We start from the raw sequence: 576,716 nt of genomic DNA, 5'->3' as shown, positions 1-576,716 counted from the left end.
ACTCCTAATCACTGAGCCATCTCTCCAGCTTTGTTATTTTTCTTACTCTTAAAGAAAAATATTGAGAGCAGTATCACCTGACTCATTGTTTATTGCAGTTCACAGAAGTTCGAAGGCACCTTCCCTGTAAGTAACACATGTAGCAGCCTCAATGGCAGATAGCTGCATCCCAGCACTTGGAATGCTGAGGTGGATCGATCACACATTTGAGTCTAGGCTGCACTATATTCCTCTTTTTCAAGGGGTGAGGAGCAGGGAAGTGTAGCACAAATCTTAAAAGGTCTTACTAATAAAAACAAACCCAGAGCCAGATATTTGGGTGAATGATGGAAGGTCAGAGAGACAGAACAGGCCACAGCTAACCTCACCTCTCCAACTTCTCAGTCAATCCTGTTTCCTCAGACTGGAAGCCTCTGAGTCCTCTTCCAAATGAATCTCAGCTGAACTGCTGCTCAAAAACCTAAAAGCTTAAAAAGCTTCTAGTTCCTTAATATACCTTTCTGCTTCCTGCCATTACTTCCTGGGATTAAAGGCATGTGTCTTTCCCAAGCATGACATGAGATCTCAAGTGCTGGGATTAAAGGTGTGTGTCACCACGCCTGGTTGTTTCCAGTGTGGCTTTGAACTCACAGAGATCCAGACGGATCTCTGCCTTCGGAATGCTATGATTAAAGGTGTGTGTGCCACCATTTTCTGGCCTCTGTATCTAGTGGCTGTTCTGTTCTCTGACCCCAGTTAAGTTCATTAGGGTGCGCAATACATTGGGGGACACAATATCACCACGGGGAAGTAACACTAGGAAAATCTGTTGGAAAGATAGCTTTCTTATTATTTAACATATTTATTAAAGAACACCTAGACATCAAAGCTCCCTCAGCTGAGGCAGTATGAATGTGTTCTCAGTGCAACCTATCGCTTCTGGCCAGTGACAATAATAAATTACCTTCTGCTCTTTAAGTAGCCAGCCTCTGTGTCCACAGCAAGACCATGAGTGGTGGAAACCCACTATGGGTTGGCTCTGTGGGCCAAGTATGAGCTCTCAAACTTCAAAACCCCACAACAATCGTAAGCACAGACCTTCAATGAACGCTTATTCTAGTCACAACACTTTCTCCATTGTCACGAGTTAAGGTTAAAGGAGACAGAAGAACCCGTCACTTTTTACCTCAGTGTCCCAATGCCTCTGCATTGTTTTTCATCTTAAAAGAAGCAATCGTAAATGTAAATGGTTTTCTGGAAGAAAATGGTTGGCTAGTCTAATTTTGCTTCTCTGCGAAATCTCACTACAATGTGAACAAGGAGATTTTCTTTGGAAGGCATGAAGCCACATGAAAGAGAATACAAGAGTGCCTGACCTCTGGAAACTGCAAAGCAGACTGGCAGCCGACGGAGCTATACACTCAATAAGTGGTGCAAAGGAGAGCCTGATCAATGAGGAAGCTAAATACGGCGGATTAGGGAGAGCTGTTTCGGCAGGCTGCATCTCCCTATCTCCACTCACATTGCACAGCACCGGACAATTAGCCCTCCCACTTCCTTGGTCTAATGGTTTATTCTCATGAGTAAGTGCGGCAATGGGCCTCGGGCCTGCAGGGCAGAAGACACTATTGAAGATGTGCGCATTGTTTATCACCCGGAGCACAGGAACAGTGACGTCTATTCTGCGCTGAAAGCTCTTATCCTTCCCTCATCTCGCTCCCAGAATGCCAGCGGCTCGTTTGTTCGAAACATATCAGCCCAGGAAGAAGGACGTTTAAACGCTGAGCTCAGAAGAGTGTCAAAGTGAACGAGCCCCCGTGTGCTCAGAGCAGTCAAGGCAACCGCAGTCCATGCGGTTTCAATCCCTTAGTCTTTGGTTTTTGACCATCCACTTCATCTATTTATTAATTTTTATAATTTATTCTTCTCTCATACATTATTACATCCTGACTGAACTTTCCTCTACCTCCTCTCCTCCCCACCGCTTCCCCTCTTCCTCTCTCCCCCAGATCCACTCCTCCTCGTGTTTCTCTTCAGAAAAGGGCTGGTCTCCCAGTGATATTAACCAAGCATGGTGTTATCAACCTGCAATAAGATCTCGCACCTCCTTCTTGTGGTGTCCTTGACCCCTCTGGCTCCTACAATCCTTCCTCCCTCTCTTCCGCAGATCAATCTCTTATTCTTAATCATAAACACAGAAGAAAACACGGCAGATATTTGAGGAGGAATCAGCATGGAAAACAGAAACCAAATCAGTAGCTAGAACAAAGCATTTTGGAGGAAATAAAAACTATATAAAAAGCCGGGCAGTGGTAGTGCATGCCTTTAATCTCAGCACTTGCGAGGCAGAGGCAGGTGGGTCTCCATGACTTCAAGGCCACGCTGGTCTACAGAGTTCTGGGACAGCCAGGGTTACACAAAGAAACCTTGTCTTGAAAAACAAATAAACAAACAAACAATATATATATATATATATATATATATATATATATATATATCTTCAACAGGCTGTTGTTATTGTCCTCAGACAAATCAGAAAGCAGACACTACACAAAAAGGAAAATTTAGATAACAGAAAGAATTCTTGAAAGTTTAAAGGAAAAAAAAACTGGAGTTAAAAACTCAACAGAGGAATTGGAAGGTAAAGTTCAAAAAAGGTCTAAAAGTACAGTTAAAAAAAAAAAGGATGAAGGAAAACGGAAGGGACGATTTGAGGGAAATAAGTGGAAAAGACACACAGGCCCACCGTTTGAGCGGGCACTCCAGCAGGAACACACAGAAAACTGTGGGAAAATCATCAGTGAGCAAGTCAACCAAAGCTCCGCAAGTGGAAAAGAGGAGTTGCCAGACGGGAGGGAGCCACCAAGTGCCCCCAGAAAACAACTTCAAGGACATCACTGAGGTGGCAAAACACGGAGGGTCCATGGAAATCCCAAAGGGAAAAAACAGTTACATAGGAATCAGAACGCCTTCAGATTTCTCAACTGCAGAAAGACAGAGGAGATAGAAGTCCTAAAGAAAACTCCAGATTCAGTCAGACTATCAAATGTATGAGATGAGAGAATAGAGACATTGTAGACTAGATGTGGTGGCACTTCCTGTGGTCAGTCCCAGCACGCACAAGGGTGTGTCTGAAGGATTGCGAGTTGAGGCCAGCTGGGCCTACACAGTGAGTTTAAGACAAGCCTAGACCACATTGTTGAGACACGCCCACACACACACACACACACACACACACACACACACACACACACACACAAAGAAAAAAGTATAATAAAACAAAACAAGCAGCAGTAGTTGCCGATGAGGCTATCCTTCCGCCAAAATGAAAAATAAATAGATAAATAAATAAATGAATAAATAAATAAGAATGAGGAAACATGGTTTATTGAGCAGTTTGTTTCTGCTTTCAAACCTGTGTGGGAAGAAGGCTGACTCTACAGGATACATGAATCACATGCCCAGTGACTGTGTTCAGCCACCAGCAAGAGATTCAAAACTAGTGGATCAATGACAGCCTGGGTGGTGTGGGATTACAAGACTCATGAGGTACTCAGTCCAGCTTTCATTTCTCCTACAGCATGCTAGCTCACCCACACCCTCCCTCCCTTCCTCCCTTCTTCTATCACTCCCTCTCTCTCTTTCTCTCCCTCCCTCCTCTCCTCTCTCCCCCTTTCCTCCCTCCCTCCTCTCCTCTCTCCCCCTTTCCTCCCTCCCTCGTTTCTCACTAGATCTCTCTTCTTCTTCTTCTTCTTCTTCTTCTTCTTCTTCTTCTTCTTCTTCTTCTTCTTCTTCTTCCTATCTTTCAATGAACATCTTTTAAAGTTGCCGCCAGAACCACCTGCTTGTTCAGAAGGTAAAGGCACTTACTAAGTCTGATGACCTGAATTTGATCCCTGAGACCCATGTGGTAGAAAGAGTGAACACTCTCACAAGTTGTCCCGACTTTCACACACAAGCAACACATATGAAGAAATAGATTAGTCCACGTTGTTGTTTCCAGGGCTCGGGATGTACCTTAGTGGCAGAGTGCTAGCCCAGCGTGTGTGAGACCCTAGACCCAGTCTCTAGCATTGAAAATGAAACATAACAACGAAGAAGTCTCCAACAACAAGCTTCCCCATGAAAAGGACAGTTATGTCAAAAAAGCCAGACAATATGCCATGTGTGGAAACCCTGTGCACTGTGGAGTTAAAAATGACATGTTCAAATTCTAGCTTTGGCACACAGTGGTACCCTCACTCCAGAATAAGGAATACAAAGAGCACTGCATCCACCTCGAGGATGGATGTATTAATTGTGATAACAAACATCAGAGCCTCGGGTTAGTGAGTCACGGATTGAACTTTCAATAATTGGTACATACACCGAGAACAAATAAAAACAACATCTACCTGAGGAGAGACAGCAGTTAGATTACTTCCAAACTTCACAAATATAACCTAAAATATTGCTATGGCCTCTGGAGAAGACAGGACTGGCCCCTGTTCCTTAGCCCATCATAAAGCTGCACATTTTACCCTTGAAGAGACACTAATTTGAGCAAGGAAATGTGAGTTGTATTGACTCGTATTCCTTCTGTGTGAAAGCTTAAAGAGGCCATGTAAATTTTCATTTAGCTTTGGAAGTACTGGTGAGCCCATATTTTTGAATTAGCTGCTTTTGATCTTACTCTATTTATTTATTTATTTATTGACAAGGTCTTATTTGTTTGTTTATTTATTTATTTATTTATGGACAAGGTCTTGTTTGTTTGTTTGTTTGTTTGTTTATGGGCAAGGTCTTGTTTGTTTGTTTGTTTGTTTGTTTGTTTGTTTGTTTATGGGCAAGGTCTCACGAGGCAGCCCTGCCCTGGAACTCATAGACCAGGTTGGACTCAAACTCCCAGAGATCTGCCTGCCTCTCCCTCCCAGGTGCCGTAATTAAAGGCACAGGTATCTCAATGCCAGAACTCTCTTCTTTCTTTCTTTCTTTCTTTCTTTTTTTTTTCTTCCCAATTGTGGTTGCTTTTGCTATACAGCAGCTCTACAAATGGGCTCGCTTTGTGGCTATCGACAACTTGAAGTGTGGCTACCAAGATGAATAAATCGAAATCTTAATTTAACTTAAAACTAAAGCAACATTTGGGTAAATATATAACTCATTCTGTTTTATCATGTAAGAACTACCATTTTGCTATGGTGCAAGTCTGATTTCTCATAATATTCATAAACACGTGCTCAATGTAGCCAGTGTCAACGGGCTAATTCCGTTTGATGTTTTTTCTATGTACTTAGGTTGTACTATGATATATTTATTTGACTATTGTGCCAGTTAGTTTTTGGTCAGTTTGACAATGTCATCTAAGGAGAAGGAACCTCACTTGAGAAGATGCCTCAGTCAGATTGGCCTGGAGGCCAGCCCGTGGGAGCGTATTTTTAGTTAATGATGGCTATGGGAGCCTATTGTAAGTGATGCCAGCCCTGGGCAGCTGGTCCTGGCTTGCACAAAACAATCAAGCTGAGCAGTTCACAGGGAGCAAGTCAGAAAGCAGCACTCCTTCATGGCCTCTGCTCCAGTTCCTGCATTTCCACCCTGAATTCCCTCACCAAAGGGTAAGATGAAACAAACTTTCCTTCCCAAGTCGCTTTTGGTCACGGTCTTTATCACAGCAATAGAAATCAAAGTAGGACAACTATTTTGGTCAAACAGCGTGAGTTGGAATGGCACCTATTTAAACTTCAACTGAAGATTGATTCCCTCTGCCCATCTCCGCTAAGCTTCGGTCTACTGTTAACGGTCCGCTCTGTTCCTATTCCTGTCTCCCCTTTCTTGCTGTCCTATGGCTGTCTTCTCTTTGGGGAGAGGGAGGCTCAAAAAGGCTCACGAGACTCCTTAGAGACACCAAGACTCTGGAAGACCACCCCCCAGTAGCATGGCTGCCTGCCAGCTGCACAGGGGATGATGTAGCTTTTGTAAATCATCACCCATGCTGTGGTGGACTTCCCAGGGTTGCAGGTGCCCAGCTCATCCATGTGCCTGTAACTGAGCACGCTCACACGTCTCTATAGAACTCCAATAACAGCACTGCTTCACCAAAGTAGACTTGAATGGAAGAGTTCTTTGGGTCTGTCATTGTCTTCCGTACCTGGAGTGACTAGAAACAGTCCACCCAGGAAGAGTCACAGAATACCTGCCTTCCCCTGAGTCACTTAAACACTTGTTGGGAGTTTCGTTGTATTTCCTCATATTTTACACTATATTTCTTCGTGCAGTTTTCTTAGTGGCTCCTCTGGCTAATATGATACACAGGTACAATTATCACCATCTAACAGAGATACCACTTGGAGTGAAATATAAAAGAGGAATGAGGAAATGGAACAGGAGAGGAGAGGGGAGATGAAGGGAGATGGTCGGAGGAGGGGTCAGTTTTAGACAGAGAACATAACAGAAAGTATTTATGATGGAAATATTGCCAGGAAATTATGAGAAAAGTCCTCGCGAGAGCATTTTATGAACAATAAGTGGTTTCCAACTAAGCCACCAAAAGCTTGTCCACGGGTGGGTCTGATATGGGACACAAGATTTGGCTCTGTGTTTCTTATTTAATAAGACTGTTCATCTACAGGTAGGGAGATGGTGCAGAGGGTCAAGTGATGACTGCCCAAGCGTGAGGGCCCGAGTTCAGGTCTCCAGTACCTATGTAAAAGCCAGGCGTGGTGGCATGCATCTGTAACCCAGTCCTGGGGATCGAACCCGGGTCCTTATGTTTCTGCAACCAGCACTTGACGGACTGAGTCATCTCAACCTCATGTTTTTGTTTGTTTTGCTTTCTGACTTTAAAAATAGTTACCATCCAGAGAACAATGGAATACTTCAGTGGGACAGTGCTCACTTAGCATATTTATCCTGTTTATAAACCATATTCTATGAAAAGCCTTACTGATAGACACTACGTAATTTTTAAAGAGAGTTGAAGAGATGTCTCAGGGGTAATAATTACTTGCTGCTCTTCTAGATGACTCAAGTTTAGTCCCAAGCACCCAGGTCAGGAGTCCCACAACCACCTGTAATCCACTTACCTTCTTCGGGCCTCCATGGGCACCCACAGACATGTTACATACACTCACATGGACACACAAAAAAAATAAGAATAAATCTTTGTCAAAAGCATTTGAAAAGTAGAGAACTGTTAACGAAATGGCACTTAGTGCTCTTGTATTCTTCCTCAGTGCTCACGATACAGTTGTAAAGGAGTCGAGTACTATTAACTCCAACTCAGTCCTGTCCTGAAATGGAATAGGTGTATGCTAAATAGTAATCAAAGACAGTGTTGGTATTTCTCACAGATACTACATATTAACACCTCAATCACTTAAATCTGAAACTCCAAAAGAAATGACAACTAACCTGTGACTTAACCAAAAAGGTAACAATTTACATCAAAACTGAAATTATTGATAATGCAAGCTAATAATAACATCACACATTTTAACATGAGTTGAATTACAGAAGCCTTGAGTTATGATCAAATATGGTTATATAATCTGACTGAAAAAAATGTATACAAAACTGGAAGAACACTTTGTTAATATTGTTAGATATAATTGCTTTTGAAATAATGCCAAACATCCTCTGAAGTTCATGTTGGTAACAGTATGTTGGCTGCTAGTTAGTAAACTGACTTAATTTGTATTAATGTCATTTCTAAACTAATATGCTTTTGCTACAAGCTCTTATTAGTCCTTCTAAAAATGAATGACATTTGTCAACATGGATGCAAATGGTAACGGGATTTTTCTTTTTTTAATTTCACACAGCTAATTGGAAAGTTTTAAAGTGTGTGTTGGGGGGGCTTGGGATAAAGCTTAGTTGGTAGAGCACATAAGGGTTAGAGGTACAAGGTCCTTCTCTGCCACATAGGAGTTCAAAGTTAGCCTAGGACACTTGAGAGCTTGTCCCGATAAATAAACAAATAAGTAAATAGCAAAATTAATAAGAGTGGAAGTACTTGGGCATTAAATCCACCTTTAATGAAATATACATATCATGTATTTCCAATTAAAATCTGTTCGAAATGAGATGAGCTATAAGAGCGAGACTTCGGATGCTTATTATAAAAGTATAGAATATTTCAACAAAAATGTTATTTCACAGTTATGTGAAATTGTACCATTTTAAATATATGGGTAAAATGTGTTACTAATTTCACTTGTTTTTTATCTTTCAATGTGACTGACAGAAAATGCTATTATGGGAATCATTTTGTTTCTGCTGGACAAAACCCTGACTTTAGTGTTATCCTGTTAGTTAGCAACTGTCTTCTGCTCTGTTTAAGTTTCCAGTATCCTTTGCTGAACAAAGAACCTCAATACTAATATAGATAGATTGTAAGATTTTTCACTCACCATTTGTGATGTGTGGCTTAAACTTCACAAAGATATTCATTATTTTTTTCAACTGGCTCTGAGTCTTTCCTTCTCTCATTCACGTTTTTCATTCATTTGGATTCCATCTTCATGTAGGAGATGGGTAATGAGTTAGTTGTCCCAATATCATATATCAAACAAAACATTTCTTACTACTTTGTTTATTTACCATATATCAAGCTCAATTACACAGATCTGGACTTTCCATTTTATTCCATTGCCTGTTTCTACATAATATTCCCTTATAACTAATAGTTCCAATTATTCCTCTATTTTATGCTGACATAAACATAACCACCAAAATATCCTACCCAACGAGTTTTATACTCTCCTCTTCATCTGCTACATGGGTCTGGCTTTTTAGGTAGCATAACACCTTTTCCTAAGAGTGTTATTCTTAGTGCTGTGGATATCGCTCTGTATAAATAAAATGCTGATTGGCCAGTAGCCAGGCAGCCATGGCCATACAGTTTGTAAGCAATATAAGTCTCTGTGTGTTTACTCAGTTGGGTCTGAGTGGCTGTGGGACTGGCGGGTGTGAGATTTGTCCTGACTGTGGGCCAGGCAGGATTGGAGAAAACTTCAGCTACACCGTGATAGACTGCCATATGCTTTGCTCACATCTGATGCATTCTGTGGGAGTGAGCAAACCTCTGCTGGGCACCTACTGCCACTTCTACCTCCCATGTCAGAGTGTTCTGCCTTCTGGTAGGAAGTGTCAACTGAAGACAAAAGGCACAGTTTAAGAGCCATCCACTCTGGGAGACTGAGGCATTACGATTGCTTCCAGTTGTGGATGACGTGGTTTGTTCCAGGCTAGCCTGAGCTACGCAGTGAGATCCTCCCCTTCCCTCCTCACCAGCCCCCACCCAAAAAAATAAGAACCACAGCTAAGACAGCTCTGTGCATTAAGGGAACCAGGATTAGGCTCTTCAAGGAGAAGTGTTCAGGTCCAGTTTCCTTCCTCTTTGCTTTACTCCACTCATGAGCCAGTCTCCTGTGGGCGGCAGGTCTACCGGCACCTGCGGGGAAGGGCCTGTCTCTCCTGGGGACCGTCCTTGGCTTTTTCCACTGAATTCTGTTACCTGTCCGCCAAGCAGCCCCACACTGCTCCCCTTCATTCCTTATGCAAAGTTGCCTTCTGCTGCCTGCTGCTGAGGAACCCCAACACACTCTTCTTCCTCCTGTCATGTCACGTGACACAACTACTCTGTGTTTATTTTGGTCTGGCTTTGACTGAGCACTTACGGTAAATCTAAAATTAGAAGTGTTTAAAAATGTCGTTTTCCCCTTACGTTTGGTAAGGTATAATAGGTAAGGCTGAGAATTGGGACTGGAAAGAACATTTAGAAAAAACAACAACAAAAAGCTGGCACTGGCTGTCAACTCCAGGAGGAATGGAAAGAACTTGGGGTAGGAAAATTGTAGCGAATGGTCAAAGCTTTAAGGATTCCTCACTTTTTTTGGACAGGAGAATGATGGACTCAAAGCCAGACAGAGCAGAAAGCCCCCTGAGAGCCTGCAGCCAGGCTGAGGGAGTGGAGGTTGAGTCTGGAGCCGCACAAAGCATTAACAAGACTAGTTTGCTTTATTATTTTTATTTATTTGTTTGTTTGTTTGTTTGTTTGTTTTACATAGGGTTTCTCTACATATCCCTGGCTGTCCTGGAACTCACTATGTAGACCAGGCTGGCCTCAAATTCACAGAGATCCACTTGCTAGGATCAAAGGCGGGGCGCACCCAGCTCTGGTTTTCAATTTTTTTTTAAAGTTAATAAACTGGGCGTGGTGGTGCATGTCTTTAATCCCCATACCCAGGAGGCAGAGGCTTGAGGATCTCTGTGAGTTCAAGGCCAGCCTGGTCTACATAGTGAGTTCCTACTATATAGACCAGTTAGGGCTATATAGTGAAGCTCTGTTTTAAAAAGAGAAAGTAAAAAACATGAATAAATTATTACTTAGGTAACTTTTATTTGGAGTTGGAGTGTCGGAGCCTGCTGACAGTCAGCTGGGTAGCTGGGTAGAGGCGTGCGGATTGTAGAGACAATGAAGAAGACAGAAAAGAGTCAAGAGGTCTGCCGGTCAATGCCGGACAGCCCCAAGTTTATTTCACAGCCAGCTTGTATACAGTTTTGAAGGACAGCGGTAGAACAATGCACAGCACAGGCATTCAACCACTATCTATCCTGCCTTGCATCAAGGAGCAGGCAGTTTCATTTTCTATCTCAATGTACCTCCGGTTGGCATCAGTAGCCTGTGTCTAGCTAGATAGTATGTTCCTTCCTGTGGGCTAATCAGGACTTTCTCACAGCCCTGGAGCAAGCAAACTTGAACTCTATTGACTCAGAATAGACTTCAGATTCACACTGGGAAACTGAGTCAGTTGTTGGCTCCCGAATTGGAGTTAGGAGACACTAAAGTAGTGAGTAGGGATGAAAGCACAGGGAATTACCAGCTTGGAGAGCCAAGGTTATCGTTGTCTTGTGTATTAAAAATACACAGACAAACAAAACCTCAAGTGCTATGAATAGGTGGCCAAATGAAGAACTGAATAGATTAAAGTTTGAAGAAGTTTGAGCTCACAAGGACTTCAGAAATGCTACAGATCTGCAAGCCCTATGAGAAAGACTCCTATACATTCAGTTAAACTCAATTTTCCCTTAAATACAAACTCTGCTCTGCATTGTACTTGGGAAAGATAAAATACATAGTAGTCTCTCTACTCCTTCAGAACACGCCCATTCTACCCATAAATGGGGGACATCTGAGCATTAATAACGCTAACATAAGATCAAAGATACCATATGGCAAAAAAAATAGGTAAAACAGCTGGATTTGACAGCAGACACCTGCAGTACTTGGGAGGGTAAGGCAGGAGGAATGCCATGAATTCAAGGCTAGTTCGGGCTGAAAAGTGAGTGCCAGGTCTGCCTAGGTCTCAAAGTGAGGTTGTCTCAAAAAAATAGAAAAGAAAAGAAAATGAAAGTAGGCAAAACAAGTGTAAGAGAAACCTTAGAAAAGCCAAGTCTTAATGAGTGAGAGTCACCAGCTCTGATGACGGAGCACTGAAAATAGGCCTTGAGGGGCTGGTGCACTTCCCAGACTCAGATACATCACTGACAACAAATAGCATCAAGCACAGCAGGAAGGGGAATGATGGAAGCACAGGGCATGCTCAGGAAGACGGTGAGATCCTACTAATAGTGTCTGGTGCTGGTGGGATGGCTGGGGTCAAGGCGCTTGCTGCCAAGCCTGATGACCCGAGTTCAATCCCCAGGACCCACGTGCAAGGAAATAACTGATTCCAAAAACATATACCCTGACCTCTACACTAAATAAACACGTGTAATAAAAAAATATTTTTGAAAAGAGACCTTGAATGCCAGAGATGATGGTCAATATAAACAGATCTAGAATCACTGGAAAGACGATCCCTCTGGCCGTGTCTGTGAGGAAATATCTAGATTGAGTTCATTAAGATGGAGAGACCCACTGGAAATGTGAGCAGTACCATGTCATGGACTGGGATTTGAAAAAGAATAAAAGAAAGAAAGAAAGAAAGAAAGAAAGAAAGAAAGAAAGAAAGAAAGAAAGAAAGGAAGGAAGGAAGAAAGAAAGAAAGAAAAAGGCACCTGAGCACCAGCATTCATCTCCCTCTGCTTCCTTGTAGTCAGACATTTCTCTCCCACCTGCTTATTTCCAAATAATTACTCTGAAATTTATTTTAATTGTAAATGATCAGCCAATAGCTCAGGCTTGTTGCTAGCTAACTCTTACACTAAATTAACCCATAATTTTATATATGTTTAGTCACATGGTTTGGTTCCCTTTCTCAGTACAACATTCTCATCTTGCTTCTCTGCATTTGCCAGCGACTCTCTGACTCCACCCTTCTCCTTCCCGTCATCCTTAATTTGGTCACCCCATGTATATTTCCTGCCTGGCCACTGGCCAATAAGTGTTTTATTAACCCAATTCAAGTGACAAATCTTTACAGTATACAAGAGGATTATTCCACAGCACTTCCTGGTTGAGGATGCGAAGTAACCAGCTGCCCCAAGCTCCTGCCACTGTGACTTTACACCATGATGAACCACACCCCCTGTCTTAGGGTTTCTATTACTGTGATAAAACACCATGATCAAAAGTAACTTGAGACACAAATAGTTTCTTTCATTTTATAGTACATCATCCAGGGAAGTCAGGCCAGGAACTCAAGACAGGAACCTGAAGGTAGGAGCTGATGCAGGGGCCATGGACAAGTGCTGCTTACTCGCTTGTTCCTTATGGCTTGCTCAGCCTGTTTTTTTTACATGCCCCAGGGCCATCTGTCCAGGCGTGTCCCTACCCACAATGGGCTGGGACCTCTCATATCAATCACCAATTAATTAAAAAGATGCCTCATAGGCTTGCCTACAGACCTTTTATAAATTAGGAGGCATTTTCTAAATTAAGACGGACTCTTTCCAAATGTCTAGGCTTGTGTCAAGTTGACAAAATCAAGCAGGACACTGAACTGTGAGTCGGAACAAATCCTTCCTTCCTTAAATCGCCTGTCAAGTATTTGTCCTCAAAACAAGGAAAGAAACTAATATACCCGGCTAATAGGAATCTGTGGTTAATTCTAAGTTTTGGAGGTCACCTAAGGTTTCTGAATGACAGTCACGTAGTTCAAAACCGTTTGGGGGAAATGCGTTTGCCAGTTTTGTATGACATTGCCACACAAAACAGCGAGGAGCAGCAGCCTGGGTTCCCTTAGGATCTGACAGGAGATTCAGAATCTCAGGCCCACTCCACACCCACCGTCCCTGACCTAGGAGTGAGCATGAGCTCCAGAAGATGCTCTTGTGTAGGATGCTGTGGAAGAGAAACACCTGACCTGAGGAGATGCATGACAGGACTAAGAAAGGTACACGGAGATCGTACTGTGGAGTAATGGAGACTTGAAAGGCCAGAAAGCGTGGTCACAAAAGACCCGGGACTCAGGCTTCTGTCACACTGCTTTTCCTGATCCCGCTCTCTAAGTCCATCTAAGTCATTGTTTCTTCCTGTCTCTCCTCTTCATCAGCAAGCACTGATTCTCTCTGCTGCCCCACCAGCAGGTGAGAAACATTCTGAAGGAGGTGGGTCCCAGCCTGGGTGGCCTCCGTGGGCTGGAATAAAGAAGTCACTGCGGGGACAGGGGGAGAAGGAATAAAGGGGAAAGCACCTGCTCTTGGGTATCAAGAGCTTCCCTCTGAGGTGAACAGGAATCACACAGGTGTGTGTGTGTGTGTGTGTGTGTGTGTGTGTGTGTGTGTGTGTGTGTCTGTGTGTGTGTGCAAACGTCTCTTCATCAGCGTTGAATCTTCAGCTTCAAGAAAATCCAGAACTCTCGGAAAGGGGGAAAGTAAACAGCTGAGTGCTGTGACTCATTTACACTTCAAATATACTTTGAATTGGTTATTCCTCAATTAATCAAATAGCTGGTGCATCCCTAAAGTAGTATAAAGTGACACACTGTGTGAAATCAATTTTTCTTTCCAAAATCATTAAATCCAGTAGCATGTGACTCTATCCCTGCTAATTCTGGTACCCATCCTTTCATCCTCCATTAACTTTGGCACGCCTAACAGGCTGTCAGGAATAATTTCCCAGGACGTAAATAATTCAGAAATTAAAAATTAATAAATAATAACAGAGAACTACTGGGAAATAGGCTGGGTCAATTAGTGCGCTCCACATTCTGTTTCTTCGCAGCAGGGGGGACAGCACATTCGTTACTTGAATCTTTCCTCCGATTCTGAGCTCTGATTTACAGCTCTTCATTATTGGATCCAGTCAGACGCAATTACCTCCATCACTATCTCAGTTGCTAACTTCAAAGAAATGAGCGTGTTCTCGTCTGCTTTTTTTCTCCTTGCAGCAGGCTCAGCTTGACATCCCTGGAATTTCTTCCACACAGACTAATTAATAAGTCTTCCACTTATCATATTCACTTCTCTTCTTTGATGTGCTACCTTAGTCAATCATCCCATTTAATTAGAATTGCAATGATAACTTTACTTATCTTGTGGCTAGATGTAAATTAAAATAACAGGATTTTAATTCTCTCTTGGATGAGGTTATGACATTTCGGAAGAAAAAGTTTCAACACAAACATGATATTATGTACTTCTTAATGTGGGGGTGGAGGAGCATCCTGCAAAATTATTTGCCCTTTGTAACAAAACAGTATGACTGTTGGGCAAGCAACAGTGGAAATAAATGCATTAGCATCTTCTCCAGCATCGTCTCACAAGTCTTTCCCATGAAAACAACTACCTTGCTTTCCATTAAAAAAAAAAAAAAAAAAAAAAAACAATTAGGCAAAGACACAGGTCTAGTTTTTCCCAAAAGCAATGTCTGTTTCCAGGAGAAACGTAACCTCAGAAAACCAAGGCTCTGATCCATCAACACCTTTCTCCCTTGCTTACCATTTCTGTGACTCCGCTGTTTTCCAACTTGATAAATTCTATGGTGCTTCCTTTAGATGCTTCAAAACCGCCACAAGGAAATGAAACAGAAATATCTGTAACAAGATATGATCATGGAGTGTGAAGCTGGGCAGTCAGAGGGACCAGAAAGCAATAATCCTTTTCTAGAAAACAAGGCTAAGGCCAGAATTCATAGAGCACCTACTATGTGCCAGCCTCAGTCTATGCCGCACCTCTCATTCCTACAGGATGTCCACAATATAATAGTCCCATGTAACAGATATGGAGACAATCTGTGAGGTTAACGTGCTTTCCCAAGGACACAGAGGCAGTACATGAAGAGGTCAAAATCAAAAGAAACAGCATGAGAAAAACACAGTCAAAGCCACTGAGCACACACGTTGACGCCTTCCATGGTCTGCTTCCAACTCTCGGCTAAATTCCTGCTCTCTCTAGGATGTTAAGCCAGCTGAAAGAAATCCCCTGGCGTTAACCCACTGCCAGGGTTTAGTACATGCCTCTTATGCCTTTTTAATAATACACATTTGCTTAATATATTTCCAATGGTTTAGAGACCTGGGTAAAAATTTGGCATTGTGTCATGGTTTTGAAATAGTCACGTGATTCCAACTAGCACACTTCCATTTCCTTTACATAACAAGTAGAGCGAAAAAACCATAAACAGTAGTCTGTGCGTATATACACATACACGCTTTGAAACATGAACATACAGTTTTCTCATGTTTTCTTAAACTGTTTTCCTCCAGGAATGAAAATTTTAGCCGCGTTGTCGTCTGTTATTTTTTTTTAAGTTACTAACAATAGGAACATGATGGTGAGCTTCCCGTAACTCTTCTATCCTTGTTCTTCCAGCCACCCCACCCCCACCCCCACTCTCCGAGACCGTGTCCAGCCAGACAACAAACAGAGGTTACAGCGACCAACAGAAACCTTATTTCATTAGCAAGAGATGAAACCATTGCACCAACACTGTTTTGAAGCTAACCTTTGGGGGATTTAATGCAGTTGTTCTCTGACAATAGAACTTGGTTCATTTGCTACTTAAGACATGATTATTTAAATTAAAGCTAATTGGTTTCCTTACTCCCCTTTAGGGCTTTAGGCTCAGAAACATTTCTATTAGGAAAATCTAATTTGTTCTCAAATTCCTATTTCTAAAACTTAGGATGTTAAATGCTGTGGTATTTTAACCCTTTGGAGGGAAAATGATCCCTAAATTCTGGTACATGCTAACAAAGCTGATTGCATTGAAGACATAGTAACATTTTCAGAGAAGGGCTTGAGAGGGGTCAAGAGCGAAGCCCGCAGTGGAAATACAATGACCAATGGTCTCTATGAGGGTTCAAAGATTGGACCTCTTCTTGATAATTCAGTTTTTGTTTTTTGTTTTTTGTTTTTTGTTTTTGAGACAGATATTCTCTGTGTAAAGGCCCTGGCTGTCCTGGAACTCGCTCTGTTGACCAGGCTGGCCTGGAATTGACAGAGATCCGCCTGGCTTTGCCTCCTAAGTACTGGGATTAAAGGCGTGCGCCGCCGCCGCTGCCGCCCCTGCCACCACCACCACCCGGCTATTTAAGTTCTTTTAATGAGAACCAGATAGAAAATGTGACAAGGGCTGATTGACAGGTTAGGCTCAATAATGCGGAGCGGTTGGAATGCTGCAAATTCAGACCCGAATTATTTTAGGGCATCTTCAGCCCCCTTAATGGCCATTTATTGCCCTTCTCTGTAACTGACCTATCATCTTTGTGACCACTGGGCAAACCCTCTGGAATGTACAAACAGACCCCCAGGATCCACCACCCAAAGGGCTAAAAATACTGTCAGGTAGCACGGGAGGCCCCTAAGTCTTTCCGACCTGCTGTAACCTGCCTGCCCAAGGCACCATGCAATGTATTAAAGAGTGTCTTATGGGTTTCTTAGTTCTGTTGCTATCAAAAGCTCTTGTAACTGCTGGTTCAATGGAATGTGAACATTTGCAGAACTCTAAATCCACGTTCTTGGGCCATGGGCACTCATATCCGGCTCCACGCCCAACCATCTCTTCTCCTCATATCCGGCTCCACGCCCAACCATCTCTTCTCCTTATGTCCGGCTCCACACCAAACCATCTCTTCTTCCTTTGAGGTGGAGGGCTGTTTCTTTCATCGCCATGCTCAATGTAAGTCTTTAAATGAAGACATGTCAAAGCAAGATCATCAAACTAATGACCTATTTTAAATGTTTATACCCAATATATTCATGTTTTCAATGCATAAAATGTAATGCGGTATTAGAATCGGTTACCCACAAACAACCACAGTTAATAAAATGCACAGTTCTGTGGTATGCTACAGATGCTGGGCCTGTAACGGTGCAAAAGGAAAAAGGTTCTCTAGGTTTTCAGACCTTCCAATCTCCCTATCTCAATGAAGATAAACACGGTCCTACTTAGAAATGACATAAAAAAAATTATATCTGAGCCTTGTTTCAAATAAAAGGCTCAGGTTTAAATGTTCCCTCCCACCTTGCCTTAATTGACTCCATCACAACCCAGTCATTCATTTAAAAATTAGCATAGGCCAGATTGACATCCTATGCCTTTTACTCTACCAGAGACAGGTAGAGTGTCATGAGTTAGAGGCTAACTTGATCTACATACATCTGTTCAGAGGAAGTCTATGTAGCAATGAGAATAAAAAATAAGCTAGGTAGTGGTGACACATGATTTTAATCCCAGCACTTGGAAGGCAGAGGCAGGCGGATCTCTGAGTTCAAGGCCAGCCTGGTCTATGGAGGGAGTTCCAGGATATCCAGGGCTACACAGAGAAACCCTGTCTGGAAAAACCAAGTAATAATAATAGTAATAATAATAATGAATCTTACAAGCATTAGGTTGAGCAAAAGAATTTAGGTGTCATCTATATAAAGTACAGAAATAAGAGAAATCACAACTGAGTTAGAGTCAGTATTGTGTTGTCTTTGGAGGAAGAGGCAGAGAATACATTTGGAGTGTTGATCATATTGTCTTGATGTGTGTGTTATATTTGAGAACTTTTATGTTATCAAGTCACATACTTATTACTCATTATAAACATTTAAAATTACTGCTTCTAAAGAATCTTAGAAAACAAGGCTGGAGAGATGGCTTAGCAGTTTAGAGCATTTGCTGCTCTTCCAGAGGACTGGGTTCAGTTCCCAGCATCCACGTGGTGGCTCACAACATCCCTGACTCCCATTCTAGGGAATTTGATGCCACCTGCTGGCCTTGTGGGAACCAAATCTGCAGACCGTACAGACATACATGCAGACCAAACACCCATACCCTTAAAATAAAATGGACCTAAAAAGGTTTTTTAAATCTTTGTATAAATTATTAGAAGTTATAAAGGAATTTAACAAGATGACTGAAAGTAAATATACAATCAATTACAATTCTAAATACAAGCAAAAAACTAGAATTAATAATGTAAAGGTACCATTTGAAATAAAGTTATTAATTATAGAGAGTTAATTAAATGTGGAATGGATAAAACAAAGACATTATGACCAATGAAACAGAATAGAAAGCCAGATCACAGACCAGTAGATGTAGGTAGCTTTGGTTGAAGACAGAGATTACATATTATATTGGCTGCAGTAAAAATACAGTAATTGAACTTGGAGACAGTTATACATGTTATCTTAATTAAGGTTTCTATTGCTGTGAAGAGACACCATGACCACGGAAACTCTTATAAAAGAAAAACATTTGATTGTGGTGGCTTACATTTTCAGAGGTTTAGTCCATTATCATCATGGTGTGACATGGTGGCATGCAGGCAGACATGTTGTTGGAGAAGTAGCCAAGTATTCTACATCTTCGCTTGCAGGCAATAGGAAGTGGTCTGTCTCATTGGGCATGCCTTGAGCATACATGAGACCTCAAAGCCCGCCTCCAAAGTAATGTACTTCCTCCAACAAGGCCACACTTACTCCAACAAAACCACACCTCCTAATAGTGCTACTCCCTTTGGGGGCCATTTTTCTTCAAACCACCTCAGGTGGAAAAAAATGATACCCCTAGTCACTCTATATAGAAATAACTCTAAATGAATCTGTGAATATGCTTTATTTTATTTTAAAGCGAGAGCTCAGGATGGCCTCAAATTCATGCTCCTCCTGCCTCAGGCTGCCAAATGCTATAATATAATTGTAGGCATGTGGCTCCATACTTGGCTTCCATGAGGCATTACATTATTGAAGATACAGGTCAAATACATGCTTATTGCTACACTATGAACAACAGCCAAGATATGAAAACAGCGTGAATTCCTCTCAACAGATGACTGGAGAAAGAAAATGTGATTGATACAGACACACACACACACACACACACACACACACACACACACACACGTTTTATTCAACTGTAATGAAGAATAAAGCTACAGTATTTGCAGGGACAAAATGGAACTGGAGATTATATTAAGCAACATAAGCCAGACTCAGAAAGACAAATATCGTAAGTTTTCTCTCACATGGCGTTAAAGGGAGGGGGCAGGAAAAGGTTATAAGGGGAAAAGAAAATATTGCATGTTTCCTTTCATATGCAGAATCTAGATGTAGGTGTGTGTGTGTGTGTGTGTGTGTGTGTGTGTGTGTGTGTGTGTGATGAAAGCATAAGGGGTAGGAAGGGGGCCAGCAAGAAGAGGGAGAGCAGGCGGGGTGGTGGTGGAGCACACCTTTAATCCCAGCACTTGGGAGGCAAAGACAGGCGGATCTCTGGTTTCGAGGCCAGCCTGGTCTACAGAGTGAGTTCAAGGACAGCCAGGGATACACAGAGAAACCCTGCCTCAAAAAAACAAAAAAACAAAAAACAAAAAAGAGGTGGGAGAGGAAGAAGGAGGGCAGTTAGAACAAAAATTAGCCAGGCACAGTGACATACATATGAAATAGCAGAACGGACCTATTATTTTGTATGCTAGCAAAAAATAATTTTTAAAAAAGGTATAAACAAAATTATCCAGAGATACATAGTCAACCAGTATTTCTAAATCATGTGAAATGGAGTGGGTTTTTAGTTTAAGGTAATTTGTCATACACAAACTGATGTCAAAACCAAAAATGAAGAGATGGTGACGAAGACGTAGGTGAGTTTTTGTTTGTTTGTTTTGTTTTGTTTTGTTTTCTTTGAGACAGGGTTTCCCTGTGTAGCCCTGGATTTCCTGGAACTCTGCTGTATAGACCAGGCTGCCTTTTGCTTCCTGAGTACTGGGATCAAAGGCACGTGACACCACTGCCCAGCATAGGTGACTATTTTAAAGAGGTTATGAATTTTTTTAAAAAAATAAGACACAAACTGCACAAATTCCAAGTGTTGAATTTGATTCCATTAAAATGAACTCTTATCAAAAGCCCTTAAAAATGACATTTAAAAAATGTTAAACCTCCAATGTCCACAGTCCAAACCAGAAAAGTATTTTAGATTCACCTTTTAGTTTTACGAAAATTATAAAAATAATATTCAGAGAAATTAGTGCCAAGACGAACAGAGACCTAAGCAAAGGGGATTAATAAAAGCAAATGAGGGTCTCTTGAGGATCTTACCAAGACTCCTGGATTTTCAAGCAAGACTAATCAATAAAAATGCAAATGCAGATTGAAAGAGAAGAAAACTCACACAGTAGGGTTAAGTATAACCTGGGGAAATCACAACAGCGAGACCATTTTCTACTGGGATGGAGGGGCGTGCATAGAACTGTATTAACAACGTGCACTGTATAATGTTGTAAGAGCGCCCATCTCCCACGGAACTCTGCCCCGCAAAGTCTCTCCAGAAATAAAGAGATAGGATCTCAGGAAATGTATTCATTCAATCATTCATTCAAAAACTATGCTTGTCTTTCTACTCCAGCCTTTATCTGATGCCTGCCACAGGGAAAGAAGGGGACTCCGGAGTTGGAAGAACCGAGACCACAGGCCAGAGAGCTATTTCAGAGCCAGGGGAAGGACTTAATCAGAACGGTTTACTAGTGTCTTGACAAAGATGGCAGTGATGTGGGACTCTTCTTTAATGCCCAAGGAAAGTGTTCATTGCCTTTGACAATATGATGAAAACTAAGGACGCATAATGTAAATGTTCACACAGACAATTGGAGGTTGCTGGCCCGCTCTGGTCCGCATCTTCATCTCGCAGACCAAACTTTGCCACCCAAGTAAAGCCTCACCCAAGTAAGAAGTAGCTGTCTGCGCTCAGTAATAAATTAACCACCCTTTACAGCGCACTTGCTCTTTGTGAGCCTTCTGTGTTAATTGCTGTAACTTCAGGATGCCTTTGATCATAGCACTGCAAGGGTGCGTAGTAACGTTCTCCTTTTAGAGACTTAGGGACTCGCCCAAAACGAGATAGCTAGTAATTAGCAAATGCTCGTTTCAAAGTCTGTAAGGTTTGCGCTCTGCCTAAATGACCTAAGGGTTGAAAACAAGAGGGGCCAGGTCACCTTATGGGCTGTCAGTAGAAATTTAAACCCAGGTCTAACCACCCTAGCGCCCGTGGTTTTTGTTTTTTTTTTTTTAGTGGCGTGGAGAGGGCTCCTCTGTCATTGACTTTTGCTCCCACAGCTGCGCTCCACCGGGTTTTTCGCGTGACGTTCCTGCGCGTGGCTCGAGAACGTGTCGCCTACGGAAGCCTCACTACAAACCCGAAGCTCCGCGAGTTCCCGTCTACGCAGGTCCGGGCGTCCGCTTCCGTACAACATGGCGGCGCACAATCGGACACGCCTCTTCCCACGCCCAACCCCCCCCCCCCGCCTCTGACATACTTCCTGTCCTGCGCAGTCCTACTTGACCCTTGAACTCGCCCGCCCTTTCCTTTTCCTCTTCCGGGGACGGTGCTTAGAGGTATGGTGGCTTGTTTCTGCTCTGCGTTTGCCCTGTTTACGATCCGCAGCCATCCGGGGAGCTGGGCGGGCGGGACGCCTTAGGGGACAGTGCTGCAGCTGGCGTGAGGGTGAGGGGCGAGGAGGGGAGTGTGGCGGCCGGGTCCTCGGCTCGTCGCTTCGGGAAGCCCCCGGTCTCTGCAGCGCTGCCGGAGCGGAGGGTAGCCCGGCGGCTCGGGTCGTGGTGGTAAAGCGCGCAGCGACCGCGACGGGGGAGCCCTCGGGTGGGGACCGCAGCCTCCGGTTGCCCCGCTGTGGACGTCTGTCTGTCCTGATGGCGAATAGCGAGCGAGACGTGATAGCAGGGATGGTGGCGGAGTGTGCCTTGGTGATGGAGACACGGATCAGATGGTGGCGGCTTAGGTTGTTGTTACACCGGTCACCGGTGTGGGTTCAGGTGCCCGGCAGCTGGGGTCCCTTTAAATAAGGTGGGTAAGGTCTGGAAGGCAGGTTAGCGTGGCTGCGCTTGGCTGGCCTGTGCTTCTGTTACTTGGGAGTAGCTCACTTGAAAGCCAAGTTGCATGGGCCGTGTGTGTGTGTGTGTGTGTGTGTGAAGCTCGTGTGTAGATCGCTTGTCCAGCAAGTTCAGGATCTGGGTTCCAAACGCATTGCCGCTGCCGGTTGGAGGGTTGTTTACATGCTGTGAACGGCACGAAAACGGGGCCTGTTAATAGATCTACGTCTCGGGGATGCCGCTTTGGACAACATCTAGGTCCTAAACGGATACCTTACCAGGTGCCAGCCAGCGCCATGGGGGATGAGACAGTTTATGTCTTCATCCTGTTGGTAGCTGTATAAACTAGGGGGAAATACTGTCCTAGAAGAGGCCAGCTGTTGGCATTGCTGAGGATTCACCTCGACGGCCTCACCTGTTCTCAGTTTTTAAATGGGTGTTTCTCCGGCTTTCCTGGTGAGTATTTTGTCTAGACGCCAAACAAAACAGGCTCCTTGAGGAATGAGCCTATGGTCAGGATTTAACCAGTTCCATACTTGACTACCAGTAGTCTACTACCAGTTATCTCTAAATGCAAATAGTTTTTAAATGTGGAATTCTTTAGAATGCATAAATGTATGCAAGTATGTAAGATGCATTATGTGATGATGCTGTGAAATGTGATTTATGTTTACAGTGAAAAGATGATTTTTTTTTTTTTAAATTTTAATTTTAGGCACTCAGAATGGTCCAGCGTTTGACATACCGTCGTAGGCTTTCCTACAACACAGCCTCTAACAAGACTAGGCTGTAAGTATTTTCTTTCAAATTTAAAATTTAAAACATTGCCACCTCCTGACACTGAGCTGCTCACACCCTCCCTTCCTAGGTCTCGAACCCCTGGCAACAGGATTGTTTACCTTTATACCAAGAAGGTTGGAAAAGCACCTAAATCGGCATGTGGTGTGTGCCCAGGCAGGCTTCGAGGGGTGAGTACCCTTTGAGAGTTGAATGTGCCGATGGGGAATTGACTGAAGGCAGCTGACTACTAAGATAGGCGATTGGGAATTGTTAAATATCCGGGATCCACATCTGCCAAGAACATAGATCATTTTCTTAAATACCCAGTGTGAGAAATGGCTGAAATCCGGAAAGCAGAAGGCTTTTCCTTCTGTAGCCTGGTTTCCCATTTGCAGTTCTACTAGGAAATGCCTGTTTTTACTTAAGCTTCGCGAGGTGATTGCAGTCTGTTCGTTATACAGGTTCGTGCTGTGAGACCGAAAGTCCTTATGAGGTTGTCTAAGACCAAGAAGCATGTCAGCAGGGCCTATGGTGGGTCCATGTGTGCCAAGTGTGTCCGTGACAGGTGAGTGAGGTGCCAGACACTGTTTCTTTTGTGCTGTGTGCCAGCGTTAACAAGTCTTCCCTTGACAGCTAATGGGTAGGTGTTGTACAAATCACTGATACTCGTATCATGTCTGGATTTGGGGGGTATCTTTCACATAGCTTTGGTTTTGAGAGAAAAGACAGGAAAGAAACGGTGAATTAGTATTTGGTAGTGGGCTGCTGGGGAGGAGACTGTTTAGAAGGTATAGGAACCTTAGTCTTAGGATATAGGAACAGGTAAATTTGAAGCAGAGCTGAGAATCATTTAGTTAACCAGAAACGGACTCCAGCAGAGTAAGTGGTGAAGTCGTTTGTGTAACAAGATGAGGGGTTTTACAGGGAAGAGGAAATGTGCTTGCCTTACCCCCTAAGGCCAACTTGGAGGGGGTTTGGCAGGGAGGGGCTAAATCTTTTGGATGTTACAGAGAATTGTCAGGGTGGTGTAGTGATAATTGCAGAGCAACGGCTAACATTCACATGCACCTGGATGAGTTTTCTGGGTTGGTTTTTGGTGAAGAAACCAGCACTTAGGTTTAAGTTGAGATGACTAGAAAGGGTCAGTGCCTAGAGTATCTGTGGGAAGGACAGAGAGAGTTGGTGAGCAGGGGATTTGGAGGTGGATGCAGTTTGGACTCTGGTTTATTTGGGTAGTTTTTACAAAATGCTCTAGCCAAGTGTTTAGATAAATTTTTTTTTTTTACAATCTACCTGCCCTGTTTTTGGAAGTAGTTCATTAGGAAGTAAGGCCTAGTACATTAATACAAACACAGGGCAAATATTCTGTGAAACAGGTGAACAGAACTTTATATAAGGTTTAAAAGATAAAATTCATGTAGTTGAAGAAACTGGGGTGGCATTTGAGGCTGAGCCTGAATGATACAAACAGAAAGGATAGTCCAGACTCTGAGAAGTAATGGGGCGGGGGTGAGGGGACTAGAGGAATTGTATGGTGGGTATAGTTGATTCATGGCCTACAGAATCTAGGTTTGGGCCCATCTGCTAAAATGGTGTCCTTGACTCTTTCTTTGCCCCTGAGATCTAGTTTTTAGCAGCTAGCTGGTTTTTAAGGAAAACATGTCCTGGATCCAGGTGTAGGAAATATATTTCCAAGAAGTTGTCTTAACTGATAGTCCTGTCATCTTTGGGTATTCATTGTCTTTGTGAGGTTTCCATTGCTTGATAACACCATGACCAAAGGCAACTTGGGGAGGGTTTATTTCATCTTACACTTCAGGTAGCAGTCCCATCGCAGAGGGAAATCGGGGCAGGGGCTGAAGCAGAGGCCATGGAAGAGTGCTGTTTACTGGCTTGTCTCTGTGACTTCTCAGCCTGCCACCTCATAGCACTGCCCCAAACATTTTCTTGATTGAGGTTCCCTCTTCCCATAGGAGTAGCTTGTGTTCGAGTTGACAAAAACTAGCCAGCACAACCTATTTTATTTAGTTATCATGAAGCAGGCAAGACTGCTTAGAATTGGAGAATTGCCATCCGTAAATGTTGGTTCATGTACTCTCACAAGCTGTGGATGTTGGTACATTTTTCAGGCTCTTGTTTCACTCCATCTTATAATGATAACTTTCCTGTGTTAAATGATAATTGAAGTTTGTTTTTCTTCCTAGGATCAAGCGGGCTTTCCTTATTGAGGAGCAGAAAATTGTTGTGAAGGTGTTGAAGGCACAAGCACAGAGTCAGAAAGCGAAATAAATATGCAGCTTTTTTAAATAATAAAGGTCAAGGCTTGGTCTGTGGTTCTGTTACCTGTGATTTGTTTAGTAGTTAAGGACTAATAGATAATGGGTTGCTTTCTCGTAGGGAAGCAATAGCTGGATGTCATGGTTACTAGAATCTTGGGTAGTTACTCTGATTGGGAGTGGCTTGAGAATGGTCCCTGTCTTAATGCCACTTAAGCCATTTCATAATATCTCCCTTACACCACCAAACCAGAGACTCTAGCTTCAGGCTATGGAATGACATCTTTTAAAACTATTTAAATCCTCTTTTTTAAAGGGACTTGGAACACCCACTTCTATGAAAACCCTGAATGATACTCAGATTTCGGGTTTTTGTTGGATTTATAGTTCAGGTTGGGACATTAAAATATGGGCTTTATTTTGGGTTGTTAATGCTGGTTTGAACAAGTTTTCTGAGGCTCTTTAATGCTGAGAGAGCTAGCATGGGTCCAAGAGCCATATAAATCCCATTTATATTTCCTGATGTATTTCTTTTGTGTCGCCTCTTGACCCAGATTTAGCCATTACCTCATTAGCTAGTGCTGAAACATGTCTACAGAGGTTTTTGAGCAGTTGCTGTTGAGGAGTTACTTAGTTCCCAGCACCCTCCTGGTAACTCCTAACTGCATCTGGGGTTCCAGTGACTGTCACCCTCTTCTGGCTTCCATTGGCATTGCATGCATTTGCTGCAATTAGAAACAACACTCTTGCAAATGCCTTTAATCCTAGCACATGGGAGGCAGAGGCAGGTGGATCTGAGTTTGAGGACTGCCAGGGCTGTGCAAGGAAACCCTATCTGAACCAACCCCCTCCCTCAAAAAAAAATTCATGGATTTTTATTGATTATTTTGTTTTTCAGTTGAAATATGTAACTTCCCTCCAGCTCCTTCTCAAATTGATAACCTGTAAATAAAAGATACTTTTGGTTGTTAAAGGCAGGGCTGGAAAGATGGCTCAGCAATTAAGAGCACTTGTTACTCTTGCAGAGGACCTGGGTTCTGTTTCAGTTATCTACATGGTGTCCATATATGTAGGTAAACACTCCTACACAAAAATCTTGAGACATAGTCTAGCTGTATAGCTCAGGCTAACTTGAACTTGGGGTTCCTGTGTGAACAGGACCCCTTAAAACCTCCCCAGTACTGAGAGTCTAGGTGTGTACCCTTGTGTTTGGCTAGGTAAAGTTAATTGGCAGTTTGCAAAATGCTAATAGGATCCCAGAAAGTGGCTAAGCTGGCATTTGAACATTGAGTTTAAGTAAGGTGCCAACACTTGTTGAAAACTCCCACTGTTTGCCCTGCAGCCTTCATGCTCACCTCAAATGATGGGAACATAGATACTGTTGCTGGAGTATTGGAAGGTGGTATCTTAAATGTACCAGGCGGTGGTGGCGCATGCCTTTAATCCCAGCATGCAGTAAGCAGAGCCAGGCGGATCTCTGCGTTCGAGGCCAGCCTGGTCTACAGAGTGAGATCCAGGATAGGCATCAAAACTACAGAAAAAAAAACAAAAAAATGTGGTCAACTGGATACACATTACCTTTGTTCCAGCACTCAGGAGAGAATTGTGAGTTAGGACAGCCGGAGTTACATTACAAGACCTGTCTCAAACTGGGTTTGGGGGAAGGCTGGATCTGGGTGCCTTGATGAATGATAGCAGAGGGATTATTACTCCCACTGTCCTGGACAACTGAGATCCATCAGATGCCCCAAGTACCACTTCTGAGAGTTAACTAGCTAGGACAGCACAGTTATCTTACGTCATAATAACATTTTTCATGGTTTGAGAATTGGCTCAGAAAATAATCTGAGAAGCCTTGGCACCTGTAAAAGAATATGATGTCTGTAGCCCCAGTTGTGGAAGTGGGAGGGCGTGTATAACTAGTAGAGAGATTGGCCGGCCAGCGTAGCCAAAACAGGCTCCACATTTAGTAAGTGACCGGACAGCAATGGAGGATGACAGTATTGAAAGTACACACAAGGTAATTCAAATGGGAATCTAATCGCAGAGCCTTGGCCTCAGCTTAACTCCTCTTGACAGGTTAGTGAGTTGTACCGCACAAAGCGCTTTGTAGTCCTGTGGTGTTGGCATTAGAAACCTAACAGCACTTTGTAATGTTTAAATTGATAATTTGTTAATAGATCTACAGGCTAGTTTTTGAAGATCGAGGCCCAGAGTTCATAAACACCAGAAGGGAAAGCTCCAGTTTGCCAACTCTTTTTTTTTTAATTTTTTTTTAATTTTTTTTTTATTTTAAGATTTATTTATTATGTATACAGTGTTCTGTCTGCATGTGTCCCTACAGGCCAGAAGAGGGCACCAGATCTCATTATAGATGGTTGTGAGCCACCATGTGGGTGCTGGGAATTGAACTCAGGACCTCTGGAAGAACAGCCAGTGTTCTTAACCTCTGAGCCATCTCTCCAGCCCCAGTTTGCCAACTCTTACAAGTTCTTGCTGTCCAGGGATGTAGTGGGTAGCCATTCCAGCTTTGTTCTGGAAGTTCCAACCCCCATTGAGACTTCGGCAACTGTCACGCCTACAAGGCGGGGCCAAGGGAGGCGCCTGGGGACCCGAGATCCGGATCGGCGAACGCTCGCTTGGTTCCAGGACGCTGGATGGTGGAGGTAGACAGAGGAGAGCTCCAGAGAACACCGCTGGACTGCGATACACCTTCCCCAGACCCCGCGACCTACCTATCCCTTAATTTGTAAGTTACGCCATTAAATAAATCTCCTTTTAACTACGTGGAGTGGCCTAAATAATTTCACCAATATCTGGCGTAACTTACAAATTAAGGGATAGGTAGGTCGCGGGGTCTGGGGAAGGTGTATCGCAGTCCAGCGGTGTTCTCTGGAGCTCTCCTCTGTCTACCTCCACCATCCAGCGTCCTGGAACCAAGCGAGCGTTCGCCGATCCGGATCTCGGGTCCCCAGGCGCCTCCCTTGGCCCCGCCTTGTAGGCGTGACAGTTGCCGAAGTCTCAATGGGGGTTGGAACTTCCAGAACAAAGCTGGAATGGCTACCCACTACACAGGCCCAACTAGTCCATGTTAGGTTGAGAAACTTGACCAAACACAGGCTTTTCTAAAATGCATTTTATTTTTAATGATAAATGGATGGGGGTATGTACATGTATGTTTAGTGCCCTCAGAGGCCAGACGCATCGGCGCTACACAGGTGATGGGTGCTGGGAATCAACTGAGCAGTACCAATTCTGAACCTAGTGGATCCTGTCAACATTTCAGCCAAATAAATGGGTTAACAGCTTTGAGAATGCTGCTTACTGTATTAAAACTCATACTTTACAAGCGATTCACGTAAGCTTTTCTAAATTAAACGTATTTATACTTATCTTCAAAATCTTTGTAGACAATTTGGAAAGTATAGAAACATCTTTTTTTTTTTTTTTTTTTTTTTCAAGACAAGGTTTCTCTGTGTAACAGTCCTGACTGTCCTGGAACTCACTTTGTAGACCAGGCTAGCCTCAAACTCACTGAGATCCACCTGCCTCTGCCTCCCAAGTGCTGAGATTAAAGATGCGCCACTATGCCCCCAGCTCTGGGAAAAACAACATATTCTTTCACTACTTAGAATATTAATAGTGGATATTTTCCCTTTTTCTATTCTGTTTGTAAGGCAAAACGATAATGAAAAATTAAAAGCATAGTACTGTGTACATTTCCAGTTCTTTTCCACACACAACCCCCTGAGATAACTTTTTGAAATGCATGTTAGTGTCTTGGTATGGCCATAATTTAAATACTGCTTTCTTGAAAATTCAAGCTAGTTCCAGTTTTCTCTTTTAAAATCTGAATTTTCATACATATTTGGCTTTCCCACTTGAAATACCGAAATGATACTGTGGTGTAAATGTGGTCCCAGCTGTCCAATCACCCAAGAGGATTCTGTAACTGCTGTTTCAACTATCCAAGTCACCCAAGAGGATTCTGTAACTGCTGTTTCAATTTTCTCCGGGGTGGGGGGGTGGGGAATCAAGTTTTTATTGAATCCAGTTTTGTGTGTGACAAAGTCGTCTTGACAGGCCCCTAAAAGGACATGTGAATGTAGTCAGTGGTTTTCTTTTTTAAAGTCTAGTATTTCTCCTTCCATTGAATCGCTTATAAATTCCATCAGAAGGTTGAGGGGGTCTTTTACCCTTAAAAGCAGAAAAATCTCCATATGTTTAAGCAAATCAAGTTTGTTTTCAGCAGCTAAATATTAATAACATACCATTTTTCAGCCTAATGATTAGCTTGAAAACAACTACCTGCAAACTGCGTTTTCCAACTGAAGTCACGGTCTCTGGGTTAAGATGGTGCTTAGTTCCAAATGTTGGTTTTTCTCTAGTGTACGTTACTTAGTCATTATATAATTATTGGCATCACCGCTACCTCTTCTTGGCTTGGGAAAGCAGTTGTGTGCATCTCTGCAGCACTGAAATGGCAGTGTGAGTATGTAGACCTAGACAACGGCACCCTCCACAGCCCTTTTCCCTGGAGAGCTGCGTGGTGAGCATGGCACCCCCCACAGTTTACACAGGACGCACTGGGATGCTCTGTTTATTTGGTACTTATTTGATAAAGAGGTGCACTTTTAGAAGTTGTAATTAGTTATTAATAACTTGATTCTGTAAATCTCTAGGTTTAATTTTTTATGTTTTTTTTTGGGGGGGGGTTGTTTTGTTGAGACAGGATGTCACTATGTAGCTCTGGCTATCATCAAACTCAATATGTAGACCAGGCTGGCCTCAAAGTCACAGAGGTCCTCCTGCATCTGCCTCCCAAGTGCTGGAATTAAAGGTGTGCACCACCACACCTGGCTAGTTTTGAAAAATCCTAAATCATTTGTTGAATCCAGTTCTGTATGTGTACATGTAGGAGACAATATAAATCTCAGAGTTCTCTTTAAACAATGAAAATTGTTTATTCAGTGTAGTGAATGTGTTGTAAATCAGGAATAGAAAAGTTCACCTTGTCTTCATGAGTTTTATTTCTTATTTGGTTTGGGCTACTGGAACAAGTTACCGTATACTGGGCAATTTAAACAACAAACACTTACTTCTCAAAGTAAGGCTAAGAAGTCCAGGGTGGTGGTAGATCAGCATCTAGCAACGCCTTCTTCCTGGTTGGTTACTACTGGCCATCTTTTTGCCTTATCCATTTCTAAAGTCACAGGCTCATCTCATCATGAATGACCCATTTTCTCCCCAGTGCCCCAGATCCTATGACCATCCCTTTGGAAGTCTATTGAACATACACATGTTGAGGACGCAGATACTTCAGCCTAGAATGCTTCCCGAGTTAAGATTTACAATCCTGAATAAAAAAATGTTTCTGCTCTTCTCAAATCCCAGCTGCCAATCATTAGCAGGCTTTCTTATGTTAGTCTGGTAAACATGAAGGATTGTACAAAGATTCCCTCCTATGTAACTGACTTCAGTGTGCTCTTATTCATTCATCTAGCTGGTGCTTCAAATATGCTAAGTGCTGTAAGGTAAATACTAGTACGGTAGCTAGTAAACCCTGTTAAGTGTGTGGATCTCTCTCTCTCTCTCTCTCTCTCTCTCTCTCACACACACACACACACACACACACACACACACACACAGAGAGAGAGAGAGAGAGAGAGAGAGAGAGAGAGAGAGAGAGAGAGAGAGAGAGAAATGAAGGGAAAGCCCTGATTAAGAAAGTTTGGGCTGGAAAGATGGTTCAGTGATTAAGAACACTGGCTGCTCTTCCAGAGGTTCTGAGTTCAATTCCCAGCAACCACATGGTGGCTCACAACCATCTGTAATGAGATCTGGCACACAGGCAGAACACTGTATACATAATAAATAAATAAATCTTTTTTTTAAAAAAGGAGTTTAATGGACAGTTAAACCAGGCTTTTCTGAGGGAATGATACATAGGCTCTAGGCAAGGATAAGTGGTCCCTAGCTAACTAGTAAGCAGAACATCCCAGACAAAGGAACTGACCTAGGCAAATACCAGGAGCCAAGAAACAGCTTGCATAAAGATAGTTAATTCAGTGCAATGCTATCCTTTCTGTGTTTACAACCCTCGAGCCTGAAATGTGTGAACATTGCCAGTTACTAAGAGGGAGCATGCCTGTCACCATATAGATTTTAATAAAGGGCCACATCTGTAATGTAGTTTTTTCCATCCCAAAGAAGATCAATGAAAGAAAGGCTTTCTATACTGCCTATTTCAGCGAGGACAAAAACTCTTTTGCTACGTTAGGGAATATTTAAATTACAAAAAGCCCTAGGTAATTTACACAGTGGCCTACTATACTGTTAAGGAGGGAAAGGATCAAATGTATTGACTGAAGTCCCCTGACACTCATCCGGCTTCTGTATTCCTTGGCCTGCACAAACAGCCCGAGGGCTCTGCTCTCTTAACTCGCTTTAGGCTTGGAAATAAGCTTACAGCTTGACATGCCCAAAGAACAAATGGTCTTGAGGAAAATTCAGATATTTCCTTCACCTGAGTGTTAGTCGTACAAAAACTAGGGCATATGGTGTCTGTCATACTTTTCAGCTCTTCCGCCGTAGAGTGAAAGTAGCCGTAGACAATGCACAAATGAGTGGGCATAGCTGTATTCCAGTACATCTTTATTAGCAAAAAACGTGTCCGATTTGGCCCAGAAGTCACAGTTTGTGAACTCCATACTCTCTGTGATCCAACTTCTAGGCACAGCTACTATCTGACTACGACTGCATGATTAATTTCAGCAAATTGTTGCCCTCTTAGAGCTCATCGGCCCGTGGACAGTAGGACAATGAAAGGACTTCTTGCTCTCAGCCTGCTTAACTTTTCCGTAGTCTGTTAGAGTACCACATCACTAACGCAGGTGTGTAGTGCAATGGCCAGTCCTTCCTTTTGCCTGCATACTCTCACAACGTTTTTGAAAAGTGTTTCGACCCTGGCAGATGTTTAGATTGCCCTCTAAAACTTCTCATTAGGATTTTAAATCGTGGGCTGGGGAGATGGCTCAGTGGTTAAGAGCAATGGCTGCTCTTCCAGAGGACTCGGGTTCGATTCCCAGCACCTACATGGCAGCTCACAGCTGTCTGTGACTCCAGTTCCAGGGGATCCTCACACAGACATACATGCAGGCAATGCACATTGTAGTGGTCTGAAAGAAAACGGCCCCCAAAGGGAGTGGCACTATCAGGAGGTGTGGCTTTGTTGGAGAAAGTGTGTCATTGGGAGGGTGGGCTCTGAGGTCTCTTTTGCTCAAGCTTCCTTCACTGACTGTTGTTAGTTGACTTCTGTTGCCTGCAAGATGTAGCACTCTCAGCTCCAGCACCACATCTGCCTGCCTATCCCCCATCATGATGATAATGAACTGAACCTCTGGAACTTAGTGAGCCACTCCAATTAAATGTTTTCTTTATGAGTTGCCATGGTCATGATGTATCTTCACAGCAATGAAAACCCTAAGACACACTTAAAAATCTAAAAAAAAAAAAAAAAACCCAAAAAACTGGACAGTGGTGGCACATGCCTTTAATCTCAGCACTTGGGAGGCAGAGGCAAGTGATCTCTGTGAGTTCATGACCAGCCTGGTCTACAGAGTGAGATCCAGGACAGGCTACAAAGCTACACAGAGAAATCCTGTTTCGAAACCCCTCTCCCCCCACCTGCCAAAAAAAAAAATCTTAAAAAAAAGAATTTTAATTCTTTGCACAGAATGTCATTTCCAGCAGAGTAAATGTTTGAATAATTTTAAAGTAAATCATTCCACCAACCTTTTAATGGATTGAATAAGGCTACATAGTATCTAATTTTTTTGTTTGTTTGTTTGTTTGTTTTTTCCAGCCAGGGTTTCTCTGTGTAGCCCTGGCTGTCCTGGAACTCACACTGTCAGGCTGACCTCACACTCACAGAGATCTACTTCCTGGCCACAGTGGCTGTTTTTAAAAGACAGAAATGGACAGCTGTGTGTTATTCCCTTTTCCAGACACACCACTGCGGTATTCCCCCCATAGAATGTTAGCTGGCATGACTGCATGTTGGAAGTCCCTTCCTCATCAGCAATTTTCACAGATGTGGGCATAAGAGCCACAGTCTGTCCGCCCTGCTCCCATGGACAGAGAAAGGGATCACTGCTTCCAAACTGGATTCTCTTTGTTTCGATCTCAAAGAACTCCTCAGAATGACCCATTTCTTTGCCATGTGAGATGGTACAATGGTGGGGATATTAAATGAAAATGATCATAATCCCTCCACCATTCTACATCTCCTCTGAGTTTAGAGGATCCTCATTGTGGGCCAGGATAGCCTGCCGGAGCGCCTGATGCTTCTCTTCTGCGTCGGACAGGGAGAGACAAGCTAGCAACTTTTTCTTCCGCTGCAATCATTCAGAAACTACAAACGCTTGTGGATGTGAAGGATCAGCAACACAGACAAAACCCTCCTTGGCAGGGACTTCATTCTGTTGAGGATTGACAATGAAAAGTGGGGTGAATAAAGTGCGTGCCACAACCACAACGGAGATGTGCATGGAGAAAGATAAAGCGGCCAAAGGACACGGAACAAAAGGTGCGAATCCAGAGCTGCCCTGAGTGGGTCAAGCTGCTGGGTGGGAGTGAGGAGCCACAGTTCTAGAGAGCGTGGGAGCAGGGTGGTGCCACAGGGCTGACGTGGGGAGAGAAAGCAGTAAAGACGAGCTTACGGAGCTCCTAGGGTGCTGGACTGTATTGGTCCTTAGGGTTCCCTGTTAGGATCTATGTGGCCATCAGTTCTGGTCAAGAGAACCTCTCCTCTGGTCCCCATGCTTTAGAGGACATGGCTCTAGTTTTCTCCTGGAGACAGTTTATCCTATAATCAGAGTCCAGGATACCCCAGGTTGCTGTGTATTCCCTGTCTAGACATGACCCCAGAAATTCCTGCCCTGGGCTCTCCCCAAACCCATTTATGGTGTATCCCTCTTCTCTGGAGTGTTACTCAAGAGAGGATCTTGTTGATGTACTCACCTGAAGTCTGCCTGTGGGCATTTGAGGGAGGTAGGAAGGAGTATGGGTGTGTGCTGAACTACCCACACATCTGCAAATGAGGCCCTTCAAGGTAGAAACAGCCAGAGGTCTGGGAAAATCCAGGCTAGACAGGGAACAAGCTGTATCTGTAATGCCCATGTTTGAAAAATGAAATCTAAAGAGTTCTAGGAATCTAATGTCAGACCCACCTTCAACACCTATTCCAAGTGGCAAGCTAGAACATGTCTTTCGGAACCATTCATTGGCATGATTTCTATGATTTCTGTAAATGTGTGACATAAAGTGTTGTCCTGTATTTCCTTGCTCTGGGTCCTGCAGATGTCAAGGCAGTTCTGGGTTTCTGGCTCCTCAGTGGATGGAAAGCCATGGGAGCTGCCTAGCCTGAAAGCAGCTGTGCTCATCCTGGATGCAAAAGTATTCATGGACGGCCCTCAGACTGTGCGTCGTCTCCAGTCAATTCACCGCGGGCCATCAGATGGCTTTGTGGCTTCCTTTCTTCTGTAAAATGGAAGAAAAGTGGAACAGTTGTAAAAGATGGGACGGGAAGAAGAATTAACATGCTGTCTTCTTGGGGGAAATCAGTTTTCAGAAACCCTTTGTGGAATTTAAAACCGATCATCCTCCATGGTCCCTTGGGCTATCTTTGGGTAACCTTGCAAAGAAAGTGGGTAACCCACCTGAAGAGCTCAGCTGGGATGGAGAGAGTGTTTAGTGGAAGCTCAGAGGCCTGGAATACAGTGTTGGCTCAGCCACGGTTTCTGTCTCCTTGGGTAAGCCGCTTGTCCTGGGAGTTTGGAGTAGTGACTTCCACAGGCTCCCATTTGTGCCTCCATTGATACATGTTACTGACCTGGTGGTGAACTGCGCATCTGCTGTGCTTCAAGCACCATAAGGGGCTCAAGTGTTGACACGATGGCACCAGTGCCCCCTGGGAGTTCAGGTCTAGCTCGTGGTAGATTTGCTTAGCCAATGGTTCCAGCCAGGGGAGCACCTGCGCCACATCAGGGAAATTTGCTGGACACTTATGGAATGTACAGGTCAGTCCTGCTAACCAAATTGTCCCGAGTCCATGACTTTTCAGCATCCAATTAGCTTTTTATGTGTGTTGTTTATTATCCAGGCCTTGGTAGACTCCATGTAAATAAAGGCACACAAAGCATTTTCAGAATGGTTTTAATAAATACCTAAATTTCTAAGAATGCAACCACTATGTAAAACTAGGGAAGATTATATTTTTCTTCTAAACATTAATCTGGAGAAATCTAACATGTGGGGAAAAGGTAATAGTCCATAAAACTTTGATCTCTTGCCAGGTAATCTGAGATTCTCAGAAGTAAAAAAAAATAAATAAATAAAAATGTAAGTGTGTGGGTAAACTTGCTGATTTACATTTTAAAAAATTCTTTGGTGCTAGATATTGTTTGCACAAAATCTGATTAATGATAAATTTGTTTGTAGCGTAATACAAAAGTCTATCATGTTTTGCCAAGAGCATCGTGACTCCTGAGTTCCTTGCTTTTTTACAAGTTTGTGAACCTCTACGGTTGGCGGTTGGAAAACATCAAAGGGTTTTAAGCCCATTAAGACTTAGAAAGCTCCTTTGATGACTTGAAGTACTCACGTTCATTCACTCAGCAAACACTGTGCGCTGTGTGTGCTCAGCACTGTGTTGACACTACTGCTGAGGAGGACTTCGGAAGGCACCCGTGTCTCCTAGGTCCCAGGTCCCTATAGAGAGAGCTCTGTGTCCACGCACTCGGGTACGGGGCACGGTGCGGAGCGTGCATGGGAAGGTGCCGGTCTCTCCTAGGTCCCAGGTCCCTATAATGCTCTGCGTCCATACACTTGGGTACGGGCATGGTGCAGTACGTATAGCACAGGCTCCCTTTGCTTGCTCATATGGCCTTGAGAAGTCACTTCAAGTTTGTGTTTTTTGAAAATCCTAAATTAAAATACATTTTTTTCCAAGGTTGTCGTAAGAATAGACATACCTGCCACTTAGTTGGCAATTAATACATGTTACTTCTGGTTCCCTTTCCATCTCTCTTTAAAAACCTAAACTCAGAACACACCCACCTTTAAACATGTGTGAGTTATGAGCCAATGTGTTTCCTTAAGGACTATTTCTATTTGTAGTTTATAATTCCCAGTGGTGGGGAGGAAGCCTAGACTCCGCTGGAGGAAAGAAGAGCAGGTGAGACCGGGAAACCAATCTGTTCAAAGCTGGGCACCGCCTGTTCATAGAGACCCGGGCCACAGAAAGAGTGGACGAGCATGCAGGAACATGCCTGCTTCAGTGTAAACATCAGGGGTGTGAGGTGGCCCGGTGGTTAGAGCACCCACACAGTCAGTGTGACACTAACAGTGTCTGTAATTCCAGTTTCAGGGGATAGGATGCCCTTTTCCAGACTCCATGGTACATGTACACATATAGGCAAAACACTCAAATGAAAAGAAATGGAGCCGGGCGGTGGTGGCACATGACTTTAATCCCAGCACTTGGGAGGCAGAAGCAGGCAGATGTCTGTCAGTTCGAGGCCAATCTGGGCTACAGAGCGAGTTCCAGGACAGGCTCCAAAGCTACACAGAGAAACCTTGTCTCGAAAAACCAAAAAAAAAAAAAAAAAAAAAAAAAGGAAATAAATAAATCTTTAAAAACAGAAATCAGGGTTCCAAGTTCAGGAGGCCCACCACCTGAACTCCCCTTTGCCATTTCATAAATCTGAGCTTGACCATGTCGTCCAGTTTTACACTTGGGATACTGACTTTAGGAAATTTCTGGGGAGACTATTCCTTAAGGGATGGTTGAACAAATAGCCCGACCCAAACAAGATACATCTATATCATCCCATCTAAGCCTCAGGGAGGAGGGGATGGAAACAAGACAGCGTGAAAGAAAGCAGGGAGGGAGGGAGGGAGGGAGGGAGGAAGGGAGGGAGGGAGGGAAAGAGTCAGAAGATGGGGAGAGGGGCTGTGAAAAGCTGTCTGTGTGGCATAATACAGCCATTGCAATCCTGATGCCACAGCAGGTGAGCCGCCTTCCTGCACAAGCCTGGGCCGCCACTAGTCCTGGAGGGCCTTATGGAGGCCTTTCCCTCCCTGCTGAACTATCAGCTATTGGTGGATTCTGGAGGAGGGAGTCCTTGCCTTCAACCATGTATTCACAGGTGAGCCCACCAGGCACCCTTGGACAGTTCCTAACCCATGGTCCACCCTGGTTAAATAAACTCCGTGGTCACAACACAAAACAAACGACGCAAATGTGAAAAGGGGACTTGTAGGGAAGAGCAACTGACTGGTGGGAGGGAGAGCAGAGAAGCTCCAGTGTGAGGGTAGCCAGAATGTATTACATACACATGATGTTGTCAAAGAACAAATTTAATAAACATCATACTTCAAAGAAAATCAGACTCCAAGATGGGTGTGCTGGCACACCCTTTTAATCCTAGCACTCGGGAGGCAGAGATAGGCAGATCTCTGAGTTCAAGGTGAGCCAGGGCTACACAGAGAAACCCTGTCTCGAAAAATCAAAAAACTAAAATAAAAAAAGAACAAAAAATCAGGGGGCTGGAGAGAGATGGCTCAGTGGTAAGAGCACTGGCTGCTCTTCCAGAGGACCTGGGTTCAATTCCCAGCACCCACATGACAGCTCATAACTGTCTGTAACTCTGATTCCAGGGGATCTGAAACATTCAGAGCAATGCTCATAAAATAAAGTTAAATAATTAAAAAAAATCAGACTCCTAAGCTCAAGTAAAGACCCCTCTCAGTCAGAATCTCTAAAAATTGGACCCCAAACCTACATTTAAACACATTCTCATCAACCTACATCTTGGACTGTCATTTCACAAAGATGGGAGTAAGTATAACTGTTTGATGGATAAGATTTTCATCACTCATAGATGATTCTGAATAAATCTCTTAGCTTCTCTCTGTCTCGGCCACCTGACCTATAAATATGGAGAAGCTAATGTGGATTTCGGTGAAATGGCTTCTGCTGTCCATGCCTGAATCTGTGTGGTCAGTACTCTGTGTCTCAGCCACCTGACCTATAAACATGGAGAAGCTAATGCTGATTTCGGTGAAATGGCTTCTGCTCTCCATGCCTGAATCTGTGTGGTCAGTTCTCTCTGAATGATGAAAGGAAAGTGACTGTGTTGGAAATAAGCAAAAAGTCAACTGATGCCATCCAAAATGTTTTGTGTCTTTGTGAGGAATTGTGGGCGTGCGCACATACACACACACACACACACACACACACACACACACACACACACACAGAGAGAGGTTGAAGTGCCAAGCTGCATTTGATTAGTTCTGGGCAGAAGTGCATTACGGCATCTGAAAACCACAACTGGAGGCATCTATTCTGATGGACCTAATGTTCTGCGTCTTTCCTTTCAACTGAACTTGAGGGAAAGTACTTTGATATAATGTACATCTGGAAATATTTTACAGCATTCTTAAAAAGTTAGATATTTCATTTAATATATATAAAACATACTTTTTCTTTTCAATGCTCCTGAGTAAAGCCAAATCAGTGCCTTAAAGGGTCCTTCATCATTTCAGCCTGAATATTTTTGTTTTGTTTCTTTCTGTGTTGTTAAAGAGACCTCAGTGTGTTTGGAAGGGCTGGCTGACAGCCCTGGAGACAGGGTCTTTGCTCGAGGCTTCTGGCCATCCGCAGCATCAGCAGCTGCTCAGATGTACTCCAAATTCTTACCTCTGGGAAGATCATTTCTGGAGGTGAGAAGGCGCTTTGATTTCCCAGCATCTCTGAAAGGTGTTGATGAGAATAGCAGGGTTATGCCCACCGCCCATTTGCAAGGACTCTTTAGTTCTGAGGCCACTGCCATATTTCACATGTGCATTGAAATTGCAATCTGGGTGTTAGTTCAAATTCTTTGCAAAGATTAAAGTCTGTTCATTTAGATGCTATTCCTAACCTTGGGGTAAAGTATGCCTTGGAAAGACAGTGCTCAGTCAAAAGAATCCATTCCTGGTGGTCACGTTGAAAGAGAGAGAATAGAGAGAGGGACAGACGATGGGAGATGGTGTTCATTGTTCAGGTTTCTATCCTGGAGTTTAATGACTTTTGAAAAACACTTACTAATGTGTGTCTGTGCATGTCTGTGTATGTGTGCAGGCCTGTGAGCACATGCATGCCACAGCAGACACATGGATGTCGGAAGGCAACTTGTGGGAGTCGGCTCTCTCCTTCCACCATGTGGGTTCCTGCGTATTAATTAAAAGGTGTATTGTATTAAAAGATTCATAGAATTAGTCTTTGTAAAAATATTCAGTTGGCCAAAATTGGCCAAACCCATTTTTTAAAATTTTATATTTTATAAAATTTTATAAGTATATATGATTTTCAAGGCAACTAGATATATAAAAAAATCCTTGGTTTGATATTTTATTCATCTGAAAATGATGCTTTCAGGAGATTTTTCTTTCATCTTTAAAGGAGTAAACCATTTGCATTTTAAAGATATGCTTGAGTGCCCCCAGGAAGCAGCCTTTTCTATTTATGTTACATTTAATTGCACTTATTTGATCATAGCATCGAGGCAAGTTTTTAAAAAATAAGTTTGCCTTCTTATTATGCTAATCTCAAGGTACCAAAAATACATTTTGGCCAGAGTTGAACGATGCATAACAGTCCTAGAAAAGAGAAAGCCTGCCCCACTGTGGCTACAGAAAGGAATTACAAGTGGGACGTTCAAACAGTTATTTGAATTACACCAGCTTTGCAGGAAAGATTTTAATTCAAATGTATGTAGTTATTTTTCTACCAAAATGGTTATGTGTTTGTGTTTATGTATGCATATATTTAAATCTAGACTCTGAATTCTATGTAGCAATACAACCCTCTTTTGACACTCCCTCCCAGCAGCCAAGTGACACTGAAAACAAGCTCAGCCGTGTACTCCAGCAGTTCCCTTTCTCTGTTGAGCACTTCAGAACTCGAATGTTCATGAGGCACAAAGGAAGGCCTCAGCCGCGTTCGGCCATGTCAGTACCAGCCTTTTGACCATGCTTATAGGTTAGAAACTGTGCATCTGAAGAGTAAGTTAACATCTACTCCAGAGACTGATTGGATGCCTTAGATAAGACGACACAGCAGTTCCTATGCACAGTGGACGTAAATATTGGTTGCCTAATAACTGATTTTTCTGCTCTTTCTTTTTCTAAGCCGGGTGTCTGTGGTAGCACACGTCTGGAATCTCAGCTACTTGGGAGGATAAGGCAGATAGATCAAAAGTTCAAGGTCAGTCCTGGTAACTGTCATTAGTTTGCCTCAAAAATTAAAGTGGGAGAGCCTGGAAAGGTGGCTCTGTGGATAAGAGCCCTGCTTTTCCAGAGGACCTGGGCTCAGTTCTTAGCACCCACATGGCAGCTCACAACTGTCTCTAACTCCCATTCCAAGGGACCCAAGGGACACACATAAAGACAGGCAAAAGACACATACATATAAAATAATATTTAAAAACAATTTAAAGATGGCCCAGTGGGTAAAGACACGTGGCACACATGCACATGCTTGCTCACACATATAAATATAAAATTAAAAATAGTAATAAGGATTTTTAAAGGACTGGGGATGTAATCTCAGAGGATGTAATTCTCTAGCATGTGTATAATCTTCCCTGGCCATGTTCAATTCTCAGTACTGAAAAAAAAATCTTTTTCCAAGATAAATTTCCTCTGTTGGGCTGTGCCTCACACTCTGGCCATTGCCCTGGCAATTCACAGTTATTTAATCCCCTTCTGGAGCATTAATCTAATTTATCTTATCAATAAAAAATTGGGAGTCAGATATCAGGGCAAAACCCAGAAAGATCAGAGAGGCAGGGGAGCAGCCACAGCTGCTTCCTACCTCTTCCATTCCTCCAACCAGAAGGGAGGGCCTAGATCCTGTCTCCGCTCCACCTTATTACTTCCTGTCTCCTCTCTGTGCAGACCTCCAGACCTCTATGGTTAACTAGTGGCTACTCTGCCCTGCTGTGGGATGGTCTGTATGTCAAGTGTGTTGCTGATTGGTCAGTAAATAAATCACTGATTGGCCATTGGCTAGGCAGGAAGTATAGGCGGGACAAGGAGAAGAATTCTGGGAAGTGGAAGGCTGAGAGAGAGACACTGCCAGCCGCCACCATGACAAACCGCATGGGAAGATCCCGGTAAGCCATGAGCCATGTGGCAAGGTATAGATTAATGGAAATGGATTAATTTAAGATATAAGAACAGTTAGCAAGAAGCCTGCCACGGCCATACAGTTTGTAACTAATATAAGTCTCTGTGTTTACTTGATCGGGTCTGAGTGGCTGTGGGACTGGCGGGTGAGAGAGATCTGTCTTGACTGTGGGTCAGGCAGGAAAACTCTAGCTACACTGTCCTTTGACTCCAAGCAAGCTTTATTTGTCAGAACACAAACAAAATATCACACAACGTGCTTCCTTCCCTCTGGCATCTTTAGTCTTTTAATTTTTTTCTGTGATCTTCCTTCATTTTATAGAAACATGTCCAAGTTTTCCATCCTTAAACATCCTCTCTGCTACCACTTCAACTCTCTTTATGCATATATACATACATAATACATATACACATACATAATACATATACACATACATGATACATATATACATACACGATACATATATACATACATAATACATATATAATACATACATATACACATAATACATATATACTCACATAATACATATATACACACAATACATATATACATACATAATACACACATAATACATATATACTCACATAATACATATATACACACAATACATATATACACACATAATACACATATACATATAATACATATATACATACACAATATATACATACATAATACATATATACATACATAATACATATATATATATACATATGTCTCCAAGTGTGATAAGTGAACAGATCCATTATTAATTCACTACGTTTTGTTTCTCTTTTTGAGGCAGGGTCGTATTTTGTAGCTCAGGCTGACTTTGAACTTTTGATGACCCTGTCTTAGCCTTGCAAGTGCTGGGATTACAGATATATGCCATCCACATCTATCTCACTATCGTAATTTTTTTTCTCTCTTTTGGAGACAGAGTTTCTCTGTGTAGCCCAGGCTGTCCTGGAACTCTGTAGACCAGGCTGGCCTCAAACTCAAAGCTCTGCCTGTCTCCACCTCTCAAGCACTGGGATTAAAGGTTTGTACCACCACACCTGGCTCACTATCATTATTTTTCAAGTTCCCATCCACCTTTTCCCATTCTTCAATCTGGCTTCTGTCACTGTGCTACTGAAATGAATGGATTCATTTACCAAATATTTCTGGGCACGGGGTGCCTATGAAGGATTCAGATCTGTTTGCTCACCGTTATAACACTGTGTACTTGACATGCGCAATGGCTAGTGGTCACCAAGGGCCATTTGTCCAATGCAGTGGCTTCTTTCTGTTTTCCTTTATCTGGCATGTGGAAACTCTCTCCTGCCGCTTCTCTGTGTCTGCACCTTTGATCTTCTGTATTTCCTTTGTAGTATCCTCCTCATCATGTGGGCGAGTCCCTGGGCATCCGTCTGCAGCTCTCTTCCTTCTCTTTTAACTTGAGTCTGTGAACTTCCTATAATTATACTCTACGTTGGCTAGATGGGTGTTGGCATTTTTTTTTTCTGGGAAAAGGGTTTATAGGTTTTTTTTTTTTCTTAACCAGCTTCACAAGGAGGTCTATGACCCTTCAAAAACATCAAAACAAGCAAAACAAATGACCCTTCTTAAAAAAAAAAAAAAGCTGATGTGGTGGCACACATCTTTAATCCCAGCACCCAAGAGGCAGAGACAGGCAGATCCCTGAGTTCAAGGCCAGCCTGGTCTACAGACTTCCAGGCCAGCCAGGGCTACATAGAGAAGCTCTGTTTCAAAAAGCCAAGCAAGCAATCAAGCAACCAACCAACCAAACAAACAAACAAACACCATAAAAATAATTTAAAAACCCAATAAACAAACAAACAAGTCCCACCCTCACTGGCTCCACACCACACTCAGATACATCAACTATATTTGAATTTCTTCCTGTGCTGGTACAACAGCTACTTTGGCTGGCCACAAACTCATGATCCTCCTGCTTCAGCCCCCTGAGTGCCCAGAGTATAGGCCTATGCAACTGCCCCTGGCTGCCAAGCAGTTTGGTGAGGGTGAGAGTCATGTGCTGGTTACCTTGAAGCCACTGGCTCACAGGGGACAGCTTGTGCCCATTACTTACTCCACAAATCTGTGGGGGATGCATGGAAGAGTAAATGGTAAAGAGCACACTGCTGAACCCCTGATGACCCCAGCTCTGTAGGGGTAGGGAGGAACGCGTGTGAGGTCAGACCACTGTCTGCAGAGCATGCTCACAATGTCCACAAAGCAAGTATCAACATAGGAAAAGAAGATGTAAGATAGGAAAGAAAGAGAGTAATGACTACAAAGCACTCCAGTGTAAAGATGGTGTCTCGATGGATATTATGAAATGTGTTCAGTCTCCTAGAAACAGAAATATGGGCGGATCCAGAGGCAGGAGATGATGTCCCTGGACTGGTGATGGCAGAGACACCGAGCAAGGAACAAACCAAAGGCAGATCAAGGGAGCACAATCATCACATGACACATTGACTGGTCCCAAGCTACAGGAGAGGCTCTGACTGATTCATTCAACACATCGTCCTACTGTGGGCCAACCTGTGAAAAGTTCTGAGAAATCAGTGATAAAGCGGACATTGTCCTTGAACTTACGGCACTGAGTTTTTGATCATAATAAATATCCACTCTCTCTTGGGTATAAGCAGACCTCTACTCTACTACACTATAACCCACCTATTCCTTACAGAATACAGCGTTTACTCTCTGGTAGATGTGCTAGTGTTAAGACCAGAAAGAAACTGCTGTTTTATAACAAGTAGCTATTTAAAAATTTTAATTATAAAATCAACACATATAAATTACATACAAATTAGGCAATACTTGCAATTTTGGAAAAAAGCACAATCTATAATTTCATCACACATGCATTTTTTTTATGTTCTTTTAGACCAACGGTTCTCAACCTTCCTAATGCTGTGACCCTTTAATATAGTTCCTCATGTTGTGGTGACCCCCAACCATAAAATTATTTTTTGTTCCTACTTCATGATTGTAATTTTGCTACTATTATGAATCATAATGTAAATGTTTGATATGCAGGATATCATACGTGACCCTGTAAGAGGTTTGAAACCATTGCTTTAGATGTTTTTCCCCCAATGCACAGTGCCTGGAAAATTCACAAAATGAATGAGTCAATTCTCTACATACTCCCTCCCCCATTTTCATTTCAAACCTATTGTGAATATCTATCAATTCCAGGAAAAATAGACTTCTCTGGCATCACATGTAGAGGTTCCATAGTATTTCACTGTATTGATGCTTCACAATACATTTAGTCCATCCATTTTCTTTATTTTTTTAAATTGTGTTGGATAATTTTTTCCTTAAAATTTTTTTTTTTAGATTTATTTTATTTTATGTTTGAGTGCTTTGCCAGCATGTATGTCTCTGCAGTACTTGCATGCCTGGTGCCCAAGAAAGCCTCCATGTGGGTGCTGGAAATCAAACCTGGGTTCTTTGCAAGAACAACCCGTTCTCTTAATCTCTCTTAATCTCTCTCTCTCTCTCTCTCTCTCTCTCTCTCTCTCTCTCTCTCTCTCTCTCTCTCTCTCTCTTTTTCCCTCTGGTTTTTTGAGACAGGGTGTCTCTGTAGATCAGGCTGGCCTCGAACTCACAGAGATTTACCTGCCTCCACCTCCTGAGTGCTGGGATTAAAGGCATGCGCCACCACCGCCTGGCTTTAATCCATCTATTTTCAATCAAGTATTGTTAAAGTTTTAGAAATAAAGATCAAGTGGAAGTTTATTTCCTAGTTTAAAAAAATAATGTCTCTTAAAACGATTGATGCTTCTGTGGCCCACACTGATTAAGAACTTTGCAGTAAGCTGGTGCAAGCACTAGGCTCAAACCCAGCACCTGATAAAAATGTTGAAGAAAAGCAAAAATAATTCTGCAGTGAAAAGGATCTGGGCAATGTGGCTCCAGCTTTGTGGGTTACTGAAATACGAGCAGGCTACCGCTTGCCTTGGCATCCATATGTACGTTTTTTGAACAATACTTAATTTTCACAGCAGTATCATGCTTTCCCTAGAAATGCAATTCTCCTTTATAAAACTCAAATATGCCCCCACCCCCACCCCAAGAGGGAAAAATTCCTTCCGTCCATTTTTGGATGATAATCATCCTTTTCTTTCTTTGCTATCTAATAAGTAGTGAAAGGCTAAATGTTATTAGTAAATTTTATTTTACATGTTGTAGACGAGTAGGAGGCAGAAAGAGAAAAAACTACTGCATAAAATATTCACATTAAAGTAAGGAACAATAAGCCAGGTGGTAGTGGCACACACCTTTAACCTCAGCACTAGGGAGGCAGAGGCAGGTGATCTTTGTGAGTTCCAGGGCAGCCTGGTCTACAGAATGAGTTTCAGGACAGCCAGAGGTACCCAGAGAAACCATGTCTCGAAAAACCAAAAAACTGATAAAAATAAAATAAGAAAGAATAGTTGTAACTGTTGTGGTCTAATTTCTCTGACTGGTTAAAGATCACTGCTAGTATTTATAACTACATCTGCCAGTCCTCATTTCATATTCCTGTTGCTCATAGCAAAACTAATAGCAGCTAGTTTTAGTTCCCTGACTTCTGCTGTGGCCCCAATCTTAAAATCTAAGCGGTCTGAGCCACTAACATTTCTGTCTCTATTGACTTGTCTTGTTCCTTAAGCTTTTTATCACAGGATGTAGGAATCAGGAGGCCCCTCAGGGAGCTTCTGTATTCCAGATAGTTTTTCTCCTGGCTATTTTATAATAGCAATCGGGTTTTCCCTTGATTGATCAGGATTACTGCCTCTAGCCAGTAAAATACTCTTATTTACATTTGATTCCCTGGCAGGAGGACACCTGAAGAAGCCAGGTGACAGTATTTTTCATTCCAGTTTTAGGATTCATACCGCCAAAGCCAGCGCCCTGCTAAGTGAGAAACCAGAATAATATCAAGATTTTTGGCCTGATTGATTTTTTACCATTTACCAACACACAGGTGACTGAGAGAACTACAAATCGTTTAAAATAATATTTTGTTCTGCCACAGTTTATGGCAGAAATGGACTGGATTTAAAAAAAAAAAAGATAATATACTACATTGGCAATTATTGACAACTGTTACTATTGTTAGCACCGCTATACCGCATGAAGAAAGCCCTGGGGGGAACCTTCAATATTAAAAAGAAGCACGTTTCTAAACTTTCCCATCCATCCGGCAGCCGTGTGAACCTAGAGCTTCCAGCAGCCAATCAGCTCCCAAGTGTGTCGTCAGTAAGTGGGCGGGGCAGTGGGATGAGACTCTCTCCACTTCTCTAGCTTGGCCACGTCGGACGCCTTGCAGGTCCTGGAAGATGCGTAATAACTCACCTATCTTTCATCAAGGAAAAGAGCGTCTGACCTCCACTCAAGCTTAATTACATTCTTCATTTTATTATCTCGAATATATACATTAGCAGCTCAACGTGGTTTCTTTCTTTCTTCAGTGAGTGGATTGTCTACTTCTGACCTTTACGGACCTGCGTTCCTCGGCTAACGCACGCGCGAGAGCTAGGGAGGGCGGGCGTGTTTCCGGGCGGCGCGGGAGGCTGGAGGTCGGAGCGCCGTCCCTGCTGCTGCCGACATGGAGACGCTGTACCGAGTCCCATTCTTAGTGCTCGAGTGCCCCAACCTGAAGCTGAAGAAGCCGCCCTGGGTGCACATGCCGTCGGCCATGACGGTGTACGCGCTGGTGGTGGTGTCTTACTTCCTCATTACCGGAGGTAACTCGGCCGTGATGGGTCGGAGGCGCGTGGCCGCCGAGCCCGGCTCCGGGAGGGCCATGCTGAGCCCGTGTCCGGCTGCAGGCTGAGCCGAGCTCGGTTCACGCCCTGCCCCGGAGAGAAGTGGTCTCATTCTCTTTGCCTGCCCTCCCCGTCGAGGCTCCCATCCCGAGAGCCGAGTTGAATGTATTTGTCAAGCCCAGCTTGTTCTTTTTGTGACTTGCTGCAAGTCGGGTGTCTTGGGCACATCATATTCGAGTCACTGTATTTCCGTGGTTGGTCAAGAGGGTGTGGGACTTTTAAACTTCTCCTTGTGGTCCCTGGAACCTTGGAAGAGATCTGACAACCCTTGAGTTTGTTAGCTCAAACCCCAGGCTAGGTCTTGGGATTGCTTTGTTTCCAGTCACAAGAATGAGAAAGAAATTTTATCGAAACCACGTTTTTTGAGAAATACATGAGGTTGGAGTTGAGGCTTGCAGAAAGGTGGTGTGTTTTAGAGGGCAGAAGTTTGGGCTCCATGAAAGCACCGCTTTTCGGTCATCTGTCACCCAGTCCCCTCTTAAGTGTAAAATGCAAAGGGGTGTGGCCTCGCCTATTGGTGAGTTGGCAGTCTATCTTTATCTGTCTTTAGAGAACCTTTGGAGTATCAGTTTCAGGATTTCCTCAGGATTGTGCTTTTGGAGTTTAGGAAGTAGTGTACTTAACTCAGAAAATTAAAAAGCTCTTAAGTTAGCAGGAGTGGTTCCACTTTTTTGGGGTGGTGGTGACCGTATGATTGTCTTTGAAGAGGTACAAGACAGTCTTTAACTGTAGAGTTTATGCCCTGCCTAGCTTACATTAACAGAAACACTAAATGCCACTTTAATAGTTTTTTTGTTTGTTTCTTAAAAAAGACATCTGATGTGTCATTAGCCTTGAGTTTTGCTCAGCACATTAAGCTGAATAAATGAAACAAAATGCATTTGGCTTTTAAAAAAATTAGTCTTAATTCTTGCCAGTCTGTTTCCTAGCTCTTCTTTCCTTTGGAGAGTGAGTTTTTCCTGGAAGCCTCAGCTTTCTATTGGACCTCATTTCTGGTGTTTATAAGTGGGGTTGGGGGGGAATTCTCTGCTCTAAGCACTGGGTCAAAGTGGAAAGGACACCGGTAGTGGTCAAGGCCACATCTTGTACATTTACTGTTTGACCCTGGAAAGGACAGTCTTCTAAAAACTGTGACTGTACCTTTATACATAAACAGTGTTGCCGAGAATGGCAAGCGTTAACTGAGTTTCTGTTGACTCGGCACTAGGGTATCAGCAAACAAAATATAATTACTCTGCCCTCCTTAGAATGTGGTTGAGACGTGTTAAATACCACACAGTTGCTTCCTGCTCCATAGAGTGTTATTGAAGATAAGAGTTGGAAGCACCATTTCCATTCCATGTGCTTCCTGAAGAAATGACCTGTAAGCCTGAGTTTGAGTGGTTAGGAGAGGTGTACTAGGAAAGAAAAAAAAGAAGTATGGACAAAATGTGGGACCAGGAGACCTGTAAGGTGTTTTTTTTTTTCCTACTTATGTCAGGGTTTCTAAATCCTCCTTTGTGATCCATTTTGCCTGAGAAATTTTTACACAACCCTGGTTGTGTAAAATAGGTATATAAGATAGATATACATACCAAACTTCTACTGATAGTAACACATAAACTTACTTTACAGCAGTAGTGTGATAGACATACAATTGCACTGTTTCTTAAAACTGAAAGCAAATTCATATACTAAGGAAATGGGCAGCCGGACAGTGGTGGTGGTGGTGGTGGTGGTAGTGTACACATTTAATCCCAGCACTCAGGAGGCAGAGCCAGGCCGATCTCTGTGAGTTTGAGGCCAGCATGGTCTACAGAGGGAGATCCAGGATAGGTACCAAAACTACACAGAGAAACCCTGTCTCCAAAAAAAAAAAAAAATCAAAAGAACCAAAACCAAAACAAAAAAATGGATGTACTTATTTATTTTCACATAAAGATTTGAATCTTAGTTGAGTATTTGATACTGCAGAATATAGAGCATCCTCAGTGTCCTTCAGAGCTTAATATTTTATAATTGCCAATGCTGAGAACATGTAGTGTGAAATGGAAAACATGTTTAGGACCACCTCAGAATATGTTGGAAATTCTGCCCTAATTTGAAGTTAAAATTCATTCAACAATTTTTAAAGAAACTCAACAGCAATTTAAAAAACCAATACACTGTACAGTCCAATAATACTAATTTCATACTTAACATCATGCTTTTAGGAAAGCTAACTGTGTATGTATAATAATGTATAGTAAAAAACAACCATCATTCATAGGCTATAGTAGTCTGGAAACTGAGCTCAGATGTTTCAGGCAGTGTTTTTTGTCATTGTGTAGTGTGGAATGTGCTCAGTGTAAGGTGCATGTGCTGTGTTCAGAACCAAGGCTGTAGATAGAGCACGAACGTAATTTAGAGTTAAGTTTCCAGCTTGCATGTTCACACACCTTTTACTAGTGGCATTTTTTTTTCAATCCCCACGGCTAGTTGTGTCAGACCCATGTTAGAATCCGCAGTTTAAGAACCTGTGGCCTAGGTTACAATGCTAGGTTGGATAGCAGTGGTTTTAATTAGTCTTTTATCTGTCCAGTTTTATTTTGTTTGCCGTTTAGAAAGGGGGTTATAAACTAGACCAGGTGTTTCTGGGAAGACAGTGACTGAGTGATTGTGGGACCAGGAGGGTTGATGTAGGGAAAGAGAGCTTGAAAAGACAGGGTGGAGAAGAGATATCCAAAGGATGATGCTCCAGAGAAGGCCAGTGGGGATAGGGTCAAGGAGGAGGGACCCCTCTCCTGTAGCCCAGTGAGAGGGCGAGTAAATGCAGGTACAGTGCCTGGCTTTGTAGATTTGGCAGGAAGAAGGTAAGGGAATTTTTTGATTCTTCTGTCAGGAAGGAGACAGGCTTGCTATTGCGTAAGAAAAGCTGGAGTCAGGCTGTGTAAGAAGGGTGGGGAGGTGAGAGTGTCCCCACAGTGGAAGTTGAGAATGTCGCTGGGCATTAATGGTCAAATTGTGAGATGCTGGGGTTCACATTGATGATCGCTGACTGCCTCAGGAGGCTGCGGGAGGAAGAACAGCACATTTGAGGCAGCCTGGGCTACAGAGTAAATGCCATGGCAGCTTCTGCTATAGAGAATTCCTCTCAACTAGCCAAAAAGAAAGCGAGAAAATTTCTGTAGGCCTCTCTCAATTTACAGAAATAAATTCACGGATATGTGGCTTTATCTTGTGTGCCAAAGTAGATCCTTAGTATTAAATGTTCCTTACTTTGGAGTCATTTTAGAGTATTAGCGTGTGATACTTAGTTTCCTTCCTGAAATTGGCATCTCTATGAGATAATATTTGTTTAGATGTCATTCTAAAGTGGTTTATCCAAACATTAGAAGGTTAGCTGGATCTGGTTTGATTATAATAATACAATTAAAGCATCCCTATTTATGTGTAAATAAGTCCTATTTAAATGTAATTAGAGGCAGTGAAAACTGGAGTTCTGTTTTTCAAACTGGGAGATCTTATCTGTACTGTTGTCTCTTTAGGAATAATCTATGATGTTATTGTTGAACCTCCAAGTGTTGGCTCAATGACTGATGAACATGGACATCAGAGGCCAGTAGCTTTCTTGGCTTACAGGTAAAAGATAGCATTTGAACAACTTGATGATGGGAGAGAAGGTTGCTGGGGCATGCCTAATGATTCAGTGGGAGAAAAATGAGTGGTGGTACATGCTTATAACTCCAACAGGAGGGTCTCTGGTTATAGGCAGCCTGGGCTCCATCGTAACCTTAAGGTCAGCTTAAGCCAGAGAGACTCTGGCTCTCAGAAAAGTAACTAAAAATGAAGTACAGTAAAAATGAAGTACAGTAAAAATGCTCTTAACCATCTCTCTAGCCTCCCTCCCTCCCTTCCTTCTTTCCTTCCTTCCTTCCTTTCTCTTTCTTTCTTTTAACAATATTATCTTTTCAGTGAAATCATTTAGTTAGTGAATAATATGATGTATCTTCTTTATAATACTTGTTGATAACCATCTCCTTGATAGAAATTTGCTTTCTCTAAGAATTCAACATAACTATATTTCTTAAAAAAAACCAGATGTGGGCTGTTGAGGTGGCTCAGCAGGTAAAGACACTTGATGTCAATCTTAAACATGAGTTCAGTCCCCAGGACCCATATGCTGGAAGGAGAGAACTGACTTCAACAAGTTGTCCTATGACATCCTCATGCATGCTATAGCATGTGCACCCCTAAACATATACATACATGAAACAGTAAAAATTAATAAAAATTTTGAAAGGAAAAATCAAACATAAGCATAGATACAAATTTTCATGTAATGGTTTACAGATTGCTAGAGATGTTGTTGGGGTCATAGGGCCTTAGTTAAGAACACATGCTTTACAAATACTTACCTTTGAAATGAGAAGTTTATTCATTATTATGACTTCAAGAAACACAGCTAGTACAAATTTATTTGCAGTTGATAGAATATTATTTGTTTATAGGTAGGGTCTTACTTTGTAGTCCTGGCTGGCCTTGAATTCACAGAGACCCACCAGCCTCTGCCTAACTTAATTTCAGCTCTTAAGAGGTAGAGGCTGGCCGGGCGGTGGTGGCGCACGCCTTTAATCCCAGCACTCGGGAGGCAGAGCCAGGCGGATCTCTGAGTTCGAGGCCAGCCTGGTCTCCAAAGCGAGTTCCAGGAAAGGCGCAAAGCTACACAGACAAACCCTGTCTCGAAACCTCCCCCCCCCAAAAAAAAAAAAAAAAAGGTAGAGGCTGAGTCAGGCACTGGTGGTGCTCACCTTTAATCCCAGCACTTTGTGGGGCAGAGGTAGGCACCTCTCTTGAGTTCGAGGCCAGCCTGGTCTACATAGTGAGCTCCGAGACAGCCAGAGCTACATAGTGAGACCCTGTCTTGAAAAACTAAAGAAGAAAAAAGTGTGATAGAAATTTAAATAGCATAACTTTGGAAAATTAAAGTTCATATATGCATAAGATGTTTAACTTTTTTTTTAAAGATTTATTTATTTATTATGTATACAGTGTTCTACCTATATGTATGCCTGCAGTCAGAAGAGGGCACCAGATCTCATTACAGATGGTTGTGACTACCATGTGGTTGCTGGGAATTCAACTCAGGACCTCTAGAAGAGCAGCCAGTGTTCTTAACCCCTGAACCATTTCTTTAGCCTCTGATAGTTGACATTTTAAAACTCTTTTAAGTAAGCTACATGATGACCAAGTTTTATTTTTTTGTTTGTTTTTTGTGGTGCTTGCCCTAAGCCTTAAGTGTGCTTGTGCTAGGCAAGTTCTGCCATGGAGCTACATTCTCAGCCAAGACAGGTTTTTATCTGTTTTGTTCATTGTGTATCCTAGAACCTAGAATAATATTTGATGTATGATATACTGCTCAGTAAATAACTGTTGAGTGAATGAGCAGATGAATATCCAAAGGTATAATAAATAGCTGTAAAGGTAAGAATGAAGTGTTAGCACAAACTGTTTTAGCATAAAGCAGAAACAGAATTTCAACCTAAAGGGAGAAACATTAATTTTGTAGTAACATTCATTTGCTGTGCTGTGGTTTTCTTTTTCAGAGTAAATGGACAGTATATTATGGAAGGACTTGCGTCTAGCTTCCTGTTTACAATGGGAGGTTTAGGTTTCATAATCCTGGACCGATCCAATGCACCAAATATCCCCAAACTCAATAGGTTTCTTCTTCTCTTCATTGGCTTTGTCTGTGTCCTGCTGAGTTTCTTCATGGCTAGAGTATTCATGAGAATGAAACTGCCGTAAGTAAAATACTTGGTATAATAAACAATTTCACTTTTGTTATGAATTGCTATAATAATTACTTGGATAACATAAATTCATAGATTTAATTTAACACTCAGTTAAATGTGAAAAATGTTCAAGAACTAAAGAAATTTGTAACTTGCCTCAGGTTATAGCTATAGTTGGAACAAAATTGAGATCAGTAGGTCTTCCTGGCTGTCCATGCCATGCACGTTCAGGAAAGTCTGCTTCTGTTTTTTCAGCTGCACTGACTGGCGGTAGGAGCTAGTTTTTCTGTAATGTGCCTTTGGTTACTGGGTCCGATTCCAGTAGGATTAGTGACAGTAAAGAGGATTTTCAAGCCACGGGCTGCTGCTGCTGCTCTTTCATTATTGGTATAAGTTGTTCATTCCTAACCTGAAAAGCTAAATGCTTGACAGCCAGCATGATAGCACAGTGGAAAATGCCACACTGTTGAAACCTTTGTTTCATGTACAGAATTATTTTAAAAAATCGTATGAAGTTAACCTTTGGCTGCATGGACAAGACACATAAAGCATAAATGATGGGTTGCCAGGGCATTGTGCATGTTAGGCAGTGTCTTAGTTACTGTGCTGTGATGAAACATCGTGACCACAAGCAGCTTGGGAGGAGAGGGTTCATTTCACTTAAGTACTCCAGTCCGTTGAGGGAAACTAAGGCAGAAACTCAAACCGGGAAGGAACCTGGAGGCAGGAGCTGATGCAGAGGCCATGGAGGGGGCTGCTTACTGGCGTGCTCCTCATGGCTTGTTCAGCCTGCTTTTTTATAGAGTCCAAGACCACCAGCCTAGGGATGGCACCCCCTCCCCCCATGAGCTGGGCCCCCCTCCTTGGATCATTAATAACTAATTGGCTTGCCCCACCCGATCTGGAGGCGTCGTCTCAACTGAGGCTCCCTCCTTTCAGATAGCTCACTCCAGCCTGTGTCAGGTTGACAGAAAACTAGCCAGGTCAGTCAGGTCCTCTACCACTGAGCTACACCCCCAGTTCCTATACATGAATGTTGTGTTTAGACTTCATTCCATCCCTAAGATATCTCATTATCTATGCAGATATTAAACAGTCTGAAATGTCGGTTGGGGAGATGGCTCAACAGGTATAGGGTGTGCCGCCTAAGCATGAGGACCCGAGTTCGTATCCTGAATCTCCATGTAAAGAGCTGGGACGTGGATACATGTCTGTAATTCTGGTGCTAGGGAGGCAGAGACTGGCTGACATCTGGAGCTCACTGGCCAGCCAGCCTTTCTGTATACGTGCACACACAAATGTGCATACACAAGTGCTGCACACACACCAAACAAAAGAAAAAAATAACCCAACACTTCTGGTCCCAGGCATTTGGATACGGACTTCAGTCTGCATAAAGAAACCCCATTAAGCCTTACCCAGGAAGGAAGCACTGTTCCTTAAGATAGGAGAAAGGATTGCATTTTTTAATGTAGTATTTCAAGATTTTTTTTTCCTTTTATAGAAGATAAATTCTTTTCTCACATAATATATCCTGATAACAGTTATTTCTTCCTCTACTCACCTCCCCTTCTATCCAGATCCCCTCCCTGCCTGTCTCTCATTAGAAAAGAACAGGCTTCTAAGAGATAACACTAAAATTAAAATAAGATAAAACTATCACAGTGATGTTGTACAGGTCTGGCCAACAGAAGGAAAAGAGCCCAAACAAAGGCATAAGAATCAGGGACCCACTCTTTCACACACTCAGGAGTCCCATAAAAACACTAAACTAGAAGCCATAATGATTATTGTAACTCAGAAAATTTAAAATATTTTTAGAGAAAGGCAAATTGGTTTTATAGAAATAAATAATTCCAATTGAGGTTGTTAATTTGAAATCTAGAAAAGTTTGCTAATTAAACAAGTAGTTCGGGTTTAATTTGAAGTTAGAATTTTTTGTATATTCTGATTTTACCTCTGGCAAGCCAAACACGAAGGTCAATTCAACAATTTATTTTTCTGGAGAACTGTATTAAGCATGTGTATTAGTTCCTGTTGTATTGCTGTGATAAAATGTCGTGACCAAGGTAGCTTACGGCTCCAGAGTTAAGGGTCCATGATGCTGGAGTGTGGTGGCTGGAGCAGGAAGCTGAGGGCTCGGATCTTGAACTACAAGCACAGAAAGAGACCTGGAAATGGCATGGGTCTCCAGACTCTCAGAGCTTGTCCTCAGTGACAAGGCCACATGTCCAAATAGTGCCGTCTTTTGGGGACCAAAGTGTTCAAGTGCCCAAGACTGGAGGACATTTGTCACCTAAACCCTCACAGCATCGTGTATCAGTCATACTAATTTCTAGTGTTTGTACTTTACAATTTCACTTGGCCTGTGGCTTAGTCTGTCCTCTGCCTAGGACATGCCCATGGTAGTGGGGTGCTTGTTCTGGAGCCATATTTCCAGCTTAGTCCTGGCACGATGGAAGGTCTCACAAGAGTCTTTGCCAGCTAAGTATTTGTGTGACTGCAGTCTCTGCAGGCTTCTGTCTGTTACTCTTGTCAGAGGGAGCACTTCTGACCCCTGCCACCTTGTGAGCCCTGGGTACTGGAGCTTCTTTTTGTTCTGTCTCTGCCCCTGTTAGAAGTGATTCGTCCTGGCCTGGTAGAGTCTGCTAGTATGGGAGAGACGGGCATTTCCTATAGCATTGAGACATTTTTCTTTCTAAGCCGTGCTGTGTTGGGGTCCACCTGTAATTCTAGTACTTGAGAGGTAGAGGTAGACCACTAGGAGTTCAAGGCCAGCCTCAGCTAAAGCAGGTTTGAGGACTGCCTGGGCTACCTGGGACTCTGTTTCAGAATACAGCAACAACAGAAATTCTCAAAATTTTTTCTAAAGTGTTAAATTTGATTGTCACTTTAAACACACTCAGCAAATATGTATTTTTTTCATTTCTGAGGTATGATCTCAGTGTGTTAACCAAGTTGTTTTTAAGCTCATGAATTTAAGTGATCCTCCTGCCTCAGGCTTCTGAGTTACCCAGAGTGCTGGCACCTGCTACCATGTTCAGTTTGAACCTATTACTAGCAGGACAGTGTAAGCATGGAGTATTGCCTTTGTGCCGCAGGGTGATTTTCTATTTGTATTTATACACAGTACTACTTTTTAGTTTTTCCTTTATGGCTTCAGGGAAGGTGTGACTTCTCTTTGTTATCAGTGTGTTCCTATTTTAATTTCAACCTGTCTTTCCTCTTTTAGCTTAGCTGGTTATTCTGTAATTTGAGGAGTTAGATAACCTCTTTTAATAAAAGTTTTATTTTAATGGAGACATAGTATTTGCACATATTACAGAGTACAGTGACATACACATACAGACATGTATGCTGAGGAATATTAGGAGTTATCCGGTTGCGCCTCTGTACTTACTAGCCATATTCTCCACCCCTTCCTCGCCCACACCATTTGGATTGCCTTTAGGTTGGTCCTGGTCTAAAGAAAGCCAGTGGGTCTGTGGCCAGCCTTTCAGGTCTCTGAGGTCCGTTTCATTTGCTTCCACAATTGGAGCTGAATTAGCATCCAGTTGTGGGCTTACCACTGACTGGCTCTCTTGGACTTTGGATCAGTTCAGTGAACTTGTTTCAGATCCCAGATCTACTCAGGAAAGTTAGTAATATACCCTAGAGACTGTCAGATGAAGGGAGAACGTGTTTTATGTGCCACCAAGTATATATAATGTGCTTTGTTGTTGGGAACAACCTGAAACCTCTGTTTCAAGTTGGAGTTTGGCTAGAGTGTCAAAAAGAGATGAACAAACCATTACTGCTTCTAAAAGAGAAGTGGGATTTTCTTGGACTCTGGGGAAGGTGGTGGGATAGGCATGAGACACTGTTCAGTGCTGCTTCTGTTCTGTTCTGTTCTGGCCTGGTGCTTTGGTCCGGTTAACTGCCCCCTAAAGTCGTAGACTCTGAGCTATAAAATGAGGCTAGGGCTGGCAGGATGGCTCAGCAGGTAAAGCTCCCCTGCTGAGTGACAAACTCAACTCCATCCTTGAAACTCTCTTGGTAGAAGGAAATAGCTCACCCCTTTGAGTTTCCTCTGACCTCCACGTGTGTGCCATGGCATACATGCACACACATGTATGCACACACATGACACACAAATACTTTTTAAAATGTAAAAATGAGAAACCATTTATTTTGGACCTCAAAGCCTCATATGACTAGGCAGATGCTCTCCACTGAGCTTTCCCAAGCCCAACACCCTTTCAGGGCAATTGCAAGGATTAAATACAGTAGTGTCATACTCTTGAGAAACTTCGTCAGTGCTAACCCAGCCCAGTGCCCACCTTAATATATACAGAAGGGGCGTAGTGACTGATGAAGAGAAAAACGGTACTTCATGGTGGCTTCTGTCTGGATTATTAGTTTTTAAAATAAAGTGTGTGTGTGTGTGTGTGTGTGTGTGTGTGTGTGTGTGTGTGTGCGCATAGGGGGCATGTGAAATGGCACATGTATAGGTGAAAGGACACTGTGTGTATGTGTGTGTGTGTGTGCATAGGGGGCATGTGACATGGCACATGTATAGGTCAGAGGACTGTGTGTGTGTGTGTGTGTGTGTGTGTGTGTGTGTGTGTATGGCATGGCACATGTACAGGTCGGAGGACAGTTTGTGGAATTAGTTTCCTCCTCCTACCTTGTTGGTCCTGGGATTGAACCCAGGTCGTTTGACTGGGCAGCAAGCAACCTTACCTGCTGGACCATTTTGCTGGCCCCAATTGTGTTTAGAATTCTTGGTTTACTTTGGTTGTATTTATCTGTAGAATTCTCACTAGCCTAATATAATGACTAAGGAGTACCGAATTATCTGGTCTGTAAGAAAAAGCCAGATGTAGGAGTGGCCACAGTAAATGCGTTGTAAGGTATTAACTTTGATCCTCTACCAAAATGTATATGATAGTGGTTGATTTGGTTTTCTAACATGGTATCTCTAGAGTATTTTATATTTCTTAATGTTCTCTTTTTTAAAAAATTAAAAATATATTATTATTTTGTGTGTATGGATGTTTTACTTACATATGTGTCTGCACCACTGTGTGCTTGGTGCCCATGGAGGCCAGAGGACGATATTCTATTCCCTAAAACTGGAGTTCCATGGTGATTGTGAGCCACGATGTAGGTGCTGAGAATCGAACCCAGGTCCTCTAGAAGAGCAGTCAATGCTCTCAACTGCCAAGCCATTTCTCCACAACGCCCCACTCCCCAGTGTTTCTTCAGGTTTATAGCACGCAAGCCTAGGTCCCACACTGTCTTCAGGCAGGAACACCACGCTATTTAACTGTCATCAGATGGGGCTTTGACATGCACAGTCACATCACACAACAGATCACTGGAACCTGACTCTAAAGAGCCCCTAGTGTGATCGGGCACTGAGTGCCTTCCCGTGTGGTCCTGATGTGAACACTTGCTGGAAATCATCCAGAGCCTTTTCTGTGCTATGAAAATGACTTTCTTGTTTTGTTTTTATGATAGTAAATTTCTGTGGGGTCTTCTGAGTCAGTGTGGATATATACTCGGGGCTCTTTTTTTTTTCAGAGCTGAGGACCAAACCCAGGGCCTTGCGCTTGCTAGGCAAGCACTCTACCACTGAGCTAAATCCCCAACCCCGAAGTTTTGTTGTTGTTGTTTTTGTTGTTGTTTTGGGAGGGGGGGGCAGGTTTTGAGACAGGGTTTCTGTGTAGTTTTGGTGCCTGTCCTGGATCTTGCTCTGTAGCCCAGGCTGGCCTCGAACTCACAGAGATCCACCTGTCTCTGCCTCGCGAGTGCTGGGATTAAAGTCGTGTGCCACCACTGCCCGGCAGTCAGGGCTCTTTTTTGTGTACTCAGTCTGAGCACATGCAGGGAGGGCAGCTTGAATAAGATGAGAGTTCTCAGTAGAATGGCTGGGCAGATACTGCAGAGGAAAGAGTGAAGTTTGGATAGGTTGCATTGGCTGCACACTGATCTAGAGTCATCATGGGTCTAGCAGCTGGAAAGGAGGAAAAGCAAACCCTTAAGTGTTGGTTGTGAGATCTAATTCCTACTTTACAGACGAAAAAAACTCAACTTGCTTGATGCTAGTAGGAATACCCTGTGCTGCATGAAAACTTTGCGAGAGAATCCTCAGGCCTCCTGCAGTAATTCCACTTTGTAGTTGAGGAAACTGAGTGAGGTTTGGCCAGGCTTACTCAGTTTCCTGAGTAAGGGGTGCCTTGCAGAGGGGCTAGGCTGGAGGCCTCAGTAAGGACAGGGTGTATTCAGTCATTTGGTGGTATGGGTAGTAGTATAGCATTTATTAGTTTTGTTCTGATCTTGCAATCCCTTCTTGGTACTAGACTCGGGTGCTTATTGCCAGAGGGAAGGGTTGGAACCTGAGTACCATATTCATTCAGTTCTTAAAGGGGCTTCAACTTGGCTTACAGCTTCAGTGAAAGGAACTGTCATCCAAGCAGCTTGAAATTTGCTATCATCCATGGGCACAGCTGAAGTCTGTAACTGCTTTCTGGACACTTCCTACAGGGGCAAGACGCCTCTGCAGTTTGGGGGCTCAGAGACTCAGCTCCAGGAATGATATTTCTGGTTCTCTAGTACCTTCTCTAGTAATGATGAGGGGCTTTGCAGTCCATGCCAGTTTCCATAAAAAGGTTTTGGGTTTTTTGTTGTTGTTGTTGTTACAATTTTGAGGGTTCAAAAATTGATTCTAATTGTTAGCTTTAGCTTTTATGTAGTCTTTTCATTTTCCTGCCTTTTAGTGTCTAATTATTGTAAGTGTTTTGTTGTTTTTTCTCTTTGGGGGCCCCACCCAGCTCCCAAATAAATACATGGAGTCTTATTCTTACTTATGAATGCCCGGCCTTAGCTTGGCTTGTTTCTAGCCAGCTTTTCTTGACTTAAATTATCCCGTCTACCTTTTGCCTCTGGGCACCTTTCTGTATTCTATATATCTTTCTTTTCTTCTTACTCCATGGCTGGTTGTGTGGCTGAGTGGCTGGCCCCTGATGTCGTCTTCTCCTCTCTCGAGCCTAGATTTCTCCTCCTGTTTATTCTCTGCATACTAGCCCCACCTATTTCTCTCTCTGATTGGCTGTTCAACTCTTTATTTGACCAATCAGGTGTTTTCTAACGTTCTACAACAAAATTTATGTTAGTTTGCATATTGCTTTGTGATGTTTTACTTTTAGAGGGAAGAGTAACAGGAAGTCCACTTATTTATTGGCATAAACCAAGGGTGATGATGAGTAGCAGCATTGAGACTTTGGGATTGTCATTTGATTCATAGTGAGTGGGCACTTTTGAATTGTTGCTTCCTGTTCAGTTTCTGTGTTTATTTCTACAGGGGCTACCTGATGGGCTAGTGCCTTGTGAGAAGTCATGAGTCCTGGATTGGCTCCTGCTGATGCAGCATTAAAGGCGGAGCCACTCCCTTGTGCAGTGTGGAAAAGAATGAAGAGCAGAGGAAAAGCAGCGTTGAGTGACATCCTAGCAGGCTTCTGAAAGCTAGGACTGGAATTCATGGCATCAGAGACAAATTCATTACAGTATTTTGTCTGATGACCTATTCTGATGTACCAACTATGTCTAGTGACATTTTCTTCTTAGTTTTTTATTTGCTAAGAAAATATGCTCCATTTCTAAAACTTTGGTATTGAATAAAGTGATTATTTTTTACAACCCCCTTATTATTTTTTGGACATGATATTTCTGATTCACAGAAATTAATGCAAATCGAGAAGTATATCGTGAGAGCCGAGATACTTGGACAACTGGCCAGTTCCTCCAGCGGTGCTTTGCCTTTAAATGGTGTGTGTGGTACTCTGCCATTTCAGACACATATGGGAGACTGTTTCCTGGACAATATGATGTATGAAAGGAGCAGAAATAAATGATTTTTTCTAATTAACATTTTATGGTGTGTGGTTTTTGTCATTTTGGTTTTGATACAGGATCTCACTATGTAGCCCTGTCTGGCCTGGAATTTGCTGTGTAGATCAGTCTGCCTCTGCTTCCTGAGTGCTGAGATCAAAGGTGTGTGCCACCAGAACCAGCTTAATTGAATTAACTTTTTTATCTGTAAGTCAGTAAGTTCCATCTTGTGGTATTCCTTAGTCAAGCCCAAGATCTCCAACCTTGTTAGGTATCAGTTCCAAAGGGTACCCTTATCTCTACCAAATGGGCAGGCCCACAGATGTGTCCAAAATTGAGTAGGCCAGTTCAACCTGGACTATAGGAAGATTTCTGGCAGTTAGATAAAAGCCATCATTCCTCAGGAAGTTGTGAAACCTGTTCCCATGTGCCAAAAGGAGTCGCTTCTCTTATCTCTGGCAGAAAGACATGGATCCATTAACATATACCTATGACTGCATATCGAAGCCCATGCCAGCCTCCAGCTCCCTTAGTCCCTGTTCACAAGTACTTGTTATACATTTCAAAGCCCCTACCCTAATCTCCTGCTCCTACATATGCTCCCGTCCCCTGCTGTTTTCCCCTTTCTCCATTTCTCTGTCTCTTGCTGTGCACTCTAGTCTATTGTCTGCACTGTTCCCTCCCACTGTCCCACTTCCCCAGCCCGCATGTTCAGTCTGTCTGTCTGGACTCCTTCAGTTGCCCTTGGGTGTTTTCTCATAGTCACAGTAAAAACCTTAACCATACCATGAAGGGGTCATGTTGGCAATTCTTTACTGCGCCTTCTTGAATAGGAGAATTAGTGCTTCCTGAGCAAACAGTTCCACATTCCTATAGATCTGCAAGCACAGCTGTGTGCTCTCATCAGAGCTGTGGCTGGTAGATGACAGTTGTCTCGCGTTGGTTTTCAGTAACATGTTTTGAACACTCCTAGACCATGCTTGTGTAGTTTTTCCGGCCAGGTCTTTCAGGTCTTCAGCAGGCCATGACCCTTCTCTCAGATTAATTCATTCTACTCAGAAAATCTCTAAGTTTACAGTAAGATTCTTCCCTCAATGGAGTCTCATGCCTTCTAGTTCCAAGGGTGAGCATTCGCCGATCATTAATGAAGATACATTCATTCATTTCGAAAGCGCTGAGCACAGGATGAATAAGATGAACAAAGGTTGCACCCTCTAGAGCTGGCATTCAGTCATCAACAGATCGAAATGTTAGAAGCTGTCGGGTACTCGGGTACAACAGCAAAATGAACCACGTGTACCAGTGATGGGCACAGAGCAAAGGGGTGCCTGTGCCCATTGATATTGGTCAGAGTTCAAGGCCTGATTCAGCATGAATACCCTTTCTTATTGACTCTTGGACCGTCTTTTAAAACCGTGAGTTAGGTGGGCAAAAGTGACAGCAATACAGCCAGGTCTCCCTTTTTTCTATTGATGGGGTAGTAACAGTTCCTACTGTATAACACTAGGTGGTGCTACACTGATGGTAGATTTCTAGTTCAAAACCATTTTGGGGTAATTTTTTTTTTTAAGATTTATTTATTTTATGTGCATTGATGTTTTGCCTGCATGTATGTCTGTATGAGGGTGTTGGATTCTCTGGAACTAGAGTTACAGACAGTTGTGAGCTGCTATATGGGATCTGGGACTCAAAGGTGGGTCCTCTGGAAGAGCAGCCAGTGCTCTTAACTGTTGAGCCATCTCTCCAGCCCTGGGCAATCATTTCTTTAGCCAGTACAGTAAAATATTTAATCAGTGAAATATTAACATTTAAATCAATAATATTTTGAAGCATATAATTAATTATATAAAATATTTTGTTGGTAAAAAGTACGATGTTTATGTGAAGGAAAACTGATCCATACTAGGTATAAAGTATTTTAGGGGGCATGAGTCAACATCACAGTGTGTGGGAAAACTGCTAAGCATTATTTACAAGGTAGGTGAGTGTAGAATGAGTTTGCCTACCGGACTGGCGACAAACTTATCTTTGATTTATCATGTGGCTCTCCTGGGAGGGGATGCTGAAAAGTATAAAAAGGTTTTGTGGCCGGGCGGTGGTGGTGCACGCCTTTAATCCCAGCACTCAGGAGGCAGAGGCAGGCGGATCTTTGTGAGTTCGAGGCCAGTCTGGTCTACAGAGTGAGATCCAGGACAGGCACCAAAACTACACAGAGAAACCTTGTCTCCAAAAAAAAAAAAAAAAAGGTTTTGTGGAATTAACTTGTCGGAAAGGAAAAGGAAGGGGGTGGAATTAGGCAGGAAAAGCTGGCAGGTGATGCCAAGCCATCACGGACTGGCAGGCCATAGCTCCAGAGCGAAGCTCGCCTGTCAGGGCAGTATGGCAGGTGGAAGTGGCTGGACACTGGTCGTTGGAGGTCACCCCAAGAGCAGCATTTGACTCGGAAGTTTGGGTAAACCTGGTGGAGCCGACAGCTGGGTGTGTCATCTTGCCCCGCACTACAGTGAATCCTTTCTTCAAGGGAGAGGTGAGTGACACGTGGAGGTTTATGAATGATTTGTCTTAGTTCTCTCCTGTTGATTGGTAAAAGTACTTAAAGGAAAGGAAGTTATTCTGGCTCGGTTCAAGGGTACGCTGTGGTGGGAGGTCAGGCCAACGGAAGCCGGAAGCAGTGGGTCACTTCGAAGGTACAAAGCCGAGAGGTGAGGATCTGATGCGGCTGCTCAGCCAGCTTTCCTCTTCTTCTGTGGTCCAGGCCCCACCCCACAGAGTCACACCCCACAGGGGGCAGTTTTCCAACCTCAGTTACCTAACCAAGATAATCTCACCTAGACACACCCAGGTGATCCCATCAAATTAACGGTTGAGATGAACCATTTCAGATTTATAAAGATGTCCTAGCTGTAGGATTATGAATGAGAGCCAGATGTGGCAGAGCCAGATGGGGCATGTGCTTATCTCAGCATTCTGGACACAGAGACAGAAGTATTGAAGCAAGTTCAAGGTCAGCCTGGGCTCCATAGCAAGACCCTGTCTCAAAACAGTAGAAAACTTGAAAACAATAGAAGTGGGGGAGGGGACCTGAAAAAGAAGATTGAGCTGTGATCACTGTTAATGTTTATGTGTGTTATAAAATGTGAAGTAACGCAGGTGTCTAACTGTTCACGACGGAAGGGCAAAGTTGGAAGAATTTTGTTTGAATTGGAATGGTGCTCCTCTAGGCGGCACTGTAGCTGTTTCTGCTATATGCTGTAATCTTTCGGGTGCAGATCAGCCTGAACATAGAAATAAGACATACATGTACACATTTATTGAGTCAAAAAAGCAAGTGCCAGATAATGAATTACAGGAGATGAACGAGAAACATGGAGCTCCTGCCCCGGTAGACCTTCAGTCCAGAGCTTGCACAGGCTGAGATGTCTTACGACCAGAGCAAAGCCTGCTCTTTAGATCTCCAGAGTGTCTTCCTCCAAGTTTGGAGTATTAAAACACTTGCCAAAAGTGACTTCCTTTTCTCATGTACTCGGTCTCTTCATTACAGTACTCTGAGTTATTAGTCAGTGGACCTGTATTTCAGCTCTTCCAATGGCCAGCGTGCAACCTTTAGCAAAATACTTAGACTCTCTGAGCCTCATTTTCTCTTAGGAAACGGAAGAACATCATAGGGCGCTCTAAGAATAAAGGGAAGTAGTGCCCACTTCCTGGTTGCATTAGATGCTCTTTAAATCCTGGTTCTGAGCTTCCTTGGGGTTAGGCTTCCCCTCATTGCCATCTTTTTATTTAATCTGTATTTGTACGTTCTCCTCTGGGGGTGGGAGTGGTGGAAATGTGCACACGAAGGCATATGCGATAAATATGATTGACTACAGAATGTCTGCTCTTATTTTTACGTCCACTTAACAACGTTTTTTGAGATTTATGCAGGGTGGAAAGTTTCTAAGCAGTGTGACACCACTTGACTGAAGGCCAAGGAGCTGCCTGGTGTAATGGATGACGGCCCCTCTTCACAGAGTCTGTCTTTGGAGCTCCCTGTCAAGGATGAACCTTCACACATGCCAGTGAGTGCCTGTGTTGGCCACCGGTCCACCTCAGAACATTGTCTCCTCGTAGCAGAGGGTGAGCGCCAGTCTAAACAACACTCAGGGTATGACCACGTAAGTGCACTGGAGAAGCTGTAATTCACTGTTTTATTTTAACTGGGATGATTATTGTTTCCAAACATGACTGTAACAATAGCTCTTACCCACATGTTTTATACAGAGCAACCATCCTGATTTCCCTAGCCAGTGAAATGCCCTCGCCCTGTGACTGTTTTGATTAGAAGATGGCAGAAGTGTCACCATGCCAGTCCTGGGTAGTTTAATAGGCCTGGCAGCTTCTGCTTCCTGCCTCTTAGAAGGCTCCTTCTTGGGATGTGCCCTCTGAAAACCCAGCTTCAAGATCATAAGAATCCCAAACCACACGAGAAGCCATATGTAGCCGCTCCTGTCAACACCAGCTGAACTTGGAACTGACCACTCCATCAGCTGCTGGTCCCGGGTGCCCACACCCAGCTGTCTTCCAACTGTAGCTGTGTGAGAATACCCAAGGGAGGACTGCCTAGTGGAGCCCGGCTGGTTTGCAGGACTTGGGAGCTAGGGATAAACTTGTTTTCAGCCACTTCTAGGTTTAGGGGTGGCTTTTGCATAGTGAGAGATAACAGATGGAATTATTACTTTGGCTTTGGGAACAAGAGGTGCCTGGAAAGTGGCAGGATTTTGAGATAGAGATGGAAAACACAGGAAAGTTTTTCAGAAGACCATTAGGGACATGGAAAGACCTTGAGGGAACTCAAGCTCTGAAGACAGGGAGGAACATGACCCTGGAGGCTGGAAGTAGGGCCCTTGTGTAAGGGTGGATGCTTTGCTGACTCTGTCTACCTTTGCTAACATCAAAAACAGCTCAGAATGAACTCACTGTCCAGTAGAGGAGATCTGGCAGAAAGCATGGAGGTCGGCTTTCTTCTAGATGGATTTGGTGGAATTTGAGAAGAGAGATGAGCTAAAGAAGGGGCTGCCCTCTGGGCATAGTGGTGTACACCTTTAATCCCAGCACTTGAGAGGCAGAGGCAGGTAGGTCTCTGTGAGTTCAAAGCCAGCCTGGTCTCCACAGGACAGCCAGAGCTATATAAAGAGACCATCTTGGAAACAAACAAACAAACAAACAAACAAACAAATGAGTTGCTCAGTTCCTGAATGGAGAGGACATAGTCCAGAACAATCTTGTCCGGCAAGTGAATTCATGCTATTCTTCAAATGAGCTTATGTGAGAAAATTTCCTCAGTCTTGAAAAAAAGACTTTGTTGTTCAGTTTCATTGCTAACTGTTGGTAAGCCACCATTTCTGCGTCCAGCTCATGTTGGTTCATGAGTACTAGTTTACTAGTCTTTTCCCGCTTTCAAAGACCTTCACTCTATGTCGTCTCCTTTCTCCTCCCCATCCTGGCGTAGTGAGAGAACCACTGTTGGTACACAGTACTGAGAACAGCACAGCCGTCCCTCCGTTCCCTCCAGCCGCAGGATTCCAGCTGCTGCCTGCTTGGCACTTTCAGTAGGTCCGTCCGTCCGTCCCCCCCTCCCCCATGGTGAAGTATCTGACTCACTGTGAGGAAGGGGCATGTTAAACCAGAGACACAAGCATTAGCCATATTGGAAACACCACTGGATCCTTCCTGTACCTCCTTGTCCAAACTTCTCATCAGCCTTTGCTTTAGGGAGATATCTATTATTATTGTTGTTATTATTATTATTTATTATTATTGGCTGTTTGAAACAGGGTTTCTCTGTGCAATAGCCCTGGCTGTCCTAGAACTCTCTTAGTAGACCAGGCTGGCCTCGAACTCACAGAGATCCGCCTGCCTTTGCCTCCCTCTCCCGGGTACTGGGATTAAAGGCATGTGCAATAGCTAGCAATTTTCAACTGGAATCTTCAATAGGTGGATACTTTCTTTCATCCTATGAAATTTCAGATTCGTTATCTGTATCACAGTCGATATTTTCCAGGCTTTTTTAGGACGCTGGTGTGTGACTTCTGTTCAGCAGAAAATAGTGCTGGAGTCTTTTTTCTAGCCTTTCTTTTTTTTAACCAGGTCTAGTATCTTCTGCTTCCTGCCTGTTGATAAATTGATCGTCTGCATTCTTTGGGCTGGGAATGTGTAAGCATTGTAGTAAGTCTGCTCACGTGTGAAATCAGCATCTTGGCTCAGATGATCTCTACATCTCCGTTCCTATCTGATAGTCCTCTTCATCTTTCCTGCTCTTCTGATGCATCTGTTTTCTCAGATGCTGCAGCTCAGTCCCATTTGACCAGCAGATGGAGCTCTTGACATCCGAATAGGACTTGAGTCCTCTGGGAGCATCAATGGTTTGTTAATTCGAAGAGACGTTTACTGATTGCTTACTTTTCACATTAGACTTTGGCCTAGGCATGATCCTTCCGTGCGTTCATATTTATGTAATTATGTTCTCAGGCCCACGTCAATGATTGATTTTATGTGTGGGAAGGATTTCAGTGACACATTCACCACACAAGAGAAATGTCTCCGTGGTGAATGAAACAGACAGTGATAGAAAGAACTATAGCCCAGTGTTAATTGTCAGTCTGATTTAGTGGCCCTTGCCTTCCAGGATAGCCTAGGAGATGAAGCTCATTCTTCTGATCTGTAGCATTTAGGAACTGGAAAATACATCTTATTACTATTATGATCATAAACAGTACACAGGAGCCATGGAAATCCAAAACATTTTAAAATCACATGTAAATTTATAATACGTACAGATGTTATCTTAAATGGACACTAATGACCCACTCCACAGGTATCTTATATAATGCTTCCAAACAGGGATTTAATGATTCTCAAACTTCATTTTCTCTGCTTTTCCCAATATTCCCTGTGGCTCTCTGGTATTGGTTATTAGTCTTCACAGATAGCCACATTTCAGTTATAAGGTGTGGGCTATGTTTCTGTTTAGGATTTCTAACAAGTACCCCAAGAGCTGCACTGGAGCCTCTGACACCATCTCACGGTGTTTCAACAATCAAATGAAAACCAGGTCAAAGCCCGAAAGTTCCCCTCAAAGCTAGGGCAGGACTAACAGCCAGTCCTTGTTCCTCCACTTGGACACATGGTGTTTCCCGTGGCGTCTGGGTCTCTTCACTGGGTGTCCAGAGGTAGAAAGTACCCGTGCGGTTTGTTTCCACACATCCATCATGTCTGGACCTGGGGCTTCATGTCACGTTGAACACTGCACCCAGTCGGTATTTTGAAAAGAAGACAAAGACTGAATATCTTCAAAGAGAGGCTTGCCTTTTCTTCCCCCCCCCCCCCAGGGTCCTCTGTGGAAATGTCACATACCCTTGTAACTAAAGTAACACCTGAGTAAGCCAGTTCCCTCAAGAAGGCTGATTGTTTCCCTCATCCAGACTCGTGCTGGCCCTCTTCCTTGCTTCTGCAGCACAGGGTGAACAGAGAGCAAAGTCACCGTCTTCCTTTGCGTGGTGGGACTTTCAACACAGTAAATGCCCAGTTCTTCTCTTTCAAAGGCTTTATCGCGGGAAAGCTTTGATCTCTGTCTTAGTTCGGATTTCTATTGCTGAGATGAAACACAAGGATCGCAGAAACTTGGGGAGGAAAGGGTTTATTTGGCTCACACTTCCACATCACTGTTTATCATCAAAGGAAGTCAGGGCCGGAACTCAAACAGGGCAGGAACCCGGAGGCAGCAGCTGATGCAGAGGCCGTGGAGGAATGCTGCTTACTGGCTTGCTCCTCATGGCTTGCTCATCCTGCTTTCTTCTCTCTCTCTCTCTCTCTCTCTCTCTCTCTCTCTCTCTCTTTCCTTCCCTTCTTCCCTCCCTTTCCCTCCCTCCCTCCCTCCCTTCCTTCCTTCCTTTTTTTCCCTTTTTTTTTGGGGGGGGGTTGAAACAGGGTTTCTCTGATGTAGCTCTGGCTGTCGTGGAACTCCTTCTGTAGACCCGGCTGGCCTTGAACTCACAGAGATCCACATGCTTCTGCCTCCCCAGTGCTGGGTTTAAGGGCATGCACTACCACCACCCTGCTCAGTCTGCTTTCTTACAGAGCCCAGGACCACCAGCCCAGGGATGACACCACTCATAATGACCGTGCTTCTCAACCTTCCTAATGCTGCAACTCTTTAACACAGTTCCTCATGTCGTGGTGACCCCCAACCATAAAACTATTTTGTTGCTATTTCATAACTATAATTTTGCTACTGCTATGAATCATAATGTAAACATCTGTGTTTTCTGAAGGACTTCGGTGACCCTTGTGAAAAGGTCGTTCAACTCCCCAAAGGGGTTGCAACCCACAAGTTGAGAACCACTGCATAATGGGCTGGGCCTTCCCACATCAATTACTAATTAAGGAAACGCCATATAGGCTTGTCTACAGCCCAGCCTTACGGGGGAATCTTCTTGATTGAGGCTTCCACCTCTCGGGTGACTTTAACTTGTGTCAAGTTGACATGAGACTAGCCAGTACAATGACAAGGCAGGACTGGTAATAGAACAGCTAGAGTTTACTGAGAGCAAGTTGTGCCCTAGACATTGCTCCGGGCCCTTCTCATGTGTCAATCACAGTACTCCCCGGAATTGTTCTGCAATGGTCTCTTAGCCCCCTCCACAGCTGAGGAAAGGAGGCTCAGACAGGCTTCGAGATAGTAGGGTCTACACTGCAGCCACAGTCTACATCCAGAGTCTCTGCTCTTAACCAATGGCGGTGGCCTTCCCTATGCACAAAGGACTAGGAATCTTTCAGTACTGAGTCTTATTTTTATGTATTGTTTTTTTTTTTTCTTTTTGAGATTGGACCTGTTTATGTAGCCCTGGCTGGCCTGGAACTTGCTGTGTAGACCAGAGAGATTCACTTGGCTCTGCCTCCCCAGTGCTGAGATTAAAGGCATGTGCTGCCATGCCAGCTTCAGTACTGATTTTTAAAAAGTCAACTGGGGTGGAGATCTCAGTGTCTGATTCTGTTTTTTATTTAAGTTTTTGCAACATTTCTCATAGCTTACTTTTAGCTACATCTGCACATTTACACACTGTACCTCTTACTGTATTTTATCATTTTGGTCTTACTCATCTTTGCTTCTAAAACTACATACAATGCTTAGTGTGTAATATGATGCACTATCTCCTATATCTTAATGTTTGGGCTTTTAACTAGAATAGCTAGTGCTAAAAGCTACAAAATTAACGTAGTATATGCCCATCGATCTTCTCAGCACAACTTATATTTAACAATGGCCTTTATTTCACTGAAGTTTAGAAAAGTGTTTTCGTACAATTTTCTCCTGAAAGCATGTCTGTTTCATTCTACCTAAGTTGAGTATAGAAGATTACATTTACCTACTTGGCTTCCTTTACAATATGTAGCATCTACATTATCTTTAACAAGTTGAGGTACAAATAAAACAGTATGTTCATGAAGGTGGATCAGGTCTTCCTTCAACCATAAACTTAAAAATGAGGACCTCCTTATTAAATACTGAGAGTCTTGCAGATAATCACATTTAGATGATAGATCAAGATTCTAAAGAGATGTTTGGGAACACCCAGCTCCAATGCAGGTGGCGTGGGTGTGAGTTCAGGGGATATGTTTACTTCTCCTGCAGATGGTCCAGGTGAACAGGACATAGACAGGCTGGATCTGCTTGGACTCAAGGGAAAAATCCTCTCCTGCCAAGGTTCCCACACTTGTAGGATAGGTAGTCAGAAGACCCACTTGGAAGGTGATTTCCAGAAAGGAGGAGTACCTCAAACTCTTAGACGTTGATAGCATCACCTAATTCTCGGTATTTGAGCTCGACTCACCAACGATATTTCATTTGGCTGGTTAAGATTTTGCACCTCTGGTTAAAATCCTTCAGATAAAATGCATAGGATAAAATCCCAAGTCCTTGGGGTGATCCCAAGGGGCCTATGTGGCCCTTCTTGCCCCTCTGTGCCTCCTTTAGTGACCTCACCTCCTAGTCCACTGGTTTATGTCGTTCAGCCAACACCCCTCTGGTCATAACGCTCGCACGCACAGTCTGGGGGCCTTGCTTTCTCTTCTCTTTACCTGGATGGCTCACTCCCTTTCTTCTTTCAAACATTTGTTCGGAAAAGTAGTGTCTCCACGAGGCCTTCCTTTGCCTCCCTTTGAGAATCAAGACTCTTCCATTTCTCTCCATAGCGCTTGGCATGCTTTACTATGCTGCAAAATTGACTCATTTATTGTGTTTATCTGGATTAGAACTTGAACCACATGGAATGAAAGGTGCAGCCCGGTGTGGGGGAACACAGGGCGTGCTCAATAAACATTCAGTGCATGGCCACATCAAACTCCTCAAGCACTGGTTAGTTGTTGAGTAGCCCAGGCGGGGTGGCATCGTTTCTACTTTGTAGTTTGGTGGCTGTCTTACTCACAGTTACCCCCCATTTAATGCTGGCAGTTGAACCTGGGACCCCGCATGCTAGGAAGGTGCTCCGCCAGTTTACTCATAAACTCTTGAAGGGACTCTGAGTATCTGCCTCCTCGATTTGATCTGCACCCCTCATTCCTCCAGTGCTCTCATGTGTTTCCACTGTCTCCTTTATTTAGATGGGTGCAATCAGTAGACAGGCCATGGCTATGTAAGCCCTATAATAAACCAAGCCCTACGATAAACCATAGCGCGTACATTGCTAGGAAAGGGCTTGCTTCTTTCTCCATCCAAAATGCTGTGTCCTGTAAGATTTTATTTGACAGTAAACACATTTCCAACGAAGTGACCATCATTGATGTCACTTGAGTCCGTGAACATTCAGTGACTTGACAGGCACTGTGATTTTTGTCACTGTTTGCATTTTGTCCTATTTTGTAACCTGGGTAACTTCTAAAACACGGTCAGGCTCTGGAACTGCACCCTGTTGGCAAATTAATAAGTTGGTCTGTTACTGTTTCATGGATATTGGCAGAAACCCTGAGACTTCTGGGTCAAAGACAAAGGACTTTGTTACAGTGGAGTGAGCTGCGTGGGTTATTTAGAAACAAGCCCCTCCTCGCCCGCAGGTTGGGATAGATGCTGTGCACACAGGTGGCTGGTTCACAGCTGCAGAACACTGAGTTCAGTGATGTGCTGTTTTATAGTGCGTGGAAGGGTAGGCAGGCAAACCCTGCCCTTTGTCTGCAAGGGGATGTTATCTCATTCTTCAGTGTGGTGGGCTGCAAACACAACCCCGAGAAATGGCCTGAGGAAAGAGCAGCCATGGCTTCACATGTCCAGAAAGAAAGCACAGGGATGCTCAGAGCCCACAGCTGATGTCTTTCCCTATTATACTCAGATAAGTAGCCTTGGCACTAGTCCATTCTTTGAAACCAGCCCAGACAGGCTCAAGTCCCTGTTGTATCCCTGTCTAGTGTGGGAATTTAAACAAATCACTTAAATTCCTGCTTGTTATCTCTTTTATAATGGTGACACCTAACCCACTGATTGGTGTGGGATAATGAGTATGGAGGGGCTGAGGTTATCCAGAGTTCTGATGTGCCCATCACCCTGACTTGCCCTGTTTACGGGACAGTTTACTCAAACACTCATGTGGCTCCCTTCAGGAAATGAGGGATACTTTGTAGCACCCATGCATAGGTTCCCAGGGGACTAAGTTTATCTCTCCCAAAGAATTCTACTAATTGTGAGGTGCTCTTCCAGGTGCAGGTGATAGGACAGTAAAAACATAAATCTTTGTCTTCATGGAGATTATATTTGAGAAGGGATGTGTATCTCAAATCGGTACACAATGTATAGGTAGACAAACATGAAGAACAGTGAATCCGGCGAGGTTATGGTGATGGGAGGCACACACAGGGCAAGCTTTTGACAAACACTGTATGCTGTTGGGGTTTGTCTGAGCCCAAGGGGTGGCCATCCATGTCTTAGCTTAGAAGGAGCTACCTCGATGAGAGGCTTGGCATGAGTGATAATGTATTTCGTAAGAAATGAAGGAACAAGCCGGGTGGTGGTGGCGCACGCCTTTAATCCCAGCACTCGGGAGGCAGAAGCAGGCGGATCTCTGTGAGTTCGAGGCCAGCCTGGTCTACAGAACGAGATCCAGGACAGGCACCAAAACAACACAGAGAAACCCTGTCTCGGAAAAACCAAAACCAACCAACCAACCAACCAAACAAATAAATAAATATGTTTTAAAAAAAAGAAAGAAATGAAGGAACATTCATGTCAGGTTGTGATTTGATGTCACACCTAGGAGGAGTACTTTTAAATCCTTCAAAGGATTCTTCTAGTTGAGGATATAAGAAGGGAAACTGAAAAGATGGGGTGATTCGCTTACTTCACCCCTGTCTGTGACTCTTGTTTACTACATGACATTTCTCAGGGATGATGCCTCTCATGGAGAGAGATTCAAAGAGACCGGAGAGTTTGAAAGTGTGTACTAGATGACCCATCGGGGCTTCCACTGACATGCTTTCCTTCCAAGAGAAATGGTCACAGCCATGTTCTGAATGCTGTAGCTTAGCTGCTCTGATCTGAATTCATCCATACAGGCTGTCTATGCCCAAGGCAGTTCTGCAGGGACTGAGGGGCAGCTTTTATCAAGATTATCGGAAACAGAACACATTCAGCTGTGAAAAATGATGCAACCATACATGTTTATAATGGCAGTTGGCAGCAGCAAGAGAGTCAGATATAGTGTTCAGGAAAGCTACAGACTCAGAGATGGGGGCAGTGGAGGCGACAGCAGAGATGCTAGGTGACCAGCCTACTATGACCATGCTCAGCAACTTCACGGGGCTGATGAGCTGGCTGTGAAGGACACTTCCTCCCTTCTCCTTGGTTTTTTCCTCCTTGATCATGGAGGCTGAAAGAGCCAAGAGTCCAGACTGGATGATGCTGGGCTACCCCTGACTGAACGAGTCCTCTGTAGTCAGGTCAGGTCAAGGACAAGAGTGGAGACTGTCATTCTTTCCATGTTCTTTGCTCTAGGCCAGGACAAACACTTGAACCGGGTTCAGGGAGGACTAGCCCGGAGAATCACAGTAACCCCCAGTGCCGAGAGGCAGCGGATCTGAGCGTTCCAGCAGACTTAGGTTTGGGATTTGATTCACAGCCCTGGAAGCTGCTCTGGAGCCTCTTTAAACAAAAAGCTTAAGGCTGCCTCTGAGATTGCTTTAGACGGGAGAGAGTGTCCAGCTCAGGTTCCTGGCACTGGCTTCTCCTGGCTGCACAGACCCTTTGTAATTGAACTCACAGGGGGGGAGGAGGGACCAGACTAGAGCTGTGTTGCCCAGTTCTAGTCTGGAGGAAAGTAAGACCGGCTTGTCTTATATGGGGAATAAACTGTAGAAACTGATGGATTCACTTGATATGTCTTCCAATCAGGCCCTGTTGAAAGACAGGGTGACCGAAGTCGGCATGCACACTTGGGAAGGGCAGCCACCTTTCCCGGCCTGTGGCTTCCTCAGCAGCACAGAGGGTCAAGTGTGGACTCTGAAGTCCCAGTGGTAACAATCCCAGCCAGGATCTACCACAGGGGAGAGTCCCTTAGGATGGATCAAATGTCACAAATATGAAACATTATATAAAGTTTATAAGAAAAAAGTCAAGTTTTCACCAGAGTCTTGGAACATTGCTCGTGCTCAAAGCACTCAATGGGCCGCTCTCGTTTTGAGTTGTGTTGGTGACCAGGGGCCCTGGAAGTAGCAGGAGCAGCTATGCACACGTTTTGGGAATTCTAGATTGCAATTTCAGAAAGCAGTGTACCATTCCTAAATCTCATTTCTTCTTGTCCATCTCCTTACTCTCTGTTCAGTGTTTTTATTACTTCCTGTCCATCACTGGGCTTGCAATATTGTTGAATAAATCTGCAAGTCTATCTACCCTTCTCGACTTTGATGTCTTCAAAAACAGACCCTGGGCCATGTAATATATGTGCACCCATCCCACTGTGCATGGGACCACATCATATTCTAAATGTTTGTTGAGTGCTGAATGACACGTAATTTAAATGTTTATGCTTACACTGACCCTAAGAGACAAACTATGAAGGAAGAAACTCACAATGCAGCCAGTTTCTTAATAATTTGATGAACTCTAAATAGAAACGATCAGTTCTTTTGGGAACAAAACAAAGAGACGAAAATCCAATCAAACTGCTATCTGATGTTGAGTATTAAGAAAGGGACACACTCCCATCTGCCTCTGTCAATTAGCTAACAGTGAGATCGGCACACAACTGGCGGAGAGCCAGGCTTTCCTGAGTTCATCCCCAGCTTCTGCAGGAGAAGATGTTGTCAGCACATGATGCTGAAAAGCTGGACAGAGGGACATCTTGGCAGGCGCTTCAGCAACCCTGCAAACCTGTGGGCCACCACGGAGATGACCTAACCCATAGCAAAGACAGACTTCAACACCAACATAGAGAGTTCTATTCTTTCAGGAACAAGACTACTATAACAGGATTATCTATTTATTTCTTGTATGCATTCACTTATTTAGCAGACCTGTACCGAATACTTACTCTTTACCAGGCACAGGCATGGGAAAAAGAACACAGCTCACGCTGATTAAAAGATACATTGAGCTGGGGAGATAGCTCAGCTGATGTAGTGCTTACACTGTAGGCTGGAGGACACGGAGCTCAGACTCTGGAGTCCAGGTAAAAATGGCAGGTGTGGTGCATACCTGTACCGGTGCAGGGGAGGTAGACAGAAGATCCCAGGGGTCCCCTGGCCAGCCAGGCTAGCCTCATTGCTGAGCTCCAGGCCAATGGGAGATTCTCTTTCAAAGGACACCGATGACATTCTCGAGGATGATATTTGGGGTTTCCCTGGGTCCTCCACATAGAATGTGCACCTGCACACACATGGGTACACAGAACAATTTGTTATTTTCGTGAAACTTAGGTTCTAGTGTAAAGACAAACAACAAAAGAATGAAACTTGAGTAGGTGTGGTATGTGCTATGGACTTAGACAGGAAAGGAAGATTTGACCTGGAGAAAGGGCCGGTTTCTGACAGGAGGTAGGATGTCCAGGACAGTCTTCCCGAAAAGGGAACTCCAGTGTCAGGGAATCAAGAAACAAGGGAGCTTGGCTCGGAGCTATTTGGGAGTGAAGCAGGAGGAGGAACAAAGGTGAAGTTTCTGGAATCAGTGTGGTCTAGTGAGTGCAAGCCAAGGAGCAGTGAGGAGGCCAGCATGGCTGGAGTTCTGTGAACAAGGTGGTGACGAGCAGGAGAGAGAATCCAGGCTCGATCACAGAGGCCTGGCAGGATGCAGCAATGACTGGTTTGTGTTTCAGCGTGAGGGGAGAGGCCTCGGAGGGTTTGGGCAGAACATCTCAACTCTAATAGCATGGACTTGACTGCCGTGGGGAGGACATCCTGCAGGAATGGTAGCGTGAGGCTAGCTGCATTAACAGACGTGAAAGCTGATAGGAGCTTGGACAAGGCGAGGGCTAGTGAGGCAAACCAGAAGTGGTCTCTATTAGAAAAGAATCAATAAAGGAGACTGAGGAACTTCAGAGGAAACCCAGGCAACGGTGATGTTCTGGAAGCCAAGGGAAGAAAGCAAGGAGGAGAGAGTGAGCCACCGGGTCACCTCCCCTGCCAGGTGGAGAACGTTGGGGCTGAGAGATCACGAGGGTTATAAGAGCTGCAGTCAAAGCGACCTTAAGGAGGGCAGTTCCAGAAGGATGGTGGAGGCTTGGGCGTGGATGTAATACACAGAATAGACTGGGAGGAGAGACCGGACCCACGGCTCTACAAAACGCTGTCAAGGACTTTTGCAAAAAGAGGGAGAGAAACAAGTATCAGCTTGAGGGAAAGCAAGAGTGAAAGAATGATTTCTAGATGGACAAACAAGCAACACACATGTGTGAGGGGACAGTTGGATGGCACAGGTGACAATAAGAATGCTGGCCCAGTGTCTTAAGGCAGGTGGCAGGAAAGCATGAATGTCCCGTCTGTCAATGGAGGGAGGAATAGGGGCAGAGTGCACAGTGGTGGGAGGTCTCAGAAGTTCCCTTGACTGCTCGCATTTCTTCAACAAAGCAGGAACCAAGTTCCTCCTGCTCGGAAGGCTGGATGAAGAGCTGAGGTTATAGATGAAAGGAGAAAACATTGCGGAGCCTTTTCCTGCTAAAAGCAAGAGTCTCCCGCTGGTCATGAAGTTTAGAAAGAGGAGGTGTAGGTAGAGATGGGGTAACAGCTGCTGAGGATATCTTAGTTGGCACCCAAATACCAGAACGAGGGTGGAGGGATGGCCAAGGGTTCTGCTAGCAAATCTTGGAAAATTTCCGGAAACTAAAGACATTTTTAGAAATAAATACAGAATCTTTGTTGTGATAAGCAAATAACTATTTAAATGTAAATAAATATAAGTAGTTGTGTTTACCAATAATTCGAACTTACAGTCTTTCAGAATGCCACTCATCAAAATCAACAAAATGGTTACCAAAACGGTGAAGCTGAAAGAAACGAAATTCAAAAATTTTGATCTGAAAAATCAAAATGAAGAATTCTTATCTAGTGGGCTGAGGGAAATGTCTGCTACTTTATAAGCCCTGAAAGCCCTCAGTAATCATGCAATAACAGTACTCAGACGCTCTCAGCACTCCAGGAACTGCTGGGAAATTGCCTCATTAACCTTCATATTACCCTTGTGGGGTCCACAAGATTTGATGAGATTTCCATTCCCTACAGTAGGCAAATGGAGACAGGCAGATTTGAGGAAAATTGTAGACATAGCTCAAATATAAATAAATCTTGTGTTGAATCCTGTGAGAGTCATCAGCTTGGGGTATAAGAATGAATTCAAGTCTATTAATCACCCCAGGATGAACCGGCCGTTTTTAACCTGTGTCGTAGATTTCAAGACCAGAAAGTCATGTTAGAAGAAATGGTGGGAGCGAAGGGAAAGGAAAATAAAACCTAAGAGTACTTTCTGTTGGGTTTTTTACAATGGTCTGCATGCAGGTGCTGGAGAGGCCAGGCCTCATTCCTGTAGTGAGGGCGAGAATCAGGAGAACAACACGCAGATGATGAACCAAAGCTGGAATTCTTTGGTGGCTAAAAGGAAAGAAAGGAGTGAAAATCAGACAAGACCAGAGGATCTTCTGTGAGGTACAGAAGGGAAGCAAGGAACTGGGCTATGCTGATTCCAGGAAAGCTTGAGCTCACTGGAAATCACGTGGTCTTGAATTGGAACAAGTTTGTCTTGGGCGGAAGAGGCTTGGAGAAGAATGATAACCTTCTAAAAACCCCACTCATAGTTTGACAGAGAAATGGCCATCCATTAAAAAGCAGCAGCTAACATTTGCTGAGAACTTACAATTTTCCGGGCACTCTTCTTAGCTCTTTACAATGTGGTCATGTACTGCCTATGAGGTAAGATCTGCCGCTCTTTGGTGCCAATTGGTGAATAAAGGCACGGAGGTAAAGTGGCCTGCTCAGAGTTGGTCTAGTGATGCAGACCAGCCGTTTATATAGAACCGAGAAGACACATAACAGTTGATGCACACTCTCTATTGAATCAATAAATGAATGAACCAGTTAGTAAACAGCCTGGCATGGTAAGATGCAGAGGGGAGACCTAGGCAATGCCCAAAGTGCTCGTTATGGTTTGCATATGAAACACTCAGCCCCAGGCTCATGTGTTTGAGCCTGTTGGGCAGTTATGGAATCTTTGTGACTATGGCTTAAGCAAAGAAGTGGCTGTGTGGGGCTGGGCCTTGATGGTGCTATCTGTTTCTGGTTCTAGCTGGTGCTCTCTCCTTCCTGGTCTACCAAGATGTGAGGAGCTGCCAGTGTGTGCTTCTGCCACTCGAGATGGAGCTGCCCAGCTCCCATGACTCTGGGACATGAGTAGACGGGGTCCCCTGAAACCAGCAGCCAGAGCATCCCTTCTCCACTGAGTTGTGCTGTCAGCTATTTGGTCACAGTGGTGAGGCAGTCACTGATGCCATGCTCAGGGATCTGATGCAATGCTCTGCCTTCTCCTTCATCTTCTTTCCCTCCTCCTGGACTCTCCCTGGCCGCATCTCCTCAGGGCCCTGACTCCTTAGAGGTGGGTGCTCTCCAATCACGACATCTTCAAGTTTGTACCTGGACCCACCAACCCTCAATATTTCTACTCTCTCTTTGCCCAAAGGATCAAAACTATTAATGATCTAGTCTTTAACTCCTTTACCACCCAAATCTGCATACAAGAACAATTCTTTTCTACAGGGGTCAGGATTCCTTCCTTCCTTCCTTCCTTTCTTTTTCTTTCTTTCTTTCTTTCTTTCTTTCTTTCTTTCTTTCTTTCTTTCTTTCTTTCTTTCTTTCTTTCTTTCTTTCTTTCTTTCTTTCTTTTTGCACCTAACATGGCAATTGAAGCCATATATCCAGGGGATCCTTCCTGAAAATTTTACCCAGCTGGCCCTCTCTATTACAGCCTTTGAGTGAGAAAAAGCGCTTTTGATGGTCTGTTTTGGTGTGTGTGTGTGTGTGTGTGTGTGTGTGTGTGTGTGTGTTTGTACTTCAGGTGCTGGGAGAGAATTCCAGGACTCATGCCTGCTAAGGCAAGTGCAGAGGCAATAACACTGAGGCACACCTCTAGCCCATGAAGAATGCTTTAATAAGTACTCTGTAGTTTTAAAACCTGGAAGTGGCTGGAGAGACAGCCCAGCAGTTAAGAGTGCTTAAAGTTTTATTCTGAGGACTGGAGTTTGGATCCTGGCACCCATGTTCACGTGTTTGGAAATGCCTATAATTGTGGCTCCAGAGGATCCGACATTGTCCTCTGGCCTCCAAGGGCACTTGCACACATATGTATGCATACCCTTACATATATAAATAATAAAAATAATCTTAAAAAAGAAAATATAGGCAGAGTGGAAATTCTGAGATTCTGTGGTAGAAATCTTGTCAAGATATCAGCCATACAAATGACTGACTATCCATAGATTTAGATAGAGATAGATCTTGGCTATTTTTTTTTTTTTTTGCATATCTATGAGACTAATAGCAAGGACTTACTTACATCCTCCTACTGTGGTCTAGTATGATTCTACTAAACACTTGATTATTATTATTATTATTATTATTATTATTATTATTATTATTTTGTCATTTAATGCCTCCAATGACCCTGACAGACAAGAAATCTGAGGCCAAGGAGTTTCTTGGACTAATACAATAAACAAGCGGAGAAGGAGAGATTCCAATGAGTTCTCCACAAATCCAAACCTGGAGCTTTTTGTCCTCCAGCCGGTAACCATTCACTTTCTTCTGGTGAGAAAGCTGGAAACACTCCCACCCGGCCCTCTCCGGGGGAGATTTCACAGCAGTGAAAGCCTCACTCACCCATTGCAGTAATTAGAACATTTATTTTCTGGAAAATGTGCAGCAAATTGAGTCCCATAGGCCCTGAGGCAAGATACATGTGAGTTCTGGAGGGCGGGAGGGAGAAACACTCCGGCCCCCTCAATACTTCTCTACGCTGACCTTCAGGCAAACCAGGGATCTTCCTGCCTCAGGCCTCTCCTCCACACACATACTCAGTGCTGAGATGAAAATGGGCATTAGCACACATCCCAACACCTCCCAGAACTCTGAATTTTAATTGTCAGAATGGGTTCAGTTTGTATATCAACTTTCCTTTCTCGTCATCACAACAGTAGCCTCCTGCCTTGTAAAGGTAGGTTTCATCCAAGAGTTATTTTGTCCCGGCAAACACCTTTCAAATTTCCATAGGTTAAGTCCTGAGGGACAAGAGACATTGATTTCCTCAGTCTTGTTGGATGCCCAGCACCTAACTCTGTGCCTGACACACAGTGGAAACTCAATAGCTGTTGAAAGAAAGAACAGGTAAAACGTCATCAAACACGAAAAACAACAAAAGGCTTTAAAACATTGGCTCTGGTGTACTTGGGAATTTTGAAAATGTAGATTTTTAGACTCTGTCACAGATCTTCAAAATTGATTGTTCATGTAAGGGGCTCGGGGTGGTACGCTGGCTAGTTTTATTTCAGCCTGAGTCACCTGAGAGGAGAGAGCCTCAACGGAGAAGAGGCCTCCACAAGATCTGGTGTAAGCAAGCCTGTAAGGCATTTTCTTAATTAGTGATCCATGGAGGAGGGCCCAGCCCATTGTGGGTGGGACTACCCCTGGGCTGGTGGTCTTGGGTACTATAAGAAAACAAGCTGAAGCCGGGTGGTGGTGGTATACATCTTTAATCCCAGCACTTTGGGAAGCAGAGGCAGGCAGATCTCTGTGAGTTCAAGTCCAGCCTGGTCTACAAAGTGAGTTCCAGGACAGGCTCCAAAGATACACAGAGAAACCCTGTTGGAAACCCCGGCCCCCCCCAAAAAAAGCAAGCAGAGCAAGCCAGTAAGCAAGCCAGTAAACATCTGTCTTCCATAATCTCGGCATCAGCTCCTGCCTTCAGGTTCCTGCCTTGTTTGAGTTCCTGTCTTGACTTCCTTCAGTGATGGACTATGATGTGGAAATGTAAGCCAAATAAGCCCTTTCCTTCCCAATTTTCTTTCATCATGATTTTATTACAGCAATGATAGCCCTGACTAGGACAGAAATTGGTACCAGGATAGTGGGGTATTGCTGTGACAGACCTGACCATGGTGTTTTTGGGAGGATTGTGGAAGGACTTTGGAACTTTGGGCTAGAAAAGTAGATGAAGGTTGAGAGCCCAGTGTGATATTCTGGAGGAACTTGGAAGATAAGGATGTTGAAAGCAGATGATGGAGGCCTGGCTTGTAAAGTTTCAGAGGGAAGCAAAAACTCTATCGGGCCATTTGTGTGAGGAATCCGTGGTGTCTGGTCAGCTGGAGCTGGAGAATCAGCTGTGATTAACAAGAGACCAGAACCACTAACTAAAATTGCTTTGCTGGGCTAATGGATGCTGGTCAGCTGGAGCTAAGAATCAGCTGTGATTAAGAAGAGACCAGCTTCTTTGAGGTGAAGTCTTCTGGGAAGTGTTACCTCCAGGTCAGCACACAGAAGCTGTGGTCCAGAGACGGCGGAGGTTGGACCTTGTGCTGGCAGCTGAAATCTGTAGTGTAAGAGTCGCCCAGGTGGTGCTGCTTTTGGAGGCATGAAGGGGTCCCGGAGAGCAGCTGAGGCTTGGCACTGTGTGTCAGGGCTGGAGTCCTTAAGAGAGCTCAGGGGAGGCTACTGGTGAGGGTGCAGCTAAGGCGTTGCAGAAGACCCCCACGTCTTTGAGATGGCAGTACCACAGGACCACCACCAAGGACAGCGGCCGGTGTGGCGTGGAGACGGCCTGAGCCTAGGAGACAATCTGTGTACAGTAGAGGGACGAGCCAGAGGAGGGGCCCCAGGAGACCATGGTGAGTGGATCCCTGACATTGGATACTGAATTACTTACAGTTTTGAGTTTGGTTTTGCTTTGATTTAATTGCGACTGTGCCCCTGCTTCTTCCTCTTGAAGTAAGAAAGTATTTCACTAATTTTTTATTTTATAGGAACCCATAGTTGAGAGATATTGTATTTTAAAAGACTTTGGATTTTATTTATTTATTATTTATTTGGATTTTATTATTTTTTAAAATTTGTAATTTTTTTATCAGATGGGTGTTTTGTCTACACTTACATCTGCATACCAGAAGAGGGCATTAGATCCCATGGGACTTCAGGTACAGATGGTTGTAAGTCACCATATGGGTGCTGGGGATTGAACCCAGGACCTTTGGAAGAGCAGCTAGTGCTTTTAACCACCGAGCCATCTCTTCAGCCCAAAGACTTTGGATTTTAAAAGAGACTGGATATTTGAAAGAGACTGATTTTTTTTTTTTCTTCTGAGACAGGTTTCTCTGTGTAACCTTGGCTATCCTAGAACTAGCTCTGTAGACCAGGCTGGCCTCAAAACTCACAGAGATCTGCCTGCCTCTACCTCCCAAGTGCTGGGATTAAAAGTGTGCACTACCATCTGGCAAGAAACTGAATTTTTAAGTTTGTGAATTTTTGAAGACTTTTAAACTTAGAATGTTTATGATGTGATGCTGATATTAATGTGTGATCTCGGGGATGAGTAAGAAAAGAAAGGTTGTGCCTTGGCAATGATGTGTTTGTGTGTCAAGTGGACAAGGGATCAGTTGTACTGGCTAGTTTTATGTTAACCTGACACAAACTAGAATCATCGGGGTGGAGGAGCCTCAACTGAGAAGAGGCCTTCGTGGATTAGTCTGTGAACAAGCCTGTAAGGCATTTTCCTAATTAGTGACTCATGGAGGAGGATCCAGCCTATTGTGGGTGGTGCCAGCCCTGGGCTGGTGGTTCTGAGTTCTATAAGAAAGCAGGCTGAAGGCCAGGCGGTGGTGGAGCACGCCTTTAATCCCAGCACTGGGGAGGCAGAGGCAGGCAGATCTCTGTGAGTTCCAGGCCAGCCTGGTCTACAGAGCGAGATCCAGGACAGGCTCCAAAACTACACAGAGAAACTGTCTCAAAAAACCAAACCAAACCAAAACCAAACAAAAAAGGCAGGCTGAGCAAGCCCTGGGAAACAAACTAGTCAGTGGCACCCTCCATGGCCTCTGCATCAGCCCCTAGGTTTCTGCCCTGTTCGAATTCCTGTCCTTTCTTCAGTGACGAACAGTGATGTGGAAACCTAAGCCAAATAAACCCTTTCCTCCCCAACCTGGCTCTTGGTCATAGTGTTTCATCACAGCAGTAGCATCCATAATGAGGATAGGAGGTTTTATTTGTAATATCAACGGAACTCGAAGGGCATGGGGTCCCAAGTTCTGTAGCTCACTGCCTTGTCAAAGGAAAACTTGGAGACAGGAATTGGTTAAGAGAAAAGAGTTTATTTTGCTGAAACTGGAGAGAGAGAAACTCCTGATTTCTCTGTAGTGCTATTGGAACTACAGACAATTCAGTACCGAGCCTGGGAAGAGTGCTCATGCAGATTTAGCTGAGAGGTACTCAGCACGGGATGGGGAGGGGACTGTGCGGCACTGCCAGTACCTCAGCTGTCAATCACAGCATGAGAGCGCTGTTTCAGAGCCAAAAGAACTCTAGACATTTCTAGTAGGAGGGAGATCTTGGAAATGAGACCCTGGGGGTTGGAATAAATATGCTTCAGTACATCCTCCCGGGGGTCGACGGTTTTTTATTGAGCAACTACTGAAGTATTTGAGTCGATGCCAAGCAATTATCCCTCCCCAGCCCTCTGTATAACGTTGTTTCTATTGTGTCCAGGCTAGCCTTAGGTTAATGCCTCTTTCTCTTACTCACTTATTTGTTTGTTCATCCACTCAACAAACACCTATTAAACATTTATGATGGACCCGTTGATCTATGTAGGGTTTTGGCTGTCTGAGGGAACGTTCCCTGTGATTATAGCTCTGGCTGGCTGGTCAGCTGTTTTCACTCAGCATGACAAGCAATTTATGGTGATGGTAGAGAACTGGAGAGGAAAGGGAAGCCGGAAGAGGTGAGACTTGGCCCCTCATCCATATTATGATATGAGTCTGCCCTTGGCAGTGTGCATACTCTGAGGGACTGTCCAGATTCCATTACTGGCCATAAGTGTGGTTGGATAAAGTATGGTGTACAATATATACTGGGACTTAGAACTTACAATTTTTTCATGTGTTTTTTTGGTGGGGGTGGGTGGCGGGGAGGTGTGGGCGGCAAGCAGTATTATATTGTGACAGTTTCTGTCTCCCCAGTTGTCACACATTAAAGGCTTATTCATCAGCTCTTGTACTGCTGGGAAGTGGTAGAAACTTCAAGCAGGATCGTCGAAGTGCATGCCTTTGGAGGCTGTTTTGGGAACAAGATCCCTTCATTGCTCCCCCCCCCCCCACTGTTTCCCAGCCACAACGAGATGAACAGCTCCCGGCCATCTTCTGTCCACCAAGGTTCTCTGCCTCCCTACAAGACCAAGGGCAACAGGGCCAAGGAACAGATGGAACCCCCACCGCACACACACAAAGCAGGGCCTCCTCTTTAGTCTGGTTCCCCTAATGTCACAGTGACCTGATGGTGGCCAACATCAGGAATATCCTAATTTCCAGTGCTTGCCTCCTGCTTATATGTGAAGCCTCATTTCCTCTTCAGAAGTCGTTTGCTCTTGCCACCCTACCCATGAGCCCGCCTTTGTGTGTGGACCCTTTTGTTGGATTGTGCCATTAGTAACCATTAGTAACCATAGTTGAGACACTACCTGATTATAGACTTGGCCCCCTGCAGCTTTGTGTGTGCAATAGTTATCCAGTTATCTTCATTATTAACTTGGTTGGATTGACATCCCCTAGGAGACACACCTTTGGGTGTGTCTGTAAGAGTTTCCAGAGAGGGTTAAGCCAGGAGGGAAGGCCTACCCTGATCATTTGTTTTCTGTCTTTCTGGGTCTGTGTCTACCTAACAACACTGTTGAGCATCAGTGGGGAAGAGAGCATGCAGCTGCTCTAGCCATTTCAAATGTTATCTTTGTTCTCCGTTTTTGTTTGCTCGTGTTTCTGTTGAGACAGGGTCTTTCAGCGTAGCTCTGGTATGCCATGTCCATTCAGGCTGGCCGTTAACTCGAAACAATCCTCCTGCTTCAGCCTCCTGAGTGCTGGAATTACAGGCGTACACTGCCACACCCAGTTATCCATTTTTTTTTTTAAAGGATGAGTTTAGTCCATGCTGTTGATTGTAAAGCAGGCTCTAGTGCACCTGTGTATGAGGCCACTAACGGGCCTGGTGAGACCCGTGATTGGGTAGCATTTGGTAAGAATGGAGGGTCAGGGGAGGCTCACACAGGGCAGGGTGCATGAGCCCGCCTACACTGGATGAGCCTTTGCTGGAGGACTGGCAAGCCAATACTGAGTTCCCATTAGGAAAAGAGGGTTGCCATCTATAGCGTAGTTTAAAGAAGTGACAGACTCCAGGGCTGGTGTAGTGAACTCCAGGAGGCATCATGAAACCTCATAGCTTTCTCCTAACCTGGGATTCCTGCTACATCCCTTAGCCTTTCCTCTCTTAAATGGGCTCCTTGGACACAGCAGATGTTGCTGTGTCTTCAGAGCTCTCAAACACTACATTTCCTATTATACAAAGAGATTCCAACTGTTCAAACTACTTTGTTTCTTTCCGGATGTTTCAACAGAGGATCTCAATGGTCTCTGGTCAGGCATCTCTCGCAGCCATGCAGTAACTCTCTAAGGCCTAACCATCTCCTAATTTTAAGTGTGTCAGGCTATAAAATGGTCATGTGATAGCTGTGTCATACACTATGTGCTTTTCTTCAACTTCTCACTTTGGATGAATTTTTATTTTATGTGTATTGGTGTTTTGCCTGTATGTATCTCTGTGTCTGGTACCCACAGAGGCCAGAAGAGGGTGTCAGATCCCCTGGGACTGGAGTTACAGACAGTTGAGAGCTGTCAGGTGGGAGATGGGAATCAAGTCCCGGTCCTCTGCAAGAACAAGTGCTGTTAACCGCTGAGCCATCTCTTCAACTCCAACATCTCACTTTATGATGACAAATTAGTGCTCATCAATTGGGGGATCACTATTTTTCCATTCTGATAGGTATCCTTCATGCATGAATGCATGTCTATTCACATTTTCAATCCATACTGTGGCCCAGTACACTATTTTTCCATTCTGATAGGTACCCTTCGTGCATGAATACATGTCTATTCACATTTTCAATCCATACTGTGGCCCAGTACAAGCTAGACACATAGTAAATGTTTCCACGGTTTACTAATTGTGGTATGGGAGTATCCCAACATAAATGGGGATAAAACACTTATCATGTGACTATAACAAAGCAATAGACCTGAAGTACTTAGAAAAATGCTCAGTAGAGTTCATACATACTCAAGATAGCTTCACTTTCTTGTTTTATTACTAAGAAGCCTGTCTTGGTCCCCAGTGTTAGCATCTACGAAGACTCATATATATTAAAGGGATCTCAGCTCAGGATGCATTCTTTTTTCAAAAACTTCTGTCTTCATTTGTTACTCTCTGGCAGGGCATATTAGAGCCACAGGCCACAGGTTCACTTCCTTTAGACTCAAGAAGGACTGAGACGGAGAGAAAGCGCTTTGCCCATGTGTGACTCTGGCAGCAGGCTGGATAAGAGGTAAACACTGACAAAACTTCACTTTGCCCTCCGCCTAAGGTGACGAAACTGACGGCTGGCAGGACATAACCTCTCTGGTGGTCAATGCTGCTTTTGTACGGGACAGAGTGTGAGCACACAACCAACTGTCCTGGACGTTGTCTCTCTCCTCCGGCTCTTGCTGTAGGAGAGGGGGGAAAGAAATCAGCATTTTCTGATTGTCTGTCATAGGCAAACACTGGATCACGTGCTGTTTGCCATGTTGTGTGGGAGACAAAACTGTGTCTCCTCTGCAGATATTAGCTCTAGGTACACGTGGGAAAGTTGAAGCTTGGCTCACGAAGGACAGACTAACGTAACAAGTACACACAAACATTAGGTAAGAGGCTAGCGAGATAGCTCAGAGGATAATATGTTTACCACACAATCCTGATGACTACAGTTCAGACCCGCAGAACCCACGTAAGAGCCAGGCAGGCACCGTGGCAGCCTGCACCCCAGCACTCAGGAGGCAGAAATGGGGTCCCTGGGGCAAACTAGCCACCTAGACTGGCTGATGGGCGATCTCTGGGTTCAACTGAGAGACCCTGCCTCAATATATTAAGTGGAAAGTGATCGATGAAGACACCCAATGTGAACGTGGGGCCTCCAAATGCCTGTGTGCACACATAGGTAAACACTCATGCACACATAGACATGCAAAAAGGTTCTAGGAACCATATAAAACATGAATATATATCCTAATAAGTAATTCCTGGGAGACAGCCATCTAACTACAATCAGACAAACACTCAAGCAAAGGCTCTTTATTTTCTGATTTGTAGTCCTTCAAATTGTGATTTCTTCTCATTAGAGGTAACCACTCCTCTGTCTTGTAGCAACCAATTCCTTTCTTCACTAAAGTTTATCAACCCCTATGGGGAGCCAAGGAAGTCCTGAGTGAACGTACATTGTTGACATGGGCATAGCCATATCAAGGACCCGTGGAAATAACAAAGCCTTTCCTCTGGTCCAAGTTTGACCAGTGTATGCAAAAACTCGACCTGCAGCTTCTTCCTCACAGATGATGGCAACCCGAACCCACCTAAAAGCCAGGCATGGTGGCAGCCTGTACTCCCAGGACTCAGGAGGCAGAGATGGAGTCCCTACTGAGACCTCCTAGCAAGCTTAGATCCTTTGTTCTCCTTGTGTTGTACATAGTAAACACATTGAGGTTTTGGGGGCGGGGGTGGGGGCTATGTAGTAGGTACACTCCATCAGAGTGTGTCTGTGTGTCTGTCCTGTCTTCCTTCCTTTTCCACACAAGTGAGGTTTCCAGGCCTAAGCCACGTGGAGAACCCCTAAATATAAATTTTTATATTTAGTTTGTTACTTCATGTAAATAGACTCATACTGCATCTGAACACACATGTGCATAGGCAGACACATTCACCGTATCTCTGAAAGCAGATTTATACATTCAAAGTAACAATCCTGATGATGGGCATTTGACAAGGTAGTTGTAAAATGTTTATAGAATATACAAAGGACAGAGAATGGGTGAGATGATATAGAAAATTAATAAAGTAAAATAACCTGTCCTGCTTGATATAAAACTTACTAGCCTTACTAAGACAGTGTGGTGTTGCCTTAGGGCTGTGCAAATAGCCCAGTGGAATGGAATAGAGTCCAAAGCAGACATGTTAATATTCATATTTGATATGACACTGCAGGGCTCCAGAGAGAAGAGGCCTTGTTATAAATGTTGCTTGGACGACTCATAGGGAAAAAAACCCCTAATATGCAGAAGTCAGTTTGAAATGTAATCCATATCTAAATGTGAAATGCTGTAAAGTTTTTAGGAAATACACTGGAAAGGCTGGGGCGTAGCTCAGGGGCAGTGCAGCTGGTCTGGCATGCACAAGGCTTTGGGTTTGATCTCAGGCACCAGAATACACAGATACACTCATGTGTATGTGTTCATGCATCTAGCTAGGTGTTATGTCCTTGCAGAGATTGGGTCCCAGAATGCATGCATGTGTGAACACACACACACACACACACACACACACACACACACACACACACGTAAGCCACAGCACCCTGGAAGCTCAGTGTGTTTGTTATATGCAGTCGAACAGGGAGATGGAGTTATAGCATACAGCTGAACAAGGAAGGGGGGTCATGGTATACAGATAAACAAGGAGGCGGGGTTATTATACACAGTTGAACAAGGAGGTGAGGTTATTGATGGACAAGGAGGCGGGGTTATTATATACAGATGAACAAGGAGGCGGGGTTATTATATACAGATGAACAAGGAGGCAGGGTTATTATATACAGATGAACAAGGAGGCGAGGTTATTATACACAGATGAACAAGGAGGCAGTGTTATTATATATAGATGAACAAGGAGGCAGGGTTATTGTATACAAATGAACAAGGAGGCAGGGTTATTGTATACAGATGAACAAGGAGGCAGGGTTATTGTATACAGATGAACAAGGAGGCAGGGTTATTATACACAGATGAAAAGGAGACATTGTTATTATATACAGATGGACAAGGAGGCGGGGTTATTATATACAGATGGACAAGGAGGCGGGGTTATTATATACAGATGAACAAGGAGGCGGGGTTATTATATACAGATGAACAAGGAGGCAGGGTTATTATAGACAGATGAAAAGGAGGCGGGGTTATTATACACAGATGAACAAGGAGGCAGGGTTATTATACACAGATGAAAAGGAGACAGTGTTATTATATACAGATGGACAAGGAGGCGGGGTTATTATATACAGATGAACAAGGAGGCAAGGTTATTATACACAGATGAAAAGAAGGCAGTGTTATTATATACAGATGGACAAGGAGGCGGGGTTATTATATACAGATGGACAAGGAGGCGGGGTTATTATATACAGATGAACAAGGAGGCGGGGTTATTATATACAGATGAACAAGGAGGCGGGGTTATTATAGACAGATGAAAAGGAGGCGGGGTTATTATAGACAGATGAACAAGGAGGCGGGGTTATTGTATACAGATGGACAAGGAGGCAGTGTTATTATATACAGATGGACAAGGAGGCGGGGTTATTGTATACAGATGAACAAGGAGATGAGGTTATTATACACAGATGGACAAGGAGGCGAGGTTATTATACACAGATGGACAAGGAGGCGGGGTTATTATATACAGATGAACAAGGAGGCGGGGTTATTATATACAGATAAACAAGGAGGCGGGGTTACTATACACAGATGAAAAGGAGGCGGGGTTATTGTATACAGATGAACAAGGAGGCAGGGTTATTATATACAGATGAACAAGGAGGCGGGGTTATATACAGATGGACAAGGAGGCGGGGTTATTATACACAGATGAAAAGGAGGCGGGGTTATTATACACAGATGAACAAGGAGGCAGGGTTATTTTACACAGATGAACAAGGAGGCGGGGTTACTATACACAGATGAACAAGGAGGCGGGGTTATTATATACAGATGGACAAGGAGGCGGGGTTATTATACACAGTTGAACAAGGAGGCGGGGTTATTACATACAGATGAACAAGGAGGCAGGTTTAGCTAATCTCAGTAGCAGCAGTCTTTGTAGGAGAGCCATCTTCAGGCCATAAACATCTGGGGGAAGAAAGCTTTGGTGGACACTTTTTGCACTATCAACATTTGCACATGGACCAGGGGAAGGCCTTGCCATTTCCCATGGGTCTGAGGCAGTGGGGTCCTTGACCTGACCATGCCCATGTCTGACAGTACACATTCAGTGAGGACTTCACTGGCCCCCTACATCTAGGTGTGTGTGTGTAGGTGGCCCTCTGTACCTACAGGTTCCACATCTGTGGATTCAACCAACCATAGATGGAACATAATTCAGAAAAGGTTGTGTCTGCTCTGTTTAAACTTTGTTCTTGACAGATTTCCTAAATCATGAAATATAACAACTAGCTACATAGTGACATGTAAATATACATTTACATTAAGTGTCACAAATAATCTTGAGATAGTTTTCACTGAGTAAGGGGACATACGTACTTTATGTAAAAATACAAGGGCCATGATTATCTTCCCATCTCGGAAGAACTCCCTTTGGATGTTGAGGGGTAACTTCACAATCTGAGGTTAAACACAAGAGAAAAATTATGGCTAAAACAAAATTTGTTTAATTCCAAAGTCTTTGCTCTTTTGACCCCAACGTGCTTTAACAGGACAGATGTCTCTGACCCACTGTGACATTCTTTGCAGCTTTATTATGTTTGTGAGAAAAACTAAAACAAGCCTATTTCTTAAAAGCAAGCACCCTCAGCATCATGACCACAAAATCCTATTTTCTGGCTGTGAAGTCACGAGGAACACGCATTCAGTTCTGCTTGCTGAAGCTCAGTGCAGATGTATACACACACACACACACACACACACACACACACACACACACACACACGTAGTGGGTAGCCATTCCAGCTTTGATCTGGAAGTTCCAACCCCCGTTGAGGCTTTGGTAACTGTCACGCCTACAAGGCAGGGCCGAGAGAGGACCCTGAAGACCTGAGATCTAGATGCACCGGCCCTCTTGGTTCCTGGACCCTGAACGCTGGAGGTAGACAGAGCAGAGTTCTCCAGAGAACACCATTGTACTGTGCCACACCTTCCCAGACTCTGTAAACTATCCCTTCACTTGTAAGTTACCCCACAAAATAATTCTCCCTTTTAACTACGTGGTATTGGTGAAATTATTTAGGCCACTCCACGTAGTTAAAAGGAGATTTATTTAATGGCGTAACTTACAAATTAAGGGATAGGTAGGTCGCGGGGTCTGGGGAAGGTGTATCACAGTCCAGCGGTGTTCTCTGGAGCTCTCCTCTGTCTACCTCCACCATCCAGCGTCCTGGAACCAAGAGAGCATTCGCCGATCCGGATCTCGGGTCCCCAGGCGCCTCCCTTGGCCCCGCCTTGTAGGCGTGACAGTTGCCGAAGTCTCAATGGGGGTTGGAACTTCCAGAACAAAGCTGGAATGGCTACCCACTACAACGTGGAGTGGCCTTAATAATTTCACCAACACACACACACACACACACACACACACACACACACACACACACACACACACGTGTCTTTGTCACAGCCCTGGAGCTTGCCACCATTGGAGGCAGGGCTCTGTGGCTCTGTGTGTGATTTGTTCTATTTCACATTTGATAATGTCCCAAAACTCGGGTGCAGTTGAGACAAGGAAAAAGTTCACAGAAGGTTGGGGAGAGGTTGTTAGTGTGTTAATTGAAGATCCACCAATTGATGTGAGCATCTATTCGAGCCTACAACCTTGGCAATGCCATTTTCTTTCCTAGGCCTCTATCTTTTTCTCTATCTCAGCAAGGGTTAGGACTAAATGTTGTGTGTGTGTGTGTGGTCAATTACTGCGGCAGTTTGAACATTTTGGAGCTCAGTGGCCCTCCTTTTCACATTTGGTGGTATTTGCAGAGCTCAACAACCATCTCTGGCCACTCCTGGGGGGCATCTTATAGAAGAGCTGCCGTGTTTGTAGAACTCTTTCCTTTCTAGTTGACTTGGCTTATATTGATCTGGAAAATACATACAGACTAGGGGACCATGGAGGTGACACCGGCGTCATGCAGGGAGCCCAGTTTGAGCCACTCTCTTTCGACTTCCATACACAGGAGAAATTGCAGAAGTCTTCCAGTGGGGATGCACAAGACCTGAGAAAAACAGACTCAGTGTCCCTTCCTGGCCATGGATACGCTTTACCTTCCGGTCAAATGGCAGTGGACGGCTCATTTGCTTTAACGATGAACTTGACTCTGGACAACAGAAACAGGCAGAGAGTGAATAAAGAACCTTTCCACCAGTTAAACTCTTTCAGTTCCACCCATTTTTCCATTCCCACACCCTAGTGTGCCTTAGGTTGTTGTGGTATGCTGGTCAAGGTCACATTCTGCCTGGAGCTGCTCACACACCTTAGCTTTGTCCAGAGAATGAACAAGGCACTGGAGCTGTACTTCTCTATCTAGATGACTCCAAGTTCAGGGCTCTGGGGTCTTCACGTTTCTCCCACTACTGCCAAAGGACTCCTTTTCAGCAGGACAAACTGGCCTTTGACATCAGAAAGTCAAGCATTGCGGTGTCCCAGTATTATCCCAAAGATCCCCTGGGAGATAGACAGAGAATCTGTCTTGACAGGAATGGATGAACACCCATTTTACAAGCCCCAATTCCAAAGATCCCAAGGTGATAGACGGAGAATCTATCTTGACAGGAATGGATGAACACCCATTTTACAAGCCCCATGTGATAGTAATCGTTAAGAATAAAAATGCCATGCTTCAGAGCACGTCCTGTTTTTACAACTGTTTCTTCCCATTTTCTCAAGCTATGCTTGTCAGATGCTGTGGGGCTTTTATGTATGAAGACCCTTATCTGAGGGGACTCAAAAGAGAGCTGCAGGTGGCTGGTTAGGCTGCAAACAGGCTGTCAGTTCTCAGGATTCCCAAGGCAGAGGGCTTCGCTTACACCCTACTCTGTCCTTAGGGGGCAGCACTTTAGATGGTTCTCACTCTGCTCCCTCCTGCTGTGTGAAGGGCAGTAGAGGAGAGGAGCAAGCTTTCTGGGAATGTGAGGATGCAAACCCAGCTGTGGCTGCAGAAAGACAGGAGTTGTTCTGAGGACCTCACCTTCCACCCCCAACCATATACAAATATAGAATACTTAATATGTAAACGATGTCACAGTAATCTTAGCCCACTAACACTTACTCAGCACCTGGTTCAGAATCGTATCTACAAGTTTTCACAAATGAATTTTTACATTGTAGATTTCTCAAAGCTTCCCTTTTTGGTTTCTGTCTATTCATGCTCATATTTGGGAAGAATTTTCAGATGGGGACATAGCTTAGTGTCAGAGCACTTGGCTGTCACACACAAGGCCCAGCTTCCAATCTCTAGCACTGCACACACACAAACACATTATTTGTTTACTCCTTTCTCTTTCTACCTCCTCTTTCCTTTCTTTTCTCTCCCCCAAAATCTCATTTTTTTTTTTTTTTTTTTTTTTTTTTACATAAGGGAATTTAATCAAGTATAAGATGTAGGCTTCAGATCCTATTTTATTTTCTCCAGGAGACTTTGAAGTTCTCCCAACATCATTAAGCAATAATACATCAATTATGAGCAGTTTAAAAGCTAGATAACCAGGTTCTATTTCCAAGTTTTTGCCAGCCACATTTTATGCTTGTTTACTTATTTATTTTGCAATTTGCTCTTTTAAAAGATTTACTTATTTTATGGGTCTAGGTATGTGTCTTTATGATGTGTGTGCATCACATGCATGCCTGGTGCCTGTGTGGGCGAGAGGACAGCATCAGATCCGCTGGAAACGGAGTTCCAGATGCTTGTGAGCTGCCATGTGGGTGCTGGGAATGAATCCCGGGTCCTCTGGAAGAGCAGCCAGGGCTCTTAACTGCTGAGCCATCTCTCCAGCCCCTCTCTCTCCGGCCTCCAAGTTTGTTCTTTTTATTAAGAATTCCGTACATGCGCACAATGTGCTTTGATCAAATCTCGCCCCCCTGCGCACCCCCCCCCCCCCCCGCTTCCTCCTCTCCAGTACCTCTCCTATGATCCCCTCACACCTTCCCATCCCAATTCATGTGTTTTGTTTTTTAAACTCTCCGAGTCCATTTTATGTTGCTCACATGTGCAAGGGTATAGGACCATCTCCTAGGGCCTGGGTATCCACTCACGGGCCCCGTCTATGTAGAAAACTGACTCCCCCTTCCCCAGAAGCCCATCATCTGCCAGAGTGCCTCAGCTAGGGATGGGACTCATCCTTGCTGGGGTTTTGGATGTCAGCTCTATTTTAAAATTTCCCAACTGGAGAGTCAAAGTCAGGTTTATATGCATAGGATATGAATTATTTGGGAAAAAACTTTCTAATATGCTTGGTATATTTATAGTTATGAAATTATGCCTCTGAGGAAATGCAGAGAGAAACTCAGAATAAAAATCAGCACACAATTTAAATATTTAAGACTTACATGAGAAGGCCAAAGAAATGCTAATAAAAAGCTGTGATTGCACTTTCTTGCAAAGTCAGTGGGGTGACCCAGATAAGGGGGTGGCGTGTGTGTGTGGGGGAATCTGGGGAGAGATTTTATTGAAAGGAGGCAATTTCGTAGGGACTTTCTTAGGTCCTCGTGCAGGCAACTCAGTCCATGGATCAAAAGTGCTCGGTCCTCTGCCCTTCAGCGTTGGTAGCGTTGGCATCTCGCTGGCCTGGTGCTTTGAGGAGGTGCTGGGTACGTACAGGAATGGGCAGACTCCACCTTCAGTTTCTTTCCTTAAAGACATCTCCCTTTGACTACTGCACATAGAAACAGGAAGCGAGCGGGGACTTTCAATTCTGCAGCTGATCTTACCACTTTCCATTTACTTATACTAAATGCTTTTGAGTCCGTTTGTGAACCAAGGAAGGTAACTGAGTGGTCTTGGCTCCCTCTTTATCAGTACCCCAAAAGCCAATCCTCAAACATAGAAAAGCTAAAGGCAAACAGGAGTCTTCCTTGTTAAAACTGCTGGAGATCAAGACCCTTGTCTCAGCCATCTGATGCAGAGCTGTGTCCTGCAAGCCTGCTGTGCAGGAAATCACTCCTCTAGTATCTCCGTCTGATATTGATAACCCTAAGATTGCTGCCAGAGTTCCCTAACTTAGGCCAAAGCTCAGCAAAGAGAAACAGATACTTTGGGGAGTTCAATTTAAAAAATGTTCTTTCAAGAATCCAAGTAGCATTAAGAAAAATATTATAATGCGTTTCTTATTCATTTCTTCACTCACATTCACCCAGTGAAAGGTGAGTGAGCATCTCTAGGAAATATTGCATTGACAAGGTAGAAAGCCCAATTCTTACTAGTTTAACAAATACACAATTTATTGGCTCATTTAACTGAAAAGTCCAGACAGAGGGTAGGTTTTAGGGTTGAGTTTTTTCAGGGGTTCAGCAATGCATTTTTTTGTAAAAGTATTGCCTTTAGCCTCTTGTTCTCTGTGGAAGCTGCAGCTACACACCCTCCTGTCACAGGAGCTCTCATTGTGCCTTGCTCTCTTGACGTGGACCAGGTGAGGTCAGTGGCCTGTGCACTATGACGCAAGGATTGGAAAGTGCTGAGTGGGGAGGGAAGGGATGAAGGGACCGGGTGGAGAGAGTCTGATGGTGAGATTGAGAGTCTAGTACTTTCAGAATGTGGGAAGGAGGAAGGCGTACTGGGTCAGCAGACGGCCAATGCCCTGTAAAATGTGTCTTCCACTGTGTGGGAGATAAAAATGTGACTCAGAGCACCTACTGTTTCTAAAGCCTCAAACAGAAAGTCTGGGATTTCCTGAGTGCCTGCACATCAGTACACTTCCCTCCAGGATTACCTAACTTTGATGCTGTAATCAAAGCCTCATGAAAGAGAGCATTGTTGTGCTCTTCGGGACTCCATGACCACAGCAACCTTGGAATGACGGCACTTACATAATGGGGAAAAAAGAGAACACAATAAATGCACCAAAGCATTGGGTAAGCAGAAAAAAACCCAAAGCATCCAGAATACTAATTCCTTTCACCGGAGTCTATTTGTTAACTTTATTCCTAACAAGCTTCTCATTCTGCACGTGGGAAAAGAAAATGAAATATTATGTCCCTACCTTCCTAGGATTCTCTTGTTTCAGGTTAGTTATTCCTGGTTTTGGGGGGCAAGGGGACATTCATTTGACTTGTCTCTTCCTTGGAAGCCATCACTGTGTTAGGCTGAATAATGGCTCCCCAGAGATAGCCTCATTTGGAGTCGGCCAAACTGTGAATATTACACTATAAGGCAAAGGTACTTTGCAGATGCGACTAAGTTAAGGATCTTGAGATTATCTTGGACTAACCACCTGGGTCTAGTGTAGTCATGGAAGTCCTTATAAAGTGAGGCAGGAAGGCCAGAGGAGGAACTGGAATGATGGACAGGGGAGCTGGAGCGATGGCCTTTGGAGATGGAGGGAGTGGACCATGAGCCAAACTCCTCAGGTGGTCTGTCAGTGCTGGAAAAGACCAGAAAACCAATCCTCCCCTCAGGCCTCCCCAAGTCAGCAGCCCGGGCAATTCCTTGCTTTTTAACCCCTTAGGACTCACTTCCGACTTCTGACCTCTGGAGTGTTTGGAGAATGGATTAGTGTTGGTGTAAGCTACCAAGTTTGTGGCTCTCTGTGACAGAAGCAAGGGAAGTAGCATCAACGACTGGGCCATTTCCAGGCCTGGGTTTTGTTCTGTGCGCTGCAGCTGCAGCAGAGAAATCTTCACGAAATGCAAATCTGTCTACTCAAAGCTTTGCACAAGTCCCTAACTTGTCCAAAGGCCATCACTAGTGGCCTACTTCTCTCTATAGAACTCTTCTTTTGTTGGGGAGGGGTGTTGAGACAGGTTTCTCTAAGTAGCCCTGGCTGTCCTGGAACTCGCTCTGTAGACCAAGCCGGTTTTGAACTCATGTAGATCCCCCTGCCTTTGCTCCCCGGGCGCTGGGGTTAAAGGTGTGCACCACCACACCTGGCTTCTCTGTAACTGACTCTGCACCCATTTTCCTTCGTCCTCTTCTTCCTTTGATTCACATTCAGGACCCTGGAGCAGTTTGCACCTGCTCTTCCATCTAGAAAGGGTGCCTACTCCTCTCTGGTGAATCCTCACTCTCCCGACATCTCCTGGACAATGAAGACTTCAGTACTGCCCCGGTGAAGTTACTTGTTCCCTTGTCGGAGTTCCTACAACATCTTGATGGTGTGTAGCACGTGTTGCCACCACCCTGTTCCCATCTGTTTCTTCTGGCAGGAGCTGAGACTCTGCAAGGGTCCAATCAGTTTTTGCTGAAGGCGTGGATGATCGTTTCATGTCACCCCATCTTGTCTCCAGGTTTCTCGTCAGCTGCACCCCCCCCCCCCCCCCCCCCGCTCTAACGTCATATGATGGGCTTTGAAATCATTTCTCAGGGTTGCCTTTCACCAAACAGGCCTCCATCTCAGTCTCACGTTTCCATCCAGAGAATATGATCCCGAGGTGACTCATGGGAGACTCAGGGAAATGGATGCCTAGTTTGAGCACAACCTTCATATGTTCGCATTTAAATGCAGCAGCAGCAGCAGCAGCAGCAGCAGGAACAGCGGTGGGCTCACTTGGTAGTAGCTTGGACAATGAAGATACAAGCATTTCAAAGCATGAGAAGTCAAAGCAAACATTAAGCTTTCACTGTTATTATTATTAACATCATTTTTTTTCAAGACAGGTTTCTCTGTAGCCCTGACTGTCCTGGAACTCACTTTGTAGAGCAGGCTGGCCTTGAACTCAGAGACCTGCCTGCCTCTGCCTCCAGAGTCCTGGCTTTAAAGGCGTGCACCACCACTGCCCTGTGAACTTAGAGCTTTTCAGTAATGATCTCAAAGTACTTTCCAAAGAAAGACCTGGACATGAGGAAGGAAAGTGTTTTGATCTGGCCCTGGGTACCTTGTTGATTGGTAGTTGACTCTAACTCCTTTTCTTTAATCTGGTCACAGAGGTTGTCTTTGGTATCACTCTTTTTTTTTTTTTTTTTCCTGGAGCTGAGGACTGAACCCAGGGCCTTGTGCTTGCTAGGCAAGCACTCTACCACTGAGTTAAATCCCCAACCCCTGGTATCACTCTTTTGTCTCAGCCTCCATTAGCTCCAACAGATCATCAAAATGGAAAACAGACTAAGAAAGAGATGAGTCTCAAGAGTAAGAAAGCAAAAGGAAAAATTCTGTGCTGGGATGTAGCAGATGGTTGAATCCCTGCCTTGCCCGCACAAAGTCCTGGGTTTGATACCTAGCACCATACGAAACTAGATGTGTGTGGGCATGTCTAATTCCAGGACTACGGGATGGAGGCAGGAAGGTCAGAAGTTCAAGGTCACCCATACCTGTAGAGGGAAGTTGAGGCAGGCCTGGACTAGAGAACTTGTCTAACAACGAAAGGGAGAATTATTAAATCAAAGATTGAATATTTTCATGATGGGCTTCCAAATCACACATGCAGGCACCTAGTTACACATCCAGGTTTGTGATTCCTAAACTTAGTCTTTGAGGAAAAAATTTATAAAAACTTTACTTGCTAATTTTACAGAAACAAATGACCCAGTGAACCTGGCCTGGTTCTAAGTCTCAAGCTTACTTCATGGTATACCTTGTGCAGGGCCCAGAATGACCACAGATGGCTCTTTCTGTCTTCCTCCTTTCCTCAGCCCTAGCCCCAGGGCAGGAACTCAAATGGGCTTCTATTACTGAAGGCCATGTCGGTGTCCATGATGCTCTTTAGATCATGATGTGGCTGTTAAAGACACTGCGAAGGCTTATGTGCTATCAAAGTTACAAGTTTGATTAAGTTTCGTGTCTCCAAGCAGCATGGCTGTGACAACAACATCAGTCTCACCTGTAGAAGCAGACGTGGTTTCATCAAAAACATTTCTTCGATCTTGTTGGCACTTAGGCATTGTTATCTACTTAGACAGGGCTCTGGGGGAAATCCCCGCAGGCTTCAGTGTGTCAGACACTTGGCAGTCAGTCCCTTTGAACTACTGAGTTCTCCAGGACTGCACATGTGGGCTTTGGGAGCCTGTTCCAATGAAATCAGATCCAGTGAGGAGGTATGGGGGGCATTGACATCCTCATGGCTACTCTCAACCAGACAGGGGGTGCGGGATTCAGGATGGAGAGTAGGGAGGTGGGGGTTGGGGTGTAGAGAAGTTCTGTACCTTCCCTCTCCTACGGTGGCTCAACTGCACAGTTAGGTAGACAGCCTTAGTGCTCTGGGGGTATTCACCCCACTCTGGCCCCCTTCCTTCCCAGCCTTACTTCTTCACCTCCTTACTTCTGTTTCCTGGGATTAAATCCAAAGCAAACCTTCTGCTCTAGGTCTTTGCCTCAGGATCTGCTTTTGGGTCAGCCTAGACTGTTTAAAACACATGGCTGCTCATTAAGGAAAATCAATACTTTTGCAACTTGATTATGGGACAGAGAGGAGAAAGGTTTCTGCTCTACCATCATTTGGAGTCTCACAGACTGTCTTAATCACCTGGATACTCTTGCTTCTTTTCTCCCTGACTGGCAGCCTCTCCCTCTCCAGGGACCGTTTCCATTGTCTGCCCTCCTAAGCATAGCCCAGAGACTCAAGATCAGACAGAACAGTTGTGGGACGATGTGACGCAAGCATTGCCGTTGGGGGGAAAAAGACGATTTTATTTCACTCTTGGATCGACTGGCAGAGCTTTCGAAAGACACATGGAAACAATTGAAAGAGAAAGACTTTATGTCTTTTTGGAGCAATGCATATTTATTCAAATTATAGTTGGATCCCATCATGATAGAGGAGTTTAGGAAAAAATCTTGGGTTTCATTTTCAAAGCTATAGATTTCTTATATTGTACAGTTTTGGACAAAAACAGAATGACCTAGTTTGAGGGTTCAGTGAGAATTTTGTATTCTTCACAGAACATTTTCCCTACTGAAAACACAGATTAATTCTTTTGTCCAAAAATCTCCACAGCAGTTCTTGTTAACAGTGGTGAGTTTTCACATTTTCATGTCAAGACAGACCTCAAGTACATCACCCACTACTAACACTTTCGGCTTTCTTTCAATCCACCAGCATGGTCTTGTCTTGTCTTTTTTTTTTTTTTTTTTTTTTTTTTTTTTTTTTTTTTTTTTTTGGTAAACTTTGAATATCCAAGAAGATTCATTAACTTGACCTGCCTTTCAATTTAGCTTTGCCAGAACCCCACTGGTTGAATAAAGAGATTAAATTAACCTTGAGTTGTCAGGCAGACTATGAACTTCAAAGGCTGGGAAGGTCTGTCTTCCCTGAAGGATAGAACTTTGGCTTTTGACTCAGGAAGGATGGGACTGAAGAACACGGACTCTCCAGTGGCTTCCTTCGACCTGAACAGCATGTAAGAAAACACCTAGCTCCACACTGCCCACAGATTTGCTCCAGTGAAGACTGATTTTAGCTGAACTCCTGAATGCTTCCGTGCAAATGGGGGATTCGCTGCCTCAACCCTTCGTAGCCTACACACAGGTCTGACGCTTTGAGGCAGAAATAGACTGTAGGAATATGCTATGGACTGAATAAAGCATCACTTCTAATTTTATGCTGAACCCCAGTCTCTAAAGCGATGGTGTTTGTGAGGACTCTAAGAGATAATGGGGTCTAGATAGAGTCAGGAATGTGGGGCCCCTGTGTAGGGATTAGTGTCCTCATAGAAGAACTTGCTATCACTGTTTGAGCACAGAGCAAGGACACAGCCATCAGTAAGCCAAGGGGAGGGCTTCCATCAGAACCAGATCTTGCTGGCACTCTGATCTTAGACTTCCAGCATCCAGAACTGTGAACCAACTAACTGCTGTTAACTCAGCTCCCAGACTGTGGTGTTTTGGCAGCCCAAGCCAATGTAGAAGCACCACTAGAGTAGGCAAAGGTCTCAAATATTCTCTTTACTTTTCCCTTGGAGCTTTTTTTTTTACTTATAATTCTCCTGACATCTATAGTTATTGGAATCAAGCATATAGGGACAACAGACCAGAATGAAAAAGTGTGGGTTGCTTTCCAAATTTTTATATGTTTGTCAGTTATGAACTATATTATCAATCTGTAAACCCTAAGGAAGTGGATTTTCCTCTGTATAATTTATACTTTAATAAACCTGAATAAAAGAAAGAATATCAATGATTGGTAGATAGTTTTCCACGAGAAAAGCCTCAAATTGTTGAATTCATTTAATTTAGGAAAGACAAATGTAGAAGTAGCTTAAAGTTTTAAATCCAAATGTCTATTTCTCAGCTCACCTTTATAGTTGTTTTGTATCTTTGTATTGGGTAAAAAGGAGAAAAGAAAAGGCCCAGCCTTGAGACATCTACTTGAATGTAGGTTGGTGTGCAATGGGTTTTGACATAGTTCTCTAGGGTGATCTGCCCAAGCCTAGTCTTTTTCAAAACCATCAGACTGACTTTTGCAGAAATATGCATTTATTCTTTTAAGCGTGCAGTAGGTACATACAAGAAAATAAGCACACACCCCTACATATACTCTTACCCATTTCCTAAGGGTCAATATAAATTCTTGTAAGTGATATAGACTAAACATATAAAAAAGAACAACTTTCCCCATGACTCATAATTTTAAGGTTTACTCTTCCCACAACAAAAAAAATCCCACCCACTTGGGATTTTTTTCTTTCACTAAGCCACTCCCCCTTACTGGCAGCTTCCTTTGACACACAATCCTCTTTCTCCAGTCTTTAACCCTGCATTTATCAAAATATCAAGCAAGTTATGTAGGGTGATGGTTAAGGATCTAGATATTTGAAATGAATGTCTAAAGGGAATCTAAGATGTTCAGGAATCCAGATGTGAAAGGATACTTATTTTCATTATTGCTTCTGTAAAAAAATACCATCTTCACTCACCAAATAATTCCTTATTTCCCATAGACCCAATGACTGACATGTACATGGATCTACTTTTGAGCTCTTTATCCCATTCCACTGGTGAACTGGTCTACCTCTGTGCTAGGGCAACCATCTGTTAGTGACTAGAGCTAAGTCCTGGTTTCTAGTCAGGTATTTTCCATCTTTTTATTTATGAAATGTTGAGTAAGAATCTTGCAGCATTAGTTACTTTTCCAATAACTGTAACAAAATATTCAACAAATGCTACTTACAGAGAAAAGGAAGTGCTTCTTTATTTTGGCTCATGGTTTATGGGAACACAGTCTGTCTTGGTGGTAAAGTCGTGGCTGTGAATTGTGAGGCAGCTGGTCACAGGATTCAGAGAGAGATGAATGCTGGAATTCAGTTGGCTCTCCCCTGTCTCTACTTTTAAATTCAATCTGAGAGCTCAGCTCATGGGATTGTTCTGCCCACTTTCAGGGTAGATCTTTCTTTCCAGTTAAACCTCTCTAGAAATACCCTTCTAGACATACCCACAAATGTGTCTCCTAAACATAGTCAAGTTGAGAATGAAGATTAAGAACCCAAATATATCACTTTAAATAATAACATTCCACACCTGGCCCCTAAAACCTCATATTCACTCATCTCATAAAGCAATTCACATTTAGCTCATCTCTCAAAACCTCCCAATCCTTAGTAGTTTCAACACCGTTCAAAAGCACAGAATCTGGAAATCTCTTCTGAGCTCCAAAGCAATATCTTAGCTATGAGTCCTTGTACAATAAAATCAATTAGTTACATCCTACTGATGTTCAGTAGTACAGAATACACATTCTAGTTCTCAAACTGAGTGATGTGGGGCCAGGAAGGAAATCAACAAATCTTACCTGTTAAATTTTACCTGCTGATCCAGTGACAGGGAAGCCCTAAGTGTCTCCTTAGCAATCTCAACTGTAGTAGAATATTATTTTAAGATGTGTTACAATTGTTTATACTGTGGACCATTTGTTTTAATGATGCAAAGATGTGTTGCATTATTTTATGTTGCATTTGTTTATCTCTGTGAAACTGTGGTACTTTACCTGTCTAAAACACCTGATGGCCTAATAAAGAGCTGAATGGACAATATCAAGGCAGGAAAAAAGACAGGTAGGGCTGGCAGGTGAGGAGAATAAATAGGAGAGATCTGGGAGGAAAAGAAAGAGCAAGAAAAAAAAAGAGAGAAGGACATCAGGGGCCAGCTACACAGCAAGCCATGGAGTAAGAAATAATGAAAGGTATATAGAAACAGAGAAAGGTAAAAGCCCAGAGGCCAGAGATAGATGGGGATAATTTAAAGTTAAGAAAAGCTGGCAAGAAACAAGCCAAGCTAAGGCCAGGCATTTAAAATTAATGATAAGCCTCTGCAGGGGGAGGGGCTTGGACATGCCTCTACTAAATGTACCTCCCCATGGGAGGCCTTACCTTATTGTAGGAGGGAATGGGGGGAGTGAGTTGGGAGGGGGAGGCTGGAGGGGCAGGAGGAGGGAAGAGGAGGATCTTTGGTATGTAAAACGAATACAAAAAATTTTTTCTTAATTAAAAAAAAATAAACCTCCATGTGTGTTTTATTTGGGAGCTGGGTGGTGGCCACCCCCCCCCTCAAAGAGTAAAAGAGCAAAACCAACTTTTAGTTCAATGGAACCATTGTTGCGCCCCTCTCCCCCCATGTACAAGAGTTATTACCTTGGGACTAAGACTTCTATATTAGTAGAGCCCAAAGTTAGAGGATGCAGATGTTTTTCTTGTGGATCATTGGGGTTAATAGTGAGAAGTGCCATTGTATTTTCACCTCTTGACTTTCACTCCCATGAATCCTGGCTGTGGGAGGAAATCAATATCATCACATACTGGTTACTGGCTTAGGTCATACACTTACATCCTAGAAGGTATTTCCCTGCTTTGAAAGTTGTTGCCCTCGAGCTGACACCATAAGGGAGTCTTCAAAAGTCCATTTCGCTGTACTTGCATGCTAGTTACTTCTAGATGACAGAGAACAAGGGAAGACCAGTGAATTCCAAGAGCACAGGCCTTTTCTATAGTTCACTTGCTGTGACCAAGTAACTTCTTAGCTATAAATAGTTCATGTAAGATATCATGTCAGTGGTATCCACAAATGGTAGTTTTAGTGGAAGAACCGCAGGCAGGAGAAGAAAGGTCATAGCCAGAGCAAGCGTCTCCTTTGAAAAAACAAAGTGCTACTCTTGGAACAGTTGGAGGAGTGAACTTCCTAAATCCACCTGCTCCTAGGGGTCTGTCTGGTGCTGTAAGGAACTGTCATGCAGTGGCTTAGCATTAAACTCTTAGCATTGCTAGCTATAGCCAGATTGACTTTAGTGAGTAGAAATCCATAATACTTAGTCCAGACATGGTCTCCAACCTTGTCATCACTGTGTTCATGAACCTATTGGGCAATGATAAGAGTGCCCAAATGATCCGTTTGGAACACTGGGAAACTGGTGTTTCTAGAAGAGCAATCTGTAGGATGGAAAGTCTTTAAAATACATTTTTAATTAAAATTATTTTATAATGTATTTTCTTCATGTTTTTCCCCTCTTCCAGCTCCTCTCAGATCTTTCTCACCTCTCTATCCATGGAACTTTATGCTCTTTTTCTTTCACAAAATAAACCAAAGAAACAAAACCAAAAACAACCCCTCCCCGCAAAACATTGAAAATCAAAATAAACAAGCAAAAGACTAATAAGGAAAACAAAAAGCCAAAACAAAGCAAAATGGAGCAAAAGGGTCTGAAAAAATACCACCAAGTTCATCTTGCGGTGGTCAACTACTCCAGGGCACGGATCTGCCCTGGGTTGTGATGAATACACCCACTGACACTCTATAGGAAGAAACTGATTTTCCCTTTACCAGTGGGTGTCAACTGCAGAGAGCATCTTGATTAGGGATGTGACCCTGTGTCTACTTCCCCCCTCAGTGGACCCTGTTTAGCTTGAAACTCTGCAGGTCTTGCACATGTAGCCACAATCTTTATGAGCTCATGTGTGTATCAGTCCCACATGTGTATTGTGTCTGGAAGACATTGTTTCCTTAGAGTTATCTAATGGTTTATTTTGATTTTCATTTAGAGTCACTCAGAATTCACATCCTTTTTAAGTGTATGTAGCATTTTTTTTTTTTAAACTGACCATCGACTGGGCCACTCAACATGGTTCAACAAATTTCAAAGAGTGATAGCATGCAGAGCATATTATAGTAGGTGAGAAATCAGTTGAATTTATAACATAAGACCCTGCTACAGAGGAAATATAAGTGACCACATAGTAAATTATAGTTTACACTTTTTTTTTTTGTTTTTTTGAGACAGAGTTTCTCTGTGTAGCTTTGGCACCTGTCCTGGAAATCACTCTGTAGCCCAGGCTGGCCTTGAACTCACAGAGATCCACCTGGTTCTGCCTCCCGAGTGCTGGGATTAAAGGTGTGCGCTACCACCACCCGGCCTATAGCTTACACTTAAGGAATAAATAACGTGAAGGTTTTGTGTTGACCATGACTTCCTTGGCTTGTGGGATACAAGTTGCTACAGTGCAGAAGAGCAGCTGGGAGTCCCCAAAGTCTTCCCTTCCCACATTCTTCCTTTACTCAGCCAACATGAAAAAATGAAAGGCAATGTCCCGTTCTAGGGCATGATGGCAGAGATGAGTATCCTCCTTAAAAATCCAAAGCATAATGTGTGTGTAGGCCAGAATCGGATGTCAAGTATCTTTTCCATCTGTGCTTCACCTTAGTGGGTTTTCTCAAAAATTTGTTTATTTTTATTTTATATGTATGTATGTATAAGTACTTGCATATATACATGTGTACCACATGCATAGAATACCTTTGGAGGCCAGAAGAGGGCATTAAATCCATAGAACTGGGGTTAGTTGTGAGCTGCCATGTGGATGCTGGGAACAAAAACTCGAGTCTCTCACTGAACCTGGAGCTCACCAATTCAGCTAGACTGGGTAGCCAGTGAGTCCTAGGATTTCTTCTGTGTCCACCTCCTTATCACAAGGATTATAGGTGTGCACTGGAACTAATTCTTTTTACATGGTCCTGGGATCTGACCTCAGGTCCTCATGGTTGTATGGCAAGCATTTTACCAACAGCCCTCTCCCGACTCTTGATCATAGACTTCTCTACAGTTTTGATCTGAAGCTCTGTTAGCCTTCATGCCCTTGGTTATAAATTAGGCTGAAGAGTCTGACCATCTGGGCATCTTGGAGAAAATCCTGGTGACCAGTGCACTGATGACCCCAAGCAGATACAGCAGGAAATGCCAAGAGACGCTCTTTGACAGAAGATGGCATTATGTTGGTGGCCTGGGGAAGACACGTGTGCCCAAGAGGACAGGAGATAAACTCCATGACGATCCAAAGACCTGCCATTTCTGGATCCTGGCTGCTGGCTGCCTTAGAGCCATTCTCAACGGGGTCTTGAAAGAGTGGCAGTGGAAATGTTTTCTGGAGGCCGAGCTCTGAGTGGCATACCTGGGCATCTATGTTGTGTGGAAGAAATGAAGGGAGTGCCTAAGTGGCTGAAAATGGTCTAGCTACTTATCCAGGAACTCGGAAGTACTAGAATAAAAGAGATATGGGTAAGGCATGTGAATGACTATATTGCATAAATATTCCATGTTAAGATTTTTTAAAAATCACATTTTAAATCATCCACTACAGAAGCAACACTGGGCATCCATGCAAGGAAATGATAATGGAGTCATGAGCAGAGGGTACACAGTGTTAGAGATGAAGGCAACACGTGGGCCGGCAGCCCAGGTTCCCTCTTAGGAAGATGAATTTCACAATGCCCTTAAGAATAACTGGTCTGATTGCAGCAGAATCCACTGGTGAGCATCTGATATAACATTGTTCCTTAAAGAGGCCAATCAGCCACCTGGGGGAAAGCTGACTACATAGGCCCTCTATATCCCATAAGGACCAGTGTTTTGTTCCATTAGGAATAGACATGGTTCATAAGTTTGCCTTAAAAAAAACAACAACAAAAAGGACCCTCAGCATAACAATCCAAGGGCTTCCATGTGCTCAACCAACTCATAGGCAAGGAGTCCCATAAAATCTTATCATCCAAAGAAAAGGCTCATATTCCCATGAAGACATCCCTCCCAGTTACCAGTAAACAGGCATAGAAAAATTACAGTCTCTTTATGGAGTAAGACACAAGCCAGCAAGTTTAATAACTATTGGGAAGGCAATGGAGAGATACAGGTCAACCAAAACTAACTTAGGAAACATGGAGTGCAGGTGATGATGAACTTGGGGAAGATGAGTTCATTTTCCACCTGCCAGGTGAGCAACTTGGTTGAGGTGGCATGGCCTGTGAGTAGCCAGGACTGAAGTTCTCAACTTTGAAAGCTGGGCTTTGGCTGCTGAGGCGGTTCTAGAAACATCCTCGTGCACATGTGTGTACACATGTTCCATTTCAGTTCCCACAGGATGGCAAGTGACCAGGTTTCTTGGCAACTGCGGTTCTGTGCTCTGTGATTCCCTTTGGAATGACGTAGATTTCACCACTCTAATCCATACTGCTCTCTGCATTTTATAGTATCATTTTTGTTTATATCATCTTTTATTTTATTAAAGTCCATATACTTTATATATTAGCCAATTTAGACTGTTTCTCATTAAAATACTTTAATGTACTAATTCTCTGAAGTGACGGAATTGACTTCACTCATTTCTCTAATTTCCCACTCATTTCTCTAATTCCAAACATTAAAACACGAGAAGTAAAGCATCCAGCTGAGTTTTGCATTTGAAAACTCAGTTTTAGTAGAATAAATACTTCAGAATGGCACGTAAGGAATTAACAGGCCAGAGGTTGAATTGATAATGTTGATATAGCTTATCACTTTGTTTATTGATATTACTAATCTATCTTTTAATGTACAAATTAGGCAGATTGAAAATTCGAATTCACAGGATGACTAAGAGGTGAGAGGCATCCGCTTGCTCTTTATCCATGGGTAGTTATCTGCTGTTTAACGTTCATCTTTCATGTCTTGAGTCTTTTGCTGAGCCGTGTTTGCTCTTCTGAGCACACACCATTTCTCCTCTTGCTGTGGTTTTCTCTGGACTCGGTGGCGCTCTGGTTGGGCAATTCCACGTGGACTTCCTTAGGCACCTGCAAGACAGGACCACAAAACTCCCGTGATGTCCACCTCTGCTATTACCCAACCTCTTTAGGATGATTTAACAGGACCCCCCACCCCAAGAAAATACCAGGCATTTGAAAGGTGATGTCAACATCAATTCTGAGATTCCAGGGCAAACTTTTATGCATGTGCAATAACTCGACTAGCTTCAGGGTGCAATTCCCTACTGCAAACTCTTGTTTTTTCAAGATCCTGGCCAGTCAGCGCCGAGTGATTCCATTTAAGCAGCTGTTATTTTGACCTAGATTTGATAAACTACTCCTGCCCTTTCAATAATAATGGGTCCCCATGACTGGTTTGTGCTGTGTGAAGAGACAGAGGGTGTCTTGTTGGAAATCATTTGCTCTCATTCAAACACCCCGATGTTTTTTTAACCATGAAAAGGACTTTGCTGACTGCACTGGGTGCACAGGCAGGCTCTGGGCACTGAATGTTCCCTTAGCATCTGAGCTAGAAACAAATAATAGATTATGCAACAAAACCTCTCAAGGTTTTGCTTTTCTGTTTCCAGGCCTGGGTGCTCTTTCTGTTCTTTCTCATGGGCAGCTCAGGAAGAAAATGGAAAAGCCCTCTCTGCTGGAAATGCACCAAGGGCAGAAACTAGGCCACCCAGTGCCAGTGATTCCCCGGGCTCCCGGCTGCTGCGGAAGCTTCCTCCTTAGCTCATTCAGAACCAGTTTTCAGTGTTTCATAACCTGGCTGCTAAGGCATATGTAGATGGTGAAGAGGATTGTGGGAACTGAAGAGCATTGTGAGAACCAGGTGATTGCAGGTGGCTTTCTGAGCCACCATGAGAAAGCGCAGACCATTTGTTAGTTTCTCCCCACATTTGACAGCTGTCTCTATAGGCCAGAAGAGAAAGGCCCTTGGTTTTTATATATTGATTCTGTATGAGAATAAACCAGTGAGAACGGTTATTTGGTTTCATTTCTTGCAAATGATACATCATAGGCTATGGGAACTTAATTGTGCACTCAAAATTGCAAAGATAATCCAACCTTAGCACAGGCTGCTTTTGTTCTATTGGTCACTGTATATTAAACAAAGCTATCCCATAACCCCCAACGCTTGAAGCTTTCCCCTAAAAGCAAAGTAGCTACCTCTTACCTTTGTACTGCAAACTGTATTCTCAGAGATCACATGGTCACTCTTGGTTTCTGTGACTTCTAAAGCTAAAAGAAGATAGAGAGTTTGACCAACATAATTGAAAAAAAATATTGTATAAGAATATCCTTAATAAGGAAGGACTAGAGAGGCAATGTAATGCACTTAACAAATATTACTATTAGAATTGTTGGCTTGCATTTTTTCAAAATTCTTTTATTACTGTTAGTTTATGTGTATTGGTGTCTTGCTTCCATGTATGTTTGTGCACCAAGTGTGTGCCCGGTGCCCTTAGAAGTCAGAGGGTGATGAATCTCTTGGAAGTGGAGTTACAGAAGGTTGTAAGCCACTGTCTGGGTGCTGGGAATCGAACCCTGGTCCTTTAATAGAACAGTTAGCACTCTTAACAGCTCAGCCATCTCTCCAGCTCTAGTTTATATTTTGACTTTTGTTTTTCACTGGTAATTTGTTCACGGCACTGAGCCTGTTTTATCCGTGTCTGGTTAACATAGTCAAATTCTTCTGGGCTGCTAATAGTATCATTCAGTTCAGTCTGAGCAGGCTCAGACCTGGTGAACAAGGCACATCAGTTTGTGAGGATATTCAACAGGTTTGGGCATCAGCATGTTCTCTGAGTTCAAGGAGAGACCCTACTAGGAACACCAGGCTGAGGTAGAAGTTTCCAAACATCAATGATCTATGATGTGTTGACTTGTGACTTCTCATTGTATTTTAACCCCAACAGTTGGGAACTGAGCAGAGAGGCTGAATACATATCTATATAATATGAATAAAACTAAACAACAATGAAAATGGGCTACTATTATGGTAGTCTATGATTTCAACACTGTTTTATAGTGCTTGCTTCCTCTCCAATGCAGTTGATATATAATTGAAGTAATTTACTTTCTGTTATGAATAATATGAATGAACAGTCCAGGCTGACCTTGAGCCCCTTGTCCTCACGTCTTGTCGCCTGAACATTAGCTAGGCTTGTGAACATACACTACCAAAGCAGGCTGACACTCATCATCCTAACGGTTCAATGCTGAAACTACACAGTGTTAGTGGAGGGAGGCCCAGTGCAGACACACAGCTGGAAAAGCCCTGCTTATTGTCTACAGGAAAGAGAAATGGTTGACAAAAGAAGGTGAGCGCGGAGCGCGATGGTAACCCCAGCATTCACAAGGCTGAGGCAGGAAGATCCTAATTCTAAGGCTAGCCTGGGCTACACAGCAAGCCCTTGTCTAAAAAGCAAACAAACAACAAACACCCTTCCCCAACTAACCAAACAAGCAACAGCAGCAATGTGCTAATTTACTGGAAACTAACATTTGGATTTGTGTGAATATAAACGGAAAATTTTGATTTAATTAAGAGTCTACAATAGATTATTTTTGCAGCTATCTGGTTCTAGTTTGAAGAGGAAGTTATCCATTTATTTTTTCCCTGATGAACAGGAGGCCAGGGAAGGGCACTGCAGAGCTTGAGAGAGAAGGGAGGCATCTTTAAGATGGTAACCAACCTGTTAAAATGCCATCAAGGTGGTCCACCATGAACTTTGCGTCTTCCTCTGTGAAGCACATGGGCGGTTTTATTTTGAGCACGTTCCTGTGAGGGCCATCGGCACTGAGAAGAACTCCTTTTTCCTTCATCCTAGTCAGTGCAGGAAATGAAGGGCCGTGAGCACGTGCAGGGAGGACGAAGAGCCGTGAGCACGTGCAGGGGCGGGGGATGAAGAGCCGTGAGCACGTGCAGGGGGATGAAGAACCGTGAGCACGTGCAGGGGGGGGATGAAGGGCCGTGAGCACGTGCAGTGGGGGGGATGAAGGGCCGTGAGCACGTGCAGGGGGGGGGGGATGAAGGGTCGTGAGCACGTGCAGGGGGGATGAAGGGCTGTGAGCACGTGCAGGGGGGGATGAAGGGCCGTGAGCACGTGCGGGGGGGGGGATGAAGGGCCGTGAGCACATGCAGGGGGGGGGATGAAGGGTCGTGAGCACGTGCAGGGGGGATGAAGGGCCGTGAGCACGTGCAGGGGGATGAAGGGCCGTGAGCACGTGCAGGGGGATGAAGGGCCGTGAGCACGTGCAGGGGGATGAAGGGCCGTGAGCACGTGCAGGGGGGGGATGAAGGGCCGTGAGCACGTGCAGGGGGGGGATGAAGGGCCGTGAGCACGTGCAGGGGGGGGATGAAGGGCCGTGAGCACGTGCAGGGGGGGGATGAAGGGCCGTGAGCACGTGCAGGGGGATGAAGGGCCGTGAGCACGTGCAGGGGGGGATGAAGGGCCGTGAGCACGTGCAGGGGCGGGGGATGAAGGGCCGTGAGCACGTGCAGGGGCGGGGGATGAAGGGCCGTGAGCACGTGCAGGGGCGGGGGATGAAGGGCCGTGAGCACGTGCAGGGAGGACGAAGGGCCGTGAGCACGTGCAGGGAGGACGAAGAGCCGTGAGCACGTGCAGTGGGGGATGAAGGGCCGTGAGCACGTGCAGGGGGGATGAAGGGCCGTGAGCACGTGCAGGGGGATGAAGGGCCGTGAGCACGTGCAGGGGGGATGAAGGGCCGTGAGCACGTGCAGGGGGATGAAGGGCCGTGAGCACGTGCAGGGGGGGGATGAAGGGCCGTGAGCACGTGCAGGGGCGGGGGATGAAGGGCCGTGAGCACGTGCAGGGGCGGGGGATGAAGGGCCGTGAGCACGTGCAGGGAGGACGAAGAGCCGTGAGCACGTGCAGTGGGGATGAAGGGCCGTGAGCACGTGCAGTGGGGGATGAAGGGCCGTGAGCACGTGCAGGGGGGATGAAGGGCCGTGAGCACGTGCAGGGGGGATGAAGGGCCGTGAGCACGTGCAGGGGGATGAAGGGCCGTGAGCACGTGCAGGGGGATGAAGGGCCGTGAGCACGTGCAGGGGGGGGGATGAAGGGCCGTGAGCGCGTGCAGGGGGATGAAGGGCCATGAGCGCGTGCAGGGGGGGATGAAGGGCCGTGAGCGCGTGCAGTGGGGGATGAAGGGCCATGAGCGCATGCAGTGGGGGGGATGAAGGGCCGTGAGCACGTGCAGTGGGGGGGATGAAGGGCCGTGAGCACGTGCAGGGGGGGGGATGAAGGGCCGTGAGCACGTGCAGGGGGGGGGATGAAGGGCCGTGAGCACACAGTGCATTCATGAATCTCCACTGTAAAAGGCCCAGGTTTAACTGAGTCTTAGGGTCTCCTTTTCCAGAGAGATGAAAGGAAGTAAATCAAGTGCTCAAGGGGCCAAGACAGCAAAGAGATGCGATGAATTTACTTGTAGATGATGTGCTGGGCTTCGGCTGTTGCAGGCGTCCTTTTCTCATGGTCCTTCACCAAATCAATGCCAATAAAAAGGCCAACACCCCTGAAGAAGAGGAAAAAGAGTCCATATGTACTCTCTGAGCCCCGCACTGTCACCAAGTGACTAATGCTGAGCTGAGTGTGACATCGTTTAAGTGGAAATGCAACTGACTTTAAACTCAAGACACCTCCAGTGTCACAGTTCATGTTCAAAACATGTTTTGTCATCAGAGATCTCTCACCTCTGTGTTGATATAGTGTACACCCTGATAAACTTCCCTGGGGATCAGAGAACAGAACAGCCACTGGATTAGACATAGAGGCCAGACAGTGGTGGCACACATGTCTTTAATCCTATCACTCGGGAGGCAGAGATTCGTCTGGATCTCTGAGTTCAAGGCCACACTGGGAACAGAGCCAAGCATGGTGACACATGCCTTTAATCCCAGCACTTGAGATATCATGTCTTTGCTTGGGAAGAACACACGCTTTTAATCCCAAGACGTGAGGGCAGGAAGCAGAAAGGTATATAAGGCGTGAAGACCAGGAACTAGGAGCTTTTTAGAGCAGTTCAACTGAGACCCTCAGGGGTGAGAACTCAAAGGCTTTCAGTCTGAGGATTCGTGGAAACAGGATCAGCTGAGGAGTTGGTGAGGTAAGGCTGGCTGTGGCTTGTTCTATTCCTCTGATCTCTCAGGAAAGCTTTATTAGGGTGCACAATATATCAACCACACACCTCACTTGATTTTATAAGAGAATCATACTTTAAACAATTTTGTGTTTATATGCATGCATGTATGTATGTGTAGGGAATGTAGGTGTGCATAGACACGTGTGTGCATGTGCCCATGGTGGGCAGAGGCCAACCTCAGTGGTGTTAGGCAGGGCCTAGCCCTCTTGACACAGGGCCTGAAACTTGCTGATTAGGATAGGCTGTGAGTGCTGTGATTACAGGTGAGCACCAACACATCTGGCTTTGTTTTGTAGGTTCTGGGGACTAATTTGGGTCCCTGAGCTTATACAGCAAACTCTTCACCTTCTGAGCAATCTCCCTGGTCCTCAAACAACACTTGCCACCATTTCACTTCTCAGGGTATTCACGATTGCAAGTTTTTATAATGATCTATGACAAACACCCAGCAATGGAGATAGCATTTTCCACCTTATTCACAGACCATTCAGAGTCATCTTATCTTCCTTCCTTTCATCTCTTGGGCTTAAAATTATCCTAACTTAAAAAAAAATCCTAATTTTACAGAAAAGAAAACCTATAAATATTAGGAAAGATATGTACCCAAATGTTACCAGGGTGGTTCCCAAGTCCCGGATTAGGACCAATCTTTGCTTTCTCTGTTTCTCAGTGTATCATATACTTTCATTCAACTTTTCAAGTTTACAAGATTGTTATGGAAAAACAAATGAGTGCATGATGGTCAGTCAACAGACCTGATGTCCCCTATCATTGGGTGTTTAGCCTTCTGTTCGTTCAGTAACTTAGTGAGGTAGTTCCCCACTTTGATAGCGTTTCCTTGAAGGTTTTCATTCTCAATTACATCCAGCACAGCCAACCCAACCGCACAGGACACCGGATTCCCTCCATACTACAAAGATGAGAAAACAACAATGGAATTAGTGGTATTGCTTCATTCATGAGAAATTTGGCATTCATTCAACATACGTCTGAAAAACAAAACCAATTTTAATGCCTTCAGCAGTCCCCACAAAGGTGTCTATTATTATTAAAGGCAAGAATGCTTACTGTATATGTAAAAATTTTAACTGAATTTTCTTTTGTAATACTAACCTCTCAGGCTTAGAAGACAGAATGATTTTATTCATTGGGATTGAGTGGAAATTCACTCGTGGTTATATTCTCCAGGATGTGTATCTAGTGTGAGAGATTATAAGGGATCCATTGGTTCATCCAAATAACAACAGAAAGTGTTAGATTGTGAATTAAAGATTCCAAAGTGTGGTTCTGTAAGGTGAATCAGTGTGTCTGTCTTTAAAGATCTGAAAGAAAACAGCTAAGCACTATTTCCTCTGAAAAACAAACTCTTTCTATGATTGGCTGCTTGCTTTGGCTATAACAGTTGGTGCTGTGCATACTACAGTGACTCTTCCAAGCCTAAAGCTTCTTACTTTGGAGGAATAAAGCCACAGAAATAAAGCTTTCCAAAGGTCAACACTGAGCATTTCTTATGAGGGTTGACTAACATTCACGGTAACAAATCATCTAAAGGATTTCAAAGTGTTCAGGAAATTTCAATATGACACAAAGATCACATTGTATGTTAATAAAGCACCGAAGATTAGCAGGATAGCGGTCTGTAACCAGAAACCTAACAAGAATGTTATCGGAAGAGGAAATGCACAAGGAAAGAATACAAGGGGAATAAAGTCTGGTTTGGATGAAGTTTGACAAGAATATTAGAGTGGTTTAGGGTAACATGGAGCACTTTTCTTTATTGTGTTGGAAAAAAGTCTAAGAATATGCAAGATTTTCCCCTCTTAGAATTAGAGCTGTGAACCCAAACTTACTGTGTTAAAATACTCCATGCCAGAGCTGCTGAAGGCTTCTGCAATTTCTTTGGTTGTCACCACACAGGACATGGGGTGACCATTGCCCATTGGTTTCCCCATGGTGACAATGTCTGGAACGAAGTCTTCACCATGCATTTGAAAGCTCCAGAAATGCTTCCCAATTCTGCCAAAGCCTACTTGAACTTCGTCAGCAATGAACACGCCCCCTGCTCTGCGAACATGTCTAAAAAGCAAAGATCTATGTTGATGCCCTCAGACCATCGAGTGTCCCCAGAACTGCCCAAGGAGACTATTGAAGACAGAGAAGTGTTAACCCAAAGCCTCTGTCTGTGTTAAAAATATTCTAGGACTCAAAACCTTGGAGAGACATTATAGGGTAATCACATGATTTCTAGATGAGATTTATCCCATACTACCTGGATGTATGCTACTTAAAGTAAGCTGTACTGCAACATTTCACTTGGAAAGAGATTTGGACAAGTGGCTCTTACCAGGGTTAATCTTCACGTGTTTACTAATTAGCAAGGTGTAAGGTATGGGCCAATGAGACAGGATGCCCTGCAGGAGCTTGAGTATATAGAGTTCTGGACAGTGGACCATGTTAAACTCTATACTTGCTGGATCTTGGTTATGATCAGGGGACATCTAGAGTCTCGAGGCTACAGGCAGTCAGCAGCAGCTTTTTGCCAGCTAATCTGGAAGTATGACCTTGTAGACTTTGCCACAGTGCCCTCAGCTTGACCAAGGATGCCCAAGTCAAGTACATACTCAGCCACTTTCTGGAAGTAGCCTGCTGGAGGAATAATTTGTCCACCACAACTCTGCATGGATTCAGCAATAAAGGCAGCAATCTATACAAGAGAAGATGGGATCAAAATCTAGACAAGATAGGCTCCCCTCCTACCCCCTAAAAGGGAGAGTTTCCTCCTAAACAATAGGTTTTTATTTTAAAGGTTTATTTTTATTAATGTGTATGGGTGTTTTGCATGCATGTATGTCCATGTACCATGTATGTGCAGTGCCCAAGGAGGCCAGAAGAGGGCATTGGATCCTCTGCAACTGAAGTTACAGATAGTTCTTAAGCTGCCATGTAGGTGCTGGGAACCAAACCTGGGACTTGCGAGAATAAGTGCTCTTAATGGCTGAGTCATCTCTCCAGCCCCAAGAACACACTATTGTAAAGAAGATTTATCTTTAGTTTTATGTATGTGCACCCCCGCCTCTGTGTATATGTGTATGTACATGTGTGCAGATGCTCAAGGAAATCCGAAGCCCTCTGGAGATGGAGTTATAAGTAGTTGTGAACCACCTGACATTGGTGCTGGGAACCACACTTGGGTCCTTGGGTCCTCTGCAAGAGAAGTATGTGTTCTTGATGGCTGAGTCATCTTTCCAGCCCTTCGAGTAGGTTTAAAATGGCTAGAAACAGACCCATGGGGAGTGCTACATAGACTGTTAGTTACAAATAAAAGCTATCTGTGGCAGAAGAGCATGGATCTAAATGAAGTCCTGGGATGCCAGGAAAGCCACCACCGGAAATGGAGGCCATGAGAGGAGGGCTTCATAATTAAGAGGCAATCTTTTTTTTTCTTTCTTTTTTTTTTTTTCGAGACAGGGTTTCTCTGTGTAGCTTTGGCACCTGTCCTGGAACTCTCTCTGTAGTCCAGGCTGGCCTTGAACTCACAGAGATCCACCTGCCTCTGCCTCCCGAGTGCTGGGATTAAAGGCGTGCACCACCACCGCCTGGCTTAAGAGGCAATCTTTTTGTTAGGTTATGCTGAGTAAAAGTAATGTTTTGATGTCTGGGATAGGAACTTTTGCAAACTGATCTAGGATCAAAAGGCATGAGCTTGGTGCCCATTCCCAAGTCAGTAAAATAGGATTGCTTGAGGCTAGAGCCCAGCACCAAGGGAGTGGGTTCACAGCCTCTGGCTCCACACCAGGGCTACATTGCTATACCTCTAGGTCTGGATTTGAACCAGCCTTTCCTTCAAAGCTGGGCATCTCAACAGAAACCAGAGGGGAAGTGTGTCAGAGGTCATGGGAGAAGTTCAAAGTGGCCATCACCGAAGGAAGAGGAGGAAGCTAAAGAAAGGCACGAGGAAAGAACTCCAGAGAACCAAGTCTGCCTCCAGACTGCTTATCAGCTGCCTGAACATGGGTTAGCCTGTACCTCAGAGTTATTCAGTATCTTAGCTATAAAATGAGGCTGCTGACTCCAGAGATCTCTGTTCTGACCTTCCATGACTTCCCAAGCACAGCTAACATTTAAAAGTATATGCCCCCTATTTATTTCTTCATAGCCTTGGTAACACGATGGCATCAAACCCCAAACTGTATAGTACTGATAATGTTAAAAACAAAACAAAACAAAACCAAAAACCCAAACCAAAGCACAACAAAAAACCAAAAATCACCTAGGCCCCCCATTAGCCGCAGAATTCATATCCTCTTGTTGAGGAAAAAAAAAAAACTTTTTTGAAAGCATTATTTAGCATCTGAAAGTACAGGAAGGAGACTCCTAAGCTCCTATAGTAGGTAGACCTTTGGGCCCATCTGCACAGAGGTGTTACAAGGACCTTGAAAGCAAAGCAGGGATGGGGATGAGAGTGTGGAAGTACGAGTGTGTGTGTGTGTGTGGGTGGGTGGGTGGAGAGGGGAGAGACACTCTAGAAACAAGAATGGCTCTCCTGTCATGAAGGCAAAAATATTTTAATTCACTAGAAAGGGCAAATCGATTCTATTTGTATCGTCATGTCTATGCCACAAACCAAGGGATGTCAAGTTGTGTTTAATCTGCACCCAAGTAGCCCCGCGGTGGGTGGAGAATAGAATGTGAATCTGTGGACAGCAGGGCAAAGTCTGAAAACATGAATGCTTTTCTTGCTCTTGAGAACTCCGGTGCTGTCTGGGAAGTCCGGGCCCAGGTGGAAAGGCCTTGTTTCTGCCTTGGCTTAGTGAGGAGCTGAGCCTCAGTTCTGTGGTTCCGGGAAGCCCACTAGCTCTGGGCAGTACCACAGCTCCCCCGAGGATCTGAAAGCTTGGACTGGTCCTGACACTGAAGCCCCTCTGCCTCTTTGCTTCCCCCATGATCTTCACAGTTGGAAGAGCCTGACCTTAGGAATGAGACCCTGTCTAGTACCTGAGAGATCAGAGTTAGGCCATCAGCACTGGAGAAGGAAGGGTAAGTGATTATATTTCTAAGATGAATAAAAATTTACCAGGACAGTGCACTGTTGAAACACAAACCAAGTGAAAATGTAACCAGCAAAGAACAGAAGGGAATTTTAGATTTAATCCTCTTTCTTCTTTGTAGAGAATTCCAACTATTATAACTATTTCCATAAAAGACTTTAAAAGCATTTCCCACAATGCCCACCTTCCTTCCGTTGCTATGAGCATCTTCAATGATTTTCTTCACTTCGTCTGCGTATGCTGTGGCTGCATCTTTGTGGTCCTCTCTGTATTTCCCTCTGTAAGTATCTGGACTTGGTGCCTAGAACATCAGATGGTACAATTTCTCATTATTTGCCTCTTGACCAAACTTGAAAACCAAGGAAACATCTATTTCCCCACCAGGGCATGTTGGAAGGTGGCCATGTTGACCCAAGCACCCCCCAGTGCCTCTTATCTTTCTGTACGTTTCTGAATGCTGTGAAGAATTGACATCTTTGAATTGTGAGCTGGAGCTTAGAAATCCCAGACCCTCTAAATCAAAACTTTATCCCTATTCACATAGAAAGCAAATTCAGATTGAGAAGTGCAATGACATCATATAAAAATAACAAGCAGTGGAGACTGAACTAATGACTGTATGTAAAAAAAACTCGGACTATTGATTATATCACATACCGTGATCTCGTAGGAAACTTGGATGCCTTAGCGCTTATTCTTTTTTTTTTTTTTTTTTTTTTTTTGGTTTTTCGAGACAGGGTTTCTCTGTGTAGCTTTGCACCTTTCCTGGAACTCACTTTGGAGACCAGGCTGGCCTCGAACTCACAGAGATCCGCCTGGCTCTGCCTCCCGAGTGCTGGGATTAAAGATGCGCCACCTTAAGGTCTTGAAATAAAGCAGTGAGAATTCTCAGAGAGTCTACTGACCCTTGATTAACAAACCATAGGAAATGAATTTCACTGTTTTGACAACTTGTCTGGCTTCTCTATTTGATGTACTAGACCTTTATAACAATTCACAGTATTTACATAATTACGATTTATATAAATTATTTTTTAAAATTTTATCATTCTTTTTTAAAAACTTTTTATTGATTCTTTGTGGATTTCACATCCTGCATCCTGATCCCATTCATTTCCCCGTCCCTTCATATCTACCCTTTGCCCTTGCAACCTCCCCCCCCCAAAATAAAATAAATTTTAAAGGAAAAATGAAAAAACAAAAGTAAACAAAGCAAAACAAAAAGTCTCGGTATGGATGTAGTGGGACACAAGGGTCACACAGTGAACCCTTCAGTCCACACATCTTTGCTTGTAAGTGTTCATTGCAATGAGTCATTGGTCTGGTTTGAGGCCTCTGGCTTCTGCTTTATGTAAATTATTTTTATGACAGTCATAGAAACTCATTTAGCTCTCTGAGTGTTGATCTAGTACTAGTAATCGGAAGAGTAAGCGAAGATGAGCAGGCACAAAAATGAAACGACAGCTGTTAAAAATCTGATGTGCCAATTCTACCACTAAACTTTTCTACCACGATTCTCACTGTGAGCCACATACTGCCGGTGTGTGGCCCCGAGTTCAGCACGTGACATAACTGCTCTGGACCTTCGTTTCTTTCCCCTGGTTCCGCTCTGCTTTGAGGGTTGGGCTGGATGACAGTAGACATTCTAGCCTCAGCATTCTCATCACAGGACTTGGGGATATTTACCACGTGCACAAATTCCTTCTTGTCATCTTTGCCCTTCTGAAACTTATAGGGACTGATCTCAATTAATGATGACAGGTGGCCATGGTAAGCACTGAAATGAAAAAGAAAAGCAATGGAAATTTTTCCAAGAAAGGTGTTTTTCTAGTATATGAAAACAGTGTTTATAATCACCCTGTGTTAGTCATCTGGGGAGAATTTCAATGCCGGTGCCACATTTAACTGTATAGCCAGATCTAGTCTGTCACGATAGTACTGGCCATTTGATATGTCCATTTCCCCGCATACATGAATGAAGTACATGAAAAGTCCAGTATGTGTCCTCATAGGCAATGGTTTTTATTACAGTAGGAAAAAATAAACATTTTTTGAATTATATTGCTAAATTAGATTCTCTAAACTTGAACGTTTTTATATCTTCATGCAGTCTTGAGATTTGAGTTTTCTACATTCTTTTTTGGTTTTGTTTTGGTTTTTTTTTTGAGACAAGGTTTCCCTGTGTAACAGTCCTGGCTGTTCTGGAACTCACTTTGTAGATCAGAGATCCACCTGCCTCTGCCTCCCAAGTGCTGGGATTAAAGGCATGCGCCACCATTGCCTGGTTGAGTTTTCTATGTTCTTAAACATTTTAAACATTCATTCATTTCTTGTGTGCGCATGTGCAGCGTGGCACAGCTTGCAGGAGTTGGGACTCTCCTTTTACCGGGTGGGTCCAGGGGACCAGACTCAGGGTGTCAGGCTTGCCAAGCAAGTGCCTGCTGAGCCACCTTACCAGCCTACATTTTTAAAACATAGACCTCGGCCTTGAACTCCTGGCCTCAAGTGATTCTTCTGTCTCAGTTGGGCCTACAGGCATGTGCCACCGTGCCTGGCTAATAAGTCTGAAATATATTTTGTTTTCCTTTTCTTCCTCCCCTTCCTTCTCCTCTTCTTCTTGTGTCCTTCTTTTAATTTTCCTGTTTTTACATCCTAACCAAAGCTTCCCCTCCCTTCCCTCTTCCCAGCTCCTCCCCTTACCTCCTCCCTCCACCCCATCCACTCCTTTCCCACTGTTTCTCTTCAGATACAGGTGGGTATCCCATGGATATCAGCCAGCCATGGTTTATCAAGCTGCAGTGAGACCAGTCACCCCCTCGTCCACTAAGGTTGGATGAGGTAATCTGGCAGGAGGAATGGGTCCCCAAATCAGGCCACAGAGTCAGAGACATCCCCCGCTCTCACTGCTAGGAGTGTCACAATTTTATATGGAAGCATTGACATGGTTTTCTGATTGGGATGCTATCTAAAGGATGCTCGATTGGAGACATCAGGCAAACACTAGATCTTCTGAGAGATGACTGAGTAGCTACAAAATTCTTTTCTTTCACTTAACACACACATGGCAATGGTATTTCTCTTTCTATTTCTTGCCCAGAAGTGTGATCCGCAGATGTGGAGAGAAAAAGTCTAAAAGCCCATCCACAGACAATTCCAAATAGAGATCCCCTGGCCTAGATTGTACAGGAAACTGCAAACCAGTAACAAAAGGATGAGAATCCTAACTGAAAAAAATGGTAAAGGATACGAAAAGGAAATCTCCAAGAGATGATAAAATCATAAAATTTATATGAGAAGATTTTCAAATCAACAATGCCAATTAAGATATGATATACCCATTAGATTAGCAACAACTAGAAAAAAGCAGAAAGCTGGTTAGTGTTGGGTTTGGTGACCTACAGAGAGGGGGACCTTTCTCGTGCTGTGTCTGGGGTTGCAACCACGTTGGAGACAAATATAGAAACATTCAGTCAAATTAACAGCACCTTCCTATACCTTGCTGGCCAGCCATCTTGTTTCTGGAATTTATCCCTAAGGAATTCTCAGAATGTCCTGTGGAGGACCAAGTAGAAGGATCTCCGCTTGTGCTGGGAGCAGATGTAGTCAGTGCCTATCATTGGGGGTGCTGCACAGTGAAAACAGCACCGTAACACCGTATGGCGGCAACTCCCCGCTTGGAGCCACGGACACTGGCAAGCATCACTGGTCTGATTTGAGATGTGTTGTAGTGTAAAACAAACGTTGGATTTTTGATACTCAGTGAGAAAAAAAGAATGTAATACATGTCAATATAGTTTATGGTGATTACATATTAAAATGACAACATGTTGGCTACCCCAAACTACAAGAACATTTAAAACCCCATACATAGCTTACTCTATGTTTCTATTGGTCAGAATTGAGTTAGAGGAATGGAACATATTTCAAGAATTCTGAGTGGGATGAAATATGAAAACAGTCCTACAGTAACTTTGGTAAAGTAGATGCATGTAAGATACCACATGTTTTATGTGATATAAAAAGTAAAAGGTGTGAAAGTGAATGCAGAGTTAGTTGGGAGGATGAAAGGGGTCACTAGAAGGGTGAGGTAGACAAGAGGGCAATGGTGGTGAATATGATTAGAAAACACAATGCACAGGTATGAAAATGTCATAATGAAATCCATTATTATACATAGTTAATATGGACTAGTAAAACATTTCAAATAGCATAAAATAGATACATTAAACATATTATCATTTCCCATAATAATATGTTTATTACATTGTTTTTATTATAGTAGGAAAAAAAATTTTTGCATTATATTGCTTAATTAGATTCTCATAAATTATATATATAAATTCTCATTTATATATATATACATATATATACAAAATACATTATTATAGTTGTCCATAGGTGATGGAGGATGAGAATTTTAAAAGAGAAATGCCCCACCCCAGGTATGTTTATGTTCTAATACATAGAATCTAAGAATATGCTTCATGGCAAAGGTGATTTTTCAGGTCTATTAAGGACCACTCAATGAGGGCATTATTCTGGATCATCTGAGTGGAGCCCACATAGTCACAAATGCCCTATAAGTAAAAGTAGGAGACAGGAGCATGATGAGCAAAGATGGAGGTGTGAGGCTAGAAGCAAAGGCTGAGTGAGGTGATGGGTGACTTTGAAGATGAAGGCTGGGACTGTGAGCCGTGAGACACAGATGTAAGTGGAAGAGCCACATTGCCCCCAGATGACCCTGATTTCAGCTCAGTGAGTTAGCTTAGCTTTCTGACTCACAGAAGTAACACAATAATTTTGTATTATTTGAACCCATATGCTTGCAGCAACAAATGCAGCAGCAATAGAAAATGGATAATCCCATCAAGGAGTCTACAGGATGATACGAAATGAGGTTCCATGTTTAGTTCCACTCTGGGTTTGTGGAGTGAGGGGGTAGACAAAGTCATTTAGAAAATGTTAGAAATAGGGCTGTCAAATTTTTTTGTTTAAAATGAGCAAATCCATGTTGGGGAGGTAATGCGACCATTAGTATTTGTGAACAAATGAAAAGTACTAAAGTTTTAAATCTGCTATAAATTGCTACCTTTAACATTAAGTACAGTGGTTAATCACAACAGTGAAGCAAATGTTTGGATTTAAGAAATTAATTATGGTTTTCTTTTTTCTTTTGGAAACGATTAAGTTATGCAGAGGCAGCAGTAGATGCAATTGTGTCAAATGTCAGCCCAGATTTACAAGTCCACAAGGCTGCAGCTGTCAAGACATGCAGGAAAGTCTCCTGCATTTTCAGGAGCTTAGAGAGAGTGAGTTAGCCTCTGGATTTAAGCTAGACTCGACACCTCATTGTGTCATTTCAAAACACTGTTCCATGGATCTGCCCTCTTCCATAAGGGCCTTAGTACAGATAAGTTCGGTATAGATTGGCACACTTCTGGCTCTGAAGGGGCTTCTCCCTTGGAGACCTTGTGCCTAAGACTTACTGGTCAAGAGTGATCACATCCTGGTGGCCTCGGAACTGCCGCGCCAGGCGTAAGGCTAAGTCATTGGCTTCGGATCTATTGAGATAAGACAGAGAAGGGACAAAGTGACAATCTCTTCTTAGAATGGCTCAGAGTTAGTTACAAAAATTGTAAGATGACATTCAGAAATGCATAATGTGGAATTGAGGTCCTCTTTCCCGGTCCATCTTGGTCACCTTAAATTCTCAATGTCACTTTTTAACACGTGTCACAGCCATTAAGGACTAAAACACATAGAAGAAACCCAGAAAAATTACAGCCAACCTTCCCACTTCACACAGCCGCATCAACGATGACTAGCTTTAAGGATACTGTAGCTTTAAGGATACTGAAAAGCCCCATTGTCGCCCTATCTCAGGAGGGATGGAAGACCCTCTAGCCTGGCTGCCAATCCATGTTGCATGGACTCAATACTTGATTAGTTTCCTTATCTTTAAGATGAACATCATACATTTTTCTACCTAGTTCAAGAGTCTAAATATACTGTTCTTATGTGGAGAGAAATTGCTCAAGGGATGCTTATGATCAGCTAAGTGTTTGCTTCTGTTTATTTTCACAATAATGCTGCAAGGCAAGTATTGCCATCTCCTTTTCTATGGGCGAGGCAACAGCCTTGGAGAGGCTAAGCAACCAGAACACGATTGACAGTGGATTGGACATATTGCCAGGATTTAGACAGGCACCTGTGTGATTTTGAGACTATTTTTTTTTTGCAGTAACTGTGCAGTATCACATGTGTTCTTGAAGGACAGTGCTGTTTAGAACCATCCCTCTTTGATAGTCTAGGATCCTCCTCTAGAGATGAAAGTTAAATATTATATTTATAAAAGGCAAGAATGATTTAGAACAACACGGGAGACTCTCAAATACCTCCTCAGTTCTTTATAAGACAAAATAATGATGCTCTCATTATAAAATACCTTGTGGAAAAATGAGTCACAGAAAATCATACAAGTAGACATTATAGCTTTCTAAATATCAAATTCAATGCATTTGTCACTTTTGAAAATAGGAACACTATATTCAGCTTTCCCCAAACACCACATCACACTTCCAGCTTCACACATCCTTGGGCATGTATGTGCAAGCCACACTTTCTAATGTCTCTATAGTTGTCCATAGAATAGATACATAGCCATTTGTGCTTACAGAATTTAAAAGTTGGAATGTATTGTTACTTGGATTTTCTTGTGTTTGTGTTGGGAAAATATGCTCATTTTTGTAGGAAAGCAAGTCGGTAGAAAATCTTATGAAATGATCACTTGTTTAGTAGGATAATTTATTGGCTGAAATCTGCATTTATGTATTGAAAGGATTATGTGAGCCCGATGTTTTTATTACACTTTACTTTGTGACAAGATGATGTCACTGGATCCTGTTAGGCTCAGAGTCTTTTTTTTTTTTCTTTTTGGAGCTGAGGATTGAACCCAGGGCCTTGCTCTTGCACAAGCGCTCTACCACTGAGCTAAATCCCCAACCTCAGGTTCAGAGTCTTAAACAACACAAAAAAGCTCCGCTCCTAATAAAGGTCACTTAGTGAGTGGCAAGAATTTCCGTAAATCTTTCTAAACATCTGTGTCATGCCACACATCAAACGGAAAAGGTACACAGGTGTAAAGGGGGAGTGAGGACGCCAGAAACCAGACACGTACCCCGAATTTGTGAAGTAGCAAACCGAGAGCGTCTGTGGCAGGGTGGCTGTAAGGCGCTTGGCGTACTCCACGATGTTGTCATGCAGGAAGCGAGAATTCGTATTTAGTATTTCCATCTGTTTCGCCGCGGCTTTGACCACTTCTGGGTGACAGTGTCCCACTAAAATGTAGGACATAAAGGAACAGTCAACAGTTCTAAGAGCTTGGGAGGAGAGGGGGATTTTGACGGGAAAGAAGAGGGGGTTGGGTTCCGTTCTCCCCTCATTTTGCTGAAGCTTTTCCCTTTCAGGGCGACTCAGCAGAGGGGTAGCTGTCACAAATTTTCCGAGATGAACTGGGCTCTAGTCCTTTCCTCCAATGCCCCGTGCACAGGATGCTTACCGTGAGCCACGTTGTTGATGCAGTCCAAGTACCTTTCGCCTTTCTCATCAAACATGTACTGCCCCTGGGCTCGCAGGATTTTGATGGGATCCGCAGCAAAGAAAACTTTGCACGAGGGCCTAGACGTAGGCAAAGCAGATACTTTGGTCTGGTCAGACAACGCAGCATTTTTCCTTCTCAATGGAGGTCAACCGTCAGTGGAAAATTACAGTTTTATAAGGAAAGGGGAAAACAGCCCAGGGGACCGCATTATTTTTTCATTTTATATTAGCTTGAAATCCCTCATCTTACTGCACTGTTGGTATCACTGCTTACATTCTCTGTTAAAATGCCCACAATTCAACAGCTCTTTTAAGTAAGAATCAATCAGCTTACTTAAAACTCATTTTTCTTAGGGAAATTTTATTCTATTAGAAAAAACAGTTGACATAGGGTTTCTGATATGTCAAAAACTGCTATATATTTTAATAAATATTATCTCATGTAATCCCTACACCTATTTCCCTCTTCTTTCTCCAAATAATTAGGAAATTAATAGCTAACTATAAATAACTTAAGAGTTAAATACTACAAAGAGGATTTTCATGTATTTTGAGTGGCACTTGTCCTGATTAAATAAATGGCTTCCCCATCTTAAATACTTAAATTCATTTGTTCTGGAATGCTTCTGTGAGCAAAATCAGAAGTCCCTGTTAGTTTTGGTTATTTCTGTGAACATTTATGGCACAACATATAACAAAACACAAATGTTACTGAGGTTTCTGATCTTGGCTCAATAGACATTTAAGACCTAAAACTTGTTTGTATTTTGGTGTTTTTGCATGTGGAAAAGAACTCTGCATATATTCTAGGGGGGTTGTGGAGACTTTGTAATACTTATTTATTAGGGTGATATGCAACTGTTTAGAAAGTGCATTGGTTATTGGGAATAGTGGGTAACCTCAAACTTTAAAGTGACTTGCGGCTGTGGTACAGGTTCCTGTAGGATTTTGTGCAACATTAGGGACAGGATTCAGCACTTGTGTCTGTTAGACAAGCATTCCACCAGAGAGGAATACCCCATCTCCTAGTTTATATAGGTGTTTTGGTGTTTTTGTTTTTGTTTTTGTTTGTTTTGAGACAGGGTTTCTCTGTATAGTCCTGGCTGTCCTGGAATTCACTCTGTAGACCAGGCTGGCCTGGAACTCAGAGATCCACCTGCCTCTGCCTCCCCATTGTTGCTGGGATTAAAGGCATGTGCCACTACTTCCAGGCTAGTTGATAGGAATCAGCTAAAAAAAAAAAAAAAGAAAGAAAAAGAAAAAGAAAAAGAAAAGAAAAAAGAATTCCCGAGGTTCAAACTGAACAATTACTTTGTATCTTCAAATTAAGAGGCCTACAGAAAACGGCCTTCCTGAGAGCTGCAGGCTACAGAGGACTCTGCCTTTTAAAGTTATGTCTCACCTTGGCTATCAGACTTTATGTAAAATTCTCCCTTATCTCATCAGTCCATACCGCATTCCTCCTTTCACAAACTTTGCCATTTCCTCCCAGAAACTGTTTCCAAAGGAATCTAGTTTTTAAAGGTGGCAATCAGTGATTGGGGAAGGAATTTGGGCCACTGTGAGAGGTCTTGGTCCCCTCAACCTTTTTAGAACCTTCCTGGTGAAAGCTAGGAGCTTCTGTACTAGAACCTGCTCAGCATTTCTGCCCGGAACACATTGCTTCTTTCCCTTATCCCTTGGTCTGGACCTTGGTGACTGCACCATCTACACATGCACTTTAGACAGCTGCTTCCTCTGTGTTAGGGCACAGTCATCTTTCATATGAAGTGTGTTTTGTCCTTTAAAAACAATAGCCGGGCGATGGTGGCACACGCCTTTAATCCCAGTACTCGGGAGGCAGAGCCAGGTGGGTCTTTGTGAGTTTGAGGTCAGTCTGGTCTACAGAGCGAGATCCAGAATAGGCACCAAAAACTACACAGAGAAACCTTGTCTCAAAAAAACCAACCAAACAAACAAAACAAAACCAAACCAAACAACAACAACAAAAAAACCCAACCCAGACACAGTATCCCTCATTCTCCTTTGCTCCTGGAATGTTACTAATATGCCTTGGATGGATGAGCAAGACACCTAACTAGGACCAGAGCTCAGACCAGTCTTTTATATACACTGCTATATTATTAACACATAACACGGACAAAACAAATGCCAGGAGAACACAGCATTTAGAAATCGACGTGAAGACACAGCTTAGGAGGAAGCTATAATGCGCCCACGAAATCCCTGCTTTTTATACAGGTGATTTAAGTTTTTCCACTAGCTGCTTAAACCCTCTATTGCCTCACCAAACACATGGAAAAAGTTCACTTTAAACAAAAGTTGTCAGACTGAGTTTGTTTTCAGAGCCATCATTCAAAGGATTTCTGGGTTCAGCTGCAGCGCTGATGAGCATGGAGGCGTGCTCACCGTCTCGCCCGCTGCACACATTTCCCACGGCTGTGTAACCTCTTCTAGGACAGTGAGCGGAGGAGCTATCACCTCGAGCAGCTTGCTCACCCACCTCGGGGAGCCACAGAAGGCGCCGGCTGGAGCTCTCAGGTGCCAGTCCTGTCGCGGCAGAGCCCGCGGGTGTGGCACTCTGTCTCTCCCACCCGGTTCCAGCTGTTTGCCCTCTGCCCCTTCCTGCCAGCCAGGGCTCCTTACCCGATGTGCTTCCCCCGCAGCGCCAGGGTGTCCTGCTTGCAATACAGCTCGCACATGGTGGTCGTACCCTTCCAGTCAGTGTGCCTCTTTCCCGAGCAGCCTGGGACACAAAGGATATTTTTTCCTCCGGAGGTCTCCTGCCCTGGGCGTCGGAGGTCACCGGTGGCATTAACCATCTAGGGTCATTCCCTATTTAAGTGTTGCCTGCCCTTGCCCTTCGCCAAGTCCCTCCCTCCTGCGCCCCTCCTCCACCTGGTGCCTGCTAGGCTAGTCAGCAGCCAGGCCACCTCCGCTCCCAGTCTGACTGGCTCCGGTCCCTTCCCTGCAGATGTCCACTGCCCCTCCCCATCTGGTAATTCCATTGAACTCACCTTTTGTTTTCCTAACTTTGCCTGGGTTCTGTCTTTCTTCCTCCTCTGCCTGTAAATTCCCTCCTTCCCACTATCTACTTACTTGCCTTTTAGTGCATTTCTATATTATCTTGTAAATCAAACCTGCCATTTACTGTGCACAAGTAATAGGTCACATACTCCCACATCACATGACTGGGGCTCAGCCTGTGTCTCAGGTGGGGAGTGGTCGGTCTATCTGGTATTCCAAACATCTACTCTTTTTTTTTTTTTTTTTTTTTTTTTTTTTTTTTTTTTTGGTTTTTCGAGACAGGGTTTCCCTGTGTAGCTTTGCGACTTTCCTGGAACTCATTTGGTAGCCCAGGCTGGCCTTGAACTCACAGAGATCCACCTGGCTCTGCCTCCCGAGTGCTGGGATTAAAGGCGTGTGCCACCACCGCCCGGCTCCAAACATCTGCTCTTAACAGTTCCATATAGACACCTCCAATCTCCCATGTGAAGCCAGGCCATTTCTTATTCCACATTCCCTCCATTCCCAGTAGTGAACATGGAACTCATTCTTGGTCCCCTGCCCTCCCCTCTCCCCCCAGGATGGCTTCTCATACTGATGGAATTTGAAGTTAAGTACCGAGATTGATTAAACCTTAATTAGTGATAACCACTGGGGCATAAATTACTTTTAGAACTAGAAGTCACCTTGTAGGTTCTGTTGATAAGAAGGAGAGTCGTTAGGGAGGGGTCAGCTTATTCAAGGTTGCACAGCTGCTTAGCCAGAGTCCAGGCTGTAGAATTCCAGTCAACTCTGTGTTTTGGAAGACCAGCAGAGAAAGCCTACTTTGCTTGTTTCAATTCACCTAATAACCATTTGGATGAAGATATGAATTTATATTAAGGTACTTCTAGGACATTCTATTTTCTAAGAGAAATGGAGAAGTGGAGTCCCACATCACAAAGAAAGGGCAAACACCAGGTATTTGGACGAAATCCCACATGTAATCGTGATCTAGTTCTGAAAGACGCTGTCTACTGTAGGGCATACCCTCACATCACTCAGACCAGCAGAAATCACGAATGGTCATGCCCTTTCTACAAACCCCATGTTCCTTGATAGTCTCTGTAACATGAATCTTAAAAGGTCTTATAATAAAAAACCCAGAGCCAGATATTGGGGTGAAAGCTGAAAGATCAGAGAAGCAGAACAGGCCAGCCACAAGTTTTTACCTCTATAAATCTTCAGTCTAAGGAGAGAGTTCCTGCTTCCTCATGCCTTGTATACCTTTCTGTGTCCTGCCATATTACTTCCTGTGTTTAAAGGCATGTGTCTTTCCCAGGCAAAGACATGAGATCTCAAGTGCTGGGATTAAAGGTGTGTGCCACCATGCCTAGCTCTATTCCCAGTGTGGCCTTGAACTCACAGAGATCCGTCTCCCAAATGATAGGATTAAGGGTGTGTGCCACCACTGCCTGACCTCTATGTCTAATTTAGTGGCTGGCTCTGTCCTCTGATCCCCAGGTAAGCTTTATTGGGGTACTCAATATGTCACCACAAGTCTCCATACCTTAAACTACATTCTTCACACTATCTCTTAGCGTTTTGGGGTCTACATCCATCTCATCCATAAGCGAGCTGGTCTTCTTCATATCTGGGGGTCATATTTCTTAGAATTGAAAAATGATCTCTCTTGGCTTTAAAGTAATGTAAATAAATCTTAAATGAAGTCATGACTTGGTGTCTGGGAAGGAGTGTCCCAAACCCCTTCCTTTCTGGTTACTTTGCATTCTTTCTCAGTGATCTGATGATTCCTTCGGGTGTTGATGTCAGGATGTGCCAAGTTCACGGCTCCCTGCCTGCCCTCTCCACCCTTTCTTCTCAGTCTTAGGCTCACCCTCTTCCTTTCCCGATGTCTCCACTTAGATGTCTCCTAGACACTTCAGTCTTACTAGTTCAAAATGAAAGCTTTGATCCACCTCACTAGAGGTTGTTTTGAAGCCGCAAATGATTGCTTTAGAAAGTCTTCCTTTGCTAGGCATTTATTGGCTCATTCACTAGCTAGCAAGTGCTCACCCTCTTCCAGGAATGATGTCCTAGAGGCAGGACAGTGAACTGGATGGAGTAGCCCTACCTCCTAGGGTTCACTACCCTCAGCAGCTCCCTCATCCCCAGAGGCTCTCTCACTCATTCACTAGTGCTGGCTCTGATCTGTTCAGTACACAAGCAGTCGCCACAGGTAGTTACAGACTGATGTGTGAGGTCAGTCAGACCTGAGATTTGCTGTGCCAACATACAACTCACATTCAAGTTCACCTCTTTTTTTTTCCTTTTTAATGTGGCTGTTAGCATGTTTAAATGATGAATATAAGCTTGACTTGGTTTCTATTAATCAACACTAGTGTTGAAGGACAGAGTGATAAAAAAATAACAAATTGTTTAACAATGTAATAGTTTAAATTGCTTCAATCATGATAAATGACCCCAAAGAAACAGACCAAGAAAGTGTAGGAGCACTAGAAAATTCCATTTCCCCCCAATCCCGTTCCCATATCAAATTATTTTCAAGTCCCATTAACTCCATTTCCGAGCACTCTGCCCACAGCACCTGCGGAAAGCGCATCTGCATTTCTGTCATTTCTTCCCAGGATCCCACTTCCGCCTCTGCATCGCGGTGGTGATGTCCCCTTTCTGACACTCCCAGCGACTGACCGCCAGTGTGCCTCTCCAGGCTCATCTTGGACCTTTCCACACGGGTTTTGATTACTCTTTGTCAGCTGAAGACTTAGCATTTGCTTCAAATTTCAGTTTCAATGTCACAGACAGCCTCAGAGAGGTCATTCTTGATTACCAACGCCAGCTCTCAACTAATTAAAAAACAAAACCAAGGGTGCCCTCTCCTCTTTCCCTTCCATGACCAGCCTCTTTCCTCTCGATAGGTGTTGTTTACCAGTGTACCCCACTAGCATCCTGCTTGCAACACAGTAGGCTTTGATAAATCTGTATTGACTGACTGACTGACTGGACACACATTTCAATATTTACAAAATAAAAGCTGTTGTGGGTCTCTACTTGTACATTGGCTGTTTCTTGATACTTAGGTTCATTATCTTTTATGAAGGGAAGCAACTGTTGCTTTAACAGACCATTTCTCCACTGTTTAACTTATTTCACAACGTGGAATATATAATATTAACTAAGTACAAAGGCCAGTCTTAAATCGAGAGCTACCACAGAATGCGCCCAAATCAAGGTATTTGAAAGAGAGCAGGCATCCAACCTCTAACGAAACTCTACCAAAAAGAGATTTTTTTTTTTTTTTTTTTTTTTTGGAGCATGTTTCCCACTGTGTTTGTCAGGAATGCCTGTGGTAGTGCTCTTGCCCTCTCGAGGCTGATGTTCCCTTTATTGGAGCTCTGACCATGTTGATAGACTGCCCCTATTTTTGGGTGAGTCCTGACCTGAAGGTCACAGATTTCTCAATAGTCTAGGCTTAGCTGAATCAATTGTACATGTGCATGACTAAAAGGAGGGATAGTTCACACAAGCCAGAGATGATCAAAATTCCATTCAGTAATCTGAGTGGCAGGCTTACATTTTCTTCTCTATAAAATTATGCAAAGGTGGGTGAACCACATGTGCAGAGCAGCAGATTCTCCTGCTTGTGACACGGGCCTCATGGTGGAATGTGGGCATCCAGTAGGTCCTTGCCATTTCCTTTGACCTGCCTGGCCCTAACCTCCCTATCTTGCACAAGGATGTGCCTTTTTGAAAACTGCCCATCATCTTCAACACATGGTGGGTGTGGTACTTTCCCAACATGACACACTTACCCAGAGGGTCTTTATTGCTCTGGGTAGCACATCGCAATTTGTGGGTTGCATGTCCAAGCTCTACCTGGTGTGCACATGGAGGTCACCTTGTGACTGTACTGCATACATACTCCCGCTTCAGATCAGGAGGCACTTGACAGATCAAAGCTGTGTGTCCCACCCTTGGGAGGACTGGAAAAGGAGATGTTCAACCATTGGTAGTATATATATCTAGTCCTCTCAGTGCTAGTTACTTTTTTTTTTTTTTTTGGTTCTGTGATCAAAATACATGATAGAAGCAATGGGAGACAGGTTTATTTTAGTTCAGGATTTCAGTCCATCATGGTGGGGAAAGCTGGCAGTGTTCATGGCGGATGGATTGTGTGGGAGAGGGCCTCCTAACTGCCAGACAGAATCAGGGCTTAGGATATAAGTTCCAAAGGCCTGCCCCTGGTGAACCATTTCTGGCAGCAATCCTTCCTTCCTAATGGCCCCACAGCCTTCAAAGCAACATCATTGGCTGGAAATAAGTGTTCCAAACCATGGTCTGTGATGGGTTCAATCTAGATTCAAAACAAACACTTTTTTCTCACTCCCTAAACTTCAGGAGCCTTCCAGACTTGGGTGTGGGCGGTGGGAGTCCTTGGAAAGGTTATATTTTAAATACCACAAGTGTACTGTGGTTCTTGATGGCGCAAGTTGCCTGCCTGGAAGCCACATATGAACTCCAGAAACAGGTTGCTGGGGCCTATACTTTTCTCCAGGTGAGTCTGGGATCTGGAGGACAGCAACTATTTCTAATACCAAAGGGGCACAGCAGTGAAGGTCCATTTGAGAATCGACAGAGGCCAGGACTCCTCTCTAATTGTCTAAAAGCAGAGCCACCAAAAGGAGCCCTGTCACCACACACCTCTCCAGGAGTTTCAGGACTAGAGAAGATTGGCTCTTGTCCCTGCTACTCAAAAGTCAGCACCAGGACAGGAGATTGCAGAGAGAGGCATCGACACCAGCCTTCTGTTCTATGTGCCTTCTGTTTTAAGGACTACCTATCACTTTCTCTACGGCCATTACCCATCCTTTTCACTTTCTGTCCTCTTTTCCTTTCTCCACTGTATATATACAAATGAAAATTTTATCTCTCTTGTTAAAATTTCTTCATCAGTTTAATTCACAGGCCCCAAGCTCTCAATCTAAATGGGCAGAGGGAAAAATTTTCATCTATGACAGTATCAACTTTCCAGAGCAAAAGCTCATAAACTAGGACCTATTTTTATAGGGCCTATGAGCTAAGAATGATTTTTATTTTCTTAGATGGGCAAAGAAATAAAAGCCCATAAAATTCAAATAAAGTTTTATTGGAAGCTAACCACGCTTAATGGCTTGTGTAGTGTCTCTGACTGCTCTTACTGCATGAAGTGGCATAGCCAAGAAGCTGCAGCCTGCTAAGCTGAGAATCTAAGGAAGTCTCCACGTCCGCTCCATCAGATCGCTCTTTCAGTCTCCCTAGCATTTTCTGCTGTCTCCGTTTCATTTCGTTGTTTTGCCTGTGCCCATTAGAACTAAGCTTCCAGAGGACAGAGCCCTTACAGCTTGTTGTATACCAAATCTCTGCACTCCAACCACCGTCATAGCCAGCTGCTTGGTGTAAATGAGTGGCTAACGCTAGCTGTTTGTTAAACACTTCCTGTGTGTCAATCACCTATGTCATCTTTCCATCCTGTCAATCACTTGGTGTTGGATCATGCCATTTGTTGTGTGCTTTCGTTGGCCTCTCCTCCATTCATATGTTGCAATTCTAACCCTCAATAACTCAGAATGTGACAGTGCAGATGCCTTTTGACTTAGGAGGGGCTTTCGTGCCAATCTGAAGTTGAGAATACTGTCAGTCAAAGATGGGTGTAGTGTCCTTAGTCTATCAACATCGTAGCCTAGCAACGCAGTGTGCTGTGGAGTGTGGGCTGGCCACCTACCTGATCTTGAGGCTGTCGGGAGGTTTCAGCTTACTGTTGCTGTCTTCTTTATGAGAGAAAATGAGCTCATATATTGCTAGCTTGGGAAAAAACAGCAATTCATCGTACAATTTCTATTCAGTGCATAGTAATTGGAGGCTGGTGTCAAGCTGAAAATTTTTACTTGGGGCCACAGTGGCTCAGGGCCTGTCTGTGTTTGGAGACAGAACCTTTAAAAGGGTCATTGGGAAGACTACTGATCTGATCTGTTTGGGATCCTTACAAATCTAGATGACTCAGATACAGGCACACAGGAAACACCAAGTAAATATGCAGGAAGATGGCCACCTTCAGGCCAGATTAGACAAAAATCAACATGACCACACCTCGATAATCTCAGATTTCAAGATGCCACAATGTTAAAGTTAATTTCTAGACGGGCGGTGGTGGCGCATGCCTTTAATCCCAGCACTCATGAGGCAGAGGCAGGCGGATCTCTGTGAGTTCAAGGCCAGCCTGGGCTACCAAGTGAGTTCCAGGAAAAGGCGCAAAGCTACACAGAGAAACCCTGTCTCGGAAAACCAAAAAAAAAAAAAAAAAAAAGTTAATTTCTATAATATAAGTCACCTAGCCCATAACACTTTGTCATGTTGGTCCAATAAACAAATATACCACTGTTAGTTTCTTTTTCAGATGAGAAAAGTGGAGTACAACCTACAGTTAATGCATAGAGAGCTAGAATTTGAACACTGGGAGTGGGTCTCTTGTTTCTTAAAACCACAACACCATGCCGTCTCTCTGTGGGTGAGTAGATAGGAGACTCCCTGGATAGACATGCTGTGTAGATACACAAACTTCCCTCCTCACTGGAGAATGTATAAGATTCCCAAGGGCACACTTAGATCACACCACCACTCTCCTCCTCTTCCTCCTCCTCCTCTTCCTCTTCCTTCTCCTCCTCTTACTGCATCAATAACTGATTGTAGCACAAGAGAGAGCAGGGTGCCATTATAAAATAGAGTACTGTGTACATATACCCAACAGCTGGGGCAGTTCCTTCCCAGCCCCCTAGCATCTGCCTAACCAAATGAAATCTCTGTCAGAATCTGCTGTAAGGTTTTGTTTTGTTTTTGTTTTTCGAGACAAGGTTTCTCTGTGTGGCCCTGGCTGTCTTGGGTCTCACTCTGTAGACCAGGCTGGCCTTGAACTCACAGAGATCCAACTGCCTCTGCCTCCTCAATGCTGGGATTAAAGGTACCACCACCTTAAGTTTTATTTGTTGTTGTTTTTTTTATTTAGCATAAAATGTATTGCTTCATTGTTAAGTTTTCATACATATATATGTGATTTATTTTGTTTTTATTATTCTGTTTCCTTGTTACCCTCCCCCATCTTCCTCTGCTCCCTTTCTTTCCTTTCCACAAATAGTCTCTCCTTCTGCTTTCATGCCATATATAATACTGTTCTTCATTTTGTGTGTGTGTGTGTGTGTGTGTGTGTGTGTGTGTGTGTGTGTGTGCACATTCAAGTGCATGTGGAGGTCAGAGGACAGCCTGCTGGAGTCATGTCTTTCTTTCTACCATGCATATCCTGGGACTCAATTCAAATCTTCAGGCTCGGTGGCAGACTCTTTACTCCTCAGCCATCTTGCCAGTCCTAATACTGTACTTGTTAATGCTTTCTCATTTTCCTTCATAATAAAACCCATGACCATACATGAGGGCTGTGAACCGCATACCTCCTCACCTTACCTCTTTCTCTTTTTGTGTTGTTTGCCTCAGTTCAGCCACACCAGCCAACAGCTGGGTTCTCAGCTGTGAAGGGCTCTTGGTACCTCAGTCCCTGTCCCCGTTTATCTCCACAACCTCAGGCATCAGCTTGAGTGAGGCTTGCTCATGGTGCCTTCACAAGGCAGTGGTACCCCCTGTCCTTCCTAAAAGGAAAAAGTACCTGGTCCCTATATTTAGCATTTTCATAGCATCCCACAATTTCCCTGGTAGCACTTTTCATGACTGGGGTTAGAGAGTAAATTACCTGCATCAGGGCTCCGTGGTAGGATGTTCTAGGCCATGAGTTTGATCTCCAGCATCTCTCTCTCCCCTCTTCTGTCTCTGTCTCTGTCTCTGTCTCTCTCTCTCACACACACACATACAGACACACACACACACACACACACACACACACACACCCCACTCACTCACACAATCTATCATTTGTTGTTTACAGCCAATTTTTTTTCCCTAGAACTGAAGTTCTGCAGGTCACGGACTGGGTCTGATCTTTTCTCATCGTATCTATGGCTCAAGTCCAAAGTCTGCCATACACCACATGCTTAGTAAATAAACCCTTTGAAAATCATCAAATTTAGGGATCAGGGCAGAATCAGTCACAGCTGCTGGTCACTGCCCCTCTCTATAATGTGGCTGTGGGGGACATTTCATGCTGGGAACTCTGACATACCTTTTCAGGATTCCCGTAAGCCATGTAGCTAGCATTAGCTCCATGTTCAGAGAAGGAACCAGAGGTTCAGAAAGTTGTGAGGTTTGGCACAGAGCAGGAGGCTGCTCTTAGGCAGAGCCAGGGCAAAATCCCAAGTCAACTTTGTTCTAAATTTCATGTCCTTCCAGTGTGGTGGGGTACCCACCAGAGAAGACCGTTCAGACATGGATTTAAACCAATAGAAAATATGTAACAGGCAGCCAGTGACTGCACTGGGTGTTCAGGGTCCCAGCGTAGCACGGCACCTTTCTCAGAATGAGCTTTTAAGCACCGAAAACATTTTCTGAGTTGACATACTTCAGTTAACAAGAACAGTTACCAGAAGCAGAACTACAATAGCCAAAAAGCAAAGTTAGTACATTTAGAGACTTTCCCATAACTATAGACTTTGATGGATTAGGTCTTTGTTTTCACTATGGCAGGTGATACTGTCTGCATGCTGAGATTTATAGCCTGAATGGTACTTCCATCATGGAGTTAGTCGTGCTAAGGTCTGGGGCCTACTGAGGTCTGGGGCCCTGTTATACCATCTGCCTGATTGCTTTGAGTGACTAGCTAGTTATATGTTAACTTGACACAAGCTATAGTCATCTAAGGGAAGGGAAACTCAATTGAGAAAATGCTTCCCTAAGATCAGGCTGTAGGCAAACCTGTAGGGCATTTTCTTAATTTGTGACTGATAGGGGACGGCCCATCCTATGTGGATGTGGATACCCCTGAGAGAGCTGGTGGTCTTAAGTTCTACAAAAAAGCAGGCTGAGCAAGCCACGAGGAACCAGGCACTAAGTAGCACCCTTCCATGGCCTCAGTTCCTGCCTCCAGGTTCCTGCTCAGTTTGGGTTCCTGCCCTGGCTTCCATCAGTGAACTGTGATTAAGGACATGTAAGCCACATAAACCCTTTCCTGCTCAAGGTGCTATTGGTCATGGTGTTTCATCACAGCAATAGAAACTCCAAGATAGAGAACTCCCTTTTCTTATTGCTTACTGTTTTTCCTTTCTCTTTTCACACTGCGCAGTGAGTCTGCTAACACATAGGACACAGGTCTTTGTAGGTGAGGATACGACATCAGCTTCTTTTCCTGGAGAAGTCTGTATCTGAATGTTGCAGCCATGTTGGGCATTCTCTTTTTCCTTCTGGTTTTGAACTGTTTCTTTTTCTTTTTAAGACAGGGTCTTACTATGTAGCTCAGCTGACTTAGGATTCAGTATGTGGTTCAGGCTAAGTTGGGACTTCCTATATGGTCCAGGCTGGCCTTGAACTCATGAACTTTCTGTCTAATAAATTCTCTTATTTGTGTGTCTTCCAGGTTTACCTAGAGCTTGTTTTTCATCCTTTTAGGTATAATGTAGAGGCTTTGGGGAATCTGATTCTTTTTTGTCTACAGTGGTAGTAACATTTGTCCAAAATATTGTATAAATCTCTTTTCTGTTATTAGAGCCAAATAGTAGAGGATGGATACTATCTTAGTTAGGGTTTCTATTGCAAGTACCTTGAAGGCAGTAACTGTGTGTCTTCAGTCTTACTCTGATGTACAACGTGTGCTCCATACCGAAGAGTTTTCTACTGAGGTAAAATAAAGAGTAGGGGTTGGCAAAGAGGTGGAAGAAATAGATAAAAACAGGAAACAAATCTCACCTTTTGAAATAGTTTATCTCAGGTGAATATTTAGATTTTGTTATCAATTTGAAAATAGTGACTGTCGACATTGCTATTTTAAAATGTATGTACATAATTCATTGAGTTTGGAACATTAAGGCTTCAGGAACCCTCTGGCAAGTCCTTCCTGCTAGCTTGGCTGGACAAATGTTTGTTTGTGGTTTATTCATTATAAAAGCTTTTAATTGAAATATAAATCTTCATTTTAACTACTGCCCAGATTTCTGGATTTTATCAAGAACACTTTTTTTGAACTATGTACATATTAGGCCATATTCTAATCTTGTTTTATTTGTACCTGGTAGTAGAAACATTTAAAAAATGTATTCCTTTAAAAACAGTGGATACCATTTATAAGATAAGATGTATATGTAGAGGAGATACATTTCAAGTGAGTTAGACTCAAGGTCACTAACTTTAGCAGAAGAACTTGAAGATGTCCCAACTCTAATCTTTATTATTTATTATGTGTACACTTAGAAACTTGGGCTCAAAGGCTTTCATGAATGCCCAGCTCTTCAAGGTATTCAGGGTCTGCCCTCTATTGGTGAGATGTCCACAAAAATGCACTTTTGGGCCGGACAGGAGCTAGCATAGTCAGTACAGTGCTGGCTGTGAAGGCATGCAGTTGGAGTTTGATCCTAGAACCTACATAAAAATGCCAGGCATGGCAGTGTGTGCCCAGAATCCCAGCACTGGGGAGGAGGAGTCCAGGGAATCCCTGGGCTCACCAGCCAGCCCCCCTAACCAGACTGGCAAGTTCCAACCAGTAAGAGCCCCTGTCTCAAAGATCAGTGTGGATGGTGAACAGGAGAATGACACCCAAGGTTGACTGCTAGCGTCTACATGTATGCATACACAGGTGCACACACACAAGCATGTACACACATGTATGTGTTCGCATGCACCCATCCAATGTACCATGCTTTAAAAAAATATTCCTAAGCCGGGAGGTGACGGTGCACGCCTTTAATCCCAGCACTCGGGAGGCAGAGCCAGGTGAATCTTTGTGAGTTCAAGGCCAGCCTGGGCTACCAAGTGAGTTCCAGGAAAGGTGCAAAGCTACACAGAGAAACCCTGTCTTGAAACAAACAAACAAACAAATAATAAATAAAAATAATAATGAAAAAAATTTATTCTTTCAAAATTATGTAGTAAATTGAAATAAATTTTATTGATTAGGCATAGTGTTTATGGTAAGTCCAAGTATACCCTTTTACAACTCAAAATTGGACTATGATGTTTCTAGTGTGAGATTTATAGTTAGCACAGAAGGGAACTGAGATAATACTAAGCTCAAATAGAACAATTATGAGGTGTTTTTAGTTTCATAGTTAAGAGAATATTGTATTAATTAATGTTTCTGAAAAAAAATCACCATAACCAAAATGGTACTATAGTGCAACTTAAGGAAGTACTTCTTTGGTCCGCTGTTTCAGGGCTCCGCCTATGGCTGCCTGGCCCCATGCTCTTGGGCAGAGGATCACTGTGGCAGGAGTGTGTGGTGGAAGGGGCTTCTTTTTTTCTTGGCTACAGACGAAAGAGTAAGGGGCACAGACAAGATATCCTCAGGGTGTGACCCCAGTGACCTAGATCCCATCTCCTACAGTTTCCAGAATTTCTCAAGATAATGCCACCAGCATGGGGAACAAACATTTAATACAGGAGCCTGTGGGGGACATTTCATGCGTATGTCTACTTTAAAAATCTCAAACATTAGATTGGGAATGTTAATTGAAGGGGGAATAAAGTTCACCCCATTTTCCTCATGTATCAAATACCTATTTTCATTTTTCATAAAGGTGTTTTCATCCTTTTCCTATGGTGTTGACCATAGGAAAAGAATAAAGAAGTATTCTTGTTAGTTATTAATGAGATGCTGGGTTTTTATTTTTTATTTTATTTTTTTGTGAGGAAGAGAAGGTTCTTGGAGCTCAAACCCAGGGTCTCATACTCTAAGCCTGCACTTCATCACTGAGCTGCATGTCCAGCCCAAGTCTCTAAAAATTTTGAGCTGCACAAATTTTCAGTTCATTATGGATAGATCAATTTATTCATTTCTGATTTATTAATTTAATCATAAATTTGGAAAACAAGGTAATAAACTCATTGAAAAATTAAAGTCTAGGTGAAATACCTAAAATTAATATAAAAAATATTTTAATTATATATTTGACTTTTTATATTTTATATGATCTTTTCACTTAAAATTTATGTGCAAAGTCTTAGAGAGGAAAAAACTTTTCATGTATTTCTTCCTATGTAGAAGAAACCCAAATTTTAATGTATTTCTCTCCATGAGGTAAATGGTTCAAGAGTGGGCTGAGACTCCCAGCTGGATTTTCATGTGGATATTTTCATCATTTAATAACTGTCCTGGTGACTACAATTTAAAGTGAGTTGCCTACTTATCTGTTCTGGTTAATTGGCATGCAAACCTCAATACCGTCTGAAGCAAATTCATGAATCAGCTATATAAAATTGCTCCTTAATTCAAGTGAGTATATAATTTCCTTTATTATGAATCTCCATCTTATTTTTTTTTGCAGCATGGGAGGTCAAATCTAAGGCTTCACAAATACCAGACAGTCACGCTACTACCACTGACTTATACTATACACCCTTAGCTGTCAAAGCCCAGCTTTGTGGAAAGACACATCATCAGCTAAGCCTTTTGCTTTTCAAGTGTTGGTGTAATTCCTAGATTGTTACTCCAAGCTTCATAGCTGTTAGCTAGGTCTCATGGTTTAGGGGGTCAGGAAATTAAACATCCCAAGGTGATTCTTGTAGTGTCCCTTAGTTACTTTTAAATTACTGTGACAAGAGCCCATGCCACCTTGACCAAGGTGACTTATAAAAGAAAGCATTTAATTTGGGGCTCATGGTTCCAGAGGGTCAGAGTCCATGATCATCATGGTGAGGAGCATGGCAGCAGGCAGGCAGGCAGGCATGGTGCTGGAGCAGTAGCTGAGAGATTATACCTCAGTCTACAAGCAGGAGGCAGGGAACTAACTGGGAATGGCTTGACCTTTTGAAACCCAAAGACTGGCCCAAGTAACACACCCCCTTCACCAAGGCCATACCTCCTGATCATTCCCAAACTGTTCCAAGTATTCAAATATATGACCTCTGGGGGCCATTCTCTACCAAAGTACCACACCTACATTCTACTCTTCTTTTTCCTTCTTGTTATTAAATTGTGGTTTCCCCCTCCTCAAAGATGTTCGTAATGCTAATCTTGGCTGTTAACTTGAATACTTCTAGCAACAACTAAAACCCAAGCAGCTGGGCATGCCTGAGAGGAATGTTCTTGATCATTTGAGATATCATAAGAGCATAGTAAATATAAAAAAATCACACCTTATGTAATGAGTTGTCTCCATTTTTTCTTTCTTACACACACACACACACACACACACACACACACACACACACACACACACCAAACAGGATCTCATTTAGTGAAGGCTGGCTCAGAACTCATTATGTACCTGAGGATTGCTTTGAACTCTTGATCTTCCTGCTTCCACCTCCAAAGATCTGGGATTGCAGGTGTACACTAGCAGGACTAGCTCTCTGTGCATAGTTTAGAATGCTGATTACAGGTTTCTATACCACAAGAGTGGTTCTTGCTGTCCCAAGACATAAAGGTCTGTGTCTATGTGTCTTCTCCCACAGAGTATTTACATATCTATATTTTTTCACTTAATATTTAAAAGTATATATTTTCATAGATATTCACATTTAAAAGTTGTGTGTGTGTGTGCGCGCGCGTGCGTGTACATGCGTGCGTGTGTGTACATGCGTGCGTGTGTGTACGTGCGTGCGTGTGTGTGTGTGTGTGTGTGTATGTGTGTGTAGGTGGAGTCTAAAATCTCTCATTAGGCCAGTACTCTATCCTTAAGCCACACCCACATCCTGGTCTATCTTTTAAAAAAAAAAGAATCTTAGTCTTTGCTGATATTACAATGTGCAGCATATCATCATGCTGGCACTATGAAACTGGGAGTTCTGAAAGCGTTCCAGCATGTGTGATTGCTGGAGTAAACTCCGGGGATTGGAGCTTGGCTCTAGCTGTGCAAACATTTGGGGTGAAATGCAGCAGGAGGCAGCCTTCCAGTGGTTCTCAGCACAGCTGTCTTTGATGGCTTTCCCCTGAATCTCTGGTCCCTAGGGGACCTCTCTTTCCCCTATCAGTCAGTGGCTTACCAGTTTTATACAATGAAGCTTGTCAAGTGTCTTGGGAGGTGGCGACATTACTTTTGAATTCAAGCTATCAGAAGCAAACTTGCTTGCTTATTAGGTTGTGTGTCACTGGTCGTGCTTAAGCTCATTTACACACTGTGCTCGGATACCCTTGGAGTAGTGATATACTCAGCGAGATGCAAGGACCAGCATTTAGCTTTTAATGATGGATGGTTCTCTTTCTCAACACGGAATAGGACGTTGGGTCATTGCAGAAACTCTAGGAAGGCTATGTTTTATTTTAAAGATAGCAATAGGAGCTGAGGCTGTAGCTCAGCTGGTAGAGGGCTTACCTAGAATGTGTGAAAGTCTTGGTTCAATTCCCCAGCACCTTACAAACCAGGTGTGGTAGTGCAGTTCCTGTAGCCCCAACACTGAGAGATGGTGGCAGCAGGATCAGAAATTTAAGGTCATCCTTGACTATATAGCAAGTTCAAGGCCAGCCTGGGATATCTGTGACCCTGTCTTAAGGGGAGAGGGAAAGAGAGGAGAGTGGAGAGCTTGTGCTGTGGCCCTCTTCTGCACTAAGCATGTATTGGAGCAAACTTATTGATATCTGTGTTACATGCCACCTTGAATAGGTAATTCTTCGTTCTCATTCTGAGCTCTTTTTATTTATTTTTTCCGAGACAGGGTTTCTCTGTGTAGCTTTGTGCCTCTCCAGAAACTCATTCTGTAGCCCAAGCTGGTCTCGAACTCACAGAGATCCACCTGGCTCTGCCTCCCGAGTGCTGGGATTAAAGCATGCGCCACCACCGCCCGGTTCGTTCTCATTCTGTAAATCTAAAAATTGGAACTCATCAAGGTCAGATACATTGTCTTAGTAAGTGGCTGAACAGAGATTCAAACTCAGCCCATTGGATTCCAGTGATTAGATTTGATATTACAGTCTGCTGGATGACAGGAAACTTTGCAAATACCATTTGAGAGCATTCTAGAAGTAATTTATAAATAATATGAAAAAGGGAAAGGAAAACTTAACTTAAAAGAAAATGATGAGAATTTAGAAATTTTCTTGCCTGAACATCTCATAGAGAATCCACATTAGCACAGCTGTCATTCCCGTTTTCAGACTTGGAAAGTTCTGGTTGTACTGTCTGCTACTGAATCACGTCACCCTGGGTTTGTTACTCCTCCTCTCTGGATTCTTTTCTCAAATAAAAATACTGCCACTCTGTTATTCACACCGTCCAGATATAATAAGGTCATAGACAAAACTGATAGAAAATTATTTTTAAAATAGGACTGTTAGGGAAACAAGTTGCTATTATTTCTCATTGTCACCTGTCATGGATGGAATTGCACAATCTCAGAACTGGAAGGAGTGTGTTTGTTACAGTTTGGAGCTGAAGTGTCTTCCCCAAGGTTCAGGTGCTGAAGGCCTGGTTTCTATAGCAGCGTGGTTCAGAAGTGTGGCTTTGGGGAGGTGAGGGGATCATATGGCCTCTGTTTCTGATGGTTGATGAATCTGCTTTAGCGAAGTCTTTGTGTCTATGAATGGATAGTTGTGTGAAAATGAGGAAATAAGGAGCAAGGCAGACAACCAGCTTTCTTTCCCTGGAGAATGTAGATGCAGTGTGAGTGTGAGCAGCTTCTACCTGAGGGAGCTGCGAAAGAATGGTCTGAGAGGATAAAACACTGATAAGGCAAGAAAATATCTGGAAGGGTTCTCAGTAAAGGAAATCTACCATCTTTGCCTTAGGACACTTCAAGTTACTAAGGTCATTAAAGACACAAACTAGAACAGACTAACACTTCTTCCAAGGGTAGGCCTTGAATCAAGTTCATCACCACCACTTAGGACCTACTGGGTCAGAAACTAAGCCATTTTCACAAGGTCTCCAGTGATTCTGATGGATGCCAAAATTTGAGCACTAGAGTCAGTCTAGAAGCAATGGGGAGAAGGGTGATTAGAATGCCCAGCCTGTGGTGTTTATGGGGTGGTAACCCCTCGCACACTGAACAGAGATAGACACTTGCACCAGAACCAATTTATTCTAAGCCTCAATGGCCTGCTCTAAGTCACTCAGCAACCACCCCATGCTCCTGATCCATGATGCCCTGGGCCTTCAAGGACAGAGCTTCTCTTTCTGGATTTGGAGTAAGATCTTTTCGTCACTGCAAACACTACTAAAGTAATGGGCGTGCAGGGATTTGGTTCTAAGAGAGTAAGGGCTGAGGACGCAGCCCAGTCGGTAGAGAATTCAACCTTCCTTTAACTGCAAACTTATACTTCTCTCTGGCTTCTTAGTAGGTGACAGTACACCAAGTTGGTGATATTACTCCCAGCTTGTACTTGGACTTAGAAATAGTCATAACACATCTTCCTTTAGTTTTAGGAGCTACATCCAGGCATGCTCTGAATTAGCCATGTGGATTAACTATCATGCACATTAACTTCATAGGATCCAGTGACTTTTGTTACTTTGAACCTTGTTATTCATTCATCGATTTGGGTTCATGTTTTCCCCTTCACTGTCCAGCAGAGGAGACAAACATGTAGTTACTAAAAACTTGACACGTGCTAAGTAGTGATAAGCACAAGACGCGGCCGGGGCGCAGGAGTAGCTCATCTTGGCAGGAAGGCACGTTTAGTAAGCTGATGCACATGTCTTGGAAGAACAGCATGTGTTCTTCAGCTGGATCATGGGCACGGGAATAGGGACTATTTCAGACTCAAAAGCAGTGGAAGATTTGTTGAGTAGTTTGCCATGGGAAAACTTTTGGGTAAGTGTTCCTGGCCTGCAGGACAGGATGTTATATAAAGCTCTTCACATGGGCTTCACAGCAAAGGGTCTGCATCAAGAGGGACGGCTCCTGGGGGGTTTAAAGCAAGGGATAGGGGGAGTACAGTTCAGGTTCCCTGCAGAGTTGTCTCCGTAAAGTTGTGTTAACACATGCTCTTGGGTTATACTGAGAAACAGTATCAAAACTACAGATCATTTATAACTTTTGTTTATTTAGCATGTGTATGTGCATGTCATGGTGTGTATGTGTGTGTGTGTGTGTGTGTGTGTGTGTGTGTGTGTGTGTGTGCGTGCGCGCGCGCCCGAAGGTCAGAGGACAACGTTTTGGAATTGGCTCTCTCTTTCCACCAGGGGTTGAACTCAGGTTGTCAGGCTTGGCGGCAAGTATCCTTATCTGTTGACCCATCTCCCTGGGCTCTGAAGTTGCAACGCTGTCGGGGTCCTCTAAAAGGCAATGTTCTTCATGAGAAATCTCACGTGGCACACCTTTTTAGTTAACTTTTTACTTTCTTTTGAAACATTGCCCTCAAGATGAGAGAGTATGAAGAGAAGGGAAAGGGATTATTAGTCGTAGGAGGTCTGTTAGGAAAGTACAGGAGAGGTTGGAGTATAGTCTAGACTGAGTCAGTGTGTGTATGGGAGGGGGTGGGGAGACGGAGAGAAGGGGTGGATCTGAGACTTAGGAGTTACGACGACATCGAAGTGCAGTGATGGGATGGATAAGCACTGTGTATTAGCAGAAAGGGGCGGGGGGGGGGGGCCGGCGGCTATGAGAAGTGGCTGTGTCCCAAGTGACTGAGGTGTAGGCAGGGGAAGGTAGCTGTTTCCTAGGATTTGTAATTCTGGAAGAAAAGCAGGGGTGAACGCGAATATAATGAGCACTTGTGGGGAGTCCAGGCAGGTGTGGCTACATGTCAGCTGGTCAGGAAGCCAGTGTGGAGTTAGGAAGCGCTGACTCCCTCTTCACCCTGGACATGAAGGAGCGCCTCCAGAGAGGACCATTTCTGGGCAAGGCAGCACCTGAAGAGATGCAGATTACAGTCCTGAGGGCTGATAGTGAGGGAGGGAGGAGGAGGAGGACCTAGCAGAGAGGACAGGAGCATGAGGACTTAGTGCTGAGAAGCGCAGCAACAAGAAAGGAGTTCGGGAAGGGCTTTGGCATTTGCTGATCACTGGTGCCTTGCGCGGGCGTCCAGTCGTCGGTCACGTGGTGCATCGGTGTGAAATGAAATTATGCACTGCACTCCGATGTGGTGAGGGAGAGGAAGAAGTGACCCAGTGTGAGGCGACTTATATCATACAAATAGGGAATTCCAGAACAAAGTGGCTTTGGAGTGGGAGCCGAGTTTGGAAGCATTATTACACGACCCAGAAAACATTAAAAAAAAAAATCACACTATGGTGTGGTGTGAATGGTAGGGTTGCAATAATGAAGAAAAGTAGAATAAAATTATTTGTCAACTGTTTCTAAATAAAAGAGAATAGGACAAAGTTCTCAGGAATATCATTAAAACTTTATAACAATACAATTCATTATCATTGTTTGGGTTAATATTGTAATAATTACACACTTTTTACATTATGAAAATAAGTCATAAATAGTGTAAAAATAATTCCGAAGATCAACTTCTCACAAACTAGGAACCCTGAAAACAATTTTTAAAAGTAAATTAGAAACAAATTAGAAAATGAACCCAAAGCAATTATCTCCAAATTGCAAATCAGAACCTTCACAGGCCTTTGAGTCAATAATGGCAGTTGGAAAAAAACGACAATTCAAATAAGAAATCAAACAGGAAAGTCCAATCTTTTAAATATTTACACTGCTGAGACAATCAGGTTTGCACCATATACACAGTGAAAAGATACAACACATTATTAGAATAACCAAGTACATGAGACTAGCCCATGGAACATTTAAAAAAAAATAAAAAAACCCACAAGGCAGTGTGTGCCGTTTTTTTTTTTTTTTCCATTTCCCTCTTACTATGCATTTATGTGAGTTTTTGGCAATATAAAAATAGCTGCACATAGAGATGAACTTTAAAATGTAAAAAATACAAATAAAAATATAATATTTCCCAAAGATAAATCAGATACATACATCTTTTTAAAATGTCCACCTTAATGAAACATTTACAACACTATGAAGAATATCCACGCAAATGCCAACAATACGTGAAACATTCTTTGTGAACCCGACTCATTAATATTTCTGTGATATGTGAGAATATGATTTATTTGGAGAAGAGTTGGTATTTTCTTTGTTGTCAAGAAATCAAGCATAACAAGGTCCATCCTCCTGTCTCCAAAACGTCCTACCCATAAGCAGAGTAGGCAGTCTATACATGTAAAATATATTTTGGTGAAAAAAGAAGCCATTAAAATGTTTGTTACCATAGAAGTTACAAAAACCCTAAATAAATTCATGAGCAATCTAAGTTAGAGGAGTGTCTCTGAGCGAGCAGATGTGCTAAGAGAATAGGAGGAGGGGCGGAGGGCCTTTATATCCTAACCCAGTTTGGCAGGTTTATAACTGGTCAGACCTGTCAATCACCAGTATCACAGCTGATCATTTTTAGTATTTTTGGAATGATAAGGCTACGGTGAACCTTATAAAATAGTAGGGATTTTTTTTTGGTAAAAATTATTAAATTCTATGTTTTTGGTAGCATTAAACATGAAAATAATCTGAATATCAAGAAAGGAAGGAAATGGAGGTTTTAGATGTCAGCATCCAAGTTTCTCATGACCTCTTTTGAGAAGATGTTGAACTACCAGACAAATGTAGTGGGAGAGGGATTAAAATGTTATTTTTTGTGTTAAATACTTGGTATTTTGGGCACTTATGAAATGTGCCTAATTTCCAAGGACAATTTCCCCATAGGTACAGAATGGTGATCTGACAATTTCCTTAAGCTAGCAGATACATACACAAGTACATGTATGTAAACTGCCCCACTAACACATCATATGCACAGAGTGGAAATCCCAAACCAAGAACTTCCTATTGGTGGGAGTGAGAGACATTCCAATATTCTCCATAAAATAACAGGATAAAGGAAAATCCTCCAAGGCTGCATTTGATAATGGAAAAGGAAAGCCAGGGGAGGGATTCAGGCACAGTTATGTACCAGGCACCCTGCATGGCATGTGCAGATTTCTCTAACACTGGTTGTGTCAAGCTTACAGTATGCAAGCTGGAAGGTGAGTGAACTCAAAAGAGAAGGCAAATGGAGACTGATAAAGGTATATGGTATATAAAATGAATACAGAATAAGGGGACCACATAACGCTGTTTTATACAAGGAAAGGCTGGTTATTGAAATACATTTACAACAGATTCATGAACTTCAAAATCAAATCACACACTAAAGCTTAGGAATGCCATTAAATAGAGAAATGAAATTGCCCACAGTAGAGGTCCACTATCCATAAAGATAAAAAGGCAGGCAATTCACCAGCAGCAAACAACGTTAATGGAGAACAATGTAAATTGACAACATAACAATGGCATCTTAGAGACATCTGTTGTCTCTACGGTAAAACCTGACCTTGACCTATTTCCAGTGGGTGTTCCATACCTATTTTTCTTAATTCTCCTAAAGAACTCTTTACAAAAAAGAATGCTATCTATAAATATATGTATCAACAATGATAATCCATTATTGATTCCTTTGGAAATTATTCAGTTTGATGACATAATGATAAAGATGTTTCAAATAGTCCAAAGTTTCAGGTTCACTCATGGTGGTTAACCTAGCAATCCACGGAGTGCAGAGGACTCTCGGGGTCCCGCTGTCTGTTCCAAGGAAGTACACGAAACAGAAGTTTACACGTTCCTTTACATGTGTCTTAGGAGCAACACCCCAGTGCACACACAGTCCAGGCAGTGTTCTTTCCAGGGGTATGTCCAGTGCTGCTTTCGCTGATGAGTTAGTCTCATTTTAATCTCTTTCAATTTTAAACAGTGATCCCTCTCTATACCTCTTTCTAATGGAGAAACAGAAAGGAAGGCAGGAGGAAATACAGTCATCATATTGTCTATAGTTGCTTTGTTTTGTTCTTGAAGATGATGTGTAATCTCGGGCTCATTTTTGTGCCCCAAATGATTTAAGACGAATTGTTTCATATATTGAGAAATACCTTACCCTAACCACATCATACAAGAACTTGTTAGAAGATACTCTCCACCAAAGGAAAAAAAAAGCTAAATTGGCTTAGGAGTGTGGAATGTTATTAGAAATGTTACCAGATAGTCTGATTTAACATTTAAATTCTAACCCCAGAAATGACATAAAGAAAAAAGATGACATCATTTTGTATGATTGAGCATTTGCTTACACGATATGAAAGACATCTTAAGATCTTCTTTGAAATTGTATCTTCTTTGTTGTGATCCTAAGCAGGAACTAATTTTCCCTGTGGGGGTGAAAATCCAAACCCCAAACTAGAAATGTTTCCACAAAAATGACATTTAATCACCGAGGGGAATGAAATTCTCTAAGGAGCTGCTAGGATCACTGCTCCCACGGATGGTGCTTTTCCCAGGCAACCCTTCCACTTAGAATAAGTCATTTCAAAACATGTCACAGACTCGGCAAAGAGTAAGTCTAAGTCTGCGTAGGTAGGTTTTGAGCAAGTTGGTAAAAACAAGACCTTTTTTCTGGCAACTGTATTTCAGGGCTTTCTGAGATCTCAAATTTGGTCTGTGTATAAGACAAACACTTAGAAATGTAAAAAACAAAACTTGAGAAATAAACTTCAATACAGAAAAAACTTACAAGAAGCAAGTTCATGCCATTAAATGTGATAAAATCCTAACTCTACAATAACTGACAGGTAAATTTTGTCAATGTAAATCAAAAAGTAGTGAAAAATGCTTAATCTTCATACTTTATAATGATTAAGTAAAAAATGAAGCCTCCCTATAATCTCCTCAATTATCTCAAACAAACAAACAAAAAGGAGATGTTAAAAGGTTATTTTTACTATTGGATTCAAATTACTAAGATTTGAAAACTTTTCTTAAAAAATGTTCTTTAAAAACTATGAGACCCAAACTGAAGCAAATATTTTCTGTCCCTGGACTAGGAAAAGAAAAAGTATGAGAAAGAATGGAAACTACATCGTGTTTCTGGAACTTGTAGCAAAAGATTTGGTATGGGTCAACCCCAGAAGGGAGGGAGAGAGGGATGCTTTCTGGCCACCTTTGGTTGAGTGAGCACAAGGAACTTCCCAGCATTTGCAGCACAGCTTATTATGTCTGATCCCTTCTTGGGACACAGTCTGTCTTCAGCAACCTGAGCTCTGATGGGATGTCCGCACCTTTCAATCTGCACAAATGGGGACTTCCATTCCAAGGCTCCGCCGTCTCCAGAACACTGCCGCATTACCTCTGACATTTCCCCAAAGCGCCCTGATCAACACCTGCGGGAAGTCAGTTCATCTAGAAAAACAATTTCTGCTGTTCTGGGTGTTCATGGTTATAAACCTCCTTCCAACTTGGTCACACGAAAGACAGTGCAGGACGTAGAACCGGTCCTCTTCCGGCGTCTTCACTGCCAAGCGCAGCCCAAGGAAAACTAGCGGTAGTAATCGGCTCCACCCTTTGGTGTTTCAACCAAGGCGGTCACAGGAGCCCGCTTTATTAGGAGCTGTGGATCTGCAGTCGGGACTGCAACTCCCTCAAAATATAAGACCAACTGTGTGGGTGCTCTCCATCAACTTATCTCTTTTTGGCGATTAGCCACGGTGTAACCCCCTTGGGACGACAAAGGGACAAAAGCTCAGATGTCATCAAAGAACTCGGGAGGCAGCATGCAAGCATCTGCGTTTACACAAGCAGGGCTGGCACACAGTCATGCTGTTTTTAGTCAGTTTCAGTAGGTGGTGTGGGCGTGAATGAATGAATGCTACTAGGAATGTGCGCTACACGTTCATCGCTTTGAGTCCGTATTTGGTCACAGTTTCATGTAAACTATTTCATGGCACTCTTTGTCCATGCAATTAACAGGCCCCGAATAAGAAAATAGCGAGAGCAATCGTTCCTTTATCACTGATGTCCATATAAATACACATGTTCACATAAAATAGAGACACTGGTCTATCTTTCCTTCCGTGAACTGCCTAACCTCTGATGTGAGAAAAGATGGACGTCTGCACTACTGTGAACAGGGGGAAGCAGTGCCAGCCAGGTGAGCAGATTCCACACTTGCAAAATCTGCAACTCAGTTTTTCAACTATAAATACAAAAGGTGGACCGTTATATACACAACTTCATGCTTGGAAGGTTAGATTCATCACTGCAGAAAAACAGACAACAGAAAGACACCCGCGGAGTTAGTGGTTCTTTGGTAACAATTCCAAGTTAGCAGTTATTTTACAAACACTGGGAGAACCCTGGAGTCTTTTCTTTTTCAAGTCAGCAAGCTAATTTGACCATTTGATGTTTCCCGTATCACATCCAGTTTACCAAAATTCTCATCTTAGTTCCAACCCACATTTCCCCATTGCCACTAAGAGCTTTATAAGTGATTGTCTTAGTCACTGCGCTGGGAAAGCAGAAAACGGTGGTTTTTATTACAGGTATGCTTTCACCACTACACACAATGTCTGCAGGCATTACAACATAACCTAATAATGGCCCAAGGGTCTAAGCTCAAAGGCAGCGGACCAACACCTTCCTGTATACAACTCATATGCAGTTCCTAGTCTCTTTTTTCCTATGACTAGCCCTGCCCAGGAAGCAGCCCGGCAAGGTAAACCTGCCCACTATCAGTTCTCATGCAGTGTGACAGTTCCACTTTGACAAAAATCAATCAATCAATCATCAATCAATCATCTCCTCCAAATCTTTGGTTCCTCATTGAGAAGAGCCATTGTCCTGAACGTCTTTCCAGAACTGCCATTAACTCTGAGACTAAGAAGCAATTTTCACTGTGTTGTTAGGTCATAGAGCAGATCATAGAGACTGCTTTTAGGACTTGGGTTTATTTTGTTTTTTGAGACAGGGCTTCACTGTGGAGCTCTGCCTGGCCTCAAACTCAAAGAGGTCTGCCTCCCTTCTGGGTGCTGGGACTAAAGGCATGTGCCACCATGTCTGGTGCTTCCTTTAGTTTTATTCAAAGAAAAATCAATGAGAAAAGTAAAATGCAGAGGAGAGTGAGCTAATGGATGCCTTCTGGCCCATCCTCCACAGGTAACTAGTCCAGAGTCCCCCTTCAATGATTTCATTAATAACACCTTTTTTTTTTCTTTTTCCAAGAAAAACTGAGTAAGAATGAACTTGTGAATACCCTAGTATGGAGGACCTATACGTAGTTAGTGGTGGATGGATAGACATTTTCTTCAACAGTCTAATTACTACTAAGGTGTCCACACTCCTGTGAACAATCCTGTATCTATGCTTCCCTAAGCAACCTAATGAAATTCATTAGACCATCAAAATAGCAGGGGAACTAGTGGGAAAGGAACTCAGTGGGAGTAGGGGAGAGACAGGAGAAGGTAATGGGTGGATGAACATGATCAAATACATTGTATACATGTATGAAAATGTCATAATGGACCCATTATGTGTAATTAGTATATGCTAATAAAACATTTACATTCCACAAACATGTTTACACTGGCTAGCCTAAATAAAATACGACTAACCAGAAGCCACCTATGGGCTTTATTTATAGCATATCAATAAAAAATTACTTGAATATTTGAGATATCTAAATTGGCTATCTAAAAAAATCTGAGAAAATTTCATTTTTCTAATTATTTCATTTATATTGGGGGAGGGGAGATGTTGATTGGAGTTCATATGTGCTGTGTGGAGATACTAAGCAATACCAAAGTGTTATAATTGGGTTATTTTTCTTTGTAGAAGGGGCTAGATTCACGAGATCCTTAATCTTATGTAGAATATAGTATCCGTTTCATAGAAAGCGGAATATTTATATGGACAATTCTGATTCTATCACACTATCTGTGTTCCTACCAGGTTTTCATTCCAGGGGCTAACAAGACAAACAGCTTTTCACTTGTTGGCATTATCTTTATGTCTTTATGAAGAGGAAGATGATTTAGAAGTACCCCAGACCAAAAGTGACCTTGAGTTCTTTGTGGTGTCACAGTGTGGGGGAAATGAACTGTTAGTTCTCTAGGAGCAGTGTGCTGATAACTAGCTTAAAAAAAATCATCATCTCATTGAATTACAAGGGGGAGGTTAGAGAGCCAATGGACATCCCTGCACAAGATGATGTTACAATGTCTGTGCATGGCAGAGAAGCTGGCAAGAAGCTGGTCTTTCCAGGTCAGGAAGAATCTGATGAGGGGGTCTGTATCCAGAGACCCTCTTGACCTCAGATGCAACTGAGCTAATTATCTGATAGGCTCAAAGGGGAGCCTGGGAAGCTAATAAATAAATGATGCTGTTATGAGAGAAGGCTTTTCTGTCCCTAGCTAAGTGGCTGAAGTTAGTTGAGAAAGCAAATTACTTAAGATTTCCTGATGGTTGAGTTGCTGACTTGAGAAACCACCAAGAACCAATGTCTCCTCATGTTTCCATACTCTGGCTTACATAGTTTGTTCTAATTTTGCCAATGAAGTGTGGCTGTCTACAATTACTGGATAAGCTACAAAGCACTGGAGATAAAATTTCAAAACTATCAAAGCAACCTGGATGCTTCCTTTATCATATTGCTATTTCTAGGCATTCCTCTGCCCTCTGGTAACCTGCACACTGGGCTTACAGCATTACTGTAATTACTCCCTGGGCAGTACAGAATGCACAGAGCTCCGTCTGCCTGCTGGAAACGCTGCCACAACTTCCTACTGTTTCTCCTTCCGAGCCCTGGTAGCTACCACCTTGCTGTTCTTGGAGGTTTCTTCACATTTCCAAATTTATATTACTCATGTGTAGGTTACTGTATGGAATTAACTGAAACAATATCCCTGTATGACAGGGTATGACATATATAGCCTTTGTGCACAGAAGGTTCTCTGGGTAGAGCCATCTGTACCGAATGCATTCACAGTGACTGTGGGCAGTCATGTGATGAGGGTTAAACAAACGGATATAAAAGATGCCAGTATAAACTCAAGCAGACACTACTAAATAAATCAAGATATTACTGATATATGTTATGTTTGTATTTTCTGCTTTCCCAGTTGTGTGACTAATACTGACAGGGTTCTACCATATATCTGATTTGTCAATGCAACTGATATATAGGGAAAATCATAATTCAAAATAATTTTTAAATAATAGAAGGAAAGAGTTCATTGACAGAGAGCCAAACAATCTTTTTTGTTTGTTTGTTTGTTTGTTTGTTTTTTTCAAGACAAAGTTTCTCTGTGTAGTTTTTGGTGCCTGTCCTGGATCTTGCTTTGTAGATCAGGCTGGCTTCGAACTCACAGAGATCCGCCTGGCTCTGTCTCCCAAGTGCTGGGATTAAAGGCATGTGCCACCACCGCCCAAGAGCCAAACAATCTTAACAGATATACTGTGCCTTTCCATCACAAACAATGACTTTGAAGTTCCAGATTATAATTTGTCAACAACCGTTTTTGCTCACTGGTTTGGGAAGAAATCAGTAAGAAACACATTCATCCAAAGACTGCCTAGAGCTTGCATATTTGCTTTCAAATACCCAAAGAGTTTTCAAGAATGTCAAATGTAAAAGGTCTGTTTTGCAGTGGAAAGGGCCTGGTCAAAATTAGGGTTTCTTTTCAGAAAAACAAACAAACAAACAAAAAGCCATAAGGCCTACCTACCTTTTGCCAGCAGCCAGGCATGGGTAATCCATCAGGTCCCTGGTTTTGAAGGGAAGAAAAAGAATTCCTCAGGCTCCTTATAAGTAATCAGATTTAGTTCACAAGCTCAGAGACTTCTAAAATTATTTCTATTAGGTGGCTTCAGTCATAGACGTCTTATACTAAGTGGTGGCTCATGATATTTTGCCTACTGTTAGTTAGAATGAAGGTAATTCAAATGTTTTCCAGACTGAGCACACATCTGAAAAATACATACGTGAATACAGAAAAAGCTATGTCTAATTTTGAAGATGGAATTTACAAAGCATAGTTGCCTAGTGCTCTGCTCACAGGCACATCTTTAGATAATACATCTGCACTGTACCTCTTAATATCATTAAAACATCTCACACTTATCTTTGCTAAATGAATCAGAGTTTCATTTCCTTGTGGTCACTATGGTTTGTGGCAATGGTAATCAATGGCAAAGCATTTCTATCTGAAGTTTATAGCTCTCCATATGCCGGTGTTTTCCACTTTCTTATACTGTAAGTAGATATTACAAAATATACTCATTGGAAACACGGCAGTCTATCTACATATCATAGTAAATGTCATCCATAGTGTTTACCACCACTTTTGTTTAAATCTTGAGTATTGGTTAACATTCTGAATGGAGGTTTCTAAATACTACAAAATATACTTTAAGATGTAAGCATCTTCAGATACAAATGAGACTGGAAGATGTGATACAGTCGAAGGCATGCATTTTCCTCCAATGAAGGGTTTATAAAATGTGACTTATCAACAGCAAGCAAACAAAAGACAGAGTACTCCATAAACTATAACAATTGACTGAATATTTTTCTATACACATAATCTCTTAAAAGACTCACAAAATCTACATTTACCTTTAAAGAATCATGCTTATAACTGAAGAATCATGTAAGGCCATGCAGACCAAGTGGAACATGATGATAAAAAGCTTTCTTTATACTCCACAAAATATAATCACACTACCTTTTTAATTGTAACAAAAAAAATCTAGCTTTGTAACATATTTGGGAGAAATTGGTGATGCCAGATTGGTACAAGGAAAAGGATCAGCCAGTAGAATTTTAGATTTTAGTTATAAGGAGGATTTTGAGTTCATGCCAATGGAGGAGGGAGTTCCGTCTACTTTAGGAAAGTGAGTTTTCAAAGGAGAGACCATGACGTCGAAAAGGTTATGTGACAGAACAGGGTTTGGGCTGCAGACAATGATCAGCTTTAGATGTGCAGGGCCATTGCTTTCTTTCCTATGGTCTCTTAATAACGTTGCTTCGAATTGGTTAACTCTTGACCATAGAAGCTTCGTTATGTAGGTTTGACCTTATTTATGGCCTGATAAGATTGTAATGGGAGAGAGAAAAATACCATTATTTCTTTTAGAGGAAAGGAAAAAAATAAGCAGGGTAAAAGCCCAAAGTTCTGGCCTACCAGTGTCTTTGCATCATGTATTCTCATCTACCTTACAGATAATCTCTGAAAATTTATTGGATAAATTTATATTCCAAGCAACATAGAGATGGACACGCCAGTAGTGAGGACAATGTTAGAAGATTAATTTGCATTTGTTGATGACACGTGCTTGCTCTCTCCCCTCTGCAGAGCCTGGGGAGGAGCCTGCTCATGCACATGCATGTAGTATGTTTATCATGTAAAGCTTGCTTCAGAAAGAAGCCCTTTACACTGATACAGACGAATACATAATAAAGGAATGGCATGCAGGATGGTAGGAAAGAGAAATACTGTACCAATTGGCAAGGGGCATCCAGCCCATCCAGGCCAGGCTGGCCTGGCTCCCCCTTTTCCCCCTTAACGCCACGGAATCCCTGTTTGTAAAGATTAACTCATAACGTTACTAATGGCAAGAATTCATCGAAAGCAAAAATTTGCTAAAGAAACAACTAGATGAAAAGCTGGGAGAGGAACAATTTAGAAGGATCAGTAACGTGCGGAGAAGTTTCACATTATCAGGACGAGGCCTTGTCAGGAGACCATAGCCTCCTCTTTGGAGGGGTATGGGATGGTGCTGGCTCTTCTCACATCCTATGGTCGGGCTCGAGTCAGCCAGCACTGTTGAGAGTGCAGAAATAGAGTGGAGCGAACGGTCAGCAACCCGATGTGAAGCACATCCGTGTATACTGGGTACAAACTTCTGAGCGCCTGTCTGCAGGTCCATGTGAAAAGACCCTCTTGGTAACCAGCTGTTCCTGGTCCCTCTGGCCTGCTCCTCTCCCTTGCACCCCTCACACAACATCTGGAGACAGTTGCACAAGTCAGACATACCAACGGGCAGGGTGCATCTAATCCAGGAGCGCCCTGTTCTCCTTTCTCCCCCTTGGGCCCCTTTTTGCCTTTCTTTCCCTTTTCCCCCTGTGAATACAAGGGTTTAAATAAAAGACAGATTTTATTTCGGGGGGGGGGCGGTGTAGAATAAAAAAATGATTCACAATGTGGCTTAGCTAAGAGTAGTCTGGAAGGGCATTTACCACTGTGTTCTGATGTAGAGAAGACATGATGCCATAAAAAAACAAACTGCCATGGTGACAATAGATTCAGGCAGCAGGATTCATTATTAATTATCAATCAATAAATCAATTAATTAATTAATGACATTCAGCAAGAAGAAAGGAGGAGACCAAAAGAGTTGATACATCGGAAAGGCAGATCAGTGCCGACCGCCACAATGCTGGAGTCAGTTGTGAATTGGGGATTTGTGCTGTGGACCTGGTATAAACGGCGGGTATCAGCGGTACCGAAGCCAGTCAGTAGCAGGTGGAGCTGGAGGTGGGTAATGGATACTCCACCCAATTGAGAACCTTTCAACTTGCCTTTTCCCATCCTGTTCTTTAACATGTGAAGGCTACACAGACTCAGGGAGAGGCAATGGCTTCTGTCTCTCCTGGGGATGTCCAATCATACTCTATTTTTCAGCTCTCAGTAAAAATATGTAGGTATTAAAATGTGCTTCTACTGTGTTTTGCTTTTTTCTCCCCAGCAAAAATAAAAGTGAATACTCGACTTATTGAGTTAAATAAAAGTTTCAGGTGCTAATACTCGGCAACCATGCCAACAGGAGAAACCGACATCTATAAACCTAGGCGGTCTTCTTCAATCTCTTGTTGACCTCATGCCTGTTGTTCACAATGGTAAATGAGTTTCCAGCTCACAGTGCTGCAGGTAGGAAAAGCAGTATGGGCTCATTAAAATGAGGTAGGCAGGATAATTATACAGTGGGAACGTAGCTGTGGAAATTAGTATTTGGGAATCAAGGTCAAGGTTGTGGGACGTCTGCACGGATCACAGGGATGGAGGAATTGCGGAAAGGAGGCAAAAGGAGGGGAAGGAAGGAATGCACCCCAGCTGTTTTGCATTAACATACACATCTGCAGACTTATAGACAGGGAGCTGGTGCTGTGCAGAATGCAGAAGATGACACAGAGATACATACGTAAATGAGAACATTCACTCTGCAGTCTGGATGGCAGTTACAATAAAATTGAACAGTCTTTGAAGCAAACAGCATGAATGTTCAGAGGGAAAAGACAGAACAATGTATAGCACAGACATGTATGAGACTCTCATTCAAATGAAAACATTCACGGTGACAGCAGGAACCGAAGCTCCTCGTTCATCTCCTGTGTGCCAAAAACACTGCGGCGTCGGAAGGCTCGGAATCAAAACCACGTGGGCGTCTTGAATACAGGGGAAAGAAATTCTGTGTAGTTCAGTTGTGCATGATTGAAGACAAAGATGTGGTAGGAGGGTGAAGAAAAAGCAGATTGACAGAAGTGGGTGATGGCACTCAGAAGTAAGCGCTCATTCATGGAGACTCAACACCCTCCCATACCAAGTAGCTTCCATGCCATGACATAAACTGAAACTTTTTTTTTTTCTTTTTTGGTGTGCTCTGCCCTCCATGTAGCCATGACTCATCTTTGAGTAGGTCTAACTGAGGCCAAGCATGTTGGTTGTTAAGTGGAATTCATTATTTGATTGGCCAATGGGTTTAAGATTAACTACTCAAATTCTGTGATAGGCAATTTTGTTGTTAAAATTTTAGTGAACAGCAAGCTTTATGGAAAAGGGACATTAAAAGAATAATATGGCCGGGTAGTGGTGGCGCACGCCTTTAATCCCAGCACTCGGGAGGCAGAGCCAGGCGGATCTCTGTGAGTTCGAGGCCAGCCTGGGCTACCAAGTGAGTTCCAGGAAAGGCGCAAAGCTACACAGAGAAACCCTGTCTCGAAAAACCAAAAAAAAAAAAAAAAAAAAAAAAGTCAATGTTATTAATCAATATCATGCTGTGAAATAAAGTGATTATCTGTGTACCACAAAGTTACCTATCTCTCATTGAGTGTATGAGCAGTTGAAATTGATAATTATTGTCAATTTTTAATATATCAAAGAAAAAGGCCGGGCGGTGGTGGCACACGCCTTTGATCCCAGGACTCGGGAGGCGGAGGCAGGCGGATCTCTGTGAGTTCTAGGCCAGCCTGGGCTACAGAGTGTGTTCCAGGAAAGGTGCAAAGCTACACAGGGAAACCTTGTCTTGAAAAACCAAAAAGAAAAAGATACACAAAGTGTTGTTCAACATCGAGAATCTAATTTTCCTGAATATACATCTTCTAATCATGGAAATATTTTCATATGGGAGATTAACATTTTTATGAGGGTGGGTTTGAAAGTTTGTGCTTCTATTAGCTACACTGATGGGAATTTCTCTTCTCTCCCACCCACTCCTCCTCCTTCTCTTTGCAATGTTGGGGAATGAACTCAGGGCCATGCGCATGCTGGATAAGGACTTTACCATTGAGCCAAATGAGTAATTTCTAACTTCTTTAAAGATCATAAAATTGAGTACCACATGTTATTTTTTTCTTGAGTAAGATTTTAGATTCATACAACTTACTGGGTCAATATAAAATAAGTGACCATGGCCTTCAAGACAGTTTGTCTTGTGTTGAATGCTCTTGCACAAAACTTATCTCAGACCACATAAAATTTGTAGTCAGGATTTACAGTGTGGAAACGAACGTTTTAGGATATACTTTTCCCTGTTTGTGAAGTGAGGAAATGATAGCACCCACCTCAGCATGGTGGTGTGAAGATGTCAAGGTTCATCTTGTGTAAAGCTCTTGGGGAAAGGAATGCACAGGTGCTCGGCATGTGTGATGCTGTTGATGGTGGTGCTTTGGGAAGACCACTGTGTGGGCTCTTACCCACGAGAGGCCGAGTAACTTAATTCTTAAGACATATCCAGCGGGCTTCATACCCCTTCTTTGGCATACCCCCTTTGGTCTTGCATCATAACAGGGAAGAGTTTCACTGTTCAAGAGAATTCACTGGGTTTTAAAAACAATGTATTGTTAACTCTATCAGGGCATGAATTAATCTAAGCAGGAGAACTGGTTTAAACTGGAATCATGAGATAGATGTTTGAATATTTTCATTATTGAATTTTTGTTGCCTTTTGTTTCACCCAATATAAAAACTTATTTGATTTACAAATGGATTAAAGACTCTAGCAAACTAGAGAGAAGACAAGACAGGACAGAACTAAAGAGAAATGGAAAAAGTGATGTTTAAAATTTACAATCCAAACTTTTCTTTTAGTCATAAAATCATGTTGCTTGATATTGGCCCCTATAGCCTGCGGAGTTGACTGATGGTCCAGAGGAATCCTCAATATCAAGCCATAACCAATGTCTTCACTGAAAAGCCTACAACTGTTGGCTTTCCAGCTAACAGAGCAGCCTCTGCACAGCGGGCATACTGTGGTCTCTCTCTCACAATGTTTCTCTTCTACCTCTGAATTTAAAAAATCAAAATGTACCATGCATCAGTCTCTCTCTTAGGAATGTCATGAAGATAAATGAGATCCCGGCCTTCGGGTGAGACCAGGCTTTGCCAACATACCCGTGAGGTTTGTGTGATGTGATTTTACTTTTGTGAAAAAATTTACAATCCTCCCCACCCCCGGACATGACCTTTTAAATAATTGGTGTCAGGAAGTTGAAAGACTGTAGCTTTGATATCTAGGGGCTGAAATCTTCCTCCTATGCTGGATGGTACCCTCATTTCTAGCTGTGTAGCCTTCAATAGTCCTCTCTGAAGACCCGATTCCTTAGATCAGCCGTCTGTATGTTTTTGGGACACAGGACAGAGACAGGAAAGGCGTATGATGGAATCGCACAGGTTCAGCAGCAGAGCAGACAGTGTTAGCAGAGACACACAAGGTGCATGCTGGGAGAAGTCACCTTTTCTCCCTTTTCTCCCAGGTCACCCTTCTCGCCTCGAGGACCAGGGAAGCCCTAGGGGATAAAAAGCAAACTCCAGTTATCTAATGGTGTAACTGTGGTAAAATCATATCAAAATCAACAAACACCACTAAGCACAGTTCATTGGTCTGAACTCACATATAATAACGGACACGTCAATCTTTAAACCCACAAAGAACAGTAGCACTTAGAAATAGTACTTTTTACCATTTTGATAAGCTATGCACAACAAGTTTCTTGCTTTATTTCTCCTAAAAAATGCAGGAGAAAGAGCACAAGAATATTAATTTGAATCCTGGCACACTTACTAACGTGTGTGGGTTTGGGCAAATCACTTACCTCTGCCCTTTAGTCCCTTGACTATAAAATAAGGTTAATGACTATCACACAGCTGTTGTGGATGTTAAATGAGATGGTGGATGCCAAGTGCCAGAATGATGCCTGCACATAACAGGTGCTCAATAAACAGCAACTACTGTAACTTCATTACTCACACAATATTGACAAGCTATGACAGTTCCTAGAGGCATTTACTTTTGACAGTCTATATTTTTATATAATATTTTAGCATAAGAGAAAATGTACATAGAGACTTAATGGAAAAAGAAAAAGAACATTATAATAGCTTTGACAAAACACCATTCCCCAAGGGCAGCACATGAGAGGCAGACTGATTTGATTCACAGTTATTTTTTTCTATAACTGGGTTATGTTGATGCTGAGTATCCTTAATTTAGGAAAAGATTTTGAAGTATCACTATCCAGTGTCAATTACTAATTTACATAAATTATTTTTCCTTTATCTCATGCAAATACTAGTGTTGCAAATACTAGTGTATTTTATATTGCTGTCTACATGCACAGTAATTATATATCTACTATATACATATATATGATGTGTGTGTGTGTGTGTTCATAACGCATACATAGACAAAATATTCTGTACTCTTAGTGTTCCCTGATGATGGAGACCATTGACTGTATCAATTACAATTGAAAGATGTTTGCTGTGCAGATTACTTACATCAAGACCAGGCTCTCCATCTTTGCCCTGCCAAAGAACCACAGTGGCTACATTAGTGTTACTAAGTTTCAATAGGTTCTTGTTTAAGGCTGCTCTGGCCATGCAACATTAGTATTAGAAAGACTATGCTAGAATTGTGAAAAAGCCTTCTTGATTAGTCATATTTCTTTAAATCAAGTGAGGGGACAGTTAGTTGAAGTTATGGGGCATGAGGTATTTAAACTCTTTACTGGGTTAAATAGGTAGTTTTGCTCAAATTCTATGCTTGCTGTCTGACTTAGCAGCTCAGTAATGAAGTGCAAAATAAAAACAAAAAAATGTTTAGTTGAGTTAAAAAATACACCAACACTAATGGAAGATGTAAATCAATGCTCCTTTAGTTTGAGAACTCAGCTTTTCAATTAATGGAGAACCTAAAAATTGTTTATCATTAAATATAGTTTGAATTTGACTAGACAATCACCTTGAATACAAGGAGTGTAAACATAACAACTTCAAAAGCTGCTTTACAGTGAACTTTGTAGAAGAGGAATTCCCAAGAGGGTTGGTTGAAGACCGTTTACACAAGATAATTTTACCCCTGCATGGTGGTAATGTTGGATCAGACTATGTTCCATCAAAAGTTCCCCAAAGCTACGCTCATTCCATTAGTACACTTTGACATCTATTTCAAAGCGAGTATCTTGTTGAGCACTGAAATGATTGTGAATGAAGTTTGTTTTCTGAGTTCATAAAAAGCCCGTGGAAAGCACAGGCAGGTTAAAAACCTAAATGCAACCCTTGCTTTGAGTCTTCCTCTACACAACTGACTGGAACCACAGTGCAGAGCATTTCTACAGAAACCTGGGACCTCAGTTCGGTTCTGCACAGTTCAGAATTTTAGAAGGCAGAACACTGCCAACCTTCTATGTTCTGAAGATCATCTGTCCTCTCAGGAATTTAGAAAGGTCATAAACACTGTCATCATGAATAGAAATTTAATTTGAATCATAATTTCCACTTGCAAAAGAATTTTTTTTGCTAATCTATGAGAATGGACAAGGAATGAAGGTTATTATAAATGAAATTTTCACATCCAATTGACACCAGTGATCCATCAAGGGACTGCCAGTTATGGATGTCCACTCAGATGGCATGGAAGGGTGCCATCTGTCAGGCAGAACTTTGCTTTCTAGTTGGTGCTGTTTGTCCCCTTGTCTCTGATCTTCAATCACATGACCTGCTTGGGTGTGTCTCTATGTACAGAGATCATTTGAGACTATGACCTTTCTGTAGTACAGAATTCTCTGTGTTGTGACTACTTATTGGATTGCCTTTGCTCCTATAATGAGATTAGTCTGCCCACTAGGGAAGGGTTAACCATGTCAGTAGCAGGTCACAGTAGCATGCTGATGGTGGCGGTCACGTGATAGTGAACTCACAGGCAGCCCATAGGGCCCTCTGGGTCCAGGCTCTCCCACAGCTCCTTTTTCTCCCTAAAGTGAAAAAGCAGAAAGTTCCAGTCATACATGAACCCTTACATTCCCATGTAGCTCACACAGAAAGCTGCCATTTAAGTGTTCTATCAGAACGCCAATGATTCATGCTCCTTTAAAATTGTAGTGACAGTCATCCACCATAGCAGATGTTACTAGATGGCCATTGATAGACAGGAAGAAGCCACCACCCTTAGCCATCCAGATGTGCTGAAGGATTCCTATGTGTAGAATGCTCTGCTTGGGTTCCTCTGGCACTGTGGAGAGCATTACTGTTTGTTTTAAAGTGGAGGTTCCTATCCCTTTCCAGACATGCTTAGGAGCAGAGCTGAATTTGAATTTGATATTTGGGGGATGAGACACAACATAAACTACAAAATCCATTTGTTTTAGACATGAATCCTTTACACATCCCCTACAAGTTAACTTTATACAATATTTTTATTATGCTTCTGTTTCTACTGCAACGTGTCATATAAGGCCAGGGTAGAATTCCCATCTGTGGTGTTCCGTTAGGGCTCAAAGGTTTTTGGATTTTAGAGGGATTCACAATTTGAATTTTTGGATTAGGGATATTTGGCCTGTATTGCCGCCACCTTCTCCTTCTCCTTCCTCTTCCTCTTCTCCTTCCTCTTCTCCTTCTCCTTCTCCTTCATGTAAGATTTCTTAAAAATCAAGTCTCTTCAGAGAGCCCTTCCTTGACACTCTCCCCATTTCCACAGCTGTACCTCAGCTGCACCTTCTGGTCCCTGCACTCCGTGAGACACACAGAGTTACTACTATTGTCTGTCTGTGGCTCTCACTAGAATGGGCACACTGGGGCCCCAGGGCTCCCAGCTTTGTTTCCATCAGCCATACTTTAGAAAAGTGCTCAGCGCATTAGTAAATATTAGTTGAACAAATTAATCACACGGGGTCATACATTGTTATACACATCTTGTCTTCTTTTTGAAAAAGAAGATTTAAAACCTTTATGCCTTCAGCAAGTGCTTGGTGGGTAGACACATATTATCTTTACTATTCTAACTGTCCATTAGCATAAATGATAATCCAGAATGCTTGTGAAGAATCAGGATTATTTTAGGTGGTCCATGGATAGAAATAACCTAATAAAGATATATTTTTCATTTTAAGGGTGTTTTTGGGCTGCTTCCTCCAGATTAAGGTGTGTGTTACCATGTAGCATGAAAATGTCAGGGGCTTCCGTGAGTACCTCCATAGAAAGTTCTATCTTCATTCTTTTATTGTGTCATCAGAGGGGCTTAAAGCTCAGTCCATATTTTGTGTGTATGGGTGGAAAGCCAGGAAATCTACCAGCAGAGGCATGGGATAGGCATTTACTTCTCTGTTCTCGAATTATATTTTTGTCTCTTTCTGGTGGTAAGGCTTCCAGAACGCTAGAACTTTCTCAACCCTTCTTTGCTTGGGTTATATCAGTCATAGATAAAAATAGTGATAAATAGTCTGTGAAATTGTCCTGAAGACTAAATGTGATAGTAATATATGACATTATACAGCGTTAAATAATTGATGTCTCAAGTGCTAGCTACTACACAAGTAGAGGTCATATTTTTAGTGGAAAGAGTTTTAAAGTATGCTAATTTAAAACTGATTTCTTTCGATAGGCTTGGCAGTGTTATTTATGAGTTTTAAAATGGTGTGTGCGCGAGTGTGCGTGTGTTCATGGGGTGTAGAGGCAGATTCACAGAAAGTAGACCAGGTCTAGTCTAAATATCACCATGGCACTTCCTACTTCTCCATCCCCACCTCCACAGAGAACCTTGGCTTGCTTTGTTTTTTAAAAGGAACACACTGTGGCTTATCTAAACAGTAAGCAGTTACTCCAACACTTGTCTGCAGGATTTCTCTTCTAGACTAGCCTGCCCCTCACAGCGGAGCACCATGAGAAGTGAATCCATTAGCCAGTGCGGGTCAGGGAGGCCTTGGGAACACTCAGCTACAAGTTCCTTGGAAGGTGGTTCCCCCTAAGATGATCTCCCTTGGGGTCGGGGAGCCTTGTCCTTGGTTCAAGTCTCCCTGAGTGACCCTTGGACTGACAGCTAGGATTCTGCCTGGGTAGAAGCAGAGCCTAGATTCCTCCTTGGGCTTTTGGTTATATGAAAGAAACATTCCTGTCTTGTTCAAGCCACATGGAATTCGGATCTTTGCCTCAGCACCAAAGCACCAACCCCAGCGGTTGCGTCTTGGGTACCCTCAGAAATGAAATATTAACCCAGGGATTTTAATGTATAGTTTTATCCCCCCCTGGATTAAGGAGTTCCAAAAGAACCTTTGATCCTTTCACACTTAAAACATTACAGAGTTCTAAGGCCAGAGGAAGAATTCAGTATTCAGAACAAAACCACTAGCACGCTTTCAGCTCGGGAGGAGAGACCTAACATCTAAGGGGCTTGAAGGAGAAAGTGTTTTGCTCGATGTAAGGAGTCGAAGGAGGGCTCTAGGAGCGGCTTCAAGGCCCTGTCCTTTACCCAGACGAAGAAATCAGTGGGAGGCAGGGAGCATGGGGGGCTGCACATGAGTGTGTCCCTCACCTATTGAGAAGGCTTGCATGTGAAGGGCTCCATCTTTTTTTTTTTTAGGCTGGCCGAATTTCATGCAGGCTCATTCATTTGCATATCAGTACCCAGGACTTGTTCTAGAGGGCCTGCCTTTGCTTTCAAAGCAGAAACATCTGCAGGAGCCTCCAGATGGCACCTCCGTTAGCTGTGAGATTCACACTCCAGTCTGGCACTCTGAGTGAGGGCACTCTCTGCATACTGACACACGATCCCGTTTGAGGAGACACAAGTGTGGCACTTCACACCGCATGCACCTGGCTTCAACTATGCATTCACAAATTCTTAGAGACTTCATTGGCTCTTCTGGTTAATTCTGCACCAGCACTGAGACCTGATACCCTTGAGACACTGTTGAGCTATCGGAAGTAACAGCTGATTTACCAAACAGCAAACCCTCTTGAGCCCCAGGGCACTTTGCCAACAGACTGCCTGAGCTTTGCTGCTCCAATTTTAGGATGGACTGAGTTTCTTCATCCAGTGCTTGAAAATGAATCTTTATCAGCAGCAGGATGCTCTTAGCTTTGAAGTATTTTTAATGAAGCTAATTATCGGAAGTTGTTGGTTTGATCTACAATAGTGGATTCAGAAAATACATTCTTAAGGACTCATCTCTTTCTGGAACTCTTCTTGGATAAGGCCAGTCTTCACTGGGGTCTAGCCCATGTAGTTGTATTGACTTTGGCCTTATTCTCTGGCTATTTTTTTTTGCATAGATTTCTTCTTTGCAATATAAACTCTTCTAGATTAATGAAGGTAGATGCTTTCTTATTCAACCCTAAAGGGGATGTCTCAATCAAACCCCTCCCCCTCAGAGCTCAGGGAACCCCATGGAAGAGGTGGCAGAAAGAGAGTAAGAGCCAGAGGGAATGGAGGACACTAAGAAAACAAGGTCCTGTGAATCAACATGTGCAAAGCTCATATGAACTCACAGAGACTATGGCAGCATGCACAGGGCCTGCACAAGGTCTTCTGCACATATATTATGGCTTCCAGATTCGTGTTTTTATGGGATACTTGAGTGTGCCAATGAGTGGGTCCCTGATTCCTGTGCCTTCTCTTGGGCTCTTTTCCTTCTGTTGGTGTGCCTTGTCCAACCTTGATTTTTTTGCTTTACCTTATATTTCATTTTGTTATATTTTAATATTATCTCTTAGAAGCCTGTTCTCTTCTAATGGGAGACAGGATGGGAGAGGATGTGGGGAGGAACTGGGTGAGTACAGGGAGCAGACGCCATAATCAGGACATATTATGTGAGAAAAGAATCTATTTTCAATAATAGAAAAAAAAACCCAGATGCTTCCTCTGCAGCATTATTTATATAGTGTGTATATACTTATGATCATTAATAAAAGTTTCTGTGATGATGATGAATCAATTATAATGGTATTATTAATGTAGCAGAGCAACCAGCAAAGGGTGTTTTCTTTAAGTAGGAGGAGAGTTTCTTTCACCCCAAAGGATTGCATTGTACACGGTTGCATTTGATAAGCATTTATTGCATGCATGAACTTACTTTACAGAACACAGGACTAGGGAATTAGAAGGCATGTCAGAGACATTACTACCTGGTCCTTTCTTTAAAAATCAAATTAGCCCAGACTGATGAAAACTCTCATTTTAAAAAGCCCACAAACTTACACGGTGAACCATGCCAACATCATGAAATGCTCACATTCAGCATACTTTCCTCATCTTGTACAGTGCCTGGTAGGGAAATTGATGACACAGTTCTACACACACACACACACACACACACACACACACACACACACACACACGTTTGCAGTTTTTCAAGGTGAAGAAAAGAAAAAGTAGGTGAAAAATGGAAAGGAAGAGGTTCCAGACACATGAGCAGCTGCTGAGGCTGCTGCACATTTTTTGTGTGTCAGATATTCATCTTCCCCCGAGTGTCTCTCTCTTTCTTTTCCTTCCAAGGATATGGAAGCATAGACTAGAACAGTGAGGTTCGTGAAAGGGTCCCGCTTTATAACTCACTGAAATCATTTCCTTATGGCTACAGGAAAACAGGTCATTCTTTAACTCACAAAAGAAAAATGAGAGCATGGGTAACTGAATGGAGAAGAACACGTAGGTTTTGTAATTTCCTTTGGAAAAACATTATAATTTACTCGGAATGAATACAGTAGCTTTGTATTAAGATTATCAACCAGAATATGTAGTTCTGGAAATTTTAGCCCCATTGACTTCAACTTTCTGGATGAAGGCCCAATGAAAATATCTTCCTTATGGGTTGAGAAGGAATAATGGGAGCTATTTATTTCAGCTATGGAAATGTATATATTGTTTTCATTAAGGCAGACTGATCCCATGTCATACTGTGTGGTTTTCTTCTCTTGGTCTTAGGACTCTGAACAGAACTCCGAATGGTGACATTTTCATTTAGTACTAGATAGCCCTCCATCTTTCCTGGACATTGAATAGTTTGAGATTGTCTCAAAGCCATGCTTTGTTTCCTACAGTGTTCAGCCTAAGTGTGATAACACAAAGAGAGACTTACTCTTTCTCCTTTGGGACCTGCAGGGCCATGGGGTCCTATAGGACCATCTGCACCCTAAAAAAGATAAAAATAAAATACCATGAGACGAGTGAGAGACAAGGACTGCAAGAAAAGTTCTGTTTTACTTGTCTGGGAGAATGATGTCTTAGGATAACTTATCTGATTTTAAAGCACTTTATTCTTGATGGTTTTTCATGCCAGTTATTTTTGAGAAATCCATGCAACAGGGAGGAAATATCTAACTGCATGCTTCAACAAAGAGTATACACAAAAGCCATATTTCACAGTTATTTATTCTTATCTGATGAAGTATCTTCATTTTGCTCTCATCATTCTTTTCCCAGATTTATTTTTATTTTATGTGTGTGTGTGAGTGCTTGCATGTATGTAGACATCATGTGTGTGCAGTTTCCATGGAGGCCAGAAGAGGGCACCAGATCCCTGGAAGTGGAGTTAGAGATGCTGGTGAGCCACCACATGGGTGGCTGAATCTGGGAACTGAATCTGGGTCCTCTGCAAGAGAAGCCAGTGCTCTTAACTGCTGAGCCATCTCTCCAGCCCCATGCCTCCATAATCTTAACCAGGAAAATATAACCATCCTTCCGTTCTACCATCTTTTCCCAGAGTCTTTTCTCCACAGCCTCTGACACCCATGGCCAAAGCCTCAAAACTTTGTTTTCAGCGATTTAAAACATATGAATGAGAAGTGTTTAACTTTCAAAACAACATTCTGCAGCTCCATTGGGACAGCAGGGGCTCCTGAGGTGGAGGGGTTGTTCTTCTAGGCTTTGCCCATAATTTGCACATCAGGCAGGTAAAATGATTTGACTGACAGAATTGGTTTCTGTGGCAGAGAAGATAATATCTGAAAGGATGTAAGAACTCTGGGGTCCGGCAGAGAATAATAACTGCCTGAAGGTTTTTAGAACTGAAAATCTGGATTCTTAAAAATGTAGCAAGGATTTCAAATATATTTGCTCGATTATCAGGAAGACAATGCCTAGCGTGGTGAAGAGTGCAAAATGGTATTTGCACACACAAGGATTATTTCAACCTGTCTAGCACATTCCCCTCATTGTCCCGGCAGGTTGGTGGATTCTGTTAGACTCTCTGGATAGGAAAGAATTCAGAGTTTCGAATTCATTCTCCTGTTGGTGAATTCTTAGTGTCTTAATCACTCTCTTATTGCTTCAACTCAAAGTTCACCTCCACAATGCTTCTAAATACTGAGTGACTATGGCTAAAATTTAAAAGTTGAGCTGCTAAAAACAAAAAAGTGGTAAAAATGATGGAGACCCATGCCTTGCTTCATGAATAGAGACTTGGAAGTTAATTTCTAAGGAAGATATTGCATTTCTAGGATGGACAAAAATAAATTCTTCATTTTTCACCATCTCAGGGCCTTTCCCATGGGAATGCAGGGAAGGTGTTATGAACTGTTTTAGGTCGCTGAGACACTGAAGGCAGCTGGACCCAGCACTCTTCTCATTCAGTAAATTATCCAGACTTGAACTTCTGAAGGTGTCCTGGCAGCTCGGGCCATACTTTCGAGTTGTGACCCATTCTCTGTCCCTCTTTCTCCCTTTCCAACGTCCTCATCCACTTCCCCTCTGATTCTCGCCCTAAGCGACCCCTCCTCATCTGGGAAGCCCACAAGGAACGAAGGGGTCTTCCCCGGTGGAGCACACAATCCACGGAGCGCACACACATCGGAGCAGGACGCGGGGCTGACTCACCCGGGATCCTGGCTTCCCGTCTAAGCCAGATGCTCCCTGTGTGATTGGGTTGGTCGGGATTGGCACACGAATGACAAGAACAGAGATTAGTAGGAGGCACTGGTGAGCAAATGCAACACTTCAAGCAACATCATACACAGTCACAGAATTCTGGGGTGAATACCACAGTGCTACAAATAGTTAGTTTAAAAAAAAATCACATGACAATACATGCCCCACAGGTGATGGCATTTTAGTGACATTTCTGCCAGGAAATTCTTCTCTAGAAGTCTGGTGAAGGAGGTCTTACAGTGGCCTACAGAGTACTTGCTGACAACACACAAGAAAGGGGTTTCTAGCTCTATGTCCACATCAAATTCATTTTCTAAAGAGAGAGAAAGTAAGGGAAATCTCCTAAGAAAGGGCTCCAGAGCTCTGGCTACACTTGTTAAAACGCTTTTATGAACAAAAAAGCTGTGCTTGATTTTATGTGGACATTATTTGTGTGTTGGACCTAAAATTCACATTAGTCACCACTAGAGGGACTTCTAGGAACAAGAAAAAAAATATGGGCTCAAGTTAAAATAAGTCCCAGTCTGTCCCCCGGTTCAGTTCAAATAATCTTTACACTGATGTTTGTATGAGAAATGACTTAAAACCTACTCGTCTCAGATTAATGCATGCTTTTCCTTAGTTTCGATTGAGGGCTACCCATGGAGGAATGATAAAATGGCACTTTCTGTGTCTGTAGCAAGAGTAACTATAACCCTTCTTGATTAGGCTCTTATAGAGCAAACTCCTGATACTTGTTACTTCAAAGACACACACTACGTCATGGAATATTTAAGAAGACATCGTGTTAGCACTTTCGATTCTCTTGGCCAGGCTGGAGAACTCTTTCTCAGCTTCATGCTTCAGGTGCAGTTAATAATAAAAAAATAAAAATAAAAATAAAAATGAAAGAAAAAAATCAATTCCAGCTGCCAGCAACGCCAACACATATTTTTTTTTTAATTTAAAAATTCTTTCAGTATGATCTTGTCATGATCAATGCTGTAAGTACAAAACAGAGCTTTAGGTAGCAACGATTATGAACAGTAGGTATTGCTGTTGCTTGTTTAGGAATAACTTTTGGCTAAATGGGCTGTAAAAATCCCCAGCAGCCGTAAATTTGACAGTAGGGGGAAGTTTAGAGAAACTAGACTAAACGTTTAGGAAATGCAAAGCTTCTTAAGCCTTTTTTTTAAAGTCACTATTATAACATTTGAAGATAAATGTTAAAATGATATTTATATTGATGATAAGATTCTTTATCTAACTGGGGTGTGGAACTAAGGGCTTACAAATGTTTTGTGTCTATGCTCCATTGATCCAATTGGCACAATTTAACTTGAACTATAACATAAAGCTCCCATGATTCACTCAGTAAGTAAATGTGTACGAAACAGCTGCGGTGTCTGACTTAGAAGCCATGGGCTTTTGAGTGGATGTTAGTCCTGAAAACACAATACCCATGGGGAAAATGAGATAGGGACCATCAACATTTTTTATCTCACATCTCTACTATACAACTATTTTCTGTTACAGGTTTTACGTCATATTTTACAAATGTAACCTACAATATTTTTACTGACCCTTATCTTCATTTACTGAATAAACAATGTATTAAAAGCCCCAAATTAAACCATTACACTCAATAATAATTTAAAAACCCTTTCAAGTTGTTGTGGGAAGAATATTGGCATAAAGCATATGAATGGGTGAAACCCCCTTTTTCATGATGAATGAAAATCTTTACAACTGCAGAATATGTCTTCCGTACTATCCACTATTCTCCCATGAACCTCATAACAGGGAAATCTCCAAAACGGACAACACAAAACATACAGAACACAATGCAGTCAACTAATATAAGGGGCCACAGCACTGACCTCAACGACGGCCAATTGCATACGTGCCACCAACAGAGCACTAGAGATTGTACAGACTCCGAGAGATCAAAACAACGGAGTACGGGGCTTACCCTGTATTAGACCATGAAAGTGCTTGGGAGAGATCATGAAACAATAAGCATCGCTTTTTAGAAGAGACAGTGGCAGAACTTGCCTGTCAGCCCCACAAGAGCAAGGTTGGCATGTATGTAATTGACGTGTGACGGGACATTTGTGGCACTGCTTGTTATGGGGTCACCCTGAGACACGAGATCAAGACATCAGGGAAAACAAAACTGGACTGTGCTCTGCTCTGACATAGTGTGTGTTCTAATGACAGGACTCTCGACTGTAAGACAGCCGCCGAGCAAACCGGCATGGTTACTTAGGGTAGAAAGAAAAATCTGAGATTTGCCCCCAAATGGAAAGTTTTCTTTACTTACTGGAAGACCAAGGGGTCCTCTGTCACCCTTTTGGCCTGGTTCACCCTTCAATCCTTTAACACCATTTAACCCTGGTTCACCCTAAATGCAAAAGCAAATGCCAATTTTGGTTGCTATCATGGGTGTTTCAACTGTGAGAGAAGAGACCCAGTCTCTGAAACACTTGCAGATTCCAGTTTTAGGTGACAGCAGAGTGAGGCTAGCTTGGTTGTGCATCAGTTAATAACCTAATTTAAAGCTTAACAAGCTAGAGATGACAAATAATATTCTAGAAAGCGCTGAAACTCAAGGAAAAAACGTGTTGAGTATCACCACAAGATGTACAGCTGACATCATGGATCCTGGAGTTCTACCTCAAGGAACTTAGTGTTACATTGTTTTGACTAAGCAAATCAGAGACAATCAGAGTGGTGGATACTGAAGGGATCAGTAGGAAACCCCACTCTGCTGGGATTGAAAACTGGAATATGCAGGGCAGTGTTATAGACAGACATTTTAAGCCTTTAAGCATTTTGCCCAGGAGAATGAACTGAAAACGTAGACACTGATGTTTGAAGTAATGCCATTCTGCAAGTCCTCATTCCCCGACATTGCCAAGTCGGGTTCCTGCATGGATTAATCAATATAGTTAACCACAAATTGACAGTCCCAGAGGAGACTATGAAGATCAGAGAACTTGAATATAGTTTCCCTGACTGTCTGCGCCATGTTAGAATGAAGGAAGAACAGTTTAACATGGGATGACATTACAAGAGCCCTGATAAGTGGCAAATCCTCCTGACTCAGTTCAGGAAAAATCCAGGGATATAGCATGCCGATTGCCCAGCAGTAATAGCACATTACAGATAGAGAGTTCGGACACATACACTTTTCAGCTTTTAAGTATGGGCATTCATTTGTCAAGAAAACATGGAAAGACTTGTGAAAGGAAGGTGACCTTACTGTATGGAGGGCATGTTCATATTGGCTGAAGGGACTTTTAACCTTTGAAGTACTATCCAATCTGTCTGATAGTGAAAACCAGTGTGCTGCTCATTTAGAGCAGAGCCTAGAGTCTCATAACTAAGCGAGCATAGGAATGGGTATAATTAACGGCTGCCTAAATGAGAATGCTCATGAGAAAATTATGGGAAACCCTGATATGGATGCACCCATGAAAGCATGCTATATAGTTGAACTTTCAGAGGGCCCACACACTGTCATAGCATAGTAGAATTTGTAGAACTTGAAAATGTGAGTCTGTAGTGTAGCCACGGTTGAAAACCCAAATCTGCTATAATTGACCAGGTCTAATCCTGAGGTACCAGTGCCATAGTTAACAATGCACTGAGGCCAAGGCCCAGTGGCCACTGTTCTAAACTTGAGATTCATGGCTTTGCATGTGAGCTCATTTCTAGTGTGTGGTTTTAAGATGATGAACAGGCAGGGCAGACTTAGCGGGCCCTGAAATTCTTTGGTGGGAAACCACATATTGATAAGAGTAGATGTTTCATATTTCAATCCAAAAGCAGTCAAATCAAGTGGCAAAAAGACCAAATTTCATATCTGCACCAAATTCTATTACCAATCTGGTCATCATCTCTTCCTGTAATTTACATTAAATAAGTGAACTGCTCTGGGTCTGTGTAGCTTATCAGTTGCAGAGTCAAGGAACTAACATAGGTCATCTGAGGTCTTTACAATTTTATAATTTGTTGATAGCAATGATGGAAATAACAACTGTTGTGGAAAAAGGACTTAATGTCATTTTCTGTATCAAAAGGATCTTGGGCCTCATCTAATTGAATGATTATGGTGTGTGTCAATCACCTCAGAATTAAAACAGTCTTGGAAGTCTTACTCTCAGTCATTATAGTAACTAATACACTATCCACTGGCTTAACCTGAAGGTAAGGCATTCTAAGAAGAACGAGGTGACCAATTCTTCCCCTTCTTGTGTTACCTGCCTGCCCCTGAAAAGGAAAGCCAAGGATTCTTGTGTCAAGCCAGTATTGCTGGCAACACTTTATAGCTGGGAGAGCCAAAGGGGGCCTTGCCAACCCCCAGGAGAGCGTGGCTGCTCTGGGCTTTCAGAAGCCTAGTGCTAATACTGCATTTGAAGATGCTCTCTGGGTCTCTGTAGAAGAAAAGAACAGGCAGAGACCGTCTTTCCAGTGTAAGCTCTACTGGTTCTGTCAAGGAGGACCTATTCTCCATTGCTCCTTTTTACACGTACATAAATTCTGTGACGTCACAGCTGATATACCTCATCCTATTCTAGATTATGACCCATGGGAAGGAAGACACTGAGATGCTAGAAAGCCAAAGCAGGTAGATGCAGTAGTAGTGTGTGGCAAGCAAGACCTTCAGTTGACAGCAAATACAGAGCTATTGCCACCATAAAAAGATAAAGCTCCTGACTTAGTCTGAGAATTTCATCAGACGACCCTTACGTGGCAGATTTTAATATGCCATGTATTTAAAAAAAACTTACATAATGACAAGGGTAAAAGCAAAATGCGGAATGATTTATTTCCAGGTGTTAGCACTTAAGCTCATTGTGAGTCGCGTTGTACTGTGAGAGTTAAACATCTGGGTGCTTAAAGGCTTAAAGACTATCAACATTACTTGACAAGTAAATAAGACAGGACAGACATGCTTCCGTCATGCTTGCCTGTGACCATCAAGGAAATAGAAATCAAATAATCAAGGGATTTGCTGGTACCTTTGGTCCAGGAAGTCCATGGGGTCCCTGAAAATGGAAAGCACAGCTTTAATTAAAAACTCACTGCTTCCTGTAGAAATGAGTATTATATCAAGTATAAAATGAGATGTAAGGCAAGAATCTTCTTGTCTGAGCTCTAGCCAGAGGCAGGTCAGTGGAATGTTATTTATTACCTACCAAATGTTCCTTCCAGCTCTTGGGTTGCTCTGTAATAGGAAATTCATTAAGAGCAATTCTGTCTGCTAAATGCCTGCGAGAGGAGAAAGCTGCTGGGGTTTTCATGGAAGAAAAGTTAGGCAAAAAGAGAGCCCCTGTTTTGTATTTACATTACAGGTACTTCTCAAATTACCATTTTATAACCTGGTGGAATATTTGAGATAACTCATGAATTTTTATGGAATAGAGGTAGAACGTAAAAGCCAGAAATTCAGGGGGAAAAAAATCTCTACAGTCTGGGTAGCAAGAAGAGGAGATCTTTGTCCTTCACTCTTCATAACCAAGGTGTTGAAGAATCCAAAGGCGGCAGGAAGATGGCATCCAAGCTTGGGAGTCTGGAAAGCCTAGTTTAAGATCAAAGAGTCCTAAGTGTTATGATTTGGATTGCATTTATTGTTACAGAAGTGAATAATAGTTGTTTATCAAAGAAAGGAGGTCATAATGAATGTATGAATCAGGATAAAAAGAAAGTTGTTTGGTGGAAAATACAAATATAGAAACTAATTATCAATTTAAATTAACTGAAGGTTATTCTGGATTGCTTTGAACTTTTAAAGAGATTCTAATAAGCTATTCAGGGAGATGCATATTTAAATATCCATCAGTGAAATAAAGCAGAGGGAAAAATCCGCTGACCATGTTCGCTGAGATATTTGTTACATATGTCTACATTAGAGTAATGTTTTCCTTCTTGATAAGTTGTGAATAAACATTTTCAGGAAATGGCTCTCATTATTGAGTATTTTTATCTCATGTTAATAATGGTTTCAAATTCCTTTAAGCTAATTAACTTTATCATTTGAACAGGATGTAGCATTTTCTAATTTAACCTTCTAACTTAAAGTGAAAGGAGTATAAAAAGCCAAAAACATGCCATTTGATTAATTCTTAATGGACTATTTGGTGTTACGAGAACAAGGTTAATGGAAGTTGTTTACCAAAGAAAGGAGGCAATTAGTGAGACCTGGGTGACCAGGCTACCCTGTGGCTGGGATCATTCCCACGATGCTCTCTCTAGAGTGCAGTTGGAATAGAGGGTGGCCACACGTGCCTTCCTCTTTGTTATTGATGTCTTCTGGTTTATGAAGACACCCGAGAGATGAGTGTAACCCTATATCCTTCCTGCCTTGTTCCTTGCTGTGTCAAAGGCCCTTGAAGCACTCTGCTGTCCCCATCCGAGCCTAAGCACAACTGTCGGCAGGCACTCCAGCAGTTAGAGAACCGCGCTTGCTTCAGGGCTGCCCTCCCCGCTCGCAGCTCTATGGAGTCAGGAATGCTGTCTCCATTGCTCACGGGGAGACAACCGCAGCAAGCATGGCCTGGCTCCATGAATCACCAGAAGAGCCATCGACACGGAAGGAGAAAGATCCAACACTCCATCATCTGTGGGAGCCAGCCTGAGTCTTTATCACACTGTTTTACACAGGTTCTCATTCGATAGTTCAGGGAGGGGTCTCAAGCTTCAAAGCTGCTTAGAAACCCTCTTCACTGGCTTGATAATCACCTTAACTAGCTACTAACAGCCTACAATGAGAGGGTAAGATGACTTGCCAGTGTTCATGGGCCCTTGGAGTAAAGCTTGCCCGATCTGCCTCTCCTCGGCTCTACGTCTTTCTAATGCTCGTGTTTAGGGGAATGAAAGGCAGCCCTGTGAAGTAGGCAGAACACCTCACTTTTTCTGTTCACTCCCCAGAGAGCAGTACAAAACAAACGCTGCCTGTGTTCATCTTTTCCCTAGTAGCACATGATAGATAAATGATTACATTTCAGGGAGAAGGAAACTTACCATGGGGCCAGGCGGGCCATGGGGACCTGGAGGGCCTGGGGGGCCTATGATCTGTATGTCCAAAAAATAAACATGGGTGTGGTTACTTCATTTAGATAAGGCAGTAGAGCAGGGGTCTTGTTCTAGGGCTCTGCTAATGGCATCAGCAGTCACAGAGGAAAGAGGACATGGTGAGGAGTGCCGTGCTTGATTCCCTGGCTTTAGCAATTCCTCTATGAGAATCAAATAACTTCAAACACTACAGTTGTTCTACAAAAACCCAGAGTAAATCAAAACTATATTAAAAGAAAAGGAAGCAACTGATTATCGAGACATTCTATAATGCTGCAACCACTATTAAACCCTCCGTTATTTCACTAAGCACAAACAGGACTCTGGAGAGAAAGAGAATGCAAGTTCTTATTTCACTAGGCTTTCCCTAGAAGCACTATGGGAAATCCACTGATTTTTCTCTCCAGAGCTCTGCACAATTGCTTCCAACTCAAACTTCTGAGATACGCTGTCTCTCATGGTACAAGACTAACATATATCATGTATAGTTTGATCCACCAAGTGGGTGACTGTATTTCTATTACAGATTAGCCATCTGGCACAGGCGGATCTAGGCAAATAATAATCCCGTGTGAAGAGTCAGCCCCATGAACTTACAGAAGGACCCTGAGGACCTGGCAACCCAGAGTCTCCTTTCTCTCCTTTCACTCCATTGGCACCCTACAAATAACCAGGAAGCAGATTTAGCAGGAATATTATTTCCGAGGTCTAACAGACAACTGAACTTTGACTGCCTGGAATTTTTATATTATGCACATAATACATAACAAGTTTTATCCCCATCTATTTTTAGTCCAAAGCAGTAAATTTACTAAAACCCCTAGGATTATGAGTGTTATATACAGCAAAATACAATGTAAATAGAAACTAGACTGAGCCTGATTTCACAGTATGAAATACACTGGATTACAAATGTTATTTTTTTACAGTGTGCTCACTTTAAATAGCAAAGGTGAAGCTTTAGTCCCGCTGACATTTATTTATAGTTGCTTCTTTAAAAACACGTAAAAGATCCAGGCCTGGTGGCACGGGCCTGAGATCTTGGCTACTTGGGAGACTGAGGCAGAGAGCAAACATTCAAGGCCAGCCTATGTTTCAGAGTGTGTTCAAGCCAGCCTACACAACTTTTTAACATAGAAAGTTAAAACAAAAGGATCTGAGATACAGCTCAGTGGTAGAGTGTGTGCCTGGCATGTATGGGCCCTAGGTGTAATCTCCAGTACCTGGTGTAGGGTAGGAGGGGGTGGGAGGAAGTTCCTCTACTTTTTTCTTATAATTTCTGTATTTTCCCTTCCAAAGTTTCTGAGAAACAGTAACTCAGGGGGAATAAGCACCACCCCAAAGTATAGACCACCCCAAAGTATAGACACATAGACTAATCTGTTCTACAATGGCTCTAAAGTTTTGTGATAATTTATTTCTTTATTGTGGCTTACTTTATGATAATTACTTGATTATACATATTAAATTCAAATGGCCAATTCTATTTTCTTTATTATCTTCTAAAGAAAACAATCCAGGAAAAATAAACCAAACACTTACTTTTAAATTGATTCGGCTATACTTTAAAATTTTAGTGTCTCACTTGGAAAAAAACTAAGCAACAATACTTCAAATTATTTCAAAAATAAAGACAGTTTGGAAACCACTGGCTGAGAGTACAGTTGAGATTATAATTCTTTCCTAGTCACTTATTTTAGTAAGAGCACATCATAAAGTGTGAACATACCGGGAGTCCAGGAAGGCCAATTCCTCCTTTTTCACCTGGCATACCTGGGTCCCCCATATCTCCCTTTGAGCCTTTGAGTCCCTACAAGTGATAGAGTTGGCATGTGAGAAGCACAGTGACAACCTGATAGGCACATCCTATGGCTAATGGGATTCCAGATAAATCTGCCAAGAGGTGGAGATGACTATGAGTTTTGTTTTCAGGTATTTTCTTTTTACAGCCTTCTGCATTGGATCAATAATATTTCCCCATGTAATAGGATTAAGTTCTATAGACCATTTAAATACAAAAACCATGAACACAGGGTTTGGCATTATTTCTCCTGGTTTCCTAAATCTGCTTGGCAACTAACTGCATCCTACCAGTCCAGAAGACAATGTAATGACCATAATTCTTAACAGTCCAGAAAATATTTGAACCAGGACTTAGCGTTGTAATAGCAAAGATCCAAGTCCACGCAGCCATTCCTTCCTCTTCATTGTGTGTATAAGATCTAGCTGTCATCAGTTTCCAGCACCAATGTTCAATCAATGCTTTAAAACACTCATCTTGTTCAGTGTTCCTGTTGGTTCTCATGACATTGCTACATGGTGAGCCAAATGCAATTACTATTCTTTTAGAATGAGAAAATAGATGTGTGGGTTTTGAATGCTAACAAATGTGAGTTATGGAACACTAACATTGAAATTAATTGATATTTTTAAGCATTTTCATCCTAGCAACCTTGTGGCAACATGAGCAGATGGTTATGGTTACCATGGTAGGGGATTCACAAGCTGCACAGACCTGTTCATCTTAGGGACAAGAACACATATTAATTTGTTAACTATCTTTATACTGAGTTCAGAATCACATACTGGGGGAGTGGGAAAGTACCAGCAAAGATAAATTTATTTTTCTGGTTAATCAGCAAGGTCAGTTGGTTTTAGGGGTCCCGTGACAGGGAAAAGCAACAAGGCCAATTCAACAGGCTGAGTAGGAGAACAGGACCTTGCAAAGACTATAGAAAAAACATCCAGCTACTGTATATATTGAATATTTAGGCACATTCAGTATGCTACTGTACAAGTCTAATTTGTTATCTTTAATTACTAACAATGGGGAAAGGTTATCATTAATGTGATCTCTGATTGACATGGAAAATTGACTAAATTATCTTTCTATAGTATTTGTTTAATGTGACATTATGTGACTGCAATATCCAACTCTGTTATTAAAAATAACTCTTCTCCTAAGTTAAGTATTTTTTTGGTCTAATACTTTCTCCTGAAGAGTATATGGTTGACTTAGTACATCAAAAATTCCACTGACTTCTTATTAATTAATTCAAGCTATGTCTTAAATATATTCAACTATATTTTTCTTTTATTCTGTGTGTGGGCCTGAATATGATGATGTGCACCACATGTGTGCGGGTACCTGTGGAGCCAGATGGGGGCATCTGACACCCTGGAATTGGAGTGACAGGTGGTTATGAGCTGCCTGGTGTGGATGTGGGGAACCAAACCCATGTCTTCTGCAAGAGCAATACATGCTTTCAACCAATAAGCCATCTTTCCATCCCTTGAGCCATTTCTTGAGAAAATAGTTGAAGTCCATATAACCTCCAAGATTTTGAAACTAATCCTTGTGGTTTGATTCCTAATGCTGTCTGCATTCTCTTAGTAAAATTCTTAAAAGGTGGGGGTTGCCAAGCCACAGCAGACATGCCAAGTCCAGCCTAGGGACTGTTTTTTATTTATGTTGAATTAAAAAAAAAAGTAAGACATGTTTAAAGAAAAGGATACACGAAAGAGACCATATGCACCCACACAATCTAAAGTATTTCCATCAGAATTTTAGAGAAATTTTATCAGTTTCTATGTTGAGGACACTCTGAAAGATACTGCTATCATGTGCAAGCTTACCGTGCTTCACTTTTTGTCTGAGTTTTCAAAATATTTAGAAAATCAGGGGAAATCATTATACACAAAAAAGAGACATTATCAAATGACTGTAGATAAGCAATGCTATTAATCATGAAAACCATGGCCACTGATTTTGATATTGAATTGCTTATATTCACTGAAAAAAACCAAACCCAAACCCCAAGCTATTCTTACTAATGTAATGATTTCAGAGTCTATTAGAATGTGTTGAGGTAGTATCAAGCACAAAACTAAGAAACATATAGCTTTACATTTCTACAACAAAATTTATATCTAATTTAAAACCAATTGCATTTTTAGATTTCAAGTGGAATGGAAAAAAGAGGATGCATCATCTATCAAAAGACATGACTTTCAGCTTTAAACCTGTCATAAAAGCAGTGATCGATAGTGGTGCTTTAAATAATGGTATGTATCTTTGAAAATTACCTGTTCTCCATCAACTCCGGGAATTCCTGGAGATCCTTGCTCACCCTGACAAAACAAAAAGCAAGAACTTGCCTGCATTTATGATTGCTATAGAAACCATGCTAGTTGGTAAAAGTACAGTTTGACTTTTAGCAAATACATTTTAACCCAAGAATATGCTGGTCCGGTACATATATCGAAGCTAAGTGAAGGGATGATCTTTCTTGAGAATTGTGTGTAATAATACCCATATGTAGCAAATACCCACTGTTTTTATTTTTCTTCCGTTGGTCATACACAATTTAATGGCTGACCACATCCTACAGCAACGCTTCTATGGCTTTGCTAATTCTCTTTTCCCATAAGGAAGGAATCAGTACAGACTGTCTAATTTTCAGTAACAATCAAAACATAATACTTGACTAAGAGAGACTAAAAGGCAAAGTTTGGTAAATGTATAGCAATATTCTAACTGGCACAATGTGAAACTTTCATAATGGCTGTGAGTGTGCCCTGCCCAGAAAAGCCCCATTGGAGGATCTAATAAATCAGGTATCTCAATCCACATGAGGTAACTTTCAGACCCATTCCATTTCCTATACTATGCTAGACATGAAATAAACGGACTTTTAATAGCATGATTTATTAGAATGTTTGACAAACTCAGAATACAGAGATTTATTTTTTAATGGAAGATGTTTAATTTAAAACAAATCTAAACAGCATGCTAGACATTATTTAAATAATACATGTTTAGTCATCTTTCAGATTTGAATGATAACTGAACAAAAATCCTTTGAAAGGTAAGGCGTGGTTTTATACCACCGAACTGTCTGTATGGATGCTGTTATAAGCCCCCATTTCTACCCTGTGCGAAGTGTGAAGACAGTCTGGGTGTGAGCAAGCCCCTCACAGAGAGGTTTTTCCAGGTGCAGTCCTGAGGCTGTGTTTTCTAGGAAGGGTTTTTGGCGATAGTATAAACCACAATGCTCCATCTGCTACAACTCCCTTTCCTGGTAAAAAACTGTAAGAGCTGAAGGCCACAGTCTGAAACCTGAGCTTTCCCAGTGTTTAAGGAAGGCAGGATCTTGTGGTTTCCAACCAATGAAATCAAAAAAGGCCTTTCCTCATTTTGGATTTCCGGTTCTTTGCGGCAGTAGCAAAGTTTATTTTGCCACAAACAATTTCTGTTGAGGTTGGATGCACCCGACTGAGCCCCAGCTTCATTCTGAGTCTGGATACCTGTCAACACTCTAGTCCAATCACCATAGCTTTGCTGAACTGTTACCTTTAGAAATGTGGACCAGGGAGGCTGAAAGAACAAGATTCATAGATCCTCCATCACTCAAATGTGGTTAGTAAGAGTTGTTTGATGTGTAAAAAATTAAAATCCCTCTTATTTGACACTGGAAGGAGAAATACCAAGTGAACAGACTACCGTCAGTCTGAGGCAGTGAGTCCAGAGCTGGGAATGTGTCCTATTCTGGCCTCGGGAGAAGCTGTGCTGTCTCACAGTGACAGACATACCCACCTCAATGATCCCAACTTTCTCAAGAAGGATCCTGGGAAGTATAAAGGCTTGTCATACAACACGGTATTAGTCACCGGGATGGGTGGGCTGAAGGGGTCAGTATGGTGACAGGATGGGGAAGTGGCGGGTAGTGAGGAGGGATTTGATGCCCCTCTGCCGCCACATGTTCAGATTTCCATATGGTTACCACCCCTCTGCCTTTCTTCAGTTTCAACTCAAACCCATCTTGGACTTCCAGACCTAGAGAGGCAGTCCTATGCATATCCAGCCCACACACTCCTTTTAAAAAAGATTTATTTTTATGTGTATTTTGCCTGCATGTATGTCTTTGCGCCATGGGTGTGCCTGGTGCTCTCAGAGGCCAGAAGAGAGCGTCAGATCCTCTGAGACTGGAGTTATAGATGGTTGCGAGCTACCTACCGTATGGGTGCTGGGAATGGAATCTGGGTTCTCTAGAAGAGCAGCCAATGCTCTTAACCGCTGAGCCATCACATCCTAGCCCTCATCTACATCCACATCAGAGCACTTACTCTATTAGTGGTCATGCCGTTTGGTGCCTGTCTCAGACCTGGGTTCTACGTTCGTAGTAAAACCTCTTACTGGTATCTCTGCAGATTCAAAACCATATCAGAGAGTGAAGGCTCATAATTACCTCCTGGGCAATAGAATTAACAAGTGATTATGAAAGAAGAGATGGCAGTTCAGTGAGAGCCTTTTTTAGCTGGGTAACCCTTTTTATTTCTTTAGATCAAAGCATGGATGCCTTTTCTAGGCCTCAGAGCTGTGGAGAAATCACAGAAACCTTTGAGCTTTGTGGGAAATGTATTTATTTAGCTTTGGAGAAAATTCTAGTTACGAAAGGAGATGAAGCAAGAAATCTCATCTGGATTGACACTACACAAAGGAGGAGAGAATCTCCAAAGTTCCTTCTACGTCTAGCCCAGATCATCAAACTGTTAAGAGGAGAGGGACCAGGAAGACTGGTCATCAGAGACAAGCACAGTGTATGACTGTTGCGTGTTTGGTGCGACGCTTTCAGGGACAAGACTATGTAGAAAACTAGTTAAGTTCCATATCATACATTAATATGTGGAACATGTTTATGTTACACAAAAAATATTTTGGTAATTAGGATCTATGCCCTGAATACAACTCAAAAAGACAATAACCTCACTAATATTTTATTTTATAGTCTTTTAATAGAGAAATAAATCTCTATACACTGGACATTTATTTTTAAGTATCCAGAGAGAGTACAAAAGCTGATGTGTGCACGAATGTGTGTATGTATGCTAGGCACAGCAAATAAACCAACTTAAGAAGCATAAATAAAAAATGAATTTCGAAACCACTTGAATCTCCTACAAGAATCCAATGACGAAAGTCGTATTTCAACACGTGTAGCTCAGTTCTGAACAGCCAGAATTCCTGGACATGTGTTAATTGCTCAAACATGGTTGGATGATGGGGCTTTAGTTTGGGGAGTAAAGCTACCACCACTAGCAAAGCTGATGTACAATCAAGGAAATTTTGTATTGTGCTGTTTGTGGGGAGTAGGCTTCATTCGATAAAGCACACGGCAGAAAGTCTGAACGTGTGATAAAGAGAAGGCATGTAAAACAGGTCTCGAGAATGGCTCCTGAACCTGTCAGTCACTTATGAATGCATTATAGGAAGGTTCTCCTTGTTCTCCCCTTACAAAAGAATTGAAAACAAAAAAAAGGGTCTTTCTTAGGGGCAAGAGTAAACTCCCTTCAATCCTCACTTGTTTGAATATTTACCTTTTCCCATAAGCCATGCTGAGCATCTCTTTGCATTTATAATTTCTATGAAGCTTGTACTTCCCTTGTTTAATACTCTGTACTTTTCTCAGTGTCCTTTCCTAAATTTGTCTCCCTCCATTTCTCTGCCCTCTTTCCTCATTTCCTTTCTTCCTTTAGCTGAGACTCCAATGCTGTTTCCTAGTCCTCTAAAACACTGTTTCTGGCCTCGCTTCTCTAAAGACATACACTCTCAACATGGCATCTCTGCACTGTAGAAGGTAAAGGGGAGCAAGGAAGGAAGGAAGGATAACCTTTGGCCCTTGTAGTCCTTGAGGTCCAGGAGGTCCAGGGGGGCCCTGAAGCAAGAGAAGACATGTTGTAAAACATACCAAGTAGACATGTTAAAATTTCAGGCTTTAGAACTAACAAGCACACCGCATGTTTCTATCATAATTAGATATTTCTAGATATTGATTTTCAATGGGACACTATTTCATCAGTTACATAATGATAAATCAAGAGAACTCTCAGTATGCTCTTCAAGTCACCATGCTACAGAAGCAGCTTTGGATTCGGTAAGACAGTTGACAATTGCTGCCTCCTCTTCTGCACACATCTTCTTGTGATGAATGACCTGACTGTTGTAACCCTTCCTTCTCAGCCATCTACTTCACAGGCTTTGATTTCTTCTCTCTCTCCTTCCTTCCTTCTTTCCTTTTATTTTTCTTCCTTCTCTTTCTCTCCTTTCTCCCTCCCTCCCTCTCTCCCTCCCCCTCCTCTCTCGAGATGGGGTCTCTCTATGCAGTCCTGGCTGTCCTGGAACTTGCTATGTAGACCAGGCTGGCTTCAAACTTACAGAGATCCACCTGTCTCTGCCTTGAGAGTCTTGGGCTTAAAGGTGTGCCACACAATGCTCTGGCAAGGCTTTGATTTCTAAGCCACAAAAGATAAAGCTATCTTATTAACCGGAGGCTAAAGTCTTTAAAAAAAAAAGTAATAACTTTTTCTGGACTTTCCCATAGAACAGATAGTAATTGAACGAGGTCAAATGTCTTAAAAGGTTAATAACATAAACATAAAGTAAACGCCCGATAAAAACCCACTGCTACATTAGTCCAGTCTTGCCCTGCATGCATCCATACTGAACTCAAAGCCACAGACCACAGAGATCATGCAAAAGGAGTTACCGTGACAGTTAAGGTGGTGATCCTCTGTTGGGAAATGGATCGACAGAGACAAGAGTTACCTATTCTGTGTCAAAACCAAGTGACAGACTTCCGAAAAAATCCACTTCTAAAGTATATCTTGTCAAGTCAGATGTCTTTTAAGTCACAGAGAGCTGCAGCAAACACACTAGCCTATCTCATTACCGCATACTTGTCAAGGGTTGGGAAAGATTTTTAGAATTTTATTTTAAAAATTATAAGAAAACAAAGCATAAAATTTTCCATTTGCCTGATTTTTAAAACTCACATAATTTAAAAAAAATTATATAGTTAAGTACCTGTATGCTAAAGGTTGGTCAGCCTAATTGTGAATTGTGAAATTTGCTATTGATAAAAAGCTCCATTCTAGATTTTGATTAGGGAAGAGTGAAATATCTTTCTTCTCTTACTCTGTAGTTCATTTTTTACATTATAATTGACCCCTGCTATGTGCTATAATCAAAGAAACTGACATTGAACTTATCTAGTTTGTTGACATGCTAAATATTTTAACAGAATATATTGTCTCAAAGCATGGGTTTCCACAACATGATTCCCTATTCTGTGATTACGTTTGTGCATCTAATAGTTTTATATCTTGTGCTAAGAGCTCTACATGGATTATTGAAACAATAGAAAGGAGTAATTTACCATTCAGGACTTTTGGTTATAAGAGGCATTGTCTGATTATACGTGAACTTGAGGGTATGGTTTTAATACCACTCCTCGGTGTACCATCACTCCATTCCAATCTCTGATTCAAACCTTTGTTGCCATTTTTATTATTGTTGTTGTTGTAAAAATTAATCTTAACATTATCTATTTCATTTTAAATATTTCAATAATTCTTTAGTGACATAGTTACTAACATCCTTTAGAAAACACTATGCGTATACATGTGTTAATGATCCAAGTTTGTATTGCATGATAAAAGCAGTCAGTGTGATTACAGCTTCAGATAATGCAATAAACAAGTCGGATGTTTCTGAGACAAAGGCAAAAAATCTCAATAAACTAAGAGCAAGTTCTTATACATACTCAGAATTTTATGCCATCAGACCTGGACAATACAAGGTAATGCTTACACTATTTTAAAGAGGTTTCCCTAGACACAACAACTGGATTTACAGCCATGAGAAAACTGTTCTCTTCCTAGGATGTAAATGAGTCATTTACTAAAACAAGGAAATTATAGAGTAAAAAGAACTTCTTCACCATTGTCCTTCAATCATGAGTTGCATTTTTAACTAGAAAGCAGAATTGCAAAATTTTATGAAGGTAAGCAGTTTTACAATTTGAATTCTCTCAGATTTTCTAACAAGGTCATATATATATAAATTCACATCCTTACATAAATAAACACTTCTTGTTTGTCCTTTTTCTTAAAAATGTTAATGCTAAAAACAGTTTTTTAAAAAAAATAATGAGTTGCATAATGAAAGAATACCATTAGTGGTAATTAAACCAACAGAAGAAGTTGAAATGATGTACTAATAACTGTTTGAGAGACCTCAAAATTGGGAAGGTTCCACTGTAGCTCAGAAGGGAGCAAGTGTCACCAAAGCCAGCTAAGTTCACCAGCACACCACCTTGACCTCCACCTGGAAGCAGCCACGTGCAGTTCCCAGAGTCATCCTACAATGTTGGCTCTTCAACACTGAAGCTAGATCATCCCAGCAGGGCTCCCTCATGAAGGCCAGTAACAGTTTGAAAACCAGAATGTTTGGAAGTGATGGGGAACGACATGAAATTCCAGTGAGACATGATATAGGATGGGAGGTGGGAGCTAACAGCAAATGTCAATCTTGTGCTTTATGATTCATTTTGAGATGTTTGTGTGAAAATCCTACTCAAGTTATAGGTTATTATTCTTCACTTTTCATAATGATGGGTGCTTATGCTCCTTTTTACTGAAGGAGGAGACCATAACAGAAAGCCATAACTCATCAAATTGCAGAGAGCAACTAACCATGATGGGGGCCCTGTCCCAACTGATACATGCACAACTCTTTCACCTCAAGACTTAGCAAACATCTGGGAAGAGGGAACAGAAAGATTCTAAGAGCCAGAGGAAGTCTTCTGTGAAACTGTTTCTTCTAGTTATGACAGGGAAGCTACATCTGTAAAATGTCAACAGCATGGCTGCCACAACAAGACCTGAGCAATTCCAATAGTTGACATCCCAATGTAGAAGGGAGAAATATCCCAGCACCCTCCCCTCCTAGATGAGGCAAGCAATTAATAACTTCCAAGAGAGAAAAAATTAGTATTCCCCAGGAATACACCCCTGCTGTGGAACAATCTTTGTATACTGTTAAATATGTATGACTCTCATTGATTAATAAAGAGCTGACTGGCCTATAGCTGAGCAGGAAGAGATTGGGTGGGAGAGCCAGGCTAGGAGGATGCTGGAAAGACGAAGGGCAGAGTCTCAGGAGTCTCAAGCAAGACACAGAGGAAGGAGGAGATAAGTATGCCGTACTGAGATTAGGTACCGAGCCATGTGGTAGAATATAGATAGAAATATGGGTCAAAGTTGTAAGAACTAGTTAGTAACAAGCTATTGGCCAAGCATTTATAATTAATATTAATTCTCTGTGTGGTTATTTGGGATCATTTCACTGTGGGGAAGTCAAGACTGGGAGGTCCGGAAGAATGCTGGACAGGGAGAAAAGATGGATCAGAGGAGTTGAGATAAATTCCTTTTTATGTTGTTTGTTATCAAAAAGAAAAATAATGAGCTGTGTTAGGTTTTTATTTTGCTCCATAACTTCAGCTCTAGTCAAAAGGATATAATCAGCAGTTTGGTTATATGATTTTAAATTTTGTTGCTCATTTAACTATAAATGAATGGATGAAAATTGTAAATACCATAACCAAATATCTTAGGTACATAATATGCATAGTACTTCAACTATTTTATCTCCCATACTGGATATTGGATAGAGAGGTTACAAACTACTTTTGATATTTTTTCATAATCTGAACTATTTTATAGAACAACATAGTTCTAATGTGATATTGCAACTGTAATATGTTCATATCCATGTAGTCACTCTAGAGTGTTAGATACAATGTTTTTTAAAGGATACAATAATGAAATAAGCATCATCCATCACTGGTTAGAGATTGAGGAGAAGAAATACCAGCTATTCTTCCTCTAATGCTTTTCTGACTTAATTGATTGATCTTGTTAAGGACATTTAATCCACCAGAGTACGATGTCAGCAGGAGGATGAACAAATGCCTTCAACTGAAAAATGACTTTAAGCTCTTTATAAACACACCATACGGTTGACCCAATGGGAATATATCATTAGGTTTGGAGACAGTATAAAATCATTGACTATGATGGATATTAACTGGATACTGTTTACAGTCATATAGAACTTGAGATGGAAAAAAAAGAAACTGGAAGTGTGTATCCTTTCATTTCAAGGAACAGCTACCAGATTTATTTTCCAAAAAGTACATTACTTTCAGGAACTCCAGTAAAGTGTTCATGAGTGCCTAAAAACAACCCTAAGGATAACACTGTATTTTATGAGCTCAAACAAAAACATCTACTCCATTTTGTAGACAAGGTCAGTGAAGCATAGATAGTGATTTCCCTAAAATGACCGTGCTCCTCACTGGTAGAGGGGAGAAGGAAACAGAAATGTCCACTTCAGTATAAGCATAGCCCATATGCTTGTTCATGCAAAAAATGTTTTAAAAACACTTAAAAACTTTGCAGAAAATGCCAGTAATATGGGAGCATTTCTTGGAAGAGTAGAGAGTGGGCACCCCTTGTGATAGTTTGGATGAGAAATGTCCCCTGTGCATTTGAATGCTTGGTCCCCAGCTGGTGGCACTGTTTGGGAAGGTCATAGAACCTTTAGGAGGTGGAGCCTTTCTGGAGGAAGTACGTGATTAGAGGTGGGCTTTGAGGGTTTATAGCCCATCCCATCCCTGCTCTCTCTCTGTTTCCTGTGTATGGACACAGTGTAAACAGCCATCCCCCTATTTTGCTTCCAGACCTTCACTGCCTTTCACATGTCTGTTCTACCGTGATGGACACTATCCCACTAAAAGGCCCCTCTAAGTTGGTTTTTTTTTGGTCAGGTAGTCTACACAACACAGAAAGTAACTGGAACACTGTTTACAGGCAGAGACAAGGCCCATAGGGCAACTGGAAGTAGTTTAAGGGAAATGTATAACATTGCCAATAAAGTTTAAGAGCTGTCCCTGTTTTACTGTGCAAGAATTTTGAAAACATTGTAGGTCCAAAAAAACCTGCCTGTTCCTTGTCTCTGACCCTCCATATATAATTATCAACTTGTAGGGGGAAAGGGAAACATTTAGAAAATTGGCTCAAGAATTTGACCATAACCCCAAGGTTACTGTTTATGTTTAAGCCGCTTGTAATGAGGAATGCTAAATCAGGCAGTTGGCTGAATATACTATCCAATCCACATTTGTCCAAATAGGAAACATAGAAATAAAAAAGGCTAGTAGTGGTAGTGAAGACCACATAAAAGTATAGGTCTACGAAAATTAGACCACAGTGGTGAAATCATGAGGACAGAAATATTAGAATAGGTATAAAATAGAGAGACTTTAAGTATCTGGTTTGTTTTTAAGCAAAGAAATGGTTTGTACATAAAAAGTACAGTCATTCATCCAACCACTAAATACTAACTGTTCATTGCACATTTACAGGCCCAGGCAATGTAAACATAAGGCATATTTTCTGTTACTAAGAAACTTACAATATGGTCATGGAAAAACTAAAACCAATTATGTGATTAGAGAGTAATCATATGTTACAGTATTGGCCCCTGACTTCTCATGTATGGACTTTGAGGAAGAACTCAGCTGGTGAGAGCAGTGAATTTATGGATCAGATTCCATGAACAAAAGAAAGGAAAAATAATGGGATGAGCCTAGGCAAAAGAGATTTGTAGGGATATGATAAAAATGACTATGTCATAGGAAATGAAAAAATATCTTGGCAGAAAAGATAGTACTGTAGAGACTTAACTGATGTCAGCTGGAGGAATTTGGTCTTGATCGAGTAGACAAGGACTCACGAAGAGATTTGAGCAAATTAGAACAATCAAAGTAATGACAGCTTATGAAAAATCAGCCTTAGAGACAAATACTGGTTACGTTAGAAGGTCCAGGTGACACCAGGGAGGCGGGATTGGCCATGGGACTGGGACAGGGTTAGACAAGAAATAAACAGGCTGTGGACCAATATTTGGGAATGGACAGAATGAGTAGTGCTGAGATGTGTTTTGAGAGAGCTCCTGGTGTGAGACTGTAAGAAGGACTAAGAACAGTTGTAAGAAGCTTCTAAACCTTCTGTCTCGAGCGAAAGGAAGGAACATGGGATCATCAATCGCTAGCAGTTAGTTGATCAGGTGAGTCCTCTAGCAGGTGGGAAAAGTACCCAGGAGAACTCGGGGTATTTGTGGAAGTCAGTAAGAAACACACGTGGCCGTGGAAGGGCTCTTCCAAACAGGTGGAGCTGTACACAGGCTAGACCCCAGAAATGGCCGAACTGTCAGGGAACCACTTGCTACAACCCAGAGAGGGCAACTCTTCTGCCTCAGGAAAGGTCAGAGACTTTAGGCTAGCAAAGAAGTTAGGATGGATGGAAGATGTGGAATACCAAAATAGAAGGGCTTCACTAGAGGGAAAGAATGGAGGAGACGAAAGCGGAAGGCCAGATGAAGCACGAAGATTTTCGGAAGGAAGGTGATTTGGTATAAATGTCACAGGAAAGTCCAGGGTGACGGTTATTACGGACTTTCCCTGCAGGTCACCACTGGGTGACGATAGATACTATAATGCGCATGTGTAAATGTGGAAAAGATGACTAAGAAGCAAGGGTGGTAGAGCAAACCACGTGCACTATTTCGTGAACTACTTTTCACTGAAAAGAAACAAACTGAAACAAAAACACATAGGTCAGTATGCACCAAGGACTGTCTGTGCAAAGTGTATGTCATATACTTAGCCATTTGCTATCAACAACCCAAAGAGGTAGATACTGCTAGCATCTTCATTTCAAATATGGAGAGATAGAGGCACACAGAAGTGAAAGACCTGGCCAGGTCACGTCTCTAGTTAAAGACGACAATTGAAGTCAGAACTCAAGCAGTTCCTGCTCAGCTTTGTAAAATTCCCTATTAGAGCAAGGAAGCAAAAATTTGCCTAAACTAACACCATGTTTATACTTGATAAGGTTTAGGAAAGTATAAGGGAAACAAAAAATCAGGAATTTTAAATGCTATAAATTAAAGCTTCCTGGGGCAGGAGACAGGAGGGCTCAGAAGAGAAGCGAAAAAATGTGCTTCATGTGAGTGGTGAAGAGAACTCATCCCACTGAGTGACAGGGACCCATTGTGGTGGTGTGAATCAGAATGTCCCCCAGGCTCGGGCATTTGCACACTTAGTCTCCAGCTGGTGATTCTGTGTGGGGAGGTGCTGCAGCCTTGCTGGAGGAAGGCCATCACTGGGGCAGGCTTTGAGAATTCATCACCTCACTCCACATCCAGTTAGCTCTCTACTTCATGTTTGCAGATGTGAGCGCTCAGCTTCCTGCTCCTGATGGCATGCCTTGATGCCATTGTGAACTCCAGCATTTTGAAACCATAAGCTAAAATAAACTCTTTCTTCCCTAAGTTGCTTTTGCTCCTGGTATTTTATCACAGCCACAGAAGACCAATACACATATCTGTGTGTGTCATTCTCCATGTGTCCTAGGGCAGAGAATGGTCACTTGCCTGTAAGGCCTCGTGGAGGTTGCCATTGTAGTCTATGATCTCAGTAGCTCCTGGATCTCCCTTTTGCCCAGGTGGACCCTGTGACAAAACACAGACCAAGGCAAAGTCATGAGTGTTAGATGACTAGTCTACAAGATGGCGGCCCAGGTAGAGTTGCTCGAGTCCTCCCTGACTGTTATTTCCTTACTATGACGCAAGTGCATTTCAGAGTAATAATTATGTTTAAATGTTTTCCATATTGTAAAGGAGATGGCCACTTCTAACTTTCTGTCTATCGTAGATGTGAAGCTGGCTCCAAACACACACGTTAATCTTTGTGTCTTGCAAAATACTATTGACTTCCTTTGTATTTATTAAGGCAACCCCTAACCTCTTTCTGCTCATCTGTGTATCATAGGTTGCTTCCTCATTCCCTAAGAAGAGAGAGCAATGATGAACAATATTCTGTAGGAAATACTCGGCGTCCCCAATAAGAATCTTATCCCATATGCCCCAACTTATCCAAAACTAGAGGAAATGGAAGACAAGAATATTATACACCCACAAATACACATCCCCCAATCAAGATTACATAGTCTAGACTTTTATCTTACTCATTATATCTGTTGCACAATTTCTATGACCTGTGTTCTAGTTTTTTGACTTTTCTAAAGTGTATAAACATATGGACTGTTATCTTAACAGCTATGGGCTTCATACTACTTTTTTTTTCCAGAATAAAGTTTATTATATGGTAAGAATCTCTACATGACCTGATCTTGGATAACAAAATAAAGAGCAAGGAGGAGGCTAACAGTGGGAATAATCCCAGTCTACCACTAATGGCTTTGATTGTATACTGTCCATTCAGATGCCTCTCACAGTCACACCAACATGACCTCAAATCTGAGTTTAGATGAGAGGAATGCTCACCCGTGGTCCCAGAGCTCCAGAGTCTCCTTTGTCTCCATGATCACCCTTTGCCCATGAAAAAAGAAAATAACAAATTAGCAGCAGGGCCGCCGATGTAGAAATCTGTCACATTTAACGAGTTACTTGTACCATACAGCAGCACTTTAAACCTGAACTGCAAACACATGAAGCAACCACCATCACCATTATAAAGGCCTCCTAAGGATGCCATCGATGGGTAGTTAACTGTCCTCCTCAGAAACAGGGGATCTTGGAAAAATCAGACAGTACTCTCTGGCTAGCATTGGCAAAAGCAAAGTGAGTGATTTCTATGGTACCCAAAGTAACTTTTATCTTCAGACTGAGCGGGATTGTTTTCCTCTGAAGGGACTTGAATAAAGGGAAAAGGGCCAAGCCACTGTGGCGTCTGTCCTCACAGAAGAGAAATAGAGAAAACTGGCACAGGAAGGAATGGAGAGTTCATGCTAGGGAGAATGGGAACGTACAGTCAGAGGCTAGATGTCCCTCTGATGACAATTAGCTACCTGTAGCTATTTTTAACACTCTACTGAAGTTGACAGCAGCCAGCTACACCAGGCTGGCCAGACTTCCTTTATCTCATCTCTCCCCTTCTCCTTCTCCTCTCTGACCTGCCCTTTCTGCCTCCTCCCCATTTCTATTTCAAAGCAATACGAAATCATCTCTGGAGTTTTATTTATGGTGTCATAACCCCACCTACAGAGACACCAAGAATAGACTATACTCTCCAAATGATCAGAAGTCTAAATTGCAAGTAGTAGAAAATACTTAAATTCGTGTATATTAAAAGGTTCTTTAAAATTAGAGCCCCCTCTATACAGAACTCAAAGCATCTTTCTGTCTTCCTACAAATTTACATAAACGGATAAGGACCAATGAAGACAAAGGCAAAGGGGGGCTGTAATGTTTTCCAGGCAGGTTATACTAGTAACACGGGCCATGATAATCAACTTCACCACGGAGAGGGAATTAATAGCCTCTGATCTCTAGTCCGTTTTGTACTTTTCCATGGTATTAGCTTATGACATTGTAAGTGACAGAATACACGCTGTTTCAGGGTCTCTTCGGTAGTTTCCACTGGGTAAGCCAGGCTAGCTGTGGGGAGTCTCTCACCCTTCCTCCTATCTTCTCGCAGGGGTGCAGGGATTACAGACGTTTCAGTTATTTTGTGGGTTCTGGGGATCCAAACTCAAACCGTCAGTTCTACTCACTGAGCCACGTTCTAGTCCTAGGGTGATGTTCTAACTCTCGGAATGGAGTTATGTAACAAACCAAAGTATGACATGAACATTTGTCAATAAAGATAGTTTATGCATTGTATGCTCTTACTTTTCATTTCCTGTCTCTTTTCCCAAAGAAGCTAATTTCAAGAAACAGGACACACACCATCTCTGAAAGAATAGTCTGAGGGTGGCTGGCAAATGACTCAGCAGGTAGAGGGACCTGCCACCAAGCCTGACAACTGAGTTCCATCTCTAGATCCCAAATGGTGGACAGAAAGAATCAACTCCCACAAATTATCCTCTGACCTCCACGTGTGTTCTGAAACACACACATGCATACACACACACACACACACACACACACACGAATGTATGCACACATACCCACATGCATACACCATAACACCACACACACACACACACACACTGTTATAAAAGGAATAATCTGACGGGTAAGAGCAGACAAAAACAAGGAAAACTAAGCCAGTGTCTTGTGATATCATCACAGGGACAAACCGAATGTAAGCCCTGAAGGAAAGGTTTCATCTACAGCAGGACTCTTTGTGGAAAAAGCAAAGGACACATATCTTGACGGCCTGAAGTCACATCAAAATGGTTATTGGTTACTGACCTTTGACCCCTTTGGGCCTCTAGCTCCTGATTCACCTTGTTTCCCCTATTGTGAGAGAGTATGCAGATGAGAAAAAGAACGACAGGGAAGATCAGAACAGAGGCTCAGGCTAAAGAGGATCACGGACACACTGTATCTTCACCGCCCCACCCAGTGCGATAGATACAGTGTCGGTTACTAGAACACAGAGGATACACATGGCAGCGGGAGCTCACTCTCCGGTCTCCACCAATCTCTATTCCATTATGACTCTGAGGACTGTTTTCCATCAGTGGCTGGAGAGAGCTCTGTAAGTGGCTCTTATGAGTCTCCACAGTGCTTCTGTGCTCAGATCTCTTTTTCATCAGAGATTACATCACCCCCGTCTCCAAGAGGGGCGGGTTAGTAGAATAGAGTATGACCACGTTAGTTTGCATAATGTTTAGGTAAATAGAGGTTGCACAGGCAAATAAATCCTTAGTTCTAATATTTTCAAGGTATTACACTCCATCAAGTTACCATGGAAACGAACAGGGCACTCGGCAATGAGGTTTTTCTCAGCCAGCTGTAACACACATTTAGCAATAATGTGTAACATGACAGCACCTCTCCCTTTACATTCAGATATGTTATTAAATTACTTCACTGGGCTGCACAGAGAAAATAAACAAGGAAAGTCAGACTGTAAAAATCGCTACCCATCAGTGTACAGTTCAATGAAGTGTTTGTGATTTGGGTCATTTTAGTATCTGTTGAAGAGTTAGTTGCATATTCCACAGCAAGAGGCATGCACTCCCTAACTAAAGAATGCTCTCTTCCAATGTAACAATAACTGACCTTTGGGCCTGGGGCTCCAGGATCCCCTCGTTCACCTCTCCCAGGAGGCCCTGCCTCTCCACGTTCACCCTGTAATAAATTACCAAACAGATAAATAGCAGCCTCCCCACGGCTGTTCCCTGGAGAGGAATATGGGAGTTCTATAAAACCGAGGTAAGCAGAGCACCATTACTCATTTACATGCTGGCCCTGTGTTAATGTCTGAACATGAATGATCCCATTTCATACACAAAACAACCTGAGATTGTTAATTGTTGGTGCCATCTTGGCTGGGTTAAGGAACATCTATGGAGCTGCTGAAGCATTCTGATTGTTCTCATCAGGGTGTTGTCAGAGGAGATTGCACATTGGTCAGTGGACTGAGAACGGAAGGTTTACCCTTAAAATATGTGGTTGTTGCCAACTTGGCTTGGGGATGGTTAGAACAAAAGGCAGAGGACAGGCAAGCTGTCTCTGTCCCTCTGGAGCACCTGCTCATGATACCACAGTTTCTGCCTTGATGTCAAGACTAGTGCCAGGCACTGCATCTAAGACCTTTAACTCTGCCCAGGAGTTGCAGACCAGCTTCCACGATTCTGAAACCTTCAGACCTGGACAGAGCCATGTTACTAGCATCCTTCTACTTGCAGATAGCTGGCTTCTGTGGGACATCTTTGCCTCTGTAATCACATGAGCCAAATCTCCTAATAAACCCCTTTCTTAGCCATGTATATACATGTACGTATATATGCATACATGTATATACATACATATTTACCTACCTAACCACTGACCCACCCACCCATTTGTTCATTGATGTTGGTTCTGTGTCTTTAGAATACCCTGAGTAATACATAAATATGTAATTTTGCCCTATAATCCCCATTTTATAAATACAGAAAGAGTTTAGTAAATGTCCATTAGGTAGCTATGTATATAAATGTAAAGACTTTTAAAGGGTATCAGTATGGCCCCTTCTACTACTACTACTTCTTCCTCTTTTCATTATTATGATTATGATTATTGAATGGACATTTATTCACATTATGTAGCAAATATTAAGGAATTCCAGCAAAATGTATAGCACAGTAGTGAAGTCCCATGCTTTATGCTCTGATATCCTGTTTTTTGGTTTTTTTTTGGTAGTCTGACTGAAATCGAATTTTTCTAGGCAGACGTAGCTCTGACAAAGGCATTGGGACAGGCTCTCCGGACACACCATCCCCACTACAGATATCTAGATGCCTTTAGTCTCTCGTCCTTAGGATATGTCTTCACTGCCCTCCGAGGAAGACACACCATTTTGTTTATTTTTCAGATCTGTTGATAGGGGTACAAACCCAGACCATCCATAAAAATGGTAAGAGCCATTGTTGGCTCAAAATAGATTTTCAAATTGGAAATCTCCCCTTAGGACACAACTGTTTTTGAGATAGGCAACCCAACTAACAATTAAGTATAGAGTATTGCTAAAACATGACTTTCTAGGCACATAGTTGTTTGTAGAAACGCCACACAGGTGCATCACAGCCCTCCCCTCTCCTAGAGGTACAGAGTAAAGCATTTGTCCTTCAGAGTCATGCTGAGGCCTTCACAACAGCAATTACTGCTTTGTGGCTCTATGTATGGCGCTCTCTCTCTCTCTCTCTCTCTCTCTCTCTCTCTCTCTGAAACTATGGAATATTTAGGGATGACTAGCTCTACCAGATGGGTCTCTTCTACCTTCCCCTGTCTAGAAAAACCTTCTAGAAGCAGTTCCCAAGGGCTTTGCCTGCTGGAACTCCTCTCCCCCTGTGGTAGTGGATATGCTCCTTCACCTGGCCACCTTTTCCTCTCTCCTGGCTTTAAGGCTTTACGTTCAATCAATCTAACAGCTCTCATATCAGCAGACAATTTATTTCCTCTCTGTCTCTGTCTTTCCCGCTCAGAAAGGTCTCTCTTGTGTGAATCTGTTCAGGCTAACACAGAATTTCTTTAATGGGCCTGATAGCTCATTGTGTGAAAATGGGATTTCTTTTGAAAACAAGTTTGCATAATCCTACGAGGAGTCCCAGTCCCCTTAGGCAATGAATAGTTTCCACTTGCTAGGATTAGAGTTCATTTCACTTGACCAAAGCAGAAAGGAGGACTAGTCTGTCTGAATAGACCATGACATATTTCTCTAACTATTGGAAATTACCCCTGGCCTATTTCTGGTGGACTCAGAACTCACCGAGGCAGAGTCTGCCGTGGTTTAAAAATAAGCGAATATAAGTTGCTGCCACTTTGTACCTTTGATTCATGAGTCTGTCATGAGCACAACTCCATCATCAGATTCCTATCTTTTTATGTCTTACTGGGTAGACAAAGGCAGACTTGACTCTGTCTGTAGCTCTGTATTCTTTTTGCATGGCAGCATATAGCTTTTGCTTTCAGGGTCCTCTTTAAGGTTGCCAAATAGAACACTAAGAGATGGTTTTCATTATAGAATACTTCTACAAATATCATTCAGGGTAGATCTTTTTGGAGTGAAGTATTTAGAAATCTCTGTGACATCCATGGGGATGGGATTAATGTCTAATTTACAAGTGTATCCTAAAACGGATGAGGAAGAGCAGGGGTTGGTGAGCTCCAGCCCTCCTCTCTCTCTGCTACCTTTCTATGTCGCCGGGAGGCCAGTGACATCACACTTACTGAGGAATCCGGAGGGCAAACTTGAACTACTACTATAAGTCACCCACCGGCTGATGTGCCTAGAGCTTCCTACGTGTAACTTCCGCCTACATGCCGTTAACAGGTGGATCAGGCTGCCTTGGTTCTAAGGCAGAAATATGTGGCCATCTGAACAGCAGAGTCCTCCCACCTTTCTTTCAGCAGGGATGACACAAATTTCTCAGGAAAGCAAGGGGAAATAAAGGTCTACTTACTTTTGTTCCTGGTAACCCTGGTAAGCCGGGTTCTCCTTGAGGACCAATGAAGCCTGGTTCTCCCTTAAAAAAGATGGGCACACGAGGCATTATTCATCTGACAGCACACTCAGTTCTTCCCACTGTGACTTTACTTCCTTGATTGTGAACAAGTGTTCTGGCTGAGATCAAACTACTTACTATAAGACGATCATCAGTGAAAACTGAGCGGAGCTCCAGAGACGCTTTAGAAAGTGACAAGGCTGTTGGACAAATGTCTTTATAATAATTTCTAAATTATTCTAAGGAGATCACAGTCCTGGATGCCTGCCTCACTGCAGTCTGTTCAGCGACTCAGAGGCAGAGGCACCTGCCATGCTCTGCTTGAATTCCTCTCTTTCAGAGACTATCAGCCAACAGTTTCCAGCAATTGCTTTCTAGGGTAAAGTGGTAGGCAACAATACATAACTGATACAATGAATATGGCCAGGGAAAAGATTTAATAATGTTTAGCATGAAAGGAAAAGTCCCTTTTCTTGCCATATCTCTCAAACATCATCTCTACTACCTGGAGGAAATTCATCCGTGTTATAATAAATGGTACCCAGGTCTTGGCATAGATCTTCTAAGCCTCAGATTCCTCTGGGCTACAGGAATGGTGAATGACATCTTTTGCTGCTTGTAACTAGTCCCTTCCAACTACACATGAATTGATACAAGCAGGAGACGCTAAGTGAGCCCCCTAGATAGTGTCAAAGTGTAAGGAACCAATCTGATGGCTAGAAGGCTGGAATTTTCCGTTATGTGTCTTAACCTATGGGAAGGGGAGAACGGCTGGAGTTTGAGTTCAATCACAGAGGGTGGTGATTTCATCAATCATCCAATGGAATCCCCATAGAAACCCCTAAATGACAGGGCCAGTGTAGACTTTCCAAGTCAGCAGACAGTTATGTGCCAGGAGGGTGGAGCACTCAGACCTACAGGACAGGGGCTGTTGTGGCCAGCATTCCTCTAGACATTCAGTGGGCCGTTCTTTTTCAGCCTTTGTTATAAACTATAACGGAAAGCACAGCCCTGCGTCTTCCTGAACTGTGACTCATTTGAGCCATTTCTTAAAATGGGTATTCCCCAAAAGGTCTAAATCCATAGCCACATCAGAAAAAGTGCAGATAATCCAAGTAGCCTGGGAATTTGCTACATGCAACTGAAATGAAGTTAATCTTTCAGGGTTGGTCCTGAAACCTGTTACATCTGAGGCTAACCAGGGCAGCGTCAGACAGGACTGAACTTCAGGCCAAATTCAGTGAGTGTCTGAATCAGAAAATTGGAGACCTGGTGTTAGAAAAGAAACTACATATTTGGTGGCAAAAAGAATACCTGAACCAGTGTTTACATTGTCTTGATATTCATAACGTTTTATTTTCTTTTTTAATTAGTCAAGGGAAACAAAACATTAAGAGTCTAACCATTTAAAATATAAAATACATAACCAAAATTTAAAGCATATCCCACAAGGGTCCTGTTTTCATATTTCCTGTTTTATTCATGCTCGGACTATTTCTGGAAAAATTATCAGTTCAGTTGATTTCCCTCTAAGTCAGCTGTTGCTGAACCTGTTTCCTGGTCCTTGGAATTAAGCAGGAAAGCATGGGGGCGGGGGGGGGGGGTGCTCCTCAAGGTGTGTTAAAATGTCTGCATCTATGTTTCAAACAAATGAAATTTTCAAACGTGCCATATAAAAGTTAGATGTTGGGTATTGAGAACAGAAGGATGTAGTCACCATAAAACATTTTGGGCGACACACTACTCAACGATCTACTCTGACGTAGGCACTCAGAGGGTAGAAAGGTGGGGGCTTGGGCCTTGGAACTGAGGTGAATGGTAAGGTTATTTCCTATGGTTCTCGTTCTACTTGGCACCACAGTCTACCACCTCCAGGAAGGAAAAACCTGGTAAATATGCCATACCTCTTAATATTTCAAAATAAAAATCTGAACTCAACACAGAGAAATCATTTGTGAGTAATTCCACCTTTAGCAAAATAATTTGATTTGTTATTTTATAAACAAAATACTATAAGGGACATATTTATTTATAAATAAAATATTTCTTCTAATAAAGTAATATTTAGCACGAATAGGTATCTTCTTCCCACTTTCAAGAGCAATTCTGGAATGAACATTAAAGTCATTGGCCAATACAGATACCCTGAAATAGTAATGTAGAGGTTGAATATTTGCTTGTCAACTTGAACTCTTTATACATTTTTAAGCAAAAATAAAATGATATCTTTAGCCCATCAAGTGTAAGCTTCATTAAAGCATACTAATAAAAAAAGAAAGGACCGAAATCTCAGAAACACATTCCTTATTTGAGTTAGTGTTTAGTTTATAAAAAAATCAAGCATGCAGTTGCATTATTCACAAATAAATAAGGCTCTGTTATCTCAGCAGCTAGATAAAGGAATTTTTTTCTTCCTTTTAAAGACACATTAAATTTCCTTTAATAGACGGTTCAGGGTAGAATTATTTAATTTTAAGAGATAAAATCAGAGCAGATTTGATTGTCTCGGTTATTTTAGTACTGTTACTCTTGTATGCTTTGAAAGGCTTTTAGTGTGATTAGTTGCTCATGATCACTCCAAGAAAGTAGCAGTCACATATGTACAACTTGACACACTTCATATTCCAATGTATTCAAAGCAAAACCCGGCATATCTAGCTATAGGATCGCAGGTTTGTGTCTACTTCTTCTGAGAGTGCTCGGTCCCTTTAGGGCCGTGGCTCCATCTTCCCCATCTCGTGGTGGGATGGGGTGGGGATACTTATTGGTCTCTTCTCTCTCAGACTTCAGAAACTACTGCTGATATAGACAGGACATGAAGATCCTTCTCTTTATTTCTTTTCTTTTTTTCCTTCCTCTCTCCTTCTCTCCCTCCTTCCCTTCCTTTCTTCCTTCCTGTCTTTCGAGATAGGGTATCACAGTATAGTCCCATCTGTCCTGGACTCACTTTGTAAACCAGGCTGTGCTTAAACTTAGAGATCCACCTACCTCTGCCTCCTGAGAGCTGGGATTAAAGGCGTGTGTCACCACCTTCTTAAGCTTTTTAAGCTTACTTATCTCCTGACCTTATCCTAGGGGTTCTGAAAGTGTTTTGGGAAACCCTGGTTCTCTCAGACTGTGGAAGAGGACTCAAAAGTTGGATGGCTTCACAATATGCAAAGACATTGCTTGCTCTTGCCCTTCAGCATCTGAGCATGAATGACTCATGATGTGGCTTCAGAGTCTGTATGGAGTCTAATGTTTAAGACACAGCCACTCATGGAGCTTGGAAGTTACATCAAAGAACACCAGCAACTCGATCTGATTAAGTTGTTAAAATAACCTTTCCTTGTCCAATTACCTAAATGAGATGTGTAAAATTCTTCACCCTGAACAACAAACTGATAAATGGGATGTAGAAGAGTAGATGAGAATCCAGCTGCAGTCTTTTAAGCCAGACATTAAAGAGATTTTAGGGGGAAAAAACCTTTACATACCAATGTTATCTTTCTTACATTTTTTCTGGTCTTATTTGTCAAAATTCAGTTTTATTTCATAGGACACTCAATTTAACTAACATTGAGCAAAATGTCTCCAGTTTAATTTTGAATAAGAGATGTTTTGGGTTGAAGTCAGTTTTCTCAACTCATCTGCTAGTACCTATCCACCCGCCAAAAGCAACCAACCCAAATATCTCACTGTAACAGCAACTTATATGGGAAATCTTCTGGATAAAAGCTAAAGAGCAAACAGACTACGGAGCCACATTAACCACAACAGTCCTGTCTACCAACCATGAAAGCAGCGACAACTGCCCTTCTGTATTATAAAAACACAAAGCAAAGCCGGGAAACTTCTAGGAACGAGGCTTTTCTGAAATCTAATGACTGCTGAAGATTTCATGAAGTCTTATGATTCCATAATAGAATCTTAACTGACTTTCTAAACACATCAGGGGAATATTTCAGACAGTCCCACTCTTCCTGATGAGTGGTCACTGGGACACCATTCATAAAAGTGAGAAGAACCAACAAATACTAAGCAGGAGATGTTAGTCCAATGAAGAGAGGAAGGAAAGAAGAAAGAAAGAGGCAGTTTCATTTTCACAGAAATGGCTTGCCAGATGTTTCCAGATAGTCTTCCAGAGCATCATTCCATCTGTTAGGCAAAATGGTAGCCAGAAAGTCCTAACTGATTAGTTCTTGCTTGCAGAAAAATATCTGGTTTTTCATTTATTACTATTTGTTTTATTTTTATAAGCTAGTGTCAATTAAGAAGTAAAATATATCATTTTCTTAACCTGTCTAAAAACACTCTCTAGACCAAGTCATGTTTCTGTGATATTTTTTGTTCCTGAGCAGATCTGATTTTCATTGTCCCCTAAAATAGAACAACAGTGTTTGAAAAATATGTGCTGATTAGCCTGGGTGCTAAAAACATGCCCCAAAATGTTGATTAATGTGTCTTGACACAGAATGCATTAGCCAGTCTTGCTTGGAGGCTAATTAGAATTCAAGTCAGCATGATACCTGCTTTTGAGAATTACAGCAATAACATTTGTTATACTAAGAACCATGAGGCAGCCAGTTTTGGTAATTTGGACTGATTTCTAAAATTATTGAGACAAAAAAAAGAAAATAAAAGAAAAAAATGAGAAGTAGAGTTTGCCTCTAAAATACTTATTACTCATAAGAATAAAATCTGAGTAGACACTAAAACATCTTAATTGCTCTGTTGAAAATGAACTAAATAGTGAATTTATTTAAAACCCAGAAAACCTATCTTTTGCATTTTTCTTTGTCTTAACAGAATTGCACCATGAAGGACATGCAGTGTAATTGTTGGAGGTTTCATTATGATTGCTAAAAATCTTTGATTTCTGTTGCATGAGTTTCCTAATTAGACTCAAGTTACCTATGTCTTCAGGTAGAGTCTGTGCAAGCAGGAAGTAGTTACAAGCAATAATAACACAGTGTGACCTGTCTACCAGGGGCATCGTATTTTCTTTCCTCTATGAATTAATTTTACATCCCTACATTTATCTCTGCCAGTTTTGAGATATGCCAATGTTTCTGAGGACTGAACTTCATTCATCTTCATCAGATTCTGAAGATACATTTGTTACTCACACAGCACCAGGCCAGCACTTAATCCTGAGAGTGCCAAGCGAATGTCTCTGCCTCCTGTGAAAACTGCCTTCAGGTCCAGGGGGTTTCATACAATGTGGGGTAGTTTGTTACCACCTTAGACCCTTCTGCCTCCTTATGTTCTTGATATGAATGTCAAATTTTCACTAATGTGGAAGCCAGAGTAAAACCATTAAGCTTCAAGGAAAGGTAAACCATTAAAATATAGTTGCTACTTAAATAGCTATTTATGATTTGATGTAGTATGTGCTGTAATATATCTCTCCTGCCTCCTTAAAACTTGACTTCTTAATTTGGTAAAATTAGCTACTTCTGTGAAAAATATCTTGAGTTAGGCAATAATGACTAGAAAGTTCAGAACAGTAGCAGGATACAAAATCAAGAAGGCTGCTGACTTTTTTTGCAAGTTATCTATAAATGCCAAACACCTAGAAGGAAATTAGGGAAACAATATCATTTCCAAGAGCCTAATAAGTCTAATCAAGGAAAATGAAAACTCATATAATGAAAACTTTAAGATACTGAAAAAGAAACAGAAGAAGATACCAGAAGATGGAAAGACCTTCCATGCTCATGGATTGATAGGATTAATATCATCCAAATGGCCATCCTACCAAAAGCAATCTACAGATTCAATGAAATGTACATCAAAATTCCAATGCAATTCTTTACAGGTACTGAAAAAAATCTTAAATTTCATATGGAAACATAAAAGAACCAGGATAGAAGAAAATAATTCTGAACAATTAAAATTTTCTGCTGTGGTATCACCGCACCAGATTTCAAGTTTTACTATAGAGTTACAGTAATAAAAACAGCATGGTATTGGATCAAAACAAACATATTGATTAATGGAATACAACTGAGGACCCACATATCAACTCAGACTCCTACAGTAACCTGCTTTTTGTTTTGATAAAGAGGCCAATAATATACATTGTAAAAGAGACAGCATCTTCATCAAATGGGCAAATACTGCCACTCAAACTGGATAGCTACATGTAGATGAAGGAGACTCACTTCTTATTTCTCAGTCTCATAAAACTAAACTCCAAATAGATCAAGAACTCCAGGATAAAGTGTGATACCCTGTATCTGATAGAGCAGAAAGTAGGAAATACATGTTAACTTATAGGCACAGGAAAGGGATTTCTGAACAGGATCCTGATGGTGCAGGCATTAAGACCAACAGCCGACATGGGACAGCATGAGACTAAAAAACAACTGTCCAGCAGGGGATACCACTATTTGGATGAGGCAGCCTATAGAATGAGGAAAAATCCTGACCACTATCCATCTATCAGATGATTAGTATCCAGAACATACAAAGAACTAAAACCAAACCAAACCCCTAAATATCCAGAAAACAATCAACCCAACTGAAAAATGGGGCATGGAACTATACAGAATTCTCAAAAGAAGGAATATAAATGGCTGAGACTTAGATTTAAAACTGTTCAACATCCTTAGCTATGTTATGGAAATACACATTAAAACTACTTTGAGATTTTATCTTACCCTAGTCAGAATGGCCAAGATAATAAGAAAATAAAGAATAAATACTGGCATGGATAGAGGGAATGGGAAACACTTATTCACTGCTGCTGGGAATGCAAACTGGTGCAGCTACTGTGGAAATAAGCTGAAAGTGAATTTACTGCATGATCCAACTATACCACTCTTAGGCATTTTTCCAAAGGACTCTATATTCCATTAGGGAGATACTTGCTCATCCATGTTCACTGCTGCTCCATTCACAATAACCAGGAATTGGAAACAGTCTAGATGTCCATCAACAGATGATGGATAACAAAAATGTGGTACATCTACACAGTGGAAAATTAACCAGCCATTAAGAAAAACAAAATTATGAAATTCTCAGGTAAATGGATGGAGCTGGAAACAATAATTCTAGGTGAAGTAACCCAGGCTTGGAAAAAACAAACATTGTTATGGGATGTGTCAAGTTGCCCTTTTGCTTTTCCTGTGAACAGTCAGGAAGAAGAATGTTCACATGACTTCTCTCATCCTTAAGTAATTGTGCACTCTTGCCTTTTGCTCCTGGAATACACTTAGGAAGTAGGGCAATCTTATTGCTTTTAAAGGTTTTATTCCTTCATGCCTTTAAAGGGGGATCCATCATTTTTATGTATGTAAAGCACAGCTAGATATATTTTCTACAGGTTAACATTATTTACATGAGGAAAGACTATATTGAACTGGTGCATAAGTAATGTTTTCAATATTCTGAGCTATCCCAAGAGAAACAGCAACAACAGCCATTTGCTATGTGCTGGGTGAGATTTCAAGAGCTATGAATACATTCATTCATTTCATTCTCTCAACAGAACTCTGTGCTATGGTCACTGCTGGTTCTCAAGAGAAAAATACAGAGAGATTTCAAAATCTTACCCTGAGTCACAGGACTAGTAAAGATATGATTTGGTTTGTTCTAGGGTGGTTAATCAATACTGCTTATTTATGAGGGAAATGGATCCATGAGAATGGGTCAACAATATATTTATATTTTTCAAAATAAGGGTCTAGACTAAGATTTTCAAAAATAACCTAGAATCTTACGTTTCTATCTGATATCAGAAAAGGTAGGCACAATGACTATTATCCATTAAGATACTTGAGGGACAAAAAGGACTCTGACATTTTTGAAAGCTTGTTCATAAAACTAACTTTCTAAGCTCAAATCTTACTCCAGAAGATCAATTTCTGCATGGTACATTGTACATAATTTAATTTTCCCAGCTGAACATCTTGACACTATATGAACCATGAATGCATGAAATAGGAATTCCAAATGCCTTCCACATGGCGAGAGGACTTTCAAATGCTGTAGGAAGCTTAAGAACAGCTTGAGATGAAGTCATGCCGGGGCTCAGTGACTTCCCTGATGTATGCCTACGGTATTAGCACTTTTCTCAGAGTGGGACCCTCAGGTGATAGATAGATGAGTCTGCTGTCTGTATTTAGACACTTGGTTCATTTCCTGAGGGCCGTGGAAGGCATGTGGGTGCTCATTAAGTTTCCAGCCATTCCCCGAGAGCAACAGGTGGTGGACCAAAGCTTGCCTGGTATGCAAAGACTGGTTTCCTCAGTGTCTTAGACACAACGGAGGGCATGTGCACACGCTCTGTGGGAGTGGCAGATAAGGAAGACATGGGTAGCAACAGGAAATATTTCCAAAGCGTAAACATACAGACCTAAGATCATGACTGATGTTTTCGTTACCACACGTCCTATAGCCACATGTAAGAGTTTCAGTTTTTAAATCCTGGTGAATAACTTAAACTATGAAGTGAGAATTAACTGTCCTGTAGTTTGCCACCTGAGCAGAAGTGAGGCAAATTAAACTGATAAGGAGCATCTCAAGCTAAAGTAGTGACATCACAACATTATACAACTTTAAGTCTATATTTATGAATATACAATGAATACTAACTACCTTCATGTGCTCCTAAATTGTCTTCCCCCCAGATTATTTGCTGATATTTAGCAATTATATTGTAAGGAACGCTTATCTTTCATCTGAATTAGAGTGAGAAGACAAATCTTAGTAAACAGAAAATAGAGCTCATGATGTATCTCCCACATCAGACGGTGACCCATGTGTGGTACTGACATGACCTAGAGAATCATCGCTGGTGAATTGTGAAGAGTTTTGTCACCTGACCATTTCTCAGTTCAGTCACTAGTCAGGACAGGAGGGCAGTATCAGAGCTACGCCACCTCCACAAAGTATTTCCAGTACTTCTCAGGCTGTGGGAACGTAAGCACTTACTAGAGGTGGCAACTTACAATTAACCCTCCCAACCTGAGAATTCATGACCTTCTGAACAGGTCATGCGTGACTGAAAAGGTCATGGGGAAAGGCCAACGGTCAGTGTAGACATATAACCATATGATAAGGATCACAAATACAGTAGCTATTGAAAGCATCTATATCTATGTGTGTGTGTTTATCTGTACTGTACTTTGGAAAAATAATGCTTTCATTCTTATTCTTTTGACCAAGAGAGTGTCTGAAGACCAGCAGAAGGGACAAGTGGATTTCAGAGCACCAAGGCTCTCCTGAGCTGAGCCTGCACCCTGACAAGCCAGAGTTCTTGCTGTAGGGACTTCCCTGTCCTTCCAATGTCCTTTGTCTCAAATGTCTTCTTTATGATTTGTAAATGACACCAGGTTCTAATTAACACCCAGCAACATGTCCTTAAATCATTTAAAAATTTATGACCTTGTCATTTATAAAAAGTTGTCATTTTTTTTTATGCATGGAAGTTACTAAAGAACTGCCATAAATTAACCTGTAATATGAACTTTCACATCGAGTTAGGATGTCCTTCTTGCTAAACTGCAAATGATAGGTAAGTGACTTTGACTCTTCAGCAGACATTTTTCAGGGTGCACTGTCTACCAAAGAGTCAAAGCATATAGTAAAAGCAATCTGAAATTTTTATAGTCATCTAGAAACAGCCAACAAAATACTAGAACCAGGATTTCTGAGTGCCAATCTAGAAGACATTTTTTCTTACTGTGTATTGATCACCTATCTAATGTTATAAACAACATAGGACTTTTAATCCTTGTAAAATCATACTGACTTCAATTAACGCATTTTGAAATGGCACACAGAAGTGAAGTATGAACATTCATTTTAGAATGGAAGATGTACTTGCATTGTTACCTTGTCACTTCTGGGATCTAGATGAAGTTTATTCTAAAGGAAGAACTAGAGCTAGGAAAATAGAACATAAGGTCTTGTCGCTGCCATGGGAAAAGTCTCAAAATTTTTTCAAAAAATTGTGGCTTACGAATCTGACTTCCGCTGGGCGGTGGTGGCGCACGCCTTTAATCCCAGCACTCGGGAGGCAGAGCCAGGAGGATCTCTGTGAGTTCGAGGCCAGCCTGGGCTACCAAGTGAGTTCCAGGAAAGGCGCAAAGCTACACAGAGAAACCCTGTCTCGAAAAACCAAAAAAAAAAAAAAAAGAATCTGACTTCCCATGGGAGACCTTGATTTGGGGGATGTGGGGATGTGGGATGGCTTGGGAGGGAGGGCTGGGGGATGGGAGGAGGGAGGAGGTGGGTTCTGTGGGTGGTATGTAGTATGAGTAGAAAATTACTTAATAAAGAAAAATGGAAAAAAAAGAATCTTTAAATCTTAAAACAATGTTTTAATCCTAAACCTTAAGCAATTATTTGAAAAGATGCATACAGAGTTTATGTGGGAGGTACATGTATTGGTTGAAAACATTTTAACAAGGTGGTTTCTGTTTTTCTGAGAGTGACTGGCAGAGATGGCAGCATGGCATCTTAGCGGGGTTGTTATCATGGTGAAGCAGATACATGGTTGCCCAAACGTCTGCTTTACCAGTGTGCAAAGATGAATTCTGGTCAAAATTTGATGGGACCCTAGGTTAAGTTAAAAGTTAAAGGCAAAGATTCTTTCTAGACTTTAGGACCTTGCATGATTTTACTTGAAATGCCATTTGCTTTTATCTAAGGGGCACGATAAAGCCAGCAGTGAAATAAACAATCTGGATGGCAATGGGCAACCTTAAACACCTGAGTGCAATTTCAATTAAAAAAAAAAAAACTAATCAATTGAGACACCTTTAGCATAGTTAAGGACCAGTATTCACGGTTTTCTCCATTTCCTCCCATTTGGGTGACTCATCACTACAGTTCTGTGAAGTTGGTCAGTGGAGTATTTACCTTGATCCCCGGGAGTCCAGGCAGTCCAGGCAGCCCTGGCTCACCCTACGTAGGAAAATCACAATGCATTATAGAGCGACATTTACTCATTCACAGCATCAGAGAACAACATGGCAAATGTCTCAGGGGCAGAGTTTCTGCAAACAGAAATATATACAAAAGACTGTGGAGGTGGAATGAGTCTGAGGAGATTACTCAGCTCGGACAACTCTCCATTCCGGGACTGGCCGACCACTTGGCAGATTTCTTAGACACTTCCCTTTTCCTGCAGTTCCCTGCCCCCTGGCATCTCTATCAGATGGCGTGAGAGGGGAGTACAGGAGGAAAGGCTGCATTTATGACTCCGTTGGCCAAGGCTTTGTTGGAGCTGCTTGCCTCAATAACGTGTCCTTTCCCAGGGCTCTCCCTGCTTAGATAATCAAGAGACTGTTGTATGAACAGATGGCCCCAGGAAAATACACACGGTAAGCATGATGCTCACTTAAAAGCATAGTAAGATTTCCTTTTCATTCCTGAAGGATGAGAAGACAAATAAATGGATAAGAATATACTTAGGTCCAGCCTGTATTCCTAACAATTGCTGGGTTAGGGTGACCCTGCTTAGCAGTGTTGGGCTAATGGTACCACGCAGCTGTTCCCGAACACAGGTCAGAGATTAAGTACGCCTTGAGTAGGCATTACTGGAGACAGGCTAAACCTTCTCATTTCCCCAGAACTGTCTATGTTATTTTAAGCACAAGAGGTTACATTGCTTAGAAATTCTCTTGAAGTCCACTACAAAAGAATAAAGGAATCGGGAAAAAATATGTTTGCCATGAAGTGTTGCCTATTATCTGTGGAAGTGTCACGGAGGGAAAAACAATCAGAGTTTTGTAATGGTCAGTCAGGGAGAGGACAACCATTTCCACAGAGGGAGAGGTGCCAGGAGGGTGGGGGGAGAGGCATGTTTTGTAGCCTACATGTTTCTATGATCTTTAATTTTTATTTTATTATCACTATGCATGTGTGCACGCCTACCACAGATCACGTGTGAAGGTTGTGGGTTTGGTTCTCTCCTTCCACATCTGTGTGGGTTCTGGGGATCCAGTTCAGGTTATACATCTTGCGGAGCAAAGCACTTTGCGTGTTGAGCCATTTTGCTGGCCCTTGAATAATCCTTAACTCAAGGAAAACCTACTTACAACTGGATCTTCCACCCCCACCATCTGCCCTTTCAGATGACAAAGAGCTAGAATTTCTTCTGGTATTATAATATTAAGCCTTTAGACATTTTATTAAGCTGAGTGATTAGACAAAGTGGGGAGGCAAAGGCTCCCTGGCTACTTGTTAAAGGTACTTCAGGAATGCAAAAGAAAAGACATTCTGTGCAGAAGTGTGCATTATAAATACTACTACAATGAAATTAAATTACAGAAGGAAGGAATTCTAACTTGCTTATTATTCGACCCTAAGACCAGTTGTCTAGGTATATTAAACTTCACGGAGTTACAACACCACACATTGCTTTTCTTTTTTGTTTTCTCTTTTACCCTTTATTCACTAACATTAAGAGAACCTACTAGAAAGGGCTTTCACACATATTTTACTGAAAGCAATCTTTCACTTAAGAATAGTATGAAGCTTTTGAAAACAGGAACTGCATAAGAGTGCCCAAGCAATAACACTTGGGATTGTTTTTAAATAAGCCTCCCCAACTCATGATGGTATCACATCTGAAGCATGTGTAGAAATAAATAGGTTATAATATTATTTTCCAGTAAGAATTCTCACCACCCCATTCTCTACCAACTTAAAAGAACCACATAGCTACTTTAATGAAATAATTGATATGCACATATATGCATGATTAACACATACAATGTTTTCTATGAGAAAAATGAGTAAAAACATTACAGGATAACATATAAGATAATGAAATATTAAGCTTGAGTAGCCTTTCTCTACATCATGTGTGTATATGTGCATACATGTAGTTGGTTGTAAATGTATATTTTAGTCAAATACTTCAGATATTCGTATTCTATAGTGTTAAATGTTTGTGACTCTTACCTTTCCAAGTTTGTATTTACTTCCTGCTCTTAGCAACATAATGAGAGATGGTAATGGCATTAATATTACCCTTATGGAACACTTCATGTTTTTAGTAAGAATTTTTTTTTCTGCAGAATTCTTTATCTTTATGTCATGGAAAGCTTACCTTCCAACTAAGAGAAAGGTTTTTAGTTAACTTGGCTATTCATGTCTATGCCATGGCTCAGGAGCCTCTTGGGAGCACAGTTGATGTGTTAGACATGAGTCATAATTAAGAGTCAGCTTGTTATTTTATCCAAAGAGTCCTTGTTCAAGAGTTTCAACTGTACACAGCTACATTATATTTCTGATTTTATTATTTTCCTTTTTTACTCTCCATTCTTAAATCTGAGAGAGTCTTATACTTGGGACCCTGTTAGGGTGTCCTGGATGTCCACAGAGCTCATTAGCAAGGGTCTCTTCTGATGGAGAATCAAATAATTTACTCCCTCATGTTAGACTGTATACTTTTAAGAGCTGGGGAAAGGTTAGAAAGGCAAGAACTATGTGGTGAAACACAATTCACACTTTACAGGTCTATAGTGTCTCTACAAGTAATCCTACTGCTGAAGCTACAAGAGAAAAAATGTGATGAAATGAATCCTCCACTACAATGTCACTCTAGATGAACACTGCGCATGATCCCAGATGGAAGGCTCATCACTAAGCTTGTGCTAAGTATTTTGTTCTTTTCTGGGAACACCCCTAAATTTGGGAACTAGTGTACTATTGAACACCACAGCACAGCTCTTTAATGGTGCCCAAAATGCCATGGATGATATGCAGGACTGACTGTATACCTGGGTCAGTTTGCCATTTTTGACTCTAAACAGCAAACACGGAAATACTGTTCTCAATATAAAGGGAATTATTATCAAAATCGGATGTTTGACCAAGGAAGTCATACAATTGTAGGAAGGCGGGATTGTGTCAGATGGTAGAATCTGAACTAAATATTGATAAAAAGGCTGCTGTTCATTTCAGGACATATATCAGCCTAGATGAAAGCTCCTTTCAATGTCATTTAAATGTATTTTTTTATAAAATGCAAAGAAAACCCAGTGTTTCTGCCTGCAAGCTGTAAATGTCCAGAATGAATCTAAGTTATCTTTATAAATAATTATAATAATGCAATATTATGCCAAGCAATTGAAGGTCAATTTGGTTCTTGTTTTGTGGAAACAGTGGCGCCTACACAAGATTACTGAGATTTGGCTTGGCTTGTGTTTTAGAGATGCTTTGCAGGTGCACATCCCTCTTTTGCCTGTTTATTTACTTATTTGTGTGTGTGTGTGTGTGTGTATGTGTGTGTGTGTGTGTGTGTCTGTGTAACTTGCAGGATTCATTTTCCATCTACCACGTGGGTTCTGGGATCAAACTCAGGTCGCCAGTGTTGGCAGCAAGCACCTTGACCCGCTGGCCTTTTCACCAGCACCCTCCCTTCCTCGGACTCAGACTCTTGTTACCTAAGGCAGGTGGGTTTCGAATGCCAGGTCTTCCAGCCGCAGCTTTCTGAGTGCTGGGTTAGAGTCACATTCCACCAAGTCTGGTCTTTCTTTGAGAAAATCACAAATTTAGAGGGCAATTTAAGAAAAATCTTTAATTTTTTAAAGACTAAGGGACCCAAAAATCACATCTGTGAAGACCAGTTGCTTTTTCAAAATAGAGCATGGATCACTATTATTTGTAATTCCACATTTCTTTTTAAAAGGTCAGAGAGGCTGCCTGCTATGATGCCCATGATAAAGCCTGAGAAGGGGAACTAAAAAATTAGTAGGTTAGAAAAAAAAATCACATATGCTGACAAGTTTGATTTTCTCAAAGAAAAAGTCAGCATGAGGGGAAAGGCTGGACATGTTTGTGGAAAGCTGTCACCACTGAAAGGAGCCACAGAAAGAACACTGTGGCACCTGAGGTTCTAAAAGGTGTTTGAAATATTTCACCCAAACACATTGAAGAGTAATCTAGATGATTGGCCGTATACATCTGCTACCAGCAAAGAGCTGCGAGGGATGTTGCTCTAGATTAACTGGGAAGAAGAGGAAGAGGGGGGTTACTACAACTCACTTATTTAAAATATTTTGTGTGGAGTCTTGAGTTAAACTTGGGACCTGAAGACCAAGAGACGGATCAGAACAGGAAGAGTTAAAGAGCTGTGCTGGGCTCTTGTCTCACCTGGAGCTGAGCTGATGAATCAATACTCTGAGACTCTCAGTTTCCAGAGAAAAATATTTGCCATTAAAGTAGAGAAACGTTAACATGAAAACCTTCTCAGAAGTTACTTCTATCCCAAGTGCTTAAATGAAAGCTCTCTCGATGATGTCAAGCGATGACGTCAAGAACAATGACAATACAGCAAACTCTCAATGTTAGGTTCAAATCCACTGCAATAGGATTTACTATCTTTCTCTCTCTGCTAATGAGGTATGTTCTATGTCCTAATTCATATCTGCCTATAACATCAGCTACCACTGGGCAAAGGAAAGACTATGGTTTTAAGGAATTTGTCCTATGGAATTCACATTTTCTTGTTAACTGCAATTTGTTATGTAAGGTTTGGCTAGACTGGGCATTGAAACCCAGGTGCTCAGCTGAGAAACTGACAACATTTGTTTCCTGCCTCAGACTCAGATGAAAAACAAGTACAAACATTCAGTGAAGAAGTACAAATGGTAAATTTAATGTACCCACAGATCAGTTAGTGAAAGTGGTATGGCTAGAGTCGCTAATTAAAATTTAGTTCTTTAAACGAATTCAGTTTCCATAAGGCAACATTCACAACACTGGTTAGAGTCACATACAAGTTAGCAGGCAAATGAATGGAGGTAGAGGTATATTTTAAAAGAACTGTCCATCATTCTCCATTGAGATTGTTTAGTATATACTTACATCTTCCCACGAAACACAGAAAATACAGATTACCTTTAAGCATGCAAGGCAACTAGCTGGCATTCCAATTCAGCTGAGATTTGTTAGTTTCAAATGTATATGTATACATATATACAGAGTTTGTTTTCATACTTCGCTATGCTCAGCATCAGGGCCTTTTAAAATGGAAAGCAACCAGTAACATTGTGCAAAGCATGGAAGCTATACCACTGTGAAATGAATGTTTCCATATTAGATGCCAATGACATGAAATACTGATCACGGAGAGGTGCAAAGAACATACCTAAGACAGAGAGATATTACCTTTTGTCCTGGACGACCAGATTCTCCAGGTTCTCCCTGGCCAAAGAAAAGCAAAGATAACAAAGGCAGTCTTAGAAGAAATTTTGAAAAACACTAGAGCTTTGAGCAGTTTTGCAGTAATGATTCAACTGCCTACTTGATTACATACATTTTTGTGGATGTCATTTTCTTACTCTCTACTCCACTACACATATGGAAACTGCTGTGAGTGTGCCTAGAACTCACATATAGAGATACATATTTCTTGGAAACCAAAGAAACATGGAAGAGAAAGTAAGCTCTCCTACTCAGACTGCCTGGGATTTCCCTGTTGTGTTTGGAAGCTGTTGCCAGAGAATTGGACCAGAGACGTAACCATCAATGCTGCTAAACTGAAGAGACAAGGGAGGCTCATAAAGTCAAAACCATGATTCCCATGGCATACACATGTGCAAGGCTATAGTTACCTTAATTCCTGCAGCAGATGATCCAGGGTCACCCTAAAATGAAACCCAGGAGAGATTATGCCACAAGTATTGAGAAAACAATGCAAGTCCCCAGGCAGCCATTACCCACATGGATGCCCAGAGGGACTCTACATATGCCCAATGAGCCTACCCGTGCCCCACAGGACTTTGTACATCAATAGACCCATCCACTATACAACAACAGCATGTAAGAGAAACCATGCCCTGCCTGAAATCATGGGTTTACTCTGAATACAAAACATGAAAAGACTATATTTCTTGAAATAACTAAGAATATACAAACATGAAGCCATTCCCTTAATAAGATGTTAAATATATATTCTGAAGCAATGAATTGTAACTGAGGGATTTGAATCTTCTGGTTTTCTTAGCTTCTGGGATTTATTAATGTCACTGGCTATTTACAGGGAGTTCCTGCCCTTCTTGGTCTTTGGAAGGTCAAGGTTCAACAGATGAAGTCAAAGGTTAGTGATGTTGCATTGCAAAAGCCATGCTGCAGACTAGTTTGACACCATCATGAAGCATGAGCATGCCTTTTCCTGTGTTACCCTCACTGTACCATAACTCAACCACTGGCAGGTCACAGGATAATGAATGACATGTGTGTAATGGGAATACACGGAGGGGCTAAAAAAGTCTTCAGATGGAATCCGACTTTTAACTTTTTAAAGAGATCAAGAGATAGTTTATTCTGGAGCCATTTTGAGTGACCATGGTCCAGGAGTACAGATTTAGGGTGCCCAAAATTTCATGTTCCAAAATGGAAGCAGTTTCCTGAAGCTTTATAGTTTTACAGAGCAAAGAAAGTCATATGTCAAGATAAGTTTAAAATATATTGGTGGGTACATCAGAGAGGTGGTTCCAGCCAGATGGAGGAGGCTTTTCTAAAGGTCTCGGAGCCTATCCGATGATATCCTTAGCTCTGGGGTTGGTGGAAGACAGTGGTCTGCTAAGTTAACGGGTTACAAAAGGTTTTTTTTATCTGCAATTCCCAGGATGTTAGTTCTGACATAGAGGTGGGGAAGAGATGGCTATTCAGGGGGAGTCTGGCTTTTTCAAAGACAGTGTTTGTCCAGATTTCATGGAGGATGACTCCACTCCTAAAAACACACTATCCTAAGGATAGGACGGGTGCAGACAGGAACATCGAGAAGAGGTAAGACTGTCACTCATTTGTAAACGAGGCGGAAAAAGGCCTAGATTCTCAATCTCGCTCTAGTCCTCTCCATCCTAGGAACACGCAAAGACATAGAAAAGGAGGAGACATTTGAGACTGTCAAGAAAACTGAAGGGGGAGGCCAGAGTTGAGACTCACTAAGCTCTGTCATCTGTACAAATACTCAAGCATTTCCAGGGGTCTGTTCCCTTGTTCTAAAGTCCAGAAGCTGCTCGTCAATCTCTTTTAGAGACAGACACACAGACAGATAGAGGCCTCAGGTCCCTGTGATTTGACCAGCACATGGCTCCTTTCCTCCTTTCCACTCACGTCTTTCCATGGACGGCGCTTCTCTTGCTTTAGGTCTTGGTTTACATGGCTTTGCCTCAAGGAACCGTTCACCAATTCAGCTCCCCCCAGGAGCACACCTACTGTAGCTTCATGCTTTGTTTGTGTCGGGCACAGCTTGTGTTGTGATTGCTGTGGGCATGGCCTGCACATTCACCTGTCCTGTCGGCAGCCAGCCAGCTGCAGGAGAACTGACTCTGCCTGCATCCCGATCACAGGATATGCTTAACACACACGTGGTGAATGAGTGACTGACTGTCTATAAGACCATGTTTTAGTCGGGTCAGCAGTCAAGGATCAAAATGAAGAGAGACCTTTAGGAAGGGGGAAACCCGAGCTTAGGAAAGAGAAGGAAATAGTCAATTTAGTGTGTTGGGGAAAGAAGTGCACACGTGACTTTGACATCTGTAATTGCCATTATCCAAGGAAAAATTAAAGTGTGGCTAAACAAAGAAGTGAACTCTTGGATGAATGATCCTTCCCTTCCCAACCATTCCCATTCAAATGAGTTCCAAATGAGGGGTGAAATAAATGCGGTGAAGAAAATAATACTTGTTTCTGTTTCTACTAAACTAAGTCTGGGAGCCCTCAACATTAATGAACCAGTTTGCAATGTTTTGGATAATACGACCTTTGTAGTACTAAAGACAACTTGACTTTGCGACGACGCTCCTTCTGCCTTATTTATGCAGGGAAGGCATTGCCGCTTCCACACAGTGATGAGGAAGCTGAAGGAGCTCCAGTGAAGTGAACTTCGAGCTTCCCCAACTGTACTTCCATATTTGCTCTTTGTATCCGACTGAGAAAAGGACTGCTGGACTGTATCGTTTTGACAATGGGTCCTAAAGGCTAGAGAAAACGTGTACATTAAAGGTGGTTCTTGTACTAACCACTTGTAGTGAATACAAAAGTGTTTGGCTAACCTCCTACATGAGAAGACAGACTGGATTTTGTCCTCAGAGAAAGTAGATGGGAAGGAAAGCCCAACAGTGAAAGGCAGCTTTACTTGTGGAAATCAGGGAGGCTTCATTTGATGGACAACTCATAGTCATATCTGTATTCTCTTTTTAAAAGATGCAGAACTGTAAAATCTCCAGGAATTTCTATAACTTTTAAGAGCAAGGCCACTGCTGGACAGGACAATGTTCCAAGTAGCTGAAATGGAGCAGGGGATGTTTATAACCCTGTCCCCAAAGTACAAGTGAACACAGGATTAAAGCAGGAAACAGCCTCCCAGCTGGGGCTGGTGTACATGCCTAGCTTCATTAGTCAGTGGGCTAAGCCACAGATGGAGAAGTTCTGTGAGGTAAATAAACTTGACTGCTGTTTTGTTTTGTTTTTGAGACAGGGTCTCACTCTGTAGACCAGGCTGGCCTTGAACTCACAGAGATCCATTTGCCTCTGCCTCCCAAGTGCTGGGATTAAAGGCGCGCGCCACAACATCTGGCGACTTGACTGTTTTTCACTTTCAGTCAAGAACTGGTTTTATATGTGGTTGTTTTCAAACACAGTACTCAGCAAGTAATAAAATATGCATATGTTAATAAAGACAGAATAAGCAAATGCAGGCTATAGAAACTTCGTGCCATTCAATGAAAATATGAAGTTAAGATTAAATAAAAAAAAGATTTTCCAAACAGTATTTTCTATCTTATAACAATGTCCTGGAACCTGGATTAGCACCGGGACTAGAAGAGATTGGCACTATGCAGTTTTTGGTTTGACTTTGGGGACAAAGGATGGAAGATTATAGCTTAAAAGTGATGTGCTTGGTGTCAAATGGACAAGGGTGGAGCTGTGGTGGCTGGTTAGAATGACCCGGGAAAGGAGTTTCAAAGAGGATTGTTTAGATTAGGTAGGCTTTTCTTAATTGGGTTGAGGTAGGATGACCCACCTCGAACGTGAGTAGCACTAGTTCATGGGCTAGGCCTTGGACTAGTGCAAGCATGCCCACACTAATTCATTGCTTTCTGCTCTTGATCACACAGGGAATGTGACCAGCTGCTTCATGCCTTGACCTCCCTACAATGATGGACTATTAACTTCAAATTATGAACCAAAGAAACCCCGTCTTTCTTACTTTTGTAAGAGGATTTTATTGCATGATCTAGAAATGAAACTAGACAGTATCCTATGGGTTTGTGTTTGTTTGTTCCTTTTCTAGTGAGCTCAGTGTCCCATTAATTAAGAAATGACAGTGAAGAACAGTATGTATTAGGAACAGAATTATAGGGTGTTGTTCAAGTATACAGGGGTGACCTGAGAAGTTTAAGAGACTAAAGAGCTTCCTTAGGAAATGACTTGTGAATCCAAGGTTCAAAGGACTGAAGATTGAATAAAGCTAGAAAATGGAGATGAGGAACTGGGAGGGGAAGAGAGAGCAGGCATCTAAACAAAGGATGCCATGGGCAGGATTAGAGAGGACCAGGTGCTGACTGCCCTAGAGTGTCCTTGGACACAGCCCTCCAGGTGTGGTTTTAAGACAGATTGGTTGGTAAGGGCAAATAGGACACACCTGTGAAAGACAAGATACTTGAGCTCCAGATGTTAAATCAGAAGGCAATGCATGGATAGGGACAGAGGCCATGGGAGCAAAGGAAGGTAAGGGACAGGCAACTCATGCCAATAAGTGGAGCCGGAGCTCTTGACTCGGCAGAGAACACCACACAGGCTACAGCAGTGTGGTCCAACCATTCAGTGAGCTGTACAGGCAGCCACTGGCAGTGGATAAGAAATCGATTCCAACATTGTTTGGTGGAATTAACACTCCAAAGACTAGAATACAAAGCTTCCACAGTAACTTCACACGTGATTGAAATCAGTCTTTGGCAGGTTAGTCTTAAGCTGAGTGTACTGTTTTGCTGGCCACAGAGAAGCCCTGGGCCAGTCAGTGGTTTTATAGCTTCCAGCATTTCCAGATGACCAGCCTGGAAAGCCTCAGATTGCTTTACCATCCGAATGCACTGAGTTGGATCAAAAGGAAAAAAAAAAATCCATTAAAGTGAATCAGTCAATGACGTAATTTACTACATCAATAGCAGAAAAAAGGCTTAAATTTTTTTTTTTAATTTTACCCCTCGAAGTTGGAAAATGATGAATGGGTTTCGCATACTGAAGACAAAGGCCACAAGAAGAGTGTTTCCGACATGCTGGAAACAAATTATAAGACAGGAGCAGGAAATGTTTAAAAAACACATCAAAAATGATATTCCAATCACTACATTCTCGGGATGAATGCTGTGGGTCAGATTACATATTATACACGTTACAGATCGCTATTTACAATCCCCTGCTTAGACCCATTGAAAGTTTATAGAAACGATTTCCGCTTTAACTGAGGCATTTCTTGTACTTAATTTCAGCTGAGCAATAAAACTTTTTGATAAAAAAAAGAAAAGAAAAGAGAAACAACCATGTCGTTGATTTCAATTTCCACATGGTAGGAAAAGTTAGTATTTATTGAGAGTTTATGATGTGTGAGTCCGTATGGTAACTGATTTGCATTATGTATAAAGCAAAAACGACATTCCTTTGAGACACTTGGGTCCTTTCAAGGAAAAACATTGTTTTACTGTTACAAAATTAAATTTCAAAACCTGTGTGAGTAAAGAAACTATTACTGGCCTATGTTCTAAAAAACGGAGTTAAAAAAAAATCCACTCTCTAAGACATAAAACGCTCTATTAAAATTCACATAGGTGCAGTTTAAATTTGATATATTGTGTTGTTGTTTGAAGAATCTGCCTTCTGTGTACAGTATTTCCTTTGTTTTAAGCAAAGGTTGGCTACTGTAGTTAAGTCTTGCTGGATACTTCCAAGACTGGGCCAAGCATGGCCTTATTTATTTATTTATTTATTTATTTAATTTTTTTTTTTTTGAGACAGGTTTTCTCTGTATAGCTTTGGAGCCTGTCTGTCCTGGATCTCATTCTGTAGATCAGGCTGAGTTCAAACTCACAGAGATTCACCTGGCCCTTCCGAGTGCTGGGATTAAAGATGTGTGCTATCACCTCCCAGCCTACTTTTATACTTTTAAATGGTTAAAAAATAATCAAAACAACAATAATATTACAAAATACACACAAATTACATAATCTCCAAGTCACCAGGCCCAGAAACAAAATCCCTTTTGAACACAGCCCCACTCGTTTCTTTTGCATGTTGTCTGTGGCTGCTACAATCACAGAGCCACGGAGTTGTGCTGGACACTATGTGGCCCACAAAGCCTAAAATACTAATCTATAGAATAAGCTGGCTTATCTCTGCTTTTAGACAAAAAGATGAAAGCTAAATAGACCATTATCCTCTGGGTTCACATAGCCAGGGGTTCAAATCCTGATCTGAGAGCAGGCAGGAGCATGCACTAAATACTTGCATGTCGTACTTGAGGACAGCTTGGTATTTACATTTGGAAGATAAAGAGATGCAGCTACTGCAGGGGTTCTGAAATAGGGATGGAAGGGTAGGTCACAGCACATGGATTTGCCTGCCAGCTCCACATCGAAGAATTATTCAGTTCACACTGTCAACGGTGCCGAGGCCCAGACACCCTGGTCCTCAAGGCACTGAGAAACTACCCTAAATTCAAACTATTTCTCAAATATAAACAGTTGCTACTTAGTGACATTAATTTGTTCCTACCTCCATGCCATATTTGTATTAATATTTATGAGATGGAGAAAGATAAGCTTCTATTTATTTTATGAGCATGTTTTTATGACTAACCATTATCCATCTGTAGAGTCATAATTTTCAAAATGGAACAGTCTCTCTCTCAACTGTGAGCCTAAGTGAATAATCCTCCCATTCGTCAGTTCCTGTGCTTGGTTTGCACTGAAATCCATCCAATCTGATTCTCTATTCAGCCTCTAAAAGAGTCTTCTTTCCAAATCTGAGCACATCACATGGATGAAGGAAAACATCCTTTGGATGTTACAGTGCCATGGTGTCAGGGATGTAAAATACAAACCCAAGCAAACACCGTAATGACAGAGTGGTGGGACAAGAGAGAGGAACGGAGACAGAGCAGGGGGGCGTGCGCTGTAAACGCTCATCAGTGTTCCAAAGACCAAGGAGGGGAAGGCAGAACGCAAGGGCCACGGTACCCAATGATCCTGACGTGAACACTGCAATCGAGTGCTAGTAACTTAAGACTAAACTTTTCAATTTCGTCCTCACTCACCAACACACTTCCTTCTAAATCTAGGGCAGGCCAAATCACTCAGGAATGCCCCTTTCAGGCCTCTGTGAAGACACACTGCCACATGAGTAAGTGTGGTTATTGCCTGAGAGACCTACTGTTGGAAATTTACTTATTTTCTAATTTTTGGCAGGCCATTTTGCTTTCAGAATATTTAAATTTGTGGCTAGGATGTGGAATAATCACTTTTTAGAAGTCGAATACCAAACTGTTTTTCTAACTTGAGAGGTTTCTCTAGGCTGTCTCCCAAATCTCCCAGCTTCAGGCACATTCAATGATATTCATGCTCATGCACACCGTCTTCCGTATTTCACAAGACCGTACCTTTTCACCTGCGTCACCTTTGGGGCCATTTTCTCCAGCATCTCCCTGAGAAGAGGACAAAGTGATACATTTACATCTACTTGTGACTTGAAGCAAAGAGCATCTTCTCTTGCATTCTCCTTTGGACACACTCTTGTTACAACCCACTGTAAATGTTCACAGAGCCCACGAGCTTGACCAGCCGACTGTCGCCAATACGATTACTTTTATTACATGAACACGGCTGAGCACCTTCAAACAGCGCAGGGTTAATACAAAGCAGTGACGTCTCTGCCAGACTTCTCATGGTTGATGTGGACACCAGCTTCCCTCCTGCACTCTCTTTTCCTCTGGCTAAAGTTCCCCACAGCAGGACTCTCTTGTCACTTCCCACAGCATGCCATGGCACTTCTGTTTGCTACTTCTGGGCCCTCTTCATGCTGTGCAAGCCTGTTCTTTTCTCCCTACAAGCTGTATAAATTCTACCTGTCTTCAAACAATCAAAGGCTCCAGGGCTTCCCAGTGAATGCCGTGGCCTCCAAGACCTATGGACTGAGTATTTATCTACTTGGGGCTGCATAGGCAGCATTCAGAAAAAGAAATTTTTATATTTTTATTAGATATTGTCTCTCCCAAATCACAGTAAACTGAGTCAGGGGAATATGTGCTTCTTTGGTTACTTCCCTACTCGTCCAGTGACATCTCCTTCCTACCCACAAGGCAGCACAAAGGGGAAAGGTTTCATTTTATCTCTGCGCTTTGCTCTGCTAAACTCTGAATGCTTTCATTTAAGTCTTAGAGCATGCTAGAGAGGAAATGTCATGGATTTCAGATTCAGTAGAACGGAGTCCAGCACTGGCACTCAGCAGGCAAAGCAATGCTCTTTGCACTGAGTTTTTCCTGGGTCATGTGAGGATAAGGATACCCTATGCAGCTGTAAGAACTAAGTTCTGCACGGTACACAACATTTCAAACCATGCCAGCACACTCTGAAAAATAGTCTTTGCTGTTGGAGATCCCAGTGCCTGGGTGTTTGTGGCATTCCTGTGCTGGGCTGCTCTTCGCTCTAGCTTCAGAGGACGTCACTTTTCTATCATTTCAACACTTCCACAGAATTGAAGAGAGAAACCATCAGTGGCAGTTTCTCAAGAATGAGAAGACAGAAGAGAGAGACTCACTTTCCCTTCCAAAGTTCCTTTTACCATTTCAAATAAGCATGAACTGAACCTGCCTGGGCTGTGTACAGTGGGCCAGGAGGGCAGCACCCCATCTGATGAACCGGAGATGGGCACTGGCATTGCTCCTCCTCTCTCCCCAATTTCTACATGAACCAGTTATTTGACGACTAATTAATTTCAAGTTAATTACCCTGAACTTTAGAGTACACACTCTAAGGCAGTGTTGAAAGATAGCTTACTCACGTGCTTTTTAGAAATCTGCTTGAAAACCCCCTTAGAACACCAATCTCCTCATTGAGAAACAGGGCTCAGAGTAGTTGTGAAGTAAAGAGATTGACTGTCCCTTCATGAATGGCCTTTTAACCCCTATTTTGCTCTTCTTCCAATCTAACATTGACTTCTTTCTGCTTTACAAGGCAGAAAAATTTGAGGACTATTTTCCTGATCTTTTGATGAACTTCTTTTGCAAGTAGGGTTATGATATTTGTCAGAAAGTCTACCACAACGTATCATAGTATCTAGCACTCCACTCAGAGACACACCCAAACACCACCACAGTTAGCAGAGGGAACCTGGGGTATAAACAGAGCCAGACACAGTGGGAGTTTGAAAACCAGTAAGACAGGCCTGCAAGGAATACCGCAGGCATCTAACAGGGATTAACACGCAACCCCGACTCTCTGTCTGTTCCCTTTTCTGGTTTTGATGGGGATTCTTTGTGGGGTCACTTTTAGCCAGTGACTGCAGGTAAACATCTGTATGACTTTGACCCTTGACTCAGGGTCCCCAGCAGCAGCAGAGACAGCTGTGGATGCTTAGGAAGGCATCGGCATGGCATTGGCAAGTGTGCAGAATGGGCTTTTACAGGGCTAGGGGTCCCTGAAAGCCACTGTGAGCCTGGCAGGCAGCGTTTGCTCGTCTCTCCTTCCTTCAAACCCCCAATTCAAAAATTAGGTGAAAGAGAAATATTTTCTCTTTCCCTATTCGACAGTCTGAAAGGTGGGCAAATTAATCTTCCCGAATCTCCACTTCTAACTATCTGTCCATCCATCTGTACGTCTATCCACCATCCATCCTCTCACGCATCTAGTTCAGTTGGAGTGTAGCTCTGGAGAAGGGGAGTGATAAACAACGCAGAACTATTCTTACCTTTTCTCCTTCTTTTCCAGGCTCCCCCTGAGCACCAAAACAGAGATGGAGAGATATTAGTGAAGAGCTAATAGAGCAGTAGGAAACAAAGCGGGTACTGAACACATACTGAATGCACTAGGTGAATTATAAAGCACATTGTCTATTTTGGCCTTAGTTTATACATGAAAACAAGTTGCAAAAATATCCAGAGGAATTGGGTATAGATACCAATACCAACTTTAATCTTAAGTCCTTACTTCTATAAGGATAGTGACATGTGCAGTAGATAAGGTCACCCAGGAGTGGACTGGGACATTAAGGGGGAACACAGTGTGGCAAACTCAAAATCAATAAGGTAGGTTAGCATGTCCTTCCATAAAGCTGTCTTAAAGCATGTCCTGATGCATGAGTTACTTCAGGGCTGACCCTGGTACAGCTCTGCAATCCTGGACATGATCATAAACCCTCAATGCAGCACTCTGACTCCTCAACAAGATCATCAGTTCTGTAACCAAGATACCAGAATGGAGCAGCCTTAGTGAGGGAGGTTCCTCCTAGACATGATGACCAAGAAAACACAGGGATTAAAATAGGAAACTGCTCTCTGAAGAGAATTGCATTTTTCCCTTTCTCTAGGAAAAGGCAGGGGACAGATAGATGTTTTAAAGTACATTCATCTTACGATGAAATTTCCTGATGGGGAGCTTGAGTAAGAGTTGCCATGAGACCAGACCGCTTGAAATGTTTTAAGGAGATTATTGTGGAGAAAAAGAAAACCAAAGTAAAAGAACCCAAGCTAGAAGTCAGTTTGGAGACAAAGTTCTTTTCATTCTCTGGAAATCAACCTGACCCCCTGGCTTTCTGCTTTTCTGGTAACCTTCACCACTCAACATCCATCCTGATGGACACAGGAACAGTACTGTGAGTGCTCATCAAGAATTAACTCCCACCATTGGACTTCTTAGTAAAGTGCAAGAAAGGGGAGAAGACAGGAGAGGGCTGGATTCCCAGAAGGAATATTTTCTTTCTTCTTCAGGACAAAAAAAGGGGCAGGTCCATGCATTTTAGGTCTGTCCCCAGTACCTAAATAGCAGCGTGGCATGTAAAATCAGTTGACAGACATCTGTGGGTTCAGACTCACACCAGCACAGCTGATGGGATTAGACATGAGGTTTGTACTTCAAGGGGTGTTCACTCATCAAAGGATTTGGGATTTGTCTGCCTGCTTGGTTTAAACTGAACTGTCACCAATCTTTTTTGATTTAACGGATTCATTTGTTCTTCAAGAAACCAAGAAAACAGGCAATCCAAAAAAAATCCTCATTACATTTTTTCCCTATTTAGTATTTCAAACTATATCCATTTTTAAATTCTAAACACACCACATCTTTATTCTGTTCTTTGTCTGACTAACTGGCCATGTTGTATAGAAGCTGAAGATGGCCAAATCTTGAGAAAAAGCCGTCATGGCTCTGGGGACATCATCTGTAGTGGGGCTTGCTAATATGTACAGTTGAGGTAGTATGAACATGACCTATGTTTTCGCAACTTATTAAGGGGGAAAATGACAGTGGTCATTTTGAGAGCTTTCTTATGCTATTTGATTATCCCACAAGAAATATTTTTTTTAATTATATTATAGGTGTTTTCCTTGCATGTATGTCTGTGTACTGTGTGAGCCTAGTATCCTTGGAGGCCAGAAGAGGGCATTGGATCCTCTAGGACTGGAGTTACTTACAGAGGGTCATGAGCTGTGGGTACCAAGATCTGAACCCTTGCACCAGGTGCTCTTAACTACTTAGCCATCTCCCCAGCCCCACAAGAAACAATTTAGACAGTCATATCCTATTTCTTTCCTGCATGTCTAATGTTAACAACAATCGTAAGCATAATGTAGTCATTAGTTACAAAGTTCTATGACTGAGCATTATACCACTGACAAAAATGTCTACCCAACTACAACCAGAGAATAGCTTAACAAACTGTGACAGCTTAAAACTGTGCGGAAACCATGCAGTGGACGACTGTGCTTGGCTTTATCTGTACCAACCTTTGGTCCCGGGAGTCCACTTTGCCCTGCTGCTCCAGGTGATCCAGGCTCACCCTCAAAATAGAAAGTATACATTACTAAGCAAAACCAACCAACCTAGAACATTGTGGAGATAATGAGAGGTGTTGCTGGCCATCCTAGAATGTGCTAGAAAAACAGAGAGTAAGTAATTACTAGAATAATTAGTTCCAGTGCGGTTCAAATTTTTACATGCTTGAGAACAAAGTACTCAACTGGATTAATTTTCTTTGTGTAGTCTTCTCACCACTAAGAAAGCTGAAGTGAGTTATCAGTAGGGCTAATAGCTAATATGGTTCTGGGTACCATCCAGTTAGTATCTATTGAAAGGATAAAGGTCACTTGGCAATGATAAACTCTCTTGGTGGAGAACTTTAAAGTGATCTATCAGCTCAGTTAAATAAAGACTAAATCATTTAGATTTTTTCTTATTAAACTTAAAGTAATATTTACAGACGTCTATTTTGAAAATACATATCCTTGAACACCTAATCTGCTAAAACACATTTGATAAAAAACCAAAAGTTAGAAAAGGCTTTGTAAAAATGGTTTACAGTGGTGGTGTGAAACATTTAAAACAACCATCCTTAGTCCTCGTGGTCATACTGAAGGATCAGCTTTTATGAGAAAGGTAATGGCTGCTGGGTTAGAGAACACTTCCATTTCAGGAGGATGATAGTACATACCATCCTTTCTGACCAGTGAGTATTTTCCAAAAAGGGGAACGATAATGAAACAGAATCAATAACAAAAAAGTCCAAGCCCTGCAAAGTGCCCAGAAACAAAAGACATCATGTCCCCTTATGATTTTCCCATGTGGCTCATACTTCTGTCCATCATAATTTAATTTCCATCTATGAAACATTCCCAGTGTCCTTCACCATGTGATTGACCTCTAGACAGCTTGCTTCTTTCCACAGAGAAAAGTAAGGCTGCTTCTTTGTTGATTTCTTAAAGACAATGTTTATTTTAAGAGCAGTTTGGGGTTCACTACAAATTTAATTCATTTTGAAAACTGTTTCCCAAGTAACCTGGGGTCATTTTTTATTTTTTCAGATTCAAAATCATGTACATTAATAACAAATATTTCTTTTTCACGTTTTATCTATTTATGTCACTATGTGTATGTGTGCATGCATGAGCAAACCACAGCATATGTGTAGAAGTCAGAGGACAACTTGAGGGAATTGGATCTTTCCTATTATATGAGTTCTCGGTATCAAACTCATGTCGTCAGGCTTGGTAGCAATCACGCTCACCTGTTGAACCTTCTGACTGGCCATAAAGTAGTATTTATTAATTGCTATAATCTTACATTAATTAACTCAATTACTACAAAGTTCTGTGAGGCAAGTTTTATTTTTATCTCTTTTATAGGTGTATAAATTAGGGGACAAGGAAATTAGTACTCTGTCTAGATTTATGGAAAATAGTCAAGATTTGCATTACTCTGACCTAAGAGGCTGAGTAGAGACAGACAGACAGACAGACAAAGAGAAAAAGAAAGAGAGAAAGAAAAGAGAGAGGAGAGGGAGAGGGAGAGAGAGAGAGAGAGAGAGAGGAGGGAGGGGGAGGTAGAGGGAGAGAGAGAGAGGGAAGAGATTGATTTATATTTTCTTCATCATTTGATTCATATATCCCATCTACAAGTGGCTTTCCAGAAGGCATAGAAACCTGAGGTAAATATAACCTACCAAAAGATACGTATGTGCAGCTACCAGATAACCCAGGCCTGTGTAGCTTGTGGTGTCTTTCTCCTAGCACAAACTATTTTACTCTTGTTCTGGAGTGTAACTGATGAAGTCTTGACCTGCTGGGAGAAATTCTGCATCCTGCATAAAGCCACATTGTAACTGTAACTCTTGCAGTTTCTTTGATAAGATGACAAAATAGTTGACTTCCAATAATGACGGACATTATGGGGAAGTTTTGATATGCCATTTGGACATAACAAAGGGCAAGAACTCGGAAACAGAATCCGCCTGAATGAGGACCATCGTTTACTACACAAACAGAAAAGGGCTACCAAGGCTGCCTTCAAAGACCTAGCGACAGGATGCTCTAATATCATAACTCACGGTGTAATGCACAGAGAGGATGTTGCAGGGAACAATGTAAACTCTGTTTGACTTTCAAAGAATAACCATGGTAGCCAGAGTCATTTCAACAAAACATGGTTAAAGCCCTGGATCCGGGAAAAACTCATGCTGAGATTTGAAGTGGGGAAGAAAAATATCACTTAGGTGGCTGTGTAATGTTTTCCTCAATATATGAACCCCAAGGGACTAAAAGCTGGACTCTTTCTCTCTCTTGTTCCTATGACTAAAAAGAACCTTCAACAGAAGATGAAACTAAGAAACCAGACTTATAACCTCTCTCTGTGGGAATGACTTTCACGCTGTCCTGTTTCCATAGTCTTTTTAAACTCACAGTTATATATTTCTAAGCAGCTATCAGCATGTCCCATAGTGTAATGTTATGAGTTTTTATCACCATGCCACTGGATTTGTTTCTACAGGGCACTTACGATTGTCTTATGAGTAGTTTGATTAGCCTCTATCAAAGTCAGGTGTGACCAATCTTTCACTCAATTCCGCATTGCTGAATACTCAGGTTGTTTAAAATAAGTATCTGTAAAATACAGTCATATTTTTCTAACAAGTTCTTCAATTATGAAAAATTCCCTGTATTTATTTTGTAGCCACACTGGGAAAAATTTAAGGCACCAACTGCATGCTTCTAAATGGCTTTCTAAAGGGGTTGAGTTTTCTTTGTATTTTAAATTTTTTTACTTTATGTGTCTGAGTGTTTGTGTGCACCATGTGAGTGCCTATACCCACAGAGGCCAGAAGAGGGTGCTAGATCCCCCGGATCTGAGCTACAGATGGATGTGAAACACTACCTCTGTCCACCCATCTCCCCTCCCCCCAGCCATACAGGTGCTGGGAAGCAAACTTCAAAAGCATCAAGTGCTCTTAACTGCTGAGCCATCTATCCAGCGCCCCCTTTTGTTCTTTTGTCAGCATCCATTTTTTTAAAAAAATTACCCACTGCTTTGTCAGTATTAGACATTACAACTTTCATTATTTTTGTGGCTTTTTTCCCATTTATTTTTGGTGTGTGTGTGAACTAGTCTCAAGGTTGTTGGGCAGCTTACCCATCTCTTTCCTATTTCTCAACACCATGGACATTCTATGGACAGTAATAAAATAAAACATCAGGGGACATCTAACCCAAGGGTTTTCTCTACGCTAATGGAAATTTTAAGGTGATCCCTGGAACATCACTCACTTCCATATTTAAACTGCAGGTAAGCTGAACTGACTTTTCAGGATGGCTGGTCATTTTCATTTTGTTTGAAACCAAATTCTCTTGAGAATGCTAACATAAAAGATCACTCAAGGCTCTTACAATCACATCAGCTACTGCTACTCAACTGTAAGGTTGAATCTTGAGGGATAGAAGGGGATACAGTTTTCTCACAGAGGTGAGTGCTGATGGCCAGGAGGTCATTTAGCTGAAATAGTGCTCACCACTACCTCAGTGACAGTGGTTTTCCTGTCTATCAGTGGGAACTGAAAATGAGTCATAGCTTTATGTTTTTAGTATGACATAATTTCACATTCATCGTGTTATAACCGTTGTTTCCTTTCAAGACTGTACTATTTTGGGGCTGGAGAAAAGGCTCAGCAGTTAAGAGCACTGGCTGCTCTTCCAGAGGACATGAGTTCAATTCCCAGCAACCACATGGTGGCTCACAATCATCTATCATGGAATCTGATGGCCTCTTCTGACATAAAGTTGTATATGCAGATAGAGCACTCATACATAAAATAAATAAATAAATATTTAAAAAACATTTTAAAAAGACTACTATTTTCATCCAACTAGGAGAAGATGAATACTTTAAGGAACAAGGATCAGGTATTAGATGGAAAGGTGGTGGGTCCAACATAGCCTTGGCCTCTAGAACTGCAAATGGTAGAGGGGTGTGTGTGTGTGTGTATAAAGGGTGTGTGTGTGTAAGGCTAAAACTAAACATTCTCAGAGTGGGCAAGTAAGTGTCTGAGAGGCAAAGAACAGCAAAGAGTCAGCTGTAAGGTAGAATCCAAGTCACCCATTCCCAATCTTGCTTTTCTTGTAATTGAACAGCTTGTATCCAAAAACTCATTCTATTTTACCATGTTTCATTTTTAGCATTAAACATTGGATTAGCGTTAGGGAAGTGTCCAGTTGGCTCCAAATATTTCTACTTAAGGTCTAAGACACAGGGCAGATCTCTTGGACTTCTACAGGGCTTAGCATGTTTTCTATAAAGTGTGGGGCTGGAATCAATGCTCCCTCGTGCCTTATAAGATTTAGTATTACTAGCCGGGCGGTGGTGGCGCACGCCTTTAATCCCAGCACTCGGGAGGCAGAGCCAGGTGGATCTCTGTGAGTTCAAGGCCAGCCTGGGCTACCAAGTGAGTTCCAGGAGAGGCGCAAAGCTACACAGAGAAACCCTGTCTCGAAAAACCAAAAAAAAAAAAAAAAAAAAGATTTAGTATTACTATCATTGCTCGTTGTTGGACCATAGATGTCACCTGTAGATCTTTATTCCTCAGGGACTGGATTAAATTTTCCTTCGAACCCAAATTCCAGAGTCCAAGCTTGGCTGCTCTAGTTCGTATTTGCACATTATCCCTGATTTCCCCAAATTCAACCATGTTGGCTAATTCCTCATCCTTAGTCTCTATCAGCTGTCTCCTTCAGGCACTGGTGAGGACCCCTTGTCACAGGCATGGTCTGTCTTGGTCTCACTGGCTTCTCATTTCTTCCTCTTCCATCTCACCTTCCTCCTCCCTCCCAGACCATCCTGGGAATTCAGCTTCAGTCTGGACCAGTCTGTAACATTTTTAGCTTCTACTCGACACCCGACACCTGTTATTTCCATTTGCATTTTCTGGAGGCAGAGAAGCCTTTAGAACATGACAAAAGGAAAACCAGAAAGCTCATCCTGGACAATTAGATTTGGTTCTGCATCGGAGGACTGGGCATCCCTGTAGGGGAGTTTTGTCTTGTTTATCCCATAAGTAAACTTCTCCCATCAAATCAGAGTCTCAGTCCTCTTTGGCAATATGATATTAATTAGTAGAAAAGCAGACAGGTATGCCAGCCAGGAATTAAATACAAATATGCTGCTTTGGATCATTTGTTGACATGGCCCTTAAGCTCATTGAAATAATAACTAAAGAAAACCTAGCAAGCTTAAGGGAAAAAATGATAAACGTCTAAAAATTACAAATATCTAAAGATGTATAATAAGTCACAGTAGATTAATAAATCTCAGCATGAGCTAGTTTTGGAAGAAGTCTGCTCATCAATACCTCAGGTTCCTATGGTGCTAATTCAGAGAGGCATGTGTGCAAAACAATTTGGAAAACAGTACTAGAAGGCCAAGAGATAAGTGTTTAGGAGGTTACCCAACATGGCTGGATTACATTTATACGGGTACAATTTACATACAAGAGAGGCATTGTTAAGACAAACAAGCATATTAATGCAATTTGAAGATTTAGTTGGGAGTACATCCCCTATTTACTGCCCACATGATAGCTCCCTCTTCCTTTTCTCTACCTTCTCTTTCCCAACTCTTGGTTCTCACTGGAAAGAGTCTTGGTAATTACATACCAATAGCTAGCCTGTGAGCTCTGCAAGCGTGGCACACTGGGGTTCCCCTGTAGCTACTCCACTGTTTCCCCCATCCTTGTGTGCTCACACTTGGGAATGAGGGCTAGAGAAGAGACCAGTGTGGACTCTGGAAACAGGGTCAGGACATATGAGGCAGGCATCCTGGTACCTGGGAAATGATCTTGTAGATAAAAGAGGCTAGAAGAAGGATACTGCTTACCTAACAGAAGCCCTATCCAGAATATCCTTTTTAAAACAACATGGAAAAGAGCAAATGTGAGCCCAAACCACCCAGAGAGCCCACTGCTGCAGAGAGCTTTCTTTCTGCATGTGAAAAAGTTGTTCTTTGCACACACTCTTGTGGAAGACGACGTGAGAAGACAAAATGGTGATCCAGATTAAATGGGTTGAATGCAGTGGAAGAGTTTCTTAGAACTGGGAGAAATCAGCTAAAACACGGTTTTTCAGTTTCCCCGAGTTACATAAGTCCTATAAATTAGGCCATCTAGGTTCACAGACACTTCTGATTGGACTGACACCATCAGAGGTGTTTCAACAATCAAAGGCAATGGTCATCCATCAAGTGGAGAATGAGAGAGGGACCTTGACCTATCCAGTCATAAGGAGCTCTGTCTATTGTTGCATGTATGGGAGAATGACCTTTACTCCATAGATGCAAATATGACGGAATAAAGAGTGAAGCCCCAGCCACCTTCTGCCTCAGAGCAGGAAAAAGCGAAGCAGCAGCAAGAAAGATGAGAGATGAGGGCAGGTGGATCTCAGCTGAAAGCTTCAGACACCAAAGCAGGCAGAGCCAAAGCCCGCACTGTGCTGGACTTTCCAGTTTATGTGGCTTAAAGAAATGTCTGTATTCTTATAATGGGTACCTGACACGTCTTAGACCAATGGTTCTCAACCTGTAGGTCGTGACCCCTTTAAGCTAGAATGACCCTTTCACAGGGGTCACATATCAGATATATTTGCATTATGATTCATAACACTAGCAAAATTACAGTGGTGAAGTAGCAACAAAATAATGGCTAGGGGTCACCACCACATGAGAAACTATTAAAGGGTTGTAGCATTAGGAAGGTTGGGAACCGCTGTCTTAGACCTTGCAGCAGAATATGCCCTTGAAAACATTTTTCTTCTTAAAATATCCAGCTAAGATCTTCTTTCTTATAGTGTTGTTCTTTTTTAAAAACTTCATTTTTATCTATTTTTTATGTCTTTGACATCATATATCTTAATCCCATTCATTTCCTTGTCCTTTTGTATATGCCCTCTGCCCTTGCAACCTCCCCACAAAATAAAATAACAATTGAAGAGGAAAAAAGAAGGGGAAAAATCTCATCATGGAAGCTGCAGTGTGACACAGTGAGTCATGCAGTAAACCCTTTTGTCTTTATATCTTTACTTGAAATTGTTCATTGCAAAGAGTCATTGGTCTGGTTCGAGGTCTCTGGTTTCTGCTACATTATTGATGCTGGGCCCTCACTGAGACTCTTCTTGGATATCATGTTGTTGCCCTGTGTCATGGAGATCCTGCAGCTTTGGGTCTGCAGGACTGGACCCTTCACGTGCTCCAGGGTAGATGGGGTAGATGTTGGGGTGGGCCAACTCATAACCCTGCTTCTGGGCCTGGGTAGTTGCAGGGTTGGTCAGTCCACCAGCTCTCCCCTGTCTTCAATACCAGGGAGAGTTCTCCAGCATTGCCCTGGCTAGTTCACCTGTGATGAGCAAGAGGCGGGGCAGTTCTCCTGCTTTCCAATCCTCAGGGTTAGCTCTCCCACACCTACACCTTCAGGGCCAGCTCTACTGTGTTGCCCAGGCGAGGTGTAGGGGCCACTCTCCCGAGTGCTGCAGTTGATGAGGGAGGGGCTTTTACAAATTATATATGCAATATAATCAGCTCTAGTGAGCCAATATTTCTGTGTTCTCTTCTATAAAACACACTCTTTTAAAATGAGACGTCAGGTAAGCAGGCTTCATGTTGACACAATTCATTCAGACATATCAGTCTGGTTATTATTCTGTTTTGCAAAACAGCCTTTGAGGAGCTTCCCCTCTCTCCCTTTGCCAATCAATCCCTTAACTGCTTATTCTTCTCTGTTCCAATGTTTCTATCTATGAGACTGGCGATTGCATTCAATTTTGGAGTAATATGCTTATATGAAGTCGAAGGGGAGCAGTGGTTTGGAAAAAATTGAAAGAAGCAGACTACTTTCAATTAGCTTTATATTTTCCTCTAAAGAGATTTAAAATTAATTATATAAAAGACAGGGTTATATTTAGTTTCATTTAACAAGTTGAACTGAATGAGAAGTCAATTCAAGAGCAGAGTGAGCAGTATATGGAAATGTTTGAGACTATAAAGCACACTAAAGGATGTAGTGATCTTATGGAAGAATGAGTAATGGGTAAATGAAGATGCTAACAAGGAAGGATGAGTGTTACCATGGTAACTATAGGAACAGCGGTCTTAGGTTCTTAGGATTCTAGTTTTCATAATCTCTAAGAAGACAGGAAATGGAATAAATGTAATTCAATTCCCACCATTAACCAATGCAAGGAGTAAATTATTATAAGATAATTTCCATGAACTATTAACTAATCTGGAATCAGAAATCAGTCATTTCTTTTCCTTACTATTTTTACTTATTGGACAACTATAAAAAGTCACAATTAAATAGCTCACTGGCAAGTTCTGCTACAGGAAACTTTTAGGCTATAGCAAATAGACCTACAACATATTGAAATTCTTCAAGAATTTAATTCAGAGTTGGGAGTTGCTAGAGACAGAATCTTAGCTGCACACATGACAAACAGACACTTATTGCTGACCTACGTCTTCAGGCCTTAATCCTTCTTTTAAAAAGATTGAAACAAGAAAGACATTGTGTTTAATGGTTACACTGACTGAATCAAGCACAAAATATTGGGTTCACTGTGTGGTTTAATTGTGTAGACTTGAGTCAGTGGCTTGACCTTTGCAAGTCTGGAAGCTTCCATTTATCTGTTCTCTAAATATACTTACAATAAAAAATGCCATTAGAAGTATTTTGTGAAGACGAATGTCAGCTAAGAACTATGAGACTCCTGCGTAAGAGATGAAACAGCATTCCAAATACCATGGCTACAAGCTAATGAAAATTTAATGTCACTTAAAAACCACACAGCTATCTGGGGTAGATTTATAGACGACACATTGGTCTCAATTTTTTACATTATGTTTTAAACTTAAAAAAATATGATCTAAAAAGACCTTTGAAAACTATAGTGGCTAAGATCATCTATGCTCTTCTTGCTTTGGCAAGAATCCTTATGACCCAGAACTCTGAGAAATCCTAGCTTTCACAGCAAAAATAATTTGCTTTTAATCATGAAAACAGTTGACACTCTTTTCTGGTGATAAAGGAAAAGGATTTCAGCTGAGACATACATATGCTGGGCCTTTCATGTACCACTTATCTGTTACCAGATTTCTTTTCATAGCATTTGTACTAATTGCTACTCAAATTATTCTGGCAAAGAGTTTACTGTGCTTGAGCCAAGTAAGGTAAATGTGAAAGAAAAGAAAAATAAGGGGTTTAAAAATAACACCTATTATGAGTATAGATTTTGAAAGAACCGATGTCCAAATATCCTAACAAAACTGTAGAAACTTCCATAAATTCTGCTACATGCTTCTTCAGTTTAATGATGATACTTTAAGTAGCCACACTTCTCCAGAGAGCACTTCTCCAGGAACAGGGTGTAACTGAGTCCATGGGTTGCATTTGCCTGTGTGCAGGTCAATCATAGCACACAAGTAAAGTGTTCACTATAGTTTTGACCAACAGGATGTATACATGAGAATTACAAAACTTATTTTTGTGTTCACCATAACTAGCAGCAACTGTTCATATTTTTGGTAGGGTTTTGTATGGCATCTGACCAGTTTTGGCTCCTGGAAACCAGTGCAAAGTATGATAAACCAGCTCTCAGAGTTAGGAACAAAAGATGCTAGAAGTTTGTTGAATGGGCAGTGTGACATGGATGACAATCTGGGACCTGTGTCATTAGGGGACATGGAGATAAATGCACAGAGTCCTTCCTTCTGTGGATAAAGCTACCCCCTGAGCCCAGAGAGAAAAGAATTCTTCAAAGAACACAGGCTGTAATCTCCAGGACTGGAAATGTTAGCTAGTGGTGACAGCACTTCTGAAACCATATGTGATGTGTCCTTTTTCCTGTCCCCCAAGTCCTACCATTCTGGCTATTCATTCTCTCCTGCATGGGAGGTGGGCTGGGGAGGCCACAGGACTCAGAGGGAGATTACAGCTTCCTCTGTGACTCTGTATATTATTTTTCACGCTATGTTGACTTTAAGGGGTTCTTCTCTTTGCTTGAGTTGAAGTGCTGAGACTCCTAAAACACGCGAGTATAACTAGAGATACTGAGCATCTATTAATATCACTGACTTCAGTTACCTTGTCTAGCTAGCACTATACGGCCTCTGTCTTTTAAATAGAGCCATAAGAATATTGATAGTGTGCCCAGACAAAGACATGGAGCATTCTCTCTCAGGCTAGGAAGTACCGTTCTTCTTGCTGCACTACCCTGCCCCCACTTTTCATAGAAGACCACTTAGTATTCCTTTACAGGTTGATGCCAGAAGGAGCCAGGTTAAATTTTAATACCATGTCACTGTTATGTAAGTCTACTTACTCAGTACAATATAAAGAATTGGAAGACCATACCATAAATACACGTTACTCAGTCTTCACGAGTAATTGCATAGGTGGGCATTACAAATCTCACTTTACGGGCCACACCACTTACACTGAAGAGTCACTGTCTGGACACTGAGTGCACTGATCCTTCCTTCCACACCACTTACACTGAAGAGTCACTGGCTGGACACTGAGTGCACTGAGCCTTCCTTTCATACCACGCTGCAGCCTTCAATGGGCACTGACCTCTATCCATGTGAATATACTGAAAATTCCATTAGCATTATTGAAAATAAGAGACAGGTACACAGCAGAATAAGTAAATAAACATTCAGGTTACTAATCAAAGTGGGCAATATTTAAAATAAAATAAATGTGAAACTAAGTCATCATCAAGTTTACTGTCTAAAACCAATCATCAATTTTGTCGACCTGAATGGCTTGAAAATATTGTGGTGGGAAATAAAATGTTTTCTTAAAACAGTGTTCTTTTGTCCAACACAACAGAAAACCATTTTTTTCTGTCTAGCTGTTACTTTCCAAATTTTTGATGGCTTAGAAATCATACCTTCCCTTAACTGTAGCCAGAAAATGACTTTCTAGGCATCAAAAATGCTACTTTGGAAAAAGTGGAATTGTAACGTGGAAGAAAACATTTTTGTAAGACAGTTACAGGACACTAAAGTTCTTTCAAGAAATTATGATGTCATTGTAAACTTTCTCCTTAGAAAAAGACATTCTAGAAGTTTAAGACACTCCAACTGTAGAATTATTTGCCAACTTTGCTTTTACTGCTGCAGAGGCTAGTTGTCTTGGTGAAGAAGAATCCTTCTATACTTATCTTCCTAAAGATGATCTAGCTGCCATGACAATTTTAAGTACTAGTGAGGATTAAAGGATGTTCTATCCACAATGTTTTAGTTCCAGGTCTATGAAGTAGGAAAAATAACTCTCACTGCCTGTGCTCATACCTTTTCAGGAGGCGGATGCTGGCTTCCCACTGTTTTAGAGAAAACACATTTAAAACGCTGCAAAGATATACTGCAATATATAAAGCTGTGACTATTCACTGCTGTTTCCTTGATACGTAATTTAAACTTGGTGACTAGGACAAGAAAATGTCACATTCCTTTCTCTTTCTAAGGAAATTGTGCATTTCCTTGTAAAAATAAAAAAAAAAATGAAATCTTCAAAAGACAGTTTTCAAGTTGTTTTCTCTCAGGTTAAAGGTTTCTATAAATTTTCATGATGGTACTCAAAGTTGGACAAAGAAAAAAACAAAAACAAAAAAGACAAAGACAAATAAAACATTAAGTGTGCGTGCAAGTTTGTCTTTACCAATGTCAAAAACATCTCAAGTTATGAGACTTTTAAATCTCCCTTATAGCAAGTACTTTTCAAAGTTTTGATCATGTTTTCCCCCCATGATCTACAGTGTTGTAAAAAGAAAGTCAGTCTTCTATCTTTACCAGGATTGAGGAAAGGAGAGTGGAATGTACATTTTACTGAAGTATAAATGGGTTCCTGGCATGGGCTGTGGATGAGTACCCAGCATTTGGCTTATGTAATAAAGGTACTAGGAGCCTTGATCTGGAATATTGATTTTCCTTGGAATTTGAGTAATTCTGTATTGCCTCTTTGAAATACAGATCAATCAAACCGTTAGCATTTCACTAAAATAAAATATAGGAAAAGTTTAACAGTAATGACAGACACTGTTATAAAGGCTTATTAATACATTTAATCCCTACATGGACTGTTGAGGTAGGAATTGTGATCATCTCCCTCATATGGAGGCAGAAAAGGAGGTGAGAAAATTCAAAGACTTAGGCAGAATCTACACAGCATCTAAGTGCTGGGCTCATATTCTTAACTACTTCGTAGGTTTAAGAGGTTTTCAGAGAGAAAGGAAGGTAGACAAGAGGAAAAGCCTATGCTCAAGTCTGTTCTTTCAGTGAGAGCTGGGATTCTTATGTGATTTCAGAACTTGGTCCAGGGTACAGGGCTTTAAAATATTCTGGAAGATGAGTAGATAAGTCATGAGATTTTGAAGGGAGACAGGAAAGTCCCAAGCTCAGCTTCCTGAACCCTGGTGAACTAGGCCAGCTCTGGGTTTTGTTAGTTCCCACAGTGGCTTTGTTCATCTCTGTAGAGGTTCCAGATTGGAAAGCTGGTAAGCATGTTAAGTGCACAGACACCAGGCTTACCTGTGGGATAACATTAGATGCTTTCTCCAAATGACAAATATGTTATGGAAATAAACACAAGCAAAGAGATGTGTGTACGTAGAGTTGTGTGTGTGTGTGTGTGTGTGTGTGTGTGTGTGTGTGTGTTAATGCATACACTTCTCTTTATTTCTGATCCCCTTCATTAACAGCACACCAGAAGTTAAAAGTAACCGTGTATAGGAAGTCCATTTTGTTCTCAAGTTTGCTTAACAGTGAACAGAGCTTGCTCTTGTTCAGAAGATTTTAATGGGTTCTCATTATATAAATTACTTTTGTTATTCAAAGAAATAGCACATATTAATTTACCCATGACCAGAATGAACTAGTATGTCTTGTTTGAATGTTAAGTATGACATCTCCCCTCTCCCTTACATCATCTACAATAACTAAACAAAATGGACCACATCCAGAATACTTACAGTGGAAAAGCTTTAGCTTGGGATTACTGCTTCTTTAAAGTCAACTCAGTCGAACATTTGTTCCATGGCTTTCTTGTATTTGCAAATGTACAAGTTTCCTAATAACACCACTCCCTAGAATGACTTGGCTACTCTAACAGTCTCCAAATTATCCAATACATGCTATAATCAGCAAACTCACCTTTTGCCCATTCATGCCTGGGGTCCCAGGTGCTCCGATGGAACCCTAAGGAAGCACATGATTAAATTAAGTTGATATCATGATCAATATTCCAGTTCTAAATCTCTGCAGTGTTTATTAGGTCAACCACAATGTTACATGGCTAAAACATACTACAATTCCCTTACACAAGGTTTTAAGGCTCTGTTTTCTAGATTTTATCCACTGTGTTCTAATATTTAGTAATCCAGACAGATCTTCATACTTTCCCAGGAAGAAGTAGAGATAAAGTTTAATATTCTTTCTAAATACTCACTTAACTCTAACATGATATAAAGAATCTCATCTAAATTGAAAGCCGTACCTTTCAGGAGGCCACGGGGCTCTAAATTTTGTTTTAAAGACATAGATAATTTAGTTCCACCAGGAAAAAGCCGAGCAGTAGCAATGACTCTTGAACTTGCCAAATTTATAGAAGACAAAAAAGAAGGAAATTTAAAAAGCAACTGCTTACTCTATGACAGGAGGGCTCTATGCTGGAAATGCAAATTTGTTATATTTGGATCACTTCCCCTCTGGACTTTCAGGGACTATTGATATGGCTTCCGAAGTGGACTCAAGAAAGCATCACAAATGTTGTGTGCTGACCCGAAACAACACAACTTCTGTATTTTGAGGTTGAAGATCCCTGTGCATGTAAACATGAGCATATATACCCACTGGCTGGGAATGAACAGCTGGTTCTAGATGGCTCAAGTGATGGTAGGAAAGCCAGTCACTATTTGAGACAACCCATGACATTTAAGTGAATACAGGGAGTATTGGTAAATATTTTCAAAAGGCAATGTCATTCCCCCCCATCCCCTTACGCTCTGGAGAAGGTGTTTTTGTGCGTTTTTTGTGGGTTTGTTTTTGCTTATTCATAGTGTAGAACAAGAAAACTGGTTTTTTTAGTTGTCTATTAAATTTCTTTTGTAATAATGGAAGAAGAGTTTTCATTAAATAGTCATGATTATCATGAAACTGCTCTAAAAATAGCCCACTAGAGAAAAAGTATATGCCAAACAAATTGAGCTGGCAAGTTTCTTAATGCAGCCCATGATCCTATGGGTTGGGAATTAAAGATCTTGAAGCCTGGAGCCGGCATTTTATCCTGGTTGCACGTGGATCAGGCTAGCTTTACAATTTCACACTGAGCTTAATAGAGACATTATTCTGAGGGACAAACTGTTCCGGCACGCAAGATGTCTCACAGTGCAGGGCCTTGACTTGGTTTGAAGGATTATGTTTCAACAGATGCCACATGCCAGGCACTTGGGGATAAAAAGTCTTTATCTTTGATGAAGACCAAAGGTAAAAAGCAATCACTTTCCCACCTGTTCCAACACAATTGTTTTCTGCGAGTTAGACACCCTCTCTCTCCCTCTTCAGGGTGGGAGGTTAGCAGTGAACGGGACCTAGCGGTGTTCGCTGGCAGAGAGCCATCACCTCTCTGCTATTGCTCTCTTTACTGTCGTTCCACTGGCGTGACCTCAGAGCCCTAGGTCCTCCCCTTTAGACGGTACTTTGGTGATTGTGGCTAAGACTGAAATCATAATCAGGAAGTCATTTTTCAGTTTTCCCAGCCAAGGGGGACACCGAGAGAGCCAAGCAGCACAATGAATGAAGCGAGACGCAGATCCTCTATGAGGGTCAGCTATGTGGCCATTTGGCAGTTATATAGTTGACCAAGGCCAGCAATCAATTTGCGGTGTCACATGATCCTTCTTGTTTTAAATGCTGTCAGAATGCGTTACCAATATTTGAATTAAATATTCCATAACCTGCAAGTACAGCAGACAGCTCAAAAGTCTTCTCTGGACTTACTGAGCATTCTACAATGAAGCAGAGTGGAAATCTGAGGCACTTTCTGATGTGTCAATAGAAAATACTTTAGAAAGCAGAATGAACAAAGGATACCAACTCCTTCAGCACCATTTCTGCTCAACAATTCCACCCACTTCTCTTGCTCTCATTAGACAACTTTCTTGACCACTGCTACACACACCCTACCTTTTGTCCTGGAGGCCCCAGAGGTCCCTAAAAGAGGAAAAACAATTCAATTAACACAATACTACTGCCATTTAAGCTTAGATGATGAACCAAACAACCAACCATCAAAACTAAGTCATCCTATTCTATAAAGTTCCCTTTGCTGTAGTGAAAAATGCTGAAAAAGAAACTCTCAGGAATACAAAGGAAATACAAAGTGGGTCTCTCTCTCTCTCTCTCTCCCCCTCCCTCCCTCCCTCCATATATATATATATATATATATATATATATATATATATATATATTTGAATTTTTTTTGAAAGCCATTAGCCACATACAAGAGGGATCTGATTTCTTTTAGAAAGAAAATGTTTGGGGTCCCAGTGCATTTGCTTCTTGATATTCCTGCCAATCTATCAAATCAGTCTCATTTGGAGGAGGGGGGGGCGGGGGGAGTGTATCATTGCTAGAAGCAGTTAGAATGCAACACCATTCTCTAGAAAATGGACACATTACATGGTGCTTTATCAGTACACCCCTGGTAAGCAGGCTTGAAAAGCTACACAGAGAAGCATGTTGTATTTTATTCCTAGGAAATGTTGTCATGTGACCCACACAAAATCTTGTTTACAAACTAGGGGTGGCCAAGGCTCCCCGAGAAGGGAGCAGGGATGTCGGCGGCTGCTGTCAGACTGCTATCCGAGAGGAAGGCAGAATACAGAACTTAGTGAGATGAAGGGGAGTGTTTACTTAGAAAATGCAAATGTGACAGTTATGAAAGTAAGCAGTTCTCAACCACAAAGTCAGGGTTAGGATCTGCTGGCTTAATTTAGATTAAGACATGGCTTTCTGACAGTGGAAAAGTACACATGGAGCTACAACCTCATTTCTGACTCCTTTGGTCTACTTTTACAGAAAGGTATTAGGCGTTCTTTCTAGTTCCTTGAGAAACGTATTTGATTTGGGTGTGTTTTAGTGAATTTATAGATGCTGCTATTTACACAAAAGGTCTTTAGTGCGTCACACTACCCTAATGGCTTATTTTCATTGTGGGACGTTCCCATTAATCAGCATCTGACATTCATACTCTGTAACATGGCATGAAACATGAGCATGATTACTAGGGGAGAATGGGTCATGAATTTTAAAAATTAAATAGACATAGTGTTTAGAAAGATCCAGAGGCCCTGCTCCCCATCCCTCTTTTGAAGAGCCCCCACAGGAAGACTCATTTCCTCTATAATCAGCCTTGGGTTACTGAATGTGTGTCGTATCATACCAACTCTCATTCCTCCTTGACTTAACTCTGTTTAACAACCAGACTCACCAACTGTGTTTTCAATAGGCTTGCTATCCACATATCTGTGGGCATTCCCCCTACCCATCCTGCTCCCTGTTTGAAATTCTCCATTTTAGATTTTGCAGAGAAAATAGACCATCAGGTGTAAATCCCATCTAGATCACATCTCTCATCAACCCAAGCCCACATGGACCTCAGAGGAAGAAGAGCCCTTCCTCCTTGCAAGGCTAACTCATCAGGTAGACTCTGGAATCCGTCGTTGCCTCTGCCCAGGGGGACCTTTCCCAATCAATTACCCCTGCATCTGCATCAGTCTGCTCTTCTCCACCAGTGCTTTTCCTTTAGCACATAAACATGGTTAATCATTTCCTCGCTGTGTAAATTGTTTGGGGGAATGAATGTCAATGCTAAGGAAGGGCAGAAGTTGCAAGCTGTGATAGGGGATCCGAGAAAGAAGAAAAGCCTTGGGTTTATCATTGCCCAGGACTCCATCTTCTCAAGCGTCTCTGGAGTGTTTCCCTTCCTGACCTGCTGAGGGTGGAAAGGAAATTCTATGATGAGGACTGCGTTTATTCAGCACTTAGACGGAGGATGTGTATGTTCCATTCACGAAGGTTGCATTCCCACTGTAAATCTGACTCTGCCACTTGAAAAAACATCATTCACTAAAATCGGGTATTCCATTTCAGGGGAATATTTCAAAGGAAAGTAAGAGAATTTTACATCCAGTATTGTAAATGGAGACTAACATACATGGCATTTTCTAATTTAGTCTTTGGTGCATGGTCATATTAAATCAGAGATTTAAAAAGACTAATCATATAAAATTAGACTAGCATATTTTAATGCAATATTTAAGAAAAATCAAATAACCAAAGACACTGAATATATTTTCCCTACATGTCTTATAGATTATTTGCAAATCTGCTGCCAAGATATATTCTCAGCTACAAATACATGTACATATAATTCTTGAATCTCACTGCAGGAAAAATGGTTGGGAGCCAAGGAGAGCGTTGTCTGTTACCAGAAGGGAATCAGGAGTAATACAAGGTGCAGATATACTTTTGAGTAAATATACAAGCACTTGGGCGCACACACACACACACACACACACACACACACACACACACCCCTCAATTTACTGCACTAAACAAGATTTTCCTTACGTATGTTTCAAATATGTTTAAAGTGATGACACTGTTATATATCTGTGACAATGCAGTAATTAAACATAAACATACAACTTAAGGTTTCCTGTTCAAAAATCAATTTTGAAATTAAGGCATGTTGTTACCAGCTTGTTAAGACATGTGCATCTTATTAACCTTGTTTCTGGCACAAATGTGAATTTATAAAGTAATAGGCAATACTATAGAGTCATTCATTAGCTCATATAATCTTTTGAAGAACTATTGTTTGGGTGTATGTGTGTCTGTAATGTATGTATATGAATGTCGACACATTCTATGATGCCTGTGTGGATGTGAGAAGAAAACTTGGGGAGTTTTTCCCCTCCTCCCACATGGGTTCTGGGATTAAACTAAGGCGGTCAGGTCTGTGTACCAAGTGCTTTTATCTGCTGAACCAGCTTGTCTAGTCTTAAACTTATACCTTCAGCCTGAATAATGGCTTGGATGAAGGCTATCATAAATGCATTATTCACTAAGAAATCTAATGCTTCTTTTTATTACCATTTTTAGGATTCCAGTAGTTCAAGACTTCTAAAGTAGTTCTATTTAGTGTTATATCAATAATTCAGTAAGTTTGGATGAAACAGTTTTCAGAATAGTTATATTCCGTTTGGTCCATTTTTCTCAGTACAGCATTTCTTTGTAGACATTTTTCTTGGCAGGTGCATTTATACTTTGAATATTTTTTTGTATACAGTCAAAATGGAATTTGATTTTTCAAAATAATTCCTGTGTGTTTTTAAAATAGAAACTATGCTATATGTAGATTACCAACATATTAAGGTATATTTCTTTACATTTAACTTAAATATCAAATATAATTTGAATCTTGAAATATCTTCATGTTAATATAGATTCTGAGTGATATAAAATACATGGTTTTCATTGAAGAATTCTATGTAGTAGAAATAGCTTTATTTAAAGGACTAAAAGCCATTGAAAAATTCTGTGTGAAGTAGTGCTATTATCATTAATGTACATATAGCTCTCATTATTGTCATGATCTGCCAGAAAATATCACAGGGAATTATGCAAAACAAAGCTTAGGTAGAAGATTATTAGCAAGAGTTGTACAATCTACTTGATTGTCCTTTCTTGTTCTCCAATTCTGCTAACTTCCACTCGAATGATTCTATACAATATTCAGTATACAGGGAGCAAATACATCAAAAATACGACAGTTCCCAAGGGAGTGGTTGTCTTTGACCAAAAGCATGTTGGCTCAGGCCTGAGAGCCCCTTGACTCCTCTTGCCCGAGTCTGTCAGGCTTGTCAGTGTGTCTTTCTGGTCCCTCCCCTTGTGCTGCACAGCTGTGCCCACTCCAAAGTCCTTTGTTCACTCCCTAGTTAATGTGACATCTATCTAATGGCCTTTTATCTCCCTGTGTCTCTCTGCACACTGCAGCCTGAGGACACTTCCTGAAATGTTGTTTAAGCATCTGTTGACAACTTTTGTAGCTCTTGAGAAGAGGTCGGACTTGGATAGGAGTTGTAGTTTACCACATAAGTATCTCAGCAACTCTGGATGCCTGTTACTACTGGGGCTTTTAGCCGACCTCCCTCCTACAGCAACTCCATCAATTCAAGTCAGGGTCCCTGCCTTTGGGGGTCAGTCTGCTTTACTGTTCCCCAAAGAACCACGATAATAGAACTTTTTCATAGAATTATCAACATTATTGTAATGCTATGTGTTATTGTAAAAGTTGTTCTTTTTTTCACTTTTTTCTTTTTTTTTTTTTTCCCCAAGATAGAGTTTCTCTGTGTTGTTTTGGTGCCTATCCTGGATCTTGCTCTGTAGACCAGGCTGGCCTCGAACTCACAGAGATCCGCCTGGCTCTGCCTCCCGAGTACTGGGATTAAAGGTGTATGCTACCACCACCTGGCTATTTCTTTTTTTCTTTTTCTTCTTCTTCTTTTTTTTTTTTTAATGTAGTACAGATGGCCCACAGCAAAACGCTCAGTGAATCATGTTTTCATTCATTCATTTATCCACTTACTTAATAGTTAACTGCACTCTGAGTGCCAGGCAATGCTTTAGGTACAGGGGAGACAGCAGTTAACAAAACAGGCCGTGACTACATGCCCTCCGGGCTTCACGTTCTAGTGAATGTAGAAAGACAGCCAACAATCTGTGACGTGATTGCTAATGCAAAGAAGGGGCTAGGGAAGGGAGAAGGAGAGGGGTAGATGGTTCAAACCAGCAGCTCTGTGACGGACTCAGTGATAAGGCAACCCTGGACTAGAGCTCTGTCAGGCAGACCGGACGCCTGGTGAGTGAGGAGAATGTTAGCCGCAAGGGGACAGGTACAAAGGCCAAACTAAGGAACGCGTGTATTTTCAAAGAACACCAGAGGACGGTTGATGGGTGTTAGAAGGAGACAGGAAATGGAGAGAGAAGGTAGATTGAAGCTGCATGATCTAGTCAGGGCTCAGAAGAACAATGTGCTTGCTTTGATTATGATAAAAATTATAGGAATGATTATAGTCATAGAATACATATAGTCATTCCTTTTTTTCCTTCTTGAAACCTTAAACAATAGTGTCTCAGGATAGGAATGACATGATTTTTTACTCTATTCTTTGAGTCATGTCACTGCTATTGGCTTATTACAGTAGCTCCCAAACTACTGGAGTAAATTCTTCCCTAGTGATTTCTATTCATAGATTCTACAGAGCAATAAAGCAAAAACATCTTAGTTACACTGTACCATGTATGGCCTAAGGTCTCTACCGGAGTGCGAGTAGTCACATGGACAGTGGATAGAATTATCATTCCAAGATACTCTTCAAAGCAGACAGCCGAGTAACAAATGACTCTACAAGCATCATGCACTGGCTACAGCTGCTAGTTTACATACATTTAAAAAAGCATTTCCTTTGATAGACCGCTGTTTGGGAGAAAATGAATTTTTCTGACCCTAATGACACAAGCACAGATTTGACTAAGGTATTAATTGCTTAAACAGGATGCTGAGTTGCTAGACGATGTGCTTTCGGATGCCTCTTGGGAGACGTTTTAAGGCAAGTTCTGGTTGCCTGCTATTAGGAAATGATGTAGGGGGTGGACACAGTTCCTGTTCTGTCCCTGATGGCTAACAGTAAAACCCAGAGCTCTGGAAGCTGCTGGTCATTGCTGGATACAAGAATATACAATCAACTTCTAAAGGAAAAAAAAATTAACACAGCATGGAGAAGAGGACAGAAGCCCAAAGTATTAAGCCATTTAAAAGGACTTCCTTTTGACTTAAATTTTTCCCCTTGTTTCAATAAAAGTCAGCCAAAATAAAGGAAATATTTTTCAAAGCTGATTCCAATGGAAAGAATGATGAGATGTATAGCATATGTAATCATAAAACATAAGCACTGGGCTTTCTCAATGGGTTGGTGTTATAGAATTTCATCACAACTTTTTGAAAGGTATTAATTAACCTGGGTAGATGCATCACAAGATCACAAAATCCATAACATTGGTTTATAAAGAAGAAACATACAAGGGCAATTTGCCTCAGTCAAGAAGCATTCATTTAAGATTTACTTGTACAGACTTGATCTCCTACTTGAAGGCTAAGAGACAGAAATTCTATCTACCATGGACATCTGGAGGAGAATTTAGGTGATGATATACAAGATTTGGAGTTTATTGCTTAAGCATGGGGAAGCAGCAAGACCAACTGTTGAGGGAAGTACAGGATGCAAAGCACTGCTGCCCTGGTACCCTCTACGGCAAGGCCAATGACTTAGAGGTAGTACTGTAGTGGCTCTAGTGGAACGCTGGACCGAGACTGCTACATCTCAGCGCTACACAAACCTAGTCTTTTATGGGCCCTGTCTTAAGGCATATTTGTTAATATTTCCATGAAGTCCATTTCCTTCTCCTGTTAGACTTTATCTGAATTTCTTAATCACTCTTCTGGGACCCAGGGTCACGACTCACAGTCTTTGACAAGATGCCTAGACAAACCTTGTTTTCTGCTGCATTCTAGTACCTTTCAAACGATTATACTTTAATATACTTACATATGAAAATCTACTAGATCCAGTAGAAGCTTCCTCAGGACATATATTTTACATCTTTTGGACTTGAGAAAGTACTTATCATAAATAATTATTGAATAAATTGAAATATAAAAAATAAAAAATTATATTTACTAGATACCATTATTTTAGCACTCAAAATATAACACTACCAACTGGAGAGAGTCCTCAGTTTGGAGTTGTTTCTGTTTAAATATCTGGGATTTTTGTTTCTGTAACGTTTCTCCCCACTAACTCCTATTATTTGAAAAACTTCCTCTAAAACTCACACCTTGTCCATGAGAGGGCTTGGTGTCATATTCGTTCATAAGCACTTTATGGCAAAGGCTCTAATGAGCAGTCATTTTTTAAAAAGAGCAAATGTTTTCGGACTGCCCTATCTCATGTGCTGACTTATAGGGAAATATTAAACCAGGGCAATTCATTTACTGGTATTTCTCAAAATCACGAGGTTATGACCTTTTGAAGGGAGGTTTCTTAAGCTCAGGAAATTAAATAGGTGATACATTTTTCTCATCACGTGACAAAAGCAGGATCCAAGACAAAAAATGGAGCATTAAATAGCATGGACCGATTAAAGGCAGATCTAGACATTTAAGCATCTATACTATCAGGTTCCAAAACAGAGACTCGACAGTCACCAGATACCCACAGCTAAATTAGTTCACTCTATCCCTTCTGAATATTTAATAAATTGTTTCTTAGTGCTGAACCCAAAGTGGAAATGACCCCCAAAGAAAGAAAAATTAACAGGCTCTTCTGCCCTCTGTGATTACATATGCTTCCCTTGAATGCCATAAAAGGAGATTTATGGTTCATAAAGGCCCTATCACACCACACGGCAGTCAGTAAAAGAATATTTGTATGCAGGGGCATCTAAGCTCTCACCATATTTAAAATAAACAATGCTAAGAAACGCTACTCCTCGAATCTACATATCCTGTGACTCACAGATGTCTTAAATTTAAGAGTATAATATAGACTCGTGTGTTCAGGCCTGCTTTCTGTCTAGGAAGGCCAGTGAGTGCTGTCTAGTGCAGGGTTTTGTGATGATGAAAACATTCTGGATTGCTTAATCCGACAGGGGAGCCACTAGCCACACACGGCTATTGAGCACCGGAAATGTTGCTAGTGAAGTTTCCAGAAAGAAAGCTTTAATTTTGATTTACTGAGACTGATTCTGAACTCGTCACTTAGAGTTAGTAGACATTGCATTGGACACTGTGGATTTAGACTGTGGAGCCCATACAACTGTAAGCAAGCAAATGAGCCAGAGTCTAACATGGTTCTCTTCACTGTCTTCTCTACCACTCTGGCCACATCACTTATGCTCGTCTCGTTTTTTTCTTTAATCTGTGAAGTGATAGGCTAGATGATTTCTAAGGCTTCTTTTAATATATCTGATTTCAAAATAGCCACACACCGTGACTAGAAATAGAAGTGATTACTTTTCCACTGTCTTCATGACAATGGATCCTTTAATCATGCTATTCATGAGCACATAGATACTCTAAATGATCTGTAGAACATGAAGGAAAAGGAGAAGTTACTGAAAAGACAATCTGTAGAAAATCGGTTGTGTTTATCCTATTTAATTCTACCTGTGGTAAGACAGGACACTGTCAGAGAGAAAGAATAAGCTCAGTAGCTTAGGTATCGGTACCTTATTATTACAAATACCATTAACAATAATGATATAATTCACATCAGTCATTCAGTTTAATAAACATTCTAACTACAGCAGCTAGTGTACGGTGGGACAAGCATTACAGAGCAAAGGAGCAGACAGTTCTAACGTAGGGTGAGGGAATGTGGAAGTACGTGGCATTTTCTTAAAGAAAAAGCAGGAGGCTACTTTTCAAAACCTCCCCTCAGACACTTGAAGCTCTAGACATGAGTGAGCAAGAAGGCATTTTAAAACTCCCTTCCCTGGTCGCAGGTCTCACAGTTAGGAGTCTGTGCGTCTAAAGGGACAGGCCAGCCTGCAACCTCAATTGTCCAGACCTAGACTATGGCTGGGATACTAAGAGCCCTGGGCATTTCTGCTCACTTGACTTCTGCTCACTTTGAAGACAGCTGTCCTTCTCTCCTCCAGTTCTTTCTTTCTGACAGGGAGCCACACCCCTGGTGTCCGCAACAGTAAATTAGAACACGGGACATTGCCATGACATATTGTTGTGTTGACACCTGACAAGACACAGTGTAAGGGAGGGCAGGTTTACTTGGTCAAGGCTTGGGGATGGAGTCCATCACAGTGATGGGGGCTGGTGGTCAGAGCTGCTGGCTCACATTTCAGTAGACTGGGAAGCAGAGTGATGAGGAATGCTGGTAATTCTGTGGGCTTTCTTCCTCCTCTCAAGAGATGATGCCAGCCGCATTCAGGGTGGGTCTTTCCTACTCAGCTACACCTCTCTGGTAATGCCCTCACAGACACATTCCAATGGTGTACTTTACTAATGCTTTCATGGTGTTTCCGAACACAGTCAAGTTAACGATCAACATTAAGCATCATAATGATTATTCTGTGGGATGTGCTCGGAGTTAGGTCCTGTGAGCGGTGGAGAACATGAGTCTTATAAAGTCAGTTACATAAAGGTGAGGGGTGGGTGAAGGCATGGAAGAGAAGGAGTAGCCTAGGGGCTAGGGAGGAGGCTCGTCACAGCTTTCCTCTTGCTAGTATATTCAGACTTTGAACTTTTAGGAGTACACAATTACTGAATTTCAATTTTACAAATCACCATGAGAATAATTTTGTGAAAGTTAGAAGATAGAACATATTTAACAGTTCATTATCTTGGTCTGTAAAATGTTAGTATTTGTATATTTTGTACATTTTGCATAAGAATTTTTTTTTTCCTTTTGTCTCGGGAGGCAGAGGCAGATGGATCTCTGAAGCCACCCTGGTCTACAAAGCAGATGTCAGGACAGCCAGGGCTGTTACACAGAGAAACCCTGCCTCAAACCCCTCCCCCCCCCACAAACCAAACCAAAACCACCGTCTTTCCCTTACCCACTACATGAATGTGTCTGCCCCTCAGCTACCCCTAAAGAAGCCTGTGCACTTGGCAATCCAGAGTCCCCTTGGGCTGAGCTCCAGGCAGGGCCACTAGGGCAGCTGCAGATAAAGAAGGCAAGCTTGTCTATGTTCTCTTGTCTGTTTGGGAAACAACACATCACCAGCTAGGGACAAACACACCCAGGGAAGTGGGACGGGGTCTCACTTTCTCAATCGGAGCCAAATGAACGGGAGAAGTCTGCGGTGTTCTCCAGGGCCTATCATCTGCTGAGCAAGAGAACAGGCAGGTCAAAGTTCAGTTGGGGAAATCAATGAGTTTATCAACTGTAGCCCAGCAGGCCACCGTAACTGAAGCTGCTTGAAGCAAGTCTTCACACATCGCTCCTTCCAGTTTCGTTTTAAATGAAGCAGAAATGCTATTGATGCTTCTGTTATCCACATAACATTTTCAACAGCATTGCTGGACTCATTGGACTCAGATGTACTGATGTGTTTAGAAGCAGAACTAAAGCAAACTACAATTACCTACAAATTACAAATTACACAAGTCCAAACTTCACTTTAGTGGGTAACTTTTCCTGAATTCTTACATGCCATGAAAGCCCAGGGAGTAAAGATTTAAGTCTTCTTATGACACAGAAAGCGGAGAATAACTGTGCTATGGAGTGTACATACAAGCTGGGTGAAAACCGGAAGGAATAGAGCGTTTCAGAATTGGGGGATGCAAGAGCCTAAGACACCACAGACACAGACACTTCAGATTAGAGCACAGCACTCAGGTGTTTAAGTTCACTGTCTAGTGATGTGATACATCACCAAGGTCAAAAGCAAGTTGGGGAGGAAAAGGTTGATTTCATCTTACAGCTAATAATCCATCATGGAGGGAAGTCAGAGTAGGAGCTCAAGGCTGGAACCTGGAGGCAGAACTGAAGCAGTGGCCGTGGAGGAGTGCTGCTCACTGGCTTGTTCAGCTTTCTTTTCAACCCAGGACCTCCTCGACAGGGGTAGCACCACCCACAGTGGGCTGGGTCCCCCACATTAACCCAATCATTAGTGAAGAAAAAGCCCCACAGACTTGTTGATAGCCGATAGAAGCATTTTCCCAATCGAGGTCCCCTCTTCCCAGGTGGCTCCAGCTGTGTCCAGTTGACAAAAGGGAAGCAGCACACTAGGAGATAGGCGTGGGTTAAAAGGAGTTAAAAAATGCCATCTAGGGCTGGAGAGGTGGCCCAGCGGTTAAGAGCATTGGCTGCTCTTCCAGAGGACCCGGGTTCAATTCCCAGCAACCACATCATGGCTCACAACCATCTAGAGTGGGATCTGACGCCCTCTTCTGGTGTAAAGCTGTACATGCAGATAGAGCACTCATACAGGAGAAGAGGGCATATATACAAATAATATATACAAATAAATATGACTCGAACAACTATTTAGAATACTGCAGGCTTGGAGGACAGATCTGGACATGACCTGTGCTAGAAGCCAACCCCGAGCACTTCCAGTTGTGGCCAGTTCTCAGCTGTATGCCTGGTTTTATAGTATAGTGTGTGCTGGGGGGAAGTGTCTGCTTTTATTTAGATATAGTTAAAAATTTTAAGTTCCAGATTCTGTCTTTAAAATCTCCCCAGAACTTCTCAGAAAGCCCAAAGGCCACATTTACAGACTAGATGCTGAGCAGGATTCGAGGGAAGCAGGCCTGCCAGAACTTCAGGCTCTCCCTCTTACTGTATCAGGCATGCTGTTAATCTTCGGATAGTTATTGTGCAGTCTAATGATCCATCCTGGATTATGAAAACTAAATCCCTACCTGACACACTCATAAACAGCTTTGTAGGCTGGTTTTAGCTTCCTCATTTCATCATCAGAGACACTTGAAGTTCATAAAGATCCTCCAGTGCATCGTTAGAACCCTCATCTAAACAAGCACTACTGAGCAACTCAAACCAACGGGGGATTATCCAGAGAGGAAAAGAGCGAGGCTATTCATTGTGCTTTGTTTGAACTGGCAGATGAGAAGTACCATCATGAAAAATTGATAATGTGATGTGACACACAGAAGGCTCGGTGACAACAACCAATAGAACTCCCAACTGCAGTATTGACATGCTATAATGTCACTGATTACTTAGCCATTCTTTATAGCTTTGACATTTGCCTCAAGAGGAATGCTACTCATCTATGGAATTCCTTGTGGTTCACAGAGCATTTCACATCAGCTCTTCACTTGCTGCTCATAATGCATCAAGGTATGCAGAATTGCAATCACTACCAACAGTCTATGGATCTGTGCAGAGGAAAAAGACCACGTCACACATGAAGTGCTTTCAAGCTAGCACTAATGGGGCAGGGCATCTTTCTTTCTTTCAGACTTCTGGGATAAAACACTGTGAGTGTGTATGTGTGTATGTGAGCATGCATGAGCATGAGCAAACACACACACACACACACACACACACACACACACACACACACACACACTAAAAACTGTACAAGATACCTTGCCTCATAAAAATGACCACCATAAGTGCTGGATATGATGCCACATTCCTATCATCCCAGAATTTAGGAGGCCAGGCAGGAAGATCACGAGTTTGAAGCCAGACTGAGTTGCAAAGTGATTTCCAGGCCAGCCTGGAAAACGGCAAGCTAGAAAATGGGTCTCAAAAATCCCAGACCAAACCAAATCCAAACAAACAAAAATTCAAATGTATTCCCGGTACTCTTTTTGGGATGGGTTAAAATGCACAAGGAATCATTTATGTTAGCAGGCAAGTATAAAACACACCAATTCATTTTGCTGAGAAAATGAAGTAAGGAGTTATATTGCTTCACAAAAAGACCCTAAAATGGACTGTTTTAAAGAACCAAATTCTTCAGCAATTTTAAAATAGATTGATTCATTAAAATCTGATTCATATTAAAAACAACCTTCATGAACACATCTGCTACATAACTCTATGCTCACCTGTACTATGTGGAGAACAAAGAGTGATAATAACACACTCATATATAGTTCTCATTACATATTTTAAAGAGATTTCCACTAATTTATTGCATTTGTCTCTGTCAACCTTTTAAGGCAGGCAAAGACAGTGTTATTTTTTCTGTACAGATGAGAAATTGAGAGGTTAAGTGGCTTGCCCAAGGTCAGACAGGCACTCATTCATTCGCTGCTCTGACTGATGTAGTTTTAACAGGGTAACAGAGGAAGTAAGGTTCTTCCTCCTGGTTTTTTTTTTTTTTTTTTTTTTGAACAGCTGTGAAGGCTATTAAAACAGAAGTAGATGATCTCACAAATACAATGCTGAATGAAAAAATCCAGACACAAACGTGGACATACTGTACGAGTCAATTAGTATAAAATTCAAATGCAGACAAAGCTAACTCACAATGACACCAGTCAGAATGGTGGCTGTCTTTGGGATGGGGTTTGGGGATGGGGGAACAGAAATGTTCAAGCTATCGGTCTGACTAGCACACTACTTACGTTCATTTGTGAGGAACCACTGAGATTTACAACAGCATTTAACTAGTTTGCATACTAAAGAAATGTTCACTTGAAGCAGTAATTTACACTTTTGAAAGGGATCATCTATAAATTCACTTTAGACAATCATTAAGCCCACAAATCCTTGGGACATTTGTGATTTCATTTACATTTCTTGGCTGCATCTAGAAAATGAGACATGAACTCATCTGAAGACTGTAAAGAGAGACGGAAAGGTTTACAGAAACTATGGTCAATATTTATCTGCATTTGAGAAAGTTTTTATGAGATGGGAAATAGAAGCACAGTAAGAACACATTATAATTCATTTGGGGCTAGGCACAGCACTTACACTTAAGGACTTGAATCAGGAGTGGAAATGCCTTAGTGGGGCAGGTATCTAGCCTATGTAAGGTCCTGGCTTCAGTCTCCGGCACTCCAAGAACATAAATAAAAATAAAACAAGAAACTGCCGGAAAATGAGATTATGTACGGTTCCTCTAATCCATCCTGGGGAATAGATAAACAGTGAAAGCAGGAATGGAGTTCTCCAGAGCACCCGTTTAACTCCAGAGTACTCCATATAAGTTTAGGGTGCTGTGCTAGGTGCCAGAGTGGAGAGCGGGAGCCAGTGAGCAATTAGTCTGCACAGACTCGGGGTATACGGGGCTTCCGAGGATGCCACCTAGATTTTGATGTAGGAATGAATGAAATGAGTAGATTTTGATGAGTCTCCAGGACAGAAATTATAGGTGCCTAAAACAATTTCAGAATTTATATCCTGCTCTTCCAGGAATTCCTCTTTCACTCTGAGTCTGCAGACTATGAGCTAACACTGTCTATCCACTCGGGTACCACTGATGCAGCACCATGAGCTACTGCTGTCCCTCCATACGGGTGCTACTGATGATAAATATTTTATCATTTTCTTTTAAAATACTCTGGACCAAATATATATTTTGATCATACAAGTCATGAAAAGAGCAAGTTCTGTGTGGTGGGTGTGGTTTGGTCCTGGGAGCTTTCATTCCACCACTAGTTAGCTCCACTTGCAGAGTGGATATATAGTTTCTATGGATATATAGTTATGGTGGTTTGAGTAAGACCATTCTTATTCATTCCATAAGCTCAGGCTCATGTATTTGAACGCTCAGAACTCTTTGAAAAGATTAGAAGGATTAGGAGGTGTGGCTTTGGGGAGGAAGTGTGTCACTGGGGGTGGTCTTTGAAACCTCAGGCCAGGCCCAGTCTCTCTCTTTCTCCTCTCTCCCCTTCTCCCTCCCTCTCTCTATTGCCTGTGGATCTGAATGTAGTTCTCAGTTCCTCCAGCACCATGTCTGCCTCTATGCTGCCATGCTTCCCACCATGATGACAATGGACTAAACCCTGAACTGTAAGCCAGCCCCACTTAAATGCTTTCCTTTATAAGAGCTGTCATGGTCATGGTGTCTCTTCACAGCAATAGAAACCCTAAGACAACAGTCTTGTGATCCTCAGCATGCAGTAAGTAGGGACTGTTATTTTCTAATAAACTTTCATAAATTACTGATTCTGTTATGGATCATACAAAAAGGTTGATTACTCACTCATAAACTTGACCATAGTTTTAATAACCCGGCTTTCTATTATTTTTATTAAAAAAACAAACTGAGATACGTACCATCAAGCCTTGTTCTCCTGGTTTCCCTGGTTCACCCTTTAAAAAATTAATAACAATGAGTAATTAAAAAATATTTAAAATTTTTCAATATCTTCTTTTCCCTAATACTTTCTCAGTCATGTGAATGTCAAGTGCATTTTTTTAAAAGATTAAATAGAATGTAAACATATCACAAAGAGCTGATTTGGCTAGACTGTCCGGCTAGCAGGCAGCAAGGATCCTCTTGTCTCTGCCTTCCCTGTGATGGGCTACAAACTTGCTTGCTGTGCTCAGCTTTGACATGGATGCTGGGGCTTGAACTCTGGTCTTCAAGCTCGTGTGGCACTTACTGAGCGTCTCCCAGCTCCCTTATCTTTGTCTCCTTACAGTCATGTCCAGCATAAATTTGTTTCTTCTATAGTACATAATATTTGATGATCTGGGCATTTTTTTCTACCAATAACATGTTAGACCCTTGTTTCTTCGTTTGGGCTCTTTTAAAAACAAGTTTCCACACTATTCTCTAGACTGGTAGAACTCACTGTGTAGCCCATGCTGGTTTTTAAAATACATCTTTAAAAATATTTATTTTCTGTGTATGTATATTTGGCCTGCATGTCTGTCTGTGCACCATGTGTGTTCAGTGTCCTAAGAAGCCAAAAGACAGTGTTAGATCTTCTGAAACTAGAGTTACAGATGGGTGTGAGCCTCCACGTAGGTGTGGGGAATCAAACTCGGGTTCCATGGAAGAGCAGCCAGTGCTAACTGCTGGGCCATCTCTCCAGCCTGCCCACACTGATCTTGAATTCACAGCACTCTCCTGGCAAATGTTTTTAACTGGTTATTTAACTGGTTATCTGAAGACAGCCACTGTGGTGACTAGCTGTCAGTGAAAGCTGTCAATCCCCCAAAGCCATGGAAGGCTCTCCCCAGGAGCATCACTCTAAGAAAATGATAGACATTAAGCAGGTAGGGTTAGGATGAATTGAACACCTTCAAATGTTCAGGGAAAGCAGTCCCATGAGCAGCTGGGTCCATTCCTAATTTCACATGAGCAAACACACAGCCTTCAGAAAGGGAAGTGGGACTTTGGGGATGACAGCAAAAGAGATAAAATGCCCTGTATCCTCACACATAGATTAATCCTTGGAAAAGCGATACAAAAATATGTGCATTAAAATGCAAAGACAATGTACAATAACATTAACAGCTATTGCTGATTTCAGTCCCCCCCACCCCCAACCCGGTTTTATTTTTAAGTATTTCTACTTTGTTAGAAAACATTCTCATCATTACTTTTGAACTAGAAAATTGCCAATGGAAACAGTTTAAGCAGTGCATTAAGTAAAATTTAACTCAGCAATAAACATTAATTTCTAGCCCTGGAATCACAATATCAACCCAGTCATTTTAAAAATCTTGTCCGTATATTTCTTTAAATTATTGGGCTGCATGTACCAAGTCATATCACTTATCAGTTATCAATGCCCCATTTTTTTTTTATTGCTATGACAAATTCTAGTGTTGAAATCATTTAAAAATGGTTTCTATTAGATAAGCCTTGGATGCAAATTATCACAAAAAAGTGATAATATGGTCATACCCTCTGGTGCTGAAGTCATTAATTTTTGTTTTGTTAACAACTCTTAGCCAGGTCATCTGTAAGGGATCAATACTAATAAGCTCTACCTGCTTTCTGTTAGCAGCGTGGGGCTTTATTGTGTCCACTGTTGGCCTTTAAGAAAACACTGTCAATATTTGGCTTCATTTTTCTCACTAATAGCCCACTTCACCCCAAAAAGGCAGTGACATACCCAACGGCAGGCAGGACACAGGCAAGACTGGGCATCTCTCAGTGTGAACTCCCTGAAGCTCACCTAAGATCCATCCAGGTGCCGTCGTCAGGTCTCCGGCTCTTCTTGGCCCAGTAATGAAGTGAATGCTGCTGAAGCGCCCTGCAGACGCTGACTGTCCTCTATTTCTACCTCCCCCCAGCCTTCTCTAGTCACCTGACCTCTTGGCCCTACAGTCCCTTGCCCCCTGTTCCAGCTCACTGTTTACCCCTTAACCTGGAACAAAATCTGGGAGGACAACAATCCAGGAAGAAACTCACGGGTACTCCTGGCATTCCTCGGGGACCGTCCTTCCCTGTGTCCCCAGGTGGGCCTCTTGGACCAGGAGGGCCTGGGGGTCCTGGAGGCCCTGCCTGTCCTTGGTCACCCTGGAATGGAGGAAAGGAGTGAACCAACAATAATCATGAGCAATTAATATTCAGGTTCTATTTCAGCACTTTAAATTCATATTATCCAATCTACATTTACGCCTAAAGAACCAGACCACCATAAATATGAAGCCCACTGTCAAGCTACCTGTAAGTAAGGAGCAAATCTTTACTGTGGGAGAGCCAAACAGATGCTATGAAACTGAAGCAGCTCTCAGCCTGGCAGCGCAGCTCTTGGAGTGCCCTGTTTATTACCGCATCCAGAGCCGGATAAAGCCCTTGTTTAAGGGTGTCTATGGTAATGCTCTATCGGACACATTTACCATGACCAATGGGTGGCTGAATTTTCAGTTGGAAAATATATTTACTCACAGGATCAAAGATTAAGCATAATGGGCTCCTGCTCTATTTCATAATAGATGTATAATTTATCAGAGCCAGAGGGCTCAGGAACCATGTGTCTATGTCTATTGCTGGTTACAACTGAAGTTGTCTTGATTAAACAACAACAACAACAACAACAACAAAAACCAGGCAGGCTTTCTATACTGTAAGTCACCAGACACAATCTTATTCTGGGATATTTACAGAGACCCACCCACCATCTATGCGCCATGCATGAGAGATAAATGCAAAGCAACAGCACCCAGAGCAATAATTGAAGGCGAAGGAGACATCAGACTCCTGCAGGAAGCAGCACTACCTTAATCAGCCGGCGTTTAATGAGCTGCTGATCAGCAGAGAGAAAGCCATGATTGATTTTAGGAAACACCATCTGATCAGTCAGGTGAGGTCAAAGGTTGAAGTTCAGAGATGAGAGAGTTGAGGAATAAGCATCAGAAGGCCCCAAGGAAGAAATAAAGATATACACATTAGACTCATAATGACCATTAAATAAAATGGAACTGGTGCTCATGTCTGACAGACCCTCAGCCTCTCTGGAAGAAAGACAGCCTTGAAATGGAATGAGTCTTTTGGTTAGAAATGAGTCCCTTGTGTACCCCATCATTTGGATGCCTTTTTTTGGGGGGCAGTTGTCTTTTAGTGCATCCACTTCCAGAAGCAAGTGACCCAGAATGACCTTGCATTCTGCACCTCGAGTAGAAGGTCTACAGACAGAGCACTAGTTCCAATTCCGTCAGATTTGTCAACCAGCATAATGTGGCATGAACCAGGTGTCGACGCCCCAAGCTTAGAGTCCTTAGAATTACTTAATTGGCTGTGAAAGCATCACAGAGCATTGGGATGTATGTGAATCCAGCCATGGATATGAGGCAGCCTCCTAGGAAGCCACGCCTTTGATTGTCACTGTACATGTTTAACTTCATCCTCCTTCTCATGAATGCTCAGGAGGTTCTCACTTAGGCCATAGCTGACCTCCCTGATACACCCGAGGTCCCAGGTGCCCAACACAGTCCCCTGGCATTAGGAGCAGAAGCTGGGACAACCCACGGATGGCTCTTGTTCACCCTTATGCTGATTGTGCCTCTGACTGAGTAAGCATGAATATCATCCACAAACCTTGACGGTGAGGATCTGATTGCTGTGTAGGGCAGCAACTGTGGGGAAGCCTGGCAGGCCCTAAGGACGTGGCATAACACCAAAACAATACGACACAAAACGTCACACAGACATTTCACTGGTAGACAAACAAAATCGGGTGCATGCATAAAACCTCCCCTTCCCACTCAGGTTCGGAGCATACTTCGACACATTAGACACAAGAGGCTCCCAAGTCAAGCAGCCATTCCCTAAAGCATGGAATGGCAAGGCTGCAGACTCATGGTGGTGGAATCTGTACGGATTCCAGTATTCGGTTTGCAGTGCTTAGTATTTTTGGAAGCTTCTTTTTAAAGGGTTAGTTCAAACTGGAGATAACTGCAGACATTGTTACGAGAACATTCTGCCCACTGGTATTCTGTTTACAAATTAGGACATATAATACATATAATACACATACTAATTCTTTTATTAACAACAACAGTGAACAGAATGTTATTGTCAGATTGGAAATACTCTTCAGAACAAACACAGTTCGCCACATACAAAAAGCGTTACCACCCAACAAATCAAAATTCCTCTCTCTGCTCATGTGATGGCTTTTGGGTCTGCCCTGTTTTCAGGAACTTTCGTGAGGTGGTGGATGGAAATCTGTCTCTTATAACATATGTATTTCATGTCAGGGTGGTTTACAGTCACACTCCACAGTAACCACTTCCGTCACATAACTTTTCCAGAAGAAGTTGACAGACCACACAACCCCATAAAACAGAAAAGTGGCTCGGGATTCCTTAGACAAGGAGAATGGGGGAGATGCTGCAGGGACCCAGACTGTAGCAACTGGGATAAAGTGTCCTCACAGTGTTACCAACTGGGGAAATCTGAAAGAGAAAATTTGCCTTTGTTCCATTTCCTTTTTAAAAACATTTGAAATTGGAGTCTTTTATTCCCTTTAAAACTATAAGACACGTTTACTATATAAGTTAATAACAGCCCAGCAATGGATAGCTTCAGTTTCCTCCCTGTTTGTCCTACCCTTCTGTTGAGGATATGTGTACACACACACACACACACACACACACACACACACGTATGTATATTAGCAAAGGCCAGAGAGTTGCTAGTTTTTAACCTTATCAGTTTATTAGTGGGTATTTTCTCTTCATTTTTCTGATGTTGGGGATATGCTTTTCTTTTTGAGTTGATCAATAAACTTAGGTTTGTAGCATGAAGACGTGCTTTAGTCCTATTGATTCATCCTTTGCTTCTCATTGTTTAGTGCTCTGAGTTCTCAGGAAGCCGAGCAAAGGAAACCCTTGCACCAGATCTACTCTGATAAGGGTATAAAGTGGATGGGCAGGTTTGAGGTGACCCCGGACTTCTTCTCATTCTCCCTAAGTGAAAGTCCTCTAAGCATCGACTCTCCACAAACTCAGAAATGCCACAAGTTGGAAAACAGATGTGTACAATTTGCTTTTGTTTTTACTATAGAATATGAGTTTAAAATGTTATTAGATGGTAATGTGCCAGGATCTTTCCATCTGTGACTCATTAGCCCTATATTACACAGTCAGAATTTTCTATATAAACCTCATATTTATGTAACAGAGAACAAAAGCAGATACAAACAAGAAGTCTAGGAGGGGTCAGAATCTTGATTAGTGGTGATAAATCATACTGTCACTTGAAGCATGATTATCTAACACAATAATTTTAAATTAAAAGCCTTTTAACAGCACACATGGTAGGCCTTTCAATCGTTCTGAAATTTCAACATAGAAATAAGTCACTTATTGTATTCCTCTCTGAGCAGGACCAGATTGTCGCTTGGTCATATCTGCAGCCTAGTCACACAAAAGCACTAAATGTGTCACTTCTTGGTTTGAGCTCCAGTGAGATCTACAGAGGGGAGTAACCAGGCAATTCTGGCCTGGACAGTTAGTTCCCAAGTCTCAAACTGGAAATCTGCATTGGAAGAAATTTAACTTGCTTTGTTAGATGACGTATCTCAGTCATGTTAGCTGTGAAATGCTACCACGTGGGCTTAGAGACGACACCAAAGACTTCTGAAATGACCCTGGTGTTTATCTGTAGCAGAGCAAAAGCAACGCATGTAAGAAGGGCCCTGTTAAATTCTAGCAAGAATCCTAAGACTCTATTGTTTTCAAAATGGGGGGAGGGAATGACCCTAAAAGTTGTTTAAGTTAGTTTTAATTAATATTAAACAATTAAAACATTTTACATTACAGCTTTATTGTAAAGAATTTTCAAGTATAAAACATTATGTGGTGAAATTCACCCAAGTTTTTTTTTAATGTAAAATGAATATTGTTATCCTTGGGAGTAGAATGCATAAGTTTTAAGACATATTGCCATTTGACGGTGATAACGAATCCCATCTTAGAGAGTTTCATCCACCTTACAGGCAGACTGTGTGCCTCTTACAGGACGGGGCCAAAGCATTGGTGCTGAGACCTCCACTTCAGGACCTGGCTGTCTATGACAGTGACTTCCAGGCTTCTTTAGCTGTCAAGCAGAGGTGCACTCTTTCCTTAGGCAGGCCATTGCCCCATCATTAGTCATAGCCCCTTTAAATAAGTGAAACAGATTTCACTTTGGTGTTATATCTCACACAACTTGCCTGGTATACAGATGGTTCAAGCGGGTGTGGGAAAAAAATGTATCTTAAAAAAAAAAAACACGGTGAAAGAATCCAGAAATAAGCAGAAATACTGGAATAATTTGAACATATTTCACCCTAAATATTTTGGATTCTTGAGAAACTAGATGTACAAGTGTGTAATAGAGGCTCCCTTATGCATCCCACATTTGCACCCAAGAGGGCAGACACTCATGGCATTCATCTTTGCATCTTCCTGATACACAATAGGTACCATCTCAGCCACTGCTCTGCCAGCATCAATGAGGCCTGCCAAACCCACTGTTACCCTCTAGAAAATAAGCAGGCCCTGTGCCCAAAGGGACTTACACAAAAAGATAAGTCATGAGACACGCTTCTAACTACTTGATAGCCATAAATTCAAGATGCCGTTATCATTTTTATTGTATATTCGATAATGACAAGTGTTACATCATTACATTTTAGGGAGAAATTTTGTTTTGTCAAACATAGCCAATAAAGCATTGATAGAGTCAGAAATGTAATCCTAGATGTCTACTTTCAGATTTTTAAATTTTCTGGTTTGTGTTTATGATCATTTATTTCTATTTGTTTTTATTGTCTAATACTAGAGAGCTTACAAACTGACAACAACATTTAAGTAGCCTTTGTTGATTGCATTCTATGTAGCACTCACTGTGCCACATCCTGGGGATTCAATGGCAAGCACGATCCCAAGCTCACAACATTTAACATCTAAGGAAGTGAAGAAAATAGGTAGGCAGGAGCCATATGGGTTGATAAGAACTAATATGATAAGTACTGATAAGAATGACTTTCGTCTAACTATTATGAGGCTAAAGAAGACACTGAATGAAAGAAATTTGCCGTTAAATTGCCCCACAATGTAGTAGATATTACAACCTCTGTCAAAAAAGGAAACCCAACCAGAAGGTAAGAGGCTAGAAGAGTTCCCCAAATGACCACAGAATATGCCAGTAGGAGCTGGTGAGTACTTATGTTGGTGGTAGGTTAGGGAGACCAGAGCTAGGCACTGTGGCAAACATTTGTCTTTCTAGCATATGGGAGTCTGAGGCAGGGGGATTCCAAGCTGGAGTTTAAGGGTAGTCAGGTTGGGCTATTTGGCAAGACCTCACCTCAAAAATAAGTAAGCAAGCAAGTGAGCTAATAAATATTAAAAACAACTAGATGTGTAATAAAGAGGAGCAAAGTTTGCATCTACTACCCAGATGAGGTTGGTACAGGAGTAGAGCTGAAGACAAAGACCTTTGGAAGATGTTGTCATAGTCCAGTTGCATAACTGTGTCCTAGGACCAGGGGAGGGACCAATCAGTAGTTTCCAGTACTATTAAAGAAGAATTCTCAGAATTTGTTACTTCCTTAAAGACAAGAGTGAGAACAGGGATTAGAGAATGTTCATAGGTCTGAGCTTGAATAACAGAAAGGTGGTGGAGGGGATCCAGAGGACAAGTGGGAGTTTGAGGCAGATGTTGCCACAGATGTTGAACTGACATGGATTTGCTAAACTTGAACTGAGTGATGGAATGGTAATTGGATATGTTCATGGAAGAAGAGAGAGGTTTGTGTGTCCACGTAAGACGTGGGAGCAGAAATGGGACTGTTTGGGCAGAAAAGCAGACCAGCTGGGGACCAGGAGGGCAAGAGAGGGCAATGGGTGGTGGATGAGCAAAACCCAATGATATACATGTATGAAATGTTGGGGTGAAATATATTAAATTTATGCTGATTAAAACACAAGTACAAAATGCATAAATAAAGATAGAGCTGAGATCAGGAGTCATGTGGCTGCACAAAGTTATCTGTGGAGAGAATACAGATATGGGGAAGAGTTAAGACTTCAAGGATGAGCAGAGGTGGAAGCAATCAAAAAGAGATTTCATAATGAGTGGTTACACCTGCAGGGAGAGGCTGCCTTTCTTCACAAAAATTCTATATAGGTAAATGACTCAAAATGAAAGACATATGTACTTTTATGTTGCATTCTTTATTTGCTTTATAAATGTGCATAAATGATCCATAATGTGAACAGGCTAAGGACAGCACATGGGAGTGTAGCTGAGACATAGCTGTACAGATATGCATGGGAAGATAAATATTTGAACTATAAAGGGTCAAGGGACCTCAAAAGCAAACCATATTATGTGAGAAGCATCATAAAGCATATGTGTTATAAAAAATAAGAATCTCTTGAGTTTTTCCATAACATATACTATAGTGACTTTGTTTGCCTGAAATATATCCAGCATTACAAAAATAATCATTACAATGGGCATGAGTGTGCATAAGAAAAGATAAATATTCCTATAAGTAGATAAAATGACTTCTAGCTAAGGGAAGCCACATGGGGAAATATTTTTTTTTTTTTTTTTTGGTTTTTCGAGACAGGGTTTCTCTGTGTAGCTTTGCGCCTTTCCTGGAACTCACTTGGTAGCCCAGGCAGGCCTCGAACTCACAGAGATCCACCTGGCTCTGCCTCCCGAGTGCTGGGATTAAAGGCGTGCACCACCACTGCCCGGCTGGGGAAATATTTTAATAGAATGAAAAATATTGAGGCCCAAGAATGACTTTGGTTTAACTATTATGAGGCTAAAGAAAAAAGACACTGAATGAAAGAAATTTGTTGTTAAATTGCTCCATAATGTAGTAGATACTATAACCTCTGTCCAAAAAGGAAACCCAACCAGAAGAAGATAAGAGGCTAGAAGAGTTCCCTGAATGGCACAGAATATGCCAGTAGGAACTGGTGAGGATCATAATCTATTATTTATGGAAAAGATTGACTTAAAAGATTACTAATTTTTGAAAGAATTATTTCCAATTGCTCAAAAAACAAATTTCCCTTTTCATGGATGCTCCAATTTGTAGTGGGTAGCCATTCCAGCTTTGATCTGGAAGTTCCAGCCCCCATATAGAAAAGATCTCTGATTTGATTCAAAAAGGTAAATTAAGACTTCGCCAGTTGACAGGAATGGACCCAGCAGAAATTGTAGTACCTTTAACTAATGAGGAAATTTCATCACTATGAAAAGATAATGAATACTGGCAGAGAGCCTGCAGTAACTTTTTGTGAGAGATTAACAAACACTATCCCAAAAGCAAGAGAACAGAATTCATAAAGAAGACTGAATGGGTCCTTCCTCACATTGCATGACAAAAGCCAATTTCTGGAGTCCTCACATTCTATACTGATGCAAATAAATCAGGGAAAGCAGGATATAAATCAGGAGACTTAAGTAAAGTGGTACAAAGGCCATACAGCTCTGTAAAAAAGGCAGAGCTGTATGCCATTCTTATGGTACTGATGGACTTCACAGAACCCCTCAATATAGTTACTGACTCTCAATATGCAGAGAGAGTTGTTTTACATATTGAAACTGCTAAATTTATTCCTGATAATACAGAATTAACTTCATTATTCATACAATTGCAGGAAATCATCAGAAAAAGGGAACATCCTATATATATATAACACATATCAGATCCCATACAGGTCTTCCAGGACCTCTAGCACAAGGTAATGATGAGATTGATCAGTTACTAATAGGTAATGTGCTAGAAGCCTCAGAATTTCATAAGAAATACCATGTAAATAGCAAAGGTTTGAAGAAGGATTTCTCTATCACTTGGCAACAGGCTAAGGATATTGTGAAAAAAATGTCCTACTTGTTCCATCTATAACCAAACTCCATTACCTACAGGGAGCAATCCAAAAGGTATACAAAGAAATGAAATTTGACAGATGGATTATTTCATTTTGCAGAATTTGGAAGATTAAAGTATGTACATCATACCATTGACACCTATTCAGGATTTAAATGGGCAACTCCTATGAGTTCTGAAAAGGCTGATTCTGTGATTACACACCTATTAGAAGTTATGGCCATCATGGGAATATCTGTACAAATTAAGACAGACAATGCCCCAGCATATGTCTCCAATAAAATGAGACAATTCTTTGCTTATTACAATATAAAGCATGTTACAGATATACCACACAATCTCACAGGCCAAGCAGTCATAGAAAGATCCAATTGAACTTTAAAGGATATGCTAAATAAACAGCAACAGGTAACAATGACTCCTAGAAATAGACTGCATAGTGCCTTATTAACCTTGAATTTTTGCAATGCTGATGAGAAAGGAACAACAGCTGCAGAGAGACATTGGACGACAGACAAAACTCCTGAGCTAAACCAACCGGTTTATTTCAAGGATGTGCTGACCTCAGAATGGAAACCTGGATATGTTCTACGTTGGAGAAGGGGTTTTGCCTTTGTTTCTACAGGAGAAGAAAAGCTATGAATACCAACAAAATTAATAAAAATTCGAACAGGAAAAACCCCTTGATGAGGAGAAGTAAAAGATGTGACATCTCTACAAGTTGTAAGAAAAATTTAACAATCAAAGGCTGGGGTAGGGTTCTGTTTTTGTCTTTCCAGGATAATGGAAATACCCATCTTCCAAAAATCATAAGGCCTTGGATATCTGGATGTTTACAGCAAAAAGAAAGAATCTATTGGTACCAATCTACACATGGTAAAATCTCACTGTCTAACATCTATCTCCCTATCAATCTAGTAAAGTTGTGGTTCCAATTAAATTATAAGCCAAGCTGGCTTTGGAGATGGAATTGGCTCACTCCTTCTCTAAACCCAAGCACATTGCTAAAAGAAAAGTTTGAGAGATTCTTCAGTCCTGTATCAGAAGTGCCCTCTGGTGTGGGACAGAAGGAAACCAATAAAAAGGGACCATTGTCTTCTAGATTCTAATTCTCTCCATGCTTACTCTTGATTTCTCAGAATCCTTTCTTACATGCTATGTCCTCTTTAAATCCAAACCTTCCATTTTGATAACAAATAAGTTTTTCCAATAGCAATCTCAGAAGTCTCCAGAAGGAAGATGGGGCCCCAACAACAACAACTCTACCCAATCAAGAATGATGCCATGGTAATCATCATCATACTACACTTCTTACCAGAATTTCAGACAATCTTACCCATTACTCTAAGACTTGCTGCAGAACCTACAGTTAGTCTAACTGAGATTTAACTATCTGAGCTTTCTCACAGTACCCAACAGAGATAACATCGCCCCTAAACAGCAGGAAGCAATTCTAAGAAAACAACGCCCCTTCTCCCTTAGGTTTCATAATTCTCAGGGTTATGGATGATGGTTATAGGGTTGGGGGTGGAAGAAAATATTAGACTCAGTATTCTAAAATAAAATAAAATAAAATAAAATAAAATGGATAGGTATAAGGTATTATGGTAGATTATTGTATATACTAGTAAACAAATTTAGTAAAATAACAGCCTTAGATAATTTGCACTGTAATTTGCACTATTATGGATTCTTATATGTTGATACAAATGTAAACTATTTTTATATTCCTATTTAAGATAATTTGTATATTGATACAAATACAAAACTATATTTGTTATAATGTACATATATTTCTACTCTTATTTGAAATATTGTATATTTCAATAATTTGTATATTGATACAAAGGTAAATTTATATCTGTCATACTTTATGTATGTTCTGCTTCTGTTTAGGATATTCGGTATATTGATATATATTTAAGATTATTGTCATATTGCATATCGCACTACATATTCCTACCTCTGTTATAAATATCTTGTGTATTGTCACAATTTTGAAGTCATCGTTCTTTACCATACATTTGCTTATAGACTGTTTACCTTGTTTACATGAAGCCTTAGTCCTTAGGTTATTTTGGTAGATAAGACTTATAGATTTATAGTCACCTATGCTTGTCATCTCTATAGTTATGTTAGTTAGGTTATCCAGATTTACAGATACATAGGTCAGATGGACAGGTAATCTTCAAACACTTCATAGACCTAGAGAATATGGCATTTAAATAACTTAGAATTCTGTTAATGTGAGACACAATTGCTCCTGGCTGCACCAATTTGATCCCGAGAGAATGTTGGGCTTCTGAGACATTTCCATTTGGAAGTTTGTCTTCTTGGCACAAAATGGCCTACTGGGCAAAGAACTGCCCTTGCCTCGATGGCTGACAGTATGAATGCAATGTTGTCCTTTCTGGACAAGCAGGACACAAGGAAAGCAACCACTGTACTCTGCCAAGACAGGGTAAGATGGTCTTTCAGAATTCCTGCTTCTGAAAATGGTCTGTCAAATACTCTAGGACTGTAGCCAATTTGAATGCGCCAACAATGCTGAGAAACATTAGGTGACTGTCCGGGCTGCCAGCTGTCTTGGTCTACTCTTGCAAGATTCCCGAAAGTTGCTTGCATCCATCTACCATTTCTCAGGTACCATTATATTCTTTCTCAGGTCTTTGATGGGATTGAAGACTAGCAGTTATAGTTACAACTTTGTGTGTGTGTGTGTGTGTGTGTGTGTGTGTGTGTGTGTGTGTGTGTGTATATATATATAATATCTTAGATAGAACATATTAAGTATTAGATTCAGGTTCTTTAGGATAGGACACCTTTTGGAATGATCTTTGTAACATGCCATTTACCTATGCTCTATACTTCTCTGGATTTTAGTATGTGTTTCTTGCTTGATATTGTTTGCATTGGTTGCAGTTCCATCTTATCTAGGTCATTATCCCTCATTATTCCTGGACAATATTTGATAACCATTCCTTTGTATATAGTCTTGTATTAGGTTAGAACGTTCTTATTTAGACAAAAAGGGAGAGATGTAGTGGGTAGCCATTCCAGCTTTGATCCGGAAGTTCCAACCCCCATTGAGACTTCGGCAACTGTCACGCCTACAAGGCAGGGCCAAGGGAGGTGCCTGGAGACCCGAGATCTGGATGGGGGGGCGCTCTCTCTGGTCCGGGACCTTGAACGGTGGAGGTGGACCGAGCAGAGCTCCAGAGAACACTGCTGGACTGTGATACACCTTCCCCAGACCCCCACGACCTACCTATCCCTTAATTTGTAAGTTACACCATTAAATAAATCTCCTTTTAACTACGTGGAGTGGCCTTAATAATTTCACCAATACCAATTCTATTGTGTTTTATCATAAATATTAAGTCCAGTAACCTCAGTAATTATGTCTTCTGTATGTGAGTGACAAGTGTGAATTTGAAATATAAAAGAGAGAACATTGTAATGTCTATACTGAAGAACCTTTTAAATTGCAGAGATAATAAAATGTCAAGTAAAGACAAAACACTAAGTGTCTCTTATTGCACAGAATGATGGCAACAGCATTTGGAAACTGGTCAATGCAAAAATTGCCTAGGCTATATGAACAGAAAAAAGGCTCTACCTGTATAAACCTTTTGAGAGAGGCCAAGGGTTGCTAAAAGGTATTCCCAACAGACACAGGGCCGAGAAACCCCATAAGAACAAGCAGGATTACAGAGACGTGGTCCTGGCGTGAGGGGAGTGGAGAAGTACAGACACAGGATGTCAGAGAGAGAAAAAGAACAGACTTGCAACCTGGAAAGAGGCACAGATGTGAAATCTGCATAAACCTCATTTATAAAAAAGTTTGCTATAAACGAGTCAGAGCTATTCTCTCCATATCAATATCCAGAGAGGAATCTTGTGTCAGAGTTTTAAAACGGTAATCAAACCAAAATAAAAAACGATGACGACGATGACGACGATGACGATGATGACGATGATGACGATGATGACAATATCGATAGTGTTGGCTGACACTCACACTGATGCTCACTGTGTGCTGGGATTATTCTAAGAAAGTGCTCTTTGAATCCCCACGCCAACCATTGGGCAGATGAGTGACAGAGAAGTTAAGGGTTTTGCCCCCCTAACTGTAACTATCAGAACTAAGATTCTTGTCCTTGCATTTGGTCCAGGATGCCTTTTCAACTAGGAGGTTTTCCATAATTCTTCACAGCCTCTGGATTTTCCCTCCCACCATTCATTCATTCATTCTAGAAGAATTTAATGATATTCTACTATAAGCAAATGAAGGTTTGACACTAAAATTACAGACATAAACGAGGTGGGCCTTCTCCCAGGCCTCCACTGGAATGCCTTTTGATATATTTGCTTATGCCCATTTCCCCTGCGTTTTTCAGTTTCCTTTACCCTACCTCTAACCCCCCAGCTATGTTCTTAGTTGACTCTGTTTACCTCCTCAGTAAGGAGCAGGGTGAAAAATAAGACTTCTGTACTAACAGTTGTAGAGATAAAAAATATCTTAAAGGTACTTCTAAACCAAAAGGGGTTTAGTGGTTCTGAGTGCAGATGAAGACTTCCTTCTGACAGCGCTTCAGACAGGCAAAGTGAAGTGACCTTGTAATAGATGGACAGGTCAGGACAACCTTACACGAGAGTCTCTTGGCTGGAAGATAGTATGGAAAGAGCAAAAGACCACCTAGGCCCACAGCTCAGCTGTGACACTGTGCCCAAGGGGCCCTGCAAATGGACAAGGCCATGCCACCTCTTCTAAAACAAAGTGTGGAGAATGATGACCACCCCCCAACACACACACACGTACACACACACACACACACACACACACACACACACACACACACACACAGAAAACCACACACAAATACACACGCGCGCGCACGCACACACACACACGCACACACACACTCACACCCACTAGGGATTGTGAGGTAGATTAGGTGGAGTAGGAAAGTGTGGGAACCCCAAGGAGACTGGGGTCCCCTTTTTGGTCAACTCAGAGAAGTAGGGGTCAGACTTAGAAGCCAAGTTACCACAGAAAATTAAATAAGGTTTCATACTCACTGCACTTTAAAAAAATTGATATTCATACTTAAAGGGGAGGATGATGATTTAACTGAAGATACCAGAGTACATAGGAAGAGAACTAAGGCCACTTGGTGAGGGAAGATTTACCAAGGACTATTCAATAAGACTGGTAAATGAAAGCCCTTGAGACCCATGGTGGTTACTGGCACCATAGTCAAGATAACACTGGAATCAAAAGAAGATCCATCTTCCTCTTCTAATGGCACACTGAACTCATACTTGGAGTTCCAGGCACTCTCCTTTCAATAAATAAAGTTCAGAATTTGCTCTTTACCTGGGCTAGGTCCGCTTACTGCCAATGACCATAGGTGTAGGATTCCTATGTGAGTTGAGACTGGCAAGGAGAGCATTCCCTCCTCGTAAAGCAGTGTTTTTTACTAATATCAATGCAAGAAAGGATGGTGGCTAAAGTCTAGGAGACAGGGAGCGTTAACACAGGCAGCAACTGACTTGGAAAATGAACTAAGCTGCTGTTCTCAACAGGGGAAGATACAATTCTTAAGTTCGTTCAGTCTCTCGAAGGCAGAATTTGAGATGAATGAAGGTAGGGACCAGACACACCCTGCTTAGGGAAAAGCCTGGAAAATTTGATAGGCTGTGAATGTGGGAGGTTTTAAGAATACTTAAAGGAGAACTAGTGGGTAATGATAAGTGGGCTTAAGGAAGACAACACTAACAGATTAGGAAAAACAGACAAAAGCCAAGGTTATATATACCCTGTAATTTCTTACCTGCAATTCCAAAATTCAAAATGGCTGAAGATGAAATATTTTTTCATAAGTTCAATGTTTTCCTTTTAAGTTTGTATTAAATGTGTCCAGTGACAAAAAAAAAACTTACTTAAACAGATGTGAGGTTATTTCTGGTGTCTACAAGCCTTCCTAGTGTGAATATGCTTGCATTCTACTGAAGAATTTGATGGTTGGATTACAGGGTGACACCTCTAACACAATGCACAGTATATGAACACTATCAACTTCCTAGTTTCTCAAAACTCTAAATTCTGAAACACAATGCAATGGCTTTGAGACTCTCAAGGAGAGAGTATGAACTTTGTACAAAACTGAAAACAAACAAACAAAAAAAGGACCTTTACCAGAATGGATGAGTATAGGACAAAAAGTAAGCTATAGATTGGAGGCATGAACCGGGATCCAAACAAGACTTGTCAATAAAGGCTAGTCTGGGAATGCCCAGCTTAAATATATGACATGAGTTACATATTATAATTTGTGCAGTTTGGAGCAATTTAAAAAATATTTATTTTTTACTCTTTGGTTTTACGTTAATCAGGATTGGCCTGATCAACAGTTACATGGCATACATCTTTACTTAATTTCTTTAATAAATATATAACCACATTTATAATTAGCAAATATGTTTCATAGTATTACAAAAGCAATTCTATGGAAATTTTGTTGCTTTATTAAATAAAGAATCTCCATCATCTACAAGGTGCCCTGTGTTGAATGTTCTGGGCTCTTCTCTCTCTCTCTCTCTCTCTCTCTCTCTCTCATCCACCCACCCACCTACGTATGTATATATGTATGTATGTACGTATGTATATATGTATGTATGTATGTATGTGTGTGTGTATCTATCTATCTATCTATCTATCTATCTATCTATCTATCTATCTATCTATCTATCATCTCCTCTCCACACAACAGAAAAGGAGCCTTGGCTGACCCAGCGGGAAGCCAAGCCCAGACTGAAGCAACAAATACCCAGTGGCTTTTTCTGCAGAAAGCAAACCAGTGGCTACATTCCCTGCTTCCTGAGGACCCCAAATCCAAGATTTTATTTTTTAATGAGTGCTTCAGATTGCAAATGCATGCTTCTAACTCAATTTTAGGATCACATTTTGTCATTCAAACAAAATTATATTTGAGGGTCTGATTTGGGCCACAAATGAATAGGGCCAAGACTTCAGCACTTGAAAGCTAAACTAGAAACAAGGGGTTTGTCTCCAAAGAAAATACTCATCACAAGGATGACTTTGTTTTGTTGCACTGATACTTGGAGAAAGGTCACAAGCTCTCACAGTACCAAACCTATGCTATAATTTTAATGATTCTCAAGTTAAAAAAAATCAAAATATCATTGTTACATGTACCTTTGGGAGATACAGGTCAGAGTATAATTTCTTTATGAAAAGAATTGCATTCCTAAATAATGAAATCATTCCTATGATTTGAACTCTAAGTGAAAGAGGCCATTATGATCTACAGTAAAACCACAGCTTAAGACTTTCAGAACGGAATGTTCTAAATTTGGGGAAATTAAGTCTGAACCTTATTATACACTCTGTCGTCCCTTCCCGTACTCCCCATTGGCCTACCTTCCCCTCCCCCTCCCCATTTGCTCCTCCTGTTCTAGTTTCCCTTTCTCTCGCTAACACATTCCATGTCCCCTTCTTCAGAAGATCTGGGGGGCCTGCCAGCAGTGGAACAAAGGTTATGGGAGCAACAAATCACTTTTTACAAATTGGATTTAAGGCTCACCCCATGAGATGGAACCCAACTTGACAGTACTAAAGTGGCCAAGAACCTGAGACTAGATAGGAAAACCTACGACTATTACTTTGCCAAAAACGACAATAATAAAATGACTCCCAATAACATTCTGCTATACTCATGGATCAGTGCACTCCTAAACAAAAAGCTATTTGTAATTAATTCCTGCCAGGAGAAGGAAAATTAGTTTCTTCCAATGGACAATATGCTAGACAGTTTTATGTCAACTTGACACAAGCTAGAGTTATCTGAAAGGGGGGAATCTCAATTGAGAAAATGGCTCTATAAGATCTGGCTGTAGGCAAACCTATAAGACATTTTCTTAATTAGTGATTGATGTGGGAGGGTCCAGTCCATTGTGCGTGGTGCTATCACTGGCTGGTGGTCCTGGGTTCTATAAGAAAGTAGGCTGAGCAAGCCATGGGGAGCAAGCCGGTAAGCAGCATCCCTCTATGTCCTCTTTATCAGCCTCCTACCTCCAGGTTCCTGCCCTGCATGAGTTCCTGCCCTCACTGCTTTTGAAGATGAACTGGTATATGGAACTGTGAATGAAATAAAACCTTTCCTCCCTAAGTTGTTTTTGGTCATGGTGTTTCATCACAGCAATAGTAACCCTAACTAAGACAAGAGAGTTACTGGCTTTATCAACCATACTCTAGGGTAGGCACCATGCTCAGGAGTAGTTGACCAGCACAGAACGAACTCTATGTTTATGTGTATGTACTTTTTGTTTCCTTTTGTTTTATTTTGGCTATATATTTTTTGTCTTTTCTTTTTCTTTTTTTTTTTTTTTGACAGAGAAAGAAAGAACTTGGCATTGAGTAAATAGTGAGATGGAGAGGATTTAAGAGGAGTTGGGAGAGGAGAGGGGAAAGCATATGGCCAAAATATTTAGTATGAAAATAAGAAATCACAATATGAGGTAATTTCTACATTTTTGTTTTCATTTCCTGGTTGCATCTGATGATGTTATTATTCAGCGAAAAGAAGTACAGGTTTTATTTACATTACGTTATATACTGCATATTATAATGTTGATCCATTCAACTTTTAAATTTTCTGCATTTATTTCTTGTGTGTTGAGGGGTGGGGTGGTACAAGCCACAGTGTATGTGTGGAGGTCAGAACAAATTTCAGGAGCCTCATCTGTTCTACCACTTGGGGTTGGGGATTGGCAGGCTTGGCAGGGAGTGCCTTTACCCTGAGCCAAGTTGCCAGTCATGCATTCAATTTTTAAAAGTGACATTTATTTGTATATATAATTTTCTTGAAATAATTACTCTGGTAATATTCTAATCTTTGCCTCAAATTCCTTTCAAATACTTCCCAACTTCAAATATGTAAATGACAATAGTTCATGCAACAATGTCAATACTACAGATGAAATCATCTTAGAAGTTATTGAAAATGAGAGTGAAATAAGCTTATGTGCATTTTTGTTAAAGTCAATTCTCCATTTAAATTCACTTGATGTTTCTCTGATCAAAGGAATGTTCCCATATGTGCCAGAAGCTACACTGTTTTTCCTCCTATTAAATCATAAATTTTTGGTAAATATTGAACAATGTATTTGCTTTATTTGCCAGTAAATAAAAAAAAAAGAACAAAGTGAGTGACAGTATTTTGCTTGAGTGTATCGTAATCAAGGACATAAAAAGCTTTTTTCTGATGTCTTGAGACATATAGAAGCAGAGCCCAATTTACAAAATACAGATGGTTTTTTCATGGATGTTATATTTTCCTCCAATGGGTCTCTGATTTCAGGACCTACAAGCCACTAAGTTTACATGTTAAAAGCCAGGTGGCATCTGGGATACTTAGATAGGGTACCAGTTCTGCCACCTCATCAGCTACAACCTTTATGACTCCCATATGTGCCTAAGGAAAAACAAAACACAAGATGTATATCTATCATGTCCTGATTGAAAGTGATGCTTGTTTTTACACGAGGCACTGCCGAGGTTTCTCACTGGCGACATGGGATGTTAGCAATTATGGAACGCGAAGGGGAGAGGAAGGATCCATCATTTTACAGCTCTGGGATGAAGCTTCATAATATCACATCCAGCAGAGGGGAAGTTTCACAAATATCAACTGTCCAGCTGCCCACACTTCTGGATTCGTGAAACACTGGTGAAAGTGATGTTGGGAAAGGGCCCCCCTCCTTCCCCCCATCATTTTAGGATGACCATTGGGTCAGATACAAGGTAGGAGAAGAAGAAGGAAACAAAAGTCCAACCAGACATGGGTGTAGGCCTCACAAGATTGAGGGGGAAATCTTCCTGATAGAAAGTTTTCATCTAGAACCCGAAAGAAATTAATGATGAAAAAAACAGGATTCGATTTTTATCTTAGTCAACTGAGAGGTAAATAATTAACCCTTTCCTATGTAGTTTCTAATTCTCTACTGTACAGAAACAAATACAGCTATTTGCATGATAAACTTCTAGGAATACTGGATATATTGAACTCCAAGGAAAGTGAAGGGACTGGGAGACAAACTCGAGGAATCAACACGTCTAGTCTGGATGAAAGGACTTTCAAAATAATGAGCGTTTACCCCCCAAAGTCAGCCAGCCGCCCAGAACATCTCCCTCTTTTGTGGACATAGGAGAATCAGAAGAAGAGAAAATAAAACCCAGGTGTGGCCACTTACATTTGTATTGCTAGCATTTGGGAGACTGGGGCAGGAGGCTGGCCTTGAGTTCTGGTCCAGCCTGGGCTACAGAGTGAGATCCTATCTCAATAAAACAAACAAACAAAGGCAGGTCCTGAGGTATTTGGCAGATTGGAAAAAATTTCTATTGATGTAAATCACAGCTAGACTTGATGATTAAAGTGAAAATTTACAAAAGTACAGTTTAAAAAATACTAAAGATATTTCCTGCTCTGTTAAATACGTAGAGTATGTATGTAAATTGATTATAGCAGGGAGTCTGTTAAAAATTCTTTTACTGCTAAATTACAAACCCTAAACTGAAAACAAATGAGAACTGGATTTGTGACTGGCTCAACTACCTACCAAGGTAACAGTTAGCTACTGGTCACACCTTTATGACCTCAGTCCTGATGCACCCAACATTTGTATCAGTGACAGGGACTGACCTCTCAAACATGGCGACAGGAATGATACCTGTTGTCAGTTGTAAATCTATTGAGACAGCCATCTCAAATATCCAGAAAACGGGAGCGAAGAAGAGTAGAGTACTGGTTGGACTTTGGAGTTAGACTGCAAAGGGGGCCATAACCAGATGAACAGACTGGAGTGGACCAATCACAAAGAACTAAGAGCAGAACACAGGACATGCGTGCAGGGAACAAGCTGCATAAATGCAGTGGAGGAACTAAGATTAGCTCTTTATGGTGGAAGTAAACATATTCTACTGTATTCTTCGGCCCCTAATGTTGTTTAAAGCTCATATGATCCTGGGCGGGGCTACGCTAACAAGCTGGTTCTACTTTATTCATGCCTCAATTGATGAACTTAATCTCTGGGCATTTACCATTAAGGGGGGGCATATTCTTTTAAGGAGGCTCTATTGGTACAGGAACATCTATGAAGAACAACCCAAATGGTAAGAAGGCACAGAACTGTAACAGGATGAACACATGATGGAGGACAGCCTTGGGGAGGAGAAAAAGACAGACATGGCTGAGTAGAAACCACAGCACATAGCTGCCCCCATCATAAGGTATATTCAGTTTACGCCAGGTCATCACATGCTGAAAAACATAATGTAGAAGCATTGGACTGCAAGTGCCTATGGGTTCCTTGTACTCCTCAACACCGGTGCTTCTAAAAAGGCACCGCACTGCTGTCTGATGGAAGATGACTTAGCCTGGGAGGCAGAACTAAAAACCAGCTAATTCGGCAGTCGAGAAATGTAGACCTCAATTCAACGCGGAAGCAGGATTTGCTGAACGAATAGCTGAATTACTTCATGATACTTAGGACTGTCTCTAATCATCGTCGACTACTTTCTAAGACACTGAGCTTCTTGGCCCTGGAGACGTCCAAACAGAACTCAAGGACTGTAAACACGGTGTCTGATAGGGTTTGCAATTGCTCAGCTGTCAGATGGATTTGTGCTATAATTGTGAGCTTGACAGAGCAGCAAGTGAATGCCTCTTACCCATGTTATCACTAACAACTCTGCTCTCTAAATAGGTTGGCAACTAGCACGTACAAACTTTATTTTTTTGAGACAGGGTTGTGCTATGTATCACAGGCTGATCTTGATCTCATGACCTGTTTCAGCCTCCCAAGGGCTGGGATTACAGGGTTATACCCAGAACCTCTGCATCTTCACCATTCTCTCAAAACAGGATGATCAAGACTTATCTCAAACCTTTCCTGGCATTGACAAGTGGCTTCTTAATTCTAAGAGAGGCTTAACTGCCATCCCTGAGTTAACCTATAAGTAGGGTGAAACATAGTACACACACACACACACACACACACACACACACACACACACTATTCTTATTGTTTGTCATGTTTTTCCTAACTTTGTGGATCTTCCCTCCAAATTCTGTATGTGTTGCTTTCAAAGAAATCAGGTTTCGATTTATTTTTATATCAACGAGGACACAGAAAACAGTCAAATAATACCAACCTAAATTAGCTCTTCCTTTTAATATTTGTCAGAACAGTTGTAAGAGACAATTCTAAACAACTTATGAACTTGTTTTTTATTAGTGCCCCCAAAGGGCAATTTTGTTAGGAATGTTTATAACGGGAGATGTTTCCATCAATCCAACTATACAACCAGAACAACAAAACCCCAGAAAACATGTACAATGCACAAAAGCATGACTTTGTCAAGACATACACTGACTAGCTTTGCTACAGAAATTATTTGGCTCCAATAAAACAAGCTCATGCAACTAATTTTATATTATTGTTCTAAATATCCGTAAACGTCAGCTGTGACCAACACATATTTAAGCTAGATCATCCCAAGCAATAAACTAACATATTTTTAAACAAAAATCCTCATAGAAACTAAAATTTAGGACCATTTCTCCCAACTCTTGCATGTTCTTCAATGACTATGATTATTCTGATTTTAAACACTCTAAGGACTAAAATTTATCATGTTAATGTTATTTGCTTATTCTTTAACTGTCAGTTTATTCTGTACATGGCTTGAGATTGTTTTTTAGTTCTGCTGTTCTGTAACTTACATTTTTTAAACCAAAAAAAAAATCTTAAAAATAGAATAAATTCCTTGGAATCTCGAAATAAAATTACTGAGTTGAAGTAGCACTATTTTTTTAACCTTTTTAATGAACAGACTAGGCTTTCTAATTAAGCAGCATCTATGATATAATAGTCTGAGAGCAGTGTGAGAAGTCTGTGATTTTAAACCAAATGCTATGTAAACTGGGTTTGGTTTTTTTTTTTTTTGGTGTTTCAAGACAGGGTTTCTCTGTATAGTTATGGAGCCTTTCCTGTAACTCACTCTGTAGACCAGGCTGGCCTTAAACTCACAGAGATCCACCTGCCTCTGCCACCACACCTGGCTATGTAAACTGTTTCAAAGGCACTGTTGTAGCACCTTTTCCTCCAAAATCCATGACTTAGCATCAGTTATTTTGTGACCTAAAACTCTGAATATTGTGATGCATGTTGTCATCACAATGTCAGAAGGAAAATAATCATAATAGCTACTTTTCAAACTCCACTCCCAGCAGAAGCATGTGCTTTTAAAACAGGTGTCTGCAATGCAGAGTGCCTGCCTGCCCCATGTGAGGCAGACGGACTCCATGCAGCTTCTGCAGCTCAGAGTAGGAAAATACTGGTACTAGATCTTCCCATTTTCTAAGAAAAATTCAAAGGATTGAAATGTTAGCAATTAGTTTGAGTAAACCAAATAAGATGGTCTACTATCAGAATCTAGTCCACAGGTCTCCAGTATTAACTTCTAGTCTTCTCCCCAAGATTTACTACCTCAAAACATAGAGAAGATGACATAGAAAGTGCAAAGGGTCCTGTAATGAGGAAGAATAAAGACATTCAATCCTTTCTTCCTGTACAGGCTGAACAGAAAGAAACACTCTGTAAGTTGTGACAGTTTCTCAAAGTACAACCCAGTGGGCGCATGACATTTTATTTGACACATTCCAAACATCTTGAGTTGTTGTAACAGTTACCATATAAAACTCTGGGTAGACAGTGTAACTGCAACTTTGCCTTCTTCCCTGACACATTTTATTAGAGCGGCATGGCTCCAAGATGGAAGTAATACCCCGGGCCAGTGTAGAGTTACAGCATTAGCTGTCACCATGGTGCTGGGGACATGACAGGCTGTCTCCATTTCTGTTTTGTTTGACTTTTCTGCCTAAAAGTGTAAAATGGAGAGTGAAGTTGTAAGTCGCTACATGAACTTTCTGAATAAACCCAAAGTAGTTAGCAGATCTCCAGATAGTCATTTCTCCTGCAACTCCTTCAAATTAATTTCCTTCGACAACAGAACTGAGTAATTACAAATGACTACCGATCGAGATGGCAAGACCAGAAAGTAAGTTTGTACTGGGCCAAGAAAGAAAAGGAAAAGAGAAAGGAATGGCCCCATGATGGGGCACTCTACGCTTTCCCAACACTGACAACCCTTCAGCCATGTCACTTTGTCAGTGTGGAAATTGTGTACTTTTCTACACATGAAAACAAAACTGACATGCATAGTAGGGTGAACCTCCAAATATACACACACGCTGTCTCCTTGGCAGAGGATGACTGATGGGAAGTAAAATGGGCCAGTGGGATGGCTCAGGGGATGAAGGTGCCTACCGACAAGGGTGAGGGTCCAAGTGTGAACCCCAGAGGAGGAGGAAGAAAACCCATTTCTGCAAGTTGTTCTCTGCCCTGCACACGTGGACTGTCACAACAAGATAAATAAACACAAAAAGTTAATATGTTTTTAATATTGTTTTCATCATCAAAATCATAACGATTGCTGAAATGGACTATACATTTTTTAAGCAATAAGACATAACAGAGAAATGTCCAAGGACCTCTCTGCCATTTGATGAATACCAGCCACACTAAAGAGGACAAAACAAGAAATGCCTGACAGAGCTACACTAACAGTTCCCAACTTTCCCGGTGCTTCTCTTTGAAAAGAACGGTAGGGTCAAGATAACTTGGGGGCAGGGGGAGAATCGAGTATGAAAAATTATCTGGTGCTATTGTAAGGTATTGCAAGGGTAGCCAGAGCCTCTTCAATAAGAGAAAGATTTTATTCCTTAAAGAATATTTTTTTTATGCTGGCATATCAGACTTTTCTGATTTGCACAACCATTTAGAAATAAGGTGTGGAAGAGAACTGACTTTGGCTGAAGTATGTCTCCAACTTCTCTCTATCATTCAAACCGAGAGAAAGATCCGTTTCACAAAGACTATGATGGATGTCAAGGAACTCCATTTGAAAGCCAGGGCCAGTCTTTGACGTGATGGTTGGGACTGTTCACCATTCAAATGAAAACTGCAAATGGCTTCCCCTGAAGAGGTGTAAGGAAAACGAAGCACTGAACTCTTAAAGGTTAATTTCATTCTCTTTACTCCTCAAATGCCACGCTGAGTAGAAAGAGGCTATTTTTAAAAGTGGTTAAGGATGATGTCTCAAGTAACTGAAAAGAATTAATAAATGTCTTTAGCCATTCACCTTTTCTTTATAGGAAGTAGATAAAGACTACACATAGGAAGTAAATATAAAGAGTGTAAATAAGACTAGCTTCATATATGTATGGGCTTAGAGTGTGTGTGTGTATGTGAATAATGCTTGTGGACAACTGCTTCACAAAGACATCATAGACAAGTGCAATTAGAAGCAAAGAGCTTCGCAGATGTGTATATGCAATATGTGTATGGTCAGACCAGTTTCTGTTAACACACACACACACACACACACACACACACACACACACACACGATAAAGGGTATACTGCTTTAAGTAAATATTGGCTTGTGATAAGGGTGTTTGATTATCCCTTATATGAGAAGCAACTTGGACAACCTTCAAAAGACAAAACAACACAGCTTATGTGGCCTCTCACTTGGAACAAAGGCAGGTTTCCAGAAGGTTCCCTGGCTGCTTTGGATAGCCAAAACTCCCTCAGTCATGCCCTTCATTCCTTACTTCCTACTTCACCACAGTAAGAATTTCCCCTGGACAATCCCGGAAATCTCACAAAGTGATGGCCCCCTTTCAAGGATGATGAGGTCAAGGTTCTGGAGAGGTAGTTCAAGGCTGGGCCATAATTAAAAGAGCATAGATAAACATATTAAGCCAGCTTCTAAAAATAACAAGCCTGGCCAAAGGTCCAAAGAATAAAAACATATTAGGTACAACTGAATGCATTTATTCTTAATTAAAAACTGGATGGCGTTTCCCTTGGCCCTTTTCCTCCATTGCCAATGGACAGAGATTGATCAGTCGGGTTGGCTGTTCTTTTGAAGTGGGCAAGAGGGGAGAATCACCACCTTGAACTTCAGGTTATTTTCTTTCTGCTGCTCCACACCATGTCCCCGTGGCTTCCAGCTAGAACAGCACCATCACTGTGGACGGCAATTCCTCCTCTTCATGCTTCCTGTCTCTAATTCCCCCAGTTAAATTCTTGTCCTAACAAAGTCCTGCGGACCTGAAGTTGAACCACTTTCCTGGAAAGTGATCTATGTCATTAGACTTTCCACACTTTGGATGCTAGTATTAAAGTTGGTTGTCTTTGTTTCTGAGACAGGGTCTTGCTCTTTGGCCCAGGCTGGTCAAAATTCACAATCTTTTCACCTTAGCCTCCTCATAAGTGGATGACAGATCAGTGCTACCACATACTGCTTCAGTCTGGAGAGTGTACCTTTTCATGCCTGACTTCTATCAACAGATTCAGGCAATGTCCACAAGTCCGTAAAGAATGAGAAAAGCACCCGAAAGCTTTCTTGGTATATGGGGTGGTGGAAACAACAGGATTATAATGGTAGCTACAACACTTTCTAGTGCATTGTTTGATTAGTACCACTTGTGCTAATAAAACAGAACACAATTAACCCAATTGAGCTGAGTCAGGCAGCAGAGCTGAACTGCCTTCTAAAGGATGGAGAGCCTTGTTCCCTCACCCCCTCCAGCCCCCCACAACTGCATTTGAAGTGGGATCGTGCAACTGACATCCTTCCCTACAAAGCCTGTCTTGTTTGCCAGTTGTGATTTACGGACTGTGTCTGCTACAAGGGCTGTTGGACACATTAGTGTAGGCATGCTTATGAAAGGATGCGGCTGTCTGGCACTAAATGACTTTCCAGAGGCCCATCTCAGCCAGACCTACAGGAACCACCCACCCTCCCCAAACAGCATCTGTCGGTGCAGAAAGCTATCACTTGACCCATCCTGAAAGGAAGACTCCAGAACACGACCTGCCCTCTGAGCCACTTCTGTAAACAGAAACTGGAAGTTTCTGTTTCATACCTCTCTATTTGGTTGATTCACTTCCAACATTTCCAGGAGTAATAGAATTCTGCACTGGGGTTAGATGGTGAAGGAGTGCTAGCAATCATATTAGAAAAAACTGCCCACATTTTCTATCTGTAATATGGTTGTTACTCACAGATATTACCAGTTGTAATTTGCATTTCATATTTTGTCCATTTCCAACACAAATTTAATATATTTACTAACAGTTACTTTCTCTTTCTAATATTGAAAGTCATCAACTCCAAATGTATTTTCCCTTCCACCTTGTATTACATTCTTTGGTTGTAGGCACTAATATAAGTGTTGGTATTAATGTAGACATTAACTTCAATTTGTATGAGTTAGCGAAGCAAGGAATCTTACATTTGAATTCAAGTGGAAATTAACTTGCTTAATAAAATCTTCTAGAGAGTTCCATGGTTAAGGGGGATCATTAAATAGCCTTCACTGAGGAAGTCCTTAAATTATTTAACCTGTATTTCACATGAAATAGCATTTGGAAGAATTCTAGCAAATGAAGCCCAAATGGGATAATATTAACTATTCATAGATATGCTCTTTCATCTAAAATCCTTCACCACAGTCTGTCGTAAGAACGTGAGGTAGTGAACGTCAGTCTGAAATCATCCAGAGGTTTGGCGTAAGTGCAGGTAGCAGGGAGACCCCTGCGGATGAGGAAAGCAGTGAGAGGACAGTTTGGACAACGGACCCCGTCAAACGACATGACAGGAGGGCCACTGCCCTTAAAAGCTACAAAGGAAATCCAGTGGCTACTTGAACTGCCCAGCAGCAGCATTCAGAAGCCTCTGCCAGATTCCACGCGAGGGTTGGATTTCCGTTTCATTTCCATCCCTGTGATCATTAGCAGAGCTTCCCACAAAGGCCTCACTGCCCACTGCTGTGTTTTGTCCATGCGGGGATTTTGTGAAGTGCTATCCTCTGCCTTTAACACATTTTAAACAACATTTGCGTCTTAGGATTACTTCATGTCCCTTGTAGGGATAGAAATACTTACATAGATCTATTACATTAAAAAGGGACAAGACTTAATTTATGTGTGTGTGTGCACACTTGTGTATGTATGCACAGCTGTGGGGGGCAGGGTGTGCCCATGTGGAGGCTTGAGGATGATGTTGGAGGTCTTCCTATATCATGGTCCACCTTTTATTGTTGGAGACAGAGTTTTCACTCAATCAGAAGCTCATGATTTCAGGTAGCCTCGGAGGCCAAAGAGATCCCTGGGTCTGCCTGTCTCTGCCCCCTGGTACTGGGGTCACAGGCACACATAGTCATGCTTGCTTTTATACGGGTACTGGAGATTCAAACGCATGTTCCTTTGCTTGCACGGCAACTATTCTTACCCACTGAGCCACCTCCTAAGACTCCAAGGTACAGGATTTAAAGTGATATAGAATATGTAAAAAATCACTTCTCTTAAGTCTTTAATACCTCCTTTTTTTCATATTTGATGAGTCTAGTAATTCATCCAATAACCCTGAGACACAATTTATAACACTGATTCCAAGGGCTAGCCTGTCTATACAATGAACCCTACCACTTGCAGAAGTAATTATTTTTTAAATGTGTCTATATTAGGACAAAAAGACAAACATTCCCAAGCTTAATTCATTATAGCACCCTTAGAGGTCTGATATAGGGTGCAAAATACTTAAAATACCTCTGATTAGAAAATATAAAAAAATTTACAAATGATAATGAGCTTGTGGTTTCCATGCCAACATCTGCTAAATCTGGAGAGCATTAAAATAATTTTCTCCCAATTTACTTCTTCCCATTATATTATATTCGTTCTCTTGCATGGGTGATACATGTGGGACCAAATAAGTAGTGTATTCATTAAGGCTACAGAGGAAGGCAAGGGTTAAATAAATAAGAAATCAAATTAATATCCAAGCCTAAATGTTTTAGCAGAGCCACAGAATCGGCTTAATCACTCAAGTCAATAAAGGTTAAGATAATAAAATAAACTTCTAAATGCTTTCCTTTTCGAGAGCTTAATCTGTCTTTCTGAAGATTTTTTAAAGATGCTATCAGTTTTGCCTAGGCCCAGCTGTGATGAAAATTTACTCTGAATATACCAAGATGAGAGATGAATTTTATGAAAATACTTAAGCTGAACTCCTGGGTGGCTTATTGAAATTTTGAAAGCTTAAGACTCATTTAAAAGCAGCTGTTGGCTGATCATGTTGAGGCCAATAACCACTAAATCTCTCATTTATCGGGCTCTGCAATACTTGGCAAGCTAATGGTAGCCAGCTGACTAGATTAATATATAGTCAAAAGATAGCTGCATGCTATTTGTTAATTTTATTGCCCAACTTTGATTAATAAAGCGGTTACTTTTGCAGGCAACTATGCTCTCTTAATTTAGAAGACTCAAATATTGAAACAGCTTTGCCTCTTTTTAAGGTTATATTTATATAAGTCGCTGACAAAGAGAAAGAAATACACAAGATTATCCTAAAAGCCGTGGGTATTATAATTCCTGTTGCTGTGGCTCATAATGAGAGCCCTTGGCCTTAGGAATAGAAGCGGGAGAAAGTGCACTTTACTGATGAGGAGAGATTCAGGCAGCAGTTGTGGGTGACAGATAAGGATGACGTAAAGCCTAGAAGAGTCCTGAGCCTTCTCTACATAGCAACAGAACCCCCCTTACTGGTCAGGAAATGTCATTCCATGTTTGGTATTGAGTGGCCTCAGAATAAGAGCAGAATCAGTTCACAGAATATGAACGGTTTCAGGAAAAGGAGAAAACAGTCTCCTCTCATCTGGTTATCCTGAAGGAGAAGAAATCCTACCCATGCAACGCATCGCCAGGGAGTTGGTGTGCACAATTCCCATGGATGCAGCACTGAGGAAAAATAAGAATGGTCCTGCAGGAAGGTGACTGAAGGGTTGGGGGACCATCCTGGCTCGTGTAAGGCCCTGGGTTATATCCCCAGAACCAAGAGGGGGTGGCGCAGAGAAGGTAACAGAAGGATAAGTGTAAATGATGTAATCCTACATTCTTTGGAAGATGGGTTATGTTGCCCTGCTCCTCTACACTGCATTCAGAGTGGTTCCCGTACATCTACACTGCATTCAGAGTGGTTCCCGGACATCTACACTGCATTCAGAGTGGTTCCTGTACATCTATCTACACTGCATTCAGAGTGGTTCCTGTACATCTACACTGCATTCAGAGAGGTTCCCGTACATCTACACATCATTCAGAGTGGTTCCTGTACATCTACACTGCATTCAGAGTGGTCCCCGGACATCTACACTGCATTCAGAGTGGTTCCTGTACATCTATCTACACTGCATTCAGAGTGGTTCCTGTACATCTACACTGCATTCAGAGTGGTTCCTGTACATCTATCTACACTGCATTCAGAGTGGTTCCCGGACATCTACACTGCATTCAGAGTGGCTCCTGTACATCTACACTGCATTCAGAGTGGTTCCCGGACATCTACACTGCATTCAGAGTGGTCTCCGGACATCTACACTGCATTCAGAGTGGTTCCTGTACATCTATCTACACTGCATTCAGAGTGGTTCCTGTACATCTACACTGCATTCAGAGAGGTTCCTGTACATCTACACAGCATTCAGAGTGGTTCCTGTACATCTACATTGCATTCAAAGTGGTCCCCGGACATCTACACTGCATTCAGAGTGGTTCCTGTACATCTATCTACACTGCATTCAGAGTGGTGCCCGTACATCTACACTGCATTCAGAGTGGTTCCTGTACATCTACACTGCATTCAGAGTGGTCCCCGTACATCTACACTGCATTCAGAGTGGTTCCTGTACATCTATCTACACTGCATTCAGAGTTGTGCTCGTACATCTACACTGCATTCAGAGTGGTCCCCGGACATCTACACTGCATTCAGAGTGGCTCCTGTACATCTACACTGCATTCAGAGTGGTGCCCGGACATCTACACTGCATTCAGAGTGGTTCCCGTACATCTACACTGCATTCAGAGTGGTCCCCGGACATCTACACTGCATTCAGAGTGGTTCCTGTACACATGACACAAAGGGTCTTGAAACTCACTGTATTACTGTGACACATTTCCAGTCATTTTTTTTTTCGGTGGGGGCTAACAGTGAACATAGTGTGTCTATTATGATTACAAAGAGAAAACAACCATTTATTTGCATTTGTGTTCTGGCTTTTGCATCTTATTCACAGACATGTGGGACCTCACATATTAAAAGGATTCTCATGGCAAGGGGTGGGGTGCAAAATGGCATGGTGGAAAGAGCAGGTACACCCACGTGAGTTCGGGTCCAAGCATTGTCTTTTGGTAGATTTGTATGAAAGAATTGGAAATTTCAGTTCCCTTTTTAACTCTACTCATCAGAAACAAACAAAAAAACCCAACGGTTATCTTAATAATGTTGGTAAAATCAGAGAACTGCTTCTCAGCATAAGAGAATGTATGAAAATCACAACCTGTAAGTACGAGACTTCACATTCCAGTTCTGCCACTGACTGTTGTTACCTTGGACAAAATATTTGTTTTCTAAGTCTTAGTTTTTCTCTCTATAAAATGGGAATGATACAAGTATCTAATCATAGGATTGATATTTGATTTCATGTCAACCTACATGTTGATAGAGAAGGCACCTGTCCACTCAGCACAGCCCAGACTAGAGCTAAGGACTCTGACTCTCACTACCACCACTTAGATGACTCCAACGTGGCCATGTTGCTTCGCCCCAGATGCCTCACATGGCATACGGAATAATAACAGGCCATGGCAAGAACTTATAACAGATTTTCCATACATTATTTTATTAATCCACATCACAATCAGAGCAAGAGGGATTGGTTCAGTTCGGAGTTGATCTGTCCACCTTGGCTCTCACCTGAGTGGGCAGTGGTTTTACTACATCTTCCACTCCTGGTTTTTTCTCTACCAATTTTACTGAACTGGCTAAAGTATAGAGATGATATGTGTAACCTACCCAGTGTATGAGTTAATTTTTCCTTTGTTGCAACCAAACACCTGAACAAGAAACAACTTGGGGTAGAAAGGACTTCCAGTTGAGGGGATCCAGCTCATCATGGCCGGGAAGGCAGGGAGGCAGGAGTGTGGGGTGGTGGTCCATATTGTGTCCACAGTCAGGGAGCATAGAGAGGTGAATACTGGGTGTTTATCCTGCCTCCTCCCGCTACCTGCTCTTATTCAGTCTTGGCTCCCAGGCCACAGGACAATGACACCCACATTTAAGGTGAGTCTTCCTTCTATGGGGACACTCTCATGGATACCCACCACTGTGTCTCCCTGAGCAATTTTAAATCCAGCTGAATGGAAAACGAACATGGTACCTGGGAAGATGCTTAGCAGGCTAAGATGGAGTGATCAACACCCATCCTTGTGTGAGCCGCTGTTGTGTGTTTCTAGTTCAACTTCCATGTCTTTCCATTCCCCCACAGCCCCTTACAGAAGGCCACCCAGGACAGCAAAGCCAGAGTTGCCCATTTTGTCCTACAAAGCTGTGAGGAATAATGAAGAACAAGCCAGTGCCTGCTGACTGACAGCAAGATCAAGTTCTAACTCGTCCCAGTAGCCTAGAGCCCTGACTGCAAGAGCATAATGTGTACAGACTGATTGAGGACCGACCGACAGCATCTGTTAGTTATCTCCCGGTTGGGAAGGAGAAATGTGTGAGCTCCAGGCTTATCAAATAAAATCAGCTAACATGGATGGCTGTTATATTATACCTAAAATTGTAAGCTTGGATTTGGCTCAAAATATACTGAGACAAAACCAATGCTAAACAGCCTACCTTTAAATCACAAACCATCGACGGGATTCAAAACCAGCCTATTTCCTCTGGGATTCAAAACCAGCCCATTTCCTCCCACTTACATGGGACCTTCTTGCAATCTGCCATCCGTTTCTACTGCTTAACAAACAGCACTCCCTTCATGTCTACAAATTCAAACCCTGGAAGCTGTTTGCAGCTGCTGTCCTCTGGCTTCTTTTCATTAAGACACTGTGTTGGCCTTTTCCTCTTTGCTGTTCTTCTATAGTCCTGTCCTTGGCGAATGTTCACACATTGCAGTGTCCTGGCTCTCACTTTGAGAGCTCTGGAGCCAGTTCGCATCCTATCCTTTCAATATGGCTCTTTCTAAGATGACATCTTCCCTTCACTTTTTCACAAATGAGTTTTCTGACTCCATGGTCTCACTTCCTGCTTGGATGGCTCGGTGGTCTAGTTATCGTCTCCAGCCGTGGCCCCACCTCACAGGTCTAGTCAGGTGCTCTCTGTGCTGCATTATTCCAGTGAACTTTGTCGCCAAGGTCACGGATTCCACATAACTAAAGCTTACCCTGCACTTCAACTTACCAAGTAACAAATCAGAAAGTTCAGCCCCTTTTTTCAGCTCCTATATTTTATCAGCTCCAATACCTGTGGTGAAGTTGCATTATCCTGTCCTTTAATGGTACTCCCAGACTGCTTTTAGAACATAAAAGCCTGTACTTAGCAGTGTGTGTGTGTGTGTGTGTGTGTGTGTGTGTGTAACAGCAACTAATGAAAAAAGAGACCATGAATTTGGAAAACAAAACAAGGATGGGGAGGATTTGAAGGGAGGGCAGGGAAGGGGAAATGATGTGGTAATATTATAATTTCAAAAAACAAAAGACATAATTGAAAAAACTAACCTAGCCTCATTCTATCCATGGTCCTTGGTCCTGGACACAAACCCACATACAGCTTGAATCTATCCCTGGCCCTCTGCGTTAATCTTTCTTTTCATCAATTCTCTTCAGCTAGTGGCATCCCTGCTTTTCCCTTCAGAGGCCCTGGTTTTCACTTGGCATTTTCCCAAATGTTTATATACTAGCTGTTCCTCCCAGCTTCAGGATAACGATGTGACACAGCCTGAGCAATGAGATACAAGCAGAAGTCTATGAAATTTATGGGAGAAATTTTGTTTTCTTGATGCGGGCTTTATCTTTTGTGTTAATATAAAAGCAGAGCTGGTGGATGTCTATGCATGAATGCTCCTTCAAATATAAGAGAAAGGAATAAGAGTCACAGAGACCTTCATAGCAATACCATGGAGTTATGTAATGAACACCATCAACTGCTTTCTATATTTATATGAGAAAAATAAACAACATACTCCAGATCCCATGGGAAAGGAGGAGCTGTGTGCCTTGGTTTGGTGCATCCTTTTGGGTCTCCTCCTCAGCAATCTAAGTACAGCACCTCACTGGAGAACTTCTTACCTATGTGGTCCTTTCCCTCCAGATACAGCTGATATTCTAGGCAGAGCATCTCACAGCTTCTACTGACCTCTCTATCAAGAACAGACAGCATCTTTAAGGCCTAGATTCTTACGCCCTTGTCTTGGGTAACTGACGGAATTTTCCTGTTTGCGCTCGCTCTCTCTCTCTCTCTCTCTCTCTCTCTCTCTCTCTCTCTCTCTCTCTCTATCTATCTATCTCTATCTATCTCTATCTATCTCTATCTCTATCTCTCTATCTCTCTATCTCTATCTCTATCTCTATCTATCTATCTATATATTTTAAATTTTTTTTGGGGGGACAGGGTTTCTCTGTGTGGCTTTGGAGCCTGTCCTGGAACTCATTCTGTAGACCAGGCTGGCCTTGAACTCACAGAGATCCACCTGCCTCTGCCTCCCCAGTGCTGGGATTAAAGGCATGTGCCACCACTTCCTGGCTCTGTTTGCTCTCTCAATTCTAAGTTTCTTTCAATTCCATTCTCTGTGTGTGTGTGGGGGGGGGGGGGGCGGGCACTGCAACCCAGCAGACTTTTATGAAAGATGTTTGGTACTTACACCCAACAGTCTAGTGATGTCACACATCAATGAGGAACTCAGAAACCTTTAGTGACTTCCTAATGCCAAGCTTGCTAGACATTCTACAGGTCCCATAATGTAGCTTTAATTAAAAAAAAAAGTCAGTCTGATACCTTTCAATCTTTAATATGCTCTTAGCAAATGAAATGTAGCTGTTCTTTAAAGGAATTCATTTACTTTCCATGTATATAATTTTTTATAGTATTTCACTCCCTGGAAGGTGTAATATTTTGTTTTTTGTATATTTTCAAAAGAGAGATCACTTACCAAGCCAGAGCTCAAATTACCTCAACTAAAGTGTCCAATGTTTGTTTGAGGCAGTTTCTGATGTGTCCTTGGCTGATCTTGACCTTACTGTATAGCCAAGACTGCCCAGTGACACTTGAACATGGAAGGATTTTTACTCCCCCAGCTTCTCTTTGGGTAACCATTTAAGGGGTACAATATACAACCACAGTGTTCTTAGTGGGGCCCTGAGAGCATGTGCTTCTTGGAGGCGGCAGTGGAAGGACAGTTTGTACAAAACCCAGCACAGACGTATCAAGTCCTCCTTCTTATGTTCTATGGGGAAAAGCACACTCTTTATAGCCATCAAGCAAGAAGCAAGTCAATTAAACAACCCAGGATCACCTCAGTCTCTGAATGGGCAGTGGGGGAAGTCTTACTCTGACCGTAAAATCTGAGATGAGATCTCAGTCCATGATAAGAGCTGAGGACAAGAAAGTCAGAGAAGAAAGGGCAAGCAGAAATGCTATTGAGCTGTGCTTGCAGGTGGTGTGGAGGTCTGGGAGCATGCAGAAAGTTGTGGCTAGAAGGTGGTGGGCAGAGAAGAACTGTGTGAAACGAGATGGCAAAGGCCTACCTTGAAGGTCCAAAGGAGCCTACACAGTAGAGAGTACTTCTCTTAAGGGCCTTATGCCAAGAGTAACATGACCTAATTTACAAAGGAAAACGATCTCTCTGGCTGCTTGGCAGAAAATGCATCAGGGTCAAGAGTGGAGACAAGATGAATTGGAAGACTACGTGAGATAACAGTAGCTTGAATTTGGTGGGAGGCGAGGTGGGGAGAAAGAAGGGGATCCATTCATGGTCTCCATCACATTAAGCCAAGTTGAACATGGCAATGCTCGGTGCATGTGCCTTGATGGATGTTCAAGACTTCAAAACCAGTTTTGCATTCTAAGTTTCTAGACTTTTTTTCCCCCCTCCTACTTTGGTTTACATGTTGCGGCTTACTATACTGCTTTGCTATTCGGAGAAACAGAACGAGGGGGATTTCATATTTAGGAAAAACACTGTTGATACTGTAATGTAAAGCTCGATAAAGAATACAAGTGATAGTGGAGGGTCAGAGCAGAAATGATGCAAAGAAACAAATCATTTGAAACAAATGGAACAACATAGGGGTCTAAATCTGTGGCAAAACAAAAGAGGCAAACACAGACTCTATGTTATTTAAACAAAACAAAACAATAGTCATCATGAGTTTGAGCCCAGCGCAGTGTGTAACTAAGTAAGAAAGCAAGAGGCCCTCCAATAAACATTAGCTGGAACACTGTGTCTATGTAGAAGACATGGCAATCAATTTCCTTCACAACTCAAGACTTCTCAGTTTTGACTTACTTTCCTCTCAAAGTATGGGCTCTTCCTTTGCTCCCTTTTATATGATAAATTTCTGGATTAATATGCTAATCAGATATGACTACAAAGGAATGCTTACACAATTCTAGAACTCGATAAATGACCTGTTGATCTTCAGGTAGGACTCCTGAAGCACGGGGTCCCATTGTGTTTGCATGTGTCTTCCAGGACACTTAGCATGCCGTGAGAAAACAAGACCAGTTCTTGCCACTTTCCACCGAAAACGCTAAATGGCCCCTGAATTGTGTGAAACTTGGCCCCAGTCAGTGTGAAAACTGGCTGAAATCTGTATGAAAGGCTGTCTGGGTTTGTCAAAGTAGTCCGTGAACTTTGGCCAAACCCCCTCGGCTCCTGGTCCAAGACTTAGTTTGTAATGCAACGTGAAACGACGTGGATTTCAGGTGGTGTCAGGTTTCACCTTGGAAATTTGGCCTCGCTTTCTAATCAATCATCACTTTTAGTAACGATGAAAGCCAACACACCTTTCTGGGAAAGAAGACAGCATTGACTGATGACAGCTAGGCTGTGAACCGCCCCCGCACTTCCTCTGCCAAAGGAACACTTCTCAGAATGGGGACTTTCCCTCTTACATGGAGAGGCTAAGCTGAGGGATTCTGATACCGGGTGTAGAAAGACATGATACTCAATGCAGGGAGACCAGCCATGTGAAATATCACCACCCACAGATCAAGGGGCTCCCATCTCATCATCTGAGGCTATGGGGTCCATTCCGTTCCCACCCATGACAGTAGATATCGTGCTGCTCAATCTCCCGGACCACTGATGATGAGCGCTTAGTTTGGAGGCCGTCATTAACTAGTATAACTGTCAGGAGGACCCTGCCTGCTCCGAGGTATCATCGTTGAAGGAAAGTGAATCCAGGCACCTTCATCCAGCACTAAGGAGCATGAGGTAAACTTTCCCATCTGCATCAACTATGTATTTTGAAAAAAAAAAACCAAAAACCTTCTGCACTATTCATAAATTCAATAATTACAGTATAGTTTACAGATAGACCTCCATAGTTTCTGCTTTCAACCTGAATATTTTAAATGTGTGTTTCCACTGTAAAAAAAAAAAAAAATCCTCTCTTCAACCAAATCCTCGCTTTTGTGCGTAGTGACATGAGAAAATTGAGAGGTATGTCTGAACAGAGCCACTACATCATTGGAACAGTATGTCTGAACATTTGAGTAATGAGGCACAGATGTGAACCCAAGGACTTGGCACTACCAAGGCAACAACAAAGCATTTGCCATGGGTTGTGATGGTCGAAGGGGCCACATTGGGACAGAGAAGAAACGGCCCTCCACCCACAGTGTAAATCGTGTTACACCTTTTATCTGCCTTACAAATCTGGAGAAACAAGAAATCCAAACAAGTGTTATTCAAACTTCCAAGGAAGGATAAGTATGTAAAATGCAATAGTATTTTTTATCTATGCTAGAACATATTTATGCAATAGCACGAGAAGTTTCATCAGAGGGAAATGCCAAATTCAAGAGAACACCACATGGCCTTTATGTTGCAAAACAACGTGCACACATCTAAAGACCCCAACAGTCACTGGAAAGGTGGCTGCTGGATGGCTTCATTGACTGTAGAATGTTCTATTTGTAATCAAGCTACGATAATGCACAGGACACACATATTCATTAGTAAGGTATTTTCTGCTTATGGGTGGGTTGTCAATTATCAGCTGTTACTAAATCATGCAGTGCAAAGGGTAAGTAAGGATAGTTAGGATGTTTTGAGCGGGACAATCATTTCCCACCCAAGACAACAAGTGCGTAACTTACCCGAGGCCCCTGATCACCTTGTTCTCCCTGTAGAAGAGCAAAATAAGATAAAAGCGTTATCTACAATCTATATGTAATGCTTAGTAAAACAGTCTAAACAAATACCACAGATCATGCCAATATTGATTTCGGGTAAATTAATTTCATGAATGCATTTTCTCACCTTATCACCTTTTGGACCAGGGGGACCCTGGAAAAAAAAAAAAGAGAAAATATTAGATTTAAAAGGATCTGAATAAACCTACCAGGTCAATTGAAAGATTTATGTGAAATGCAGAGAGCCATAGTTGTTAACAGGTTTCTCAAAGAACTTTAGTTTCTAAATTATAATTGTATTATAATTAGGAAAAGAAACTAGTAGGTCACTGGGAAGGTATCATTGATATCATAGGTATCAAATGTGCTAAAGAATTTGTGAAAACTCAGTATACCCGAGCTAAAGCAGCAGTATAGTACTAACAAGACAGGAGCTCCTGCTCTGATCTGTGTTAATAGCCTACACCAATAGTCCTCCTTTGAACTCTAATAGCAGAATTTACCAGCCTTCACTCTTTATCTAAAGGAAATCATATAGCATATGTCTGGCACGTTTTGTTCAACACTTGTGAAATTCATCTATAATTTTACACGTAGCCATAGACTTGTTCTTACTGCTTTATAAAATTCTGTATGTGACTTATTTGCTCATCCTGCTGTTGACGGTAATTTGACGCTAGGCGTTATAAATTGCTGCTATGAACACCTTAATGTAACTGTTTGGGTGAAACACCAGTGTGCATTTCTGTTGGGTCTGTATCTAAGGAAGGTAAAAGAGTACATTCGTTTTCACTGTAGTAGATACTTCTAAGTGGTTTCCCAATGTGGCACCTATAATTTCTATGCTCAGCTTCAGTATGTTTCAGATCTCTAATGCTTGATATTTTTCTCATTTTTAATCTTGTTTTTGTAGGATATAGTAATTTAACTTTATTTTATAGTTTCCTAGTGATCAATTGAACACCCTTTTAATGACCTATTCAATATTTTACATTCTTTTTATAAAGAATTATCAGCGTTTGCCTTTGTTTCACTAAATTATCCCATTGATCTGTTAGAATTTATTATACATTATATGCCACATATAAGCATATACAGAGATTTAGAAATCCTAATGTATTCTGAATGTGTTGTTTGCTATCTGTATTTATTAGGTATATATTTTCCCATGCTTTGTTCTGCTTTTACATTCTGTTGAGATGTTCTTTGCTGTTTTTACTGTTGTTTGGTTAGGTGGTGGTAGTGCTGGGTCTTGAACTCAGGGCCTTGAGAATCTATGTAAATGCTCTACTACTGAGCCACATCCCCAGTTCCTACTGGGGCATCTTCAATGAATAGATATTGCTAATTTTGATAAACGTCAGTACAATGTTTTTCTCTTTATTGTTATGCCTGTAGTCGGCTAAAGAAATCTATAGCTATTGTACATCATGAGGCGATCTGTCTGTTTATTTTATAACTGAAAAGGTTTATTATTGCATCTTCATATTTGAGTGTGACTTCATGGAGAACTGATTTTACGGGAGGTGAAGTCAGGATGCTTTTTGTCCCCAGGTGGTTATCACGTTAACTGAACACTGTTAACTGAAAATGGCATCTTTTCCCCATTGTGGTACTGTGTTACCTTTCTCATAAATCAGGTGACCACATGTATACATAACGTTTCCTTGTAGGAATTCCTTGTTGTTGAGAGCCTGTCTATTCTTCCAGTAAGAAATACTATTTCTAGAGGCATAAATTATGCTGTCTATTCTAATTCTTGATAATGAAGTCATATTTTGTGGTTCAGCACAGCCTAAGAAACTAGAATGTTTCAGAATTATCTCCATGATCTCCATTTATAGTGGGGCCAGGACACAAGAACAAGCCTGGGCAGGAAGTAAGGCTAAGGGTCTATTAGAAGGGGCTACATTACTGCTGGGAGGAACACAGGACTCCTGCTCCAACAAAAATGTCACTTTCTGCTCAGTGTCAGCCACAGATTAGCAGCACTGATGCCCTGTACTCTCCACAGTTATCTTTGTGTCCCACTAAAGAAATCTCTACCATTTCTACATCACAAAGAGATGCATCTGCTTATTCTAGAGCAACAACTTTATCATTGTCTGTTTTATATTTGCATCCAAATTCACTGGCACTGATTTTATGTACCATGTGGCTGGCTATCTTTGTTGTGTAGGTAACATGCCTTTTTGGTAAGATTTGTGAGGTTATTCTGAAACCAACGACAACATCATGTCTCGTAGTTTGCATATTTTCTCATCAACAAGGAACTGTGAGTTGTTGTTACATTTAATCTTCCCCCAAATGCAATGAAGAATTATGATAATCCTTTAAGAGAGGCCAAAATGAAAGTCAGATCTTTCCTCTGTGAGGCCTCTTAGAATGAGCTGTCCAGGATTTTAATTCATTCGGCATGACTTTAAATACCAAGACCATGGAGCAAAGACGTGGAACTTGATTCTCAGAACCACCCACTTGTCTGGTGCCTGCCCTCAACATGCAACTTCTGAAATGGCCCCCGCTGCATATCCATCCCACTACCACAGACACCAGCGCTAAGGGTGTAGGTTCTAAATGAGGAGAAAGAAAAGAAAAGGCAGAGCAGGTAGCAGGAGACAGGGCTCAGATACTACAATTCCCTTCATAAAATCATTTCCGCTTTATCTTCCAGATAGTTTTGTCAATGATTAGAGGGACGTTAGGAGATTTCTATTTTATACGTTTTCAGTGAATGTTTAATATACCCATTATTAAAACAGTGAGGAATAAGACACTAAAGCAAAGGATATTTGTGATACTAATGTTGTAAAGGTTGGCTGTTATTTTTGGTAGAGCACTGGAGAGCTAAGGGGGAGAGGAACGAGAAGAACCTACTCTCAATGTTCAAGCAAGGCAGCGGAGAGTCCAGCCCTGATTGAAGGAGTATATTCACAAGCTGTTTTCAAAGTCTATTTAAAGTTTATCACTGTTCTAACCCATGCTTAAAGGATATGGCAGAAGAGGCCGATCTAGAAAAATGTGCTGTCTACCTCCAACAAAGCTAAATAGTGTATTTCTTTTTTCTTTCAGAGCTGAGGACTGAACTCAGGGCCTTGTGCTTGATAGGCAAGCACTCTACTGCTTAGTTAAATCCCCAACCCCCTAAAGAGTGTATTTCTAAAGTTAAACACTTCATTGAGGTTAAGTAACAATGACTCCTAGAGTACCTCCAAGTCAGCTGTTACTGTGAACCCTCCCCAGACTCTACCCTTGCCTCTCATTTCCCCTCTTCATAATCTCGCTTTTCTAGTGAGATCTCTGAGGCTGGACACTCTAAAGGCACTTTGTTCAGTTCTGTGGCATAACTAGTGTCAAAGCCTGCTTGAAATCCCCTTACAATGGGAGCAGAAAGGAATCTTCTAGAAATCCAATGGCCACTGTCAAACCCACACGTGTTGACTAGAGCCAGAGTGGCCTGGGTAGGATGCCTAATTCCCGAACACACGAAAATCTGCATCAAAAAGTGAGCAGCAAATACTGCTGCTCAAAAGTGGTGTTTCTGAGCAGACAGCATGGCGTCCTGCACCTGCCAAGCTAAAGACAGCAGCAAAGCCAAGGTCACCCTCTACACACAGCTGTGGTGGCTGCTTGGGACATGCCCCCACCCCCACCCCACTCCTGTGCTCAGGGATGACAAAGGATATGTTTTCTTCTACTGCAGCTGAAATCCTGTTCTTTCTAAATTGGGTGTCTTCCCTGAAAAGATGGGTTCGATCCGATGAACCAAGTGGGCTATGACACAGGGCAGTGTTTCTTTTATTTTTATTATTATTATTATTATTATTATTATTATTATTATTATTAAGAGATTTTTCTATTCATTTTACATACCAACCACAGATTCCCTTGTGCCCCAGCCTTCCCCCCAACCCAACCCCCCCCCCATTCCCACCTCTTCCAAGGCAAGGTCTCCCATGGGGAGTCAGCAGAGCCTAGTACATTCAGTTGAGGCAGGTCCAAACCCCTCCCCCCTGCACCAAGGCTGCGCAAAGACAGGGCAGTGTTTCTAACTTTAGGAGCCATGCTGCTTTTCCAAGTCAAAATATTACAGCACAAGAAATTTCCCTGATATCTAACCTTTCCAGTTCAGGTTGGGTCATGAGCTCATTTTTGTCTGATCTATACAAATGGTTTTAAAAACCCTCATTAGCACTAACTAAGAGAGAAGCAACAATACAAATTAATGGCTCTAATCATTTCACTGATGAAGGTTTGTTCAAAAGAATTTTATTTTATGTGGAGTGTTTTCCTGCATGTATGTATATGCACCACATGTGTGCCTGGTGCCCACATTATGGACACTTGTGATCTGCTGTGGGTGCTGGGAACTGAACCTGGGTCCTTTGCAAGAGCAGCCAATGAACTTAACCACTGAGCCATTTCATTAGCTTTAACTTGAGAGTATCTGTAAACAGCATTTTTCTGTTGCAACTATACTACATTTAACAAAATAATATTTAGGGCAGTATCAATGATGGTAAGGTAACCAGTAGAAGTCACATTTGCTGCTAAATCAAAGCTGAGGTCAACATAAAAGAAACGTGTAGGACTAGCTGTGGGTCACAGCTTTGTGTAAGGCTTCGGGGGGCATGTCTGTCACCTGTCTGGAATGCTGCATAAGGCCCATTTATAAATAGAACTATCATTTCTAATTTTTTTTGTACAATCAGCCTTAGTTACATAAACACTGAAATAAGCTAATAAAGTGCTTGTCTATCATTACACTCAAGAGGGAACACTCTTCAGTACATGGGTTTTTAACCTTCCTAATGCTGCAACCCTTTACTACAGTTCCTCACGTTGTAGTGACTCCCAACCATAAAATTATTTTGTTGTTGCTTCATAATTGTAATTTTGCTGCTGTTATGAATAGTAATGTAAATAACTGATATGCAGGATATCTGATATGTAATCCCCAAAGGAGTCATGACCCACAGGTTGAGAGCTGCTACTAGAATTGTTAGCGTGTAACTGACTTATTACTAAAGTATTGATAAAAGTCAATGGCATGCATGGCAAACTAGCCCCTATTCTAATAGCTTTAAAATCATAATTTATAGTCACTGCTTTTCTGTTTGTCTCAGCTTCTTCATGTGAGTCTTGGCTTATAACTGACTTTAGTAACCCCAAGTCTATTTCTACCCAAATAGCTGAAGTTTTAGTGTTTCTTATTACCTATTTCCATTAAAAAAAAACTAAGAGTAAAGAGACACCTGATGAAAGATCTTCAGAAAATATCTGATGACATTTCAATTTACATTCAAGTGAATGAGACATGGCTGAGAGAGAGAAGAGTGTGTCATGGGGCTGAGTGTCCCAACAGCAGCCTTTTATTCTTTTAACTGTAATCTTCACTTATCTTGAAATGGGAACAGTCTAATAACCATGAAAAAAAATTAAATTCTGTTGGAGGGGAAAGGAACATGTTCTAGGACCCCCAGGCAGACAGTCACCACAGAAGAGGGGCTGGTGACCTCTGCGCTTGAACATCATAGATAAATTGATTTTTCAGGCTTGCTTGCGAGATAACACGACTCTGATTAATCTTTTCATTACTGCAGAATTATGAGAACAAAAGGCTCCGTCCTCTAAGTATTTATTGCCGTCAGCTGGTCAGTGCTTGCTCCATCTGGAGGAGGAGCATGCTAGTATGACTACAATGGGTGGGATAAATCTTGTGTTGCAGGATTATGGGAAGAGGGAAAGCAGGAGAGCTGGAGTTGAAAGGAAGAACTGGCTCTTTGAAGTTGGCCAGAGATAAAGGGGGAGGCAAGGCATGTGAAGGGGTTCAGACAGAAGGAAAGAACTTGTATAAGGGTGAGAAGACACTGTGCTATCACAGAAAGATGGAGCTCATCACAGAAGAACAGATGTGGAGTTGGGAGTGGAAACAGGGAATAGCAGGGAAGAGGAATTGCAGAAGGCAGGTTAGTCGCACTCTGGTGTCTGGACCAGACCCCGTCATCAGCTTCAGCGTGGTAAGACGAGGTGTGTCTGCTCTAAGGGACCCGAGTGTGGGATGCTAGCGGTTTTTAGAGAGTTGTTGTCTTGGTCCTGGTGAGTGGTGAGAAAGTTATGAAATAAGGTGAGACAGTGAGGCCACAAGGAAAGTTCTAGATTTGGGAGACATTTCTGAAGTTGTACCAACAAGAGTGGATAACCGGCTGGACATGAGGGGCCGCTGATGGACTCTCCATGTACTTAAAGAAGTCCTAAATTTTAGAGAGCTTAAAGCTAAGTGAATTTGTAGAAAAGCGTTGGCCTAAGCTAGTTCAATCTAGGTGAAGAGCTGTTCCAAGGCCAAATGAATCATATATAGTTTAAATCTGGATTTGGAGTTGCATCTTAAATCTAGAGTGTTGATTGCTACAGTGGGCTTGATTGGAAATGGCAGTATGGGAGGGGCACAGAGAAAGAAGAAAGGAGAGGGGAAGAGGGAGGGGAGAGGGGAAGAGGGAGGGGAGGGGAGAAGAGGGAGGGGAGGAGAGAAGAGGTAGAGGAGGAGAGAAGGGGGAGGGGAGGGGGAGGGGAAGAGGGAGGGGAGGGGAGAAGAGGGAGGGGAAGGGAGAGGGGAAGAGGGAGGGGAGGGGAGGGGAGAAGAGGGAGGGGAAGGGAGAGGAGAAGAGGGAGGGGAGGGAAGAAGAGGAAGGGGAGTGCAGGGGGATATGAGAGGGGAGAAGATATGAGAGGTGAAGAGGGGAGAGGAGAGGAGAGGAGGGGAGGAGAGGGGAGGAGAGAGAGAGAGAGAGGAGATAGTCTACTTATCTCTACTCATTAGAAGGTGCACACATGGATCCATAGTAGCAGCCGTGGCGGGACAATCTCTGTATAGTGACCATTCTGTGATCTTCAGCACATGGTGACCACACTATGCCATGATCAAAATATCACCCGTCTTGTACGTTAATTTCTGATAGAGCATGTCTTTGCTACATTTCCCTTTCTGTACTTCTTAAGATGCAAACTGATACAGGTTCCTATATTTTAAATGCCCATCTTTGAAGGAGAAGATGCTAGCCTTCCACATAGTGGTTCTCTCATGAGGACAGCACAGCCCCAGTAGACCAGGCGGCTTAACTACATCTTCTCTCTGTGGGATCAAGAGTTCTTACAACATGCTTTATTGATGCTTACAGTTTCCCAGGGAGGAAAGAAACAGGATAAACATTTGTCTCTTGTAGAATTAAGATGGTGCCTCAACTGTACTGATTGTCCATTTCTGTCTCAGCACATGCATGCTGCTGGGACACAGGAAAACTTCTGACTACACTTGTATATTTAATTGGCCTCTGAGGAAGTGAGATACATACCCAAACCATACACTTGCAATTTTTAGTACATTTCTGAAACTACAGAAAATGACATTGCAAATAACACTGACAATTGAGAATCTAGTGCTTTCTTTGAAAAATTGAAACCCTAGCTAATTAGATGTAGATATTTCTGTACATGTATCTGCTCCTGAGTCACATGTCTAATGGACTTAGCACCAATTTCCCCATAATAAAAATGAGAACCTGTTTTCTTTCATATGTATAGGCAAACCTTGAATTCATGCATAAAGTTTTGTTTTGTTAGCATGTGTGTGTATATGTATATAATTCAGGGGATGTCTCTAATTGTTCTATTTTATGAAGTTTAAAATAAAATTACTTTTGACATATAGACTTTAAACTTTACAAGTCACTTGAGCTAGTAATACATAAATCTTTATTTTTTCCTGATATAGAATTGCACTGCCTAAAAACATAGATGAAATGTGTGAGTTTGTAATTATTATTTCTCTTTTCTAAGTATCTCAGCAAAAAGTTGAAGGAAAATACAAGAATAACTTGGAGGTGTTACTTTAAAAATGAAGACTGTGAAATAAAAAGGTCTTGGTGGTCAGGTTCTCAAGTCACACATCTAGATGAAACTCTGAGGTATATGTATAATCTTGGGCAGGCCAATTAGTCTTGCTGATCTGGCTTCTTCAAAGCAACTTACATGTGTGTAGCCTACCAATGTTGGTGATTATTAACAACACACTTTTTAAATATTATGCTTGATGGGAAACAAAAAGCAAAAATTATTTTTCAGATACCTGAGGAAAGAAGGCGGCAAACAGAACTTCCTAAAGGTAGCGTGAACCGTAGGAAACGACCTGTGTGGATGGTGGCAATGTTTGGAGATGAGGTTGAATTGAACATAATGTACCTCTGAGAGCGTTGCCAATCAAAACCAAACCCAAACCAAACTCATAAACTCATTCTTTTAATAAATCAAACTGAACTTTAGGCTCAGTCAATCTGAGCACAGATTAGGTGCTCAATTAATTCTTGCCAAACTGAATTGGGTGTATGTGTGAGACAAAATTACACTAGAATTCCTGGGGTTCAAAGCCGCAACATGGAAGAAGAATGATTGGCAGGAGAGCTGTGGCTATGGTAACAGCCAACTCCACACAGCCTGGGCTGGGAATTATGGCAATAAGTGGATTTACAGCTTTAGACTTTACACCTTTCGCTGTGCATTGAAGATTAAAACCAAGCAGAAGGGAGTGGACATAACCCAAAATCTAAAATATCAAAGCCAGCCCTACTTGGTTGAAAACTAATTTTTACAGCTATTATTTCCCGGGCATTTTTCTGTGGTGAGACTGTAAGTACAGGTCTTTTATGATGTCTCTTTGGGCCCCAAACAACAAACCGTATGTGCCCACGACCAATCTTAAATCATAAGCAGCTGCCATAAGGAAGCAATTAATGGGCTCTAACACTCAAAGAAAATTTGGAAAAAATCAAACATTACAAAAGTAAGGCTGGTGTAGCTCAGTGGAGTCAAGGGCTTGTGAGGCAGCAGGACTCAGGGCCATTTTCTCCGGGTGCTGTTCTTACTTCATACGCGGACATTACTGTTCTTGCTAATCAAACCCAAGACCTCCCTTCTCCCAGCACTGGTCTGTGCCTCTCAATGCTTTAAGACTGTGCGAATGCCCCTGACTCTGAATGTGGCTCCCTCACCCCTGCACCTTATCTGTAAAAGGTTAAATAAGATGAACTCCATGGTGAAGGGTTTGGAATTCCAAATACTGATTTTGCGGAAAGTGTAAGTGTAACGCAAATTCTAAAATGGTCTTATAATAAAAAAAATCCTGGAGCCAGATATTGGGGATAAATGCTGAAAGATCAGAGGAAACAAAGAAACAAGCCACTGCCACCTCTTATCTCTGGATTCTTCAGCCTGAAAAGTTCCAGTTCCTGTCTCCTCACATCTTTTATACCTTTCTCCACCCAGCCATCACTTCCTTCCTAGTGCTGGGATTAATGGCATGTGTGTTTCCCAAATACTGGTATTAAAGATGTGAGATCTCAAGTGCTGGAATTAAAGGCGTGTGACTCCCAAGTATTAGGATTAAAGGTGTGTGCCACCACTGCCTGGCTCTGTTTCTCTCCTAGACTGAGTCAATTTCATGTAATCCAGGGTGGCTTTGAACTCACAGAGATCCAGATGGATCTGCTTCCCAAGTGCCAGGATTAAAGGCATGTGCCACTACTGCCTGGCCTCTGTGTTTAATCTAGTGACTTGTTCTGTCCTCTGATCTTCAGGCAAATTTTATTAGGGCACACAGTGTATCAGCACATGTAAGCTCTTGCCAACCGCCACGGGAGCCCCCACTATTTCTCACCTAGCATAAGTTCCCTTATGATACTCTCATTGTGTTCAGTTGGGCTCAAGCGGATTCAGAATACAAATTCAAATGGATTCAGATACAGTTATCTCTTTTTAGTTAGCGTACAAAACAATGGGGTTCCTTCTATAGCATTTCACATACATACATATATAATCATTCTACCTTACCTAATTGCCCACCCATTGTTCTCCCCAGACACCCATTTCTGTTGGTCTACTGCCTCCCTCTCTACTTTCACATTCTCTCTCTGTGTCTGTGTCTCTGTCTCTCTCCCTCTCTCCCTCCCTCCCTCGATCCCTATCTCTGTCTGTGCATGCGTGTGCGTGTGCGTGTGTGGTTAAATCTGGATTCTGCACAGTACATTTTCCTCTAAGCCCTGGGTTTAATTTATAACCACCTATTTCAGCATGTTTCCTAATATTCTGTCCAAACATCATTTTTGTTCAAGTGATTTAAGCCTTGTTTGTCTGTCACTTGACTTTTTTTGCTTCATTTGTCATAGCAGATGAAGCAACATAGATTTCATGAAACACAACAGAGCACCACGCAGGGATGAGGGTCAAGTAGATAGAAGAATGAAAAACAAAAATCAAAAAGTTAAAAATGATTTTCAAAAGTTAAGAAACCAACAACTGTCAGGTGGGGCTGGGAGCCTGACTCTCAGGTCTTGGCTATGATTCTTGATTGACTTCCAATGTAAGTAGGATCTCCCTTCCGTTGGCCAATGGCCAACATGACCACAGCGCTTGTCATGTGACTGTCAACTCCCAGAGCTTTGTATTTAGATTCTTCGTTCTCATCACCCTTCTCTCCAGAGACTGGATGTCAAACATCACACCTACCAACGTGCTCACCTCCTCCCTTGTCTCTTCCACCCCTGCGACCACCCCATTCCTCTGGATTCTCCTCCACTGTCTTCAAGAGTACAAAGTTTCCCTTTCTTGAAACCAAGGAGAAGACACATTGCGTTTGCCCACTGTCTGCTCCTGTTCACGTCCTATCTTCATCCTCACTGCTTCCATTAGCTTCCCTAAGAACAGATTAGTCACACAAAGACAGGAAATCAGATTTAAGGGAAAAGGAAAGGTAGTGAGATGTCATGTTTTTACAGTCGGGCTCCAGGAAAAATAAAGAAATGTGAATTAAAAAGTACACGTAATTCCTTGGGGGGAGGGCATTTTTTCCACTAGGAGAAGAAAGCTGAGCCATGGAAAGGAGGCCACTGAGCCCTGGAAGGGAGATATCCTGGGCTAAACAAATCTACATAAACTGAAGCCCTGGGGAGGAAGGGTTGACAAAACCCATCAGTGTTCACATCACCAAAATCTGTACTTAAGACTTTCCTTCTCACATGGCTCCCTTCACTGGCTATCAGGTTTACTCTCTAGGCTCCAGCCATTATCTGCCTTCCTCCTCAGCCTTTTTCCCAAGCTACAAGCCTGCATCTTCAACTGCTCACCAGATGTCTGAGCCAAAGCAGACCATCATCAGCTCAGATTCCACTTTCTCAAGCTGGGTTTCTCAGTGTCTGCTGCTATGAGACCATTGTGCTTCCTGACTTTCCTATTTTTGTTAAGCACAGCACTCAACTACAAGCCTACAGTTCTGTGCTTATATATGGCTCAGTGAATTTAATCCAAAGCTCAGTCCTACAGACTTCACTAGTACAGCTTCTCTTGAGTCTGCCCCATCTTTCTGTGTTAGTTGCCAGTATTGTCAAATTAATTTTTCTACCTGGGTATACTGGTTCGCATCAACAGTCTCAGTAATTTGGGAGGATGAGACAGAAGGATTAGTTGAGCCAAGGAGTTTAGGGTCAGCCTGGGCAACACAGTGAGATAAATACATTCTTCTGCCCATCTCATCCTCAGCTCAAAAAATTTCAGGGGCCGGTCTCCCAGCCCACAATGGCGAACTGTAGGAAATAACCCTTAGAAGTTCCAAAAGCCATCGGGCAAAAGTCTCCTGAACATCAGGCCAACTACTCTGGACCACCAACCCACCAAACCACCCTGTGCTTCCTAGTGTCAATAGGGGACATAGCACCCTTTAAAACAGACTTTCCTAAAAATTGAACGACGTACAGAAGGTAGGACAAACAGTTAAATAACACCTCGAGAGTAATTAGACCGATTCAGAATGTGGGATGTTTTATATAGCGCCCAAACATTCTAGAGCAGGTATGCCATGGGGGAGCGAGGAGGACAGGGAAACTACTACAGAATAAGAGACACTCGACACCGAAAAACAACAATAACTGAGTCCCAAGTGCGGACAATTTTATAACAACAGAGGAAATCTGAATTTGCACTGGGTATTGATTTTATTAGAAATGTCATTGAGATGATGGCTGTGGTTGTAAACGTCCCATCACAGACTCACATTTCAGTGCAGCAGAAGGAATGACGGTACGGACTTCACTTTAAAGCGTACTAGTGAGAAATAGCATGTATGTATTTAGCAGGTTGGAGGCTCTGGCTTCGAGTCCTGGCACAAAATCATAAAAAATAAATACAAGGAAGAGATTCATTAGACAAAATCAGCAGTTGATATTTCTAAAACTGGGCAATGAGTTTAAGGATGTTTCCAGTGCTTCTGAGACTATCTGAAAATTTCGGCATGCAATTATATAATTTAAATGTTTTGTTTGCTTCAGCCTAGTCTCGACCGAAACTTGTGACCCTCCTGCTTCAATCTCCTAGTTGCTGGAGTCACAGGTTTGTGCCATGACCTTCCGTCAAAAATTTCTTTTTAAGGACCCTTCAGATTCCTACCAAAAGAAATGTGAACTCTTCCCTGGAAATCTTAATCCCTTATAGCCTGCTGTTAATTCTCCCTATAAGCTGCCTCACTTACCCTAGTTTCCCATAAAGATCCTTCCCCTGCCATTCTTGACCACCACCTAATCTCTGAATCTTCGCTTAAGTCACTAGCTCTGTGGAATCATCCATTACTATTTTGTTAGGGAGTGCTACAGCACACCTTTGTTAAAAGCCATGATCTGGTGACCTGAGCTATGAAGCTGGTTGGGAAAAGTTAAATGTACAATCTTGAGTTTCTGAAAGAAAATTCTTTTCCTTGTAGTAAAGTCCCATCCTACACACATGCACACATTCATGTTCCTGTGTGTGCATACACACATACACACGTGCATACACACATGCATGCGTGCATGTGCCTACACCCCTACTCACTGATGTCTTGTCTCCAAGCTTCTGCTTTCCTGAGTTTATCCAACTCTCCCTTGGAAATTCTCTCTAACTAATTTCTAAGCCCTGAAGCATGTGTGCCTCTTTTATCACAGCTGACTAGCTCTGTTGGGACTAAGGCTTGTGTCTCTCTGAACTGACAGGACTTTTGACGGCAGGAGAAGCCTAACTTGTTCTGACTTTGGAGACCTTTATATACCAGCACATGACCTTTGGCAAGTCAGCTAGCATGGCAGAGCTTCAGTTTCTGTGAAATGGATAAACGATAATTACCGCTTATGAACTTTGTGCATGAAAAATATCCAACAGACGTGTTAACAGGTTGCATGAAACAGAGGTTCAACCTTATTAGAGCCAAAATTAGCATTTCACAAACAGCCTGGGCATAATCAAGCAGTCCCCATAACCTCTGCATCCAACGTATTCCCAATGGCTGTTTCTGAGGATCCACATGAGTTTTCAACATAAATTCACAAATTTGAATGTGTGCTCATAGAACAGAAGTCCTGCCTTTTAGGGACACTCCAGTTTCTCATCTTCCAACTCATAACAATAGTTCAAAAGAATGGAGACTAATAGTAAATACAGCAAAGTGACCTTGCACAACTTTTGGGGAACAAAACGGACCCTGTTGAGTAAGACTTTTGCTTTTGTTCTGTTTTTCCCTCATGTCTCCCATGAGCAAAACACAGGAAGGTATTTTAGGTCTTTGCCCTCCTCTCTGTGACTCTGCATCTCCATCTTTTCATTCTGCCCACACTTTCAATATCAAGTCACTCCTGGAACCATGTCAATGCTGCCGTCTCCCAACACACACACACCTGTGGATGCTAATCACTGGCTGCCTCTATGGAACCCAGAGGCCATGCTCCATGTAGCTGACCACTTTGCTTAGCTTCTTTGGTGGGCTTTCATCTGGGTCTTCTGCCTCATGGAGATTTCTTGATATTATTCCTTCTATTCACTTCTTGTTGGAGTTCGTAACTAATTCCTCCTTCTCCACAGGCTTCTCTTCCCTAGGGACCCCATTCAATTCCAATGTCACTTCTTACTTGCCCAGTCTGTCCCTAAGTTCTGCCTATGGCCTAATCTACATTTCCTTCTGTGTGCATTGTCCTGATCTCAGATCACTTGGTCCATCACTAAAACCTGGTCAGTTTTCTTCTGAGAAATCGCATGCTCTTTATTCAGGATTCTGCTGGCCTGACGGCGGCAGGAGAGGGGGATGGCTTATTAGAAGGCGTTCTTCTGGAGAGCTGCAGCCACAGGCCAGCCTCAAGGCTCTGCATACACACCACGAGCTGGGTGGCTGAATCTACCTAGCCTTTGGCTGAGCTGTGTAGGCAGTGTGCAGGTTATACACATGCAAATGGTAGTGTTGGGTTTACTGTGAGAGTAAAATCTCTCTCTGAAACTCAAGACTCTACTGTGCATTTTGCAAAGTGCACAACAGTCTAAGGTGCTAGGTAAGAGGATTTGTGTAAGGTGGATCATGACACATCAAAAGAAAGTAATAATTGGTGATACTTATTTACTATGTTCACGGAAGATACATCACCTTTGATTTCTATTCAATTTTTTGGTTTATTTAATATATGTATGCATATGTATATAGTGAATGTGTATCCATGTGGGGTGTGTGTGTGTGTGTGTGTGTGTGTGTGTGTGCGCGCGCGCGCACTTGTGCATGTGGAGACCAGAGGAGAAGAACATTGGGTAGTTCTCTATTCCTCCCTGCTTCTTCCCCTAAGGTAGACTATCAAAGCTTTTGGCCAGCAAGCCCCAGTGGTCCTCATGGTTCTGACCCCCAATGATGCTGGGTTACAGGTGCTGTACAACAGAGCCCAGCATTGAATGTAGATGCTGAAGATTCAAGGCCATGTCCTCATGAGTGAGAAATAAGCCAAGTTATCATCCCAACCCCTCGATTCCATTTATCTTTTTTGTAAAAAGGAAATTTGCTGGGCATGAGTTACTAAGATATATTTATTTATTCATTCTGATTTAAGACACAAATTTAGCATCAAATACACTGGTCCTTTGGGAAGGGGAGTAGGAAACACACCTAAAGTATAAAGACTAAGTTTTGCTTAGTGAGGGAGAAGAGATCTACACTCACTACGTTAACCGAAGGGTGACTTCTGAAAATCTGGAACAGTTTAAAGCATGCTATGTCACTGAAGAAGATTTTGAACACTTACAACTGTGTACATAATAGTTTGTTTTATAGAGAGGCGGCTACATGATAACCATATCCAACAATAACTAATGCATTCTCACAAACTCCTTAACTTTCATCTATCCACAGTATCTACACATATGGAGTCTATTATTCTCTTCTGTTTGTCCAGCAGGTGAAGTACCACCTGCAAGGACAATATGTAGCAGTCCAAGGACATCAAGTCTTTATGGCTGTGCTTTTGTGAGTACTTATGGGAGAAGGAATTTACAAAGGCCTATAATCCTAACACCTGTGTGTGCCATAGACTCTTTGGAGTGCTTCATTAAACTATGTATTGAATCAAATCATTTTCCCTTTATACTGAAAAGCTGAGGCCTAAAGTTAGATAAATTGCTCCAAGTCACACCTCTCATAAGTGGGAGAAAAGAATGTCAACTCAGGTGTCTGCCACCAGAGCCCAGAGTCCATTCCCTCAACTCTATACAATGAGTTTCATATGCTGTTTTAAAATCAGGCTACAGAAGGCTGATGTCTTCAGTAGGTTTATCAGGCACATAAAAATCATCATTAAATATGAATTAGTAAATGTGTACCTGTTAAGCAGAGTTTACTGTGGAGCTTGGAGTAGAGGTCAGTGACAGCATTGATTAGCATGTGCAATGCTTTGGGTTCAGTTCTCAGGACTAGAAAAAAACTGTATTATGCATTTTCTATCAATACTGTATGGAGAGAGTGGGATACAAAAATAAGAGGCTTGGAGAATGGTAACAACTTCCACAGTGTAAAGCAATACATAATCAGCTTAATTATTCATGGAACCCTACAGGTTATCCACATTAATTCAGATGAGAAGACAGGTAATAAATTTTGGAGGAAATATAGTATAAAGTTGGCAATAAAACTTCTTTAATTAGTTTTGTTGGAAATAATTCTATCTTCTACACTATTTAAATATGCAAATGAGCATGCAAAATAAAGACATATGGATTACAGTAAAATAAAGAAATAGTTATACCATGTATACTCTTAATAATATAACCCATCTGGAGTACAGTGAAGTCCTTCATGCCACAATACCAATGATACCTAATTAAATTCTCCCAATGCTAAAGCATTCGAACTTGTATTATTATTCTCTCTGTTGCATAGTAACATTAAAACATACTTTGCAAGAGTATTGACTTATCCAGGTGATAATACATTACTGGTTTTACACAGCAGTGAGCAAAATCTGGGCTCTCTGCACACCCATGTGCATAAAGGCATGCACACATTTTTCAAATTGCTTAGAGAATGTATGTGCTCTCCTCTTGCCCCCAAATCAGACTATGTGAATCTGGAAAAAGCTGGATTGAAACACAAATATGAAATATGGGAATTGCTAAAGTGTTAGGTTAGAAGGAGCTTCGTACATAATTTAAAACATATGAATAGAAAGTTAAATACTGCCCCCACAGTACAATATTTTACCCCAGAAAAATTCTTTACAAGGCATGTACAGCTTGAGTTTTGTAAATTTTAACAAAACCTTGTGAAATGACAATGATAATATTAGAACAAAGGGGGGAAAGCAGACAAGGCCTCAGGGGCTGAGGGGACAGTGGCATCTTCAGCTTCTCTCCAAAGGTATCTGCAAACACCGATGGACGCTGCAGGCCTACGTGAGCAGTTGTCAGATGGCATTTACTTGTGGTTTGCTCTGACATTTTTTCCCCACTGGGTAATACAGAATTACAACATGCACACCACTTTAGTGCTCACAATTCCTAAGGGAATGACAGCTACTTTATGCTCACATGCAACTCCAAAGAAGAGTTATGAGGAGGGCCTGAGACTCCAAAAACGATATGCAGGGAAATGGCCGTGGGGTGAAAGGGGCATCTACTTACTTCCAAAGGCAAAGAGGGATATTTGGGCTAAATAAAAGTTTGATGTGTTTTGTATTTTGACAAGACAGAGTCCTGAGAATATTTTTAAAGCAATTTGTTTATGTAATCTGTGTTAAATTATTTATTTGTGGACAAATACTAATGTTTAGACAATGTAATACTCTCTATAATAGTTTTGATTGTGAAAATCAAAACCAAAGTTTTGAACCCTACAAATAAATCTCCATATAAAGTAAGTCAGATGGAGATGAGTAAAAGCACAGTCCAGCACTGAAGATCACAAAATCTGTTAAGGAACAGAAAAGAGGGCTGGAGAGAAGGCTTGGTAGGTAAGAGCAATGGCTACTCTTCCTGAAGACCAGGGTTCAATTCCCAAGACCTATGTGACAAATGCCAGTCATCTGTAACTATAGTTCCAGGGAATATGACACCCTCTTCTGGCCTCCATGGACACCAGGAATGCAAGTGGTACACAAATACATAAGCAGGTAAAACACCCACAGACATAAAATAAAATATTTTTTTAAAAGAGAAAAGATGCTTGGAAATAACTATGATGACCCAAAATAGAATAACAAAATTCATTTCTCCTGAGTGCTTACCATGTGTAGGTATCACATTTCACACACAATACTTCAACTTTTACAACATGTATTAAGAAAGGACATTGCTTTACATATGTGGACAGTGTTACCCAGAGTGAAGGAGTAATTTAACCAGGAGGTAGAGGCTAAAAGTGGCACAAGTCCATGCTCTCTCCTTTAAGCATGATGTAATATAACAAGCTGCATAGACAACCTTCTGTGAGAATGTGGGAAAGGAAGACAATCCCTTCACTAAAAGGAGAAGAAAAACATTTTGTTGAAGAAGCAGCATTACAACGTGATGGGTGATTATGTTTGGATGTGTGGACATGAGGTTTAAGAGGAAGTAGTCTCAAGGAAAGGAGAAAACTAAACACTTAGAAGAGAAAATGTAAATGGTTCAATTTGGTTTGGACGAAGCATAGAGTCCATGAAGCACATTAATAAAAACAAATGGAAGGTGAGACCATAGGCCCAAATCAGGGGACTCTGTCATACTCTAGACAGAGAACTCATCAAGACTCAAAGGTTTGGCATCAGGAAAGGGACACTACAAAAACCATGGTAGAAAATTTTATCTGGTCAACATAGGTGAGAGATACCCATTGGTTTCTCTCAGTCTAACCTCCAGTGCTTCCATTCGTCAGGGAAAAGCCAGATATTCACCCTGTTGACTTGCCTCCCTAGAGCACCAGTGTGAGAAATATCAAGGGGGATGCTGGAGAGATGCAGGAGAAATCTAGATCCTGGCCAGGTATGCTATCATCCCACCTGACATCAGCAGTGCAATCTCAGTACAGGCTCACAGTCCTGACCTTGACATCAGGCAGGAGGAAGAAATGGAGAGAGACCTGAGACAAGGAGAGCAACGTAGAAAGGGAATGGGGATGGGAGTCAGCAAATGATTCAACAAGATCAGAGGAGCCAAGATCTGGACAGAAACCCACTATTCAAACCAAGGCCCAACACACTAGGACCATGTCTGGACATTTAAGAACCTTCACACTTCACTGACCAGTTTTCCAAAGAAGACATGCAAATTGGAAACAGGTCTATGAAAAAGTGTTCAGTATCATTAATAACCAGGCAAATGTGAATTATAATTATAATAGGAGTTCATGCTTCCACCTGTCAGGATGGACACAACAAAAAAGACAAGAGAGAAGTTTTGGTGAAGATATGGAGAAAAGGGAATTCTTACATTGTTGTTAGGGATGCAATACAGAACATTTATTACATAAAACAGTGTATCAGTTCTTCAAAATCTGAAAATAGAATTACCATATGGTCCTGCACGTTAAAGATCTCTGCTCTTCTGTTTATTATAGCAATGAAGATCTGAGGTCAGCCATAGTGTCCATTAATGGATGGATAGAAAGGAAATGGGGTATACACACATAATGGACTATTTACTTAGCCACATAAATGAAATCCCACCATTTGCAGCAATATGAATGAACCCAGGGGACAATATGTTCAATGAAATAACCCACACACAGAGAGAAATTTTTTTATGATCGCACATGTGTAGAATCCACTTGCAACAGAAAGCATGGAATATCAGCCTGAGTATCTAATGGATGAATGAAGAATGTGGTATGTATATATGATGGAGTATTATCTGCCTGAAAAAGGCTATTTTCCCATTGTAACAACATGGTTGAATTTGTAGGATACTGTGCTAAGCAAAATGAACCATACAGAGAGGCAGATAGTGTATGATTATTTCCACTTGTTTTTAGAATTTTTGAAAGCTGGACTTAATGGAAGCATAAAACAGGGAAGCAGAAATAGGGACAGGCTGGCAAAAGGCACAGCAGTGATCAAATGACAAGTTCTGAGGCTTTAATATTGCACAGTTTGGAGAGAGGCAGATATGTTCATTGATTTAATTGTAGTAATTGAACAATGTTTAGGCATATGAACTCAAGTTTTATACCTTGCATGATATCAATAAAACATATTGATGTTTCATATTAATATATTGTTATATTCTAATATAATAGATATGTATAATTTTTAAGTGAGAAATAAAACACAGAATAATCACAAAACGGAGACTGTATCTGTCTTTTTTTGGGGAGGGTTCAAAACTGGGTTTCTCTGTAGTTTTGGAGCCTGTCCTGGACTAGCTCTGTAGACCAGGCTAGCCTCAAACTCACAGAGATCCACCTGCCTCTGCCTCCCGAGTGCTGGGATTACAGGCGTGCGCCACCGCCTGGCTGTATCTGTCTTATTCACCACAATTTCACAGATATGGGTCCTATCTATTCTATACATAAGACCTTCTGAAGCAGATCAGAAATATTGGCATCAGCACCCAGACATGACTCAAGAATGAAGGAATACAAATCAATGGCTAATCACATCAACTTCCTGTCCTTCCATGTGAGTGTTCTGGGGAATCATCTGCAATCATCCTTCTATGAGATACTCAACAGAACATGGCTTCAGTCACTCATAGAAGTCATCAGTTCACAAACACATCTATTTCCTGCTCGTTTACCATCCCAGTGTCTTATTCCATGCCCTCATGATATATCCTAGGTCATTCCTCAAATGTTTATGTCCATAAATTATCTTAAGAACTACCTTTTGATGCCAGGAAAGGTGGCCTAGACTAAGACAGAGGTTCTATTAAGAGTTAAAGTATTATTCTCTCTCCAAGCCAAAGCTCATTTCATTATGCTGTGTTACTCTCCTTACTGGAAAGAATTGAGTGATATAGGGCTTCCAGATTTAGATAGTCTTGATTTCTACTCCAGTCACACTACTGTGTCATCCAGGTAAGTAACACCAACACACATGTGTGTATGTGGGCACAGACACACCCAGGCACACATGTACTTTTCAGGACTTGTCAGCACTGTGTGAAACAAAGTATAAAAAGCAGTAAACTACATTTACTTTGTATCCTTCCCAACATAGCATAGCAAGGTCAAATTCTAAGAAGCCAAAATTCTCCTCTGTAGGCAGAATGTCTCTCTCCGCCTGCCTGTTCCCAAATAATAGATCTGGAGGCTTCACATCACTTATAAATCCTTGGCCAGTAGCTCAGGCTTATTACTAACTATCTCTTATGCTTAAATTAACTCATAATTCCTATCTATGTTTAGCCGCGTGGCTTGGTACCTTTTCTCAATACAGCATTCTCATCTTGACTTCTTCTGCATCTGGCTGGTGAGTCTTAACTCCGCCCTTCCTCTTCCTTGCATTCTTAGTCTGGTCACCCCTCCTAACACGTCCTGCCTGGCTACTGGCCAATCAGCATTTTATTAAATCAATTTGAGTAACAACACTTTGTACAAGAGACTTATTCCACAGTACTCCTCTATAAATTCATTCTGTTAACTTGAACTAACTTAGACTATAAGAGGGAAATCTATAAACAATGAGGATGTTCTCAGTATCAGTATGAATCAAAAGTCTAACTTTCTCTCACAGGTTAATGTGAAAAGGAGTGCTGTGCTTAAATAAATGAGGTTTTCTGTTTGTATTATTACACAACCTTATATATGGATCTCAAAACAACTATAAATAATGATCATAACATGTTGAATGAAGAGTAACATATAATTAATACGCTACTGAGGTTGAATACAAAGCTATCACAAAATGGCCTATCAGTTAACAATCTGGGACAGAAGTGGCATTAAGCCCATCATGGCGGAGAAGGACTAACAGGAGCACAAATCAGTAATTGCATTGTTCATGTGGAATGCAGTGTTTAAGGTAGAGCATCCGTAAGTCCAACTCCTCTCAGTGGCCATTAGCATCCTCCAGACTGATGCAGTACTGAGTCTTTTGAGTTTGAATTGGCCATACTATTTGTGAAGACTTGCTTCATCCTTATCATTCTATCTTTATACACATTCCTCCACCTCTTAAAAATGGTCCATTTTCTTCAGTGTGATTTAGAGTTCAAAGTATTGTCTGTCGGCTGCATTTGCACTTATTTATAAATCATGTCTGTAGTCATTGGTTTGTGTTGAAAATCAAGAACAAAGCTGTTATCCGTCTACACTGAATCAGAAACAGCTAGCTGGGTCACAGTGTAAATAATGAGTCTGGATCCACAGCTGCATTGGTACGCAATTAATCAGCATCTAACGCATGCCAGCCCATGCCCCTGTGAACCCAGTTACTCTGCTTCAGAAGTCCTGGAGCACTTGTTTGGGTCAGTGAAGAGTTTTACTCAGGGAATATTGTTAACGTGCCATCTGGCCCAACATGTGAAGTGGCTCACTCAATTCTGAAGGGGCCTCAAGTGTCACTCTGGGGCAATAGTTGTCCTACTAGGCAGGGCTTGATTATCAGTTGGCAGCTTTCTTCAATTCTTTGAGAAGGATTGAAGAAAAATTGCCCCACTAGGAAAATCTTAAATTGGAGTTAGTTGGTCAGAAAAGAGATCACTTACCTGGGGACCAGGCTGACCCTGAAATTGAAAAGAAAAACAAGTATAAAATTGATGCTTACAATGAATATTTTCAATATATATTCCAGTATATTGAGATTTAAAATAGTTCTAACCATCTGTAAAATATTTCTAATACCAATAACTTCATATTGGATCTTAATATCTTGATCCTGTGAATTAAAAGTACTGGGCTTATGGCTATTGCACACTTGAGTGATTCAGCATGCTCCAGCTTTTAACTGGGGAAAGGAGTGTCAGGAAGAATAACCCCCCTCCTATCATAGTAATGAGTGAATGGGCAACTGAGAGGATGAATCATCCAGCACACATAATTACTGACCTACATATTCTAACAGGGCAGAGCTACATTTATAAAAAACACTCCTTGGCTTTCTCACTGTTCCAATGTTTTGAGATTTTCATTTTGTTTTTAATAAACAACTTTCTTTTACTTTGTATAATCAAATCTAATGACATTTTAAAATAAGTTTTATAAGGGGGAACCCTTGGAGCATTAAAATACACCCCTATTCCTCCAACAGTCAATAGATTATGTGACCTCTGGCCAAACAAATTTGTTTTGAAAGACACTTTCTTACTTAAGTTGATGAAAACCTCCGAGCAGTGTAAGTGTAAATGCTTCCAGAGAAAATCAACTGCAAATAAAAGCACTGATGACATATTGTACCCATAAAACCTCCAACTGAGTTTTCAGTCAAATGAGACTAAAGGAACGGTTCCCATCAAGTTACAGAGTCTTCTAAACTAACTAAACTGACTTCTGGGGCAAGACGGCAGAGTAGAAGCTGCCTCCACATAAAGGAGTAAAATAGAAGAGAATGAACTCTACCCCAAAGAAAGAAAGGACTTCAGAAATCACAGAGTGGGGATGCGGCACCTGGCTCACAGCTCTCCCACATCCCCTGAAAAGGCACCCAAGGCTAGCTTTGGCGAAGACACTGGAAGTCTAACCCACAGTTCTCAAAAGTCTTGAATGTAGTGGGAGGGATCTGCTGAGACAGTGGCTTCAGGTGTGGATCAGTCTATGTCTAAGAAGGTTGTGGTCTAGTGCCATCTTGAGAGGAGATCTTCTACTAAAGACAGCTTCCCTGGGAGCCTGAGAAGTCAAGGATTCTAAAGTTAACCTGACAGAGCCTCTAGGTAGAAGTGGGTGGCAAGTGGCAGCAACAGATTAGGGGAGGGCTAGGCACAAACACATTGAGAGGCTCAGAAAGCAGGAGGCTCATGGGTGAAGGATTCTGGAGTTGGTGGCCCTGCCTTTTGTGATGGCAATGAGCTAAATGACTGTGATAGCCTCCTGCAGGGTGTGTTTAGTACTGAGCAGGACCGGAAAGCTGTAGCAAAGCAACACAGCAAGGGTACTCAGTACGCAGTGCTCTACCTGCTTCCACTCCCACCACAGCACACTTGGGAAACACCTCTTGGCTGAGACCTCAGCCACGCAGATGGACGCACTGTGCAGTCTCTGGAGTGAGTGGCAGCTGGACAGCTAAGGGTGCTTAGTGGTGCTCCTGGTCTGTAAGACAGAAGCTGTGGGGGTGAGCAGGTGATTTCAGACCACTGCAGCTGCAGCACCAGTGTGAGCAGGATCAAAGAGATGAGTCTCCAGCTTCAACCAACCACCCTTCTATCTGGCAGGGCTGCAGGAAGATGCTGCTCCATTATGTTGGTTTTATACTTCAGTGGGGTTTTTTTTTTGTAATTGTTTATTCTTTATTTTCCTTTTATATCTGTTTCTTATAGTATCACTATTACTTTTTAATTTTAGAAGCAGAACGTAGGTTTCAATTCTTATGTTCAATTAGATCTGTGGCTCGACAGGTCATAGGTCCCAGGGGACAACCTTCTACTATTGTGCTAAAAGGACATACCATTAAACTGACTCCCAATTACTGACTGTCATACCCATAGATTAATGCATCTCTCAACCCTAATCAAAGATGCTTCTATTTGAAGTAAATGGTGATTAATTAATTAATACAGAGACCCACAACTAGCCAAGGTGAAGAAAATAAGAAACTTAATCATGCTCAGCCCTCAACGGAATATCTAGATTACACCTTCTCCTCTCAAGGTTCAGGGATCTTTGTGAAGAACAGTCAGAAAGACTATATGAACCAGTGGTGGTCAATGAATACAAGGAAATAATGTTCTCTGGACACAACAAGGCAACTGTACACATGAACTCACAGTAGTTATGACAGCATGTACAACACAGTTCAAGGTCAAGCCATACAAAATGCAAGCATGGAGAGAAAAGGAAGACCTCAAGTCTCAGTCCTATCCAAGGACCCACTGGCAAGTGATAGCTTCTGGGGGAAAAAAGAGAATTTTCTTTAAGAGTGTTGCTACTGAGAAACTGACCACACTTGGGTGGAAGGCCACACATCCACAAATAGATGGGGAAGACAATTTGTATTTGCTGGGAGCAGGGAAAGAGAGAGAACAAGAAATTGTAATGGTAGAGGGTCAGAAGTGATCTGGAAGGAGCTGGGGGCATTGTGAATAGGGTCAAAACCCAGTCTACAAAATTCTCAGAGAACTAATAACAACAACATTTAAAGTATCATGGAGAAACATTCTGTTTCATATAGAACATACCTTGATTTAAATATCTAACTGTTTATTTTCAAATAACTTCTCTGTGATATGAAAATAGGTCTAGGTAAGTCTATTGGCTCTGATCCATTTTAATCTTTTCTTATTATTTAAATGATTCGTGCTTTGACAAATTCTTACTTGTACATGAGGCATCCTGAGCCCCACCACCACTCCCATCTCCTTACCATTCCTCTTTCTCTGTGATAGCACCCCCCCCACACACTGCAAATCTTCTCCTTGAGTTCCTTGAATTGGTAAACAGAGAAACTAAAACTCAGAGAGGAGACCTGGACGTCACACACACCTACAGGCTGAAAAGTCAGAATTTACCCCCAAACTAACTGCAAAGCCCAAGCATTTCCTCCAGCCCTTCTGCCCTTGTCTCTACAGTGTTTTTAAAGATTATTGATTTTTATTTTATGTGAACGGCTGTTTGCCTGAATGAATGAGTGGGTACCACGTGGGCACATTGTCTCCAAGGAGACAAGAGGAGGGAGTCAGATCCCCTGGAACTGGCCACAGATGGTTGGGATGCACCACGTGTGTGTTGAGAACCTAACCTGGGTTCCCTGGAATAGCAACAGTTGCTCTTATCTGCTGAGCCATCTCTCCAACCTCACCCTCTGGATATCTAGGCTCACGGATGTTTGCCAAGTCCCTGCCATTGACTCTGGTTAATTCTCTTTGAGCGAGGAAGACTCTCGACATCCTGACTGTTCGTGGGCAGCTCCTCAAACACCTCAGTGCCAAGTGCTTTTCCCAGGGACCAACCACCAAAGAAACTCTTTAGAATTTCCTTATTGCTTCTGATGGGTTCACCGAGACAGGTAATTTTTACTCAGTGGTGGATAGTTTTCTGGTCTATTGTGTTGAAGGTTTCTAATAACTAACTGTAAAAGCCAGACTTTTTATTCAGGTTTCTAAAATACACTCCAAATGCGTACTTACAAATTATGGCTAACATTCACAAAAACCAACAAGTTGATTTTCCTAAAATGAAATTACTGAAAAAGACTCTTTCTGCGCATTCAAATCATCAAAATGTTTCTACAAATCAAAGTCTGAATCAAGAAAAACCAAGAGCCATGCCAAGCGAAACAGTTAAATCACAGAACTCCTGCATGCAGAAGCAGAGAATGCCCAGGCGCTGAGCTGGCTGATTTACTGTTTGGCAGCAGGAAGGGCAATGCTCCTGCCTCTGGCCCCAGCAGGAGGGAAGAAAGGGAGCCTACAGGAGGAGCAGACTCTACAGAGCTAATCAGAACAGTGTGGTGGAAAGCAATCAGCCAGTAGCTGATGCTTGATGGAGAGAGTTCCAAGGAAGCTGAGCATTTTGGGAGACGGTGAACCACAATGAACATGATAAATGAGCCGACCCATCACTGGAATATGCATTGTTACTTGAGGCAATTAAAGAGCAATATCGGCCATTTTTTGTCGGGCTGTTATCACAATTATGGTTGGCAGAAAGTGCTAACGCTCTTTTCAAATTGACAAAGCCATTTGGATTTCTGGCTGAGGTAATTAGTTTCACTACATGATACTTTCTTTTTTAATAGATAGGAACTCTGTCACTCTTTCAAATGGGACAAAAGCTGGGTTTTTTTTTTTCCATTTAATACATGCACAGACAGGGATACAAAAGTCTGTTTAAACCATGGCTTTATTTTAGATATTGATTAGAGTCACAGACTCACAAGTACCTTTGGTCAATATGAAATAAAAGCCTTCCAGCTACAGAAGTGTAAGGGGATATTAGTACTGTGCACCTCTTAAGCCTCCAATGCACACACTGGACAGAGGCTTGCGTTATCTTTTCAGATGAAAATGCAGCATCTACAGAGGAAGTTCGGCTAAAGCTGCTGAGCCATAGAGCTCTAAATGGTGGCAGGGCTGTTCCTACGGGCCAATGGGATCCTGTCAAGGAGCCTGTAGCTTTCCAGAGTTGCCAGCCTAGAGTGTGTGCCAGGCATGTGAACAAGCAGGAGTCTTCAACACCTTCCATGCAGAGAGACAGATCACATTTCATTCTCCACTGTATCAGGACCTCACCCTAAGGTGCTTTCAAAATGACTGCTGAATGTGCACAAGTTGCAACTATTCAGACTGGCCCAAAGCGGTTGACAGTGATACTTTAAAACACACATTTAAAGGGCTGCTGTTGTACTTTAAATGCTGGATTTTCTAGTGCAGCTTCTCGAGCTCATGTTCTGGAAAGGCCCTTTGCATTTCCCTTCACTGCAGAATAAATGCATCTGCCCTGCAGTGGGATCTTCCCCGGGAAGTGAAGCCAGCACTCTGGTACTCACAGACTACAGAGGTTCCGAGGTAGACAAGTGTCCCCATGGACACCTGTGTGCCACCCAAGAGGAGCAGGAGCTCTGACCTGAACAAAGAGTCTCCCTCCCTTAAGACCACATCCACTTAATATGAGGACTGTCTGTCAAACTACTTTGCAAACTGCATTCTACAAATAAGCAATGGTGGCCTTCAGTTGGCTATGCGGTCAATATGAACACTCATTCAACTCAAATTTACAGTGAACTTTACATAACATTTGAAGCTAATGTGCAAATGATATAGTAGAGAGAAGCAACTGACAAAACAAACCATCATAGAATATGTGTGTGTGTGTGTGTGTGTGTGTGTGTGTGTGTGTTCAGTATCTGAACTGCTTTTGCATCAAAAAGCTCTTACACATTTGACTGAGCTAAACCTTATTCATAGTTTATAACATCTGTTTGCTGCCATACAGGGTCACTCTTAGTGGGTAGGTATTGCCTTCACTGCAGTCACCTAATATAGCCTAGTAAGAGTCCTTCCATTCAGTTGTCTTTGGTGGTTTCACCACTAGGAAGGGAAGGCTAAGCTAGAGGAGAATTGTTACCCTCGCACCTGTAGCATTTCTCTTTTAAAGTCTGAGAGAGAGAGGAAGCAAGAAGGAATAATTCCGAGCATGTCTGTGGGGAACTTTTTCCATTAATGATTGACACGGGAGGGCCAGCCTACTGCGGGTGGTACCTTCTCTGGGCAAATGTCCTGAGTTGTGTAAGAACGTAGGCTGAGCAAGCTTTGGAAAGCAGTGCTCCTCCACCGCCTCGGCTTCAGCTCCTGCCTCAGCTCTCTTGGATGATGGACTATCACTTGGAAATATAAGATGAAATAAACTATTTCCAAAAAGGAAAAAGAGTATGTCAATGATTTTATAAGGACCATAAATTTAAACCAATTTTGATTCAAATCTTGAAAAATTCTTACATAAAATTTGTCTTTCATAAATACATAGCAAATTTATTTAAAATTCTAGTCATACATAAACAGGTTGGTAAGTCACTGTCATAATAATTAAAAATGTATTTCTAACACAGTGCTTTATTTTGGTCTTTTATGAATGTTTATATGTGAATCATAAGAAACAGATCTACTACACACATTTTTGTCATCACAAATTCTACATAGGAGCATTCAGTGATATTTATGCATTAATTTATATCATTAAAATGTATTGGCCTAATTGTACATTGAAATTTATCCAGATCTTAAGTATTATAAATGTTTATATATTCCAGTATACATACTTGGCTATATTCCCAATTATTTCCTTATGATAGAAGATTGGAAATGCAGCTCCCTATAATTTTGAATTAGATGTATTTACATTATAGTATACTGAGTACAGATTTTGTATTTTCTAGGATAATTTGTGTAAAATATGCATTTATTCAGACATTATTATAACCCTATTCATCTAAAAGAAGAAGAAAAGGAAAGAGAAGAAGAAAGGAGGGGAAAGGTGAAGGGGGAGAAAGGAAGACAGGAAAAGAGAGGGAGGAGAGACAGGAAAAGAGGAAGGAAAGACGGGAAAAGAGTCGTTTCCTTGAGGGTAGACTATGGGTAATTGCTTTGTAGTTTTCTGGACTTCTCAACACTTTATTTCTTGACTATAAAAGTATATTACCACTTGATATCATTCACTGTGGAGAAATTAAATTGGATCTTAATTAAGTTGCTATGTTTTCCCCCAACTACATCTATTTACACCAAGATCCAAGTCCGTAATCTTGAATTCTAGTTTCCATCTTTCTCCCAATTCAGGGTGTTTCAATCACTCAAAAAAGACTGCAAATTTATTAAAATATAGCCTGCAAAACTCAGAGAGTAAGAACTATAAATTTGCTTTTGTGTGCAGACCTACTTTTAGGAATAGGAGTGGCAGAAAGGGGTGGGGGTTGAGGCACACGGTCAATACCAGCGAGTGGAGGCTAGAACTCCTCAGAACAAGGGTCGGTGCCAGTGGAGCTTTTGGAGCTTTCCCTGTTTTGCAAACCACAGCACCGGGGCTGTAACTTGTCTCTTCTGTTTTATACTTATCTGAGCCTTTCCCCTTCTGGCACAGAATCAGGACTGGTAACTAACATATAAAGAAGTAACCAGCATAACAGATACATGGCTTGGTAAGACACAACAAACAAGGATCACACACGAGATAGAACCCGTTTAGCTTCCATAGCTTTAAGAGGACATGCCTTTCTAAAGAACTCAAAAACCAATTTCCATTATATTGTGTATGCTGAATCATCCTCTCCTCTTTCTGCTAGGTTTAATAACACCCTTAAAAGTGTAAAGTACATTTACAACTGTCTCTCAGACTGTTTAAACTTACGTTCATTCTCAATTCCAGTTCTGAATATCCTGCTAAAAGATGAACTCTATAATACTCTTTACTATCCTGAATGTTTTACATCAGTAAATGCGTACTAGCATATTCCTATCACCCAAAGAGTTGATTAAGTTATAATGCGTGAGTCACATAACGATTCTTCCAGTAAGACAGGGTCTTGAAATCTACTGCAAAATTGAGAAAAGGATCTTCAAGGCCATATATGTACACTTAATGTCCTTCATGTTTGGGGCTGTATCAGTAATCACCATTTCATCAATACTAAAAATTATCTAAAAAATTACTAAAAGCTTTATAAATAGTGTCTCTTTGTTATGTCATCCCTGCAAATTGGAGTCATTTATACCATTTTTTTAGTTGAACACAAGGATTTACAAAGAGGTTAACTGGGCTGTGAACATGGGTGACTGGAACTCCTTCATTCTCGTCTGTATCCTGCTGAATAGCTGAAGCTAGGGGCTTGAATGCAATCCTCCAGAGACAGAAAAGAGCAGTGAGTGGTCTGCAACCTTTCAAACTGGATACAAACTACCATTGCTCCAATCAGCTACCTTTACAATGTTGTATGCATAACATACTCTGAAGTCCTCCTTGGATCCCCTAGGAAAATCCTTTACCTCGGGTTAAGAAACCCTCAGTAGAAAAATAAATCTGCCTAGAGGCAGGTTTATGTTTAATCTGCCAGGAACATCCTTTAATCTGCCAGGAACATCCTTTAATCTACCCTCAAAGGTCAACTCCCTTGGACATCCAGTTCTCAGTCAAGAACAGCCTGCATCATCTTAAAGACTCCCATCCTGTTGACTGTCCAGTCAAATCTGCTTGCGTTCCTGCCACTTTGTTCTTCTCTTTGCCTGTACCAATGGAAGGCCTTGGCAGTTTGATCCCCAATAACCCTTTCTGTCTACCCAGGGAGTTATCCAGTTTGGTGGTTTCATTGTGCCCTTACTTACATTTTTTTCTCACTGTTATGACAAATACCTAAAAATCAACATAGAGAATGGTTTATTTGAGCTCACAGTTTGAGGGTATAGGTCACTGCTGTGGGATGTATGGCAAATGTGTTGCTGATTAATCAATAAAACACTGATTGGCCGTTGGCTAGGCAGGAAGTATAGGCGGGGCAAGGAGGAGAATAAAGCTGGGAAGTGGAAGGCTGAGTCAGAGAGACACTGCCAGCCGCCACGATGAGAAACAGCATGTAAAGATGCCGGTAAGCCACGAGCTACGTGGCAAGGTATAGATAAATAGAAATGGATTAATTGAAGCTGTAAGAACAGTTAGCAAGAAGCCTGCCATGGCCATACAGTTTGTAACCAATTTAAGTCTCTGTGTTTACTTGGTCGGGTCTGAGGCTGTGGGACTGGCAGGTGATAGAGATTTGTCCTGACTGTGGGCCAGACAGGAAAACTCTAGCTACAGGTCACCATGGAAAGGAAGACATGTAGACAGGAGCAAGAGACTGCTGGTCACATTGTATCTACAGTCAGGAAGGAGGAAGTGGTAAATGTTAGCGCTCTGCTCACTTTCCCCCTTGGTCTGGGACCCCAGCACACAGCACTGAGCTACCCGTGTTTAGTGTGCGCCTTCCCACCGCAATCAACTCAATCTAGAAACTCCCTGAACAGACATGTTTGTCTCCTAGGTTGCTCTAGATCCCATCAAGTTGATAATCATGTTAACTATTGGTGACTGAGCAGGTAGGTGAGAAAAGGAAGGTAAGAGTAAGCTCTAGAGATCTCAGGTAAGCGTCAACTGAAAGGTCAAGTGTGAGTGATTGTAACCGGCTACCTGGGACGATGTGTTTGAAAGGTTTTGAGCTTTAGAAAAAGCATGCTGGGATGAATCGGCATGTGTACAAAAGGCAGCGAGAGTAGAAAGCATGTGTGCCAATGGAGTTAGACAATTTTAGTAATTGCATATGAGGGAAGGAAAAAATAGGGAATAAAAGGGATATAGAGCTGGGGAAAATGGTTAGTTTCTATGGTAAGGTTCATGGTACTGAAGGAGAGTTGGAGGGACATGGGTAGACAAGGAAGGCAGATTAGGCTCCCTGAGATGGCGTCTTGTTCCTGGAGGACACTGGGAGGAGAAATGACAGAAAGGCACCATATGAACTGGACCAATAGGGGGAAGGGAGGGACCCAGGTCCTCTATAAAATTCCCAACCAGCATCCCTTGATCCTCCCATCTTGAGGAGATAAAGCTATTCCTGTCCCTTCCTCTGCAGTTAGCTCTGCTCTTTCCCTAATGTTCATCTCTTTGTCTGTTTCAAGGAATGAGCTCTCTGATCCTCTAAAAGACCACAAGACCCTGTAATAGTTCTTGACAATGTTTAAAAATAGACAGCAAACTATTGAATTGGGGAAAAAGAAATGGCTTAGGGATCAAAATCAGTATGTACATGAACACAAAAGCAGGAAGCACTAGAGAATAAAGATTACAAAAAGAGACACCAATTTATCTAAGGGACAATGGGAATGAACACAGATATGAACTCAGGTATAGAGCAGAACAGAAAGTGCTCATGCCCCAAACCCCAGAACACTCAGAGGTGGCTGTCTGTTGGGAGTGGAAAGAATGAGTTTGGAAATGTATTTGTCCATTCACTTACTAACTGTTAAGAACCCTACAAGTGTGCCAGGCATTCTGCACATTGTACAGTTAGCAGACACAGAGTAAGTAAGATTGAGTACCTGCTATCACTCTTGCGAGGGAGGCAGGCTTTCAGAGGATGTTTATAAATAATACGGCAGACGGTTAGTAAAAACTAAGCAAAAGAATATTATAGGAGGAAAATCAGGCTAAGGATCAAATGAGTGGGAGGGTGCCAACTAATAGGGTGGTTGTGGGAGGGCTGATCGGAGAAGAAGCAAAGGGAACAGTGAGGGGAAATGCCCACAGCAGAGAGATGTTTAGAGGGCTGAGGAAGTAACCTACTGGCTATTTGGACTGCAGGGAGTAACAGGAAAGGATGAGCATGGAAGTGAAGGGAACAGAAAACAAGACAGTGAGAGGGCCAGGGAGCCAGACAAGAGCCATGGCAGACTCTCCTAGTAGCCCTGCCAGGGACCAGGCCTTAGTTTCAGTTTACTGGAGCTGGCTGGAGCTGAGCAAGCAGTTCTCGGGAAGACCACAACTCGGGGGCAACCAATCAGCAGGCACCCCACAGCCTTCTGCTAGTTAAAGATAGCTTTCCTTACCCTGCTGCTGGAAAGTCCCTAACCACTACAGCCACCTGCCAATCCTATGAGCTTTTTGTTTAAACCCACCAATCAGCTCCCAGACTAATCTCTCCTCCCTGGAAATCCCCTAACTCTGCTTAAAAGGAGCCTGGGAGCTTTTCTTGAGGTTGCCATTTGCCACTTTGTCAGATGGTTAGACCCCAACATGTTGGTGATTTTCACAAACACTCTTGTTGATTGTATACATGACTGGTGGCCTTTTATGGGACTTCCTGCAGACCCTAACAATAGTACAAGTCACGGTGAGAACTTGGCTTTTAATCAGGATGACACAGAACACAAGGCAGAGAGATTCCACACAGACAAGCAGCACTGTCCACTTTCAATGTACAAAGGGTGCTGGACACTATGAGGGAAGAACTGCAAAGACAATTGTGTATACACCCAGAGAGAAGTCAGGAGGCTTCTACTGCATTCAAAGAGATAAGGCATAAGATTTGTGAGTAGCTGGAGAGATACGAAAAAAGGCTCCAGGACTGCCCAAGACTTCCACTTTGTTCTTTGATGACACTGCATTCTACCCTAAATCACAAGCATTGGTTACTTGTGGCTCCTCAGAAACTGCATACTCTTTGAACAGTAAAAGCTTTTCCAGGGCTTTGCTGTTGTTTTTGTAGACATTAGCAGTTGTGGTGTAGCTACTTTTCAGAAACCAAGCATCCCTCCCAGAGCTGACAAGACTTACATGACTCAGAATGCTCAAAAAGGTTACAAGGTTAACATGACACCTTTCCAAAGCGGTACAGACAGTAAACAATTGTTTGATGGAGGAGATTCCCTTTGGTAGGACTACCTGTAAACGGCAAGTGCCATGCCAGCCATGACCTCTACCACTGAGCACCAAGGCTGCAACACAGGCTTGAGGAATCAAAGGTCTGTCACAGTCTACAGCCCACACTTTTGATGTTTTACTGTGCAGTCCTTGGATAGTGGAAGACTTACCATAAACATTTGTATTTTAGAAATCATCCTTATATGGTTTTTATTGAGTTCCTATTAAATACCAGGCAAGAATTATCATAGAGAAACCAGGAGAAACAAAGCCTGGCCACTTCAGCAGGGAGCTTATTATCACAGTCAGCACAGGGTGACACATTACGTCAGACTCCTATACACCCCCAGCCATTGGAGAACCTTGTTAAAGAAGGTCAAGTTGTGAAAAGTAATTAAAGTTCTCTCTTATCAATAAAAAATTTTGTTGGTACTGAAAAATGAGCCACCTTTTTTTTTAGAAGGAAACACTACACAATTAGTGGTACTGAGACTAAATCAGATACTGTAGTGTCAACCTTGAGAGCTGCAGGAACACATGTCTTTCTTCTGTAATACAAATATTCTCAGTGGAGACAGGGAAAGTAACAGCATTTTCATAGCCCTTGGCTAGGTTACCTCCATTGATGAGGCACCACAGGTTCTTACTGAATGGGTCTAAGTAACTGCTAAGCGATAAAGGAAAGTGTTTGTGAGCTGATGCCACAGCATGCTCTCGGTCTGCTAGGGAGAGAATTAAGCACAGGCTGCCATGCATGAATGGCGTCATGTCCTGCCTGGGCATGGCTGACTGGCCAGCCCTGAAATTGTACAAATGAAAGGAAGTAGGTTAAAATAGACATTATTATTAATAATTGGTGTGCATGAAGTAAATTAGGAGATCCCACCAGGTCTTTCTTAAGAGGTAGTAAAAACCTTTGGAAATAAAGTCTGCTAAAGCCATCTTTTCAAAGCTTTTGACAAGTTGCAAATCTCATCCATTTTATTTTTCATTGAAAGCAACTCAGAGGAGTGTGTCAGTTTAGTTCAAATACGCATGCACAGACATACATGCGTGCACACACACAAAGAGTGGATACTGCAGGGAGCATGCACTAAGACACAAGAGGTATGGGGCATAGCCTTGACACACAAAGGCAGCCCAGGGACCTGGCTGTGCCATTAAGCAGAGTGAGGATTTGTCACCAATGTCAGAGGGCAGCTATAGTACAGCGCCAGGCTCCTTCAGCTCCTGTGTATTCCCACCAGAGCCATCTATTACAAACTGGAACCTGCTCCCTTTGGGTAGTCATGTTGCAGGCAAGAACACTGAGAGGATGCCCCAGTCTGGAGACAGAGGTCATACACTTGACCCAAACCATGATTCAGATTTTCAAAAATGTTAAAGAAACAATCATTTTGGAATCTCTCTTTGTTTTTGTAATGGTAGAGAATGGAATTTTAACCTGTCTATTTTTCTGTTGTAGAAAAGTTTCCCAATTATTTTCAGTAATTCCCTTTCATATGGAGCAAATAGGTAAAGAATGAGAAATATTAAACACAATTTTAAATAATCCTACAGAATCATGTTTCCTCTAACCTTAGCAGAAAAGTACTTTATAGCAATATCCCAATACTAAACACTCCTCATCCAATCTTATGTCACCATGTAATAAATTTTCACTCTCATACAAACATTAACCTTGTCTAAATTATATTTGAACCAAGAAAGAACATTCAAAGAAACAAAATAATACTAAATTATCCAACAATTTAAACTCAATTCAACAGTAAGTAAATTCCCACATTTTCTTCCAATTCTATTATTTAGATTAAGGTAAAACAGAATTAACAAAATGTGGAGATTTAACTCAAGCAGTTAAGCGATAATCCGGTAATTAAAGGATAATCCTACATAAAGAGTAAGTTCTTTCATGGTGCTATTCTGATCCTTAACCAAGCAAGGCTTGTTCTCCATTGTGAAATACAGCTTATGGCTAATTGAAAACTGAAAACCATTTTTACCTACACATTATTTCTTAAGAAACTACATCCTCCTCCCTCGGAAACAGAATGCACATTCTCCTATATCCTGAGTGTCGCTCCAGAACAGCCTAGAGGAGAGGAACACAGAAAACTGAAAATGAAATTTCTGGAAAATGTGTTAGTGACACTTGAGTCAAAGCTGGAGCTGGGCAGCAGGTGTGGCATGAAGACTTGATGACCAGCACTGTTTGATACCTGGGGCACTTGGAAAGTTGCTCACCAGAAAGGAATCAATTCAGGAGCAACATGCTGTGTGCTATTGTGTCCCTTGTCTGTCTTTCTCAACAGAGTGCTCCTGGGTCAGCGTGACACCTCGTTCCCATCTGAGATGCCCATTCCGTTTTCTAACTTTAAAAATTGAGGCGATAACCTGAGCTCTGTATCTAGGGCTCTTATCTACTGGAGTTTGTATAATTTGAGTGTTTTTCCATTGTTTGTAGATAAAATCTTAGGGAAAGATTCTTCTAAAAGACATTTTTTTTCCACTTAGCAGAAAATTTGAACTACCAGGCATTCTGATTGAAGAGATAGTATATCTTAGTCAATTTCTACAGATGCAATATTTTAAAATGTATTAAAGGTAAAAGGTTTTGTGTCCAATATTAAAACTTAACACTCTATTATGAGGCTTTTAGCATTCCCCTATGTGCATGTACATACATAGCACACATGCATACGCATACTTGGATGTTTAAGCATGGAGCTGAAGTTTTATATACATATAAGTAATTACACCATTGAGCTCCAAATGATCACTGTAATGGATGAAGTCAAATCTTTAGATGGTTTTAGCTGTAATTTTAAAGTAAGCAGTTTGGACATGTATAATTTAAGATGCCATTTAGATACCATTCAGAGTGTAAGCAAGTTAAAAACATTTATAGTTGTCTTCTGATGAGAGATTTATCATAATGATTTTAGTATGCCACTTTTCATATTTCCTGGCAGCCAATAAAAACACGGTGCATCAGAGAAGCACCTCCGTCCTGAAAGGATGCTGATGTCCAGCCTCCACACAGAAGCAATGATGTGAACCATCCCTTGACTGTTACCAAACACTTCCCTATAGGTCTGTGAAGCCTAAATGGCTCACATTGTAGTGAATGTATTATAACTGACTGAAAGTCCCACCATGGACTACATCTAGGTTGCCACTATCCTTATGCAACAGAATGAATGCATTTCCAGTAATATTTATATGAGTGAGACTTTCTATTTCATATTTTTTAACAGAATTGAATCCTAGAAGTCTATATGCTTTAGTATCAAGTGTTTTGTCAGACTTTTAGAAAGTACTGGAAGTTCTGGAAATGAAAAGGAGAGAACGTCCTGCTTTTTAAGTACATTTTTAATGACAAAATAAAATCTTACCCTCACATTGACTCAGGTCCTAGTTCATTTGCCTTGTGTTTTTGATTAGATATCTGCACATAGGAAACTTCCTATTATAGGAACTATGCAGTTTCTATAACGAGTTTCCTATAAATTATGATATTTGATATGAGCTCAAGCAATTTTTCATTTTGTTTAAAAATTTCCAGTGATCTGAAATTGCCATCAGCTGGTGTATGATCTTCAAGCTCTCTTCTGAATTCTATTAACATCACTAAATTTAAGTTTTAAAGGAAGGGGGCATTTCCCCCTCTAAAAGGGGAAGCTAATGCCTATGGGAAAATAACATTCTTAACAAATGAAACCCAGGGGACCTGGTCAGCAAAGCGAATAAATCCCCATCTTTCATACAACTTTCAAACCAGTGAACAATACAAGAATTCGGAAACAGTTCTTTTTCAATCCATGCCATATAATGTACAAAGTCTGGATGTAGTGGTAATGCCAGCATACTAGGCACGACTATTCAATGGTTAGAAGATCAACTTTAATATGCAAAGTAAATGGGTGGCGAGGGGTGGAAAGGCCATCCAAATATATAATCCCCACAACTGGAAGTGGAAGTTTAGGTCATTTCCTATCCAGAGATTTTCCTAGGGCATATTGGGTAATAGTCAAAGGAGCTGAAAGGACCCAGCCAAGTTAATTAGTTCCACTCCAAGGGAGGGTTTTTCACAAACCGGTTCTTATTCTGTACCATGAATTAGAAGTCTAAATGAAAGGCTACATATGGTGAAAGATATATACATTCAGCCATTACCACAGACAGGCAGTAAATTATCTGGGGGCCTGCAGAGTGCTCTGGAGCCCACTCTTTCAACTTCCCCCCTCACCTGTGAAAAAGCCTGGACCTGTATGCCATTGGCTATTAATAACACTCTCTGGAAGCAAGCAAGTTGAAATTGTTCCCAAACTGCAAATCAATAGACCATGTATGTATGTCTACTACTGTTGAATGAAATTATATATCAGAATAAAAGAGGCATCTGCAATACAGGACTCAAGTATGCTTTCACGTAGCCTATAAAGTCCATGGGCTCTGAAATGCTTCTGTTTCCACTCCCTGAAGGATATCCTAATATAGATGCAGTGAACGGAAGCCTCCAAAAGGAAGTCTGTGATATGAAATTTAAAATAATTGTTTTTAAATTTGTAGTTTCCAGATTGGGTTTCTACCATGCCTGCCAAACCTTCCCCTCTTTTTCTGTGGGCTTGTTATACAAATATGGATTTCATTTGTGTATTCACAGAAGGAAATGGTGATTCAGCCACTTTGTGGGTATGCCCGTAGGTTTCTCCTCCACCCGCAGAACACAGGGAGGTGGAATGGGTCTGGAGCCAGGAGGAAGGAGATGAGGCACACACATGGAGCAATGTTGGGAAAAGGCAGCCCTGGCTTCTCTGGCTTGGTGTACGGCCTCTGGGTACCTCCGAATGATGTCTCCCTTCCCTGGCCAGCCCCTGCTGCTTCAAAGCTGTCTTTATTCTCCCTGGTAACATGGTCTCTGCACAGTGGAACTGCAATCACCTCCACCTTCTTAAGCATGGGTTTTCAAATGCCAGATGTACAGGAATGTTCAATATTGAAATGCGCCAAGTAGGAGAGACCATCTTGTTGCTGTTCCTTAAAAAGTGTAAATCTGACTTATTTGCAACAAAGAGACCAAATATGAGCATTCTAGTTATTGTTACCCACATATCACTTAGAAGCCATCTTCTGTAAGTCTGTCTCCTTTAAGAACTATCAAGAGAAGTAGGGCAATGGCTAGTGTTTCTAGCACTGAAGGATGCTATGAAGGCTGCTCGGGGAGGCATTCACTAACAGGGTTACCCAGTTCACATTATCCTTGCAAGCATACTAACCTGACAGACAAGATACAGCCATGGGAGCAACCGTGGAACTACTATATATTGGGGCTAACCAACTCTTTTCCTATTGGATGGGAGGGAACACACATCTGGTGCCACCCATCTGGTCCCAAACCAATGACTGGAGAGGCCATGGGCCAAATGAAAGAGCGTGCTACTCTTGACTGCCTAAGTGAACATGAACATGCTCTCAAACTTAATGAAAGTATTTCTTTTTATACGCACACAGTAGCTCTACCCTCATCCTGGTACAAAGAAGTTCGTTTATGCAGAGGGCTTCTGGTATCTAACTTCCCACAATACAGTGCGTTATCAGCCAAGAGTGCTCGCCAAGTCACATGTGTGTATTACAGTTCCCAGCCACAGTTGAAGGTTATTAGCATAGAGTATTAAAGCTGAATTAAGTCAAGGCATCAAGAAAGGAGGAGGAAGTGGTTACAGCTACAGAGGAAGAAGCAACACAAGACGTGGGTGTATGTTCAGTTGAGGTCTGAGAAGCAGGGTCTGTTTGGAGACCTCGGTGCAGTGATGATTAATATTTTATGTTACGACAGCAGGACTATGGAGTTCAGGCATTTGGTCAAACACCAGCTAGATGCGACTGTGAAGATATTTACTAAGATGTGATTGTGTTTTCCCTGAATGACTCTTAAGTAAAGCTTATTACTCTCAATAAGAGGGTAGGCTTCCAATCAAATTAATGGCCCTGATAACAGAAGTCAAGATTCCCTGCATAAGATACACTACCTTAAGAAATGTAGAAATCCCACCTGAGGGCTCTGGAAAGTTGGGCCAGTTAGTGAAGTACTTCCTTGGGAGAGCATGAGGGCCTGAGCTTGGATTCCCCCAGACAGCATGCACGCCAGCCCACTGACATGCCTACAGATTTTAGGTTTCCTGGCACCCACAGCTTTGTAAGACACTTCCATAAAACAACTCTCTACATATTTAGATGTCCTTCTGGATCTTTTTCTCTAGCGAATCCCGAAAGAATCACCAAGATCCCTTCTACTAGACTGCATCCATTTTTTTTTGTTTCCAATGTCATTATCCATTTTGCAGGACATCCTGCACTCCAACCATGCCAGTGCACAGAGAGAAATGCCCAAGTAAACCATCCTTTTTGGTTAAAATGGCAAGAGCTTGGTATGTCTGGAAGTTGGCAAGTATCTCCACTCTGATATTTTTCCAATTTTCCAAACTCAAAAAAATTTAAATGGAAATATGCGTTTCCACAAAAGGCCGCTTTTCCTGAGGTGCTGTTGTATGCCTTCCTCTGCTCTCCCCAGGGAGTGAGCTTTAACTTATTCTCCCAGGCCCCCCTTCACCCCCATTCTAGAAAGCCCTGGACCACCCTTCACCCCTACTCTATGAAGCCATGTATCTCCCTGGAACACCCTTTACCTCCCCTCTATATGGCCACAAACCTTCCAGGAACCTTATCATAAGGTGAAGCCCTGCAGCACCTCTGTGATGAGTCATCTTGCTATCACCTTGACTGGGTTGAGGACACCCAGCTAGATTAGTAAAGCACAGCTTCGGGTGTGTCTGTGCAAGGATTAACCAGAAGGGGATGGTCTTCCCTGAATGTGGGCCATCCATCCCATAGGCTGGGAGCCCAGATGGAACAGAAGGAGAAACATGAGAAAGCATCCCAGCACAGGCATGCTCCCCGCCTGGCGGCCATGCTGTGGACAGCTGTTCTAAACTACAATCTTCTCATTGCTGTGGCCATATTGTATAAAAGCAACTTCCAGGGAGTGGGTGTGTGGGGTGGCAGGTTTAATCTGGTTTACTGTTTGAAGGTACCATCTTCCTTGAAGACGGCATGGTGTCACATTACACCCACATCCAGGAAGCAGAGAGAAATGGCCTCTGGGACCCGAACCCAGGGAATGGTGCCACCCACAATGGCCCTATTCCTCCTACCTCACTCAAACCTTCTTGGAAATATCCTCGTGGACACAGCCATGTTTCTTCTGGTGATTCTAAATTAAATCAAGTTGAAAATAAACATAAGCCATCACATCTGCCATACCTTCCCTGCTATGACAGGAAAATCTCTGAAAACTTACCAAAATTAAGAATTCCCAGTTAGTGATATCTGCCAGTCAAATCTGCCACAGTAACAAAACCTGCCATGCCCTGACTCAGGCCTTTTCCTCTTTATTCTACCCCAGTAGCCTGCACAGTATCTCCCAGAGTAACCCCTAAGCATTTCTCTCTTCCATTCCTCCTCTCTTAGGTCCTCTGCAGGAGTGCTCTTCTAAAACCTTCCTCTGGTCATGCCTGCTCTGCCTAACTCCACTGAGACTGCACACTTGGGGACAGATGACGTAGCCTGGCATGCAAGGTCCTCTGTCTCAGTCTGTCTCCTCACTCTTCCTCATCTTGTCCTTGGGCTCCTGCCTGACTTCACACACCTGTTCTTTGTTTTCGCTGATGTTGCTCTTCCTGGTACCTCAAAGACTTTTAAACGTTAAATTCTTTGAAAGAAGCCATGTAGAAGACAATCACCTCGACCAGACAAACCCTGGCTCCCCTCCATGATCAAATCTGGACCGTTTTCTCCCATACTATTCTCTCACTGTGCCTGGGTGTGTCACGAACATGCCTCTTTTCCAATCGTATTGCTTTTCCCTTAATATTGCTCCTCATTAAATACACACACACACACACACACACACACACACACACACACACACACACACACACACCCTGAGCTATCTCAGTTTGAAGATGGGTTTGTAGGCTTTATACCACTTGCACAATTCAAAGGTAACCCCGAACCACTTAAAAACAGGATGCCGGGCTCTTCTCTTAAGAGTTCACCGCTATAGCCTCTTTTTTAACTTATACTGCAGGAGGTAAACATATATACAAGATCTCAAAATGCACAGGCTAGTTTTTATGTCAACTCCACACAAGCTAGGGTCATCTGGAAAGAAAGACTCTTAATTGAGAAAATGCCTCCTCTGTAAGATTAGCCCGTAGGCAAGTCTGTGGGGTATTGTCTTGATTAATGATTGACTTTGGAGGGCCCAGCCCACTGTGGGCAGTGCTACCCTAGGCAGGTGATCCTGAGTTGTATAAGAAAGCAGACTGAGCAAGCTATGAGGAGCAAGCTAGTAAGCAGCACCCCTCTATTGCCTCTGCATCAGTTCCTGTCTCCAGGTTCCTGCCTTGAGTTATTGCCACAATTTTCCTGGATTATGGATTATAAACTATAAGATTAAAAAAACCCCTTTCCTCCCCAAGTTGATTTGGTCATGGTGTTTTATAACAGAAACAAAATGAAACAGCCTGTTACCATTTTTTTTTCTAACTCTATTCATAGAAGCCTTTAAACCTAAATTAACTGTCTAGGTTTTTGTTCCTTTGGATGGCTACAGTGAATGTTGTAGTTATCTAGCTATACAGATATTTTATACTGATATCACCTCCTACAAGACAAATAGTTTTGTTTTCAGTCACCAACAGTATCCTATTAGAGGGAAAAGAATAGTCACTAAAGGTGATGGTCAGTGTTCACTGTCCACTTGACAGGATCTAGACTCGCTTGGGAGGGTTGCCGAGTGTAGTATGGGGGATTGTCTTGATTACATTAACTGAGGTGGGAGGGCACACCATTGTCTCCACCTCTTTACTGCAGATGCAATGGGATTCCGGCTCCTGCTGCTCCAGCTTTCTCCACCATGATGGACTGAGCCCGGCAAGCATGTGCGGAAACAAGCCACCACCTGCGCAAGTTGCCCTTGTCAAGACTATTGCGTTGCTGCAACAGGAAAAGAATGTGACAAAAACATAGAAGAACTTTTTCTGAAAACTTTCACAAACGCATTTTCCTGACTCAAGAGGCAAAGCTTGTCCTTTTAGGGAATGTGCTTTCACTTGATACTGCTTACATCATATGTAAGTTTACACCAAGTAAGCGACAACATGAAAGCCTATGTACAAGTTGCAAGGTCCACAGATAACTAGAAAGTACTTAGAGTAACCCATACTAAACAGCAGGCCGAGTAAGGCTCAACAAGGATGCTACCTACAGAGGAGGCTGTGATGACAAAACTCAACTTGCCTGAAAAATGTCTTTGGGCAACATGGAGGGAAATGAGATTTGAAGAGAGATAAACCTAGGTTCAAATTCTACTTCTGTCTCGTGATTGATGTACGCTCTTGGACAAATTATGTGATGGGCCCATCCCCCAGTCTCTTCCTTTATAAAATGGGTATAGTCAGTCTTGGTCACAAAGGCGATATAGAAATTGATGCATCAAATGGCAAAACATGAGTAGTTGCTATCACTTGTACTTATATCTGGAGAAGAATTACTTTAGAATGAGAAATTCTAAGTTGTTTCTTCATTATGAAGTAGAGATGTCAGAGTTTTGCATCTTAAAGTTCTTCAGAGACTTTTTTTCCCCTAATTCATCTATCACAGAACCAGAGCAGTAAGCTTAGCTTGGCTCGGTCTGCCTCACTCATCTGTCAACAACATTCTAACGTTCAAACCGAGTTGACAATTGCTGAAGGTGGATGGAACAAAACGGGCTGTGTAACGGCATCGGATTTCACACCTCAGAGAGTTCAAGCTACCAACAATAACATCATATCTCTGTCAATCAAGAGTAATTATGGGGCTTGGTGGACCCATACAAGCAAAACAGTCAGTTAAAAAGGGGTCTCCTGACTCTCTCTCTGGCTACAGTTATTAGACATGCTTGATTCTGTGACCCGTGAATATTTGAGTAGAACTTCCTTTTGGACAGAAAGACAGACTGTAAAACTGGGGGAGACATTTGCTCATTTTAAAAATCCTGAAGTAATTTTCCAAATTCATATCTAAGTCTTTGCTTCATATTTCAGGACATACACACACACACACACACACACACACACACACACACACACACATATATATATTTAAATATCTGAAACAGGGCTGGAGATGGTTCAGTTGCAAAGTGCCCAGGTACCAGAGTTTGGATTGCCCAACACACATTGAAAGTCAGGCATGGGGGTGGGATAACCATCACACTGGAAGGCAGAGGACCAAATTCCTGGAGCTCAGTGGGCAGCTCAAATTGGTGAGCTCCAGGTAGAGTGAGCAAACCTGTCTCAAAATCTAAGGTGGACTACAATTGAGGAAGATGCCTCACGTCAACCTGTGCCTTCCATTCACACACATGTAGGTTATCTGCATGTATAGCACGCACACGCGTGCGCACGCACACACACACACACACACTCACAAAATATCCAAAACTGAAAGCATAATTTCATACTTAGTAAACACAATGGTCAGACACATCACTGGAGTATTATCAGAGTTAGATGCCTAAGCATCTGCATGGAGTTCCTTAGAGCAGGATTCTAAAGTACGTCACTTTCATGAGAAGAAAAGTAGATGAATAGAAAAACAGACCAATCGAATTTACATTCATAAAATTGCTCCATTTCAGCTATTTATAAATATTTTTGTCAAAATGGATTAAAGCTTAACAGTTTATTGTAGAGTAAATTGATATGTGGGTTCTAATTCAAGTTGCATTTCAAGTTTTTATTATAAATAACCTCAATATACAAAAAACCTAGAAACTGACAAGAGAAGCATGTAATTAAGTATGCCCACACATTCTAGTGGGTTATACCCAAGATTTTCAAAATATATCAAATGAAGATATAAAGGGGAAGTCAATAAATTTTATCATCAAGTATGTTTTTTATTATTTTGTTCTTTTAATCTGGAGAATATTACTGCAAGAGGGTAACAAGGAACAGGTACATTTTAGCAAGAAGAAAAGACAGTGAGATCTGCCACCCTACCCTGGACCAGTCAGCACATTGTGGATCATTGCAATGTGCCCAATGCTGCCCATTATGCTGAGTATTTCTGACAATAAAATTAAAGTGAAGGCTCCACCTCAGCATCCTGCTCATAAGAAGCGCCAGCATGCCAGGAGGTCCGCAAGAAAGACATCTGGAGGACTTCCTTGCTATAGGTTGAAGACTACGAACTTATCAGACTACCTGTGGGCTTCACATAAAAAATACAGAGTGATGACAGAGGAAAGAAGATCGGAGTCGAGGAGACGCCAGCCCACCATTAAATGAGCAACATGCCAGCAGACCTATAACGTCACGGCCACATGGCAACATATAGATTAATAGGAATGGGTTGAATTTGGTTGAAAGAGCTGATCCACAGGCCATTTTGTAAGTTTGTAAGTAATATAAGCTTCTGTGTATTTACTTGGGACCAAGTAGCTGCAGGATGCGGGTGGGAGAGATTCAGGTGGGGAGGTTCTTCCTGGCTGGGGGGCTGGGCAGGATGGGAGAAACTTTGGGCTGCAGAGCACTGGCTGCTCTTCCAGAGGTCCTGAGTTCAATTCCCAGCAAACACATGGTGGCTCACACCCATGTATGATTCATTCCAGTTCCCTCTTTCTGGCCTGCAGTGCAGGCATACATACAGACAGAACACTGTATACATAATAAATAAATAAACAAATAAATAAATAAACAAATGTTTAAAAAAAGGAAAGAAAGAAAAAGAAGCAAAGGGGGCAGATGAGACGGGTCATCGAGTTAAGAGATTAATTGCCAAGCCTGATGACCTGAATTCAACCCCTGGAGCCCACATGATGAAAGAAGAGAACCAACTCCTGCTGGCTGTGCAAGCTCACGTGCGCACAGACACACACACACACACACACACACACACACACACACACACACGCACGCGCGCGTGCGCATACACACAATAAATAAATAAAGTTTTAAAGTAAAAAAAAAATACAGAACGAAAACAAAGGCACTTGTTGTTAAAATAGTGGCACACCTTGATATCTGCAGGGGAAGTAGTTTCTTACTTGTGAATACAGCTGAGCACATTTTAAAGACACCAATTAGGGAAATATTTTTTTTTTTAAAAAAAAAAAATAGGATTGAATTAACTTTAGATTTCTGATCATGGAAAAGAAAAAAAGAAAACTATACACAAAACTAAAATGATGCTTAAAATAGGAAATATAAGATCAGACATTAACATTGCAAATAATTGGGTGCTGTCTGTAGATAAATACATTGCTAGTAAATCTATCTAATCATAACAGTGCCACTACTCATTAATATTTATTCAGATATAAGCAATACTATAGAAATTGCCTATAAAACTACTTATTCTAAAGCAAAATTAGATGGAAGAGAGATACTTCTTAGAAATCCTAGGATTAAAAAATGAGAGGCTCAACAGGACTTCATTATGAGATGAGAATTTTACCTGTAAGAGCCCCAGGCACAGCATCATAAGCAACAATGTACAACTGCATTGTATTCAAAGAGGCTGCAGTCTACATACTTCTTCAAGCCCTGGTTTTCAACTACTAGTATGCCAGTTACTTTTCTACTGCTGCGGTAAAGCACCAGGACCAAAAGGGATTTGTGGAAGGAGTTTCTGGATGACAGTTCAGAGAGAGAAGAATTCATCGTGGTGGGGAGGCGAGGCTGAAGCACAGGTGCACCGACCCTCTCCAGCAAGGCCGTTTGTCCGAACTCCTCAAGGAGCGCCACCAACTGGGGAGAAAGTGTTCAAATGCCTGAGCCTGTGGAGGACATTTCTTGCTTAAACTACTAACAACTGGTTTCTCCTCCAACCTTCATGTGAACAATCTGAATTATCTCTTACTCAGCATGGAAACATGTGGCCACAACTTAATGTCCTTGAAGTAGTTTGCTGCCCTCAACCTGACTAGTTTGAAACAAAGTCAAGGTAAAGTGGCTGTGTGGGGGGTGTCATGCTTGCCTTATAATGTGGCATTTTACATTGACTGACCAAGCTTTTTTGTATGTAATTATTAATGCCAGGGAATGTGATTTAACCACGGTCTGCCTGACTTGTATAACAATGGCCTGTGTTATAACACACTTATAATTCATGAGGAATTAAGTAGGAAGCTGAAATTATATAAAATCAGATGTATCCAACCCAATTTTAACTTCACAGGCCCTTAACTATGCAACTTTATGGAATTAACCTCCGTGAACCTTAGTTTCATCACTGGTAGTATCAGAGTATTGTATGAATAAAAATGAAAGTTTGTGCACAAAGTGCATGGACAACTGCACACCAAATAGCCGAGACCTAGTAAGTTCTTCCTTTCTTTATATACAGTAAGAAAAGATACACAAAATCTTTCAGCAGAAAATCTGGACTAAGAGATAGCCCAAGCAAATATGTAATATGCCTACATGCTGTTTTAATGAACCAAAGAGGAAATGCTTCCATCTTAAAGGTCACCATCAGGCAGACGTGGGAATTAACTTCTCAGTCTGTATGACACACAAATTCCCCAGAAAGAAGCCTTGAACATGTTACTCCCCTTGTAACCTTGGGAGTTTCCTCTGGGGTAGTCATGTCTTATTTTGAGTTTTAAAGACAGAAGCTTAAATATGTAGGCAGGGAGTAAAGGCTTCTAGACCTGGACCATGCTGTCTACCTAGCAATAAGCAAGAGCAGGTAAGTCAGTCACAGAAGCAAGAGTATTGCAAACATGATTTATGTCCCATCCTTGAACATGGCAGGAAGGCTGCAAAAGATATTTAGAAGCCGATGCTTCCTCTGAACAAGTCAACAAGTGTGTGCTAATCCCTCTCCCTGGACTATGCTGGCCTCAGATAAAGCGGCAATGTAGAATCTGGGATGAGAAACTATCTCAAGGCTAATGATCACTGCTACTGAAAAGGCCCGGTGCACAGTATAAACACCGGGGTCAGACAGCAGATATCCAGGATATTACTCAAAAACACATCGAGCTCAAAGCTGACAAGATAATCTATTCCTGTGAGTGCAAAGCAGTCTGGAATGCCACAGCTATGACCTACTCGAGGAAAGAAAGAAGCACAAACTCTCCAAGGGCCGTGTCTCAGGCTCCTTATGCAGGCAAGGCTCCAACAGACTTCAAAGGAAGTTCTGCCTTAGAAGGGATGACTTGCCTCGGCGGCGCACAGGGGGTATCACTTCCATGATCATGTTGCCATCTACATTTGGTGGACCGGCAAATCCAAATATCTCAGACACGAGTTTAAACAGATGAAAAAAGAAGTGTGAAATAGCTTGGAGACTTGCTTGCAAAAGAAACCTCAGAATTTCAGGAAAAAGACTCAAAACCAGAAGCTTCATACATTACTCCAAAGTCTCAAGAGAATAATCAGTGTGTGACAACATAAAAAATAAAGTCCATCCCCAGTATTGTGTTCTAGTATAGCACACGACCCCAAAATTGTGTAGTAAAGAAATTATTTTCCACATTAAACATTCATAAAAGGTCAGTTACATTTTCCTAAATGAAGCTTCAACCATATCTGTTTTTAACAAGGTTTTAACATACGTGGATCTTGATTAATGTAGAGAGCCCAAATCATCAGACAGTACTTACAGGAGGACCTGTGGGGCAGGATGGGGGGAGGAAAAAGAGAGAAAGAGAAATTAGTGAATATAAATGTTAAAATTAATAGACAATGAATCATTATAACCACATCGCAATGCTGAGAACACAAAGGAGATTTAGAACACAATGATTCTTAAGTCTTTCCCTTACATCACAGACCTTTGAGATGACAGAAAAAATAAACTTATGCCCAAACACAAATTGTGCGGAGAATTTGAACTTTCGGGTTCTCCAAAGCGCACTCATGTGTAGCTGAGAGGCCTGTGATCTTTAAATAAAACTGTGTAATACCTACACGTTTAAGTAAAATATGAGTCAGGATAATCTTGACTGTGTTTGACAGGCTACTCCAGAGAACTGAGCTTGATAAACAGTGAAATCAGCAAAGCCTATCATTGGCTGAAGGCTGCCCTTGAAGAACGCCCTTCCTTCAACGCTTCCCCAATGCATGAAGGCCCAGGCCTGGTGTCTCTAGAGGTTTCTTGAAACCAGAACAGAGGCAGACACTGAGAACATTTCTGTATTTCACACACCATATGCTCTCAGCACCAACTCTAAGTGACTAGGCGGTTGGGGAGTGATTTTGATCTTGTCTATACAACTTCCTCCTTAATCTTTTGACACAAGATTGTTTGGGTGATTGTCTGACTCCAACCATGTTTTATCGTTTCTTTTCCTGGCTAGAGTGGGAGAAGCATCGAGTCGGGGCAGGTACTGGGGAAACCAAACAAATGAGAACAAACTGAAGGTGCCAAAGCGAGTCCCATCACGCCGCAGGCTGGCCTTGACATTTAATTTTAAAGGACGGGATGAAGCCTCGCTTCTGAACCCTGCCCTGCCAGCTACACTCAGGGAGGCCTAAGGACGGCTCTTGAGGATACTCAGAAATCAGCAGCCAGCCTCCCCAGGTGATGAATTTTCATAATCCTTTTCACTTTAGCAACCTTTTTAAAAGGTAAAGAGGAAATGGAATGTCCCAGATTCAGCCTGCTGCCTGCTCTTCCTGACAAGCTAGGGTTCTACTCTTTCAACACCTGGCCAGTGACTGTCTTCTATCTTGATAAATCCTAGCATTAGATAGTGAAAACCCCCATTTCAGAGCATGCTGGAGTCACCATGAAAGGAAGAACTGATGTTCTCATAAGAAAGCCATCTGGATACTGGCCCTTTTGAAATCTCAGACTAAGATCAAGAGCAGTAACCGACCTTACTTATTGCTATATCTTGGTTTCAAAAATATCTTAATTTAGTCTTTTCTACTTTACTTTACCTATAGGAATTTGTCCTGAAATCACGAACTACTGAAGCAGGGAGTCAGGACAAAGGATTGTAATAGCCCTGGCCAGATCAGTCAACAGCTCCATTTCCTCAATGACAACATGGAAACTCCAGACAGACTAATGACACCGCACTCATCACCGAAGCACTGCGGCTATACAGGGGCTACTCCTACAGTCCGTAAGAACGGTAAAGCAGTATGACAAACTGTGCCAGTTGGACAAAATAATAGGGCTTTCCAAGGTATTCTCCTTGAAGTGCTAAGACAAATACCCCCACACTGCTCACCCAGAGAGAGGACGCATGGTCATGTTGCATACCATGTGCGAGTGAGAACCCCACCAAGGAACACAGGACAGATGGGTTGACTTTGGTCAACAAGCAAGCTAAAACTGGGGGTGGGAGTGTCAGTGGTTACTAAACCATAATGGACATTTTGCCAATACTTCCTTCTTAGAATTTGTTGGAAATTAGGGTCTTTTCTGAAATTCAAGGTCTAGAATAGAAGTGCCAAACACACACACACACACACACACACACACACACACACACACACACACACACACCTTTCAACAAGGAATGGCATCACTAATTAATGGGAACAAACATAGCTACTGTACCAGAACTTTCGGAACACGAGGCAGTCACTTACCAGACTCTCCTCTTCGGCCCCTCTTCCCTCGCTTCCCCGGAGGACCTGAAATACAACAGATTATTTGTAATGTAGTTTCATTTCTTCTGCTTGTATAATGGCTGCTACAGAATGGCTATATCTTTGCTCCCTGCTTTTCAGCACCAGCTTTAAGAAAAGGACTCGGTGTTCATGAAGGGCAATACTCTTCTGTGTTTCAGCAAAGCTAAGCTCTATTTCATCCCCAATGCTGGTCTAGCCAACCATCTACCCCAAACCACTAAAAAGTCAGAATTTCTGCTCATCCCATTTACATACCATCAATATTGACAAGATTTGCTAAGCAAGCAGGTGAGGTGTTATTTTTCTGAAGGTCTCAAATTATAAGTACCAAAACTGAATAACTATTGTTTATCTTCAGTCAGGTTGAACATGATTCTTCTGAAACTATGTGGATAGCAATTAGTTAATTTACATTCACACTTAAAAAATATTTCTGTTAAATGTGAATATCATGGAATTCCTTGATGACCCCATTAAGTATATTACAAGTATGTATATTGTAACTTTAAGTCTGATTTTTCTATAGAGACAAAAATCATTATCATTTAATGAACAGTTAGCCTTAACGATGATGCAATTAAAAAAGTAGAAAAAAATAAAACAAAAAACATTCTACACCTTTTTATTTCAGTGAGTTGCCTGTAAAAACAACCAAGTCATTCTGCATCAGCCTTAGCACATCAAATTCTAGCCATTTGCACTTCAAGACATTGTTCTCAATTACACAACTTCTATCCACATTTCCTAGGGTAAAAATAGCTTCCACTGAATTATGGCTCAAGTGAGCAGAAGAGAGAAATCAGCCCACAGTGAGGACTGAGTGCTTCTAATACTCACTGGGAGAAAAAGCCAAGGAAAACAAGAGCACTGTATGCTGCTAATGAATGAACTGCTGAGTGGGGCTTAAGACTCTAAACTCCAGAAAGTTCCAGAGACACAGCCACTGTCATCATGATTTTGAGTTATCAGCTCTAACCAGACACTACCATGAGCAGTGGAAACACTGGTAGGCCACCCAGCTTCCCCTCTAGCTCACACAGGAGAAGTATGGCCATCTGTGTTGATAGCAGGATAAAAAAATTAATTAAGCAACAAAATAAATTTAAGATACTAGGAGACCCAAGTTTATAGCAAAACCCAAACTATCAGTAGACTTTTGGATTTCTTTCTATATTCTAGAAGAAGAGGAGAATTCCATACATACTCATTCCTAAAGACTGGGACAGGAAAATTAAATAAGTAAATAAACATGATAGGTTCTTACTATATAAGAAAAATATACATTTATACACTTGCCCAAACTCACACATGGACATATGTACTGACAGATTCCGGCATTTTCAACTCCTGAAGACAGAACTCAGATGTTTGTAGTGTAAAATCACTTAATGAAGGAAACTTAGCAGGCTCATTTGTGGTGGACGTAGTTAACAATAGAAGCCACTGTTCAAGAGGAGACTTTTTTTTTTTAAGCAAGGAATATAGGAATTCTACGAACTGATTTATACTTTAAGTGACAAACAAGAATAATCCACATTAAACTCACAGAAGAAGAAATTTACCACTCAAAGGTAAGGAGACAGCATCAGGAAGACCAGGGGCTCAAATACAGTCGGAGGCATCCGGACTGGCTGCTCACTTACCAATAAGAAAGTGACAAACAATTTTATCTCCAGGAGAAACCCAAAAAAAAGCAGAGTAATGCTATTTCTAAACACGTCTTCTTTGAATATTCAATCACAAATCTTCTAAAAATCAATCAAATGCCACAGAAACTGTGGAACAAAAGGAAATGGAGTGGAAGACATTTGAAAGATGGCACCCCCTGAAGATGACAGGGCTTTATGAAGAATATCATAATATTTGAGAGACAGTGAATCCACACTAAGTGGTAAGATGACAGCCTAAAATACATTGAACTTACGACAAACACTGGATTGAGGAAGAGTATGAGATAATGAAAAATGGACACAGAAGTCTACAGTGAGTGACCTCTAACATGAGGTAAGCAAGCTAGTGAACTGTACAAAATTCTCAGCACCATCTAAATATCTTGCTGGCAAAAAAGTCAACCAAAGTTTGAAGAAGTCCAACGGACAGATAAGAACACTGGGCTTGCCTCTAAATTTAAGATCAAAACCAAAGTGAAAAACAGATGGGAGAGATGGATTGGACAATGAACAACTGCAGAGCAGCCGAGAGAGAAGATGGAAACTCCCAGACAAAACTACTGGTAAGAGCTGACAAGCTGGGCAGTGGTGGCGCTCGCCTTTAATCCCAGCACTTGGGAGGCAGAGGCAGGCGGATCTCTGTGAGTTCGAGGCCAGTATGGTCTACATAGGAAGTTCCGGGACAACCAAGGCTACACAGAGAAACCCTGTCTCAAAAAAAAAAAAAAAAGCGGGAGTGGGGGTGAGGGTGGGGGGGTTGGAGGAGGGGAGAACTGACAAAAGATAGTGACCTTGTCCACCCACACAGGATAACTCTGTTCAAACTCCTTTGCTGTTTTTGTTGCTGTTAAAAGTTTCATTTTGAAATTAGCTTAATAATTAGGTTTCCATAAGGCTTCTTCATACATCCTTATTTTAGCTAACCCATTCATTACCCTCTTCTCCCCGACTCCCCACCCCCAGTCCTGCTGAATCTCTTAACACTCAGTATTACACCTCTTCCTTCTTCTTACATGTGTCCTGTTATCCCATAACTGGGAAAAAGTTGAATTGTAGCCTCCCATATGGTTTTTCGTGCCATCTTCCTTTGGGTTAGCCCTGTCCTTTACACCCCCTGATCTCCTCCATACTCCACACCCTGCCCTGTCACACCTCCACCTTCCTACTTTCCTTTTACCTATAACACACTATCTTCCTCCCCTCACATGATCCCCCTAGATCTCTTTCTGGTTTGCACACGGCAACTTGTGCTCCAACTTAAATATGCAAAATACAATACTTGAAATTAAGATCTGTATATGAGAGAGAAGATGGAGTGTTTCTCTTTCTGAGTTACTTCACTCAGTATCTTTTTTTTCCAGTTCTATCTATTTATCTGCAAATTTCATGATTCCATTGTTCTTGACAGTTGAATAATACTCCACTGTGTATTCATGCCCCATTTTTCTTACCCATTCATCTGTTCATGAACATTTAGGCTGACTGTTTGCTAGCTGTGTGACTAGAACAGCAGTGAGTGTGTTTGTCTAAGTGTCTGTGCAGTAGGATACAGACTGTTGTGTATTTGCCCAGGAATGGTATAGCTGGGTCATATGGCAGCTCCAGTTCTAGCTTTTGAGAAGCCTCCAGACTGACTTCTAAAGTGGTTGAACTCGTTTACACTCCTATCAACAGTTCCTCTTTCCCCACGTCACACCAGCACTTGTCATTTCTGTCCCTGATGATGGCCATTGCTCCCAGGACGGGATGGAATCTTAAAGAAGTTTTGATTTGCAGCTCTCTGATGGCTAAAGATAGTGAACACTTTCTAAAGGGTTTCCTAGTCATCTGAATTTCTTCTTCGGACATTTTTTGTTTAGTTTCGCAGTCCATCTTTATGGTTTAGGTTTTTTTTAGTTCTTTGTATATTTTAGACACTAACCTATCCGGTGACTATCTGGAAAAGATTGTCTGTCGGCTGCCTATTCACTTATCTCACTATTTCCTCTGCTGTACACAGGCTTTAGGTTTCTCAAGATCTCATCTGTTAACTGTTAGTCATATTTCCTTTGCTATTGGAGTTTTATTCAGACAGTTCTCCTTATCCATGCCTACACATTGACGTATGCTCCCTACTTTTTCTTCTAGAAACTTCTGAGTATCAAGTCTTATGTTGAGGTTCTTGACTCTGGAGTTCAGTTTTGATGTGGTGAGAGGTAAGCATCCAGTGTGGGATATCTCTTTACAAGTAATTTGTCAGGGAAGCCCCAGAGGTCTCCAGAACAATACATGTGTGGTTGATATATTGTGCACCCCAATAAACTCATCTGGGGGTCAGAGAACAGAACAGCAGCTATATTAAACACAGATGTTAGGCAGTGGTAGCATATGCCTTTAATCCTAGCATTCCAGAGGCAGAGATCCATCTGTATCTCTGTGAGTTCAAGGCCATACTGGAAACATACGCCTTTAATCGCAGGAAGAGATGACAGGAAGCAGAAAGGTATATAAGGCGTGAGGACCAGGAACTAGAGCCCCTTTTAAGCTTTTAGGCTTTTAGGAGCAGATCAGCTGAGATCCATTCAGATGAGGACTCAGAAGCTTCCAGTTTGAGGAAACAGGATCAGCTGAGAAGTTATTGAGGTGAGGTTGGCTGTGACTTGTTCTGCTTCTCTGATCTTTCAGAATTCACCCCAATACCTGGCTCCCGGGTTTGTTTTTATTAATAAGACCTTTTAAGATTCGTGCTACAGACAGGCTCTTGCCATTGTTGTTGGTTACCCACCATAACTACAAAATAAGTCCCTACTGCTAAGGACACCACATGCTTTGGCTGCAGGATACAGAGACATCAATCTCAAACTGACCAGGAAACAGGCTCTGTGCTGGAATAGCTTGCATAGTACTGGAAGGTGCTATGCAGGCTGCTGAGGGGGAAGAAGACACCAATGGTGTTACCCAATGCTGGACCATGAATGCTACAATATTTACTGTGCCAACTAGTACAATAGCGGTGTGGTGGTTTGAAAGAAAATGGCTCCCAAAGAGAATGGTACTATTAGGAAGTGTGGCCTTGTTGGAGTAGGTGTGGTCTTGTTGGAGGAAGTGTGTCACTGTGGGGGCAGGCTTTGAGGTCATGTTCTCAAGCTTCACTCAGTGTGACAGTCAGTTGAATTCTTGTTGCCTGCCTGTCAAGATGTAAGGACTCTCAGCTCCAGCACCGTGTCCGCCATTCTCCCTGTCATGATGATAATGGACTGAACCTCTGAAACTGTAAGCGAACCACCCCAATTAAATGTTTTCTTTATGAGTTGCTGTGGTCATGGTGTCTCTTCATAGCAACAACAACCCTAAGACAAGCAGCATAATAATTTTGGGATAACTAATCACTTTCTGATTGGATCTGAGTCATGCTGCTCAGGAGGGGAATTTCGTACCTAGTACTGTAGTTCTGATCAAAATCCCATGGCTGGGGAATTCCTAGGTACTAGGGTCGAACCTACTATTATTATTTTGCTAAATGTCCATGCCAAAGTACCTTCTAAATATTTATGTTTATACCCATAGATCTTGGCTGCTCTCAACTTTGCTCAGAGAAGATTCTTTTTCAGTGGACAGCAGTCAATAAGAGACTCAATGTTCAGCCCTAAAAATAGGACATCTGTATTAGCCCCACCACCGCCAATGTTGGGGGGGACATGGCAGAGGAAGAGATGAGAAGATTTTAAGAACCAGAGGATGGAGGCAAAGGAAAACGCTGTTTTCTGGCCCTGACAGCCATTGCGATAATGAACTCATAGCAGCTGTGGTGACCTGCACAAGCCCAAGCCAGCCAAAACCCCACCATAGAGGGGCATAGAGAGCGCAGGCCATCTCCAGGCCCCATCCTTACTGAGGAGCTATGGACTATGGATAGCTTCTGAGAGAAAGAATTATTCTTTATTGGAGGTGTGGCAACTGATAGGTTTCCTATGTTCCAGCAGGTGGCCCACATCCATGCACTTAAAAGCAGCTCTAACTATACTTAGTGGGTTATTTTGAAAAATGCAGTTGAAAGGAGGGCATGATGGGGGATATGCAGGGATTTTCAGGGAATATGGGGGTTAGAGATTATCCTATTTCAATACATATAGGTAAGGAATTCATAAATAAAAATTTAAAAAGAATGGGAACAATACTAATAAAGTACCAATCCCACAGAACTCTTGAATTGTTAAATTAACTTATTTTGTGCTTTACACTTTAATAAGCAATACCTATTCAAGAAGTTGACTCTAATTGTCTTGGTTGAAATGGTCTTAAAAACTAGTAACTATTTCTACTGCAAATTAAGTGATGAAGTACCAGCCAAGCAGGAGACGGAAGCAACACTGGAAAAATGATGCTATTTACTGAGCTCGGAGAGAGCCTTGCAAGAGAATTTTCAGTGGCTTCTATCAGCAGAAAGTCAAGTCTCTGCAAAAGGAAGTGGGTTTGCGAACATGAATGGGGAGAAACAGAAACAAAGCAAGGGAAACCTCCAAGCAGAGACTTGCGGAGATGAAGAATGAATCACAGAAAACACAGGTAGACAACAAGGCCTGATGATTCTTTAGACCCACAATAATGGATATGACTCATGCCTTGGTGAGATCTTACAACCTCTGCAAAACTGGAATACACATAGTCTGAGGCAAGACAGAAATTGGGTTTAAAAAGATAGCCATAACGCTAATGCTTTTCAAGCCAGTGTGTAGAAATCCAGTTGTGGGCAGACCCAGTTCATCAACGTCACAGCAAAGGCTCTTAGAATAGGCCAGTTTTCCTGGCTGGCCTGGCTAGTTTTTTTTTTTTTTTTTTTTTTTCATTTTATTTAGCCTGTTATATTGAAAATGTTTTTTTTTTAAATTTTTATTTTGCAATACAATTAAGTTCTACATACAGGCACAGATTCCCTTGTTCTCCCCCCTCCTGCCCCCCTCACCTTCCCCCCAGCCCGCCCCCCATTCCAATCTCCTCCAGGGCAAAGCCTTCCCCACAGACTTGACACAAGCTAGAGTCATCTGAGAGGAGGGAACCTAGGCTGAGAAAATGCCATGAGGTTGGGCTGTGGGTAAGCCTGTAAGGCATTTTCTTAATTAGTGATTGATGTGTTAGGGCCCAGCCCATGGTGGGTGGTGCCATCCCTGGGCTGGTGGTCCTGAGTTCTCTAAGAAAGCAGACTGAGAAAGCCAAGAGGAACAAGCAAGCCAGTAAGCAGCACCTCTCCATGGCGTGTGCATCAGCTCCTACCCGCAGAGTCCTGCTGTACTTGAGTTCCTGCCCAGACTTCCTTCAGTGGTGGACTACATATAATATGGAAGCCTAAGCCAAATAAGCCCATTCCTCCTCAAGTTGCTTTTGGTCATGGTATTTCATCACAGCAATAGAAACCCTGACTAAGACCAGCCCACAAGACTAATATTGTTTGAACACTCCTAACAGGCACTAAAGGCTCTGCTGTGTTACTAGATGTGAGTCTAGACACATCTATGTGCTTTCCTGTGGTCTCAGGGTAGGCGATTGCTGGAGCCAAACTCTCTCATTTCATGAAATCACCAACCTCACCTATTCTGAACCTTCTTTCTTGCATCTGTTTACTCTTCTCCTCTCCTGCCAGCGTCTCAAAATGAAGCTCAAGAAATCTTTCTGGGTGCTCCGAGAAGACTTTTTTTTTTACATGGATTTATTTGTATTTCATAAAAACTTTTACCTCTTATGAACAAGTACATCTTAGAAGTATAGTTTCCAGGAGCATGAGGACTCTTGAAGTACATTAGAGAAAACACATAAAAATACCCCAAACAATATCTGTGGGCACACAGCCTGCAAACAGATTCTCGTATTTAAACTTCTGCAGGCAGGAAAATGGAGATGTCAACGCAAAGGGAAGAGCTGGAGACTGAGCCACTGGTCAGAGAGGGAACGAGCAGGAAGGACCTCACAGATGCAGAAGGCCTCCTGGCACAATCACGTGAGAGGAGGGAGGCCTGCAGGAGACATGAGCGCACTCTTGGATGCTCCTCCAGGCACGCTGGATGCTCCTCCAGGCACGCTGGATGCTCCTCCAGGCACACTGGATGCTCTCCAGACATGCTGGATGCTCCTCCAGGCATGCTGGATGCTCCTCCAGGTACACTGGATGATCCTCCAGGCATGCTGGGATGCTCCTCCAGGCATGCTGGGATGCTCCTCCAGGCACGCTGGGATGCTCCTCCAGGCACACTGGATGCTCCTCCAGGTATGCTGGATGCTCCTCCAGGCATGCTGGGATGCTCCTCCAGGCACACTGGATGCTCCTCCAGGCACGCTGGGATGCTCCTCCCTGGACTAGGGCTCTAACAGCTACAGCTATTGGTAGGGAAGCACCTGCCTGTCCACAGAGGAGACAGTGGGTCATCTTGCTTGAACCACCCTCTCCATCTTCAGCAGCCTAAACCAGGTTTACCTTCAGATCTTTGGATTAACCTTACAAGCAGACACAGATCAATTTCAGAATCTTCCTCATAGGCCTCCCACCTGCTTGCTTACTTGATGCCTAGAATTCCTTCAAGGTGGCCCAAAGCTTTTCGTTCCACAATTAGCATCAAGAGGTTTACGCAGCAAATGCCTGACGGAAGAATCCTGACTAAAACGCATGCCCTCTGTGATCATAAAATGTCTTTGTTACAACATACCCAGGAGCTCACATGTAACCTAAACAGTTCCACTCTGTGCTTGGCAGTCAGAGCACACTGCTTGCCAAACTGAGTTGCAACTGTTTGGAGTCAAAAGTTTATCAGCTACAGTGAGCTTATAGAGATCCACATTTCAGTGTGTGCTCTGTACAAGTCCCCCCACAGCAGAAAAGGGGCCCTTTACTCCACACCTGGTACTGTGACCTGTCCTGTTACTGCTCATTGTTAAACCACACTCTACAGACTTGAGAGGCTGGACACACCGGCAGAAACTTCCCAGGGTGCTTCACTTCGTCACCATCCTGCCTTGTGTCTTGGAGGCTGGCTATTAAGGTTTATTCTTAGTCCCTATTACCATGAGTGAGCAGTCAAAGGTCATCACTGGCAATTGTCCCAGAGTTGCTTGCTTCATTAAGCCTGGAAAGAATACGACCCATGGTCTATTTGGTACATTTTGGCTTACTTCACGGCAGGTCAAAGTTTTAAATAAACAGTTCTTTCGTATTACTTACGTATTTACTTTCCAAGATTTTAGCCCACCAGTTTCAAGGACTCCATTCTTATACATTGTTAGACTAATAAAAATATATAAATCAATAACCTGTCAGCACAATTGTCCACTGTATTTTAGGGTAGTTTTGCTTGGTTTTCATTTGAGATAGTATCAGGCTATATAGGCTGACTTGGAATGTGCTACATAGCCCAGGCTGGCCATGAATGCCCAGCCTCTTGCCTCAACCTTCTAAACGCTAGGATTAGAGTATGAACCACAGCAACTGGCTGTACTTTACTCATAAACAACCAACATGATGCTGCAAAGCTTCTATTTTTATGCACTAAGTAGGTCATATGTTTCTAATAAGTTGTGAACATTTACAGTGTAAAACGGTCCTTTACGGTAAGAAAAGTTGTTCTTTCAAAGTGCTCAGAGAACTTTTTAAAATAAAAAAATACCAATATTTAATTTTGTGGATTTTTTAAAAAAGTGTTATTTTCAAACTTTTATAGGAATATTTTGATAATTCCATATAAAACTAAAACCTAAAATATATAAAGAAATTTTGTTCATTGAAGATAGTTTTTTGTTTTGTTTTGTTTTGTTTAATGCGTGGGAGTATAGTTCAGTGGCAGAGTGCTTGCCCTACATGCCCAAGATCCTGGGTTTGATCTCTACCTTTCCAAAAAATTTGTGACCCATGGAAGGGGTTAAGAGAAAGGAAAAGAACACTCTTTAATAATTGTAGATTCATTAACAGTAGTAGTTAAAAGTCAACTGAGAGGTTAAATACATATGTAACCTTTAAATGTCAAATGTAATACATTCTTGGAGGAGTATCAGAACAGTCTAGAAGTCACCGGTCTAGAAGAAAATGGAGCAGTTATTCCAGAACATACTTATTAGGTGAGTTCTTAAACAGCAATGTTTCTTTTTCTGGCAAAGGGAATTTTTATCCTTTTCAAAAAACCATCAGAAGTATGACTCTTGCTTTCTCTAGTCATTTGCAAATAAAGTAGGGATTTAATAACTGCCATTTAAATGTTTTAGATAAGTGCTGGGGACATGTCATTACTGAGGCCAGTGCAGTTCTCACGCTTTCCTGTGAGAGGACTTCCATTTCTGATCTCTTTCATCTGTTTCTCTTCTAGACAGAGGTCGGGGGTTCCATTCTCCCAGACTTCCCACCAGCCTAACCTCAGTTTAGTCAAAGCATTTCATGTTGATCCAGAATCAAGTGGCATTTATAAATTCTATAGCTGGGAACAAGAACACACACACACACACACACACACACACACACACACACACACACACACCCTAAAAACTGGAGACTCAGAAGAACATACTAGAAATGATTACACAACTGAAGGAGATTTCTAAGCCCTGTGCAAGCAACCATCTAGGTTTCAGTATAGATTCTTTCCACGCAGACGTGGAATTCCAGTAAATGATTGCTGTTTCTAATATTTAGACAATAAATATGGAGCCTCTGCTGGAAACTGCTCCACTGTAGATAACCTGACACTGCCGTCCCGTTGACTGGAATGGGGGCTGACGGAGCACAGTTGTTATTTCTATCATTCTGTCCCCACACATAACGTGTTTCATTATTAAAAGCTACTAGAGTGTTCTGCCCCGTGATCCTACAGGGGATTTATCATGACAGCTTTTTTTCTTTGAGTGTCTTATGTGCAGCAGAGAAAGCTGCAAGACATCAGGGCATAGGAACAGGAAGCAAGCATGCATCTTTGTAAGGGTGGTCACACGGCTATGAACAGCCACATTTTCAAAAGATGAGTACCAAGCTCACAGGAAAAAGAATTAAATGAGCTTTTTAGCTTACACGTTTTTAGTGGAATCTGTGGTGGTTGACAAGTATTTTAAAGGATTTGTAAAGAGAAAGAATAAACCAGATCCACAATGGAGGTAGATAGTAATTCAGGTTCTTTTGTTTTACAACTTGATTATCATAAGACAATCCCATGAAATGGAGCAGGTTAACTAGGTTGTTGTACTACAATGCCCTGTGACATTAGAGGGAAAAAAACCTGTAAAGAAAATATTACAGTAAATACAGAAGCAATTGTGATGGTATCTGAGCCCCCCTCTCCTTCCTGGTTTTTAAATTTAGCAATAGATAGGTGTCAGAACACGGTCCAAGAATGGAGTCCTGTGAGAATTCTGAGTGCTTGTGAGAACACTCCAAGAAAACAAGACAAGAGCCTTGTGACCTCAGCTTCTTCCAAACACAGACTTGTTCTTGGAATGTGTTTTTCTGCTCCTCCCAGGTGTAGCAGAAAGGCCTGAGTTCCCTTCAGCTGTTATTACTCATGTGCTTTATGGAAAACCATGTTTTGGCCATGCGTAGCTTGTCCTTGCAAGTGGACACTTTACTCGGGTGACTCTTCGTAACCCTCAGAGTAAACATTGTCTGATGCTCTGAATAAAGTTGGCTATTGTGTGAGACTTTAATCTGCCTCATTTTAGGCCCCACTCTCCAAGGTTCACACTGCCAACTGCAGTGGTAAATAGGTAGGCTCTTTAGTTATCTTTTAAAACATAAAAGAAACCACCATAATTGAGATGATTAGGAAATATACACAAAGTAAGTTCCTTAAACAATTGTGTAAATTGTGTAAATTATGTTCAATAGAACACATTTTCACATATACTTTTTATCTTATCTCTACTTGCGTGGTAATGAAAATGAAGAAATTGGGACCTTAATCCATTTTGACATGACCTATATTCCATCCACATGTATATTTGTGAATATATATGACCTAATCAGGTTCAGTCATCTCCCATGAGCAGACACCTTATTATACAATCATTATTAAGGAATTGCTAAATTCTGCTGATAGGCTTTGAAGTCAGTTGTTAATACTAGTGTGAGAAAGGATTACTATGGATATAATAAATCCCCTAGACATCTGACTGAAAGTTTCTGTTCTCTGAATATATTATGCTGAAATAAACGTGGGCACATCTAAAGCAACTCTTGACTATTAACACATTGGAAGTCGAGCAGTGAGCGGCTCATGCTAATGCACTGCATCTGAGTATGTGGTTTCTTCCTGGGAGGACCAAAAGAATAACGTTAGCTTCTACCTAAGAGTATCATGCTGCACACAGCAATGGTCATACAACAGTCACCCACAGAACAGAGGAGAAGCAGCCCATCCAAGAGGAGACACCTTCACTTGACTCAGAAGCAGTATGTAAAGGGACGAGACAGCTTGGAGCAAGGCAGCAGCAAACACACCTAGCCCTGAGCAGTACAGCTGACCATGTCGTCACTGACTGAGGACCCACAGCTGAAATAGGGCTGGATGATCGGCACAGGTACCTGAAGATGTTAGGAAGTTCTCCGGGAGGTAACAGGAAGGAACTAAATATCGACTGGCCAGATGAGGATCTCAAGAAAGCCATGTGCTGGGAAAACTAACAGGGCAGGAGGGTCAGCTGTGAGTCTCCCACAGAAGCCAAGGCCCATGGTGATAAAGGAAGGTGGGACAAAAGAAAGGGACTAGAGGTAATATTTAACAAGGCGAATCCAGCTCGTGGGTTTAGTCGGATATGAGGCGGGCGCAAATAGGCCTAGTCAAAGGGCAGCAGGCAGTCCCCAAATTGGAGCCTTGTAGAATAAAAGAAAATGCTGATACTACTTGTACACACCGCTCAGTACAAGGAAACTCCCCTGTTATCGACACAGGCATCAGGTGTCAGCCTTGGAAGCAGTAAGAGAACACTGGCATGTTAATACCGATTAAATCCCCTGCAGAGGATGTCGCTCTTTGTAAGACGAGATGCAGCGGCCGTTAGAGAACACTATTTTTTTGTATTTGGCATATAGAGCAACTGGAGGCCGGTTTCATGAATACAGTTATAAGTTTCTACCCACTGAGCAGATAATAACGTGGTAAGAATATTGCAGTCAGTATGTCACAGCAAATCTTAAAATAGACCAAATCTACTGAGATTACCTGTGTCTTCCTATTGACTAGTTTTAATCTATGAAATCTTTTCAGGTATTTCCACTGACACATGGTACCTTGATTCAGAACTGCTACCAGGAATATTGATTTCAGCCATCTTTGAAATGAGGAAACAGCAGAATCCTGGCTAGAAAACCAGACTCTGTATACCTTGCTGTTGTTCAGTTTGACAGAATTGTATACCTGTTATCTGCAACATGGAAGGACTGTCCAGAACTTTGCTACCTTCAAACACCACGATTCTTTGAGAAACAAAATACTGACTAAACAACCACACTTGCTGTGTGTCTAGAGTGGTAGACAGCAAGTGTGGTTTTGAGAGTAGTAACCCACACGAATGCCAGTTACGTTTGCCGACTTCCCGGCAAACGGGCAGGTGTTCCATTCTACAGCCATAAACAACAGTCACTGGTGCCTGAGGAAGGAGCGGGTAGAAGCGGGGCAGCAGAGGGCAGTGGTTAGAAAGTCAGCCAGGGCTCACAATTCCATTGGCTTTTCAGAACCGTAGCCGGAAGTACGGGGTGGTAATGAACAGAAGCAATCTGCTGTGCTTCATGTGGGCTCAGCTAACCCCTTGGACTGATGGCTGCAGCTGAGAAATTCCAAAGGGATTGAGGAGGGGAAGTGCTCAGGCTCTGATTGCAGGCACACAAATCCCTCTGGAGCCCAGTCATTCCCCCTGGGTACATACAACCACGAAGCCCAGTTGTTTGATCTTGCTACACACCCTGCTCCCTCGGGGAGACATGGGAGGCTATGAGGAAGTAGGGATGCTTGTCTTCAGTTGTATCACAAGTTGTGATGAGCAACAGCCAGCCTTTAGTCATAAGTCATAACTGGATGGGGCAACTTCATGACCTAGAACCATGAAAACAACTGTCTTCTACGTGCATTTTGTTGTGTGTATAGGGCTATGAAATACTGCTGCACTAACCCAAATAATACCAGATGGCTGACAATGTCCTTTACATGCTTTATCAACATGTGTCTGTTTAACGATTAAACTCCATTAATTCTATTTCATCCCTTCTATTAGGTAAAGTCACCAAAAACTGGATACTAACTTAGAAGAAACCATGTCCAAATAACTATTAAACAACTTCTGTTTCCATTTGAAGACTCCCCAGTTTGGTCACTGGGAGTAAGTGTTGAAGTATGGTTGACAAGGTGTTCTTTAAGATGACTGACCAGGAGTCACTGTTTGGCAGGATTTTGTAGCTAAAGTTTTCCAGCGATATCCACAGCAGGATTTTTTTATTATTATTATTTCATAGTAGCAACCAATGATGAAGTGCAATTTGGTCAGATTAAAAGCAGTATATAACAACCCTTTGTAATGTCGGTAGCAGTGTTGAACCCGCCCACATGTGCTGTCAGTCATGTAAATCCAGAGCCTGGAGCTGAGCAGAATCCTATCAAAGTCTTCTTTACATGTTCCACCTGCCCTAGGGTGACGCACACATCCCTGAAGTTAGGCTCAGTGACAGCTGCAGAAACATACTCAGTGAAGTTAAAATAAGCAGCAACCTAGAATTATAGTGATAGAAATGTCTGGATCTCTCTCTCTCTCTCTCTCTCTCTCTCTCTCTCTCTCTCTCTCTCTCTCTTTCTGTGTGTGTGTATATGTGTGTGTGTGGTATATGAGCATATGAACACATGTGTACGGGTACACATGCATGTGTATACATGTAAGCATGGAGGCCAAAGGTCAACCTTAATGTCACTTCTCAAGAGGCACCCACTTGTTTTTAGAGACAAGGTCTCTCATCTGCCTGGAGTTCACTGACTAGGCTAGACTAGTCCATTGAGTGCTACCAATCCCACCTGTCTCTGCCTTCCAGCTCTGGCATTGCAGGAGCACGCCCCCACATGAAGCTCTTTTTAACAGGTTCCAATCCTCCTGCCCACACAGCAGGCACTTTACTGACTGAACAGTCTCCCCGTCCCCTGAACACTCATTTGTAAATGGAGCAAACGAATACCAAACTCAGCGGTCACCAAGTCAACATTAACGCACTGGTTGTTAGGTAGTTTGAGAACACACCATCACCTAGCCCCTCCACTCCTCCTCGTACGTTGACCATCCTTGCCACTTTCCTGGAGACTGCTGGATCTCTACACAAAACAAGCCCTAAAAGGAGTATTTAGCCCATCAGAGCATCTCTTAAACTCCCAATCCTCAGCCTGTCTGAAGTATGACGTTGATGATCTACCGGTGCAAGTCTGTCTCCATCTACTGTTCTCACACAGTTGAGGACCAGGAGCCCACAGGATTTACCTCTGAGCCCTAGAGTTGAAGAAAATGATAGCACACTGATGGTTCGTGAACCTGTATCTGTGAGTTTAAAACAAATCCAAGTCCATCGTGCCACTTCGATGTTTTCAGGCAAAGGTACTTTTATTCTTCCACAGTGTTTGAGATTTCTTCTTGGAATGCCCCTGCACACAGGTGTGGCCTTTCACACAGAAACACAGCGACACTGAATTACCAATCCCAACAGGGCTCTGGGCGTCTCAGCACTTGTCTTGCACCTACCACTTGCCTGTAGAATAAGGTGCAAGGTTGCATGAGACCACGCTATGAGCACAAAACCACCAATGTTAAAAGAGGTCTTGGGGGCCCAGGTGTGGTTCTGTGTGCCTTTAATCCCAGCACTCAGGAGGCAGAAAGAAGCAGGTGGATCTCTATGTATCTGAGGCAGTCTGGTCTACAAAGGGAGTTCCATGATGTTGGGCTACACAGCATGACCTTGTCAAAAAACAAAAACAAAACCCCAAATAAACAGAAAAGGCTTTTTCACCTGACTCACTATAATAACCTTCTTCAGAATGTGTATTTTTCAGATGTCCACATCTTTTGAGCACATGCAATCAATGAGAGGAGAGGCCATTGTCCCCACCCAGTCACCTATCATAACTAAGGAAATCTTCCAATTCAAACATAGTACAAATCTTTGAGTTTTAGAGGGAAAAAAATGGTGAAAATATTTTTCTCTTTACTGCATTCTAAAATTAGAACACAGCAGAGGTTCCTTGCCCCCAGTGGACAGTTCCCTTGCCAGACAGGAACTTCTATTTGGTTTCACTGACGGCCATTTAGGACATGGGGAAGCACAGTAGAATAGTTTCTTTGCAGGAGAATGTATCCTTCTTCATGTTCTAGGGCAAAGTTTTTGTTTTCTTTTCCAGGGAGTAGTTTGTGCACTGTGTTTAGGCCACACATGAAAGTGATCTCGCCCCTGTGAGACCGCCTTTGGCGGATGCTGATGGTTTTGAAGCCAAGATTATGGTAATGATTTAAGAAGGGAAAGAAGCAAAGGGGAATAGGAGGAAGAGATGGAAGAAAGAGGATTAGAGAGGTGAAAACTTTTCCCCAGTTCAGCTCACCAGAAAGTGCATCTAGGAAAACTGAGAGGAGCGGCCAATTTGAAAACCAAAGGCACTGGGGTAGAGGCGCCGATATTGAATATGCTTTAGCTGGATGTATGAAAGGAATGCCAAATCCAAAAACTGTGCTTCCAAGTTCATGTCCCACTCTCCTACTCAACACCCAGAAGCCTACGGGGGCATGTCCCGCTGCTTTCGGTGGCTCCCCAAGGCCAGCTGTGGAGGACTTCAGTAGCTTGGATGCAGGCCAGCTCAGCAAGCCCCATGCTGGATTTGGGAAACTAATCCCCCCTATTATTGCTTTTTCACAGGTGGACACCTGCCCTTGCCCTTTCCCAGAGCCTGATGACATATTAAAGGCCTCCCAAACTCAATAGCGCATTTGGATCGTTGTGTCTAAAAGAAAAGATAAATGTGACAATGAAGCACCGGTAATGAGTAAGCAGGATATTTAGTCTAGGGGAGCAGCACTCGCAACAGATTCATCATGTGTGACAGGCGCACTAAAAGGTCGGGGAGGGGTGACGAGGGGGGTGAAAACAAACCCAAGATTTTAAAAGTGGTCAAACTGTCAGAAACAAGTTTACTTCTAACTCTACTGTGGTGAATCAGATACACTCCTATGCACGGGTTGAAGAATAAAACCAAACTAAAGCCTTAGCATGAGCTCAATGAAATTCAGGAGTCGGCACCCACAGAGGTATACTCCAATGCCAGCTCCATCAGCTCTGTGACTCCCTCTAAACGGGACTTGCCCAAACTTCAGCCCGCTCATCAAGAGAAACTGGCCACCCGGTCTTCCTAAAGGATCTTACACAAGTACAGGATGCAGATGATGAGTCAACCAAGAAACAGGTTGTATTTTGACCTAACTGGCTCCCAGTAGAGGAAACCGTTTACAGTGCCCAGTGAGATTATCTATGAGAAGCAGGGGCTGTGGCTAATTGCCTAAGAAAGAGTAATCCCTTCACTTGACACTTTAACTGCTCTGAGAATACTTAAATATTAAAATTTCAATGTTTTTATATGCACCAGGAAAGCAACAAACATCCAAAAAAAAAAAAAAAAAGACTATTTAAAGTGAACAGTACTTAATTACTTGTAAAATTTGGTTGTCTTTCGTGCCAACTTTAGATTATTTATTCAAGTCAGAGCATCTGGGACTTAATTAAGGACGTCCCAGGAGCTGAGCCTGCTGAAGTCCAAAGATGACTGTCAGAGCATGCATGGGACATCAGTGGCAAGGAAAATGGAGGAAGAGGGAGCAGAGCACCCACTGCAATCCCAAGAAGGACATTCTGAGCTCCGTGAAACGAGACGGGTGTAGCTACCGACCTTCCTTTCTGGGAGATAAACAAGACACTTGGAGTGAGCTGGCTGGGAGATATGGAGATTGTCTGGCTTCTAAAGATTTGAAAACACATTTTCATTTATTTACCTAATAAATAGGCCTATGCAACTTAACCTTAAATAGATAAACATTAAAAAGTACATACTTAAAAAAAAACAAGGTAACTATATCAAAGAAAAATTTGGAAAGTAAAAGAAGTAATTATATACGAATGCTTCACCTCCCCAACATGGGTATTATTGACATGGGCATATTTTCACAACCACGTATCTGATATGGCTGTTTTACACGTGTAACATTGTAATCCTCTACCTTCTCACACCGTCAGCATCCTCATTGCTCATCACTTATTCCCTTTACTCTTACTTAGTTACTATCCTCAACCACATTTGGTTAAGTATTAAGATATTTCTTCTTGGAATGAATTATACAATCCTCATAGATTTTACCCTTGAATACCTTGTTGACCACACATTTGACTATGGTTAACAATATAGTAACATCTCTGGGAATGCAGGGTTTTAGTTTTCTATTCTATGGTCTGATTCCTCGGGGTGGAGAATCAGACAGGTGACAACTGAGCTAAACAGAGTCAGAGACCCGTTTTGTGAAGACTGACACACAATACCTAATCGTTATGTAAAACGTGCACACTCACTGATCTTGCTGCTAGAAGCGCTGAGATTTCTAGTCCTGGTATGTGTGCCAGCATGCAGTTAACTCAGTAATTCTGAAGCTTTAAGTCACCAGATGGAAGATGCTACCTCACGCTAACTGTCATTCCTTCAAACTGGACTTGGATTTACAGCTCTACTTCTCGCATGCGGCCCCGGCTTCCATCTTTCCCATAGGGTGAATCCGCAGTAGCCCTTCTGTCTTTTTAAGCTGGTATTTGAAGTTGTTCTTATCACTAAGGCTTTCTTCCATGAGTGGAAGATAGCCCAGACAGATCCCAGAGATCCTGAGATCCCAGAAGATGGGACTTCATGCTCTCTGCCACTCCAGGATGGATATGGGTCTCCCAAGTCTACTGACTGGTAGTGATTTCCCCATGGCTGTCCTTTCTGAGGTCTGTACCACAGATTCACTCACATTCTCAGCTTGCAGGGCCTTCTGCATGTTTTTTTCCCCTTCTTCCTAAAACCTTTGAAGACTCTGAAATGACAAACACCATGACCACTGCACATCCCCAACCTCACCAAGATGTCTTATTTCTCAATACTTGATGTTGCAATCAGCACTGTAGCTGCCAAGCTATTCCGTGGCCAGATGTGCTCCATCAGTTACATAACTCTATAGGGGGCCTACATAAAACTTCAGCCTGCTCAGTACTACCCCCTCCACCAGCTGCCCCAAGGCAGTAACACAGGGTGAGATTTAATGGCCTATTCTCCACTCCTCCCGTGTTCTAGGCTGGTACCTGCAAACATGCTTTATCAGCTGGACGTTTTCTCTGACAACAGACTGGGTAGGGGGAGAGGAGAGAAGAGGAGAAGAGCAGAGAGGAGAGGAGAAAGAGACAAGAGAGAGTGGGAGGGCGAGGCAGACAGAGGCTAGAGAGGGGGGAGAAACAGATTGACCTACTAAGATGTTGTCCTCTTGCCTCGGAAGACATAAGCTCCTTTAATACTATCTAACTCCTCTCTGTCATTTCTGGGGCACTTCCTCCCTTGAAATCTCTGTTGGATTTGGAAAGACCAGACATAAGCTCCATGCTGGGTACCAAGAGGAACAGTGCAACATTAGAACCATAGGAAGGAATGTAAGTTCATCTTCTGAGCAGGCTGCTCCACTTGGTGTATATTTACTCAAAAGAACAACGCTTAGTTCAGCAGATCCTCTTTAATAAGTGCCCCCTTGGATCCCTACTTTATAATATAGCATGTCACTGCTGATTGCCAGAGAGAGAGGGCTGAGCACTGAACTGCAACAAAATGCATCCCTCAGAACATTGCTGCATTTTCTGTTTGTGTGGTCCACAGATGACCGATGTGCCCCTGCTCCTTCCAGCAGTAACTTACAGAGGTTAAGATGCTATCGCCACTTTCCTGGTTGCCTTCCCTAGAGGCTTGGAACACTGCATTCCTCAGTGTCTTCTCATAGATTACATCTTCACGAGTCTATTACTTTGCTGTTCACTTTTGGATCTACCAGTTTTTCAATGTTAGTCCCACAACACAGCTACAACTGAAAATAGTACTTAATAAATAGAAACAAAAACAAAAGATGTAAAAGAACTCCTGAAGTGCACTCATACGTTGTTACACATAATTACTCCTTGAAGCAACTTGCTAAGATGGTAACGTCTCATGAGCTTCTGCACATATGTATCCATGACAAAGAAACACAGGACACAGAAAACAATGTCAGGAAGATGGATGACTGAGGGTCTTAGTGACAGAGATGGACCTTCTTAGTAGTCAAAGTTCAGTTTAGATGTCAGTAGCATCCCACAGCTTCAGGACAGGACCTCCACAGCACAGAAGCCAATCACAATCCACTGGCCTTTCACTCACTGCCTTCTGTATCTACTGTGAAGGCCTCAACTGCCTAGAACAGAGTTATCACTGCTAGTCTCATTACTTTACAATGTAATTTTTCTACTGACACCCTTTCTGAGTGATTAGAATAAAATACATACTAAGTTAGTGGTCTGGATATAATTTAAAATGGGAAACATTTTAGAGTCAGGTATACCTGCAAACAAACAAAAGAAATTAAAATTATTTCATTAATTTGGGATTATAGTCAAGATATGGCCAGAATGATGTTTGAAGGAAAAAGTAAGATTAGTATTAAAAATCTACAACAGAATGATAAAATATGTAAAGGAAAAAAATTAAAATTCAGTTTTCAGTTGCTAGATCTCTACAGTCATGGAAAAGCACATACTTTTAGGTTATAGTTCCCATCAAGATTTTCATTAACATTAATAAAATGTAAGTCTAAAGGAAAAAAGGGAAGTAAAACAGGTAATAAAAATACATGAAGAATTTGAATGTATATTTCATTTTTATGTATATTTTTACCCTCCACATAATCCATTCAGACTTAGTCAGTGGAACAAAGCGCTGCTTACATGTTCACTTGAAGCCCAGACAACTGCCAAAACATTGTGTTTTGACTGACAATGTAAAACTTAAATATTTAAGCATTCATAATAAACACATCTATACTCTAAACATCTATCAGAATTGCCAAGGGTCGCATGGATTTGATTTTTCAGGTGTTTGAAACTATGTAAACAGTGCCTGTTTTGTACTTCACAATGCAAGTCTAACTGTCCATAGGAGTAACAGAACGTGCTTTCTTACTGCATTGTCTATTTTTATTAACCATTGTAACCTATTGTTGAGACCAGGCTGTGTCCTGCCCTAAGTTACTCCATATGGTGTAACAGTGACTTTTCAGACTGCCTACTCCTGAGAGATTCCATTTTACAACTCCACTTAGGACATAGAAGATGCTGCTGCACCTTGGTGGACATGTGGACACCATCATGTGTCTAGAACCCCCCACAAGGCATTGACCATTTAAAAAAAAACTTCTTGCTAAAAGAAGGAAGTATAACACCTTGCAAATTCATCAGTAAACTGAGACTGTCCCAGTACTTGGACATATTAAAACTATAACAGGAAAACCAAGCCTGAGAACCCAGCCCCACCTTTGACAAAAGGGTATCCCTCCTTCACCTGGCCACAACAGAGAAATACACCTAATACTGCTATGGCGACAGACCCGCTAACCTGTCATCTGACCACCAAGTGTGCAGGACAAGAAATAGGACGAGTCCCAACTATCCCGAGCATCAGCTTGGCTGGTCCTCAGGACTGGCACAGGTGACTTGGATTGTCATCTGTTGTAGTGGTAAGTTTCTCCGGTCCCGTCCAGCCCCCAAAGTCCTGCAGCCGCTTACAAAAATAATCATTCAGAGGCTTAATATTATTTACAAACCGTATGGCCTATGGCAGGCTTCTTGCTAGCTTGCTCTTTCATCTTAAATTAACTCATTTCTATTAATCTATGTTTTGCCATGTGGCCATGGCATCACCGGTCTGCTGGCATCTTGCTGCTCCTTGGGCGAGGACAAGACATCTCTCCCTACTCTCCTTTCTTCTTTCCTGGGCAGGACCAGAGAAACTTACCACTACAATCTGTGGGGTCATTTGTTCACCTGGACCTGGTCCTGCCCTTTGCTCTCCAGCCCCCGCTGCACCTGGCATCTTTGCTGAACTCTGACCCCACAGCCTGACTCTACAGTGGTAGTGGTGGTGGCAGCCGGCAGTGTCTCCAGCATACTACCATCTTGGGGTCATTGTTGTGTTCCTACAAAGATTCTTGCATCCCTATCAATTTCCTTAGCTTCTACCTCTCTTTCCTCTTTGAAACTTTTTGAACTCCACTGTGGCCTTCTTAACCTTTTCTAGCCATCTTGTAACACACATAGAGATATTCCCCCCCCATATATATAGATACACTTATGTAATGTATAAAGTGTGATCCAAGCATTAATATTAGTAATTAAGATTGGAACAAAAGATGCTGTATTTGCCGTGACTATCAAGGAAAGACAGACTACACGAAAAAGTGCTGTCATCTAAATGTCTGTACCTTGTGACTTATTGTCATTCAACAAGTTCTAGTATTGTGGGAAAACAAGTGTGTTCATAGCATAGCACACTTTGTCTATTTATTTATTCATTAGTCAATTTAACATTTATTGAGTGCTTATTTATTATGTGCCTAACCCTGGTGTTTAGCAAAGCCATGAGACAGTGATAGAGATATCTTTTCATATCATTCCCATTAAGAATGTCAGTTATGTTAAAATAAGCAAGGTGTAAGGGCCTGCAGTGATTGCTGGGTCTAGAGCAGATAGGTCACTAGATAAATTAATTGTGTTCCCCACACAATAAATGTTCATGAGTTAAATGAAAATTAGATAGGAAGCATTAAAGTCACACGCAGAGAAACATTCATGAACGGTAAAACTGTCAGCATAAGCTTTCAATCCCAGCACTCAAGGCACAGGCAGGCAGGCAGGCAGAGCTCTGACTTCAAGAAAGTTTCAAGGAAACTAAATCTTAGAAGAAATGAGTAGTAGAGGATGAGAGATTGCTCAGTGTGTAAACACACCACACACACAGCCAAGCAGTTGCTCAAGTGAACTTGGTATAAACTACCAGTTCGTGGGAATTCCTTTCCTGGCCTGTATTTCTATAATGCTAAGAAAAGCACAATGGCCTCTACCTCTTAATGCATCTTTCCACAAACACCCCCTCATCCTTCTTTTGGAACAAAAGAAACAAGATTATGGTTAATACTTCAGCTAATACTGACTACTGTGTTGACCGATCATTGTGCCCAGAGGCATCGTGGGAGATTTAAACGGCTGTAGGTCTGTGTTAGACCCCAGATGCACACCAGCCTCTACCACTTCAGAGCCAGAACAATGGGCAGCCTTGATACACAATGTCGGCTGTATGAAGGACAAGAATGTAACCATTCTACAACGGAAATGGACAAAAAGGCAAACTCCCTGGAGCATTTTCAAACTATGTCACAATCAATCCTGTTGAAAGCTGAGCTCAGAGCAAGTGCTGAAGGACAACCAGGAAGAAAAAGCCAAGTCTGCAGTGTGAGAGATCTTTCACAAACTCTACAGTGGCAGTCTCCCCACCCACTGTGCCATAGGTGACAAAAAACAATTCACATTCAGAGAAGCTGGATGAATGTGTACCCAACTCTTTGCTCATCACCTTCAAAGACTAATTCTGGAGGGCAAGAGAATGGAGGCAGTCTGCTCACAGCAGTGTGGGTGGTTTCTTCTCTTCTTAGATGATTCTGGGATGTCGACCATTTCCAGGGTCTGTCCACATTGCATCTTGGATAATTCATCTCTTAAACTTTTATCGTTTTTGAGTTCATCTGTCAACTTTCTTGTAATGTTCCTGAACTGTCTTTAAAAGGGGGACCCCATAACATCCCTCACAACTCATTTCAGATACTGTGTTGCGGGTCTTGGTCTTGTTTTGTTTTTCAAAGAAGAATGAGAATTTGGAACTATTTAAAAGTAGCTCCTAAATAGTTACAATTCTTCTTCCTGTCACCACAGTGCAGTTTTATCAGACAAGCTCATTTGGGGGGTTTTAATATAATTTATGTAACTTTAAAAGTTATCGTTATTTATATTTTGTCAGATATGCTCAAATCAGCATTTTTTTAACTAAATGAAATTAAAGACACAAAGATTTTGCACTATCATACTAGTCATGCAGGGTTCTCTGAAATTTTATTTTAAAAACCTAATAGAGCATGTTTTGAACAGAAAAATAACATTTTTCTGTTCTTCCTGGTATCAGATTAAAAATCTACAATCAACTCATGTGCAATTAATGAAAAAATGTAGCACAGATATACAATAGAGTACGACTTAGTCATCAAAAAGAATGAATTCTTGACATTTGTGACAACATGGATAGAAGTGAAGGATTTACCCTCAGAGAATTAATCTGGGCACAGAAATAAGTGCTATGTGTTCTCATCAGCTGTGTAATCTAAAAAAGCTGACAGGAGAATGATAGTTATCATACATGGGAGAGTGAGGAAGAAAAAGTAGGGAAAGGTTGGCTAGTGGGTAGTTAGAGTCAGAGAGGAGTTCTCATGCTCCATCAATGGGGGGGGGTTGATGATAGATAAGGGTAATATACCATGTGGGGGCCCACCCCCACCTTTTACAGAGTTCCTATGAGGAGGAGAGAGGCATAAGGAATTAGTAGATAGAAAGATAGCAGAGGTGAGACCGACAGAAACACAGGATAGCTTCGGGAGGACCTGGATCAAAATCTACTGGCCCTGTCTGTCTCTTCAAAAGGGCTTTTTATAGGAATGCCAAGGGGTGCGGCAAAAGCCCTCCCCTTGCTAGATTAAAGCATACTGCACATCCAAATACAGACCATTCCAAACACCTGGCAACCACACACATGGCCAATTCATCCCCTTATGCAGCCCTGCTGGGTAGCAAGCTCAGATTTCAGTAGGAAACCTCTGTGGGCTCCCACAATACCATAGTTCTCAGAAGAGCTGAAAGAAAGGGGAGGTTCAATGTTTTCACTATGATGATAAATGTCTGAGGGAAATGGTTATCAAGCCTGATTTTAATATTACTGTCACCAATGATCAAAACATCTCATGTTACCCAATAAATATGCACACAATGTGTTGATTTCAAAACTAAGTAAGCTAGAACTGAAGATATGAGGACCTGAGTTCAGGTCCTCATATCTAGATCCAGCACCCGTGAAAAGCCAGAGGTGGTAGAAAGCATCTGTAATCCCAGTAGCTAATCTGAGAGCAGTAGGTTTGGTGGAAGATCTTGTCTCAAAAACTAAAGTGGAGCACCATAGAGAGGAAGCATCCATAAACATAAGCACAGGCATGTGTGCCTACACACATATTCATACACTGCATGTGTGTGTGTGTGCTGACACACACAGAGATAAGTCAGCTAAACACTCAAAGAAGACTAAGATTCTAGCAAATTCTGAACAATCATCACCATGTGCTCTAAGCCCACAAAAACAGTGCAGCTTCAGTGGGGCTTTTAAAAAGGGGAGAATTGTCTCTAAGGAAAAAGAGCCAAGTCCTAAGAAGGACTGGGAGAATCAGAAGACAGGAGTTGCAGTGTGGACTAAGTTGCAATGGTGGAATGAGGGGCAGAGGCATCCCAGCAAGACTGCAGATCCGCATGGCAGGCAACACCTCTTCTCAGCTGTCCTGGAAATCCCAAGAGACCCCCAAGATGGTCTCCTCCATCCAGCACCACTGTGGCCACTGTTCTGAGGGCCAGAGCGAGGCTGGGGCCAGAGCACCCTAGGCAGCTTATGCAACCTGAGTTTTGTTTCTGCTTGCTACATGGCACCCAAGTGCTATGAGCAAGGAGGAGGGTGAAAGATTTACAACACGCCCCCACGGTCAGGCGTGTTCGCATATGCCTGGCGGACACTTCCGTCTAGCCAGGCCCAGGTCAGGATAGCCATTTCCGGGTCAGGGCATCTCGCGCGACTGAGATGCGTGACGTTTCACTGGCCACGTAAGCGCGCAACGTGGCCATGTGACCTACGCGCTTGCGTGTAGTAGTGACGCTGATCTGTCCACGCCCAGCATTTAAAATCAGGCGCCATGCTCCCGGCTCCTCTCTCTCCACACACGTGTTTCCCGCAGGCCTGTTCACTCTCTGTCCCTTTACCTTTAATAAAACTCTTTGTTAGCGGATTCTGTCGTGTTTCATGGCATTTCCTTGCTGGGTAAGAACACAACGCAGCTAAAAAACTAACAGAGGGGATGCATGTTTTCACTGGCTAGCTCAGTGGTCTTGTGGTCTAGAAGAGTCTTAGCATTTCAGCTGAGATGCCTGGAAACAACAGATTGATGATGTAGGCTATGGTGCTTTCTCGGGAGGCCAAGGGAAGGCTCATGTTAGACAGGATAGCTCACCCTGAAATACAATTTCACAATAATCCCAAGATTCAGACCGAACTAACGCAAAGCCTTGCAATCTTTTAGGTGGATTTTCTTCTACTCAAGTGTTTTCATTTGCTCTTGGTGTCCAGACAGCATTTCCCAGGAGGATGGCTGAATGCTCTCATTGTTGTGTTGAAGAACATGCTCCCCCATTCACTATTAGCCACTCTGGCCACACAGGATACTGTTTAACACAACTGAAAACTTTCTTAAGCGTACTTGGTCAATCTTTTTGAACTGATCCAGACATTCCCTCACTCACTTTACAAAACAAAAGTTCACTTTCTGGGAGAGTAATATGCTAAGCACTGAGGAGAGGAAGGTAAAGGTTAACACAGTACCCTTACCCGTGGGACTCCAGGACGCAGACAGAAATACATAAACAACTGTGCTGGGGGATGGGGGGTACAACCAGCTCAAGCCCAGGGAACTGAAAAGTGCATGTGTCCACAGTTAACTCCTGGCTTACAGGAGCAGCAGCTATGTTTCTTCACTGAATAATAATAACAATAACAACAACAACAATAATAATAATAATAATAAAGTATTTTTATTTGCTTAGAGCAGAGTTTTCCAGGGTTTTGAAAGTGACATGCTAATTTTTGCATCACACATTTCCAGTGTTCCTAAAAATCTGAAAAAGTTCAAGTGAGTTTCAGCAAATGATGTTTTCGGAGGTTTACCCCATCTGCTGAGATTAGAGAATACAGAAACAAACTGAACAGGAACCAAGGATGGGGAATTCAAACTCAGATTACAAATACAACAGAAATGGGCATCTATAGCAATCACCATCTCTCTGGTCAGGACTGGCTGTTTATAATACCCACTGGGCAGTTTATTACAGAAAACAGCACTGTGCCAGCTCTGCACATTGTCATCACAGAACTGCGTTTGTTACCGTCAGCGTCAACACTACATTAACAACTCACACGCACATTTCAAATGCCTCGGGCAAAGCACTGTGCACGCAGATCTTCAGCCACAATGTTGGTATTCTGTTTTACAGATAAGAACTGTGAGACTTAGAAAAGTTAAATATCTCATTTCTTAGCTTTTATTTTATTTTGTGTATGGGTGTTATATCTGCACACCACATACATGTCAGGTTGTCCACAGAGGCTGGAAGAGGGTATCAGATCCCCCAGAACTAGAGTTACAGAAGGTTGTGAGCTGCCATGTGAGTAGGTAAAGTGATTTGTGTTCAAGTCAACACCCATATAAGAAGTTGGGTGTAGCAGGGAGCTCCTACAGTCCCAGTACTAGAAGCTCAAGTACTCTAGAGGATCCCTGGCCACCAAATGTAGCCATCTGTGAGTTCCAGGTTCAGCAGGAGACCCTTTCTCAAAAAATAAGGCGGAGGACGACAAAGGCACCAGATCTCGACTTCTGGCCTTTACATATGCATGTGCACACCCATGCATGCACACACACATAAACAAAACAAGTGAATAAATGAATAAATACGTAAGTAAAATGCAACCTTTCCTGAACAGAGTTATCCCGATTGAAAAATCGTTAAGCTTCTATGCCAGAACAAGTGCCCCAGTCACCCCAAGCCACCCCCGACCAGTTGTTTTCAAAACTCGCTCCTATTTTTCTTAATTAAGTGAACCAAGCCTATAGGGCTTTTAAAATAGAATAGTCCTTGAACTTGGCAAAAGGACATCATTGGATAAACTGTGACTGTTTGTTTGTTTGTTTTTTGGTTTGATTTTTCAAGACAAGAGTTTCTCTGCAGTACAGCTCTGGCTGTCCTGGAACACACTTTGTAGACCAGGCTGGCCTCAAACTCACTGAGATCCATCCCTCTCCGTCTCTTGAGTGCTGGGATTAAAGGCGTGTGCCACCACCTCCCAGCTTCAACTGTGATGTTTACAGGACTCTGAAGATAGTGAACACAGGATTGCAGAGAGTATTTTGTGGGGTTCCCCTATGTTTTGTGTTCTTTATGTACCTCACGCTCAGGTAGCTTTTCATTAAGTCCCATTCTCTCACAATTATGCCTAGATTTTACCACCCCAAACCATGAGTATTACCTAATCTATCCCTTCCTCTGGATCCTCGGTGAAACTGTGCCATTTTTCTCTCTCACTGGAATTGTGGCAACTGGTTTCCTGAATTTTGAGCCTGTGTTATGCCAAGTGTTGTGTGTGAAACATGGTTCACATCATTTAGTTCTCAGAAACTCTGCACTAAGTAGTGGTGTTCTGGCAGAGCAAGTGATGGAGCTTCAGCAATGTGCCCAGGGTCGCACTGCTGGTGAGGAACACAGCAGGGAGAAGTCAGAAGCATTTCATGCATGGTCAACAGTTTGCCCAAACTGCCATCTTAATTTATGGCATTGCTCCTCTACCTCACATGCATGAAGAGAGTGGCACGTGTTTGGCACTTGACAGGAAAAATGCAGACGAACTTCCAATCTATTCTACAAGACACTTCGACAGCTTTTAATACATAAAATTATATCAGCTAATAAACGTTAGTAACATATACAAACTGATTCCACTGTGCTATTTTTCAAAAAGACTATTTTGAACGCGATAATGTTTTATTTCCTAAAAGCAAATCTCTCATGGAATATTACTGAATGAGAGAGATAACACGAGAGAAGGAGAGCTATGAAAACCGTGGCACATAAAACAAATCAGACACAGCCATTCCTAAAGCAAAACATTCCAAAGCACACACGCAGCTTGAGAAATTCTGATACTGTGATGAAAATTTCATAGGTCTCGCAAACAAAGAAGCATTCTTCTACTCCAGGACCTTGTGAGAAATAATCCAAGTATTCTGCCTATGACATCTGGTCTAAGAATTCCTGATCTTGTTAAGCCCATGGTAGTCATCTGTGCTACTTAGTGATATACATTAGTTTGTTTAGTTGCTGCACCTACATGCAAAAAATAAACAAATAAATAAATAGTGGGGTTGTGAAAAGTGTAAAAAGGAAGCCTCCACAGTGAAGAGTGACTCCGGAAGGGAAGCAGGGCAGTTCTTACTGCTCTGCACATCCTGCACCATTTCTTCTCACCTGCGCACGGGTGTAACCAAGATGATACAACACGAACTGTTTTAACACTAAAATACTTTTTTTTTTTTTTTTGCACATAAAGTGACAAAGCATGTAGGCTTTGTGAAAACCTTCAGCAAAAACAGAAAATAGGGAAACAAAAGATTAGCTTTCCTCTTCCTGGCTTTCCATGTGATTCCCCTTTCACATTTTCTCCTCTGTCTGATTTTATCATTCAATAGAAAAGCAATTCAAAGGAAAAAGACAGTCTATTTTTTAAAGAGATGTTAATCCACCACTTTTCTAGTCTCATCCTTTGAGAAACCCTCCTGAGCGTCCTCTGCTAACCCGATCACCCAGGAGAGCTTAGAGTCCCCAAGTTCACATTCCCTTCACATCACCTGTGCTATGTTATCAACACAGCCACTGTCAGTCTCCACATAGGACTGGAAGCTTCCTGAGGACAAGAGACACACATTTTCTTTGATGCCTCACATTGAATTCAAAATTAACTAATGTGTGTTGAAAGAAAAAAAAACAGCAAAGGGAAACCACAAGTTTCAGGTATGATTTTCCTAAACTAAAGCTGTGGTGTTAATGACATTCTTAGAAAGCTGCGATTGGAAGACTCAAATGCACATGAAGGTAACGAGCTCGCTCTCAGAAAGGAGAAGTCTGAACCACAAAGAGCAACAAAAGTAAGCTGACAGACGCCAGTGTCCCAGATGGCACAAACATGTTTATTTTCCCATCACACATTCAATCTCCCTAACGCTACAGGGGAGCCCACGCCACTTTTACAGTACCTTGATTTTCTGAGAATTTATTCTGGCATGTTATTACACCAGCAGGGCTATAACAAGAACCACACACTGGGTTCTTACGCCCACCATCCATCCCATATTCCACCACACACTGGAGGCCCAGCATGATTCACTCAGAATGCAAGACCATTCCCTCACACTTTATGTAAGTGGTTTCCACATCAGAGAGCTGCATGGCTGATTTCGGGGTTGTTCTATTTCATTTTGTTGTTTTCCCCAGGGACACACTGTTTAGTGTTCCTCAGTTCTGTCAGATAATAGCCAGTGGCATACTTTTATATGTGCCCTATTCTTTCCTGCATTGTTTCTTTTTCCTCCCTATCATTCTAAAATCTTCGTCAAGAGTCTCAAGTAACCTTCCAAATTCAATGACAGTTTTCTTCTTTCAGTTCCCCTTTTCAGAATTCATAATGGCACTTGACAAAATAGCAAAACATTTCAAGAAGCCACATTCAAGTAATCCGAGAGCCTGGGCGGAATCCCAGCCCTCAATAACGCTACTGTGAGTTCCTGTCGTGCTGTTATTCTTCCTTTTAATAAATTTTATGAAAAGATCACAAATACGTTCACTGGCAGGTTCTCAGACTTGGGGTGCTGTATTAGATGATGCAAACAGTGTCCGAGTAGAGACGAGCAAGGGGCCCTCCTGGCTTCTGTGATAACAGATAATCCTGGTTCTCACCCCACGCCTGTCCGATTTTGTCATTTCTGTCCTTTTGAATACTGGCATACTTCTTCCCAAGGGCTTGAGGAGGGATTATTGCCCATCTACTCCCATAGATTCTGCAACATGGGCCCCATCACTTCTGTTTTCCTGAACTGTGTATCCAAAATGTCAGGCCTTGCCATGCAAACTTAACCACCTGATTTAGGGCCCATGTTAGATGATGGGTGTGGGGGTGCACGTCTATAATCCCAGCACTCCTGAGACAAGATAAGAGGTAGAGACAGAAGAATCATCCGGAAATTCAGGAGCCAGCAATACTGTGGCAGAGAGAGGAGAGGTGCTACATCAGCAAGGTGGAAGGCAAGAGCTGATTCCCAAAAGTTGTCCTCTGACCTCCACACATGTACTATAGTTCATGTATGCCTACAGTTTCTCTCTCTGTGTGTCTCTCTGTCTCTGTCTGTCTTTGTCTCTCTCTCTCTCTCATGCACACACACACACACACACACACACACACACACACACACACACAAATAGAAAAATAGATGACTTAATAATTAAGTGCCAGTCTTGTGCCCCACACAAGATGCCACCCTCTATTTCCAATTATCTTCACAGATAAACACAGAATTTATCTGACTTTCAGATGCACCATATAATTCCTGTCTCTTGAGTTCCAGACCTATAAACTTTGACCACTCCCTTTCTCCCTTGTCTATTCTACTATGTACCTGGGTCTCATCCTTTCCTCTGGAAACATATTCCATCTTAATTTAAGTCTCAATTCCATTCACCCAAAAAACTTAGAATTCTAAGTGAACTATGAGTTTCTAGGCTTTCCTCTCTCTGGTACAGCAATGCATTGCTCATAAATAAATCTTCATTAAGGTCATCTCTGATCAGATTTCCCACTGTCCAAAAAGCAAAAGGATAAAATGCAAAAATCAAAGACAAAAAAAACAAACAAACTTTGTACCAGCGTTTGGGGGTTTTCTGCAGGATCTGCCACTCTTCCAACCTTGTCACTCCATTTCCTTTAAGTGTCTGGCATTTTAGCCAAACTGACTTAATCTTCTGTGTGCATATTCCGACTGACTATGTTGATGGTTCACTGCTAGCACCAAGAACACTGCCCAGCACATAAAGGTACTCAATCAATATTTGTTAAAAGGATAAATGACAGCATACAGGAATCCTTGACCCTGAAGACACATCAAGTGCATTGTATAATATAATGATGCAGGGGGTGTGACTGTAAAGTTACTAAATCCAGAGTCCAGGTGAGTAGGCCAGTGAACTAATGGAAGTGGACACTACTACAAAAGCCTCAAGACAACTTTCTTTCTCCCTTAAAAAATTATTAGTTTGTTGAAACATAATGCATCTTCTAGACTTAAAGTAAAAGAAAAATGGCAGCTTGCCAAGACAGTTCCCAGTACTACACTCTTTTTTTAGAAGAAATTCACTTCCTGCTTTTCTTTATTTACTTAAAAATGGGTGTCACCTATCAGAGTCATTTGTCAAGGGCTGAACAGTTGCAGCATAACAAATTTGAACCTTTCATTATGAATAATGCATAATTAACATACCAGCCAAAAGATGCTGAGTGTTCGCCTCAAAAATTCTGGTACCAAAAGAGAAAAGGAATCTTACTTGGTAAATTAAAACATATGTTGCATGTTTGACTCTCAACATCCATAAAACTGAAGGGAGAGATGCCAATTTGTCTAGTAATGATGATAAAGTTGGAAGAACAGTGGGGAGAATCGGCCCCTAAGAGAGTATGTTCCAGATAATCTCTCTCCTATCTGTGCTTTAGATATGGTTTATGGGGAATTTTTTTGAATTTAAACTATATAATACTAAAGATATTTAAAAAAATAAATAGCAAAGTTCCATGGGGTGCTCTCTTATTAGCATTCCTATCATTATCAGGGGGGCTCAGTGAACTCAACAATAAATCAATGCCTTATCCTGTTTCATGCTTGACTCTTAGAATTTCTCCTTGACTATTAATAATTACCCATCAACTACTGGGCTATTCAAAGAATACTCAGGCTCATTCTTCCTGGAAGGGTCTCACTCTTGCTCCCAGAAGCCAGGGAAGGCAAATCTATCATTCTACCAGACTCTCTTTATATACCTTTTCAGAAGTTAGTTTAACACCCAAAGCATTCTCAAAGCATCCCAAATGAGTTCAGGTGTTATATGATATGACCCAGTCTGGAGCAGAGGAGAAACCGGTTCACTGCACAGGGGTTAGCAGGACACTACTGTCATCTAGTCTGAGTGGAATCCCTCCTACTTGGAATGCAAGTATGAGTGCAAAGAGGGCTGAATACAGACCTGCCTATCAATCACTTAATGCAGGGCAAAAGGTTCTAAGATGTCAGTAGAGAAACAACATTCACGTAATCCAGAAGTCACGGTTGAATTCTGGTCCTCAACCAATGCTATTGTTAATCTATGCTGTTATGTTCCTTAATAAAAATGTCACAAGGCAATTCTGCTTGAGGAACAGCATACACAGGAAACCTCGGGATTACATTAGCCCTTTGAATGAACAGAACGATAAATGGGTCTACTTCTAAAACAGAAATTTAACTGTATTCCCATCCCCAATCCCTTTTCCCAACATCCCTCTACACCCCTACCCAAAGTGCACCAGACATGGAAACCATGCCTCACCTATGTATTGAAATCCAGCTGCTTTCTGTCATGATCCATGTATCACTCTTGCCTGACACAAACGGGAACTCCAGTTTATATGCGAACACCAGGAAACAGATGTCCTGTGTGTGTTCCACGCTCAGTGGTCCCTCTGCTATACTTGACCAATTTAGAGGACTGAAGAGCATCTAACACTGACCTGCCTACTCCATCACTTTGCATCTTTTATTTTCATAAGCTCAGTTTAATATTCCTCAAAACTATTTTGCTCTCTGAATATTATGCTTCATCTGTATTTTTCTAGAATAATTATAATTCCCCTAATAGTTACAAATTAGGTCAAGTAGCTGCTGCAGACTGAGGCATCCATTGTTCTCTGATTATTATTTAAGTCTCCTTCTATTCACCATTCAGTCCATTATGTTTTAAAATACCATATAACTTGACTGCTATCCAAAAAAGTTAGTACAGGAGTCATTTAATATTCTGAAACTTCTGTAGCAATGAGTAGGTTCTAAGTTGCCTTTGTTATTGAAAACTTATCCTTTAAAAAACATACACACATACTCAAAACTGGGAATAATAATTCAGAAATACCTGACACACATGGAAAGGAATATTTGACATTTCTCTTGTGTGTTAGACACATCTTGTGTAGGTTTAAACCCCACTGCTCTTGTCTAAGACTTGGGGTGTTGGCTAATTGCACAGAGGAGCTGTGCTGACTCAGCTTTTGGAAAGCATCTTCCATAGTGCCCTGGGCTGAGAATGACCAGGAGATGGTTACAAATCAGGGAAGACACAAGCTCATAAAAACACCTATCACAAATCACTTGAGGCTATATGTACACATACACGTCCTGAAAACTCACCACAGTTTCACAAATATTTTGTGTCCTTGATAATTATCAAAATAGCTTTGGGTTTGTTTCACCTCTGGTCACCTTGCCATTCCCTTAAGTTTCAAAAATAAGTACCAGGTGTGCATTGCTGTTCTGACTTTCCCAACTTTGAAGGTCTCAAATGACAGCTGAGTATAAACAAAAGTAAAACATCTTTTCTCCATTTTGATGGAATCTGTTAAGAAATAAGAATAATTGTGACTCAGTGGGTACAGGGTGGGGATTCTACACCCACTGGGGCAAAACTGGACTGATGTTCAGGTCAGTGGCTCTGAGTTCTTCACTTCACAGAAGTTGCAAGAACCAGCTCACATTTTAAAAGGACACAAGAAACGATAAATTCTTCAGGCTTTCTAGAAGTGAGAAGGCTGGACTGTTTTCAATCCACATATATAAAACAATTCCCAGTCTGCTCATAAAAATTTCTCTTTGAATATGGTTCATAATGAATATACAGTGTTATATTTCTTAACAGCCCTGTATCCTAAACACAGACATTATTAAACAAGACCAAATTTCACATTTCTAATTTTATTGGTCCAACAAGACAGCCTTCGAGCTACATAAATGAGCAGCCTTCACACAGTAGACTCCATGGGGAGGACCGAGATGAGAGGCAGGAACGCTGTGCAATTTTGCTGTTTTATGAAACCCTATTACTTTTAGCCCGTTCTGAGACAGCTCATACCTACTGTTCTGACTGCTTCAGCACTGTACAGAGCACCATGTTTATCACTTAGACACCACACAACCTGTGCCAACGCAGTTACCCATCCAACTGAATCAAAAGTAATAAAGGATTTAATGATAATATCATGGCATGTTCTTAATGTACTTTATTTTTACTTAACCTTAATCCCTTATTCTAAAAATTAAAATTTTACCAATATCTTAGCTCTACCCTAAAGGTAAGTAACCCCCTCCCCCAGGTAGCTTCATTTATTTTTAGGAATAGGAGTCAGGCAGATGCAGGGCAAACGCAGTTTCCTGTCATTTGAATTGTGTAGAAAATATAAAAATTAAGACAATTATAAAAACAAAGGATGTATGTCGGCTGCAGAGTGCTTGCCTAGCATGTGCAAGATTCTGGATTTTCTCCCCAACAGATGAGGAAGAGAGGGGAAGAGGAAGTGGGGGGAAGGAGGAGGGAGGTGGAGACAGAGGGAGAAAAGGGAAGGAGGGGGCAGCGAATATGGGAAGGAGGGGGCGGAGAATATGGGAAGAAGGGGGTGGAGAATATGGGAAGAAGGGGGTGGAGAACATGGGAAGGAGGGGGCAGAGGATATGGGAAGGAGGGGGCGGAGGATATGGGAAGAAGGGGGTTGAGAATATGGGAAGAAGGGGATGGAGAATATGGGAAGAAGGGGATGGAGAATATGGGAAGAAGGGGGTGGAGAACATGGGAAGGAGGGGGCAGAGGATATGGGAAGGAGGGGGCAGAGGATATGGGAAGGAGGGGAAAAAGGAGGAGGAAGGTGAAGGCAGGAATGGGGGTGGGTAGAGGGAGGAGGACATGCAGTAAGTTGAAAAAAAAATAAACTTCTCGGTATAATCAAGGGTTGGCTATGGCATGCTCATTATTTCAATGAGCTGCTGAGTACTTCTACCAAGTTAAGAACCTCCCTCTGCTAAAATGGTTAATGTATTTTGTATTCCTCATTCGTCGGTCTGTAAACTCCTAGAGAAAGGGATCATATTGTGTTCAACTTGGTCTCTTGAATGTAATACAAAGGCAAACCTTGACACAAACAACAACAAAACACGACAGTGCTTCTCTAGGTGCTGATTTAGGAGGAAGTGAGACTGTTCCATTCTCTCACGGGCTGTGCATTCAAATGAAAGAAACAACAAACAAATAAGAAAAATACTCAGCAGCCCCAAAGAAATTCTTTACAGATCACTAAAATGGAGATAGAGAGTAATATTTAAATAGTGCCGTCAGTAAAAGGTCTCCTGAAATGATGCTAATTTAAGCTGAGATACACATCCCAAGACTACAAGAAGGCTCCCATCAGCCAAGCTTTGGGGAGAGAGCAACAGGACAAAGCCAGGTAGACTTGCACATTCCAGTCACGGATGAAAAGACTGTGACCTGAGTCCAACAAGGCTGGGTTGGAGTGTCATCCTAGAGAGGACAGGCTGCTTCTAGGAAGATTTCCTTCAGTCAGTTAGTGGACAAGGACCACTGGAATGGATTAAACAGAACAATTGTGTAATCTAGTTACGGCCAATCAGTCCATTCGCAGCCATTCCTTCATCTCATCACCCTAATGTGCCTTAATTTCCTCGAGTGCTTTTCCTAACCAAATCAGAGCAGGCACATATTTGTTACCTTTCTGTTCTCAGGAAGCTCGTCCATGCCAGGACACGAAGTGACCCTGCCCACTGTAGCTTCAGCTCCTAAAAGAACACTGGCTCATGCTCAGTACAGCGGCCATGTGTATCTGTGTTGCATCTGTCTCTCTGTCTCCACTTCTCTGTCTCTGGGTATGTAAATCTCTGTGTCTGTCTCTCTCTGTGTTATGTCTCTGCCTCTCTGTCTCGTGTGTATGTTTGTGTGTGTGTGTCTCTTTGTGTATCCCTGTGTTACATCTCTGTCTGTGTCTGTGTGTGTCTGTGTGTGTGTGTGTGTGTGTGTGTGTGTGCTGCAAGGATGAATATGAGCATCCATCTAGCTATGATGAGAGAGATGCTCAATATAAGAAACTGAAGATGAATCTATTCTATCTGAAACCATGGAGATACATGAATACAGGCAAATACACACACACACACATGTATACACAGAGAGAGAGAGATAAGCACGGCAGGGCAGGCAAACTCCAGTTGGCATGATGAGCTCACTGGAGGGACAGGTAAATAATGGGGACTCCAATGCACCCACACTGGTGACAGAACACAGGAGAGTCTTAAGCCCTTTTTCTTTGGATGAGTTTGAGGTTGAAGACAGTGGTACCCACTTTTCGTCTTCGAGGTCGGTCACATACAGCAAGAAGCAAGCCTAGGAACATAGATGTCACTCTGCCTGACTCCCACATCACTATAGAGCACTGGAAAGCAGGTGCATCTGCACATGCTGAGGCCTGAATGGAAGACCGGACAGCATGGGGCACATCTGGACAGACTTATTGGAAAACAGTGACATGGGACAATCAAACAAACAGAGGCATAACCTCATAGAATTACAGAGAATGAACACTTTAATCACCTTGGCACAATGAGCCAGCGACTTCTGGGAGAGAGGAAAACCACCAGACTGATCTCACCAACCCCCACTAACGTAAGTTCTGCCCATGACTACAGCCCACCCGGGCAGGTTGGTTCCATCTCTCACCTTGAACTTCTTCACCTGTGCCTGGATGGATGGGAGGCGGTACACAGCAACCCTGTGTTCACAGCCATGCCTGTCTTCCCTCCCATGCAGTGGAGAATTTAAAAATTCTCAGAAATAAGTTCTTACATCCATGCCTACTTTGCTTACTGTCTTCTCATGAAACAGTAAACAAACAAAAACCACCCAATGGTCAAATTCACCTCGGTTCCCCTTTGAATGATTATAAAAGATAAGGTAAGGTTGACTTGAAGGACCCAGGACAATTAACAGCTAGTGTGTGACGTATTTTGAGTTGTTTTGATATTTTAGAAGTGGGTTTGCTGACTAGGTGCTTTTTCAAAGATTCGATTCACATGAGATAAACGCGCAGCTCTACAGAGTCTGCAGGCGTGCAGCTGATGGGATGAATTACATGTAAACATGGAGAATGTTTCCACTCCACATGCAAACCCTACACAAGAGGCTGTTTCTGAAGGACCTTCAGAAACAAAAGCATGTTTCCTGTAAACAGCTTAAGTTCAAAGCACTCTTCAGTTCAAATACACTCACAGTCACCCGGACCTGAGGACTTTTCCTAACTCCTCTGCAGCAAGCCTGCGGGAACTTAAACACAAGGTTTAATCCAGATCCTGTTCTTCTTCCATATTAACAGAGTTTCTGTGTGCCTCCTCTGTGGTCCACCTTCATGTGATAATTTTTCCCTTCATTATGACACTTATAGGAAGCCACCTGTCATCAGTCATTTTATTGCATCTATCAGAAATTCAAGAAGCTGCCAGGAACCTGTGAAAATGTTTTCAGAGGTTACATTTAAAATATACAATTCTTGAAATTATACCAAGCAGAACTAAGTACACGGCTTGGAGCGGAGAAGAACCGCTACGTGAGGTCTACGTGTCTCATTAGAAATAATGTATTCATAAGTAAATGCCATTTCTGTAAGAAATTAAACCCTTTTTGATGATTCAGTCTCACATCTCAATCAGAATGCCAAACAGGGCGCGCCAGTTAGATGTTATACTTGGAGGTTTGTTTCTGAATTACCACGAGGAACTCGGGCAGGTGATATGTCTGGTGCAGCAGCCGAGGGAACTGGCTCTTGGGACTCTTGGAGTGGCCAACATCTTTAAGGTGTGAATAGGTACATGGCTGAAGTTAAGTCGAGGCTGTTCGTGTTTTACAGCCTGTAGGGAATGTTCAGAAACATGTCTACCATGGCATATTCCCAGGAAGTACCCCTCTTAGCACAGCTTAGTTTTTATGCACTCAGACAACATCAAGGTCTGCTGATTTTCTCCTGTCCTGCCCACATTGTGACTGATAAAACACAAACGTGGCAAAAACCTCCTGGGAAAAGAAGAATCATGTAAGTGGCTGGACAAAAAGTATTTGAAAACAGCTTTTGCTAAAGCCCAGCCATTAGTCTGGCATCCAAGGGCTTGATGACCAGGCCTAGAGTCTCCTTCCTATGACACCTCTACTGTAGTTGCCTCCTCAAAAGCTCTCCCAGTGGTTGGTTGTTTCTCCTGGAATTTATGCTCAGGAAACTTGCTCTCTTTGACCGTCATTATCCAAGATGTAACCAACTCATTTTACTAAGCCTTCCTTGGTGCAAAGTACTTCCTCTGCCCCCAAAGCCACAGCAAGTGTCTATGCAATAATATTCCCAATTATCATGCCTGTGTTCTGAGATGGCCTTTGCTGTTGCTCAGTTATTTCTGCCTGAGATCTCTGTGTGTGTCCATCCTGTACTGTTAGACAAACCCACAACCCTTAACACAGTTCAGCACACAGGGCAGTAGAGCTCTCAAGAGTGCATACCACCTCCCAATAGCTCGTTTAAAGGCAGTGAAAGCATTTCCAGAACACATCTTTCCTACCCTGCTCTCTAGTAAAGCAGTGGCTCATGTGTCTCACTAGTAACTCTTTGGGTGGAAAAAAAAAAAGCCCTGTCCAAGACCGGTGTCCTTAACACTACACTCAGAGGGAATCCATTTTAATCTGAAATAGGCCAGGACACATCAGCACTTATTTTGAAGAGCCTGGCTGCCCTGCCTGAACACGCAAGTGCAGGAGTGAGTTTTCCAGGATTCATTGAGATGTGAGCCAGCACTGTAGGCTCAGATTAGAACCAAGCCCACAAGGCTAAGAGACTCGAGCTCTTGAAACATTTATGACAAGCCGGTCGGGAGCAATGGATGACAGCCCAAGGAAATGGTAATATGAGCCTGAGCTTTTCACCTCAAGGTGACTGGTTAAAACTCAGCTTGGGAACCACCAAAAATATATAGCCCTCCAGTGCAATAAAGCAAGCTATTTGTGACCCCGAGAAAGTGACCGTAAGGCATCGGCTTCTCTCATTGGTGCCCAGTGAGATATGAGACATCCACACAGTCTAAAAATAAGTTGAAGCACACATACTCTCCAAAGAATAGACTTCCCCTTCCAGACAACTATAGAAACCCTACCTAGTCCCTTTCACACAAGCCACCATGAATTTTAAAATACTTTCCCTTAACCACGGATTCAGCTTTTCTGACTTTTAATGGCATGGATTTGATAACTAAAGCAACAATGTCTATAATTCTACAGTTACACTGCTGTTTGTACACCATCATATTTCATCCCCAAAGTTCCTGGCCATAGCTATAATGGAATGAGAAAGAATGTACTGGGGCTGGAGAGATGGCTCAGCAGTTCAGAGCACTGGCTGCTCTTCCAGAGGACCTAGGTTCAATTCCCAGCACCCTCATAGCAGCTCACAAGCCTCTGCAACGTCAGTTCCAGGGGATCCACCACACTCTTATAGCCTCCACGGATATCAGATATACATGTGGTATACAAATACACATGGAGTCAAACTATCCATACACATTAAAAAAGGAAAAAGAAGCAAAAAAGAACACACAAGCTGGCGTAAGAATGTCTGACTTGACTTTGAGAATCAAGCAACTGGCCCAATTCTGCATCTACAGACCTGGGGTGACAGTGACCTATATTTACAGACAACTGTCAGGGCTAAAGGTTAAATGAGCTACTGCAACAAACAAATGTATTAACTCCACCAACCACCTTATGAAGTAAGACCAGAGTCTCTTGTTTATCCTCACTGGGAGGGTGACCCAGCACTTGGGTACGAGGTCCACTGCTAGCCCTATAAAAACAAGATGACGGATCTAAGCATACATGAGTTCAGATGACATATGAAAAGGGAACATGATGTAAGTTCTTATTTTTTAAAAAAAGCCTCACCTATGCTGAAGATTCTACAAGGCTAATTATCTTTAGTGCAGAGAATTGGAATGTTGCCGATCCAGAGCTAAAATTATCTTGGGCTATCCTTAGTACCCTTAATAGCCATTCATTGACCACCTAGCTGTGTTTTGGACATCCTTTTGAACCGTGTTCTTAGCTGTCCACTAGTTTTGACCAACCCAAAAGCTGAGAATGTCATCAGATGATATCTAAAACCTATAGAATAAATCTATTTATTTTTATTCTGTCACCTGCCCATCTGATGTCCCCACCAGTGTGCCTGGAAAATGCTCGAATCTCTGACCACATTTTGTTCTGCAACTATAAAATCCCCACTCGCATGAGAAGTTCTGCAGAGAAGGACTTCATCTGGGGCTATGTGAATCTGTGTTTCCAGACCATTGCCACTCATATTTGATTCAAAATCAGCTGTCTCGTTCTATTTAAGTCCTGTGTTTACTGTTGACAGAGACGATCTTGGGTGCGACTTTACCAATGCTGTGAAACGGTAATCGAACACTGGAAATCACATTCCCTCCAGCCTTCCTTATTCTCACCTGGGGTTTCTAATCATTTGTGGATTATTCATCAAAGTCTTGTGAAGTTCAAATAATTGAATGCCTCTTCTTCAAAAATACACAAATCCAGAAGGTAATTTTAGAAGGCAAATGTTGAAATTTAGGAACTAGAACAAATAACCAGCATTTATGACAATATTATGGGATTATATCAGAGGCAAAGCACACAAAAACTAAAAGTTTTACTTATTATCGTTAATTTTTCATTGTTCTTTGTAGTTGAGACAAGGTCTCATATACCTCAGGCTAATCTCAATCCTGACTCCCAGGATCCCCTGGCGTTTCAAGTGCTGGGATTAGAGGCATGTGCCATCTCTCCCACTTTTAATGACTGCATGTATGCGTTTGTATGTGTGTGTTATATGTCCATATTCATGTGCCTGTGTGGGTGTGTGCTTGCACATGCATGTGTGTGGGACAAGGAGTTAGACAGCTCCCTGATAGGCAGACAGAGAAGGGCCCCGCCTAGGTAATAAAGATCCGAGGAACTTCCAAGATGGCTGGCTTCTTCCTCACTCTCCTGACCTGAGACTGAAGCCTGGCAGCTTTAAACAAAGGCCTGGTGGGTTTCTTCTCCTTCCAGTAGGGCCCCTGTTGATGGTCTGGCTCATCCAGTTCAAGGATGGATCAGGAAATTCTACACAACAGTTGTAAGCAAGTCAGCCATCCTGTCCTTCAAACTGATGGACGCTTCAGCTTCAGAGACTTTAAAAACTCCTAGCCCTCAAGGAGCAGCTGGGCTCTGGAGTTCTGAGTTCTGCCACTCCACCACCCCACTACCCCCACCCCCTACCCCCCCACCTCACCCCCCCACCCCACCCCTGCTTTGTGGCGGATCTTTCTCTCTGTGTGCCTGCTGTACGTGTGTGTTTTTCCTTACCCTGAGTAAAAGCCTTTCTTCAGCTCCTGATTCCATCTGCTCCCATTTGCTGTGTTCAAGATTTCTCTGCTGCTACCTGTCACATTCTAGATTTTTCCTGCCTTTTAGTTATTTAACTGACAGAGGACAAGCTGGATCAAGACTCCCGGACTGTGACGTGCGGAGGGCAGAAATCAATACTGGGCGTCTTCCTTGATCATGCTCCACTTTATTTTGGGGGGCAAGGTCTCTCACTCGTTTGCCTAAGCTGACAGACCATGAGTTCCAAAGATCCACCTTTCTCTGCTCCCTCAGGTCATGTGAGGTAACTGGTCTTTTAAAATAAAAATAAAGAAACCATGTGTTCTGGGGATCAGAACTCAGGTCTTCACACATATGATGTAGGCACTGTACCAAATGAGCCATCCCTCAGCCCCAGGGAAGGAAAAAAAATTATAGCATGTATTGAACTAACTCTCAATGCAAACTTGGCCATAATGTTTTGGTCACTTCAAAATTATCCTGGAAAGGTTTGTTGGCTTCTTTCAGATTCAAAGTACTCTTTACTGATTTCTTTCAATATTTCTCACCTCAAAAACAAAGTTTCTAAAAAATAAATGTTTCTAACTTAAACTGTAGGCAGAAAACATTCTTGATAAATCAAAGAAACTAAATTCACAAACTCCATTTTTTGGTATTTGTGTATCCAAGGGTAGCACTGTCCGTAAAAACAATACGGCTTCCTAAATGTGTGCTGAGTAAATGAAACAAGTGAATGGGGCTCAGGTTTGTCTGGAAGGGTTTTGTAAAGCTTTCCACATATGTAAAATATCTTTCCCCTGGGGGACAGTGAGCACTTCCTTCCCCCACTGATCAGTGGAATGCCATCCAAACCACAGGCACAGGATGGGGAAGGGGTTCCAGGGAGAAGGAGTCAAACAAGCCTTCATTCAGATCCCGCCAGAACTGCTGAGATTTAAGAGGCCAGCCCTTGAATTGCATTTTCCTCACTTCCAGGGCATATACTGGGTCCTACCGAAAAGAAGCGGGAAACACATCTCCAAAAGCCTCTGGAATACTGTCATTCATTTGTACCATGGTTTGGAGTTTTTTAACTTTCCTTCTTTAAAATACAGTTTTCAGGGGATTCCTCGAAGGGAGTGTGATTTTCTATTTATTCATTGAGAATCGTTTCTTCCTTTCCTTGTCAATGGAACTTGGACTCAGCCTGATTCTTAATCCTACCTAGGACTGGACACAGCTTCTCACATCTGCTGGCTGAGGACTATCAACTTTAACAAACCATTTATATCACTCAACATTCAGATATATAACTAGGATTTGAGACATTCATTAGTGGACATGTGGATGGTTAATTTACCCAAAAATCAAAGTAAGCCTTTTTTTAAGTCATCACACACATTTAAAAATTAATTTTTCAAAACTTCAGCTGGTAAAACAGACCTTTCTACTGACAGACAAGAAGAAATCAGCCCAAATACATACTAAGCAAGAATCCAATGATCAGTTCACATTTCAACCTTGTCTACACTTTTCAGATTTTTAAAAGAATGCTATTAATCTAATTCTATTAACTGCATGTTCTTTGTTATCATTGTCCATGATAAACTGTCCTCAGCATGGATATTGTGGCAATACACTTAAAATTTGAAGTGTGTGGGAACAGGAGGGATCAGGTAGAAGGAAGATGGAGGGAGAGGGTACTGGGAGAGATAACTGGAATTGGTGAGGAGTGAGAAACCTAGTACAATGGAAACCCCCAGGAATCTACAAGGAGGACCTAATAATGGGGGACACAGAGTTTAAACTGCCATCTCCTGTCACCAGGCAAGACTTCCAGTGGAGGGATTAGGACTCCAACCCAGCCACATAACCTTCGACTTACAACTTGTCCAGCCTACAAGATGTACTGGGATAAAGGTAGAACAGAAATTGTAGGAGTGGCCAACCAATGACTGATCCAGCTTGAGACCCATGCCATAAGAGGAAGCCCACCCCTGACACTGCCAGGAGGACCAGGACCCAGAGGCTGGATAGTCCAGAGATCCAGGATAGGACCAAACACAACCAGAAAAAATAAAATCAATGAAATGATCGACATTCTGCTACATACTTGTAGACAGGAGCCTAGCATAATCATCATCAGAGAGGCTTTATCCAGAAACAAATGCAGAGACCCACAGCCAAACATTAGGCAGAGCTCAGGGAATTCTGAGGAAGAGAGGGAGGAATGATTATTAAGAGCCAGAGGGGGTCAAGGACACCACAAGAAAACCCACGGAATCAACTAACCTGGGCTCATAGGGGGCTCACAGGAACCGAACAGACACAGAAAGCCTACATGGGTCTGACATAGGTCCTCTGTGTATATGTATGGTTGTGTATCTTGGTCTTCTTGTGAGACTTCTAGCAGTGGGAGTGGGAGCTGTCTCTGACTCTTTTGCCGGCTTTCAGGACCCTTTTCTCACACTGGATTGCCTTGTCCAGCCTGAATACAAGGAGTGGGACATAGTATTATTGCAACTTGATTTTTCCATATTTGGTTGATATCCATGGGAGGTCTACCCTTCTTTGAAGAGAAATGAAGGGGGGAGTGAATGAGGGATGGCAGAGGCGGAGGGAATAGAAAGGAAGGAGGGAGGAGAAACTGGGGTTGGGATGTAATATATGAGAGAAGAATAAAAAAATTGAAGTGTGAGCAACACAATGATTTATTCAAATATCCTAAGGAAGACACTAAAGTTTCAGCTGTCATTTAGATCACAATTCTTTCAAGGACAGTAAAGAGATGTCACTAAGTGATGCCCAATTATACATGAGTCTAGTTTTCACCGAGAATCTAGTCCACTTGACATCTGTCAGGACACCAAGAACACTTAAGAACTTTCTTCAACTGCGATAAACCACTGGTACATGTAACTTTCTTTTAAAAACATATTGCATAATAATGATGGCATTTTGGTGCTCAGCTATGCCTTGGGGTACATGAAAAGTCATTCTCCACTGTTCTTCTGTGGAGAGACAGAAGGATGCAAGCCAAAAAGGCAGGAAACAGAGAAGGGCTGCAGGTACTCAACTGACTTCTCAAGTGTATAATGTGCAGGTTCAGCATATACTACTAGTGAGTCTCAGCCAAAAGTCCCAATCTCCAAAGGCTATTGCCCAGACAATACACAGTGACTCTCCTAAGGAAAGTAAGCCAGAGTCCACCATCAAAATGGCAATCAAGAAGGTAAACAAATGTGAGAATACTGAGAAAGAAGACATTCTATTCATTATTGATTGGAATGTCAGCTGGAGCATGAAGTCAGTGTGGAGGTTTCTCCGATTGCTACACATGAGGATGACCTTTGACCTAGATATATAATTCCTGGGCATATACTCAAAAGGCTCTACACCCCCCAACAGAGATACCTGTACATCTATTTCACCGCTACTCTAGTCACAGTAACTAGGAAATAGAATCCATCTAGGTACCCAGCAACTGGTGACTGAGTAAGAAAGGTATGAGTAAATATATACAAAAGAATTCAACTTGGCACTAAAGAAAAACCAAAACAAGATTTGCAAGAAAAATAGATAGAACTGGGAAGTGTTATAGACCAGCCAAGGTAATCCAGGCCTAGCAAGGCGGGTCTTTACGTTCTCTCACAGGTGGGTTCTGCTCCGAACCTCTAGATTCCTGTGTTTAAGCTGGGGAGAGTGTCCACAGATGCTGGGGAGCAATAAAGGAACCATGAGATGGCATAGGGGGAGCTCTTAGGAAGGGAGATGGTAGAGCACTTGTGATATGAAAGTTGAGAGAGCGCTAAGGCTATGGAAAGTGGAGCTAAGGGTAGGGGGTAGGAGGCAGGTGGGGGCTGATCTACAAACACTAATAACAAAAGGCTATATAGAAACCAAACTACTTCATAAGCCAACCAGAAGATAGAATAAACATTTTAAAAGTTTGAACAGAAGTATTCTCTGAGGGTGGATAAGGCTGCTCCCAGAAGCTACAGGTTTTTAAACCAAAAAGCCAAGGGCAGGAGTGAGATACCTCCTTAAGCATCACCCAGGGGATCTCCAGAAGCTCTAAAATCCACAGAGGCTACAGCTGTTGCTCCGATTCACCCACCAGAACTAGATACCAAGACCCAATTGCTGAAGATTCCACACATGCAGGATACAACACATAGATAAACCAAACTGGAACTGAGATGTTTTCTGCCCACCAGTGTTCATAGTGCCAAAGGCTATGATGTTTTGGAGGTTGTGGAACCTTGAGGAAGTGGGGCTCACTGGAAGAAACAGGGGGTTTGCTGGGTCTTATGGGTTACGGCTGGCTAATGTCACTCTACATCCTGATTGCTGATGCCATATAACCAGCCAACCAGCTGCCCCATATAGCCATCACTGCCATTCCTTCCCCCCAAATAATGGGCTGTTCCCTTTCAAAACCACAAACCAGAATATACACTCCTCTTAGGTTGTTTCTTTCAAGTGTTTTATCAAAGCAAAAGTAACCAATTGACTTCTGTCTTAGGACGAACTTTTCTGTTTTGTGATTCCTCTGCTTCCTTGAAGTTTTGATTTCTTAATGTGGCATTTAACATCAGTGAGTCCATTTTGGTCCACCCTGGGCTGGGCTGGTCAGTTAGGGCCTAAGCACAGTAGCTCAGTCCAAAACAATATCCTCCCATGACTTTTATTGTACAATGCCAAGTGAATGCATGTTAACTGAAATGCTCAGTGTAAATCACAAATTTCACTTTTTAAGATGAAGGTAAACACTTGAAAAGAACAATGACAGTCACTGGGGATGGATGGCACATCAGTTTCTAAAGGCCTCTGCAGCAGCAAATGGTTTTTATACTTTGTGGATGTATATCGAGGAAGGCTTTTTCCTGCTCTGAAAGCGGTTCTATAACCTTTCACCCCATTGTATGGTTTCTCAATTTATGGCGCAGACTTTTCCTTAGGCAAACAGAAGTGCCAAGCTCCTTACAAATACCTAGCTTCTAAAACCTGAGCTGTCCTGTAGCTCAGCCTCTACAACACACAGAAGGCTGGTCCATAACACAGAACACACCAGGAAGGTAAGGGACAAGATGGCCAACTCCCCAACCTAAGCCTTTTATAACATTCTTAACAACAGAAGTCCCAGAGAGCTCACAAAACCAAATGAAACAGTGTCAAAGCCATACTGATAGTAACTAAAGGCATATATTTTAAAATCAAACTCTTGACTAGGTGAAATGTCTATAATGATTAAATCAGAGTGTTGCATGTGTTTCTCTTTTCTTGCTCATCAACTGTGTCAAATAGCACACTCTAGTAACAGTTTCGTATGTGCACACACGTTCAGGTTGAAACCCAGGCCCTAGGAATGGCCCCAGCCCATCAACCTGTGTTACATTTAATGAGCAGCTACATGTGCTTGCTGGCCCTATTTTCAGAATGAAGGATAGCGCTCATATGATCAGAATGGTAACACAGGAGATAAAATATTGGGAAACCCACATGACAACATAAATCTGTCACAGCAAAGATTTACCCCAGTCATTACTCCCTCTTGCCTTGCATTCCTGTTACACAATTTCCAGGAACAGATTAGTGTTGCCGTGACCTACGACACCGGGCTCAAGCATTGGTTCTGAAAGTGAGCAGAAGAGGACCACCAATGGGGGGTGGCTAAAACAAAGACATCCTTGAACAAAAACCCAAGATCTCTGTTCTTTTTCTCACCATAGTACCTCACATGCACATAGCTCAGCAATGAGCAAGAAAGGAATCAATGCCTAACAGTATGTATTAAATTCAATTAGCCTTGAACTCCATATGAGCATGTCCTCCTGTTTATTGTTTAAATAAAAACCCAAAAAGAGTAAGCATCTACTACTACTTTTTATCTTAATAGCCTATTTGTGTAAGGGACCAGCTGTTTTATCTGTATTTTAAGTGAGAATTTATTTATTTATTTATTTATTTAATATATTTAAGTGAGAAAATATTCTCACTTAATATATTTAAGTGAGAAAATATTTGTATCGCATAGTAGAGTTTTTTTTTGTTTGTTTTTGTTTTTTGATAATCTTGCACTGTAGGTTACAAATACCAATATTCACTTGTGGACAGAGAAATCAAATACTTGTTTAAGTGATATTAATTTCAGTGCACATCTGAATCCATAACACACATATATACAGATTAAAGAAGCATATGAATATATAGTAAAGACCTAAAGGATTATTTCTAATATAGACTGTTCTGGCTAGTTTTATGTCAGTTTGACACAGCTAGAGTTATCTGAAAGGAGGGAGCCTCAACTGAGAAAATTCCTCCATAAGATGATACTGCAGGCAAGCATGTTGGGCACTTTCTTAATTAGTGCTATAGAAGGGTCCAAAGGTCATCCCTAGGCTGGTGGTCCTGGGTTCTATCAGAAAGCAGGCTGAGCAAGTCATGTAAGCAAGCCTGTAAGCAGCACTCCCCCATGGCCTCTGCACCAGCTCCAGCCTCCAGGCTTTTGCCCTGCTTGAGTTCCCATTCTGACTGCCTTCAGTGATGGACTATGGATGTGGAAACATAGGCCAAATGAACCCCTTTCTCCCTCATTTTGCTTTTGATCATGGTGTTTCATCGTAGCAACAGTAACTTTAACTAAGACACTGATATACCCTGAAATAACATGAGGAGGCACAGACAGACTGGGCATGAGCTATAAATTCAAAAGAAGAATATGCTGAACAGCGAGTAAGGGTGCTTGTCAGCAAGCCTGATTCCTCAAGTTTGGTCCAATCCCCAGAATCCACACGGTGGAAGGAAAGAACTGACTTTTCAAAAAGTTGTCCTGACTCACACACACACACACACACACACACACACACACACACACACACGCACACGCAAATGTAAACAATGCTGGGGGAGAAGTTCTTTTCAAGTTGTACATGAATTTATATCATTCAGGGAGAAGGCAGTAGGTATTGATTATCCTAGGTGTCAAAGACCTGGGCCATCCCATGTCCTCTGTTTTCTTATCTTCCTCTCCACACGACATCACTTCCTTTAGGAACAGGTTAGAGGAAAGCCCTGGATCTGGTGCTGCTCAGGGAACACATGCTCCTGGGGACTGATGGTCCCTACGACAAAGGTCATGTAACTGTCGGGGGCTGCCTAGAGCTACTCAAGTGAACCCCTGCCCACTAGTCCACTCTTGCCAACCTCCTATTTCATTTCTTTTGATCAAAAGCTGTTATCATCATTACTTTGGATGTTTCTGCTACATTATAAGTGATGTCTCTCTCTGCTCTAATCTTTCATTGAGGCAAGGTTTAAAAATTCAAATGGTAATTACTCTTGCTTCTGCTTAGTTAACTCTTACCACATTTCACGAAACTTTCACATCGCCAGGCTGAAGATCGTCAGGTAGCTCTAAAAAAGTATCAAAGTTGTGGCCTGTGATCTGTCCCAGGGTGATGCTCAGCTGATAGACTCCCGGAAAGCCTCGCTCTCTAACTGATAATGTTTTATAGACTCTTGAAAATATCACCAGTTGTCCCCCATATTCACTCTATTTTAGACCCCATTTTTCTATACCTAGTTATTATTGTTTTTCAGAATTCCTACCCTTGACTTGTCCTCTATTAACTATTAATCTTGTAGGAGTTTATCTATTTCTAAGGCTCCAGCCCAATGTCTACCCTGTCAGACCTGCAGTGTTAACTCACAAACTGCTTCTGATCCCAACAGCGACCATCTTGTACGAACACGTTTTCCAGACCCTTCCAATATAACTCTCCCAAACTGAAATTCCCAGGTTGTTGTTTAACTCTACCTCATCTCTCACCTCAAATGCTTCCACCAGTTTATCCAGCTCCTCTCTTCATCTTCAAATGTAACGGTAATACTGTCTACCTCGACATCAGAGACCTTTAACCATACTTTACCTCATACACTGAGTTAGCTTCCAAAGCTTTCTAGTCTGGGCAGTGCATACTTCTTTCTGTGCCTATGTGTCTTGGTCCAAGTTTTCCCCCAATCTCATTTGCACCATGGCAACAGCATCCTGCTTAGACTCCATGACTCCAATCCTTCCTCCACAGGAATTCCAGAATGATCATTCAAAATGTCAAAGCTTCAAAGATTTTTCTCCTTCATCTCCAGGATCAGTTCAAAACCAAAGGCAGCCTACCAAGGCTTCCAAGTTGTTCCTGGCTACTGTTCCAGAATTTTCTCTAACCTCTGCGTATGCTTACACATAAGGCCTTGCTCAAACATGAATTGTGTTTACTTGGGGCACTGGGCTATATTTTTGCAGTCATTCCCTTTCTATATGGAATGTCTTCCCTTCCACCCCTCTATATACAGCAGGTCCGATGGCTCCTCAGAAGTGTGAGAGCCACTGTCTCGGCCCCGGTGCCTGGCCTGACTGCATCCCACACTCCTTTCTTCCCTAGACTGGAAGTACAAACAGAGCCTCCTGGCTTCCTTGGTTTGGGTAATTGCTGGTTCTTGCTTTCCAAAGTCTTCAGACCCTGACCTATCATCTCTCCTCATGTGCCATAGCTTGTTTGCATTCTTTTGGACAACACAAATCGGCGACATGCTCTCTGTCTGGCCAGTGGCAGCCTTCTCTTGCAGCTCTTTTCAAAGATACTATGCTTCTGACCCAAATGTCCTCCTAGCCAGCTGGGTAAAGGCTAGACATCCTAGTAAAATTCTCCCCAACCTCTATGTCTCAGCCCAAACGTTCTGGCTTCTGCAGACCCCTCCCTGTGGTGGTATTGTGTTCCCCAAAATATTGTGCACCCTAATAAACTTATTTGGGGTCAGAGACAGAACAGCCACAATATTAAACATAGAGGATAGGCAGTGGTAGCACACGCCTTTAATTCCAGCACTTGGGAGGCAGAGCTAGGCAGAAATCCATGTGTTCAAGGATACAGCCAAGCATGGTGACTCACGCCTTTAATCCCAGAAAGCAAGCTTTTAATCCCAGGGAGTGATGGCAGAAAGCGGAATGGTATATAAGGCGTGAGGACCAGAAACTAGAAGCATTTGGCTGGTTAAGCTTTCAGGCTTTGGAGCAGCAGTTCAGCTGAGAGCCATTGGGATATGAGGACTCAGAGGCTTTCAGTCTGAGGAAACAGGATCAGCAAAGGAACTGGCGAGAACTTTTAAGATTCCTGCTACACCTCCCTCCCTCCCCAGAAGTCATCCACTCTTAGACTTTGAACAGATTTTCATTATACACTATTCACATTGCAACTGTTCATTTTTCTTTCCCACTAGGCTCCAAGTCCTTTAAAGAAAGAATGTGGTATTTATTTGTTATCTCCAGTACTATATAGTGTCCTGGAAAACAACAGAGGACTGAGTGGAAAATGCTTACCCAAGGCCATTTTTCTGCAGTTGATATTTACTTACTAAATAAATTCACAACTAGAAGACTTTCACATTTAATCATTATGATTCAGATTGTGGTGTCTTGGGGCTTTTAGTTAATCCAATTCTGTTTGCCTGTTTTGCTTAATCTTATTTTTATTTTCACTAAGTATCTGATGTGTCAATTAAAGAAACTGTAAATGACTGGCCTGATTTAGTACTACTGACTTGGTGCTACAAATTGTTACTCACCCTATTTTCATCTGCCTGTCAATGAACATGGGTAATAAAACCCACTCTCACAGACAGCTTGAGTCATCTTCCCATCTCCAACACACCCTTCTTAAGTGGTCTACTGCCTCTCTGGAGAAATAGACTGTATTAAAGACACAGGCTTTTTTTTTTTTTTTTTTTTTTTTTTTTTTTTTTTTTTTTTTTTTTTTGGTTTTTCGAGACAGGATTTCTCTGTGTAGCTTTGTGCCTTTCCTGGATCTCGCTCTGTAGACCATGCTGGCCTCGAACTCACAAAGATCCGCCTTCCTCTGCCTCCCGAGTGCTGGGATTAAAGGCGTGCGCCACCATCATCCGGCCTGTTTTTCTTAACATGCATCAAGGAATTTGTACTTTTTTGAAGCTAACACTTGCCCTTCACAATAAACACACTGAATTACAGAATAAACTTTCCTATATTCTAAGCTCATTTTTGTTTGAAGTTTATTCGTTGGATTTTCATGATGTAATTTTATAAAATGCTAGAGAAAACTAGTCCCCCCCCCCATTTTGTTATCTATTAAATAGAGAACCAGAATTCATTCTTTGTCTTCTGAATGCATCTTATAAATTTATATTAAAGTAACAGAGGAATATTTACTTATTAAGGAAACCCTCCAGAGACAAAAAGCAAAAAAAAAAAAAAAAAAAAAAAAAAAATGATAGAGCTTCCACAGTAAAATGGTTGTTCAATATAACTTGAAAAACATCGCAACATAACAGAGGGCCGAGCTGCGCAAGACAGAAGGCTCTCCATCACACCCTGAAAAGGCTTTTGCAACAGTCTATGCACTATCCTTTCTGTCCTCATCCCACATCTCTCAGACGTGGAACTCTGCCAAGAATGCGAAAGCCTGTTGAACTCTGTAGCTGTTTTATAAAACTGGCAACTGTCCACGGAGCCGCTAAGACAGACCACCAAATTCAGCTTTGCTTTGAGCCAGAGACCCCTGCACTGGAGTTAAAGCCTGCATGCTGCTGGGGTGCTGGGTGCTTAGGGCCGCTTTTTTCATAAGTGGTGACGAGCAAAATCAGGAGAGAGGGAAACAAATAACTGCTTTAGTAGCACTGGCCAAATGTGAATGATCTCCTCTTCTGATGCATTTCCCTGATCTCCCAGGGAAGAAAAGTCTCTCCACAGCACAGGAAGAAAACGGCTTCTTTAACCCTCTGATGACAGAAACAAATTGTTTTGCAGCTCTGAGAAGAGATTTGTCACAAATGTGCAAACCAGACCCTGTATCCTGGACATTGTGCAGACCCGCAACATCACATTTTTAGGGAATTTGAAAGTGATCCTCTAATAACACAAGAGATTTTTTTTTTTAATGCAAAGCTCAGTTCTTGATGGTTTAGCTTGCTGGATTTGTGTGTGTGATCACAAACGTAACTTTTAGCATTGTTATGGCATTTGCTGTAATTCTCAGCTCATCCGAGGTGAGTTTATTTTTGTGTGTGTGATCACAAACGTAACTTTTAGTGTTGTTATGGCATTTGCTGTAATTCTCAGCTCATCCGAAGTGAGTTTATTTTTGTAGCCAACATAGTTTGTGAAATGGCGAATTCTGTTATTGTTTAATGGACACTCTTAACATCAAACATATTTAAATTCCACAGCAGTTTATGGTAAATTGGGCAATAAAAAGGCTTGGTGACTATGTCTACCATTCTATCAATCACTGCTTTGATGCAATTTCCATAAAAGATGTCCTTATGGTAACCCTTCGCAAGCACTACACATTTTCATAAGCATTTCCATATGTATCTGGAGAAAGACAACATGTGTAGGAAGAAAAACATGAGCTCTAACTAATAGATGGACCTAGAGTCCAAATCCTTGGCTCTGCCACTGAGCAAGTAAGAAATTAAGTCAATTACATAACTAATATCCCCAGGCTCTAGCTCCTCAATTATACAATGAATATGATAAAGTAAACCTTTTAAGGGCAGCATAAACATGAAATGAGAAAATACATTAAGCCATCTCTAAAGAAGGGCATAACAGGTGACCAATAAGTTTACTAACATCTATTCTTAAAACAAGAAAAGGAACCATGACAACAGTAAGTCGAAGATAAGAACCAAACATATCAAGAAATCAAAAAACTTCTATTATAGGATTTGTGATAATTTGGTAAAACAATAAGCTCTGTGTTTATCACCAGGCGTAAGAAGAAAAACAAAATGAATGCTTACATATATACAAGCAGTATTTCTATGAGTTCATTAAAAACTAATTAACCATCTACCATGTATGGGTAGTATGGAGATAAATGGCAAATAGTTCCTGAGATCAATAAGCTCATAATTCAGAGGAGGGTTTTATTAAACTGCATACTTGCAAAGCCAGCTAATTGTGAAATATGAACTTCGGGTGAACATTCAACCAGATTTGAAGAGGAGGGCAGAATTGAAAGAAGGTATCCCAAAGGCTGTGACATGAAGCTGAGCTTTGAGAAATCAGCGTCGTCCAGGTGGAGAGGTGACAGAGAGGGCAGTGGCGAGTGGAATGTGCCATCTAAATGAAGGGCGGTGTGTGAAAGCCATGAGGCCATCAAAACCCATCTGTATCCTTGGAAATTCAAACATGTCAGCCATGCTCAAACACATTTACCAAGAATATCACGATGACATGCAGGAATTCTACTTTGGCAGGTAATCGGAGTGTAAGGTTGCCAACCTTAGAGAATACAACCTTTTCTTGATCTAAGACATCTGCATGACGGGTAGCAACTAAATACAGAAACCTAAAGGCCAAAATTTATCTTGAATTTAAGCTGTGATGTGACTACAGCCTAAGAAAATCAGCATGCCAAGGGACACCTTCACCACATAGGGAAAAGTGGGCACTGGAAGAGATAAGAGAGGGAGCAGCATTAGATACACGCATGAAGTTGTCTGAAACAACACTAATTGCTTAAAATATTCAATATAACTCATAAGAGCATAAGCTAAAGAAGAAAGAAAACATGATCATACCTGTAGGTTCTGAATAGGCACCTGATGAGAGTCAACACTCATAAGACACCCCCATGCCCCAAAAAGCTAAGAAAAGAGTGAAAGTTCCTTCACGTCACAAAGATCACTTGGGCCATGGAGACAAATGCCTCAATACTCACTGTCATAATTAACCATACTAACCCAAAGCTTTTCAGCCAAAGAGAAAACAAACTATCCCCTCTCATTACTGATCACCAATGCTGGGATTAGAATCCCGTCTAATGAAAGCAGATGGAGACAAGGACAAACAGGGAAAGATAGAACTGTTTGTTTGCAGGTAATGTAATGATACAGAAAATTTGAAAGACTAGACAAAACACAAAACAGCAGACTCCTGGAACATTCAGCAAAACTGTAAGATACAAAGCTTGACTATAAAAGTCCAATGATTTCTTACATTTCAACAACAAAAAAGGAGGAATTTAAAGTCAAAACATTTATACTACTAAATATAAAATATTTAGTTATAGACCTAATAAAATAGATATAAGGGGGTTTTTTCTTTTTATACAGTGGAGCTAGAGAGATAGATCAGAGCTTAAGGGCACTTGTTGCTCTTACAGAAGTCCCAGGTTCAGTTCCCAGCACCAATAAGGTGGCTCACAACTATCCAGTAACTCCAATTCCAGGTAATCATACACCTTTTTCTGACCTCCACAGGTATCAGGCGAGCATGTGGTACAGATACAAACAGGCATATAAAACACTCATACACATAAACATTTTAAAATTTTAATATTTATATAAGGACACCTATAAAACTCTAATGAAGGATATCCAGTAATTAAACAAGTAGAAAAATATTCAATGTTCATGGATAGGAACATTTGATATTGTCAGCATTGATGATCTGAGTTGGACAATAACTTGCAATTTAATACCAAACTCAAAATTCATGAAAGAAATAATGGATTTTTTTTTCTCTCTGAAAGACAACATAAAGAAAATGAGAAAACAAGCATATATGGCAGCAAACATTTGCAAAAGACATCTGATAAAAGCCAGGTGTCCAAAATATGCAAAGAACTCTCCAAACTCTATTATTAAAAGATGAATAACCTGATTCAAAATCAGTAAAAACAGCCTGAGAAGACAGCTCAGTCCATAAATGCCATGCAAGCATATGGCCCTTGGTTCAATCCCCAGAACCCACATAAAAAGCTGGCCTCAGAGGCATGCACTTGCAAGCTCACTGCTGGAGAAATGGAAACAGGTTGATGCCTGGGGTTTATTGGCCAGCACAGACTAATTTGGCAAGTGCCAAGCCAGCAAGAGGTCTTGCCTCCAAAAAGCAGTGTGGACAACATCCTAAGGACTGACACTCAAGACTTACCTCTGTTCTCTAGGTACATATGTACGCATGGGCACAAACACCCACATGAGCACACACTCATGTGCATATAGACATATACTCAAAAAGTGAGGAACGAAAGACCTAAAAGGATATACCACCAAAGAAAATGGCAAGAGAATATACAAAAAGATGTTCAATGGCTAAAATGTTAGCATGACACAATGTGAATCGATGAGCTACCATTCCACACACACGGAAATGGCCAAAATCCCAAAGCCTACAATGCAGATACCCACATAACATGCAGCAACAGCAATGTTCAGTCACTGCCTATGGAAATGAGAAGTGGTACAGCTGCTTTCAAAGCCAGTTTCTCAGTGTCTTATAAAACTAGTAAGCATATTCTTACCATAGAGTCCAGCAGGAATGGTAGGTACCCCAAGGGACAAAAAACTTACATACACACAAAAATGTACACACTGGATATTCCTAGTAGCCTTTTTATAGTTGAAAAAAGTTGTAAATAACCACAGTGCCCTTCAATAGGCGAATGAATAAGCAAACTGTGATCCATTCAGGCAATGGGATAGTATTAAGTCATAAGAAATGAGCTGTCAACCAAGACACACAGAGGCCTTAAAGGCAGACTACCAAGTAAATGAATAGTCTTATCGTGTGACTCCCTGGACACAGCATTCTGGAAGGGCCAAACTTCGGAGACAGTCAAAATATGAGTAGTTTCCATTGAGGGCTGTATGGACATTTTGCATGCTTTTCGTTTAATTTTGCTGCAAACTTAAAATTGCTATAAAAATTAAATTTCTTGGAAAGGAAGGAAGGAAACAAATTTGGCAACAAAAACAGATACAATATGACATGTGCCCAAGGTGTCAAACACATTGCTACAGGGACAGGAAAGAAAGACACTGATTGCATACTCCATTATGGGAATTACTACCTATTGTAACTTTTGAGTTTGGGACTGTGAGAAATGTCCGGAGAACTTTCTATGGGAATCAATCACAATTCGAACTGATGGACATTTGGGGCTGCCAATGTATCAAGGATGGGGTGGAAAAGTCAAATATGAATAATTTTTAGTCATACCAAACAGTAGTTTTACTTCAAAATCAACCAAGCAGTAAGAAAAAAATTGTGAGCTGTGAACTTAGAGAGATAAATGCGGATATGTATACACTTTGACAGACCTGGGAAATTGGGTGATGGCAAGGTGGGCATGTGGATGACAGACAGGCTGTTTCTTTGCAGTCGGCTTATTTGATGAGCTAAAACTTGACAACTGTACACTAGTACAACAGAAGTTCACATGAGAAATCAGGATTTTCAGTTCAGCTCACTGTGGGGCTATGAATTTATCCCCCAAACATACATATTGTAGGGTTAAGGCACGGTGTAATCAAACATGCAACTTCTCACCATAAGAATTCTAATAATAATGCCACCCCTCCTTAACAATTAACCACCACCTATAAAAATAAGCCAGTGGTAGAATTATGAAAGTGACTCCCTAAAAAGGTTTACTTTAAATTTTAATCCCTAGAGCTTTCATAAACAAAATCTTATCATTCTATGAAATAAATCCTTTTTGTTTTTCATAAGTATTCTTTCATTTTGAAAAGTTATTTGAGAATTTCATACAGTAGATTTTTACCCTATTCTTTCCACAACCCAAATGCCCCCAGATTCTTCCCTTCCTCCCTACCTAATCAACCCCACATTCTTTCTTTCTTTTCGAAACAAAATGCGAAATTGGGAAAAATGCCACTAAAATGCGTGGTTCTGATTTATGTTGGCCAACTCCTCCTGAGCATGGCAGCCTTGGAGAGGGTTGATATGCCCAATGTCACTCCATTGAGTGAAACTTATTTTCCTTTCCCAGCAGCTATTATCTGGTGGGATGTGCCTTTAAATATGTCCTTCTAAAGGATTCCTAATTATGCTATACATCAGACAATCTGATCTATATTAAATCAGGAAATATGTTCCCGGCCACACTAGTAATGCTTGTTAGAGGGATAAATAAATGATTAAGTTGATATGATTAAATTCTTCCAAATATAGAGGCTAGGTGATGCAATCGAACTAGAAATTATCTTTAACTTTCATTCAACAAAAGGACTGTCATAACATGTTTATATTTGGACTAAAGATCAAGAGATAAGGTATTTCACAATTACAAAGAATATTCTCTTGGTGATACTGGCATTAGAAAGGAAATTATTTCCATGCTTTTGTAAATAACCATGATGTATTTGTAATTCTAAGGCATTTGATGAGGCCAGCTGTTGTTCTTGGACATAATCCAGGGTACCACAGGCATCACAGACTGCCTCAGTCTCCCTACGAGTTCCTCCTCACTTTGTTCACTGATCCTGATGAGACCATGACACACATGTGCAAACCACAGAACCCATGACTTCAGGTACAGGGACAGAGTCTGCAACCATTTCAAGTCACCTCCCCAGCCTTGCATTTTACACTCAGAACCTTACATTACAGTTCATGGAATGTCCTCCTCACAAAAGGAGAAACTGTGTAACACAAAAGTAAAAATACGCAAAGACTCTGCCTTCTGTGGTTATTTTTACTGTATTCCAAGCATTGAGTTCACAACTTTCCATTGTTCAAGATGGTGGCTCTGTTCATTTCTGCCTCCTATCTAATTGATGTTTTTAATTTTATGCACTAAGATAGTTATTTAGCTCCTTCTCCCATGTGGTTTTTACATTTCGCCCTCATTTAAATTCGAGGTTTTAATGAATGTCCTACAATGTAACGTTCAGTTGCACCATGCAATTATGTGGACGATGTACTCATGCTGCTGGACATCATTAGCTGTAATCACCCTCTGATGGCGAAGTTTGAAATACAGGGGTTTGTGAAATTTTCCATTATGACTGCAAGCTCTCCTTAATGATAAACATTTTATTTTCTGGTCTAAGAAACAACAAGAAAAGAATGTCATATGTAAAAAACATGAGCTTATGAAGAAACACTGAACTGTTGGCTCTATTTCCCTCTCAGAGTCTGAGCTTTCGTTGCTAATAGAGAATGAATAATTCTCAGACCTGAAAACAAATTTTCACTCTACAGCAGGTACCCACAACAAACACAAAATGTTCTATGTCTCATGCCAAGTTACCCTAATTGATAAAAAGAAAGATTTCTGTCTGAAATTAAGTGACCAATCACAGAAACATACTGCTAGTAGCAAGGGTTTATTATTATTATCAAAAAATAATCACACAGTTGCCCTTCTTCTTTGGGTAGAAAAACAGCAAAATATCATGCATCTAGATGGTTTCCTCCCCCTTTACTTCATTGGGATAGCTCTGGCTATATTTAACTATTTTATATACTTGGCTGACTGTCTAAGCCTGCTCGTCTCGTGTGTTCATACAACTCCCAGACTCTAGAAGACAACAGAGCACCACTGCCAACTCTTCTTCTGATCTAACAACAAAAGAAAGTAGGAATGTAAGCAAGACACAATCCCACTTAACAGCATTTTCTTTTCTAATCCATGTCTACATGGGAAACTCTTTTGCTAAGAATTATAAAAAACATGTACACACTACTTAAATTCTATCACTACAAGTGTGCGTATATGGAGAACCAGACTGCCACCCTTGAGGTAAACACCCTTGATGGTAAAGTTCCACTAATGAATATAAAGACTTTCTTCCAAGGCAATTCCCATAATGTAAACAGTCTACTTAATACACAGATTTACCCATAGATATAGAGAAAATAGCCTTCTCAGGAAATAATACTTCTAAATCACAAGAACTGAGTAGCAAGTACAGCTGCTGAGATGCTGAACACCCGATTTCTTTCAATGAGTCTATTTTCATACTTTGTCTAAATCAGCTCTGAATGAATCTTCAACACTTGAAGTGAAAATAGACAATGTTAATACATCTTTTCTTAACTTCTTGCATCATAAACACACACACACGAACACATGCACCCACACACACACCCACGCATGCATGCACCAGAAGTCAACTTCAGTATTGTTCCTGAGAAGCCATCTATTTTTTTAAAGTCTCTCATTGAACCTGGAAATTGCCTGTTACACTAGGCTGGGTTACCTGTGCATCCCAGGGATCTGTCTCTGCAACCCCAGCCAGCACTGACTCCAAGCACACTCCACCAGTTATGTGAGTGGTGGCAATCAAATTCAAGATCTTGTAAAGTGCTGTCCAAGCAGTTTACCAATTAAACCATCTTGCCGGCCCCAAGAAACCTTTTTATACAAAATATGTCTAGATTCTAAAACTGTAAACAAGCCCTTCACTTTTCTCAATTCTTTATTTTATTATTTTATTTTTTGAGACAGGGTTTCTTTATGTAGCTTTGGTGCCTGTCCTGGATCCTCGCTCTGTAGACCAGGCTGGCCTTGAACTCACAGAGATCCGCCTAGCTCTGCCTTCCAAATGCTGGGATCAAAGGCGTGCACCACCATCACCCTGCTTTTTCTCAATTCTTAACGGTAAAGTTTGTGCAGACAGTCACTGACTGAGAAAGGCCAGTTGTGGACAGACAGACACTGTCACAGAAGCTCATCATGAAATCCCTATCCATTTCAGCACCTGGAGTAAGTGTGTTCGAACCATTCGAGAGGACCCTAGGCATGGGAGCAGCTCATGTCGGAAATGGGTGACACATGTCTTATTTTTGAAGTTGGAAGATTAATAATACAAAACAAACAATGAAAGTGGAAAGAGAGGCAAATAAACCTCAACTGAGTGCCACCTCCACTAAGATGACTCATGAGCTCTGTGACTGTTTCCTCTGGCCTTTGTGGCACTAGAGTATTCTTCTACAGGGATATAGCATGTGGCAACTTTTTATTTCTTTGTTACTTCCTAATCCAGGGTGGAAAACATTCTTGCTTGATAAATGTCCACCTTCTGTTTCAACAAAAACAGTCCTGAAGAGTCAGCTTAATTCATTTTTAGCTACATTAATTAGCAAGAATGCCAAGGAACAAGAATGTGTTGGCCAACAATGTGATTCCTATCTTAAATTCTTATCTAAAAATGAGAAAGCATGGTAAAATACTGTCCTAACCTTCTTTACGTTGACAACATGAGAAAATCTCATGGCCATATCACTGAGTCCTTGTCCTGGTTATTTTCTGTTTACTTGGTACAAGCTAAAGTTTTCTGGGAAGAGGGGGCCTCCAGGGAGATTTTTCCGATATTCAGAAGGGAAGGAAAGTTAACTAATACATGGGAAACCTCTAGGTGAAAGAGTATGCTCAAGTCAGAAAGATTTTTGTTTTTTTGTGAGATACATAAACACAGTTTTCTCTTTATTAGTTGGCTGGCTCCAGACAAGTCAGTTCAAAGCAGGGCCTGATAAGTCAAAGAAAAAGAGCGGATGTTACAATCAACCTCGGGGGGTGGTGTGAGGTCTCAATCGCCTGAAAATTACCTGGGATTCAAGAGTAACTATTATTCCTTCCGTGTGAGCTATTGTGTGTTTTCATTATGTATCTCTGTATGATGTGTATGCAGTTAGCATAGAAACGTGGTGGAGATGCGGTCATAACTGGCATTTGAGTGGGGAACAGTGTATAATACTGCTTCTGTAGACACAGCCAACTTAAATAGAAAGGTTCCCGACACAGAGTGAATGAAAGGGAGGCAAAACAGAACACACAGTTCACATGTCATTCTGTGGAGTTATTTTTAAATCTTGTATAAAGAACCCGAAATAGAAACAAAATTGTCAAAAAGTGATGAGAAATGGCAGAATTATTCCCCGATGTGCTTCCTTTAGAATCCTAAGAAATGCTATATTCTATTTTAGCAATTAAATCCCTACACCTTCAAATTTTTTTCCTACTCCCCTCCCTCCAAGCCCCACTCCCAAGATCAATTAAATGTATTTCCAAATGGCATTCGGATTCTCTGTAACTAGGAAAGACTTGACTCCCTGTGGTTAGCCCTGCCTGGAAACATCCACCCTAGCTTGTCAGCCAAGGGCATGCTAATGGACCCACCCTTGGCTGTCATCTTACTGGACATACCAAGATAGGTAGGATGGCAGTTGGCAGTAGGTACTAGGCACAGAGTTCACCGGAAGAAACCTTACAATACTGACATTAGGGGATTCTTTGTTGTCTAAACCACTATGGAGTTCTCCTTCGGCTAAGAATGAATTAGAGACGTGGGCACCTAAACTCCTGTCCTCAGCATGGAGCCCAATGCTACTTTCAGAATGCTGAGGACATGGTAAGAACATGCTGTGCTGTGGCAATATGTGAAGCAGAGAAAGGAATGCTGGGAACTTCCATGCTGAGACTGTACAACAGATTCCAAGACTACAGAGTCTTCTGTGACACAGACGAAGGCTTGGATTGAGCATTTCACAAAAGCTCTTCAAGTGACTCTGATGTACAGCCAGGCTCGAGAGTCCATGAAATACAATGTACATTTTTTTCTTTAGTTCGTTAGTTGTGCCTTATTTTTTTTAAGTAATTTCTATTCTTTTTCTGTAGCTTTTCATTCAACTCCTACTTACTGTGCTCAAACTTAATACGTATTACAGTTTTTCTTTAAAACTAAAGAAGAAAAAAAGTGAGATGTCACACACAAAAAAAATTCAGAAAGGAACAGTTATGATAAGTGTAGGGAAAATGTGCAAGAGTAGGGCTTATGTGTTATGATTACTGTGAAGCCCAGGCTGAGCGGGCTCTGCCTTGTGATCCATCCCAGGCCCTCAAGATGCTGGATGCTACTTTCTTTCAGCTGTAATCAGAGCTCTGTCAGCAAACCACACATAATCATTCCTGCTGCATTAGCATATGAAGCAAACAGATCCCGAGAGATTATAGAGGTTGGCCAAATTTAAAAGGCCACTGGGAAAAGGTCTGTCAATTGTCCTTCCACTTTGCAAAAGCAAAGTTGTTTCAGAATCAAGGTAACTTGAAGTTCTGAGGGAAAATAGCATGAAAAATTCTTTGGCACAAAAGACTATTAATTATTTACTACCTGTCATTTCATAGAACAAGCACATGTTAATAAAATCCCTCTAGACTATAGAGAATAAGATATACCATACTGATGAGATGGTTGAAGCCAAATTAACAGAAGGATTTACTTATTTTATTTATTTATTTATTTATTTATTTATTTATTTATTTATTTATTTGGGGGGGGAGGTGGAGACAGGGTTTCACTGTGTATCTTTGTGCCTTTCCTGGGACTCACTTGGTAGCCCAGGCTGGCCTAGAACTCACAGAGATCCGCCTGGCTCTGCCTCCCGAGTGCTAGGATTAAAGGCGTGCACCACCACCGCCCGGCAATTTTATTAAGGTTTCAGCTCATGTTCATTTGCTGAATGTCAGAAATGCTGAAGTCAGAAAGATTCTCGTTTTTGTGAGATACATAAACACAGTTTTCTCTTTTATTAGTTAGATGGCTCCAGATAAGTCAGTTCAAAGAGAGTCAAAGAAAGTCAAAGAAAAAGAGCCGATGTTACAATCAACCTCGGGGGCTCAAAATTACTTGGGATTCAAGAGTAACTATTATTCCTTCCATGTGAGCTATTGTGTTTTCATTATGTATCTCTGAATGATGTATATGCAGTTAGCATAGAAACCTGGTGGAGATATATATATATATCTCTCTAATAAGTGCTAAAAGGTCACTTAAATGATCTACAAAATGCCTTTAAAACACTGAAAACTCAGTTGAGGAAACAGTACATTGTCTTGGTTAAGGTTTCTATTTCTGTGAAGAGACATCATGACAACTGCAACTCTTATAAAGGAAAACATTTAATTGGGGTGACTAGCTTACAGTTCAAAAGTAAGTCCATTATCATCATTCAGGAAGCAAGGCAGCATGCAGGCAGACATGGTGCTGGAGCTAAGAGTCCTTACATCTTGATCCAAAGGTAACAGGAAGTGGTCTGTCTCACTGGGTGTAGCTTGAGCATAGGAGACTTCAAAGCCCACCCCCACAGTGACACACTTCCTCTAACAAGGCCACATCTCCTATTAGTGCCACTCCCTTTAGGGCACATTTTCTTTCAAACCACCACATACATGCACTGAAAAATAAAAGATAATTTCCAAATAAATATTTTTAAGTAAATATCAAAATCAACAGCACAGGAAGGCAACAATGAAAGAATCCATGTAACAATAGCAACAGCGGGTAGAATGAGTGGAGACAGCACTAGGAAGTCAAACCTGTGCTGTGCAGTGAGTGATCAGGGCTACATTAAAGCTGAAAAGCAGAAAGAGGAGGAAACAATAGATAGCTGGAATAAATCCACAAAAATGAGAGGTGAGTGTGTGAGTCTGAGGAGACAGTGAGGTGAACCCATACTTGCTAGCCTTGACTCAGGAAACAAAGCAAAAGCCTTGCTGGTTAAACCTTTTATATTTTCCCAAGATTAAAATATAATTACATAATCTGCATCTTTCTTTCCACCTCTCATGTATTATTCCCCCTTATACACAAATATTCTCTCTCCCTCTCCCCCCCCTCCTCTCTCATCCCTAGGCTCTGGCCCCTTGGCCCCTCAAACTGTTGTTACACACACACACACACACACACACACATTCTTAAATATGTAAATGCAATCTGCTCAGTCTGTATAATGGTACTTGTATGTATATGATTTCAGTGTTTGGGATTCGTCATTATGATGGGGTCAGTATACAGCAAGAAAGAAGGACCCATATATCTAAACCGAGAATTAAGAGTTGATCTCAGATGCTGGTCAGCATCAAGCCACTTTGATTATATAACGCTTTCACTTTTATACTTACATTGAAAACACATCATTACTTACAACATGTATTCAAATATTTATCAAATTTAAACTAATAAATAGAAAAATTTCAAAGAATTTTAAATATATTGCCAATCATGATGGCTTTACAACGTGTGTGTGTCTGTGCACGTATCTGTGTGTGTGCACATATGTGTATAAGAATGTGTATATGTCTCCGTGTGTGTACATACGTGTGTGTGTGTGTGTGTGTCTGTGTGTGTGTGTGTGTGTGTGTGTCTGTGTGTCTGTGTGTGTCTGTGTGCCTCAGGTTGGTCTTCAGGAGCAACTTCCCACATTGGGTTTCTGAGACAGGGTCTCTCACTGGACCTGTGACTTGCCCATTAGGGTGGACTGGTCAGCGAGCCCCAGGTGCCCTGTCTTCACATCTCTGGTACTCACCTTACAAGCATAAGCCACCATGCTCCGCCTTTTCACATGGTTTCTGGGGATCGGACTCAGCTCCTCATGCCTGTGTAGCAAGCATATTTTGGACAGCGCTCCCTGCCCAGTCCCCACACCACCTCGCTTTCCTCCCCTTCTCCCCTCCTTCCTCACTTGTGTGTAATCACCTTTCTGCTTCCATGTCATGAACGCTCCGCTGCCTCCTCACTTCCTCAAAACTTCGTGTTCTTTCCTCTCCCCATTTCTATTGTAACAGCCTTCACCTCCACCCAAGGCTACATACATGCACCTATATGCAAACTGGAACCTAGGGTCTGCATATGAGGGAAAACACAGAATTTGTCCTTCTGAGTCGGAGTGACCTCAGTTAACACTTCCAGAGCCATCCATTTTCCTGCAGATCCTGTAATTTCATTATTCCTTGCAGCTGAATAAGATCCCACTGTGCATATGGACCACATTCTCATTATCCATTCATCTAGGCTGATTCCAGCTCCTCACTCTTGTGAAGAGAGCAGCAGCGGACACTGATGTGGAAGCATCCCTGTGACAGGACAGAGCACCCATTTTCTATGACCAGGAGTGTCAGAGCAAGGTCATAAGGTGATTCTAAGTGAGATGCTGCTACACTGATTTCCATACTGGCTGCACCAGTTCCCAGCCCCACAAGAAGTAAACAATGGTTCCTCTTGGCCTCACAGACTCTTCAGCACTTGTTCCTTTTCTCCTAATGATAGCCAGTCTGACTGGGGCGAGATGGATCTCAAAATAAGTTTTAATTTGCATATCTCTAATAACTAAAAATGTTACAGTTTCAGGAATGTTTATTGTCCATTTGTGTTTCTTTTGAGAACTCTCTGTTTAGTCCATTAGCCTGTTTACTGACTAGATTTAATTTGTGGGGAGGGGGGGAGAGTCACACCATCATTTCTTTTTAATTTTTTCTTTTATTCTTCTTTCATGTATTACATTCCGATCACAGTTTTCCCTCCCTCCTCTCTTCTCGGTCCTCCCCACCACCTCCACTCCTATGTTTCCCTCCAAAAAAAAAGAACAACACCCCCCCCCCCCCGGATATCAACCAAACAGAGTATAACAAGTTACATCAAGACTAGGCACAAACCTCATATCAAGGTTAGATGAGACAACCCAGTAGGAGAAAAAGGGTCCCAAGAGCAGGTAAAAGAGTCAGAGACATCCTCATTCCCACTATTAGGAGTCCCACACGAACACCCAGCTACACAACCATATGTATATGCAGAGGACCTAGTTCAGACCCATACAGGGTCCATGATTGTTACTTCAGTCTCCATGATCCCCTATGAGCCCTGCTTAGTTGATGCTGTGGGCTGTGTCCTTGTACACAATCATTTCTTAATCTCAAAGTATAATATCTACCACAGAGGAGGTTCAACCTAATGATAATGAAAAGATATTTATATTTCAGGAAATCCTTTTAGCTAAATTCAAATAATTTAGCAATAAGAACTGACTAGAGGGTCATTTATAGGACAAAGAGATGTTTAAAGGAAATAGAGGGCTGGGGAGAGACGGCTTGTATAAGTAAAGTGCAAGTAACAGGACCTGAGTTCAAGCCCCAATATACATGTAAAAGTTTGTGGGGTGTGGTGGGACATGTTATCAATCCCAGCAGTTAAGAGGTGAAAATAGGCAGATACCTAGGGCTTCTTGGCCAGTCAACTTAGCCTAGCCTAATTAATGAGGGCCAGATCCCAGTGAGAAGTCTTGCTTAAAACAACAACAATAACAATAACAACAACAACAACAACAAGTATATAGCTCCTGATGAAGGGCAACTAAGATCTTAAATTTCATACACACACACACACACACACACACACACACACACACACACACTTGCCCCCATATAAACATGAGTATGTATCTGAGCATACACTCACATGCACATATGTGTGCCCCATCCCCAACATACATGCACATAATAGAGTTGTCTGTGCTGTCCATAACATTTGCTATGAAATACATATCATTAGAAAAGCTTTTGTTGATAAACGTATTTTGAAAATCTTAGGCTAAAGAAATATATTATTAAATAAACTTCATTTGTTTTTCACTTTTTAACACAGGTCTTAGAAAATCTAAAATCACATGTGGTTTGCACTACATTTTCATTGGACTCCATGGATCTAGATACTGAGTGGCTAAAATATAAGAGATAACAGAAACTGGGATTGTCTTGAATAAAAGTTGAAGCATAGTGCGGCACTCATTTCCACAATCAGATTCTCTTTGGTAGGGTAAATAGTATTTTCATTAGCATCGTTATTGTTAGTGTGTGTGCACTGGGGAGGGGGGACACGTGCCATGCCGTGTGTGTAGACGTCAGGGGACATCATCATGGAATCAGCTCTCTCCTTCCACCTTTACCCATGAGCCTTCTGGCTGGCTCCTGGCTTGTTTTTGCTACCACATGTTTTGTAGATGTCCAACAGGAATACACAGGGGAGTCCATGAACAGAGTGCAGAATGACAAAAGGCATGTGGGTCAGGATACTTTCAGCTAAGGGCTTAATCCTCCTTAAAAGGCAGAGGAGCCTAGAAGGTGTGAGAAGGCACAGCTGCAGGCACTGAGGCCCCTTCAGCACAGAGGCCAGCCCTCCCCCTCCCTCACAGGGCAGGGACTCAGCCAGCATGAGTTAACAGTGGCAGTGCGTTCTGCAGTCAATGTACCTGAGGGGTGATGTCAGCACACCTGTCAATGACAGCACCCATGGGAGAGTGCTGCAGATAAGAAATCAGACAGGAAGGGACACCCTGCTCCCACAGACAGAGGATCCTCATCCACTTCCGTCAAGCCAGACTTGGACATGGTGCTTGACAGTTGTCAGTGAAGGTTGAAGACTGTATTACTGGGAGTCCTCCATCTTGCAGGCAGCAGGAAGTGGACTGTGTATCACATTCAGCAAAGCTTGAGCATATAAGAGACCTCAAAGCCTGCCTCCACGGTAACACACTTCCTCCCACAAGACCACACCTACTCCAACAAAGCCACACCTCCTAATAGTGCCATTCTCTTTGGGGGCCAGCTTCTTTCTTACCACCACAGCATCTAAAACATGTACGTGCTCATGGCTTTTCCATTTGGATTATTGTAACTTTTCTTCTCGATTCTCAAGAAAAGCTTTGAAAGAGGCAACTTCAAATATCCTCTTAAAAAATTGTTTTTCCGCCCAGCCTTGATGCAGGGGGAAGAGCTCAGTCCTGCCTCAACTTGATGTGTTCAAGCCCATGGGAGGCCTGTGCCTTTGTGAATAGAGATGGAGGAGGAGTAGATGAGGAGGGGGGTAGATAGTAGGTGAAGAAGAGGGAATGGGAGGAGAGGCGGGAAGGGAGACTGTGGTTGGTATGTAAAATAAATGAAAATGCTAATTAAATAAAATTAAAATATATAAAAAAATAAAAATAAATTGTTTTTCATTGGGCAGTGGTGGTGCAGTCCTTAACCCCAGCACTTGGGAGGCAGAGGCAGGTGGGTCTTTGAGTTCAAGGCCAGCCTGGTCTACAGAGCAAGTTCCAGGACAACCAGAGCTACACAAAGAAACCCTGTCTTGAAAAAGCAAAAAAATTAAATTAAAAAAAAGGAAGGGGGAGGAGGAAGAGAAGAAGAAATTGCTTTTTTCAGAATCCAGTACAGTTGGATTGGCTATGATGGACAGATATGAAAACAGATTCAAATTATGTCTCACTAGCTTTTATTCTTGGCACTATGAAAAATTTTTAAATAAAACTTCAAAAGGTGCTTAGTAATTTGGCTCTATAAACTGTGTACAGATTTCCCAATGAAGTATTTGATTTGTGGGCCTGACATTTCCCTCTTGAACATCAGCATACCCTTTGCAGTCTGGAAAAATAGATTTTAGGTTGATTTTTGTGGTACTGGGAATCGAACCCGCGGCCTTGGATGTTTCCAGCTGGAAGGGAGTGCTCTACTACTGAGCTCTATCCTCCACCCTCTTAGAGAAACAAACTCTTACAGGAAAGGCCTGTAATACTACCTAGAGCATACCTATCTCCACTAGACTATATCTACAGAGCTATCAACTGATTCTACATCAGTGTCCAGTCAGAAGAAATTCCTTTCTTCCTGGACATGGTATAGTATGATATACCCATAAGGAAATGTTTTACCCTTTCAATTTGTACTAGCATTGGAAAGGAATATTTTTATAGCTATATAATGTTAAAGCAAGACTTTCTATGATCTAAATTACAGAAATGCAAGTCTGACAGAAATATCCAATTTTAGTATTATTTCTATAATTATCTAATATTGTCTTTCATTTGCTATTTTAGCTTATAGTTTTCCCCTAATATAAAAATCCTAAAGTATCCATAATAAAAAGAAATAAAAGAATGAAGGAAGGAAGAAAGAAAAAAACAGGAAAAGATTTGATTGTTCACCAAGGAAAGGCCCAATTTGTTCACTGTTTATCAAGAAACATCTTTTCCTTGTCAAAACGTTCTTGGATATGCCAAGTCATCAGGTTAATATAGCACTAGCAATAGAGTAGAACATCTGTAGGCACAAGAATTACATTTAAAAGTTATTGTGTAACACCATGTACATGACAACTCTGGCACACAGTAAAGCACTCAATAAATACTATTTTTAAGTTTTTTTTATATGTGTGAGTGTTTTGCCAGAACATGCATATTTGCTCTGTGTGCATTCCTGGTGCCCATGGAGACCAGGAGAGGGTGTCAGAGCCTCTGGAACAGGAGTTACAGATGGTTGTGAGCCACTATGTGGACACTGGGAATCAAACCCAGGTCCTCTGGTAAAGCAACAAGTGCTCGTAACTCCTGCACTCTCTCTCTAGCCCCTCAATAAATATTTCTATGTGGATGTATGGATTGTTTCTTACTTAGTCAATTTTATTTTATGAACACCTAGAAACATTCAAGGACTCAAACAAAGATACCAAGACAGGATCCTCAACCTCAAAATTATTCCCACTTAGGAAAACTAGAGAAGACTAGATTACAGCGGTGAGACACGGTGAGAAGAGGAATTGCATGTGAACATATGGAATGCTTCCTAGGGGGACCACGGGATGTGGGTCAGGTATTTAATGACGAACAACAGTCAGCCAGGAGGAGATGAAACACAGGGAAGCATGGAGCTGAGGGAAGCGAGCGGGTGCTCAGACATGACAGATTCCACCTGGCTGCAGAGCAAATGAAGGACAGAGAACCAGAGGGGGCGACAGGGGTCAGCCTGAGGAGCTGCTTTGATTCTCTGACGAGGCACGCTAAAGAGCCTTAGGCAGGAGATGATAGGTTTTATGTTAGATAATTGCCTGACAACGTTCTAGAAGATGGAAGGAATGAAGGCAGGAGAGTGTCCCAGAAGCAGTAGATCATGAGGATGAAAACAACTGACATTCACATTTAAGACAGAGGTGCTCACTTCTGGAGTCCATTGGAACCACCCAGAGACCTGTTCCAGACCACACACAACCCCACCTTCCCTCTGAGGCTTCTGCCTTAAGGAACACATCCCTCTTCTCCAGTGAGATTCACTGACACTCTTAATGTTTGTAAGCATGTCTAAGCCACGGGCTGCTTGGGGAAGAAAAAGGACAGAACTCCACACTTAGAAAGTCCAATCACCTGGACTTGGTGACTAGAAATAAGGAAGAGGTGATGGGAAAGACAGACTCAAGGATCTCGAAGAGAACCAAATGATGGACCTACCAACTGGGTGGCAGAGGAGAGGCAGTGTGGGAGTGCTTCTAGTAAAAAGTCAATGGAGTGAGAAGAAAAGTAAAAACTGGAGAAAGCATCTCAGGTAAGTGTTGTAGGACACACCTAGAATCCCTGCACTCATGATGAAGGGGCAGGAGAATCACTGTAAGTTCAAGAACAGACCCAGCTTCATAGTAAGTAGCCAGGGCTATTTAGTGAGATTCTGTTTTAAGAGAGTGGAGGAAGGGAAAAAGGTGAGAGGGAGGGGGAAGAGGGAAGAGGGAAGAGAGAGGGAGGAAGGGAGGGAGAAGGGAGACAGAGAGACAGAGACAGAGAGATTCCAACGAATGAGAATAAAACATGTAAGCTAGAAAATTAAAGTTGTCAGAATACAGATCACAGATAAAATGCAGGTAGCAGTCTACTGTAGACCTAGAAGAAATGAGTGTCAAAATATACAGGATTTTCACAGAGTTGGAAAGAGGAACTGAAGAGTACAGCTGAGGAGAAATGGCCCCAGCTGCAGAGGGAAGGCAGGGAGAAGGTGGTAGAGAGGAAGGAGGAATTATGATGAAATTCCCAAGGATATGATGGTCAAAGAAGAGAGGAAGTCAGAGGAATCAAATACAAATTAAGAGTCCAATAAGGTGGGTAGTGATATATTGTGTTCCCCAATATATTGTGCACCCTAATAAAACTTATCTGGGGTCAGAAAACAGAACAGCCACTAGATTAGACATAGAGGCCAGACAGTGATGGCACACACCCCTTTAATCCTATTACTTGGGAGACAGAGATCCATCTGGATCTCTGAGTTCAAGGTCACACTGGAAACAGACAGGCCTGGTAGCACACACCTTTTATCCCAGTACTTGAGATCTTATGCCTTTGCTTGGGAAAGTCACGGGTCTTTAATCCCAGAAGTGATGGCAGGAAGCAGAAAGATATATAAGATATGAGGACCAGGAACTAGAAGTTTTTAAGCTTTTAGGCTTTTGAGCAGTTCGCTGAGATCCATTCCAGTGAGGACTCAGAGGCTTCCAGTCTGAGGAAACAAGATCAGTTGAGGAGTTGGCGAGGTGAGGTTGGCTGTGGCTTGTTCTGTCTCTCTGATATTTCAGAATTTACCCCAATATCTGGCTCCAGGATTTTTATTAATAAGACTGTTTAGGAATTTGTGTCACAAAGGTGGGTGCCTAGAACCCCTGCTTTGAGCTTGGCTGCTGAGGCTTTGCGAGAGACTCCACAGCTGCATGGAGATGGAAGGCAAAATGGAGCAACTTACCAGAGAGAGAAAAACTACTCTATAATGAAGTCAAAGTATTTTGCGAAACTGGGATCTAGAAATGCTATCCCCATCTTCAATGTACCCTTTATCTTTTCATAAAAGACATTTAGTATAAAAAAGTTCAAAAGACATAGGCTTAAAGTGCATGACCTCAAACTAAATAAAATTAGCCTTATGAAACATTTTGTCACTTACATTTTACTTATTTCATGGAGCATCACTAAATTATATCATAAATGCACCCACTTGAGACACAGTGGACTGTCACTCATAAGGCTTCCTCCAGTCTTCAGAATCTTAAGCTGATGCAAACGCCCCACTACCACAAGGAGGGACCATGTAGTGTGAGGATAACCTCAGCCCAGGAAAGGGTAGCTCATTGCCATCTTGATTTTCTACTGAAAGGGTTAACTCTTTGGGAAATGGAGACAGTGTGTTCTCTGCTTATTAGGAAATGAAAGCATGTCAGGTGGGTCCCAGCACTTTGGGAGGTAGAGGCAGGTGGATCTCTTAAGTTCACAGTCAGCCTGGTCTACAGAGTGAGCTCTAGGGCAGCCAGAGCTACACAGAGAAACCTTATCTAAAAAAAAAAACTGGAAAATAAATAAACAAACAAACAAATAAGAAAGAAAAAAATTGCAAGTACAACTTAATGCTCTTTACAAAATAATTTACAAACTATTTTTTTTTCTGCTGGCCGTTGCTTGTATTGGCTTGAAGAAATGAAGAGTCAAGAGCAGAACTTTAATCATCCAAAGCCTTCACCAGCATTGACAGTAAGTACATCGTGCTCATGCAAAGTTTCACTGAGCTTTAACTCCACATCAACTTTCAGAACAAACTGCTATGACTTAAGTCAAAGCAGGAACCAACTTCTACTAAACAGCCACTTCGCTTAAATCTGCAACACGGGTTGATATATTAAGTACAAAAAAAAAAAATAAGTAAAATGAAGCTACATAAAACAGAAATCAGGCTTTCTTCTCTCCTTACACCATTAGACTGAAGACCCGACTCAATAAAATATAATCAGAAATAAGTTAATCAAATTACACAAAACAGAGATCAGGCTTTCTTTTCCCCCTAAATCAACAGACTTAAGACCTGACTCAGGAAAATGTATTTAGGAATAACATGGTAACTCCCTGAAAAATCCATGTGTGAGACTCACAGCTTACTGACGATTATTTGAATTTGTTTTCTGCTGTTGTGATAAACACTGACCAAAGCCCCCCTGGGGGTGGGGGAACAGTGTCCACTTCAGCATCAGCTTATAGTCTATCATGAAGGGAATTCAGAACAGGAACTCAAGTCAGGAACCTGGAGGCAGGAACTGAAGCAGAGGCTATGGAGAAACACTGCTTACTGGCTTGGTTAGTTACATTTCTTACTGAGTCCAGGTCCACTTGCCCAGGGATGACGCCACACACAGTAGGATCGGTCTTTCCTTTACCAATCAAGAAAATGACCCCACAGATGTGGCCCTGGGCCATGCAGATGAAGGCAATTCCTCAACTAAGGTTCCTTCTTCCCAGGTATGTCAACTTGACAACCAAGATTAACCAGCCACATTGACACACTGCCTGCCTCTGTTTGGGGTTGTCATGTTGTCATCCATTCAGCAAACAATAAGTAGCTAATGTTGTGTTGAAGTGTAAGTCATAAAAGGCACACAAATTAAAATACAGCATTCTTAATGCCTGTAATTTGGGCTGCATGCTGTAACTGAAGGAGAAAGGGATTCTTACCCTAATTTGGGAACTGGGAAAGAATAATAAGAGAAAGCTTCACCAGGAGGGTTACTCCAGCTGAACTCCACAATGCACCTGTGGGTCAGCCAGGTGAAGAGACAATATCTCACTTTGTGTCTAGAGGCAAAAGAGAGCAGGAACACGTTAGTAACCAGGAATTCTGGTCCATCTGGAGTCTAGTAGGAATGGAAGACTGGCAGGGCATAAAACTGGAGAGATGGGTAATTGGGTCCAGACATGTTGGCTATGCATGGTAAGCAGCCCCTGAAAAGGCCACAAAAGCCCAGTTTCCACAGGCTTTGGCTCTCTAGAGGGTGACGATCAGTGCCTCTCATCTAACAAGTAGCTTATAGGGATAGTAGCAGGATGTCATATCCAAGATTTGTGGCTCTGTCTTGGGTGCTCTCTCACTCATCCATTGATCTCACTCTGGGGAAGTCCAAATGTCACAGTACTAGAAGCCCTTTGGATAGGCCCACGTGGTCTCTGACATCATCCATATTCCCCCTACATTATATCTTGAATTTCCTGCCGCCATGATGAACACCTCAAATATAGTTTTGTAGAGAGCATCAGTCTGAACTGCCCACTCATAGCTCACACACTCAACTGTGAAATAATAACTGTGTTGTTTCTACCACTGTTCTATAGTAATGTGTTAACATCACTATTTGAAGGATTTTAAGCAAAACAAATACTCTTCAATTTGCAATTTTAAACAGTGAAATTGTCAAAAAAAATGAGAGAACAATAAGAAATTATCTTATATATTTCAGCAGACTAGTGACACAAGATTCTACTCCTAAATCTCAATATGCCATCCAAAAATGTCAACAATCAACCTGAATAATGTCTTACTTTAATTTAAAATTTGGTTTTGCAAGATACAGGGGTTTCTCTGTGTAACAATCCTGGCTGTCCTGGAACTTGCTTTGTCCTCGAACTCACAGAGATCCACCTGCCCTTGTTCCCTGAGTGCTATAATTAAGGTTGTGTGCCACAGTGGTATTTTCTTTAATTTTTAATATTTTAAAGATAAAAACATAGAACTTGTAAATACTAATAAGGTTAATATGTAAAGGTTTTCATATATAAATATACCATGTTGTGTTTAACCAGATTACACATATCTAGGTCCTCAAATAGTTATTATTACTTTATGATTAAAAAAAACTTTCAAAGAAAGTAGATAACACAAAAATGGAGAAACATTTCATGTTCATGGATTAGAAGAATTAATATTATTAACATGTCCACAATAGCCAAAAGAATCTTCAGGTTCAGTGTAATTCTTATCAAACACCAATGAAATATCATCAATGAACTACTAAAAATTTCTAAAATATTTGACACAAAATTTGCCAAATATCCACAGCTTTCTTATCACAGCAAAACAGAACCAAGCAGGTTGAACTCCATAACTTCAAACTCCACTGTAAATATGTTGTTGCAGTCAAACTTCATGGAACGGCATGCATACAGCCAAGGGACTCAACAGTCACTAAGAACATGCCTTGAAGAGAGAAGAATGGTCTTTTCGGTAAATGGTGCTGGGAAAATTGATGTCCACATACACAAAAATGTCACAAGGTTCCTATTTCTCAGTTCACAAAATCTCCTCAAAATGGATCCAGGATGTAAGACTCGACATGATGGAACTACACACGAGAAGGAAACAGAAGGAATGCTTCAAGACATTGCACTGGGTAAGAACTGTCTGGGGAGACCTAAGTCTAGTACCAAACCAAACGTAGACAAACGTGATTGTGCAAAATTTGAAAGGTTCTTCACGGTAATGAAAGTCAGTCAAGCACAGAGACAACTCGCACAACGGGGCAACATGTTTGCAAACTCCCCATCTGACCAAACGGCAGATAGCAGAATATGAAAGAAATTTCAAACACCATAGCAAAAATACACCCGAACAACCCAACTGAAAATAAACGGGCTATGGATTTATACTGACATTTTTTTAAAGACAATATATAAGTCGTCAACAGGTTTAATCACTCCATAGCACTGACCATCAAGGAAATGCAAATCAGAGGATTAATGAACTATCTCCTTTCCCTGCCTTAGTAAAATGGTGACTGTAAAAAGACTAAAGAGAAGTACTGACAAGGATGTGGAGGAAAACAAACTCTTAGAGCTCCTGGGAATGTAACTGGGTTCTGCTGTCGCAGAACACAGAACAGAAGGCCCTCAAAAGCTTACAAAGGAAACTGCCAGCCACCAGACTAAGCACACATCTAGGAGAACGAAGTCAAGTGCAAGAGACACTTGCTCTCTGCAGCACTGTCCACAATAATAAAGAAATATACACGAGTCACTGTCGATCAGTGGCTGGTAAATTAAAATGTGGCGCCTGTAAACAACAGAATAGTTGTTATTCAGCTATCAAAAAATGAAATATTGTGAAGTTGCAGAAACACGGGTGGAACTGCCGTTGTGTTAGAGAAAGCCAAGCACAGACAGGTAAATGTCACGTGACCTCACTTCTGTGTGGAGTCTAAAAGAGTCTCTGCCATCAGAAGTGAGGGTGTACTGGTGATTGCCAGAGGCCAGAGAGAATGGTGGAGGAGAGATGGTTACAGTGAGACAGAAACTTGAAGTTCTGTGAATTCCTGCACAGTAGGGCAACTATGGATAATAATAATGTATTGTAGTATATTGTTTACATATGAATAGACATTTATATATGAAATATAATGTATTTCAAAAGTTAGGAGAAAGGATCTAGAATCCTGACTAATTTACTAAAAATTTGAACTCTTCTCTCTCCTCTCCCGATCCATGAGGGGTGGAGCACAGCCTTAATCTAGTCCTCTCTGGTCACCTACCGGAACCACTAGCAGAAATTGCCTGATCGTTTTCCCATCAAAACTCTGGTGTTATTCCAGTCAACTCCTAACCTGTTAACAAAGTCATCTTCACAAAAGAGAAAGCTAAGAACGTTGTATCGGCATAAGTTAACAGGAAGCAATTGAAGCTATTATAAATCATGTGTGCTTGTGTGTATCTTGAGTGCATGTGCATGTGCAAGTGTGTGTGTGTGTGCGCACATGTATGTGTGCATGTGCATGTGTGTTTTTTTAAGAAATTTTTTATTCATTTTACATACCAATCAAATATCTCCCTCTTCCCTCCTCCCTTCCCTCTAGCCCCCACCCCCACCCCCCATTCCTTCCTATAAGAAAGTACGGCCTCCCATGCAGAGTCAGCAGAGCCTGGTACATTCAGTTGAGGGAGGTCCAAGCTCCTCCCCTGCCTCAAGGCTGTGCAAAGTGTCACACCATAGGTAGTGGGCTCCAAAAAGCCAACTCATGCACCAGGGAAGGATCTTGATCCTACTGCCAGGGGGCCCCTTAAGCAGATCAAGCTACACGACTGTCTTGCTTATGCAGATCATGATGAAGAAAACTACAGAGACAACCAAACCAAACTAGTGGGAACTCATGAAATTTAGACCAACAGCTGTGGGATCTCCATGGGACTGGACTAGGCCCTCCACATAAGCATGTGTGTTTCAGTGGAATGCTCTACATGGTCCCCATCCTCTCCCAAATGTAATTCTTCCTGGCACAAACTTAGTAGGTTTTTAGAAAACAAAAATATATGGAATGCTTAGAACGGCAAATCAAAAGAACCTGCGCCATTAACCAGTTGAGGGAATCTTACATTCACCTCACAGGAGACACAATGCCCACACACTCTTAGTTGTTTCCATTGCCCTCATATACAGGCTCCTATTTAGAGAAATTACAACGAGAAGAAAAAATCAATTTTATATTTTTTAATCAGGGAAGTCAAACATATTTTAGAGAAGATTTCCAGACTCACATTTCATTAGAAAACGATTCCATTTCCCAGCTTACACCTCTGCAAAGCACCTCCCAGCACAGTGAAGTCCTGCTCTGGGAGATGGGATTTGGTAAGGATGAAGAAAGAAGGCTAGATCGGTACCTTAGGAGCTATTAGCATTTCCAAAAGTCTATACAAATTGCTCCTATGTGAGACATTAAATGGTGGAGAGGAAACTGGCAATTAATTCACAGTCCTTCCAAGGGCACTACTGCTTCATGTAACAATGACGGATGAAATCCCTGTGCCAAGGGACAAACTTAGAGTGTGGAGAGTTCTGTCAGTCAGGAAAGGAAAACCCCTTTGTCCTCTCAACTCCAGTGACCCCCGTCTGTAGAATGGAAATAAACAGAGGGTTTCAGATAAAACCCTAGCTTTTATTTAAAGAGTGGCTAATTCAATCTAATTATTGAGTCTGAAATTATCCTCATTCTTGGTATGGTTTTTGATAAGTCGGATGTTAAACTTTTGTACCAAGGGAACAGAACGTGACATATACTCTGAACCACTTTGACTTAAGACTGTACACTAGCCACACCACAGTGATAATCATCTATCCAAAAGGGGATTTGAAAACTGAGGTCCACTTTTCTCAAATTTGCTAAAAAATAATGTCAACAATTATTTTGTCACTTGTTAAATAAATAAATAAATTCTCCATTAACATTCTGAGATACTAGGATCAGGGGGCCACATTCACTTTGTGGTAATCATCGTTTGGAATTATTTCTTAGAAATTTTCTTTTCTCTCTAATTAGAATTAGGAGAACCATGAAGATGCTGACTGGTAAGTAAATGTATTTTCTTTTAAACATCTGAGAAACTGTGAAGTAATAACATCCCTATAAATACCACATAACATGAAAAATCCATTTATCTCCTCTTTGCAATTTGTATTTCACTTAGATGGTTCAGAATCATAAAAGCATCCATGAAGAGAGGCCTAAAAATCATTATAGAACAATATTTGTTTAATAGAAAGTGATGGCCTAAATGGTACAGTATGTGTTGGGAATATGCTCACGTTAAATAGTGGTTGAAGAAAAAGCCCCCTGGTTCTGCTTACTGGCAGCTCACACAAAGCTCCTCATTACTGAACTTTCCAACTTGGAAGCCAAACTAAACGACAAGGAGTTATTTGCCAATTAGTACTTCCTGCTCTTTTCTCTTTATTCCTTAAACACCATTCAGGGGCTGAACTGGTCAAACACTTTTAGCTTCAAAACAGTAACTGGAAGGATTGAATGTGCATCTCTCCAAGGTGGAGCTGTCAAGAAGCAGGGGTGATGTATTCCAGGTCCCCCCCTTCAGGACGGAGAGGAAGGCTTTGCACTCTGGTGGAATATGGGGCTTCCTTTTCTCATCTTCCATGGTTTTAATTCAATTACTGACCTCCAAACTTTACACCCCCATAACTCCTGGACTCTAAGTCTTGCATCTATCTGTCCCCTGGAGCCTGCACACATCTTCAGACCAAACCAAGCACATGTGTGTGCATGCTAGAGGTAAGTATCCCATAGATGCATAATATTGAGATGGAACAACCGCTTCCCAAAATGTGCAAAACCCCAAAGTGTGGACTTGAGAGAGACTCACAGCATCTATATAGCGGGGATGCTAGAGAGAGAAGGGTCAAACACAGCATCTCTATAGCCAGGATGCTAGAGAGAGAAGGGTCAAATAAACTGTGCTAAAAAAACCTTTAGCAATATTTGTGTTTCTCAGCTGCATTTTCCTAATTTGTAACCTGAATTTGCCTCACAGCCTGTTACTCAATTTAAAACTCCCTGTGATTAACATAATGTACTTTCAGACTTCTACACTGCAAACACATTTACAGGTCATTGCCGAGCCAGTGGAATCCATTTCTCTTCTCTTACCTAAGCAAAGAACGCAAACAGTACCAGGATTCCCCCACCAGAGACCCACACACATCAGAATAAGACTTCACCTTGCTCACCCCAAATCTACCCATGTCTCTAAAGGATGTTCCTCTCAAGCTGAGCCAAGGCTCCTTGCTTTTTCAGCATTTCTTTTTAAACAGTATTGATAATTTTCTTTTCAAAAATATCTAGGTCTGCCTTGATAGTTTATTGAAAAATGCCGTCGAATATTTTGTTTTGCGTATTTCAAACTCAATCTAAATGTGAGATGCATTGCCTAATGGATGGGTTACCTGAAATGTTACCTTGTCAAGAGGAAAGGCTCACCTCTAGAGAGAGCTCACTCAGGTGGGCCTCTGCCCTTTCATTCTGGCTCTTAGGGCAGGGTTCTCTTACTCCCTGGGTGGTTATAAACAAGCTCAGAGAGTGTATAAAGATGTCATCATCAGTCAGCATGAAGAACTCCAATTCCACTGTGGTTGTATGAGATGATGCTATTTGGGTAGTGGGAATAGCTCACTTCAAATAAACTAGATCGGCAACAGTGTATAGCCTTAGAAGCTACAACTGCAGCCATTTTCACAAAGTATGTGATCCCTCAACAACTCAAGTCATAGATCTTTGCAGGTTAAAAAAGAAAATCAGCCTAATAGGAATTAGACTCCATAGCAATATTAGATAGTAACAGAGATCAGGTTTCCTTATATACACATACGCTGCAATTAATTCTAAGTATTACTTAAGATGCAAAAAGGATAGTTTTTTCTGATCATTTCAAGTCAATTTCTTCATCACAATATCCATTCTACCATTTCACCCAGTGTCCAAGTTAGAAAGAGTGAGCCTTGAGAAGCGCATTTCCCCAGACAGGGTGTCCGTCAGTCCCAAGGTCTTACGTGTGAACTGTCCACTCCATGAGTGATCACTGTCTCCCCGCCACCTGTCTCCTCAACTGCAGTCCACGCTCCACACTGTTGCGGTAGCAACATCTTTCACTTAGCATTCTGGTTCTGTCAGTCCTTTGTGTCCCAAGCTGTAGTGGCACAGTGTTCTGTGACCTTCCTACCCTGGCCTTCACCCCTGGACAATTTCCTTCACGACTCTTCACCCACACAGGGCTGCAGTCATCCCGGCTTTCTCACTGCTCCCCAAACACTATGCTTCCTTCTCGTTACTCTGGAATCTTCTCACCCACTTCCCATCCCTCCTCTTCTCTATCGTGCCTGTTTTTACTCATCTTCATTTGACCACTTTTTAGAAGCCTTTCTTCAGAAACACACAAGATGAGCCACAGGATGGTACTTCCATCAGATTATCATTACCCACATTTCATCTGTATTATACTTGCTTCTCTGTGGTGTGCTCAATCTCAGCTTCCACACATACCCCCAAATTGGGAGTTGCCTGCTTGTACAATTATACTTTCCATCAAAATTCACACCTATAATAAGTACTCTACAAACATTTCTAGAATTGAACCACACGGGCTGTGGTTTATGATAGGCAATGATGGAGAAACATTTCAAAAACCATTTCCTATTGGACCATTTTCTGTCACTAGAGATAAGTTGGAAAGAATTATTAATTTAAATAACATGAACTTCAGTAAAGTATTGAAATACAAAGGGAACTACATTATTTTACAACACTTAAAATGGATATTTTTTAAGCCTTCTGGAGTGCATGTCAACGCTGCCCGTGGGTCATTTGGTGAACACTGCTGACATCTGAGACCGTGTCATGTCAGGAGCTTTATTTTTCAAAGAATTATTGACTTTCCTGAAAGTCAAAAGTTAAAAACTAGCAATAACAGTTTTTTAAAAAATCCTTTAATATCAACTGATTCCAAGAATATCTCTGTCCCTGGCAATTGTACAGATGCTAAAATACAATCTTACCTTCCTAGGAGGTTCTTTTACTTCTCTTTTAATTACTCCAGAGCAAACGAATGAGTCATTGATCCATCGACATAAGAGCTATTTCCGCTGATGTTCTGGACACACAACCAACTTTTTTTTCTGATCAGGTTATATGATGCCAATAAGTCAAGACTACAGAAATGTTTGTTATGGGGTGAATAAAGCTAATCCAGCATACCTGGGGAGGTCCTCATTATAATCAGTTCTTATGCTTGATGATCTGATGTTCTCCAGCACTGTTCCTGGATAAAATGCATGTGTTTAGAGTAGCAATTTCATGCCTGCCAGTTCTTTAGTGAGTGATTTTCAAGAGAAAGTATTATTTTAACCAAAATGAAAAAGCATTTACCTTACATTAAGGGGTGGGGGTGTGCTCATACTCAGGTGTATGTTTTAACTGAAAACACAAAATGAGTAAGAAACCTAAGATTAACAATTCTTAATGTTTGTTGTAATACAACACCAGGGAGGGCAAGTTTAAGTTTGAAGAGTACAAGTGGAGTTGAGAACCTACCCTCGAATCCCACAGCAAACCAGTCTCTAACATTTGAAGTACAATGGCACCTAAAGTTCTATCTCATAGTCCTTTGTGATTGAGAACTCTCAAGAGCCCCCCGTCCCCCCCACACACACACTTCAGTTCTTTACAGAGCTCAGGGGGAGACGGGATTACCTAGGAAAGGGGACTATGTGGTCTGACTATGGGGTCAGGACTGTGAGACGCACACACACAGAGTTAATGGAGCCTTGACATGACAACCATTCAGCTCCACACCTGAGGCCACTTCCCCCTCCCCGAGAACGTAAAGAAATCGCTGACGATGGACGGTGGAGAGAGCTTTGAAGATAGCCATCAGCACACAGACGCAGACAAGAAATGGAAGTCAGCGGCAGAAAGTGAAAGCATCTTCCCTGAGGGCTTAAAATCCATCGCGTGTCAACTGAAACAAAGCAGCCAGAAAGCCTTTTTTTCCTAATTTAACTTACCTACTCCTGAGATTTTAATCAGGAAAAATCCTCTGTACCGTTTAGGTTCTCTGTCTTCTTTCAATAGTGGACAACTGAGAAGGGCCTGGGAAACATATCTTAGCAAGCAAGGGGGAAATGATCCTATTATACCCTCTCTTAGCCGCTATTGTTTCTTTCCCCATAGACTTGGATCGTTCTGACCGCAAAGGAAGCTTTGATATCACTCAGAGCCTTTCAAAGCAAGGCAGGGAAGACAGTCGTGGTGTTAAGTATATTTATCATGTTAAATACAGAGTTCCTTATTTAAGCAACCCTGGTCAAGGATGCAGAAGGCTGACCAAACTTTGTCATTCTTTAAGATAAGGGTTGTTTGGCACTCTCTCATGGTGTTAAGAAAGAAATCTTTCTCTTCCACCAGTACACTACAGAATCCAAGAGAGAGATCGACTTCAGTTCTCTGACACCCTCCCCCCCACACACCCACACCCACACCATCCTTTAGGCTGTAGGAAAAAAAGGAATACATATTTTGGTCTCCAATTTATCACTCCAATTTTCATAGTCATAAATTACTTCTCAGGCTTTAAAACAATAGGATTTCTTTAAAAGGCACTGTAAGGTACTTATATTCCAGTAACTAAATTCAGATGTATGAGGCAATTTTAAACTGTTATAAAAGCTTCCTGTCGCAAAGCTATCCAAGATAGAACCCTCGGAAATCTGAACACAAAAATAATAATATTAATGTTATAGAAATATGGTTAAACTTAACATACTAAACCTATCCCTTCAAAGGTCCCGGAACATGGGAGGTAATCGATCAACGACTGAACCCTTCGAAGGAGTCTTAGGTCATATCCTCTCATTGCCGGTCAATTTTTGTTATTATAATGTCCAATGTAAACGAGCACAATCTACTCCATCAGGCATTACCTTCATCAACAGAACACTCTCGTGTTCAAAGCTCAGTTGTGTGCACTCACATAGAACTGATTTGGTTCGGCCAGGGGCCATTAAGTAAGGATGCTAGATGAGATCCGCAAATGAGAAAATTAGCAAACGCTTCCCAGCAAACTGAGTCATGACGCACAAAAGGCAAAGGAGAACAAAGGCAGAGCAAGGTGCTTAAGGAAAAGCCACAGAGTTTGGGCACGAATCCAGACCCCAAACAAAAGCTGTCTGTTAGGTCCACGGTCAGGGTAGGGCCGTTTGTCAAAAGTCCGTAGGAACAAACTCTAAGTGGCCGTCTTCCGTGTCTCGAGAGGCAGGCCGGCTGCTGCTGTGAACTGCCAGTACTGTAGCTGTGACTGAAGGAGCTCTAAATGCAATCTCCTGAGAGCCAGTCCCAATTAGAACCGCATAAAGGAAGCAAGTTAGACATGGTGCTTCGGGACAAGCTTGACCCAGTGTGTCAGCGTCAACTCCAACAAGAAAATGAAAGGGACTTCCTCAAGCACGTTGTCTGTTCTAGATAAAAGCTAAGGACCTTTTAGACTCTGCTTTTGAAGTAGGCCTCCCTGGACCAAAAATGAGGACAACTCTCAAAATACTGAGAGCTGGCTTGATTATTTTTTCCAGGCCTGATGGTGAGCTTTGTGCAAACTGAGGCATACCCTAGCAGAGCAGGCTTTGTGTTATATTCCAGAAAAATTAGCAAGCTAAAAATGTTTAATTCCTAATAGTCAAAGAGCAAGCTATGAAAAGCATTCATCTGTTTATGATTTCAAATCTGGCTTCCCATCTAAGTTCATCGTCACTGACAAGTTTTTGGAATTGTCTTGAATCTATATTGTGTTGGTATGACTGACTACAAAGCAACTCACTTGCAGAGGAACAACTAGGGGCAGTTTGTGGGTTTATGGGGTAAAAGGAACGGAAAAGAAGGATAATTTGGGATTTCAATTGTAAATCACCCAACTCAAGAAAATAACATAAGAATCCACTCACTTGCATGCACTTCTTGTAGTCGATGAACCAGAGATCAAGGGTTCCAATCTCGGACCCTGTCAAGTGCTTTAGTCCCCTAAGCTAACACGAGAAGGTTTTCCTAAGAGCCTTCTTCTGAATGGATGGACTACAGCTTTCACTATTATCAAAGAACTCTGACCCAACCCAAGTCAAGGGACACACCTATGCTAACAGGAAAACACTTCTTTTATTTTCAACCTAAACGTGATAAAACAACAACAAAACACAAGGGGCTAGTGCACAAGGCTAAACGGGAAGCCACATACATGTTGGAATGTTTGCTGGTAGTCAACACGTCCTGAGGTTCAAGCCGTGAAAACCCATTCCCAGGGAGGGCAGAGTGGCCAAAGAAGAAGGGCTATGTGGCACAGACGATCTCAACAGATGAAGAAACTGAGATGAAAGCCCGCAAAATGAATTTTGACTCAACAAAAATTACTGGGATTTAAATAGCATGTTTTCAAAATCAAGGCCCATCGGAAAATATGAGTTAAGACAACTCAAATCCAAAGAGCACACTTGAGTAAGATCATAACAATTTTCAATTAACTCTGCTTAGGAAGCAATCCTTGGCAGATGACCTCCAGAGTACAGCAGAGTCAAGTTGCTCCATAATTTAGCCAGTAAAATAACTTCTGGGGCTTCCTGTGGGGTTTCCCCCATTATATTCACCTGTACTATGTCAATAACGCCTCGGGGGAACATTGAAGACAATATCCACAATGTGCACATAAAGAGATGGTAATAAATTCCCTCAAAGAAATAGCAATAAATTCAAAACCATTTTAATATTCTTGCTGCTCTTGATATGTATTTGTAGCTATAATCAGCTGGAGAAAATTTGAAAATTGTGGCAACTTTATTTTAAAATCACTAACCCCATATTTTAAATGTTTGGTAGGCTATTGGTAATGAGTACATCACCTAGCATATTAAAGAATAAATCTTAGTAGAGATGCCTGTTTTGTGTCCAGGAGGAGCAGTCACCAGCATGGAAGCACCATATAGCCACTGCAGAGCAAAGCTTAGGTCGCTGCACTAATCCCAGCCCTGAGAATGAACATGAACCCCAAGACAAAGACATGAGCATAGCAGGTGGGTCACCACCTCAGCGCAAAACCCACCAATGCCTCCTAGACAATCACATGGCTATAAACAGTCACTTGTCAGACTGCTTTAAATTAAAATTTAAAATTTAAATAGTAATCCAAGAGACCCCTTGTCCCTGTGCATTGCTGTGAAAAGGGCATTCGTTCTCTCCATTCCATTCCTCTAATGCTTTGCTTTGCCAGGTTACATGCATTTATATTTAAAGAAAAACACAGGAAGCATAAATTTAAGTTTTAGCCTGTTAGAATGTTTGAGAGTAAGGAGTGGGATAAACTATTTTTCTTACAATATTTACCACATGCCTTCCTACTATGGTACCATTTTACAGCCACAGAGTTTTGGGGGTGATAGGTAAAACGGATTAGGCATTTTCTCAACAAGACCTCCAACTCTCCCACTCAACAATTTTGATGCTATCAAAGAGATACATTCTCTATATTATATAGTTGTTCATTCAGTACATATTGAATATTCAGTATTTTTATCTTAAGAAAAGCAAGGCGGAAATAAACAGAAAATTAAGATTTGTATTCACTCACTAAATAAATGCCTATTAAGTATCTATAATATACTAGGGACAAATCTGGGCTTCACAAATTTTAAAAAAATGAATTATGGTCCTACCTTCAAGACTGTCTAAAAGGAGCCAGTGATATGGACACTAATTAGGATTAAGTGAGATCATTAGATAAAGCAATGTCTACTTCACCTTATGCTTCAGTGATTTATATTTTACAGAGACAAAGCTTATTTTTTTAAAAAGCAAATACCATCAGTTAAAACTTTAGCATTACTTTTTAAAATACACATGATAAAAGAAACAAATAATGTTGAGACTTTCCTTATCACATTTGTCTCTACTTACCTACTCTAGAAACATCCAATATTAATCCATAAGTTTCCCTGTATCGCTTTGCTGATTAATACAGACATAGCCTCCCAATGATTCTCTCCTGTGTCGATTGCATTTTATTATATAATTTATATAGCATGCATTCTAGCATTACTAAAAGCCATTCTCTAGTAAGGTGAACAATCCACAAAAAGTTTTCTGTGGACTATGGTTCTAGGACATAGAGAAATTAAGCTGGAGAGGAAATGGATGCTTTTCCTCACCTGGCTAACCTTCATGTGCCAGAAATTGCTAGCCGGGGATCTAGAGGAGAAAAGTCATCAATAGTCTTACCTATCTATGAATCCTTCAAGCTACAATGATAACAAGGGAGATGTGTTCTTTCGTACAATAGTGGTATGACTATTATGGGAGTAACCAACAGCTTTCTGTGCTGTGGGATGGTCTGTATGTCAAGTGTGTTGCTGATTGGTCAGTAAATAAATCACTGATTGGCCATTGGCTAGGCAGGAAGTATAGGCGGGACAAAGAGAAGAATTCTGGGAAGTGGAAGGCTGAGTGAGAGAGACACTGCCAGCCGCCATCAGGACAAGGAAGATGTAAAGTACCGGTAAGCCACAAGCCATGTGGCAAGGTGTAGATTAATGGAAATGGATTAATTTAAGATATAAGAACAGTTAGCAAGAAGCCTGCCACGGCCATACAGTTTGTAACCAATATAAGTCTCTGTGTTTACTTGGTCGGGTCTGAGAAGCTGTGGGACTGGCAGGTGAGAGAGATTTGCCCTGACTGTGGGCCAGGCAGGAAAACTCTAGCTACATTTCTGATTGGATGTAAGGCCTGATCCAAAGAAGGGAGGTCATGCCTGGTTCTGTCAACCTGGTCAGGAACCACTGGCCGGGGAGGTCATGGGATCAAGGGGAGAATCTACTACTATTATTTTGCTAAATAGTCATGTTGTCAAACTGCCTCCTAAATCCTCATGTTTGTATCCACAGACTAATGATGTGTTCTGCCTTCAGAGAAGGATCTTACTGCAGTTAATGCAGAAACCTGTATCTGGCCAAACTGCTAACAATAAGTGATAGATATGTGGTTGGCCCTAAACAAAACAGCTATATCATCTCATCCAAGGCTGGGGAAATATCACAGAAGGGCAGAAAGAACGTAAGAGCCAGAGGATAGGAAGATGTGCCGCCACGATGTCTATTGCACTCATGAACTTGGTGCCTGTGGCTGCCTGAACAAGACCTACACAAGACTGAACCCATCAACATTTCATCATGGGTGGGGGAAGGGTCCCACCCTCCCGGAGGAACTGCTGACATTGGAGAGTTGTTAGGAGAGAGGGTATCACTTTCTTCAGTGGTGGAGCCACTGGCAAGTTGCCCTTGCTCAAGTAAATAAACTCCCACCCATACTCAGGCAAGAACGCTAATTGAATGCCGTGTGTTACACAATAAAAGAAGACTTGGGAGCACTGGGGAGACATGTTGAGGAGTTTCAATAGGCTATGAAAGGTGATGATCATTATATAAATATATAAAACTGTCAAACATTTTTTAAATTAAAAAAAAAAAACAAGCACCAAAATGTTTTTAGTAAATTTTCACAGTAGAGAAGACAGTAAGCAGTAACAAAATACAAGGTGTTTCCTAGATGAACAAAGAAAATGACAAGAAAGTCTTTAGACTCTTCTAGAGTACTCATCTTCACTAAATCTAGAGTTAGGATCATGGAATGAAGTGACATATATTCCTCATCTGGGGAACCCAATAATCTCAGCATGGACAATGGCGATTCTGGGGATAATTCTTAAAGGAAATAGATACACAGCTTATTTTGAAGTTTTCTGTTTACTTAGAGGCTAGGATGGGAGCGAGAACACACGAGAGGCACGTCTCTGCCTCCACCGTTAGCTTCATTCAGAACCCACCATCCTTCATGAACGCTCTGCCTCTGCTGCCCTAGCTTGCTCAGAATTTCTTCCAAACAAGTACGCCCACTGGTGAGTAGGAAGCAGGGCTCCCAGTGCAGAGCGGACCATGGAAAGGAGGAAGGGGAGCAGAAGTGGAGGAGCAGACGGAGGGGGACGGGCAGGAGTGACTGTGATGGACAGCCCTGATCATGAGGAACTCACCACACGCTTACACATGCCAAATGCACAGGAAGAGTCCTGAGTATGTGGCCGAGACGGTGCTAAAGGGGACAGGTTAGGTGTGTTGACAGTGGGGACTGTTTCTGGCATTTTGGAATGGTGAAGTGGACACATTTCAGGAACAGAAGTATTCATGAGATAGTAAAGAGGGTAAAAAGTATGAAAACAGGTAGGCCAGTCCGCATCGGAAACAACCAGAATAACCTGCATAAAAAAACAACACAGTCATAGCACAGAGACTGGAAGAGAAGCCGGGAAACTGATGGCCACAGCACAAATAGCACAAAATAAATGTTTGCAATCGTGGACTCCAAAGAGGCCAGAGTGTAAAATAACAAAAATTTGTAACTGTGACAAAACCAGTTTCTCTTAGAACATGTGAACAGTGAAACCGTAAGAGACAAAAGACACCACACTTGGCAGAGAACGGTGTGACTGAACCATGACGAAAGCTTAAACTCCACTGCGAAATGCATGCTGCTTTCCCTAACTTGTGTTCTACCGCAGACATTTGTTACCTTTCTTCCTTTAGAGGCATGGTGTATCTACAAGTAAATAAAGGTCTAAGAAAAATAAAATCCCGTCATCACATCAGGACTCCTTTAAATACAGAGCACATGTGTACAGTAAAAATACCCCTTTTGTTCCTTTTCAAAAATGCTTGAATCAACAAAATAATGTCAAGCACAAATGCTAAGTTGTAATTATAAACAGAGCAAACAATTAGAAGAAATAAAATTCGCCTTGGATATTGACCATAATTAACCCAAAATAGTAAATATTATTGCAGCTATATAAAAGTCAAATTGTCTTGACACTAAAGGTAAAAAAAGAAAAGAGAAAGAATAAAGAGAAAGGAAGAAAGAAAAGTGCAGGAGAGCCATTAGCTTACCTTGTGTTTGACCTCTCAGTCTGCCCTGCTTCGCCCTTGGTCATGAATCTGCTCCCAACATCTCACAAGCCCTCTTTGTACACAGAGCCCGTGCATCTGCACAGCTTAGCACACTTGCCCTCCTCACCACAAGAGTGGCCTGTTGTTGGTCTCTGGGATAATCAGTGAGCCCAAGGTCAACAGGAAGAGCTGCCTGCCCCAGTCACTGACCCCCAGGAATGGCCAGTGACCTGGCTGACCTCTGAGTGAGGAAAGAGCTAAAGACTCTCACTGTGGTTCTGAACTGAAGGATAAAGCTTCCAGATTAGCATGCTCCAAACCCCTCTACCAACTACACACGGCTGGTCTCTAGAGCCTCCAGTTCTGTGTTGCACAGTTCCACCCCTACAACTCCCGACAAAACAGTGAAGAAAAGTAAGTAGCTGTACTGACTGTCAACAGTTCTCCCTGCCATTATTCCCTAAACAATACAACCATCTGCAAAGCAATTATGCTATATTACTGTAAGTAATCTAGAGATGATTTAATATATTGAGGATATGCAGGCTATATGCAAATACTGGCCACTTCTGTAAGGACTTGAAGCACCCACAAGTTTTGATGTTTACAGGGGCGTCTTAGAATCAGTCTCCCATGTCATGGAGGCATGGATGAACCACATAACTAGCTTATTTCTTTTTCTTCCCCATTAACAATTTTGTTTTATAAATCTGAATATTGTTAAGTCCTAGATATTTTATGTAATTAATTTTGGACTATTTGTCACAGGTTGCAGATTACAAGTCTTACACATTTTAACACTACAGCATGTTCTAGTTTGGTGGCTGTCAACCAGAGGCAATTTTGGGAGACACTGATCCCCACAAGCAGAGGGCAAAACTGTGTCCACTGGATTAAAGCCAAACACAACAGTGCATGGGACAGACATTCAAAGCTCAGAGTTATCTCACAGGAAACACCCACAGTCACAGTAGCTCCTGTGGCCCCAGAGCCAGGCTCCTGGCAGGGCAGATGAACAAACTACAGATGCAGGCTTGCAATGTGCTGTTTGACTAGACTGGCAGCACGGGGCATGCAGGAAACTAGCATGCTGGCTGCTGCCTGATAATGTAAGTGATGCAACCCAGAAGTTCGGAGTTGATTGCCCCTCCAGGGACGTGAACTCACCTAAGTGTAATCAAAGGGAGCCAGTGGATAAAGTCTCTTTTCCTGCCTGAGAGAAGACTGCACAATGCATGAATTCATTTGTGTGTCCTCTCTGATGATAGCCCATGAAGCGCCACATCTTTGGGAAAGTTGTGGTGACGCTGTGACCTGATAAAACACATCTGCTTTGGCATCCCTTCCACTTCTCCTGCCTGCTCTCTCTCTCTGGGGGGTCTGCATTCTCCACATGGCACTAGACTGTGAGTTTCTGGGCTTAGGGAGGAAGCTCAGGGTGCTGCGTTGCATGCATGAGACCGTGAGTTCAACCCCCAGAAGCCACTTGAAAGGAATCTGGCTGTGGTAGCACATGCTTATATCCCCATGTTGGTGAGACAGAAGGAGGTAGATCCCAGGACTCTGGGCCCATTAGCCTATTTGGTGAGTTCCCAGCCAGTGAGAGACCCTGCCTCAAACCACAAAGGGGGAGTGATCCAATGTTTAGAGAACAACACCCACATTTCTCTGACTTCCACATGCATATGTGTGCCTATGACCCTGCTGTGTGCACATTTGTATGTGCATGAGCTCACATATACAGGCACACATAGTGGTGAGCTTCTGCCTTGGGCCTTGATCTCTGGCCATACCAATCTAAAATAAAACGATCCTACCTAGTAAAATAAGCTAAACTCAAATCCTTAGTGTGCTAATTTTCAGTCAATTTGACCACATCCACCCCTAGATGTGTTATGTGTAACGCCTCCTGAGTGAGCAGTGCAGGATTGGTGTTGGTAGTTCAGCCCAATATTATCTCTAGCTGGCACTATGACCTTGGCTACAGCCTGGGGCCAGTCGGTTCTCCGGGTTTTGCTCTATATAACTAGAGAGGATGCAAAATGGGATGTGAGAGACTTGAGGACGAAGGAGCAGCAGGAAGCTAACTAAAGGAGACTAATTGCAGATCAGCCCTGTCCCCGCAGCAGGAAGTCCCTCTGCTAATGCTGTCCAGCCACCCTGGCAGCCTAAACAGCATAAACGGGTAAAGGTGTTCTCTGACGGATGAGGCTTTAACTTCTCTGGCAGGTAACTGAAGTCTGACTCCAGGACTATGCACACCTGGAAGTCTGTTCCACTCGCAAACTGCTCCACATTCCTCAGCTCGGGCTCATTAGGAGACACCACCTGTGTGTCTGCTCATCAAACCCCGCTGGCTTCTGGTTCGGATCTGTCACAATGCACAGAAGAGTCATTTCTAATTACACAAGTAAAATAAATAATTCCTGGAGATTTCCTGACCCTTGGGTTGAGAGCCAATGTGAAAGTGGTCTGTGCTGATGATCACAGGACTGCAAATTGCTTCAGCACTTCTGCTAAGTAATGACTTAATCCGAGAAGTAAAGCCCGGGAAATACGGATTACCAAGTGGTATGGCTCAGTTTCAATTGGTGAAAATTGTGAACTACAAAATGTCTCCTCCAGAAATGCTGGTGGGAGAGAATGTTATATATTTTACAAATGCTTTTCTTTTGTGATTGAGCACACTACGGAAAGCAGGCAGGATTGGCCTGGCATATGCAAGAAATTTGGGGGAACACCCCCCTGATTTTTCTTTTTTCCTATTTACTTGACAAGAGAAGACACCGCCTTGCATGGAAGCTGGCATGGACAAACAATGGCAGGATCCTGGATCCTTGAAAGAGTGTAAGGAGCCGAGACAACTCACCCCAGCTGCTCCTGTACTGTGCCCCTCACCAGAATGTCATCTAAGCAAGACAGACTTTTTTTTTTTTTTTTTTTTTTTTTTTTTTTGCTAAGAGACTGGATCAGTGGGAATGAATGGATTTCTGGCTATAACACTGAGCCTACAATAACACAATCAATTCTAAGATTCCTAACTCAGAGTATATGAACAACATTCACTTAATTATTGGCTTGAGGACACTCATCTTACTGTCTGTTTATTCAAATGGTGTCCAAGGAACATTTTAATGACTGGAGAAGACCAGATAAAAGCACATAAACTCATTTTTTATATTCTGTCATATGAAGCTCTTTCTTCTTAAATATTTTCAGCATGTACAAATCAATTTGGTTTGTGACATTAATTAGCAATAAGCAACTTCATTCCAGTCTCTGAATTCATATAATTCTGTGTTATTTAGTTTTCCAGGGTCTCCCTTTCTATAATTTACTCATTATAGCCTGAGTGCCCAAACCACTATTATGTGGCTGAAGACTCCACAGCTGAGCTCAGAGGCATCCTTCAGATATTTTCAGTACAAACTGTTACCTCCAAGTGAACACAGAAAAGTGTCTGCACGTAAATCAAAACTGCATATTCCTGACTCACCAAAAATAAGGGTTCAAGAATATCTGCTACATGTTTACATTTTTAACTCCAATAATGGATATTGTGAAGGTTTTTTTAAAAAAGAAATCATAGATGGAAGTTTCCAGAAGTATGGAGTGACCACAACATCTATATGTATTGAGTCCTAGTTCTACCAAGAGTCAAGATCTAAAATCACTTATCAGAGTTAGCCTAGTCATTCCCTCCCATTCAGCCTGGAAAAACAAATGAGAAAGAGTAAAATTAGTGCATGCATGTAATTGTTTTTAATCCTTATTGGCACTTCTGGATGTTTTGTCATTGTTTAAAAATAACCAAGAATTGTTAGTCTTGAGGGTATAAACATGTGAGAAAAAAATACAATTCATAAAAATTTGTGCTGTCTCCATAACATTACTGTCTTTTAAAACAATGGAAAGGTAATACAGTTTGCTGTATAAATGGGTTCTAAGCAGAAGAAAGTGTGCATGTGATCAAACATTCAATATGAATATGTCTTGAGTTGAAGAAACTTAACTATCTATACTACCTGCAGGTGTAACAAGTGAATCATTGAGATGGCTCACTTGCACCATGACTGCTGACCTGAGCTGCTGCTTCCCTGGGAAGGAACGAACAGACTTGGTGGAAGGAGCAGAAAGATCTCAGCACACATTTATACACAATGGATCTCAGCACACATTTATACACAATGGATCTCAGCACACATTTATACACAATGGATCTCAGCACACATTTATACACAATGGATCTCAGCACACATTTATACACAGTGGATCTCAGCACACATTTATACACAATGGATCTCAGCACACATTTATACACAGTGGATCTCAGCACACATTTATACACAATGGATCTCAGCACACATTTATACACAATGGATCTCAGCACACATTTATACACAGTGGATCTCAGCACACATTTATACACAATGGATCTCAGCACACATTTATACACAGTGGATCTCAGCACACATTTATACATAATGGATCTCAGCACACATTTATACACAGTGGATCTCAGCACACATTTATACACAATGGATCTCAGCACACATTTATACACAGTGGATCTCAGCACACATTTATACACAATGGATCTCAGTACACGTTTATGCACAATGGATCTCAGTACATGTTTATACACAATGGATCTCAGCACACGTTTATACACAGTGGATCTCAGCACACATTTATACACAATGGCACAACAACCTCTATCCCCTCACATACACTCTAAGTAAATAAGCATAAAAATTTTAAATCTAACTTCTGTAGCTGTTGGTTTTAAGAAATGCATTTTAGATTTCTGCTTTTACTTTGAACAATTGTGCACAATAATCTGTTAGCTCAAATTTTCTGTTTAAAAATCAAACACATATCACTCCACTTTCAGAAGAGCACAATGAGTAAGGGGTGTGTGTGTGTGTGTGTGTGTGTGTGTGTGTGTGTGAAGAGCACTTTTATACACATGATAAGAGGAACTACAGCTATTCAGTGGCATATCTGATACACCCCAGTGAACTAGCAGCTTTCACTTGGCACATCTGTTACATCAATTGCCCAACCTCCTTCCATTACTACTTACGTTTTTAAAACCTTAAAGCTTTTGTTTGAAATACACCTGGGGCTCAAAAGCTCCTTTCTGCCAATCTAACTATGATCCTGCCACTTTTCTTTATGTCCTCAATCAAGTAAATGACATTCTCCTGCTTTGGTTTTAACTGGGAATTCAGTGGAATCTATTTTCTAATGAGTCTGGCCCATACACATCTCACCCTCCCCACCACACTGTTCTAGGCTCACAAATGACAGAAGCCATCTTCAGGTGGTGTGGGGACTCTGCTGTTTACTCGGATCTCAGGAAAGGGACATTTCCTCCTGCAGACTAGAAGCCCCAATGCTTGTTAAGAGGGAGGGCTTTCTGTCTCACTACTCTCGAGTGGAGCCACAGCTATAGTAAATCATATTTATAAGGAAAAGACTTCCTGGCATCATAAGATCGAAGTTGCAGTAAACTTTCAATGCTGGGTTCTGTTGCTTCTTTGCTGCCACTGACTATGAACCCAATAACAAATTACTACTTAGGACTAATGGTTTTTTCAAAAAGTATAAATTCTGTTCTGAATTGATAGTGAGTGATACCAGACATCTCTACATCTCTACAATTCAAGGTGTCTATAGCAATTTAATTTGAATCTGGTAAGTGATTGCAAAGTCCGTGAAAGACTGAGTAGCTACCTCTTGCTCTTGGTAGGAGATTGCTTCCAGGCTTTCTGTTGGATACTGAAATTCATAGAAATGCAGGACGTTGTATGAACAGTTCAGGGATAACATAGAACCTGCACACATCCTCCCATATACTTAGATATCTCTAGATTACTTTAATACCTGATATAATACAATTTCTATGGAAATAGTATTTATTCCATATTATTTAAAAACAATAAATAAGAGGCTGATGAGACGGTTCAGCAGCTAAAGGTGTGTCCCCCCCAAGCCTGACTATCTCACTTAAATCACTGGGACTTGTTCAAAGGGGATAACTGACTCCCATAAATTGTCATCTGACCCCTACACACATGCATGGGAAGCCACCATCACATAAATAGGTGTAATTTTTAAAAATTAAAGAATACTAAAAGGAGAATAAAATCTGAATGGAAAGAAAGTCTGCACATATTCAGTACACATGCAATTTTTTTCAAATGTTTTCATTCCATAATTTGTAGCATCTGAGGACTCGGAGCCCACAGACACTCAGGACCAACTAGAGGGAGCAAGAAAGCTCTGTGTGAATTATGTGCCTCCAAAACCGAGACATTCATTTTAATCAAGTGTCTCGAGTATGGATATGCCCAGTGAGAACATTATTCATAACTTTTTCACATATATGCTCTTCTTGGATTTTACAAAGTGGAAGAAAATGAGAAGTTTGCCTTACTAGACAAGAGTTTGCGGGGGTAGGGGGAGAAAACCCCTATAGGAATTTTTGTTACATCTTAAGTAGGTTTAAATAATCCTTAAAATTGAACCAAAGGTACATTTTATAAAACTCATCTTTCTCTCTCAAGAGTCCTATTCAGAAGAGCATGTGTGCAAATCCTAGGCAATATATGGCCGCCAAGTGAGGCAAGGGAGACACCGGGGTTTAGCCAAGTTCTTTCTGAGTTATGCCCCATAACTTCTCTGCGCTTTTGACCATTTCTTCCACCTGTGTAGCACAAAACGAAGAAATAAAGTGTTTTCCTCTATGGCTTCTTGAATGGGTGGTGAGCACATCTGGGGATATGTGAGAAAGACAGAAATGTACTGTACTAGGCACAGTACTCAAGATGTATCATAATGTTTCCTCATTGTGGATGCAATTCCCTTTATAACTGTAATGGAAGTAGTAAGATTTTTACCTCATTCCCTGCTCTCAAAAGCCCACTTCCCTGGTTTCTACTCTCAACCTCCCTCCACTTTCCTCTTGAGCCGTCTGTAATGTACATCTGCTTGGGGATGACCACCACAGTGAGCTTGGGTTAGACTCTTGGAAAAGACAGTTATATAGAGGCTCAGCAGTTTGTGGGAAAGACTCCCTTGGAACTAAGAAAAAGAAATAAAAAGTAACAGGTACTGGGGTGCAAATAAAGGGTGGCAGTAATCTGGATTAGCACTAGAACTGAGGAAGAATCTCCGAAGAGGGGAAGTGGGTTGCTGTTTCGTGGAACTAGAGGGACAATTCGGGCAAAACTTTCCACCAAGGTCTCTAATACCCTTAACTTCTCAACTTAGTAAGGTCAGGTAGAGAGGACATGTAAAACAGCTTCTAGTTATGTTTTGAGATTGCCACTTTGGAGGATTCTAATGAAGAATAATGAATTAAAGAGGATCCACATCTGCCACGACTCAACGTTTCTTCTCATGACAACCTGGCATCTTGATGAGAGATTAAATGCACTGTGGCAGTCCTTGGAAAACCCTGTTTTCAAGGTTATATGACATTCCAGCAATTGCATTTTCAATGCCTCTTCCCTCGACATTCTTGCTTGTAAATCCTTTCTTCCTTGTAAATAATGACAATTTTAGGTGGATTTACTATAGCACTCTCACCATCATGGGCTCAAGAAATACTACCAAATAAATATAGCAATCAAAAGCAAGTACTCATGGGAGAGCGGAAACGTTTGTAAGTTCTCTTGGAAAATCCAATATATTTCTTTGGCTTCATAGATTTTTAAGTTAGGGCTCTTTCTCTGACCTATGAGTAGGAAGACATAAACATACTAACTACACCAACTGATTTTATTGCATGCATCTTGCACACAGGCATACACATAAACAATAACCAGGGTACCTAATCATAAACAATTCACAAATTCATATTATTATTTACAGTACATCCTTTGCTAACTTAAACTATACCTATGAAATTCCAGTTCCTGTGGACATACAGGACTCTCAGGAGTTGCTGTATGTCACACTTAAGTTTTCTTGAAGAAGATGCTATTTCAGCCCCATGCCAAGATTTCCCTATGGAACAAGACAAAACTAAACCAAGTTGTGGCTCACGCTAATCTAAATTTTAGCTCAAAAAGAATCACAAGATTATGTGTTCTAGTATTCACTGTTTTAACTGATTTTTTAAAGCTATCTCTATCATTCCTCACCGTGCATCACTGGAACATCCATGCATGCCATCCTCCACACCCACAGGTAGGGAGTGGCTTAGCATGTCTCTCAAACTCTCTTCCTGTGCATGGTTTCTAACCACTCTTTCTTGTCAGTGCCATGCTGAGAAGCATCTTGCTAAACGTCTGATATAGGTATCCTCTTACCTAAAAGTCTACACATCTCCCTCTCTCTGCAGGATACTTTTAATTGTCTAACTTGGAATACATTCCCTTATACAAACTTATTCCCAAACTACATCTCCAGCATCATCTACTATTCCATTCATTTACTCAGTGTTTCCTGACACATGCAATACCTCACTTCTGCCCAGATGTGCTCCTTAGTAAATCTTGCCCTGACATAATTTTTACATTGCTTAAAATTCCCTTGCCTGTATTCTCTGTCTGGCAGCTTTCCTAAGCCAGCCCTCTCCAATTTAGTCAAGAATGGCTGGCAATGTTGTCAGGGTGATTTGTTCAGCATTGTTATGACATTTATTTGTGTGTTCTATGTTATGATTCAAACGTTAATACGATGTGACTCATATTTGTCTATATTCCTGTCTCCTTCACTTGTTCTACCCTACATAATCTCTGAGGGCAAAGACTACACCTTGATTTTGTTTGTGTGTCTGTATGCTCCTATCTCTGTCTATTCTTATTCCTCTCTCTCTCTCTCTCCTCCCTCTCTCTCTCTCTCTCCTCCCTCTCTCTCTCTCTCTCTCTCTCTCTCTCTCTCTCTCTCTCTCTCTCTCTCTCTCTCTCTCTCTCTCTCTCTCATCAACTGTATAATGCTCAGTGACAGCAGAATAAGTGAATTTTCTAAATACATATTCAGACCGAATTGAACCATTTTGGCTAAGTTGATCAGATTCTATTATTTTACAGCCTTACAGATTTAGTTAAACTGAATCAACAGATGAAACTATGTGACAACTGAAATCCACCATAATATTATATAGCGTGTGCCTTTCTGCGATTATTTGTTTGGTGGTACATTTTAAAGGCATACTAATATTTCTCTCTAATGTGAAAAAATGAAGCAGACAAATAAAAACATTTTCAATTTTGTTACATCCTATGTCTCTTTGGTATCATGTAGCTGCAAGAGCTGCAAAATTCAATATTTGTAATTTCATGACTTATCTGAAAACCATGTTAGTTCATGCATTCATTTATGGGAAAGTAGACAAGTTTATGATAGACACATTAGCCTCTATGTTTGTCAGAGAAGTCAATAAGATCAACATTAGAGGATTTAGTGTTTCAGCTATGAACATTAATTCAGAGCAGAATCAACATATCATCTTACTAGAATGGATTGACCTGCAAGGATCATGCATAAAACTTGGTGAATAATATTTTAACTCCCATAGGAAAAAAAATGTAAGCTAGGAGGAAATTAGACTCAAGAAATGAGACTGGTATGATTAAAGTATTAAAATTGCAGATGCATTTTATTTACATGCTAAAATGTGTAATTCTTCAAGTAGGAAACGTATTCCAGGTCTTTCTGAAAGTATTCCATGACGAGCAGCTCTTACAGATCCTTCTGTTTAACACAGGAGAGAACTGATTTCATTATTCCTAGTGCAGGCTACACAACTCACAAGAGTTTTCAGGGATGAACATCCACCTTGCTGTTTGTGCATACTCAAACAATTCATTGATACAAAAATAAAACTACCTCTGAGTAGTAAGAAGAGTTGAACTCATTTCTACTTCCTGTCAATGGACACAGCTTTTATTTTCAATGCTAGTGATCAAGCCCAGGGCCTTTAATATGCTAGGAAAATTCTCTACCACCCAGCTGAATGGTGTGGTCCTTTATACCTAGATGGATAAGAATCCCATGGATGGATAGGTATACAGGAATAAATAGAAGGAAAACTTACTCAAATTTTTAATTAGACTAGACAATGCTCCTTAAAATGAGTGCAGCACAATGGTATATTTACTTGTAAACAATCCTTTTTGGAACTGCTTAGAGATGGTAGCAAGCTTTTCAGCACTGAGTAAGGAAGTACTCCCCACCAATCTTGTCCAAATGTGCTTTTTGATTGCTTTTGGAGACCTAACTAACCCATGTTACTCTTCTATGATGACTGTTGTGTTGGCAGCTCCTTGGATGCTGGGTACTGCTCTCTAATTACTGTATATTTTATAGACATACACTGACACTTCCCACATGAGAGTTCCATGGGGAAAATTACAGTTTCTCTCTTCATTGGTCTATCCTAGGTGCCACGGTCAATGACTAGTAAGTTAGTATTGGTTATGTTCTTTTTGCTTCATATTCCACACTCTTTGTATTTTAATAAAAGGATGTGATTCCTGCCAAGATGCATCACACACTGTATCTTTGCCATTCTTTCCAGCAAGAGGCCATGTGGGCAGCACCAGCAGGCTGAGCAGGAGGTGGAAAGAGTCATCACATGGCACCACCAGCAGCAGCAAAGCCAACTCAGGCAGCTAGTTCACCCTGATTGTCATTCCATGCTCTCGTCTCTCATCTAACGTCATTGACTTATAAACATGAAATACATGTACTAATAAATATTTGGCAATTGTAAGGAATCAATAAAATTAAGTGAAAAAATTAAACTGTGAATAATAAACAAAACAGATTGAATGCTTATCTCACCACCTCGCACAACTTTATATGCTGTGACTCTAATTCCCATGTGAAAATATTTGGAGTGAACTCCTTGAAAGTAAATTAGGTCATGAGAATGGAGTTCTCCTGAATGGCACTGGTGATTTCTTGTGAAGATCCATTGGGTGAGGCCACGAGAAGGCAGCTATGGAGGAACCGAGGAGGTAACAGCTTTCACCAAGAATCCGGCCCTATTGGAACTCTGATCTCAGATTTGTGGGCCCTGAATTCTCTGAAATAAATCTGTACTGACTTACAAACTCAGTTGACTGTATTTAGCTAGGCAGCCTGAGCTACAGTATAGACTACTTTTATTTTCTCTCCTTAAAACATAAAGGGGACCCTGTGGAATAAGACACAACCATGAGAGGTCAGGGGACACAGCCTAATGGTAGAGCACTTGCCTGGCACACACAAGGCCTAGCACCACAAAGGAAAAAGGAGTAGGGATATTAAAAAGCCCTGAATCAAATTTTTTTTTTTTTTTTTTTTTTTTTTTTTGGTTTTTCGAGACAGGGTTTCTCTGTGTAGCTTTGTGCCTTTCCTGGAACTCACTTGGTAGCCCAGGCTGGCCTCGAACTCACAGAGATCCGCCTGGCTCTGCCTCCCGAGTGCTGGGATTAAAGGCGTGCGCCACCACCGCCCGGCTTGAATCAAATATTTTTATTTATACAGTTTTTCCTGAGCTTTCCTAGTACTGTGTTTTAGTCTCCCTTAAAAACCCAGCACTTCAGAAAATTATCTAAAATATTATTGCTATTCGATATGTTTGTAAAATCAATGATGGTCCCACAACTTGAAAATATGCACAACGAAGACAATCTATTTCCTGCACAGAATAAACACCCAGGACACTTCTATTACAAAGCTCCTACTTTTATACTACACAGAAACAATGTGTGGAGTTATCTGAGGTCCATAAAGACCAGGCTCAAAGTTGGCTTTGCCTCTGATGGGATGGTTGACTTCTGCCCATGCTCAGCTATCTGATTTGCCCATGTGACACCTTTCTGGAAAGAAAGAGTATCAGAGCATAATGAATCATGATTGTTGGGATCACATTCACTCAATTAGTAAGGTCTTTACTGTCCAGATATGATCAGTAAGTGTCCCCATGAGATCATGGGTTGGAGGCTTGGTCTTCCATGTGGTGATGTTAAGAAATATTGGGATCTTTAAAACATGTAGCCTAATAGAAGGTTAATGGGTAAAGTAAAGTAAATTAAAATGAGCCCTCAGGGTACATTAGTGGTTACAACTGTTGGGGTCCTAGTCAGTTGTTGGATTCCATTCACACCATCTGATCACATGCTTTTGCCATAATGCTGCTTGCTGTGAAATGATGTAGCAGGAGGGCCCCTTCCAGAGCTAGCACTACACTGTCTGGATTTTCGCCTCCAAAACTACATACTAACTAAAACTCTCTTCTTTATAAGTTGCCTGGCCTCAAGCATTTCAGTACAATGATGATGATGACGATGATGATGACAACGATGGTGATGATGACGATAATAATAAGCCAGACTAATAAATGAGTCTCTACAGAGGATAAGGACTTGTGTTTTACAAAGCCAATCTTTGTAAATCTTGAGGAATGAATATAAAAGAGAAGGCTTAAAAACTCATTTCTCGGGGCAGTTAAGAACATTGGCTGCTCTTCCAGAGGACCCAGGTTCAATTCCCAGCACCCACACGGCAGTTTACACCTGTCTGTAACTCCAGTTCCAGGGCACCCAAAGCTCTCACACAGGCACACATGCAGGCAAAACACCAATCGATGCTCACAAAAATAAATTATTAAAAAGCAAAACCCCATTTCCCTTCCAGGGACTAAAACACGACAGAAGAGTCGCAGGCATTGTCAAGCCGAGTAAGTCCGGCAAGGTCACCTCCTCTGTCTGCTCACCGTACAACACGCGTCTGCTGTGCTGGGCATTGTGCGAATGGACGGTGAGAGTTACAGTCTCTTCTTCACGGAGCTTACAGCCCAAGAGAAGAAAGAGATACTTCACCAAGTGAATACATCCGAACGTCATCAGCTAGAACAAGGAGAAAGCAACTGGCTGGAACACAAGTCCATGGGCAGGAGTGGGGGCAGGAAGCATGCCTGAGCCAGGAAGGTCTCAGCTGGGCCCTGAAGATGAATTTCACTGATTTAAGCCATTCTACAAATCCATGGCCTGCCCATAATCTGATCCCTCATGCCTCCTGTGCGTCTAAGTATCCTGCACACAATAGACCATAATTCATCTTGATTGCAATCCACCTTGATTATACCACTTTGGCACAAACCCTTTCAACTTCCCAATTAATGACTCTGTTCCTGTTTGTCTGATTGGCATAATAAGACCCAGAGTCCTTTCTTGGTGGAAAAAATTGAAAATTGTCTTTAATGCGGTTCAGTTGAATAAATTGCAGCTTGGATCTCTTAGTACTGAGAGTAGTGATGTTTCGATCCAGCTGCCCCTCCTCTGCTAAGCACTCACTAAATCTAAAGTGAGCTGAGAAAATTCAAACCTACATGATAAACTTCATTTGGGGCTAAACAGTTACCACAATTTCCTGGGCAGCCATCCACAAATACGAGACGTTGTGCAAAGGGTAAAATCGACAAGTGCGGTTAGTTAATCAGCGGTCCTATAGGCTTCACTGTATAAAATGCTCTATTTAAAGCTTCTTTCATATAAAGGTGCCACTAGACGTCGTCAGAGTTCTTAAAAGAGGACATGGTAAAGACCATGCAGTGAGATGAGAGATAATTTTTAACAAGTTAAATTCCTTACGGTCAGCTTCCTATAAGAAATATGGCTTGGGGTGCATTGACTTGTATTAAAGCCAAGTATAATTTAACTGTACTTGAAAGGATACAAGATTGCCATCTTTTTTACAATGAAATTAGTGATGAATTCCCTGTGAGCTTCTCTCTGAGACACCCAATGGCAAACCTGAACTTGCAGAAACACCAGCGTGGAAGTTTTACCCTACCCAAGTAAGAACTCAGTGTGTTACAAATGGGTCAAAATTACATTCACTGCTCAAGCACTTAATTATTGTCAGTTGTGAACGTTATATGTTCATCATTTCAGTTTATAGTGTCTAAGTATTAAAGGCTGAATGCTGAGAGACACTCGAATATCATCAGGAAGCTAAATTCTGTCTGTGGACTAGTGCTGTGGCTAATCTTCACTGTTTACCTGACTGGATTCCATGTTACCTAGACAGCATGCTTCAGAGCATGTCTGTGAGGGCAAAGAAGTTTAACCAGGGAAGAAAGACCAGCCCTGAATGTGGGTGGCACCATCTTTTAGACTAGATCCCAGACTGAATAAGAGAGGGAAAAGGAGGAAGCCAGCCGAGTACCACCTCGGCATCTCACTCTTCCCAACTGCATGCAATGTGACTAGTCATGCCATGCCTGCCCTGCCCAAACGACATATGCACAAACTATCAATCAAACTATCTCCTTCTTCGCTAAGGTATTTCTGTCGGGTATTTTGTGATAGACACAACTAGGGAAAGCTCATTGTCTTTAGTGCTCCTGGTGTTTGTGAGAAACATGCTCAGCTCTGTATCTGCAAAAGCAAGAATCTGTGAGTCATAAGAAGTAATCGAGGTGCAAAGCTTACAGCCAAGGCTGTATGTGCTGCCTTGACACCCAGCAAAACCCAGGAAAGTCTAGAATCTTCAGGTCTTCCTTCCCGTTCGTTTCGTAGAGAAAGCACCACAGTCAAGCAATCCTTTCAAATCACGGGACCAGACACATCCCTGAGAAACAGGTCTCAGTTCCTTGGCAGTTCACAGTCGTTCAAGCAAGATTACCTTAGGGTTCCCTGTCTTGACACTCCGAAGCCTGCTTCTCACTGTCTTGGAGCTGTTCGTTCTGACCCCAAATCTATCTCCATGTCCTCTGTGGCCCTGCACTGCAGGTGGTGTCCCTGCAGCTGTGAGGACAGATGACTAAGAAACTGCTGATGCTCTTACCCACCCAGTGCCAAAGTGCTGCTGTGTGCCTAGCCCTCCCGTAGCAAGCATCTCTCCTTCACGTCAGAGTGAAGAGGAAGCAGGTCCACCAGTAGCACCATTACCTGCTCAGTGCCAAGCCAGATAGCCTTTCCTTCACACAGAGCATCATTTCAAGCTTGAGTGTGCAGTCCTAGTGCCAGAAAAGCCTATGGAAGGTTCTAGAAGCTTCTCTTCATAGCAGGCTCATGAAAAACGACACCAAATTTCTAAGACTGCAAAGCAAATAGTTTGTATCAAATCCAGACCTACGGTTTTTGTGGGCCTAATATCTTTTCAATTGAAAACTAAAATACTGAGAATGAATATACATGACTCAGTGAGTATTCCATATGAAGAAATAACCATGAGCCTCATCTAGGGAGGGGATCTTTACAGATATATTATATAAGTGAAGGATGTCAAGAACAGAATATTCTGGATTAAGCAGGTAGCCCCAAATCCAAGGAAGTTTGCTTAGACTAAGAACAGATCTAGCCAGAAGAAGAGACACACAGTGGAGAAGGAGACAGAGACCAGGGTTCTGTTTTGGAAGGCCGGGAACCTCCTGGAGCTGCAAGAAGCTGGGGAAATCAATGTAGTCTCCTCATGTCTAGGTCAGAGACAAGTGGCCTATAGAACTATGAAGGACAAATGGTGGTGGGTTTTTGTTTTGATTTGATTTGGTTTGGTTTTTGAAACAAGGTTTTTGTGTAGCAGCCCTGACTGTCCTGGAACTCCCTCTACAGACCAGACTGGCCTCAAACTCACATAGATCTGCCTGCATCTACCTCCCAAGTGTTGGGACTTAAGGCATGTGCCACCACCACCTGGCCGACAAATGTCTGTTTTAAACCACTAAGATGCTGATAATTCATCACAGAAGTTCAAGGAAACTGACATAGATATGCTCTCTGTATACCAGTCTCCTGATCCAGACAAATAAACAAGATGGAGCTTCTAAGCTGGAAAACCATCTTCTCTCCTATGTACACTAAGGATGGAATGTCATAATGTTTACTGGCTCCGATCAGAAGTCCCATCTGTCAGGGCCTGGCTGTGTCAAGTGGGCACATCCCACTCAGAGCCCTGTGTTCAGCATCTGCGGAGTGACTGGGGCTGAAGAGGAAGTGCTGAGGGTTCCCAACAAACCCTGAACACCATCCTAGGGCGCCATCCACCCATCTCTGCATCTGGGGACCTCTCGGGAAAATGGACCAGTCAAAAATATTAAAAGAGAAACTTTGCTATCCCAGGGACCAAAGTAAACCACAGCATCTCTATCCAATGGTCTTCTCTTTGGAGCAACCCCCATCCCTGGACACTTCTCTATTTAATGAGGAACGTTTCAGCCAAATGCAGTGGGCACCATCTGCTATCAATACTGCTTGCACACTTCCCAGCCAGGAAGAGTTCCAGGCCAAGTTTATCTTGTGAGCTAACAGGAGGCGACAAGCCTGGCAGGACAAGAATTCTCCCGGCATGCTTGATTCAGCCTGGCTGACCAGCTCCACGCTAACCTGGGTATGCCAGAGCTCCCAACGAAAACAGTTGTGAATAATTGAAAACTTGAGCTAGTGATTTGCCAGGTAATGTGATTCATTGTATAATTACGGCTCTGGTTGAATCTGCTTCTGTGGGTCCCTCTACAGAAAACACCAGTGACTGCAAACTGCTATCCAAATTAACCAAGTAAATTATGCAGAAGAGCAGGGAGCCATGTTAATCTTTAGTGGGTAGGGGACAGCGAAGGCCAAACTGGCCTAAGCTGCCACACTCTGAATAGTGCTTTAAATACAGTATTTATGAACAAGTAAGTGAATTAAGCACATGTAAGGTATTGATTTTTCATCTTTGATATGTAAAGGAAGATACTTACATTGCAGAGGTATTAATTGTAATTTCTGGCCTTAATTTGGTTATCTATTTAAATACGCTTCTTCTTACAATTCTGGTAGTTTATGTTCTATCCTAGAAACATCCCCCTGCCAATTATTCAAATCAAGTATAACAAATACAAACATCTGAAACATTCCTAAAAGGAGGGATTGCCAAGCAACTTTCCCCTAAGGATTCAAAACTCAAAAACTTCTCAACTTGGTTAGGTAAAGGCTTATAAAATGTGGTTCAAAGGTTTTGTTTTATAAAACATGGTCTTTTAGCCTCAACCCTGGAAAGTTAAGGGAAAAATAATAGCCAGAACTTTTCATGTATATGTAGCCTTGCATTGAAAGGACAATGAATTAAACATGGAGCCAAGTGATTCTGACTTACATGTGACCTTGCATTTGTTAACTCTGATGAAGGCTAAGGACAAATGGATCTCTCCAAGTCTCCATCTCTCCATCTAAACAATAGATTTCAAAAGACCTAGACAACTTATCTCCCATGAGTCTTCAGACTGAAGCCAAATAAACAATTTATACATGCGCATATATATATAAGTGAAACGACTTAATAGGAACGTATGATACTATTCATTCAAATAGTACCATTAAGCAATATACTTGTTTAAGTAATGTTGTTCTTGTATTTTCTAGGAGGAAAAAGAAAAGGCTATGAATGTAGCTCAGAACTAGAATGATCGCCTAGCACGTGCAAGGACCTGGGTTCAATTGCCAACACCGAGAAAAGCCAAAGGGGTAAACTAAAAATGTGGAAAGAAAGAGTTGTCTAAAATCCTTGGTACATTTATCTGCCATTGGGCACAAGAATGCAGAAGCAATGATCCTCGCTTCCTGGTCTGAAGGCACCATTGACAGGAAGAGCTTCAAGGTGACAAGTCACCACTTATTCTGCTAGATCGGCATCTCTGAGATTCCTTCCAGCTGGCAAGGGAAGCACATCCTCTCTCCACCCGGTCACAGACAGCCCTCCCTGCAACCTGTGGGAGCCCCCCTCCCCCCTTTGCACCTGACAGGACAACTGTTGGGCAGCCCCCATCGGAGCTGCTGGATTCAAAAGCCCCGTGCAGCTCAGCTATGCGCGTCCACCCCATGGTCATCTGAGACCCCTGCTATGCATTCATTATCCCAAACATTTGCTCCTTACTGGATTTCTCGGGAGTTCAGAAACTCAACTCCTGCCTAGGAACCTGGCACGCCAGGGTAGGGAAAGGTAGCTTCCACATCAGTACATAATCATTTATCTCAATTTATTTTACACAGATTATTAGAAACAAGCAGCCACAGAAACGTTTCAGCATCAGTTTTTATAGGCAACTTCTACGTTTTGGGTTATAAATCCATTTTCTCACATCTCTGCCCAAACCAAATCTGGAATTCTTTCAGCTGTGTTTCTGTTAATGTGGGGCCTTCTGTAGAATTTAGACATCTGGGAGTCTACTAGAAAAGTCTAAACTGTCTTTATTTTTAAGTAGATGTTTGGAAAATTCTGTTAGTTAAGAATTAAAATTTAATGGCAAATGCTTCACATCTAAAATCAATAGGATTTTCCAAGAGCAGAGATGGCAAGCCAGCCTATTATAAAGAGATTTGCATATTTTAATCATTGTGTTTGAGGGCTTTTATCAACTAAATCCACACTGCAGTAAGCACCATGCTGTCTGGATAAAATATTCACGCTCCTCTTAGTATATATAAAGGTTAGAGGCATAAATATATTCCAATTGGAATAGGTCAGATAGAGTAAGGCCTTCATTTGAATGTGTCTTGGAATTATTTGGAGGACAAGATGTTCAAGACGATTAAAATGCAGATACACTGCTTTAAAAGGTTAATTGGAAAGTAGACACAAATGATCCCAATATAAGACCTTTAGCAATGTTGTTCACAGTGACTGCGAAATACATATTTGATGGCTCAACTAATTTTGGTTTTAAAAGCCACTCTTCCATGGGCTTTAAATTCTCCAGCTGTGATGACTACCTACTGTCTAAAAGAGAAAGAAAGTATACTGACTCACTCCTTTATTTATTCAGTAGAATGTTCTAGATAGCATGTGCTGGCGTATTTAACCCTTCTTTGTTTCAGTTTTCTTATCTGTAAAATGAGGCTATTTAGTGGTACCCACAATGCAGAATTATTCTAATAACTGAGTAGCTTGTTCATGCCAAGTACTTAGGGAAATAATGGTTTTGTATTATAGGGCACTGAATAGTCAAAGAGTCAAAATCAAGTTTTCTGTAAATAAGGTTCCTACTTCCATTAAAAAAAGAAACAACAACAACAAAAAAAAAAACACCCAGCTTCAGGCTAGAGCTCATCCACTAAAGTGCTTGCATTACAAGCATTGGGGCCTAAGTTTGAACCCCTAGAACCCACATTAAAAAACAAAACATCCCACAATGGCATGCAACTGCAGTCCAGCAATGGCAACAAGGGAGGCAGATACAGGCAGAAAACTGACCAGACTCTGGTAAATAGACACTCTTGGAGTCTCAAAACTGCCCTGACTTAATACACGGCATATTGTGAGATGTATAAAGTTCCCCAATTAGACAAAACTGGAATGGCAGACATTTATAGAGTTTCCTTACTTTCTGAGCAAGTGACTTAGGTCACAGCACAAAACTATTAGAACGAGAAACAGGTTTAGAGTCCCGGTGTCCACCCCAGCAGGTGCCAGGACAAATGGCAGGGTTGGAGCCAGCAAACCCTTCATGTTCTAAGAGGAACGACTTCCCATTAGCCTCTCAAGCTTCACACTGCTTTTCTGAGAACTATAAAGGTCACATCACAAAACACCAGAATCAGCCGACTTTATGCGAACCTTTCTTTGTCCTACTTAACTGCTGATTATTCCAAAACTTTTTTTGCCTGTGCTTTGGGAATACCTATCACAAAGAACGTCCTAGTTAGTGGCATATGTCCAATCATTAATATCCATCAGCATCCTGATCATAAGACAGTTAAGGACTCGATTCTTTGTTCCCACTCTTCCTCACACAAATCTGGAGTGGGGTGGGGGGGACAAAATTTTAAAAAATATACAGACAAAGGATGAAAGACAAGAGGAAGAAATAAAAGATGGCGTCGAAAATTTTGCACCATAGAAAACGATGGCAATATCTTATAGGTTCCCATTCACCCACCATATCTCTAGCCCTGGAAGCAAAGGATGGTCACTTGTAATTGGTAGAGAAGCAGCGAAGCTTGTGCTTTACCAACTCCCACGCTTGCCTGCCTTGGTTTCCTCTCTCTTCTTCCCCTTATTCACAATGAGTTCAAATATAAAACTTCATTATGAAAAGGATTCATGGAACAGGCACAGGTTTTTATTTTTCAACTCTATAGAGATCAAAACTGTGAGGAAGACTTCGGATTCTCTGCATCTTGGAAATCATAGTAGCTAATGCAAAAGCGTGCAGTGTGCAATAAAGCATCCTTTGCTATTAGAAACAAAATACTTAAGCGGAAAGCAAAATTTCCAAGGAAGGTACAACATACTTGCTGCTGTGTCTGTTTCCCCGGATGGATTTTAGTGACAGCTAAAATATTCCAAACAATATTGGGATTTCCAGTTGAAATGGTTTGGAATAACCTGGGTTTTAGACTTAAATATTTATAAACCCATATTACTAATACCTTTAAAACAGAACCCAGATTTCAAATGAGATTGAGCTCCGGAAACTCCTTCAAGAGTCCTCTCACAAATCTCTCTGGAAGCCTGTTTTGTGAAGAAAATGCTGCTGTCTAAAATACTTCTTCCTGGGGAACACAATGTTATTATTGTCTGCTACTTCTGAGCTGGGAAAGCAACGGTATTCTTCTTGGCTCTAGGCCTCATGGCTGAGTAAGCATGTGGCTTTGTTCCAGATAGACATTTTCAAGGAATTCTGCTTACAAGGAGGCACTAAACCAGGTACTTTAATTAATATACGTGTTTACTTTGATGCTAAATGAAGTTAAGGGTTCTATTGGCAAGAATGGACTCTCACTCCAATAAATCCAAACTCCCTCTGGAGAATTCCACTCTGGGAAGAGAGTGAGATGCATTAACACTCCATTAATATCTTCCTTGGAAGCATTCATTTATCTCCTCATCATTTCCTGAATCTGCACTGAAATGCTTGTGCTGGCATCGAACAAAAGGAGCCTGTCCAGAGCCTAATGAAGTGCGAGACACCAAGGTAAGGAGCTAGCCCGCTGGGCTGGCTCCTAGCGGGACGCACAATGGTACTTTCTATACTATATTTAGCTCCAAAATCAGCGTCAGCAGCCCTGACTTAAGGAACGCTCCGAAAGGACTTCCAAGTTCCGAGGCTGCCCAAATAAGCCAATCAGAGTTCTATTTTCTAAGTCACCATAAGCCAGTCGCTGAGGTAACTTCCATTTGTGACTATTTTCCTACCGTGAGTGACTTCCTCAGTGACATTCTAGAATCACAGAAAGGGGGAAGAGATCTTTAAGGTCACAGCTAGCAGCATCCCAACACTGCATGAAACTCCACCACCATATTTCTGCCAAGTGGTCCCTGTGCAGACTAGGAACTCACCGCCTGGGCAGGAAGCTCAATCTTTATTCAACAACTCAAGCAATTCCAAAGCTCCTGTCTTGGTGGAGATTAAGTCTTTCTGTGGGTAAAGCCTGCATCTTGACTCTGCCCTCTGGGACCTCAGAGGATGAGGAGTCAGCAGGGAATTTTCACCACCATAAACTGACCTGTTCTACAATGCAAAGCGTTGCAGAAAAGAAGAAAGTTTTGTGAGCAGTAAGGAATCTTGTTATGGTTAAAGAAGGTCATTTTTAAGCCTGTTTAAAAGGTATCCGTGTTTTGTTTATGCTGATTAGACAATTAAAAATAACAGTTTTACTCCCTCTAAGACTTTCTTCTCATTCCTGAGGACTGAAGAATACTTGCTTATGATAGTTTCACTTGCACTGAGTATACAGTCCTCAGACTAATTATGACCACTGTCATACACTGAGTCCTTAACACATAAATATCACTGTGCGAGGCACTTTGTGCAATAGTCCTGAGGCATAGTATGCCCATTCTATAAATAAGAACACTCCCAAGAAGACTAAACACCATGCCCAGGGCCATAGAAGCAGGAGGTAACGAAACATTCAAACCCAGGCTTATCCATCTCTAACCTAAAATCCTTCAACCATACAAAACTAAATTTCTGTATACTGTCCTCGAATAAAGAATTTATATACCCCCAATACATACTCTTGATAATAAGACGTATCTATGGGTCTGTTATACTAAAAGTATTCCCCCAAAATTCATATACTGCAGCCCTAACCCCTCCTGCCTGCATGCTTTTGGAGACAGGCCTCTAAGAAGGATGGAGCTCCAATGAAGTCAGGTGAGCACTTATCTCATGGCTTCGTGTTGAAGGAAGAGACAGCAGCCAGCCTGCTCTTCTCCTACCATCTCAGTACAGTGAGAGGGAGTCCAGTGCAAGCCAAGAGATGCCTCCCGAAACCTAACCCAGTGGACCTTGATCTGGACAGTGTCCGGCTTCCAGAACCGGAACAAGACAAACATCTGCTGTGTAAGCCATTCAGTTGATGTTTGGCAGGCCTGACTCCAGCAACATAGGATCTTTCTGGCATTTGTGAAAATCTAACAAATGTAGAAAAGAACAGCAACGAAGCCTCTCTCTTGCCAGGACCTGTCCTTGCTCTCCTGACCTTCCAGCTCCTGGTGGGACCAAGAAGAACCACACCCATGTCCTCCTCACAGCCTACTGCCTCGCTGTCTGCTGCGGAGAAACTGCTTCCACTCTCTGATTGAGTCATTTCCGCAACATAAAAGGACCAGGGAACATTGGAACTGAGACTTACCAGTATGAAAAACAAAACCTGCCTAATTATGTCAAGTTGCTTCTTTTTTCTCAGATTCTTGTTACTTCTTTGAACTTTTAAATTAAAAATAAATGGGCTGGAGAGATAGCTTAGCGGTTAAAAGCACTTACTGCTCTTGCAGAGGACCTGAGTCTGGTTCCCAGCACCCACATGATGGCTCACAGCCGTTAACTCCAATTCTAGCCACTCTGATACCTTCTTCTGACCTCCATGGGCACAAGGAACTCATGTTGTGCATGAACATTCACACAGGTAAAATACTCACACACATAAATAAATAAAAATTTTAAATGAAGAAAAACGATATAAAGGGTAGAAAAATCCAGAAAGGAAAAAATAAAAAGAACTAAGTTTAAAGTTAATTTTACTTGTGAAAGCATGCCAGACTTAACTTTCTTTCTTTTCATTTGTTTGTGTGTGTGTGGTGTACGCATAATTGTTCACATATGTGTGGGCCTGTGTATGTGTGAGTGTATGTGTGAGTGCGTGTGTGCGTGTGTGCGTGTGTGTGTGTGTGTGTGTGTGTGTGTGTGTATTCATGTGCAAGTGTGTGAAGGCCCTGGCGGGAATTTTCTTCCATCACTCTTTCACCTTATTCTTTCCTGGCAGAGGTACGGCTGGTGTCACTAGCTACCTTGCTCTGGATCTCCTGTCGACCTCCCTTTAGAATGACAAGTTAGCCACACCCACCCAGCATTGACACAGGTTCTAGGATGTCTTGCTTGCATAGCAATCATTACCAGCCATCTTAACTGCTGCAAAACTCAATCTCTCTACCGTATTTGTCTATATTGCCTGTGAAAGCATCCTGATACAATTGAAAGGGGGAAAATGGGATCTCAAGGGTCCAAGAGAGTTCCAGCAGTTTCAATAATTCTTAGAACTCAAAACACACCACACACTCACACACACACACACACACACACACACACACACACACACACCACACACCACACACACACTTACACACACACACACCCCTCATGCACACACACACTCACACACACCACACATACACACACCACACTCACACACACACACACACCCCTCACGCACACGCACACACACACTTACACAAATCACCAAGTACACGGGAACCCTTCTGTATTTGTCGTTTCAAGAGCTCCACTCCAGGAGGCTAGTTTAACCCGCCCTCTGAAAATAGGACATGACCGCTACATCAAGAAAACAAAATGCAGCCTTTCCTACACAGGGACAATCCTGGGTCCCTCAAAATTGTGGGAAGAAGAAACATTTATATAATGTTTGTTGTGGTCCAGATGTACAGTCTGTTCCCCGGAATTCATTTGATTAGAGGATATCTCTGAGAAAGGCCCAGGTCATGAACTGAATCAGTGAATACTTTACTGCCTTCTGTAGCCAGAAGCTGGACTCAAACTGTGCTCATCCATCTCATGGATCGAAACCACTGATCGTCTACAGAAAGAGGTACAAACAATAAAGAATGAGGCAATGTAACTTGATCAGTGTTACAGAAAAAAATCTCTTAAGGCACAATGTTGGGCAATCACTGGCATTACTGTGTATAAAAAAAAATTCAGTACTAGTTTAATCATTTTCTTTTTTTTAACTATTAAGAGATTTTCTATTCATTTTACATACCAACCACTGATTCCCCTATCCTTTCTCCTCTCCCCTCCCCCAGCTTTCCCCCCAACCCATCCTTCATTTCCACATCCTCCAAGGCAAGGTCTCCCAAGCGGAGTCATCACAGCCTGGTACATTCAGTTGAGGCAGATCCAAGCCCCTCCTCCCTGCACCAAGGCTGTGCAAAGTGTCTCAGCATAGGCACTAGGCTCCAAAAAGCTGGCCCTGCACTAAGGACGGGTTCTGATCCCACTGCCTGGGGGCCCATTTTCAAGGCGCTTGGAACAAAAGAAGCTGTATAAATTACTGTAATAGGATACTATCACTTTTTTAAATAAATAGAATCCTGTGTTTCTTCTCTCTCTCCACACAGAAATATGTATACATTTATATAAGTCATACATGTATATACATATGCATGCGTATATATACATATGTAGATACACACATATACATATATCTTTCACCTCTCTTATCACAGTTCCTGTGGAGATTGGTTCCAGGATGCCCCATAGATACCAAAATATACAGATGCTCAAGTCTCTTGTAATTGTCTCTCAATGCTAACATCTAATACAAGTAAATATTACATACAGTCGACATATTGTGTACTAAAAGTTCTGCACATGCTCAATTAAGATACAAATTGTTTCTAATATTTTCAATCCACAGTTGAGTCTGTGGATATGGAAGGAACATAGAGCTATGGAGGGATGACTGTACATGCTTCACAGCAAAGCTATATTCTGAGAAATGCATCCTTGGAAAGCTTCATCATCACATGACTATCCAGCCCAGACTGTGCAGGTCCATCCTTTAATGTGCCCTTAAATGCAGGAAAGATGCTGCAAGCAGGAGATGCACGAAGCTCCTGATGCTGCACCATGGCAAAACCTCATCTTCCATTATCCCACAGTTCCTAGCTCCTTTTCTTTTTACTAAGCTGCAGGTCTTGAAGTCAGCTAGTAAAGCTGGGTGCACTCAACAAGCCAGGCATTTGGAGCTCAGAGTGGTATCTTTTCATCTGCTGCTCCTCGTGAGGAGGCACAACAATAACCTGAAATCACAGTTCTAGAAGGGCACTCAGCCTATCGCTCTGAAGACGGCAGCCTCTTCAGCATCCTCCTGTGGGGTTGCTAATACACACCAGATCACTCTCCCAGAGCAAAGCAGACAGCTTGCTGGTGCTGCACACAGAAAACAGTGTTTTCCATAAGCGCACAAGCCATACTTCTTGGTTTTGTTTACATTGGTTCCAGGCATTAGGAAAACAATTGCTTTCACAGTAATTCAGTGATGAAATAAATTATGCATTTGCCCATCAGGTTGGAAAAAACACATTCCGTGTGGGAAACCAAGAGGGACAATACAAAGTGTGTGTGTTGGGGGGCGGGTGCTGTTTGACAACAGTGACAAATTCAAATGGCTGAGGCCATGAACCCCAAACTCTTATTTTCCCTCCCTGTGTGCCACAGAGATCTGGTACTTTTCACCCACAAGAAAGGGACACACAAAACACAGAGAGCTCAGCAGCCTCTATAGACAACCAAGGGCTTAGCAGCCCCCTGTATTCAGCCACGTTCCCTCAAAGCCCATCACTTCGGCCAATCACCTTCGGCTTTGAGGGCACCCCCATTTTTTCACAAGGAACACATTCAGCCCCTGGTCTTCAGCCATTTGGGGTTTATAGATCTATTATTCAGTTCCAAAACAGAGAGATTACAATTCAAAGCCATTACTGATTGCTCATAGCAGTAAGAACGGTGAGGCGCATTTGTGAAGGCAGCAGTAGCCTACATTTTAAAAATCATGCCAGAATTTATCACACCTAAGCAGGGCAGCAGGGGAATGCCATCTAATTCCCTCAGAGCCGGAGTTGCCATTCCACCAACTGTCTGAACGCACCATAGGCAACGCAAGACTCAATCTCTATGCTAAAGGAATTTATGCACTGGAACCAGAGATAAGAGTCATTGAAATTACTATAATCATGGGAGTCTGGGACTCCTTCTTGAGAGAAATAAAATCAAATGCAATAGGAATAGTGGTCAGGGGGAAATTAATCCTAGCAAGGAGAGTCCAGCGGCTCCCTAAGTTAAATAACCACTTGAGCTGAGTCTTAAAGGGCAGAGGCGATGAGAGGGGGATGGGAAAAGCAAGAGAGATACAGAACCTGCTTAGAGAGAGGCAATCCCATCAGCAGGAGCTGAGACAGGAAACCTTGGCAGGACAGAACAGCCTGAGTGGGTGCTCAGAAATCTCAATGCTCAGGATGCCACGTCAGCTAACAGTTACCAGGATGGCACTGATGAAAACAGACCTTTCTTTAAGAGATGAATCCCAGGGTCATGCATAGCATAGAGGTGGAAGAACAAAGGCAGAAAGCCTGCGTGAGAGGAGAAGAACTGGAATAATTCAGGCAAAAAGTAGGAAGTTGACTAACACTCCCCAGTGGGAACAGGCAGTGCCACAGACTGGTTATTGTCTTGGCCCCCAAACTCATGCTGAACTTCAAGTCCCGAGTATCTGAGAATGCATCTGTTTGTGTGTGCAGAGATGGGGTTTTTAAAAAGCTAACTGAGTTCAAATGAGATCACTGGGTTAGATCCTAATCTGATTTGACTAACATCCTCATAAGAAAATGGAACTTGAACAGAAACATAGAAAAGGACCATGAGAAGACAGAAAGAGCAGATGGCCAGCTACCAGATAAGAAGCTTAAAAGGACCAATGGATGACACCCCAAGCTTGAACTTTTCCCCCAAAGTTCATGAGAAAATACATTTATGTTGTTTGAGACAGCATGTGTGTGACACTTTGTTCTCAAGTCCTTGAACATGAAGATCTGAGACAGATCTGGGAGGCTGCAGGGAATGCCAACTGACAGCAGTGAGAACAGGAAGTAAAGTCGTCAAGACTGGGTTCTGATTGCCATGATGTCTTTAAAGGGGGGGGGGGCATAGTTAGAAAACTTGAAAAAACTGGTTTAACAAAAAATAAGCCAGCTTTTTAAAAATATTAAATTTTAGTTCTAACAGGACATATATACAAACACATAGGTGTTTATATGTGGTAAGACTGTTGGGGAATATACTAAACATTAGTGCCATCCTGTAGAGGCATTGGAATAGACAAAGTTAGTCAATACTGTGATGATATTTTATTTGTGCTAAAATGTGGTGATATTTTATTTGTGCTTTAATAAATAAAGCTTGCCTGGAGATCAGAGGAAATAGCAAGCTATTTTAAGTAAACAAAGAAGTCAGGCAGCGATAGCACATGCCTTTAATCCTATCACTTAGCATGTAGGGTCTCTGTGTGTTCAAGGCCACACTAGGGAACAGAGCCAAGTGTGGTGACACATGCCTTTAATCCCAGTACCAACCATAGAGACCTGGAGGTCTGTACAGACAGACAGACAGTGACAGAGCTGTGTAGGAAGAGGAAGTAATGCAGCTGGGTTAAGAGAGCCAATGAGAGAACAGAACAGAAAAGGTCTGTAAATGTGAGTATACAGGAAAAAGCTCTCTTTGGAAACTGTGGAGTTGGTGAGGTGAGGTTAGCTCATGGTTTGTCCTATTCCTCTGATCTTTCTCTCAGGCTTTAACCCAAATTTCTGGCTCTGTGTTTTTCTATTTATTAAGACCATTTAGAAATTTGTCTACACAGTATGATAATGAAGGGTGAGAAAGAGATTTTAAAAGACACCAGGAGGAGCATCAACATCTCCTAAGACATATGAATGGGCAGGGGTTGCATGAAATGGGTACTCAGAACACACAGGTGTCTGGTGTTAAGGATTCGCTAGGGCTTGGAGAAAAATACCCAACACAGTGTTGGGCATCCCGGGTACTCAATGGAAAGACTGAGTACTCCGACCTCTGTACCCTCTGCCTTTTTGTCTCCAGCATCTTTCTCTTCATGAAGAAAATCTTAAAACCAGAGTGCTCTTCCCCAAGGGAAGGTATCCATTATGGAAGTTCTCAGATCATGAAAAGCAAGAGCAATGTGTTATACTTTCATTCCTTAGAATGGGCCATGCCCTTAGAATGCATAAGGAAAGAAATCACCCCACAGAAGCAAATCGCAAAGGTGATTCCACCAGCAGCTTCTCTTTACACCCTGTTCTGCTGCAGTAACAACTTGTGCCCTCTCAGAGTCTGTGTTCACTTCCTAGAATAAGGATGCTTCCTGCTGCTCCTGGGGAACACTCACATTTGAGCCCCAACAGGCACCTTCTATAACCGTGTTTCCAAAAATTAAAGATAGCAGCCTTCACTTGGATCTTATTTCAGAAGGTATAGAATCAGCCAGGCTATACCTCCAACAAGAAGCTAGAGATCACAGTCTTCAGATATTGAACCTTCTTGTCACTGGGGGGAACCACCAAATGGGAGAAAGGATCATTGAGAAATCAAGACACTGTTGATGAACAAGATTTATGACTCATACCGTTTCCTCTTTTGAGAATGAACACTTGGTGATAAGCCCTAGGGTGACTATGGAAACTTGTCAAGGACTTCAGTGACATCTAACTCGGAGTCCTTCATGATGGCATCTCAGTTGTGTGGATAAGAAGGAATGACCTAACTAGAATAAATCATTGGCTCCTTATCCGGCTGGAAATGTCAACAGACAGTAAACAGAAAACTGTGTTGTCAAAGAAAGTTAAAAATGGACATTTGCATGCATATCTTGTCTCTTTATGGGAGAGATTGTTTCTTCTACAGTATCACATCCCACTCAGTCCTAGTGACACTATCACACACATCAAAAGTACTCAGTAGAAGTTTTCAATCAATTGTCACCCAATTGATTTGGGGAGAGGCCTGGATTTAGGTAAAGTTCACTAATTAACTGCAAAAATATTTCTTGAGATTCCATGTTCAGACCTATTCCAGAGGCTCAGAAGAACATGGTGAATAAAGGAGAGGCCATCCAACCCACACAACACAGGAAGAGTAAGGGGAGAAAGACATATAATCAGGAATTACATGCTCAGTTTCAACAACAGATTGAGACGAGTTACTGTGTAAACTGTTTCCTTTGGTTTCATCAGCCCATATGACCTATATATTCTGTTCTCTCCAAGAGTATTAAAACATGCAACAATCCCCCTGGCAGATTACGGCAATGAACCCAACTCTCCACAGCGCCCAATACACATGCACTTTATGCCAGGTACTTTCCAACTCCTCCCAGCAAAGAGAAAGAGTATTTCTCTGCATCTTGTCTAGATGTATCCAGGTGGCATGCTTTAGCCAACAGAACACTGGTAGATGTAATGTGACACATACCTCTCTCAAAACATTGCTGTGCACATGCATGCCTGGGCTGTTGTTCTTACACTTCTATCATTTCCACAAGAACATGCCAGGCTGAGCCCGCTGGTCCCAGAAAGAAAGGCAGGTAGATCAGAGTAACACCAGCCCTAGACAAATACAGTCTAGATGTGTATGCCTCCAGCTGCCCCAAAGACATATGAGCTTGATTAAATGCTTTCTATTTTGTCACTGAAATGTTGTTGTTGCTTGTTACACCACATTCTTAGAGGAACTACTGGGACGGACACAAATACCAGCTATACACACATACTTATCTTAGTAGATCTCAATCTGTCTGCCTGGTAGAACAAGCATTTCATATACAGTTAAAAAAAAAAAAAACAAAAAACAAAAACGAATGCATTAGGAAGTGCCTGAACAGATTATTACAACTTCAACAGCCTAAGAAAGTAAGCCCAATAATATGAGCTGCATGAACACAAGAGCCAAGTCCCTTTCTCATTACCAGACTTTGCCAAAGTGAGGTTCATGATTCAGACCTAAGACCTTGCTAAAATTTACTGTTTTCCACACTGTCACAGTGAACAAACCATGACACACAGAAGCCAAGGAAAATAAATAGAATTTGCATTTTAGTGTATCTCACATGTTGTGATATTTTCAAACCCACAAGCACCCAACAAGAAGCACTCAGAATGTTTGCTTCTGACAACAAATTCATAACAAGAATCAAGTACAGAACAAAAATCATCTCAACAAGTTATCCCATATGGTTCTCATTTTTCTGTAGTCCACAAAGGAAGTAAATGTGGTATAGTAAGCTTGGCTCTCAGCAAAAGGCCTTCCTGCTATTCTTTTTTATTTCATTTACACAGCCTTGTGCTATTCTGTTTTGCCTATGAAACAGCAACAAACGTAAAGGAAGCGATCTACTGAGTCAATGTTGACTCTTTCCCTCCTGCAATGGATTTGGATTCCTGTTTCTTCCGCAAAGAGCCTCTCAGTGGAGAGGCTGCACACGGTGTTCTGGAATCAGCCAGACCAGGTGGCTACACTTCCATTACAGAGACCGCAGACCTTTGGCAACTCACCATCGTAGCATCAAAAGGAAACTGAGCCAGCTGGTCTTCCTGTCCTTGTTAAGTTCATAGTACAGATCTGAAGGAATTTCTGAAGTATGCTATCTAAGCACAAAGAAATTTCTCTCATAGTTCGTAGCATATGAAAGAATAAAAACATTCCATACATTATGTCATGAATGTACATATACCTGTATGTATAAAAATGCATTAACATGCATGGATCCATGCTGTAGTTGTTACGTGCACTGACTCTGGCACAGCTACGATGCATAACAGAAAACATCTTAAGTAAGTGGTTCTGGTCAAAATGGGTAACTATATATAGAAGAGTTAAATTGGATCATTATCTTTTAGTCAACACAAAACTCTACTCCAAATGGATCAAGGACTTCAACATAAGATCCAATACTCTGTTAGAGGATAAAGTAGGGAATACACTTTAACTTATGGGTGCAGGAAATTACTTCAGAACAAGACCTCAATAATATAAGCATTGTGGTCAACAATTAATAAATGGGAACTCATTTTTTTTAAAAAAAAAAAAAAAGGAAGCTTCTATACAGCAAAGAATGCTATACTGGTTATATGGTGATATTTTATTTGTACTGAAATGTGATTTTATTTGTATGTTAATAAATAAAGTTGCCTGGGGGTCAGAGCTAATAGCAAGCCATAGCAGAAGCCAGGCGGTGGTGGTGCACACCTTCAATTCTGATCACATGACAGGCAGATCTCTGTGTGTTCAAGGATACAGCCAGCATGGAGACACACGCCATTAATCTCAATACCAACCATAGAGACCTAGAGGTCTGTATAGACAGGCAGTGACAAGGAGGTCATGTGGCTGGGTTTACAACAAATAAGAAGGCAGAACAGAAAGTCAATAAAAGGACAGACACACAGGAAGTAGGTCTCTTTCTGAGGGAAGGACGGCAGCAGCAGTGAAGGGTAAGAAAGGGTTTTTAGTATCAGCTCTTAGCTACTGCTCTGACCTCTTGGGCTTTTAACTCTGCATTTGGCTCTGTGTTTCTTATTTAGCAAGACTGTTACATCTACACTGGTTTAAATTGGAGTACCAATAGAAATCGGCAAATCAGTAAGGGACCATTGATGGGGAGCTCAAAACAAGGCAGACTGAAGGTAGATGGTATGAAGGGGTAATGATGGAACAGGAAAGGTAAAATGGTGTGGGAGATGGGAAGGCACCATAGGAGAGGAAGTATAGGCAAGGATAACACTAAAGACCTTTGAGACGCCATATGGGAACCTACTATTGTAGAAGCCTCCTAAAATATAAACGGATAGATGGGTGGACGGACAGACAGATAGACAGATAGACAGATAGACAGATAGATAGATAGATAGATAGATAGATAGATAGATAGATAGATAGATAGATAGATAGATAGATAGATAGATAGATAGATAGATAGTTTCAATGCTGTTACAGGAGGGCAATACCTCTACTAGACAGGATAGCAAACAAAAGCCCATTGTCAGGTATGGTTTAACTCTTTTCAAGCTATGAAACTTACTGGCTGTTGCTATTATACTTGGTTACCCCCCAGAACTTGATAATAGGACCGTTGCTGCTGAAGACACCAGACTTGAGTAGTAGGTCATGGTATCAAGCTGGAAGCTTTTTCCATACTGGCCAGCTCGCACAGTGCTGAAAGATTCTACTTATGCTACTGTCGGATAAAGTTATTCAACCATCTTACCTAGTTATGAACCCTGTGCACTACAACAAGCCTTGGCCTGACTTGATATGCCCACTCGTGCAATAGTGGAGTAACCAACCACTTTCTTATTGGATGTAAAGCCCAATTCACAAGACAGAACTCATGCCTGGTACTGTTAACTGAGCCACAAACCTGTGACTTGCTAGGCCATTGATTCTAGAGAAAAACTACTGCTTTTCTGCTAAATGGAAACATTATTAAAATGCTCCACAAATTCTTATATTTATGCTCACAGATCATTGCATCTCACATCCCTCATCAGAGGAGCTTCTTTTTGCAGTGGGTGGTGATTAACACAGAAACCGACAACTGATCAACAGGCAGAGAATAAAGGAATGTGGAGTGCTCAGCTCTAAATGTGACATCTATACCATACTCCATTCCCCAAGGCTCAGGAATCATCCTGGAAGAGGAGACAGAAAGCATAAGAGCCACAAGTAGTGAATGATGTCTGCAGTTAAACATTCTTTTTGGGGGGTTGGTGGGAGATATGGCAGGGATATCACATATATGAGCTCACAAGCAGCTGTGATGATACACAAGGTCAAGCCATTGAAAGTACCAGCATGGGTTGGAGAAAAGATCATAAAGTCCCACCTTGGTTGAAGAGCTTTTGGCAACCAGTGTCTTCTGGAAGAGCCAGTTTGCTTCAAGGATATAGCCCCTGTAGGGGTATGCAATCTCTACTAGGTCACAGCACAATCTTTTTCAATTTCACACTAAAATTTATACATATTCATGGGCAACATACAAATTCAAACATTTATATTTTGTTTCCATAAGGGAACACTATGTAGGCTCTTTCTAAATTCTTACATCACTCAACATACCAGGCCAACAGATGAGCCCAGTGTCTTTGAAGTCAGCTAATAATTGCTGATTTAATACCTAACAACATACCGAGTGCTGTCACAGGTTGAATGAGAGTGATTTAACAGGTAATGGAGTTACACGTCCTGACAAAGCTTTTCGTATGCTCCAAAATGAAGTAACTCACAAGTATCAGCAGAATGTCACACCAGGGCACACCAAGATCACCCAGAGCACACATTGACCTGCAGCTGTCATGACAGCAACCTTTACCCCATATATCTTCTCAAACACGTTCCTCAACAACAAGATTTCCCGGGCATCCGGGCCTGTGCACATCTTCACACGGTTAGTTCTTGTGCTTTCCCACAGCAACACGCTCCTATCATTTCCAGTCTCTTCTGGGTTGTCTTCCCCTGTTTGTTTGGACTCTGGACACAGGCTCTGGCAGTGCTGACTTCTGTGGACTTTTAGCTTAATGCTCATTGGTCAAGAAGGCTCTCTTCAGAAATCACTCATCTCCTCTTAGCTCCCCGAAGTATTTTATTAACATCACCCTACCTATTCACACCCGCACAACCCTCAGGTACAGCTATTAATACTATGCACTAGTGTGCAGCTATTAATGCTACGTTCAGAACACTCCATTTTATCTCACTGGCAATCTTCTTGACATTTGATTTTAATTCTCTTTAAGTGTTCCCTCGGAACACTTCAGAACAGCACAGAGAGAGAGGGGCTCCTTTTCTTCCTTCTAATTTACTGATCACCAGGTAAAGCTCACTGAGCAATAAAATCTCATAGACTGGCTGATGAAGTGCATAGAGGCCATCAGGGACAGGGGTGTCACACACAATGACACCTTGACTTAATTCTTTGCCCACATTGGGGCACTGCTTTCTCACAGTGAGAGCAACCGTGTTGTGGAGAAATCTGTTTCAGCTGAAATGAGAAATATTTCAAAATCCATTAACTACTACTCCTGTCATGCCCACACTCAAAATGGTTTACAGCTTAAATCCCTAATAATGCTGTCACTGTCTGGGTGCTTCCCTAAAGACTCCTAATACATACATTTGTGAAGAGTCTGCCAGATTCCTGGGATTAGTCTGGATTGTGAACCCAGGCTAATAAAGGATGGCTCTTACTCTCTGCACGAAACACTTCCCTGCATTGAATTTATGAAGTGCAACTGGGAACCGAATGTACACTAAGGAAACGTGCCCTGCAGGGATCACAGCAGATACTGCACACAATGAGGGGACGGCTGGAGGGAGGGAACTGTTAGCTTCAGAATCCAGGCCACAGAGGGGCAGTCAGGCCTCTGCTTCATGTCTCCTCACTCTCTTTTGTAGAGCGTTTGCCATTTTTGAAGAGAATTACCCAGGACTTTGAAGGGATATAAAGAGTCTTTAGTCAATTGATTCTAATAAAAATGTCTTAACAAATTTCATCATCGCGCTAACTTTAAAATGATAATTGGTAAAAATGTAACGTGCTCATTCTTTATCTCCTCCACCATCACATGTATTTCTGGTACATAAATAGAATTGTATGTCTGAAAATAGCTTTGTAAATGGAAATGAGATGTGTTTGACCCAATTTTTCCCTCAAAAGCAAAGTTGGAATGCAGGTTTATTTTTCTAAAGAAAAAAACTAATGCCTAACTTTTTATAGAAATAAACACCAATACTCTGATAACTAGAAAGTCAGTGTAACAGTGCAAACAAGTGCACTTCCTAGAGAAGCCTGAGGGGTGTTTCTATTCATTCTGATCAGCTCTCTTCCTGCAGTAGTATGACTAAACTTCCTCATGCCTTAAATGGTAGCATGGCCATGTGACGTGAGTTGGCCAGTGAAATGTACATTACAGCAACTGAAAGTCACATGGATTTGAAAGCTTCAAAAGCTAGTGTGCAGTTTGCTGTGGGGTTTTCCTTTGCCAGGGTCACTGAAAATGCTCAGGATGAAGGCTGCTCCATGAGTCGACCCCCAGAGTAACAGTGAACGTAGAAAACTTCCAGCTGCCCTTACACAACATACGGGGAAATGTCACCAAGACACACCTTAGTCTTAAGCTGTTAAGATCTGGGCACTATGGAGTATATGGAATAATTTAGCCTGGAATAAGTGATATATGCCTTCATATATTAAAGGACAAAGCTTCCTAAAGGGCAGATACATCCTCCAGTAATGGCTCACAGCTGCTGGCTTATTCAGGGGCAGAATTTCCTGAAAGGGTCACCTGTTCCACCTTCCCTTCATGTCACTGCTGTCTTTCTGTAGTGTTTCCTCTCAGGCCACAGCCACCCCCCGCAGGCTGGTGTTACACCTTCAGATCTTGCTATGCCTCTGAGGAAACTTTTGTTGTTGTTGTCGCCAACATTTCTATAGAACTCCTGGCTTCTTCTCCATTTGACTTCGAGGACTAAACCCCACCAATGAGCTCTGTCAATTCCATGGCTCTCTGCCTTCATTATCATCTTAAAACTTTTCTTTTCAAATGCCATGTTCATTATGAGCCCTGACCCTTGTGATTCCTCTTCCTCTGAAATCATATGATGGAGGTTCTCCCTTACGTGTGCTCTCGGTGTCTTTACTGACTCTTCCCTCTCTGGGTGTGCCTTAGATTTGCTTGGGTTTGGTCTTCTCCATCTCTTTCTAATAACCTCACCCTCTTTACAGCTTCGACTGTCACTGGTGAATGCCAGATTCCCAAAACCTCTTCAATTTGCTTCCTACTTATACAGTTACTTGATCTCTTGGCCATAACACAAGAACTACAAAAAGAAATGTATGTCTTTGAATATTTACTTTCTTCCAGCTCTGTAGTCTTCATTCACAGCCGGAACAAATTCCAAGTCTCAGTTCCCTTCTCCACCTAGTACATTCACTCTACTCCCAAACCCTATCTATACTCAGTACTAACTGAGTAACCTCAGAAAAAAACAAAAAACAAACAAAAAAGGCTGCTATGTTGGTATTTACTTCCATCGGATAAATTACTGTAGAACAGAGTTAAAAGTAATCCAAAATATATTTTGCAAAAACACAGGCTGTTATGGATACAGCATGACTACCTTCTGACAATATTAACCAGGATTTTCCTATAAATGAAAACTTGTTTGAGGTATGCTGAAGAAATTTATTTTTCTAGAAAGTGTTCCAATACCTAAAAAATATAAGGGCAAACATATCCTTACATGTTTAGTGCACTGAGGCAAATATATTCCTACATGCTTAGTGCTCTAGCTCAGTGGAGATTTTTTTCTCATCACTGTCTTTTGCAGCTAAATGATAAATCCGATCCCACCACAATGGATACCTTTCACTTAATATTACAAAGTAGATACTATACTTCAAGTTTTACCACTTCACAATTGGAAGGCGGACTTACTGTGTGTTTTAAGATGTTTCCCTTCCAACAATATGATTGCTCCAACACAAAGTATCGAGGAGCACGGGAAAAAGTGATGGGCTTACTTGTAAGAAATGCATAATTCATTATCCTAATACCTTAGCTATTTTGTGAGTCTCAACAGGGTCACTAGAGCACCCAATTGCCAGTAATAATATCCAGGAAAGAGACTGGATAGTGCTTAGCTCTAAAACAGTGGTTCTCAACCTGGGGGCTCAAATGACCCTTTCAAGGGGGCCTCCTAAGACCATCAGAAAACATGGATATTTGTGCTATGATTCATAACAGTAGAAAAATTAGTTATGAAGTAGCAACAAAATAATTTTATGGTTGGGAGGTCACACAACATGAGGAACCATAGTCAAGGGTCCCAGCGTTAGGAAGGTCGAGAACCACTGCTGGAGAACAATCACAGGTTTATGTCTCACAGCAGATAATATATTTCCCCAGTGCTCCTGTGCTGTCAACTGCTGCCTTCCCTGTATCCATTTTCTCCTTGACTTAGTGCTCAGCCCTTCACATTTTCGCTAGGCACGGAGTTGTCTGCATGTAGCTCTTTCCCCAGCCTCTTCGGAAGTTAAGTCTGCCCATGCAACTCCATCTTGTCCAACAGACTATGGGCACAGCTTGGAATGTTGGATTGTGGTTTGTGCGCTTTGAATTTGAAATGTTTTCCACATCTTCTCCCCAACCTCACTGACTGAAACATCAGAATAGTCATTTGAGACCATAAAATGGAAAGCCTAGAATCTAAAAACTGTATTTTAAAAAAAGGCAGAAAGACCCTGTGTTCTTGCCACTGTCAAACTGCCAGCCACTCTGATCACCTACCCCGACTCATGGCCAACTCTATAGACTCCTATATTGACTGTCACTGTAGCTACAGATTTTCTGTTTCCCACCCCCCAGAAAAACACCTGTATCCTCTCTAATAAAGTTTCACCTAACACTTTCTTCAACTATGACTCAAAGCCTATTGACAGTATAGTTAATTCACCAAACACCTCTTCTCCAGAGTCCCACTTCTTCTGTAATTTTACATCATTTTTCTCCACACCACCTCTGATATAAGAATGCTGTAAGTTTGGCTCAACCCCAGATTCCATGACCAAAGTGCTCACGTCAGGCTGCTTTCCCCCAGAAAACAACATCTGGTTCTGCTTCATACTGCTAGGCAAGCTAAAGTCCCAGGTTTTAGGGATTAAGATTATTTTAACTCATTTTTCAGAACAAATTCTTTTTCATTCATAGTCCTTTGGATTAAAAAAAAAAACTACATGTAATACACAGGATACAACCAAAACATGGCTTTCACTAAAGTCACTTTGGTACAAAATGGTTACTATCCTCCCACTGTACACAATGCCTCTGTCGTCAATATCTTACTTGTGTACCAGTGAATTCAGATGTTTGTGAGGTATTTTCATCTATCTGGAAAGAAAAATACAATAAAACACCAGCATTATGTGGCGCTCTGGTTCCTTTCTGCTCCTGATCTTCTCTCTCCATAAAAAGGAGATAATTACACCTGCCACAAGCTACTTCTCACTGGTGTTAGGAAGATAAATGAGATGACCTACATGCTGAAGCATCTTGTGCTTTTAGAAGAAACGAGTCTAGCCAAACCTAAGCTGGTATAATTCCTCATAATGTTTTCCAGGGACTGTCTGAGCACCCCAGAGAGGTCATTACCTACAACAAACTTTTAGCACCAAAAGACCACCTTTCTAGCACAGATTTCATCTCATGCACCTGACAACACTTTTCCATTAATTGTGGGTAAATCAGATGCTGATTTGGTCATCTCCAGTCTGCTAAAAGGATCCAGATTTAAAAATAAAAAATAAAAAAACGACTTCAAGTCCTTGCACCAACTGAAATGAAGAGAAGGCTCTCTAAATCACAGGGCTTTTGCTTGACAGCGTAACTGTGAGACCCATTTCAATCAACTTCAAATGGAAAGCAGATTTGGCAAGAACCAGGAAGGGGATAAAGTGGGAAAAGGAAAGCCCTGTGGCCAAATGACAGCTCCCTCACGTCTACTGTCTGCTGTAATACATCAGTGACCCAGAGGACTATCGGATCAGCTGGACTTGGCCTTGAATTCCACCAAATGAAGTTCTAGCTGGCATTCTTTAGTCATGTGCAGAAACCTGCTTTAGGTATCTAATGCTGGAAAAGAATGTAGATACAATAATTATTAGTTGTAAAAAAAAAAAAAAAAAAAGTCCATGCAACTTTGTCAATCTAGTCTATTATATGCAGCCTTTAGCCTGACATGTTACACTTTGGTGACCCTGGTTAGCACTCTGTTAAGCCTCATGCTGGGGCTAACTATCACACTTCTCTGCGTTTTGGTAAAGCGCCCAAAGGTAGCTGCATTCTCCATGGTGTCTTACAAAGTTGCCAAGCAAAGAAATCAGTAATTGAGAATGGTAGCTGCCTCTACAGCCCTCTGAGTGTACATGGGCCACAGCTGAATCCAAGCACCCTGTATCCAATCGTTAACTGTGGGGGCTGCTGGGTGGGGGACGCTTTATAGTCTTGTCAGTCTTCCTGGAACAGAGCCACAGTGCCGTAAGGTAAGAACACTGCCTGTGTGGATTGTAAGGGATCATTCCAGGTCTGCTGTACAGTTGTTTGCAGCTCTGTGTGGCATGTCCCTGAGGCTTCTTCTCACTGACAAAACCCTTATATGGTTCAGGTGTTGAAGGTCAACTTGCATTGAAATTTCTCAAAATGGCATTTTGATTGGAAGGTTTAGAGACAGAGAGTTATCTGTTTAGATAATGTGGAAGAAAATAGAAACAACAAATGAACCATTGCTCTGATGTGATGATCATTAATCATTTTGCCACAATTCAAAATCTTTGCTAATCCTATTGCAGTGAGTTGGTGACTAGTGACAATCCCGGTTATTGTTCATTTGAAAATCACCAGGATATTGGGGAGAAGTTATAAACTCCAAAAAAAGTATGCTTAATTTATAATTCATACAAATATGCATTTAGAGTTAGGTTGAAAGTCAGTCTAGCCAGGCGGTGGTGGCGCACGCCTTTAATCCCAGCACTCGGGAGACAGAGCCAGGCAGATCTCTGTGAGTTCAAGGCCAGCCTGGGCTACAGAGTGAGTTCCAGGAAAGGTGCAAAGCTACACAGAGAAACCCTGTCTCAAAAAACAAAACAAAACAAACAAAAAAGTCAGTCTAACCCTACACATGCTACTGTAACAGTACTAAACGATGCCTTATTGCAGAATTGTTCAAGGTGACATTGTCACAGTGGCTGCCAGCACACTTTCTTCCCAGGGCTGAGATTGCAGGCCTAGTCAAGGGAAGCACAGTATCTGCAGCCCACAACCCTTTCAAACTCCATCCAAAACCAGCAGGAAGCCTTCTGCTCTCTGAAGCGGGCAAGTGTAAGCGCACTTTTCCTAGTGATGGGACACTGGTAGCCCTGCTGCTTAACAGCCGTACAGAAGCAGCCATGCATGAATTCATTCTGTCGCCCCTCTGCTGATTATACTGTAACACACAATGCTAAGAAAACCAAGCCAGGGGAACAAATATTGTGGGTCCTGAATTTTATTTCCCATATATCAGTATAGGCAAGGCACTGCTTTCACTGGATGAGTAGATTCCATCGCCTACCTAACATTCATGCTTCCGAACAGAGGAAACCCAGGACACCGAAAACAATAAAGCCACTTCTCACACTCGGCTTACATTCAGTCATTCACCAAACACATGCTGAGATTTTCCTCTCAGGACATACTGGGCCACATGCTGAAGCTTATAGCCATCACCTTATGCTTCCCATCAGAACCCTGAGACCCAGGAAGGAAGATGTTTTCTCCAAGAAAGTTTTTTATAAATAAGGAAACATTACATATTTTGATGTCATTCGGGTAATTGGAAATCAGGAATACTCCCAAAAGCTACCTGGCATAATTTTCACATAAAGTAAAAGAATAAAAAATAAATAAAACCTCCCATGTATTCTTTTATTAGAGATAAAGACTTGCGTTACAAAGGACAGCAGCAAACACTTCATTTCCGTGGCAGAGAGAGAAGGCACCCCTGTCCACACAGCTTTCTCCATGATACCAAACTGGATTTCCTGAAGACTAAGCAACGGAAAACATCAAGTATAACAGAACTATCACAAACAGAATAGAAAGTGGTCCAAACTGGTCACTTTCCTCTCTGCTTTCTCCATCCCCATTGACCAACAGAAACCAGACTGTTTCTTATACTTATATACATTGCTCTGAGCACTGGACTGAGCAAATAGGGGACCCTCAGCAATGCCCTGAGAACTGAACATGACGTTTCATTACTTCAGTTGACAACACCCACACTTCCCCCCGCTTGTCTGAGTGTGTTTCATGGACAGAGCTCTTCACGGATCGTCTACCAGGTACTTGTTGTTAAGGCAAGTTGACTTTGAAAAAATATTGACAACTGTGTTTAACCACTTAAATGATAATTCCATGTGACAGAGGACGGCCCCAAAGCAACGGGGGCATATTGCCCTGCACATACTCAGAATAAGCGAGCATCTATTTCAGTTTCCAAAAGCAGGTGAGGCTAATCATCTAACAATACTGAATGGCAAAGGCTTTATTTTTATTGTACTGAACAGCTGATAGGAGATCATCCCAGAAGGTAATGAATTTTCCTGGCATACTGATTTTGACTGTAGCTAGTAAAGTCATGGAGGAAAATCTCATCCACATCACACTCTTTTTTAAAATATAAAGACATTAAGACCTAAGATAAAACAAAAGGCTTACCAATACACTTTCTTTTCAGATATGTGGCAACGAGTTTTATTGTCTTTCAGAAAAATACAGGATTGATGAAATACAATCAAAAATGTTATCAGTAATGACATCATTAAATGTCTTTTGTTTTCTTTGAAAAGCCTTTGTAAAGAAGAATCATTATCCTTACAATGAAAACTATAGAATTCCCATACAATGTATCTAATACCCAACTCCAAGTGTGTTCCTACTCTCAACCAAGGCTCTGCTTTCAAAAGAAACACTTGTTCTCATGAATATATTGAGATATATTGTATGGCACTTTTCAGACATTAATTTCAGTTTTGTTATAGCTCAGTGATGAACCAATTTAGGAAAGAGAAAGAATAAATTTCAACATAAAGGAAAGAAGCCCCCCAAAAAGTCGCCTTAAAAGCTAAGTTTCGGTTAATGGCATAATTATGGGAACAAAGTCCAAGTGACAGGGTGAGAAGTTTAAAACTCCAGCTCATATTGACAAACGATAGTAATTCACACTGAAATTGTCACAAGATGCTCTAGAACCTCTGAGAGTCTTGGTTCTTTCAAGACACACTTTTCTTTTTCTTAAATTCTCAAATTTCACTTCTATTCCAAGAGAGACCATAGTCTGAGTTTAATGTGGCAGTGACATCATTATTCATGTCCCTCTTTTATTTTTATTTCTAATTTTTATTAGCATACACAGCATTAGGTTGCATGGCATTTTCAGACAAAGCTTTATGTTGCTTTTACGCTTCCATCTTATCTGCCCACCTTCTGGCCCCTTCGGCTCCTCCTCACCACCCTCCTGCCTCCTTTCCCTTCTCGTGGCAAATTAGATCCTGTTGCCCTCCCTCATCAGCATTTTTTCCCCAGCCAGCCTCAAATACAGCAAGTTCCCACTATCTATAAATTTTATACAGTAAGTCAAGTTCTTCTTCTTCCGTAGATGAAAACTGAATCAAACTTTCTAATCACCCCTAGGTAATAAAAATGCCTACACTGCTTTTCACTTACAAAAGTCTCAATCTATCTCTAGTGAGACAATCGTCCTATTAATCAAGGTTATCAGTGTCTCCCCTGGTCCCAGCTATTTCAACTAGCCCCAGGCAAAGTCAACCATGTGGGAAGAAGATGCTTTTCAAGTCACCTCCTAGTCTCTTTACTATCTGTTCATTTGGGATCTCTGGAATGATGCTGAGAGGAACAGATTCTGATGAATGCAGAGGGAAGCATGCATGCTCTTCCTAAACTAGCACTGTCATAATGGGTATCCCATTCTACAACCCCAGAGTATGTTTTTAAAAATATTTTAAATATTTAATTTCAAAAGATTTTTAATTTTATAAGTTTTACAATTTAAAAATCCTTGCAAATAAACAAAAACATCACATATCAAAGTGAACTAGATCCAAAATCTATATAGCTCAATTTAAAAGATGCTAAGAATAATGAGAAGCTCTTTTATTAGAGTGTAGGTTTCTAGAGACACCCCTACCGCTGCAGATCCTCTGACTATGCCAAACACTTCATTGTGGATTTTTTAAACCTCTTCCTTAGTCTTAGGGAAGACCAGTATCCAACTGGGGCTTCTACCTGCAGTTCAGGCAACACAAAAGGGTATCTGGCTCTTTTGCCATGACTGAACATGAAGAATACCACAGTGGTAAAAGGGACATCATTTTTTCATACCTATCAAACATTTACTTGCTGATGGCTTGACCTTGGAGAGATTCATCCTGGGCCTCAGTTTCCTCTTCTGCAAACGTTATCTGCTGTCTTAACATTTTAATAGGAACCTCCTAGTCATGACATACAGAAAGACATTAATAGCAGGAAGGCCTATTAGAATGAGGGGGAATGGTGATCAGGACATGGTGTTGCTATCTAACAGGCCTCCTGGAAAGTCAGTGAGTGGTTTCAGAGAATAATCTGTGACCACCTTTAACAATCCTGCAGCCTTAACTGGATGCTCCTCTACACAGCAACATGGGAAGGTAGGCTTCAGCGTTTGAAGGGTTAACTGGGCTGGACATCTGAGAGGGCTCACCCAGCTGGCTCCCAGTAGATTCTGGCAATCAGAGGAGTGTTGCCCAGCGCTGTCACCTGTACTACACCCCAGCTCTCAGCAAGGGGTGGCATTCTCAAGGCATGGATGCTGAGTTTCAGAATGAAGCACCCCAACAGCGAACATTTGAAAGGGAGAGAGCACACTACTAATAGAAAATAGCCCCGGGCACACAATAACATCAAGGTTGCCACATCCTCTGAGATAGAAGGAACCAAGACCAGGCTGGAGTATTGGGAAGGGTAGAACCAGCCTCCACTTCTTCATAGGAAGAATGGCATGTGTCAGCTACTTTTCTGTTGCTGTGCTAAAACACCATGACCAAAAACAATGGAAGGAAGAAGGTTGTTTATTTTGTTTTGGTTTGGTTTCTGTTTTTTGCTTACATTTCCAGAGCTCTAGAGTCTGGCATGGTAGGGAAGGCCTGGCAGAAACGCTCAGCTGACTGGCTGCATTTTCATCTACACAGAGAAGGCAAAGACAGAGGAAGAAGTGGGATGAGACTACAAACCCTCGAAGCCTGCCTCCCTCTCTCGCACCCCATGAGTGGACTCACTTTCTCCAGAGAGGCTGCATCTCCTAGTTTACACGGCCTCCCCCAACAGCACCACCCACTGGAGAGCCAGTGTCCAAATCCATGAGCCATAGGGGACATATCTCATTCAACCCGCCACATGGGTCCCTCTCAGATGAGAAAGAACTGTTTACAGACAACAGAATGAACAGGACAGAAAGTTGGAAGATGTCATAAAAACAATACGATAAAAAGAGTTCTCTAAAAAGAGATGCACAGACCCAGACATGCAAGACTGAAATATTACAGTTCTTAAAATTTTTAGTCTTTACTTTAATTTCCTTTAAACTTGAGAAACGGATAAAGGTGCTAACTGTCTCCACTCTTATTCAATATAGTACTGGAGATCCTAGGAATAAGAGAAAAATTAAAAAACATGCAAATAGCAATGGAAAGAATCAAATTATTTTTATTTGCAGATGGCATAACCCTATACCTTGAAGAATTTATACAGCTCACCAGAAAACTTTTAGACCTGATAAATACTCTCAGCAAAGAAACAGGATACAACACCAACATTAAAGAGTCTGTAGTTTTTCTGTGTATATATAACACACTTGCTGAGAAAGAAATCTGGCGGGGGGGGGGGGTTCCATTCACAATAGCTTCATAAATAAATAAATAAATAAATTCTCAGGAATAAGCATAACCAGGTTGGTGACACATCTCTGCATGAAGACTTCAATACTCTGAAGACATTAGATGGTCAGACATCTAATGCTCGCAGATAGGGGGAACCAATGTTGTGAAAATTAATTTTCAACACAATCCCTATCCAACTTTTTATGGCATTCTTTACAAAATTAGAAAAAGTAATCCTAGGGCCTGGAGAGGTGGCTCAGAGGTTAAGAGCATTTGCTGCTCTTGTGAAGGGCCCAAATCAATTCCAGGGTCACAAACATCAGTAATTCTACTTCCATGGGATCTGACACCATCTTCTGTGGGCACCAGGGCACATGCATGGAATATGTACATGCATGCAGGCAAAATACTCATATACATAAAATAAAAATAAATTAGATGTTTTTAAGTGATTTTAAAATTCACGAAGAAGTACAAGAAACCCTGTATAGCCAAAGCAATTCTGAACAAAAAGAACAATGCTGGATGTCTCCCATACTTCATTTTCTGTTATACTATGTTTTATAGCAAAAACACACAATAGAATAGAAAAAACGACCCCAAAATAAACCTACACAGCTATACCAAATCTTTAGAATAAGAATCAAAAGAATACACCAGAGAAAAAGCTTCATTAACAAATGGTGTTTGGAAAACACATAAAAGAATAAAACTAGACCCATATTTCTCACCTTGCATAAAAGTCAATTCCAAATGAAACAAAGACCTTCATCAAAGACCCTAAAACTTTGCCACTATCAGAGTAAAAATACTTCAAGACAGAGATACGAGCAAAGGGTATCTGGAAATGACTCTAATATTAGAGTCAAGAAAACAATCCTGAGAATTAGCCATTGAGAATACAGGAAGCTGAAAAGCTTGTGTAGAGAAAAGGAGATAACCACCAGCATGAAGAGAGTCCTGCAGAATGGCAGAAAGTCCTGCCAGCTACACACAAACAGAATTAACATCTAGTCAACATACAACAGAAATATTTGCACAGCCATGTTTACTTCACCACTATTCACAAAGTGTGGAAATAGAACCAGCCTAGATACATAGGTATATGTCCCCATATGTGGTACATATTCATATGGGAATTTTATTCAGCCATAATGTAAAATGAAATTATGGCGTTTGCAGGAAAGTGGCTGGAACTGGAAATCACTATGTTAAGTGAAATAAGCCAGACTCGGGGAGAAAATATTGAATATTTTCTCTCATATGTGGAACACAGATTAAAATAGTGTGTTTGTGTTTGGTGGGGGGGGGTAATGTAGGGGTAGGTCATAGCGAATAATGAAGGGAAAGAGAGAGATTATATGGAAAAGAGAATAAAAGAAGATAATAGAATTATTATATACATGATCATTATAGGAAACTAAAAATAGAAACTAAAGCAATATACATTGTTTTATGCAAAATTTAAAAGACTAAGCAGAGACCTAGATTATATCTTTTTAGAAAATCTAATAAAAAGTATTTTACAACTGTTAAGATATATATATTACCTAACAATGGAACTTTGGAGTAAAATCTATCACAACTAAAACTCCAGCTCTAAGAGATCCAAAGCCCTCTTCTGAGCCTCCATGGGTACTGTGCTCACATGCACAAACCCACACATACACAGACACATAAACACACAATAAAAATTAAATCTTTTAAAATTGTAAAATAAAATCTTCCCCAAAAGTAGTATCTTAAAGGAGAGCTAGTTGGAAAATCAAAGTGTCAATATGAAATAAAACACAAAGGCAGCTCCAAGAAACTGAAGACCATCAGAACTGCTGGACTGGAGTCAAAGATGCCAGACAGGGCACCAACTAAATGCCCAGTGAATGTCCTGGTACCCTTCCATCCTGCCGTGGCTGGCACATCAGAGGAGAAAGACCATGCCAGGTCCCTTTCTGGTTTAATCTGGTCTTCAGACTAGAAACACATGTGGTCTATAATTTTTGCTTTAATGTGATACACAAGAAAATCTAACTATACCATAATCTGCCCAGGGCTGGAGACTCTTCCCTCAACTTGAGGCACTGCTTTGCAATCAACATTTAGCTCGGCAAATTTTATCTCTTTACACTGAGGAATTTTATAGTTCTAAAAGAGCTTCTAAATCCTTTGGCAGATTCATTCACCTTAAATTAAACAATTGCTAGCAGGTATCATCTACGGGAAGTTGGGGTGATAACTGATGTCATTTTTAGTGAGCTACTCAACAAACTTGCTTTGTCTTCTACAAAACAAACATTTGTTTTCTTAAAGCACATCGTTTCTTTTAGGTTTTATTCTAGAAGCTAATAAGCAAACCATCAAACAAGGTCAAGTTTATAATGACTTTCATGATTCACATCTGGGCTGTGTCAATCACAACAAAACTTTCCAGAAAAATGTCTCTGCAGAAGTAACCTTGAAGCATCTTAAATCCAAAGACAGTGCACAGTTCCTATGCAGGGCAGTCATTGCTTACAGGAAAGACTTCAACATCCCTAGGAAAATTATATCCCACTCTCCTGTGGAAAGATCAAGAGAAAAGATCCACATAAAATCTAAACTTAGCCCTCTCATACTATTCAACAACTGATTCTTTGTTATCCAAGTTTCCACTTCTCATCAGGATTTTGAGGGGCAGACGACCTATAAAACAAGTCCTATAGACCTATAAAACAGAGGGCAGAAGTGACTGTTTGCTCACTCACTACTGCATCCTGTGACTTAGCACAGTGAACAGTGAACAGCGTCCACATTAGTATGTATCATTTGAATCAATACAACAACAAAAATGCTCTTCAACGCCATCTTTCCTATTCTGTAAAATCAAATGTATATTACCATTAGTTCTCTGACTTAACTAGAAACACAAAGGACTTATAATTGCGCGCTCTCTTCTCTCTCTCTCTCTCTCTCTCTCTCTCTCTCTCTCTCTCTCTCTCTCTCGTGATAGCGTGAACAACTCCAATTTGCATGAATATTTTTCCTCTGACTGTAATAGCCAACATCTCTATAGAAGGCTAACTTATGAATGCTCAGTGAGGAAGATCGTGGTTATTGAACTGACAGACAATTAGTTTCAGGGGCTAGAGACACGGCTCGGTAGTTGAGAGCGTGTGCTGCTCTAGCAAAGGCCTTGAGTTCCATTCCCATCACCCGTGTCGGGCAGCTTACAAGAGACTCCAGCTCCTCCCAGGGCACCTACACTGATACAGACATACCCGCACAGAGATTCACATACTTACATAATTAAAAATAATAAAAAATAAATCTTTAAATATTTTTAAATGAGTTTCAGCTGAGACATGTAAAAAGAGGAGTTATGAAATGTCTGAGGAAAATATCGTTCTTATTTAAGTGGAGTTGCATGACAAAAACTCCAGACTTGAGACATTGAACTTAAATTGATGATCAACTAATTCGGACGAGAGCACCAAGACTGTTAAAACAGTGCGGAGACAAGTATTGATAGGGAAAGAAATGAAGTTAAATCCTTACCTGAAACATATAGATGCAACTGCAAACCGCTCATAGGTCTGGACCTAAGAACCACAATTACAAAACCCTAAGAAGGAAAGCCAAAGGCAAACTCTCATGACTCCGGATTAGGAAACTCCTTAGACATAATACCAGAAACACAAGCAACACTGAGACAAAGTACATGAACTGTGCTCCCTCAAAACTTACAGATATTGGTGCTTCAAAGGACACTACCAGAAAATATATAGAACTATACAGGACTCTTAAAAATCTGCAATAAAAGCATAAGTAATCCAACTAACTGTGGGCAAATGTTTAAGTAGACATTTCTCTAACAGAAAAAACATTCAGTATCTTAAGAGAGCTAGGTACAGTAACCACCATTTACATTCTCTCGTGTTCATGGAAACAGCCTTCTTGATATACATTGCCGCCAGAATTTAAAAATAATAATCATAATGTAGTGTCTAGAACGGTTGCATACAAAGTGATTGCAGTAATCGATCTCCTTTATATTTCATTGACAGAAGATTTGGCTTTCTTCATTTTGACATATTTGAATGCTAATCTTACTTGTTCTTTTGGTTGTATATTAATATATTTGAAATATGCCAAATATAATAATAACAATAGCTATCTTAAGGGCTATATGTCAGACATGTGCAAATCCTCTCCCCCTTTTTGTAGTCATTTAAGAATAAAACAACCCTAAGGAAAAGATTCTATTAATATGATAATTTAGCATCTAGAAACACTGCGACTTCGAAAAGTATGAAGCAGCAGATGACAGAAACATCCAGTTGGGTTTATATGGCATGTGGCAGTCCATGGTTCTGGTTACATACAGATTACATGGCACCATCTAATTCCCATAGCTGCTTAAGGACGAGCCAGCTCTGTATTAGTCATTGGCTTCCGAGCTTATCCGCCTATGTCTATACTGTATTCATCTTCCTTAGGAGGGGCGCACTATTCCCAGGGTGGTCATCTTCATGGGTAACTGACAGCAGCTCATGTGTCAGCACTACCCAGCACTACCCAGCACGCGGCACAACCGCTGCTCAGCTGTCAGGAATTAGAGGATGGGTACTCACATCTAGGACAAATCCTGTTGTCTGGGTTTTTTATGTTTAACAAGAGGTAATCTGAGACACCACAATACTTTTTTGATGAACAAGACTTGATTTACAGCTAGACTGCTAGTGTAGAGTATTACTAAATATAAAAATTCTGCACAGTCAATTGCCTCCTTTTCCTGCTTTTCAACTGCACCAACATGACTCTGTAAGGCAGCTTTAGGAGGGTAGCCCCAGGAAGATCTTAAGCTGTCAATTCTATACACACTCAGGACAATCCAGCCCCTGTGTAGACATTGATATAATCTGTCATCCTGCCATGTCCTTTTCAAATAACACAGTCTGTTTTCTCAGTTCCCATGCCAGAAATCACATAAGCATCCCAACTTCAAGAACGTGTTGGAAACGTGCTTACTTTTGAACTTTCATTGATTTAAGCCTAACATATATATCACCAATTTTCATCCTGCTTGCTCAAAAATAAATAAAAAATAAATTTTACCCATTTGAAGAAGTATGTGTGGATATGTAAGTCCTGTACTCCTTCAGAAAAAACAAAGTCAAGTCAGCTTTCACAATCTCTATGAAAGTTTTTAATTTAATGATATCACACTGTAATCTGTATTTCAAGCCTAAAATAGATTTTTGGGTTACCACTCTAGTGGTAATTCTTTCTGTATTATCTTCTCTGACAAAGGAAGGCCCTAGTTAGAATGCCTGAACCTGTGATAACCATCTCATAAAACTCTGTTTACTATGCTAGAAATGTGTTCCAAGGATGTCAACCTGGTTATCTACAGATCACCAACAACTAACACAAACTCCCTGGGAACGTTGCTATGGGCCCCATCTGGGAATTTGCAAGTATGAACTCAGGTGCACCAGGCTGGGATGGCTTATTTTATAAATATAAATATGTAGAATTACCAAATCACAACACAATAAACGGAAATAAATTGTGCAAATTCTACATCTACAAATTCTGTTTTACAAGTGATAAAACAGAGGCCACAGAAAACTCTGGTGTGCAGTTACACATGGCTAGGTTTCTTTCGAGTCAAGAATACATGCCACCAATCCACATTGTTGCTCTCTTCTCCAGGGCATGTATTTTGGGGAAGTTACTGCCAGTGGTCACATAGAGAATGAGGATTTTTTTTTTAAAAAAAGAAATACAAAGAAGATTGAGAGCAAACAAAGTAAGCCTTCTTGCTACCAGGTTTGAGCCCCCACCTCCAAACTTAGTTACCCCCACACACAGACTACAGCTCTCTGTGACACTGCTCCAAAAAGGAAAAACGTGAGTTTTTGTTTGCCTGTTTATCTCCCTGTACCACACCCTTATTTTTCATTTACTTCTGACAGAGCCCATGAGCTGAGGGAGCTCATTCTTCCTAGGACAAGCACTCCCAAGACTACGCCTGAGGAAAAATGGACATCCAATAGCCATCATTTAGATATCTTCTTGAGATCACCTTCTGTATGTCAGTATGCAATTATGTGAAAGGCCAATTTAGAACCCAGTAAATCAACTTATTTGGTACCCTGCTAGAGAAAAAAGTGGTGCTAAAAACAGTTGCATATTTATTTCTAAGCTTACTATAATCTAAAAAATGTCATGTTTATTTGTATCTGGGTTCAATAATATGATGGGAAGTCTTTATGTATGATTCATTTTCTAGTCAGAAATTAAGCTAGAAGGTATGGAGTGCTACATCCATACTTTTAATCTAATAAAGACAATGAGCCCATATCATAGCCACTGATTGTTTTGAGTTCTCCATCAATTGGGTCTTTGTGTATTCTATAGGGAAAAAATCCACACAGAGACAGAGAGAGAGAGAGAGAGAGAGAGAGAGAGAGAGAGAGAGAGAGAGAGAGAGAGAGCGAGCTCACTATGAGGAAAAACCCCTCATTTCTGGAAGACATTTAGTATGATGTCAGCCATATGAACTGTGGTTCTTTTATTTGTTCATTACATTTTATTTCAAAGATTGACTGATTTTGCTTGTTAGTGAACCCATATTTCTGAACCTGAAGATTTCCTGAGATTATGCAGACATCCAGTTCACTTTAGGTACTGGTGGTTTATCTCAGCTGATGAGATATTCAGAAACAGCCCGGCAGCACAGAGCCCTGTGAACAAAAGCGATTCAAACTAGACACAAAGACTATCTAAAAGATTTGCACCAGACACTCTGTGGTTCATCCCATGGAATGCAAAGAATTTTAATGGCATTTTAAATGAAGATTTGAAGATTACATTAATTCTATCATGCATCAAATATAGGAATATCCTGACTACCATGCACTTAGTTCTACTATACTGAATAGGATGCCGGAAACACACAGAAATATGTTTCAGTATTGCAATCAAATTCAACCTCAAAGAGAAAACTTCACTATGATCACATATAGAATGAGGCTCCGAAAATACTTTATTGAAATCTAAATTTTAGAAACTAAATTCAAATTCCTTTAGAACAGATGGAAGCAATTTTCTTTCTCTTTAGTTATCAAACAAAGCGTGATTTATTCCCTGTGATATTGTCCCTTTCCTGTCCTCAGTGTCATGTTGTTTATGAGGTTTCTGCTTTATAATTCCTCTGGAAAGAATGTAAGCAGACAAACATCTTACTGGTATACACAGATAATTTTCCTTAAAGTTTTGCAGCTGAAATATAGAACCAAGACTAAGTAGTGTGTAAACCAAATGTGAGAGCAAATATAAGGAACAGAAACTTCCCCCAAAGCAGGCTTCCCAGCCCAGCCAATGTCTCATGCAAATCAGGACTAAATAATTAGGAGTGGATTGAGAAAAGTTCTATGGCAAAAATTTAAAGCCCTATAATGCCCTTTGTATGAACAAATTTTTCACTGAAAATGAGGCAGTTTCAAAATCTTTCAAGTCTGTCAACTACCAGTCTGAATAGAATGAAAATTCATAGTTTCTCAATGAATTCTACAAGTGTGGACTCCGCTTTTAAAATCTATACCTGTAGGAATCACTTTATATGACTAAACTCGTTTGAAATGACCAGTTTCATCACAGTGAATGTTTGCAAAAGTAATAAAAAAAATGTATGAACACAGCAAGCTTTTAAATACTGACTTTAAAATACATTGTAGAATTGTTTTATTTTGACTGTTCAAAACAGATACTCCTACATGTCATAACAAGAGAGGAGAGCTAGAAAGAGGCATAGATACGGAACACTCTGTTAATGTTTCTTATTAACTAAAGCTATTTGTAACATCGCACTGAGGGTGCTACAATGTTATTAAAGGACCAACTTCACACCTTCTCTGTTAAACGCTCTCAGCCATTCTACTAAAACCCTAGCTCTCCTCCTAGCTGCTCTGTCTTATTGATCTACTACCGAATACATAAGCTCATATCATTTCGAAAATGTAAGCCCTTCACCCTTCAATAGGTTATGTCATGTTAGTTTTCCTGGGGGTTATAAATTGCCAGGACCTTGTATCCCTCTCAAAAATAAAATAAAATTTTCACACAGACACAGAGAGGTGCCAGTGTTATTGGCTATTACAGCCCTTGAAAGTGTGTGGTGGTGAACTTTTCAAGGCATGTGACTTTCAATGTCATGGCCACGAACATTTCAAGAGAATCTAACCCAATCTTCAAAGAAAACCATACATTCAATTATTATTCCTAATTACATACTTATTGTCATGTTTTATATTCACACAATGCTCCCAATAACTTTACTCTTTCTTTCTTTTTTGGGAGGGTGGGGTGGTGAAGTACAGGGTCTCACTGTGTACTCCTGGGTAGCCTAGAACTTGCCCTGTAGACCAGGCTGACCTCAAATTCAGAGATCTCCATCCTCTACCTCTCCAGTGCTGGGATTAAAGGCACACACAAACACATCAAGCAAAATTATTTTATTCTTTAACCTAAATTCTAATAGTAACATTTGGACAATTTTATTTTTAAAAAGCTGGTTCAAAGCAACTTGACAACCTACAAGTTTAAATCTGTAATAAATTTGGGGCTACTATAAATTACTTATAAGAATTTACGTTTGCAATAATTATTATTTGGCTATTTATATTTTAATACTAACTTAATAATTAATAGAACATTTTGATTGTTCAATTTATAAACTTTATCTCCCCTCACTTTAATGCTAAAGGTAGGATTTAGAATCCTCACTTCACACACCTAGTCAGCTATTTCCTCAGTGACCCAAAAGAGTTTAAGAAGGTCATGTTGTCTTCACAGCTATAAACCAGACGTATTCCCAAAGGAGGTTGTCAGTCCTGGGCTCAAGATTAAATAAATCTACACAGCTGAATGCAAAAAGCTACATTGTTTTAAATAACTCTCTGCTACACAGAGTGCCTACAAATCTACTTTATTGTTTCAATAGCTGTATTATGTGAATCTGGGAAGAAATGGAGTTACTTTCATTAGCTTTAAACAATCATTGGAATCAAACTGATTTCCTAACACTAACGATGAGGGGGTGTGTGTGTGTGTGTGTGTGTGTGTGTGTGTGTGTGTGTGTGTGTAAAGGTATTTAAAGACCTTACTGGATCATGGAAGCTGATTCTTTAGCCTTCAGGTGTATCATGTATAAACCAATGCAAAGAAACCAAGAGGTTATTTCAAGTTTTGTGGCATCTGATTGCTCTTCTTTGCCTACCACAAAGACCCTATCACTAAAGACACAACACATATTGGTGGCAGCACAAAAAGAAATCAAACCGGAAAGGAACTGGAAACTTTCTGCTGGCTAGCTTTCATCATACTGAAAGGTACTATACTGGGGAAGAAAGATCAACTGATATATCCAGTAGCGGACCCTGCATGCCCTAATACTGATTTGCCAGGAAAGAAATGCCCACAAACACAATAATGGCATGACTATTATGGGAAAGCCAACTGTTTTCTGATTTGAGGCCTGCTCTACAGGAAGGAATTCATGCTGGTTACTATAGACCTGCTCAAAAGTCCATGGCTGAGCATTTCATGAGCCCTTGAGGGGTAATTTAACTGTTGCTTTGCCCAACAGACATGTTGTCCAACTGCCTTCTAAATATTTAGTGTTTATATCCATAGGGCAGTGCTGCTCTCGGTCTGTCAGACAGTCTTCTTTTTGCAGTAGTCAACAGTCAACTTGGGAACTCATGACCAGTCAAAGTGATGAGAAGAGGTGCTGGCTGAGTGCTCGACCTAACAGCCTATTTCAGCCCCTCCAAGGCTCAAGAAACATCTTGGAAGAGGAAACAGAAATGATATAAGAGGCAGAAGATGGGGAAGAGAGCTGTGAAATGCTATCTTATGGACATGGCATGGCCACTGCACTCATGGAGGCATAGTAGCTGCCATTACCTGCACAACAGCTGTACAAGAGTAAGCAGTCAATACTTCCAGCATAGATGAGGTAGGGATTCATGAGGATCCACCCCAACTGACGAGCAACTAACCACCTCTGGGGAAGGGGAATCATTTTTCTCTATTGGTGTCACCACTAATAGGTTGCCCAAGATCGTGCATGTAGCACTACTCAAGCTCAGTGGGTTACTGGAAAGAAGGAAGAAAGGAAGGGAAGGAGGAAGAAGGAAGGGAGGGAGAAGAGCAGATGTTTGGAAGCAGATGGGAACGGGAAAATTGAGGTGTAGATGATCAAGATGCGTTATTTCTATGTATGAACTTGTTAAATGATAACCATGCTACAATCCACAGATCCAAAGAGGCTAAGTAACAAAGAGGGCTCGAGGAAGGGGAAATAAAATATTTTTCCTGGGAAGAGGAAATAGAATAGATTTTGTGGGTGGACTGGAGGCAGGTGGGTATGAAAATAGGAGAGATCAGGTGGGAGGGAGGGACAGAGGAAGAGTACCGAAATTGGGGGGCCTTTGGGGAATAATGCAGAAACCTAGTGCAATAGAAACTCCCTGTAATCTACTGGAGTGACCAAAGTAGTCTCCAAGCAATGGGGAATATGGAGCCTAAACTGGTCATCTTCTATAACCAGACCAGGCTCCTAGTAACGGAACTGGGACATCAGCCCAGCCACCAAACTTTTGGCCTACAATCTGTCCTGTCTGAAAGATGTGCTGCAGTGATGGTGGTGCTGAACTTGTGGGAGTGGCCAGCCAATGACTGGTCCAATGTGAAGCCCTTGCCATGAGATGAAGCCCACGCCTGACACTGCCTTTATGGCCAGGAACTAGAAGCAGGATAGCTCAGAGACACAGGATAGAACCAAACACAACTGGAAAAAAAAGTCAATGAAATGATTCCTAATGACATTCTGGTATACTCATAGATCAGTGCCTAGCTCAATTACCATCAGAGGGACCTCATCATCTAGCAACTGATGAGAACAGATGCAAAGACCCACAGACAAAGGCCCCACTAGGCAGAGCCAGGGGAGCCCACAAAAGGAGGGGAGGAAGGATCATAGGAGCCAGAGGGGTCAAGGACACCATGAGAACACAATCCACAGAATCAACTAAGCAGGGCTCATAAGGGCTTACAGAGACTGAAACACAAACAAGGACCCTATATGGATCTGAGCTGGATCCTCTACATATATGTTACAGTTGTATAGTTTGGTGTTCTTGTGTGACTATCAACAAAGAGAGTGGGAGGGGTGTCTCTGACTCTTGTGCCTGTGCTTGGGACCCTTTTCCTTCTAGTGGGTTGCCTCATACAGCCTTGATATGAGAGTTTGTGCCCAGTCTTATTGTACCTTGTTGGACCATGTTCAGTAGATATTCCTGGGAGGCCTGATTTTTGTTTGGTTGTTTGGTTGGTTGGTTGGTTGGTTGGTTTGGGGGGTTTTTTTTTTGTTTTTTTTTTGTTTTTTGTTTTTTGAGACAGAGTTTCCCTGTGTAGTTTTGGTGCCTGTCCTGGATCTTGCTCTGTAAACCAGGATGGCCTCGAACTCACAGAGATCCACCTGGCTCTGCCTCCTGAGTGCTGGGATTAAAGGTGTGCGCCACCACCACCCGGCCTGATCTTTTTTTTTTTTTTCTTTTTTTTTTTTCTTTTTTTTTTTTTTCTTTTTTTTTTTTTTTTTTAAGGGAAACAGAGGAGAAGTGGATCTGGAGGAGACGGGGAGAGAGGAGGTGGGGAGAGTGACTGGGAGGAGTGGAGGGAGGGGAAACTGTGGTCAGAATATAACGTGTGAGAGAAGAATAAAAGTTTAAAAATAAATAAATGTTATAGGATCCTAAAGAGATAGCTCCATGGTTAAGAGCACTGACTGCTCTTCCAGAGGACCTGGGTTCAATTCCTAGCACCACATGGCAGCTCACACCCATCTGTAACTCCAGTCCCAGGGGACCTGATGCCCTCTTCTGGCCTCCAACACCACCAGGCACACAAGAGGTGCACAGATAAAACTATGAAATCTACTTTGTCTAAAAAATATAATTTACTGAGCTAAAATAGACACTCTTGTTCTACCAATTCCAAAGAATGATTCTCAATCTGTAATGGACAGGGGGTGTCTTTCTAAAACACAGACACCTGAGTCATACTCCCAAACTCTGTCTGAGTCATTCTGAGCTGAGTCCCCATGGAATCTGCCATACTCACAGCCTCAGCTGATCATGACGCAAGTGGCCTTGGAACCACACTCTAAGGGACAGAACAATCAGCTTACATGGTCTCCCCAGCTAAATGACCACATCAGTTCGTTCATGACAACTGCTTCTAAAAATAGTCCACGAAGAACTGTTCTCAGTAAACTGAATTTTTATTGCTTTATGAAAAGGTCCATTTGTGCTCAATTGCTTTTCTGTTGCTGTGATAAAACACTAAGCAAAACCTACTTGGGGAAAGGGGGGTTATTTGGCTTAAAAGATCAGGTCACAGTCTATAACTGAGGGAAATCAGGATAGGACCTCAAACAGGTGCAGAGGCAAAAACTATGAAAGAAAGCTGTGTCCTGGCTTGTTTTCCATTGTTTGTTCGGCTTGATTTCTTATGTAACCCAGAACCACACACCTATTGGTAGCATTGCCTGCAACGGCCCAGCCTCTCCTACATCAATCATTAATTAGGAAATTGCCCCACTGACATGCCTCCAGGACAATCTGACAGGGGCAATTCCTCAACTGAGGTTCCTTCTTCTCATGTGACCTCAGTTTGTGCCAAATCGATGAAAACCAAGCAGTCAACCATTGGATCTCTGGATGTAATAGCAAGCATTGTTCAATCATGCTTGCTAATCATGCCTTGCCTTCTGTCAACATCAAGGGAAGAGCTACAGGTCTTCTCTCCCTTCTTTTGCCATTAGAACAAGGGGGAAATGACCTTCAGGGAGCCCTGTCTTGTATGTAAGAACTTGCCCCAGCAATCCACAGAACCTTTCCTCATTCAGAGGCCAAGCATGCAGGAACCACCATCCATTCCCAACACAGTCCGTGAAAGTTCTCAGTGTTGCTGTGGAACTCTTGATAGACCAGAGGCTACAATGCAGGGACACGTTTTTCATCTATGTTAGCTTATGAATGGTTTCCCCTTGTATTGACTGCATTATCCTTTATACAAAAAAAAAAAATCTCTCTGTAGAAACTCAACTGCCTAACAGACGGCATGTTCATTTCTGTACAATTATACAGTAACTTACAGTATAGGCCTAAAGATGTCCTGAAATTCAGAAGTGGGGATAAAACAAAATGCTCAAGGAAAATTCTAGAAAAGACATCTAGTTGAAAAACAACAACAAAGAACCTTTAAGCTGTGGGGCACATCCTGCCCCCCATGAATCTGAGTTCCTAAAGAGCTGAATTGGAACAATCCTGCCTGTTGGGGAGGCATTGTGTTGTGGCTCCACTGTAATTTATCTTTGTTAATTTTCAGAACAGTAGTTTGCAAAGTAACCTAAACCTTGGGCTTGCACACTGAGCCACTGTGCCAGGGGAAACTCAAGGCTCCTGTAGGCCCCTGGCCCTGTGTTCATGAACTGTTCAATACATAACTGTTTCATGTGTGTCTCTCTTACTTAAAAACACCTCACACATTGTGTTTGGTTGATATGCTGCATTGAACTCGCCACCAGCAACACTGCTTAGGACCTGAGAATGCTTATCTAACACATGGACCATCTCTGTAAGGCGCAGTTGCAGATTCCCTGCTCTTAGAGCACACTGGACAGCTTCACAGCAGTGAGTCTGGGACTGTCTCAACAGCCCAGCCACTGACAGTACGCACAAAAATTCAAAACTCACGGCACGAACGGGATCTCAAAAGGAACACTGTTTACAATAGAAGGCCTGAGCCATGAAGGGAGAGTGTAGTCATGGTGAAGCATTACACAATTTAAATTTTGCACTACTTCGCATGTCTGACCATCTCTGCAGAAAGTGTCTTAAGTATTGACTTGAGCTTACAGATAAATTGTTTCAAGTAGTCAAGCTGCGAGTACAGAATTAAGGAGTAATAAAAATGGCTCTTTCCCTGATGTGATCCACAATGCCATGCCAATAACATGAAATCCCCATCTTACACTTGCTACATGCCACCCAGCATTTTCTAAGGCCCACTTCCATGATATAATGCTCCAATAAAATTTATCATTGTGCCATAGGTATTGTAGTCTGTACCATTTTAGTGGTTAATATCCTTCCTGCCTCATGACAATAGCCAGTTGCTATATTTCACCAGATTTTTCTTATGCTGCCTTAGTTAGTTCATGTATGCTTAGGATTAGGAGTGTTTAAGTACACAGAGAATGCTATAAAATTCATCAATGATATAGTAATAGCCACATGAGGGTATATCAATGCCAAAAATCCTATCTTAAAAACATTATCAATCAAAAAAATTTTAAACAATGGTAAAACTAAATTCTAATTCTGCAAATCCATAGCACACACACAAAAAAATACAGTAGAAGTTCTAGAAGTAGGTATCTATGAGGCAGTAGAGATGGCTCAGCAGGTAAGAGCACTGGCTGCCCTCCTGGAGGACCCAGGTTCAATCCCCAGCACCCACATGGTGGCTCACAACTGTAACTCCAGTTCCAGGGGATCTGATACCCTCATCTGGCCTCCATGGCAATGCACACACATGGTGCACAGACAACCAGGCAAAACATCCACACATATGAAATAGAAGTAAAACTTTTCACGAGGAAGTGGGTATCTGTTACCTAAAATACAAGCTCAAGGTACCGACAGAAGGAAAATGAGGCCAATCAGCGAAATTATTCACAGGGCCTTAAACTGTGACTCAGTTTACCAGTTCCATTCCAGTTCTCCAAGCCCAGTGCAGGCACACACCTCACCCCACTCTTGCATGGAAAACCATTCTCTAGACTTTAAAATCTGGAAAGCAAAAGTCCTAACGTTAGTCCTTTAGGTCAGGGTCCTCATATTTACACCGAAGATTTCTTGCCCCTACTGTCTCCTTTTACACTAATCTCAAGCTGCGCCACACTCTCACTTGTGGTGTGTGATATTATATATCAAAGAAGACAAAAATTCCCAAAGAAATCCAGGAAAGACAACTGCAGTGGGACAGTGGCTCCCTGCGCAGCAGGAAGCGTGTGGCAGAGACGCAACAGAAGGGGCTTATCAGGACAAACGCCAGCTCAAACTCCTGCAAACGTCCGGATCAGCCAAACGACATGGGACTTTCCGAACTGGTTCAGCAGTGCTTGACATACATGACTCTATTGCTGAAAGGCAGTGTGGCATAGTGGAAAGGCGTGGGCTTGCAATTCATAAAACGTTGACTCAAAACTTAGCTCTTCTAGTTACTAAACGTGTGATCAGAAAACGGCTAACTTTGTTTCCCTTTGTACAAAGTAAGGAAATTCTTATACAAAACCAAACAAGTCTTATTGTTCACATCATCTAACACTAACCATACTTCCATGTGATTATTCAAGGCATGTTTCTTTGGCAGTGGATAATGTCCAAGAATTCTGAAGTCACTGTCTTACTCCTTGGGGTGGCCTAGACATCACCAAAAAACCCAATTATTATTTCTGTTAAGTTCAGGAGTCACCTAGTTTTAGCAGCCATCAATTTGCAGAGTGAATGGATATGAGTAGAAAAGCACACCTTGATGTCCTCACTACGAATATCAATGCTGTGTCGACAAAGCCCCACTATGAACAAGAGAACATATCATGACCCATGCTGGCACTTCCCTTTGGATCTGTGGTACGATGCACTGAATTATCACACAATTCAATTTTTGAACATGATGTGTCAAAAAGGGGTTGGGAGGGGGAGGAGGAGGGGACAGAGTTCCGTGCTACCGTTTCAGACAATAAATAATACAATATGGTGTTAGATACTGAGTCAGGAAGTACTGGTGCCAAACCACACTTCGGTGAGTTCTGACTGAAATGCTGATTTAGGTTTGGGGTATGTGGTGTCAATAAAACTGTCTTCAATGGAAGGACTCTTATACTGAACTGTGCTAACAGCTGTATCATCCTTTCAATGCACTTGGTCAGCTACCAAAAAGACATCAATAACCTTAACCAATAATTACTTCGGAATACAAGCCGGCATTCTGTTAGCACGCACATGGAGAGAATGCCCATTGAATTGTGCTGAAGCTACATTCATAGACTGTTATTTTCTCAGAGATATACTTCAGTCACCTCTGTGGCAAACCATGCAATTTGCCCCGGGCCAGAAGGAACAATACATTATAAATCAGTGTCTCATTTTGCTATAATCGCCTCCTTAAAATAGCTGCAACTGGATCAATGTCTGAGATTGTGTTTTATTATACTCACATTCTTACAAGCATCACAAAACACTGACTGACTAAGGCAGAGGAGCAGCTGGCTCCATGGATCCGAGAGAAGAATGTCCTGAGAACAGTCCAAGAATGTCTGATGCACTTCACAAGAGTTCTGTTCTAAAATTTCAAAGCCACATCAAAAAGTGGTAATTGCTATCTACGCTGGAAAAGAGGAAGTCTGGAATACTGGAATGAGACCAAATGTGAACCCGTTAGGGAGACTTGCTCCTTCCCAAATATGACTATTACCTGCACATTTTGATTTCAAGGACCTGAGGTTGTGGTAGTAAGTTAGTTGATTGACAGGCCATAATACTGTTCTAGAAAGCACTCCAATTAATTTAGCAAAATGAAAGAATGTACTGCTAATGAAAGTACACTCGCTCTTACAATTAACTACCTAATAAATATATTGCTTACACTGTGTTTTTTCTTTGGACTCAGGGTCTCACTATGTAGCTCTGGCTGACTTAAAACACTCTATATAGACCAGGCTGGTGCTGAACTCACAGAGATCCACTTGCCTCTGCTTCCTGAGTTCTGGGATTAAAAATGTGTGCCACTGCACTCAGCACACTGGCCATTATATTTCAAGGCTGCCAAATAAATACATGCATGCTCTGTCTTTCTTGCTCTTTGTCTTTCCACATCAGTTACACTTGGGTGTCTCTCTATCGCACCCTATCACCCATAGGCATTCTCGTTCAGCTAGTGCAAAAGTGTCTCACCTTAGGAACATCAGGAAGCAGCAATGTTGGTGACAGTCAGTGGCTTCCTTCTTTCTCCTGACTCTAAGAAGAGCTGTACTTACTTCCATTTGCTTGAGAAAGTTCACTATAAGAGCACTGGATCAATCCCAAAGCCCAATCCTAGCATGAGCTAAGTGTGGACCTTTAGTCATGTGATTCATGTTCCTGAGACTCGACTTACTCATCATGAGAACTAAGGTCATAATTACAACACTGATCCACTTCTCCGAGACTGTGAAGAATGACTAACAAATGAGCCCCCGACAGGAAATGATGTTCATGAAGCCCCACTGTTCATGATGGAATAGTCTGCAGTTAGTAATTATTACAAGTTTCCAGGGGCCAAAGTGTGTAATGTACTATACTTAATAGCACTTGATAGGTACAGACCTGTCACTGTTTTCTAGCAACAGAATAATTGAAGCTTTGCAGATCACAGCCACTGTTTCCAGATATAACAGTGAACTCAACAGGTCTCCAGCTTGGGTAACAAGACCAAGCAGAATGCTTCTCAGCTTCAAATGCATATTGTTTTCCTACCTACACACTGTTCCCAACAATCGACCTATTGCCTACACTATTTTTTGAGGCACTCCATGCTAAGCTGATTATACTATGTGTGAAAAATAATGGGTAAAAGCTTCTGTGGATTAATTATTTTATGGGATGACCATGGTCATGTTCTTCCCTCATCAAAAAGTATATTTGAATAAATAAAAGTGAGAGAAAGAACAGAAGTCTCACCTTGGGTAAGAGTCTCAAATGCTGTGTCAGCTTTGAGAAATGTTTTCTACTTCAAGATTGTACATTCCCCTCGTGTACAGAAGTGACTCTGACCGACAGCCTTCACTCTCCAGCACCCATCATCTACAGATGTTTAAACTTAGCTAACTGTGGAATTTTCTTCTTTTGCCATTAATTAGTTAATTAATTAGAGTGTCAAGGAAGGGGAAGCCTGGGTCAAATTGGTTTGCTTGAGGTTGGAAGCTGATTTGTTTATCCTCATGGTCATTCATTCTCTCTCTCCCTCCCTTACCATATCGAAAGAAACCAGGGAGTATTGCCCAAGTTCTTATTGGCAGCCACCTCATTAACTACAGCGCGCGCGCGCACACACAGACACACACACACACACACACACACACACACACTCACTTTAAAATAAATACACTAGAGACTTCAAATGAATTACAAAATAAAGACCTCTATAAATTCACTCCTCCATAAAGGGAATAAGAAAACTGGAAAAAAAATGTCTAAGTTAACTTTTTCAGAAATCTGATAACTGGCCAATGGCTGTAACATGTAAGCAGTATCTACTCAAGTGAAACAGTGTGATTTTTTTAAGAATAAGAAGTTTTGAGTTTTAGCTCATCTTACTCCCATTCTCCTCTTCCCACTCTGTTACAGCATTGTTACCATCAGCCTTGAAACCAAGGAAGTGGTGAAGCCAGGAACGGGGCAGTCACCAGACAGACCCCAGCAGGTTCCAGGTTCGCCACCCAGGCATGTTTCCTAGCTTATCTATCTAGCAGCATCTTGAGAAACTTGCTGTCTTTCTCGGACCTGGCTCAGAGACCACTGGATGAAGAAGCTGTATCCAAGGACGATTGTGGAGAACGATCAGCAGCAACTGTTCAGTGTCATAGCTGTCTACGGCAGTGACACCAGCTGAGGCTAAGAAGAAGATGACAAAGGAAACTTAATAAAAGAATATGGTTAATGTAATATCCTCGGCTATAAATACATTTCTGCAGATATAGTTGACGATCTGTATGTGTAGGCCTGTGTACCCACCAGGAAAGACCTTGGGGTGCCTAATCTCTCACTTCTGTCTGTGAAGTAATGCATGAGCTATGAGTGAGGGCTAAGGCAGAACTGTACAGTGCCAGGGAACTAAGGGCATATCCTAACAGAGTCACATGTATACAGAAGCCATCAGCAAGAGTGGGATACTTATTGGTTCAAAGCATTTAAGATCTGTCCAGTCATTAGCTGTCCATTAAACTGAATGGTCAGCCTCCAGAGCAGCATGTAACAACACAGAATCGACCACAGATATCCCCAAATTAATAACAAAACACTGGCAAAATCTCATCTATGGAGCACACTGGGCAACCAGGTCTAAGTGTAACTTCTTGTTTGACACAGATTGTTTAGGCAGGCTTGGTTATAATTTCCTCTATAGCAATGATAGTTATTATTTATGGATAGCAAAGTTATGTGTAACTATAACCTCAAGATGGCACCTATTGGCAATTAGCACAAGGTGTAACCATTTTCATGGTGCGGATTGTTTCATATTTCTTTGCATCTCCCAGTGACAAGAACAATACTGGTTAACTTCACTACAGTTGGTTAACATGTAACCTTGATTGCTTGTGCATTGTTTATACTTTGCAACTATTTAATGTGGTTTTTAATCAAATGATTTGAACACTTCCAACCAGAAAATTGAAGTTGCATCCTCTTGTGAAATGATAGTTCAAAAATGATCATGATTGGGGCTAGAGAGATGTCTCATTGGCTAAAGAGCCCTGGCTACGCAAACATGAGGATCTGAGTTTGAATCCCCAGCACCCCACATAAAAAGCAGGGCACCGTCGCATGTGCCTGAACCTCAGCATTGGAGGATGGAGGCAAGCAGATCCAGGGAGCTCATTGGCTGGCTTTCAGTTCAGTGAGAGGCTCTTTCTTACAAGAACAAGGCAGAGAATGATAAAGACACTCAACATCTTCCTCTGCAAGAGCACACACAACTGAGTACTCATGTGCAGGCATCACACACACACACACACACACACACACCACACACACACACACCCCACTTGAATTTTTTTTTACAGTATAACTTTGGAGAATCAATTCCCTTTAAAAAAAAAATTAAAAATAAATAAGGTATCTTCACCAATGTAGAACTTCCATTGCACATTTATAAAACTTAATGTTACATAGAAATTTTCAATACATATGATGAATAAAGCCTGAAATATTTATAAGAAGCTAAGATTGATTTTTCTCTAAATGAAAACTGTTTTTTGAACTTTGGGGTTTGTCTTAAATATTCCCCAAACACTCATGAGTTCTCCAGGTCATTCTTAAAAGCACTCAGAGAGCTTGTGGGTATAACCACAAATAGTCACTTCCTCCAAGGAGCACCGTAGGAAAGGAATAAATCAGGCCCAATGGATAAGTCTAGGACAAATAGAGTTGACTGCTAAACTCCAATCACTCTAATCTTTAAAAAGGCATTTTGTTCTGAGTCCCCTCTAGGTCACTAATTTCTAGAAAAGTCTTATTTGTTGTCCTACAATATATTGAAATAATTTTTCTGGGTTTTAAGAAAGTTCTCTCATTAAATCTTATCTCTAGTGATTATGTTTTCTTGTGCATGGGGGGGGTGTGTGAACATGTACGTGTGGTTGCCTGCATAGGTAGAGTGTGCACTGGTAAAGAAATCGTTTCATGCCAATATCTGAATCAGCTCCTCAAAGCAATTCCATCATTGCTGAATGAATAATGTGGCAGTCTTAAACTCTCGGGAACAAACATCTTATTAAAACCTGTTCAAATGAACCCTCTTTCAATGCCAGTACCAGGCATCACCTATGGAACAATGACCTCCAATGCTGTCCTTCCATTTGGAGAGGGATTTTTCCCAGTTCTGTAGATTCTATATCAGAGTTGCTGCTTTCTATGAACAGAGGCAATGTTGTCCCAGTGACAACAGGAATCCACCTTCAAACCTTGATGTCGCTACTTAAACTAGTGATTTAGTCTTTCTCTACTTCAGTTTCCAAAGCTGTGAAACAGAGGACAATACCAATAGTGCCCTGAGAGATCACAGGAGGGATAAAATGAGATGACACAGTAAATTATCTTCCCAGTGGTTTGATGATCCCATTGCAATCATTACACATCCTTTCATCTTTTTAGTAAAGTGTGGAACCTTTCTAAAACAAATAAGTGCAAACAAATAACTCTGTGACAGTTCTTCCTTCTCCTGCTTAAATGTTATTGCTTATTCATTTCAGTCAAGATCAATTCTTCCACAACACCACACAATGCCTCTTACTCTTGTCAAATGATAGTATATTACCTTGGTGTTCAGCCTGTCAATACAAAAAAAAAAAAAAAAACCACATGGGAACAAAAGAAAAGGGAGCCTTTCTGGGACCCAAAGTTTTGCTTCATTTTGGGTTGTTTTCTGTTGTTTGTTTTGATTTTTACCTTTGAACGTAAAGACAGATATGCAATCATCACACTAAGCTCACAGTCCACAAACTCATCACATCCACTGGACTCAGATCGTCCCTGGAAGGGCCTCCCTTTCAGCTCTGCCAACACACCTTGCTTTTGCCTTTAAACGCCTTCTTTCTTTCCAAAGTGTCGCATGGAAGGCTTGCATTTTATAGCGTTCCATGTCTCTTCATTTTCACCCTCTTTGTCCAGTCCCTAAACTAACAACAGACACCTTACTTTAATAATCAAGAACGGTTGTGAAATATTCAACATGTCATATATTATATATATATATATATATATATATATATGGGGGGATGACCTTATTTTCTGGATGGTTACTGAATACTTCACCATCATTTCACCTGCTCAGTGAGGATGGTGGTACAACTATGTGCTAACTCCAAGTCATGTGTTAACTCAAATCAATGAACCGTTTGCCCGATCCCTTTCCTCACAGAAAAGAACAAATGAGTCAAGGGGATACCACGGTTCCCACGGTGGCACTCCTTTAGCGCCCCCCCCCCCCCGAATGCTTGGCAGTGCAGATGGTCTTCATTAAAAGCAAGTGGTTTCTAATTTATCGCACAGGAAACATTTAGAATTTGTTGTTGAAGTCGAGTTAGTAGAACCCAGTAACCCCAGCCTCACCCCAGTCAGCTACCCCCATGACTTCAATTCGTCTGTACAGACTCCTGATGTGTTCATAAGTCTTTTTTATTACAAATATCATAGCCTTCTATTGCACTGAAGTGGGGAAAAGGAGCTGACAGAAAGGCACCACACCACAGCTTCACTTTGCTTATGTTGCACCAAGCTTGTAGCAGGAGCTGAATGCAAAGATCAGGAGCCCTGACTATGGAAGATAAGAAGCTGATGAGCCTCACCTCTCACAAACGCCACATCATCAAGCTGCAACATGTCCAATTTTTCAATGTCCAAAATTTTCATAAAGTGCAATATGGCTCTCCTTGCACATGCTTTTTCATCCTGTTTCTCTACAAACACGCCAATAGCTGCTGTGTTTCGCAGCCACATTTCCTGTACTTCATTGAAGTCTTTGACAAGGAGTCAGTCCCACTAACAACTCTTCCAGCAGCCCAGCCTGCTTGGAAGTACCCAGCCTCACTTTTCAAAGATTCCAACAGTGATGCCGGAATTAGGACTTTAACATATACACACTCACCCTCACTCCTTCCAATAAACACACATACCAACCCACAACTTGTCAAAATTTTTCAAGAAGTCAGTGGATGAGGTTGAAGGTCGAGTTATGAATGGTGGTTTTACGGTCTGAGAGACTAACCAACATTTGTGTTCTAATGATGGAGATTAGACTGGACAATCCCAGTAGACCAGAAGTCACATACTATCTTAGATGTCTCTCCTCTCCTTTTTAAATTTTTTTTTTATTTTATATGTGTTGGTGTTTTGCCTGCATGTGTGTCTGTGTGAGGGTGTCAGATCTTGGATTACAGATAGTTGTGAGCTGCCGTGTGGGTGCTAGAAACTGAACCCAGGTCCTTTGGAAGAACAGCCAATGCTCTTAACCACTGAGCCATCTCTCCAGCCCCCCTCCTGTCTTACATAAACCTCACATTCCAAGTAAAAGGGACCTTAATATTGATATCATTTGCGTTTAGATACCAAGCTTTTATGAAAATAAGCAGCAGTGACTTGCATTTTGTCAGTAAAATTTTTATTTCTAGACTCTTAGAGGTTTTTTTTTTTTTTTTACACATAATTGGTGTCCTAATTTGCTTTCTATTGCTGTGAGAAAACACTGACCAAAACTAGCTTGGGGAGGGAAGTGTTTATTTCAGCTTCCAGCCTCAAGTCCTTCATGCAGGGAAATCAGGAGCTCAAGACAGGAACCTGGAGGCAGGAACTGAAGCAGAGGTCATGGAGGAACACTGCTTACTGGCTTGCTCCTCCTGGAGTTGCGTTCTTACACACTCCAGGACAAGACACAGTGGGCTAGACCCTTCCACATCAGTCGCCAGTCAAGAGAATGCTCCACAAGCTTGCTTACAGGCCAATTTGATGGGAGCATTTTCTCAACTGAGTCTCCCTCTTTTCAGATGATTCAAAGTTTGTGTATCGTTGAGAGCAAACAAACTAGCCAGCATAATAGGTGTTTGTTTTTAGCTTAGCAGGCCCACCTATGTCTGTCTCATCTATTTAGGTTAGGTAAGCCAATGACTATCCATCAGCCCAAGTAGTTATCTCTGTGTCTGCAGATGTGAGAACTAACAGTTACTCCTGGAGCAAATGCCTAGTTTCTCCTCTAACCCCACATCACTCCTTTAGACTTATCCCTCTAACACAGTGATTCTCGAGTGTGGGTCACAATCCCTTTGGGAGTTGAATGACACTTTCACAGGAGTCACCTAAGACCATCAGAAAACACAGCTATTTACATCACAATTTATAACCGTAGCAAAATTACAGCTATGAAGTAGCAATGAGAATAATTTTATGGTTGGGAGTCACCACAACATGAGGAACTATGTTAAGGGGTGTTAGGAAGGTTGAGAACCACTGCTCTAATACAACCACAACTTTCTGTCTTCTTCCTTGAACTTCTTTTACTATGCTATAAAAAGCCTTTTCTAAATACTTTTCAAAGTCTTTTCTGATAAAACTTAAAGTATTTGTTCTACTAGCCATTCTGTTGATAAACTGAACAAGAATGGTTAACATGGTTAAAAAAAGAAAGTAGAAGCTAGAAGGAATAGCTCCTTAATACTGAGCCTTCCTCTCTTTCCGAGTCCATGAGTCTTCAGGCCATCAATACATCTAGAAGAAACTCCTCTGTGAACATGGAAAGGGGGGGGGGGGACCAGGCAGCTCGGCTCTGGGGATGAGAAGGGCTTCCTGTGCAGCTATGGCAAGAGCCTGGGTGGATCAGATAGCTACACCAGACCCTAAAAGGGTCAGATTTGAAATCTGAACACAACGAAGAAGCTTCAAATTTGACTCTGGTAAAGTAGCAAAGAAGCACAAAGATGATTAAAGGGCTGGAATGATATCTACCGGGAAAGATGAAAGGAACTGGGGTTCTTCTGTGTGGTAAAAGGAACACTGGCGGATGAGTGAATGACATTCTTAAGGTATTTGATCAGTTGTTCTAGTGACCAGATGGTCTTTGTGATGAGGGCAGGACCAAAGCCTTAAATTCCAAGAGGAAGAACTTAAGTTAGCTCTGAAAAGATCTCTTTGAAAGGGGAGCTGTTTAATATTGCAATGGAATATTCACTCTAAAGTCCTTAAATCGGACCAGATTACTGTCTTCCTGTCACAGGGAGCAGTGGTGGTAAAGAAAGAAAGGGGATGAGGCCTCTCAACATCCAGTCTATTACCTATAAAAATTGGCTGTTGAAAATCATTTAAAAATTGAAAATAGGTGAAAGAAACCCTAACATTTTAGATTAGGTTCTATTTTCATGTTCAATAGCTTACATGAGAAATTACCAGAGACAATGAAATTAAACAACAAAGGTTCAAAAGTTCTGACAGATTGATCTCTTTCTTACATAAAGGAGTCCCTGGGCTCTACTAACCACCCCCGCCCTGTGTTGATCTTACAATAGCACAGACAGACAGACAGACAGACAGACACACACACACACACACACACACACACACACACACACACACGCATGCGCACACATACAAACACATCACCCTCCCCACCTCTTCTGGAATAAGTAGTGGGATATAGGAAAAAAGAAAACAGTAGAAAATTTTCCTGATCATGAAAAACAGCCTTCAAAATAGATACTAACTCCCAAAGTTAAGGTGTATTGAAAATGCACAGCAGAAAAAAACATTGATTCTCCACTGTGGATTATCTTTTTTTCCTTTTTTTAATGTCACTGTATTGATATCCCTTGAAACACTAAGAGTGCAGAATAACAATATCCACCAAGTCCCAGAACACATCAGACAGGTGCTGTGTCTGTATGCCTGTGGAGCAGCTCCGCTGGTGTAGTGTGTTCAAAACTCACTGACAGAGCCCTCTTCCCTGCCCCGTTGCAGTTAACTGACAATTTTAAAGAATTTGGAAAAGTGGAGAGAAAAAGAGTTGTGGCTTCCATGGTGCACATTACTTACCCTTCAGTTCACAAACAACGCCCTCCAAAGCCATTCCCCAGACCTGGTCATTTTCAGCTGTGTGGCACATGTCAGGCATCTATCTGATCACACACTGAAACAGTAGCCTGAGATGCAGAATTCTCAGAACAGTCAACTTTTTCTATCTGAGTGACTTGGTCAGCTACATTAGCAATATAGTCACCCAACAAGCTTACACAATCAAGTATTTAAACCACAAACACTCAAACTTAAGTGTGTAGGCCATGAGCTGCCTCATGGTATTTGGTGAAGGGCATGACACAAACTGAATGTAACACCCAGCCTGTGGGCCTTAGGAAAACAGTTCAGTCTTCATTTGCCTACTTCGGATCTCAATATTTGTATTATCTCTGTTTAAAGAGCCATGAATTCAAAAATCACTTAGTAGCTTAGATTGCCTTATTTTATCAGATTTTTCTCCGTATTGCACTATATCCCACACAGATAAAACAAAATTTGACAGTTGAGCTGCTATCATATCTTAGGAAGAGGCCAGGTGACATCATTGTGACATTTGTTACCCAAACCAAGATCATTTTAAGAGTGAAGGGAGGCCCATTATTAATGACCCAGTGGGCAAAAACTTGAACTCTTCTGGGTGAAACAGAAAGTATGCCATAGACCAGCATGGTTGGCTTTGCTGCAGCTAAACACAGAACTCTACAAGGTCTTCGGAAATATGCCCCCCCATCCCGGGTTAGGATGTACTATTCAGGAGGCAACTGATTGGGGTGAAGGGGAAAGACAGTCTATTTTGGAGGTCAAAGCATCTATTGAGAAGAACAAGCTGGACAAGCTAGCAATGACAGAGAGCTCCCCTGAAATAACAAATAGGGTACCCCCACGACATATGTGCAGGATAGTAATGCGAGAAGAGACAAAATGGATTCAGACATGTGAGAAAGGCAAACCAAGAGAGAGATTTCACTGGGATGCAAGGGCTAGATCAGACATAGACCAATTCACAGCTACTTTATGAATTAGTAATATAAAGCGAACTGTTAATTAACCTCAGTTCAGGTGCTAAGAAACTAAAGAGTGTTAGCAGTTACAAACACAAAGTCTCAGATAAGCACATAAGTGACCTAAACTGTAGTACATAGTAAGATAGACTCTTAAAGAAAAAGTTGGAAGCATTATGCTAAGAAGATAGGTAGATGATAGAACTTCAGCTAATATGGCTTTGGCTTCAACTAGATTGCCACCACGACTAGAGACAAGCACATGTTTCCACCAAATGGTCATGAATAGTCTTGAGGGTTGGGGTCAGGGTTAGGTGTGCTGATGGAGAGGTCACGGGGCCAAGAAAGGAATGCAGAAGCTGAGGCTGGACTGACGGCTATGGACTTGTTAGTATTTGATCTGTTGGTGCTCTTTTTCTTTTATTAAATACAAAAACTATTTTGCTGAAAAAGCATAAATAATACCCCAGATGAAGAAACTAATATTACAGGCATCAAAAGTGTCAGTTTTCATGTTTTTAAGCCATGAAAATAGACACTATCACAGCATATATTCCAAATTCCATAAGGTGACTCACTAACATTTTTCAAGCAATAATGAACGGGCAGACGGGTGAAAGAACTCATGAGTTCCCACGCCTCCCTCGGGGACGATGACAACTGACAGTGGCTGGGAGAAAGGAGTGTCCCTTTCTTCACTGGTGTAGCCACTAATACGTTGCCCATGCTCCAGTAAATAACCTCCCACCTACGCATGCTCACAAAACAACTCCATATAACATGAAAGCAGGAAGACTTGTTGGGAAGAAGAAAGATTTCAGTAGGAGTGGAGGAAGATGAAGGAGGATAACCAGTATGAAAATAACTAAGTTCACTAACACATACACACACACACACACACACACACACACACACACACACACACACAAAACTGTCAAACCTAAAAACAAAATACACATTTTAAAATAAAATGATGATTCTATTGACCAACATTCCAGATGTCCTTGAGGTACTACATGCATGCACCAGTACCTAGACATAAAATTAGGAGAGACGTGAAGTGCAAACAATTGTCTGTACAGTGTCAATCACATCAGCTCTAGAGAGCTGCTGCTGCCAGTGCCGGCAAATCAAGGAAAGGCAAGCTCTAACCACGAGATGGTTTTCACATTCATCAAAGAGATTCTGGTCACTGGATATTCAAATGCAAAAAGAGCAAATGGTGTTCCAGTCAGTGATGGGTGTTTCCATGCCATATTGCTCAGAACATTCTTGTCCTTTCGGGAATGGTTTATAACTTGTGAACTTCCCTACTGAATTTATGCCAATTAGCACATCTATATTTTATAACTGAGTCAAAATATTCTCAATACTAGGCAAACCTCAAAATCTCATGTTAGGATTAAATTATATTTCAAGTTAATCTTATACAGAATTGACACTACTGAGGTATTCTTTCTCCTTTCAATTCCCCTGGGAAACATTTTTAATAGTTAACTTGTTCATTTTGTAAACTTATTAAATCACCTATGAGCCGGCATCTGCATTTCACAAGGGAGAGAAAACTGAAGTCAAAACTAGAGGAAACCAAGAAAGACACATAGAAAGTATACATTAGTCAGTCCTGGGACCAAGGCAGGTATAATAACTACCATCAAAAGACACCCTACAAGGTTTCGTTGATGGAAAAATTGTTTCTAGATAGGGGTACTTGGAGCAGAACTTAAGAGGTGGAAAACAGAGGTTAAGAAAAGAATCAAGCCGGGCAGTGGTGGTGCACGCCTTTAATCCCAGCACTCGGGAGGTAGAACCAGGCAGATCTCTGTGAGTTTGGGGCCAGCCTGGTCTACAGAGTGAGATCCAGGACAGGCATCAAAACTACATGGAGAAATGCTGTGGGATGGTCTGTTTGGCAAATGTGTTGCTAATTAGTCAATAAATAAAACACTGACTGGCCATTGGCTAGGCAGGAAGTGTAGGCGGGACAAGGAGGAGAATAAAGCTGGGAAGTGGAAGGCTGAGAGAGACACTGCCAGCCGCCACGATGACAAATTGCATGTGAAGATGCCAGTAAGCCACAAGCCATGTGGCAAGGTACAGATTAATAGAAATGGATTAATTTAAGCTGTAAGAACAGTTAGCAAGAAACCTGCCATGGCCATACAGTTTGTAACCAATATAAGTCTCTGTGTTTACTTGGTCGGGTCTGAGTGGCTGTGGGACTGGCAGGTGAGAGAGATTTGTCCTGACTGTGGGTCAGGCAGGAAAGCTCTAGCTACAGAGAAACCCTGTCTCAAAAAACCAAAAAATTTAAAAAAGAAAGAAAGAAATCAAAATCCTGAAATAAGGAGGCTTCGTCTTTGTGTTTTCCAGAACAGCTACAACATATGGCCCAAGGAAGGGTCAAGAAAAAAGAAGAAAGTCTAGAAATGCAGAATGTGGCCTTACCATGGAAGCATGTGAATGTCAAGTAAGGAAAGATGAAAGGAAAGAAGTCAGCATTTTTTAAACAACAAAACAGAGCCACCAAAGCATCTAAAGATGAGGCTCTAAGTAGTGATCAGAGCACTTGACTAACTGTGCATGTAACACTGCTCAGACACAACTGTGGAGGCCTTACAGCTAAGGCATGTGACAAGTATAGGACAAGATGGCGCAGTGATGTCCTTACCAAAGCCAGCAGACAGATCGGACATGAGATGATCTCAAAGATACAAAATAGAAGGTGCCACTGTGGCATTGTGTGGGGGATAAGTGCCAGGTGGCTAAGAATACGGGCCTTCAACTCAAAGTTGAAGTCATCTGAACAGGTAAATACAAAGGCATAAGAGAAAGGTCTTATGGGGGGAAATCATTGGAGCCCCTTTATTAGGGAGAAGAAAAAGGGGGTCCAATGGGAGAAATCAGAGAAAGACGAAAAAGAGAACCAAGAAAGTTGACTATCACCAAAGTTAAGAGAGGGAAAGACTGCAGAAGATACCATTGACAGAGTCAAGTGCTGAAGGAAATGGAAAAGATCTGACAAAATGCCACACTGCTCCAGAGCTTTAAGTACTATGATTTAACTATCCCAGCTTTAACTACTATTATTCTCTCCTTGTCAGGATAATTTGAAACTTTTGTCTCCTTCACCAGCTCTGTTGAAAGTTATAAGTCAAAAGAGCCAGAAATCCATTTTCAGACTCTCATCCTATTCCAGTAAATACATGTATATTCAACAACAGCAAATGTGTCTGGAATACATCTTGATCCTCCAGGAAGGTTGCAATATTCACCACCTATCTGGGCAGTGGTGTTGAACCAGGTCCCTGACCAACTGAGTAATGGCTCAGTCAGCAACAATGAAGGCCATCATCCACAGTAGGACTGAACTGCTTCCCTCCCTGAGTGAAGAACTTCACAGCCACCCTACTCCCACAGGAGTTTTCAGCATCTTGCTAGTCAGCATTTATCCACCGCCATCAACGCAATATAGCCAAACCAATCCAGAGTACAAGTCACCTTCCAGCTGCCAAGCTAGCTACCATCTTTTCATTCCCTGCAAAGAATCATCCACTAGCCAGGCAACAATCCTGCTCTCTGGCGAACAGCTGAGAAGTGAGGGGTGAATGGAGCAGCCAAGCAGCAGCTGCACCATTTCTCAAGGACAGAGCTAATGGCCAATGTTTATGTGAAGATACACACAGAGAAACTAAGTAGGTAAAGCCCCTCATAAGTGGGCAGTCACTGCTCAAGTTAGCTCCTGGGCAAATGTTTTTCTATTATTTGTCTGACATCATCCATAAGAAACAGAGTCAAGGCCAGGCAGTGGTGGCACACGCCTTTAATCCCAGCATTTGAGAGGCAGAGACAAGCAGATCTCAGTGAGTTCGAGGCCAGCCTGGTCCACAAAGCAAGTTCCAGGACAGCCAGGACTGTTATACAGAGAAACTCTATCTAGAAAAACCAAAAAGAAAAAAAAAAGAAAGAAACAGAGTCAGCTCGAGGCCATGCAGACAACTATGTGGTATGTGCACTTACTGAGCATACATTTACTAAGTACCTACTAAGTGTCAGATGTTGTACAAGGAATGGCATCTTTACTAATTATTAGGCCATGGTAGAAACCTTCCTACTATATCTTTGCTCAAATACAGCCTGACCTTTACAAGAGCCCCCAGTTCAAATGCCAACCCATCTGGGGAGGCTTTGCAAGCCTTCCTAGGTAAATGTAATGTCTTTCTCTAACTCTCACAGCACTCTATTTGTGGCTCCATTGTAGAGCAAAACTTAGCACACATTGTAATTATTGACTTCATCAACTTCTAACTACAAGTAGCTAAAAACCAAGATTTGTATTGTTACAACATCCCATTATCTTCCTATACCCTGGAGCTTAATGCAGCTCCTTGTAAAATGAGTGCAGTCGTGAACTAGCTCCTGTGGGCTTCGGCCCAATATAGATCAGATGCTTGATGATGAATGCCCTGCCTTAGCCTCTCAGCTACAATCAATTTTAATATCTAAAAGGAAAGAGAAAATAAGCAAAAAGGCATCCACAAGGGCACCACAGTAAAGATCACAACTTCTCTAACAATAACACTGAACCTAGCATGTTTTGATCAAGACAGAACTCCATCCTTGCATGTATTAAAGAGTCTTCTAACAGAAAAAATTACTGCAGTAAATATTCATGACCTACTTAAACTTTCCAGGTGAACTGTTGTGAAGTTCTTTAGAAGATTAATTACTACTAAATCTTATGCATTAATTAAAACAGACCCAATGAGATTTCTACTTTTCCTGTATCAACAAAATAGCTGTCAGCAAGGAAACTAGGATATTGTACTTCTGACAATATTTAAAGTTATGCTTACTTATAATCTACAATTCATAAAAATTTGCTTATTTGCCCCTACTTGCTTTGGTGCTCTGGTTTATCAGTGAATCCTGATGATTTGCAAATATACTGAACCTATATGGATTACATGAACCTAGTACGTTGGAGGTAGGATTTAAATCCTTTTGTTGTTGTTTTTGATGATGATGAAGAAGAGGAGGAGGAAGAAGAGGAAAGAAGAAGAATCAGTAGTACAGGGTGAAGTACAGTGGGAAGAATAATGGGAAGACCTTGGAGACCTGGATTCTAGGCCCCATACTCATATTGCTCTGTGCCCTGAGCACGTAATATGAACTTCATTCTCTTCTGTAAAATCACATAATGCCTACTGATAGTTTTACTCCAAAACAAGGTAACAATAGCCCAATATTCATCAGTATGAATTTTAGAGAGTTAGACTAGTTGAAGCAACATGGAATCCCTAAGATACAAGATTTGGGGGAAGGTAAAACTACTCGTAACATGTATTCGTCAAGGTTTACCAGACAAAACCAAAGGAAATATATGCATAGACAAAAAAACACACATATGTATGCATGTCTGTATAGAAACACACATATGAAAATAGAGAAAGATTCATTATAAGGAATTGCCTCATATAATTACAGAGGTTAAAAAGTCTCAAATCTCAAGATCTTTAGTCAGCAAACTTGGGAACGTAAAAAGGCAATTATTAGTCCCAAGGCCTGAGCGCCAGAAGAATTGATGCTATAGACTGCAGACTGAGTTTGAGCCCGAAAGCAGGAAAAGACACGTGCCCGTTTACAGAAGCAAAGGCAATGAACTCTCCCTTTCTCTGCTGTTCTGTACATTGTAATGGGTGGGACAAGAGTCACTCAAACTGTGATCTTTAGTCAGTCTATCAATTCAAAATTTATCACCCAAAAATGCCTTTACAGACACAAATAATGTTTAACCAAGTACTAGGGCACATCAAGTCAAACTGATATGTCAAATTAAACATCAGTCAACTCTTGTTAACCTACACCAATCTTCTTAAGCCATACTTAGCCTGCAAAGATAGACAACAGCAAGATCATAATTCTACCTAATATAATATCTATCCTACATACAAACCACACATTTGCCCTTCTTCAAGGGAAATACAGTCCTTGAGCATATATTCACCTTACTGACATCCCATAATTTAAATGCTATAAGTAAAATTAACAATTTTTAACACTATAAATATATGTCTATAAAAAATTAATATATCTTATGTTATATAATCAGAGTTTGAGAAGAAATTGCTTAGTATATTTATGCAAATTGTATTAATAAAGAAATAAAAAGATGGGGCTGAAGAGTTGGCTCAGAGCTTAAGAGCATTGACTGTTCTTCCAAAGGATTCAGGTTCAATTCCCAGCATCCACATAGTGAATAACAACCATCTTTAACCCTAGTTCCAAGGAGACCCAACACCTTCTTCTGGCCTCCTTAAGCACTCACTACACATGTGGTGCACAGACATACATGCAGGCCAAACACCTATACATATAAAATAAAAATAAAAATTTCAAAAATACTATTAAAGAAATAAAAATAAAATACTAGTGACAACTATAATCTTTATTTCTCATAGCTGGGCACTTATAATTCTTTTCTTACACCACCCACTGTGTATTCCCTTTACCCCAACAACCATATTAGCTAGATGTAGGATTTTTGCCCAATAAGGTGAACCCAATTTTCATGTTTGAGAGGAACGAAGTAGTACTAGCTGAATCAGGTTGTTATAGTTTTCCACTGGTATAGATACTCCAGAAGACCTCCTCCATTCCGGACACGGTGAAATAGCCATCCAGTTTCCTTTTGGTAGCCATGAGCCATCCACCCCACTCATCACAGCAACTGCCTTTGACTGTTGATTCAGAGGCGTGGGGAATCTAAAGCAGCCAGGCAGCAGTTAACCCGACAGTTAAATGGAATCATTGTTGTTGTGTGTCTTCTGGCTGAAACCTTCTCGGAGGCACAGGGGCCTCTAGGTCAGCAGAACACAAGGTCATGAGAAAAGGAAGCAGAAATTGTGCTAGCGGGTCACTAGTAATAATGTGGGGAGTGTCGCTACCATTTCCACCCTTGACTCTTTAATCCATTTATCTTGGCTATGGGAGAGCCAGTGCCATATAGTGAATGCTTCAGAGTGCTGAGGACCTCTGGAAAACACTGCCCAGCATTGCCAAACACTGCCACCAGCTCGCACTGTAACCGAATCTTCTAATTTCATTCTGTCATCGCAGTAGCTTCCAGACGATGGAAGACATAGTACAAACAGTGTCTTGCCCAGCATCTTATCTGAAGTGAGTCCCTGACCTGAAACAATGCTCTCTGAATACCACAGTGGAAGATAACGCATTCTGTAAATCCATAAAGAGTAGTTGAGCAGATAGATACATTTACCCTATCTGGAGTAAATGTCAACTCCAGAAGAACATAATGCTGTTCCTCCACGACAGAAGGGATCCAATGGAACCAATGTGACACCAAGTAGCTGAGGAATGTGGTTATAGCAGGGACTCTGGACTGATCTCTGCTGCTCACTGGTTGGGCAATCAGCAATGGGTTGGTGAATAGAAGTCTATATTGCTGAAGCCCATGCATAATCTCCACCTTTGCCACAATGGCCGCTTCATTAAAGAGCTCAGCGGGCAGGAGCAGGTGTGGTAGTGAAAAAGATGAACTAGTATCCACAACAACAAAACCATCACTTGATTATTTATATATATATATATATATATATATATATATATATATATATATATATATATATATATATATCATCCTCTACCAAGACCACTCTTTGTAAACCTTCACATGGGGAGCAAATATCTTGGGACGTTTTGGCCATTCTAAGAGGCCTATCCACATGCATACCTGCTCCCAATTTCCCTGTGACCATGTTTCCTGTTATCTTCCATCCTACATCCCTAACAGCTCAGCTGAGCCATTGCCTACAGCTCATGAATGTATACAGTCGCACATCTGGCCATTTCTTCTTGTTTGCAAAGTGTACAGCCAGGCACATTGCTCAAGGTTCTGCCCACTGGGATGATTTCCCTTCACCAATATCCTTCATGGATGTCCCAGGAAAGGTCTGACATGCTGTAGCCTTGCACTTTCAGATAATGTCTAAATATTCTTTCTCGGTTGATCATTGGAAAGTCATTCTGAAGTCCTGAGCGCAGAGCAGGAGGAAGAGAGTATAGCAGGAGTTGAGACCATCTGCCTTTGAAACACTTCATGTAACTTACTTATACCTTCTCTTTAATATTGAGAATTAGAGTCTATAACCTTGTTAATTCCAATCTGAGAGCGGCGATTCTGGAAACCCAAAAGTAGTCCAGGCCATCTTCCTTAACATTTAGCTTCTCCAGACTACTCTTAATGTCAAACCTGTATTAAACACAGTGGCTATGACACAAGAAAAAATCTAAATAAAGGATATAGGCATGGGATTGTGGAGGCTGGGAACTCCCAAGATCCACAGTTAGCAAGCTGAAGATCCAGGAAAGTGGTAACATCCTTCAAATCTGTCCCAAGGACTCAGAATCAAAACTAATAATGGTAGAGGTTACAGCCAGAGCCTAGAGACAGAAGACTCATGCCCCAGCTTGAAGAAATCAGGCAGGAAGGATGTATTCCTCCTGGCTCTTTTGAACAGAGGTAATCCTTTTCAAAAGATAGATGATACTCAGATACATATAACTGCTTTATATGTTCAACTTTTTAAAATATTTTTGTACCATACTCAACAAAAGTTTGTTTATGGGATATTTTTAAAGTATAATTTGTTTAAAGAAGAAAAGAACTAAAGCCCCTGGTGAATTTCAGTAGAAAGCTTAATTCTATATGCTGAATTTTGTGCCAATACAGCTATGAAGGAATATGTGTTGCATTTCTTCAATGTTGTCATGTTTAATAGTTACAAGGGATAGTATAGCTCAAATGCACTTTCATTCTCAATATTTACCTTGATTCTCAAAACAGAACTACAGGGAAGGTAAGACATTATTATTGCTGTTGTCTATTTCATTTGTTTAAACAAAAGATGCTGAAGGAGAATTAAACAACTCATTTAAAGTTAAAGCTGGCAAAGCTCTTCAGCGGCCTCCCAGGTCTGCCTTTGTGAAACAGCAGTAACAGGGTGCTGTGAACATATATACCAGGGTTTGTACACATTTATGTGTATACACATATATTCATTCGTTTAAGCTTAAATATTGCATGTATTTCCCTCATTTTCACTTACCCTGGATTGTATACTTCTTGGACAAAAGAACAAGGCTATATTTTCTTTTCCACCTTCTACTTTATCTATATAATTTTTTTTTGCTCAAATTGAGCTAAATTCAATGAAATCTTTCTAATAAAACTATTATTATTTTTTGATCAATGTAGTTGAGAATGACACAATGCCCTACAGGGAGATTTATTTTCGATTTTTGACGATGTCTTCAAACTTAAATTTTTTAAGCTCTTTGGGGCTGAGGACGTAGTTTTGTGGTAGAGCACTTGTCTAAAATGCACAAGTCCCTGAATTCTAGCGACAACACCAGCAAACAAGACTTCTGCATCTCTTGAGGAAAAAGAAAAGTAAAAAGGGAGAAACAGCATTTGTTAAGGAGCACGCGCATTGTGCTAAGGGATTTTACAAAATTATCATAGTTCAGAAATAAATCACTCATGCAAATGCAAGATTAGTAAGATGTCACCCATCAGGAATGAACTGGAGACACTAAACAAGAAAAAAGTGTGTTGTCCTGTGAACTCTGACAGCTAAAATGTTAAAATAAATAAAAGCTTGTTTGGGTGGGAAAATGTCTCTTCCTCTTGGAATTTTCATTTGATTGAAGAAATTGCCACTGGAAGCAATAAAAAAATAACTTCTAAAATTTCACAAAAATTCAGTTTAACTGCAATGAAGAACAATTCTGTTCATAAATAATTCCCTTATAATATTTGAACTCCTATGCCTCAAGGATAACTCCTTACTCTCCTGATTAAACTAAAGCTTAAATCTTAAAACCTGTCACATGACTAAAGCAAACCCAGACACCACTAAAGTTGAAAATTTGATGCAAAGCTCACAGGCCTTGTGGCTTAGGTTCTTTCCAAATGCATTAACTGTTGACCCAAAGCTATGGCTAGTGCCTATGTGGAGGAACTCCTGCCAGGAAGGAGGATGGACATTGGCGGTTGCAGGACAATCTGGAGAACTCTCAGATGCAATTCCTTGCCTCCTCTCTGTATGAGAACTCCCAAATGAGAACCACTGACTGCTCATCCCTCCAACCAAGAAGCGCTTATGATTTTAAGGTGCCAAACTTCTATAAAGCTTTTCATTTTTTTCCCTTAAGTTAGAAAAAAGATAAGAATCTGATGAAAAGTCAAGCATCTGTGATGGTTTGAATAACAATGGCCCCCATAGGCTCATACATTTGAATGCTTAGGCATCAGGGAGTGGCACTATTTGCCAAGGTTTAGGAGATGTGGTCTTGTTGGAGTAGGTGTGGCCTTGTTGGAGGAAGTGTGTCACTGGGGGTGGGATTTGAAGTTTCAAAAGTTCAAGCCAGGACCAGTGGCTCTCACTTCCTTCTGCTTGCAGATCCTGTAAAACTGATCTACTGATCTGAGCTACTTCTCCAGGACCATGAATGCTGCCATGACCCCTGCCATGATGACAATGGACTAAACCTCTGAAACTGTAAGCCAGCCCTAATTAAATGCTTTCTTTTATAAGTTGCCATGGTCATGGTGTCTCTCCACAGCAATAGAATACTGATAAAGACAGCAGTGATGACAAGTAAGTTCATCTCAATTAAAGCACTCAGAGAACTGAAACAATTTTACTTTCTCATACACATTTCCCTCACCATTACACACTCTAAAACAACCTCCTCTGGTTCTGGAACACACTACAGTCTCAAACCTCTTCTGCTCTGTTATCTGACTGCGTTAAGTCAAATGAGTATTTTCAGAAGATCTCAGATGAAATTTTTGAAGCCCCAGCTGGAGTTTGGAAGAGAGAGAACCCTTTCATATCATTTATGCACCAATACTGAGGTTACCATCTTCCACATGAAAACAAGAAAGTTTCTAATCATTTGAAAAGTAAAACTTGATTGGTAACTAAAGAGTAAGAAGTTTTGTCTTCATTTAGAAAATATGTAGACAATTGAACTACCTCCATTCAGATAACATTTATCTCAGGTGACTGTGCCAATTGCAGCTGTCTTGGCCATAATTGACCCAGGAGATATGGCTCAAACCAAGGGTGATGCCCCCCAATAGGATATAAGTGTACAGGGTGTCAATAGAACACACACTCCAGAAGTATCCATTTCACTGGGATGTTTGAACCATGGTTGAATTTTTATTGGCTTATACGATTTTCAATTTATTTTATAAGAAATATGGAGTAGAAAAAACAATTGTGGATATGAGTATCGTTTAGTGACAAGTCCTACTACTGCTGTCTTTCCAGTTTCCCAGAAGCCTCCTTTCTAGACCAGTGATAACATGATGTTAATCTTTTAGCTTTAATGGTGACTGATGAAAGTTCCAGGATTTAAAAGGACCTAAGTTTGTCACCATCATTGCTAGGGGTCCGGGTGAACCCCTCTAAGTCCCATTAAGTCCCCAGGCCTCAGTTTCCTCCTAGTCTACATTCTGACACTGGGAAATGGATGTTAACTGTTCTCACCACAAAAATGATTATATAAAATAATGCATATGTTAATTAGCTTGATTTAACCATTCCATTGTGTGTATATATTGTCCACATACAAATACACATACACACACATACACACACACACACACACACACACACACACACACACACACACCCCAAAACATCATTTGTACATGAGAAATATGTAAAATTTACCTGTCAGTTTTAAAATACATAAGTGAATTTAGAAAAAAAAATATACTGGGTAGAGTTCAAGAAGGTAACCTGAACCAGGGGAGGTTTCCCAGTCCTTGACAAGAACACAGCTAGCTTGACCACAACGGCTAAGTCTCCTTTAGCAAGTTTCCCGTGTCTCACCTATCTAGCACACTGACCAGTTCTCCTTAGCAATTTTATCTCAGCTCACCTACCAAAAAAGAGTGGCTCATATCATTCTGGATGAGTCAGTATTTTACTGAGATAGTTTTTTCCTCAATGGCATGTGTATAATCAAATTAAATTCCTACTCTAATTGCTACACAAAAAGATGAAGCACTATATCATTCATAACATCTGTACAAATAAAATTTCTAGACATATAAGGGGGTTTGGAAATTTACATTTCATAGATCATGTTCCCACAGCCTGTCTTCATACTGTGCTTTGGAATCCAACCTGAAGATAAATTTTCAGCCCCAATCTGAAGATCATTTCACATAAAACCAGTTTATTGTTCCATCTCTTTGTAGTTCGTATCTTATTTTTTAGCGTATTAATTCATTCCATATTTAAAACATAAAGTCAAACACTATGCTAGTTATCTGTGAAGGATGATGCTGTATTGTTCACATCTGGTAGGAAAAAGAAAATTGTAACTACATGTATTAATGCAGGAAGAGACCCCATTAGGAAAGCAACTTGAACTAAGCAGTAATTACCCAGAAGGAAATTAAACAAAAAAGCAAGGAAAAATTGTCAAAGGAATGTGGTGTTTGGAGCCTTTTCCTAATAACGCCATTAAGTAAGTATTGGTCTCATTTACACACAAGCAAAATAACATCAAACACATTATTATTCCACAATCTATATGGTCTTGTTGATATCTGGGGAGAGTTCTCTCTCCCTCCACGAAGCTGTGCAGTGTCTGGATTAAAGGGAATTGGGTAGCTTATCCAGTCTATAAAGGCATGGATAGTCTATGCCTAAATCCTAGCACTCAGGAGGCTGAGGCAGTAGGATTAGGACTGTCACATGTTCAAAGCCAGCCTGGGATACACGATGAGATCCCTGTTGCAAAAGGAAAGGGGGCGGGTGATATGATATGATATGATATGACTGTGTGAAATAAAAGAAATCCATCCCTGATTGAGACCGAAGAGTGTATGGTTAAGAACACTGAAGGGGGGACGTGAGAAGAACAGAACCAAAGTGCAACGGTAAGGAAGGAAAAAGAATTTCAGAATAAGGTTGCCGGGAAATGTTAAGCTAATGCTTAAGGGGAAGTGAGTTTACCCTGAGGGCAGACTGAGCACCTGTTAATGAGCTCGCCATTCACCACAGCAAACAACTTGAAGTTAGCACTGATACTTTCTTCTCCCTCAGCAATAAGTGACAGAGCCCAGCTGCATTGCCCTTTCTCTCTTTCTCCCTTTCTCTCTTCCTCCCCACATCCTGCTGCTGGCTCGTGCTTCACAGCCAAGCAGCTACAGGAGCTGAGCTTGACGCCTCCATTCTGTACCCTGGACAAACCATACTTCACATGCTCTAGCTTGAGCTCCCAAAGATTCACAGACCATGGTGTAGTTATGGCAGAATTGAAAGAGCTTTTTCACTAGCCATACCACACTCTTCTTTACAGTCTTTTCTTCCTTGCCATGGCCCTTAGTCAACTCCATGAGTTAATTATTCTGTACCTCCGTTTATCATTCGAAAAGTAGACATGAAGTACTAACCTGTTATTCTAAGAAAATATATAAAATACTTGAAACAATGTTTGCACTGTTAAATGAGTGTCCAGTAATATATCAACTACCATTATTACATTACTAAGTTTACAGGAAAATACAATTCATTATTACCTTTTCAGATAACTACTGTACAATGCCTTAAAATCAATGTTCACAATAATAAAATAGTGGTGTTGGCGCCCAGACTCGAGTCCAGTTGATGTGGCTCTAAAGCTATCCTCTGAACCACTGTGCTGTGACTATAATTCAGACTGTCCAATTTCTGCCTCTCGAGCACATCAAACGTTTGTTCTTTCCTCTGTTTCAAAGATCCTTTCATTTTCAAGCTACTGGGCTGTTAAGTAGAATCACTCAAAATTCAGCCCAATTACAGACCTTTCCAGAGCATCCTCTCTGAACTGTCAAGCTAAAGCTTATTATGGGCTACTGGTTTTGATTTCATTTATACTTTCATCTTCACTTTGCATGAGGTACTTACAGTTTATGGTGTGTAAAGTTTTATCACACTATATTCTCATCTCACATTAATGTCTACGTATTTCTTCCAGGGGAGGTAGGGTGCACGTTTTTATGTGTGCACGTATAAGTATGTCCGTGTGCAGGGACACATGGAGGCTACAGGGCACCCTCAGGTGCCGTTCGTTCTTCCTCAGGCATCACTCCCTTTGTTTTTGAGACAGTCTCTCACTAAGACGCAAGGCTAGTCAGGCAGGCTAGGTTGCCTGACTGGCCAGTGAGTCTCAGGTATCCTCCTGTCTCCACCTCCCCAGTGTTGGTATTATGAATACAGGTCCCACACGCCTGTATTTTTACACAGATGTTAGGGATCGAACTCAGGTCCTAACGTTTGTATGGCAAGCATTCTGACTGAGATATCTCCCTCGCCCCTACAAATCACTTTCACACACATAAGCTCCTTATGTTTCATGTTCCTGGCTAATGCTGTATGGACAAGAACTCACTCCTCCTCCGTGTACCTTCTCCCTGTTCTAGTGGGGCCTTCCACAGAGTAGATACAGATATCTGAGTGGAGGTTATTGATTACCCATGTGCACACATGGTATTCATGTGTGAAAAAGGAAATCAAACTGCTTTTCAGATAAGAGGCTTTCAAATGCTAAATCCATCTTCCCCCCCAAAAAATACGTCACAAACTTCAGAAACTTTTCATTTAAAATGTCTGTGGCTGCAAAGCAGCATCTGCGTCTTACAAATAGACTATTGATACTTCTTAGTTATAAGAAAAATGGGGTTTTGTTGCCATGGTGACAAAAAAAAGTGTGTACATGAGAGCTGTAATTCTATCACTGTGACTCCCAGCATTTCCTTCTCCTACCTCTTTAGTTTGATTTAATTAATAAAGCCCAAAGGTCAGGTTCATTAATTTTCACTGCAGAAGGCAAGTCTGGTGCAATAAGAATGCCACACTAAATTACAGCAGCAGAGTCTCACCCATAGCTTCAGATGCCCCCAAATCTGGACTCAAGAGTCCCCCAAGAATGAACCCAGACATGTGGCATGCACTCATGTTTATACATCTAAGTATTTATATTCACATAAACAATACTTAGTATATACAAATAGTTCCAGTTTTCATAGCTACCTGGGGCATCTTTCCCCATTTAATCCCATTTAAGCGATGTTAGTTTCAAAAGGGCAAAAAAATAATAGAAGGGGAAAGAAAAGGCAAGACGAGCCAGAGGCTGTCCTGCCATCCATTCATCACACATGTCATAAGAGTCCTAAAAATAAAGAGTTAGCGTACGGCTAACAGGAGATGAACGAACTCTCCCGAAAAAAAAAAATGTCTTGGTAAGCCAGAATCCCCACTTAGTGACCCAGTTTGATGGGGTACAAAGTAGGAGAGGTGAGAAATCCGCTCTTAGGTTTAACTGGGTTCCTTGTTCAAAGGTGCCTGTGTTCTTAAAACCACCATTTTGAAGACGTAGTCTTTCAAGTGCTTGCCTTACTCTAAAGATTTTCAAATGTCTTTGATTCTGTGAGTATGAGACGAAAGTAGACAGGGGAAAAATGCTTTCATTAAGTTGATTGCTTAACTAAGAGAAAAGCTACATGTCAAAATGAAGAGGGAGAACAATGGATGGAATTTTAGACATTGGGCATGGAGGGAAAGGAGTAAAGATTTTTGAAACTTACTTCATATACAAACAGCTAATATTGTTTTTAATAATTCTATTCTTCCCCTCCCAAGGAAGTCTTGTCTTGAAGATGTACTACTTTTTCAAAACCGCCTGGCCAGTTAGCCCAGTTGGTTAGTGGGGTGATAAACATTCTGATTTTTAAGGGAGAAGGGCTTATAAAATGGGTGGTCGCATTAAGCAACTCATGGTAAAGACATAGAGGAGTTGAGATGATGTCTAATAATATTAGCTGCACAGAAGATGGTTACAAACGATAGAAAGGTTTATTCTTTCTCCCTTTAGTTGCTTGTGTCATGGTATTTTATCACAGCAACAGAGAAATGAATTAAGACAGGAGAAAGGGATGGGGTGACAAAAAGTCACCCTCACCAGTCTGAATGGGTTTCATTGTGGAGGGACTCCCTGACTGAGGTACACCGAGTGGGCTGGAGGAAGCAATGGGAAGGAGAAAGCCCTGGGTGTTACCATAACCAAGGGATACAGGCCAGAGGTTAATGTAAACCAAGTGGATGAGAGTGAGGAACTGAGGCGAATGCGTGGGGATTGGCAAGTGAAGACTCATTGGGGGAGGGGGACAAGAACAGTGTTGAAGAGGCTTGTTGTAACCAGGACCACCATTTGCTTAGAGAGGGGGGAGAGCAGACTAGGTAGGGAATGATACACTCAGTCTGAGGCATTCTGAATTTGAATTGGAAGACACTGGGGCTGGTGATCAGAGAGAAGCCTCTTGGGAGATTTCAAGTCAAATGGTGTCTTAGCTATGCCATGTCTACAGTTCTCTCACACAGGTTCACAAGTCACATTAATGAGCTCTGACTTCTGTTTCTTTGGACCATGTGGTCCTACCTCTGATCGCAGATAATTATTTAACTTTATTGGATTTTTATAGAGCCCAATGTCACCTGGAAAGTAAACGTTTTCCACTGTAGACCCAGTCTTGCTAAATAAAGGTCAAGATGTAGACCTCATCATTTCTAGTTAATCTACTCATAATGTCCTCTCGCAATAAAGAAAACTGAAGTTCAGGTCCAAGTCCATGGATCATATTCTTGTTCAGACAGAGCTGACATTTCCAATTTTAACCATGTCACCGAGATGGAGAAAGTCATGATTTAGTAAGCTGAGCCAAGCTCACTGATCGTGTGGTATTTAATTAGAAAATGCTGAAGTTTTCAGGGCCGACATGCACTCCATTTGTTCATTTTCCCTAATCTAATCTATTAACCCTTTGTTAACAGAGCTGAAGCAACACAGAATACTCAGCCCAGGCCAAAGCTCTGTACTGGGAATCCTACGTACAATCACAATTTAGAAAGCATCTTACTTCAAACAAGTCAACAATGTTTTTTTTTTTTCTCTTTAGTGGTTTTTAACCAAGAGTGGCATTTTCCTTACAGTTTGACCTCTAAAATAAATGTGTAAGACAACAAATACTTATACTATATGTACTTTTGCTCTGATAACAATATACATTAAACAGATAGAATGTCTGTGTTCTTACATCATTGGAACTGTATAGAAGTAGAGCCTGATGGCACCTAATCCCCAAACTGGGGAGGCAGAGGCAGGTGTGAGTTCAAGGCTAGCCTGGTCTACTTAGCGAGTTCTAGAATAGCCAGAGCTACATAATAGAGAGACCCTGTCTCAAAAAAAGAAATGGTCAAAACTGAAAGGATGAGCACTCTGAAGAACCAACCTAAAAAAGAAAGCAGCAAATGTTACTGGTATAATTTTTCAGTACTTGGAATCATATCCAGGGCCTTGTGCATTTTAGTCAAGTCATGTACCACCAAGCTCTGGTACACACCTCTAAAACAATAGACACTACAACTCAGTCCTATGAGTTTTCATAGCCTTTCTCAGTTCTTCTCATAAAAACATAACGTTCTTCTCTTCTCAACCCCTCTGCCTACCCTGCCCATCCTTCCCAAAACTAACATGGCCTCCAAACTTTTCTTTAACATGTTTTATAGAGCTTTGCTTCAGAAGTAACAAGTGTAATGGTTATATGTAACATAAGTGCCACACAGGATAAGTGTGAGCTTGAGGTAATTAAAGAGAAATTCTAGAGCGGAGAAACAGCTCCGTCTCAAAGCAGTCCTGGCTGCATTCTCCAGGAGGTTCCAGGACAAATACTTGCCTCCTGAGATGTTAGGAGGCAGAAAAGTGATATGATTCTATTCCAATTAAAAACATATTTTAGAAAAGAAAGATCAATAAGGGGGCTGGAGAGACTGCTCAGCAGTCAAGAGAACATGCTACTCTTACAGAGGACTCAAGTTGGGCTCCCAAAAGCCATATCAGGAGACCCATACCCCAGCTGTACATCCAGCTTCAAGGGCTTCAACACCCCCTCATGGACTCTGTGGGTACTGCACTCACACATGCACATATCCACATGCAGACACGCACAAAAACATTTTTTCAGAGGGCTGGAGAGATAGCTCAGTGGTTAGAGCACTGGGTGCTCTTGCAGAAGAGCCTGGTTCAGTTCCTAGCATCCACATGACAGCTCACAACTGTAACTCCAGATCCAAGGCGACTGATATCCTCCTCTGGCCTCCATGAGTACCAGGCACATACACAGTATACATATATACATGCAGAAACACTTACACATGAAATAAAATAAAACATTTAAAAAAATTTTTTCAAAACACCATTTCCTTCCTACTCAGTCATATCTGTAAAGATCCAGGGCTCCAAAAAGCAACAAAAATCTCAGAAATTAGAAAATACCCCAGTTAAAAGAAAATGTTCAATGCCACTCTTCAAACAAAACAGAATTCCACTGTGGGTTCCCAGCATAATAATCTAATGGAAATTTTAACTCTTTGCTTTCTCCAATGAGTATAAAACTGTACTATATACAGCCTTATTGATGACTACATAAACTTGCCCAAGGGAGCATTCATTAGATCTGACTTTTCTCTAATGATTTGATGTGGCCCATAATGTTTTGGGTTAGTTACAACATTCATCAAGATCACTTTACTAGTAGGGGGTAAATTTGTACTTCAGGAGAAATTATTTAGGAAGAAATCTAATTTAGTTTACCACAAAATCTAGATTACAATAAAATCATTTTTGAAAATTCACTTTTGGAAGCAAATTGTGCATGCTTTCAATGTATGAAAGAAAACTAAGCAATGTTATTTTCACTGCAGGCAAAAGCCTAAGTGGGAAGATTTGGATTGTCTATAATAAGTACGTAATAATTTAAGCGTTTTTCTTTTTTTTCCCCTTCAGGATATTGTTAGAGAAAGTATTTGTGCCCATTTTATCACAATTCTTATAAGTAGTTTATGTTGTAAATTACTTTACTGTGAGGTTGGAAAATGGTGACTATTATCTAATTTTAGCAAGCACCTTGGTGTGGCAGGAGAGGGCAGGAGTTAGACCAAAATCCATATATGGAAAGCTTCAGTTGGTAGAGACTAGAGAGCCCTCTCCTCCAATGCTGACAAGTATAGAGCATGCTCAGAAAAAAAATACATGCTTTGCAAATATCACCAAAGCCCCATTACTGGGATATAAACATCCCAATTGAAAGTGTATTGCCATATCCAGAGGGCCTAGTCTAGACCTATGGGGACTCCACAGCTATTAGCCCACAGTTCATGGGTTTCCACTAGTGTGGCTGGTCATCTCTGCACATTTTCCCATCATATCTCGACGTCCCCTGCCTGCAGAATCCCTCCTCTCTCTCATCAATTGGATTCCCAGAGCTCAGCCTGGTGCCTGGCTGTGGATCTCTGTATCTGCCTCCATCAGTCACTGGACAAAGGCTCTATGATGACAGTTAGGGTATTCACTAGTCCGGTCACCAGAGTAGACCAGTCCAGGCACCCTCTGGACCATTGCTCGTAGTCCAAGGTGCGGTCATCCTTGTGGATTCCTGAAAACTTGCCTGGCGCCCTGCCTCTTCCTATTCCCATGATGTCTTCATTGAGCCTTTGACCTTTCTCCAGTTCTGGCCCACTTAACTCTTTGAAGCACTTTCTCCTTTAAACTCTCTTCCGCTACTATCCATGTGTGTCCCTGTCAAAATTCTTGTTCAGGGACACAAGAACCGGAAGGTCCTATCCAGTACCCAAGACTTTCATCCCCATGTGTAAACAACAGAATACAGCATGCATGGGCCACCACTAGTAAAGTTCCTAAAGGCATCAGTCACCATGACTTCCTCTGAGTAGATAAACAGTTTAGACTGGGGTGGGGTAGGAGAAATGCTTCCTTAACTTTTTTTTTCATTTCCAATTAACCTGGGATCCCATGCAAATCAGTGCATTGTTCAACCCTCAATATAGAAGCTCCTTGCAGCAGAGGATAAAGTCACACAGAGACCCATACCACACTGAGGCAGCATGCAGAGATGAGAGACTTTTTTACTCAGCCCTGAATGGGATGTTTTTATCCACCCCTCCCCCTGAAAGCTCAGGGATCTCTGACTGAAGAGGGGAAGGAAAGACAAGACCCAGAGGTGGTGAACGGCCTCAAGGAAACATCATTTTTCAGACACAGTAGGGCTGATGCACATAGGAAGTCAGAATGTTACAGCATGTACAAGATGCACACAGGTTCAAGCCCGACAAAACCTCAGCACAGAGAAGAGGAAAGTGGGCACAGAGTCCCACCCCTAGCCAACAAGGTATAAGTACTTGGTAGCAACTGGGAGAGAGAAAATTGGTTTTCTTCAATGGAATGACCTGGGTATATCATCAACCACACTCCAGGGCAGACTATGCTCAGGCATAGTTAGTCAAGACAGTTGGATTCCCATTTTTTGTTGTTGTTGTTGTTTGGGGGTTTTTTGTTTCGATTTGAGAGAAAGAACATGGAGTTTGGGTGAGTAGAGAGAAGGGAAGGATCTAGAAAGTGCTGTGTGATGGGAAAGAATACAATAAAACATACTTGCACAGAATTCTCAAAGAACAAATTTTAAAAACAAGGAAGAGAACACAGAATACAAAAGATAGATTCAATAAAAAGAAAATAGCAATAAAAAATAACAAGATGTCTTTAATCCCAGCACTTGGGAGGCAGAGGCAGGAGGATCTCAGTGAGTTCAAGGCCAGCCTGGTCTACAAAGAGAGTTCCAAGACAGCCAGGACTGTTACACAGAGAAACCCTGTCTCAAAAAAAATAAATAAATAAAATAAATAAATAAATAAATAAATAAATAAATAAATAAATAAATATTCTCAAATGAATATGTGGAGGTAAAGACATACACAAACAATTCTGTCATTAATGAAAAAAAAAAGATTATGGGACAGTCATAGTACCTGCCTATGTTTGAAACATAAAGAATAAGTGCTAATTAGAACTTCTTCCACAATGCTCCAGGAAGACCGGTCCTGACCTTAACAGAGTACAGGCTTGCAGGAAGGTGGGAGTTAGCTCAGCAGGAGGAACTGCCCAGTTCCCAAAGCTGCCCTTTCCTAAGACTACTCCCCCCTCAGGAGCCTTTCCTGGGCTCCCTGGTGCACAGTTTTCTTACCACTACCACAAAGGTACCCACCACTATCACCAAAACACCCTCAGGAGACAGGTCTCTCTCCTGGAACTTTCTGAAAAATACAGTCCAGCACAATCTCCAAGTGACTGCTTGGTGATTCTGGAACATGGGGCTATTTCTCATTCTTAGCAAGTATAATTATTTTGATTTTAGGGATGAAGGAACTGAGCCTTAGAAAGGCTTAAGAACTCACCAAACCAGAAAGGTGGTAAGCAGTGGGGTTAGAATCCCAACCAACTCTGTCTGGATAAACCTGAGCCTCTTCCACTGGCCCAACCAATGCTACTTCAGTGTTGCTCCAATGGTACTTCAATCGAAAATAGTGACATTATTCTGCATTGACTATGAATATTATACTATTTTATAACAGTGATATTCAAACCACTTAAATGAAAAACCTCTATTAACGTGGAAAGGCAATGCCACAATGTAAATGTAGTGAATGCCAATGAAATCGTGCTGGCCAAAACCACCCAATTATATAAGGCACTAAATTCTAATTTACCCAACTCAGAATTATACAATTTCCTTTGGCCTCCTTGCTCTTAGACCTTATATAAGAAGCATTTATTAAAAAGAAGTTTTTTCCCTTGCTAAAATAAATTAGGTGAATATAGTACTAGATGGATCGCCCCCAAGAGATCAACCATGTCAACTCCTGCTTTGTCCTCACAGTAATGTGAAAATCCCATCTACCATCTTGGATCTGCTCTTTAGGACCCGAGGTTTCCTAAGCCTCTGTAATTCATTACATTAAATATTACTGACTGTCAGTCATATGCCATGAACTATGAGAAGAGAAATTAAACCAGCATCTTCCCAGGGAGTACTTTATATAAAAAACTTCAACCTTCAACACCATGCTTATTTTTCATACTGATGATTTCCTTTTTACTTCAAATTCTAACATGGAGCTTAAGAACTGGGGGGGGGAGGAAAATTTTTACAGTATTCATTCTATATTTTTCTAGAAGTTGAAGGAAAACCCCCCAAATCTTTCAAAAACTCTAACAGTATTTTTTATTGTAAAACTATTTTTATAAATTTTTTTGTTCAATTGACATTTGAAATATTTTTGCAAAGTTTTGTGAATTAAGGATCAAGCTGGGCAGTGGTGGCACATGATTTTAATCCCAGTACTCAGGAGGCAGAGACAGGCGGATCACTGTGAGTTAGAGTTCTAGGACATCCAGGTAGTTACCCAGAGAAACCCTGTCTCAAAAAAAAAAATTAAGACTGGTAGCATACTCTCATACTAGTCTTGGGAGGTGGAGGCAAGAAGATTCAGGAGTTCAAAGCCAGCCTCAGCTACACAGCAAGGTAGGAACCAACCTGGGATATGAGAGATCCTGACTCCAAAAATCACAACAAGAATCAAGGGATCTCCTTCCAGATTAACTTGTACACTTGCTATGTGCCATTACTGAAATGGAGCAAATGGATTTACATGGACAAACTTTATGTCTAGACTAGAAGTCATATGATCCAACTCCATTGACTTAATGGACATAGAAGAGAGATTATTATTAGTGGTAGCTGAGGTTAGCCCCAAATTTTCCATTGTAATATGCTGTCATTTATATTGAGTTTTTTTTTCTCTCCAACATTTCATAAGGGCCTCGGAAAGCAGATTTTTTTAATTAAATGAATACTAAGCATGTACTACAGATGAGACACTGTGGAAGCTAGACCCTCCCAGAAATAACTAATAACTATTGAGATATAAATTATTTCTATAGCATTTCTATGGAGAGCACTATATCATGTCCTCACAGTACTTCTAGATACACCTGAAAGACCAGAGGGAAAGAAGGCTTATCATTTGAACTTGACATCTGAGCAGGTCATAACGGATGGGGAAGCATCTGCAAGCCAGAGAAAAAGAGTGCAGAACATTCCAGACGGGAAACAAAGCAGGAAGAGAGCAAGTCTCAGGAAATCAAGGCTTCCTGTGGCTGAACACTACAAGTGTTGTGTCCAGTGGAACAGAAAAGGCAGGTTGTGGTCCTCTTGGCCTCCTTCCAAAGAGCATAGGAAGCAGAACACAAGCTCTGCATTTGAGAAGCGTCCTGGTGTATGTCCTGTGAAGACTCATCAGGGACAGGAAGGATGGGAAGGGGCAGACTACATGTCTGCGTGAAGTCCATGACAAAGTAGATGAAGACAGAGAGCCTATTACACACCACATGTAGTATTACTTCATAATCCCCTGTAGCCATAGGCTCTCCAAACTACCTTGTGCTTCCCAAACTCCCTTATATTTAAAGAAAATTAAAATAACTGTCTGAATTACTAGATAGAAGTTTTCCAATAAAAGATAATGAGATCTCTAAATTAAAACTCAATTGTGTAATAAACATATCTTCAATTTTATTAAGTTAGATCCTGATAATTGAACGTTTAATTTAGCTCAAGTGAGCTAAAGTGGTGATAGAGACGTCCACGATCCTGCTTTAAAGGACCAAAGTGGCACTAAACCACAAGCAAATTGAGCTGCCAAATCATAAACAACAGGCAGAAATGTACACAGCCTTAACATTTCTCCTGCCACAGAGAAGATGCAGGTTATCAAAATAAAGTGTGCTCTGTGGTTGTCCCTTCTAAATAGGTGCATTTGACTCATGGTTTCCAGTAGTAACCAATGTGATAACGACCATCTGTCTCTGTTGATCAGCAATTCACTCTAAGGCTAATAATCATTGCATATCAGCAGAAAACCCATCCTTATAGAGTTGAGTAAAGAAGAAATTATCACCTCTACCCTGGGGAGAAGGTGTTAGCTCTGGGACCTAACTTCTTATGCATAGGTGTCTATAATAAATCCACCCAGATATTGGGCCTGGATTGCTACAGGAATTAAGTGGAATAATTCCTGTGAGATCAATTCCATGCTGTAAAAAATGCAGAGATAAGAGAAACCATCTTTTAAGGGACATTTCTTCTTATGTAGCACAAAGCAGAATTACATGACACACAAAGCCCAGGCCTTTTCCTGAGAATTCATAGCTCATAAAGTTGGGACCACCCACTTGAAAACTGTGTGTTTCAGTATATTCCTTTGTCTGTACAATGGACCAGCCTAAATTTTTCAAAGCATCTTTTATTTTCCTGATAATTAATGTTCTATTTATCCCTTGACTTAAAACATATTCATAATCAAAAGCTCTAAATCTACTTTTCTTCAGTTAAAAATATTCTAATTTACTTATACAGGTTACTTCCATCTCAAATTTTTAAGCTAACTTCACTAAAACAAAGCAAAAATTGAAAATAAAAACACACAATTTCATATGGCTCTAATAAATCAACAGCTACTGCTTTAACTTTAGACTGTTTTACAGAAAGAAAAATCATTTTTACAAACTAATTTAGTTACAGAAGCCAGAGTATTACCTTCCATATGATGAATGCATAATAAAGACTCCTTCATGAAATGTTTTATAATAATATTGTCAACTATCTAGAAAATCGACTAAATTTATCCCAGAGAACAAATAGACACATTTAAAAAGGCTAAATAGCTGACTACTTGTCTAAAAAGAAAAAATAGTGCAATAATTCAGAGAAGTTCCTTCTAAAGTTAAACTAACAATTTCTCACAGAAACTGAGAGTGGAATGCTAGCTGCCAGAGGCTAGGCAGGATGAGGGGAAGGATGGCTGAAGTTAGACCAGTTGTGACTAAGTTATAATTAGAATAAAAAGTTGATACATAGTATAATAACTATAGATCACAGTAAATCACTGTACTTTCAAAAACCTAAGAGAATATTTAGACAGTTTTTACCATAAAGAAATAAAGGAAGAGATAAGTACATTTAAGTATTTTACAACACACACGTTTCTAAATATTTTATGATATCCCACTAATATGAATAATTTTGTGGTTTTACATTAGTTAAACTTAAATAATAAAATTGATTACAAAAAAAATAAAGTTCAACTCTATATGCAACACTCTTGAAAAGACTAATGGGAAAACTAACGTTGTATATAAAACCTGAAAGTAATTGCTAACTTCAATAGGATAAATTAGTGTAGTTGATACTTAAATAGACTGGCTCAGAACCAAGTTATAATGCTTAAAAATGTTACTGGTACATTATACCACAAATCTTCTGGTCTAATGTATCACAATTAATTTTATGAAAATTTCAGTATGTGTTAGCACAGCAAAACCCACTGGTTATAAATTGTCACAAATAATTAAAACCCGGAGGTATTGGTTGTTGAACTTCCCTTTGATTGTGTTAAAAACACAAACTTGGTCTTGATAAGGAAGGCACATACAATGGCCCTCTGTATGGAACCAATCTTTTACCCAATCTTTTTTTGTCACTCCACAAAAGGACAGTCTGGGCCCACCAGCAAAACATCTGAGTCTAGTAGCAATGAGTAAATGTCACACTAGTAGATCTATAAAAAAAAAAAAAAAAAAAAAAAAAAAGAAAGAAAGAAAGAAAGAAAGAAAGAAAAGTATTGCTCACTTCATGAAGCTGTCACTCACATGGTTAGGAAGCAAGTGCTGGATCTATTGTGCATTGTGTACGACCTCAAATGGAGAAAGCCATCTGTCCTTTTTCCCTAATAAAGGAACCCCTATGAGATCTTCTTATGGACCATTCTATTCAACCCTGATACCAAGCAGGCTTTGAACTGACTGTTGTCTGTCATAAAATCTCATCTCAAACTACATCTCTCCAAAGTTTTATAAGATTTAGACTTAGATGATCAACCGTGTCCTAATGAGAAGACTAGTGTGTTTGGGACAAACAGGGTCACAGATGTGAGTGACTATCTTTGTACCATCTAGTCGTCACATGGAATAGAGAGCAATGAGCGTGATCAACCATAGCATGTGCAGAAATGCCTTCAGGAAACAGAGAGGACTAGGGAGCAAATCAGCGTCCAGCTGGAAACAAGTACCCTTTAATGGCATCAGACATCTTCCCTAAGAGTTGAATATTCCTGTCTCCTTTTTCTACAAGAAATGTTAACAAATGTAACCATTTCCACTCAACCCAGGCAATATTTAAAATAGCATACAATGTGGGTTTTCTCTATGCACACTGTTTAAAAGGCAACCACTGAGTAGAGCTGTAGAATTATAATGGCCCTATAATTTGTCTAACCACCAACTTGGTGCAAAAATGCCAAGAGCCTACTACCTTAGGCAAGAGTGGCCATTTGCCTTCCTGTCATCCTTCCTCAAACATACTCATACCTCAACCCAGTGAGCAAACAGCATTGCTCATGATTAATCCCAATCTGTTCTGCAAAGTTTTCCATGGCCCACTCTCCTCCATATCTACTACTCATAGAACTGACCACACTTCATTACTGTTGCATGTCCTCACATGATAAAACCTTCAAGAACAAAGATGAAGTCTTTTTTTTGTGCAACTCCCACAGATTCTGACATATACAAGGTAACCATTAAATTGATGGGGTGGTTCTTACAAAGCTGGGGTGTGTCAAATCTTCTGATTATAAAAGAATATCATCACCTTGAAGAAGTCAATGAATGGGTCTCCAAAGAAGTAGAGGTAAGAGAAGGGAAATTTCAAAGGTTTTGAAACTAAGTCATATATTATTTCCATGGTAGAACTTGGTAAGTGTGGAATAGGCAGAAATTGATCTATACTCATAATCACTGAACTCTCTAGGGGATGGGTGCGCCTAGATCAAAAGAAAGCCATTTCTAAAGAACATTGGACCCTCTTATTTTATTAGAGATTTGTTCCCGATTACCATTTACTCCTGGACCAAAGTTCTGCTCTGCAGCAGAAATGACCCACACTGCACTGGAAGGCAACCATTATGCTTTCTTAGCATCACGTAACACCACCATCTCTAGGCTCTTGTCTTTTCAAGCCATTTCCATTTTATTTGGCTCGTCTTCCTACAGCAGGAGTTAGATGCTTTTCTCTGCTTGGTGTCCTCCTCTAGAACTACTCTTTTAAAACTAAACAAAACACCATGTACATGATTCAGACTTTGTCTTACACAGTAGACATGGTACCTACTGCGCTCCAGGAACGATTCGTTACTAACACTGCACTGACCACTCCCCGTTGTTTTTCCTTCTATCCATGCTGCAGAAAAGGACAAGTGAGTTGGGAAACCTGTCTTCTCAATGACCAATGTATCTAACCAGAAAGGAACCCATGTGTCAAGACATCGTCATCATATTCACATTCATACCGGGATTGTCTTAAAAGACAAACTAACAAGTCGTCACTTCAAGGAAACAACCTGGCTGAAGAACAGAAGGCATGGCTAAACTAAGGCAGGGGATGGAGTGGAGGAGGGTGGCAGTCTTAACCAAATCTTCAGGTGTAAAAACATTTTTATTTCCTCTTCAGAAAACAGAGCAACCATTTGAATTTGTGCTACATATCTATCAGAATAATATCCCATGAAAATTTCTGTTGTCATTCGCCCCAACAAATAACAGTCGTTGTTGGAGGCCATGAGAAAATTTCACTCACAAGCAAACATCTTGAGAATCAGAAGAATGATCAAACAGCATTTCTATCTATCCACCCCTCATTCCATAGTCCAATAAATAAAATTTTGGCCTAACTATTTGTGGTGGTTTAAAGGAAAATGGACCCCAAAGAGAATGACACTTTAGGAGGTGTGGCCTTGTTGGAGTAGGTATGGCCTTGTTGGAGAAAGTGTGTCACTGTGGGAGTGGGTTTTGAGGTCTCCTATGCTCAAGCTATGCCCAATGACACAGTTCACATCCTGTTGCCTGCAGATCACCATGTAGAACTCTCAGTTCCTTTTCCAGCACCATGTCTGCCTGCATGACACCATGAAAATAATGGACTCAATCTCTGAACTGTAAGCTAGCCGCAGTTAAATGTCTTCTTTTATAAGAGTTGCTGTTGGCTGGGTGGTGGTGGCACACGCCTTTAATCCCAGCACTCGGGAGGCAGAGGCAGGTGGATCTCTATGAGTTCAAGGCCAGCCTGGTCTACAGAGCAAGATCCAGGTCAGGCACCAAAACTACACAGAGAAACCCTGTCTGGGGAAAAAAAAAGAGTTGCTGTGATCATGGTGTCTCTTGACAGCAACATAAACCCAAAAATACTAGTACATCTTATTATTGTTATACTGCAACTTTCCTTGAACATTATTTCTCACATTTAGAACTTCAATATGTGCTGTTATTTTAACAAACTTGAGCTAAACAAACACATGGGTCCAGGCCACCTCCTTGAAGCAGCCCAGTAATATAATATGATCTACATTGTCTAAACCCAGTATAACCTACTAGCCAGACAGCAAGCACACACATAACTTTGCAAATGCACAATGATTGTATCCTGTCTAGCATTCACATTTCCTATAGGTTGAAATAGTATACTGAAATAAGAAAACCTTGGCAGTCTCAGAGAAAAAGTCTAGCCTTAAGCTATTAATTTTATTGAATTGAGTCCTATAATTCCTCGGGAAATGTTTTATATGTTTTTCCTGTAAAAAGTTTATTCCTAGAGTCTATGAGCTTTTTACCCACTCCTGTAGTATTCTGAGGAACTAAATATGCTATTAAATATATGAGAAATGTATTTCTTTTGAAAATTTGTAATACGCTACTAAGATTTTAGGTCTGACTAATTGGGGAGAAATGCCTTCCATTAAGATTGTAGTTAAAATAAGAATATTACCCCCCATAGAACTTTCTAGCCTCACTTAGGTTTATGAAGAATTTCAGAACTTGAACATGACATTAATTTCCCTTAAAGGACTAATATTGACAAAAAATTAAGCTCAGCTCTTAGTACCAATGCCCTGGGGATCAGGGGTCAACAATGTGATTTCAGCACGACAGAAACATTCATACCATAGGAAGTAAACTAACCCCCTACTTTGTTATAGCTAATTTGCATTTCTATCTCAATTTCTGCCTTACTTATACAACTTCCAGTGAAATTTTTTTTTTAGATTCAAGGACCAGGAAATGCAAGAGATTTCATGTTCAGACAGTGAAAAAAAAGACCCATTAAAGTTTTTTCCTAATGTGCCTTTCACTTAACCAGAAAGAAATTACAGATTTCCAAAAAGTAAAGTTAATAGAAGCTAAAAGCCTAGTAGATGAACGTGGCCAAATGCCTTCATTAGTTGTTTTAACTTCTTAAATGTGTATTTAGTAATTCCTAAACTGGTCATTTCCAAGAAAGCCAATGGAAAGGTTATAGGCAGCCAGTTAATAGGAAGCAATGCTAAGGAATGATCCTGCACAGGAACATTTTAAGATTGTCGCTTTATTTTACAGCAATAGGACTTTTGCTAGTTACAATGCTAAACTTTCTTCCTCAAAAACCCCCTAGAATAGCAACCGCCCTCTCTGGGTTACAGTCCATGTTAATATAGCAATTATGTTAACACAACCACAGACTCTCCTAGCTGGCTGGCAAAGGTCATCAACACTCCAACTAACAAGCAGCAGAGAAACCTACTTTCTGGGGAACGTGATGATTCAAACAGTATTTTTTCTTCAAGTGTGTATTTAAAGCTAGTCCAACCCTCAATGAAATCATCTTTTTTTTAATATGAACAATAAAGTTCCCACTGAGCAGTCCTTCAGCTCCTCTAGAACGCTCAGTAGGATGCTGATGGATTTATGGCTCAGCTTTAAATCCAACTCCCTAAATGTAAGAAAAAACAGAAACCCAAGATCCTACAAAGCCTTCAAGACTAAACCGCAAGAATGATTATTGAAATTAAAATACGCTTTTGCACTTGACCAGCTGTATTTTCTCCTATAGGACAAAAAAGAAAGCATCAGAAGCCAGAAGATGGAAATAACTTAAGATTGCTACAAATAAATGGAGGAAAAAAAGACAAAACTATTCCCACTCTACAGTCATTTTGACATACTGATTTGACAAAAAAAAGTTACAAGAATGGGCAGACTTGGGGAGTATGTTACTAATGTGTATTCATTATACACAGTTACGTGTTTTGCTGTGACACTGTCACATATGTATATCACATACTTTACTCAGTTTATTCTCCAGGACTTTCTCCTGCTGGAATCCTTTCTATCCCCAGAGCCACCAGTCTACATCCAGGCTGTATATGTACATACAGTTGAAATCTAGATTCCATACATGAAGGAAAACATGGAGAATTTGTCTGAGTTTGGCTTATTCCACTCATCACAATGATCTTCAGTTCAAACAATTTTCTAGCAAAGTACTTAAATTTTATTCCGCTTTGTATATACACGTTTCTTTACATGTCACCTGTTAATGAAAATGGTTCCATGGTTCTAGGCTAGTTCCCATAAACTGTGCAGCAATAAATATAAATCTTTGTGACTTAGAGTCTTTCACACCATAGCTACACCATCTTTTCAAATTTTTATTTCATTTATTATTATTAATGTGTGTGTGCACACGCACGCTTGTATGTATGCATGTGTGTGCATGAGTATCTCTCCTTCTAGAAATCACACTCTGGTCATCATTCTCTCATGGGATGTGTTTTTACCCACAGAACCATCTCACACCCTTGGAGAGCTCACTACAGTTTGTGGGTGGTGTAAAATCAGTACTTTCATTCACTCACTAAGTGCAGTTTAACTGTATGTGTTACGGGATGAAAACAGCCACAGCATTTAGTCAGCAATTACGCTCACAGGAGACTGCAGCCATCCACACAGACTTAGACACCAGACTATCTACTGCAAAATTACTTATAGAAGTATTGAAATAGCCAGGTGTGGTGTGGTAGCTCATGCTTTTTATTTTTTAACCCAGCACTCAGGAGGTGGAGACATGAGGAGCTCTATGAGGTCCAGGACATCCAAGGCTACACAGTAAAACCCTATCTTTAAAAAAAAGTGTAAATGTGTAACAAAAAGGAAAAAACAAATTATTAAATTATAATAATTCCCATGAATATCATACAGATATTTAGTGAGGTTTTCACGGTGAGTATAATACTACCATTATAAGAAAGAATGTTGTCATCCTTTATTATGCTACTTGTATTAAAAATGTTGTTTGTTTGCTGTGTTCTCTAGATATTTCTTGGAAGTTTTGAGCAAACGCATTTGTTCAAAATTCATTAAGTTATCTATTACCAGATTGCTTGATTCAGACCCCATGTTAAAGGCTTTGATGTAAATTAAATACTCACTGTATCAAATTATTCTACTTACTACTTAAATTCTATTTATGTTACTCATCTATGACAGAGCACTGAGGAAACAAAGGATGAAGAGCACAGGTTTTAAAAAGAAATATGTAATATTCTTAGCATAATAGGCCATCTATTCTCAAATGTATCTCAAGGCAAACTGAATGCATTAACTTAGGAGGATAATTGTGTTGAAGCCAAAGAAGGTTATATGAAGTGTGTTAATCCGTTCTTCCTCAAAAATGAAAGGTATGTGTATGGTTGATGTGGGGAACCTCTGTGGCCGAGCTACACGCTGAACTAGGGGCTCAAGTTTGGCCTCTAGACCAGACTACATATGAATCAAGACTTGCTTTCCTTGGCCAAGATCCTAGACGAGTTACCTGAACGCACTTGAGTTGGTTTTACACTTAGCCTGACAGCAGGGTGCCCTTATCTAGTGCTCCCCACACCACAGCCTAGCCTTTGAGTTTTGCCTGCTGTGGTCAGTTCAGCTGGAACAGCAACTCCAGTACTCTCCATTTTGTGTGCGTCCCTCCCCATCTAACAGGGAAACACCTGACTATGCTTGAACAACCTCAGCTAAATTATACAAACCTCTTAAATAGTTCTCAGTTCATTTGTGTGGTAGACAACATTTATCAGCGCATGGAACTCCTGGATCTTAGCCACATTATTTTATGTGAAAGGAAAAATATGTCCCAATTACATTGTATTGCCTATTTTACAGAGTCACAATAAATAAGTTGCTTATCCTGTTCATCTCAGTAAGCCTCTCACTTATTTGACCTTGAGGGACTTTTTCTTCATAAACATTTGTTGATTTCAAAAACTAATGGTCGTCTGAGGAACACAGTTCAGACAACATACAAAGGAAAATGAAGTGAGATAATCACAGGCATGCCGACAAGCCCAGGGATGCTAATGAACAGATTCATGGCAATAAAAAGGCAGTGATGAAAAAATCCACTGAGTTCTGTCCACCTCCACCTCCCACCTCTCTGGCTCTAGCACATGTGGGTCACGACCCCTTTGGGCGTCACATATCAGATATCCTGCATGTCAGATATTTACATTATGATCCATAACAGTAGCAAAATTGCAGTGATGAAGTAGCAATGAAATAATTTCATGGTTGGGGGGTCACCACAACATGAGGAACTGTATTAAAGGGTCGCAGCATTAAATGTAGCATTTTTATCACAGCATCAAAAAAAAAAAGCACTGGATCAATTTTCAGCACATTCCCAAGTCATGTAAAACCAAAAGCAGCTGAAAGCTTATTGAATAATCATTATTCCAATATATCCTGACAAGGCTAGCATTGAGTTTTATAAAATAGATGGAAATTTGGTAGGAAAAAGTCTCTTGATATGCTCTTCCTGCCGCCCCCCCCCCAAGAAAATACTGTAAAATAGAGTACACAAGGCAAGGTTGAGCATCACATAGTAAATAATGGGGAATTTTCCACAGGGTAATCTCTCCTCTTGATAGAATTACCCACCAGCAAGACTCTCACCAACATTATGCATAAATAACTGGGATTTGCTTCTCTCCACACCATTTACTAAAGGAAGACAGAATTTCTGTAGATTATTATGAAACAAATATCATTTATGAGCTAACAGAGTTGATAAAACATATTGTGTTCACTCTGTTGCTAAATATAAGTGGAGAATATAAGGAGCCTGGAATTGAGTCGCTTACAAATATTTTTCAAATCATAAAGTAGTTTCTTGCAAAATCTATTATGAGTAAGGACTGTGTCATTATGCTTTGCCTTTCTAGGTATTTCACATTAGACCTCTACATTGACCACTGTTATGAATCCAGATGGTTCCCTAGAAGCACAGAAATGGAGAAGGAGAAGGTAATTGCCCAGGCATAATTTCCAAAAGCACAGGGCAAAAGCAGCTCTTTCATTCACATTGTTGGAAACACTTGTTAGTCCCTAAGCACAAGAAGCTGAGTCTTCCTATGTGGTTTCTACTTAAAACGAATGGTTATGATTTTAAGGCCATGTATGTAAGCTGTACCTGTGATGCAGGCACACCAATCAGCCAGCACCTGTATGAGCTTAGTATGTAAGCTAAGCTAAAAGGAACTGTCCTTTACATAACTGGGGTTAACAACAATGAGAAAGCATTTGACCAGCATATAACTCATACACATAGAAGAACATGGGATAAATAATCATTACTGCTGTAAACAGTACCAAGGGATTCAGCTTTGCTTCACTGGCCTACTCTTTGAAGTATGGCTTCCAGTCCGGTGCTGTACAAATGTAAGGGAAACATTGTACTCCAGAAGAGACTATTCAGACCACACCCTTCCTGATTGTCTGACTCTTGATTCTCCAGGAGGCATCATATAACTTGGTAAGTTGTAGATAAATAATGCCAAAGTAAAATAAACTCTCATCTATAGATAGGTAATTTGCCAATGCAAATGACTTCCCTCTGTCACTATGGACTAGTCCATTTTACCTCCATTTATACATCCATTTCTCATTTCTGAACTATAGGTGTCTGTGAACTTCCTTTTGAATGGTTATGACATCTTATTAGTTCCTTCCTTAACGAGCTAAGATCCTGAAGCCATGTTCCTTTTAGAAAGGGATAATTTCCCCCTTCTTTTGAAAATTACCTTTTAACAATTTTTGAGAAAACTGTCACCTTCTGAAATCTGGGAATACCATTGCTGTTTGATATTGATGTTCCTTGATAGTACTGCTGAACTGGATCATAAATACAGCTGTTTCCAGGAAAGGTTAGAGGCTTTAGGACCAGACAATGACCAAGGCAGTCAAAGAATGAAAGGGGAGGGGCTGGAGAGATGGGTTAACATTTAAGAGTACATAGTGCTCTTGCAGAGGACCAGGATTCAGTTCCCAACATCCACATGGCAGCTGACTACCTCCTGTAACTCCAGCTCTAGGAGATCTGACACCCTCTTCTGGCCTCTGCAGGCATTGCACTCAGGTGTATACATACACACATACACATACACACACACACACACACACACACACACACACACACACACACACACTAAACTAAAGGATGCAGGAAAGAGTTTATTTTATGCAAGGACAGAGAGAAGAAATAAAGTGGCCTGACCAGAATAGGGAGTGAAGTCTTCTGTCTTTGTAATTTCACGTGCTGTTCCAACAGCAGAGCCTATTCAGGCAACACTGTTTCACTGAGAATCTGACAGAGCATCGCTCCTCTGCCCAGGCATGTGCTTGTACTTACTCCTAGTTTTCAGAAGTCCAACTAAGATTATTAATCTCATCACATCTCATAAGCATGCAGCCAGTGTAACTGTTTAAAATGCTAGTAGCACATGATTACAGTTAAACAAAAGTGCAGACTGGTAATAAATTAAAAATGATGAGGAAGTGATATATGATACACATCAGGACGCTATGCAGCTGATTATAAAATTCCTCTGTCTGCTTTCTTCCTGACTATTGCTGATAGAAACAAGGGTTTTCTGCTGAAAAAATATAAAAGTTTAAAGTAAAACATACTCTGAGTCTAATTCATTGTGGGTTTACATAGAAAAATGCAAAATATACCCAGATCTCTCAATCCAAGTATATCCTTTACTATAAAACTAAATTAGCCATTTTTATATTTAAAAAAATGACAGCATAAATTTTACCAGTACACATTGCATTCCTCATTCAGAATTTGATTGCAAGAACAATCCTAATGTTCAGGAAACCCATCCTTAGAAGTAGCTGGAATTTAGAGCCTTAAATAACTCTGCACAGAAGGAAACTCAATACAAGAACGTAAAAGCCTCAGTTTCTTTACGGATGTCATTTCTCAATGCTAGAGGTTTTCTTTTATTAAAAACTTCCAGATGCATCTCATGAATTGTAGGAGTGGGCTTACTGTTTAAACTGGGCTGGGAGGCCAGAGCAGCGGGGGAAGCCAAGTTAGGAGACAGAGTTGGGGATGTTTGTTTGTTTTTTTGTTTTTGCTTTTGCTTTTGTTTTTGTTTTTTGTAGCTTACCATGCCTTTATTTGGCATATAATCTTTCTAGCCTTCCTTGCTTGATCACTCTCCCATGTTTGCTGCTTTGTAGATAACTGACTTCTCTCATAAAGTAACACAGCTAGCTAAAAATAAGGCTTATTTTCTCATCTAGACTTCCTTGAAGTCCATAATTTGAGAATTACGTTATCAAGAGAAAAATTGCTCACCACTGACTTACAGCTCTACTCCATGTCCTACAAGACTACTGGGGAAGGCGTTGTATTCAAATGACTGTCCACAACCAGCCAACAGTGCTGATAGCAGTGGACACTCATTTCAAAGACAGAGGACCCTCTTTCCATGTCCCTTCTGCAGCACTCGCTACCATGGGGCTAGACACAGATTGACAATTTCTCTGTAAAAGGGACTGCAAGTCTCACCCATTATTGGACAAAATACTGTTAATTTCTAGAGAGTCTTACTGTCATTGATGGACTCTACAACCCATGTTAATACGCAAATTCAAAAGAATAGCCATGTCTGTTCAAATCATTTCTCTCTATAATTTAACTCCATCACTTCTAGAAACATTTCTAGTGTGGAATTCTGAAGATGAGTTCTGTGTTGACAAGTGCAGTATATTTCTAAAGAGCTTCCAGTGTGACACTGACCATAGATAGCACTTTTAGTAATTTTTCTAACAGTGTTCCATAGAGTCCTAAGATTTGTTATAGAATATTACTTTAACTATTTAAAGATGTGTTACATTTGTTTATGCTACATTTGTTTAACAATGTGAAGATGTATTACATTTGTTCATGCTGCATTTGTTTAACAATGTAAAGATGTGTTACATTTGTTTATGCTGCATTTGTTTAACAATGTAAAGATGTGTGGCTTTGCCTGCCTAAGGCATCTGATTGGTCTAACAAAAAGCTAAACGGCCAATAGCTAGGGAGTAGAGGGATAGACAGGGCTGGTGGGCAGAGAGAATAAGTAAGAGGAGGCATCTAGGCTTGAGAGAGGAGAGAGAATGAGGGAGAAAGAGAGGGACATGCCCTGGGCCAGAAGACAGGCAGCTACCAGCCAGCCAGACACAAAGTAGGACATACAGAATGAAAGAAAGGCAAAAGGCCCTGAGGCAAAACATAGATGAAGAGAAACAGGTTAAAATAAGTTATAAAATAAGTTGGGACAAGCATAAGGCCAAGCATTCATAACTAACAATAAGTCTCCATGTCATGATTTGGGAGCTGGTTGGTGGCCCCAAAGAAGCCTGTTACAAAGATTCTTTGGTGATGCTCCCAAGGGCCCCGTGAAGAAAATGATGGACAAGAGAAAGATTTTATCCTTATATTTAAAATGTGGGGACTGGAAAGGGAACTCAGGGATTAAGAACGTTGACTTCTCTTGCAGAAACCCAGAGTTCAATTCCCAGCATCTACATTAGGCAGCTCATGCCACCTGTAACTCCAGCTCCAGGAGATATGACACTATCTTCTGGCCTCTGTGGACAGTCACATGTATGTGAATGCACATGTGCGCGCACACGAGCACACGCGCGCACACACGCGCATGCACACATGCATGCATGTACACACACACACTCATGAATGAATAAATCTTTTAAAAAGTGGTCAGCACATTTAATTTGTTTTACATGTATTATTTTTTGTGTATATGTACATGTGTATGAGCATGTGTGTTATGTAAAGATGAGTCCGAAAGAGTTTGTAGAATCTGACCTAAATGTTGTAAAGAATGGCAGACGTTCTTATAATCTAGGACACTGGAACTCTTAAAAATCTAAATTATTAGTAATCAAATGAGCACAATGTTAGCATTTCTAACAACTAATGCCACTATCTACTAACCATGCCCTTGTAGGGGAAAAAAGACTATTTGATGATAAGGCTAAGGAAAGAAATACAGGGCAAAATCAGGAATGCTTCAATTCTCACGCGTTCGACTGAGGCCGAGGTAGACACTCCAGAGACATCGACATCAGCAGCATGACAGCAATCCTCGGTTGTTCTGGAGTCTATGAAATTTGAAGCTAAAATCCCCATTGGACAAATTCAATTCAACTTAGTTCATTTTTTTCTAAATATTGAAATACCAGCCCAAAGATCATAGCTGTAAACCTACCTACTTAACAGCCAAACTCTGCCTGAAATAAATGTGAAATTGGGGGCTAGCAACACAGCTCAGTTAATAGGGTGCTTTCTAACACACATCACACAAAACCAAATATAATGGTGCACACCTGTGGTCATAGCATTTGGGCTGTAGAGACAGAAGGACCAAAAATACAGGGTCATCTCCTTCTACATTTTGATTTGAAGGATAGCCTAAACTACGTAAGACTTTGTATAAATAAAGCAAAAATATGTTCATTTGAAGTATCTCGAATGTAGTAAGATACTGCAATCTTCAAATCTCACAGAAATTCCTTGCTTCCTCCTCTTTTTTGTGGCAAACAGAAATCAAGAAATAGATGTCAATGGACAATGGATGTAACTGGGAAAGGAAAAGGCAGAATGGGCTGGGGGAGAGGGCGTGTCCTGCTATTCAACTCAGTTCCTCCCCCTTGTGGTCACAAAGAGGAGGTGCTTGCCACTTGGTGCCACTTCCTCAAGGAATTCCATCATCCAGTGACCTACAGAACAGTCATTTGAAGGAATTAGGACACCAACAGGAATATAGGACACCAATGAAAAGTGCTCACTTCTGCCTTGTTACAGAGTTTCCACTTACTTCAGCATCCCACTCTTAGCATTGACTCCTTTATAAAGTCAAATTTTAAGCAGGTTTTTTTTTTCTGTGTAGAATTGCAGAACAAATCCCACAAGATACCAATAAATATCCATGTCTGGAAATCAGGCATCTGGGCAAACCACAGTCTGTTTTAAACACAAATTGGGGGGAGGGGCGAAAAGTGTTAAATATTGTGGTACGTGAAACCACAGCCCGAAATTTCACCCATATTGGCAAACCAAGGCGGGGTGGGGATGCTTCTGTGTTTAGACCAGACTGACTCACACCTTGTTTTCACATTCTCAGCTTCCATCAAACTACCAAGTGATGTTTATAAAGGCCGAGGAGGGAACTAAAACACTTTTTCGTGATCATTTTTGGATGGCTTCCACTCAAGATAACAGGCTGATGCTACTTGGCTAAGTGTCTAGTGGGAATGCCCCTGTGGCAGGAAATGCCCCCCAGCTGCAGAGTCATCCTGATTCTGGCATGTTTCTTTGCCTGCCCCCCTCTACCTAATCCTGATGCTGATCAAACATTCCTTCTCCATTCCCAGACCTAACTAAGCCTGCCAGTCAGACTCGGCCTTCCTCAACGCTGTGGGGTTGATTCTGCACAATAACAATGCAATCACCTTGCTTTCCACAACGCCGTGGGGTTGATTCCTCACAATGACAATGCAATCACCCTCTTTCCTCAACACCGTGGGGTTGATTCTGCACAGTGACAAAGTCTGTCCATTGGAAGCGGAGTAGGTTATCCCAGCCCTGAGAGACTTGTTCCTACACATTCTTGCTAGAATGAGCAAGAGTGAACTGAGCTCCATGAAGAATTGACACCTTTCTCTCTGATAACTCCCAGCTCATCAAAACACGGACTTACTAAGAAAAAGGATATAAAGAAACAGCCTCTTAATTTACAGACAAGAGCAGCAAACAGGAAGTTAAACCCAAGAGCACTGCTTCAAGAGGCAATTTGTCCTTGGTCCTTTGACTGGGGCATTTTGCCAGCTGTCACTGCTAGACCAACTGAAAGTGCCACACCCAAACTGTTGTTCTCATTAGAACCAAAACAATTTAACATGAATGCCTGGAGGTACTGGCATGTCACACTGTGCTGTTTAGTCTTACAAGAGAAGAATGTCTGTCATTCCCATTAAATAATATTTAAGCATTTGCATTCATGGTCTACAAACTGCTTCTGATGCTCCTTTATATAATTAAGATCTAAAAACTATGACTCTCTTACTTGATGTACTCCATCTATTGTGCGGCCTCTTTAAAAGGAGGATATAGCCCAAGTGAAATATTAGTAAGAAATAGTTTTCTATACTTTATATAAGAAAGGCAATCTAAGGCTCTTCTGAAACCATGGGAAACGATGTCCTTCAGCCAGATCCCTGCGCCTGTGTCACAGTTAAGAATGTGAGGCTCCTCAATTTCCTTACACATACTCTTCCTTCATATATAATCATTTCCACAGAGGTGGAAGGTATTCAGGGGCCTTCGAAAATAATGGTCTAACCTCTTCTGTTTGGCTGTCTGGCTCCCACCATTCTCTATCAGCTTCTACATAGAGGATCTTCTGCAAACATGCCTGATTTATACATAGTTTTACGTAAGGCACCAAGAGAGACCCCAAGGCAAAATTCTATCCACAGAATGAGCCAACTTATTCTCTCACGTGAAGGTCAAGCTTTATAGAGGCCAGGCCCCAAACACCAGCTGGATCTCCCAGGCCTCGCTACTGCTAAGTCAAGGGCTCTGCTAAACAGAGCTTTGATGTACAAGGTTTTTTTGTTCGTTATTCTGGAGTCTCTCCAAAGCAAAACTTTTCTAAAATAAAGGTTCTCCTGAGTTCACAAGTCAATGTGAGCTGTCAGGAGGCAAAAATGATCTAAACCTAGACTGCAGTGGATGGCAGCCCAAATAAAGATTTATTACAAACCTTAAGATGGGTGAAATATAAATTATACCTCAGAAAAGCTACTAAAAATAAGTCTGAAATGAGTCAGACAGGTAAGCTGTCTATAAATATCTGATATTGAAACTACAAAGATACTTTTGACTATCCATGCTCAAGTAAGCCCAGGCCCTGTGTTCTTTAGTCACACTTCACCTAAAATGTCCAAAGTTCTCCCTGTAATGTTGATAAAAATAACTTAAGAGACTAATGTAAATATCTGTAAAAAAAAAAAAAAAAGTTACCGGTACAACAACAAGAGAAACTCTAGTCTGATTACCTGTGTGTGTGATTTACATACATATCTGCTCAAATAACCACAGTTTTAGTCAAAGCTCATCGTTAATTCAACACTGGGTTCTGAGAAGACATCTCAAAGATTCTTTTCCTACCTATACCATGTAACTCTGTCCACTAGAGTTAAATAGCAAGAAAAAATGACAGGTTTAAGGTCTGGCTCAGTAGTGTAGCTTAGTGGTGAAGTGTTTGTAGAGCATTGAGGAGGCAAAAAGATAAAAGACAGCAACTGCAACTTAACACACAACTCACTAAAAATCAAACAGACTACAAAAACCATCACCCTGTGAGAAAGCCTTTTCTGGGACTGTGCATGCGTGTGCATGTGTGTGTGCATGTGTGCATGCATGTGTGTGTGTTTGTTTTCAGATGAGGAAATGGAACACACTTGGTTCTTTAGTTCAACAAAGGTCACACATTATCAGTAGCAGATCCAGATTCCAGTCCAGAGGCATTCTGCTCTAAATGCTCATTCTTGACTCCTCATCAAGAATGGACTTCCAGTTCCCTCAGATGCCAACATGAATCCTCACCTTGACTTTAGTACACTAACTATTTTCTTCCTCATCTATAAAAGTAGATCACTTGGAGTTAATTCTCTGAGTTGTTATGAAAATTAGAGAATACATTTCTTAGATTAAGAAACTATTCAATAAATAGCTCATCCTTCTCCCAAGATACCCCTTCCTGGGAATAAAACAAAAGCAAACAAACTATAAATGTTATTATTTCCTTTTACCCTACCTGGACCAACCCGTCAGGAACCATGTTCTATCAAAAGCACTTAGAGTGAACACGAACAACACAGCATTACTTTTTTGCTATCAGCCTTTGGCTCTGTTACTGAGACTGTCAACAAGAGTGTCAACTTCAAGGAGTGGGCATCTGTCCACAGGAACTGAGCTGAGGTCACAGACTTGTCTAGCTCTGTCCTGCAAACAGATGTCTTTGTGACAATTCTTAGTCACTGTGGACCACAGCTAGAGCCAACCCAGGTGGGAAGTGCTGTATCCTCTTCTAATCCTTGGCTGGCCTACTCATTCCCTAAGACAATATCTCACTGACCATATTTCAAAATCCTTCTCTCCAGGATATAACATCTTTATTTTTAGAATGTCTGATTACTATCCAAGCAGAAAGGATTGTTTCCAGAACAGTGATTATTTGGTTCCATGCACTGGAAGGTACGTACACCTTTCAAGAGTTGCTGCTCAAGAAGCCAGGTAAAAACTGATGTGATGTGGGGCTCTAGTGGTGATGAGGAGGTAAAGCAGCTGTTACAGAGAGCCAACCAGAAAAAAAAATAAATAAATAAATAAAAAAAAAAAAAGCCAAGAAAATCCCATTTACATTGTCGTGTTATATTGAAAAACACTCCAGTGTTCCAGTGTTATCTTCCGAGATAACATAAGTCCAACTTTAAGTATGGTAGCTTTCTTCCAGATCAAGTGATAATTAAGTTACATTAAACATCATGAGCAGTGACATCAGAAAATAGAATCAGTCACAGAAAATAGAATTCAGAGCAGTAGAGGTTACTTTTCAACTTTTTACCCAATTCAGTAAGAATCCAATGAATGAAATACTGCTTTAAATACAGTTAACAAAACATTACATACCAAAAGTACTGGACTCTGAAGGGTGTGGTCAGTGACTCTCAGTACCAGGTGTCTTAGAATTTAAATAGTCCCAAACGTGATGAGGTGATTATGTGTTTAATCCTCTGCTGGAAATGTGACTTCCTTAAATATCTGACTCCTGAGGTCTGTCCCAACTCAAAACAACTAAGAACAAAAGCTACATGTTCAAATGCTAACTCCTTCTTTGATCTCCTTCTAACAAAAGAGGTAACTTAAATTGTCAAATATTCACATATAACATATAAAATTTCCCCTGTGTATTGTGGGGTTAGACCTAGGGTCTCACACATGCTAGGCTAGTGTTCTAAAACTGAGCTACACCAAGATCTCTAAACATCTTTTTTTAACCTTCTGATGTTAAGACTGTCTTACAAGTTGTAGCCCTGGCATGCACTGAACTCATAATCCTCCTGCCTCAACCTTCTGCATAGCTGGAATAACAGGTCTTTACCATCAATCCAAAGCAGTGTCTTCCTAATCGAAAGGCTTTATTTGAAAAAAGTATGGTTGCAGTATGGTGAACAATGTAATCGGATATATAATTTCTGTGCTTAGGGCCAATGAGATGGCTCAGTGGGGAAAGGCCCTTGTCACCAAGCCCGATGACCTGGCTTTGATCCTTGGGATCCACTTGGTGGCATTACAAAGCTAAGTCCTGCAGGTTGCCCTCTGACTTCCACACAAGTGCCACTGCACACACATGGCCATAGGCATGTGCATGCGGGCACTAAATGTAATTTTTAAAAAGTTTCTTTTAAATGTATATGCTCTACAACCTGGTGTCCATATTTTAAGCTGATGTGTAAAAGATGGCAGCTGTGTTGACCATATCAAAAATAATTCAAGATATTAAGAAAATACAAGAACTAGCCTTTCCATATACAGTCATGTACTACTTACCAGGGAGAATTGTGTTGTTAGACAATTTCATACACTGCACTTCATAAACTGAAATGACTATAATATCAATAAATGATGTAATCTTATAAGACCTCTATCCTACACAGCACAGTGTGATCTGTCGTTGACCAAATGCAACTATGCAACACCTAACTACATAAATATCATGTTCTTGAACATGAAATAAAATGTAAAAGAATCACTTTGCATGTCTGATAAAAGAAACTAAATGTTCATAAATGCATTACAGTGTTTATCTGAAAAAGCATTAACACTCATGGGGTTTGATGACCATCATCTAAGATCTTTTAAATTGTTAAATCTACAGATAAATACTGAGTCTCAGAGATCTGTGAAAGGAATTACAATTACCTTGGCTGGCTGGGGTGTGGGGGTGTTACTCATTGATGTCTCTCTTCCCCATTCTCTTAGGTACTGCCATTAACATGGTTCCCTAAAACTGCCCACAAATACAGTAAATAGATAAGAGCCCATCCTGAGAGGTCATTGAGAATGCAATAGTTTGGAATGGGAGTTCAAGATAAAGAATAGGCTTCATCTGGTCTTCTGCTGTGAGACAGGAGAGAGAGTCTCTTTGATAGGACAGAATACAAGCCAGTGAGGAAGAAGAGGTGATTTACACATGTAGTCATACGCCAGAGGCGGGCAACAAACCTGCACTGTCGGAGCATTAGACACCAGGGAATTCAGAACCTAAGAGTTCAACAGTCATTTTCACGCACATGGTGCACACACAAAAAAACTGACATTATTTAATAAGATCATGGAAGACTTTGGATCTGTGACTCCAAGAACTCTATCTTTGTATATCATCTTGTCCATATTATCCATGGTGACCATCTCTAGCTTCCTCACTTTCTCATAGCAGACCTTAGGATCCCGCATAAAATAATACTTAGCATTTTTTTTTTTTTGCCATCTTTTGGACTGAGGCATGTTGGTTTTATTAAAGCAGGCTGGGCCTGCATTCTTTCTTTACTATTATTACAGGTAGACTTGACAGCACAAGACGTGTGTGTGTGTGTGTGTGTGTGTGTGTGTGTGTGTGTGTGTGTGTTCTGCTGTGGAGGAAGCATTGCTAACTGATGTCTATTTTACCTGCTGGGCAGTTGCACTCTGAAGATGCCTCTCTTGCGATTCTTATTTTAGCCATATGTTCATAGGATTTCTGTAGGAAAAAGCAGAGGTATATTAACACAATCATCAGTAGCACTGAAGAGAAATGGACTCTCAGGGACTCTCTGGCTACATGCCTGCTTTACCAGCATTCGATAGCTTGTATAAGGAATATTTACATAGGTACTTGGACTCTATTCAAAAAGTAACAGAATCCAAGTCCTAAAATAAGACAGTGACCACTGACGTGGTAGCAGGATTGCAGGGTTTGGCTAACACCTTTCTCAGGTCTTCAATTCCCACCATCCTCTCCTCCAGCCCAAGCACAGACACTCAGTGCAAAAGCCTGGCAGTGATACACTGCAGGTCTGAAAACATGGTGGCCAATAGTATGCATGGGAATATCAACTGCTAAACGGCCTCTCTATTGGAAGTAAAGCCCCTAACTTGAGTTGAAACCAACCTTGAAGATGATGTGATTCCTTTCAACTCTCAACTTCAATGGCTCTACATTCATCAATACCTGCACAGCATCCTTTGCCAAATATCAAACTTTTTTTGACGTATTTGAACATGAAAAGATTCGAAGGGTGAAACTTATGACTTTGAATTATATAGAATTGTTTTTTAAATGATTACCTTTGGTATATTAATAACACTTATTTTTCTAACCTTTACCTGGGAAGGAGATATGAGATCTTAAGTCTATAATGAATATTCTCCGTAGAACTGAGAGATCACAAGAGACTCCAGAAAACTAAAAAATGAAATGTTCCTCCCCACACTCCCACTATCCAGGCCCCCTTCCCTCTTTTAGACATTCATATATGTTTAGCATGCAAGCACTATGGAAGAGTAAGGGAAGATTTCAGCTACAGACTCGGTATCAATCAATACCCAAGGTACTTAACACACACTCCATACTCGGCACCCACAGTCAAGCCGGCTCTGTAGACAGTAAGGGTTGAAACTAGTCCTGCCTACAGGACTCACACCTGTGCAAAACACTATCCACGTGCAAAATACCCCAGCCTTTCACACCTGTGCCAAGAGACGCTCCACTTTCTCCTGAACCATAGCCTTCAGCTCATCGAGGGTGTCAGGCAGCGGACGAAAGGAAGGGGTTCCTTTAGCAGATTCAAGAGCAGCAATCCTCGCCTGGAGGTCGTTGGTTTTCACCCCAAGATACAAGCAAGAAACCACAGCCACCACTGACAGGAGGGTCGCCAGGGCCGCGCACGAGGCCATGGTGCCGGCACAACGCTGTCCCAAGGGGCGCGGGTCTTCTGATCCAGGCTCTCGTCCCCCTCCTTTCCCTGCAAGCTTCTTCACCAACATCGTGGCGGGGTCGCCGGCCTCCCTTACGCCTTCAGCCCCTCTACCTCCTCCAATTATCTTAAAACGAGAGGAAGGGCCGGTGCCTCCAAAGTTCAGTCCCCGCGGCTGCACAACTAGTTGGTGGAGTCGGAGCCCCCGCTCGGAGGTGGACCTGAGCTTGGCTCGGCGTCCGGATCAGCAGCAGGCGTGGACCATCCTCCTGATTCTTTCTCCCCTTCCAGCTGAGAGTGAAAAGCCCCCTCTGGCCGGGGGCTGTGTGGCGCCGGGGGGTCACAGCTGAAATCAAGCCCACCAGGGCAGCTCTTCTGACCCCTCAAGATCCGACACCTCCTTAGTGGTCCCCCCGCGCGGAGACGCAGGGTCCGCAGGGTCCGCCGGCCCCTTTCCCTGCTCCGACCTGTTGCGTCTGTCTGCCTAGCTCTACCTATTCCGGGGCTTTTCACACGCCGACCTGTCTCCCACTTGGATCAGTTCAAGGCCAAAAGGAAAAAGAAATGCAGAGAGACGCGGCGAGAGCGCGGCCCCCGAGGGGTGGCCAGAGGGATAGAGGAGAGAGGAGAACCCAATGACCCAAGCAGCAGTCGTGAGCCGCGAGGCCCCAGAAGTAGCTCCGCAGCCTCCGGTGTGCGAGCCTTAAATACCCCGGGATGCTCGCGTGTGAGACCGTGCGCGCGCGCCTCCAGCACGGCCCGCCCCCTCCCGCAGGAGCCTCCTTATTAGCATAATGTATTCACCTTCGCCCAGCCCGCCCGGACCCACGAGAGGGCGGAGGCGCGGGTGGGAGCGGAGCGGGAGGTCCCTATTAGCATAATGTATGCAAAATAGCTTCAGCAGCCGCCGTGATTGGAGAGGAGCTTGGAGACCCTTCCCCTCCCGCCACAGTGTAACTTCAGCGTCCCCTAAGGCCACCTCTCCGGCCTTAGCCAGAGGCCGGATCGAGGTCTGCTGCGCCGAGTGACTTGCACCGGCTTAGCCCAGCGCCCCCTCTTTATTTGGGTTTGAAAATGGAGGAATGGCCTCCTGAAGGGAAGAACGGGAGCAGAACGCTCCAGCCCTCCAGATCCTCAGTCAGAAGCAGCCGCGGGAGCTCCTCCACCTAGCCTTAGTGCGATGTTTTCCCTCCTCCCTCAGTTCTTTCCCACATGCCCAGAGGCAAAGTGTCTGGCTGACGTCTGCAGGGTACCTTCCCCACTTCCCTTCCTTCCCACGCCTTGCAGCAGATTCTCCAAGCGACAGGGGAAGTTTTCTCGCCCCTCCCCCGTTTCCTCTTGTCTTGATGCTGTTTCCCCGCAGCTCTGGGTTCCTACTCTGTACTAGGGTGCTAATGTGTTTTCCTGATTCCCTGTTTTGTGGGATTGAAAGGGGGAGTGCTTGAGGCACACATTTCTCGGGATTTAAGAAAGAGCTAAAGAATGAAGTCAATTTTTCCTCTTCCTTGACTCTCAGCTTGGTATTCCTTCTGGATCAAATTACAAAGTCTCTAATGGGATTTTTTTTTTCCCCCTAAATTGATAACAAGTAGCATTTTTGCATCCAATTGACTTTGGCAAAACAATAACTTGAACTCTTCCTCCTTACTGCCTTAAGAAACTATTCGTGGTTTTCTTACCCTCCTTAATGTAACCACGCTAACCTCAAGCAGTTGCTCACTACTGTAATCAATGAACAAAATGCTGCACTGAGCAGCTCCTTCTCATGTGTGCCAAGAGAGAACCAGGATAAAGAGAGAGGACAGAGAAGAAAGACTGTTCTAGACATGACAGGAAGGCTGCACCTATAAAATCTCAACAAGTGGTCGCCTAAACAAGACCTCAAGACCTGAACAACAATACCAGTCAACATGCCAACCTGGTTGGCGGAGCTTGCACAAGGTCCCACGCCTAGAGGAAGAGCTACCAGCAATAACTGCTGCTGGAGAAGAATTAGTTTTCTTCAGGGACCAGCCTCAAGTGGTCATCTCCAAATACATATACATACATATGAGAAACACTAAATGGACTCAGTAGTGTGTGTGTGTGTGTGTGTGTGTGTGTGTGTGTGTATGTTGATTGATCCAAGCTAAGTCAGCTCTCTACCACTGAGTTATACCTCCAGCCAAAATTTTGAGCATGTCAGTTCTTTCCATATTCCTATTAACTCCCTTGCTCATTTTGTTTGTTTGGTGGGTGGTGGCAGTGGTGACCCTCTCAATGTTTGATACATTTTGCCAGTCCTCTTTAGGTTTGCTCACTCCTTGAGTCCCTGTATTATGCTATCTTTTTCCTAACTATACTCTCTCCAGTAAAATTCCTAATTACTGTATTTTAGCTGCAGACCAATAAATGTATACACCAAATCCAAACCTCCTGATCCTCGGAATCATACAGCCCACCATTTGACAGTCATATCTCACTAGCAATTACAACATAACCTACATTATTCCTCCAAACTCTGCTCACTCCCCGTTTCCCTTCTCAGTAGGAGCTGCCCTGACTTCTCACTCTCCTTTCAGTGCTTCCCTGAATTCCTCCAATGCATCCTGTGATCTTCAGATTGTAAACCTTGATGTCTGAGACATCCCCACCAATACCTGCCATCTCACCAGACCTATTGCTTATGCTATCCCTCTGCATACCAATTTCTAGAAATATGCAAAGAGAATAAGGATCTTTCAGTTCAGACAAGCACAAAAACCATTTTCCATTCGGATGCCAACAATAGAGCACACAGTTCGTGTGCATGATGTCGTGTTCTGTGGAAGTTGGCCATGAGAGGGTCCTTCAGCATCTCCTGTAAGCTCTTAGAATGATCAGATCTCAGTTGAGAGATGGAGTTGGAATTCTGTGGATTTGAGACCTTTATCCAGAGGATTAGATTTGCTTTATGTCTTTGGTGGGTATGATATCTCAGAAATGTGCCAGCCGTTAGCACTAAGATTTCAAGACCCAGAAGATTCTCTGCATCAAGCTCAAAGAATGCATGGATCAACAAGGCTCTGTGGTCTGAACTCACTTTGTTCTATAGAGTTGACAGAGCATCATTACTTTGACTTTTACATAGAGAAAGAAACAAGAAAAGGTTAAAATAGCTCTAAAAATTCTATGGTTCTGCTGACTCCAATTTGCCTATGGCTCACATCAGTAGCAGTAAAAGGCAAACAGCTGGTTGATGATCAGGGCTATGATGGAAAGAATAACACTGTGCACATGCATACAAAAGAGAGGGGGGGGAGCATGCCCCAAGCTCCAAAACCTGTAAGTGGCAAAACATCTGTAAGTGAAGTTAAGGATCTTAAGATGGGAAGATTTTCCATGTAACCACAAGGGTCCTTACAAAACAGGCACAGGATTTCAGAGAAGAGAGATGTCGACAGGAACAGGGGTTCTGGGTGCAAATACTGTCTCTGAAGATGGAAGAGGAGCTAAAGCCTCTATTCCAGAAGCAGGGAGAAGGAGTAGAGTGGGTTCTCCCCTAGACCATCCAAAGGAAAGCAGCCCTCCGAGCCAACACCTGGAATTGAGGAATTCTGACCACCGGAACTGTAATTACTCTTTGTTCTCTTTTAACATGCTAAGTTTGTAGTTATATGTTCCGATGCCAAAATAACAATAATCAAAATCACAAGGAAACAGTCTTTATCTGTACAGACAGCATCAGACGTTGCCCTGGAACCACCCTCAGGCCTAAAAGTCTAACAAGCCATGTAATGATGAGTTCCTACACCCCAAGGATTTGTACGTTGTCTATACGTTGGTGTACCGCCTAGGAAAGAATTGAGAGCATAGCTTCTCTCCTGTCATGCAGAATCAGGATGCCCTCTACAGAAACATATTAAGCCAAGAACAGTGTGTTCTGTTTTCTTGATGCCTCCTCATGGCACAACTCAAAGACAGTCAGCCAGCCAACTGTGCTGACACTTTCCTCCTTGTTCCTCTCGACAGAGCCGTCTGACCCAGAACTCGTCTCGCTTCGGGAATAATTGAAACCAATCTTCAGGTCATCAAGTATGAGGGACCAATGAGACTTCTGACCGACGGGCATGGCAAAAAGATAAAGTGAAAAGGGGAGTGACGGGGAACAAAAGCCACAAAATGGAAGAAATGGTTGAACGGGCAGTGAGTCACTTTATAATTTAAAAAGGTGGGATCTGTTCCTAATGCCTCAAGAAACTGACTGGTAGTGGATATAACGTGTAGATGTAAGAAATTTACACATATTCCAAATTTGGATCGTTCATGTGTAATGTGTATTGTGTGTTTAGAAAGATTATTGACATATGAGAGTTGCTTGGATAATCACATTATATTTTTTTATGTGGGTATTAATTACATTTAAAAAAAAAAGACTTCGGTTTGGGTTAAAAATATCTTTCAATGTCATTAACTTTTGAGACTAAGTTTCTAGAACCTTGGCTTTAGCCACGGTTCCCAGCAAATTTATCCAACAGGAGCACACATACCCACAGAGATTTCTGCCTTTCTTTGTACACCCGCACCACCTGTTGTAACCTCTAAGTATCTTAATAAAGAAAATGATGGAATAAACTGTGCATGGCATCACGTGCCGTTTTTAAAAGCTGCAGGGGCGAGCATGTGCTCACAGAGTCGTCTCCTAGGAAGGCAGTTTCACAAAGAGAATGGGGAAGCTGGAGAGACTTAAGAGGACTGGAGCTTACAAGATACTGTCCCTCTATAGCCAGGCAAATTTCAATAAATCACAAACAAATTATAAATATCTTTCAGAGCAGACGAGCAGAAAAGAAGTATTTGGCTCCGAGTGACAGCTGATAAATTCCCTTTCAGGCAGATCAAGGAACTGATCCCATTTGCACAAGCCCGGTTAAGCAAGGGGCTTACAGCTGTATGAATCCAATAATCTGGACGGCACATACCCTCTCAGCTCCCTGGCCTCTGCAGCCAGTGTTCAGATTGTTGTTCTGTTATATTTGGAGGGGTAAGTGAATGTTCTTCTCAAAGTTTAAGTAACCAAGTATTAAACCTACCTAATGGACTTTTCTCCAAAATTCACCCTGATTGAAGCAAGGGGACATGTTTTGTCAGACTTACCAGGTCAACCTTTTTGTGTGATGCTGTGCATACAGACATGTTCGTGTCACTGAGGCAGCCCAGAAACCAAGGGCATTTCCCAGTTTTGCCACTTAACAGTTGGGAGGCTTGGAATAAATGACTTTGCTTTTTTTTGTACTTCAGTTTTCTCCATCTATAAAATAAAGATGATAATTAACTAACCATTAGGACATTTTGCTAAGAAAAAAATGGGACTGTGTGTAAAGGCATAACACTGCCTGGTAGGTACTAAGTGCAGTAGACACTTCAGTTCTTATTGATGCTACCATTGTTATTACCTTAAGAGTGCCAGTTTCCCCACCATAGATACTGAAAGGCAAGAGTAATACCCACTTTTACACTGAGTTTTCATCCATATACCATATAGTCCTACTTTAGTTCAAAAGAACAGAGTGGCCTCAGAGCCACCTTCCTCCACTTGTTGGGTTGTTTGAGAAATTCCCTATGCCAAACAATGCTTTGTGTATCTTATATCAATTTTTATTTGTTGCACCTAGTCTACAACTTCATATCAATAACAGCATGCATTATATGTTCTAATATGTCTGGTATCTTTTGCTCGACATGGTTTGGGGATTTATCCATAGTATCATGTAGTATAGCATTTTCTTTTCAATTGTTATTTTTCAGCTTTTCTGTTAACTTTCAGTAAACACTTGGATTATTTCTAATATTTTGCTATGTGATTATTCTCTGAGTATTCATTCATATACCTTTTTATTGTGTGTATTTTTGAAGTATAAATAATCATTTTGTTTATAAATGAAAAATTCACTAAGACTGTCTGCAAAGATCAAGCTGGGAATATAGCTCTTTCAGGCAGTAAACTATTTTACAGTGCATAGAAATCAACACAGTCTGCTACTGCTCGGGGTCAGAAAGTAAGCCAGAGAGCAGGCCGTTCACTTAGCCCTCCAAATATAACAGAACAACGGCAGAGCAAGGGAAGAAGCCGGTTTTCCATTAATTACCCTGGATACTCACACAGGAAGAAAACGAAATTGAATCCTTTCTTCAAAGGATGGATTAATATTAAGCAGGGAAAGTTTATAAACATAAACATAAATGATAATCATATAAAAACATCTAGAAGGAAAGTATCTTTGTGATCTTGCTTAAGGCAGGGTTTCCTAAACACACATGAACAGCTAGCCACAGAGGGAATGACTGATAAACTAAAATAAATTTAATTTAAAGCTCCTACTTTTAGGTTTATTTTGAGGTGGGGGATCGAGACAGGGTTTCTCTGCATAGCCTTGGCTGTCCTGGAACTCACTCTGTAGACCAGGCTGGCCTTGAACTCAGAGATCCGCTGCCTCTGCCTTCTGAGTGCTGGGATTAAAGGGTGTGTCACTACCACCTGGCTAGTTTTTGTTTTGTTTTTTTTTTTTATTTGTTTGTTTGTTTGTTTGGCTGGTTGGTTGGTTGGTTGGTTTTTCGAGACAAAGTTCCTCTGTGTCATTTTGGTGCCTGTCCTGGATCTCGCTCTGTAAACCAGGTTGGCCTCGAACTCACAGAGATCTGCCTACCTCTGCCTCCCAAGTACAGGGATAAAGGTGTGGGCCACCTCCGCCCAGCTCTTACTAGTTTTTTTAAAGACTAAAATGAGTGAAAAGGTAATTGACAGAATTGAGGAAAGATATTTGCAAAATGTAGAAGTTAAAAAACAACAACAATAGCCAGGCGGTGGTGGCGCACGTCTTTAATCCCAGCACTCAGGAGGCAGAGCCAGGCGGATCTCTGTGAGTTCGAGGCCAGCCTGGTCTACAAAGCGAGTTCCAGGAAAGGCACAAAGCTACACAGAGAAACCCTGTCTCGAAAAAAAACCAAAACCAAAACCAAAAACAAAAACAAAACAAAAAAACAACAAAAAAAAAACCCTGTCATCCAGAATCCGAAAATAAATAAATACATAAATTAATTAATTAATTAATTAATATAAAAATAAAACATTCCTGAGAGAGAGAATGAACCAAAAACAGGAAGCTGCGCCACAGGAACAACATGGGAAACTGGAATTCTCATCCATGTTGGCTGTGAGTTTGCAGAAGCGCTTTAGAAAACTATCCAATACAACCTGTAAAAACAAACACACAAAGCATTGTGGGAGGTGTTTGGAAGGACTAGTCAAAGTCTGAGAGCCTAGAAAAGTCTGGTAAACAGATGCTCAATGGTCTTAAGTCAAGGCTTTAGGTGAGGGGTGGTAAGGAAAACGTCACTATGGAGAGGTGGACATTGTAATTCTGCAGTCTATAGTAAGAAAGTAAACAAGACCTAAGGTTTTCATCCAGAGCACCGAAGGTACCGAAGGTACCGGTACAACCAATACTGGCTGTGTACAGTAGATATAAAAGGAAGTCAATACATAAAAGAATGTCTGTTACAGAGAAGGAAGCTAAGAATTGCTAGGATTAAAGTTCCTGGGTCCTACAGGATTCCCAGGTTCCCAGATCCTACAACTAACAGTAACTGTAAGAAACGACTTTTGAAGCTGGACATGGGGACACATGGCTGAGATCTAAGCTACTCCAGAGGCTGAGGTAGGAAGACCACAACTTTGAGGCTAGCCTGGACAGTTTGGTGAGTTCATGACTTAAAATGAAGGAAAACACAAAAAAAGACTTATGAACAAAATCAAATCCAGAACCCTTCCAAAAACAAAATGAAGCAATCTGAGAAAATGGGGTGGGGAGGGGGGCCTTTCCTAAGACCTGAGAAAAGTCTTCCATGATGCCTCAGAAAACAGCACAGACCTCCCAGGAAGCTTACCTACTGTCCCTCAGTCCACTCAGTGGCAGCCCAAGGCGGAGCTGCTTACCTCAGGAAAGCAGATGCCAATAAGACATATGTGAGGCCGATAGCTTCCCCAGAAAACTCTATTAACAAAAACGCTGCAGCTGAAAGGGCTGACGGGGGTGGTGGCGGGCAGAGACTTTTCCAGCTAAACCTCTACATCCAGGAAGCATCTGGAAAAAACTGTGGAGCTGCAAACACAAGCTATCTTTCATGGGAAGAAAGAAAGCTTGGCACACAGGGGAAAGGGGAGGTCAGAAGACAGAGCCAAGAGCTACAGAAAAATCATTCCCAGGAAAGAATAGGCCTCAGTCCTAACCAACGCACTTAAAACATTTGCTCATTCGGGGTCCTCCTTCGGGCCTCTCCTTCTTCAGATAGCCTTTTCACACATAGACTTCTCACATCGCTCCTCTGTCACATATCCGGGAACAGAGTCGTGGAATGGTGTTGTTTCCACGGAAGGCAGTGATTGAAGCAAGTCACGTGACTGCCCCTTTTCAAAGGATGAGGACTAGGCAGACACAGATGTAGGGGCTGGAATCCACGGGGGACCATCAACATGACAAACAGCCGCAGAAAGGAAGTAGAGTCAGAGGTATGAGAGACAATAAAGCGATGCTCAGACAAACGGATGGTAGTTCCCGGGAGATTGGCTGTGGGTAGGACCTTCAAGGCAGTAGGATGTAGGATGGGAGGCTGCAGGTACAGAGTGGAATCCTTCATAAAAATGATTAGAATGATTGTTCAGAGCAACGCCGAAGGGAGCGCTCCTCAGCCCTGATGGCATATTAGACACATGCTCCACAGCCTCTGAGATTGTCGCATAATAAGACTGGAAGTGGTCTGTCATTGGCAATACTTAAAAGTTCCCTAGGTGATTTTAATTGGGAGCTAATTCTGATGTTACATAAGACCCACTACTCTATAAAATGGCCTAGATATAAGTGGTTGAAATGGGCAATAAGACATAATTGTTGAGAACAGGGATAAAGAAAAATACACATCACACTATGATAACCATGTCTATGAGCAGTGAAACGGAAACAAATGTCTTGAGAGAAGTAAGCACCGTGGCATAGGTACAGAAGTCAGAGATCCAAAGCAGGGTGAATAAGCTCAGGCTTATACAAGAGCCCACAGGAAGAAACACAGGAATAGGGCAAGAAAACATATGCGTGGGAGAAACTTACAGAATTTTAGTGAAAATAATAGGAAGAAGCCATGGCTGGAACAACTGCATATTTACATGCAAAAGAATAAACATGGATCCTGTTTCACACCAAATGTAAAATTAACCCAAAATAATCAAGAAGTAAAATTTAGGAAGAACTCAAATTAGGAAGTACTAAAAAAAAAAAAAAAAAAAAAAAAGGAAGGAAGGAAGGAGAAAGAAAGAAAGAAAGAAAGAAAGAGTATTTTTCAGAACTCTTTCTGGCTAGTGGTTTCTTAGATTCAACACCAACCAAACAAGCAATAAAAGAAAAACTGGATAAATTATTCTTTATCAAAATTAAGAACTTTTGTATTCTGAAACAACCCGAACCCAGGGTATGTGTCTGATAAGGAACTTGCATCTAGAAAAATACAAAGAATTCTTAAACCTGAATAACAAAAAACACAATCCAATTTTAAAATGGGCACAGAGGGGCTAGAAAAGTGGCTTTGAGGACCCAGATTCAATTCCCAGCACCCATTCGGGGTCTTACAACCATCTGTGAGCCAAGTTCTGGGAGATCAGACACCCTCGCCTAGATTCTATGGATGCTGCACACACATAGTGCACAGACAGACAGACAGACAGACAAAATACTAATATATATAAATTAAAATAAATAAATCATTTACTAAAGGAATTAATTTAAATTTAAAGAATTAAATCCTTTTTTTAAATTTAGGTATGAGGCTAAAGAGATGTCTCAGCTATTAAGACCACGGGTCTGCTAGGCTAATTATAAGAAGCCAATCACAGAAGAATTTTACATGAACTATTTCAAGCAAGCAACCCTATATAAAGAGAAAGTAAACTGTCACCTGGATCTAGAGGCATAGAGAGGATGTGAGATGACTAATAAGGAATATAATGTTCCTCTGGGGGAGTTTTCTTTTTGAAATATTTCAACATTAAATATAGTAATGGTGGCACAGCCCTGCAAATGTACTAAAAACATTGGGTACTACAATTTAAAGTGATCATTTTACAGTGTATGAGTTCTATGTCAATGAAACTATGGCAAGAAAATATACAATATATTATTTAGAATTTAAGGCTAGCCAGAGTAAACAAAACTTGGATACATTCTGGCGGTTCCTTAAAAAAATTAAATGTTAAATTTTCTTATAACCCAGCAATTCTACTCGACGTATCCTTAAGAGAGACAGAAATATATGCAAGCCTGCACAGAAAGTTGTTCAGCATTATTACATTACACTGAAAAAAGGAAAACCAAACAGCATCAATGGATGAATCGATAAAGAAAATGCTCTATCTAAATAAAATGTAATAGTGTTCGGGAAGAGAAATACTGACAAACCTTTCAACCTAGATGAATCTCAAAAACATTGTGCCAGCCAGGTGGTGGTGGCGGCGGCGGTGCACGCCTTTAATCCCAGCACTCGGGAGGCAGAGGCAGGTGGATCTTTATGAATTCGAGGAAAGCCTGGTCTACAGAGCAAGATCCAAGAAAGGCACAAAGCTACACAGAGAAACCCTATCTAGAAAAAAAAAAAATGTGCCAAGTGAAAAGCTAAACCCAAATGGCCACACGTTATTGGACTGCTTCTTACAACATATCTAGAACAGACAGGTCTGTGGGGACAGAAATCTGATTATTAGTTACGGGGTGGGGGGGGGGATTAGTGAGTGATGACATGGGCGTGAGGCCACTCCTCTGGGTCGATGAAAAATTTTGAAACTAGAAAGAGGTGACAATTGTCCAAAATTGGCAGCACACTATAAGACTCTGAATTAAATAATTTATAATTGTTAATTGTGTGTCATGGGAATTCTATCTCCATTCAAAATTTCTGATTATAAAATCTCTACTTACACCAGCTATCCAATAACATCAGGTAGGAAGCTAAGTCATGGTAACAGTTTTTAAATGTCCTCATGCTGTTGTATCTATAATATGCAATCAGTTTATAGCAGTGGTTCTCACCCTTCCTAATGCTGCAACTCTTTAGTACAGTTCCTCATGTTGTGGTGACCCCCCCCACTATAAAATTAGTTCGTTGCTATTTCAAAACTGTAATTTTGCTACTGTTATGAATTGTAATGTAAATATCTGATATGCAGGGTGTCTGATATGTGACCCCTGTGAAAGGGTTGTTTGAACCCTCAAAGGGGTCATCATCCACAGGTTGAAAACCTGTGGTTAACAGCTTCTTAGGGAAAAAATTTAAAACAAATTTTACTCAGTTCTCCCAATAGGCTGTATTTGACATGATATCCCTAAAACAATTATTATTAAAGACAGAAATGTTTTTTGTGAGACTCAAGTAAACTTCTTAGAAACATGTTAATGTTGGTTATCTAGGTCTCACTTCAGTTCTTTTCTATAACTAGTGGGATATTTAGCTAATTGTTAATGTATTACACAAGTTCTTACTCTTTCCCCTATTGTCTGGTTCTAAAATGTCATTAAGAAAACGCCTCGAAGCAAGTTTGCATTGGACAGAAACCTGTTGTGGAATATCAGTTTAAGATGTGTTACATTCATTTATGCTGTGAGATATTTGTTTAGTGATGCAAAGATGCATTGCATTCTTTTATGTTGCATCTGTTTAACTCTGAAAAGCTGTGGTACTTTGCCTGTCTAAAACACCTGATTGGACTAATAAAGAGTTGGATACCCAATAGCTAGTCAGGAGGAAGAATAGGTGGGATTGGCAGGCAGAGAGAATAGGAGAAGAAATCTAGGCTCGAAAGAAGGGGTAAGAGCAAGAAAAGGAGAAGGAGAGGACTCCAGGGGACAGTCACCCAGCCACACAGTCAGCCATGGATTAAGAAGGAAAGAAAGACATATAGAATATAGAAAGGTTAAAAAGCCCAGAGACAAAATTTAGTTAAAGAGAAATGGGATAATTTAAGTTAGAAAAGCTTGCTAGAAACAAGCCAAGCTAACGCTGGGCATTTATAAGTAAGAATAAGTCTCTGTGTATTTATTTAGAAGCTGGGTGGCGGGCCCCCAAAAAAGTAAAAAAAAAAAAAATACAACAAAAAAAAACTACAGAAACTTTTGAAAATGGATAGGGCAAAGCATCAGACTGATTCAGGCAGTGGGCTGCAGATAAACATCCAGGTAGACTGTATATTGTAACTACCACATGAATTAGGTCTCCCAAGCCGCCCACTTTATATGCATCTATTACATGTCTGGCACCTGAGTAGGAATCTCTCTTTGATTTGGGAATCCAGAATGTATGTATAAGTTTTGTGGTAGATACAATTTTGTCATTGTGACCAGGCTACTCTCCTGTTGTCATAGTAACAAATCCAATCTAGATAGCCTTGCCTAGATGATTTCACAAAGTTCCGAGAATGACTAGTAGTTTGTTACTTTTCAATACCTTCTCAGAGGCCTAAACCCAAGCACCATGTGGGGTCTTGTGACACCCAACCTCAAGACCAGCCTCTATCCCATCTAGTCACTTCCACCTTTACACACCCCAAACCCTCTCTCTCTCACACACAAACACACATCACACACCCATCAACATTACCATCTCACACACACACACCACATACACCACACATACACACACACCAACATCACCATCATACACACACCAACATTACCATCACACACACACACACATCACATTACACACACCACACACACATATACACACACACATCACATTACACACACACACATACACACACACATCACACACACACACCAACATTACCATCACACACCACACACACACACACACACACACACACACACACACACACACACACCTCTGGAATGTAGGAAAGCATACAGCTGTGATGAAATATGCCCTTTATAGAGAAGGCCTGAAAAGGGGGCTTATGGAGGCCTGCCAGGGCAATGGGCTTCAACACCATTTGTAGGATTCCATTGCCCAGAACCCTGGGCATGGTTGGAGTAGAGAAGCACAGCAGAGAAACTGGGTGGGTTTATGCTCTTGGCCCAGTGGAGGAGCATGGCTGGAAAGGGGTCCAAACAGGACCCTGGAAAGGGCAGGCCCAGAGTCTGATACACTCAGGTTGATGTTCAACATTCTTCCCACAGCTTTAAACAGCTCCAGTAGCCACGGATTGAAGAATCACTTCTCTTCAGATCTCCTTTATCAGGATGAGGTATGAAAAAAAGGAAGCTGAACTGGAAAGACTGGTCACCAGCTTGCTACAGGGGGAAAGGGGTACAGCACGTGAGTTTTCTGCACTCACATGTCTGATTTCTGATATGCCCAAAGCCTCTGGAATAAGGCTTACTAGAGTGTCAGTGTATGATGGAATGTTCCCCCTGGTCTCAAGACAATTCTTTACTGTCTTCTTAGATCTCGGGTGTTATTAATAAAATGTCTTCTGTATTTTCCCCAGCCATGTTAGGCTTTTTTTGTTTTTTTGTTTTTTTTTAAAGAAAGTTGCACTGAATTGCAGTCAACCGTCACTGAAAGTAGAAATCGCAAAATTGCCTTGAGTTATGTGGGGTTTGGCAAACCGAGCCTGGGGAATGGACCCCAAGTGATGCAACAAGTTTCCTCTGTTGAGCTTTGAAATGCATTCTTTAACCAACACCGACTCACTAGTACCTCATGAGTGCATCACATCAACATCACAGGAAGCCGCCGAGAGGGTGCAAACAGTGAAAGATGCAAGGTGTACTATGAAGACCGTCTGGGCCTAAGAATGAGATAAATGAGTGTAAATTAAAAAAAAAAAAAGTAGATGAGCAGAGTGGCGCACACCTTTCATCCCACACTCAGGAGGCAGAGGTGGCAGATCTCTGAGTTGGAGGTAGTGTAGCCACTACCTCTGTCCTGAAAAACAAAACTAAACAAACGTAAACCAAAGTGCTGCTAGGCTGGATGGAGTGCAGGAAATGAGCAGAGCCTGCCAATACCCAGCCTCCAACTTACAAACTGAAACAGAGATGTCATGTTTTGCGAGGACTATAAATTGAAGGTCTCAAAATCGCAGGCCACAGACTGGATTCAACCCACAGAAGTGTTTGGTTTGGCCCACTCAGGGTTTTTAAAAATAGGAGATTTCCCATTTAAAAAAAAAAACAAAAAAAAAAACCACCCGGATTTCCATGTTCTGTAAGTCAGAAGACCTGACAAGTGTCCTCCTTGCCAACTGGCAAGCTTCAGCTGGAGCTGAGCAGAGCAGCCTCCTCAGGGAGGGCCTCATTTTTTTCAAGTCACCACATTACCCATCAGCCCCACCCCCGCAGCCTCCCCACATCCCTCACACCCAGCATGGATCACTTTCCAAATCTAATGAAAAGCACTGTATAAATGCAGCTTTCAAGCCCTTCTCCTTGGATCCAGGATACTAAGTTTGGACTTTGATGTCCATACAACCCTCATATATCCAGCTCACCCACTTTTTCTATGTGAGACCCCACCACCACTCATCAGAGTCCTTCTTAAGGGCACTTAAGCTTATGGCCTCTGTGTGGTCCTTCTGTCCCTGCAGTAGGGTCAGTGGGAGGGCCAGCCCCTGGAACACCTTCCCAGTAGTTTTCCTTCCAGAGGCTCCAGAGAAAAGCCACCACCAAGAGGTCTGCCTCAGAGCATAGCATTTTGTCCTGACTGTGGTAATATCTGTTGGGTTTTGAGTAACGGGTTCTCATAGTGTCCCTCCGGTCTCAAGGATACTTTGAGTCACCTGAAGCTGACCGTTCATCACTAGAGGAAGATTTGCAGTTCAGCCCAGAGGCACCAAAGGAGTAGGAGCTATGCTGTAGGAGACAGGTAGGCCTGGCTGGAGCTCCACACCAGGATGGGAGCATTATGAAGGTCCCCAGAGCTTCAGTCAACTGGTGAATCACAGGAGGACTGGAACCGTGGGAAGACAAGACAGGCATTGGTCACAGATGGTCATGGTTAAAAACAACTCTACCTCATGCTGGTGTCGTGACAGCTTCTTCAGTTCTAGCAATGAATGAAGTCTGTCATTCTCCCTGTCAGAGACCTCTCATCAGGAGGGCGTGGACCATCTCTAAGAGGAGTCCCTTACAGCAGACAGTTAGGAAATAGAAGACTCCATCTGGCTGTGGTGGTACATATCTATAGCCCTGTACTCCAGAGGCAGAGCCAGGAAGGTCATGAGTTCAAGACCAGCCTGGATAGTAAGATTCGGTCTCAAAAGGAAGTCAGACTAAACTGGCTTTGAATCGTGACTATTCCTCACTGCTAAGTGCCTTTTCTTCTGAGTTTCAAGGCAGGTATGAAGATCAATGCAGATAATAAGTATGAAGTTTGAGACATATCAAGTTCTCAATAACTACTAGTTTTTACCACTGTACTTTTTGTACCATGGACTAACTGATTGTACTCCCTCAAAAGTCATCTGTTGAAACCCTACCCCTCAGAGTGATGTCATTGGAGTGGGGTCTTAAGGGAGTTATAGGGGCAATGGGAATAGAGACTCCATAAGAGGCCTCAAAGACATACCTCTTGCTTTGTGTGAAATCACACCAAGACCAGAGAGCCAGTCATACCCAGGCAGTGAATATTCCAGAAATTTAAGCTTGGACTCCAAGCCTCTGGAGAAAGAGAAATGAGTACTACTGCTTGTGATTTGCAAATCCTTAAGTACCATGTACTGGGATGTTTGTCCATCCTTCTCATATCCTTGCAATAATGAGAAATAAAGGATGAGGGGCAGATACGCTGTTACAGCCTGATCTCCATGTAGAAGTCAGAATATTGTTGGGAAAATTGGGAGTGCCATGGTTACATATGAGTAAATGACTTAGAAATAAAGGCAAGCATTGCAATTTTCTTCTCTAACCTTTTACAGAGAGCTCACTGTGTCTCCAGGATTTTGCCCCTAGACAAGAGTCCTCTAAACTCCATCAGGGCTTAGCAGGCCAGTCTGGACAGTTTGTGACCCACAGCTCACGTCTCAGCTTGAGTATCCTAGCCTCCTCTGCATCTGATCTTGGCTTAACATGGTTGTTATCTGACTCAAACTCGGGTCTCCTCAGGTCTTGTGAATGTTGGTCTATATGGTTATTTATCATAACTCGGGGTTCCATCTGTTCCCCTAAATGAATCAGCCTGGATTCCCTGGCCACACCCCACACCCGTCTTCCCTTCCTGCTAAGGCTCTCTCGCAGTGTAATTCCTTTATGGAATGAGGTCTCAGATTCCACAGGGGTTGTATTCATTTGTGGGGGAGGGTAAGTTTGGTTTCACAGAAACTGGTCTGAGAATGTCGATCAGTGGTAGAGTGTGTGCCTACTGTGTGTGATGCTCCAAATTCCACATTCAACATAAAAGAGAGGGGGGAAAGGAGGAGGAGGAGGAGAATCATAAGTGTGTAATTCGGTAAGTTCTACACAAGGAACATATCTTCATAACCCATCCGGACTAGGAACACATTCTCTGACCCTTTGCCCCTGGAGAATTTTGAGTTTGGTTTCAGTTCATCCTTCCTAGTGATACTGAGGTCTCTTTGCCTCATTAGTATGATCCACTCCATTTTTCCATTATTAACGTGCATGTTTATTTACTCAACATCACATAATTTATTTATTCATTCAACTATTATTGGAAATGTGGGTTGGATACAGGGTTTTCTGTTTTTGAATTTTTTTCTTGGCTATTAGAGATATTGTTACCATAGCACACTTGCTCTAGACTTTTGGTAACTATGTATTTTTGCTGCTAGGGTACCTAGGAATGAGACAGCTAACTCATTCAACTTGCTTTAGCGTATTCGTTTTTAATAGGTACTCCCTGTTTTGGTCCATTTTCTGTTACTATAACAGAAGAACAGAGCCTGGCGAACTTATAGAGAGCATGCTTATTTGGGCTAACAGTTCTGAGGCAGGGAGGCTCATCTGATGAGGGCCCCATGACACCTCCCAGGTGAGGCAGGTGGCATCGTGCCGTGAGGGTGCATTGGAGAGCTGTGAGCAGGCAGATGCACAAGAAGAGAGAAGACCAGATGACCCCCTCTTTACAACCACGCTCTAGAGAATGGGCCCACTTCCTTGAGACTCAGTCCAATCTATTTGAAAGGCCCCACCACACCACCAAACCCCGGGACACTGGCAGCCCCTTTCAACATGAAGTTTGGTAGAGATGGAATGTGAATTCAAACGTAGTGTTGCCAAAGAGGTTTTTCAAATTGCCCTCGACAATGGACCCCGCTGCCTGTGGCTCAGAGTGGCCCAAACATCTCAAATTCTCACCAACAGAGCATCGCAGGGGCCTTTGGAGGGGAGGGGAGAGGGGCAGGGTGAGCTGGGGCAAGAGAAGGTGATGGAAGGGCGAACGTGGAAAAGTGCAACGGTACACATGTATGAAAATGTAATGTAACCCAATATTTTGCACAATAACTAAAAATTAATTTTAAAAAGAAGAAATGTTAGAAGAAGAAGAAGAAGAAGAAGAAGAAGAAGAAGAAGAAGAAGAAGAAGAAGAAGAAGAAGAAGAATGAAAAAGAAAGTAATAGTTCCCTTGTTGGGGGGGGGACGACACGGGACGACACGGGACGGACACGAGACCACACACACACACACACACACACACACACACACACACACACACGGACGACGACGACACGACTCACACTCACCTCCAGCCGTATTCCGAGTCTTCAGCTCCCCACCCCACCTTCCACACTGAGAAGTATTTACGTTAAAATTGAATACTGCCTTACTCGGTCTGTCTATAAGGAGATGGCGCTGCAGTGCACATGATGACTTCTGCTTAGGCTCCCCATCCTGAACTTTCCGCGGAGCTATGTGATGGTAAGGATACTGGAAGAGGCATGCAGTCTTAGCTCCCTCTGTCACCTGGTGCTACTCTATATGTGCAGGTTTTATAAGCCTTCCATAAAAAAATAAAAGTAAAAAAAAAAAGAAAGAAAGAAAGAAAAGAAAAAAACTCACTGTATTCAAACCTTAAAATATTAAGAGCCCTTTGAAATGATCCAAACTGCCATGAATGGGAATCATACAGCATTTTAGGGGCTCTTTTTCTTTACAATAAGAACTATGACATCAGCGCCAGAGTATTGGAAACATCACAGAGCGAAGATTAAAGCTTGTTGCCAGTGTATGATACCAAGACCCTCCAAGGTCTGATTCTAATTAAATCCATCCGACAGAAACCCACTCGTAGCCCTCTTCGTAGATGTAGTTCCTTTTACTAGAAAAGGGATCACGTAAATTCTTAGGTATTCCATTCCCTTACTAAACCACTTCCCAGGGCTAAACTCACTTTTTGATTTTTCTTAAAGCAATAATGGAGGATGGATGAGGCACTTTGTTTTTCCAAATCCACCTTTGTGGTCCCGTGGTCTCCTTCAGCAAGGTTTGAGTCCCTGTTTAATTCACGAGGAATTGTGAGGAGGAAAGTGGAGGATTACAGCCTGTCTGCTTCCAAACAGTGTGGGGCTTATGAGAAACATGCCTACTCACAGGGAAACCTGCATCGGTAACTTCCAGCCGTATAAAGACAATGTCCCTGATTTTATATCTCTCTTAGGTAAGAACCCTATTGTTGTTTTTAAAGGGCAGCAAAGAAATATCAGAATATCCTTCTAGAAAGATCTCTGCCTCAGTTGAGAGATTCCTATCACTACTTCGGGCGGTACTGTGGGTTTCTAAAAAGAAGTCGGGGGCCAGGGATGGCCCTCGGAGTTGGAGGATGTGTTCACTGTGTGCACGGTCCAAAGTGCAATCCCCGGAAAGACGTGTGTGTGTGTGTGTGTGTGTGTGTGTGTGTGTGTGTGTGTGTGCGCCCTTCCTTCTTTGTCTCTCCCTCCCTCCTTTCCCCCTTCCCTCCTTCCCTCCCTCCCTCCCTCCCTCCTTTCCTCCTTCCTTCCCTCCCTCCCTCCCTCCTTTCCTCCTTCCCTCCTTCCCTCCCTTCCTCCTCCACCAGGAAAATTGAGCAGCACATTTGAATTCCTTATATAACTCATATTCTAATTTAAATACAAATTATAATCCTTGTACAAAGGTTCAGTATGATTTTTTTTTTGGTCTTTCAAAATAGAAAAACACATTGTGCATTTCATTAAAGTTAAATGCCTTGCTTGCAGACACCTATAGGTCTGTTTGCCTCCTAAGCTGCCCTTTGTGGTTTTTAATTGACTTCTCCTAGACTTCCTTCAGTCATACATACACTCGTCACTCCATTCTTCCCCCGAGTCGTACATTTAGGTCCTATTAACACTAATGGAGTTTATGTGCGTGCACACTGGGGGAGAATAAGCCCCTTAAACACCTTTTTAATGGAACAGTCTGTTTCTTTCCATTCCCCTTCACATTCCTCGCGCTGGACTTTTTCTTACCAATCTGTGCTCCCAAACAATGTCGTTCTGATTTCTTTTTCAGCTCTTACACTTTATTCTTTATTGAACTCTGGTGCTGAGGGTGGACTTGACTTCCCCTCATTAATTGGCCATTCCTGGAAAAAGCAGCACGACCAAGTCATTACTACTGTATCCCAGAGTGAAGCCCAGGTCGCTTTCATTCCAGTCTTTTACTTTGCAGCAAACATGTTTAACGCACAGACTATTTTTATCCTCCTGAAGCCCTCTGGCCAGAAGCTAATTAAGTAATGAATTTATATTTACCTGAGGCTAAAGATCCCTATTTCTTCACATTAACATGGAAATAAATAGGTATGTTTTTAGACTCTCACTTTATAATGTCTTTATTTGTTTACATGTTAAGGAGTAAGGTTTTTTTTTTTTTCATTTTTAAGTGCCTATTACATAGGACTTCAGCAAAAATGTCCAAATTTAGACCAGAAAAGTGGTAGAACAGACGGTACCTTTGGCGCTATAAACCTATGCGATGTGAACTCCCCATGCATATGAGAACAATCATATTTTTGTTTAGCTCCTAGCAATGCATTTTTCTTTATTGTTCTTGTTACAGCTTGATGGATGGAGTTACAACCCAGTGTTGTTTTCTTTTCTCTTTGTAAAGTGGGAGACTGGCTGAGTCTGTGACCAAGCGTCTAGCAGAGTACTGAATGTTTTCTATCAAATTCAATCACATAAAGTCCCAATTTGGTGTATTTCAATAACCATTGAATGAGTGTTAAAAACATCTATTTATAAATGAATGATTGAGGGATAAAGGAAAATTAAATCAATGAAATCTAATTCTAGAATTTAGTTTTTATTCTACTATGAAAAATTAAAAAGAGAAATCTAAGCCAGGCATGGTGGCACACACACACCTTTAATCCCAGCACTTGATAGGCGGATCTCTGTGAGTTCCAGGCCAGCCTGGTCCACATAGTGAGTTCCAGCTCATCCAGAGCTGTACAATGAGACCCCGACTCAAAAACAGGAGAGAGAGAGAGAGAGAGAGAGAGAGAGAGAGAGAGAGAGAGAGAGAGAGAGAGAGAGAGAGAATAATCTATAGTAGCAAAAATACCCACTAAGCAATGGATTTTTCCCAATTGGTCAATGGAATTTGAGTCTTAAACTGCCAAGTCTTTTATCCCCGTATTCCATTTTTTTAAATAACAGACTAAAGCCAAGCTAACATTGATTAGTTACATCTCTGAAGGTAAGTTTCAATCTACATTATGAAGAAATGACATTCTGATGTAGTTGAGGATTGGTAAGATAAGACTGATGAATGAGACATCTGATAGTGTATACAGAAAGAAATAAGGATCAACATTACAAACTGAGTTTCACTTTTAAAAAAAAAATCACACAAGATGGGAATCAAAATTATTGCCCATTATCTAACTGTCCACTGCATACTCTTCTGGCACCACAGTAACAGAACTGTTGATTTACCTCAAAATATTATGTAAACATGTAAATGACTGTATCAGCAGGACTGGCCCCAAGGTCAAAGGCCTGAAACTGCAAGTGTACAGGGTGAGGATGGCGTGGCCACTTCGGATTATGACATTTAGAACTTTGGGGGAAACCCTGATGACACCCCCCTACCATGAGTTCCAGTGTCACTGAAGGAATTGCTAAGAGGTTGCCCTGTTCTGGTGACCACTCACCCCGAGCATCTCAGCTGCTCAACCCTGCAAATCCATACTATCCTTAAGTGAGCTGGTCTACTCCATACAGAATGGGATCGATCCATTCACATGGAGTTTAAACATTTATGTCTTAAATACATCACATACAATAATGTGGAAATTTTTAATTTATAAAAACCTGAATTCATGTTGACCAAGTCCGAATTTACAACATTTGAAACCTCAGTTACTGGTTGGAAGGTGAACGCAGCAGTGAGAAGGGATCCAGCCGCTCTTGGGTAATCTTGACTCAGTTTCCCACTCTTGCCTTTCCTTTGCTGACTCCTCACTCTTTCCAGACACCTTTTCTGCATGGCTGACAGGCGTGAGGGTGGCACCTGCAGCCATATAGCCACTGTGAATAAGAAAAAAACAAAACAAAAAAAAAACCCTCTTTAGTTCTTTGAATTTTTTACTTCAAGCTTTTGCAAAACCTCATTATTTTGGCATTAAATTTTGTACTAATGCAGTAAAGTAGCTCTTCATATACGGCCGTGATATAAAAAGTGTGAGGGGGTAATAGAGTTCATGAAAGCTGACTTTATGTTCTCTAACTTTCAAGATTGGAAAATTTTAACTCTGCAAAAACTCATTTACACACTTCTTTCATTAATGTATTTTCCATTATGTCTAATTTATTATGGAAATCAAGTCTTTATCAGTATAATTAATCAGATCTAATAGTTTGAGGAACATTCTGGTGCTGTTATGCCTAATGTCCTAGCATACAAAGGTGAGCATTATGTGTGAAATACGACGTTTGGTAGGCACTCAATCAGAAAATCTTTTAAATTGGATGCACTGTTCTCCTAGAGTTGAAAGGGGATCATAATGAAATAATGGCTTTTAACATTAGATTCTCGATGACTCAGGAGGTAATGGGGGCCAGAGCAGAAGCAATAGCACGCAATAGACCATATGACAGATTATGTGGGATTTGAGCTGAAACGCCAGACAGGGGCACTCTCCCAGCATATCTTCTGAAGGTCAGAAGTGGTGGTCCACTATCCCTGTCACCCAAGGTTCTCCTTGGGTGAAAACCCATGCCAGTTCCATGAAACTTTGCCCCCAGTTGCAGTGGGAATTACAAGGTGCTGGGTTCAGCACATTCCTGCCAAGCTATCAAAGCTTCTAGAACTTGATCAAGCTCCACCTACTCCATCAAAACCTCCTTTCCTGGAGTTCCAACACATCTTTCTGTAGCCTTCTCTCAGCTAACACAGCATCCCCTGGTGTGGTTAGGAGTATGCACTCCACAACAACACTCTCAAACTTCATCTCTGTTTCTCTACCAGGTGTGTCTGGTGGTTTGAAGAAAAAACATCCCCTAAAGGGAGTGGTACTATTAGGAGGTGTGTCCTTGTTGGAGTTAGGTGTGGTCTTGTGGGAGGAAGTGCATCATTGTGGAGGCGGGCTTTGAGGTCTCATATATGCTCAAGATACTGTCCAGCGTAGGAGACTGCTTCTGTTGCCTGTAGGTCAAGATGCAGGAATCTCAGTTCCGTCTTCAGCACCATGTCTGCGTGCGTGCCACCGTGTCGCACCATGTTGATAATGGACTATATCTCTGAACTATAAGCCAGCCACCATAATTAAATGTTCTATCTTTACAAGAGTTGTCATGGTCATGGTATCTCCTCACAGCAAAAGAAATCCTAACGAAGTCAGTGTGTGACCCTGGCCAACTACTTAACCTCTTTGTGTTTCTATTTCCTCATCTGGAAAACGACAATAATAGCAGTGCCCAGTTCATAATGTTTCTGTGAACATTAACAGGCGTATCCCATGTAACAGAGTAAGTATCAAGCATATGAAAAGCACTTTGCAAATGCATCTATTACTGAATGGGCTGAACTCAGTGCTCCACACTGTCCCCCAAAACACACACACACACACACACACACACACACACACACACACACACACACACGGGTCCTTTGAACCCAGTCTAAGAAAGCATTTCTTTTTTCTACCCTTGGATGAAATTTTGAACCAACCTAATAACATTTGCATAATTTTCCTGGTGATTCCAATTACTCTCTGTTCCAAGAAATTAACTTGAGTAATTAAAATATTAAGTATACAAGTCAACAAAATATCTAACCTTTATCTAACACAGAGCCTTTTCCCTTCCCCAACCTGAAATCCTTTAGGCCTAGTGTGTGTTGGGAAGGCCAGGCACAGGTAAATGGGTGGTATACAAAGGGTCAGCTTTTGTTCTTTTGTCTACCTTTACCTATTCTCTCCCTGCATCCCATCAGCATTCCTCAACCTTCCGTGGAAACAGTGCATTATGGTAAATCCACAATAATGCTGGTCATGGCTAGTACAGTTGTGGAGTACTCTGAGCTTGGTAGTAGATTAGAGATAGCATTTTCTTTAATCCAATGGTATTGTACTCTTCTCCCTT

General features: G+C 41.7%; 4 protein-coding genes across 5 annotated transcripts; 2 read left to right on the top strand and 2 right to left on the bottom strand.

Moving 5' to 3' along the window:
* Positions 1-21,667: 21,667 nt before the first annotated feature.
* Positions 21,668-25,328, top strand: Rpl34 (ribosomal protein L34). The gene is made up of 5 exons (XM_059265016.1): positions 21,668-21,723; positions 22,931-23,004; positions 23,084-23,183; positions 23,457-23,560; positions 25,200-25,328. Exons 2-5 carry the CDS (start codon positions 22,940-22,942, stop codon positions 25,282-25,284), a joined length of 354 nt encoding a protein of 117 aa, XP_059120999.1. The 5' UTR covers positions 21,668-21,723; positions 22,931-22,939; the 3' UTR covers positions 25,285-25,328.
* A 21,705-nt stretch (positions 25,329-47,033) lies between these two features.
* Positions 47,034-60,989, top strand: Ostc (oligosaccharyltransferase complex non-catalytic subunit). The gene is made up of 4 exons (XM_059266231.1): positions 47,034-47,246; positions 50,834-50,927; positions 52,892-53,089; positions 60,426-60,989. Exons 1-4 carry the CDS (start codon positions 47,108-47,110, stop codon positions 60,442-60,444), a joined length of 450 nt encoding a protein of 149 aa, XP_059122214.1. The 5' UTR covers positions 47,034-47,107; the 3' UTR covers positions 60,445-60,989.
* A 47,517-nt stretch (positions 60,990-108,506) lies between these two features.
* On the bottom strand, positions 108,507-129,202 carry Etnppl (ethanolamine-phosphate phospho-lyase). 2 transcript variants are annotated; one of them, XM_059265014.1, is made up of 13 exons: positions 129,147-129,202; positions 126,460-126,578; positions 126,079-126,238; positions 124,388-124,462; positions 120,588-120,678; positions 119,086-119,202; positions 116,475-116,557; positions 115,704-115,929; positions 114,609-114,763; positions 113,137-113,226; positions 111,384-111,514; positions 109,862-109,926; positions 108,507-108,723 (listed from the first exon to the last, which is right to left on the bottom strand). In XM_059265014.1, the coding sequence occupies exons 1-13, from the start codon at positions 129,200-129,202 to the stop codon at positions 108,595-108,597; spliced, it is 1,497 nt and encodes a 498-aa protein (XP_059120997.1). In that variant the 3' UTR covers positions 108,507-108,594. The 2 variants fall into 2 exon arrangements, with proteins under 2 accessions (XP_059120997.1, XP_059120998.1); XM_059265015.1 differs by having other exon boundaries at positions 126,079-126,220.
* A 32,912-nt stretch (positions 129,203-162,114) lies between these two features.
* On the bottom strand, positions 162,115-553,223 carry Col25a1 (collagen type XXV alpha 1 chain). Its single transcript, XM_059266229.1, has 33 exons — positions 552,927-553,223; positions 551,868-551,937; positions 347,076-347,120; positions 345,134-345,141; positions 319,092-319,109; positions 297,223-297,249; positions 297,060-297,086; positions 262,373-262,432; positions 260,744-260,851; positions 258,652-258,687; positions 243,983-244,009; positions 241,952-241,996; positions 228,721-228,774; positions 226,689-226,715; positions 224,383-224,427; positions 217,334-217,366; positions 216,888-216,923; positions 211,626-211,670; positions 200,733-200,795; positions 197,848-197,916; positions 195,160-195,204; positions 194,248-194,325; positions 186,581-186,625; positions 182,997-183,041; positions 180,640-180,720; positions 179,508-179,570; positions 178,860-178,910; positions 176,858-176,884; positions 174,154-174,234; positions 171,801-171,836; positions 170,065-170,118; positions 164,914-164,967; positions 162,115-162,501 (listed from the first exon to the last, which is right to left on the bottom strand). The coding sequence occupies exons 1-33, from the start codon at positions 553,221-553,223 to the stop codon at positions 162,409-162,411; spliced, it is 1,893 nt and encodes a 630-aa protein (XP_059122212.1). The 3' UTR covers positions 162,115-162,408.
* Between the last annotated feature and the right edge of the window lie 23,493 nt (positions 553,224-576,716).

This window comes from Peromyscus eremicus, chromosome 6 (genome assembly GCF_949786415.1).
Source record: "Peromyscus eremicus chromosome 6, PerEre_H2_v1, whole genome shotgun sequence".
Lineage (NCBI taxonomy): Eukaryota > Metazoa > Chordata > Mammalia > Rodentia > Cricetidae > Peromyscus > Peromyscus eremicus.
The sequence above is the reverse complement of the archived record's forward strand: the minus strand, read 5'-3'. Positions and strand labels throughout refer to the sequence as shown.

Excerpts from the sequence above, each read along its gene's own strand:
- Col25a1 (XM_059266229.1), bottom strand. The coding sequence starts at position 553,223 with ATGTTGGTGAAGAAGCTTGCAGGGAAAGGAGGGGGACGAGAGCCTGGA. Across the intron at positions 260,852-262,372 it reads ATCAGATCCTCACCGTCAAG|GGTGACCAAGGACAGGCAGG; the intron begins GTTTGTGGATGA and ends CCTCCATTCCAG. Across the intron at positions 164,968-170,064 it reads CAGGTCCCAAAGGAGAAAGA|GGAGAAAAAGGAGCTGTGGG; the intron begins GTAAGTCTCTCT and ends TTTTCACTTTAG.
- Rpl34 (XM_059265016.1), top strand. The coding sequence starts at position 22,940 with ATGGTCCAGCGTTTGACATACCGTCGTAGGCTTTCCTACAACACAGCC. Across the intron at positions 23,184-23,456 it reads GCCCAGGCAGGCTTCGAGGG|GTTCGTGCTGTGAGACCGAA; the intron begins GTGAGTACCCTT and ends TTCGTTATACAG. Across the intron at positions 23,561-25,199 it reads GCCAAGTGTGTCCGTGACAG|GATCAAGCGGGCTTTCCTTA; the intron begins GTGAGTGAGGTG and ends TTTTCTTCCTAG.
- Etnppl (XM_059265014.1), bottom strand. The coding sequence starts at position 129,202 with ATGTGCGAGCTGTATTGCAAGCAGGACACCCTGGCGCTGCGGGGGAAG. Across the intron at positions 120,679-124,387 it reads GATGTGATCACTCTTGACCA|TGCTTACCATGGCCACCTGT; the intron begins GTAAGTCTTAGG and ends TTTTCATTTCAG. Across the intron at positions 113,227-114,608 it reads CCAATGATAGGGGACATCAG|GGGTGTTGGCCTTTTTATTG; the intron begins GTCTGTTGACTG and ends CCTCTTCTTCAG.
- Ostc (XM_059266231.1), top strand. The coding sequence starts at position 47,108 with ATGGAGACGCTGTACCGAGTCCCATTCTTAGTGCTCGAGTGCCCCAAC. Across the intron at positions 47,247-50,833 it reads TTACTTCCTCATTACCGGAG|GAATAATCTATGATGTTATT; the intron begins GTAACTCGGCCG and ends TTGTCTCTTTAG. Across the intron at positions 50,928-52,891 it reads GTAGCTTTCTTGGCTTACAG|AGTAAATGGACAGTATATTA; the intron begins GTAAAAGATAGC and ends TTTCTTTTTCAG.